Source organism: Microcaecilia unicolor, chromosome 6 (genome assembly GCF_901765095.1).
Source record: "Microcaecilia unicolor chromosome 6, aMicUni1.1, whole genome shotgun sequence".
Lineage (NCBI taxonomy): Eukaryota > Metazoa > Chordata > Amphibia > Gymnophiona > Siphonopidae > Microcaecilia > Microcaecilia unicolor.
This window is the reverse complement of record NC_044036.1, coordinates 133,535,184-134,030,193: the sequence shown is the minus strand read 5'-3', so window position 1 is coordinate 134,030,193 and position 495,010 is coordinate 133,535,184. Positions and strand designations below refer to the sequence as shown.

The 495,010-nt window shown below is 43.9% G+C and overlaps 5 protein-coding genes across 16 annotated transcripts; 3 read left to right on the top strand and 2 right to left on the bottom strand.

Annotated features, from left to right (window-relative positions):
• Positions 1-2,653: 2,653 nt before the first annotated feature.
• XPC (XPC complex subunit, DNA damage recognition and repair factor) lies at positions 2,654-28,219 on the bottom strand. Of its 3 annotated transcripts, none has more exons than XM_030205659.1 (16): positions 27,498-28,219; positions 22,217-22,433; positions 20,026-20,126; positions 19,423-19,543; positions 19,253-19,337; positions 18,499-18,656; positions 17,211-17,331; positions 15,207-15,296; positions 12,825-13,697; positions 10,677-10,837; positions 9,404-9,485; positions 6,141-6,275; positions 5,596-5,765; positions 3,697-3,790; positions 3,496-3,585; positions 2,654-3,382 (listed from the first exon to the last, which is right to left on the bottom strand). In XM_030205659.1, the coding sequence occupies exons 1-16, from the start codon at positions 27,607-27,609 to the stop codon at positions 3,176-3,178; spliced, it is 2,817 nt and encodes a 938-aa protein (XP_030061519.1). In that variant the 5' UTR covers positions 27,610-28,219; the 3' UTR covers positions 2,654-3,175. The 3 variants fall into 3 exon arrangements, with proteins under 3 accessions (XP_030061519.1, XP_030061518.1, XP_030061520.1); XM_030205658.1 differs by having other exon boundaries at positions 2,654-3,385; positions 27,498-28,218; XM_030205660.1 differs by lacking the exon at positions 6,141-6,275 and having other exon boundaries at positions 2,654-3,385; positions 27,498-28,218.
• A 94-nt stretch (positions 28,220-28,313) lies between these two features.
• LSM3 (LSM3 homolog, U6 small nuclear RNA and mRNA degradation associated) lies at positions 28,314-32,751 on the top strand. Its single transcript, XM_030205662.1, has 4 exons — positions 28,314-28,453; positions 29,499-29,609; positions 30,354-30,449; positions 32,410-32,751. Exons 1-4 carry the CDS (start codon positions 28,433-28,435, stop codon positions 32,488-32,490), a joined length of 309 nt encoding a protein of 102 aa, XP_030061522.1. The 5' UTR covers positions 28,314-28,432; the 3' UTR covers positions 32,491-32,751.
• Positions 32,752-49,785: 17,034 nt separating this feature from the next.
• On the top strand, positions 49,786-99,581 carry SLC6A6 (solute carrier family 6 member 6). 4 transcript variants are annotated; one of them, XM_030205521.1, is made up of 14 exons: positions 49,787-49,995; positions 60,778-61,010; positions 63,853-63,945; positions 71,870-72,104; positions 78,167-78,299; positions 80,667-80,801; positions 82,141-82,244; positions 82,344-82,468; positions 87,625-87,737; positions 91,211-91,348; positions 92,506-92,608; positions 96,033-96,133; positions 98,513-98,683; positions 99,284-99,581. In XM_030205521.1, exons 2-14 carry the CDS (start codon positions 60,782-60,784, stop codon positions 99,431-99,433), a joined length of 1,830 nt encoding a protein of 609 aa, XP_030061381.1. In that variant the 5' UTR covers positions 49,787-49,995; positions 60,778-60,781; the 3' UTR covers positions 99,434-99,581. The 4 variants fall into 4 exon arrangements, with proteins under 4 accessions (XP_030061382.1, XP_030061381.1, XP_030061380.1 ...); XM_030205520.1 differs by having other exon boundaries at positions 63,811-63,945; XM_030205523.1 differs by lacking the exon at positions 49,787-49,995 and adding an exon at positions 50,032-50,121 and having other exon boundaries at positions 63,811-63,945.
• Positions 99,582-100,456: 875 nt separating this feature from the next.
• GRIP2 (glutamate receptor interacting protein 2) lies at positions 100,457-447,739 on the bottom strand. 5 transcript variants are annotated; one of them, XM_030206004.1, is made up of 24 exons: positions 447,427-447,739; positions 169,767-169,847; positions 164,012-164,147; positions 163,051-163,196; positions 160,403-160,489; positions 159,763-159,838; positions 158,334-158,479; positions 155,229-155,376; positions 154,051-154,220; positions 146,424-146,549; positions 145,424-145,570; positions 144,680-144,866; positions 137,952-138,097; positions 136,043-136,123; positions 132,056-132,122; positions 128,607-128,752; positions 127,544-127,688; positions 118,948-119,087; positions 118,132-118,299; positions 115,438-115,591; positions 110,230-110,350; positions 107,872-108,105; positions 104,612-104,758; positions 100,457-102,620 (listed from the first exon to the last, which is right to left on the bottom strand). In XM_030206004.1, exons 1-24 carry the CDS (start codon positions 447,479-447,481, stop codon positions 102,447-102,449), a joined length of 3,228 nt encoding a protein of 1,075 aa, XP_030061864.1. In that variant the 5' UTR covers positions 447,482-447,739; the 3' UTR covers positions 100,457-102,446. The 5 variants fall into 5 exon arrangements, with proteins under 5 accessions (XP_030061864.1, XP_030061865.1, XP_030061866.1 ...); XM_030206005.1 differs by having other exon boundaries at positions 115,438-115,588; XM_030206006.1 differs by lacking the exon at positions 447,427-447,739 and adding an exon at positions 219,396-219,476.
• A 30,105-nt stretch (positions 447,740-477,844) lies between these two features.
• CCDC174 (coiled-coil domain containing 174) lies at positions 477,845-493,002 on the top strand. Of its 3 annotated transcripts, none has more exons than XM_030206948.1 (11): positions 477,845-477,943; positions 480,512-480,616; positions 481,638-481,738; positions 482,016-482,074; positions 482,243-482,420; positions 482,513-482,608; positions 483,382-483,518; positions 485,682-485,776; positions 486,241-486,388; positions 488,166-488,306; positions 490,513-493,001. In XM_030206948.1, the coding sequence occupies exons 1-11, from the start codon at positions 477,902-477,904 to the stop codon at positions 490,782-490,784; spliced, it is 1,374 nt and encodes a 457-aa protein (XP_030062808.1). In that variant the 5' UTR covers positions 477,845-477,901; the 3' UTR covers positions 490,785-493,001. The 3 variants fall into 3 exon arrangements, with proteins under 3 accessions (XP_030062808.1, XP_030062807.1, XP_030062809.1); XM_030206947.1 differs by having other exon boundaries at positions 488,163-488,306; XM_030206949.1 differs by lacking the exon at positions 477,845-477,943 and adding an exon at positions 479,493-479,633 and having other exon boundaries at positions 488,163-488,306; positions 490,513-493,002.
• Positions 493,003-495,010: the final 2,008 nt, after the last annotated feature.

Here is a 495,010-nt window from a genome sequence, read left to right as displayed (position 1 = left end):
CTGAGTACGGGAAAATATTCCTGGAGCAAGTGCTTTTAACTTTTTTGTTACTGTTCTGCAAGTGTGAAAAGGTTAAGTTTGAACATGTCTAAAAACGTTAACCTGTCTCTTGGAAGCTTTGTTATGTTTCATACAAGATGAATTTTTGATTAAAATATTCAAGTGCTTTTCATGGCCCAGAGCAGTAATTGTACTATCACCATTTCAAGAGGTTTAAAGAATAGCAGTAGGGCTTTTTGAGAAAACAATTCAAAAATTTTTTTTTTTTAATTTAATCATTTGGTTGCTGGGGAAGTGTTCCTGAGGGCAGTTTTTTTATGTGCTCCAGCCTGATGTGAAGAGGGCAGCGAAAAAGACAAGAGAAATGATCTATGTTGCGAATGTACTTTGTTTCAGTAAAAGGCTAACCGGTAAGACAAAGCAACGCTCTTCAGAAGGCTGCGGTGAAACAGCAGCGCTCTATTAAACTGTCCTTTTAAATACCTGAAACTAACTGGAATGTATGACATTCGGGAACTGTGGTTTGTGTAACAGATGGATGTCATCTCAGTGCCAGTTAAGTACAGTTCTAAATATGTAAAAGTATAAAAATTTACAAAAATTCTTAAACGGAGGTTTTTCTTGATTAGTGACTTATTTATTGCATTTGTATCCCACATTTTCCCACCTGCAAAAAAAGCAGAGACAGTTCAGCAGTTTGCGGTTAAGAATTGAGTTTCTGAGATCTATCATATTTGGCTCCTAGTTAACCCTTGCTTGGATTGTTATTGTATGTTTAGCATTATTATTACAAGTCGTAAGCCATTTTTGTAGTAGTTGTACACTTCCCTGTTTTTTCACATGCTAAGCATGTGTTAACTTTAAGAAGAAAAAAAAATTTTGAGGGGGCATCATGGGTGGAAAGTAGGCTTTCCTGTGTTAGCCAGCTCGCATTTTAGGATTACAGTGCACTAACTGGAAAACGCTGGGTTAACATAGAAGCACTTAGCGTCTCCTAAACAGGAGGGGGTAAGTACATGCTCCTGCATTAATCTTTTGCACGTGCCATGGGCTAATGGGCACACTACTGCAGAACCTGCAAAAGAAAAGAAACTGCCTGATTTTAATGCCGTGGTAAATCTGGGTTTAGAATGCGCTAAGCCCAGCTTTTGCCATACCTTAGTAAAAGGGCCTCTACATATGTATTGCCATACTGGGAAAGACCAAAGGTCCATCAAGCCCAGCATCCTGTTTCCAACAGTGGCCAATCCAGGTCACAAATAGCTGGCAAGATCCCAAAAGAGAGGATAGTACATCCGCTGGTGGGCAAGTCCTGGCTACAGGAGTACTTCCTACTTCACCAGGGTGATGCTTTTCTTCTAGGAGACCTCCCTCCTCCAAGGTAGCAGAGGCTACCAGACTGGAGGTGGGACTTCTTTACAACATCCCTGCAGGTCTCCTCTATGTACCTCTCTGTCTCTTTCAGCTCCACCAAGTCTGCTACTCTAGCCTCAAGAGGGGCAGTGGAAAGTTGAGTTACCTGCCTAAGATCACAAAGGAGCACTGGTGTGATTTAAACCAGGCTCTCAACCTGTTACTCTAACGACCAATAGGGCTGTGCTTGTCTGTTTCAGCAAAATAACTCTCCAGTGAAAAGATCAAATTTGGCTCATTGGGAGAACATGGGAATATATTAGAGGAGGAAATCTGAAACAGGATCCTAATTTTTGGAGAACAGTATCAACCCCCCCTCCCCCCCAATATCCACATTGCTTTACGATGGCAAGCAGTTAGCTTTTGTGAAATGTTAGCCAGTGCTTAACTACCCTTAATTCAGAGCAGTTTTCATTCCAGTTACCACAAATCCTTCTACTATAAATTCATACAAACATCTGACAAGCTGCAACAAGTGGAAGCAAAACTGAACCATAACATCAGAAAAAAAATAACAAAAAAACGTAGAAGTGTTTTCCAATGTAAGCAATGCCTCATGGGCTAGGAGAAGATACATTCAGCAACACAGGGAAAGAGAGGGGAGTGGGGAATATCTCCCGGACACATTCATATCCCCAATACCTCAGCTGGAGAAGGGGCATTAAGGGGGTTGGTCTAGGATGGCTACTCCCCACCTTGGAGACATCCCCCCCCCCCCCTTCATGCTTGAAACAGATCTTGATCTTCCTTTCTCATGTAAAAAAAAAAATCTATTTTGAAAATTAATGAATATAAATGTGTCCAAATTTTATAATGAGACTGGTTTTCTTTGTAGTTGTAATATAGAATTTGAATATGCAACACGCGGAGGAACGAGTACAGTGTTTACCAAATCTGGGGTCCTGGAGGCATCCCAGCTAGTCAGGATATTCACAATGAATATTCATGAGATTTGCAAGCACTGCCTCCACTGCATGCAAATCTCTCTTAGTGAATATCCTGAAAACCTGACTAGCTGGGAAGCCTCCAGGACCAGGTTTGGGAAACAGTGGCATAGTCTCTACTCAAATGTAAATAAGAACCTCATCGCCAAGTCCAGTAAATCACTACTGGAAAGCATTTCCAAAGCCATGAATCTGCATGCTTTGCTTACTTGTTTTAATATCAGTTTACTTGTCATGGGAGTGTTTAAGGCCGCTCCACATTTTACTGCGCACCACAGAAAACACATAGGAGACCATACTTTCAAAACTGTTTAATTTTTTCCCTCTACACAAACGAAAGTACAAAATGTCATTTTCTTTTCAGGCATAACTATAAGTGCTAAAACTATTTTTCTTACTTTTTTTACTTGTTCACTACAACTGAACTTCTCTTGACCCTGCGTGGATACTGGTACAATCTCTTGCTTATTCTGTGAAGTGTTGTATCTTCTTTTAATCTGATGAAGAAACATGTTTCATAGGATACAAGATCAGGACCAAGGGGCTGGCGAGCTGAGTAGCAAAATTCCAAACCCAGATGGCCAGTGCAGATTATAAAAACTAACATGGCAAGCTATTGCTAAAGACTGCTACCAGATCATCCAGCTGCAGAGGGCTTCTAGCTCAATCATATATACTATGGGTATCACCCTACATCTGCCATCTTTGGCATCTTTCTCTTGTCTTGTTATCCCGATAGTGGCCTGTACACACATGCCCGTACTGCATCTCCCTCAGACTGTTTACAAGTCGTTAATGCTCCCGTTAAATCCCACCAGTCACAGCTTCTCAAACGGAAACAGGTAGCTGGCATTTCCTTTCTGCTCCCGTCTGCTCTTTTTCACTGGCCTGGCTTCTTTCTGCTCTTCAGCCTGCCGATTCTGTGGCCAGGACACAGTCAGATGTTCAGCTGCAGGCTCCAGCCCGGCTCCATCTTCATCCGAAGAAAACTCAGCTCCTCCTGCTGCTGCAGATCCTGTCGCCTCCTGCTGGAAACGATCAGATACAGGCAGACCACTGTTATGTTAGGAGATACTCCGCCCCAGGAGCTCCAGCTGAATCGCCCCATTTCCTCCCACTGACAGATGCGCTGAGTTACCTTACTACCGTAGCGCTGCTTCAGTCGCTCTTGGATGAGAAGTCCTTTCACCAGCAGTTTCCAGTTTGACAGAGCTCTCTTCTCTCGTTTCTAAGTGAGACAGAGAAAATTCCCTGTACAGTGTGATAGCTAACAGTCAAGAAACACAGCAAGGAAGCCTACATGCCTCTTTCTTTGCATGCGATACCACGGGTGACTTACCTCTTTTTCTTTCCTTTCTATATTTGCTTGCTCATTCTCCCAGGCACTCAAAAGCACATCCTTGTGTTCATCACACACTATATAGCCATTGGTACTAGAAGGCAGAAAGCAAACAGGTGAGGGGGGGGAGGAAGAGAGAAAGTAGCAGCCTCTGCCTTATGTTAGATCGTAAGCTCTGTTGAGCAGGGACTGTCTTTTTCATGTTGATTTGTACAGCGCTGTGTAAGTCTAGTAGCGCTATAGAAATGTTTAATAGTAGTAGTAGGGTCTGAGGATGCTGCCGAGAGCTTGTGCCCTGCATCCTGAATGGTTTTCAGAACATAGAAAGCAAAGTGAGCTTCTGGAAAATTCTGTCAATGTGTCTTAGCACAAGTCTTATAACACCACTTTAGAAGTTGTGTGGGTTACAGAATGACATTGGGATGGGGACCCGTGGTAACGAAGCCTATGGGGAAGGATGGGGACAAACTTTGTCCCTGTGTCATTCTCTATTTTGAAGGCTGTTAATGAATTGGATAGTTATTTATGTTTGAGTGGTATGGATGACAATGTTTTCATTTTTTTGGAAAAAAACAAGCAAAAGTGCCGACCACATCATCTGAGAAGACATTTTCTACTGTAGGCAGGACTGTGGAAGACAGAAGAGCTAGACTGAATCCTGAGATTGTTGATGACATTCATCCACAGATTAAAAAAATCATAACAGTGCTTCGTAGGGTATATTTCTCCCCTGCTAGGGCATACAGAGCGGGTTGTATTGTGTACCCCTGGACATTTTAACAGGGTGGATTAGGGTTCCTTGGGGTAGTATAAGTCAGCTATTGTAGGGGTCAGAAGGGTAAAGGGTGGTGGTGGTGTTTTATTATTGTTTTTTATTTGTGATTTATAAACAACAGATGCACAGAATATTGTTCCTTTTTATACTTTAATAAAAAAAAAGATTTAAATATAAAATTATCAGTGATCGAGGCTTCTGCAGATGAGGACAGAGCCTACGGAGACCGGGCAGGGATGGGTCATTCTCTAGTGTGGGTTACACTGGCCTTAGTCAAACATCTGCAGTTATAGGTCCCAGTGCAACGGGAAAAGAAATCCATCAGGAAACCAGTGGGCCTTCCTGAGTGCTGCAGCTCCGATACATAAATGTAAGAAGACGACACCAGGCTAGGGAGATTTTATAAGGAGCTGCCCAGACGTGGATGGCAAGAAAGTGCATAAGTGGCCACTTACACAGATAACTGACCTCTTATAGAATACTGACTAGTGAAAATGTACACACCATGATTCAATGACAGCAGAACACACAAATTGAGAGTAATGTAATGTATGTGCTGCTCTGAGTGCTTGTGCCTTTAACTGTCAGTGTGGTTTTGGGCACTTGTGCAAGTATTCTATAAAGAAAAGAAGGCATCATAACCCCCCCCCCCCCTTAGTTATAGATTTATCCTCTTTGGGCAGATCACTTGTATTGCATCATATTATGCTATGAGTTTATCTTGTTAGGCAGACTGAATGGACCATACAGGTCTTTATCTGCTGTCATTTTATATATTCATTCATGAGCTTGGAGGGCTGCAGATAGACTGGGTTTCCAGGATGCCCCTAAATATACATAAGACAGATTTACACAGAGTGCAGGTAGCATGCATACAAATATATCCATTGCATCTTCACTGAAAAGAACCTGAAAACCAAAACCTGTTTGCAGCCCTGAAGACCAGAAGTGAATATTAGTGATCCAAGCTATAAGAATTATGATATCCATGTTTCCTGCATATGAAGAGAATTTACAACCCTATGTACTATGCATTTTCCCCAAAGACATAAAGTGAGAGAAAAACTTTAGTACATGGACCCCCCCCGCCCCCCCCCTTAGTTAGCAAAGTGGATCCCGCATACACTGGGTGTGAGAAGCCACAATGGAAGTCGAATCCGGTGACGGCTGGGACACAATCAATGTCCAGTTTCCGAGCAGCCCTGTGCAGGTTGGGAAGCTGCAGATGGCAACAGCCAATGGGTAACATACTGGGCTTAAACAGGTAAACGTTGCCGTACTCATTCCGAGGAACCTACGAGAGAGGAGAGAGCAGAACTGGTAGAAATTTGGCAACCTCAGTCTCTGACAGGACGCGGAGCGATTACTGATGGCTGGAAAAATCTCACAAGAGAAGGTGAAACGCAAGGAGCTAACCCAAGACGTGAAATCAAATACTGCTTTTCTTTTTATTAGTGTTGTATATATCCACATATAACGTACGGAACACAACTGGATATAACATAGCTACATAACCCCCTCCCCCCCACCACCTTGTTTTCTAATTCATTCTTTGTAAGCTCTGAAGATTTACACATTTCATTTTCTGACCTGGGGCTATAAACTATTTGGATAAGGTATCAAGAAATGCATCCTATTTCGGAGATATTTTATGCATGCGTTGGTGTACCTTCCCATCCACCGCCACTGGTGGCTGGTAGTCTTCCGTCTGCCAGAGACCAAACAGAGCCAGGTCATTGGTATCTTGCTTTACAGGGTCAGCCAAGCGTGCCTTCCGTGCCCGGTTAGACTGGCCCTTCACCATCTGTGCAAAACAAATTCTGCATCTCACCTCTGACTTTGCAAAGCCCACACACACACACTTTATCTATCAGAGCTAATTCATCTTCCTATGAAATGCCCCCCCCCCCCCCAATGACTATATATGTCCTGGGGAACTCCAGCCAGTCAGGTTTTCAGGATACCCACAATGAATTAGAGCTAGATGTGCAATAGAGATAAGAACATAAGAATAGCCATATTGGGTCAGACTGATGGTCCATGTAGCCCAGTATCCTGTTTGCAACAGTGACCAATCAAGGTCACAAGTACCTGGCAGAAACCCAATTAGTAGCAACATTCCATATGGAATCCCAAAGAGTAGCAACATTATTATTATTTATTTATTACATTTGTACCCCGCGCTTTCCCACATAATGCAGGCTCAATGCGGCTTACATAGTAAATTGAAATACAAAGTCATATAATAGAAATTTCAAAACATTATAGTTGAGCTTGATAGTGTATGATAAGTTGAGCTTGATAATGTATGATTAGGATAAGCGAGGGTAGACAGGATAGGATAGTATAATTTGGGAGAAAAGGGGTAAGGAGGTATAAAATAAAGGGGAGATGGAGAAGAGAAGAATGGGATGAGTAGAGGAGGAATGGGGAGGTGGGGTAAATAAAACCAATGATGAGGTCCGTCATCTAAGTCAGAACAGAATTGGGAGTGGAGGTTGGTGAGATTAGGTTGGGACATTAGGATAGGCTTGCTTAAAGAGATGAGCTTTCAGCATTTTTCTAAAGGGCAAGTAGTCGTCCATATGGAATCCCAAAGAGTAGCAACATTCCATGTGGAATCCCAAAGAGTAGCAGCATTCCATGTGGAATCCCGAGTAGCAACATTCTATATGGAATCCCAAAGAGTAGCAACATTCCATGCTACCAAACCCAGGTAAAAGATGCAAGTCTAACTCGTGAAAATCGGATTGGCTAGGCTTCCCCAGCACAGGTTTGGGAACCACTGATATATCATATCTACAGTGGGGGAAATAAGTATTTGATCCCTTGCTGATTTTGTAAGTGTGCCCACTGACAAAGACATGAGCAGCCCATAATTGAAGGGTAGGTTATTGGTAACAGTGAGAGATAGCACATCACAAATTAAATCCGGAAAATCACATTGTGGAAAGTATATGAATTTATTTGCATTCTGCAGAGGGAAATAAGTATTTGATCCCCCACCAACCAGTAAGAGATCTGGCCCCTACAGACCAGGTAGATGCTCCAAATCAACTCGTTACCTGCATGACAGACAGCTGTCGGCAATGGTCACCTGTATGAAAGACACCTGTCCACAGACTCAGTGAATCAGTCAGACTCTAACCTCTACAAAATGGCCAAGAGCAAGGAGCTGTCTAAGGATGTCAGGGACAAGATCATACACCTGCACAAGGCTGGAATGGGCTACAAAACCATCAGTAAGACGCTGGGCGAGAAGGAGACAACTGTTGGTGCCATAGTAAGAAAATGGAAGAAGTACAAAATGACTGTCAATCGACAAAGATCTGGGGCTCCACGCAAAATCTCACCTCGTGGGGTATCCTTGATCATGAGGAAGGTTAGAAATCAGCCTACAACTACAAGGGGGGAACTTGTCAATGATCTCAAGGCAGCTGGGACCACTGTCACCACGAAAACCATTGGTAACACATTACGACATAACGGATTGCAATCCTGCAGTGCCCGCAAGGTCCCCCTGCTCCGGAAGGCACATGTGACGGCCCGTCTGAAGTTTGCCAGTGAACACCTGGATGATGCCGAGAGTGATTGGGAGAAGGTGCTGTGGTCAGATGAGACAAAAATTGAGCTCTTTGGCATGAACTCAACTCGCCGTGTTTGGAGGAAGAGAAATGCTGCCTATGACCCAAAGAACACCGTCCCCACTGTCAAGCATGGAGGTGGAAATGTTATGTTTTGGGGGTGTTCCTGTGCTAAGGGCACAGGACTACTTCACCGCATCAATGGGAGAATGGATGGGGCCATGTACCGTACAATTCTGAGTGACAACCTCCTTCCCTCCGCCAGGGCCTTAAAAATGGGTCGTGGCTGGGTCTTCCAGCACGACAATGACCCAAAACATACAGCCAAGGCAACAAAGGAGTGGCTCAGGAAGAAGCACATTAGGGTCATGGAGTGGCCTAGCCAGTCACCAGACCTTAATCCCATTGAAAACTTATGGAGGGAGCTGAAGCTGCGAGTTGCCAAGCGACAGCCCAGAACTCTTAATGATCTAGAGATGATCTGCAAAGAGGAGTGGACCAAAATTCCTCCTGACATGTGTGCAAACCTCATCATCAACTACAGAAGACGTCTGACCGCTGTGCTTGCCAACAAGGGTTTTGCCACCAAGTATTAGGTCTTGTTTGCCAGAGGGATCAAATACTTATTTCCCTCTGCAGAATGCAAATAAATTCATATACTTTCCACAATGTGATTTTCCGGATTTAATTTGTGATGTGCTATCTCTCACTGTTACCAATAACCTACCCTTCAATTATGGGCTGCTCATGTCTTTGTCAGTGGGCACACTTACAAAATCAGCAAGGGATCAAATACTTATTTCCCCCACTGTATATTATATATAAATACAGATGTCTATATACTGTCTAAATCAGGGGTTCTCAACCCAGTCCTCAGGACACACCCAGGCAGGTTTTCAGGATATCCACAACAAACATGCACTGCCTCCATTGTATGAAACTCTACCTCAAGCATATTCATTGTGGGTATCCTGAACACCTGACTGGCTGGATGTGTCCCTGGTCTAAATGAAAACTTCAGCACTTCGGTTTCTAAAACCTGCAGTGTGTAAAATCTGCACTTCTCTGCTTCCTCCTTAAAACTAGCCCATTACAGCAGACGGAGAGAGTCCAACTGTGGGATGCAAGAGAATCTTTCCAAGCTTAGGCAAGATCTTTGGCTGCCTGGGTCAGCTGGGGCGGTTGAAAAGGGAGTCTGCAATCTGACAGTCTCTGTAGGAAAGGTGACAAGCCAGGACTGGCTCCTTATGTTATTATTATAAGAGTAACAAGATCCCTCTGAAATCTCTCACTCTGCTCTTATGTTCTGTAAAACCGTTTTCTAATATACCTAGTGATTTTATTTTACCTTATAAGGCACTTCCCCAAGACGCACCACACGTGCATCCTTCAACCAGGTGTCTCTGGAGTGCAGCGTTTGTACACAGTCTCTAAGGAAGCCAAGACGAGACAAAGAATTACTATGAGGCCGTCAACGAGTGATGAGGAATGTCAGATGACAGAAAAGAACACAAGACTAGAAGCAGCCAATGAAAGAATCATGAGTGGACTAGTAACAGGTAAACAGGCAGCAGTTATTTCAAGTACAACAAAAAGCTGAGGACACTCAATGGAATTAGGGAAGATATTTTTTCACTCAATGGACAATGAAACTGTGGAATTTATTGCCAGATGTGACAAAGGCTGTTAGAATAGTCGGGTTTTAATTTGTTTAATTTGTTTTGCTCTTTGGAGTCAGCCAGATGCTTCCTAGTGACCCAGACTGGCCACATTTTCAGCAGAATAACTTGATCATTTTGGCTCAGCATTGAGTATAAGAACATAAGGGTTGCCATACATGCACAGACCGAAGGTTCATCAAGCCCAGTTTCCTGCTTCCAACATTGGCCAATCCAGGTTGCAAGTACCTGAATAACTTTGTGTCGTTAGCAAATTTAATTACCTCACTAGTTACTCCCATCTTTAGATCTATTATAAATATGTTAAAAAGCAACAGTCCCAGCACAGACCCCTGGGGATCCCCACTATCTACCCTTCTCCATTGAGAATACTAACCATTTAACCCCACTCTCTGTCTTCTATCTTTTAACCAGTTTTCAATCAACAATAGAACATGACCTCCTATCCCATGACTTTCTAACTTCCCCAGGAGTCATTCGTGAGGTACTTTGTCAAATGCCTTTTGAAAATCCAGATATACAATAACGAAAGGCTCACCTTTATCCACGTTTGTTCACCCCTTCAAAGAAATATAGTAGATCGGAGAGGCAAGATTTCCCTTGATTAAATCCATGTTGGCTTTGTCTCATTAATCCATGCTTTTGTATATGCTCTGTAATTTTGTTCTTTAGAATGAATTTCATACTGAACTGGCTCAGATTGTTTAATTTTCGGACCAAATGGACCCAAAACATGCTGACATGTTTCCAACCTTTTTGTTTTGTTGGTGGCATTTCACGCTAGCTATTCGAACCATAACTCCCTCTTACCATCTCACCTCTCCCATGCAGTATCCCCTCACCCAACCTACCCAACATCTTCCCTGCCATATCCCCTCAGCCAGCATACCTCAACCTCTAACCTGCTTCCCTCGCCCAGTGTCCCCTGAAGTGTGTGGTCACCTGGAGTACACGGCTTCTCCCCTGCAGTATCCCAGGATCGCAGCAGTATCAGGATAGATGGCTTCATACTTCAGTAGATGTCGCTTCAGTGCATAGAGAGGGTGACTCTTGAACTCGGTGATGGAAGTTGGTAATGGCTGGTCCAGGAGTTTAGTGTGAAGCTACAATTAATTTAAACAGTTTACATCGTAAAAACAGAACTGAACCAATGACTAATGTTTGTATACACTGCAGTAAAATTAAGAAAAATTCCAGCTATGTGTGTTACTACAGACAAAGTATAGTCACTGCAGCTTGAGTCAGTGTTGATCTTAATCAGCCACTCGTGTTTGCCGATACCAATTAATTTCAGGATTAATATTTCCAGGTAACTCAAACCCTGATTCTACCACCACCTCTATCGCTACCCAAATCTTGCTAATGAACCAATAGTTGTAGCGGAGCTAGCCTCAAAACACATCACTGCACATAAAATACAAGTAATCTTTTCCTATAAGTATTAGATGAGACTTCAGTAACACATATTTTGGATAGGATCTGAATAGATCCCCAAATTCAGCACCACCAGCCAGACACCCCTAAACTCAACTGGCCCACAGGACCCAGGAGTATCCCCAACAGACAAATCCAGGAGCTGCTGACGCGCCGTCCACCACCTGCTGGAAATAGAGATGTACTGAGGTGAAGGAGGAGCTGGCCGTGTGGTATCACTGCCTTCAGCTTTGTAATCTCTATCTCCACCTGCTGGAAGATGGACACAACCCACCAGTTCTTGGATTCATCTGCTGCATACGCTAAGGAAGAAGAGCTTACAACAAACTGATGGGTAGCAAATCATTCTTTAAGAGAAATATCAACTTTGTTGACCAACAGTCGTCAGAGTACAAATGCTCCTCAGGGGTGGACAGGGTCAAATGTAATATATACATTCCTACCTTCTAACTCCTCCCCCAATCTATTAGCAAGCTGCTATGAGAGCGCACAGCTTCTCAGCAGGCCGCTGGAAAGGGAGCAAGCCTTTTCTTCTCGAAAGTGTACGTAGTTCACTAAGTAGAAATGTCTGTCTAAACCAGTGGCATAGTCAAGGGTGGGCCTGGATGGGCCCAGGCCCACCCACCTTGGGCTCAGGCCCACCCAGTAGCAGCACACCTATGATGTGGCTGGCAGGGATCCCTAAGCCTGACCAGCCAAAAACTCCCAACAACTGTCCCTCCTGCATACCTTGTAAATAGCAGATCTTCGCCTGCAGCAAGCAGCGACTGATACATACTATTCGCACCAGCCCTACAGCCTTCCCTCTGATGTATTCCCACCTATGCGGAAACAGGAAGTTGCATCAGAGGGAAGGCTGTGGGGCCAACATGAGCAGTGTGTATTAGTCTTTATGTCAGGTGTTCAGCGCTGCGTGCGTCTGGTAGTGCTATGCTAATAATAATAATAATAGTTGCTGCATGCGAGGGAGGGAGGATATTTGAGAGACCAAATGGCATGCAGGAGAGAGAGGGAGAGACCAAGTCACTTGTGGGACAGGGCAAAGTTATTCTGCCCACCCATCCTGGACCCAGGCCCACCCAAAATTGGGTGTCTGGCTACGCCCCTGGTCTAAACACATTTTACAGTAGCATAACCCTGAAACTAAGAGGCCCTTTTACTAAAGGGTTGCAGCGCAACAACCCAGAACTACTGCCGGCCGAACGCGGACGCCAGTGATAGTTCTGCCTCGAGCGCGCACCATTTCCGGCGCTACGGAAAATAATTCTGTAATTTCTTGTGCGATGCTAACCTGGCGGTAATCGCTACCTGGTTACCATGGGAGCCCTTATCAACATCTCAATGGGTGGCTGTAATTGCTCCCCCCTTCGTGGCCATGTGGTAAGAATAATCTCAAAGCATGGCCATGTCTTTTTTAGGGGGCTTTTTACCCGCTGCGGTATAAAGGGCCCCGGCGCGTGGCAAAAACAGCCCCCGCCGCTACCTCAGGGCCATTTTTACCACAGCTTAGAAAGCACGATTTCTCATTTTCTTCTAGTTGTCAGGAGACAGCAACACAACTGCACTTGCCTTTCTCTTACTGTCTTTGGAGACCCCCTGAGACTCACAGAATATTGGATGATTAGCTGGAGTGACGCAAACGGCATGCTACTTTACCTCCAGGTCTTCCTTCTTCTCACTCTCAGTGAACGGACTTCTATAAGGTTCTAATGTCTCTCTCCACCACTCTGGGTCAATGCGGCGTTTCCTTGTTGAGGTCATCCACACGGTATCGTATCTCTGCGTAACGTCCTTTGTGTAGCCACCATTGTCAATTCCCACAATATACATCACTGGCTTCGTGGCCAGTTTATAGCACAGTTGTGGCTGACCAACCACGCCATGAATGCAGTCTATACATGCCCACTTACTGTCACGCTCCAGGAAAACCTCCACCCATTGGTCTGTGCCTTCTGCAACTGCCGTGACTCTTACCTCTTCCTCCTCATCACTAGAAACGATCTTGTTCCTCTTCTTGGAAGAGGTTTGCTCAGCAGTCTCTGCACTGGGCTTCGCTTTTCCAACACTCTGCCTTGCCGCATTTATCTTTTGAGTCCCTGATGACCTCTTCTGCACCCTAGATGATTTTCCGTATTCCCCATCGGAAATATTACTATCCTCACTCTCTGAAAACTGAAAATCTGAGTCACTGGAGTCTTCACTTCTGCTCTCTTCTACATAAGATACTTTTGAGGCCACCCTTCTGCGACGATTATTTTTTGCCTCTGCTTTGGATTCACCCTCGCCGGCCCCCGCTTGCTTTTTGGAGCATCTTCTACTGTTCTTTGCAGCAGCAGCCGCTCTCTTGGTCCCTGAAGGAGTTTGCATCTCGGGCTTCTCATCTGCCTCTTCCTCGCTGCTCTCCCCTGACAGAGTATTCTCCTGTTTTCCTGCGTCATTTCTCCTTGCTGCCTCTTTCTTTCCCTTGTTGGAGCCTCTGGGACCGGCTGAGCAAGTCCTGGATGACTTATTTCTGGGAGACATTTTGCCCTGTATAAAAAGAAGAGTGGCAAAGAAAATAAGAATATAGCCTTACCAACATGAAATAAAATCACAGTTGACAAGCCTTCATTATTACAGTAATTGAGGAGGCAATACTGAAAGAAAACTTCTCCTGATAAGAACTTGGTTGAATCAATAGTCAGTGAATATTAAAAATACAGCAATATAGTGAACTCACTCTGTTACATAAATAGAAGCCAATCGGCTGCTATTTAGGCAGTGGCAGTCAGCATTTTTAAAAATGCTGTCACCAGCTAAATTAGCCTCAGATTTTCAGTGCTGGGCCAAATGCAGGACCTGCAGAACTTTTAAAACCCTTTTGAAAGGCCTCCCAAGCCCTGTCGGACCCCCCTGAAACAGCCACCCCCTTCCTTCCCCACCCACGATCTTAACATAGTAACATAGTAGATGATGGCAGAAAAAGACCTGCACGGTTCATCCAGTCTGCCCAACAAGATAACTCATATGTGCCACTTTTTCTGTATACCTTACCTTGATTTGTACCTGTCTTTTTCAGGGCATGGACCTTATAAGTCTGCCCAGCACTATCCCCGCCCCCCAACCACCTTAAGAACCTCCATCCCTCCCCCAGCCTACCTCCAATCCTTTGTAGTCTAGCAGGGGCGATGGGGTAGGAGGGAACCCCCCTCGCTCCTGCCCCTAGTGGCGGCTTCCTCAATATGACTGCCATGACCTCTCCTGGCAGCCTCGCAGTACTGCAGTAGTATGCATTTTCAGGATGCTACCACTAGGGGCAGGAGTGAAGGGGGTTTCGCTCCTTCCCCCATCGCCCCCACTAGACCACCAGGGATTGAAGGTAGGCATGGGGTGGGGGATGCTACCGAGATGGGGGTGGGGGTAGGTATTAAAGTTGTGAGCCAGGAGGAAGGAAGGAAGGAGGTCTGCAGAGTTTATTTATTTATTGCATTTGTATCCCCCATTTTCCCACCTATTTACAGGCTCAATGTGGCTAAGAGTTAAGTGCCTGAGTTTAGGACAGCTTTTAAGCTGTACTAAATTCACCTGCTTAGTTACACGGGTGCTGGCACTGAATTTTGTCAGCATCCACATACCTATCAGCTCTTCCCTAATGCCTCCCCTAGTACTGACCCTGACCTGTTCACTTTTTTTGGGCCAGTCAGAGCTGATATTCAGCAGTTGTTGGGCAGCCTGGAGCTTCTTCTGCCCGCTTAACTCACTTTGAATATCGGGCCCTTTGTTTTCCTTAACCTCTTTTGGAGGCATAAACCTGTCTGATTTTCAGGATATCTGTAAAGAACGGACTGGAATATGCTGGGAACTGACTGCATGCAAATCTCCGTTATACACGTTTATTGTAGCAATTACTGGAGAGATGAACCTCAAAAGAGGGTTGGGAAATACTGAATTAAAGCAAATTGTGTTTTGTGGATCCACATAATCTAGAATTTTGACTGAAAAATTCTTATATACCACGATCCTTGAAAAAAGGTCAGTCCCAGGCTCTGTGTTTTATACCTTTCCCGCAGGCTCTTTCAGAGGAATGGGCTGTAGAGACAGAACTAGCCGACACAACAGCTGCAAGGCTCGAAGGATAATCAGAAGCATCTGGAACAGAGACAGTAACATCTAGCGAGACTAGAAAGCCAACATCATAAACTGGCAGAGTTTACATCTACCTGTAACAGAAAGACATTTACAAGCAGCACCACTCATGCTAAATTATGCTGCTGTAGTGGAAGTGAATTTTAAAGATTGTTTTTCAACTCTGCCTTGACTGACCAGTGCACTCAGGGTCTGTATTTGTGATTAGAAGTAATTCTGTTTAAAAATGATTGTTTAACTTTGATTATGTGAAAATAAGTTGGAATGTAGAAGATAAGACACAGCTCTAATTAATTTATGTGAAGGGAAAGAAGGAGCTTGTTTTCGGGTTCAGACTGGCCACCTGGACTAGGAAACATGTGACCACGTTCCCACAGTATGGCTTGTTTACCTAAACAGAGAAGTATTCTGTAATTTTCCTTAGCTCTGAACATGAGTTCTAAGCCTAATAAAAAGGGGAGTTTCTTTCAGTGAAACTGGGAGCTCTTCTGTGAGTAACGTACGAACTGCGCAGAGAACCATGTTTCCTGGTCAAAGACACTCCTGGCTTTCACTGTGAACAGGGCCCCCCAGCTGATGTTAAGAGCCTGGATGATGTAAGGACCAGTGATGTTGTATGTATGTATTATTGCTTCTTTTTCTGGTCTAGGAACTCTTAGCATTGCTTAGATGTAGAGACCAGTGATGTAATGATTGTTTATAGATAGGTATGGTTTCTTTTTAGTTATATAGCTAATCATTGTGTGTATATATCTTAATCATTGTAGATTTTAGAACCTCTAATAAAGGTCTCATGTACCTAATACGAATCCAAAAGAATCCACAGTAATTATTGAGTAGTCTGTGTCAGTGAAGCAGGCTGTAAAAATCCATAGCAGTACAGCTGCTCACCTGACGCTGCATTTTGTTTTCATCAGGCTGATGCTGCATCAGGACATGTGTGTCTTCTCAGTGGGAAGGGAGACTCAACAATGACAACAAGGTAACACTCAGTGCCCAAATTCATGATTCACGTGCACTGGTTACAGAGGGAAGGTGGTCCGTGCTCCCTGGCCAAGAATTGCCACTGTGATAAATGAACAGAGAGGGCCTGGGCAATTGTAAAGGAAGGCTGGTGGCATTGTAGCCCCTTGAAGAAGCTGGAAGGCCAGGACACTGAGGGGTTCATTTACAAAGGCGCGCTGAAAAATGGCTTGCGGTAGTGTAGGCGGGGGTTTTGGGCGCGCACAGAATCATATTTCAGCGCAACTGTAAAAAAGGCCTCTTTTATTTTATTTTGCCGAAAATGGACGTGCGACAAAATAAAAATTGCCGCACGTCCATTTTGGGTCTCAGACCTTACCGCCAGCTATAGACCTGGCGATAATGACCTGTGCGCCATCTGCTACTTGCTCCAGAAAATAAATATTTTTCAGACGTGCGCCAAAAATGAAATTACCGCAAGAGCCACGTGGTAGTCGGGTGGTAGGTCCATTTTGGTGCGTGTTGGGCTCGTGTAGACGCTTACGTATCTTAGTAAAACGGGCTCTGAAGTTGGGTCTTCAGAGGTTTCATTTATTCCTGTGCTGTTCCCCTCTTTTCCTTTCTTGCAAACACATTCTCTGTACTCATTCCCTCCATCTGTTAACAGTTATATCAATGTCCCTTGTTCTTAAATAGCACCCCTCTCCCCCCCCCCCCCCCCCAAAAGAACAGCAAGTTTTGAGCAGGAGCTGTGAATTCTGATTGGCTGTTCTTGTTCACTTTAGCTAAGCAATGCAAAGACACTAAGACTGAGCTGTGCAACCACCTGCCATTCCCTGAAGGATGGGATGGGGGCATCTTCTTTCTGGTTACTCTAACCCCCCGCCATCATGCCAACTCAGCGACCAAACCCCATCAGCGGTCTCCAAATCTGTGAATGACAGGGACACCTACGTGGCACATCTCTCCCTCGTCTCTCATAGAGAAGATCCCAAACCGTCTTTCCAACGTGGACTGCGGGGATTCGTTCTCATCCGCGGACAGCTCTGCGTTCAGGGTGAAGGTGGCAATGAACCTGAAAGAGCAAGGCTTTCGTTTACTACTTGCCTGGCAGAATCTGTTCATTTAACCCATTAGTGCCCAATGTTCCCATAATAAGTGCTCAAATGGGAACATTGGGCACTAATGGGTTAAACAACCTTCCTGCACACAACAGCTGATTTCTTACCTTTGTAGATAACCTGTTCAATATAACTGTGAGGCTTTTCTTTGTTGAGTCAATAAATAGCCACCACAACCCAATTTTCAGTAGGTTTACTACTTCTCATGCAGCTGATTTTCACAAGGAAGCTACTTAAGATAATTTCCCTTGGACAATGAGTCACAAATATATGCATAAAGAGTAGCCCCCTTACTTCACCCCCCTTCTTGTGTTGCCCCCTTTGCTTTTCTTTTTATACTGTACTTCTTCCCTCATTCTCTTGCTCTGTTGATTGTCTCCATTTTCCTCTTTTTCCCCCTCTTACACTGTAAGCTGCTCAGACATTTTTTTGATGGGCGGGGTATAAGCTTTTAATAAACTTGATAAAACTATTTCTGTGGGTGGTGGATCGGAGCAAACAGCACAGACCATTTAAGCGTTGAAAGTACATGAGCTACCGATTCCTCTGGTGTAAACACACCCCAGTACTGCCTCCTTTTAATCTAGCCTGTAAGTACACACACTGTGAAAGTCCTGAGGAAGACCATTTTTAATCGGGGGAATCTGTAGTAACCCAGATAAATCCCTCCAAGAACTATCCAGAAATTCCAGTTTTCTCCAGGACCAACACTAGCACTTTGAACTCCAGCTCCAATGGGTTAATACCGCAGCACTAAAGCAGTTCCAGCACACATTATTTTTTAACTAGAAGTCCTGCAATCATTTACCCAGGAGACTGTGATTTAAGAAATGGAATTTGCTTTAAACACCAGTCCTATTTTCATCTTATTAAAAGTGGTACTGGCCTTATGACAAGCTGCCTTCTAATGTTCTACCACATGGATGAATTATCTCAGTTTCTTCACAGACACCTCTGATAAGTGACAACCAATGCTCATTTAAGAATGACATTCTTCAAAAAATGAAGTCTGCCCCAATCTTTCTGTTAAGCCAGCACTCAGACTGGTATCCTGCCTTGTTTCACTGTCCAGTTTTCAAGCCAGAAAACCAGTTCTGTGTACTTTTTCTTCCACATCTCACCACTTCAGCAGGTTCGAGAGATAGAGACCATCCACATGATCCACTGGCACTTTGGTGAAATTATCAGGGATGATGGAGAGAGCAACAGCTTGAAGATCAGGAAGATTGCAGACCCTGTTCCGATAGAAACCATTCCCCAGCAAACACAGCAGGTGCACCTGGGAAGGAGAGAAAAGTGTGACACAAGGCCACTTGCCTGCCTGCTCTTTAAGAGAACGTAAGGGAAGCCAAAACCATTCTGAGCTGTTCTGACAGCACACAAGAACACCAGGATGCATGATTAACCTTCCAGAGTGCGACGGGGTGGTGTGGTATCATTGTACTACAAGCTACATCGACTATAAGTACATAAGTATTGCCATCCTGGGACAGACCAAAGGTCCAACAATTCCCAGCATCCTGTTTCCAACAGTGGCCAATCCAGGTCACAAGTACTACTACTACTACTATTTATCATTTCTATAGCGCTACAAGGCATACGCAGCGCTGTACACCATACCTAGCAAGATCCTAAAACAGTACATTTTATGCTGCTTATTCTACAAATAAGCAGTGGATTTTCCCCAAGTCCATTTTAATAATGGTCTATGGACTTTTCCTTTAGGAAGCCATCCAAACCTTTTTCAAACCCCGCTAAGCTAACCGCTTTTACTACATTCTCTGGCAACGAATTCCAGAGTTTAATTACATGCTGAGTGAAGAAATATTTGGGCTAAGATGTACTGAAATGTCTGCAGTCGCAGGGGGTTCCCACCTTGTGTGTGTCCTCTCGCACATCTTTATTGAAACGATTCATCATTCTGCGCAGATACGCCTCAAACTCTGCCTTCCTTTTTTCTCTGAAATGGCAAACAGCAAGGCAAAATGAATTAGGCAATTGAATATTGTGAGACAGTAAGAGGCACACACTGCCAACGGCCTTACCTTCTCTCTCTCTTCTTTGCCTGCTCTGGGGTTTCAATCTCTATCTCCACTGGATTAATAGATGGCACTAGCTCGGGACAAGCAGCCGATCCCAACCCATCAGGAGCCGACACAGGGAGTTCTAACATCAGAAAATAAACAGGAGAATTATCATGAACTCTACAATTAAATGGAACCAGTGAAAATATCACCCTCAGACAGTGATGCTGGGGGCTGTCTGTCCCTTCATGTAGTCTTGCTCTTCTCTTAACGCTATCAGTGGCGTAATTTGGCAGAGTTTACATTAAAGGCAGGCACACCTTCTACTGTCTAAATCCGGTCCGTTAGTGAAAGAACAATTCAGCAGGACTATGACATTGGATCAGCTTTTTAAGACACTCTTAGATGAGTTAAAACCAAGTAAGCCAAGCTCAGCACGTGGCCCTTTGCAGACTGTGATCAGGGTCTCTATTACCATTAGACTAACCCAAGCCACATATAAAAACAGAGAATCGTCAATACTGTTTCCAGCACCAGGAGATAAGGTGCAGAGGGTGGGACATGGGACAACAGCAACTACCAGAACAAGAAAATCAAAAGATGGAGCTGTGATGGTGAATGTACCTTCCACCTCTTCCCAATCATCTTCACTTTCATCCTCGGAGTCTCTGGAAGCAGCAGGATCATTCCCAGATTTTCTTTCTTTAGGAATCTGAAGTGAACAGCTACAGGCAGGAAAAAAAACACACCGTTTCAACATGTCAAGGGTTCTAGACATTTAGAGGCTCATTTTCAAAGCACTTTGTAAGTCTACATGCTTTGAAAATGAGCACCTTAATGTCAGGCATCTCACGTAGATTGAATCTTTAAACTTCCAATACATCTGTCATTTTTCAGATTCAAAGTCAGGAACAGCAACAGTTTAAACACAGATTGTTCTGGGCTTTTCATTTGCATTTCTGTAAATTAACCCATAAAACATCCAGGAACTCCCCGTTGCACATAATGGTCCGGATTCTATATAAGGTGTCTTAAATATAGGCATGTCAGAATAACGTGTGTAGCGCTATTCTATAAACTGCGTCTAGAGTAAGACGCAGTTTACACAATAGTGCATAGGCCGAGGGAAAGCGCGTACATTTAGGTATGGCCATTTACACTGCTGAAAACCTGGTATAAATACCTGCACCTAAATGTACACGCTTTCCCCTGAATTCTACAACGTACGTAAACGTGATTGACATCCCTGATACGCCCATACTATTGCAATGGCTGCTACCTTTTCAGCTACACATGTTGGATTTTACGCGCACCTCTTTTTAGAACACGCCTAAAAGAAGTGTGCGTAAATTTCAATTATTGCCAATTAGTGATGATAATTGGTTATTGGCCAATTATCATGACTAACTGATTTGTTACTCAATTGACTAGCACAATTTAACGTGTGCCACTCGCCATGCTTTATATAGAATCTTTCCCAATATGGAAATCACTGGCTTGATAACACCATTCATCAAAGACTGTGCACTCAAAGCAGACGCAACACCTTTAAAATCAAACCACGCTGTGCCTGGAACATATATTCCAGTGCCCCCAGGGCATGTAACCCTCACCTCAGGCAGGTTCAGAGGGAGGGGCTCTATTTTCAATACTGCTACTGCTGCAGGGCTAAGATTTACTGGGGGAAAAAAAAGGGAGTATAAACCGGGAAGGGAGGGGGGAGAGAGCCAGCGGTTCGGGAGGGTAGAGAGAGATATCGGACCAACCGAGCATGTGTGCATGCGTGAGGGCAGGAAGGGCAGTAAATTATTAATCGTGATTAATAATTTTACACGTCTGTTGGGCAAAATGTCCAAATCAGTATTTTCAAAAGCCATTTTTTAGACGTTTTTCTATGAAGTCGGTCAGAAGTACGTCCAAATCTCAAGGGGGCGTATCAGGGGCGTGTTCAGGTGGGACATGGGCGTTCCTAAGACTTAGACATTTTTCAGCCATAATGGAACAAATCAAAAACGTCCAGGACTAAAACTAAGACGTTTTGAGCTAGACCTGTTTTTAAAACGAATAACTAGATGACCACTGGAGGGAATCAGGGATGATCTCCCCTTATTCCCCTAGTGGTCACTAACCCCATCCCCCAAAAACGTGATGAAAAACATTACTTTCCAGCCTCGGATGTTATACTCAGGTCCATCAGAACAGCATGCAGGTCCCTGGAGTAGTCTAGTGTTGGGTGCAGGGCACTGCAGACAGGTGGACCCAGGCTCCTACCTCCCTCTACCTGTTACACGTGGTGGAAACTTTGAGCCCTCCAAAACTCACCAGAAACCCACTGTATCCACATAAAGGTGCCCCTTTCACCTGTAAGGGCTATGGTAGTGGTTACAGTTGGGGGTAGTGGGTTTTGGGGGGGATCAGCACACAAGGTAAGGGAGCAACGGTGAGATGTGTACCTGTGAGCATTTTCTGAAGTCCACTGCAGTGCCCCCTAGGGTGTCCTAGTTCTGTCCTGGGATGTCAGGGGGACTAGTCTACTAAAAATGCTGGCTCCTCCTATATCCCAATGGCTTGATTTTGTGCGTTTCTGCACGTGCACCTTTTTTTTTTTTTTTTTGAAAAAGGACCAAAACACAAAACGTCCAAATCACAAAATGTTGTTTGGAACCGTATTTTCGAAAACAAAAGACAGCCGTTTTTCTCTTCCGAAAATGACCTTCTTTCCTATTCGGATTTTGGACGTTTTTCGCAAAACGTCCAAAAGTCAAACTTAGACGTCATATCGAAAATGGCCCTCCATGTATGTTATGTTACTTACTGTGACGTTTCCTCTGTCTTCTGCCTGCCTTCATTTTTTACAGCCTGTTCTTTCTTTCCTTGAGACTTTGCCCCTCTCTTCTTGTGCCCCACAGCTCCCGCTGCTGACGTCGGAGCTCCAGATTTAACAGCTCTTTTCACACTTTTCTCTCCGAGAGCCCGGGGGAGATTCTTTTTCACAGAAGCCTTATTCTCTTCAAACACATTGCCAGGATCACCTTTGGTAAAAGGGGAAACATATATAAAGTACTCATGGTCATGAACTTACTAAACATTCTTAGGAAAATGTTCCTGCAGCTGTGCTCCACTGAGGGCCACGACAATGATGTGTTTATAAAAAAAAGTGAGTCACAACAGGTAATAGAAGGGAAAAAGGGAAACACACACACATTAGTGCCAGAAACCTTCCTTTTGCTCCTTTGGGTTTTCAGCTCACCAGCTCAGTCAGCGCTGGTTTCAGTTGGGTTCCAGTAAAGTGACTCTTCATTCACATAAGTACATAAGTATTGCCATACTGGGAAAGACCAAAGGTCCATCAAGCCCAGCATCCTGTTTCCAACAGTGGCCAATCCAGGTCACAAATACCTGGCAAGATCCCCAAAATGTACAAAATATTTTATACTGCTTATCCCAGAAATAGTGCATTTCCCCAAATCCATTTAATAATGGTCTATGGACTTTTCCTTTAGGAAGCCGTCCAAACCTTTTTAAAACTCTGCTAAGCTAACTGCCTTTACCACATTCTCTGGCAACGAATTCCAGAGTTTAATTACACATTGAGTGAAGAAAACTTTTCTCTGATTCGTTTTAAATTTATTACATTGTAGCTTCATCGCATGCCCCCTAGTTCTAGTATTTTTGGAAAGCGTGAACAGACGCTTCACATCTACCCGTTCAACTCCACTCATTATTTTATAGACCTCTATCATATCTCCCCTCAGCCGCCTTTTCTCCAAGCTGAAGAGCTCTAGTCGCTTTAGCCTTTCCTCATAGGGAAGTCGTCCCATCCCCTTTATCATTTTTGTCGCCCTTCTCTGCACCTTTTCTAATTCCACTATATCTTTTTTGAGATGCGGCGACCATGGTCTGTGTCCAGTCAGATTGAAGAACGGTTAATAAAGGGACTCCTGCCATTTTGTCACCCACTCCACTCTTGTCTTTTGCTTTTTACTGATACCTTATTGTGAAATATTATGATTGATGGCTGCTTAGGACTAGCACACCATTTATTTTATTTATTTATTTTTTCGTGGGGTGGGGGAGTCAACATCAATAAAAATATTTCCAGACACAAAATACTTTAGAGGTCTGGAATCTTGTCTACATGGAAAACACTATAAAAATGTATATTAATTATGGAGTAATGTGGATACAGCTGCTACACATCAGAAAAAGATCACGACTGGAGGTCATAGGCAAACTGAAAATTGTCTGACGATACCCTTGGAGAGTTAAAATTTATTCTGTAATTTCCAAATTTCATCTTCATGCAACTCCTTTCCGCATAAGTAGAAAATACTATGAAATGATTGATAGTCTTGCAATAAACAGAGGATACAGTTTTCATGCCTCCTTGCACTTTAGAATGTTGTACACAGAAACATCTGACTTCAGAAGAATAAGTTTATCCACTTCTTCCTGTAAGAAAGGCCCCAGAAGCAACAGGTGCAGCACTAATGGAGAACTACATAACGTTATGCTTCAACCACAAAATGAAACCAGCACACTGAAGGCTGACGTTAAACCCATGCAAGGAAAAAGCTTTGAAAAACTGGCTGGTCTCTTGTACATGCTGGAAGGTGTACCATGGCTATATTATGTATCTCTATATAGCATTATAAAATACTGTTATTCTGACATATTTTATGAGAGGAAAAACACAGTCAGAATCTTATATATCACATCTGAAATACAATTAGCATGAAATGTACATGTAATTCACCTCAATATGAATGCACTGTGGAGCAAAAATGGTTTTATTGATAAAGTATAACTACATTTGTTCAGAAGCAGACAAATACTACAACCTTGCAAGTAATGGGCTGAAAGTTCATTTGCTTTGACTCATCAAGCATTGTATGGATCGACTCCTGCTTATTTAGGTGTTCATCTTGTTTTTCTAAATGATTTTGTTTCTAGATCTACGAGAAATCAATTTTTACTACAATTTCCTTCATTTCGCCATGTAAAGGGCAAAGAGGATTTTTTCAATCTACTTTTTCCTATCAGGCTGAATGGTTTTGGAATTCTCTCCCTTCTTTTCTTTTAAGAATGTGTGGTTATCTTCAGTCTAGGAACGCTCTTAAGACATTTCTTTTTAAGAAATGTTACTAATTTGTGGTAATGGTGTATTTTTTGAAAATTATTGTATAGGTTTAAAGTACTGTAATTCCTGATGTTTGTTCAGCTTTTGTCTGTTGTTACCTGCAGTGAACGTTTGGTATTTTGTGGGTTATAAGACTACTGTAGCGGGATATATGCTGGTTGTCGGGACTACATTCTGAAAAGGCTTCAGACAGCTCAAAACACGGCAGCAAGGCTAATAATGGGCAAATCGCATTTTGAACATGCTCAGCCACTACGTTTTAAACTGCATTGGCTCCCTGGAAAAGATCGTATTACATTTAAAATCTGCTCACTAACACACAAGATAATATATGGTGAAGCCCCTGAATATATGCTTAATCTAATCAATCTACCATCTAGAAATGCGCTAATAACTGTAAGGTCCTACCTCAATCTGCATTATCCCAGCTGCAAAAAGGTTAAATACAACACCCTTTTTGCTTTGTCGTTCCCCTACATCAGTCCAAACGCCTGGAATGTTCTGCCAAAACAACTAAAAGAGCTAGTCGACCACCAACTGTTCAAGAAGTCCTTAAAAACATTCTTATTCGACAAGGCTTATTCCACTGGCAACTCCTACATTTAACCTCTCTCTCTTGTTGACTGTACATGGTTATTCGCTGGTTGCTTTGCCCCTAACATTCACCCCGTGTTATCCCATGTTCCATCCCCTCTTGTCACAATCTGTAACTGTGCCTTCTCTGCAGGGGCGTAGCCAGACTTCATTGGTAGGGGGGTCCAGAGCCGAGGTGAGGGGGCACATTTTAGCCCCCCCCACCCGCCAGCCATTGCTGACACCGACCCCCCCGCCCTTGCCGACACCTCCAACAACTTTGACCACCCCCCCGGCCGATGACCCTCTCGACCCCCCGCCCGCCGTCACCTACCTTTGCTGGCGGGGGACCCCCAAACCCCGCTAGCCGAAGTCTTCTTCCTTCGTTTGGTTTCTGACTGAGTCTGACGTCCTGCACCAAACGAAGGAAGAAGACTTCGGCTTGCAGGGGTTTGGGTCCCCCGCCAGCAAAGGTAGCAGGCGGCAGGTTGGCAGGGTCACCAGCAGGGGGGTCCAGGGCCAAATCTATGGGGGCCCATGCCCCCATGGCCCCATAGCAGCTACGACCCTGCTTCCCTGTATTGTATCCTCATGAATTAATGTAAGCCACATTGCGCCTGCTCTTGTGGGAAAATGTGGGGTAATAATGCACCAAAATAAATAAATAAATAAGACTGTCGTAATTTGGTTCTGTGTATAGATGAATTGTCAGATCTACTAAAATCAACCTTACATGGTACCACATAGACACCCCCAGATTATATATATACAGTGCCCAAATTTGGACACACTGCCAAGATGTGTACGCAACTTAACTAACGAGGTGGTAACCATCAATGACTGGATGCTAACAACCAATTACTGATGTTAATTGGAACCAATTAGGATTTGCGTGCATATCTGGCTGTGTGTTATTCTTATGCCAATGGGTTGCCTAAATCTCATAAGGCCTCTTTTACTAAACTGCACTAGTGATTCCCAGCGCAGCAATGCCGAGAATTCCCATTTACTATGAATGAGCTTCGTCAGAATTGCCAAATGGAAATCACTACCACGGTTTAGTAAAAGAGGTCCTCAGTGTGCAACCCAGAAGGGAACATGGCTATGGACGGTCCAAAACATTGAGCACAGTGTTATACAGTTAAACCTTTCTTCCCTAGAGGAATCTTTCGTAATTTGGTACGATCAATGGTGCTGAGTCATTTAGACTATTGCAATGGTCTTTTTGCTGGCTGTAAAGAACAAATCATTAAAAAAACTTCAAACTGCCCAAAACACTGCAGCCAGACTTGTATTTGGAAAAACAAAATATGAAAGTGCTAAGCCCCTAAGAGAAAACTTGCACTGGCTTCCTCTTAAAGAACGTATAACTTTCAAAATATGCATTTTGGTGCATAAGATAATTCACGGTGATGCCCCGACCTACATGTTAGACCTCATTGACCTACCACCCAGGAATGCTAAAAGATCAGCACGCACATTCCTAAATCTTCATTTCCCCTGCTGTAAAGATCTAAAATATAGAGTAATACATGCGTCCAACTTTTCTTACTTGAGTTCGCAAATGTGGAATGCTCTACCACTTGACCTGAAAATAATTCACAACCTAACAAACTTCCGTAAAGCACTGAAGACACATCTCTTTGACATGCCGTACCATAATGACTCTTAATTAGAACCATAATTCTCCATTATCTGTTTAACAATCAGACTATTTTTTCCCTATATCGTACTGCCTAATTTACTATGTAATCCATGTTCAATATATGATTCCAATTGTATGTTCTCCCTTTTTTACCTGATTGTTCATTATATCATCCATGTTCTATATATATTACCAATTGTATCTATACTCTGAAATGGCATAAGTCATGACGGAAAATTGTAAGCCACATTGAGCCTGCAAATAGGTGGGAAAATGTGGGATACAAATGCAACAAATAAATAAATAAATAAATAAATAAATAAATAAATAAATAAATAAATAAATAAATAGAGTAATGGGTCTTTGTGTCCAACTTGGATGCCAGGATTTACAGCAGATTTCAGCAGGCGTAAGTCTGGCGCCCAGAGCTGGCTGCAGAAACCAGTGCTAAGTGCTTCGGTCGATGTAGTGGGGAAGCGGTGTATTAAGTTTTAATTAACTGTAAATAATAAAGAAGAGACCAACTGAGAAATATGGTCCTCAAAAGTTAGTCCAGCATCTAACAAACCTCCCAGACTACGTACCCTTTCCATAATAAAGGGGAAATAGACAGTTACCTCTACAAATCCATAATTCTGACAAAGAACAAAATCATGGTAAAAGTGGACACCAGAGACCTAATAACTATTTCAGCATCTTTTACAATTAAGCAGAGTTTGGTGCCATAGGGTAACTGACCTTTTGTTCTCCGTTTTGCAGCCTTAGCCTTGACCTCAGCGCTGACTCCACTTTTGGCTTTCTTGCTTTCTGTTTTGGTAGAAGCATCCACAGAGCTTTTGCGCTTAGCCATGCAGCTTTCGTGCAAATGCTAGAGAAGGCAACGTGCATACAGGGTGACGGGGTGGAGAGACAGGCAATGTTGGAAAAAGGGGGCGGTATAGGATGAACGGGGTGCTAGAGAAGGAAATAGGGTCCGTGCAGTGCTCATGCAGTATAGCCCAATGTTAGAGAAGGGGTAAGGTGCAATGCATTGTGACGGGACGGTAAGGGTTCCTGCAGTGTTACACGAGGGAAGAGATAGGATAAACGCAGTGAGAGAAACCGGAATAGGGTGCATACAAGGGTCCGCATAGGTGACGGATGGACTGGGATCCGTCCTTTCCCTTCTTCCTGCATGCAGTGTCACGGAGTGAGGGGATAGTGTGTAAACACAGGGAATAGGGTGCACGCAGTGTCTGAGAGGAGAGAACTGGGTGCTAAGTCGTCAGAGAGGGGGAGAAAGCGTCCAGCCAAGTTCCAACACTGCACGTGCAGTTGTGTAACTCATTCACAGGAAGTCCCTGTCTGTGCGCAGTACAGTACAGTAATAACATCGCAGGAGCCGGCCCGCCCCTGCCGTGATGTTAAATGCTGCACTTCCTCTGTCTCCCTCGGTGCAAAGCTGGTGCACTCACTTCCAGAAACCGTCGCATGCGTTCCGCACCTCGCTCTGGCTATAGCCCCGCCCACACTGTCTCGGACGTCGTGACGTACGAGGTGTCAGGATCGATTCGAGGCTTGAAGCGCACGTGACGCGCGCCGGGCCGACTGATCCGAGGGTCTCGCTGTATAAATTTCCCGAGAGCTGAGTTTGTCTCGTGTACTGTAGCTGCTGCTTCTCTCCAGTTGGAAAGATGGCGGAAGATATGGAGCAGGTGAGGCGGTAGGACGGGTGGTTGTTCATCGTGGAGATGCAGCTCACTTCTTTCCTCCCATCTTTGCAACCTTTCCACGCTGCAGCTCCCCTCCCCCCTCCAGGTTCAGGCCTGCAGCTACCAAGTTACCCAGTTCTAGGAGGGAGACTGTGGCTAGGCCCGGGTTTCAGCATATGGGACTTGGAGTCTCCCCTATTTTACTATTTGAAATAAAAACATAAGAACAGTCATACTGGGTCAGACCAATAGTCCACCTAGTCCAGTATCCTGTTTCCAGCAATGGTCAATCCAGATCACAAGTACCTGGCAGAAACCCAAAGAGTTGCAATATTCCATGTTACTGATACAAGCAGTGCCCACCCCCCCATGTCTATGTTCATATCAGACTATAAGAACATAAATTTAACTTGCACCATTTCAGTGTAGCTGAGGGCAAATTACATTCAGCTACTTTTGGGGGCGCATTTTCAAAGCACTTAGACTTACACAGAGTTCCATGGGTTACTATGGAATTTTGTAAGTCAAAGTGCTTTGAAAATACACCTTTGTATTTCTCTGTCCGCGGAGGGCTTATGGCTTAAGCTTGTACCTGAGGCAGTGGAGGGTTAATGACTTGCTCAAGATCACAAGCAGCAAGCAGTGGGATTTGAACCATGGCTCTTCTGGTTCATAACCTACTGCTCAAACCCCTAGCTACTCTTCCACTGCAGATTTCATGGTACACCAGGCTGGGGTTGTAGAACTAACTCTCCTTCCCAGCCTCTCCACACTATAGCCTTGCCTCTTTTTTTTTTTACTCCTTTATTCCTGAGAGAGCTGATGGGTGATAAGTCTGATATAACATAACATAAATACTCTTCGGGGCCCTGTTTACTAAGCTGCATTATAGGCGCGTTAGCGTTTTTAATGCTTGTTAACAGTGTACATGCCTACACGGTTAGCGCATGTTTAAAACGCTAACACGCCTTAGTAAACAGGACCCTTAATGTAAGTGAAGATGGTAACTTAATTTGTATCTTAATTTTAAACTTTTTTTTATCCTCAGCAACAAACTACTAACACAGTAGAGGAGCCGCTGGATCTCATTAGACTCAGTCTGGATGAGCGAATTTATGTCAAAATGCGTAACGATCGAGAGCTTCGAGGCAGACTGCATGTGAGTACATTGTGAGCACTGGATCCGTTGATGAGGTCTTTCTTGCAGGATTTGGGATTTTCCCTTGTCTTATTGTAAAACTATTGATGCCTGGCTTGATTTGCTGTTTCTGCACATGAGCCAACCATGCTACCCGGAGAGAACAGAAGTTGCACATGGGCTGGGACATTGCTAGATTCTGGAACTGAGAATGAAGGTCAAGAACATGTAAATGTGGACAGCTTCTTATGAAAAGTTTGCTTACTAGGATAGGGAATAACATTGAGATTCACAAAATGAATAGAACCAAAATAAATGGTGTGTGTGTTCTAGGTTTTTCAACCAAGTAGCAAAGAAACATATTTGAGAATAATTCTACCTTCAATGCCACTTAAAAATATTTTAATTTTAAAAATACCAAAATATGCAGCATTATACCAGTCTTCTTCCTTCAACACCCCCCCCCCCCCCCAAAAAAAAAAAAAATCGCATGCTGAAGAGATTTGATAAATGAAAATCAGTGCAAGAAAAGCAAATGACAGCTGAGCAGCCATTGAGTTCCATATAGTAGAGTTCATTTCCAAACTGGGAAACAGTTCCTGGTTGCCTTTTTTTCCCAGTTTATCCTGCATGCAGTGGAATTGATGTACTCAAAAAGTTCAAATCAGGGTTTGAGGGGCCAAGGTCGGCATTAATCCCATAGTTTGATGTTTAATGCTGTTTTGCAGAGAAAATGCAATATTAACTTGTTTCATTTTCCTGTAGGCGTACGATCAGCACTTAAATATGATTTTGGGAGACGTCGAGGAAACTGTGACAACCGTAGAGATAGATGAAGAAACGTATGAAGAGATTTATAAAGTAGGAGCTTTACTTTTAATCCAGCTGGACGGCTGGCCAATAAGCATGTGCCATTCTCTTCCATCTTTTCCAACGTTAGCAGAATCTGGATCTCCATTTAAACAGCTTCATAGTTTTGAAACACTTATGAAATCAAATTGTAATGTGTTTAGCATTAGTATAACTTCATCTTGACCAGGTTTGGTATGAGTATCTTAGATCAGTAGTCTTTGTTCAGATAGATTTCTCTTGCCTTAACTTCCTCATTTTAGCTGTAAATTGAGAGGTGTGGTAGCCGTGTTAGTCCACTCTTAAAGGTTATCAATAGAAATCAAACAAAATAAAACATGGAAAAGAAAATAAGATGGTACCTTTTTTATTGGACATAATACATTTCTTGATTAGCTTTCGAAGGTTGCCCTTCTTCCTCAGATCGGAAATAAACAAATGAGGTAGCAGATAGTATATATGAGAGAAACATCAAAGCATTACTTTGACTGTGTGACAGAGTGGGAGGGTGGGGGTATGCATGGGGACATCAAAGTATTTTATTGATATTCTAACAGAATGGGTGTTGGTAGGTGAGAGGAGGGTAATAAACAGAGAAATACAGCTTTGTGTTTTATAATGAGTTAGAAAACCCAGATCCTTATTAAGTCCTGTTTGTTGGGTGTCAAAATATTCAATCATTCTTATTTCAAAGGTCTTACATTCCTGTATTGTTTTAAAATTACCTTTCAGTATTCTTACTGTGAAATCACTGGTGCAGTGTTCTGGTCTTGTGAAGTGTTGGCCCACAGGGGTGGGGGCCTGACCGGCACCGGCTATTTTCATGTGATGTCTGTGCAGATTGAATCTTGTTTCTCTCGTATATACTATCTGCTACCTCATTTGCTTATTTCCGATCTGAGGAAGAAGGGCAACCTTCGAAAGCTAATCAAGAAATGTATTATGTCCAATAAAAAAGGTACCATCTTATTTTCTTTTCCATGTTTTATTTTGTTTGATTTCTATTGATAAGCTGTAAATTGAAAATTACAAACCTATAATTGGTATAATCACAGCACATATATAAACATACATAGACACAGCTCGTGTGATCATGAATGTGCACAGTAATGACATCTTAAGCTGTTGTACAATTTGCCCTAATTCCTGTGGTGTATTACTTTGTATTACTCATTTGTATCTCAATAAACTTAATTTTAATAAGGTGTTCTGGCAGATAACACACTTTGTTTAATGTGTGTTAACATACATTAGATTTCTTTGCATTTGTAGGGCTTATTTTATGCAATAGGACCTATGTGGTAATAGGGTTGGCATATGCTGATGTATCTAGCTGTCCGTTCCATAGCGTCCCACAGATCAATCCAGAGACGAGTGAGTTATGTCCCTCGACCAGCAGGTGGAGATAGAGAGAATACTATGCTGGTTGAGGGACATAACCCACTCGCCTCTGGATTGATCTGTTGGGAGTAATGGAAAGAAAATTATCAGGTAAGGACTAATTTTACCATATCTGCTTTATTTCTATTCCTGCTCTACACGGAAAGTCTGAAATTTATTTATTTATTGCATTTGTATCCCACATTTTTCCACCTCTTTGCAGGCTCAATGTGGCTTACAATACATCATGAATGGAAATATATAAGAAAATAGACATTTAGTATTACATAAGGATCTTGGGTAACATGATGATGATAAAACATGATAGTAGTGTGACAAGCAAATATTGTAAGACATTTCTGGATATATATGTAGGAGTTCACATTTGTTGATCTTTGTGGTATGCCTTGTTTAAGAGATGGGTCTTCAGTAGTTTGCGGAAGTTAGTTAGTTCATAGATCGTTTTTGAGTTGTGCGGCAGCGCGTTCCAGAATTGTGTGCTCAAGTATCAAATGCTGAACATGCTACAAATTTGCACCATTTCAACAGGCTGTTTTATTTCTTTCTTTCTTTCTTTCTTTTTTTCTTTCAGTCCACGAAGCGGAACATCCCCATGCTGTTTGTGCGAGGTGATGGCGTGGTTCTTGTAGCACCCCCTCTGAGAGTTGGTTGAGGATGGTAGCACTGTGGATTACAATCTAGTTATTTCTTTTGGAATTTATGCACTGAGAACTGATTTTTGTTTGGGGTGGTGGTAAGGATTGGGAAAGTTGGCGCTCGAGCTGTAGACATTGTGAAAGACGGTATGTTATCTGACTGTGATAAAGTATGTTTTGAATTACATAACGGAAGGGTAACAAAATGAGTTATTGAAGCTTATCTTTGTAATCTTGCAGTTCTGTATCCTAATTTCTAAAATAAAAGGTCAACCTTGTGTTATCTCCAGTTCTTGCGGTTCATTTGTGAAGACATTTTGGATCTTGTTGGTGAAGTGAACACCAAGAATGGTCAGTTTTGTTCTGGAGTACTCTGTACCGCTAATTTTATACATCACCCTAAGATGGAAGTTTGAACAACAAATTGCAATTTTTGTTAATTTATTTTTTCTAGGGCTGTTTCGAATATTTGTGTTCGATTTGATTTGGCCCAATAGTGATTTAAATTCAAATATTAATAATCTGGGTCTTTACTGTGTTGAATCCTACTGAAATAAACATTTGATCTGATTTCACGTTTCTTCTTTTATTATTTACTAGGAAAAAATGCCCGTTTCTGAGCGGAATGAAACGGGCGCTAGCAAGGGGCCCCCTCCCTCCGTCCCTCGAAGCTACTTGTCTTGTTCGCTGTGGGCCGTTTCGGCCCTCGAGTGTCAATAGCTCCGGCCTCGACGTCATGACGTTTTGACACGAGGGCGGTGCAGACACTCCAGGGCACACCGGATATCTCGGGCGCCTCAACTTCCGTGGAGGCTTCAGAACGTTGGGGTTGTCTTTTATATATATAGAAGATGTTAAAGCTCAATGCCCAGTACTCGTATTCAGCTGAATAGTAAAATATGCTATTCAGTACAGCTCTAATTTTTTTCTGCATGTCTGCATAATACACTTGCACATTCCACAGCAATTTAGGGCTCATAGACTCGATGTGTAAGAAGCTTCCCTCTATGTCCCTTCATAATAGTCTTCACCTGTTAGCAAATCATTAAGAAACTCCAAACTGCCCAAAACACAGCAGCCAGACTCATATTTGGGAAAGCAAAATATGAAAGCGCCAAACCCCTAAGAGAAAAACTGCACTGGCTCCCACTAAAAGAACGAATTGCGTTCAAAAATCTGTACCCTGGTCAATAAAATCATTCACGGTGAGGCCCCAGTATATATGTCAGACCTCATAGACTTACCAACCAGGAACACAAAGGTCAGTACGCACATTCCTGAATCTCCACTACCCCAGTAGCAAAGGACTTAAATATAAATCAACATATGCATCCAGCTTTTCCTACATTAGCACGCAACTATGGAATGCACTACCAAATGCCATAAAAACAACGCACGACCTAACAATCTTCTGAAAATTACTAAAAACCAACCTGTTCGAAAAGGCATACCACAACGATCCATCCTAAATACCAGACAACGAAACTCTTCCAGAACTAGACAAAACCGAACTCTATATGCCTGACTGCTTCAGTAACTCTTATCACTAACGAACGTTAACACACTACTACCTTATTTCTCACGCCGAAATGAACTGATTATCTAATTTAATCTATAATTTACTCTACCATCTATGTACTTAATGCAATACCACTTTATTTCTTGTTCCAAAAATGGCGATCACCACTACGGCATACTGTAAATCACATTGAGCCTTCAAAAAGGTGGGAAAATGTGGGATACAAATGCAACAAATAAATAAAGCTGCCCTTCAGACTCTCTGGAGGCTTTTGCGATCAGCCCACCAGATGGAGCTATAGTCCTGCTTCTTAGATTGGTTTGTGTGAGGTACAGTATTATCCAATACAATTCAACACAAGTTCTCCAAATAATTCTAAGTACAATGTTCAATATTTAAAAAAAAGAAAAAGAGGAAAAAGACTTCTGTAGCTCAGTACATGCCCTAGTATAAGGAATTTCTACTGGGCAAGCTTCATCATTAGTCAAAAAAATGCCTTGAATATTTTTTTTTCATGTTTTTTTCTTGTTTGTATAAAACTTCTATAAACTTCAAACGTTAGGACACTTACCTGGAAAAACGTAAGTCCAATCGGTTTGCTCTACAGAGTGCCACTGTTTCACGCATGGATTCTTCAGGAGCGTTGCTGAGACTGCTTTAATTCCTTAAATAGGTAAGTCAGAACTTATCTTTCATGCAGCTGTGCGTGAAACAGTGGCTCTCTGTAGAGTGAACCGATTGGACTTTGCATTTTGCCATATAATTGTCCTAACGTTTGAAGTTCATAGAGGTTTTATACAAACAAGAAAAAAACACATTAAAGAAGATGTTAAGGAGGTTTTTTTTTTTAATGATTAATGATTAATGATGAAGCTTGCCCAGTAGAGGTCACTTATAATATGGCCAGGTACTGAGCTACTGAAGTCTACTGCTGATGTGGACCTTTGATTCCCAGCTCCCTGGAGGAATGGACTCATCATCACTACCTTCAAGCACAGCTGTTCCAGCCCTTTCACCACGCAAATAAAACAGCTGTTGTGTTCGAGGCTCAGCTCCAATGAGAAAGTTCTTTATAGCACAGAATCCTACAATTTGACTGTTACATTTTCCTTGGCCACACTCATTCAGTTTCCCTGCCCAAAGCTTAAAAATGTTTTCAATATCTGAAGTGTATGTGCAATTTAAACTACACACAGGAAAAATGCTGCATTTTTCAGAAGCACATACTGTACCTTCTGCTGGAATAAAATCCACAGAAAATACCAGATCCATTTAAAGGGACAGCACCTGGTTTGATGCAGGGATTCATCCTGTCCATTTCTCCTTATTAGGGAAAAAAACATGTTTGAGTCAACATTCAAAAGGAGTTATGTTTCAATAATATTTATTTGGCAAAGATAACAGCAATGTGCATAGATCAAGTCAATATCAACATTAATTACAAGTTCAAGTTGCAACATACACTCACAGTATTAATAAACCTCTACGGTGCTTCTATTTTGATATCCCCCCCCCCCCCCCGCTCTCTCTCCACAGATCAGCTGACCTTCATTCTATCGTCTACTAATTCACATGTTTATCAAGTAGCTCCGCGCTGCAGGCGTTAATGTATCCCACAGGGGGGCCCATCGCCTCACGAACTCCTGTTTATACCGAGGAGGCTGTCTGTTCACTTTGAGTCGCTCAAAGCGCATAAGTTCTAACATGCCTCCCCGCCAGTGTTGAGTTGAGGGCCTTCCGGAGTTAACCAAGCCTGGAGGATTACCTTCTTTGCCAATATAGTAGCTCTTAGTGCAAATTGCCGCATTCCTCTCGGGGTAGGGTTTGAGATCAGCACTCTACCAAACAAGAGCTCTGGCTGGGGTCTCCATGTTGCTCGCCATACCCTAGAAATCTCCTGTAATATTGTATTCCAAAAGTCCTGAATTTTTGGACAATTCCAAAACGTGGCCTAACTCGGCTCCCTCCAGCCCACACTTTGGGCAAGCTTCATCCGGAGAGAGTCCCATGTGGAAGGCTCGTCTAGGGGGTATATGTGCTCTTGACACTGGGAGAATGGGCGTGCAAGTGGCAGATGAAGTTCAATGTTGACAAGTGCAAAGTGATGCATGTGGGTAAGAGGAACCCGAATTATAGCTACGTCTTGCAAGGTTCCGCGTTAGGAGTTACGGATCAAGAAAGGGATCTGGGTGTCGTCGTCGATGATACGCTGAAACCTTCTGCTCAGTGTGCTGCTGCGGCTAGGAAAGCGAATAGAATGTTGGGTGTTATTAAGAAGGGTATGGAGTCCAGGTGTGCGGATGTTATAATGCCGTTGTATTGCTCCATGGTGCGACCGCACCTGGAGTATTGTGTTCAGTACTGGTCTCCGTATCTCAAAAAAGATATAGTAGAATTGGAAAAGGTACAGCGAAGGGCGACGAAAATGATAGTGGGGATGGGACGACTTTCCTATGAAGAGAGGCTGAGAAGGCTAGGGCTTTTCAGCTTGGAGAAGAGACGGCTGAGGGGAGATATGATAGAAGTGTATAAAATAATGAGTGGAATGGATCGGGTGGATGTGAAGCGACTGTTCACGCTATCCAAAAATACTAGGACTAGAGGGCATGAGTTGAAGCTACAGTGTGGTAAATTTAAAACGAATCGGAGAAAATTTTTCTTCACCCAACGTGTAATTAGACTCTGGAATTCATTGCCGGAGAACGTGGTACGGGCGGTTAGCTTGACGGAGTTTAAAAAGGGGTTAGATAGATTCCTAAAGGACAAGTCCATAGACCGCTATTAAATGGACTGGAAAAATTCCTCATTTTTAGGTATAACTTGTCTGGAATGTTTTTACGTTTGGGGAGCGTGCCAGGTGCCCTTGACCTGGATTGGCCACTGTCGGTGACAGGATGCTGGGCTAGATGGACCTTTGGTCTTTCCCAGTATGGCACTACTTATGTACTTATGTACTTATGACACTACTTTGTATTGTAATTCCCAATGTCCTGTGAAGGCAGTGTATCTTTTCATGCCCAATATATGGTCCTTAATAATCTCTTGCTTTATTGTGGCTCCCAAGTCTACACTCCAAGCTGCTGCCAGGCGAGCGTAGTCCAGCTCTAGGCATTTATCTCTGATATATCTATGGTGGAACGCCAGTGGAACCTTCTGCTGGGCCCGAAATGAGAAGTCCTCCATATTCTGTTGGTATTTGTAGCACTGCTAGCGGTATCCGGGCTCGTTTCCCATTCCAGAGGAATCTCTGTAGCGCTTTATTAATCTGTATTTCATCTTTATGAGACAAGAAAATAGGTAGCACCTAAAATACGTAAAGCCATTTTGGTATGATCATCATATTAACCACAGCTATTCGGCCCAGGAGTGAAAGCGGATACTCCTGCCACATCTGCAATTTTGCTTTTGTGTCCCCCATCAATTTAGATACATTGCTGGCATATAGCTGGGTGAGGTCATTTGTTATCGTTACTCCCAAGTATTTAAACTTCTCCGTTTCCCAAAATAAGATAATTGCAACCGGCTCTTCCATCTATCCTTATCTTCCCCTAAGACTGCTAGTGCTGTGGATTTCTGCAGGTTCAGTGTGAATCCAGAGTAATCGCCATACGCTGCAATCTCACGCAACAATATTGGTAACTATTCGTCTGGATTCTGGAGCAGTATTAATAAATCATCAGCAAAAGCTAGTGCCTTTACCGTAAATTCTCCCATCTTCACCCCCTGTACCCCTTCTGCCAGTTTCAAGGCTCTGAGCAGTGGTTCCAGGGACAGAATGAACAACAAAGGTGAGAGCGGACAGCCCTGGCGCGTGCCCTGTTGTATGGGGAATTCCCCGCTACGAACCCCATTTACTATCACGGAAGTCCTCACCCCTTTATACAGTGACCTTATGGCCTCCCAAAACCAGCCTTGTATGCCTACATGTCCCAGCACCCCAAACATGAAGTCCCAATCTACTTTATAGAAAGCCTTTTCAGCGTCGAGGCTTAGTATTAATGCTGAGGTGTTTTCCATCTTGCACTGTGCCATCACCAAGAGTAGTTTCCGAATGCCCCCCTCCCCCGCTTGCCTCTGGCGTACAAACCCTACCTGTTCTTCACCTATCAACTGTGGTAGAACCGGGGCGAGCCGATTCGCTAATTTTATTTATTTTATTGTATTTGTATCCCACATTTTCCCACCTATTTGCAGGCTCAATGTGGCTTACAGAGTTCTGTTATGGCATTGTCATTCCAGGATATCAGATACAATTAGTGATGTACAAAGATTAAATAAGGAAAAAAAGAAAGGAGTTACTAATACTTTTGCCAATATTTTTAGGTCCACATTTAGCAGAGAAATGGGCCTGTAGGAGTCAGCTTGGTCACTAGGTCTCCCCGGCTTGGGGATCAATGATATCAGTGCTACGTTTTCATCTCGCGGGAATTCTCCACGGCTTATGGCTTGACTGTAGTAATCTTGCAGTGCCCCGGTGACCGTCTCCGGAAGAAGCTTGCAAAATTCCCCGAAGAACACATCTGGTTCCGGGGCCGAATGCAATTTTAGTCCTTTAACCACTGCCTGGATTTCTTTGCCCTGGACTGGCCTATTTAGTAAGTCTAGGTCCTGTGCAGTTTGGGCAGCTTTAAGGTGGTTAGGTAATCATTCAGCCCTTTGTCAGTTTGGGTTGTTTGTTTCTTATAAAAATTAGAGAAGTGTTGCACAAAAATTTGGGTAATTGTCTCACTTCTACTCTTCCCTGGGCTCCCTTCATGGTTGTTATGACTTTGTTTGCCTTCCAAGTGCTCATTAAGTGGCCTAATAGGGGGCCCGTTTTGTTTCCAAATCTATGTAACTTATATTTCTGATAGAACCTAGATCTGGTCGCTTTCTTATGAAGGTAGGAGTTTAAGGCTATTTGAATAACTTTCATATGTTCCCGTGTAGCTGCCGTCAGAGAGCGGAGGTGGGCACGTTTTGCTTTTACTAGATTAAGTTCTAGTTGTAGTATTGCCTTAGCAATCTTCTTTTTTCGCTTCTGGACAAAGGCAATTACCTCACCTCTCAACACAGCTTTAGAAGCCATCCAAAAAAGTGTTGGGTTATCCTTATGTTCTGCATTGAATTTGATGTATTCCTCCCATTTGTGGGCTATATAGGTCCTAAATTCCTGATTGGTGAACAGGTACCCCGGGAAACGCTACCCCGCCCCTGCTTGATAGAAATGTGGAGCTTCTATGTCCACCCACACCATGGCATGATCGGATTACCTCTTCCGGCCCTATCTCGGTTTGCAGAACCCCTGGGAACAAACTGTTAGCTATCATTATGTGGTGAATTCTAGAGTAAGAGCCATGGGCCCTTGACATGTGGGTATAATCTTTTTCTTCTGGATGCATTGCTCACCATACATCCATAACCCCTAACGTCCGCATGAATGTGCCTAGTGCTCGTGCCCTTGACGCGCTTCCCTTGGGTGTGAGCAATCTTTTTCTGGGTCCACTACTAAGTTGAAATCCCCAAGGAGCACTAAGTTCCTATTTTGTGATGTGGTGCAGAGCCTTATTAATTGTTGGTAGAATTGCGGATCATATTCGTTCAGGCCATATAGGTCCAGGACCATATACTCTTTGTTGTATAACCAGAGATTAATACAGACATACCGGCCCTGTGGGTCTTTGGCTACTAATTCCGCCTTTGCCGCTATACCTTTCCTAATCAGAAGTGCTACCCCCCTCTTTCTACCTTCCGCCGAGGCTGCATAAACTTCTCCCACCCAAGATCGTTTTAACTTAGCGTGCTCAAGCTCATTTAACCTAGTCTCCTGAATGCACGCGATGTCTGCACCATGATGTTTTAAAGCAGATAGGACTTTGGATCGTTTCACTGGTGAGGTTACCCCGCCTACATTCCAGGTAATGAACCGTGCTGTTTTAACCTGTGCCATAATTATCTTTCCCACTCATTCTAAGCTGCAGACTTCTCCAATTCTCTTGACCCTGGAGGCCCAGCCCCCCTCCAAGGCCTCTCCTCACCTTCTTTTGCGCATGCGCGAACCCGCCGTATTTAATCCATGGTCGAGCTTTACTCAAGTGGAGTGACACCCTCCCCCCCTGCACCTTCCCCCACTTCTGCACCCTCCCCTCCCATCTCTTCCCCCTTCCCCTCCCCCTTTCTCCCCTCCATGCAATCCTTAGCCCCTGCTACCCCTCTTACCCCCCTCTTCTCTACTCCCCTGAACTCCTCCCCAAAAGAAGGGTTCTATGAGATCTCAACTGTGCTGTGTCCCTGATCCCCCCCCCCCCCCCAGCATGCCAGCCATAGCCAATTCCTTATTCCTCCTTGTGAGCCTTGACCTCATACTCAAGTCCGTATTGTAGCCATCAATTTACAGCTGAACAGTTTATAACATTTATGGAACAGAAGTCCAACTTTAACATTCCTATTGAAATTTTACCCTTTGCTCTGATAGGTTATAGGCTTTGTATACTTCACCACAGTGGGAGATGCTCCCAACTTCGCCGGGTTCCATGGCTCTCCCTCATTCCCTCAGTCATTATTGTCCAACTTAATTTTTTCTGCTATGAATTTTACTGCTGCACTCGGTGTGCCATAAGTGCTCCAGGCGCCATTATGTTGGATTTTTAGCTGCGCCGGGTACACCAGCATGAATTGCGCCCCTGCTTCTGAGAGCGACTTACAAGCCGGTCCAAATGCTTTGCGGCATGCCTGCAGAGCTATGGAGTAGTCCTGAAAGATCTTAACTGGTGTCCCTTCATAGTTTAAGTCCTGCCATTTCTGGCGCGCTCCTTTCAAGATTTCAGCTTTGCACACATAATTATGCACTTTTATTATTACAACTCTAGGCCGGTCCCCTGGGTTTCCTCGTCTTCCGATCTGATGCGCCCTTTCCAGACACAGTTGGCCTGAGCTGTCCGATAGCGCAAATTCTGACTTAAGCCATTTTTCCAGCAGTGTCCCGAGCAGCGAGTCTGGTACAGATTCTGGTATGCCCATGATTCTTAAGTTTGATCGCCTGGATCTATTCTCTAGATCGTCTATGTGTTGGGCCTGCTCTTCTACCTGTTTCTGCAGCTGTGCCATTGTATTTTTATAGCCGGTGTCACTGTCCTCCATCGCAGACATCCGCTGTTCCAATTCTTCCGTTCTCCGCTTTGTTTCCTCTAATCTGTGTTCAAAATTAGCGATCTGCCCCGACAGTGATTGCAGCTGGGGTTCGAGCGCTGATTTGACCGCCTCCATGAGTTGTGTTATCTGGGACGGGGTGAACAGCTTTGCTGCTGGCTCTGGGCTCGCCGCCATTTTGTTTTCTTGTCCTCCCCGTTGCTTTTCAGGCTCTTTCTTTGTTGCTTTGCCCGGCATAGCCTCCAAACTCCGCACCAAGTATCTGTCCGTAAACTAGCGCCGTTTAATCGTTTTTACGCCATTCGTCAGGCGCTATCGCAGGTTTTCGGCAGGCTTTACCGGGGGGGGGGGGGGGAACCAGGGAGAGCAGCGAACCTGCGACCGCTCGCCTCAGCACATCTCGCGAGATCTTCCTCTTCAAAAGGAGTTATACATTTACAAAATGTGCAACTCCTCCAGCTGCCAATTTGGGATCTTGCCAGCTACTTGTAACTTGGATTGGCCACTGTTGGAAACAGGATACTGGGCTTTGATGGGTCTTTGGTCTGTCCCAGTATGGCAGTACTCATGTTCTCCTTTTTTTTTTAATAGTGAACATTGTATTTAGTATTGGATAATTCTATAGAGCAAGTTTACTACCCAAAATATGTTTTAGTGAGGTACAGTATGAAATTGCTGAGTTTAGTGTTGGAGTTTTTTAATCTAGCTTCACACTAAAGGTATTGGGCAGTAGTCAGATGGCTTTGCAGGTAGCTTGCTTTAGAGCTTGCTTAGCACATGGTTTCTAATGCAAGTATAACGCCAACATAATTGAGTTTTCAAGGAGTCAGACTTTGGCATAACATCAGAACACCTTTCTCTTCCTTGGGGCTATGGTAGGGACAAACAGTGATGGAATTCAGAAATAACACGAGCTAAACAAAGGATCCTTATTTAGAAAGAATGGCATCAAAGCCAAACTTAAAATGACCTTCATACTTTGAACCGTATTTAGAGGGATATAGTCTGCACAGAGCAGTAGGTACAGCTCTGGCTGTCTGTTGAGCAGAATGGATGGATGATGTCTCTTCTGTCATTATGTTTACTATGAAAGATAGTTGTGGAATGCTGCAAACTGAGGTTCTGGACAGGACCCTGCACAGCTGCTTTTGTGAGTTACTAGAAGGTTTTGCTGGTTCCATTAATGCTCTCACTGCAAAGGTGGTCCAGGAAGGAGGAACAACCAGTGTTACAAGTTTAATATTTTTATGGAAATGTAGGAGCAAAACAAGCACTGTGAAGCAATATGTGTTCCTATATCACAAAGGAACATGGTATTATGGTATGTGGCACATAATACAGCATTAATAAGATGTAGATTCAGACTATTCATCTTTACAGCCTGTGCTTTATGAGCCGCGACCTTGCATATATACAAAGACTGCTGAAAAGGGCCAATGTATTAGAATAACAAGGTTGTTATCAAAATTGACATCATGGCCAGAACAGCGAAGGACTCCTGGTATTACCCTTGCAGCCAGAGAGACGCCATGGTTGGCAAAACTGCACATTGTTTATGCAACATTGGGGATAACAGTGTTATATGTATGTTACCCACAAGGCCAGAATGTGGATCATGAGTACAGCTGCAGTCTGATTTCTCTATAAATAGAGACTCTTAGGGCTATATCAACATCCTTGCCCCAGGAGCAAACCAGTGTCGTACTGACCATCTGAAGAACACCCTGCCATCTAGAGGTATGCATCAGGTTGTATATGTGCCACGTAACTGGATTAGAACTCCGTCTAGGGATCTATGTGCGTTTCTGTGATGAGACTGGCTTTGCTATTGTAAATAAAATTGTTGCCCTATTTTTATAATACTTGGTTGTGGAGTTAGTTCTTTCTTTTATTTGGCGCAGTGGGCTTGAATCTAAGGATAAGGGGAACACATTTGCTTCTGATACTCACTATTGTCAATCTTGTTTGGGACCCATTTCTTTCAGAATTTACACTGTCAGGTACCCCAAGAACACCCCAAAAGCTTGTTTCCTGTATTGTGTCTACAACTGGCGGTCACACCGAGGTTTAGACATGTTTAGATTGATGTCTAGATAAGTTACTATCTAGTCCGCACCCCAGTATTACTTTCTGAGTTCCAGGCTTCAGTTCGCTTTATTTTCACGGTTCAGGCTATGTTAGCATAGCTGCTGGGGTTTGGAACTCTTCCTGGGCTGTATTGTCCTTGTTTGTGTTTCACTAGTTACGTGTTATGTCAACAATCTTACTTTGGCTGTATTCCCAGAAGTAAAGTCCTTGAGTGAAAATTTCATTTTCTCTACATGTTCAAAGTGTCCAAGAGACCTGCATTGCCTGAAAAACCCTGCTTTTAAACAAAGACTACCCCGTTTTATGTTAGTGTCTTATATTTAGAAACCCTCTAAATTAAATCGGGAATTTTTCCAAACCCGTATAGCAATATTTACATAGTAACATAGTAGATGACGGCAGAAAAAGACTTGCACGGTCCATCCAGTCTGCCCAACAAGATAACTCATATTTGCTGCTTTTTGTGTATACCCTACTTTGATTTGTACCTGTGCTCTTCAGGGCACAGACCGTATAAGTCTGCCCAGCACTATCCCCGCCTCCCAACCACCAGCCCCTCCTCCCAACCACCGGCTCTGGCACAGACCGTATAAGTCTGCCCAGCACTATCCTCACCTCCCAACCACCAGCCCTGCCTCCCAACCACCGGCTCTGGCACATACCGTACAAATCTGTCCAGCATTATCCCTGCCTCCCAACCACCAGCCTCGCCTCCCGATCTTGACTAAGCTCCTGAGGATCCATTCCTTCGGCACAGGATTCCTTTATGCTTATCCCACACATGTTTGAATTCCGTTACCGTTTTCATTTCCACCACCTCTCGCTGTGTGAGTCTCCCTCTGTGCAAGGAACTTGAAAATCCAATTCCTATTTTCTTTAAATTATCAAGGGACCTCAAATCTCCTACTGGGGGAACTACTGCAAATATCAATCTGCAAGTATAAATCTTAACCCCATTCTTATAAGGAGTCAGTTACTATCACAGGTCCTAGTGGAAGAAGAACAGGAGAAAAACAGACTCACTTTTACGTGAGAAAACCGAATGATCTAAAAAACTCTCTGTCTCCTACACCACTATAACTATAAAGCACAGTGAGACCACACACGCTTGAACTAAATCACGAATACTTACTAATGAACCCAGACCCGACCCTCGTAACAGTTAATCAATCCAGGGCACCTCCCCCTAACTTCAAGAGCTTTTTCAAAATCCTTCAGCTGTTCAAACAACTATGAATAAACATGCACAGCACTTTTACTTATCCTAAATATTCAGCTCCTGACAGGGTAACGACAATCCAACTGTGGAAGAATCCCTCGCTGTCCACAGATTTGTACTGAAAGGGCTGCTCACAGTGCCCTCCACGAAAACAATCCTTGCAGTCTGTAAGGTCTCAGTTCATTCTCAGTTCATTCATAGATCCATCTCATCTCTCCCTTGAATTGGATTTTCAAGTTCCTTGCACAGAGGGAGACTCACACATATGATATTTTCAAACATTTTTTGATGTAAAAAGTGTCTTATATTTATAAATGACCTAGAGATGGGAGTAACTAGTGAGGTAATTATATTTGCTGATGACACAAAGTTATTAAAAGTCATTAAATAGCGGGAGGATTGTGAAACATTACAAGAGGACCTTACGAGACTGGGAGACTGGGTGTCTAAATGGCAGATGGCGTTTAAAGTGAGCAAGTGCGAAGTGATGCACGTGGGAAAGAGGAACCCGAATTATAGCTACATCATGCAAGGTTCCATGTTAGGAGTCACGGACCAAGAAAGGGATCTAGGTGTTGTCGTTGATGATACGTGGAAACCTGCTCAGTGTGCTGCTGCGGCTAAGAAAGCAAATAGAATGTTAGGTATTATTAGGAAAGGAATGGAAAACAAAAATGAGGATGTTATAATGCCTTTGTATCGCTCCGTGGTGCGACCACACCTCGAATATTGTGTTCAATTCTGGTCACCGCATCTCAAAAAAGATATAGTGAAATTAGAAAAGGTGCAGAGAAAGGAGACGAAAATGATAAAGGGGATGGGATGACTTCCCTATGAGGAAAGGCTAAAGCGGCTAGGGCTCTTCAGCTTGGAGAAAAGGCAGCTGAGGGGAGATATGATTAGAGGTCTATAAAATAATGAGTGGAGTTGAATGGGTAGTTGTGAAGCGTCTGTTTACGCTTTCCAAAAATACTAGGACTAGGGGGCATGCGCTGAAGCTACAATGTAGTAAATTTAAAACAAATCAGAGAAAAGTTTTCTTCACTCAATGTGTAATTAAACTCTGGAATTCGTTGCCAGAGAATGTGGTAAAGGCAGTTAGCTTAGCAGAGTTTTAAAAAGGTTTGGACGGCTTCCTAAAGGAAAAGTCCATAGACCATTATTAAATGGACTTGGGGAAAATCCACTATTTCTGGGATAAGCAGTACAAAATGTTTTGTACTGTTTTGGAATCTTGCCAGGTATTTGTGACCTGCATTGGCCACTATTGGAAACAGGATGCTGGGCTTGATGGACCTTTGGTCTTTCCCAGTATGGCAATACTTATGTACTGTAGCAGAACTGTAAGATATACTGTGCCAGTGTTAAAAACCGTTCCCCTAGGGAAGTAATTCTTTATAGTGGTTAAATTGACACTCTTAAGTGAGCAGCAGAAGTGTTATTTCTGTAGGAGGAATGAAAAACACATTAGGTTTTTGTGTTCATCAGTAAGGGGCCCTTTTTACCAAGCTGCAGGAAAAAGAGCCCTGCGCTGGCTGCGGGAGCCATTTCTACCGCAACGGGTAAAAAGTCCCCATTGAGGTGGCAATGCCCAAATTACTGCCGCGTAAGCCATTTCCAGGGGTTTTCTTTTTCCCCTGGAAATATTGCACGCTCGGGGCAGAACTACTGCCGGTGTGATGGAGGATGATCAGAGTGAATAGCCTACATCACTGAGAACTAGACCTGTAGATGATGATGGAAGAAAATCCATCAGAGTCCACGAGCTGTGAATAGTGCCCGCCGACAAAGCCCATAGAGAACAGTGACAGAACAAAGGTTGCCAAAGCCCAGAGTCAGCGGAGAGGACCAGGTCCTGCTTCACAGGTGACCTGAGGGTAGCCGTAGAGGAGACTAGATCCAGTGAGAACAAGACCCAGAGATGCTGCTGGGAAAATCTAGAGAGGTGATAAGAACCTTGTGCAAGAGCAGGTGTGTCTGCATATGAGAGCACCCTGCTCTGTAGGAGAATGAGTCCAGCCAGAGCATCAACACTATACCATTGTGTTTGAGCATGGATGGTACAGGCCCATGTTTTGCTTTACCACAAGCTACAGCCATGCCTATGGTTGCATTAAAAAAAAAAAAAAACTCCTTGAAGAACTAATAGTCTACATAGATCCCAAGAAATACTGCTGGTATCCCTGTTCATTTCATTCATTTAAGTATTTATGTACCACTTCGACCTAAGCAGTTTACAGTTTCATTTTGCAGGTACTAGGTCTGTCCCTAGTGGGCTCACAGTCTAAGTAGAACATTGTACTACTGTTGTACCTGGGGCAAAGGAGGGTTAAGTGACTTGCTCAGGGTCACACAGAGTTGCAGAGGGAATTGAATCTGGTTCCCCCAGGATCTCAACGCACTGCCGACCATCAGGCAGCACTGGGAAGTGAACCCAGTTACCTAGGTCCGCAACCTGCTACGCTAATCATTAGGCCACTCCTCCACTGTCAATCCAAACCCGAATGTTTGCCATGACTCTTGTGTGTTTATAACTTCATTATTGTACCTTCAAAACATAGAATTAATGTCTAACTAGTGCAAAATCCATAAAGCTCTAAATTCAAGCATGCCCGTGTGTTTGAAACTAAGAGCTGTGCTTGTGTTGACTTGAATTGAACTATAAAACAGTTGTAGGTGCCCTTTCAACCCTAAATTCTCTGAAATTTCTTTGAAGGCATGAGAATTCAAAACAAATTACTAATCCATGCCAATTGTTTCATTACCCCAATTGCAAAGGAATCAAGTATAAGACCTATTATGGATCTAACTTCTCCTTCCTAGGCAGCCAACTCTGGAATGCCCTTCCCAGATCTATCTGATCAATCAGTAACTACCTACCCTTCCAGAAAGCACTAAAAACCCATTTATTCAAACAAGCCTATCCAAATGACCCAGATTAATCTTATGAATCCATCTACCTATCACATACCCATATGATAACGACATTGACCCAGACTATAGAGCTTATTTTCGAAAGTGATCGCCGGCCATTTCCCGACATAAATCGGGAGATGGCCGGCAATTGCTTAAAAGCGGCAAAATCGGTATAATCGAAAGCAGCATTTTTGACAGCATCGCCGCTTTCCCGTTGCTTCGCCGGCAAAAGTTCAAGGGGGCGTGTTGGCAGCTTAGCGAAGGCGGGACATGGGCGGGCATGGGCATGGCTAGCAGATGGCCGGCTTTCCCCGATAATGGAAAAAAAAAGCAGCGTTAAGCAGTATTTTGCCGGGTTTACTTGGTCCTTTTATTTTCACGACCAAGCCTCAAAATGGTGCCCCAACTCACCAGATGACCACCGGAAGGAATCGGGGATGACCTCCCTGTACTCCCCCAGTGGTCACCAACCCCCTCCCACCCTACAAAACACAATTATAAACATATTTTGGCAGCCTCTATGCCAGCCTCAAATGCCGTACCCACCTCCATGACAGCACAATGTGTTCTATCTTCTGACAGCCTTTCCCTGGTTAAGATGTGGCTCTCAGGTGAGTGTGACACCTTTTCTGTTAGGTGCACTGCAGAGTCACATCAGCAATGCATTGTGGTGGGTGTAGCGTAGTGATCTCTACTCTCATGGTGCTTTTCCCCCTGCTAACTGGGTCAGAGTGTGCCCTGTTTTGTTTCCGGTAGTCCATGAGGTAGTGGCCATTTTTGTAAGCCAATTTTAGATCCCTTTCATGTGTTACCCATGTTAGAGAACTTAGTTATTACCTTGAATGTTGCTGAAAGAGGGCATTGTACACCATTCTGCCAGCTCTGACCTACTGCTAATCTCAGTACCAGGGAGACTCTTTGCCAGTGGGGTACAACCTCTGATCTGCAGTTAATTGTGAGTAAACGTGCTTAATCAAATAAAGGACTTTTTCAAACAGATTAGTCTTCAGGTGTCAACTGGTGTGCCAAGGTTATACAGCAGCAACAAGTCCTAGAGGCCTGCGTGTATGCAGGTCCCTGGAGCACTGTTAGTGGGCACCGCAGTGCACTTAAGGCAGGCACACCCATGCCCATCGCCTCTCTACCTGTAATACTTGTGCTGGTAATGGGAGCCCTCCAAAACCCACTGTACCCACATGTAGTTGCCCCCTTCACCCCTAAGAGCTACGGTAGTGTTGTGCATTTGTGGGTAGTGGGTTTGGGGGGGTTGGGGGGTTCAGCACCCAAAGTAAGGGAGCTATGCATGTGGGAGCGTTTTCTGACGTCCACCACACTGACCCCTAGGGTGCCCAGTTGGTGTCCTGGCATGTGAGGGGGACCAGTGCACTACAAATGCTGGCTCCTCCCACAACCAAATGCCTTGGATGTCACTGGGTTGGAGATGGCCGGCATTTTTTCCCATTATCGCTGAAAAACAAAAATGGCCATCTCAACCCCGGCGAACTCTGGCATTTGGCTGGGCTAAACCATATTATCGAAAAAAAAGATGGCCGGCCATCTTTTTCGATAGTACAGTTCTGGCCAGCTGTAGCGCTGCCGCCAAAATAGATCGCCGGCGACGTTCGATTATGCCCCTCCACATCTCCCACCTTGCTCCCCTCCCCATTGCCTATCTCTACCTACTCATCTCTTCTGTTATTCTGGTATACTTAACTTTTACCCTCTCTAACAATATTCTGTATTCCTATTACTATGTAAGCCGCATTGAATATGCTTTGAGTGGGAAAGCGCGGGATACAAATGTAATACATAAATAAAATATCTTAAAGTGCATTCCCAGGAACCAAGCAAGGCCTCCTCAAAAAATTTAAAATTCCAATGCATAAAACATTGAAATCAAATAGAACTGTATGCACAAAATAAAAGCAATGAGCAGTCCTCCATTCACCTTCAAAGTTAGTTATAAACCTCCTCTTGCCTCCATCTTGCTGAACTATTTTTTAAAAAAATGTATTTTCAGTTCTTGATATACTGTGAATGCATCCGTGATTTACAATTTCTGTTGCAGGTGCTATGCACTGTCCCTAATGTGCTCACAATCTAAGTTATATATTGCACCTGGGGCAATGGAGGGCTAAGTGATTTGGCCAGGGTCACATGGACTGGCACAGGGAATTGAATCTGGTCCCCAGGATCTCAACCCACTGCTGACTGTCGGGCAGCAGTGGGAATTGAACCCAGATCCACTCCCCATTGCACTAACCATTAGGCCATTCCACTGTGCTCTGTACACTGGAAAGCAGTTATGGCTTTGTTTTTCCATTTGTGAAATATATGTGAATTGCAGAAAGCTCCTCCTGGACAATGTCTGTCACTCATCAGCATGAAGGTGGTTGGATCTCAGCAGATGTCATTCAAGAGGTACTGGGTACTGCCTCTGCTCTCATACTTCAGCATTGTACTGTCTGACCTAGAAGCTGTCAGGAGCTGAACTGTGTGCTCAGCACTTGCATAGGGCAGGGGCCAGCTGGTCTCTCAGCTGCTGCAGGATACAAATGCAGTTCATGGCATAAAGAGAAGGAAAGGAGTTTCCAAAGTGAACGGTATTGCCTGATGTGCAAGAAAGGAATCGGTGTCCTCGGTGGACTGCAGGTAACTTAAAAAAAAAAATTTTCTTGGCTGTTCTGACAACGGTCCAGGCATCATCTCCGCCTGCCCCATACTGCACAGGCTCTCGATCTCAGTTACAAAGCCTGGAAAAGACTCCTCAGCTCAAAGGTCAGATCCCACATTTCTAACCTTAATCAATAGACCAAAAAGTGGTAGTTTGGTAGGAATAATGGCAGAACTGTGATTTATTTAAAATACAAATAAATGTTATTGATATATATTCTTTTTACAATAGTAACTATTCAGTATCAGATACAATGCAGTGAAGAAAAGCTCAGTTGCATTTCTGTTATTGGCAGAGTCACTGATGCAAGCTGTTTGCCATTTGGGTGCCTTTTTCTGACCACAGCTGCTCCATTTCAATGTCCAAATGGTGGGAGTACAAGAACTTTCCCTTATTAGCTGGATGCAAATGTTGCATTTATAGGGTGTGTTGAGGGGAAGAGAATAGAAAGAAAACAAAGAGTGAAGGTCTCGGGGGGGGGGGGGGTAACTCTTGTGGGGATGTTTTTCCACTACTATTAGGAGCTTCTTGAAACAGCTTTTGTCGAAACACGTGTCGGCACTGCTTCCCCTTGTTGAAAAATCACTTCAGCTAAGTGATATTTACTAGTTTAAAGAAGTTTAAACACTTAAATTATATATATATATATATATATATATATATATAGGGCTTTTTTTGAGGGGGTACTTGGAGGGTACTGAGTACCGGCACCTTTTTCATTATCTGCTAAAATTGACCCATGGACCCCAAGTTTTAATGAAAGAGCTCAGGCTCTACACACCAGTTCTGCCTTGTCATAGATTCTGTGACTGGTTGCAGGGGTCCTGGCTATTGTGGGGTGGGTCCCTTAGAGGCTCATTTTCAAAGCACTTAGCCTCCCAAAGTTCCATAGAAACCTATGGAACTTAGCCTCCCAAAGTGCTTTGAAAATATGCCTTAGTGACCACCCCATCCCTGAAGGGTGGCCTGGTGTTTGAGTACCGGCACCTTTTTTGCTAGAAAAAACATACTGTGTATATATATATATATATATATATATATATATGTATATATATATATATGTGCAGTGCAGTGCACTCCATTTAAGTGCACGTCGGATAAGCGCATGCTCTGTTTAACTGCGTGCCGTAATTCGGTCCCGTTTTTGGTGCCATCAATTTCTATGGGGACAAACCGGTTTAGTGCACCACTGATAAGTGCAAGATTCGCTTATATGCATGGTTTAAGACCGCTCTTCTGCAGGAAAGACTCTGCATAAGCGCGTGTACGGAATATGGAAGCCGATTGGCGCATGACAACCAACGAGATTTCAAATTTGCCACCCCTTTAACTGCCACAGGCAGAATAAACAAAAGAATGTTGTTAGAGTGTACACTAGAGTCGTCGTCATCGCGCAACTGTAAGACTTTAACACTGGCTGAACGAATAGAAGTTCTTAAAAAATTAGAAAACAAACAAAGTCAAGCATCTATTGCTAAAGAATATGGTGTCAATCCCAGTCAAATTTCACGTATCTTGAAGCAGAAAGACCAGCTTCTGGAAGACTGGCAAAGCAATACAAATCCACACCGGAAATGAAAACGTGCGGGAAAAGCTGAGGAGGTAGAAGATGCTCTTCTTCGGTGTTTTTCTCAAGTCAGGAGCAGACAGTTTCCTGTCAGTGGTCCACTGCTTATGGAGAAAGCTAATCAGCTAGCTGAAAGTCTTGGACTAACTGAATTCAAGGCCACTCTTGGATGGTTGGAAAGATGGAAGGAGAGGAACAACATAAAATTCAAGAAACAGCATGGTGAAAAACAAGGCACCGATGACTTTGGTGCTGAAAATTGGGTTGTTTTAGTTCTTCCTACCATCTTGAACGAGTTTGCACCTCGTGACATTTTCAATGCTGACGAAAACGGTCTCTACTGGTGAGCGATTCCTGATGGAACACTTGCATTCAAACAAGCTGAAACTACAGGAGGTAAAACGTTGAAGGACCGATTGACGATCCTTCTTTGCTGCAATATGGATGGGAGTGAGAAGTTGGAACCTCTCATCATTGGAAAGAGCAAACAGCCCCGTTGCTTCAAGAATGTTAAGCGACTTCCTGTGTCATACGAGGCTAATGCAAATTCATGGATGACTGGGGAAATTTGGAAGCATTGGCTAAAGAAGTTAGACACTAGAATGCGGGCAAAAAAGCGTCAAATTTTGTTGCTTTGTGATAATTGTGCTGCACACAGTGATGATGTCAGGCTGTCTAACGTCAAGGTGGTGTTCCTGCCACCAAACACTACCTCTCTGATCCAACCTATGGATCAGGGCATAATAGTCAATTTCAAACAACATTATCGGGCTCTTGTGCTACGTCATCTGATGAGCATTATGGATGACCAGACTGGCAAGGATAAACGTGCTGTTGAACTGGCTCATAATCTATCACTGTTGGATTCCCTACATATGCAGAAAGAAGCCTGGAATCATGTTACACAGGCAACCATTGTGAACTGCTACAAGCGGGCAAGCTTTAAGGATGTGGAGAGGGATGAAACAGATGCAGCTGTTGCAAACGTGTCAGATGAACAGGCTATTGACATCCCAGCCGGTGTTACTGAAGAGGAGTTTCATCACTACCTAGCTTTTGATTACGATCTACAAACAGCTGACGACAGCACTGATGTCCAGATATGCGCCTAAAAGCAGACAACGGCTGATGATGAAACAGATGATTAAATGAGCAAAGAAGCACATGCTGACGAAATTCAACAACCTGTCACTTTTGCAAGAGCCCTGGAGAGTCTCAACACCGTGAGGGCCTATCTGGAGGCCACTGGATGACAGTGCTATGACAGTTTTTACCATCTGGCAGACGTAGTCTATGGAACTCACAGACACAAGAGTGTACAGAGGACTATGACTGATTACTTCAAGTAAGCCTAACGTTAGTTAACGGCGACTGTATACTGTATGTATAATAATAAACAGTACTGTACATATGTTTGTCAGATGTCAAGCTTCTTTGGGTCACAACGGTTAAGTGCACGTGCCGGTTAACTGCATGTATTTCTTTGGTCCCAGACCTTGCACTTAAGCGGACTGCACTGTATATATATATATATAATGGGAAAAATTGGAAAAATGATTTGAAGTTGGTGGAAATAAAATTTATGGTACCAATGAAGAACATGGTGCAGATGGAATCCCTCTTTGAAGTATATCTGGGGTTTTTTAAAAATTTTTATATTTTTATTTATCATTTTAATCAATTACATTCACATTTATCACATAAATGTATACAGAAAAGCAAGAAAATATAATAAAGAAAAAGATTTCTCCCCTTTCTAAACAAAAAAATTATACGATTGTCCACAAAATAGGAGGACCCAAGATAAAAAAAAAAAAAGAAAAACTGAAACTAGTTAATCTTATATTTAACAAACTCTGAGGGAGGAAGGTTAATCAGTACTTGCAGCCGGTTCAGTGTTAACTAAAGGAAGTTGCTGCAGAGGATTCTTCATCCGTTCCTTAAGTTCAATGAACTCCTGTAGTTTCTTAGGATAAAAAAACAAGTAATTATTAAAGTCCAACGAAATAAAACATTTACAAGGGAATCTTACTAGAAAAGACCCACCCAGGGCAAGAACTCTTGGCTTAAAAACCAGGAGTTCACGCCTCCTAGCTTGCGACTCCCTTGATATATCTGGAAATAAATTAATCTTTGACCCCCAAAAACTTTCACTCGTGATGAAAATACATTTTCAATACATTGTTCCTATCTAAATCAAAAGCGAAAGTTACTAAAAGAGTAGCTCTATCTGTTATTTCTGAATTTTCCAGAATATCTGTTAAATTCAAGTTCAAATCTCTTTTCTCTAAAGCAGAAGTTTTTTTGAGGAAATATAAATCGCTTTAGACACCACAGGGTGGCTATCAGCAAGTATAGCCAAAACTTCAGAGAAATATTTCTTCAATAATTCAGTAGCAGATATGAAAGGAGTTTTAGGAAAGTTTATCATTCTGAGATTATTCTTCCTTATTTGGTTCTCCAAAAATTCCATTTTTTAGAACAAATAATATTATCTTTCACTACTAAATTCAATGATTTTCGAAGAGAAACCATATCTATCCCCAATGTCTCAAGTTTTGTTTCCTGAACTTCCACTTTGTTAGATATATGTTGATATAAATTTTTCAACTCACACGTTTGCTCTTGAGAAAACTTAGACATCTGAAGAAGAGAGTTGTTCACACTCTGCAGTGCTTCCCATAGTGTTTCCAATGTCACTTTTGTAGGTTTCACCAACTCCAATTTTCCTTCGGAAACCGCTCCTGACCTCGCCGGGGAGAAGAGTAGATTCTCCAATCCCCTAGATGGATTAACGTCTGGAGTCAATGCTGCGGTAGGCCCTCCTCGGGTTGCGTGGAAATCCTGTCCCGAATTGGGCATTTCCTCTCTCGACCTTTCCACCGAAGCATTAATATTTCCGGGTCTTGGAGGGGTCGTACCAGCAGGAGGACTCAAAGTCACTCCCTCAACACTGAGGTTCGGCGATAAAGCCGTGCTGTTTCCTGAAGCAGGAACCAATATCCCCGACGCCGTGATCCCGAATCTTTCCAAGGTAGGCTGAACAGTGGTGGGGTTCCCAGCCGTGTTCGAGGGGGTAAGAACTACGGCTTTTCCTTTTCTCTTCCCCATTCTACCTGGGGAGCGTGCCAACTTGTCAGCGAATCTGGTGAAAAACGGGAGCTCAACTAGTGTACATCCTCCCTCACCGCTATCTTGGATCCCCCCTTGAAGTATATCTGGGTTTAACAGCGCTGAGGAGCCATATCATAAAATTTAACTGATCTACAAATCCGTGGGCTTTATGAATCCTTTTTTGAACATAGAAACAATACAACATCATAAAAGATTCAATCAAGTAATAAACTAAATCTTATTCTGGAAATGGTGTTAGCCATTACGGTATTTTATAAGCCACATTGAGCCTGCAAAGAGGTGGGAAAATGTGGGATACAAATGTAGCAAATAAATAAATAAATAAACCTCAAATCAATAAGGTAAATGAAAACACAAAAGATGCATCTAATTGGCTTAAACTTCTGAAATGTTAGCTTCAATTCCTAGGTGGCAGCCCTGGCTCTAGCAGCTGCATTCTCCATGCACGTGTTCATGTCTACAGTGCTGTGTCTCTCTCACTCTGGATAAGTAACACGCAAGCTCTAGCTCCTGCACACAGACTCGGACACTGATCTTCCACTTTCCAATCTCAGGTTGATATTTAGGCAGGTCTCCAAGGGAAATGAACTTGTGGGTTCCTAGTCCTCAGCAGAGCAAGCTCCTGCATAACCTGAAATGCTTTGCTTAAATAATTAGCCACAAAGAATATTCTGGAACAGCCTGAATAAATCTTTTTGTCCTCTCTCTCTTTTCACATTGATGGAGTTAAAAGATCCACAGAATAGAGCAGAAATTCATAAAAAGGCCTCTGTTTGGCACATTCCAAGGTTTCAGGAGATATATTTTGAATACAGAACACTTTTATGGGTGGTTAAAAGTGATGATCCAAGAAGAAGAATGTGAAGTTAAAATAACTGATTTCCATACCTTTGAGGACTGGTAGGACAGCTGCTAACAACCTTTCAGCTTCGGGGAAACAAGGTGTGTAGTCCTGTCAAGCCTCTTAAGACTTGTTAACTGTACATAAGTACATAAGTACATAAGTAGTGCCATACTGGGAAAGACCAAAGGTCCATCTAGCCCAGCATCCTGTCACCGACAGTGGCCAATCCAGGTCAAGGGCACCTGGCACGCTCCCCAAACGTAAAAACATTCCAGACAAGTTATACCTAAAAATGCGGAATTTTTCCAAGTCCATTTAATAGCGGTCTATGGACTTGTCCTTTAGGAATCTATCTAACCCCTTTTTAAACTCCGTCAAGCTAACCGCCCGTACCACGTTCTCCGGCAACGAATTCCATGTAAAGTCTCAATATCTTGAAGTATAACCTTGGCACACCAGCACACGCCTGAAGTCTCTTTATTGAATAAACACAGATACTTTACTCACAGTCAGATGTTCAGAAGTGTGGCCCCAGGGTACAGAGACTCTGTAATTCTGAGAGCTGTATCAGTGGTTGGAGGTAGACATCTGAAGAGAGGCAGCCTTATTGCAGAGGTGAGAAAATAGTTGAACAGGTAGAAGTAGCTCAGAGCTGGGTGACTGGAGAGTGCAATATCTCATTAGGAAGATATATTTAAGGTAAAAAAACAAGTTTGTTGCAGGGAGTTTCAGCAGGACAAGTGCTGTCTGGAGCAAGATGGTGAATGCCTCATGGAGAGAGAGACAGGGAGGTTAAGATGGCTCACACAGGCCCAGGGAGGAGGAGGTAAAGACTAGAGAGCTGCATGGGAACGGGGTTTGCAGGAATCCCGCGGAACCTGCGGGATTCCCGCAGGGACGGAAGCAGTTCTGTGGGGTTCCCGCAGGGACGGAAGCAGTTCTCCGGGGTTTCCTTGGGGACGGAAGCAGTTCCTGTGGGGTTCCCGTGGAAGTGTAAGCTACACCTGCACCAGTCTCTCATCTACCAAGTATCAAGTTCTTTGAGTGCTGTCTCCTTTTCCTCCTCTTCTTCCTCCTTGCTTTAATAGCACAAATGTGGAAAATTTTCCATTAAGGAGATGGTAGTCTGGTTTAGGATGGGCTGGAAAGGGCTTAGACAGCAACTTCAGTGGCTGGAACATAAGGACAGTTCTGGACAGATTTTTACGATCTGTGTCCCACAAATGAGAAGATGAATAGACTGGAGTGGGCTTCAATGACAACTCCAGCAGTTGGAACATAAGGATAGGGCCAGATAGACTTCTGTGGTCTATGTTCCAGAAACACAAAAGAAAGACCATAATCAAGTATATAATATCACACTCATTGATTTAATCATGAATTGATAATGAGTGTGACTATTGGGCAGACTGGATGGACCATTCAGGTCTTTATTTGCTGTCACTTACTATGTTACAATTAATCCTCTTTGCTCCTGGGCTGATGAGCAGACCTCAGCTCTGACACAGGCATGAGCATCAGATGTCGCCTGATCTACTGGCGCGTGCATGTGGTGACCTCTCAGCACACAGTGCCAGAAAATCAGAGACAAATCTTACATGTGCACACCAGAGTGTTCCAAGTTTCAGCTTCCATTCCTTTCTTGCCTACAGTGCTGTAGCTCAAATCCAGAGACAGACTAAGGGAGCTGACTGGAATTTTCTTTTATGTACCATTAAATTCTTACAGTGATGGGTGGGGATGGGTTAAATTCTTGCGGGGACGGGTGGGGACGGGTTGGGATGGGTTACATTTTTGCGGGGATGGATGGGGATGGGTAAGATTCCAGTGGGGACGGGTGGGGATGGGTAAGATTCCAGCAGGGATGGGTGGGGATGGGTAAGATTTCTGTCCCCGTGCAACTCTCTAGTAAAGACCAATGGGGACAGAGCCTGCCACCAGGTGGCAAGGGTGGTCCTAGAGGATGGCCCTCGATTGGAGGGAAGGTCATACCTGGCTGACCTTTCAGGACAGAGATAGTAAGAATGACCAGGAAATGATAGCAGGTAAAGGAGCCAAGCTTGGCTGAGAAAGAGAGGAGGTCTGGGCAGCAGCACAAACCAATGGTAACAGTTCTTATACAGACAGGCAAGTGTGCCTGCATTGCCTGTGAACTACATTACACACAATGCATTGCTCACGTATCTTTGCAGTGGGAACTGCAGCAAAGGAAATCCTTAGAAGTGAGAATAACAGTAAAGGCATTAAACACATTTTAGGGTCACATTATAAACTAGTGCAAGGCTGTCAGAGGACAGAACAAGTCCTTGTAGGGTTTCCTTTGCTTTGACTTGTGTTTTAATAACCACTCATTTATTTGGGAAATAATTAAACACAACATAATATACAAATCATTTATTGTGGCAATACTGTGCTTGCTTTAGTGGTGTCTTAGCATGCAAGGAGACAGTTCAGAGATTAGTAAGAAAGCCCCTTCCAGTAGACAGCCAAGGGACAGCTCAGCTATGAAACAGCCAAGGGTTGGTGTTTCCAATGAGGCAGATGTGATACAGCTGGGCTCTTGCTATGATTCCTCTGAGAGAAGTTCAATCATGGTGAGATGCAATCAATGTAGCTTTGACATAACCCTTCTATAAGACAGTCAAGAAACAGCTATGACACGTGACAGCCAGAAAACACATGTCCCTTAGACAGCCAAAGGACATCTGTATCTCAGTACTTGGCTATAAGACTGATCCATTGTGAGATGATAGCTATGAGAATGTTCTACCAGGATACCTACCTGATAGACAGAACAGTAATAAGGGACAGACTGATCTCCTTTGGGATATGAGGCAGTAATGCAAAAGCCTGCATGAGACAGCACATGAACACCCATCCAGTAGACAAACCTGTTCATACATAGTGAGAAGAAGATATGAGACTTTGATAGATGGTTGTACCAACTGGTGATTTTTGCCTCCAAAAAGAACAGTAAACAGTGACCTTTAGATATCTCAGCTCTCTAGCTTTAAGTATTTGCCATTTACTCATTCCTACTTGCTTTCTGGCATAATAAGTACATAAGTACATAAGCATTGTCATGCTGGGACAGACCAAGGGTCCATCGAGCCCAGCACCCTGTCACCGACAGCGGCCAAAAGAACAAGCAATTTGTCCCGCCCATCCTAGAAATACTGTATTATTCCCTTGTCCATTCAATAACATTCTATGGATTTTTCCTCCAGGAAGCCGTCCAACCCTTTTTTGAAGTCCGCTAAGTTAACCGCCTTAACCACCTTTTCCGGCAGCGAATTCCAGAGTTTAACTACGCGTTGAGTGAAGAAAAGTTTCCTCCGATTTGTTTTAAATTTACCACACTGCAGCTTCATCGCATGCCCCCTTGTCCTAGTATTTTTGGAAAGCCTAAACAGACGCTCCACATCGACCCATTCCATTCCACTCATTATCCTATAGACCTCAATCATATCTCCCCTCAGCCGCCTTTTCTCCAAGCTGAAAAGCCCCAGCCTCTTTAAAGGAAATGACTTGAGAAGGCTGACTCTGCTGCACTCATCAATCACCTTATTTATTCAAACTAATCAGCTGATTATTGAGATTTAGCTCATACCTTTTCACTGGTAGCATAAGGAGACAAATTCATATACGGTGAATTCCTTGTCCCTATATACTTACAGTTTATGGGCCCTGTTTACTAAGGCGTGTTAGTGTTTTTAACGTGCCTACAATTTAGCGCGTGAGCTAACCATGTAGGCACCTGTAAAGATATTGTAGGTGCGTACATGGGTAACACGTGTTAAAAATGGTAATGTGCCTATAACGCAGCTTAGTAAACAGGTCCCTAAGTTTGAAGCTGAGGCAATGCACAGCCAAGTGACATCAGTAGGGTTGGAATCTTGTTTATCTTACTTTGCATCCAGCAGCTTAAACCGCTAAGGGGTCCTTTTACAAAGGTGCACTGAAAAATGGCTTGCGGTAGTGTAGGTGTGGGTTTTGGGCACATGCTGATCCATTTTCTAGCGTGCCTGTGAGAAAAGGTCTCTATTTTTTTTTTTTTTTTGCCGAAGATAGACGTGTGGCAAAATCAAAATTGCTGCACGTCCATTTTGGGTCTGAGATCTTACTGCCAGCCATAGACCTAGTGGTAAAGAATCTTGGCGGTAATAACCTACGTGCGTCAAATGCCACTTGGCACATGTCCGTTACGCGCTCCAGAAAATAAAAAATATTTTTCAGACACAAGTAGTGGATGCGCGCTATAATTGAAATTACCACAAGGGCCACACAGTAACCGGGCACTAACTCCAATTTGGAGCGTGTTCGGTGTGCCTACGAGGCTTAGTGAAAGGAGCCCTAAGTTAGTGCTCCTGTCATTAAACATTTCTGTAGTGTCACAAGATGTGATGCACCGTGTCACAGACATAAGAGCCAACTTTTCAAAATGATTGGGGGTGCTGAAATTTTTTTTTTTTTTACAGGTGGTGCATTCCCCCTCCTCCTCCCCCCTCTCCCATCCCCCTCCCTCACCCCCTCCCCATCCTCCCCTCCCTCCGAGTTCCAGGTCCCCCTCCCTGCCTCCCAGTTCCACGCCCCCTCCCTTCGAGTTCCGAATTTTAAAAGTCATCTTTCCTCGGGATCCCGGCGGCAGCAGACAGTGAAAGGCATGCAGGCTCGGCGCTTCAGCCTTCCCCTCTCTCTCTCTCAGCTCTGGTCCTGCTCTCATTTCCTGTTTCCGCAAGGGCGGGACCAGAGCTGAGAGAGAGAAGGGAAGGCTGAAGCGCAGAGCCTGCTCGCCTTTCACTGCTGACACCGAGACCCCAAGTAAGATGACTTTTAAAATTCTAAGCGGCAAGCAGGAAGGCGAGGACGGGCACCGGGCTGGTGAAGGGAACTTCCGATTCCAGCGGGTGAAATATTGGGGGTGTTCGAGCACCCACAGCACCCATTGAGTCAGCGCCTATGGGCACAGACACCAGGAAGAGAGTCCCTGCTTAGTGAACTGGTAGTCTGCTCAACAGTCAGACACTGAGGATTTTTCTTGCACATGTGTCCATAAAGGACCGCTTCAAAGGGAAACCCCTTTTTCTTTTCTTGAAATGTTCTTTTTGCAGCTGAATTCTTGTGTATTTTTGATTCAGACAAGGCTTTCAGATGTGAAAACCAGATGACTTTGCAAGAGTACTGAACATTTCTTTTCCCTCCTTCATGAAACAGAGAGATGGCAAATCAGGAGAAGCTGTGGTGTCTGAAACCTTTCCAGAATACCATTCTCAAATCTTCTCCTGGCAAGACACTGGGCACCTGCCCTGAGGATGAGACAGAGAGCAAGCCACCACAGCGAGAGAAATGGGCCAGCAAGGTTGACTTTTTGCTTTCTGTGGCTGGTGGGTTTATTGGCTTGGGTAACATCTGGCGCTTTCCATATCTTTGCTATAAAAACGGTGGAGGTAAGAGTTTGTCTCATATCCCAGAGTTTATTTCCTTTTCCTGTTTGTTTCACAGAAAGACTTGTAACTACAAGAAACAGTCTTCGGGAAAATCCCTTCATGCTGTGAATATCAAACTGAAGCACTGAGCTAAAGATATCCTTGAGATACACATGGTGGCACATTGTGCAAATTGAAATGCAGCTGTGTGTATTGAACTTGGCTTATTGTGTTGACTGTCTGAGGGGGTTTAGCATATTATTAACGCAGGTTACCTCACCATAGTTCCCACTAGCTAGTTCTCTGAACTATTTCCATCCCTTTATCAGGCTGCTTCTTCTAAACCAAAGTGGAATTCTTTAATATACAGTAGACTTACCTTTCCATACAACTGAGACAGTGCGTGTATTTCATGCATTTCTTGAGAGCAGGCTGAATATCAGATGGGTTTGTGGCCCTTGAGGATTGCAGTTTGAGAACCCTGTGAATGTTTTGTGCAACGAATCCTCGCTGGCAACTAATTCCACTCTACGCTTATAGTTTGGTTATCATCTATAGTCTGTTATTGAGATGGACATGGGGGAAGCCACTGCTTGCCCTAGGATTAGTAGCATGGAATGTTGCTACTCTTTAGGTATCTGCCAGGCACGTGTGACCTGGATTGGCCACTGTTGGAAAGAGGATACTTTACTTGGCTAGTGGAATAAGTACCTGAATATACTATGTAAACCGCTTTGAATGTAGTTGCAAAACCACAGAAAGGCGGTATATCAAGTCCCATTTCCCTTTCCCTATTTGAGATTCTACATGGAATGTTGAAACTATTTGTAGATTTGAGATGGAGGAGTGGCCTAGTGGTTAGGGTGGTGGACTTTGGTCCTGGGGAACTGAGTTCGATTCCCACTTCAGGCACAGGCAGCTCCTTGTGACTCTGGGCAAGTCACTTAACCCTCCATTGCCCCATGTAAGCCACATTGAGCCTGCCATGAGTGGGAAAGCGCGAGGTACAAATGTAACAAAAAAAAAAAACTCTCTCAATACTAATGTGAGCTGTTACCAGTGCAGTATCAGATACTTTCCTTTGGGGGCAATAGAGTTCTGATTAGGTTTGGTTGGGGTGGGAGGGCAAAATCCAAACCTTCACCCCTGCCCCCTTAAGCTCTCCAGTTGATAATGCCACCTTTCAAACCAAAGGCACTTTACACTGTGGTACATGAGATGATATCAAAGCCCTCTTAAGATCAGGAAATACGTCTGTACCTGAATATAACTCACCTTGACCTACTGTAAAGGTGTGAGAATATAAACATAGAAAAATGTAAGCAAATAAAGACCATCCAGCTTATAATCGAAAGTAATCGCTGGCTATTTCCCGACACAAATCGGGATATGGCCGGTGATTTCGCAAAAGCGGCGAAAAGCATATAATCGAAAGCTACATTTGTGATAGCTTCGCCGCTTTCCCTTCGCCTCGCCGGCAAAAGTTCAAAGGGGCGTGTTGGCGGCAAAGCGAAGGCGGGACATGGGCAGGCTTGGGTGTGGCTACCAGATGGCCGGCTTTCACGGATAATGGAAAAATAAAACCCGGCGATAAGCAGTATTTCACCGGGTTTACTTGGTCCTTTTATTTTCACGACCAAGCCTCAAAAAGGTGCCCCAACTGGGGAGTGGAGGAGTGGCCTAGTGGTTAGGGTGGTGGTCCTGGGGAACTGAGGAACTGAGTTCAATTCCCGGCCCAGGCAGCTCCTTGTGACTCTGGGCAAGTCACTTAACCCTTCATTGCCTGCCACATTGAGCCTGCCATGAGTGGGAAAAAGTGCGGGGTACAAATTAAAAAAAAAAAAAAATAATAATAACCAGATGACCACCAGAGGGAATGGGGAATGACCTCCCCTTACTCCCCCAGTGGTCGCCAACCCCCTCCCACACTAAAATTATTAAAATACAAACCTTTTTTGCCAGCCTGTATGCCAGCCTCAAATGTCATACCCAGCACCCTGACAGCAGTATGCAGGTCCCTGGAATAGTTGTTGTTGGTTGCAGTGGACTGCAGAAAGGCAGAGCCAGGCCCATCCCCCCCTACCTGTTCCACTTGTGGTGGGTAATGTTGAGCCCTCCCAAACCCCCCAAAACCCACTGTACCCACATGTAGGTGCCCCCCTTCAGCCCTTAGGGCTAGGGTAATGGTGCACACTTGTGGGCAGTGGGTTTTGGGGGGGATTTGGGGGACTCAGCACACAAGGGAAGGGTGCTATGCACCTGGAAGCTAATTTGGTTGTTTATAAAAGATGTTTGAAGTGCCCCCTAGGGTGCCCGGTTGGTGTCCTGGCATGTGAGGGGGACCATTGCACTACAAATGCTGGCTCCTCCCACGGCGAAATGCCTTGGATTTTGCCGGGTTTGAGATCGCCGGCAGTTTTTTCCATTATCGCAGAAAAACAAAACTGGCGATCTCAAACCCGGCGAAATCCAAGGCATTTCGCCGGCCCACACCGTATTATCGAAAAAAAGATGGCCGGCCATCTTTTTTGAAAATACGGTTCAGGCCAGCTGTTGCGCCGCCGCCAAAATAGATTGCCGGCGACTTATTTCACCGGCGACGTTCGATTATTCCCCTCCATATGGCCTATCCAGTCTGCCCATCCATGTCATAAGTACATAAGTATTGCCATACTGGGAAAGACCAAAGGTACCATCTACTCTCCCTATCGCTTAAAGGTTTGACTATTCACAATTATAGAAGTCCCAGGGTTATATTGTAGGAGATCATCTCTGAGTTCTACTTTACATCACCTATTTTTGGATTTATGTTCCCCGACAGGTGCCTTTCTCATACCATACTTTATTTTCTTGTTTGGTGGAGGTCTGCCAGTGTTCTTCCTGGAGGTGGCATTAGGACAGTTCACATCTGAAGGCGGAATTACATGCTGGGAGAAGATTTGCCCCATCTTCGTTGGTAAGTCCCAACAGTGTCTATTTAAACCTGTTCACCACTTCCCCCTATGATTTGGACATTTGTAGAATGCTTGATGGAAGCATTTATCCAATAGGTTATCCAGAATTTAGTTGGCAGTTCAATGGCTGTCAAAAAGCCAGGAGCAATCAAGAAAAGGTAGCTCTCCTTTGCTATTAATAATCAGAAAGGGTTTAAACATATTTGCTAGCTGTTCAGTGGCCTACATGATGTGACTGAGCACCTGCAATCCAGTTTCTGCAGGATATAATCAGTCAAACATGAGTGACATCATCCTTGATGGCACCAGGTCAGATCCCACACTCCTAGAGCCCAGAAGAGTATAGGAAAAAAAAACCCCTCTGGGCATGTGCGAAAACAAGGCACTGGCACACTTCAACTTCTCACTGCTACTTCATGACCCTTTCCTCAGGTATCCCCCGTTTGCAATTGTAGGCAGATAGACTCTTTCATGAGGGATCTTAATGTCTGCAGAATCAGCAGCTGGACCCTCTGTAAAGTACTGAAAACATGCCTGTGATTATAACATCAATTCAGACACTGGCAAACAAGCAGAAGCTAAAATGTCAGGACCTCGACTACATGGAACACCTGAAACATCGCTGATACCTTGCCCTTCAACCAATCTGGAACATCGCCATCTTCCTGATATTGCAACTTTTCATCATCATCTTAATAAGCCTATAAGGGAACTCTTCATTGGTTACATGGATAAGACTTTTCTTACTAGATCTCCTATTGGTTCACTGCTTCCTATGCAGGTCCGATGATATAGACAACCTGACTTGCACCCGGGGGGGGGGATTTGCAGGAGCAGACAACCAGACCTCAATATTTCACAGCCATCTTGTCTGGCTGCTCCACCAGAAGTCCAAGTAGGGTTATTATACTTGTGATGGAGGTTCTCCTTGGACAACAAGTTAAATCAGCAACACAAACCCTCCTGCCTCCCCTTACAGTTGCATAGCCTAAGCTTTGGATTATTAGAGTGAGGGGGAAGACCAATGGTCACACGGGAGGGAGCACTTGCACATGCCCAGAGAGATTTTCTAGACTTTTCTAGGCTCTGGGAGAGTGGATTCAACCTGGTGCCATCAGGGATGACATCACTCATGAGTCATGTGTGGCTGACTTATCCTGCTGTTGAAGTAGAACCTACACTACAGGTAACCCTACTTTCCAAATAAACCATTATGATGACAATGTTTGTTTTTGGCAAGCACAGGCACTTCATCAGCATTTGAAGATAGGTCAAAGACTGAATGGGGACATAAACAGAGCAGAGCCGTTCCTTATATTCTTTTAGGGAACTGGTGTGGCCTGGTGCTGCACTATTAGAACTGGACAGTTCAGAAATCTAGCTAATTTTGCTGGATCTGCAGTCCAGAACATTTAACTAGGGTCAAAAGGGCGCCACATTATTTGTCTTCATCCCTGAAGAGTTCAACAGACCTAAGGTTAAAGACACTGGAAGCAAACACTGAGGCTTGCACAGCAGCAACGCACAGAACTGTCTTTTGTGATGTGCTTATAATGTTTCTTCCAGAAGCATTCCATTATCCCAAGAAATAAGGTGTTGACCCTATGATGAAGCATCATGCTGTATTCATTTTTTCATTGCAGAATCAGTCCCCAGACAGAGAAAGCTCAAAATGCTATCATACCACTTTATTAATCAGTTTTAGAGGGCAATTTTCTTGTAAATACAGATGTAACTAGACAAAATTTCAGCGAATATTAGTACTGAGCTGAAATTAGCTTAATTAACTTACCAGCTCATTTTCGAAAGTGATCGCCAGCCATCTTCCGAGTGGAGGAGTGGCCTAGTGGTTAGGGTGGTGGACTTTGGTCCTGAGGAACTGAGTTCAATTCCTGGCACAGGCAGCTCCTTGTGACTATGGGCAAGTCACTTAACCCTCCATTGCCCGCCGCATTGAGCCTGCCATGAGTGGGAAAGCGCGGGGTACAAATGTAACAAAAAACAAAACAAAAACATAAATTGGGAGATGGCCGGCGATCTCTCAAAAGCGGCCAAATCGGTATAATCGAAACCCCCTTTTTTGACACCATTGCCGCTTTCCCGTCGCCGAAACGGCGAAAGTTCAAGGGGGCGTGTCGGCGTCATAACGAAGGCGGGACATGGGTGGGCATGGGCATGGCTAACAGATGGCCGGCTTCAGTGCATAATGGAAAAAACAAAAGCGGCGTTAATGAGTATTTCGCCGGTTTTACTTGGTCCTTTTATTTTCACGACCAAGCCTCAAAAAGGTGCCCCAACTCACCAGATGACAACCGGAGGGAATGGGGGATGACCTCCCCGTACTACCCCAGTGGTCACCAACCCCCTCCCACACTAAAAAAATAAAAATAAAAACCTTTTTTGCCAGCCTGTATGCCAGCCTCAAATGTCATACCCAGCTCCCTGACAGCAGTATGCAGGTCCCTGGAACAGTTTTTGTTGGTTGCAGTGGACTTCAGGCAGGTGGACCCAGGCCCATCCCCCTCTGCCTGTTACACTTTTGGTGGTAAGTGTTGAGCCCTCCAAACCCCCCCAAAACCCACTGTACCCACATGTAGGTGCCCCCCTTCACCCATAAGGGCTATGGTAATGGTGTAGAGTTGTGGGGAGTGAGTTTTGGGGGGATTTGGGGGGGCTCAGCACCCAAGATAAGGGAGCTATGCACCGGGGAGCTATTTGTATATATTTTTTTAATTTTTAGAAGTGCCCCCTAGGGTGCCCGGTTGGTGTCCTGGCATGTCAGAGGGACCAGTGCAGTACAAATGCTGGCTCCTCTCACGACCAAAGGGCTTGGATTTAGCCGGGGTTGAGATGGCCGCTTTTAGTTTCCATTATCGCTGAAAAACAAAAGCGGCCATCTCAAACCCGGTGAACTCTGGCATTTGGACGGTCCAAACCATATTATCGAAACAAAAGATGGCCGGCCATCTTTTTCGATAATACGGTTCCGGCCAGCTGTTTGCGGCGGCGCCACCAAAATAGATCGCCAGCAATCTATTTCGCTGGCGCAGTTCAATTATTCCCCTCTTAATCACCTTAAGAAACCGTTGGTACGTGATATCGAGTTAGTGAAAGTGGAGAAAAAGACCTCAGTAGTCAACGCATGGCAGCAGAACAATAAATACAACTCAATGCCCGCATTTCTCTGACTCCGTTCTTATCATTGGTCAAAAAACTCCACTGTGTGTGAGTAAAGGTATGTTATGACCAGTTGTAAATGAAGAATGGTCTAAGTCATATTACTTGGCATATGATTAATCCTGAGATATTACTTAGCATTTAAATTTGCCCGTGATGTTACTTAGCTTTTAAGTTTGCCCAACAGGGCTCTCCATTTCACTCTGTATTTGAGCTTCTTCAGGGGGCTAAGTAACTTGTGGCAAGTCACGATGCCTTGGCCAGTGCAGATATACCCATATGCTCAGCCGCTTCACCTCCCTGGGAAAACACCTGAACCTCCCCTAAAGGCTCCATCGGGGCTCTCCGTTTCACTCTGTATTTGAGCTTCTTCAGGGGGCCAAATGACTTGTGGCAAGTTGCGATGCCTGAAACCAGAAGGATATCACAGAGTTATTACCTTGTGTTTTTGTGGTGAAAACACGTTCTTGTGAATAACCACAACCACTAACCTTACAAAATGGCGTCCACTATTCTTGTGGCACCGGCAGTGAAAGCACAGACCGAAAGGAGTAATGGGGTATTTAAATCATAAGTCAGATAGACCTGCCCCTTAATTGCCTTAATGTGATAAGTGTATAGTGAGATATTACAAAAAACTTGTAAATCAAAGAACATGTAAATTAGAAAAATGCAGACCATTCTATTTGCATATTCAGTCCACGAGGTTCTATGGACTGTAGTGTGTATATCCATTTTTGTTCTTTTTTAATCAAAATCATGTCTCTGTCTCCCCTTCTGATATTGTGTGGGACATAATCAATTGCGAAGCACCTTAGAGACTCAAAATCGTGACCTTTGTCCTGACAATGTGCCACTAATGGGGCGCCTTTTTTCACCAATTTTATGCAGGACTGATGTTCCGTGATGTGGTGATGCAACCGACGCTTGGTTTTGCCAACGTAAAGTTTCTGGCAGGGACATTTAAGAATGTATATTACATGTGTCATTTGGCAATCTGTGTCCTAATGTAATGTATATGTTCTGCCATCAACCGGATTCCTGAACTCCCGTGTTTCAAGAGTAATAGTGCATGTTTTACAATGGTGGCACTTTTTGTGTCCACCAATGACTGAATGATGTGTCAAAGGAGGTAAATTAGCCGGGCTAATGATTTCTTTCAGATTACGTGTTCTAGGGAAAGCTATTCTTATATGCTGATCATGTAAAATGGCATGGGACTACATAGTAGTCCAATTGTGTTTTATGATTCTTCTCATGCCATCCCCTCCTTTGGGGAATTGGACTACAATTGTGTTAACATCTTTTGAATCTGTCCGTACTCATGTTGTGCCCTGGAGAAGAAGGTCTATGAGTGCATTTATTGTTCTGCTGCCACGTGTTGACTACTGAGGTCTTTTTCTCCACTTTCACTAACTCGATATCATGTACCAATGGTTTCTTAAGGTGATTAAGCTCATTTCAGCTCAGTACTAGTACAATTTTCTTGTAAACCACCTGCTTGAAAACTGCCCCACCCTGTGTGAGTGAAAGTGGACCCACTATCAGGCTCATTTTCAAAAGAGAAGGACGCCCATCTTTCGACACAAATCGGAAGATGGGTGTCCTTCTCACAGGGTCGCCCAAATTGGCATAATCAAAAGCCGATTTTGGGCGTCCCCAACTGCTTTCCATCACGGGGCAACCAAAGTTCACGGGGGCGTGTCGGAGGCAGGACTTGGGCATGCCTAACACATGGGCGTCCTCGACCCATAATGGAAAACAAAGGGCGTCCCTGACGAACACTTGGACGACTTTACCTGGTCGTTTTTCTTACCACCAAGCCACAAAAAGGTGCCCGAACTGACCAGATGACCACCGGAGAGAATCGGGGATGACTGCCCCTTACTCCCCCAGTGGTCACTAACCCTCTCCCACCCTCAGAAAACATCTTTAAAAATATTTTGTGCCAGCCTCAAATGTCATACTCAGATCCATCGCAGCAGTATGCAGGTACCTGGAGCTGTTTTAGTGGGTGCAGTGCACTTCAGGCAGGCGGACCCGGGCCCATCCCCCATCCCTACCTCCAAGATGTTCATGTTTCATTTGTTTTTAGTGTTATATTCTTTTATATTTATATATATTGTTTATATATTGTTTTTGTTTGTAGAGTGCTTTGTTGTATTGTGACTATCCGTGGGACTTCGTTGAGTTCTCCACATTTGTGGATTCTCTACTCACGAGAAGGATAAACATGCCTGTTTCCTCACTTTTAGTAAAGTCTGTTGAGCACAGTCCTGGAACCTTGTCACCTTCTTAACTCTTGTTTTTGTTTGAAAGGTTAAACTAAAATTCCCTATTTTACTGCTCACTCACGATTTTATGAACCTCTTATCATACACCCTCTCTGTCATCTTTTCTCACGAGCCCTCAGCTGTTTAGCCTTTGTACGTGAGGGAGGAGTTTCATCCCCTTTTATCATTTTTGTTACCTTTCTCTCAACCTTTGCTCATTCTGCTCTCTTTTTTTGAGATGAGGTGACCAGAATTGTATACAGAACTGAAGTGTGGTTGCTCGAGGCAGCTATACACAGGCATAACGACATCCTCAGTTTTGTTCTCCATCACTTTTTTTTTGTTACATTTGTACCCTCGCGCTTTCCCACTCATGGCAGGCTCAATGCGGCTTACATATACAGGTACTTATTTGTACCTGGGGCAATGGAGGGTTAAGTGACTTGCCCAGAGTCACAAGGAGCTGACTGTGCCTGAAGTGGGAATCAAACTCAGTTCCCCAGTTCCCCAGGACCAGAGTCCACCACCCTAACCACTAGGCCACTCCTCCTCCACTTTGGTTAGCTTCCAGGGCACAGTGGGCCAAAAATGTCAATGCATTTTTCGCAATGACTCCAAAATCTTTTTTCTTGGGTGCTGACTGAACTCCACACCCAGCATTTTAGACCTGTAGTTGGGATTATTTTTCCTCATATGTGCATCACTTTGCACTTGTCCACATTAAATTTCATCCGCCATTTAGATGTCCAGGGTCTCTCAAAATCCTTCTGCAATTCCTCAAAATCCTGTGCTGTTTTGACAGCTTTGAACAATTTTGGTGTCATCTTGGAGGACACCTGTGCATACATAACCATTTTTTAAAGATTATTTTTTCAGAGAATTATCTTTTTGTTCTGTTTTCACATGGACATTTTGGCACTTCAAAATGTAAAACATGTACATGATCAGAATTAAGATGTTTCTATGTCTATAATGAGTGCACAGTCTTTTAAAGCACACTGAGGAGTGTTTCACACCAATGGTTTCTCCCAGTGCATATTTTCTAGCGAAAAAGGTACAGGTACTCAAATGTCAGGCCACCCTTCAGGGGTGGGGTGATCACTGAGGGACCCACCCCACAATAGCCAAGCCCCCTGCAACCAGTCACAGAATCTATGACAAGGCAGAATTGGTATGTAGAGCCTGAGCTCTTTCATTAAAACTTGGGGATCATGGATCAATTTTAGCAGACAATGGAAAAGGTGCCGGTACTCAGTAGCCCCAAATACCCCCTCAAAAAAAGTCCTGGTTTCTCCATTGCATATATTTATCTGCTTGAATTTTGCTCACACCTTTTTCAGTAGTAGCTCAAGGTGAGTTACATTCAGGTACTCTGGATATTTCTCTGTCCCAGGAGGGCTCAAAATCTAAGTTTGTACCTGAGGCAATGGAGGGTTAAGTGACTTGCCCAAGATCACAAGGAGCAGCCACCTCTGGATTTGAACCGGCCACGGGTGCTCTAACCACTACGCCACTCCTCCACTCCCAAGATTCCATTCAGCATCTCAGAGAGTAGCAACATTCCATGTAGAACCCCAAAGAGTAGCAAGATTCTGGAATCGTAAAGAGTAACAAGATTCCATTCAGAATCTCAAAGAGTAGCAACATTCCATTTATTTAGATTTTGCTCACACCTTTCTCAGTAATAGCTCAGGGTGAGTTACATTCAGGTATAGTAGGTATTTTCCCTGTTCCTGGGGGGCTCACAATCTAAGACCCTCTTTTGCTAAGATGCACCCACGTTTTTAGTGCGTCCTAAAATTGGGCACGCGCTAAACGTTAGAGACGCCAATGCGACTGGTAGCGCTATACAAATGATTTATAGTAGTAGTAGTATGGGCAGCTCAAACGTTTAGCGCGTGCTAAAACATGAGTGTGCCTTAGTAATAGACCCCCTAATTTTGTATGTAAGGCAGTGGAAAGTTAAGTGACTTGCCCAAGATCACAAGGAGCAGCAATTGGATTTGAACTGGGGACCTGTGGATATCAAGCCTGGTGCTCTAACCACTAGGCCACTCCTCCACTCCTTTGGTGAAAAAATATTGTGATCCCTGAATATTTAGTGGTATATTATATCTGCAAATTTTATCACCTCAGTCCTTTCTCCAATCTCCACATCCTTTCTGAATCTATTAAACAGGACTGGTCCCACTATTGATCTTTTCCCATCTGGGAAACTGACCCTTTAGCCCTACTCTATGGTGTGTCTCTGCCTTCCACTTTACTTTGCACTTGAGTGGCTGTGTTGGCAGTTTCTATAGTCAATTCTTTTCAGCTGATTTTAGAAAGAAAGTGCAGGGGGACATTGGCCTATTTACACCCTGACTCACAACCTGATGATTGGTGAATGGATGCTGTAGTGAGAGCAGGTGTGGGGCTGTTTGGGGAAAGGGGCTAATGAGTAATGACCAACCTCTTCCTTTGTTCTCATTCCTAGGGATTGGCTATGCCTCCATTGTGATTGTGTCACTCCTGAATGTATACTACATTGTGGTCCTCGCCTGGGCAATGTATTACCTCTTCCAGTCCTTCCAAAGTCAACTGCCATGGGTGTCCTGTCAGCAGGCCTGGAACACCCAAAACTGCGTGGAAGACTCATTAAGGAAGAACAAGTCCCTGTGGCTGTCGCTGAATGGAAGTAACTTCACCTCACCTGTCATTGAATTCTGGGAGTAAGATCCTTCTTCTAATTACATGGGTTTATAGTCAATGGACAAGGAAGGTAGAACATGTGCATATGTAGTGTCTGACATGTAGAGTAATATTCTCCCGTCTCCCTTCTGGGCCTGGGGATCTGGATGTTCCATTATTGCTCCCCTCTTCTGCGGCTTAGCAGAAGGAGCCCTTAGTCGGAAGGAGGAAAAGCATGCCAGTATTTTATTGAAAAGTTTTGTCACAAAGGCAGGACGTGTGGTATAATTGAAAATGCATGTTACCTTGGTGTCATCTTATGTCCTTATAGTACTGGCCATCTTCAAACCTAAGCTAAAAGCCCGCCTTTTTGATGATGCTTTTAACTCCTAACCCTTATTCACTTGTTCAGAACCCTTATTTTATCATCCTCACTTTAATATTCCCTTATCTCTTGTTTGTCCTGTTTGTCTGTCCTAATTAGATTGTAAGCTCTGTCGAGCAGGGACTGTCTCTTCATGCTCAAGTGTATAGCGCTGCATAAGTCTAGTAGCGCTTTAGAAATGATATGTAGTAGTAGTAGTAGTAGTAGTAGTAGTAGATTTAAGCTCAAGGCAAACTACATATTCAGGTGCATGAGCAATTGCGCAGGCAGCGTCTCAGAATCACTGCCATGCTGGCAATCTCCTGTGAACAAAAACCGTGATTTAAGTTAGGCAAGGAAGGTGAGGGGAAGGGAAGGAAACCTTAGATGGGGTGGCAAAAATAGGAAGAAATGATGAACTGGGGGGGAGGCCTCCTGGAGCTGTGGAGCTCAGGGCAGCTGCCCTCTTTGACCCCCCCTCCAAATGCCAGGACTACTTGTAAATAGGAACGACAAGCATTGTTTGAAATGTTTGTATACAAATGCCAGAAGCCAAAGAAATAAGATGGGAAAGTTAGAATATATTGCACTAAATGAAAAGAAAGAGAGACTTTGAAAAGAAGATTGTGCTGAAGACAAAAACATATAGTAAAAACTTTTTTTAGGTATAATAAAAGCAAGAAGCCAGTAATAGAATCTGTTGGACTTCTAGATGCCCGAGGAGTAAGAGGGGCACACAGGGAAGACAAGGCCATAGCGGAGAGATGAAATTGATTCTTTGCTTCGGTTTTCACCGAAGAAGATGTGGGAGAGATACCAATGGTATTTAATGCTGATGAGTCAGAGAAACTGAAATAAATCTTTGTAAACCTGGAAGATGTAATGGGGCAATTTGACAAATTGAAAAGCAGCAGATTGCCTGGACCAGTTGGTATATATCCCAGAGTACTGATAGAATTGAAAAATGAACTTGTAGAGCTATTGTTAGTAATATGTAATTTATCTTTAAAATCAAGCATGGTTCCAGAAGATTAGAGGGTGGTAAATGTAGTGCCAGTTTTTAAAAAGGGTTCCTGAGGTGATCTGGGAAATTATAGACTGATGAGCCAGATGTCAGTGCCAGGCAAAATGGTACAGACTATTATAAAGAACAAAATTACCGAATATAAGCATGGATCAATGAGACAAAGCCAACATGGCTTTAGTCAAGGGAAATCTTGTCTTGCCAATCTACTACATTTTTTTGAAGGAGTGAATAAACATGTGGATAAAGATGAGCCAGTTGACACTATGTGTCTGGATTTTGAAAAGGCGTTTGACAAAGTACCTCCAGAGGAAATTGGAGAGTCATGAGATAGGAGGTAGTGTTCTATTGTGGATTAAAAACTGGTTAAAAGATAGAAAACAGAGACTAGGGTTAAATGGTCAGTATTCTCAATGGAGAAGGGTAGTTAGTGGGGTTCCCCAGGGGTCTGTGCAGGGACTGCTGCTTTTTAACATATTTATAAATGACCTAGAGATGGGAGTAACTAGTGAGGTAATTAAATTTGCTGATGACACAAAGTTATTCAAAGTCGTTAAATCGCGGGAGGATTGTGAAAAATTACAAGAGGACCTTACGAGACTGGGAGACTGGGCGTCTAAATGACAGATGATGTTTAATGTGAGCAAGTGCAAAGTGATGCATGTGGGAAAGAGGAACCTAAACTATAACTATGTGATGCAAAGTTCCACTTTAGGCGTCACCACCCAGGAAAATGATCTAGGTATCATTGTTGATGATACGTTGGAACCCTCTGCTCAGTGTGCAGCAGTGGCTAAGAAAGCAAATAGAATGCTAGGAAAGGAATGGAAAATAAAAATGAGGACGTTATGCCTTTGTGTCACTCAGTGGTGTAGCCACACCTTGAATACTGTGTGCAATTCTTGTCAATGCGTCTCAAAAAGACATAGCGGAATTAGAAAAGGTACAGAGAAAGGGTGACAAAAATGATAAAGAGAATGGGACCATTTCCCCATGAGGAAGGGTTAACGAGGCTAAGGCTCTTCAGCTTAGAGAAGAGATGGCCGAGGGGAGATATGATAGAGGTCCATAAAATACTAAGTGGAGTGGTACGGGTAGACGTGAATTGCTTTACTCTTACCAAAAACACTAGGACTAGGAGGCATGCAATGAAGCTACTAAGTAATACATTTTAAAGAAATCACAGAAAATATTTCTTCACTCAATGTGTAATTAAACTCTGGAATTTGTTGCCAGAGAATGTAGTAAAAGCAGTTAGCTTTGCAGGGTTTAAAAAAAAAGTTTGGATAATTTCCTAAAAGAAAAGTCCATAAGCCATTATTAAGATGGACTTGGGAAAATCCAGTGGCATAAAATCTGTTTTACTGTTTTGAGATTCTCCTCTGTGTAAGCATTGTGTGTCTGTCACACAGTCTAGATAAAATGTCCTACATAAAAGTGAAATCATAGAAAGGTGACTTCTACTAATCATGTGATGTCTAATAAAGTATTATTTTAAAGTGTTTTTCTTATAAAGAGGAAAAAGCCACAAACCCAGGCAAATGCTCCTTCTGTTGAACCCAACTTTAGGGAGTATTGCCTGATCATCACTGGCTAAAAAACCTCTTATATAGTTCTATGACCCTCACAACACTTTCAAGAGTTTGTAACAGAGTCTGAGGGTTACTTATCTTTCTGCCGTTAAGCTACTGTGCAGTCTGATATGCAGTCGCAGTCTTCTTAATCCCGTCCACGGCCCGACTTTGGCCCATGTTTCGCCTCCTGCATCAGGGTCCGTGGGATTACCTTGACTGGTTCATGACTGTAGACTCTTTTTAGGATGCGCTGTGGTCAGTCTTGTAGTGTCGGGCAAAATGGCGATGTGACTTTTGCCCGACACCACAAGACTGACCACAGCACATCCTAAAAAGAGTCTACAGTCACGAACCAGTCAAGGTAATCCCACGGACCCTGATGCAGGAGGCAAAACTTGTGCCGAAGTCGGGCCGTGGACGGGATTAAGAAGACTGCGACTGCATATCAGACTGCACAGTAGCTTAACGGCAGAAAGATAAGTAACCCTCAGACTCTGTTACAAACTCTTGAAAGTGTTGTGAGGGTCATAGAACTATATAAGAGGTTTTTTAGCCAGTGATGATCAGGCAATACTCCCTAAAGTTGGGTTCAACAGAAGGAGCATTTGCCTGGGTTTGAGGCTTTTTCCTCTTTATAAGAAAAACACTTTAAAATAATACTTTATTAGACATCACATGATTTGTAGACATCACCTTTGGATGATTTGATTTTTTTGAGACTAGACCATCTATGAGCTCTAGATTAATTTTAGAAGCTACATAAAAGTGATACAGTAGCCATGAATAGAGAAATCTGAAACCTATGGGATGTATCAGCAATATCCTCGGACCTTTCTCCCAGTCCTTATTGTCTCAGCAGTAGTTCACATTCCACAATATGAAAGGCAAAATGTGGATACTGAATGAATAAATCTGGGTGAGCATGCTTGGTCATATTTTCTCCAAATGACGGAGAACTAGAGTAGAGCCCTAGAAATAAGGGATAGTAGCTGAGGTATAGAAGACCACTGTGTGCATGACTCAATGCTGGTCACAGATGTGTTTCTGTAGCTCTAAAATGCGATGTCTTGATAATAATAATTATTCAGTCTGTAGTGATGGGATGAGCACTGGGCCTTAGAAAAGCTTTCAGATACTTCAAACATTCATCTTGTCTCAGCTACACAAAGCAGGAGGATTGAAAGGTCTTCCTCCTTCTTACTGCTGAGAGGGTCCATAAAATGGCAGATGCGTTACTTGGAAGTGTATTTTCAAAGCACTTAGACTTACAAAGCCCCAGAGTAACCTGTGGAACTTTGTAAGTCTAAGTGCTTTGAAAATACGCCTCATAGTAAGCTAGTAACATAGTAAGTGACGGCAGATAAAGACCTGAACGGTCCATCCAGTCTGTCCAACAGTCACACTCATCTCAATTCAAGATTAAATCAACAATGAACGTGATATTCTACACGTGGTCGAGGTCTTTCATTGCTGTTTCTGGGACATAGACTGTAGAAAACAGTTTCTAGGAGCTATCTTACCATATGTGAACATTTGCTAAATAAATATCCTTGTCAAACAAATCAAACTATAGCAATAAATATTTGAGAAAGCCATCTGCTAGAAATGTTAAAAGCAGACTGTTCTTGAAACAAGTTCTGGCATGAACTGTTGTGTTTAGGCGTCTCAAACTATTGTCTGTACAGCCATAACCCTGAAACATTTTTATTTATTTATTTATGACATCAAATAGAAGTGAGAAGCAAATTGAAAAGAAAACATGAAGTAAAAGATACAAAAAAAGGACAACCCCCCCCCCCCCCCCCACTTTCATGCACAATAAAAATGAGGGGGTTGGCTACAATCTTGAAATTAAAAAAAAAAAAAAAAAAGGTAAAAAATATTATCAATACCAGAGACAGAGTCCAAAGTTATCCTACAGCCGACACTAACAGCGATTAAACCTGAGGAGTTACATCCAACACCTTCATGCGTTCTCTATACACAATAAATTCTAACAGCTGTTTGGCATCAAAAAACAAATATGATTTACTTTCATATAAAAGAGAAGAAATACAAGGAAATTGCAAAAGGTAGCTCACACCAAGGGCAAAAGGCTTAATAGCCAAGACCTCAAGTCTTCTTTTCTGCGTAGCATGTGATAAGTCAGGAAATACACAAATTAAAGATCCCCCAAAACTGCTCTTGTATATACTTGAAGAGTAAATGCAATATCAGATTATGATCCATTTCTAGTGCAAATGTCACTACCAAAATTGTTCTCTGAATTATTACTTCAAGTGAGGACTCCAAAAAGTTGGTCAAATGCAAGGTCTTACCCTCCTCACCACTGGTCTTCAGATTTCCTTTTCCCAACACAAACACATAATAGGCTCTTGCAATGGAAGGCATGGTTTGTTGAGAGAAACTTCCCTGAGATATTTTCTAAGCATGTTCACTGGTGATAACATTGGAGACTTGGGAAAGTTTAGAGTCTTAATTTTTGTAGACAGCTGATCATATTGCACAGTAGGGGCAGCAATCCCTTGGGTATTCTCATTCACTCTATCCACCAATTTATTAGGAACATTGATTAAGGAAGCATTACCAGTCTAGATAACATCCCCATAGGGACTCCAGGATCAAAATGGCTGGTCTCAAAAATCCTCAAAAGGAGTTGTTCCAAGAGTCCTTCAGCTTCCTCTCCAGACCGTCCTACCGACGGTACCTCTGGTGGTTTAGGTGAGGACTTAGCTGCTGGGGATCCCTCAATGGCAAGGAACCAGCTCTTCTTCTCCAGGGACCGAACTCACCACTCCACCAATGCAGGTTCCACATCTGGGTGTGTGTGTGTGTGTGGGGGGGGGGGGGGGGGGGGTGTCCTTATGTCGGGGCTAAGAGAAGCCTCATGCACGCTGTGCTCTGTCAAATCCACTGGCATCGCAATCAAAGCAGGAACTACTGCAGAATCTACAAGAGGGGCTCGTAACCCCTCCAGTGGTCTGTCACAGCACCAGAGACTGGCCAGGCACAGAAGGATAGACCCTGGCTTTGTCCCTTCTCTTCCCCATCACAACTGGAAGTAAGAGATTGCTGGAGGCAGAAGCAGGTCCAAGCAAGGCGCCAAGTCTCACTGTGCACATCTCTGGTGTTTTATTTTAGGCGGAAGGTGCTCGGTCTCTCCACAGGCATTGAAGATACGGGGGTTGTGAAGTGGGACCTGGCACTATGTCTTCTTCTCGTGTGGGTGATTTGCTTCTTCTGTGTTTGGAAAGGAGTCAGATCCACTGGGAAAGTGAGTTCTTATTTCTCCCTTCATTTTGGGATCTAAAGCGCTTCTTCTCCTGCACTGTCACAGGAGGGTCAGATGCTTTTGCACCAGTCAGCAGAATTTAGAGGTAAGGACATAGCTGTGCTGCTTTGCTTTCTGATGGATCCTTTGAGGTGGTCCCGGGCATGACTGGCATACTGATAAGAAAGATGCAGAGGTTATGAAGGAAGAAAAACAGCCTCCAGAAGCTAGATGCGCCCCTGATTGATCTATTCTCACAGGTGACTCCCCAACTAAGCAGGCAAGTGGTAGGGAGGTCAGATTGGTGCAATTAGATTTCTTTTCTCCCCAACGACACTCACACTTTCATACATGTGCACACACCCTCATCATGACATGTTCTCATCCCCCCCCCCCTCAATTTTATTTATTTATTTATTTATAGAGGCTTGATAGACCACCATATGCCACGGGGAAGGGATTCAAAGTAGTGTACAACAAATAATGCTAGGTGGAGGGGTTTAGGGTACAGTATCAGCCCTCACATCTGTTCATCTGCAGCTCCAGTTGGGTTATTCAATAACATTTATTCACAGCTTTTCTGTTTCTTGATTTTCTACTCCTGTTGCATTCCTTTGTTTCTTTCTTGATTCTTTTTCAGTTTATTTCCTGTGTTCTTCATTCTTTTGATTAGATTTATTTTCATTTCTCAAGCCTTTCTGTAATCATTTGTCTAATTTTCACCATTTCTCCTCTCCTATAAGTTTCTGTTTTTCTTCTGTTCTCCATTTTATTCTCTCAGCTTTTCCTCTAGATTTTTTCACCCTGTTATCTTGCTTTTGCTTACTGTATGTCATTCCTAGGTCCCATTTCCTTTGCCTTTCTTTATCTTACAGTTCTCCCATCTTTTCTGCTCTCACACACACCTTTCTCCCTCATATCCACCCTTCTCCATCTCTCTCATACTGTTCTCTTCCTGTTCCTATCACTCATCCTTCATCTTTTCATCTGCAACACCCTCTTCCTTCCTTGTTTCTCTCTTTCTACTCATTCCCACTCATTTTTCCTTCCCATCCTTCTCTCATTTCCTTCTTTCCTTTCAGCATCTCCTCATCTTCATTACATAATCTATATGTATTTATACCTTTATAAAGAATAAATGAAACATGTTTGTGGGAAAAGTTACAAAGCCTGGCACACTGACTTCTCTGCCCCTGTCATTTGAACCAGGACTCGTGTAGACTGATTCTTCTTTCTGGTTTTCCTTGATGTTTGTTTTACTTTAGGCAGAAGGTGCTCAGTCTCTCATTTTTCTTCTTACTTCACCTTATCGTTCCTCTTGACTTTTCCCATCAATCCTCTCTACCTTCCCTCCCTGCTCCCTCCTTCCTCTCATCATACTCCTTTCCTAGCTCTTTCCTTCCTCCTTTTGCATTTCGCCTTCTCTCACCACCTTCTCCATTTTCCCCAACTCAACTTCCCCATCACTTCCCTGCCCCTCCCATTTGCTATATCCCTCCATCTTTCTACACTTTTGTATTCCCCTTTTCTTCTCTTTCATGCCTAATAGCAATAGGGGACTCAGAGCATGCATAGTGCTGCTGATCCGGTGACCTCCTTTTCCTTCTGCACACAAGCTTCTGCTTTGAAACAGGAAATGCACCAGTAGAGGGAGGAGGAGCCATGGAGATCCTGTGAGCCCCCCCCCCCCCCCCCCGTAGCCTGTGCTGCCACTTGCCTGTAGGCCATGCTACCTTTTCTACTGTGTCCTTACAACTCCATCGCCTCTTCATGCCTCCCAATCTTCACCAAGACCTTGCTCTATTGAATTGAAAGGTAGAGAGAATGGCTTAGTTGATGACCCTTTTAATCAAACTATGGTTGTTGGACAGAAAGCAGAGGGTAGGGTTAAATAGCCATTTTCCTCAATGAAGGAGGGCGAATAGTGGAGTGCCACAGGGATCTGTACTGGGACCGGTGCTATTTAACATATTTAAAAAAGATCTGGAAATCAGAACAAGTGAGTTGATTAAATTTGCAGATGATACAAAACTATTGAAACACATGAGGACTGAAAAATTGCAGGAAGACCTTAGGAAATTGGAAGACTGGGCATCCAAATGGCAGATGAAATTTAATGTAGACAAATGCAGCGTGACTTATCCAGGTAGAAGCCTCTCCTACTCCTAATATCAACCCTTCAGTTTGAGTGATGGGATTTTAGCAGTTGGAAATTGCACCTTGGCTTGGTGTCCTTTTCTCTGCCCCTATTTTGTACCACTCAATATCACTTGCAGTCACACCCGTTTACAACCCAGTGACTGGAACATGAACCGACTTCTGGTTATTTTGCTACAGTGGTTCAGCAAGATTTGTTGCTTTGCATTTCAGGTAGTTTATTTCACTGCGACGTTCCCCTTTCTCATGCTTTTTGTGCTGCTGATCCGTGGGGTCACCCTTCCAGGGGCTGCTGAAGGCATCAAATTTTATCTGTCTCCCAATATGACACATCTGGCAGATCCTCAGGTAAAGGAGGTGATTTTTAATATGTCTCTGGGGTTAATGCTGAAAAGCAAGTGGTAGAGTCATGTTGATGGCTGAGGGCACAACTTCTGCCATAAGATTCATGAGAGAATATTCTGCAGTGATGCAGTAAATGAGATGTAAATTCAAAGCAGGCAGAACTTGCACACTAAACCCTGCAGGACACGTTCACACAAAGGGTCTACCGCAGGGGTGGCTCCGCGAGTGCATGACCGAAGAAAGGAAAAGCGGGTGATTGAGACCAGAAATGAAATAGTTGCTGGGAGAGATATAGTGACAGAGCTCAGAAGGGGTGTGGGGTGTGGGTGGAGATGATTGATTGAGGTCCTACAAGAGAGATTGTTTAGGCAGAAAGGGGAGGAGGAAAATCTCTCTCATTTCACTCAGTGGGGTAGTAAATCTTGCTGTTTGCGATAGGCCACCAATGGTATCTCTAGTGGTATATTCCACCAGGGCTCCAATAAATCATAGGAGGATTTCAACACGGATCGATTTTGGCTAGGGTTACCATATGTCCTCTTTTAGGAAACATGTTCTTTTGGGCTTCTTCAGATATGTCCTTCAGGTTTTATAATTTGCAAGAAGATGTCCTCTTTTTCTTTTATGTGCCTATGACCAACACACATAATCAGAGAAACCATCTCTGGCTTATTAGTCAGTCTGGACACATGAGGGCGCTAGAGAGAGACAAAAACATTGCTGATTTCCCTGTTTCCCTGCTGGTTGAATCTGCCAAAGGGATGTTGTTGGTGCAGCACAACTTTAAGCATATATCATGCAAAGACTTACACACATATCTCAGAATCCATTCAAAGTTGTTGAGGGATATGCGCTCTTCTGATTAGTACGCTTGGGCCCAAACTCAGTCAAATTCAAATCTGGAAGATTTTGAATAGTAGGTTGTCTACTGCTGTACTGTAAGTCAGTCACTGTTTGATGTGTGTTCATTTACACATTTGCTACGATTAAATATTGCTTTAGCAAAGGTAGCAACCATTTTTTTGTTGTCTCTGCAAATATGGTAACACTAGTTTTGGCAAAGATGAGAGAAAGGTGTTGAGAGGTCAGGTGAAGACATAGGTGAGAGGGTGGCTGGTATTGGATTGCATTTGGGGATTTAAAGTCACATCTACCTGAAGAGGATGACTCTAGTGGGCAGCAGACTAGTCTGGCTGTTTTGGTCTTTATCTGCCATCATTTACTGCGTCACAAAGTTACAAATAAAAATGGGGAAAGATGTCTCATCTCCAGCCTGTTCTTTGCAGAGCGTACACTGACTAATTATGAATGTCTTTATTAAACCCTTTCTCCTTCCTTACAGGTCTGGATCGATGCAGGGACCCAAATCTTCTTCTCCTATGCAATCTGTCTCGGAGCGATGACCTCGCTCGGGAGTTACAATAAATACAAATACAACAGCTACAGGCAAGTTCTTGATCTCCAGGGCTGTGGGGTCTCGCTACGGGCTGTGGGATTCCGTGTCTTTTTCATTAACACGCTCCATGACATGTGTGTGTGACTTAGGGACTGCTTGCTGCTGGGATGCCTAAACAGTGGTACCAGTTTTGTGTCTGGCTTCGCAATTTTTTCTGTCCTGGGCTTCATGGCGCAAGAGCAAGGGGTGGACATTGCTGAAGTTGCAGAGTCAGGTAAGCCGGGGTGGGTGGCAGTGGTGATGGTGGTGGTGGTGGGTGCTGCCATCTAGTGTGCAAAGCACAATCTTGCCAACTATGTCAATGCAAATAACATAAAAGGGCCATTGTGCCATCTTTTTGTTACATTCTCAATAAAGACCTTCCTTAAAGTAAACAGCAGCTGTCAATCTTCTAAAGCATTTACAGTATACAACCACATTAGTGTTTAAAAAAATTTGGTCACTCATACAAATAATTTTTCTACTTAAATTGCTGAATGACTGAAAGTTGTCTGTTTAAATCAGGGCAAGATTTGGGAGCAGGAAATTCAGTCACTGAATGGATAATTTATGCACTAGCTGGAAGACACGACTTTGAACATGGATAGGCACTGCTGATATCACAGAGTCAGAATGATGAGAGTAGCAGCCTGAGAACTAGGGGAATCCGGCTCAAATGCCACTGTGGTTCTTTATGATCTTGGCTCTCAATTGCCTCTAAGGACAGGGAAATACCTAGTGTATCTGAATTTATACCACTTTGGTGGCTTGTAGGCAGTATATAAGAAATTTAAAGGTCCCAAAAAACAACAAGGCAAGCAGATCTGCAAGATCCAACGTGGAGAATAAACGAGCAGATCAAAGTGACAGCCAAAGGATTTTACTGGAGATACCGTATATAATCTTATATACGGTATCTCCAATAAAATCCTTTGGATGTCACTTTGATCTGCTCGTTTATTCTCCACTATAAGAAATTTAAATAAATATCATAATTGTTTGCAGATACCAAAATCTGCAAAAGGATAGTCAGTCACCTTACAAGGTTTGGCAGCTAAGATTTAATGCTAAAAAAATGCAGTCATGGAGTTGGACTGAAAAAACAAACAAACCCAGGGAGGGTGGTATTGTATAAGGGGTAAAGTTGTTCTGTGAATGAAAGAAGAGCAGGACTTGGGAGTGATTATATGTGATGATCTTAAGGTGGCCAAACAGGTAGAAAAGGCGATGGTAGAGGCCAGAAGGATGTTTTGGTGCATAGGGAGAGGAATGGTCAGCAAGAGAGGGGAGGTGATAGTGCCTGTCTAAGATCCCCATTTAGAGTACTGCGTACAGTTCTAGGATGGAGTCGGTCCAGAGGGCAGCTACTAAAATGGTCAGTGGTCTTCGTCATAAAGTATATGGGGACAGACTTAAAGATCTCAATATGTATACACTTTGGAAGAAAGCTGGGAGAGGGGAGATAAGATAGAGGCATTTAAATGCCTATGTGGCATAAACACGCAGGAGGTGAGTATCTTCCAATTGAAAGGAAGCTCTGGAATGAGGGGGGGGGGGGCATAGGATGAAGTTGAAAGGGGGCAGACTCAGAAGTAACCAGAGGAAATACTTCTTCACAGAAAGGGTGGAGAATTCATAGATAGAATAGCCTAACTGATGACGACAAGGACTTGGTACCTGAATTGAAGGAAAACGAGGATCTCTGATGGAGAAACAGGGAGCGTAGAGACTGATCTGTCGCTTAGGTTGGGCAGTTCTCTCTAATTTGTTGAATGTTTTTTTTAAGTATTGTAAATTGCCTCGTTCAGATTTTGGTTTGTAAAGAGTGACTTACAAATCATTTTCTACGTAAATTGTGCAGGATTTCTGTCCTGATTGGGGCTGATGGCAGACAGTGACAGAAAAAGTTGGGTGAAAGAAGGTGGTGGTGGTGGAGGGTGGGATGGAAGTGCATTGATATTGGGACTCACGAGAGAATTTGTATGTGCACCTACCCAGTGTGGATGAACCTGCCCGGTCTTTATATTTATTCTCACAGCCATCAGCCTTTAGAAACTGGTAGGCAAAGCTTTTGAATTGAATCCCTTTTATGTCAGCTTTTGCTCTGGGTGCCAATGTTTGCAGCCTTGTTAATTTCAGAGTTAGCCAAGATCACATAGGACCTGTAGCTTTGCCGTTTAAATACCATTCGGAACTTGTCAAAAATCAGCTTATTATAGTATCCAAAGAAGTCAAAATACAGGGCAGAGATGAATTAACAGCAACAGTAATTAGCTTATTTTAAGACAGGATGACAAGGTAAAAGTATGCCTGGAACATTATTATTCACTTCTCTGGCTTATTTTTTTTTTTAGCATTTCATTCCAAAGCATTCTATGGTGTGTATTTCAAAATCTGGACCGTGAATGCGTGGGGGCTGGATTGGGGGGGGGGGGGGATTAAGAGAGGGAAAGGAAGTGTATTTGGAGAAATGAGCTCGATTTACTAAAGGTTGGCACCATGATATAACCTTTTTTTTTTCTTTCTTCATTTTATTTGGTTTTATACCCCGAATTTCCCAAAACATACATAGTAGATGACGGCAGAAAAAGACCTGCACGGTCCATCCAGTCTGCCCAAGTAGATAAATTCATATGTGCTACTTTTTTATTTGTACCTGTCCTCTTCAGTGCACAGACCGTATAAGTCTGGCCAACCCTATCCCCGCCTCCCAACCACCAACCCCGCCTCCCAACCACCAGCTCTGGCACAGACCGTATAAGTCTGCCCAGCACTATCCCTGCTTCCCACCACCGGCTCTGGCACAGACCGTATAAGTCTGCCCAGCACTATCCCCGCCGCCCAACCACCAACCCCGCCTCCCAACCACCAGCTCTGGCACAGACCGTATAAGTCTGCCCAGCACTATCCCCGCCGCCCAACCACCAGCCCCGGCACAGACCGTATAAGTCTGCCCAGCACTAGTCCCTGCCTCCCAACTACCAGCCCCAGCACAGATCGTATATGTCTGCCCAGCACTAGTCCCGCCTCCCAACCACCAGCTCTGCCACCCATTCTAGGCTAAGCTCCTGAGGATCCCTTCCTTCTGCACAGGATTCCTTTATGTTTATCCCACGCATGTTTGAATTCCGTTACCATTTTCATCTCCACCACCTCCCTGGTTCAATGGCTTACATTGCAACATGTGTAACTTACATTATAACTCTAGGCTTAATTAGCAAGAAGAAACTGTAACCAGTTACATGTGTATCTTACATTGTATATTTTAATTTAACAATAAACAACAGTAACCAACATAGCACCCATTTCACATTCTTTTCATTGAATGAATTATTTTTATTTTTTTAATGAATGAATGACTGACAGACTTGATTTACCACCTTTAACTGCCAGGCAGAGCAATATACTACATTTGAAGAACTTGAGTAGGGGGACAATTAGGGTGAAAAGTGCTCTGTGTCCTTTCTGTGGACAAATCTTTTCCATCGGCAAGGAATAGAAAAGCTAAAAGCTTTTCTGGTTCCAGGGTAGAATTTAGCAGTAAAGTTTGTCTGGGGAAGAAGGGGCTGATGCAGAAATTTGTGCATTAGGAAGCCCAGTGCTGAGTTTTAGTGAGGAGCAGTGATGCAAATGTAAAAAAAAACAAAACAAAAAAAAAACCCCAACAACCCACACAATACATTAAGCAAATGGCATGGAAACAGGCTGTTTGCAAAACCCATGTGTTAACATAGGAGGCACACCGAGCATATGCACACATAGGTAACATAGTAGATGAGAGTCCATAAAGACCTGTATGGTCCATCCAGTCTGCCCAACAAGATACACTCATAGCATAAGATATACTACATATGTATCATCTTATTTTGTCCTTGCTATTTTCAGGGCACAGTCTGTAGAAATATGCCCAGCCCTGGCCTTAATTCTGTAACTACTGAAGCTGTCATTGAAGTCCCACTCCAACCCATCCAAATCTGTCTAGCCACGATCAGGGTACAGACTTATAAGTACATAAGTATTGCCACACTGGGACAGACCAAAGGTCCATCAAGCCCAGCATCCTGTTTCCAACAGTGGCCAATCCAGGTCAGAAGTATCTGGCAGAAACCCAAAGAGTAGCAACATTCCATGTAGAATTGCAAAGAATAGCAAGATTCTAGAATTCTAAAAAATAACAAGATTCCATGCAGAATTTCAAAGTGTAGCAACATTCCATGTAGAACCCCAAAGAGCAGCAAGATTCCATTTAGAAATCTAACTACAGAAGTGTTGCCATACTGGGATAGACCAAGGGTCCATCAAGCCCAGCATCCTGTTTCCAACTGTGGCCAATCCACTGTAGAAGTCTGCCTGGTCCTGGCTTTATTCTCTAACTACTGAAGTTCTCATTGAAGTCCCACTCCAACCCATCCAAATCTGTCCAGCCATGATGAGGGCACAGACTGTAGAAGTCTGCCTGGCACTGGTCTATCTGTCAAGCCCAGGGGCGTAGCCAAACAACAGATTTTGGGTGGGCCTAGGCAAGAAGTGGGTGGGCACCAAGTGTTCTCTCCCCCCCCCCCCCAACAACCACCAAAAATATATCTCAGCTGGCAGGAAAATGCTTCTTTCCACCTTGGCAGTCTGCAGCAGGCATGCGCTGAAAACTGAGCATGCACAGGTGCCGGTATCATGGAGAGTAGCATTTTCGTTATCATCGGGGGGAAGTCTTCAGCTGGTGGAGCTTGAGATCCCCACCAGCTACCACTAAAGGTGTGCTACTGTTGGGTGGGCCTGAGCTCTAAATGGGTGGGACCCGGCCCACCTGTGGCTATGCCACTGGTCCAGCCAAGATCTAGTGACAGCCATCTTGTATGCACAAAAGTGTGTCAGTACTGGGAGCTGCAGGCACCCTGCACGCTTTGGCTAGACTTAGACTTTTCACCTACGTCAAGAGACAGCAACTGACTCACGCCGGTTCTCCATATAGATATATGGATAAATTTAGGCCAGCAAAAATCTCTCTGGATTAACATAGGGGCCTATCTGGGTAATGTCTGAATATCACCAGCCATCGCTGCTTTATGGGTATATTGAGCATTGCTGTTTCTGTGGAACATGGCATTGAATATACATTAAATATTTAAACATGTTGGACAGTGTTTAAGAAAAACCACTGAACTCAGTGTTTTATCCAAACATAAATAAATGTGGCTGAGGGCCAGTTAGGCAGAAAGCCAACAGGGTCAGACACCAGAGCCTTCATTTTACTTGTGGTCGTTGTTCTGCCTACCATTGCGCATAGATCTTTTCATTTGCTTTGAAGAGAAGCCTGCATCCCTCCAGTCTAATTCTATGTAGAAGAAGAACTTGAGTCTCTAATCAGGATCTTCCATTCTCTTCCTCTTCTAGGCCCTGGCCTGGCTTTCATCGCCTACCCAAAGGCTGTGTCCATGATGCCACTCTCCACCCTGTGGGCCATCCTCTTTTTCATTATGCTTCTGCTGCTTGGACTGGATAGCCAGGTAATTGGTGAACCTCAACTATAACATCAGCAAAATTCACCCTTTCCTTTCAGAGCACACTACCAGAACCCTCATCCACACTCTTATCACCTCTCGCTTAGACTGTTGCAACTTGCTTCTCACAGGTCTCGCACTTAGCCATCTCTCTCCTCTTCAATCTGTTCAAAATTCTGCTGCACAACTAATATTCCGCCAGTGTCGTTATGCTCATATTAGCCCTCTCCTGAAGTCACTTCACTGGCTTCCTATCTGTTTCCGCAAACAGTTCAAACTCCTTTATTGACCTATAAGTGCATTCACTCTGCAGCTCCGCAGTACCTCTCCACTCTCATGTCTCCCTACATTCCTCCCCGGGAACTCCGTTCACTGGGTAAATCTTTCTTATCTGCACCCTTCTCCTTCACTGCTAACTCCAGACTCCATTCCTTTTATCTTGCTGCACCATAAGCCTGGAATAGACTTCCTGAGCTGGTACGTCAAGCTCCATCTCTGGCCATCTTCAAATCTAAGCTAAAAGCCCACCTTTTTGATGCAGCTTTTAACTCCTAACCCTTATTCACTTGTTCAGAACCCTTATTTTATCATCTTCACTTTAATATTCCCTTATCTCTTGTTTGTCCTATTTGTCTGTCCTAATTAGATTGTAAGCTCTGTCGAGCAGGGACTGTCTCTTCATGTTCAAGTGTACAGTGCTGTGTACATCTAGCAGCGCTTTAGAAATGATAAGTAGTAGTAGTCATAGGAGGAGCTTCCTAGTTTCTGCTGGAAAGGCTTAACCAGGGGTGTGCTGGTAAATTTTTAATAACAGGCTCTTTCTTGGGAGGGATGTAGCCAGCTCTGCAGTTGGAAGGGCCAGGGGTGGGGTAGCAACACTTGTCTCTCTCTCCTCTCTCCCTCCTTGCAGGCACGCTAGGCATACCTTTGCTGGCAGCCAATAAATGGACTGCCACCACTCCCAACGTCTTCCTCTGAGCAGCATGCTGGAACTTCTCACACATGCTCGAGAAATCCCAGCCTGCTGCTCAGAGCTGGAAACAAGGAGCAGTCTATTTACTTGGCTGGCAGGGCTCAGCATCCCCACCAGCAAAGTAAAAGAGAATTCAGCAGGGGGCCCAAGCCCACATTTTGGGAGCCAGTTGTTAAAGTAGCCACGGAGGGCCCTACTTTAACAACCAGCTCCCAAAATTCTAAAAAACTTAACAACCGGCTCTTGCGAGCCTGTGAGAGCCTGCTCCAGCACACCACTGGGCCTAACCTTCACTCACTGCTTTTTCTTCTGCTCATTGGGCCCCATGACAGCCTCCCTTACTTTGCTGGGGAAGTCCTTTGGGTGTGCAGATTATTTTAAGTTATTGGGAAGTGGGAATTCATGAGCCTTGGTTTGCATCTTCTCATTGCATTTCCTGCAAATTTTCCTTTGTAAATATTTTGAAACTGGGGAAGCATCTCTGATTTCAGGAATATCACTCATTCAATGTGGTTATCATCTTGATGACACGCTAAAAAACATTTGTCAATGTTTTATCTGTTTTAGCCAGTGAGCATTGAACTTTCACTGCAAAGATATTTCTATAATTAGAATGTGGCCAAAGGAATGCAGAGAAGGTCACACTTAACACCCAGCTGTTCTCTGCTAATGATGTTGGGGAGGGGGGGGGGGGGGGCACAGGGCGCAATAAGGGATGATAGAAATTCCAGCTTGCCAATAGCACCTCATGTACAGGATGCTTGTAATTCTTTGCCTCTCTCAAAGCAGGATTCCATTAAGTACACTAGATAGCGGGAAGGGATTGAGTAGTAATGTCTAAGAACTTCCTTTGACCTTTTTATCAGGAAGCTATTAGTTTAATGATGACACTGTCATTCATTAAGTCCATACCCAGAGAGCAGCTAAGCAAATGTTCATAAGTGTAGGTAAAGAACAGCTGCAGGAAGGGTGATGGTGTTTTGAGCCACTGGAGGATTTATGGTCAGTATTCTCAATGGAGAAGGGTAGTTAGTGGGGTTCCCCAGGGGTCTGTGCTGGGAGCACTGGTTTTTAACATATTTATAAGTGACCTAAAGATGGGAGTAACTAGTGAGGTAATTAAATTTGCTGATGACACAAAGTTATTCAAAGTCATTAAATCGTGGGAGGATTGTGAAAAATTATGAGACTGGGCGTCTAAATGGCAGATGACATTTAATGTGAGCAAGTGTAAAGTGATGCATGTGGGAAAGAGGAACCCCAATTATAGCTACGTCATGCAAAGTTCCATGTTAGGAGTCACGGACCAAGAAAGGGATCTGGGTGTCGTTGTTGATGATACGTTGAAACCTTCTGCTCAGTGTGCTGCTGCGGCTAAGAAAGCAAATAGAATGTTAGGTATTATTAGGAAAGGAGTGGAAAACAAAAATGAGGATGTTATAATGCCTTTGTATCACTCCATGGTGCAACTGCACCTCAAATATTGTGTTCAATTCTGGTCGTCGTATATCAAAAAAGATATTGTAGAATTAGAAAAGGTGCAGAGAAGGGTGACGAAAATGATAAAGGGGATGGGACGACTTCCCTATGAGGAAAGGCTAAAGCGGCTAGGGCTCTTCAGCTTGGAGAAAAGGCGGCCGAGGGGAGATATGATAGAGGTCTATAAAATAATGAGTGGAGTGGAACGAGTAGATGTGAAGCGTCTGTTTACGCATTCCAAAAATACAAGGACTAGGGGGAATGCGATGAAGCTACAATGTAGTAAATTTAAAACAAATCAGAGAAACCTTTTCTTCACTCAACGTGTAATTAAACTCTGGCATTCATTGCCAGAGAGTGTGGCACAGGCGGTTAGATTAGTGGAGTTTAAAAAAGGTTTGGATGGCTTCCTAAAGAAAAAGTCCATAGACCGTTATTAAATGGACTTGGTGAAAATCCACTATTTCTGAGGATAAGCAGTATAGAATGTTTTGTACTTTTTTGGGATCTTGCCAGGTATTTGTGACCTGGATTGGCCACTGTTGGAAACAGGATGCTGGGCTTGATGGACCTTTGGTCTTTCCCAGTATGGCAATACCTATGTAGTACAAGAGAAGTTCAGTTGGGTACAACCACATCTTTAATGTTAGAGGACTGATAGTCTATTGAGCTTTGAGCAGGGACTGTCCTAGGATCCAAATTTTTAAATTTCTCCTCCTCCTCTCTTTTGCATTGCAGTATCTGATTTGCGAACTGATGTAGTAAGACTAGAAATATCAGTGTTCACTTGGATGGATTTTAAGAAAAGCAGCATTGGACCATTGGCTTCCAGTACCTGGGCCACACCACATGCCCATTTTTGCTTGTGAAAATGCATTGCACCCCTTAAAATATCCTTCTCTTTTTCTAAGTGGCAGGTACTGGACAGCTGATCTGTGCTGATGCACAGTTTGGTACCATAGAGGGATAACGCCAACCTGTTCTATGATAAGCTGGCATTCTTTTCCTGGCTTTGTCATCCATGCAGTTTGTTGAAGTTGAAGGACAGATCACATCCTTGGTGGATCTTTACCCTTCCTTCTTACGGAAGGGTTACCGGAGGGAGACCTTTATCGCTTTGATATGTTTCCTCAGCTATCTCATGGGACTGACTATGGTTACTCAGGTAAGTGGCAAGGGTAACGCTTCAGTTGGGACTGTATGTATCACTACTTTAGCCAAGGCAAAATTCATGTTCTGTTATGGTTCTGTTTCTATACTGCCTTCCTTGGACACAGTCCAACCATTGAGGAGAGTTGTTATTTATCATAACCAAGTATCAGTATTATAGTACATTGATACAATCATATTAGGTGTGGGGAGTCTGTCAACATATGTATACACTACATGAAAGTAGAGGAGGAAGGAGGGAAAGACACAGAAGGGGGGTGAAGAACTAAGTAGGCCAGGGGTTCCCAAACCTGTCCTGGAGGAACCCCAGCCAGTCACGTTTTCAGGAGATCCACAATAAATAGGCATGAAACTGATTTGCATACACTGCCTCCTTGGTATGCAAATTATCTCATGAATATTCATTGTGGTTATCCTGAAAACCTGACTGGCCAGAGTTCGCCCAGGATAGGGTTGGCAATCACTGAGTTAGGCAGTGACTCTCCAGCACGGAGGATTAGCCTAGTGGTTAGAGCAGCAAGCTGAGACCAGGGAAGCCAGATTCAAATGCCACTTGGCTCCTTGCAATCTTGGGTACATCATTTAACTCTCCATTGCCTTAGGTACAAACTTAGGTTGTAAGACCTCAGGGGACAAGGAAATACACAGAGTACCTTAATGTAACTTGCCTTGAGCTACAACCAAAAGGCCCTAGCTAAATCCAAATAATCTCTTCACCCAGTGAAACTGGCAGTTGAGCTTACAGAAGATTCTCTCCTAGCTCATAGTTTAATCCACGTCCTTCTTCAAGGGAAGGGTGGCAGGAGGAGGATGGTATAACACAGTACAGCCCATGAGCCATAGTGATGGGGCCTCACCAGTTTATTTACCAGAGGTAAGGATAGGGGTGGGATGGTATTGCATTTTATATCCTCAGAATTAGCAGAATAATAAGATACAAGCACACGTTATGAAATGGGGGGGGGGGAATCCCCTCTCTGGAGTGTGGGCAGGATGGGACCCAGTTATTTGGCATCGAGTCACAATTGAGACATCAACATATGTATAGTTTGCCAAAAGGACACCTCGGTATGTATCACCTGAGCACACCTAAACCTGAATTTGACCTCAGACTCAGCTTCCTTCTGTAAAGCGTGGCTCTCTCTTGAACAGGGTGGCATGTACGTTTTCCAGCTGTTTGAGTATTACGCGGCCAGTGGAATCTGTCTACTGTGGGTGGCTTTCTTTGAATGCATTGCTGTTGCCTGGGTTTACGGTGAGTTCCAGCCTCTGGCTTCATTTACAGTGCTGAACCTCTTGTATATTCATAGGTGACTTTTGGCACAGTGAAAAATAAACATTTTACACCTTTACATACATTCCAAAAAAAACAAGGGGGTGTGTTAACTTTGCTACTTTAAGAATTATTTAAAATAAAGAAACCCATAAATAAAACCAAAGTGCAGTACCGTAAAAACGAACCTAGAGAAAAAAGATCAGCACCAAGGATGAACGATAAGTATGAAGAATAAATTAAAGAGAAAATATAACAAGCATGATAAACAGTTGGCACACTTATTTCTTCAGCAAGCCAACAAGCAAAACTCAAAGCTGAACATATATTTTGGGGGGTTTTATAATAGAAAAAGGAAAACCCTTCCCCCCCCCTTCTCTACAGAAAACCAACCATTCACAATCTATACATAGCTCCAGCTCCCACCGCACCTTTGCATTCACCACTCAAAAGGTTCCTATTCCTACTTTTCTGTTCTATGGTGCCTGAAGACCACAATCAATTTCAGCTTTATCTGTACCTCACCCTACTAGTGGGGCTCCTTCGTGCTTCCACCATTTGGCTACAGCAGGCCGTAATTTATCAATTTTTGCATTCTGACTCAACCAGCCCCAGGTAGTGCCTGCAATAAGCAGATCACTTGAGCCCACCACCATTTCCTTAATGCCCATACACACCTTCTCCCAAAGCGTTTAACTATATGAGCATTCTCACCAGTGCTTTAAAAGAGAGACGCACTTGCTCTGTTTGTATCATTGTAGGACTTTGTATTCCACCTCATGTTTTTGGGCCGAATCATTCATCCTTTAGACCTGCCTAAAATTATCAGTCCTTTCCCCCTTTGAGAGACCCTTCCCCAAGTTCTTTTCCTAACCCATGTGCAAGACCATCCCTCCTTCATAAATATTTGCTAAAGTCCTTCTGTCATCTTTAAATGTACCCCTAAAAATGTAAAACCCTGTCCTATTGGCTTTAAGGTTGCCCATCACCCTTTCCCTATTTAAATAGCACCTCAACTGCCAAAAACAAATCAAATCATTACTGTCAAGTCCACATTCTTCCCTTTAATTCTTCAGGATTGTTCTCCTCGCTTTTTGGCCCACATTAACCAACCCTCCAACTAATGAAACACCTTCCTTTGCAATCACTTAAAAATGGGCAGAACCATTGGTACAGAGTAATGAGAGAGATTTTTGTGCAGTGGAGGCGGTGCATACAAATCTCACTCATGAATATTCATTGTGGATATCCTGAAAACCTGACTGGCTGGGGTGCCTCCAGGACCAGGTTTGCGAACCACTGGCCTAGCAGTTTAAGCAATAAGACCATTATCAAACTTGCATTTCTTCACAAACAGAAAAAGTTATTTACCTCCCAACTTTCCAAGTCCTCCCCCACCTTCTCAAGATCATCCCTTAGTTCCTCTCAACCATGTCTTCTCCTTCTGCCACAATTTTCACTCACAAATATTTTATGTTAGCCCTGGCCCACCTGAATGGGAAAACTCTTAAGCATTTCTAACTCTTAACCTATAAATACATATTTTTAAATAAAATACAGAATTAGCAAGTGAATAAGCTATTATTTGATATTTAAATTACAATCTTGCAACATTCTCAATGATGCACAGAGGCAGTTTGCTAATGTAGTTGGATAACATTTGCTGTTAATGTCAGACAATATAATAGATTAATATCCTGTGGAAGGGCAAATTACTGAACTCTGTGCTTCAGTGGTGGTTGTTAATGGTAGCAAAGCAGAGATCCATTCATTACATTTCAACAATACCCCTGGTATGCATGTTAAACTCTAACAAGGATACAGAACAAAAAAAAAAAAACATTGCAGAGAATACGTACCACAAAGAGAACAGTGAAGGTGACTAAAAAAAAAAAAAAAACAGGCACAGGCAGCTCCTTGTGACTCTGGGCAAGTCACTTAACCCTCCATTGCCCCATGTAAGCCGCATTGAGCCTGCCATGAGTGGGAAAGCGCGGGGTACAAATGAAATAAAAAAAAAGGTGACAAAAAAAAAAACACCAATAATGCTATGAGTGGGCTAGAAGGTTTATTGATCAACAATATCAACTCTGTGGTCAACAAAACAACTCGACACAGCCGTGTTCCGGCCCATCGGTCTGCCTCAGGAGTCTTCCTGTGTTGTATTGATGAGTAGGGTAGATGTCGTTTGTTGTATATATTTCTCAAGCTAAATCGCTCTGGATCATTTTCAATCTACAAGTCGTCGTGTTGATCATAGAGTCCAATATTATTGATCAAGAAAACTTCTAGACCACACACAGCATCATCGTTTTTTTTTTTTAGTCACCTTTGCTGTTTTCTTTGTGTTAAACTCTAAACACTTTTCTGGCGTGTCCCCCCCTCCCCCTCAATTACTGGTTTATTAAACCTAAAATCATAAACCCTGTTTAGAATCATAACTGATAAACACCAATAAAACTCCCCTGGCGCAAAAATATTAAGAGAGGTGGCTATTGGATAAACACCCGAAAAATCACCAGGTCTCTCACCCCTCTCCTGCCTTGTTTCCTCCCCTTCGTTCTTGTGCCTTTTTTGCGCTGATGACTCTAACATAGTGACACAAACATTTTTGATTCCACCAGAAAAGATGTCCATTAATCATACCTGTGGCAAGGAAACACCGGTTTGTCATGCACTCATCAAAAACTTTAATTACCTGGGAAATAAATAATTAGCTATTTATAAATGCCTAATACAAGCTGTACATCTACTCTATCCCCTAATTCTGTAAACGTGCACTCAAATTTCCAATTAGTGCACAAGTGATAGGATGTCAGTTGCACACTTAATTCAATAATTGACTAATTGGAGCTAACCAATCAGCTATAATTAACCTTAATTGGCACCAATTAGCAGTTAGTTTCCAGAGCTCGTGGGAGGAGCATGGATTGATCAGGGTTGTGTCAGGCAGTTACACATGTGGATTATACAACACTATCATTTATCTGCCCAACTGCCTACATTTAGGGGTGTAAATTCAGACTTTCACTAGTATTATTTTAAATGGAAACTGCCATCATCAAATTTATGCTTAGTGTTCATCATCCTGGCCCCTCCATGACCTTTTGAGAATTTACCCCCCCATGTGCCTTGAAAGCCATTATCAGCTTCTTAACTCGCCCTCAGTTCAAGAGGGCACCTTTATAGAAAAGGGGGGGTCACTCATACACAGCTGTCATAGCATCGCTTGTTTAATTATGGCAATTAGCCACATTATAGGTAAGAAGAGTCAACAAAAACCTCAGGCAATGATGGAAGAGATGAAATTCCTCCTCTTGGAATATCTACCCTAGTCCAGTTAAGTCTCCCAGACACATACATTTTAGTTGACTGGGCTGTGGCTCTCTGATTTACGTTGTGGCAGGTGCTGATAAGTTTTACGATGCTGTAGAGGACATGATCGGGTACAGACCAATTTCTTGGATGAAGTGGTGCTGGACTGCAGTCACACCCATGCTATGTGCGGTGAGTTTCAACGTTTTATAGCAAGAGCCTTATTCTTTGCCATCAAGGGTGCCGACTGTTCTCTTCCACACACAGTGTTGATTGGGATTTAGTACAAGTAGCCAGCGTTGTACTGTCACCCCTTTAACCCACCCGGATTGTCAGCAGGGGTTTCAGTCATGATTGTTGCTGCAAATTTTCCTGTCCCAATCTAATTAGAAGTCAGTCAGATACGGTGAGAAAAATGTCTTGTTAGTGGATCTGTAAGATGGAAACAACAAGCAGGTACCACATGGGAGGCTGAGCAAAGGAGAGAGCAGGAAAACACGTGAAGCAGAGCAGTGCAGGGAAAAGAGAAAGCAGTTAAAATCACTAAGAAAAGCATAAGATGGACAAGTATTTTATAAACATCTAAAATTTGCACAATTATATGCAATAATGTCCTAAAGTTCATCTCTCTATGATGCAGTCTGTTTATTTAAAAATACCACAATATAGAGCCAGTTCAATGAATGCACAATTAATTGCATACACTATCTAGTCAGTCTAAGATCAAGCTACAGAAAACCTTTAAAACAAAACTTGTCCTAACCACTTGGATACTTATTTTGTGGTTTTGGTTTCTTTAAAAATTCAGCTCTTGCACACTTCAAAACCATTTTCTAAAGCCCTTTTTAACACACTTTTGAATCCACAGCCCTAAAAGTACAGCAAGGCAATGCAAGAGCCTGGCTAAAGCAGATGGTAAGGGGGGAGGACTAAAGTGGGGCCAGGACTGTACTGAGCTCCAGCTGTGCCTGTAGGACTTAGACTGCCCCACCCCCTCGGCTTCATCACCACTAATAAGAAGGGAGAATTGGGTTGGGATTAGTCCTATTTCCTGATCTCCCCCCCCCACCTCCCATTTTGAGGTCTAAGAAAGATGTTTGGTTTCCTTATGTAGTTTTTCCTTTTGGTTCTATGAATCAGAGTCGATTGCCTACCGCCCGATAGTGCTATTTAACTGGTCAGAATGGCTGCTGACCAGTTAAATAGCGCCCAACCGGCTGTCTCCCACTGTATATACCCGATTAGTGGCTAGCTGATACTTAGGTATACTGCGCGATAGAATCAGCTAGCCATCAATTTTTAAAGTGGATTTGGGGGCCATATTTGGCCACATCAAACCCTGGAATATCTTTGGCCAGTTTGAGAACAAACAGCTAAGTCTGAATATCGACTTAGCCCGTTATCTTTAAACCATCCAAAAATAACCTGGATCTTTAATGCCAGTCACTGAAAACAATCCGGCACTGAATATCCGAGTTTAGTGCAGACAGTGGGAGTTAGCCGGTCTAACCCCTGCAGTCTGCTTAGTGGCCCCCCTACTGTTTATTATTTTGTTTTTTATGGGGGGGGGGGGGGTCGGACCTTCTCTGTATTTCTTGTGCAAATGATTGGACTTGTAATATATGATTTGAAAAAAATACATTTAAAAAATGGAAGAGGGATAGACGTGAATTGCTTGTTTACTCGTTCCAAAAATACTAGAACTAGGGAGCACACAATGAAACTACAACATAGTAAATTTAAAACAAATCAGAAAAAATATTTCTTCACTCAACGTGTAATTAAACTCTGGAATTCGTTGCCAGAAAATGTGGTAAAAGCAGTTAGCTTAGCGGGGTTTAAAAAGGTTTGGATACCTTCCTAAAAGAAAAGTCCATAAGCCATTATTAAGATGGGGAAAATCCACTGCTTATTTCTAGGATAAGCAGCATAAAATGTACTGTACTATTTTGGGATCTTGCCAGGTACCTGTAACCTGGTTTTGCCACTGATAGATATAGGATACTGGGCTCAATGGACCTTTGGTCTGTCCCAGTATGGCAATACTTATGTACTTGGTATGGCACTGAGCATGATGGCTGGTGAAAGGGAAGGAATAAAACAAATTAGTGTAGGTTTGAAGGAGAGAGGCAAATAAACAGATACAAACCAGAAAGAAAACTGCAGTAGGGAAGAAACAAGAGACTGATGCAGCCAAGCTTAGTTTCTTACGTTAGCGGAAAGGACAGTGAATCATGTTCTTACATGGTCTCTCTAGCTGAAGATAGAAATTAATACCTTACCGTCTAGAAATGACTTCCACATACAGGACATGGAATAATTTAGAAGTCCCAGACTGCTGCAATTGTGATATCATTTCTTACCTTATCTTTTTCAAGTCATACATTGTTGTACTGTGTGGCCTTGGGAGAATGTTTCAGCCCTTGTGTTCCAATGTTAACTCTATCAGATGTGTTCACTGTTTTTTAGTCACCAAATTATTCGTAGCCATCATCCACAGTACTCCATTCTGTTGAAATAGTAGACGTACCTCGATACTGTTTCTGAAGCGGATGCCGTTCTCTTCCCTAGGCCTGTTTTATTTTTTCCTTGGTTAAATACACACCACTGAGCTATAACAAGTATTACACCTATCCTGCCTGGGCCATCGGCTTCGGTTGGTGTCTGGCACTTTCCTCCATGATCACCATACCACTGGTTGCGCTTGTTCGTATTTTGCGCTCTGATGGATCTCTCGTGGAGGTAAGTGTTTGAAGTGGTGTCTGAAATGTTCTAGAGACTTCTTGATAACAGACGGAGTCTAGATCTTAAGTCCTGTTATCAATTTTAACTTCAAAAGTCTTACATTCCTGGATCGTTTTAAAATTTTAACCTACTTTTTTGCCCATAAGGTCATTGATGCAGCATTCTAAGTTCCCCAGAGGTGGTGGTCACCTTGTATATCTCTGTGGCATGTGATTATATCTATGTGCATTGATTCTTATCTTTTTTTGGCCCGTCTCCCCAGTATAGCATCTTTCTTCACATCTACTACATTGAATGATACATACTATAGTTGAGGAAGAGTAAGATCCAGATCCCTTGATGTTGAATATTATATTATATTTTCCCCATGTGTATAACTATGGGGTCTTTGACACATGCTGATAATTTGCAGTTTGGGATACTGTGAGGACTTATACCACTCTTCTTTCTTTGAGCCTCTGTTGGGAGCCTGTTATCTTCTTATTTTCTCTATTTCCTTCTATTAGCTCAAATTTTGTACAATAGAAAGATGCTGTAATAGTTAGCAGGGAATCTTCAAATTCAGAGGCACTTCCTCTATCTGTTCTCTTCCTTTAGCGGCTAAAACGCATCACTGCTCCTCGAGAGGTGACCCACTGGATGGAGGAGGCAGAAAAGGAAGCAGCCATGTCCTCATTTTGCTCTAATGGGTTGATAAGCAGCGATTGTATACAGCCAACTCATCGAATTCTGGAGACAAGGATGTGACCCACCTCGTCTTGCTCTGGAAGGACAGGAGCAGGTTTACACAGCAGCCTAGTTCTACTGGCATATACTGTGTCTTTTCTCAGAGAAAATGCTATATGTATACATGTTTTGTAACATTTTGTAATAAACTACTTTCCCCAAGGCTGAATCCTCAGGAAACGGTTTCATATATTTTTTTGTTTGTAAAATGGAAAAAAAAATAATTACCTACTGCAGGATTCAATGATTAAGTGTTACATATTCTCTTTATTTAACAATGCTTGTTGGAGGTGGAGTAGTATTTTTTTTTTTTTGGGGGGGGAGGAACTTTACATTATAGTCATAGTGAAGCTCTTCAGCTGGGAGCCTTAGACATAACCACTAGGTGTCGCTATTGCGGAACAGCTTGGTCTTCATCCAGATGTAATCCTAGATCTGCCATGACATAGGGTAAGCAGTGAGCCCAATAATAATGGAAAATTAAAATCAAGTATCCTTCAAATCTAGTCACATCAATCAATTTTTTAAAATTTTATTCCCACAATATGCTGAATTTATGCAAGGGTGCCAGACTTTTCATGCAACTCTGGAAAAAGCCTCTTCCTGTATCCTATCGAACATACTGGGTAAAGACTTCTGGTAGGATTCCATCTTTGTCTCAAATAGAGGGGGAGAGAGAGAGAGAAACACAGGGAGGGAAGGGGTCCAGGTAGAAAGGATCGATTCAAGAAATTCAGCTGGTCAATCTAGTCAGCCTAACCATCTACCCTTAGGAAACTCGATACAGCTTGAGCACCCAACTGGGAGCCAAATCTTTTGTGAAGTGTTAGTATTTAATACTGTGTAACTGACAAACTCATTGTATAAAACGGAAACAAAAATATTTCAAATCTTCAAAACGCCAATCCAATAAGACTGTACAAGCCAGAGCAGAAATAATCACTTTTCAATATTTTATTAATAAAAATCATTGCAATTCCATTTTAAATACAGAAATGTATTTACAAACATGTCCAAAAGACTAAAATATTTATTGGAATTGGTACCTTTTAAATATTGTGCTTTTGTAGATACATAACAAAATTTTGTATATAAAAATACTTTATAAGGATTACACTCTGATATTATACAGATAAAAATACACATTTACTAATGCAATTACTGTATAATATCATTCAAAATGCATAGGAAGGGACACAAGGACAAATTTTAAAGCCTTTAGTAAAAGTCATCATTAAAAATCGGTGTGAAGTCACACTGAGCGTTGGACTTTTCACATATTGCATATAAAAACACCAATTCCGTGAATGTTGCGCAGTCTCAGGTCTTATGGCACACGTCCAGGATTGTGGTGGTATTGGCACAGTGTATATTGCAATCATTAGCACTGTACAGACAGGTCTGTGTCAACGGAGGGGTTAAAACCAGACAAAGGCTGAAATGGCCGGAGTCAGGCATGGCTGTGAATGCTTGGAACCAGAGACCATGATAAAGAGATCCATTGAAGCTTGGACCTGCGGAGCTGCCTTTGATTGAAATCAAGTTCTGCCCCCCTTAGCAAACTCTGCATGTTGTCTAGAACTAAAGTGCTAAATATGGAAGGAGATTTGAGAACAGGCGCTGTTTGGCAAGTGGAAATAATTTGCAAGACTGCATGGAGGTACCCTGGAGCTTTGAGGGCTTTTGATATTCTGTGCAAAAAAAAAAAAGAAAGAAAGAAAGAAACCACACAATAGGGACACCAGCTGGACAGTTGAAAGTTTCATAGCTATCAAGTTTGGTTTAGTTAACTCTTGGGTGAGAGCTTAACTGCAACTCCCAGAATGCTTTTGGAATAGGTTTCATTTCAACTGCTAGTAACATCCAACTCAAGTTCTGGGCACTCAAGGTTCTCAGCCTAAAGTGTGGACCTGAAAGGTGTGCGAGACATTCTCAAATATAGGGCTTGTGTTTGTAATGAGACCATTCAACTCAACAGCACTTTTGTTTCACCCAGTGAATGAAGAGGTAAAGGGTGTCCAACAAACTTTTAGTGAAGTCTTACATTGAACCAGGGGAAAGGGTTTCTTTATTAAGTGCTATAAGATAATTGTCTTTGTGAATGTGTATAGAACGTTCTTCACAGAAGAGTAATCAGGGCTGTCAGTGGCGTGTGTGTGTGGCGTGTGTGTGTAGTTTATGGTGAGTTAAGGTGTGGTTCTCCTGAATTAGGGACCAGACCTCTTGGCCAGCTGTCCTGCTAGGTGTTGATTGAGTGTCCTTGATATTGGAGAGGTGACCGAGTGCCCATCATTCTTCAAAAGCAAGTTAGTACTCCAGAGGAGGGAAAAAGATAAAAGGGATATTCGAACATCATCTGTATCTGTTTTCGCCAAGCAATACATTTCATCCTTCCTTCTTCATCAAAAGAACTCATCTTGTTCCAAGACAAGTAACCAGAAAATAAATTTTGTGATAGTATTTATTGGGTCCTTTTAATGTTGTGGTGGAGGTGGTGGTGGGGAGGTGTCAGGAGTGGATTCTTCTAACAGAACCAAACTAAAATCTGATTGCCCCACTAGGAATCCTTGTAGAAAGGAATAGCACCATGGGAGGGCATGTGTGTGGGTGTATAAGATGGTCAAGGCTTCAAGGGGCAGGAAAGAGGGCAAATCACTTGTTGCTTAACTCAGCCAACCACCAAACTCCCTCTGCTCTGGCTGATTTCTTGAAAGACCACAGAATTACTATTATCAACCCCTGGGGCAAGGTAGGAGCTACCTGATAGCACAGTGCCCCCTTCTGCTTGCACACAGTCATCACCAGTGGGGGTACCATGTGGCAAAAATGTAAGAGCCAAGGACAATTTCTGGAAACAGGAATGCTCTGTCCCCTGTTAGAACCCACCACAACTCACAAACAGCAGTGCAAGTAGCAAGACAAGTGTCTTCACACTCTCTGTAGCGAGATGAGTGCAGTGTGGCCTGGAGTGAACGTCTTTCTACCCTTGGTGAAACCTTTGCACCACCAGGGCCACTTCACAGAGTCTGTGCGCTCATTTGGTCTCTACACTCAATGAGTGTTTGACAGGCACATCTTCGCCCTCCTCAGAGTCAGCATTTGCCACCAGTGGGTTACGGCTGATGACCAGCTCCAGTTTGCCTCCTGCATCAGAAATCAGTGGAACAGCCAGACAGCAGTCAAAATCTCTGGTGCGCACGTGATTTACCTAACAAATGGGGATTAAAATGAAGTATTAGCCAAAGCAGCATTGGAAAAAAAATGTCCTTAAAACGGGGTTTATTTAGGCTCCCATTTCATAGCTTGGGCTTAAAATTATATACAGGAAAGATAGAGCTTCCTTCCACATCTCATTGTGCTTAATTAAGCTTCTACTAAAAGCTGGTGGCTCAGAATTATGGAATGGGACTCAAAATATTTCCCAAGTGTCCAGTGATCCTTCTTCATACTGAGAGGAAAGTAGCCACATTCAAGTCACTTTGCCAGGAATGGCTATGCTGATTTCATTTAGGACACAAACGCATCCCTGTAACGTAGTATTCTAGCTGACAGGGACGGTCCTCACTACAGGGCAATTCTTACAAATATCTAGTATCAGTGAAGAGCAAACTGCCAAGGATCACCACTTTCACCAATCCTTTTCAACCTAATGATGACCCCACTAGCCAAATCCTTATCTACCCAGGGCCTCAACCCATTTATCTATGCAGATGACGATACAATATACATCCCTTTCAAACATGATTTGGCAGAAATCACCAATGAAATCAACCTTGGCTTGCACACCATTAACTCATGGGCAAATGCATTCCAACTAAAACTCAATACAGAAAAAAAACATATTGCCTTATCCTCTCATCCCAATACTACACAAGCATACCTACAAACTTAATCACTCCAGATTACACCCTCCCTATCTCAGATAACCTGAAAATCCTTGGTGTCACAATCGACAGGAACCTTACACTCGAAAGCCAAGTTAATTCTACAATCAAGAAAATGTTCCACTCAATGTGGAAACTCAAACGCATAAAACTATTCTTCCCAAGGGTAATGTTCTGCAACCTGATACAATCAATGGTACTAAGCCATGCCGACTACTGTAATGGAATTTACTTGGGATGCAAAGACCAACTCATAAGGAAGTTACAGACCGCCCAAAATACAGCAGCTAGACTTGTATTTGGAAAATCGCGATTCGAGAGCGCCAAACCCCTTAGAGAAAAGCTACATTGGCTCCCAATTAAAGAACATATTACTTTTCAAAGTCTGCACCCTGGTCCACAAGATTATCTATAGCGATGTCCCGGGATATATGTATGACCTCATAGACCTGCCAACAAGAAACTCAACTAGATCATCACGAACATACTTAAATCTTCACCACCCTAGCTGCAAAGGTCTTAAGTACAAATCAATTTATGGATCCTGCTTCTCCTATATAAGTATGCAACTCTGGAATGCACTACCAAAAGCTGTAAAGACAACGTATGACCACCTCAGCTTCCTGAAATCACTAAAGACCAACTTATTCGAAAATGCATACCCTTCGATCGAATTTAAATGCTTAACTCAGCAATACAACAAAAAAAAAAAACTTACAATGTACACATTATAACCCCTCTTCTCTATGATTCCTTACTGTGTTTGTAACATATTTATTTCACTGACTAACATTACTCTGGATTTGTTTCATCGCCGGAGGTAGATACCATCTCACGGTATTATGTAATCCACATTGAGCCTGCAAATAGGTGGGAAAATGTGGGGTACAAATGTAACAAATAAATAAGAAATGCTTAACCAATATCAGACATGCAAACTCTGCTAACCTCCAGAGTAAAACAAAATCAGACTACACGCATACTGATATTTTGTGTTGTCATCTAAACCCATCTGTGGCAATTCTTAACCTACTACATTTTACAAATATAAAGCCTTCCTTCATTCAATCTTGCATTCACATCCAGAGAAGGGACATGTGCCTCAGTAGACAATAATTCACAACCTAGAGATGTTCCAGTTTTCTCTGGGCTCAACACATCTATTGGCTACTAGGATCCCACCATGCTAGAAGGTACGCTAAATGATTTCGACACAATCAAATTTCAAAATGAGTCATGCATCGCAAGACAGACATCACAAACCGACATTGTACACACACGGCTGATACTATTCTATTCATATTGGACCCATTACTTGAAGGAGTCTGTCAAAGGGCTTCAGACCACCACGATCAGCTGGTCCATCTGGGCGGATCATGTTGACATAGACTCCTTTCTCCAAAAGGCCATCAGAGACACTGAATCCAAAGTCATTACTCTCGGGATCCTTCACAAGGGTCACCTATAAGAAAAGGAAAAGCATATAAGAAAGCCTCAAGTGCAAAGGACAAAATCCAAAAAGGGAAGACAAACCCTTTCATAAAACCCTTTGACTCATTTTATTCGTGCTAGAGATCACACCCTGTACACTGAAGCACTCAAATGCTCTTTACCTGGTCATATCCCTTTGCAAAGACTATAGTCAGCCGAAAAACTAAGTACAAGCCAAAGAATACACAAGGGGTAAAGGTATTTTCTGCCCTACAGAAATGACAAACCCAATTCATTTGAGGCAAATACTGCAAGTAGTGCGGATATACGAGCTTTAGCCTTTGTTCCAGCTGGAATTTCTTTTTGGAATGCACTTCCTGGTCAGCTTTGACACCCTGGTAGTTTTGCACAGTTTAAAAACCTTCTAAAGACCCAATTGTTTGTGACGGCGTTTTTTTGACCATACATGGACAAGTCTTCTTTGCGGCATATTGATGAAAAGCTTTTGTTTATTTTTAATGTGTATTGTGCATACTTTTGGTTTGTCTATTTTATTATGAATGTTTTTATGGAAACCACCTAATTCTAGGTGGTCTATAAATTTTTAAAATAAATAATTCAGAGCGGGGGCATCAAGTTAATTTTCAATCGGCAAAATACTTGAAAAAGAACTTAGAAAAACATAAAATAATCAAAATCTTTAGCTGCAAAACAAGAACACAACTGAGTACTGCAGAACTTTAAATGAACATCTATACTGAACTGGGAGCCAATGCAATTGAATGAGGAGAGGGGCAACATGATCGTAATGTTTACCTCAGCACAGAAAACGAGCGGCTGAATTTTCTAACATTTGCACGTGTCAAAGAAGAAACACAGGGATCCCATACAAAACAGTTCAATGCGTGTAATAAAAGCATGAACCAAAATATGTAGTGATGAAAAATCCAGAAATCGGCCACGGATACGACAGAGCCAAAAGAACCTTTTTTTAACAACTAGAGAAACATGATTTTGAAAAGACAATTTAGAATCAAACATAACTCCAAGATAACAAAAGGAGTTTACTAGAGGAACCAAGAGTGTCAAACAAATTAAGCGGGCTAGAACCAGTAATCCAGCAAGCTGTTGTCTTTGAAGAATTAAGAACCATCTTTTGGTGAGACAGCCAATTAGAAACCTCTAGAAGACAGGTTTGTAGATGCACAATATTGGAAGAAACAGGAGAAATCAATTGAATATTGTCTGCATACTTATAGAGCGTTGGGATGTGTTTTTGATATTACAGAAATGACAATCAGGGCAATACGCAGACTAGAACACACAAGACTACTGGCAACCAGAGAGTGGACATGACATTCAAAGGATGGACCACCTACTATGGTATCCTTATTTAATAGAGGGGGTATTACGATATCTCACAAAACATTACCCAACTCTCAATATACTTCAACCATTCTTTTATATACATTAAAGGGTATTACTTGCATTTTTAGGATCCTTCAGATTTCCCTATCACCACCACAGAGGCTAATAACGTGAGCCAGGCACTTTTGTGGTGGGTAGGTATTCCTCATTTGATCCATTTAATTTTAACAAATTTTTCTCTTATATTTTATAAAAATCAAGTTCAAATTTCAAATTTCCAAAAAAAGCACTTAGCTTCAAAACTGGAGCATTGCTTTACATTTCTTCTTTCATTTCAAAAGATTTTAGCACAACTGATCACTCATCTCGAAGATTTGCACCGACATGAATTCACGTTTCGCAACTAGTGCTGTATCAAGGTATATCTCCTGAAATTAAAAAACATATATTAATCACTGGTATTTTAGCAGTCCTCAACAGTAACTTTCGCAATAAAAATACCTCAAACGAGTCTGGAAACAATTCCCTACTTTCTCTTTCATGCTTCAAAGATGGCTGCGGCGTTCTAGCTGTTTAAATAGGGGAATTTCTCAAATCTTACGTCAGTATTTTACTAGCACCAATCCCAGAGCTCCAACCATTAACTCAGAATTTAAAGAAAAAATCCATGATCAATTATTCTCCATTTTGTATCCGTAACTTTATGATCATATTCCATCCAATGTTGTACAAGTGGCGCTTCCTCTTTTTTATTTTGAATCCGGGATTTATGTTCATTTAACTGTATTTTTACGTGTCGTTTACTTCTACCCACAAGTTTTTTCACAAATACATAAAAATACGGTTAAATGAACATAAATCCCGGATTCATAATAAAGAGGAAGCCCCACTTGTACAACAGTGGATGGAATATGATCATAAAGTTACGGATATAAAATGGAGAATAGTTGATCATGTTAAAGTAGAGTGGGAGAGTGGTAATATTGAAAACGTTCTAAATTATAAAGAACAATCATGGATTTTTTTCTTTAAATTCTGTACAACCTAAAGGTTTAAATCGAGAGATCGAGTGGATGTCGGTAATTTAATGAAAGGGGAGGAGTTAATGGTTGGAGCTCTGGGATTGGTGCTAGTAAAATACTGATGTAAGATTTGAGAAATTCCCCTATTTAAAACAGCTAGAACGCCGTGGCCATCTTTGAAACATGAAAGAGAAAGTAGGGAATTGTTTCCAGACTCGTTTGAGGTATTTTTATTGCAAAAGTTACTGTTGAGGACTGCTAAAATACCAGTGATTAATATATGTTTTTTATTTTCAGGAGATATACCTTGATACAGCACTAGTTGCGAAACGTGAATTCATGTTGGTGCAAATCTCCGAGATGAGTGATCAGTTGTGCTAAAATCTTTTGAAATGAAAGAAGAAATGTAAAGCGATGCTCCAGTTTTGAAGCTAAGTGCTTTTTTTGGAAATTTGAAATTTGAACGATATAAAATAAGAGAAAAATTTGTTAAAATTAAATGGATCAAATGAGGAATACCTACCCACCACAAAAGTGCCTGGCTCACGTTATTAGCCTGTGTGGTGGTGATAGGGAAATCTGAAGGATCCTAAAAATGCAAGTAATACCCTTTAATGTATATAAAAGAATGGTTGAAGTAGATTCAAAGGATGGAGACACACCAGGGCTCATTTGGCTTTTGATGGAAAAGAATAGAAAAGAAAAGTGTAGCCACCTACACTGGAGACTACAAGGTTTTTCTGTTGACACAAACCTTGTGCAGCTCTAGAGGGGTTGACATCTCTTGACCTTCTTCCTTCACTTGGAGCTTCTCCAGTTTTTGCTGGTTTCTGTTAGTAGGTCCCAAGGAGTGTTTGCTTTCGCTCTCAGTGCAATGGAGGGGGCTTCCTTTCCTCAGTGGACTCAAACCTGACTGGTTGACAGAGTCCATGAGCAGCTTGCTTCCCTCAAGGCCCAAACTGTGTACACTCCCTGTCATGATTGATGCCTATAAAAAGAAAGAGTAAATTAGTCATGTTCAAAAGACCAGCCAGAGACACTTGACTGATCAGCTAGGGAGGTGGTTCTCTAGCCTGTCCTGGGAGCCCATCAGCTGGTTGGGTTTTCAGGATATCCACAATGAATATGCAAGAGAGGGTAGCAAGCATGCAAATGGAGTGGAGGAGTGGCCTAGTGGTTAGGGTGGTGGACTTTGGTCCTGGGGAACTGAGGAACTGAGTTCGATTCCCGGCACAGGCAGCTCCTTGTGACTCTGGGCAAGTCACTTAACCCTCCATTGCCCCATGTAAGCCGCATTGAGCCTGCCATGAGTGGGAAAGCGCAGGGTACAAATGTAACAAAAAAAAAAAATTTCTGATGAATATTCATAGTGGATATCCTGTCCAGGACAGGTTTGAAACAGCTCAGTTAGAACCATTGTAAATTCCCACCATCCAAAGTGTTCTATCTACCCTATGTCAACTACTTTAGCAACCAGATAAAGATGTGGACACAGCAAACTCCTGAGAAGGAAGACAATACCCAAAGCTACAGATCATACCATATCAAATGTGGCCTATTCATATTATACTTCAGTCCATCTCCAGGGGGGCGGGGGAACTACCGTAAACTCCTCCACACAATGCTTGGAACCTAATGAAAGGAATTAAAAGTACAATGATTCCTTTCATTGTGTCACTCAAGTGGGCATCAGGGAGCAGAGTTAATGGGCTGGAATACAAAAGTCCTTTAAAAATACCCTCTCTCTTTCTCATGTGGTTAGATTTATTCTGTGCTGGATTTTTAACTCTTTCATGCTACATCTCATGCTTCAGCTTTTTTTTTTAGCTAACCGCATACCACCATTTTTCCATAATATTTGCTGCACATCCAAATTCCTGAATGCAGGAAACAAGTTGCCATGGATTCTCAAGGACTTCTAGCACTGCCTTACCACCTGTGTGCATTTCATAGTGCCCCAGAATGCTCAGTGCAGTAAAATAATTTAACCTACCTATTTGAACTTTGTCCCACCATTTTATTTCTATCATATGGTGGTAGGGATGCAATATATAGAAGATGTGGCAAGAAGTTGGCAAGATGGAGAAGGATAAATTACAGCACCAGATTCTTAAAAAGTAGCCACTTTACTGTGCATTCATTAAGTCAATGCAAGTGAATGCGGGCCACAGGAGTTGGACTTTTAGTGTATCAGGAGTTGCAAGGGACAGGAGCAAGTGCTGTTCTCTTCTGCCTCAACAACCACTAGACTACCAGGCCTCTTCAAGTAGGTCCGGGGGAGGGGCCAGGAAGCAGATCAGCTTCAGGACACTACCCGGTAATTACGTGGAGGCCAGACAGCATTCATTGCTGGCACCTATGTAGCTAACCAGGCAAAGTTAGGAAAGCTATTTATGGGGTCCTATATGCCTAGTTAGATATGTGAGGGCCAGCACTGAATATTGATGACATCCATATAGCTCCTGACTATTCCCCAACTCTGGTCCTGGAATGCACCTCTTCTGCCCACTTTCAAAATGGCTGGTTATTGCCAATATTCAAGTACACTGCCCAGGTAATTGCCACCGAAAAATCAGTGGCTGGCCCACTGAGTGGGATTTAAGTGGGCAGGATTCTTTCCTGCCTGCTTAAATTGCTTTGAATATTGGGCTCATAAGTGTATGGGAGGAGTGGGGGGGGGGGGGGGGGGGGGGGGAGAGAGGGAAAGACTGCAACCTTGACAAAATTCTGAAAAATGAGCTTGTAAACTTGAACTCAGGTTTGTCAAACCTCTTCCGAAAGATACCATTGAATATCAAATTATCAGATCCATTGGATGTGGTGGGAGAGAGGGGTTCATTTTACTGGCAACATGCTTAAAAACTCACCTGGTTGTTAAACTATTATTTGCATATCTTTGCTTTTGGGACCACATCTGAAGAAGCAGCCCATATGTTCCTGACATTTGACAGGCAGTGTCATGTTTCTGGATAATTCTGCTGCTTATCTAAGAGGAGTCATGACTCAGAGTGCAGTTGACAAGGTGATTTCATATTTACAAATCAATTTATGGACAGATACCTTTAAAGCAAGATGTAAAATTTAGCTAGAACAAAAAAAAAATCTACAGTACCTCAATCTCCCTCAAAAGCTCAGATTGGCCGCATGTTTCCAAGTCCTCCAAAGCCTCTCCAAAAACTCTCCAAAAACTATCCTCAGGCCCAGTCTCAAGGTCGTTATGGCGGCTGGAGTATCTGTTGTAACGTAGGAATCAAAAATGATCAGCTATCTTCTGCAGCGGCAAAGCCACAAGGCCACAGCCAATGGCTCAGCTCCTTGAAGAGTCTTCATATACAAAGCAAACAATATGAGTTTTCAGGCAAGAAACAGTCCTCTTAGAGACCATCCATGCACCTACTAATGGGTACCAGTCCTTCAATGGATGGGGTAGGTTGGTGCAACAATGTCAAATTCCAGAAGGGGGGCAAAACAAACAGTGATTGTAGGAAGACTGTAGTTTTAGGAAGACGATTTGGTGAAATAAAGAAGTGAAAGAATAAAGGATGCATTATGGGTAAACCGGGAGCCTCAGACGGTTAGTACGGGGGCGTATGATGAGACAGGTCTCAGATCTGAGACATAGAACACCTGAGAAGAGAGAGAAAACACAGAGGAGAACAGACATGGTGAGAAAATGAGAAAGGTACTGAGGTCACTGTGGGATTAAATAATATAAAAAAAGATGAAGATTAAATGATTGACCTGAGCTACACAATTAGGTCCCATCTATAGGGGGAAAATCCACTCCACCAACAACGAAACAGCAAAATAGATGGCTGGTTAGTACTGTTAACAGGAAATGGACCCACAACCTTCAGCTCATAGTTCTAATGTACAAATTATTTTCCAAGCTTTTCTGTATTGATTTAATTTTGTAAAAACAGAGCTGCTGTGCTGGAGTCTGCTGGGTATGGGCTAGATTGCAGAGCAAGGGGCTGAACAGCTCATTCTTTCACTACCAGACCTTTAATGAGAGACTTAAGCTCCCTCATCTTCACCCCTAATTCTTCATTAAAACTAGTCGTGCAGCTGACATTCGTCTATGCATCACAGTCTCATAAAAGAGAAGAAGGGGACAAGGCAACTTCCCCTGTCCACACATGAGGCTGGATCTCTTGAGAGAATCAGCTTCCATATACTAGAGTCTTCTCCCTCCCACCTGCCCCCTCCCCTCCAGATGTTTCTGGTGGCAGCAGCAGCTTGGCTGCACCTTGGCATACACTTTCCCTGCTGTGCCCTTATGCAGATTTCAGAGTGCTCAGTTTCCAGCCTCCTGTCTCTGCTCCAAGTCTTGTAGAATGGTTTAACCTTTCTATTCTTGCAGACTCCATACCTGTTAACTAACAGATCACTCTGGAAATAAAATACCGAAACCAGTGTGTAATGCACTGGAGATATTGGAATGGAGCATTACACAGAGTCTGTATGCTCAAGACACACCAGCTCACTTGCAAACTTTAAAAAACAACCGGTCCTGGATTTGTTCTCCTCAGAAGCTGGTGATCTCCTGCCTGACAGTCACAGCATGAAATATGTAGAGCTTTTTACTTAAACACAGAGTCCAGCTATAGGTCACTAGAAGTGTCCTCTCAGCCCCAGTCTGGTCAGAAACTCTTCTGTGACCTATGGCTGGGGCCAGAGTTTGCATCATGAGCCCCTGCTCATTGTGCTGCTTCAAGGCTTTGCTACACATATACATTATAATCTTGAGTGTAGAGGATTAATTTAACTTGTTAGTCATGCTGGCTAACTTGGGGAGAGCTGTTCTGTTCAAGGGTGTCATCTGCCATGTCTCTCCTTGTTCTGAGCTGTAAAGGTGCAACAGGTAGAGCAGGGCAGAAGGTAAGGTCACAAACCAGAGCTGCCATGTCCCGATACTGTCGGCACACCTGTTTCGTCCTTAAGCTCTTGCTGTAGGCCAGAGAAAGGAGCAGAACAAGGACAGTGAAAGTGCACCTCATCATCTCCAGAGGTCCCCCCCCATGACTTATTTATACACCTTTTCTAAGCAGGACACTTGATTGTGGATCGATGGGTAACATGATAATGGAGGAATGGGGGGGGGGGGGGGGGGGGGAAGGGAAAAAGTGGTACACAAGATACTGGGATCTATTTTTCGTATTAATTTTTTTTAAATTAATGTTATGTAGGATTAGCGGTTCGGTTGCTAGACCTGGCATTTGCTCTGTACACAAGCATCAAAGTTTCCTTTCCTCAGATAACATTAATTAACAAAAAAGAGAAAAACAAAATTAAAGTTTTTAGACCCGGGGAAAGGCATTTTCAAGCACAGTATGAGAAGTTAAAGCATTCTATCACCACTGTTTTAATTGACAGTGAGAATTGAAAGCTGAGCAAAGAAAATTTGAATTGTAACATTCTTCCTTTAATAAAAAATAGTTGAACACTGAAAAAGAAAATAAAACAAGATACTGGTGTCAATTGTCAAAGGGAGTTTGTTTAGTGGTAGCTGTTTAATGTATGTGTTAACGTTTAGAATTAATCTTGGAAAGTCTGTCTGCAACACACAGGTGCGATTTCTGCAGGACTGTACTAGTATTTTCTAAGACACAGGAACACCTATGTGTTTATAAAATAAGATTAACCCGGTTATAAAACTCCTCTCCCTATGGCAATATCTAGACACTATCCACAAAAAAAAAAGCAGATTAACTGCTTAATTATACATCCGGTGGACAAATATCACCACTATATATAGCTGCCAGTGGTGAACTCTTTCTATATAGGGGGGGGGGGGGGAGCTAAGTAAAAGGTGGCTCAAAGTGCCACGATGACACGCACTACGCATGCATTTTATAAAGGCAGTTTTGCATGGTTTGGCACATATTTCGGGCATGAGCTCGCAGCCAACTACTGCCAATTAGGTGAAGAAATGCAAAGTAATCTATAACCACGTGCCTAAGTCCTGGAAATGCCCCAATCCGCCCATGCCCTTCCCCTGGTCATGACTCCTGTGGAGTTGCACACGAGATAAGTTAGGCATAGCGCAGATCTACACGTAACTTATGACTGCCAATTTATTCATTTCTTTATTTTTTGCATTTGTACCCCACATTTTCCAACCTAGTGGTAAGTTCAATGTGGCTCTCAATTAACTTAGGTAGACATATCAAGTTGTGAGGGTCATCGCTGGGCTGGTTCAGTTATGTCTGTGGTGGCTGGGATCTCCTTAGCTATGTGATTTTGACGATGGGAATTTCCTGAAGAGATAAGCTATCACTTGTTAATGTCGATACTATCACCAATTTAGCAATCCATTTTATCTGCATCCAGAATTGTACACCCAAATTTACAGAATCTGGGGGATAGTCAGCATCACTGCTGATCTGGACAACAGCTCTGAAAAAGTGTTTAAACACACCGATTAACATTTAGAATCAACAAAAAAAAAAAAAATCCCCCCACCACACACCATAGCCTCTGAACATTGACCCAATTACACTGAGCTTTTATGCCTTATTCTCAGATACAGCAGAAAATCAAATCCACATAAAATAAAGTTAAAACAGAAAAGATTTGAGGCCATGTTGAATATATAGGAATATATAGTTCAGAACTAAAAAAAAAGAGAGGAAGGGCTGAAACATAAGCTGGAAAAAGATTAAAGAACTGAAAGTTAACAAGAGGCAGACACAATGCTGAAAAGTCAGACTTTGTCCATCAGTAACCACTAAAAATGCAACCTTCAAACACTGTTCATGCTCCCTTCCCCAAAAACAGAACTCAATGCATTAGTGATGAATTTAGGAAACAGGTCGCCCAAAGTTTGCATGTGCTCAGACTGGGACTTCTGCTTCCAGGGAGGGGAGAGAATGTTCCCAGCCCTAAACTGAACATTAACCAGGCTTCCCAAGACACATGGGTACAAAATCTCTCTGCCCTGCAGGGAGAGGAATAAATACTATGTACAGCGGTGAGACAGTTGTACAAGTCTGACTCTATATTACATAGAACCTTGAGAACAGGAGATTAGAGAATGCAGATTCCAGAATCAGAGTAGACAAGAGTTTAACTGCTGCCACTCCACTCAGAAGCCCAAACTCCTATGTTCCGTACCAGCCTGGACAGTCTGCAAGTCTCAGTTCAGATATTAAGATCTGAGGTATCAAAAGTACAAGCATTTAAGAATTCACAGCGATGATATTATTTCTCAAAATCAAGCCCCAGAAAATGAAAAGCTATGCAAGGTTGTGGACAAGGAGATCGGACTGGATTTGGATTTTATGCTTCCAAGCCTGAGCTCGGACTTTGCTTAAAAAATGGTAAAGTAGCTATTTTCCTGCCCCACTGTGAACAAGCTCCTCTCACTCCTTTATAGAAAGTTCATGGCCCTGTGGTGGTTAAGTAATAAACAGCAGCAATCCTCTGTTGGAGTGGAGTGGAGGAGTAGCCTAGTGGTTAGTGCAGTGGACTTTGATCCTGGGGAACTGAGTTTGATTCCCACTGCAGCTCCTTGTGACTCTGGGCAAGTCACTTAACCCTCCATTGCCCCTGGTACAAAATAAGTACCTGAATATATGTAAACCGCTTTGAATGTAGTTGCAAAAACCTCAGAAAGGCAGTATATCAAGTCCCATTTCCCTTTCTCATTTGTACAGTTTGCCACCTGCCCTCTAGTGGTAGTCTCAAGGTACTGCCACCAAGGATCAAGCCTAGTAGTAGTAACACAAGACTACTACAAACTGAAGAAGCAATTAAAGAGTTAAAAAATTACTGGGGTACCAATAAAGATGGTTAGTAATGGAAGATTTTTTGACCAGTGATTGAAATTGGAAGCTGTGAGCAGTGACGGAGTTGGCTTTCATACAGTACCAGCAATTATACTTCACAAGATACAGCTGTAGCCAGCTGAGGTCTTTTCCCTCTATTATTAAGTGCAATATTTGTTGGTCAAGCAAAGTTTGAGGGATGTGTGGAGTTCCATTTTAGTGTGTTGGGTATTTAAATGGACAGGTGCTACCATTTTGGAAAATGGCACCACCAGGACAGGAGTGAACAAGGATTGCTCCTGCTCCCCACTGGACTACCAGTGATGCTCCAAGTACATGTTTGGTGGTGACGGTGGTGGTTGGGGGGGGGGGGGGGGGAAGGGAGGTGTCCCATGAATGTTTTTTTGTGTGTGTGCGCCTCAATGTCAAACCCTTTAAATTTGGTCCTCAGAACACTGGCTTCATCTAGATGGATGGAAACTTGGCATCTTCTACACACTTTCATACATAGATGAATAAAGCAAGAAATTCCTGTAATGCTTCCTACCCACCTAGTTGGCTTCTCCCAGTCTTCACTGAAGCTTCCATCCACATACGGGTAACTTTTCCTCTGTTCTACAGGAGGGGTGGTATTCTTCTGCCTTCTGGGAATCCACTCATGTGGCTGCAGTGCGATGCCCACAGCCTGAGGAACGTAAGTACCTGCTGCAGAAGGGAACCAGCAATACTTAAGTGCAACACAACTGGATGAATGGCAATGTGTACTAGTTAGTGCAAAAGGTTAGAGGCTGTGCTAGTTGACTTTTCTGACTGATCCAGAGTTCTGGACTTTGCAAGCCTGCAACTAAAACCTTGGTGAAAGTTTGGCCATTCCAATTGTATTCTCCCATATCCAAAGTTTAATGTGTGCATGTGTTATATTTTCCAGCATCTTATTTGTATGGGAAAAGCCAGAGAACCTTGCAGTTAAATGGTGAAAATAAATTGGGATAGATTAGACAAGATGTTCCCAAGAAGTAAAACACCATTAAAAAAAAAATGGCCCAACACATTTCTTTCCAAGGGAGTAGGTAGTTCCGTCAGCTGCAGCATAAGAAACACTGATGCACTGTAATGTTGTGGCTAGGGAACTATCCTTTAAACCATAGGTACCAACTTTTCACAATGACTGGGGGTGCTAAACACAACACAGATTACATGTCCCCAGACATATTGAAGGAGCTTGCTCAATATTGGGGGGTGCTCAGCAACCACAGAGCTGGCACCTATCTTTTAAACTGCCCTCTTCTCCCCTCCCAGTCATATACAGCCATCAGACACAGATACACATAGTAGTTAATGTAGCTGGGTTTAAAAAAAGGTTTGCAAACATTTCTGGGAGGTAAAAGCTACTGTGTATCCCTGGGATGCCGCATGGAATGTTGCTACTCTTCGGGATTCCGCATAGAATGTTGCTACTCTTTGGGATTCCGTCAGGTACTTGTGAACTGGATTGGCCACTGTTGGAAGCAGGGTACTGGGCTAGACAGGGTTGCCAACTGGATCCAGATTTGCCTGACAGGGTTGATCCAGTCCTGAGTTTATCCCATTGCATGCAGGGACTTGTAGTTCTGGTTTTCCCATTGCATTCTCTAAAAAATAAGACTGCAAATCCCTGCATGCAATGGGATAAACCCAGGACTGGATCAACCCTGTTGGACGAATCTGGATCCAGTTGACCACTGGTCTGAAGCAGGTGGGTAAATCTTTTCTTAGATAAGAGCCTCACAGTACCCCACAGCCAGGCAAGTACTGGCCAATTCTTTTCATTTACACTAGCTAACATGAAACCAACTCCTCAAATCTTGTATGTGAGGTTCGCAACCTCTTTCATAAAAGTCAAGTCATTGCCAGGGAGAAGGGAAATGCCTCAAATAAATCTGTATAGTTCCTTTCAAATGTCAGAGTTTCTTTCCTCCAGGCTCAGCACTCCTCCAGTGCTTTAAGAAAGGTCACAGCTTCTAGAAATTAGACTGAACCTCAGCAGCACAAAGAATGGCATATTCAGGATGACTCCGGAGGGGGAGCTTTGAACCTACAGTAGTACAACATGGTGACACATTCATGTGGCCCATCTGCGGTCAACATGAACACTGACCCTCTCCTGCTACACACTGCTCTGGCTTCTGGCACATCCAGAAGGAATATTCATGAAACGTCCATGAAGTAACTCTCAACTAGGATAAATGCACATATTGTGGTTCCCTTTAATTCAAGACTTGTAGGGCTAGCTTTACCCATATGTAGAGAATGAGAATTGCTTCTGGTAGTGGGACAGGGATTTTCTTGTTCCTTATTCACTTTCCTCTCCTAATTTGAGCCGAGTGCCTCCCGCTATGCAAAGCCTCCTGTGAACCCAACTGAAGCTGGAGAGAAGTTAGGGTAATTTAGACCCAGTTGGAAAACCTTTCCATTCCAGACCAGTGCTGCCCAGCCTTCAAAATCAGACACCACAGAAGTATAGCACCAAACCAGACAGATGCAGATGTTTCCAAAAGAGCAACACACTAGAACAGGGGTTCTTAACCAGTGGTACTCAACACCCCCAAGGGGTCAAATGGTGAAATCAGACAATCTATTGAAACTTTCTAGACGGAGTGAAGGCAGTTAATAGGACAGTTTTCAAAGGAATTTGCTCAGGACCTGAATGCTTGTGACAATTTGCATGTTGCACAGTCAAAAACTTGTTGAAGGCACACAACAGCAATGCTTTCATTAGTAGTGACAACGTTTTCATTACTTCATTTGCACACTTCTACAAATTAACCAATCATGTCTTTGTGACAAAGGTTGTTACCAAATTAATGCAATATTTCTGAACAAAATATTTCCTAGTATCCCTTGTAAATGGTCATTTTATTCAGCAACATTATGTGGCATTTATATAGCACTGTAGCTTTAAGTGTAACCACTTTGATAGTATAACTGTGCTACATGTTAACAGCTAGGAGTGACAAATGTAGCTGTCAGCAGTCACTAGTGGGCATGTGGTTTAGGAAGGGATGCGAGGGTTTAGTTGATCAGTTAAAGGGGTGCAGAACTAAAAAAAAAAAAAAAAGTTAACAACCCCTGTTCTATAATGTGAAGTGAGAAAATTGTGGAACCTCCCAGAATTTGCAGGGTTCTAGCTCTGCCCTGTAAGAGTAGCTGCTTATTTCAAACAAGCATGTGCTTGCTATAGGTTTATTATACTGTTCCAGGCTCACCTTGGCTTCCATAGCCAGCGTCCAGACCTGATCCATCCCAGGATTCCAGGGCACTGTCTACACTGGGAACGGTGGTCGAGTAGATATCGGAGAGTTTGCTCATCTTCTGAGAATCTGTCAGTTCCTCTTCTGGGTCACTCATGTCATTCAAACTCTTCGAGTGCAGCCCTGGCATCAAAACAAGGCAACAAATGGCATTTTCATTCCTACTCTGCCCTGGCAAACAGCAGCTTTGCATGCAATGTGGGGGCTCTGCCTTCAGTGTGTTCAAAGAGGCAAAGACAGAGAACCCAAAGGAACCAAGACCTTTTCCAATTTCCACCTCTCACATTGCTGAGAATAAGTTCAACGCTTCTCTTACAGCTGGAAGTGACAGTAAAGCAGCTGTGTTCCTACTAGAGAATGACATGGGGAAAGGGATACAAGGTTACCGCAGGGATGGGGATGGGCACAGAGCTCACAGGAACAGGACAAACTTTGTCCCAGTGTCATTCTCTAGTCTCCACAGACACCTTCCCAGCTTTGGACGTTACAAAGGCAGCCTTTTTTTCACTCTGCTGAAGAAACTCAGACCTTCTGCTTGCAGAAGATTTTTTTAAAAACTAAATTCTAAGATAGTTCCTAGCCATATTATTCAGAGTGAATGCTCTCCACTTCCACACCCTCAGCTGGGGACAGCAGTTTGCGGTTTAAAATCGACAGGTAGGACTTAAGGTTCTAATGAAGCGACACCACCTGTCTGGAGGATTCTCACTTTCTTTACTATTTCGAGCACAAACATGGCCATATCGAGACAGTGGCTTTTCCTGTACTCACTTTCTGCTTGTTTCTTAATCTTCAGTGTAACGGTCTCTCCGGCCATCTGCAGGAGGTGAATGGCTTCACTCAATGGCTTCCCCTTCAAGCTGACGTTATTAATAGCTAAGATGCGGTCCCCTATATGGATGGCTCCAGTCCTGAGGAGGGAAAAAAAAACAACACAATGTTTTAAACAGATCTGTTCTGACACACTGAATTAGAGTTTCTCTGTGTTATGAAGTGAGCCCATGTCATAGTATTAATACAGCAAGGCATAAAGAAACATAATGAGATGACAGGCTAGGAACATTAGCCCACCCAGTCCCCATTTCAGTTTTAGGCAGTCCACTTCTGGCTTTTTCTCTTGACTTATTTACAGGAGGGCAACACAGGCAGTCCACCAGCCTCCACTTTACTATCATTATCATATAATTAGAATTGAATTAGCACAAAGCAGAGAATGAGTGAAATGATGTTGACATGTTGCAATGAAATGTAGCTCAGCATTTTTACGATTGGCAAAACAAGGCCTCATGCTGAAAATTCAGCAGTAAAATCACCTCAGTTTTTTTTTTTAAACTGGGTTGCATAACAGCCTGGCTGAAAAAGCTGGGTGAAAGTTAGCACCCCCCCCACATACAAAGGGCCAGGGTCTAAGGAGCCAGACATTATGTGGGGTTTCATTTTGAGATCCACATACACTTTTTTATAGTTTGCAATTTGTACCTCCTCTAAAGCTGGTGCAAAGTCTAAGTGCTCATGTACCCACTGATCCCATGTTTTCAGAACAAGAAATGCCAAATTTCCCCTTTTGAAAATGTGCCTGCAGTGACTTACACCCTTCCCAGGAAGTGAGATTTCAGCTGGACTGATGTAGCTCAGACCTGATAGACCTACCATCCAAAAATGTTAAAAAATCTTCTCGCACATTCCTTAATCTTCATTTCCCCAACTGTAAAGGTTTAAAGTACAAATTAATGCACGCATCAACCTTTTCTTAAATGAGCACACAGTTCTGGAACGCATTGCCACGTAACCTGAAAGCGGTCTAGGAACTGACCAACTTCCGGAAACTACTAAAGACCCATCTCTTCGACAAGATTTATCACAAAGACCAAGTCATGTGAAACTCCCACATATACCCTGAATTTAAATTAATGCCTTCTGTATTTTACTATTATGTACTCCAATACCATGCAACCCAAATCCTTCTGTAACATCAAATGTCTACTCTCTTCTCATTTCCACTATCCATGATGTATTGTAAGCCACATTGAGTCTGCAAAGAGGTGGGAAAATGTGGGATACAAATGCAATAAATAAATAAAATAAATAGGCCACAACAAACATTCATGCTGCTAAATATTCTCAGAACCCCCTCCCCCCCCCCCCCCCACTGCACTAGTATACACAAGTTCTTATTTGAGCTGCCCAACATTCGAGGGGTTCGCTGCATGGGAACATGGTAGGAGATCTCCGCATAGTACAACCCTGACAGTTAAATTCCTGCACAGCTGCACTTGCACCACTGATGGTGATAGAGGAGATTAGAAGGCTCCGTCTTGGATGCCAAAGCCAAAGCAGAAAATTATAGATCTGAAGAGAATTCAGTCTAAAATGACAGATTTTATTCCAAGCTCCCCCGTGGTTCCACAGGTACACCAAAGGAGCTCAGAAGGGGCCTGGTGTGCTCTTTTGGCCACATCCTGCAGCTGTGCCACAGAAAACTATGGGCTTATGTTCTCCAAACCTGTCCTGATGACATCAGCAGGACTGGAAGATGTTCCTGAGACACACAGGAAGCTCAGGAAACCCTCCAGTGCCATTCTCCCACTCCAGAAGCTCTCCCCTTCTGTACTCTTTTAAAGGGTACTAATTTTTCTTTGTATATTATGGGGAAGAGAAAATAAAAAATTAGAGATTTGTTGGTGGGTACTTCCACTTCAAATCCTAGAGAGGAACATCTGGTACCTTAAATGAGGGTGCTGTATCTACTCCGAGTATTGGTATCGACTCAGGTACTTCACTAAGTTCAGGGAACAGGCAGTCCCCTCAACCACCCATTTCTCCCATGTAAGCCCCATTGGGGGTGTATCTCAAGAAGGTTTTTCCCAGGGTGGGGTAGATTTAGCTTTGGAACAATATGGGCCACAGACTTCTACATCAGGTTTTTTTTTTTTTTTTTTTAAACCTATTGAATTTCCTGTAGAAACTCCAATAGAAAAGATATTGAAGATTCACAAATTATTTTGTAGGATGGGTGGAAAGTGGTTAAAAGGACTGAGACCAATCAGGACCTGTACAACAACTCCGTAGTTTTTCCAAGCAAACTGTCTCAAAGCTGGATTTCACAGTTAGATAATTCCATTAAGAAAACTGAATCTCAAGATCGGACATTGAAACAAACAGGAATATCTGGAATTAAAGATAGTTTGTTTGTATCTGCATAGGCAGCTTAACAGATTAGAAGATCAGTTTAGGGCTACCAATTTGAGATTTTTGAAAATTTCCTGGGTGTCCATTATTGGCTGCAGAGATAGTTCAAGGAAGTTTTACTTTTGCCTAATGCTGTTGTAAAATGCTATTATTTGTCTAGGAAACTTCTGAAAGGGGACCAGAAGGGTTTGGTGCCCGATGTATTATCTACATAAGTACATAAGCGTTGCAATACCGGGACAGACTGAAAGTCCATCAAGCCTAGTATCCTGTTTCCAACAGTGGCCAATCCAGGTCACAAATACCTGGCAAGATCCCCAAAAAAGTTCAATACATTTTATGTTGCTTATCCTAGAAATAAGCAGTGGATTCTCCCAAGTCCATTTTAATAATGGATTATGGACTTTTCTTTTAGGAAGATATCCAAACCTTTTTTAAACCATGCTAAGCTAACTGCTTTTACCACATTCTCTGGCCATGAATTTCAGAGTTTAAATTACATGTTGAGTGAAGAAATATCTTCTCTGATTAGTTTTAAAATTTACTACTTTGTAGCTTTATTTCTTGCCCCCTAGTCCTAGTATTTTTGGAAAGAGTAAACAAGTGATTCACGTCTACCGTTTCCACTCCACTCATTTTATATACCTCTATCATATCTCCTCTCAGCCATCTTTTCTCCAAGCTGAAGAGCCCTAGCCGTTTCAGCCTTTCCTCATAGGGAAGTCTTCCCATCCCCCTTTTTGTTGCCCTTCTCTGTACCTTTTCTAATTCCGCTATATCTTTTTTGAGATGTGGTGACCAGAATTGCACGCTGTATTCAAGGTGTGGTTGCACCATGGAGCGATACAAAGGCATTATAACATCCTCATTTTTATTTTCCATTCCTTTCCTAATACCACCTAGAATTCTATTTGCTTTCTTTGCCACCACAGCACACTGAGCTGGGTTTCAAAGTATCGTCAACAATGACACCTAGATCATTTTCCTGGGCGGAATCTTGCATCATGTAGCTATAGTTCGGGTTCCTCTTTCCCACATGCATTACTTTGCACTTACTCATATTAAACATCATTTGCCATTTGGATGCCCAGTCTCCCAGTCTCGTAAAGTCGTCTTGCAATTTTCTACTAGAGATAATGTTAATATAGATAATTTAGCTGCCCTTTAAGAGTCTTTTTAGGATGATGTTTCATCATGATTCACCCTTCTGGAATTGGATAAGGCTAAGATTATGTGAAATTATTTCAGGAAGAAAGATTTTCTTTACTGTAGAGGGAAAACACAAATTTCTGGATGTTTCTAAAGCTACCCAATTAAGGCATAAGCAATTTCTTCGGTTAAAAGCTAGGGTTTTAGCCTTGGGGGCTATTTTTTTTGTTGATGTTTCTCTCAACATGTTTGGTTACTTTATCTGGTGTTAATTACGTCTTCTTGGAACCAGATCAGTTGGAAAGAATGTTATTAGATAGGGAAGCTAAATGATGATATCTTGGGTATTTTAATTTAACACCGTCAAGTATTTTCTCCAGATAGGTGGTGACTAATTGTCTTGATTTCTTGTAATTTATTTTCTGATGTTATTGTTCCTCTCTAACTCCTGTGATGTGGACTAGATTGGTTTCCTGACTGGGTGAAAATGTATGAAATAAAAAACAATAAAAAATAAAATGACAGATATTAGACAATCTCCAGACATAAAATGGCACATTTTTAGTACACCTGGCCCTAAAACACATTAAATTCTGCTGTTTTCAAACTCCCCACAAAGCATCTGTATCTTCCAAGGATGCATATTTGGTTTGTTAACACGCCTTCAATCAATTTTGCACACGCTAAAAGTTAACATGCATTAACCTATACATTAATGCACATAAAAAAAATTACAACAAATGTGTGAAACAAACCCAAAAATACCCCACACGTGAAAATTGAAGGAAACATTTTATTATCCTCATGTGACTTTTTTGGCCACTGCACATCCCTCCATCTTGCTACCTCTTCTGGTCTTGCAATGTCCTGAGCGTGGACCCTGCTCTCTATGTATAGGGCAGAGCTTAGAGATATAAAGATCAGGTTAAGTGAAAGAGGAAAAAAATAAGGGGCAGAGCTGAAGATAAGGCAATGTTTGACCTGGGGTACTAGCAAAGAAACAAGATTTTGGGAATGCTCAGAACGGATAAGGAGGACAGGGCCAGGGGGAGGGCTGAGAGGTCAAATGGGGTGGGAAGCGTTGGTACTGGGTGGCACGTGAGAATTCATATGCTCAGTTACCCAAAGTGGATGAATACCAACTGAATAGACTGAATGGACCAATTTGATTCTTATTTACTATCATCCTATATAATAATTTGCACCTCCAACATTCTACGTCTGGATACCTGGGTTCATAACACACTTCCCATTGGTCCGCCCTCGCGATGATGTCAGAGGGCGGATCAGTGAAAGGGAAGGGAAGCCAGCACCAGCCAGCCACAGAACGTTGGAGGTGAGTAGAGAATTGCGGGAGAATCGCCCCTCTCCCTCCTCCGTCCTCCCTCCCTCCCCTCCGAGTTCCAGGACCGCCCGCCCCCTCCCTCTCTTCCCCTCTGAGTTCCATGCCCCCTCTCCTCCCTCTCTCCCCTCAGAGTGCAAGCACGACCTGTCCTCCGCCTGCCCCTCGCCTTCCTGCGTGCCAGCCAGAATTTAAAAATTCTTACCTCGGGGTCCGGCGTCAGCAGTGAAGGTGAGTGGCGCTTCAGCCTGCGCTCCTTTCTGTCTCAGCTCTGCCTCTGGTCCCGCCCTTCCGGAAACAGGAAATGAGGGCGGGACCAGAGGCAGAGCTGAGACAGAAGGGAAGGCAGTCTGAAGCGCCATGCCTGCTCCACTTCACTGTTGCTGTCGGACCATGAGGTAACAAGTTTTAAATTACAGCCGGCACTTAGGAAGGCGAGGGGCAGGCGGACAGGTCGTGCTTGCACTCGGAGGGGAGAGAGGGAGGGAGGCACGGGGGTCTGGAACTCAGACGGGAGGGGGGTCCTGGAACTCAAAGGAGAGAGAGAGAGAGGGAGGGAAGGAGGTAGGGAGGGGGGCATGGAACCTTGCTAGCGCCCGTTTCATTTCTATCAGAAACAGGCCTCTTTTACTAGCGTTATGAAAGTGCTGGTGACCAAAAGCTGGGATTGTACATGTCTGGCAGCTTGTCATTCAGGTACAACAGTTTCCAAGCAGAAAATAGAAGGTCGGCATTTCATATCTAGCAGAGCAGGGTGTAGGTAGGTTATGAAAACTTGGGGATGTCCAGGGTCAGGGGGAAAAAAAAAAAACCAAAACCCACCACCCTGCCTTGCGTTCAGGTACCTGCATCAGTCATCTATCAATATCCAAAGCCCAGTGTAGCCCCTGTCAACCCTGGAAGAATCCACACACTCCAGCAATAGACTACAAGAAAATAAACATGATGTGTTATGATCTTTAAATGCTCTGCTAATTCCAGTCATGCCCAGAACATTCAAATTATTAGCGACGGTGGTTCCCTCTTCAGCAGAGCTGTTCAAACTGTTCCTTGACAATGCAAATCCCTAATCAAAACATGCTAGAAACTATCAACGTTAAATTATTCAGAAGGCTTCTATAACATAAGCACTGCTGTACTGGGACAGACCAAAGGTCCATCAAGCCCAGTATCCTGTATCCAACAGTGGCCAATCCAGGTTACAAGTATCTGGCAAGATCCTAAAACAGTACAATACATTTTATGCTACATCCTACATAAGCACGCAACTATGGAATGCACTGCCAAAAGCTGTGAAACAACCTATGATCACCTAAACTTCAGGAAATTACTAAAAACCAACCTGTTCAAAAAGGCATATCTCACTGACCCAATATAAACACCTTCACCCCGCAACACAGCAAATCCAAGCTTGAAATGGACACTTCATAACCTCTCTCTCCTCGACCCCCACTGTAACTACGACACAGCAAAACCAAAGCTCAAAATCTACACTTTACAACCATTCCTCTCTTCGACCCCATTGTACCTGAAACGTGTACCTTATTCGACCACAATATCACTTTGTAACTGTTTTTACCAGATTGGCGAATGCCTTTATGGTACTATGTAAGCCACATTGAGCCTGCAAATAGGTGGGAAAATGTGGGATACAAATACAACAAATAAAATTAATAAATAAATGCTGCTTATCCTAGAAATAAGCAGTGGATTTTCCCCAAGTCCATCTTAATGGCTTATGGACTTTTCTTTTAGGAAGTTATCCAGACCTTTAAAGCTAAACTAACTGCTTTTACCACATTCTCTGGCAATGAATGCCACAGTTTAATTACACGCTGAGTGAAGAAATATTTTCTCCGATTCATTTTAAATTTACTGCTTTGTAGCCCTAGTATTTTTGGAAAGAGTAGAGTGATTCACGTCTACCCATTCCACTCCACTCATTTTATAGACCTCTATCATATTCCCCTCAGCCGTCTTTTCTCCAAGCTGAAGAGCCCCAGCCACTTTAGCCTTTCCTCATAGTGAAGTCGTCCCATCCCTTTTATCATTTTCATCACCCTACTCTGTACCTTTTCTAATTACACTATATTGAGATGCGGTGACCAGAATTGCACATGATATTCAAGGTGTGGTCTCACCACATGGAGCAATACAAGGCATTATAACATCCTCATTTTTGTTTTCCATTCCTTTCCTAATAATACCTAACATTCTATTTATTTCTTAGCCGCCGCCGCACACTGAGCAGAGGGGTTCATAACAACAATGATACCTAGATTCTTTTCCTGGTCGGTGATTCCTAAAGTGGAACCTTGCATCACGTATCTATAGTTTGGGTTCCCTTTTCCCACATGCATCATTTTGCACTTGCTCACATTAAATGTCTGCCATTTGGATGTCCATTCTCCCAGTCTCGTAAGGTCCTCTTGTAATTTTCACAGTCCTCTTGCATTGTAACAACTTTGAATTACTTTGTGTCATCAGCAAATTACCTCACTAGTTATTCCCATCTCTAGATCATTTATAAATATGTTAAAAAGCAGCGGTCCCAGCACAGACCCCTGGGGAACCCCACTATCTACCCTTCTCCATTGAGAATCCCAATCATTTAGTCCTACTCTTGTTTTCTATCTTTTATCCAATTTTTAATCCACAATAGGACACTACCTCCTATCCCATGACTCTCCAATTTCTTCTAGTCTTTCATGAGGTACTTTATCAAACGCTTTATGAAAATCCAGATACATAATATCAACTGACTCACCTTTATCCACATGTTTGTTCACCCCTTCAAAGAAATGTAGCTGATTGGTGAGGCAAGATTTCCCTTGACTAAATCCATGTTGGCTTTGTCTGATTAATCCTTGCTTACGTACATGTTCTTTAATTTTGTCCTTTATAATAGTCTCTACCATTTTGCCCAGCACTGACATCAGGCTCACTAGTCTATAATTTCCCGGATCACCTCTGGAACCTTTTTCAAAAATTGGCATTACATTGGCCACCCTTCAATCTTCTGGTACCATGTTTGATTTTAAAAATAAATTACAGATTACTAACAACAGATCTGCAAGTTCATTTTTCAATTCTGTCAGTACTCTGGGATTAATACCATCCCGCCAAGGCAATTTGCTACTCTTCATTTTGTCATATTGCCCCATTACATCTTCCAGGTTTACAGATATTTGTTTCAGTTTCTGCAACTCAATGGCATTGAACAACATTTCTGGCATTGGTATCACTCCCACATCTTCCTCTGTGAAAACCAAAGCAAATAATTTATTTAATCTCTCCGCTATGGCCTCGTCTTCCCCGAGTGCCCCTGAGAAGTGAGGACATGATTTAAGATTATACTTTTCCAGGTTGTGAATCCCCCAGATCCTTGGGGGGGGGGGGGGGTGTTATTTGCATCAACTTTAGGATTTGTGCATACTTTTATAATCAACCCTTCCTACTCTCCCATCAAATCTGTTGTATCTACTGAGAAAGCCAAACAGCCAGCATTTGGCTGACTGTCACAGCCTTAGAATGATCCATTAACTTTCATTAATAAAAGCAGAGAAAAGTAACAAGAAGTTCTTGATTCAGCTCACGCTCCAAGTACAGCAGTTCAGTGGGAGTTTGCCCAGATCCCCTAAGTAGGATGAGAAGGGAACATCCCCCGCATTCCCCACTGATGCTCACCTCTCTGCCAGTCCACGCTTTGTCAGTCCCGAGATGACAATGGGATCAAAAGGCTCCTCCGTTCCTGAGATTGTTATCCCAAGGGGACCCCCATAGCGCTTCAGCTCCACCGTGTAGATAATGGCACCCGTCGTCTCTTGTTCATCTGGAAGGGAAGGTGGGAGTAGGCTTAGAGCAGCAGATCTCACTTTTGGTTTTTTTTTTTTTTTAAGTGTGACCTTCTATTCAATTATCTGCATCCTTGTATTTAACTTCTCTTGCTGACCAGACCTCTTTGTCTGACAATTTTACACATAGGTTACTGGAACTCGCTGCATGAATAACGAAGCGGACCAGATCAAAGGTCCATCTCACCCAGCACCCCATCCCCCAAAGTGGCAACATAAAGTGCCAACAGCACATTTATAAGAACAGACCAAGTGTAGACTACCCAACCCTGTTCTGCCCTTCCAATTCCCAGTGGTCATGACTTGGGAGTGCATGAACCTGAAGGCAGGCTGGCATGAGCAAGACGTTGAATGTTAACTGGCCTGTGCTCAATGATCTATCATTTATGTTAACAGGTACCTCCTCTGGCTTTATTTTAAAATGTGCCTACTGACATCTTCATATGATCCTCAGATGCCCCTATTAGGAGACACAGAGAAAGGCTCTATTCACAGTTCACGACTTTCTACATACGTTACTCAAGACAGACTCCCATAGTCTCTCTCCACATAAATAATTCTCTGTTGCCCTTCTCTGATTTCCTGGGTGTACTATGTCATTTCTGAGACAGGCTGATCTGAACAGACTACAACATTATCTATTTATAAATGTGCATTACTTTGCATTTATCTTTACCAAAATGCATCCACCCACTTTATGGCGATTCATCAAGTTTGGTGGATTTCCATGGAGCTCTTCATCAGTTCTCTTTGGACATCTAGCTGGGGACAGAGGTGCATGGAAATGGGATTGCATCATTGTTATGCAGCTCTAGCTGTCTTGTTGGGCAGGCTGAATAGACCCTGCGAGTCTTTATCTGCTGTCATTTACTATGCAAGACATCAAGAGGTCATACCCGAATTATCTTCATCTTTCCTTATCTTCAGCTTCACCAGATCCTCACACTGCCTCAAGATCTGCACTGCGTCTTCCATGGAACAGTTATCAAGACGAATATTATCAATGGCCAACAGCTTGTCTCCTGGCTCCAGCGTTCCTGTTCTGTGGATAATCCAGGTTCAGAACATGTGGGGGGGGGGGGGGGAGAAAAAAAAAGAATCAATTCTTCTGTCTGCTGATTTTCAATTTTACTGTGATTTGATTTGACAGCTCTTTTGAGTCCCAAACCACAAACAGATAAATCTTTTCCCCCAGGTTCTGGGCTGACCGAACAGGAAAATGGATCCTTTAGACTCAAACTAGTCTCTTTGTAACCTCTGGACTTTCCTGTTTATTTTTATATCTCTAGACAAAGTAAAAAAAACTGGTAACCCCCCAAAATATATACAAACAATACTTCTAAAGAAAAAATTCCTTTGTGTGTATTTTTTTGTCCTTAGATTTTACAATACTTCATTCCTAAATACCCTTAAAAAAAAAAACCATACCAGCAGGGGGGGAGGGGGGGGGGAGAAAGACATCAGAACTAGTGTATCGCAAACGCATAGCTGGCGCTGTAAGAAACCCTATGTCAATCCCGTGCCATAAATTACAAATGTTCTTATCTGTCAAAAAACTCCCACCGAATGTATTAAACTATTATAGCAGTCGAACATGGAAGAAATTGCTGAAACATATCATCAAGATAAATAAACAAAATAAGGAATGACCACTTATCCACTCTATGCAACCTTCATTGCTGAAATAGGAACACCCAACGCTCACAAAAAAACATGGCGTTTTGGCTACCCGCCTTCCAGGGTTATTCAAAAAAATTCACATAGGGTAGACACCATTGTTACATTGCAGTACAGGGCAATCCGGATGTCTTTTCTCCCGCTGGTATCTTTAAGGGTATTTAGGAATGAAATATTGTAAAATTTAAGGACAAACACACACACACAAAATAATTTTTTTTCTTTAGAAGTGTTTTGTGTTTTTATATATTTTTTGGGTTACCAGCTTTCCTTACATTTTCTGTAGATATTGTCTAGAGAGAGGTATATGGGTTTTTCCCTTTTTGCTTTGATGTATTTTTATATCCCTGCCAGAAGGATTTGCATTATTTTTTTTGCTAAGCTGGTCTTTACCACATTGACTAGTCCTGAAAAGGGTAATACCTATATGATTTTACCAGGAATATCTAAGATCCATCTTAAATCGAAACATCCATCTAATCTATTTTGAAATGCAAAAAATTATCCATTTTTATAAGAATAACTCTATTTCCGACTTGTGCACCTGCCAAACACTTCAGTTAAGTAATTTAAATCTTTCAGGATTGCACACATTCCTTTGATCTATACAATGTGCAGTAACCTTATAAAAGGGATGTCCAATTGTCCGACACTCATTTTTGATGGATAAGCTGGGCTTTACTTTTCACAAAGGAATATATTAAGAGTAAACCCCAGCACTCAAAATGTACCAGAGATTAAGAGTGCACAGCCAGCCTTCACTCCCATAGACACAAAAGCCAGAAATGTCCCCTCTTGGTAGAGCAGAAATGACAAACTACTTTCTGTGAAAAAAAGCACACACAGCGTTACTGTTTATTTCAGCACCACAGACTCAAGAGGGGAAGATGTCAACCAATCAACTGCTGGAGGAGACAACCTGAAATGCTGTGTAGCAAAACCCAATTCCAGATCAGGCGCTCCCGGAGTCAATTACTTTGTACATGTCTATGGCAACTCCAAACTGGCATCTCATTACTGCCAAGAGCACAATTTTTTTCTGAATTCTTTTAACCTTAATGTTAAAGCAAAGTCTTTAAAAGCTGTGCACAGCACAACTGATGCAAGGCAAAGCATTGCTACCAAATTAATGCTTTTTTCTCCCTTGGGACAGGGGTGGGACATCAGTGTCTCCCAACGGGTAAGTTTTACACATAAACACAACTTTGTCTATTTGTTCTTATTAAGAAACCCCCGAGGACTGTTTGTTGAACGTGGCCCATGTTGGGTTATTGTGTCAGCATTTTCTGAAGAACAAACCTTAGTCACCTTAGACATTGTGGTTGGCTTCTATTTTTCTTGGTTGTTCATGAGTTTTACACAAACCATGACAAGAATGGATCTCACACAGTGGCAGCCCTATCATTAGGCCACCTGAGGTGGGGGCCTCAGACAGTACTCTTCCTGGAGCGGCATCTCCCCCCTTCCTTCCTCCACCCCCTACCCCTGAGTTTACCTTCTTTGTCCATTTTCTAAAAGGCAGTGACGGAAGCAGCGATTCCCATATGCTGCCCTGCCACTGGCCTCTTCTCTTTACTATGGCCCGCCTCTCTGATGTAACGTCCTGTTTCCTTAGAGGCAGGCTGCAGTAGAGAAGAAGCCAGTGCCAACGGCAGGACAGTGCATGGGAATTACTGCCACCGCTGCCGCCTTTTGGAAAATGGGAAAAGAAGGTAAGCTCGGGGAAGGGGGTGGAGGAAGGAAGAGGAGAGATGCCAGACAGTGGCCTGGGGCAGGGGTGACATCTTGCCTTGGGCCTCGATATTCAAAGTAATTTAGGTGCGTAGAAGCTCCTGTCTGGTAAAATCCCTTGGGGCTGGCTATCCTCCAATATCTAATGGCACTCAACTAGGCATTGCCACTAAGTGGCCATTTTGGAACTGGGCCGCACAGGGTCATTACAGGGTGGAATTATGGAGGAGCTGGCAGTCGTGTGTGCTGGCAATATTCGATAGCAGTGACTGCATAGCTAAGCAAGACAATAGGACCACACAAAAAGCAACTCTGTCTGGTTAGCTATGTGGGTGCCAGCCCAATCCAGTCGTAGTTTTCCCCCTCTCAAATCCCCCCTCCATATCAATAGGCTTTCTAAGACCCCAAGGATCCATAGCCCCTCTCATTCATGCCCCCCATTTCTCCTTCAGGGAACTAGATGCCCCAATACGAAGCCCCACCAGGCCTACCTTTTAGATCCCTGGTGGTCTAGAGGTCCAATGGACTCCTCTGCCCTTTGCAGCTCCAGCCTCAAAATAGCTACTGCATCCTCTAGCGGCAGTCTCGTGGTATTAAACACTAGTACCATGAGAGTGCCTCTAGAGGTCGCAGCAGCCATCAAGGCTGGAGCTGCAAGGGGCTTTCCAATTGCATTTTGTCGTACTTGATTCCCCCCCCCCCCCCATAATAGTACAGAATTGTCCTCTACCACTACCACTGTTGTCTTTCTACTGTCTGGCACTGTGCCCAGTTTTCTTGTGTCAAGCCATATAAAACTGTTAACATGTTTAGCAAAAGCATTTGCACAAAGATCTGCAGCTCAGCAAGCACCGTCTTAGTAAATGCACTTCTCTAGTCACAGGCCAGGGTATTTGGCAGTTTTTGTTTCTGGAAGAAAAACAAAGGTTTTTCTCACCTGTGTGCTACACTTCCCTTCTTGATATCAGATATAATTAAGGGATCTCCGGTCTTTCTACTGGCAGCTGGAAAAACAAAACAAGCTGAATAGTACATGCAGAAAAGCAGGAGGAGAAAAATGGGGTTGAAGTTTGGGTGTTCTTTGTAACAGGAAGTATTATACAGAAACCCCATGCTGTAAGGTGTAATTACACAAGAAAACCTTAAGGCCATTGGAAGGGGTACACGAGACAGGCGATTACCTCAGGTGCTAGTGTACCACACTGCCCCTCATCATGCAGTGGCAGAAGTACACTCTTGAGCAGCCTTATCTGTTAAGTATCCTGCTCTTCCCCCCCCCCCCCCCCCCGGCAGTGTTGGTGATAGTCCTCTCCAAACCCCCCTCCCAGTCAAGGCATCATTGCCACATCTGTCCCCAGGATTTTACTTTCCATGTTTGTTCTGGAACCTCCAGCTTTTCTCATTCTTGTTAGTTGCAGGAACTCCCAAAGTAAAACTAAGCCTCTGATGTAAATGAGTCTGAGAAAGTTCTATTGTCCAACAGCCGACAGACTATGGAACAGTTTGGAAAGTTCCTCAGATTGAATTCAAACATATGCAAATTTAATAAGGTAATAGTCTCAGTTTATTGAGCTATTAATGTCTGCCTGCTTTTAGTAGATTCTGCTATACAGGGACAGGCTTTCAGCAATATAAGTTCTAAATGGATGGAAACACACATAAAAGGAGGTTGCTCAGAATTCTTGGATAGATCAGTCGGAACTGGTACTGCAGTAAGGATCAGCTCTAGAAAGCACCATTAATCAATGGGATAGCCAATCTGGGATTAAAGGAGAAGCCTAATGGTTAGAGCACTGGCTTGGGATCCCACTGTGGCTTCTTGTGATCTTGGGCAAATCACTTAATACTCTATTGCCTTAAATGCAAACAGACCAAATTCTCCAGGAGGTACCTGAATGTACATTGCTTCAATACTTTCAGGCTTGTAGGGAGTATTTAAGAAATTAAATAAAATAGGTTGATTTTCAGGTATCTGATTACAATCGAGTCAGATTTGAAATGTTTAGAATTATGTTTTTCAATCTTCTATGGACTAGGTGGCTGATTAAGGTACCAAGCAATTTGCATTTTCAGAGTTTCTTCTCCCTCCTCCCTGCCATCTCCCAACTCCAAACAAGAGAAAAACAGCTGGTACACTGGCTATGTTTTAGAATGAGCAGGCACTGAAAAAGCTTCCGCCACAGGTCAGATATCAGCCATCTAAATCCATGAAAAATGACAAATATAAAATTTTTAAACATTTCAAATCTGAATCTATTATAATAAAATAGCTAGAAAAAAAAAATCAATCAAGATTTCCAGCTTCGCTCTCCCATTTATTAATTGCAATGACAGATTCCTGAATTTGATGAATGCACAGCAACATTAATCACTAATCAGTTTTAATCCAAGTGCTTACTTTTGACTTGACACATTTTCTCTTTGATAAGTGGACTTGAAATGTGCAATGATTAATATTTTTAGGTCATTTGATCCAGAGGAGCACACTTTTAAAAATAACAGTCACCCAGGTTTTTGTCTGTTTCTATGAATCTTTAACCTGTGGGTATAGTACATGATTACTTTATCCATTTTTTTTCTTGTTTTATAGCATTAAATCATTCACCAGTTATCCTTTCCAAATCTTCTATATTATTCTAAATTGTTCAGCACTGAAAGGAAAGCCAAAGACCATTAGAAAGATTCAGTTTCACTGGATGGAAACTTAAGACAGCCACAGCACCTCATGTCAGTTGCACAGAGGGGGCAGGAACTCAGCTTGTAATAGCTCAGACTAAATCAAGAACATGAAGCTCTGTTCAAGTTGGCCTCAAGCTGCAGTGCTCTTATGCACAGCTTCCTCCTGCTTCAGGAGCCCTAGCAAGCCCATTTAAGGTCTTTGAGAAGACAACCCAAATAGAAGGAGTTCTGTACTGGGAGCAAAACCATAGCAGTCTATGGGTTAGCTCTGTACACTTGGTGATAGCTGTGAAAGCAGAAGAGAAATACACTTTTAAGAAGATAGAATCTATCACAAAATGTGTGAATGGATACAAACATGCCTATCTCTCCTCTTGAAGAGGTATTTTAAGAGTTACTAAAAGTCATTATTGTTGGCAAAGTTGTCGATGGTGAGATAGCAACAGCCTCTATTGACAGGAATCTCCAGCACCGTGACGGACATCAAACAACTATTCTGACAGCTCAGAGATGAGGAACTTTTCCCCCCATTGTTGGAGGTGAATCAGGAAGACCTGGACCAACACAAGCAATAGATAGAAGATGAACAGAACCGATGGTACAGAAAACAGAGCGGCTTTTAATGTTGTGCGTCAGCTCTTTCCATATTGCCATTTCCAGATGATTTGGGTGTTTTAGATGGGGCAAAATTAAAAAGGGTGTCCTCCAAGGAGAAGGAGCATTACCACCAGTAAATTATAGCTGACCAAGGTGGAGCATGAAGTGACTTCCTAAGCTGGAAGTTCTCACTTAGCCTTAAATCTGGACTCATGGATAAGTCAATACAATTTTAATTACAAATATTAGTCTTGCATTAGAACCTATAAGTAGGTAGTGAATTCAAGATGTAAAGACAATACAAATTCTACTAAACACAGCAACAGTTTTTCCACTGATGCCATTTCAATTAATCCTGAAGATTAGAACCCATGACTTATTTCTCAGCCCTGTCTTTAGCCATGGCACCATGCTGTACCCCATCCCCCCATTAGCAGACCAGATGTAGGATTCCTCTTGCCACACTTCTAAAGGTAGAGGCCAACTGAATTTAGGTTTCAGTTATGGCACCAAAACTGGTCAATAATCCTTTTCTGCCCAGTTTCAGTTTCGGCTGAAAGGCCATTTTAATTTTCGTTCACGTTTTCACTTTTGGTCAAAACTGGCGATTTGTTTTTGGTGGAAGCTAAAAATTTGTGCTTGGTCCCATTTGTTCGTTTCTCTCCCTCCACCATGAACAGAAGTTACCTTAAATCTCAGCTCCCCCCCCAAATACCTCCCTCCTGGGCCTATCTTACAATCCTTGGTAATTTAGGGGTATAGTTGGGATAAAATCAATCCCAATTACTCCTGCCCATTCCGGCTCTGCTCTCAAAGTTGTTGCCACAACTGGGGCATCAGTTCTGCCCTGACTATACCACCAGGGACTGTAAGATAAGCCGGGAGAGGAGGGAAGACTACTTTTTGTATTTTTATTTTTGGTACTGCGATTGCAATGTAGTTATGACCCTGCACAATAGTTTATAGGGTAACTAGAACGCTCCAAATAAGTACTTTTGATACAAACTTTTAGTAGGAATTTAAGTCCATAAGTTTGGGGTAAGCTCCTTAAGAATTAAGCTCTCTGTGGAGTTATGTCAGCTGTCACTCCATGTGTGGCATAAAGTCAGTGACTGTATAAGCTCTGTGGCTTTTAGTTTCTGTTTTAATTAGTTATGGTCCATGTGTGTGGAGGCTATTTTGCTTGGAGGAAAAATACGGTCTTTCATTATTTAAATTATATTCTGGCTTGGATACTGTGGGTTTAGCAGAAAAGAACTGCAAGCTCTGACGACCTAGTGGCCCTCACTGGTCCATATTCCCACAACCAAACTTGAGTTTTCGGTTTCAGCTTCAGCCAAAACCAGGTGATGAGTTTCAGCTGCAGTTTACATTTCAGCCAAAACTTTTCGGACAGTTTCAGTGTTCTGGTTTTGGCGAAAACAAAAATAAAAAAAAAAAGCACTTTTGATCTGCTTCTGATGCCTTCTGCAATCTAAGAGTGCAATGCAAGCAATTCATTGGTCAGGATTTTGCAGAACAGTTTTCCTAAGCGTGAATATACAAAGCTCAGCATCACAGGCACTGGACAAAATCATTTTCAGCTAAGTTATTTCCATGCTGACTTAATCATCTGACCTTTGAACAGAATAGACGACCCAACACTCACCGCTGATGGTAATTCCCAGCTCCACACCTCTTTTCTTGGGAAGTTTCACGTGGAAGGTACCACTGCTGGGAATCACAGATTCTGAGAACAGGAAAACACACACACTGCTTCACTGGAGCCACTGGGAACCCAGGGGTGTTAATCTAGTCTAGGAGACACCTCACTAGGATCATTTTCTTATACCATCTGCTCAGCTTTCCTTTCTCATCCATTCCATCCCAACCCTCCTTACCACTGCTTAGCTCATACCTTCCCCACCCTCCACCAGCAGACAGCTTTAGCCAAGCGTTGGTAACTGAATGATTGCTTCTCTCTCAGGATTGCGGTCTTTGGGGAAGTATTAAACTTAAAGTTTGCTGGAATTTTGTTATGATTCATTTTATCTTCTTACTAGTAAAAAAGCCCCGTTTCTGATGCAAATGAAACTAGGGCTAGCAATGTTTTCTTCTGTGTGCATGTGGGAGTGTGTGTGTCCCTGCCCTCTGGCCTCTCTCCCCTCCCCCCTCTGAGTCCTTCACTGTTACAGAGCCAGCGATTTGATTTCGTGCTCTGCTGTTTTCCTTCACTGACTGTGTTACAGAGAGGGCGGGGCAGACACTCATAGGGAAACCGGATATCTCGCCCCCTTCACACTTCCGGCTGGAGGCTTCATAGAACGTTGGTGTTGCCTTTTATATAGAGAGAGATATGGGTGTATTTCTGTCCTTTTTAATTTTGGAGATCTTTTTATTAGAAATACTGTTAGAATTATGCACCACTCAGTTCTACTAGTCAGTTAGGACAGTATAGAAAGTGTTAAACTAAAAATGAGATTTTGCACGTGTTGGCTACTTGGCCTTCATTGGAAGGCTTCTATTTCAGTGGTCTCATTAATTCCACAAAATCAATAACAAATTAGGCAAATGCCATTTCCTCTGCATAAAATGACAATTTGACACATGAACGTCAAAGACCTTTAAGACAAGGCCGCCGAGAGACTAGGCCAAGCCCAGGGCAGGGCTGTCCCCGCCGCTGCCGCCCCCCGTCGCTCTCACCTGCCTGCCTCCACGGCTCCGGGCCCCCTGCATTCAAGGCGGCAGTCGCAGATCACCTCTCTTCTGGCCTTCCCTCCCTGTGTCCCACCTTCGTCTGATGTAACTTCCAGTTTCCGCAAGGGTGGGACACAGGGAGGGAAGGCCAGAAGAGAGGCGATCTGCGACTGCCGCCTTGAATGCAGGGGGCTTGGAGCCAAGGAGGCAGGCAGGTGAGATCGGGAACTGCAGTGCCGGCGGCCTGACCCCGACGCCGGGTCCCCCTTGGAGGCCCGGTCCTGGGGAATTTTGTCCTCCCTGCCCCCCCCCCCCCTCTCGGCGGCCCTGCTTTAAGAATGATAGTTCTGTGGTTTGCCTCCTTTCCAGGGCAGTCACTGGACAAAAAGTCACCTCGGGCAACTAGGGTTGGTTTTGGTGCTGATAACTTGTGGACTTCCAGACTCAAGAACAGTGGAGTGGCAGCCCAGAGGTTAAAAGCAGAGTTTACTTCCTGTTTCTCCTACTGATGCTTCTTGTTATTTTGAGCAAGACCCTTCAAGCCTTCAATTGTGGGACAGATTGCTAGGCCTGCACACTTTTCTTCTCTGTGCTATTATGCTCTCCTTTTATGGCACTCCAGTTCCCACTTCTATTGATTTTGATGGTAAACTGCTTTGATATCTTGTAATGGAAAGGGATATAGCAAATCAGACATTGTGAGCCTGCTCAAGTAGGGAAATTGGAAGATGCAGTTCGCCTTCAGAATTGGAAAGATGTGTAAATCTACAATCCAAATCCTAAGCCAGAGATAGCTTAGCACCCTGGACTGTTTCCCTGCTTCCTCCCTAGGACCTACCCTGTTGCTTTGTACCTCACTAGATTAAATACTCTTAACTCACCTGCCACATCGAATTCAATCTCCAGAGTTACGCTGTTTGTGAGTGCAGCGTCCCGCAGGAGCTGATTGGCCTCCTCCAGGGTCCCATCTTCTGTTGGGATGCCGTTGATGGACAGCATTCTGTCACCCACCTGCAGTAACCCACACCTGCGATTAAAAGGAGGAGAGAAGGGGAGGGGTGGCAGAAAATCAATGCCTGGAAGTTTGCACCAAATACCTAGGGAGTGATTGGGGACTGGTGAACATGCAGCCAAGAGGATAAAACTCTTGAACTTGGAGAAAAAGGCGGAGATATCCGACATGATACACATACCTCCCCTTCCCCAAACGGTACGTTGAAAGCAAACAGTCTCTACTTTGCCTTTCATTTACAGTAGAGAACTAGAGCAAAGCAAAAGGATACAGGAAGGATGAGGTGAAAGCGAGAGAAAGCTGTGAAAAAAGTAAAAACACAAGAGCCGAGAACCCCCCCACCCCCACAAAATCAAAACAGAAGGATGAAAAAGCTGTGGCAAACAGCGTCATAGGGAAATGAAACCTCTAAAGAAGTGCCTCCATTAAGCCTGGTTTTATTCTTGAAGCATTCATCTGGCTTTTCAATGCACCAGAGACCAGCTAATGTGATAGCACAGGATAAGTCTTCAGATTAATGTTTTGCTAATGTTGGAGCTTTAATGCAAGTCAACACCACCATTAAATGCCTTCAAAACAAGCAGAAAAAAAGGTGTGTCTCCCACAGGCACTATTCAGAGAGACCCAGAGCAATTTCTGCCCGATGCTAGCACTGTCTTCCCCTCTCTCCAGCACGTCCCTTACCCCCACCCATTCCAACTTGCGCAAACCAAGTCAGACCACCTAACTGTCCTGTTACCTGTGCTGTGCTTCCATTGGCTCCTGTGCCCGAGTGGTTACCCTCCTCTGCTGGGCTGGCATGTACCTCCACTGACAGCCAAGGCCTGTTCCCTCCCAACCACACCAATGTCCACTACAGCACCTTCATTTAGCAGACCGTGGTACAACACTGCTAAGCAGGGGTCACAGACCGACGTGATGACCTGCTCATAAGGAATTTTACGCTTTTTGAAAAGAAATAATCACCAGGTCACCAGACTTCTGGTTTAGTTCAATATTTGATATGAATTTAAATCTTAATTTAGTTCTTACACATTTTCCAGTCTAACCATTACAGATTCATAGATAGCCCCACCTCAGTGTCTAGGTTAGCAACAGAACAGGTGGAACGTGCCACTTTAATACACAGTAGATATGTTGCAGAGAGGGGGTATTATATCAACAAAGTGAGCAGCACTTCAAGGTTAGGATAACTTTTCTTCATCTATAAATGTCCTTCATTGTTATAGTCTACAGTCGACGACCTAACTTATGCTATAACTCATTTTATCACTTAGAAACCTCTATGCAATGCCATAATGCATTCCTCTGTACCATGTATGTATACAACTAAATGAATTACCATTTGAAATTCTGTACCCGGAAATGGCGATCGCCATCACGGCATAATGTAAGCCACATTGATCCTGCAAATAGGTGGGAAAATGTGGGATACAAATGCTACAAATAAATAAATAAATACAACTGTCCAGTCCACTGGCCCAGTAATTGGGTAATTCAAGAACCTACGTTTGGACTCAGGGGCGTCCCAAGGCAAGATGCCAGACTGTGCCCTGGGGGGGGGGGGGGGGGTGAAAGTGTCTGAGCCATGCCTCAGGTGGCATCATTTTCACCTACTTTCCCCCATTTACCATAAGGCAGCAGCAGTGACGATTTCCATGCCACCAGCACCGGCCTCTTCTCTTCTGTGGCCCGCCTCTGAGGAAACAGGAAGTTACATCAAAGATGTGGGTCACAGTAAAGAGAAGAGGCCGGTGCCAGGGCAGTGTATGGGAATCACTGCCACCACTGTCTTTTGGAAAATGGACAAAGAAGGTAAACTCAGGGAAGGAGGTGAAGGAAGGAAGGAAGGAAGGAAGGAAGGAAGGAAGGGGGGAGATGTGGCTCCAGGGAGAGTGCCGCCTGAAGCCCCTGCCTTAGGTGGCCTAATGATAGGGCTGCCACTGTTTGGACTCATCAGAGGCAGAAAGATTGTAACAGCCGCTCAGTGAAGGACTCTGCTCTACCATGTGCTATAGAAAAGTTTCTGTATATGCCCTTTCCACATGGGATGACAGGGAGGTCAGAGTGCTGGGAACTAATTGAGACCAGGATGGAAAGGAATGAGCAGAAAGGCCTTGCAGGTGAGATCTCATTTCACAAATTATTACATATTCATTCACCAATTCTCCAAGCTCAGAGCACCGTCCTGACTCTGCCCATCACCAAGACTTGCTGGGAAGCTTTTGCAAAACTATTTACAATGCAAGCCCCCACAACTGCTCCTTTTTCCGATTCATTAATGTAGTGATAGGAGTTAAATTACAACAAATGAGTCAATGGTGTGTATGTGCCCAGGGCAGATTCAAAAACAAAACATGCAGATGAGCCTCCTTTCAAAGATACTCAGGTAAAATAGCAAAAGGGGAAAAGGAAAAACCACCAGACTATTAGCATTCAGCTAGTGAAGAAAGAAGAATGACCTTATTATCCTCTTCCTCTGTGCTTCCACCTGCCTTACCCTTCCTACAAAAGGATGCTTGAATCTAGAGAGATCCACTCAGCTTCGTGCAACAAATCTTTTGGGATCTACTATAAATATCACTTATGCAAAGATGCTTCGTACGTCAAAGACAGACCTGCTCATTAGATTAGCTAAGGCTTTTCTGGAACAAAACCCATCTAACCTGACCTCACAGATCACAAGAGTCAAGTGTCAACTTTGTTACTTAATGTACTGCACCATTAACATATGGTCATCTGGGCAGTTCTCAAAAGATCTTCCCATCAGTAGAACCAAGAATTCCATGATTTAGAACAAGGCTGGATTCAAAATATCCTAACCTCTGCCTTGAAAACTGAACTGTTATGATTCTGAAAGAGGGGGGGGGGGGGGGGGGGGAAGAGTTAATTAACAGGTTGATTGAGTCTCAAGTCATCACCTTACCAGAGACCTTTGCAAAATACATCAGAAGCTTCTAGAACCTATTTCAAGCCACATAACATCCAAATAAAGCAGAGCCGCATTTTACCAAAACTAAAGATGGGACTTGCACAGTACCAAAACCCACATCATCAGAACCAGGTCAGAAAAAAACAAAAACAAAACTTGATTTTGATAGAGGGTTTAGAGAAGCAAACAAAATCCAGGCAGAGCTATCTTCCTGTGAATGAGGCCAATCTACTTAACCCTGGGCACTATTTTGCTTGGAAAACCAACAACAAAAGGCCATCAGATATTTCAGGGTGGTAGAAAAGGAGGAAAAGTGAAAAACAAAAGTTGAAGCCAGCGCAAACCCGCTTCATGTTCTAAAAGTCTTGCCCACCCAACAACACATGCCAACTTGTGCTTCGTGTTCTATTCCACTCCACTCATTATTTTATAGACCTCTATCATATCTCCCCTCAGCCGTCTTCTCTCCAAGCTGAAGAGCCCTAGACGCTTTAGCCTTTCCTCATAGGGAAGTCATTCCATCCTCTATCATTTTCATTGCCCTTCTTTGTACCTTTTCTAATTCCACTATATCTTTTTTGAGATGCGGTGACCAGAATTGCACACAATATTCGAGGTGCAGTCTCACCATGGAGCGATACAACGGCATTATAACATCATTTTTTCTTTTCCATTACCAAAAGCCATGAAAACAATGTATGATCACCTAAACTTCCTGAAATCATTAAAAACTAACCTGTTCAAAAAGGCATACTCCACTGACCCAACTTAAATGCCTATACCTTGCAACACAACGAAACCAAAGCTCGTAATGGACATATAATAACTCTTCCTCTCTATGATTCCCTAATGTGTCTGTTACACATGAACCTTATTCTACCACATTACTGTATTTGTTCATAACCGAATTGGAGAATGCCTCTACGGTACTATGTAAGCCACATTGAGCCTGTAAATAGGTGGGAAAATGTGGGATACAAATGTAACAAATAAATAAATATAATCGCAACAGGAAGGTGCAGAACACACCAGAAATGACCTGGTTCTCTCCACTCTCCCCACCGTGAATCTGGTGTCAGGCCCTGCAGCTGCTGCCTGCCCCAATTACTCCGAAGGGCTGAATGGCTACATATTTTAGTTTGGCCTTGTGCTTTCAATTGATCGGCTGGGTGCGTTTTATTGTTCTTAGTCTTACCCAGCACTAAACAGATGAACAATTGGAAAGAGGACATGTCCCTGCCTTCCCTAACTAATTAAAAACAGCAGCACATTACCTTTCCGAGTGCGACTCTGTAATAGGAGGCAGTGACCTGGCACACAGTGGTCCTGAGGGATAGAACGACCATTTCTCCCCTCACTTTCAAATTGTGGCTACCCCAGCATTTTGCTGCATAAATGTATTACACTGCTCAAGCAAAGACATTTGCAGACATAGGGGGAAGCCCCCAAGAGTGTCAAGCTTAAAAAAAAAAAAAAAGAGCTACCCCCCTTAAAAAAAAAACAAACAAACAAAAAACCACACACACAACTTATACTCCTGTTGGAATTCAAATTATTATTATTATTTTTTTTTTTACCAGCCCCCTCTCTCCCTGCACCCACAGCCAGCCATTTTTTTTCGGCTGCCCCTGCACTCACCAGTGAGGTAGGAGGAAGAGGAGCTGTATCCACAGTACTATTTCTTCAGGGCAGGAAAGAACCCCTATCTTTCCTACCCACTGCTGCTGCTCTAGGCTGGCGCTGCCGCAACTTTTCCAAAATGGCCACCGAGACTTCTTGTATCAGCAGCCATTTTGAAGACATCATGGCCCCAGCCAGAGAGCAGTGGCAGCGGGCAGGAAAGAGTGGGGTTCTTTCCTGCCCCTGAAGAGGCCACTAGACCACCAGGGCATGCTCAAGTAGGCCCAGGGAGGGTCCACTGAGGATTGGGGGGGGGGGGGGGGGGAAGAGAAACCAGCCAGCTAGCTTTCCTCAGGAAATATTGAATACTTTGCAAATTCTGTGCGCCACAGTCACGCAGATTTCTGGCAGGAGTGCATATACTACAGTACAGTGACCAAACCCTCCTTTCTGCATTCAGAGCATACAGCACTAAAAGTGGCCCTAATCTGTAACACCTTACAAGGATCTATGAAGAAAACCCAGGGAAGGATGAGGCAATTCTACAGGTTGTAGATAACCATTTGTAATTCTGTAGATTATATGGAACAAAACCACCCATGTTCAATATTTCATGTGTGTGTTGAAAAGATGCCATCAAGATTAGTAGAAGGATTAAGGTAATCACTGCTCAGTTACCACCATTGGCTGTTCACTGTCCTCTATCCTTTCCTACTGCCCTTGAGGTGGATGCTTACTGGTCTGGAGTATTCTTGGGGTATTTCAATGGGTATTCCATCAGTACTTCCAGTGCACAGCTAAAACACAACGAAGCGAAAGACCAAACTGACCTGTCCAGTCTCCCAGTTGAGATTCTTCCAGTTTGAGAGATGAGAATAAAACCCCCAATACCCAACCAACACCAGCTCCCTTCCCCCTGTTTTTTTTAAACCAAGACTTTATAACCCTCATCTACCACTGCCCTTTATACTGGTCCCAAGTATACTCAACATCTGGTCCAGCAGCAATTTTCTACACAGTCCTTGGGACACACCCAGTCTGTCAGGTTTTCAGGATATCCACAATGAAACTGCACCTGCTTGATTGCATGCAGTACTTGCAAATCCTTCTCATGCATATTCATTGCGACAATCCTGAAATTCAGACAGGCCAGCATGCCTCAGTTATTGGAACTACAGGAAATTCCAACACCGACTGTTTAGGAAGAGTTTAATATGTAAGATCATTTAAGCAGATTATGGATTGGAAGTTTCTGGATGTTCTTTTTCTTCATCTCTGTGCTATTTATGATGTGAACCACTTGAATGGATTTCTCTATAAAAGTGGTATAAAAGCAACTGTTCAAAATTCTGCTATACGACTTATATTCTGCCAGTGTTGCTATGCTCATATTAGCCCTCTCCTCAAGTCACTTCACTGGCTCCCTATCCGTTTCTGCATTCAGTTCAAACTCCTCTTATTGACTTATACATGCATTCACTCTGCAGCTCCTCAGTACCTCTCCACTCTCATCTCTCCCTATATTCCTCCCCAGGAACGCCATTCACTGGGTAAATCTCTCTTATCTGCACCCTTCTCCTCCACTGCTAACTCCAGACTCCGTTCCTTTTATCTTGCTGCTCCATATGCCTGGAATAGACTTCCTGAGCCGGTACGTCAAGCTCCATCTCTGGCCGTCTTCAAACCTAGGCTAAAAGCCCACCTTTTTAATGCTGCTTTTAACTCCTAACCCTCACTCACTTGTTCAGTACCCATGTTTTATCATTCCCACCTTAGTAATTCCCTTATTTGTCCCGTTTGTGTGTCCTAATTAGATTGTAAGCTCTGTCGAGCAGGGACTGTCTCTTCATGTTCAAGTGTACAATGCTGTGTACGTCTAGTAGTGCTATGGAAATGAGAAGTAGTAGTAGTATCACCAAACCCATTTTCCAAATAAGTTGTTACAGGTTAGGACATCCCCTCCCCCCACTTCCCCAATAAACAAAGTCATAGGTAAGCCACTTGCACAGTTCAGAGAAAAACCTCACTTTGGGGACATTTCTCACCTTTCAGCTGGGCTGTCAGGCTCAATAAACCGAATGAGAGGTGGAGACGAAAGGGTTTCTGTGGCAAAGATTCCTCCTTGGAGCTGAAGCCCAAATCCATTTAAGGGATCTCCTCTCAGAGTCACCTCAGCAACCTCTGTATGAATTATCTGCCCCCCAGGGCCCACTGTGCTTGAAGCTAGGGATACTGTAACCAGGGGGGGGGGGGGGGGGGGGGGGAAGAAAAAGAAAGAGTGAACAGCCCCAGAAAGGATTTGTTTTATTCCTAGGTATAATGCACAGCCTTCACAATGTTTCAGAACCTTGACATTCAGACATTTTCCAAACAAGACACAATGCTCCACAAGCTTCCATAAAACTGGTTAATTACGAGACTGATATGGGATTTCCAGCTGCACAAAGTAGACCATCCAGTTAATTCAACAGCAACCTGTGTAAGTGAAGTTCAGTTAGTTAGTATGACCCACCAGCATTACCATACCACATTCTCAAGGTCTCCTCTTCTGATATCTTGGACCAAAACCCAAAGGCTTTCATCTATAAGGAGGGAAATGGTCATCTGACATGAAGAGGAGCAAGACCACATCCAGAGACCCGATCTCAGACCCTCAGATTCCAGTTATTGCTGTAGACCTACGAGGCTCTTGGGTCCAGACTTCTGAAACCATGATCATATTTCCCTAGCTACTGCTGCTTAAGAACACACCACATGCAGTGGAGGATGACGTTCAAGATCTCTCTTACATGTGCTCTTATGTTCCTTCCTCCTCTGCCGCCTTCTCATCAAGGTGGCCCGAGGACTCATGGGATGTGTGGTTCGAGGTAGCGTGTTTGAGTTCTGGCTGGGGAAGCCTGGTGCATTCAGTGAAGAGAAATTGGCAGACACCAGAGCTGCAAAGAAAAACAAAAACTTCTGTAGCACAGACCACTTATTGAGGCCTGCATTGGAACAACCTGACGCCGAGGGCTCCGTATGTGAAAATCATCAGCTACTCATCTAGAAAGACTACTCTTCCCTGGAACATAATGAGAATGAGAATGCCAGCACGGTACAGATGGTGGCAAAAAATACTTTTAAAAGAAGAGGAGAGCAATTTCGGATATCAACATCTGGAGTGACCTCACCTTCTACAGAGCCTTTATAAGTACTGCAAGAATGGAATTTTAACTAGGCTGGTGGCAGTTTTGAAGGACTGACAGCCCTAACCCAAGTCCCTCAAGAAAGCTTGTCTGAAACCTGCAGTGTCGGGTGTCTTGTTACGTTCCAGGGGAGAGCAGTCTTTCTATATAAGTAGCTGGTGATTTCACCCACGGAGCCCTCGGCGTCAGGTTGTTCCGACGCAGGGCTCATAAGATAAGTGACAATTTTTTGAATTTCAAATTATTACTTTGTATTGTGAAAGCTGGCTAATATGGTTTTTATAATTGCCTGATTAGTAGTCAGGGCACATTAAGCACAAAATAGCACATTGTTGCACTAATTCACTAAAAGAGAGAGCGACCCAATGAATGAAGTGCTATGTCACCCCACAGTGGTCTTAACAGACTACCATGTGGGTGTTTGAATCTCTGAGGGTGCTCCTCTTAACGCATTAATTTAATTAGTTTTGATTGTACGAGTACATTTTCTTGTCTTGTACCAATTCAGTGCAAAGCAGACGAGCGATGGAGAGCACACTGAATCCCTGTAGTGAGCACACTACTGCACAGCAGGGCAAGGGAAGGCTTAACACAGAAGACTTACATTTGCAATAGTCCTGGGTAGATGATGGGTTCCATGTGGGAGTCTTGCAGTTCCCTGGAGGATGTGTGTGGCAGTAATTTACACAGGGGTCCCAGCAATGGAGGTGGTCACTTTTCTGAACCTTGACTATCAGAAAGACAGAGGCATCGTTAATGACACTTAGAAAGTGGTTGTGGTCATGGACTGCACGCCAAGTACAACGATATTCAGTGAAATGTCATAAGCATCACTCTTAAGGCTAATTCTATTCAATGCTGTAGAAAGGTTAGGTGGTGGTAAATAACTTCCCCCAGCATGCCCTAAGGGTAGTTAATCCCCCCTACCCCATTGAATTATTAGTTTAATACTTGGGTAACGTATACTACTAATAAGGGCGGGATATTAAGCCAATTGAACCAGAAACCATCACCGACGCATTGTAACCAATCTCTGAACACACTGCTCTTTATCAACTAAGGGTGGGGGACAAGGAAACTGCTCTGACCCATGGTTAAGTCACAGCAAAAGAAGTTCTGCAGTTTGAAGAAAGTGACCATGGAGCCACAACAAACCCAACATGCTAGACACTGGAATTTCCAGGGCCATGTATAATGGGGGAAGACAGAGCAATGGAAGATGCTATGACATTGGAGAACAAAGCAGTTAATTGGAATCAACGCCCCCCCCCCCCCCCTACACACACCAACTTCTCTCTGTGACCCTTTGCAGGAATGTCTGCACGGTTCTCTAAGCTGACTTACACCATCATTGCTAAAATTTATTCTGTAGGGGAAAAAAAAACCTTAGTATAGTAGAAATACGGATCCAATTTCTCTCATATTTGGTCCTTTTGGACACAGTTTCTGAATTCTGTTGCATTCATAACTGCATTTTGAATACACAGGGGAAAAAAAGTCACCTGTGTTGCTTTGGGGGAAAATGCCTACAAAAGACAAGCCTACCCAAAATTCAAATTCAGGTCCACGAACTCTTGAATGCTCATCTCTAGGGTAAAGTGCACCTAAACGAGACACAGTGAGGCTGGCACGACAGTGGGTGACATTTAACATTAAGAAACCGAGCCAAGAAAGGTATTTATGTCATGACAGCCTGGCTTCCGTTGATCAGGGAGTATAAGGGAAGCTACTTCCTGTCAATCTTTATTTTGAAATTTTACGCATCCTATCAATGGTATCCACGTTTCATTACAGCGTTATTTAAATTGGGTGAATTTTGGCGCCAACTTTTCCAATACTATTTCAAATTGAACCTGTTGGTACGAGGCAATACTTTTTATTTCATTTTATTCAGAGACAACATTTTATGAGCTCCATTGTCTGTCAGTATATTCTGTGCAACCACTGATCGACCCCTGATGAAGGCTTTTTTAAAAGCCGAAACACGGACCGTGTAGGGTCCCTAATAAAGCTTTCCTGGAGCATCTCACCCCTTTTCTCGGATTGATCTCTTGAAGTTGTGTTTTTCCACCTTTTTCTTTTTTGTTGAACTTTTGTGGAAATTTCGAACCCTTTTTGTTTCTGAGGAGGAGAAAGAAAGCAATGCTCTTAGCATCCCTCATACCAGTACAGAGAGGGTTCAGAGTACAGCAAAAAGCACCAGGAGCCTTCAGAAATGGGACATAGCTCCATCCACTGCAAAAATTGATACTCCAATGCACTCGACAAGGGCCATGCCCCGGCGCACAGCTCCTGCATCAAAGGCCTGTATAGTGTGCAAGTCGAACTTCTCTAGTTCTATGGCGCCTGAAAATAAGTGACCTAATATCTATCGTAGCAAACACTGGAGTGCGCGCTACTGAGTTGGAGTAGAATGTAACAAACACAGGAGTGCACCTTGAATATTTGTTCATTTCTGGTTGCCGCATCTCAAAAAAGATTTTGTAGAAGTAGAAAAGGTACAGAAAAGGGTGACAAAAATGATAAATGGGATGGGACGACTTCCCTATGAGGAAAGGCTAAAGCAGCTAGGGCACTTCAGCTTGGAGAAAAGACGGCTGAGGGGAGATATGATAGAGGTCTATAAAATGAGTGGAGTTGAACGGGTAGATGTGAAGCGTCTGTTTAAGCTTTCCAAAAATACTAGGACTAGGGGGCATGCAATGAAGCTACAAAGTAGTAAATTTAAAACGAATCGGAGAAAATGTTTCTTCACTCAACGTGTAATTAAACTCTGGAATTCGTTCCCGGAGAATGTGGTAAAGGCGGTTAGCTTAGTGGAGTTAAAAAAAAAAAGGCTTGGAAGGCTTCCTAAAGGAAAAGTCCATAAACTATTATTAAATGGACTTGGGGAAAATCCACTATTTCTGGGATAAGCAGCATAAAATGTATTTTACTGTTTTGGGATCTTGTCAGGTATTTGTGACCTGGATTGGCCACTGTTGGAAACAGGATGCTGGGCTTGATGGACCTTTGGTCTGCCCCAGTATGGCAACACTTATGCTCTATATAGGCCCCTGACACGGGCACTGTGTTCAGGGGCACAGTCCGTGTCGGGTCTGCATTGGAGTATCGACTTTTGCAGTGGATGGAGCTGTGTCCCGTCTCTGAAGGCTCCTGGTGCTTTTTGCTATACTTTGCTCTTAGCATCCCTCATATACCAATCCAGGAAGAGTGAGACGACATGGCTTAGTTGTCTGGGAGGGGGTGTGTGGCAGACGAAGCTGTTGCAAGGATGTGCGCATAGAAGTACTAAAGAGTGCTCAAGCCCAGGAGTATCTACGCAATTATTATCTGTTAACATTAATTCTCAGCTCCCCACACACATCCCCCAGTCATCAACTCCCCCTTTCCCTTAAAGACACTTTCAATAACCAAGCCAAGATGACAAACAGGAGGTCAGGAGCTGCATCTACAAACAGCAGCAATGAAAACCGGGCAGGTTTTCATTTCCTGTTTGACCGGTGAAATTGAGACAGGGATGGGCAGAACAGTTAAGCAGAAATTTAATTAAATCCGATGACACAAGAGCCTGCTGTTACATTAATCACTTCCCGACTCAAGGTAGAGTCAGCTGATTAACAACCAGTTTCCCTGGGTTATGAGCATCTCTAAATCCTGAGGGGTGCATAAAAAAGTGCAGTGCGACACACATCTGCAAGTCTTTGTAGGCTGCAATACCTTCCAAAGGGTTAACCAAAAGATGCCATAAATACACGACCTTTGGGATGCTTCTTTCATACCTCTACCCCAAGAAAGGGTAAACTGCACATTGTTTCACAGGTGGCACATTTTCAAACGCCCCTGCAGCTGTGTCAAGAGTATGGGGAGGTGTTTTTGAGTAGAGTGAGTGAGACAGTTACATGAGACACCATCAACATCATCCATTGGACAAGTCAGCTGCCCACAGCAGCATTCATGTGTTTAGTAGGAGCCTTCATCTGGGGGGGGGGGGGGGGGGGGGGGGGGAGGAGGAGATGGAAGCTGAGCCTGGGGATATTTTGAGAACAGAAGTCTTACTGTATGAGAAAGCACCTATTTGTCTTTATAAAATACTGATGCAACATGCCTTGAATGTAGGCATGATCTCATTTCCACCAGTGCTCAAGCAATTGTGGGTAGGCCTGTACTTTACACACACTCACATATGTACGTGCTAAATCTGCCCACTCCACCCCTGTGCGGGCCTACCAGCAAAGTACAAAGCTATATGTCATGGCACTTACAAAATACCCACTGGTGTAAAAGTAGGAAGCCATTTTGTGTGTGTGGCGCCACACATGAATGGGAACGACTCTATAAAATTAACTTAATTTATGTTTTAATACAGTAACACATAATGGAATTGGAAAAGGTGCAGCGAAGGGTGACTAAAATGATAGCGGGGATGGGACGACTTCCCTATGAAGAAAGACTAAGGAGGCTAGGGCTTTTCAGCTTGGAGAAGAGACGGCTGAGGGGAGACATGATAGAGGTATATAAAATAATGAGTGGAGTGGAACAGGTGGATGTGAAGCGTCTGTTCACGCTTTCCAAAAATACTAGGACTAGGGGGCATGCGATGAAACTACAGTGTAGTAAATTTAAAACAAATCGGAGAAAAAATTTCACCCAACGCATAATTAAACTCTGGAATTCGTTGCTGGAGAACGTGGTGGAGGTGGTTAGCTTGGCAGAGTTTAAAAAGGGGTTTAGTCAGTTTCCTAAAGGACAAGTCCATAAACCGCCACTAAATGGGAAAAATCCATAATTCTAGGAATAACATGTATAGAATGTTTGTACGTTTGGGAAGCTTGCCAGGTGCCCTTGGCCAGGATTGGCCGCTGTCGTGGACAGGATGCTGGGCTCGATGGACCCTTGGTCTTTTCCCAGTATGGCATTACTTATGTACTTAACTTTGGACTGATGCTGCTCAGTCATGTACCTTTGGTAACTTGGTTCAGTATTCTGTGATGATCAAAGCTGCAGTTATTTAGGCCTCAATTTAATGTATTAGTAATGAAAAGGATTTTTTCCCCCAATACCAGTGGAAAATAGAAAGACCAAAAACTGTCCCAGTCTGCCCAGTTATTCTGGCCATCACTGCAAACACTTGTCCACCTATAGAATAAAAATCACTCCTTATACTCAGGTGTGGAGAAGCAAACAAAAATGAACAACACCCTTCCCCTAAATACAGTGCATTTTATCTAGCAAAAAAGGTGCCGGTACTCAAATGCTAGGCCACCCTTCAGGGGTGGGGTGATCACTGAAAGACCCAACCCACAATAGCCAGGGACCCTGCAACCAGTCACAGAATCTATGACAAGGAAGAATTGGTGTGTAGAGCCTGAGCTCTTTCATTAAAACTTACAATCCATGGGTCAATTTTAGCAGACAATGAAAAAGGTGCCGGTACTCAGTACCCCCAAGTACCCCCTCAAAAAAAGCCCTGCCTAAAGATCTTACCACTGAGCTTCATAATGATCAGAATTAGTGGTTACTGCCCCACCCATTCCTCACAGCCTTGTGGCATAGCCAGATGGCACCAACTCTGAGGAGTGTAAGTACTTCAAAGTCATTTTGAAACTAGAGGCATCAGTCCTTCCCCCCTCCACCCCCTTATCTCCATGCTGCTTCATGATGGCGATTTTGGTTTGGGACTTGCGATTAGCAACCCCCTCCCCAAAACACCGAGATATCATACTTCAAAGTAAACTACTCTGCAGACCTGATATGGTTAGACATATTTATAGTCCGCCAAAGCCATCAACGTAGTTCATAGCTGATTACAATTTAAGATACCAGATCAAGATTCTAGGATGTTACAATATAATCCAGGAGAAACAAATTCAAATACAATTGAGAGAGAGAGAGAGAGAGAGAGAGAGAGAGAGAGAGAGAGAGAGAGAGAGAGAGAACGAACTACCTACATTATCAAATATATGCCATACCATCATTGAGAATAAAGCAATACATTACTTCCTTAAGACATACTAACAAAATAACATTGTCTTTAACCCCTTTCATCAAAACTAGACCTGCACATTAATTCAATAGAGAGAGAAGACCATAAACTGCTTGGTATGCAAAGCGACAAGTGAACATTTTCTTTAAAATCACCTCATTAGGACTGGGAAAAGGCAGTGATTGAAATATATTATCACTAATATTACAGAACTGCCCTGCCATCGATCTACAGACGAGATCATGTAATTGGGAATCAAACTAAATATAAAAGTCAGGCATCCTAATTTAACAATACTCTGGCATCTATTGGAAGCCAGAGTAATTTAATAAAATAAGGTTCAATCCTGTCTGATTTCCTCAAAGAAAAGATCAACCTCACAGCCACATTTTGAATTGTTTGAATCCTTTGCAACTATTGTTTTGATAAACCTAGATAAACAATATTCCAATAGTTCAGCTTGCTTAAAATTAAACATTGGACCACAAACCAAACTGATCCTTCTGTAATATATTTCCGAATGCTTCTTTGCCTCCTCATAATACAAAAGGATTTTTCACAAGGAGAGTCGACTTGACTTTCTACGGATAACTTGTCATCTAGGATGACACTTAAGAGTTTACAGGTACGTTTCACCATCAATATTAAGGTTTAAAATCGATCGTGATTTGGTTTAGAACCCACCTACAGGGATTTCATTTTATCTCTATTTAACTTTAAAAAAATGATAGGTCATCCAATCTATAATTAATATATTGAATAGTACTGGTGATATAAGACTAAAAACCTCAGACCAAAAGAACACTTTTCTAGTTACTCCAAAGCCATCCAGAATTTCAGTAACACTCTATGGTCAACATAGGCTAGTATCGACCTGTATGGATCGCGTGAGGAAGTAGCTATTACAGAGTGGTTTGGAACATGAAAGACAACAGTCTAATGTTTTGGAGATGTTTCATAGGTCAGTTTGCAGTTGCAGGTAGAGGTAAGAGGTGGGAGGAGTGAGGGTGCCACAGTAAGTGTCATGTTCAAGGAGGAGATTGGACAGAAACCAGCAGGTACACTGACGTCAACAAAGGTCAGTAGATTAAGACTATATTTAGAAGCAGCGCTGGCTAGTGACACAGAGTCAAAGGCAAGAGAGAGCACTAGGCCCCTGTTTCACTGCCTTATGGAGAGGGAATGTTGCTTTAAGCTGCTGGTTTTTGACATGCAAGCCGCATTGAGCCTGCCATGAATGGGAAAGCGCGGGGTACAAATGAAAAAAAAAAAAAAAATCTAAGATATTGGAAAGCAACAGACCAAAGCAATTATGGGAACTGACGGTGTACTCTCCAAGGAGGGTGTTACAGTCATCAAAAAAACAAACAAAAAAAAACATCTGTTAATGGTTTCAGATAGGAAGAGATGGGGGAAAGAGAATGGAGAAAAAAAGACAGAGGGTTGTAGCGGGTGAGAGGTGGAATACGCTGCCAGATGGGCTCTGGGAAGATTTTAGATTATGACAGGGTCGTATAGGACTAAAACACCATTTGTAGCCACATAAGCCTGTAAATAAGGTGAACTGGGTATGAAGCTTTGTCGTGTGATGTTTATGTGCAATAATTTACATATTTTAACTGTTTTTTTGTTAAGATTTTATATGTCATTCTAGAATATTGTTTATACACCATCTTGAATACAGTTTTCCAAGATTAGATTATAAATATAAATTATTATATATATATATATATATATATATATATATATATATATATATATATATATAAATGTAGCTCATCACATGGTCAAGGGTTGGACCTCCTCTTTTTTTTCTATATGGACCCAATAGAAATGGTCAAATCTCTTGGCCTCTAACATCAGCATTATATGGAGTCTACAGTGTTTTTGATTTCTGTGTTTTACACACCCACTTTGCAAATTCACCTGATACAACTTATTGGTTGGTCAGTAAATGTCTTTCCTCCTCGTTATTATACAACCTGCTAAAGCCTTTCCATCAAAGACTTGAGAGCTCAGAGAACCACTTATCTTGATCTTCATGGAAGTTGAAGAAAGGGCCTATTTAAGACAAATGCTTAGCTGTGATCAAATAGGCTTCCACATGAATATGCATAAAAGCCTCGAGCCCCAAGATCTGCGTGAAACGCCCTGGCTCTCTTTTACTGTCCCTGGATGGACTCAGTGCTAATATCTCGGCACCAAATATGTGTCCGTCTGGAGGAACTTCCACACAGTTGCTCACCTGTGTCTGGGGCCTTCAGTGGCAGTCTGTTCTGGTGTGCAGAGAAGATCTCCAGTTTGACATTTTCGGAGATGTTGGCTAGGAGCTGAGTGGCTTCTAACAAGGAGCAATGCTCTATGCTGTTGTCATCAATGGACAAGATATGGTCTCCGGCGTGCAAAAGCCCACATCTGGAGGGTATAAAATCACAGACAGTTCAACAAAGTTTGGTGGTTTATATGTTATAAAGGGCTTGGAAACTTCTAATGTCAGAGCCAGGGGTGGGCAAACTTTCACTTGAGAACCATACTGGGAACTGTGACTGTTTTGGAAATCTGAGGAATGGTGGAGGGGGAAGGGTTGTATCTTTCTCAACTCTAACAGAGGTCCAAGATTGGGGGGGGGGGGGGGGGGGTGGAAAAAGAGGGCATATTTGCACCTAAATCCTGCAATAGGCCCCCTGGTTTGTTGGTTGCTCTTTCAATGACGACATTATTATCTATAATGTTGACCTTTGAGGATGTTCAAATATCAGCACATCAACAGGTAGACATTTTAGACCTTGAATATCATCACAACGAGATACTTTTGGCCCATCCTTGGCACAGTCTCCAAGCAACGTGACATAAGGTAACACATAGAAGACAGCAGATAAACACCAGCTGGCCCAAGAAATCAGGTTCTAGACACTGAAGCCACATACACAGCTTGGCCTTGGTTCAAACAATGCATATTCAAGCCCTCCTCAGACCCTTTTTAAACTATGTGCACATCCTGCAACTCAGCCTCACCCTCAGCTTAAGTAGGCAGAGGAACATAGCACAGCAAAGCCTGCCTGGAGGGTACTTGCAATAAAGCCTGTGCCACAAATACCCACTTAGGAGCCAGCATACGTATTTGGAAGGAAATGAATACCCCATAAATCTGTGGCAATATGGATACATCTATGTGCATGCAAGCATGACGATATAGACAAGAGCAGAGGATAATATCCACCACTAGCAGCAAAACAGCCTCTGCAACAACTTGAAATACCCACAAGCTTTTCCCACAGTAGAACCGGGCAGCCTGGTCACAGAGATGCCCTTTACACCCCATATGAATCAACCTACTCCAAACCCTTGTTCTGCATGCCGGAGGTAGATAATCATGGGCAGTTACAGAGTCCTCAGTGATCATACATGTGGGCACATTCCTACCTGTCTATCACACTAGCAGGCTTGACCTTTTCAATGATGATGACCTGTTTACTCCTATGCGTGCCCGTGGTCAGCGAGATCCCTAGCGTAGAGCCTGGAGTCTTGGTTAGCTCCACTATCAGATTGCCCGAGGCATTGGTCACCGCATCTAAAAGAAAGGGGAAAGAGCATCACTTCAAAACAGAAACATGGAAATGGGGCGAGATTTAGCATTGATTTAGATAGTGCTCATGACCAGAGCTATTCCTTCATAGGGTTGCAATAATCCTAAAACAGAGCTCCTTAACTCAAGTCTTTCTTCAAATTCTTGTAATATTTACTTTCAAAGAGCAATCCTGCTGCATAACTCACTACAGGCAAGAGACAGAGCTAAGAAACCTTACGAAGAAAAATTAATTCACTCATATTGCGACAGAGCATGTGTTTGTTCAGCACTTCTAAAACTAATGCCTTGAATTGTTTCCTTTAAAAATTGCTCCCTTAAAAAAAAAAAAATAGAGACTGCAGGTTACTTATAGGCACAGCGTATACAACCTCTAAACTCTTCCCTTCAAGTTAGAGAGCACCAGAGACTGAGCATGTGGCTCCCGCTCTCTTGCAGATAGTACAAAATTATAAACATACCCAGGTACCCTTTGTTGAAAACGATGTCCTTACACACCAAAAATATAGTAGATTTATAACCCCAATTGAAAGTATTTATGTTTCAACATTTTTTATTGATGACAAGTCAAAGAAAACACTTTCCACAGTCTGAATATGCAGAACTCAAATATAAAAAAAAATGTACTCAGGAGAGTCAAATTGCTACAATCTGTCATCAAACTTTTAACATTTTATCCCCCACCCCACCCCCTCTATTTTTCTATTTAAACAATTTTTATTGATGATCAAACATTTGGAACAGATTTATGAAAGGCAAATATTCTGTTATCATTGTGACACATCATGTGCATTTATGTACATCTTAACTGTATCATCAAATTTTACTACATTTACTCCCCTCCAATTGAAAGTATTTAAAAAAATGCACAGAGGGGAATCATTCACTGATCTGTTTTTTTTTTTTTTTGGAGGGGGGAGGATTTAGGCAGCAGGCAGGAAAATGCAAGTGATTTTAGGAAGACAGGACCTCCCTTCAGGTCTCAGACACCTAGGCAACGTGGACTTTCAGATATATGCACAAGAATGCAGATGGTGAAAGACATGGAAAAAAAAAGTTCTCCCCGTTTCACGCTTGGCCATCTGCTGTTTATTTCTGCCTTTGGTTTGACACTGTCTGCTCCAACAATCTTGCTTGCTTGTTCTTTCTAGGCACAGGAACATTTCAAACATTTGCTCAATTTGCTAATATTAGATCAAGAATTTATTTTGAATAGCTAAAAAAAGGTACACCACTACCTCAAATACCTGTTTTCCGAAGCATTTCACTAAAACAAATGTGCAACCACCAAACACCTTTTGCTGCAGGAAGGATGATGTGTGTTTGTTCTCCTGTGGGGTAGCAATTTTCCTTTTAAAAACTGCATCACAGCTGCCTCTCCTCACCCCTACCTGTCCTGCAGCGGAGGCCCAAATTCCATAGTACATGTCTTAATTATTCAAGTCTGTAAGGAATAAAAAAGGTCCATGGCCCCCAAATCTGATTGTCTGAAATTATGATGTTCTGAATATGTCCCAGCCTGTTAATCCCAAGCATATGCCAACATGAGAAACATTTGCAATGGGAAAGTTCCCCCAAATAGTCCACTCAAAGCCTCCATGATGAAATGAGCTATATTTTATTTAAAAATAAAATAAAATAAGTGCACTTTAGGAAAATCACCCATGAGACAAAGATGTTTCTGTGTCCTGAGCCCACCTCAATCAGCTTTCACTAAAGTGGGGTCGGAACAAGTCAGCAACACAACAAAATTAGCAAGCAATGATTAACACAGGCTGTTAGATCCAAATTAATTTAAGAAAACATAGGACACGGAGGGCAAATTGAGTGTTTGCTCAGATGAAGCCAATCAATTTTCATTTACTGGCTCTGGCTGAGTGGCTGAATCTGTGCCTTGGAGGGGTTTCAATGTGTTCTCTTAACAAGTGAAATCAAGTACATATTTTAATTAGCTGAGGAATTTCATTAAACTAAAAAAAGTGTGTGCATACACACACAGGATAACCTTCCAGCCCATACATCCCATCCAGGGGGGGGTTGTCAAGATACCCCATAGCCCAAGAGACATGAGCCCAGTCCCAAGGATCCCCTGCAATTCCTGTCTTGAGGGCAGAAAATGAAAATAACCCTAATCAATAAATTATCCACATACTCAAACTACTTTAATTTGGCTGGGAATATGATGGACACCACTCACTGGTGCTAAAGCTGCAAAACGTTGCTTTATTAGGAGGACTAAGTAGTTACACAAAATGTCCCCTAACTCTATAAATTTGGGTGGAGAACTTTGTAACCTGTGTAAAAATTTGTAGAATAGCGCCTAAATTAAGTGGGCGCTAATTGGCTTTAACAGCAAATAATGGTCCTTAATTGACACCCATCTGCAGTTACGTGCATAATTGCACGTACGTACTAGTCTATAAACTTAGCGTAACTGGAGTGTGTCTGGCACTTACGCACCTTAAGTTAGGCATTCAACTATCAACTTATACTAGTAATGTAGAATGGCTTCCATGCCCAACTTTGCCTAATGGCCAAGTCTCCCACAAAAAATCATTCCAGACACCTAGCACTCTAGGAAAAAGGTTTCCCCCATGTCTCCTTGCAGCTTTCATTTGTTCATTAATACCTTTCAAGAATTCAAAGGTCTGTATCATATTTCCCCCATCTCTCCTCTTCTCTAGGGTATATAAATCTTCTCATGTGTCTTCTGGAACAGATCCCATACCATTTTGGTCACTGAAATCCCTTTGCTTTTTTCTATCCGTCTCATTTGAATCTATAACATATATGTTCTTTACTGAATCCCTTCTGTGAAATGAGATGTTACATGGAAAAGGGAGACTACATTTATGTTTCAAAGATCTGTTACATTGTAGCTTTAGCAATGCTAGTTCCAGGCTAGATAAAATGTTCCCTAGACCCTCCACGTCCTTCCTTACCCCTGAGAGAGACATCGTACTCTATCTGGAAGATGACCTCTTGACCACACTGTCGCAAGATGTTGAGTGCATCTGCATGTGTCACATTATGAAGTGGGATACCATCGACACTTAGCAGCCGGTCCCCAACCTTTAGGGTCCCCTCCCTGTAGGAAAAGTAGCATCAAAGTCATGTACAGCAACATCCGTATCTAAATGTTTGTCTTACCCAGAGGGGATAGAGCCATGTTGGTGAAGAGAGAACCTCCCTTAAATTCTAACTGGATATCTGGGACAATGGAAGATTATAGTGCTCTTTTTTTATTTATTGCATTTGTATCCCACATTTTCGCGGGTTCAGTGTGGCTTACAATATATTATGAATCATGGAAATACAATTTGTTACAATTTTGAAGCATATGGACATCTAAAAAGGCCGAAATGGCCATCCATGTGCCTGGGAACATCCAAATCCCAATTTTGCAAAGGCAGAATAGGGATGTCCAAATAATAAAGGGGGCATGTTTGGGGTGGGAGTAAGGAGGGCCTGAAATCTGGAAGTCCAACAGCAAATTACCAAAGGGGAAGAAACTTCAATGTCTAAAAAAGGAGGATGTCCTTATTTAGACCTGATTCAGGAACATCCAGGTTACAGAAAGATTCTCTAATTGAACAGCTGACCACTGGAGGAATTAAGGCATGACAACTCCTTAATCCCCTAGTGGCTGCTGTCCCCCTCCCTCTCCCCTGAAAGTGAAATCAGAAGGGGACACAAAGCTCTGCGACAGCTTCAGGTATCATGGGCATTCTTAGCAAAACAAGAAGCAGGTCTGAGGAGTAGCCTAGTGATTACTGCAGTGGTCTGTAAGTTAAGGAGCCCAGGTTCAAATTCCACTTCTACTCTTTTTTTTTGTTTCAATTGTGAGCCCTCCAGAAACTGGAAAATACCTATTGTAAACCCGAAAGCTATTGAGATGTACATTCAGGTACAGTAGGCATTTTTTTGTTCCTGAGGGCTCACAATTAAAGAGTTAAAATGGAATTTGAACCTAGGTCCCTTGGTTTACAGTCTACTGCTCTATCCATTAGGCTGCTCCTCTGCTCTGCATGGACGTTTTCTAAGAATGCTGCTATACAGACATCCATGTCCCTTGTTTTCCTCCATTCAACATTTGTACGTTTCAGTCTGTAAAATCAATGTTCATCTCACATATTTTTGAATAATATTCTGTTTGAAATAACTGTGTATGCGAGATGGAAATTTGGGACATTTTGACTTGGACGTCCTTTCGAAAATGCCCCTCTATGTGACCTTGCCCAAAGATTATAAGGATTATCAACAGGAATGAATTTAAACCCTGGTTCTCAGTCCATTGCTCTAGATCAGTCCTCTTTGTTCTATGCAACCCTGCCAGGAGTCAGATTCCTTAAATTACATAAAAACTTTTACCTGTCTGCGGGTCCACCTGGTCTGATATAAGTGACCACCAAAGGCCGCGATTTGTGCCAATCATCGTGGGCCCCCCCTGCAAAGAAGCCACATAAGTTATTTCCTGATGTCAGAACTCAATGCCCCCCCCCCACCTCTTTCCCAAAACCTGCTTGGAAGGAGGCTCAATCCAGACTGAAGATCTAGCCAGCTATGACTTTGGCTACTGTGATAAAAAGTTGAGAGAGCCACAAAGGTTTTCGTGTGTTAAAAGCAAAGTCAAATTTGGTGTAGTTTTCAAACATTTCGTCCTGTGCATCAGAGGGTCACAAGTTTAAATTCCACCCCAAACAGTGGCCTCATACTCTGCACTTCAGTAGCAAAGTATGTGTTCTGAACAGCTGGAGGTGTAGTTGGGTGGATGGTGTGCATAATCTGTCCTGTTTCCCTGGCATTACAGTAGTTCAAGTATTCACTCAAAGTTCCAACCTCCATTTTTCAGTGCCTCAAAACTGCAATACTGGTATTCTATTAACATAAAAAAAAAAAAAAAAGACACCAAGGAATTCTGCCTCTCTTACTGTAGAGGCATCAATTTTCATTCCTACCACCACCCAAAGCATAAATTCAATTTCCACTGAATACAAAGATTAGCACTCACCTCGTATCACAAAGCCAAAACCATTACCCTCTCTAAACAGGGAGATCTCAATGGTCTTTGGAATCATGGTAAAGCCACTTTCAGGGACTGGAATGAAGGAGGGAAAAAACAAACAAACAGATAAGAGTTTTTATACACAGGACCCTCCCTTCCCCTTACATCAGCATAGCCAATAAATCATGTATCAAATCTATTATCATGCCCATGTTAGCCAGCCCAGTGGTCACAGTGATCCGAGTCAGCCAGGGCTGGGGTGCTGTGAAGAGCATTTACATCCCTCAGGGGAAGAGTTTCAGCAATCACACAACAGCAGCACTTAGTGGTCAGACTTAAAATCCTGGCTGAGGACTCACTGCAATGACTGGACTACGTAGGTTGGGAGGACTTGTGAAATAAACAAAATATCCTTGGATAGTTGCAAATGAAGACTAGTGATCGTGCATCCCAGCCCTGGAAGATCAAAGAAGAGGAGGAGGAGGAGGAAACTGCTGGACCCTCCCCCAAAAAAAAACAAAAATCCAAGAACGCATACACGTGCAACAGTCCCTAAAACCTTTAGAGCTAACCAGTGACATAACAAACTTAGCTAGGAAGAAGGTTCTAGAAGCTGATAACATTAGCACAATTTATTCCAAAAAGAAAAATATTTTTCTTATGAACCTTACAACTACCTTTTAATGTAAACAAATGTCCCCAGGGTACATAACCTTTAAGAGTAGGCCTTATCACCTTCCATCTTCATGCTTCTCCTTCGGCTTCCATTTCAGTCATTTCAGCATTTTCTTGTCAAATCTCAGTTTTCACATACAAAAAAGTTGACTTCACACTTTTGCCTACCCAGGTACATAAATTCCCCGAGCCTCTAGCTGCCTTTTTCAAAGCTTGTTACATCAGGGAGTGATAGGGAGGTAAATTCCTAAACATAATAAATGACTAATTCTTGGAGGAACTGGCCTAGGAACCGACAAGAAGTTATTTTACATCTCGTCCTTAGTGGAATGCGGGGCACAGTATGAGAAGTTAACAGTATTGGTTCCACTGGGAAATAGTGATCATCACATGATCAAATTTGAGCTAATATCAGGAGTGAAGTCAAAGGAAATCTACTATAACAGAATTTAAATTTTCGAAAGGGCAACTATAATAAAATGTGGAAAATGGTTAAAAAGAAGCTAAAAGGATCGGCTGCAAAGGATAGGACTTGAAATGAGGCATGGATGTTGTTTAAAAATACCATCTTGGAAGCCCAGACCAGAAGTATTCCATGGAAAGAAAAGCAAATGACAGCCAGCATGGTTACAAGGTGAAGAGAAAGAGGCTATTAGAGCCAAAAGAACATCCTTCAAAGAATGAAGAAAATAACTAGCAACATAAGCACAGGTAAGTTAGAAACATTGATAAAAGAAGGCTAAAAGAGAATATGAAGAGAAACTTGCAGCAGAGGCTCACAGTAACAACATTTTCAGGTACATCAGAAGCAGAAAGCCTGTGAGTGCATCTGTGGGATCATGAAGGAGCACAAGGGGTACACAGGGAGGACAAGGCCACAGCGGAGAGACAAAATTCTTTACTTCAGTCTTTATGGAAGAAGATGTAAGAGATCTACCTGTACCAGAAATGGTTTTCAAGAGTGACAACGTGGAGGAACTGAAAAATCTCAGTGAACCTGAAGATGTACGGAGCCAAATTGACAACTTAAAGAGTAGTAAATCACCTGGACTGGATGGCATGCATCCTAAGGTTCTGAAAGAATTCAAACATGAAATTGCTGATCTGCTAGTGATCTGTAACATTTAAAAAATTGTTCATAGTACCTGAAGACTAGACAATGACATTGATTTTTAAAAAGGGTTCCGGTACTGATCTGATAAATTATAGACCGGTAAGCCTGACTTCAGTGCCAGGCAAAATAGCGGAAACTATTATAAAGAATAAATTATGGCACACGTAGACAAACATGGTTTAATGGAACAGAGCACGGATTCAGGCAAAGGAAGTCTTGTCTCACAAATTTTTTTCATTTCTGTGAAGGCGTGAACAAAAATAATCAAAGGTGAAATTGGTTGATGTAATGTATCTAGATTTTCAGAAAGCTTTTCACAAAGTTCCTCGTGAGAGGCCCCTGAGAAAATTAGAGTCACGAGATATTGGACTTGTGTACTTTAGGACCCTCTCTTCTGCTGCTTGGTCCAGAAAAAGGAGGACAGGTTGAGCCAGTCTGAGTTTTACTTCCATTGCTTTCAATGGAAGTAAAACCCGGACTGGATCAATGTGTCCTCCTTTTTCTGGAGCCATATGGTAACCCTAGACATGGGGGAAGCCACTGCTTGTCCTTGGATTGGTAGCATGGAATGTTGTTGCTCTTTGAGATTCCGCCTGCTACTTATGAACTGGATTGGCCACAACAGGATACTGGGCTAGATGGACTATTGGTCTGACCCAGTATGAGTACTATTATAATGTGGTCCCTTGAATGTGACCACAAAATGAATGATTTAAAAAAAAAAAAAAAAAAAAAAAATCACCTTGAAAAAGGGAGCAGAGCCTCCTGGCTTGTTAATCATGGGGTCAGATGGGTGAAAGTGAAGTTATAATGTAATCCGGAAATACACAAAGCTACAGAGTGCCTCCCTGCTCCATATACTCACCAACTTGGGGCAGTTCATATTCCACTTCCAGGACCACCTGTTCTCCCACATTCTTCAGGAGGCTAATAATCTCATCGTGGCGCAACTTGGTCAAGTTAATGCCATTCACAGATGTGATGTAGTCGCCAACATTTAGCTGGTCACTTCTGAAAAATGACATTATTAAAAAACACACACAGTGGAGGAGGACGAAGTGCTAGTGGGTACAGGAAATGCTGGTACCAGGTCACTAGGTTACAATAAAAAGCTGAAGTTTAATGGGGTAGAAACAAAATCTCAGAAATTTATTACTACTAAAATTACCTTAAGGAGGCAGTAGAAGTTCAACATATGAATATTCACATGGTAGTTATAAAGGTACCCCTGGAAAAAGGGCAGGAGGGGAAGGGCTGAATCAAGGAACAGGGTAAGTCTTCACACTGTCTGCTCCAGCCTCAGGCTCCTGCTTCCTGCATACTGCCTGGAGAGGAGGGGCTGAAGCAGAGGCGGATAAAAGGCAATACCAATGCATGTTGACTGTGGTTGGCAAGCAAGGGGGAGGGGCAAAGAGACAAAATTATACTCTTCATTGGCATTTCTCATCCCCCAACCTCCACTGGTGCTTTTTACCATACTATGAAATAAGTGTGTGTTGTACACATTGCAAGTCACAGTCATTCCTGCCACTACCAGGATGCACACCTCTGTGCACAGACCTTACCACATAGGTTTGCCTTAAAATTTCTTATTTACAAGGGCAGCCTAGAGCATCAGGTGAACAGAAGTTTAAAAAAAATAGCTGGATTCCTGTACTTAATGTTTGTGGTTTCAGGTTGAAGCTTAAACAGAACATTGAAATATAAATCTCATGCCACCAAAATCTGAAAGCTGCTATGTAGCATACCTGACAAAATGGCTCCCCCCCCACTCCCGTTTACCTGCTTTTCTACCCTGCAGTGATTCTAAAGTGGGCTTCCCTCACCTTGAAGCAAGACCTCCAGGCCGTAGGTTGGAGACCCTGGGTTTGCCATCCTTGTCTGTCCCACCAGATATAGTAAGGCCGAGTGTGCTGCCTTCTTTCTTAATCAGCTCCACAAGGGTAAGACCTCTAAATTCCTCTAAAGACAAAGACGTTACAATAAGAGCTCATAAAGACACTTATGTCGACCAGTTGTCAATAATAAACTGTGTGAATCAACATCCTCTCAGCTCATCTCAAGCTGCTCTGTAGTCTTGATGCTTTTATTTATTGCATTTGTATCCCACATTTTCCCACCTATTTGTAGGCTCAATGTGGCTTACGTTATGCCGTAATGGTGATCGCCATTACCGGGTTAAAAAATACAGAGTGGTATTTCAGATGGTAGAGTAGATTACAAAGTGATGTTACATAGAAGTTCCTAAATGATAGAGTAGATTAGAGAGTGTATTAAACAGTCAACTATAGAAAGTTCAGTTCTGGCATGAGAGATAAAGTGGTAGTGCGTAATTCACAGTGTTCATACTTGATAGCGTAGGTTACAGTCTAGTGTAGAGACGTCGGTTTTGTCTAGTTCAGGTAGGGTTTAGTTGTCTAGTAATTAGGATGGATCATTGTTGTATGCCTTTTTGAACAGGTTGGTTTTCAGTAGATTGTTAGATCATTCATTGTTTTTATGGCATTTGGTAGTGTGCTCCACAGTTGCGTGCTTATGTAGGAGAAGCTGGATGCTTATGTTGATTTATAGTTAAGTCCTTTGCAGCTGGGGTGCAGATTCAAGAATGTATGTGCTTATCTTTTTGTGTTCCTGGTTGGTAGGTCTATGAGGTCTGACATATAAATCGGGGCCTCAACGTGAATGATTTTGTGGACCAGGGTGCAAACTTTGAACGCAATTTGTTCTTTTAGTGGTAGCCAGTGTGGTTTTTCTCTTAGGGGTCTGGCGCTTTCGTATTTTGTTTTTCCATATACGAGTCTTTTCAGATGTATATTATGAATCCGATATATATAGGTTTCCAATGATAAAATTTAGAAGATATGTATTAGCGTTATGCAGTCAAGTCCTTAAAAAGGGTACCTGCTTTTCTAACCCAAGGAGGACTTTAAAAAGTTCATCTCTGTATTTTTTCCTTGTTGGCAGAGCACTTCACTTCTGTCCTATCAGTAGTGATAGGAAACCCTTTCTATGCATAAAAGGGGTGTTACAGAATTGCACAGGGATATACATGCCTAGACAGGGCCTATTTTTTTTTTTTATTGAAAATTTCAAAGTACAAACAAAAAGCACTTAGGCAGTCTTTTACTAAATATTAGCTTGAGTTATCTGTTGCAGGGCCCATATTATTCCAATGGGCCCTGCTGTAGATAACGTGAGCTAATCTTTAGTAAAAGATCCCCTTAGAAAATTATTAGTCCGCATCATGGAAAGAAGAAAGATACAGATGTCTTACCCCCCCGCCAAATAATAAGCAAAAATATAAAGATTATTATTCTACCTAACTTTATCTGAAGGCGATCTTACAAACTAACCACCACCCAAAGTTGATTACTTAACTTCCCTAATCTAATAAAAACCTTTCCAGCTGGTCTGGCTCAAAGAAGACATATCAAGTATCAGGAAAAGAAATTAAACATTTGGAGGGAAATTTTAAGAAAAACGTAGCACCTAGAGCCAAAACCCTTGATCTGAACTGAAGAAACTGTTCTGGCCTAGCCTGAGTTGATGGTGCCCTACGTCTAAATGATCCGCAGGTAGCCCACCCAGAGGCAGTTGTGATGCGACATTTGTGCACGACTGGGACCGATTCTGGGAGCCTTTTTGTTAAAGGGCAGACAGGTGTCTATATTGTCTTAATAAAACAGGGAACCAATCACAAATTTGGAAACCTGCTTGTTCTGGAATCACCCTATAAAGGGACACAGTGGAAAGACCACAGAACCTGGGACCCAGACAGCAAGCAGGAAAATGAGAGGTGGGGGGAGGGGAATATTGATTTTCTTATTTTTCCTTCTATAAATGTTTCTTCCCCAATTTTCAGTTCTTTTTTATACAAACCCAATCATTTCCCCAACACTGAATGGTTAGAGCACCAGGCAGATTCATAAATCCAGGGTTCACATCCTACTGAGAGTCCTTATTTTGGGTAAGTCACTTCACCTTCCATGACCTTGGTTACAAAATGGAAGTACATCCCACTGAGATACAAGAGAGATGAAGCTCAGTACAAGATAAATACATTGACAGTTTCATATAAAGGTTACCATAGGGACAAAACATACATGGGTGATCAGCGTCGGAGAGTGGCTTCTGCTAAGTGTAATAAGGATAATTCTCTAACAGGTACCAACAAAGGGTCTATGTGGAACCTTATTATAGAAAAGAAAATGGTTGGACTATGTTTTGTGTTATTACTATTTATTACCTTGAAAAGTGGACTAACATGGCTATCAGCCCACATTGCTCAAGATGGAAACATCCATTCTATAAAGAAAACTATAGGGCTGGTATTCTAAGTGATTTAACCAACCAGAAACAGCTCCTGGCTGGTTAAAATGACTTGTCTAGGGCTATCCACTGATATTCAGCGGCACTTAAACAGGTTAATTCTGCCGACCACCACCAGAGACTGCTAAAATAACAGCTGGCTATTGTGGGTGTGGTCTGAAAGGGTAGAGACAGCGCTTAACCGCTAAATCAGACTGCATAAAAGTCAGTCCTATCTTTTATACAGCGTCGCTTTGGCAGTTAAGAGCTGAATATTGCACGTGAACTGCATAGGAGAAAGCCTGCCACATAAACCTGGATAGTCAATGCTAGCATGAAGACATGTCCCAGAAGTGAATATTTGGGAAAAATGCCAGTGACTGTTAAAAAAAAAAAAAAAAAGCCTCACTGTCGTCAGCTAGATATCAACTCCTATGTGATCAACTCCTATGTGCCGACTTTTCCGTAAAGCAGTGGCTCCCAAATCTGGTCCTGGAGGCACCCTAACCAGTCAGGTTTCCAGGATATCCATAATATTAATGAGAGAGATTTGCCTGCAGTGGAGGTTGTGCATACAAATCTCTTCTCGTGAATATCCTAAAAACCTGACTGGCTGGGGTGCCTCCAGAATCAGGTTTGGGAGCCACTGCCTTATAAAATACTAGTGCGAACACCCACCTGTCAGAACTGTACAATGCTCACACCTAGATGGTGAAAGTGCACGTAGGTTATAGTGCTTTGCAACTGTACATTTTGCAGGTGGGGTGTACTTAGAAAAATTGTGCATGCCAGGATGCACCGGACAGGGCAGGGGAGGGCAGGGCGCCACCATTTTGAGGCTGCACCCAGCAGGAAGGGGTTGGGGGGGCAGTGCTAGACCACCAGGGTTAGCCCTTGGGGGGGGGGGGGTCCAGGGTCCTGGCTAGGGGTCCCACTGGACCAACAGGGTACAACTTGAGCGCATGCGACAGGCACAATCCTCCCACCGAATTCCCTAAAGCTCAACGCTATGAGCATGCCTATATTTGCATCTCATTAGCTTTGAGCATTAGAAAGCTGTTCTGGTGCTATTTCTCTGGCATTGTTCAGTACAGCATCTGAGTTTTGAGCATTTGCCCCTAAGATACATATTAGAAGTCTTAGCATATAACCGTTTCCAACGATTGCTTCCTTTTGGAATATCCCACAGATGTGAATTCGATCCCTGACTTTAACAGAGCCCTGGTGAGACGATGTGCTTCCACTTAGCAACTGGCCTCCATTTCTTTGCAAGCTAGTACCCCCTAAGTTCATTATCCCCAGCTGGCTGGTTTGATCGATTAGCAGCCAGCCTCAGGAGCAGTTTGTACTGGAAATAGCAGACATCACTTGGCAATGTCTTATCTGAACTGTCTTTCCTTCTTAGGGCAGAATTTCCCCTATGGTGAATATATCAGTCCCATGCCGAGGTATCATTTAGCCTTGACAAGCATTTAAAAATAAATTTGTTGATGTGTGTGATCTGCCCTAAGGCTCCATGAAGAAACATCTCTGTGCAATAGAAGGAGTTACAGATAAGAGCAGGAGTGATGCAGTGAGAAACGATTAACTAGGAACCACCAGTCAAGGAGTCCCCCAGTTACACATTCTTAAGAGCACAGGAACCAGAACCAGTTCCCAGTGTGCTCCTTCATTAACCAAAACTTGAGTTGTCCAAAGTATGCCTGATAAATGGGAAGCGCTTCTTCACTGCAAACAAAAATCAACAGGTCTAACATGGGGTAGGGACCAAAAAATAAAAGTCTACAAAAATATTTAGTATAAGAAAGAATTCTCTTTAAATCACCACAATGCACCTCAACAGCTACACAAGTTAAAAAAACAGAAAGGTCTGTGTGTTTCTAGAAATTGAAATAGATGGAGGGGAGAAAAGTCAGAATTTCATAATTCAAATTGAAACAACACAACACAGTGTTGGGACAATTTCCTGGGAGAGTAAAACCACTGCATCCAGAGTCTCACAACACTGGAGGCCCTACAACAAAGAATATCTCAAAGTGTTTAATTAGAGAGAAAATGGAAATGTAAAACCAGTGCTAACAAAATAATGTGAAGGGTCCTAGTGGATATGGAGAGGCAGAGTTCAAGGCATAAGCTGGATGGAAATAAAGCCAAAAGGGACTGAAAGAAATCTCTGTCAACCTGGAAGATGTACCGAGCCAAATTGAAGAGTAGTAACTGAAAGATACATCGGTGAAACTGGAAGATGTTCCAAGCCAAATTGAAGAGTAGTAACTGAAAGATACATCGGTGAAACTGGAAGATGTACCGAGCCAAATTGAAGAGTAGTAACTGAAAGATACATCGGTGAAACTGGAAGATGTACCAAGCCAAATTGACAAATTGAAGAGTAGTAAATCACCTGGACCAGATGGCATACATCCAAGGGTACTCAAAGAACTCAAGCAAGAAATTTATGATCTGCTGTTAGTAATATGCAACCCTGTCATTAAAATCTTCCATAGTACCTGAAGATTGGAGGGTGGCCAATGTGTCAACAATTTTTAAAAAGGGTTCTAGGAGTGATCCGGGAAATTACAGAATGGTAAGCCCGAAGTCAGTGCCGGGCAAAATAGTGGAGACTATTATAAAGAATAAAGTTACAGAACACAGACAAACATTGTTTAATGGGACAGTTAGGAAGGAAGTACTGCTATCTAGTACTTGACAAGAATGTCCCACCTCCATGCTAAGGTGGATAAGTTAATAAATAAGGAACTCCAGACTGTTCCACTTTGTGGATAAAGGGGGCACATTTTGGTGATCCTGCTACCATTAACTGCCATATAAGCAAGTTACTGCTTATCCCCAAGAGAGGGATAAGGGATTGAGCTATTCCAAGATCCTGCTGGGTACCTGTCAGAGATTGGCTAGTGTTGGGACAGAATGTTGATCTTGATATGCCATCCTGATTCAGACCAAAGGTCTATCATATAACCTTTATTACAGTCTCTGTTTGTCTTCAACACCTACAAAAACTGTGCACCAATTCACAAAATACTTGCACAATTGTTATTTATTGTGTAGCTACTAAGCATCCCAGAAGAATACATACATCAGATGTGCCTGCATTGTTACATTGCATATCAAGCACTTATTAAAAGACATTTATTAAAAACCATAATTTTAAGCTTCAATGAGCTCACCATGTTTCTCTTTTGCTTAAGACGACTCCAGGGCCTGCATTTCTTAGAAGTAGCAAGAGAAAGCGAGGCCATTCTCAGCTTCACATACCTGGAATACTTTGTCTTCTGGAGACCAGGGTAGTATCATTTCCTCCCAAATCTTTGCTCCCCTTTGAGTAAGGGCCATCATCTATGGACACAAAAAGGAAACCAAACCTTGAGGACTCAGCAGCTTCAAACTCTTACTGTCCGAAGATCAAGAGCAGGTATTGCATCACATCACACTCTGATCAGAACACAGGGCACAGATTTATGGCACATAGAACTGGGTCAGAATGCTCCCTGGCCTTTCCACCATTTAGGATCAGTGCTCATGAACCTACAAACAGCGCTGGAAAAAAATCCATTACAATAGTTTCAATCATATCTTATTATACTACATATCAATCAGGGGTTCCATCTAGGTGGTTTACAATACTAAAATCTTTCGAAAATACAAAAAAAAAAATTACAAAATGTAGGTAGAAAATTAGTTTAAAGCAGATAAAAAAAGAAAGTCTATATTCTCCTGGGGATTACAAGCACATCCACCATTTGCATCCATAAGCTTATGAAACATTAAGGGGTCCTTTTAGTAAGGACCACTAATGAAATTAGTACACTCTAAATGCCATGAAGCCCATTATATTCCTATGGGTTGCGAGGCATTTAGCATGTGCTAAATCTGTTTAGAGCAGCTGGTAAAAGGACCCCTAAGGACTTTATTTAAAAAGTAAGTTTTCAAATTTCTTTTTTCAGAAAATAAACCCCCAAAACAACCCCCCCCCCCAAACACTAGATACTGTTCCATGAGGTTCAATCAGCAACACTAATACAGGAATGAATTGCTCTTATTTATTGAAATTATTCTTCCCACAATAATTCCCTAATCCCTCCCTTATTTGTCCTGTGCGTCTGCCTTGAATAGATTGTAAACTCTGTCGAGCAGAGACCGTCTAATATGCGTTTAGTGTACAGCACTGCATATGTCTAGTACTGCTATAGAAATGATTAGGAGTAATAAGGTTATCATTAAAAAAAAGTCATCATTGTTGTGATTGAAGGACTCATGAGAGTGTCTATATAATGAAATGATGAAATAGGAAGGGATGAAAACCTGTGCATTGAATTCGATAGCTCAGAGTAAGTATTTTATAAGGAGCATCACGCAATTACACATGTACAGTGGGGGAAATAAGTATTTGATCCCTTGCTGATTTTGTAAGTTTGCCCACTGACAAAGACATGAGCAGCCCATAATTGAAGGGTAGGTTATTGGTAACAGTGAGAGATAGCACATCACAAATTAAATCCGGAAAATCACATTGTGGAAAGTATATGAATTTATTTGCATTCTGCAGAGGGAAATAAGTATTTGATCCCCCACCAACCAGTAAGAGATCTGGCCCCTACAGACCAGGTAGATGCTCCAAATCAACTCGTTACCTGCATGACAGACAGCTGTCGGCAATGGTCACCTGTATGAAAGACACCTGTCCACAGACTCAGTGAATCAGTCAGACTCTAACCTCTACAAAATGGCCAAGAGCAAGGAGCTGTCTAAGGATGTCAGGGACAAGATCATACACCTGCACAAGGCTGGAATGGGCTACAAAACCATCAGTAAGACGCTGGGCGAGAAGGAGAAAACTGTTGGTGCCATAGTAAGAAAATGGAAGAAGTACAAAATGACTGTAAATCGACAAAGATCTGGGGCTCCACGCAAAATCTCACCTCGTGGGGTATCCTTGATCATGAGGAAGGTTAGAAATCAGCCTACAACTACAAGGGGGGAACTTGTCAATGATCTCAAGGCAGCTGGGACCACTGTCACCACGAAAACCATTGGTAACACATTACGACATAACGGATTGCAATCCTGCAGTGCCCGCAAGGTCCCCCTGCTCCGGAAGGCACATGTGACGGCCCGTCTGAAGTTTGCCAGTGAACACCTGGATGATGCCAAGAGTGATTGGGAGAAGGTGCTGTGGTCAGATGAGACAAAAATTGAGCTCTTTGGCATGAACTCAACTCGCCGTGTTTGGAGGAAGAGAAATGCTGCCTATGACCCAAAGAACACCATCCCCACTGTCAAGCATGGAGGTGGAAATGTTATGTTTTGGGGGTGTTTCTCTGCTAAGGGCACAGGACTACTTCACCGCATCAATGGGAGAATGGATGGGGCCATGTACCGTACAATTCTGAGTGACAACCTCCTTCCCTCCGCCAGGGCCTTAAAAATGGGTCGTGGCTGGGTCTTCCAGCACGACAATGACCCAAAACATACAGCCAAGGCAACAAAGGAGTGGCTCAGGAAGAAGCACATTAGGGTCATGGAGTGGCCTAGCCAGTCACCAGACCTTAATCCCATTGAAAACTTATGGAGGGAGCTGAAGATGCGAGTTGCCAAGTGACAGCCCAGAACTCTTAATGATTTAGAGATGATCTGCAAAGAGGAGTGGACCAAAATTCCTCCTGACATGTGTGCAAACCTCATCATCAACTACAGAAGACGTCTGACCGCTGTGCTTGCCAACAAGGGTTTTGCCACCAAGTATTAGGTCTTGTTTGCCAGAGGGATTAAATACTTATTTCCCTCTGCAGAATGCAAATAAATTCATATACTTTCCACAATGTGATTTTCCGGATTTAATTTGTGATGTGCTATCTCTCACTGTTACCAATAACCTACCCTTCAATTATGGGCTGCTCATGTCTTTGTCAGTGGGCAAACTTACAAAATCAGCAAGGGATCAAATACTTATTTCCCCCACTGTACATAATCCAGAATGTTAACATTGTGGCTAAAGCTAGTTAAATGGAATGTTTGTTATTTCTTCACACCATTTGAGGGATACAGGCTGCCAACTGGATTTAAAGCCCGTTGTCAAAAGGAAACCCTGGTTATGGTACCTATTGTCTACCATGGAGATCTCCTCCCAAATGCCACAGAATTTAAGGATGAACAGCGCTGTAATGTTGTCATCAAGATCCCACTCCTGTTATTTCTCGGAAAAAATGAATTGGTCAATTTTCAGAAAACCTTGCTTGCCAAGATTAGTACATGGGTACTAAATAATGCTGGACCTGTACGTTACGTGAGCTACTCTTGAAATCCCAGACTCTCTTGAGACGAAGACGCAACCTTACGAAATGGGCACCAAGAAAAAAATCTGCTTGCAACAAGGTGCTTACCAAAACGTCACACCAATCTATTGGTATTACAAAACAGTTAAAAAGGGTCACAGGTTTGATATACTGCCTTTCTGTGGTATAACAGAAGTAGTTTACATAGATTATATGCAGGCTTGAACTTGGATATGGGGCATAAGTTTGGAACTTGAAAGCCAAGCCAGCTGGGATGGTCTCAAAACTGCTCCCTAGTCAGTAAAGGGGGGGGGGGGGGGGTCAGAATCTCACTTTGATAGACTTTCACTAGCTCCTGACACAATAATGGCTTGAGTTTTGTGGGACGTCACTAGAATGACGAGGTGAATGTGGAGGCTATGAAGGGGAAAAATGTATTTATCAGATTTATGGAGAATCTCTCCAGACAGAGGTACTTGAAAAATATTCATGAAGCCACCTTCAAGACAGCCTGACAGCACAGTCCTAGACAGCTGGATTAGGATTAGACAGGAACTGTGGCTTAATTGGCATTACTGGTTTACAAAGTCAGCAGAGCAAAGCATTGGGGGAGGGGGAATTAATCGACTTACAAAAAAGATCAGAGACAGACAGATCGAGTGGCAAAACACACAGATGATGCAATAGTGTCCTGAAGGTGAATTAGGGAAATAAAGTAGAGTTTGGAAACGACAGGCCGGTAAATCTGACTTTTGTAGTAAACAAATTAATGGAAATACTTTTAAAACCAGAGAATAGTGAGGTTTCTGGAATCCAATGGATTACAGGATCAGAGGCAACATGGTTTCACTAGAGGTAGGTCTTCTCAGATAAATCCCGATTCATTTCAGAGAGTTGGATCAAGGGAAAGCACTAGGTGTGGTGTATTTAGATTTTAGCAAAGCCTTTGACATAGTTCCGCATAGATGACTAATAAATAAACTGAGTACCCTTGATGTGAGCCCTAAAGAGACTGACTGGGTTAGGAACTGGTTGAGTGGAAGGTAGTGGTGTACCTAGCTTATTTGTCACCTGCAGCAGGTGTCGCTGACCCCCTGAGGCGCATCAAACTCCCACCCCTGAAACCCATCACTCCAACCCCACCTCCTAGCAAGGGGATACATGGAGCAGTTGTGTGGCTGTTGGCTCTGCTGGTCCCCTGCCCTGGAACACATACTGGGACCTTCAATAAATCACTGATAAACTATTTACTTGGCTACAATAAATGTCACCCCACGCTTATCCATTTAAAGCCAGTGTTTGATTGAAAGGAGACACCCCAAAGATGTCCTTAGGTCCACCACACTGTCTGGTACTAGATAAGGCATCTTGATTATAGCCAAGAATGTGTTAAATCTCCTGAGTACGGAAAGGTTATAGTGCTAAAGTGATACATACTGCGGACACACAACAGAGGTAAAGCCTTCAGGCTTTGGCCTACATGGTGCTCACTGGCAGGAGTTCAACCACACACTTCTTTCCATGGAGGCTCACCCAGTGACTGTGTGGCAGAAAGGGTAGGAAGGGTAGGTTCAATTTTTTAAGTGTGGCCTTCACTCCCAAGACCAGTTGGGCATGGGGCACTGGCCATGGGAATCCTGCAAAGTGACATTCAGAGCTGCTGCATGAATGCCCAGCATCCCTCTTCTCTGGTGACGATGGCTGAACTAAATATGTGGCTCTCAACCAAGCACAGAAAACTTAAATTGTGACCGAAAACTCATACAAAACTGGAGAATTTTCATGTGTCCTGACAGGTTGTTTTTGGACACTTGACCAGAAAAGCATTTTAAACAGCGTCCCATCTACACCTCATTCACACAGTACTTACAAACCATTTCCCTGCAGAACTTAATTACAAAAACTCTGCAACTCAAACAACAGCCCTCTGCTTCCAGCCTTGCCACCACCTCCCCCCCACCGACATAACTTGTGTATTGACCATGATGCTGGACCACTGAAAAGACCTGTGAAAGTGGTTCCTGCTGATAAAGTGAACATGGAGGACCAGACTTATCTCAACACTGCAAACAACATCAGGATTCAAGCTCTGTCACTTCCACCCCAACACACTTCAAATACGTTCAAGCATACTGGACTGGGATGCTTTTACAACGTCTTCCCAAAACACATAAGTCCAAATGTTGAAAATCTAGCGTTAACTGAATGGAAAGAGAACAGAAAGGAAATCACATGGACTCATTCAGGCACCCTAGAATCCAGCCTTCCTCATTCCCTCTCTGGAAAAGGACTCTGTGGAAGGCAAATGAGTTCTCAAACATGATCTGCTAGCAAGGACCGACCCTTTCCTTCCAAAACCCTTCTCCAGCTTAGCTCAATTGCAAATGAAAAATAGTGCGTAATTACAAATTTTGAGGCATATTTTCAAAGCACTTAAGACTTAGTTCCATATGTTATGTAAGTGCTTTGAAAATGAACCCCTTTCTGTTTTTATACATGTAGGCATGTTTCTGTTGACAGAGCAAGTTATTCCAGGTTTCCAAACACCTCTTCATCACCATTTCTTAAGAGAAAAAACAGCAAATGGGTCTCCCTGGAAGACGGGTTACAGTTGAATAAAGAGATGTCCCGCATCTCTGTGAGCTCTCTCTCACCTTAGCAAGAGCAGATACCAACAAAGATCAAAAGCAGCCTTAAAATAAGAATTTGAAAGTGGAATATGATGCACAAGAATAAAAATTAACACTTGCTTCAATGAAACAGTTTTATATTTACTGACTTAATATTTAAGTCATGGCAGACAAATGTAGTTTAGCCCTGTCACTATAATTCATGTTTATAGAAAAGAATTTAAGACTTAATGATTACTCTCTGCTTTTAATCGACCTCTTGATGCACGTCTCTTGGCTCGGTGACAGTCAGTCACTGACTCTGTGGACAAACCTTAAGTTCTTCATCTCATGGGCAAACAGGCCTTTACCGGGTGCTTTAACCACCAGACATCCAGTGGATCAGAGGCCAAGCTGTCAGGTTTCAATCTCTCCTAATCCAGCTGTTTCCCCAGTTGTGTGACTTAAGGAATCCTTGTTTTAGGATTGTTTTTGGAAGTTCTGTCAAATAAAGGCCCTCCCTACACACATCATGGTTTTACTTTTGTGGCTTTATAACAATTTGCTACAAAACACATGAAAATACTGGTATATGTGCAAATGAAATGCACACGGCTCACACATGTATTGTTGAATGGCAGTCACTTAACTAATTCTAAAAACTTGTGGCCCAACTCCTTCTGTTGATCCTTTGGAGGGGGAGGGAAGGATTCCTAACTCCCAACTCATCGAAAGAAAAAAAAAAAAAAAAAAAAAGCAGCAGCTTAAGTATATTCTTAGGAGATGCCCTGAACCCACAGGCTCATGCCCCTTCCTCTCTCCCCAGCAAACACCAGATAACCCAAGTGCAGGAAGAGCTTGCCAGTGCCGACAGCATCAACAAAGCATCCTCAGATTTAATGGTCGACACTTCATGGCTGCTGGTTTTGTGAACTGGGAGATCAGTAGCCAGAAATGCTCCCTCCTCACCGCACCCAGCGCTGCTCACTTCTTCAGCAGTGAGGGAGCGCGGAGCCACAACCGGTGCTTCTGACTTTAGATGTCTCCAACTGGGATTTCACTTTTTTTTTTTTTTTGGGGGGGGGGGGGGGGGGGGGGGAAAGCAGACTGCAAACAGGGTCCAGGAGCATGCTTCCACTGCAAACATCTCTGTTAAGGAGGATTTCACAGGCTCAGGAAGGAGCCTTCAATGTAGTCTAACATCTGTGCTGGATTTTGCCCACCCATTTTCATGTTTTTTTCCTGCTGTTCCCTCCCTGCCTGTGATCTCTTAACATGCAGGTAGAAACATACCAGCATACCCTTATCTCTTATTCGTCCTGTTTGTCTGTCCCTTCATGTTCAAGTGTGCAGCGCTGTGTACATCTAGTAGCGCTATAGAAATAAGTAGTAGTAGTAACAAAAAAACTAACTACCATGCAAGTTCTACATTTCTTTTACATCTATTGTTTTACAAATTGGAAATTGGGGATAGAGCAGGAGACCCCAGTACAGAAACATAAGGGTCCATATTCAAAGCGATTTAACTCCGTCCTATCTTTATCTGGTTTCACTTAGGCCAGTGACTCCCAAACCGGGTCCTGGAGGCACCCCAGTCAGGTTTTTAGGATATCCACAGTGAATATTCATCAGAGAGATCTGCATGCACTGCTTTCACTGCATGCAAATCTCTCATGAATATTCAAGTTCAGAGACCAGGAGCACTGTGGCAGGGATGCAGTATGTGGTTAAAGTGGGACTTAAAGACGGATCCCTGGGTTTGAAGTCCACTGCAATAACTATTCGGCTACCACTGGGTTAATTGTCCTGAAGGATTAAAGGCTGATTTTTTTTTTTTTTTTTGGGGGGGGGGGGGGGGGATTACATGTCCAAAATAAATAGTCACAGAATCTCAGTAGTTGGCATGAGGATGGTGCTCAGAGGTAGCACAAGGGGTATGTGGATTTATGGAACCGAGCTCGTTGGGCAGTGTCCTGGTTGGTTATGCATCCAAAGACGTAGGGGCTATGCTGACCTGGTTGTTGTCATTGCCCTCCCTCAACACCAAAAAGGTAGATTTTATTATTTCTTGGTGCCTTGGTACATCAACCACTACTCCAGGGCTAAGAGATTATAGGAGTGGTGTATAATTCAAATGCAGTAGCACACAAAGCCTGTTGGTACTGCTTAAGTTCAGGCCATTGATTTAGAACGATTCCATTTGGATCCCGTGTGAACGCAATCCCGGATAAGGCTGCCTAGACACTACATAGAAACTGGATGGGGTGCATCCAGGACCATGTTTGGGGAACTACTTAGGCGGTTAAATTGTGAATATTGCATTTAACCAGAGAATGGATAGTCGGCCGCACAAACCCTGTCAGGAGGTGCCTCATGCATCCTCTACTCTATCTGTGCTATGTTGAAACCTCATGTAGTACTCATTTTGGGTCTCTAGTAGTTGTGGGCAGTACCCAGGTATTGGGTCTCTACTAGTTGTGGGCAGAACCCAGGTATTTCAGCTCATCATGTTAGAACAGTGGTTCTCGACCAAGTCTGAGGCACACCGGGCCAGTCAGGTTTTCAGGTACGCATGGTAAACCAAGGAGGCAGTGCATGCAAATTTCTCTCATGCATATGCATTGTAGATAGCCTGAAAACCCAACAGGGTAGGTGAAACCCAAGGACCAGGTTCAGCAACACAGGGCTAGAGAGAGGAGGTGGTAAAAATCAGCCACAGGAAAGAGGAATCACTGGCTGGACATTAAGAAGCCACAACTTCAAAAAGGTGGGCCTGGGGACGGAAAGGAAGCAAAAGTCAAGAACAAGCGGATTAGCTTTATTCCACATCCCTTCAAGCTTCGTATTTGCAGAGCTCACTTGGAACAAGACATCCAACAGAGGTGGTGAAGTTCAAATAACAGCAAAGTTCAGACATACATGAGACCTTAGCAACGAAGAAAGGAGAAGACCATTGATTGAGTAGGACCGAGGACTAGACAGACTGACTTTGTACTATTAATATATGGTAACGCTTTACTAAGGGGGGGGGGAGGGGGACACTGATTGTCTTTGCTGATCTTCCATCAGTCATGCCTAGAGAAAAATCACTTCATGTCACCAGACTTTACAAAAGGGAATAGCTTTGGATTGCAAACCTAGTAACCTAGTCTAATCAGCACCATGATAGAATGTACAAGGATGAGAGCCAAGCTGTCTGTCATGCCTGCTACATGGTCAGCTCTGTGGAGAGAGGAAGAAATTTTACCCTATTTGGCATATTCTAGAATCCTCTAGGACAATAATGGAAAAATACAAACAAACAAGAACAGTCACTATCCTAGGAGATGCTTCACATTCAACCTGAAAAAGTGTTTGAAGACTTGGCCAATCAAGACTGAAAGATGCCTCATAACCTCTCCCCCGCCTGCCCCAGTTTCCCTTTTCTGAAGGTGCTGTTTCAAAAGATGGTTTTACAAAACTAAAATGGAAGTTTGCATCTCATATTGAAAAGTTACCTACCAGATGACCTAAAGTAAGGTGAGAAGTATCGTGCAAAAAGATTAAACCAGATTAAACCCATGTGGCAGAAGAATGAGCGTCTCTTAATGCTCCCGGGGGCTATTAATCACAGCAGACAGCAGACGTAAATCCTGCACAAAAGTAAGCTATTCATTTACAGAAGTCGCTCCTGGGTTTCTCTATAATTAAATGATAAAGAATAAAATGGTTAATGTAAGACATTTAAGGTTAAAGGGAATATGCTGATCTATCCTCTCTGAAAGGGGAGGGGGGGGGGGGCAGATGTTATTTTCTATAAGTATATCCTGCCAGCTCACATTAGCTCTGATTTCAGCATAGAAGCTAAAGACATTCTAATTACTACATTAAATTAAGTAAAACTTGCCTACAATGGATTGATCTCCTGTGGTGCCTCGGGTCTATACCAGCTCTGACCTTGGTCCACAGCACCTTTTGAGACAAGATAAAGCTGCCCAAGCTACAATGGATAAACACCCCCTGGACCATGCCTCCTCACTGAGAAAAGTTTCAGTTCCTTCAAAGACTACATCAGGTTATATCCATGACGACAAGTGGATCATATCTAGTTGTTCTGTTTAAGAGGGTCCCAGCTACTCCTGCCAACATGAATAGAAACTGCAAGATGGCTTTCTAAGGCCTCTCATATCCTTCCATGACAATGCAAGATGTCACATTACAGCCATCAGAGTAGCACTCTCACTTACACAAGGGTGAAAATACTCTCCTTGGTAAATTCAGCACAAAAATGGTTAACTTGCTAAATACTTAAACCAAACAATATAAAATTAGTGTCTGAGTAACACCACTCTTTAATGTATTTTAATATTATTCATAGGTACAAACTGCCAACCACGTTAAACCCTAGACCGAGACTTCCTCTTTCCCCCTACTTGACCCTCACAGCTTACTCTCTCCTCTTCCTCTAGGTTTCATCACTCCCTCTCCATCCCCCTCGAATATTTGGCATCTCTGCTAACGACTGGTAGTCTAGGATCTGTGTAACTAGTACTGTCTTGGCATAACATGTTAACTATATAGGTTCAAACCAGTTTTTAGGCTTGTGTGTACTTGGGTAGAGGAGAGCTTGTGTTGCTGTTACTGAAGTGACAATAGAATTGGTATGTTCTGTAAACTGACCTTCACTTGTTGAGGCAGAATTGTGTATTCCAGTGCTGTTGTGCATAGGTAGGTTTGTGGCCTGGGGGAAGGAGAGGGGGGGGGGGATGCAAGAATGAAGCTTCCCCTAGGGTGCCTATACCCTTAGATGGGTCCTGAATTAGGTGTACCAAGATTTGTCACATTTGTAGCCCACATTTTCCCACCTATTAGCAGGCTCAATGTGGCTTACATAGTACAGTTAAGGCATTCGCCAAGTCGGTAAGAATACAAAATGGTGTTATGGTAGAATAAGGTTCATGTGCTACAGACACATTTGGGAATCATAGAGAGGAAGAGTTGCATTATGTCCTTTACTAGCTTGAGTTCCTTGTATAGAAGGGTTCAGGCATTTAAGTTGGATCATTAGGGTATGCCTTTTTGAACAGGTAAGTTTTTAGTGATTTCCTGAAGTTTAGGTGGTCATATGTTGTTTTCACGGCTTTTGGTAGTGCGTTCCACAGTTGTGTGCTTATGTAGGAAAAGCAGGTTTCATAAGTTGTTTACTGCAGTAAATACACCTAATGATGTTCCAAAAGAAATAAGAAATGTTTATTTCTGGTCCAGAACACGCTCCTCATTTAGTTTCACGCTGCAAGAATTTAACAGGCCTTATATAAAATTGATCTACTTCAGCTCCATAGTATTTCATTTTTTAACAACATTCATATCTGATCAAAAGATAGCTCAAAGCATAAAAACAATAAAACACACACTAATTAAAAAACAATAAAAACACACTAATTAGTCACATCAGCTCCTTCTGTCAAAAACCACCATTGAGCTGCAGTGGCTAAGAAAGCAAATAGAATGTTAGGTATTATTAGGAAAGGAATGGAAAATAAAAGTGAGGACGTTATAATGCCTTTGTATCGCTTCATGGTGCGACTGCACCTCAAATATTGTGCTCAATTCTGATCGCTGTCATCTCAAAAAAAAAAAAAAAAAAAAAAGATATAGTGGAATTAGAAAAGGCGCAGAGAAGGGCGACAAAATGATAAAGAGGATGGGACGACTTCCCTATGAGGAAAGGCTGAAGCGGCTAGGGCTCTTCAGCTTGAAGAAAAGGCGGCTGAAGATATGATAGAGGTCTATAAAATAATGAGTGGAGTGGAACGGATAGACATGAATTGTTTGTTTACTCTTGCCAAAAATACTAGGACTAGGGGGCATACGAAGCTACAAAGTAGTAAATTTAATACAAATTGGAGAAAATTGTTTCTTCACTTAAAGTGTAATTAAACTCTGGAATTCGTTACCAGAGAATGTGGTAAAGGCGGTTAGCTTAGTGGAGTTTTATCATTTATCATTTTTATTAGTTTTTTCAATGCACTTAAACAGATACAAATCTGATAAGTAAAATACAGCCATAGAAACAATATTATTACATAACCAATTCATATCCATACCTAATACTGGCTTCATTAGACCTCAATACAATGAGGGGGGTTAGGAATTGGTGAAGACTTAATAAATTTCAGTTTTAACTTGAAGAAAATATGGCACCTTACTTCTCATTTACTGTTTTCTCTCTCTCGTTGTTTTGAGTCTAGAAAAGACTGGAGCTGATCAGGCATATAAAAAACATATTTTAACTGATTTAACCTTACAATACATTTACATGGATATGCCAAGAGGAAGGATCCACCTAATTCTATTGTCTTTAACTAGCTTAGTGGAGTTAAAAAAAAAAAAAAAAAAAAAAAAAAAAAAAAGTGTCTGGATGGCTTCCTAAAGGAAAAGTCCATAGCCCATTATTAAATTGACTTGGGGGACAATCCACTGCTTATTTCTGGGATAAACTGCATAAAATGTATTGAGCTTTTTGGGGATCTTGCCAGTTATTTGTGGATTGACCACGGTTGGAAACAGGATGCTGGGCTCCATGGACCTTTGGTCTGTCCCAGTGTGGCAATAATGTAAAAGCCTTTGGAGACAGCATTTAAGGAATGTTCAGCATGGTTTAAGGGGGTAGCAGAGGCTCTTACCCACTCAAAGCACACTATCCCTGGCTATTACTTAACTGCCCAGTGTGACCAGTGCAGCCAGGAAGGAACCAGAAAATGTGCAATATTCCGTAGCCATGTACCTCACCAGGCAGAGAGGAATGAGTAAAATGCTGTGGTGTTAGGTTTGTGGGCTCAGGCGCCAGCATCGAGTATCTGGGTCTAATTCAGCCCATGGCTGTCAATAGGTTTAAAACTGCTGAGCACCGTTGGCTGAATATCACACTCCATGTAACAATGTTTCAACACTGCAAGTTTGGAAATATTCTCTCAACTAAATTGGTCCAAGAAAGTCATGTACTGAAGAGGGGAACTGCCTATTTTACGGAAAAAAAAGCCACCTCAAAAATACGAAGTCATAAGTGAATCCTGAGACTAACAGGAGACCAAAACCATCCCCTCCCAAATCACTGAGGTTTCTCAGAACTAGGAATTAAGCAGCTACTTAATCTCCATTTTACTCCCCCACCCCTACACCTCCAGTGCTCTCTTGCAGGTATTTTCTTTTGAGTCAGTATTTAGAAGCACCTTTCTGGATAACATTATCTGCTGCCTGGATAAATGCTTATGACTGGGATATTAAGAGGCACCTTGTGGTCTCTGCCTCCAAACATCCTTACAGTCCGCCTCAGTACTATGCAAATGTTTTTTATTTTTAGATTTTACTCACATCTTTTTCAGTAGTAGCTCAAGGTGAGTTACTTTCAGGTACTCTGGATGTTTCTCTGTCCCAGGAGGGCTCACAATCTAAGTTTGTACCTGAAGCAATGGAGGGTTAAGTGACTTGCCCAAGATCACAAGGAGCAGCAGTGGGATTTGAACCGGCCACATCTGGATTGCAAGACCCGTGCTCTAACCACTAGGCCACTCCTCCACTCCTGGAGTGCCAGGGCAGCCCCGAATATTCAGTTTACTATCCAGGGGACTTAGGACAGCCTTCTAAGTTCCTGCACAGACCATTTTATCTGGATATTCAATGCCAGCCACTATCTGGGTTTTTGTTTTGGTTTGTTCGTTTTTAAACACACCATTGCAGGCAGTAAGCTGATGACATACCTCCAACATTCACAGCACTGGTGAATCAAAACTGTTGGAATGGAACCTGCTTTCTGAAACTTCAGGGTATATTAATGCTACAAAAATGGTCTCTGAAGACTTAACATGCCCCAATCTGCATTTTACAATATGTAAACTTTAGATGCATCAAAGCTTTTGGCCAATGATACAAAGAGGAATAAGCAATTTGTATAGAAAGGATTAAGGCTAGTAAAGAGCTTGCAGAATTTATGACCAAGGAACTTTCTACATAATTTAAGGCTTTGATATCCCAAATGTATTAAAAAATATATATATCAGACTGCAAAACTTTGTTTTGCTATTTCTCTAGGTAATAACTCTAAAAAGTATACTTAACTACCAGAAAAGCTCTAATTCTCCTACAGGGAAACAAATTCACTCCTGGCTTCAACTTTAGATCAGCAATCACTACAGCTGGCGACATGAGCCTAGCTGCCTTATTCCAGCTTAGATTACTGCAATGCATCAGCCTCAGGCTTGCCAAATAGGATGTTTAAAGCCTCAAATGGTGCAAAATGCAGTGACAAAATGATATGGGGGGGGGGGGGGGGGGGGTGGAGGATGTGTGCAGAGGGAAGGTGTTACTACTATGCTGTCTGCAGACAGCATCATTCTAAAATGTTATGTCAGTCTAACATTCAAGGTGCTAAGGTCTTCTTCATGGTAAGTTGAATTTGATACTATGTTCCTTGATCTTGACAATCAGACAAAGTTTACTAAAAATAATTCACATACAATAAAACTACTCTATGGTCATAGTAATAAGATTCTTAAAACAAAAACAGATGTGTGCCTGGGAAAGAGCAGACTAAGGGGGTAGGTTGCTAAGCTGCAGTACGAGTTGAATTTGTGAGTAGCCTCACACAATGCATTATTCTGCTTCTCAGGAGTACTGGGTCATGAATACACAAGCCCAATGGTCCTGGACAGCCTATCTTAAAAAGGGGTCGGGTTGAATATCTCCCTTCCCTCCCTGAACAGACCTCCCCCCCCTCAGATCTACCTGAACTAATCCCTGATGATCCACTGGGACGAAATAGGAGCGGCCACTCCTACCCTTGTAGCTCTGGGTTCAAAATGGCCATCAACACTCAGCAGTAGTATGAAGGTAGCAGGGGTCACAGGAATCATTTTGAACTTAGAGCCGCAAGGGATAGGAGAAACTGGGGATCTCTCCTACTCCATTCCACTGGACCAAGGAGGATTCATTCAGGTGGGTTGGGGATTGTTACTTTACTATAGCTCCAAGCCCTCTAAAATGGCATCTGGGAGCGACTGGGCTACATGCCAGTGGCCCTATGCTCAAGGCAGACCACCACAAATGCCAGCTATGAACTGGGTTTAATTTTCCATGAATTAACGCAGCTTGCGGTGTTCAAATGCAAGCTGTGTTTTCCAATTTGCATATTAATAGAGGCATTTTGCATTCATTTGAATGATTTACATCTCATTATTATGCACTCCACAGTAACTTCAAGTAATATGTGGTACGGTAATATAAAAACACATGATATTGTTGTTTTAATGCATGTTAGACAAAATTTGGGCATTATTCCCTTAAAGAAACATTAGTGGCCCCCTCCCACTAAACATGCCATATTCGTAATGCCAATCTCTCATCCTTTAATTAAGTAATGCACTGTCTCAAAGTCTCATAATGGCACCAAGGATGTGTCTCAGGACCCCCCCCCCCCCCCCGCCCATTCTCTCTACTATGTGGTGCTGTGCGTTAAGATGGTGGATACCATTGATACCCCCTCCATTAACCCTGCAGAGAGAAGGGACAGACCTGTTGGAAGAAAGCTGCTTCACTACAGAGCACTGGTTGACTGAGCAGGAGGCTGGTGGTGCTCCTGATGGCTCCTCTTGTTCTGCAGGATCCTAAGACAACCCTGCAGTGTACATTAGAACAGGCGGCTGAATCTTAGAGCCTGGAGACCACAGGCTACAGAGAGGGAGAGGCAGAGATGCAGGAATTTGGTGATCTTCCAACACCAAGCCCAGTTTACAGCTGATCATTGGTATCTTTAAAATGTACTATATCTACAGGCTTCTACAGGTCACGGTGGTTCATAATACAATAATTTAAAAAGAACTCCAATTCACATAAGAAAGAAGTCAGTATCAGACACCCCATATTATGACCACGGCAGTTCGCAATGACCAATTCCAATTACCAGTGAATAAGAGATGATCCAAAAGATGGAATACCAAATCAGGAAGGAGCTGTCCTTTCTGGGGTGTTCCGGGTACACAGCCCAGGGTCAGCTAGGTTCTACCACTTTAGATGCAAAATATACCCCTTTTCAGACTGATGCAATAAAGTTTGTGACCGACTGATAACCCAAGGAATTAATCAAGAAGTTGCAAATAGACAGGAGATTGCAAGAAGCTGGTTGTGGAGCTTAAATCCAGACACCGTTCTCTACACCCACAGATCTTCACTGTAAGTTGTATAAAATTCCATTTCAATGAACACACGCTATAAACCATCCTTGAAGACAATACTTAGGTGTATTGTAAAAATCAGCCCCCGATTACGCCTGCAAATGCTTAGAACAACATTTATCTGGGCACATGTACATAAGTGCCACAATTCTGCCTAAGTCAGAGGTTCCCAATCCTGTGCTGGGGGCTCCCCATTCAGTCAGGTTTCCAGGATATCCACAATGAATATTCACAATGGTGCACGTCATTTTGAAAGTATTAGAATGCCAAAGAAGTTTGCCGGCGTCGTTGTTAGGGCTATCACCCTGATGTAGGGTTATCAAATCATGAGTCGTGTTGGTGACAGTCCTAAATAACAGCTTATTAAAGATAAGTGGTAAGAGTTTTTTCTAGATTTTAGTTTTTCAATGATTGAAAAATATCGATATTTCACAGTAGCATTTGGAGCAGATTATAATTTAGGAAAGGCACAGGGTTGTGCACCTTGAGTGTAAGGAGTTGCCTCCAAGGCTCCACTGATGTGTGTATTAAGTCTTGAAGCTTGGATTGCTACCTATTTAAATATTTGTTGCACTGGGTTCATTATATTTGTTATATTCATGAGACATTTGCATGCAGTGGAGGTAGTACACACAAATGTCTCATGACTATTCATTGTGGATATCCTGAAACCCTGGACTGGCTGGGGAGGCCCTGGGACAGGTTTGGGAACCCCTGGCCTAGGTGCTAGTCTGTAAATATCTGCTGAACTTACATGTGCTTGTTGATTTATTTAAAAATTTATCTAATTTTATTAGGATTTGTCAGCTCTTTGAAAGAATTCACTCATGGCAGTGTACAATAAGAATAAATCAAACATAAGCAATAGGCAATTACAGCAGTAAAAATATTCAAACCACAATACAAAGTATGGCATAGTATACTACTTACAACGTCAACACAATACATAATAGAACATTTTAATTGATAGCGAAGGGTATAAGCAGAGATGGAACATATAGACGGGTAAGAGTAAGAAGAGTTACAGTAAGGTGATTAATTTAAAGAAAGTTGCACACGAGGTCAGAGAGATGGTCAACATATAGATAGGTAAGAGTAAGAGGAGTTAGAAAAGAAGGTGACTAATTTAACGAAGGTGAGTGAGGGGGGAGGAGAGTTGTACACATGGGTGGGACTCTTAGCTATGCAGAAATGTGGCATTTAGGTGCCGTTAAAACCATCTCTATGGCTGGAGGTGCTCATACCCATTAAGTGATTAGACAGTCTATGAAAGACAAATTATGTTCCTATGTTCCTTTACTGAATAAACTCCTACTAGGCGACCAGTTACAGACCTGCTCTCCATACAGCAAGGAGAAAAAAACCGTCATATTCAGTCACATTTCACAGACAGGTTTCTCAAAACCCTTCAAAATTCTTTCAAAAAAAAGGTACTAAAAAGGATTTAAGTCTCAAGCTTCAGTTTAGGTTTTTTGCCTACATATTTATTGGTATTTTTAAACGACCCAGAGACCTACCCTCTTTTCAACAGATAGCATGGTCTTGTGCTTTCCCACACCACACACCCAGCCCCCCCTCCTTTTTAAAAATTTTATTTGTATAGGTGTTTGATAATTACTTGCTGCACAGGAAAACCTGAATGTCTGCCACTCGCCTCCACCTCACTACAGAAAAATTCATCTACTCTCTCTTTGGGAAAGAGGAAATTACCCTGAAAAAGTACAAAGCCTGGGAAGACAGATAAGAGGAGAAAAAAAATTGAAAGACTTTGTTAGCATGAAGGTTTCACAACTTCTGATTTTGCCCGAGGAAATGTGGATTCAGATAGAAGATTTATGCTTTTATATATAGGATTAAGAACTGCGGGCCTTTTGCTAGAATAGCGTGGAGGAGCAAGAGGAGCAAATGAAAGGAGCCTTGAAATGAAGCGACAGCTGCAGACTGGGCTTCAGATATTGCCAGCATTGTCAGGTCTGGAACAGAGGAAATCAGCTTCCATATGAAAAGAGAAGTGTGGGGCTGTAGGACGTTATCGTCACCATCAGCCAGCTGCACTATTACTTCATTACAAAGAGACCAGGGACAGAAAGTGTAACCCAGAACAGACTGGGCACTGGGAGGGAAACAGGAGCAGGTCTGGCAGCCTGAAGATCTGTTGCCAGGGTATAGTGTTAGTTCAGACATGGGATTTTGCTTCACAAACTAGTCATTCCAAACTCTGCTGCATGATTCTTTGGACAGCACTTCCTATTGTATACATTACTTTATAGATGGCCTCCCCTTCTTGAAATTTGGGAAAGGGAGAGACACCACCTCCCTCAGGGAATCACTAATGATGTACCCAATTTTGTAAGTGTTGGCAGGATGGGAATGGAAGAGGGGGGGGGGGGAAGGGTGAGAAGTCCAGGCCAGCAGTTTTGAACTTCCTGTTCTGGGATATCCAGCAGTACAGAACCTAGTGCTTTCATTTGCTACTACTTAGAATCCTTCCTATCACCCTTCCAACCCCCAATTATGGAGCAGCCATTGCAACAATCAAAGGATGTTTAAGCATGGGACCACGGAAGTTCATGATCTCAGTGCTGTTCAATCACAAGTCACTGTGTGGCCGAGAGGCGAGGAGGCTGGTGGTATGCAGCAGGTACCCATTTAGCCCCCTCCCCCGTCTCCCACTTCCTTCATACGGGGATCCCTGGCCACAGTTCTAAGAAGGACCCCCGCAACTTAAGAGGGACCCAAATCTTCCCGGTATCTAGGGATACTTCTGTTCAGTTTTCAGGCCCACAGACTGTGGTAGGCTTCAGATCCTGGTTCAAGTGCTCCCCAGACTGAGCACTAGGTGTCACTGTTGTGCTGTCTACAACAGTATGGGGATCATCCTCTGCCCCAGGGGGTAGGGAAGAGAGCTGTGGACTCTCTACTCTTATGTTTCTAAGCCAAAGAGGGAGAATTCTGCCCTGGAGGGAGGGTAGAAAAGACTAGGGGGCTCTGGATTGACCAATAATCGGAGCATGTGCCTTGGGCTGATGTTTGAACCTGGCAGCTCTCTCAAGGACTACAGAAAATGGATCACATGCAGCATTTGACCTATGAAATTACAAGCTCTAGCAGAAAGTTACTGCTTACTTACCATGCAAACAAATGTAACGTGCAAACAGAAGTCTGGCGCATTGTTTCTTTACTGACCTGCAACTAACATTTAAATTCTAAAAAAAAAAAACTTAAAAATGCAGGTACAGCCCTCCCCTAATTTGCTGCTTACCTTTAGTCTGGGCTTATTTTATAGACAAAAAGGAAGTGGAACTGGGGGCCATGACCGGAAGTGAACGTACCTCCTACATATACAAATTTATTTTTGTAGCGCTGGACTGTACCCGGTGGTAACGGGTTACTGCCGGGTTAGCATGGGAGCCCTTACCGTCACCTCAATGGGTGGCAGTAAGGGCTCCCCCCCCTCGAAATGGCTGTGTGGGAAGTGTTTTACTTGCCACACAGCCATTTCTTGCAGGAAAGCAAGACAGTCCCTTTTACCAGCTGCGGTAAGAGGGGGCCTCAGTGTGCGTGTAAAACACAAACCAACGATGTCAGCACCAGCCCCCTTTTGCCACAGCTTGGTAAAAAGGGCACCTTAGTTTCCAAAGACCTTTGGTCCGACACAGTCTAGTAGTTCATGAGTTAAATGTAAATGTGCTCTGTCACCACAAAAATCCAACCTCGTTCCCAACAGGTAGGTCATTTCTCCTTGGAATTCATCAAACAAAACAAAAAAAATTTTGATTCTCATGTCATCTGAGCAACAAATCTCTCCACTACCAGGTACACTATTTGTAGCACACCATACATTTATTTGAATTTATTAATTGTCTTTTATGAAGAGATTCACTCAAGGCGGTGTAGATGTAGCAAACCTGAACTACAACAGTAGAACTAATTCCTAAGGTTCAAATAGCAACAAGCCTACAAATATTACAGTGGGCCATAGAACATCAATACACCTACTATTACTGGTCAAAACAAGTGGGATTTCTATAGATCTGTACACAAACTACATGCAAAACAACATACTGGCAAAACAGACCCTCATCAAATACAGATCACAAATTAGAAATATGAAACCAAAAATTGAACTGTTAACCCCAAGAAGTCAAAACTCAGCAGGAGTTGGGCCGCCACCAGCATACGTATGATTCCACCACAGGTTTCCTTCACTATTTGTACTATATGGATTGAGGTCTCCATTGTCACTCCTGCTATATTCAGGTGGTAGGACACAGACCCCCCCCCCCCCCCCCCCCCACATACAATTTATCCTGCTGCTTCCTGTTCTAGAGTTTCTAAGCCACTCCGCACATGTTCGCACACTGATGTAGACAGTCAGCACACCTCTGTTCAACAGGGGAGACACCTTTTGAACTGTAAACCTCTAACTCCCTGCCCTGGCTCCACTATTGAAGAAATGCTATAGCATAAGAACACACGACCATAAGAACGTGGTAAGAATTAGTACTGCCTGGCTCAACAACTAAGTATATCAAATTCCTTGTTCATCTTATTGCTGACGTGCTCAGGACTGGAGAAAAGCGACCGTGTATAAAGTTTTTGCTGCCCCGCACGTGTACTGCCTCTGCATTAATTGTCCCTGGTTGTTTAAAAATCTGCCTATTTTTGAAGTAAACTCTTGTTGTGGTTCAGAACACATCGACGTGGTCTGCTTTTATTTTGAGAAGTGAAATGTAAGTGTACATGCATGTACATGCACAATTTGCTAGGTGTATTCTGTAATGTGATGCGCGTAAATTCTAATGCGTGCTGCCAAAAATGGGGCGTGGCCATTGGCAGACTGTGGGTGTTCCGAAAATCTACGTGCACAATTATAGAATACACCTGCTCTTTGCCTAACTTAAGTGCCGGTACTTACAACAAGTTTTTCTTGACGTAAATGGATGCGTTTAAGAGTCAGGTGCCGGCATGGCCGCTAGGCGCATTCTATAAGTCACGCCTAAATCTAGGCACGGTTCACAGAATACGCCTAGGCGGAAATATTTTCAGCACCGATTTTTCAGGCGCCAATAGAATCCAGTCCTTAATGCATCAAAGGATACAGATGTAGGGCAGAGCACAGAGCTAGACTCATACTCAGGAAGCTTCAGTGCCATCCCCAGTACTCTCAGTCCCAAGACAGAACAGGTGTGAGTTGCACAAGACAAGTCTCTGGCGATGAGTGTGAGTGTGGTTCTGATCAAACCACTAAATCCACACCCATCCGGGCTTCCCAAAGTGTGCCAACATTCAGTTCAGACAGGATCTCAGTACTGCCTCGACCAGAAAGCAGTGGAGACTTTTTGCCAGGTTAAATCTGGTCACCAGTCGAGTGGAGGCAGCCTCTGGTCCAGACCTGGGAAATGCTTCTTTAACAAAAGAGGTGGGGGGGGGGGGGGGGGGGGGAAAGACCAGCTGCAGCAGAGCCACAAAACCTTCAGATAAAGGAGCTATTGAGATACCAGGAGTATAAAGACCCCGCTTTCTACTCCAGAGAAAAGAAATCTGTAGATTTCCTACTGCCACAGTAAAGTTAAAACAAAAATCCCCTTCAAGCTCTCCCTCCAGACTCACCCGAGTCAGACTGCAGGTCTTTCTTCAGCCCACACAGCATGTCGCCTCCAGTCAGTCCTGCCTGCGTTTTGTTACAGCTGCTGCGGGTCCTCCCTGAGCAAACCTACAAAGCCTCCAGCGCAAGGCAACAGAGCCCTGGACGGCTTCTGCCAGAAAGACATCTTGTTTATAAGCAGCAGAGCTGCAGGAGCGAATCCATGTTAGAAGCAAAGTAGTGAGAGCAGCGTAGTCAGAAAGTGGTCAAGCAGGTCCTAACACACATGCTAGGTGAGTCCCACTGGCCTCTGGAGAAAATCCAGCTAGCCTGACTGAGGGGAGCAGCTGTAACCTAGCCTGGGTTACTGGCACAGCCCCAGCCCAAGCCCCTCCCTGTTGCAATCAATAGCTTCCCTCTGCTGGGGTTTGCATGGAGTTTCTCATGAGGAGGAGGAGGAGGAGGAGGAGGAGGGCAGCCTGAAGGTAGAGAGGATGCAACAAGGACTTGGTACCAGAGGTGATACCCTCACAAAAGCCTCTGTCCACCTTCTGCCAGCCGCAGCCGCCTTTCACACACCTTCCAGGACTTTGCTCTGTCTTCCTGACCCTCTCTGGCAAATCTTCCTGTACCTTTCAAGGCAAAGCTGGGGAGATGCCAAGGGCTTTAGCCCACCCCACAGGAGGAGCTGCATAAACCCCTCCTGCAGGGACTCACATCCACATTTAACCCTATCTTGAAAAGTCAGCCACCTTGGAACAGCCCCCTCTCCCGTAATACTCCTGTTGCTTTCAGAAGGCACAGGAAAAGGAGAAATAGCCTCCCATACTCCAACTGTAAACCCTAGTGTCCCTGCATGCAACCGTTTCCTGCCTAAATAAAATAAAATGTGTTTTGTAAAGAACATACTGAGCATCGTGTGTGTCACCAGGATATGAAAATACAGAACAGGAAAGTCTCTGCCAACAAGGGAGTTTTGGCAAGATGCCCCAGTCATTCTCCTCGCGCCTGCCTTGGAATGAAACAAGACTGTACAGGATTACTTTTCATTTTATAAGCCTGTTATGCAGTTTAATTCCTTCTCCACTGGTGTATAATGCCACATCCCTCTTTCTGCTCTCTCTGGAAACAGGGGGCCCCTCGGATCAAAGGCTTTGAGAGACCAACAGCTACAGCTTCAAGGTTGCAAGGATCCAAACCAACAGGCCAGCCACAGGCTTCACATGGGTCTGAACAGAGATCTCCTGTCTCCACGTGTGCGGTGGAGAGGGAGGGAAATACTGACTGGGCCAAGCAGCGGAAAACTCCCACTTTGAACTGGGAAGAAGTGGGATATCAAATGACAAAGCTCGTCAGTTCTGTAGAACCTTCAAGTCCAGTGCTGTGAAGGTAGTACTGAGGATGTTTAGTTTGGTTTCTTAGTAAGCATAGATCTTTTAAAATATGGATTAATCTACAAAGGAACGCATTTAAAAAAAACAACAACAAAGATTGGGAAAGTCCAGATGAACTGAAAGTGTTTGCCCTGTTGGTCCCCCATTCATGAATAAAATTCAAAGCCAGACTTCAAATGCGGTTCATAAAGACTTCAGCTGGGAGACACTTCTCACATTGCTCAAGCATTGTCCTAAAGTTTTATTTTTTTTAAATATATTTTAGTTGGCCTTTGTAAATAATGCTTCAGGTGCCTTATTCAGCAGCTCAGCGTGACAAACAGAAAGAAAAGCAATTTATCTACTGTCGTAAGGTGTATCCAAGAGAAATAGGATTTGAATCTTAGATCCCAGCCCATTTCCTCAAGTATTCTGGGCCACACTGGAACCTCATGCAGGATATGAAACGCTGGGGTGCAGGTGTACCTCTGAGCATAAGCAGGCATTGAGCAAAGTAAAGATAGGAGCAGGATGGCAGCCTCCATTTTGCAGGAGCTACCAGTGAGCTCCACTTCCAATCTCACCTCCAGAAGGCAAGGGGTGAAATTAACTCTCCTTGGGGCAAATGCAGGAATTAAACCTCAGCACAAGGTTTCCTAATACAAGTGTAATGCAGAACCTTTGCTGTCCGATGCTGTAGCAAACAGTATGCAAACAGGCTGTACGCTAACTACATCTTGCACACAGACACACACTGCATCGGCACCTGTCAGACCGCAAGTGAATCTATGATCATCATGTGATGAATTATTCTGTGCTTTTCTGAGACCGATGTATGCACATGTAATCCTATGAGTGCCGACGTTCATTTTTCAACAATCCAGCACCCCTCTTCTCTGTTCTGTCATTCTAACATAGTAGATGACGGCAGATAAGACCTGTAGTATCCTTGCCATTTTCAGGGTAGAGACTGTAGAAGTCTTCCCGACACTGGCCTTGCTCCCCAACTTCTAAAGTTGTCATTGAAGCCCCACTCCAGCCCATCCAGCCATGATCAGGGCAATTTAAATCCATGCTCTTCATAGAAGCCAGAAAAAAAAATTGCAGGTCTCTATCCTCACAGTAAAGGAAAGAAACCAGGCATGAAATCCTCACCAACACTACCAAACTTAGAGCCCTGTTTTCTAAGCTGTGCTAGCGTTTTTAGGGCGCATTAACCTTGTACATAAGTACATAAGTATTGCCATACTGGGAAAGACCAAAGGTCCATCAAGCCCAGCATCCTGTTTCCAACAGTGGCCAATCCAGGTCACAAATACCTGGCAAGATCCCAAAAAAGTACAAAAAACATTTTATACTGCTTATCCCAGAAATAGTGGATTTTCCCCAAGTCCATTTAATAACGGTCTATGGACTTTTCCTTTAGGAAGCCGTCCGAACCTTTTTTAAACTCCGCTAAGCTAACCGCCTTTACCACATTCTCTGTCAACGAATTCCAGAGTTTAATTACACGTTGAGTGAAGAAACATTTTCTCCGATTCGTTTTAAATTTACTATATTGTAGCTTCATCGCATGCCCCCTAGTCCTAGTATTTTTGGAAAGTGTAAACAGACGCTTCACATCTACCCGTTCAACTCCACTCATTATTTTATAGACCTCTATCATATCTTCCCTCAGCCGCCTTTTCTCCAAGCTGAAGAACCCTAGCCGCTTTAGCCTTTCCTCATAGGGAAGTCGTCCCATCCCCTTTATTATTTGTCACCCTTCTCTGCACCTTTTCTAATTCCACTATATCTTTTTTGAGATACGGCGACCAAAAATTAGCATGCGCTGTGTAGACACCCATAATACTCCTATGGGCATCTACACGGTTAGCGCACGCTAAATTTTAGTACTTGCTAAAAACACTAGTGCACTTTAGTAAAACAGGACTCTTAGACTGAGCCCTCCAGGGACAGGGAAACACCCCCAACATACCCGAGTGCAACTCACCTTGAGTTGTTACTACTGAAAAAGGTGTGAGCAAAATCCAAATTCAAAGAAAACACCCAAAACAAACAAAAAAATACCCAAAATAAAAGCCACAGAATAAGGTAACCTTTACCCATAACATAGTAAATAACAGCAGGTAAATACCAACATGGCCCATCCAGCCTGCCAAGAAAGGGAGCCAGGGGCGTTAATTGACACCCAGTGCAGTTTAGCATCCCTCTCTGCCTCTATTTTTTTTAAATTAAAAAAGTTTTACTGTGAATGGAAATACTGTCTGTTTTATTCTATCTCCTCTGCATTTCTCTCAGGTCCTGCTGAATTCCATCACTGTTTTAAACCCCATCACTTCCCCTGGAAGAGCATTCCAGGTACAAACTGTCATTTCCCCGATATTGCTTTTAAGCTTCTCTCCTTCCAACTTCACTTCATGTCCTCTAGTTCTACGATTTGTTTTTGGAAAAGGTTGTTTTATTCCTTACTGTCTTCCAAGAATTTAAAGCCCTGGAGCTGCAGAGTGTGCAGAAGACAAGGAGGCTGAGCGCCATCTATGCGAAAATAGCTAAAGAACCCGAATTATAGCTACGTCATGCAAGGTTCCACGTTAGGAGTTACGGACCAAGAAAGGGATTTGGGTGTCATCGTCGTTGTCGATAATACACTGAAACCTTCTGCTCAGTGTGCTGCTGTGGCTAGGAAAGCGAATAGAATGTTGGGTATTATTAGGAAAGGTATGGAAAACAGGTGCGAGGATGTTATAATGCCGTTATATCACTCCATGGTGCAACCGCACCTTGAGTAGTGTGTTCAATTCTGGTTGCTGCATCTCAAGAAAGATATAGTAGAATTGGAAAAGGTGCAGCGAAGGGCGACTAAAATGATAGCGGGATGGGACGACTTCCCTATGAAGAAAGACTAAGGAGGCTAGGGCTTTTCAGCTTGGAGAAGAGACGGCTGAGGGGAGACATGTTAGAGGTATATAAAATAATGAGTGGAGTGAACAGGTGGATGTGAAGCGTCTGTTCACGCTTTCCAAAAATACTAGGACTAGGGGGCATGCGATGAAACTACAGTGTAGTAAATTTAAAACAAATTGGAGAACATTTTTCTTCACCCAACGCATAATTAAACTCTGGAATTCGTTGCTAGAGAACGTGGTGAAGGCGGTTAGCTTGAGTTTAAAAAAGGGGTTAGATGGTTTCCTAAAGGACAAGTCCATAAACCACTACTAAATGGACTTGGGAAAATCCACAATTCCAGGAACAACATGTATAGAATGTTTGTATGTTTGGGAAGCTTGCCGGGTGCCGGGTGTCGTGGACAGGATGCTGGGCTCGATGGACCCTTGGTCTTTTCCCAGTGTGGCATTACTTATGTACTATGTACTTATGTATTAGCACAGATTTAAATGAGCTGTGCACCAATGTGTACTCGAGGCTTTGCACACAGCTCAGAGAAATGAGTTTTGCGCAGGAGCTAACCTATGCACAAAGCTTTGCAAACTTTACTGCATCAGCCCCTTTATTTGTAACCCCTAATACTGCACAGAACTGAGGACAGATCTAATACAGAAAGGCAGAGCCGTAGCGAGGGGAGCTGACACCCGGGGTGGGTCGCCGCTGTGCACCCCCCCGGGTGCAGCACGGTGCACCCTCCTCCCGCTGGAGCGCACCCCCCCTGGAGCGCATACCTCCCCCCCCCCCCGGAGCGCATACCTGCGGCGAGGGATGGGCGGGAGGGCCGATCCGCCCCGACTGCACGTTGCTGGGGTGTGTCGGCTCCGCACTGGTTCACTGCTCTCTCTGTCCCGGAACAGGAAGTAACCTGTTCCGGGGCAGAGAGGGCAGTGCACCAGCGCGGAGCCGACACCCCCCAGCGGCGTGCACCCGGGGCGGACCGCCCCCCCTGCCCCCCTTCCTACCCCACTGCAGAAAGGTTAAAAAAAAAAAAATCACACAGAGCAAACCCTGTGCAGTGAACCTGAGGAAAAGAAAACCCAAACTTCCGCCTTTGAACTGCAGATGTATTCAAAATAATAGATTCAACTTTCACAGAAATTGGATAAAGACTCTTATTGCTCCATATTTGATAATATGTTAATTGCATGTGACTTGCAGGTGACGTGGTGGAACAGTACCAGATATGGATCTGTGGTCACTCTTATGTGCATTGGGCACATAAGAGGGCAGCTGTACGACCTGATGGGGTGAATTTGGGCTTTCCGAGGGGGAAGGTGGCTGTACGATGGTTGGGTAAGAGAGGGATGCTGTGGGCTCAATTGTTGCCAACCATAGAGTGGGAGTTGATGTCTTCCAGTGCGCCACAGTTTCTCATCCTGCATTTCTGGTCGGATATTATTCCACGACGAGTTTGGAGGGGCGAGAGGTCGCATACAGCGATCGATGGCACACGCAAAAAAATTAATAGGTGGATGGGTAAATTTATGGGGTCAGTTAAAGGGCAAGTGATTGTGCATGAGTTCCTTAAAGAATCTTGTGCGGGTTTATATAGATCGGATGGGGTCCATCTGTCGGATGTGGGCCTGGATATATTCAACTTTGATTTACAGAATTTTATTGAAGCCATTACGCTGGTGCTAGGTCGCAGCCAAGGTTTGGGGGGAGCCCGCGGCAAATGAGGAGTCGTTGCCGTGGGCTGTGGCATAAGCTATGGAACTTAGGTAACATTAGCGACGAGTACACAGCACCTCAGCGGATAATATGGCAAACTGAGTTACTATGTATATGTTAATGACCTGTTGCAAGTTACAATACTGAGCAAAATGTTATGCCTGCATGCGGGCAGGATTACAGAACAAGATGGACACGGCTAGTCTCCTGGCTTGGACGGCCAGGGGGCCAATAGCTTTGGTTAAAGTGGTAAATGCATCCTTGTACGGGATGCATTTGATTGCACAGCGTGCTATAGCAGACAGCACTGAGGAGGAACAGGGTGCTTGGACGGCACAGCCTGGTTAAAGTGGTAAATGCATCCTTGTACGGGATGCATTTGATTGGACAGCGTGCTATAGCAGACAGCACTGAGGAGGAACAGGGTGCTTGGACGGCACAGCCTGTAGTAATATAAGCAAGAAGGGCTGTGTACTCGGAGGGAGATGTTTATCAATGATGTTTACCAATGATTGTTTATGTGAAGGTTTACAATAAATAAATTTTTGCGGACCTGGCTGCGGCCTAAATAAATCCACATTTGTTAAAGAAATTGGCTTCTGGTGTGGTGTTTGGATAGAAGGGGGTGACTGAGTGAATGCCGAATGCCCGTGTTGTTGGATAAAGACTCTTATTGCTGCCACTGCATAAAATGTGTTGGATTAAATCCAGCAGATCATTTATTAGCCAATATTTTTGTAGTTCCTGTAAGTGTGCCAAGCTATAAAATACAGAAAATTTCATTTTTCCCCCCACTACTAAGTGAATTTAAAGAACACACGAAAGCAATTTTCAAGATGGAACTAGCAGGTTAACTGAAAAATTTAGCTAGCTAGAACTGTGGACTGAAAACGGATTTTACTTTCCACTTACTGGCAGTGGTCCATTAACTTCTTCTCAGTTAATTTTAAGTGATGGGTATTTTAGGAGGTGGACCCTGTGGTCAAGGGATCAAACTTCAAACCTACATGGAATTTCCAAATATATTATATTACTTGCCACACGAGGTCAGCCACGATATCCACATACCTTCCTGGTCCTGTATTTCAGAGTCAGCAAATTCTTAAAGAGAAATGATCAGATGGCTTCTCATTGGCATGACTCAGGTTCAAGAGGTACAGAAGAACTTCATTGCTTTTCATGACATCCTGACAAACAAGCAGCTTTTTCACTAACTCCCTTATTTCACATTCATGCAGGAGAGTTTTGCCTCTCGAGTTCTGAGGAAACATTTTTAAAACTTCCACTACAGCAAGTTGCGATTTCCTCTTGCTGAGATAAAAAAAACAGAGACTGTTACTAAATGAAACCACTGCATATTAAAACATTGAATTTAGTTCACTTGTGTAGTCTTAACATTGGATTATGCAGTGATTCCTTTTAGTAACACTGACTAAAGAGTTTTTCTCTCTTTATATACATTAACATTAGTTTTATTTGGGTATTTTAGGTTCTGGGTAATTTTCAAAATATTTTTTTCACAAATAGTAACAATGAATTTTTAAAAATGTGTTAGTTTACATATTTGTTTTATTGTGAAGAACCCCTGAAAACGTCCTGCGCGCTGAAACACAGCCTGTGTTGGGGTTCCACCATCAGCACTCTGCATGTTGAATTCGAAGATGTGAAGTGTCTGTTTATGCTTTCCAAAAATACTAGGACTAGGGGGCATGCGATGAAGCTACAATGTAGTAAATTTAAAACAAATTGGAGAAAATGTTTCTTCACTCAACATGCAATTAAACTCTGGAATTCGTTGACAGAGAATGTGGTAAAGGCGGTTAGCTTAGCAGAGTTTAAAAAAGGTTTGGATGGCTTCCTAAAGGAAAAGTCTATAGACCATTATTAAATTGACTTGGGGAAAATCCACTATTTCTGGGATAAGCAGTATAAAATGTTTTGCATTTTTTGGGATCTTGCCGGGTATTTGTGACCTGGATTGGCCACTGTTGGAAACAGGATGCTGGGCTTGATGGATCTTTGGTCTTTCCCAGTATGGCAATACTTATGTAACTTTTTATGTGCCCTTCTTTGAGCTTGTGATTGGCATTTTCCACTCTTTGTAGCCTTAAATTGGATAGTGCCACTGAATATCAGCACCGAGTGTTAAAGCCATAGCCAGCGATTTTATGGGCAGTCCAGGGGTGGAATCACCACTTAACCACAGACGTTAACCAGACCCCATAAATCTTAGTCCCATCTTTGTCCAGTTTAACTTTGGTGATGCCAAATGTCGCGTGTAACTGCATAAGTGATAGCCGGCCACACATAACCGGATATTCAATGCCAGTAGCCGACATGACCCAGCATTAAATATTTGGGAACAACACCGGTGGCTGCCAAAAAATGCTGGACTGCTGTTGGCTGAATCGTTATCCCCAATTCTCCATCTCTGGATTAGTGCACTGTAAATAGGAGACACAAACCTCGTCCCACTGAGAGAAAAGTGCTATCAGGTATCCAGCACCGTTTCAAAGGAAAACCCTCAAGATAGTCGGAAGACTAAACTTTTATCCTTTGAAAGCCAAGGGAACAAAATCTGCTTTTATAAGAATATTGGATGTGTACTTGCACCAAACCGATGCTGCTAACAGGACTGTCAGATCATCAGGGACAACAGGAGCTTCCAGGATCATTTAATGTACCTTTGATTCCTCTGGAAATTGAATTATACCTTAAAGAGGTCAGTAACTGCCACCAGCTGTGATCTACCGATACTGTATACAACAAAAAAACAAAACAAAACACAAACTTCCTCTAACCTGTCTGGAAAACGCATTGAAAAAGCAAAAATTGGGAAAAAGAGTTTTAGAAGGAAGTTTGGAGTCTGGGACACTACGCTTTAGCTCTTGCAATTCCCATAGAGGTCATGAAGAAATAACAGTAGCAAATAAAAGGGTCAAAGCTGCATTGAAAGTTTTGCGAGAAGTGAAAACAACAAAGCACCAGACAGATGCAGTTGTCTTCCAAACTTCCTGGCACAGCCTAAGTATTGTAACACTTTGTGCACATGAAATTTCATCTGCTATTCTTCCTGCAATTTTCCACAGTCCGCATGTGTTTTAACAGCCTTGAATAGTTTTGTGCCAGCTGCACATTTAATCACCTCAGTTGTCATTTCGATTTCTAGACCATTTATAAATGTATGTTAAATAGCACAAGCCCCGGTACAGATCCTTGTGGCACTCCACTATTCACCCTCCTCCATTGAGAAAAATGGCTATTTAATCCTACCCTCTACTTTCTGTCCAATAAACAATTCCTAATCCACAACAGAACATTGCCTCCTATCCTAGATACACTTCGTCAACCGTCTCACCTTTACCCATGTTTATTCACACTTTCAAAGACAGCTGTAGATTTTGTCAGAGTCAGTCGGAAGGTATTGCCATCCCTCATGCCTCTACAAAAAGGATTTTTGGTGTCTTTGCCGTCCTGATATAAACCACCTGTGATGTACCTGCCATGGCATAGGCACCCCTAGGCTTATGCAACAATGGATCAACCCATGTTGAACGGTACCATGTAACTAAGTTCTTACTTTAGGTCTTGGTCGACAAGAGTTCTCACTGCCTTCTCCTATGGCAAAAGCTGCCATTTGCCAGGTTAATATTATGCGCCCTCAATGCTCAGCCCTTCAAAAGCCTAGAAAAGAAAACAAGACTGAAACCTTGCATAAGCAATAGAATGACCCTCTATTTCAGTTTTGATGAGGGGAAGCTGGAATATTCTCCTTCCTGCAAGCTTAAATTATTCTGATTTTTTTTAACTTGCTAGAAATAACTATATCTACATCTAAAAGAATAAAGAAAATATCCTTTGAAAGTTATGCAATTATCCCTCCAGCTGCAAAGCTTTAATTAAAAATGACTAATTTTTCAAGGAGCTCAGGAAAGGTTTACAAGCTAATTGCTCTTCATTTTTTTTAGGGAGAGGAATGAATAATCATTTATGTGAATTTTGGAAGCAGATGTGGAGTCTTTATTCAGTTTCATCAAATGCTGGATCATCCCAAGGTACTTCACTCTACACTTTATTCACATGTCCTGGTGGTATCAACTTCAGCTAACCACAAGCAGGAATGCCAGACTACAAAAAAAAACAAAACAAAAAAAGACAAAAGTCATAAGACAGAGCGTGGAAGGAGTCTACAAATGCACCGAGGACATTTTTACATCTAGCATTGAGACTGAGATCTGAGCCTCTAAACAAAGTTCTTTCAGCTCTTAGATTTCCTAGTGCTGAGAAAATCTGTTCAGTTGCCCTCCAAAATATGGTTTCTCTTCCTTCATCCTCTTTCTCCCTCCCAAAAATGCACTCCAATTAGGGAATTAAGACATTTTCTTTTTCCTTAGAAGCGGGGATGGGGAGAGGAACACCATGTACCCTCTCTGCTATTGGAGTGTATAAAGCAAGATATTACATGCTAAGATTTAGGATTTATGATTAGGCCACACTGATTGATGCTAATATATTATCACTTATAGCGCTCCTGCAGGATTTCTGTGCAGAAGAAAATATCAGACCCTAAGATTTTAGAATAGTCATAATTAAATCAAACCCACTCTTGCAATGCATGATAAAGCCACTGGCCAGTATAACAACATAAAACATGGCAGATAAAGACCTATACGCAGTGGCGTAGCTAGGGTAGTTGACACCCGGGGCCGGTCATTTTTTAACCCCCCCCCCCCCCCCCCAAATCCAGTACTAGGCATACCGAGAATACAAAACACTCAGGACCTATATATAGAACAATTATACCATACCATAAGCATTAATTTGTATGAGCCACACAAGGAAAAGGAAAGCATCTTAAACACTACAGTGAACACTAGAACATCAATCCACCTATTGTAAAACGAAAACAAACAGATTAGAACAGATCGTCGATCCTGCACAGTCAATGCCAACCGAAAGCCATGTCTTTTTCACAAACACAGATACACCCTAATCCACTATAGAATAAGTAATAAAAAAACTTTCTATTTAGACAAAAATTAAACTGAACCCCCGATGCCAGACTCTGCATACAATGCAACACCACAGAAACAGAAAATGTCCCCTAGTACTGTGCAAAATATAAAGACAGCAGATGTAAATTTGAAAAAAACAAATACCAATCACCACTTTGCAAATTAACAAATAGAAATAAAACCAATACAGAAAATAAAATACCATTTTATTGGACTAATACATTTAGCTTCCAGAGGCCAAAATCTCCTCTCTCAGGTCAATATAGTATAGTGCTGCTACTACTACTACGTGACATTTCTAAAGCGCTACTAGGGTTATGCAGCACTGTACAATTTAACATAGAAGGACAGTCCCTGCTCAAAGGAGCTTACAATCTAAAGGACAAATGTACAGTCAGACAAATAGGGGCAGTCTAGATTTCCCGAAAGGTATAAAGGTTAGGTTAGTGCTGTTACAGTATCCTATCCTGACCTGAGAAAGGGGGTTTTGTTCTCTGAAAGTTAAGTCAAAATGTATTAAAATTAGTCCAATAAAAAGATTACCTTATTTACATGTTAAAGCAAAAAAATAAAAATATGTATTTTATTTACAGTTTGTTGTCTCTGGTTTCTGCTTTCCTCATCTTCTTTTCACAGTCTTCCTTCCATCCAGCATCTGTCTTCGCTCTCTCTCTCTACCATCCGGTGTCTGCTCTCTCTAATGTCCCTTCCATCCACTGTCTGCCCTCTCCCTCTGCCCCTTCCATCCACATCTGCCTTCGCTCTCTCTCTCTACGATCCGGTGTCTGCCCTCTCTAATGTTCCTTCCATCCACTGTCTGCCCTCTCTCTCTCTGCCCCTTCCATCCACATCTGCCCCAGTCTGCTATCGCTCTCTCCTCCTTCCATCAACATCTGCCCTCTCTCTCCCCCATCCACATCTGCCCTCTCTCTCTGCCCCTTCTATCCACCATTTGCCCCAGTCTGCCCTCTTTCTCTCTCCCCCTTCCACCCACCATCTGCCCTTTCTCTCTGCCCCTTCAATCCGTCTGCCTTCCCTCTCCCATCCATCCATGGTCTGCCCTCCCTCACACTCCCCCCTTCCATCCAGGGTCTGTCCCCTCTCTCTCTCTGCCCTCTCTTTTCAGCCCCCTTATTCCACCTGCCCCTAGTTCCAGCCCCAGCCCACATCTCCCACCTGCCCCCCTTTTCAGCCCCACTATCCCACCAGTCCCCACCCCTTTTCTTCCATTAGTCCTGAGATTCAGCGCCCCAGCCACTTCTCCCTGTCCCCTTTTCAGCCCCCAGTTCCAGCCCCCTTCATCCACCACATGCTTTGCATCCCCCCTTTTCAGCCCCAGACCCATTCTCCCACCTGCCCCAGGCATGGACCCATTTTCCCTCCTGCCCCTTGTCAGACCCCAGTTCCAGCTTCAGACCCCTTCTCCCATCTGAGCACTCCCCTCTGAGCACCCCCACCCCTCCCCAATCCCCTTCTTCCCTCCGAGCACCCCGCTAAGCTCCCCCACCCCTTCCCAATCCCCTTCTCCCCTCTGGGCTCCCCCACCCTCCCCAATCCCCTTCTCCCCTCTGAGATCCCCCTCTCCCATCTGACCCCCCTCCCCCGACCCGGTCCCGTCCCCCCTCATGGACAGCCAACAGAGCCCTTGTCTCCTGCCATCACCCTTCATTTTTTTTTAAATCCATTGCAGCGATGCAGGCAGCGCTTCGCGTCTGCCCTGCGTGTGCTGTGAACAGAGAAAATCACCTCACTGGCGTCGGGCCTTCCCTCGTTGTGTCCCGCCCTCGAGGAAATAGGAAGTTACCTCAGAAGAGGGCGGGACACAACGAGGGAAGGCCCGACGCCAGCGAGGTGATTTTCTCTCTTCACAGCACTCGCAAGGCAGACGCGAAGCGCTGCCTGCGTTGCTACAATGGATTTTAAAAAAACGAAGGGTGAAGGCAGGAGATGAGGGCTGTCCGGAGCACCCCCCACCCGCTGATACCTGGAGCGGACCGCCCCCACCGCCCCACCCTTCCTACGCCACTGCCTGTACGGTCCATCCTGACTGCCCAACAAGATGAACTCATTTTACATGGTATGTGATACTTTATACCAGAGTTTGATTTGTCCTTGCCATTCTCAGGGCCCAGACCGTAGAAGTCTACCCAGCACTGTTCTTGTACTAAAAGTTCTGAAGATTCTGGAATCCTAGAGTTATAAGATTCCGGAATCCCAATTAGTAGCAACATTCCATGTAGAACCCCAAAGTGTAACATAGTAAATGATGGCAGATAAAGACCTGAACGGTCCATCCAGTCTGCCCAACAAGATAAACTCATTTTACATGGTATGTGATACTTTATAACAATATAATTAATAGGGGATACACCTCAATTCCCAGAGCCAAACTCACAGTTTATTTCAAAAAAGCTCCAGTTTTAATTCAAAACAACTTTTAATTATTTAAAAAAATACCACTCCAATTGTTTCCTCAAACTTCTTACCCTATGCTGCACTACATAATATGTACAGTAATAAACAGCATTCACATAGAATTACATGCTCATTGGATTCATACAACAATCATAGTTAATGGTATAATGTTCGATCCCTATAAGCCAGTGATTAGCGCCACGCTTTCCGCGTGACCACTGTATTATAATCAATTGTATTTGTCCACTTTCAGTTCAAAATAGGGATCCTTCATTAGCTGTTCATAAATCACAAATCCCACTTGTGCAGCATATTGCGGGTATTAAGAAGTTAATCAACAACTCCATATTCACATGGGGAACCGATTTATATTGAAAACTTCATGTGAATACGGAGTTGTTGATTAACTTCTTAATACCCGCAATATGCTGCACAAGTGGGATTTGTGATTTATGAACAGCTAATGAAGGATCCCTATTTTGAACTGAAAGTGGACAAATACAATTGATTATAATACAGTGGTCACGCGGAAAGCGTGGCGCTAATCACTGGCTTATAGGGATCGAACATTATACCATTAACTATGATTGTTGTATGAATCCAATGAGCATGTAATTCTATGTGAATGCTGTTTATTACTGTACATATTATGTAGTGCAGCATAGGGTAAGAAGTTTGAGGAAACAATTGGAATGTGATACTTTATACCAGAGTTTGATTTGTCTTTGCCTTTCTCAGGGCACAGACCGTAGAAGTCTGCCCAGCACTGTTCTTGTACTAAAAGTTCTGACGCTAACGTTGAAGCCCCTTAAACACTCCAGCCCATCCCTATCTATTCAGTTACGATCAGGGCGTAGACCGTAGAAGTCTGCCCAGCACTCTTCTTGTTCTAAAAGTTCTGAAGATTCTGGAATCCCAATTAGTAGCAACATTCCATGTAGAACCCTAAGAGTAACATAATAAATGACGGCAGATAAAGACCTGTACGGTCCAGTCTGCCCAGCAAGATTAACCCATTTTACATGGTATGTGATATTTTATATGTATACCAGAGTTTGATTTGTCCTTGCCATTCATTCCCAACTCCAGTGACTCCCAGTACAGCTGCAAGCTGCTCATATGCATTTGCAAAGAAATAAGTTGAGCCAGTGATCAAACCCAAGAACCGACTACAATTGCCTTCCATTCTGCCAGCTGAAGACAGGCACCAGAAAACAAAGTTCCCACATATGCAAAGCAGTGTCTGATATGGCACCGCCTCCCATTCTGCTTCCATAGCAACGGGATGATTAAAGCAGCCTTTTGCCTATAGCAGAGCAGAATAGATTCACATTTATAGGCACAGGGCCTCATCAGACCTCTTAACTGAAGAACCAGCTTCAGGGAGGCTCTTTTCCAGGCCTGATCTCAGTGCATGAATCCTGCAGACCAGGAAAGGGAAGCTTCTTGTCTGGCAGGTAACCTTTACTGTCAGACTGAAGTATGAACCCCTTTCCCTTGAGTCCTCCAGATACAATCCCCCCCTTTCACTATGGCTTCCATGGGATCATGTATATATTTGATGGAGGGGCAGAGCAATGTCTCTGTTGAGCAGAAGGGGTCCTTCACTCAAAATGCCTCTCTTTGATCCAGAAGGCCACAGCTTCAGTTTGGTTTTCTGCAGCCTTTCATGAAGCACCAAACTGCATGAAAAATGAAAAGGATGAAGTCAGAGCTGGAATGTTCCCACTCAGGCATTTCAATTCTTCCATGACATTTCCAAGGAAGTAATATGAATGGAAGGCAGGAAGAGATGCATCTCAAATCTACTGCTTGAGGACAATTATTAAATAGAGATGATTGGGGGAGGGGGGGGGGAAGTGTAAAAGATGAAAATGCACTGTGAAAGCCAAAAAACAGGGAAGCTGACTGCAAAAGCATGCAAGTACATCTGCCTCTGAGAAGGATAGCAATTAAATATTGGCAGCTGTAGAAAATCAAGGATTAATAGATTTGCATGAAGACAGTTTAATAACAGCTGTCATAAAAGGAAAAACAGCTCATTAATTATAGAGGTTCATTCAACTGTCACTTACAACTGTTACGCTCAAAATTCTCAGTGAGGAGAGATTTCAGCATGTTCTTGATTAAAGGAGACAGACCATCGTATTTTAAAAGCCAGCACTGGAACAGGAAATTCAACTGACCGGACTTTGGAGACCCACAAAATGCAGTCATTAGAACTGAGAAATAATGCTCAGGTTTGATGAACATTTAATATCACACAAGAGGTATCGAGCTTGGACTTCTGTTAGCAGCTGTGTTTGAGCACCTGGCAGGGGCGGATTGATAGTGGTCTGGGATCCTGGGCACTGAGGATGGGCTGGGCCCACCGCCCTCTGCCTGACACCCCCCTATTGCCGCAGCTGATGCCCCGGTCCTACCTGAAGGGCCTTGGTGGAATAACCATAATGAATGTGTGTGAGATCTCATACATATACATTATGGATATTCCCCAAAAAGCCAGCTCTTTCTCCCTTCCTTCCTCCTTACCCAGCACGCCCTCCCTCTCCAGTAGTATTTCTAGACTCCCTTTCCCATACCATGCCAGTGTAGACCTTAGAAATGCATAGGCTCTATATGTAGATCCTTCAAGAAGTAGTGTGTCATGATTTAGGCTCTACACCCTTTCTGATGTTTTGGTGCCACCTCAGTAAGGCCAACACACAATCTCTCCACTGCAAAACACTACACACAAACTTGTGCAAAAACCCACTCAACCTTACCAAACCATAACAGAACTAATTCCAAGGACAGGACGAGCTACAACCTTATGCGTGGAAAGGCAGCACTGTAATTGCACTGGGCTCTAAAACACCAGTAAACTATCTAATAAAAAAAACAAAAACAAAAAGGGCTGCAAATACTACACTAGCAGAATACTGCAACTTAATCACACATGAAAAACACATGACAACAGATGACACAAAGCACTAGAAATAAAAAAATATGAAGGCAAAATACTGAACTGGAAAGTTACCTCAAGAAGTTAGACTCGGCATGCAGCAATACTAGAAAAATTGAAACTTTCATGCAAAATATCACAGATGCACATTTCCAAAAGCTGACATATTCCAATTAATAAATTCTGAATAAAATGCTTGTTGTCTGATCATTAAGTTTTTCTATTCACTTTGGTCCCAGTGTCTTCTGTTTTATGCAGTCTTCTTTCCATTTGATATTTTTTCACTCACCATGTCCACCATCCTCCTGTGTCCTTATGCATCCTGTCTACCATCTGTAGCCCTGTACCTATCCTTCCTCCAGTTTCAGTATCTGCCCTCAAAGTGTTCCGATCCAGCCTTTAAATTCAGCAGTTCATCCATATCCAGCATTTCTCCTAACTGCCCTCCATCCATCCATGTGCATCTACTTCCTCTGTCTTCCCTCCCCTCCATCCTTGTCCAACATTTCTCCTCTCCCCTGCCCTCCATCCATATCCAGCAAATTTCCTGCCCTCCCCTCCATGTCTAGCGCTCTCTTCTCTCCCCCTTGCCCTCCCCTCTCCTCCATGTCTAGCGCTCTCTTCTCTCCCCTGCCCTCCCCTCCATGTCTAATGATCTCTTCTCTTCTGCTGCCCTCCCCTCCTTTCCATGTCTAGCGATTTTCCCTGCCCTCAGCTCCCTGACAGCCGTCCTCTCCGTTCCTTCCCCTCCCTTGGCGCGTTTAACCTTTTTAATTTTCAGTGGCAATGACGGCAGTGAAAAAGAAAGCACTTGGGCTTACCTCCAGCTTCTCCCTTCCCTCACACAGTGTCCTGCCCTCGCGGAAACAGGAAATACATCATCGCAGAAGGCGGGACACTGTGTGAGGGAAGGGAGAAGCTGGAGGCGAGCCCGAGTGCTTTCTTCTTCACTGCCGTCACTGCCACTGAAAATTAAAAAGGTTAAACATGCTGGGGGTGTGATGGGGAAGGAACGGCAAGGAGGGCTGTCGGTCGGGGAGCTGAGAGCAGGACGGAGGGAGAGCTGCCTGCATCGTTGCGCCGGCACTGCGTTTGGGGGGACAATGCCCCCCAAACTACACCCATGACTAGATCACCAGTAGCGTGTGTTTAAAGGTAGGACCAGGGAGGGCTGAAGTATTCAGCAGGCATCCGGCCAGAGACTCTGGGACCTCGGGCACTACCCGGTTGCCTAAATGGTCAGTCCACTCCTGGCATGAGCAATACCCCTTTTTAACTGTGTCCTTCCAACAGCAAGAGGACAGTGGGCCTGCTCCATGACTGTGAACCTGGTGCCCAATATTCAGAACCCCTTATCTGGATAGCAAGTGCCTCCTATGTGGTCAGTGGCTGGGGCAGTCTGTGAGTGCAGCTGTGAATTATTTGGATAAGGGTAATCATCACTATCAGGATAACCAAGGACAGTCAAAAGTTGGCCAACACCACTATCTGGATCATGCCACCACTGCCCAGCACTGGCCACTATCCAAATCTTTAAGCCACCACATGACATTTCAAAAATTATGCCAACTGAATAAATCGGTCCATGGTTGCTTTCAGCATATCCACAATACTTGAGTGTGTTTCCATATACATGGTCTATGAACTAGAGTGAAATCTGAATAGCATTATTTTCCTGAAAACGAGACCCGTCTGCTGCTCTCAATAGAAGGTGACCCCTCTAAACATCACTGCCCATCACCTCAGCCCCACCCCAGTACTGACTGCATTCAAATCATGTAACAATTTTATGCAGTACCTTCCAACAAAATATATAAATAGGGAGCTTGAATCTGCTCATCTGTCTTCTAAACATGTCTCACTAGCTATTCAGCCTGCTTACAAAGATTAGATTATTGTAAAAAGTTCTTTTCAAAAGACCCAGGACCCCGATACAACAGTGAGAGAGAGGCCCTGATGGCCAGACATGGATGAGTGACCTCTCCTGTATTAGCAGAGCCCTTGGGAGACTTGTAAGCCAATATGCAGCATTAAAATTGCATCCAGTTGTCCAAGGCAGATTATTAATACAGAAATCAATAAGCACAGAGTGGTTTAAGAATGGGCCACGAGACATAACAGATTTACTACATAAAAAATAAAAGAGTAATAATCCTATCAGAACATCCTCAGATTTCCAGTGCTAGAATACTAAAAAGGGCTTCAATGACAGACAAGCAGAATAGTCTTGAGAAGTGCAACAGTTTGATTCATCTTTAGCTTCCACTTGTAATTCAACAGGAGCACCTTGGAAATGTAAAACCTCCAACCCCCCCCCCCCCCCACACACACACACACCACCACCAGTGTTCTTGCAACAGACAGCCTCGCCTCACCTAGCTATTAAGAACTTGTCTCGGCCCTTCCCCTCCTAAAAATCCTAGGAGTAGCAGAACACCAAGAATGTGTCTTCATAAGGAGGAACATTCCAGAATCCTGCCCCTAATCTGGGTTTAACATTAGCTAGTTGTATGAGATAATGGAGGACAAACTTGCCTGCAAGTCACTGGGTGGGAGTAGTCTGTCCTTCTAACTGAAGGTAAATATGAAAAGGACTATACACCCAGGAGACTATGACTTCTTTCCTGAAAAAAGGTCCATGGAGCAATGCAGTACCCCCTGTGGTCACCCAAAGGGGATGCTGCACATATCTTTGTCCTCAGCCTGGATGAGATGGTTACCTGTTGAGTCACTGGTCCCTCTCTCAGCCATCTATTACTCCTATTCTCCTCAATCTTCCCATCCTGCCAGTAACCTCATAAGTACATAAGTATTGCCACACTGGGACAGAGCAAAGGTCCATCAAGTCCAGAATCCAGTTTCCAACAATGGCCAATTCAGGTCACAAATACCTGGCAAGATCCCAAAAAAGCTCAATACATTTTATGCTGCTTATCCCAGAAATAAGCAGTGAATTTTCCCCAAGTCAATTTAATAAAACGGTCTATGAACTTTTCCACTATGAAGACGTCCAGACCTTTTTTAAACCTCGTGTTTCTATCTTGGTGTTATACTTGATTCTAAACTATCTTTTCAGCCCCACATTTCATACATTATTCGGTTTGGGATTCCTTCTAGCCGGTTATGTCAACTGTGCTCATTCCTTGACTTTGATTCATTTCATACACTTGTTTGCACTTTTTTTGATGTCCAGATTAGACTATTGATAATGCTGCACTTGTAGGTGTCTCTTCCCATCAACTGAAGTGACTCCAAAAACTCTTCAAAACACTGATGGCTGTCTTGTGTAGTCATGCATGTAAGTTCAATCATCTTACATCTCTTTTTATTAGACTTCATTGGTTACTTGTTTACTTCTGTTTTCCTTTCAAGATTCTCTCTCACCCATAAATCCTACCATTCTGGTCACCCAATCTTGCTAACCTGATCATTCCCTATGTCCCTTCCTGTGCCCTCAGATCCCTTGATTCTCATAGCTTGGTCCTTCATAACCCCAAACAGGCACACTATGAATCTATACATTCTTCTGCTTTTTATTACCTAGCGCCTAAGTTATGGGATAACTTACCATTCTTTTTCCAGATTTACCCTCAAAACATACTTTATCATAGCATTTAGTGGCACCACAGAAGTTAGAGGCTAGAATGTGATCTAGTGAATTTTATAATTTTAGTTTGTCCTCTTTTATTGGATGATCACGTACTTTATTTGATTTTTGGAGTTCTTGTTTTATGTTCTTGGTACATTGAAAACCACATTGACCCAGGGGCTGGATTTTGTGGTATATTAAGTCTTTTAAACCATATATCCAACTGTTAGAATTCTGCAGTCCACCCACAAGACAGACAGGCTTCATCCATTTACAAGCTGATCTAATGGGTAAAGGAGAACGCAGAACTAATGAGGCCTGTGATGAGAAGATTTTCCTATGGAGTCCAGCTGCGACAAAGGAGAGAGGTAGCCCAGGTTCCAGATGCTTAAACAGAAAGGATGTCATGAACTGCTCAACACTGGAGGGACCCTGCCATCACAATTGAGAATGCTCATACTGAGATGGAAGGGACTTGCCTCCCAGTTCAGGGACATTAAATATTTGCTCTCATGGGGAGGAGAACAAGTAGTTGATGTAGTCTCCGCCCAGCTGTAGATCTATGCAACACTGGGGAGAAGAATCAATTCTCATTTTGACGAGGAACACTGATGTTTCTTTTCCAGCAGACTGGTTCTAATGATGCACCTGCTCAGTAGTTAATGACACGACCCATCCAGTAGCCTTGTCAGCTTCAGCAGAGCCTGGAATAGAACCACCCTCTCTGAGCATAAGGAAAACCAACCCTGCAACTAGGGTTGACGGGTTCCTCACACATCTGGCAAGAACATATAGTGAATACATTTTTAAAAGTTCATTTAAGCCTGGAAATACTGTAGAACTAGACCAAGCTGCCTCCGACACAGCTATCTAATTGTACTGGACGGCCAGAGTCCGTCTTAGTGCCAACGCCAAGAGTTCACACAAGAGCTTCAGTGCTTTCCGACCAGGTTTAACAGGAGAGACCCCAATGTGTAGTAAAGTGAGAATTTTCTACAAGGTACACAAGTTCCAAGCCTTCACAGGTGAACCTACCTAGATTGGCACTTCCAGCCCACCACAGTTCCTCTTATGAGGTCAACTACATAGTCAAGATTCATTACACAGGAAAGGTAGAATTCACGACATTCCCTAAAATTTTGTCTATTAAAATTTAGGAGACCTTTCATTTCACCATAGTCTGTAAAATATTTGCCACAAGAAGAATGAACTATTGCCCTACTCAAGGGACCTGCTTTGCATCCATCTGTGAGCCAGGGCCCTATCCTACAGCTTGTCCTTATGGCAGCCGTAAGCAGCCACTTTATTTGTCCGGGTTTTATTTCTGAAAGAGAGTTTCTCCTTTTCTCATCATGTGCATAATAGGACCAGTTACTAGTTACACTACTATAGTGAAAACTGGAGGATGTCAAACATCACGCCGATGCCTCAAAATTATCTTTCAAACACTTGAAATAGTAAATTATGTTAAAACACCAGAGGCACAACTGCATTGGCAGCTATATAGAGGGAGGTGGTGGAAATGAAAACGGTAACAGAATTCAAACATGCGTGGGATAAACATAAAGGAATCCTGTTCAGAAGGAATGGATCCTCAGAAGCTTAGCGGAGATTGGGTGGCAGAGCCGGTGGTGGGAGACAGGGCTAGTGGTTGGGAGACGGAGCTAGTGTTGGGCAGACTTCTACGGTCTGTGCCCTGAAAATGACAGATATTAATCAAGGTCAGGTATACACAAAAAGTAGCACATATGAGTTTATCTTGTTGGGCAGACTGGATGGACCGTGCAGGTCTTTTTATGCCATCATTCGAAAGAGAGAGACGCCCATATTTCGACCCAAATCGGGAGATGGGCATCTTTCTCCCGTGGGCGAGCAAATCGGTATAATCGAAAGCCGATTTTGGTCATCTTCAACTGCACTCCGTCACAGGAGTGAACAAAGTTGACGGGGGTGTGTCAGAGGCGGGACTGGGGCGTGGTTATCGGCCGAGGAGAGATGGGCGTCTTTAGCTGATAATCGAAACAAAAAAGGCATTTTTGACGAGAATTTGGTCCGCTTTATTTGGACCCTTTTTTTTCAGGTCCAAGTCCCAAAAAAGTGCCCCAACTGACTAGATGACCACTGGAGGGAATCGGGGATCACCTCCCCTGACTCCCCCAGTGGTCACTAACTCCCTCCCACCAAAGCAAACCCACTTTACAAACTTTTTTCCCAGTCTGTATGCCAGCCTCAAATGTCGTACCCACCTCCATGACAGCAGAATGTGTTCTATCCTGTGATAGCCTTTCCCTGGTTCTGATGTAGCTCTTGGGTGAATGTGACACCTTTTCTGTTAAGGGCACTGCAGAGTCACATCAGCAGTGCATTGTGGTGGGTGTAGGGTATTGGGCTCCGTGATTCCACTAGCTTGTGTTAAATGCTCACGATGTTGGTAGTTGGTAGGCTCTACTCCCATGATGCTTTTCCCTCTGCTTACTAGGTCAGAGTGTGCCCTGTTTTGTTTCCGGTAGTCCATGAGGTAGTGGCCATTTTTGTAAGCCAGTTTTAGCTCCCTTTCATGTGTTATCCACGTTACTGAAAGTGGGCATTGTACAGCATTCTGCCAGCTCTGACCTACTGCTAATCTCAGTACCAAGGAGAGACTTTGCCAGTGGGGCACAACCTCTGATCTGCAGTAAACGTGCTTATTCCAATAAAGGACGTTTTCGGAACATTAGTCTTCAGGTGTCAACTGGTGTGCCAAGGTTCTATAGCAGCAACAAGTCCTAGAGGCCTGCATGTATGCAGGTCCCTGGAGTACTTTTAGTGGGTACCGCAGTGCACTTCAGGCAGGCGGACCCAGGCCCATCCCCCCTACCTGTAACTCTTGTGCTGGTAAATGGGAGGCCTCCAAAACCCACTGTACCCACATGTAGGTGCCCCCTTCACCCCTAAGAGCTATGGTAGTGTTGTACATTTGTGGGTAGTGGGTTTTGGGGGAGGGGGTTGGGGGCTCAGCACCCGTGGTAAGGGAGCTATGCATGTGGGAGCTGTTTTGAAGTCCACCGCACTAACCTCTAGGGTGCCCAGTTGATGTCCTGACATGTCAGAGGGGCCAGTGTACTACGAATCCTGGCCCCTCCCACAACCAAATGGCTCGGATTAGAACGTTTTTGAGCTGGCCGGTTTTAGTTTCCATTATCGCTAAAAAAAAAAAAAAAACGCCCAGCTCAGAAACGAACAAATCCATGGCATTTGGTCCGTACAAACCGTATTTTCGAAACAAAAAAACACGTCCATTTTTTTTCGAAAATACGGTCTGTCCCTCCTCTTCACGTACCCGTTTTCGGACATAGACGCTCATGGAGATAGGCGTTCGCATTCGATTATGCCCCTCTATGTATTTGGTAATGAAATCATTTTAGCATGTTAGCCACATGGAACTCAAAATTGTGGGGTATAAAATGCCAAATAAATAAATAATAAAGTTACAAACTGAAGCTTGCAGTTTCATCCTCAGCAAGAGAGTGCTCACCATAATTATGCCAAACTCTCCAACTTGTGATCTTTTGAATGTGTTAAGGCAGGGTTTCTGAAGCCAGTCTTGGAGACCCCCCCCCTCCCCAGATTATAGTTGCTTAATGCATGAGATCATAATGCTATAAGGGACCCTCACTGTCCCAGTGTGTTTCCAACAGCAGCACTATAGTAACTTAGATTATGAAGATATAAAGCATTACACAACAGTATCCCATGCTATTTTGAGGAGTGGGATAAGGCTAGCGAAGTTCCTGGGCTAAGTTGCAATGGTTCTATATAAGTCAGGGACCCACAGGATTAGGTGTAAGTCTGTTGGATCCTGGGGTGGTGATCCTTTAGTCTATGTGAGCAGAGCACGTGTGATGAACATATTTCTCTGCAGTTTGATCACATGTAGTATGTATATATGATGCAAAGGAAATTATCCCACACCTCTGGGTTCACTATTGAGAAACATGCTGCCAAGCTGTGGATATTTTAGCTTGGTACTTGAACTTAGGAAGACGGGGCCTCCATCTGGATCCAATCAGGAGAGGGGATTACAAACAAGAGCTGTATTCTAAAGGGCCACAGGGAGGGAAGAACAGGGCCTTAAAGAAGCTTGAAAAGGAGAAATGTCATCTCCCACAACACAACTTCATTTTCAGAAGCTGGAGAACCACTCTTCTTTGGGACTTGAAGGGAAATCTCTCCCCCCTCCTCAATTCACCCTGTGTTGTGAATCAGAGAAGATTAGGGCTAAAAAATTATTTTTAGTTTGTACGCCTTGGATATATAGGTGAGTAAAAGAGAGCTTAGAACAATGATATATAAAAAGTTAGTGATACAAGGCAAGTACAATGTTGTGTTACCCTTAGAAATGCACCAGAGGGCAGCTGTTCATTCACACTCTTGTGAACAGACTGAGCCCATCTCAGTTTTCAACCTACCTCTACTGATCGTGTGGCATAACTTTCTTTCTGCTTCAAATTTTTTAAAAGACCAACTAAAAACGTTTTTAGTATGTACACTCAAAATGCTGCAAGGTGTCCCCACCCCTCCCTCTGTGTTAAGAGGTGATACCTACTTTACCACGAGGATGAATTTATTTTAAAAAAGTGAGTTATTTCTCTGTCCCTGGATGACTCACAAGCCAAGTCTGTACCAAAGGCAGTAGAAGGTGAAATTATTAGTTCACGGAGTATCAGTGGGATTTCAACCATCCCTCGTTGGATGGACCATCATTTACTAACCCTGGCTTCTCTGGTTCTCAGCACTAAGTCACTCTGCTGCTGTCTGGACATTTCAAGAAGCAGCAGATAAATGGAGACCAAATGAAAAGATCTCAGGTCAGGCTTAATTACAGGAGGCAAAGAATTTTCACTCATTCCCTCTCTGGTAAAAGGAACAAAATTTAAAGCCTTGACTACCAACAAGGTTGAACATGCAGCTCTCTCGTATTCATAATGCGGTCCTTATCTAGGAGGGCCAGCATTGAGCACACCAGAAACAAAAGATTAGAAAAACATAATTAAAAGGATTGAGCTAAATCAGTGTCCCAAGGACCTCTGTAAACCCTGCCAGCCCAAAGGGCTAGGGGGTGGTGGGCTGGCTCACTTCTTCACATAAGCATTAGCCAAAATTAATAAACCCACAGTCACATTTACAGCTAGCATGGATCTCTCTCAAAATGTTCATTATTAATACAGAGAAATAATCACACATACCCACTCCCAGATCATGTAGTGCAACCCTGCTAGAGCCCTACTGGCCTAAGCCGGAGGTTAATCGGGACTGTCATAGAAAACCTCGTTACATTTGGTGTACCTGTATAGATTTCCAGAATCCTTTAGTCCACCACAGGAAGAGGCAGCAGGGCTGGCTATGTCACCTCAACATGCTCCCCCTCTCCAAAAGGCAGCCACCTGGATGGTTGCACTTGTAGTCAATATTGAGCACATTGCTTCCAGAGCTCAGTCCTGCATTAACCCTGTACAGATCTCCATTCATTCACTTTGCAGACCAAAAGCTTTGACAAACTTGAGTCACTCATTAGGTGTGCACTAATTCAGGTCAGTTCTGCCCCTCCCCCTCCATCTGTTTCTACAAATTCTTTCCCCGCATTTGAGCAGCTCCGTTTTTATTCCAATAGTTTCTTAAAAATTGTTTTCTGCCAGCTGTTTCCTTTCAAAGGAAAAATAAACAAAAGGGCAGGACTGCAGCGATGGGGAAGCACCAGAAATTAGCATTGCTTCAGCTCTGTTGGGTTTAGGAGAGTTTCTCCAATCAGAACAGTAATTATCTCCAGATCCGAAAATATTTTAAACATAGATAAAACATCAATTTAATCCAAACGTCTATCAAAAGAAACAAGAAACTGCAAGTCAGCCAGTACTTCAAGTGCATAAGAGAACCAGTGACCAAGGATTGCTCATTTCTTCCCCCCCCCCCCCAACAAGACCCTAGGGGCGACCAGTGAGTCCTGGGAGGGAGAGGGGGCCAGCACTACCCCTGCCTTTTGGAAAGTTTGGGAAGGGGGGGGGGGGATGGAAGAGGAGAAGGAATATATTTTATTAAACCAGTCAGTACCTTGGACAGCATCTTCTCATCACGATGCCCCCAGGGGAAGTTTAAAACTTCATTGCGAGGTGCTACTAACTCAGAAAAAAACGCAACTTCTGGTGTTTATTGATTTTGCATAGTCCAGTTTTTTTTCTTTAAAACGCACATTGTGGTAAAAGACGCAGGTTAAGCTGTGTTAGTGGCAAATAGCGCTATCGCTATAGTACAGTTTAGGCTCCCCTGTGGCTGTTAAGCGCGTAATTAAAAAATAACATACCATCTTCCTCAACACTTCTAGAAAGGTCATGTCTTCTCCCCTCTTCTGGAAGCATTTACTCCTGTCCCCAAGCAAATATTTAAACTCTCCCAGGGGATCTGCTTTCTTACTTGGAGCATCAGTCCAAAGAGCATCGGACAGTCTCAAAGAATTTTGGACCGAACGAAGCTGCTCCTCCTTCAGTGGCAAAGCCAGAAAGCCCTCTGCACCTCTCAAGACATCTCTACATACTCCCCCCCCCCCCCCCCACCAAGGGAATTTAGTACTCTCATTCTTCAAGATAGGGGCCCTTAAAGGCAGTATGAAGTTTCAGACACTGCTTATTACGTAAGAATACGTCTAAAAAACAGAACAGTGCAGTACTGTAGAATTAAGACTAGTTTCAACTGAAAATGACATTCCAGTTTGGGGCTGTTGAAAAATGTTAGATACAGACAGAAAAAAAAAATCACCTATTCGGAGGACAGGTACTGGCCTGGGCAACATCAGTGCACATTTCTAATCTTCCCCACAAAATGAGGGAACAAGCTGGGTACAGAGCTCCCAGATGATTTCGGCACAGTTTTGGGCAGATCACCCACCAGGAGGCCCAGCTACCACATTTCTTTGAACCTGCTGTTCTCAACTAATACCCACGACAGGAATTTTTGGACTTGCAGCAAAACAACTGGTTGGCTCATTCCTAGCGCTGTTTCCTCACCACCACCCGGTGGTGGATTTAACCCTCTGTGTACTGGACAGCCACGTATTCCTCACCCCTGTAGCAAGGGGAAATTGCTAAAGGGGTCCCCCTCTGAAAGTACATTATAGGAGACCAACTGGTCCTCACAAAATGACAACCGGACAGGACTACTCCTGGTGGGAGGGGGCTGCCCTAGGCGGTTGTTTAATGCGGCCTATTGTAAAATCCGATCCTGCAACATAATCTCTACCATACCTCCCCAAACTAAAACACATCCTATGCTTTAGCCTGTGTATTCAGCACCCATAGTAGCTCACTACTACAGTCCCATATATTCTAAAGAATTAGCAGACATACAGGACTCGGTTTGACAACATATGTACGGACAGACTCCTCTAGGGACGAAAAGGAGGCGAGCAAGAACAGTATCTACCGGGGCAGGAATACAGGGAGTCCTTGTTAAAACATACCGTGCTGCAATTAAAGACCCCAAATATACATAACAGAATCCGTCTACCTCCTTGTCTTATGATGAAGAGTAATGTATCATCGTGTATAGTCATTTTTACTATCCACAGCTCAATCCCTGCTCCATCAAGCAGTTCTGCTTCACACACTGCAAGCAAATGAGGGAGGTTTCCCGGATTTTGTGCACGATGGTGCATTCTTCACTCCTTCAAGCCCAAAGTGAAAGCAAGACACAGATGGTAATCTCCAAGTTGCCAGCTGTAGGACTTGACTTTGAGCGGAAAAGCATTTCCAGCTCGGTCCATAAAGAACCAGCGTTAGTTGAGAAACAAGTTAGGTTCGGATTTTGGAGTAAGAACGTAGGAAACCACAGTGATGGACCATACGTGTAAGAAACACACGATCCTTCCTCACTGCAAACCTTGTCTGTGACAAACTGAAGTCCACCCATAGTTTTTCCCTAAAAATCTGTCCTAATGACCTCTAAGGCAGGTTGGCATCCTTAAAAGAACAAAAAAAAAATAGTGCATATATATATATTTTTTTTTTTTGGGGGGGGGGGGGGAGGGAAGCACACAAGGTCCCGTTACAAGCTTTCCTTGAAGTAAAACACCCTCCCCAAGATTCTCAATGAGCTCTGTTGGGGGGAGTTTCCGCTTAAACCCTTAAATCTTAGACATTAAAGCATCTTGGCTGGCACATAGCTTCACAAACCCCAGCCAGCGAAGGGAAATAAATACATCCGAAAATCTGAAGGTAAATTACCTCGCAGAGTCTTCCAGCGAAGGATGGCCTGGAGGAAATGCATTTTCTGTGGTTACTGCTAGATCGGAGCCTGCTTCTGGGGAATCCTTTCCCCACCCACCCCCCACAGCTTGCTCGGCTACTTTAATAAATTGCACCTGTGCTGATCTGCCAGGAGGAAGGGGAATTGCTGAAGGAATTTGTCCCTTCCAAATAAGCAATTAGCACGAATAATTACTGTTCTGAGCTGGAAAAAGACTGTAATTAGCTTTTTCTTGGGATGGCTTTGCAATGGATGGAAATTGCAGAGCCCTGATTATCTGCCAACAGCCAACGGGAGAGCCAGTGAGTGTGAAAAAACCCCACCCCACCAATCCACTAGCCTTTAATCAACCTTTGCTATTTTATGCTAATTTGGGAATCCTGCATATTATCAGATATTTTATCAACCCCAAAGCCATAGCTCAGACTTTTTATTTTAAATGTTAGGCACTTCAAGTTACCTAGTCCCAGAAGGAAAATCTTTTGGTCAGTTCTGCTTTCCATTGTCCATCCTAATGCAGTCATTATTCCAAGTCCATAATTTAACTCAATGAAATCAGTGCTGCCGATCCCAAAATGCATCAGGATGGAGTTGTGAGAAATCCAGGACTATCCTAAAATCTCCTGTCTGGACCCAGAGATGCCAAGACTGAACCTTCCAGAGACAGAGAGACTGAAGACCAAAAGGTAACATTTTTCAGATGATGAGTCTGGTATATAAAGATTCAAGTGTAGCAGTGCTTTCCAAATAAAAAAAAAGGATGAATAAATATTTGCTTTTAACAACCAAGACAATAAGTGTAAATCCTCAGGGCTGAAAACTGCCCCTCACTCATGAGCTTCTTTTCTCTCTCCTCAGTGTCAGTTCACAGATTCCTATCCTACTTTCACAAGAGGAAAGCCAAGGAACCTACACACTAGGAAGAAAGGGGAGCCCACCTTCCCCTGCTCCATCTCCTTTTACAGTACCTTGGAAACATCTCCCCATACTTCTAGCCATCAGTGAGGGAACCTTCAAACGGGTGTGACACACTTCTAAAAGTGGGAGAAGGGTCTCAAAGAGTGTATGAGAGCGAGCGAGGTGAGAGACCCTTCAAGTGAATGTGACACACTTCTAAAGAGTAAGAGAAGGTGTTCAGAGGGTGTGTGAGAGCATTGAAATGAGCGTGACACACTGGCAAAGAGTGGGAGAAGGGGCTCAAAGAGTGTAAGAGAGAGGTGAGAGGCCCTTCAAATGACTGTGACGTATTTCTAAAGAATGGGTTCAGAGAGTGTGAGAGAGCTTTCACTTGAGTGTGACACAGTCCTAATGAGTAAACATAGCATCTGCATAGAAGTGGGCAATTTGGAAGGTACATTCACTAGTGACTTCAGAGTTTTCCTGTGCTCTGAAAGTAGTGATGTCAATGGAGAAGAAGTTTATAGTGTTCTCCCAAGGTGAAGGCTGTTTATTCAAACACAGCTATTGTGTTTCCTGCTGCTGCTCAAGCACAAGGGAGTGGGACCTGAGGGACCAGAAAGGCCTTGGACATGGGAGAAGGGACCAACAAGAACCTGAGGATCTTGTGGTGTTGGAATTGTTGTACAATAAGTCTTGCAGGGGTGAAGGGAAAGCAGAAGAGCACAGCTGTTGTGAGCAGTGTGATGAGCCAGAAAGGAGTAGATGGGATATCTTAAAAGGTAGCGGCGGCAGCAGCAGCAGCGATTCCCATATACCGCCCTGCTGCTGGCATTGTCCTCTTCTCTTTACTGTGGCCCTGCCTCTCTGATGAAACTTCCTGTTTCCTCAGAGGTGGGCTACAGTAGAAAAGAGGCTGGTGTCAGTGGCAGGACAACATTTGGAAATCACTGGCACTGCCATTTGGAAAATGGGAAAAAGATAGATAGATCCAGGGAAGGGAGGAGATGCCAGACCATGGCGGGGGGGGGGGGGGGGGGGGGGGGGGGGGGGTTGGAAGCACCTTACCTGCCTTAGGTGGCACCTTGCCCTGGGCCACCCCTATATCAATGCCAGCTGCTCCTGCCCACTTAAACCCCTTTGAATTTATACTCAAAAGTTTGTCCATTTCATTAGCTTTGGGTGATTTTCATTTCGGTGACATGAAAGAGGGGCTTCATTTCCACACTGGTCTCAGCTACTTGATGTCTCTGCAGGGAAGAGCTTAATTGCTGAAGGTGATTTAAATGAATGTTCAGGCCATGGAAAATGAGGAGTGGGCTGGGTCATGGAATGCTTTAACTCTCTTTTTTTTTTTTTTTAATTTGTACCCCATGCTTTCCCACTCATGGCAGGCTCAATGCGGCTTAGGTACTTATTTGTACCTGGGGCAATGGAGGGTTAAGTGACTTGCCCAGAGTCACAAGGAGCTGCCTGTGCCTGCAGTGAGAATCAAACCCAGTTCCCCAGGACCAAAGTCCACCACTCTAACCACTAGGCCACTCATCCACTCTTCAGTTACTAATAGAATTCTTTTCTGCAATTTGTCAAAAATACTTTTTGGTTTTATCCAAATGTACACCGCTTCTTAATTTATAGTATATGCTGCTTTTTAGGTATTGAGAGGGGAAACTCCAGTGTGGTAAAGGGGTCTCTTGCCATAGGATCTTGAGGGTTTCATTTGGGCATTTGAAAATCCTCTTTTAAATGTCAAGATGTGTCAGATATTGGCGCTGGAAGAACAGCAATACAACTAGAAATGCAGTTTTGCTTGATATCTGGAAATTTAACTTGGTTTTACTATAAAATTGGGTGAATTTCTTCAAAAAGGAGGTAAATAAATCCTCCCTAATAAATAACTACCCCCCCCCCTCCCGTTTACAAAGCCGCACTAGCATCTGCCGGTGAACTGATGTCAACACAGTCCATTCACTTTGAGTGGGTTGTGTCGGCATTGCCGCCTGGCTTTGCAAACAGAGGAGTAAATAAATAAAAGAGAAATCATCCTTTAGAAAGGTTTCATGAGAGGACCAAACGGTTGTGAACGTGTGCCCGAGTGCACGTGCAACCTCCAGTCCGGGGCAAGACAGGAGACACTGGAATCACAATGTATGCCTCGCAGGATCAGCCATTTATTTAGCTTCATTCCCTTGCAACAGGTTGATGTCTGCCCTCCTGACAGGGTAACAGAATGACAGTTCTTTCTAGGATGCCCTTAGGGGATGGTGAGCGGGGTGAGAGGTCCCCGACCTTGGGTCCGTCCTGATTTTCCATGCCTTGAGGTTCTAGTTCCAACCTCTAATGTGAATAAATACTGGAAATGTATTGACCAAACAACAATCAACCAGCCAACTTCCCTGAATGAATTCAGCTGCCCCAGTTAGATTCCGGTACCCTACGTGTTTGGTGCTCATATTTCCAAGGCTGTTTGTGGCAATGTGATTCATCGAGGACAGCAACTGAGGCGGAGTAGGGAGTCGTGTGTTGAATGCACTCGGGCTGGTTCTGATGTATGTGCGCAGCAATACAGTGCCCCACTTACACAGTAGAACTGGGGGTGGATAATAACAGGGATAGGGGTGAGACTGGCACTTAATGTGCACGTATGCAGCTATTCTTTCCAGCACATGCACACACAGAATTGGAGCTAGCTTGGAGCAGGTGCAACTCTATGAGCCTACCTTCTCTGGGAGAATTTTCTAGAGGTGCATACATTTAGAGCTAGGCTTAGTTCACTTACTGCAAATGTGAGGTGGTAGAGCCCTTTTGTAGTAAGGTGAAGCGTAGGTTGTGTTCCCAGGTCAAGGTGCCCCCAGCCTGGCGAGTGTCTGTCACTCTGCACTCATTTGCCAGTTTATAACAAAAGTTTCCCTGAATGCTCTCTATGAGATGGTCTTTGACTTAGAAATGATTTTCTGATAGTACTTTTACATTTGAAATGCAGGAGGGTTTTTTTGTTGTTGGTTGTTTTTATTATGTTTTTTGTTTGGCAGGATATACCATAGAGAGCCACACTCAAGAAACTGTAGTCATGAAACTGAAAAAAAAAAAATCACAAAAGCAAATTCTTCCTCTCCTGATTCAATGCCTTTCATCCCCTCCAGGATTCAATGTTACCAGTCCCTGAAGTCACTTTTCTCTCCATCAAAACAGGAGACTATAAATTAGTGACGCTCCAGCCAAAGCCTCCCAAGCCACTTGCACACATTTAGGAATAATGACAGAACATCAGAGGCTGTGTCAGTGTCATACTTTAGACGAACAAACTTTCCTTCCCCCAGTAAATGCAATAAGGAAAATTCAGGGAATATTTCCAGGTCTCTCCAGGAATCCACACGTGCAGTACACGCAATACACCCTAGAGGTCAGGAGAGAACAGACAATGCTATCCCTCCGCATACAGCTCAGCTGTTAACAGGGCTGCTTTACATCTTCCTTCATCTAACTCCTACCTCTGTCTCAGTTTATATGAACCAGAAATGAGCAACATGATAATAATCAGAAATTGTGATCATAAACCAGTAGTTCGCAAACCTGTCTTGGGGGAACCCCCAGCCAGTCAGATTTTCAGAATATCTACAATGAATATTCATGAGAAACATTTGCTTTCAGTGGAGGAGGTGTATGAATATTCATTGTGGATATCCTGAAAATCTGACTGACCTAGGGGTTTCCCCAGGACAGGTTTGGGGAAGGTAGTGCTCTGTGGTGGTGGGAGACTTCACTGTATCTCCCCAGTTTAATAATATTGCAATTAGTGGTCAAGGGCCACCCCTCAGGCTCATGTAATAACAAAGGTGGAAAGAAGAGCAAACAACAGCCAGCATGGTTAAAAGGTGAAGTGAAAGAGGCTATTAGAGCAAAAAGAGGAAAAAAAGATCCGAATGAAGAAAATAAGAAGCAACATAAGCAGTGTCAAGCTGGATGCAAAGCACTGATAAAGAAGGCTAAAAGAGAATATGAAGAAAATCTTTCCATGGAGACAAAAATTCATAGTAACACCTTTTTCAGGTACATCAGAAGCAGAAAGCCTGTGAGGGAATCTGTGGGACCATTAGATCATGAAGGCGCAAAAGGGGCACTCAGGGAGGACAAGACCGTAGTGGAGAGATTGAATGAATTTATTGCTTTGATCTTTGTAGAAGATGATGTAAGAGATGTATCAGAAACGGTTTTCAAGGGTGACAATGCGGAGGAACTGAAAGCAATCTCGGTGAACCTGGAAGATGTACTAAGCCAAATTGACAAATAAAAAATGATAAATCACCTGGACCAGATGGCATATACCCAAGGGTACTGAAAGAACTCAAAGATTAAATTGCTGATCTATTAGAGATCTATAATCTGTCATTAATATCATCCGTATTACCTGAAGACTGTAGGGTGGCTAATGTAATGTTGATTTTTAAAAACAGCTCCAGGGATGATCTGGGAAATTATAGACCAGTAAGCCTGACTTCAGTGCTGGGGAAAACAGTGAAAACTATTATAAAGAATAAAATTATAGAACAAATAGACAAACATGGCTTAATGGGACAAAGTCAGCATGGGTTCAGCCAAGGGAAGTCTTGCCTCACCAATTTGCTTCATTTCTTTGAAGGTGTAAATAAACATGTGGATAAAGGTGAGCCAGTTGATGTAATGCATCTGGATTTTCAGAAAACTTTTGACAAAGTTCTTTATGAGAGACTCCTGAGAAAATTTTTAAAAAGTCATGGGATAGGAGGCAATGTCCTTCTATGGACTAGGAATTGGTTACTGGACAGAAAACAGAGGGTAGGGTTAAATGGCCATTTTTCTCAATGGAGGAGGGTGAATAGTGGGGTGCCACAGGATCTGTACTGGGACCAGTGCTATTTAACATATTTATAAGTGATCTGGAAATTGGAATGACAAGTGAAGTGATTAAATTTGCAGATGATACAAAACTATTCAAAGTTGTCGAAACACATACGGATTGTGAAAATTTGCAGGAAGACGTAAGAAAACTGGAAGACTGGGCAACCAAATGGCAGAAGAAATTTAATGAGGTTAAATGCAAATTAATGCACATTGGAAAGAATAATCCAAATCATTAGTTACCTGATGTTAGGTTCCACCTTAGGAGTCAGCACTCAAGAAAAAGATCTAGGTGTCACTGTAGACAATACACTGAAATTTTTTGCCCAGTGTATGGCGGCGGTCAAAAAAGTAATTAGAATGCTAGGAATTATTAGGAAAGGGATGCAATATAAGATCAAGAATATTATAGTTCCTCTGTATTGCTCCATGATACGACCTCACCTTGAGCATTGCATTCAATTCTGGTAGCCGTATCTCAAAAAAGATATAGCGGAAATAGAAAAAGTTCAAAGAAGAGCGACCAAAATGATAAAGGGGACGGAACTCCTCTCATATAAGGAAAGGCTAAAGAGGTTAGGGCTCTTCAGCTTGGATCATAGATGGCTCAGGGGAGATATGATTGAGGTCTATAAAATCCTGAGTTTTGTAGAATGGGTAGAAGTGAATTGATTTTTCATGCTTTCAAAAAGTACAAAGACCAGGGGACACACAATAAAATTACATGGAAATACTTTTAAAACAAACAGGAGGAAATATTTTTTTCACACAAAGAATAGTTAAGCTGTGGAACTTGCTGCTGGAGGATGTGATAACAGCAGTTAGCGCATCTGGGTTTAAAAAAGGTTTGGGCAAGTTTCTGGAGGAGAAGTCCATAGTCTGCTATTGAGATAGAAATGGGAAAAGCCACCACTGATCCCTGGAATTGGTAGAATACAATCTTGCTATTTTGGGGGATTCTGCCAGGTACTTTTGACCTGCTTACTTCATCTGAATTTATCTTGCCTATCTGCAACTTATAAAGGCCTGATCTAAATTCAAATTCCTTTCCATGTTTACCTTCGCATTCTAGACAGAAGTAATACATGAGACTTGATGATAGGCCAAATTTCCCCAGAAGTGAAATCCATATACAAGGATGGAGCAGGACCTGTATTTGAAGGGTGATCAATCCAAGGGAGGAAATAAAGTCAGAAAATACCATTTACTGATCTCATGCTATCACCATACACGAGAGTGTGTTCAGTGTAGGACTGAAAACATGAGGGTAAGAGCTTATTAAACATCAAACTGTGATCATTAGACAGGTGAACCAAAGCAGGGGAAAGAAGAAATGGGAGTCTTTTGGGTACTTTAGTGAGTTTCCTTGTTTTCCCAGGGCTTTGTCCTCTTTCAGTTTGGCAACTTTTTGGAAACACTCTAGTCTGTGAATGGTGAAATTATCTATCCCATTGCTATATATCTTCTCTCAGCAGGGCCAGCCCAAGAGTGTCTGACACCCTAGGAGAACCTTCAGCCATGAGCCTCCCCACCTCGGGGTGGCTCAAAGCCTTCTCCATATTTCACTTATGTCCAGCATCTCCCCTTCCCTAACCCCCCTCTATGGTGGCCAGCATATTACTGTTTCCCTACTCCCTCCCCCAGTGGTTTCTAGCAACTTTCTCCCTCCCTACTCGTCCTCCCCTCCCCCGATGCTCAGTATCTTCCCTCTACTCTCTATCTAACCTGCGTAGATATCAACAGGCTGCCATATTGAAAGCTTTGAGAGATCATCATCTTGAGCATCCCTCAATCCACTGGGTTCACTTGGAGAAGGACTGGCTGTCTTTGGGATCAATATTTGATTCTGGGGCAGGGAGAACTAGTTAGAACCCTCATACAAATATTAGAAAGTATTGAGCACTTGTTTGGTTCCCTCTTAAAAATTGGAGGGATTGAAACAAAATCAGTGGTAAGAGGGAATGTGCATCCATACAGTTTGTTGAAAGATTAACAACCATTGTCCACAGACTACTTTGCTTCTCTGAGGATCAAACTGAGGGGGGGTCTTTCACTAAGCTACGGTAGCATTTTTAGCTCATGGTAAAAATCAGTTGGTGGTAAACACTGAGATGCCCGTAGGAATATTAACGGGTGTCTTGGAATTTACCACCAGCTGATTTCTACCGTGAGATAAAAATGCTACCGTGGCTTAGTAAAAGACCCCCTGAATGCTGTGGGAATTGTACTCTTCAGGGACTTATTCCACCAGGGGGTTCTTATTGCCCATGATCAGCTTCAGTCCTTACTGGGGGTTTATTTAAGATGCTAAGGTGAACTTAAAGAGGGAGTCAATGAAAACTAGAGGTAGTGTTATTTAAATCTCCATAGAGACAGACATTATCTACATGATTATATGCTGAATTGGACATACTGTTCCCCCACCCCCATCATTCAGCATAGTCTATGCATGGGAGGCTTGGTTAGATGATTCATTAAGGGATGATAGGTGGCAATGTATATATACATAGGCTTTCAAATTTATTACAATTACCAATTATAACCAGCTTCAGTGCCAATTCATTCATAGAACTTTCTGGACTACAGGTAAAGAGGAGCAAGTGGGTGATGGGGGACTACTGGAGAAAATGTGGGAAGAAGGGAACCCTGGAACATATGGAGCATAGGAGAACCGTAAAACTTCTGCCATGGCTACAAAGGTACTGGCAGAAAGTTTGGGAGCAGGTGGAAACATTGGCTGTGGAAGACTGGGCTAATCTTTAAAGGCATTGCCTCCTAGGTGTGATACCAGGATGGGACCCTAACTGTGGGCAACCTGCAGGTATAGGACATCTGTTAATACTGGCAGCAAAGATGGGAAATGGAGGGCCAAGAAAGGACCTCTTGGAGGACTTGGCAAGGCATAATATCACCTTGTATTTGTTTCTCTTCCAGACTTGGCAAATGCCTTTTTGGTACTATGTAAGCCACATTGAGCCTGCAAATAGGTGGGAAAATGTGGGATAAAAATGCAACAAATAAAAATAAATAAATAATTCAAGAAATAAGGATTTATGACAAACGGTCGAACAACCTGAAGGGGAGAGGCATGGACCATCATAGGCTGTGGGTGTTTATAGATATACAGTCTGTACCCTGAACACTTATTCAGGAGCACAAACATTTGTTCCTGAACCATATCCCCTTAATAATGCCTAACTTTTTAGATCAACAGTAATCTGCTTCAGAAACGTATGTTACATCACAAGGACTAAGAACCAGATTCTCTCTTGGATGCTTTTCCCATTGGCTCTTGAACCAGAGTGTTCGAAGCCTTGTGAGCCTCAGTATTCTGAGATCCGTTTCTGTAGTGCTGCAAAGTGAATTATGGTAGTAGCACAGTGCCCCGGCAGCTGGGGGCTGTTCATCCGGGACGGACACTGCAGCCTCATCAGTCTGGGAAATGGTGTTTAATGGTAATCATGAACAAAGCTTTCCCGTGTGCATCTCTTATTAATGGGCTCTCGACGACTCGGATGCCATTTTAGCTTTGCAATAGCAGAACAGTAAAACTTCTGCTCTAATTGTTCATTCCAATCTGGGATCCCTGTAAAGCAGTCACACCTTTTTGTGTTACTTTATGTCTCTTTTTACTGGGATGTTTTGAGGTTAGGTTTGTGAAAGTTCTTGCAACTTAAGAGCCTGAAAAAAAACCTTTGTGAGCCCTGTCTCTTGGTGGCTCTTACCATAATGAATGCTAGTGTATCGAAGGCAACCCTTCTAGTCCTCCTCAGCCTCCTGCATAAACCCTGCACTTGAAAAGTGGGAAGTTCAAAGGATGGAGTCTGGGAAAAGCCTTTCAAAAACAGAATAACTCATACCCATGTTGAACTCCAAAACATATAAAAATTATAATAAAGAAAGGGTATTTAAGAATAACAAACAATGGCTTTGCAGAAGGGCTACCAAATATGTCCTTTGATGTGGTGAGGATGACCCCAGCTCAAGGTTTTCCAAACCTCTACTGGGGACCCGACAGCCAACTGGGATTTCATGATATTACACAGTAATATAGTAAGTGGCGGCAGATTAAGACCTAAATGGTCCATCTAGTCTGCCCAACAGTCACATTCATTATGATTTCAAAATTTAAATCAACAATGACCATGATATTATATACTTGACCATGGTCTTTCTTTGGCATTTCTGAGACATAGACCATAGAAGTCCACCCAGCTTTGTCCTTATGTTCCAAGTACTGGAGTTGATGTCAAAGTCCACTCCAGCCTATCCAAATCCATCTTGTCATTTGCTGGACAAAGACCCAGCCCTGTCGTCATGTTCCAAACCACTGGAATTTCTATCGAAGCTCTCTCCAGCCTATCCTAAACCAGATTGCCATATGCGGGACTCAGATATGCATGAGATTAATCTGCATGCATTGAATACTCAGTATATGTAAATTGATCTCATGCATATTCATTGTGGGTATCCTGGAAAACTGACTGGCTGTGGGGTCCCCAGGACAGGTTTGGGAAGCCCTGTCTAGCTAACAACATGATGTAATATGGTGCTTCTCCGGCTGTACCTAGAGTACCCCATAACAGTTGGGGTTTCGGGATACCCAGAAAGAATATGCATGAGATAGATTTGCATACACTGCTGACATTGTATGCAAATCTCTTTCATGAATATTCATTCTAGATATTCTGATAACCCAGCTGGCTTGAAAACACTGATGTCCTTTGGGTTCAAGGAGTCCTGTGAGGTAGACCACAAGAGAGCTGGCATCCATATCAAGCATTCACTGAACATAGAGTCTTGATGTGAATCATCTTTCCAGCTCTCCAGACCTGGAAGATGAGTGTCTTTTCCTTCACCCCGGAGAGCCTTGGGTGTTACCTAAGAATTACCAAAAGATGTTAGCTTCTAGAATGGAGACAGGTTGGCACAAGAGTTTAACTTTTCTTGGACCTAGTAAGAACAGAGATTAGGAGATTGTCCTGTTGTTTGAAAGAGGGGAGCCTGTGTTACCTTTTCAACATGCTCCAACACCTTGTGTCCTTGGATACCACTCATCTGTCTCCATCCCAGTAGCTAACATCTTTTGGTAATGAGTAGCGGAGTGTGTGAAGGCTCAATCTTGGGGCCAAGTCTCTTCAATATCTTTGAGAGTGACATTGCCAAAGGGTTAGAAGGAAATTGCCTGGATTTGTGGAGGTGACAAAGATTTGCAACAGAATGGACTCCTTGGAAGGAGATGTGATCTAGACAAATTAGAAGATGTAATGTGAAGAAGTGCAGAGTGATGCACTTGAGGTGTAGAAATCTACAGGAGCTATATGGGATAACAGGCAAGACATTGATATGCAGGGACCAGGAGAGGAGCCTTGGAGTGATACTGTTTGAGGATCTCAAGGTAGTAAAACAATGTGACAAGTTAGTGGCCAAAGCTAGAACCATACTAAGCTGCATAGAGAGAGGCATAACTAGCAGAAGGTGATCAGTCCTCTGGTCAGTGAAGTATCACTTAGAGTACTGTGTTAGTTCTGAAGATGTTATTAAGGTGCGTTAGCGTTTTTAGCTCAGGCTAAATGCTAAGATGCTCATAGGAAGGGCATTCCAGCTTTTAGCTTGAGTTAAAAAGCTAGCACGCCTTAATAAAGACCCCCTAAGAGTATAAAAACACTTGAAACAGTTCAGAGGAAAGCAAACAAAATGATATGGGTGGAAGATGTTTGCGACATGAAGACTTGAATATGTATGCCCTAGAGGAGAAGAGAGAGACCTTTAAATACTTGAAAGGTGTTAGTGAACAAAGGAACCTCTTTTAAAGATGGGAAAATTGTAGAACCAGATGACTCCTGTAGGAGAAACACATATGTATGTTGCTGAGATATTATGGTTTGTAGGAGGGACACACGAGTGGTGTTGATATACTATCAGCACATTCACGAAAGGGTTAAACACTGCCTGGGCTTCTCCTAGAAGAGCACCAAAGAATTCAGCAGCAGAGAAGCTTCACCTCAGACAACAAGCCCCCCCCCCCCCCCAATCAGCATCACAAAATAGCTGAGCTGGCACCGTTCAAAATTCTGAAATCAATAGAGGAGCTCCAGCCTCTCTCAAGATACATCTTCCTTTAGGAAGACACATGGAGGGCATGGTGGATCTCTCCTGGAACAGAAAAGAAGTGACGATCTCACGGCTAACAGTAGGCACCATGGATTAGGTACCATTTCAACATGTAAAAGCTGTAATTGGCATATAGACATCGGGACAATTTTTAGGAAAGGTGCAATTTATACATGGAAGCAGTGACACCCAGTCATTTTAAGGACGTGTGTTGAGTGCACAGCCTGGGCAGTTCTTCAATGTTTCTGGGTAATCATAAAAACATAAGACGAGCCATACTGGGTCAGACCAATGGTCCATCTAGCCCAGTATCCTGCTTCCAACAGTGGCCAATTCAGGTCACAAGTACCTGGCAGAAACCTAGTTAGCAGCAACTTCAAGTCACTCATTACCCCCAGTTTAATTGCTCATCTGGAGGGGTGTTTAAGGAGGGACAGTGCTTATCTCTCAGGAGTTTAAAACCACCTGGGAACAGCACAAGCAAGTTTCAAAGCCCAACTCCTTAATTGGTTTCCCTTAGATAAGCAGCTCTTAAAGATCCGTCACTTGTACATGTAAGTTACAAAATCATTTCTTGAATGTAGGAAGCACTACTTACCATGCGATGCCATTCTTTTTAATGCATGGTTCCCTTGGTAAAAAGTTCACGGTTTGTATTTTATAGAAGCCTCTGCATTGACTGAGCCTTTTAAAAAATGCTACAGGCACAACATGGGCAAAACCTTTTTCAGTTGGAACCTAAGCCTTTACAAAGGTACGGTAAGGCTACCATATGGTTAGCACGCACCAAATCGACCCCTACTGCCAGGGTAGCGCAGGAGCCCAGCGGTTCTTCTGAAGTTGGCATGCGCAGTTTCCCAAGGTAGGAAATCATTTTCTATTTTGCACTGCAGGGGGTGTTTCCGGTGGTAATCAGCAGTGCGGCCATATTGCCACTCGCTGCCCGATTACTGCGAGGTTAGCATGTGAGCCCTTACCACATGCAGGAAATGGCCAGGTGCTAATTTTGGACAGTGCCTGGTCATTAATGCTGTAAATAGAAATTCAGCTTTTTGGCAGACTTGCTAAAAAGCGACCAGAGTGCGTGAGAAAATCACCTGCTAAAACTAGAGCAGCCCACTTAAAATACCTCTTTGTAAAAGGATCCCTGTTTCAATGTGGCATTTTCCGACTCAGGCGTCCTATACAAATACATTTTCAGGAAAAAGGCAGAGTATTTTTGTATTGTAAACTTGTATGTATATTTTTTTAACTTGCAAACCACTATGGGTGGCTTAGACAGAGGGGCACCTTCAAAATCGTATATATATATAGATAGATGTCGAGTTACCCAGTTCCAGGCTGGAGATTTTTAAGACAGTCCTGGTTTTGAACTTACCTCCCAAAGCAGTGTGGGATTTGTAGTGCCTGATCCTGTCCACTGAAATCGGTGCTGCAGATCCCATAATGCACCAGGACGGGGATGGTCAGAAATCCAGCACTGTCCCCAAAATCTCCAGCCTGCAACTGGGTAACTTGTCATCTCTGGCCCCAAACCCTGAAAATCAGGAACCAGGAACGTTAGCGAGAGCCATTTTCAGCCCAATGCAGAGAATGTGAATCAGCCCTGGTGTCTCCCAGCTGTCTGGGTTACACTACTGTCAGGAGTAATAAATCTGAAGTTTTGGGTTAAAGGGATGTAAGGTTGCCAAATGGCTCCAGATTTTCAGAACAGATTGATCCAGTCCTGGTGCAGTTCTGCTGTCCCTCTTGGAGACTGAAAGCCACTGCAGGTAGTAGGAGGGAAAACCAGGACTGAACACTGAGAAGCTGGAGCCGGTGGGAAATCCTAAAATAGACAGAGACAACCCCCCCCCCCCCCCCCCAAACCCATTACAATAAAATAAATGAGAGGCTGCTAAGTTGTAAGAAATCATTGCAGGGGAGCCTGGTTACAGCACAGCAAGTCAATACAGTCCACAGGAGCCCTGCAAACCTGCTACCGACACTTCGGCACAGGCTGTCTCTCGTGACAGCCCAGGACTGTCATTCCCACCCCCAGTCGCGGAAAAAAAACCCCAAACAAACCACACAACAGCTAGAAAGAAACGAGGCAGCAGCTCTCTGCAGTGCGCGGAATCCTCGGAGAATGCGGCAAAGGATTTGCACCCGGAGGCAGAGTGAAGCCCTATCTACTGCCCGGGCAAGCGGATCTTCCACCCCCCAGCCCTGCCGGTTACCTTGCATCCGTCGGCTCAGCACCCCTAAGCGGCACTTCAGGGATACTGCGAACATCTCGCCTGTGCCTGACGGGCGGCTGGTCCTCGCCCGTCTCCGCACCTCAGTCCCACTCGGCCGGGGGGTTCCTGGCGCTAAATTAATTTTCTGATTACTGGGAAATGCGGTCCGGCTACATGTTGTGGCAAAGGGGAGATGAAGGAGGGAGGGAGGGAGACGGGAGGAGGAGGGAGAAGCAGAGAGGAGACAAAGAGCAGCGGAAAAACGAGACACAGAGAAAGAACATGGGGAAGGGGTGGGGGGAGGAAGCAATGAGAAATAAAGGGAAAAACATAGAAAAAAAGAGAGAAGTGGAGAACAGAATCAGGGAGCAACAGAAATCCCGAAAAATGACAAGGTGGCAGCATCTGCCCTGGTTCTTGTCCTCTGGGAGCCCCTGTCACTTTCTCTGCTTTTCTCACCATTATGTATTTTTTCTCTAATCACTTAGCTTAGCACATGTGGCTGATATTAGCCCGTATGGCCCAAAGGGCTTAAATGGGCCTTTAAAACACTTAGCACAGCTAATTCCTCTTAGCACATGTTAAGCTTTAGTAAGCAAAGTATTTATTACTTTGACAACACATATGTAAATTGTCCTGCCTTTCCTAACCCTAAATCTCTCAAGAGAGAGAGAGCATCAGGGAAGAACAGGAGGAGACCTGGCCCCCTTCCAGAGAGAGGCCCAGTCTGCAGTGTCCGGTCAGGGCCGGCTTAACCATTGGACCAGATGAGGCTCTGGCCCAGGGCGCTGGGACTAACAGTGGCAAAATGCCCAGGCTCCAACCTCACCTGGTCTACAGGTTAAGGCTTTTCTCTCTCTCCCCTCCCCCCCTTGAGGGTCTGGCACTGTTCCCTCACCTCTCACTCCCCAGTCATCTTGTAGAGTTTATGTTGGTTGCTGGCGGGAGCAGCATCAGCATGACAGACCGCCTTCGGCCAGCCACGAGATGGGGGGGGGGGGGGAGGAGAGAGGGGGTGCTGGAAGCGACACTATGGGGGTGGGGGGCACCATGATCCCTTCAGCTGACTCTGTTTCCAGTCATTGAGGCTCTGCTAACCACTGTCCTTCATCCAGTTACCAGATTCCAGGAGGGAGAAGTTTTGGTCCAGCCTGGTTTTGAACTCGGATCCCAAAACAGTGTGCTCTTTGTTTCTACCCATAGATCATCAGCACATGGTTGTGAATCTAGCCTGAAATCTTCCTGGACTTGGGTAGCTTGGCAAATCTGGGGTCAGTAGTTTAAGTGGGCAGGAGAGGCTTCTGCCCACTGAAACTACCCTGAGCAGGCTGGGAGCCAGTGTTCACCATCACTTCACTAGACAGTGGTGCTGAATGTCAGCCGAGACCATTGAAGAACTCTCTGGTTAATGCTGGGTTGGTCCAGGGGTGCAGTCGGGTCCTTTTATCTTGCTGCACCATATGCCTGGAATAGACTTCCTGAGCTGGTACGTCAAGCTCCATCTCTGGCCATCTTCAAATCTAGGCTAAAAGCCCACCTTTTTGATGCTGCTTTTAACTCCTAACCCTTGTTCATTTGTTCACAACCCTTATTTTATCATCCTCACTTTAACATTCCCTTATCTCTTGTTTGTCCTGTTTGTCTGTCCTAATTAGATTGTAAGCTCTGTCGAGCAGGGACTGTCTCTTCATGTTCAAGTGTACAGCGCTGCGTACGTCTAGTAGCGCTATAGAAATGATAAGTAGTAGTAGTGTCTGTCCCCTTCTCCTCTACTGCTAATTCCAAACTCTGTTCCTTTTATCTCGCTGCATCTCACGCCTGGAATAGACTTCCCGAGCCTGTACGTCTAGCCCCGTCTTTGGCCGTTTTCAAATCCAGGCTAAAAGCCCACCTTTTTAATGCTGCTTTTGACTCCTAACCACTATTCACTTGCCCTGTACCCTTTTATCCCCACCTCTTTAATTCCCTTACCTCTTAATTGTTCTGTCTGTTTGCCTGTCCTATTTAGATTGTGAGCTCTTTGAGCAGGGACTGTCTTTTCATGCATGGTGTACAGCGCTGCGTATACCTTGTAGCGCTATAAAAGTAATAAGCAGTAGTAGTAGGAGCCAGGAGTTATGCGGGTACAGCTGATGCCTGCTAATCTGGCAAGTTGGATCACACAAAAGATAGTCTTAACTCTGCCCAGTTAGCCACGTAAGTGCGGCACTTAAAGTATCAGCTTTACTCACATAACGTCCGAGTACCGCTGATGTCCAGGTATGGCCACGCACTGGATATTCAGGTCTAAGTCAGTGGTTGTCAGTGTTTAAAGAAAGGCTGACCATCACTGGTTCAGAATTAACTCATCAGCGTTTATCAGGTCTTGGAGCAGGGAATTCTACAGTGCTGTCGTCCTTCCTTTTTTTTTTTTTTTTTGCTTCTCTTTTCTTTAGGTAATTCATACATGTTTACTGAAGCAGAAAGGAACGGAGCAATTAATTTACAGTGGCCCAGGCAAACGGAGCCCTCTTCCTGTGCAGAACCCAGTCAGCATATAACAGCTCTCCTGAAAAGAGCTCCGAGCTATTCATGGCTCAGGTTTGACGTCTTCAGCAGTTTTGTTGATCTCTCTAATCAACCACAGCAAAAGGGAGCAGAGAATGAGGGCTTACGCAGAGTCTAATCTGTGGAACGTGATTCCCCCAAACTGTCTTGGGGACCCCTCGACCTCTTGAGTTTTCAGCATATAATTGAAAGTGATTTAAATGACCTGTGGTTATCCATTTTAAAAATACACAACTAGATGAGTTAAGCATTCGCCACCCTCTACTAAGTGCATAACTTGCTCTAAATATCGGGCTGGAAAGAGATTTCAGAGCGGGTGATGTTACCTAAATTGACATTAAATCCTTTAGAATAAATACAATCCATAGGGAAGATAACAAAGCACCAATTATTGTAAAATCCAATAGGAATATAAAAACCCAACAGCGGCTGTGTTTCGGCTGTATGCCTGCATCAGGGGTCACAGAACAAAAAACAGTGGACATGAGAAAGATTCAATAGTGCACTGCAGTCTTTCAAAACATCTTTTAATAATGTCTTCCAAATGACACGACGACTCAACCTGGGCTTTCTTTTCAACTGATTTACCTGCCTCAGGAGTCTGTAGATGTTTGCTCTATTTATTTATTTATAGCATTTATATCCCACATTTTCCCACCCACGGGCAGGCCCAATGTAGTCTATAGATGTGGCACCCAATGGTCTCACTGAACTAAAATGTTTTAATGAAATTTGGTGGTACGATTCAGTGGTGGCATCCAGCGGCAATCTTATACGTTTGCAGTAGTTCTCCATGTTTTTTTTTTGATACACGTGTTATTTGGATGTTTTATTCTGTTCATTGAGAACACTGGCTGCCACATCTATTAAGCAAACACCTCCAGACTCCCGAGGCAGGCTAATCAGTCGAAACATGGCCCATGTCGAGTCGTCGTGTCATTTGGAAGACATTATTAAAAGACTTTTTGAAAGACTGTAGTGTACCCTTGAGTTTTTCTCATCTCCATTGTTTTTTGTTCTGTGTTGCGCTGTGTGGAGTTAGTTTCTTCTGTTTGCTTGTTTGCATCAGGGGTTACACAAAATGTATGCAATATAGAGAGATAAATTCAAATACCTTGCTCACAGCGGTGAAAAAAAACCTTGCCATGTTTGGGATAATAACGATGTATGATCCCTGATGCAGGCATATAGCTGAAACACAACTGCTTAAGTCCCTTTATTCTTATCAGAGTTGATAACATTTGTTTTGCAATAATTGTGGGCTTGTTATCCTTGCTCTGGATTGTATTTTGAATGTACGATGAAGACTTGTCCTTTGGAAACAGATGAGTTATGGGTGAGGACAGAATCTCATTTTCAAACCCCCTTAGTTCCTTCCCTGAGTTTTGTTGCATAACTGACCAGGCCCGTGCATGCATATACGGATTTCAAGAGTGATAAAGACTTCGTTCCTTTTATGTGTGTTGAAAATTGTTCATCCCTTTTCATCCTGAGAAGACTTTTTTCATGTGTTGAAAGCCATGATTATCTCCACCTTGAGTTATTGTAATGACTCCCCATCAAAGAAATCATCAGATTACAACTTGTGCAAAACAGAGCTGCTCAGCTGGTGGATGGATTGGGATGGCGAGACCATATTTTCTCGGACCTATGAGCTTTGGGGAGGAAGGAACGTGTAAAGTTTAAGATCTCATCACCAGTTTTTAAATGTAACAAGGCTTTGGAATCAGAATTTCTGGAACAATCCATTGTTCTATAAGAACAAAGTAAATGACGGCAGATAAAGTCCAGCACAGTCCATTCGGTCTCCAGATTCCAACCAGAGTTCTTAGGTCTTGCCCGAGTTACAATTACTGCACTGTATTTGAAATGAGGCAGGAGCATCACTTTGGAATCCCCTACTGACAGCCATTTGTGGCCACACCGATTGATTAACTTTCTGACAACTTGGCTCTTCTTATTGTTTAAGGGTATAATATTTGTCTTAGGTATGGTCTGAAGAATGACTGCTTTGAGTTTTAAGTTATGGTTGAGGTTTATTCTACTTATCTTGGTTTTTTATGGTTTATGTTTTATTTAAACACTAGTAAAAAAAAGGCCCATTTCTGACACAAATGAAACGGGCGCTAGCAAGGTTTTCCTCGGCTCCCCTGCAGCCACCCATGTCCAGCAACCCTCCCCTCTCCCCCTGCGCCCACTGCAGTCACCCATGTCCAGCGACCCTCCTCTCTCCCCTGCCCCCCTACAACCACCCATGTCCAGTGACCCCCTGCCCCCCCTGCAGCCACCCATGTCCAGCGACCCTCTTCTCTCCCCTGTCCCCCCTGCAGCCACCTATGTGCAGCGACCCTCCTCTGGACATGGATCAGCTGTGAGGCATGCTTTTTTTCCCCCCGGGTTCTGAAGTTGACATCATAATGGCTACGGTGATGTCAGCCTGATCTACGGAGCCTAGCAGACCAACTCGGAATGAGCCATGGTCCCAGGCAAGTCAGAACGTTGGAGGTGAGAATTATTATATAGGATTATTTTTTGTATGTCTCTTTCAGCACACATAGTGGGTAGAAAGGCTTCCTTGTAGCTCTCCTATCAGAGCTTTCCCTAGCACTTATCTATTTCCTCCAGCTGCTGGAATGAATGAAATCAAGTTGGCTCCAATGGTGAGGGTGATCCTTTAGACTATAATGAACCCTCCTATCTGCGATGAAAGCTCCAGCTGTGTCTCAGCTCCTGTATTACGTCCTGGGATACAGATTCATGGAACAGCCTCTGATATTGATCTTGCACCATCTGCAGAGTACATATCTCTAACCGTACAGGAAGAAATGACTGTCTCTCTGCTGTGGGCAGCTCTCCATTTGTGCAGGGTTACGGCCAGGTCTGAAAATTCATCGGCTCATTCTTATTGTACAGTAGGTGTCTGGTTCTGTGAGGTTGCAGGTGAGATGGGGGTATAATTGCTTTCAGGCATCTCCAACAAAGATGGAAATGTGAGCAAACATTTTGAAGCTACTTGAACCCAAACTACAGTAAAGAGTGGAAGGCTGCAAAGAAATTCACTGAAGCAGGTAGAACTGGATTCTTGGTTCCTTGTTTCGCGCTGCATGGTGTTTATCATTGTAAGATGTTTGCAAATTCAATAAAAATGTAAAAGTTTTTTAAAAAATCTGGCTGTTTCCAAGAACTGAGTTAGCAAAAATGGACTAGTTAGCTGATTTCTAAGGAAGGAACACAGTATGAAGAGTAATGGAGGGAGTTCTTTCAATATTGGGGCTCGAAGTGCTTAAAATGGTTTTGTCAATGAGACATTAAGTCTAATGGAAGTTGGCAGGATTACAGGAAGCAATTAAAAAAGGCCTCCTTAACCAGATTTTGTCATTGTCATGCATCAGGTGAAAGCACTGGGAAGCCACCACCTTATGGTCAAACTTCAGAAGAAGAGGGGGTACCCCAAAGAAGCTGAGCTGGAGGTAGAGGCCAGAACAGAGTTTACTGCCAAAGAGGGTTTTTTTTCTTTCTGATAGGGCAATGTCCTCCTGTACTTTTGGCTTCTGGCTCAAACAGAACCAGGACTTGGATCCTGGCATATGCAGAGATGCCAAGTTACCCAGTTCCAGGCTGGAGATTTTAGGCTAGTCCTGAATAATAATAACAACATCATAACAACAACAACAACAGAACTTATTACCCATATTAGCCTTTCAGTTCAGAGAGGCTTACATGATAAGATACTAGTCAATTCCCAGGAATTATAATAAAAACAATAAAAAAAATTATCATGACCTCCCTATCCTCTTAACATAGTAAACATTTAATTGAATAGTCACAGTATCCTGATCTTCAGCTGTCTCATTAGCATTATACTGTATTCAATACATGCTGCCTACATAAAACTGTTTTAATATTACAACAAAATACTAAATAGGAACCAGATGATTTCTGACAACTCTAAGAACAGCAAGCAGCACTGATATCAGTGAATAGGACACAGCTTTGGCATCTGAATTCAAAAGCAGGACTGTCCAAATGTCTCCCTCCTGGTCACTTGGAAGTTCTGTATTTTTTAACTATCCAGGGGTTTCTCCTCATTTTATATCCACTTTGTCCAGTCATTTCACTGACGGTCCTTGGCCAAGAGCCACTGCAAGGACTCCCTTTGGAACCCTGCGGTCATGGCCCCTAATCCACCCACTAGGTGTCACTATTGGACAATAAGTGTGACTCCCTTTCCCTGGTGCTATGAATCTTACCACTGCAGTAGTCTCATTTAAGCAAAGGGCCAAACCCAGTTACCTGCATGTGGCCCAGCACACAGCAGTACTGATGAGCCACCAGGTCTGCCCAAAGGCCTTATAAATATTTGGCACTGATATTTGAAAGGATATCAAGAAGCCAAGAGGTAGAATCAGCAGCAAAATTGGGAAAACATTTTTTTTTCACAGAGAGACTGATGGATACCTGGAATGTTCTTCTGGAGGAGGTGATGATCACAAAAACCCTGATGACATTCATAGATGAGTGGGAGGGATACATACAGAGAATCCCTAACTAGAAAAGTTGGAAACCAAACCCTGAATGCTTTGGCTGAACAAGGCAAAGAAGACACAGGGGTGAGGGTTAACCTCCGTAGATTGGCCATTACAACCCTAAATGAAGACAGTATGTGTGTAGGGAGGGGGGGGGGGGGGGGGAAATGGACTGTACAGAACAGTAGTTAAGAACCTAACCAGAGTGGATGGGTCATTTGGTCTTTGTCTGTTGTCATTTACTGTATTACTATGCAGTAGCCAGAGTACCAGTTAAGTCATTCTTACTGTTTTTGCCATTCTCTGGGATTAGGATTTTATTAACTCTATCAAAGTTACATTAAAGCAACTATAGCTGAAGATTTCTTACTTCTCTCAGAAGCAATGAAAGCATCAGATAATATGCAGGGGTGTTATCAGCTTGCTGGATACTGAAGGTAGTGGAACCTCACTTATTAACATAGCCTCATAAGTACATAAGTATTGCCATACTGGGAAAGACCAAAGGTCCATCAAGCCCAGCATCCTGTTTCCAACAGTGGCCAATCCAGGTCACAAATACCTGGCAAGATCCCAAAAAGTACAAAACATTTTATACTGCTTATCCCAGAAAGAGTAGATTTTCCCCAAGTCCATTTAATAATGGTCTATGGACTTTTCCTTTAGGAAACCGTCCAAACCTTTTTAAAACTCTGCTAAGCTAACTGACTTTACTACATTCTCTGGCAACGAATTCCAGAGTTTAATTACATGTTGAGTGAAGAAAAATGTTCTCCGGTTTGTTTTAAATTTACTACATTGTAGCTTCATTGCATGACCCCAAGTCCTAATATTTTTGGAAAGCATAAACAGATGCTTCACATCTACCCGTTCAACTCCACTCATTATTTTATAGACCTCAGCTGCCTTTTCTCCAAGCTGAAGAGCCCTAGCTGCTTTAGCCTTTCCTCATAGGAAGGGGGGGGGGGGGGAGGGAAGGGAAATGGGACTTGATATACTACTACTACTAATCATTTCTATACTGCCTTTCTGAGGTTTTTGCAACTACATTCAAAGCAGTTTACATATTTTCAGGTACTTAATTTGTACCAGGGGCAATGGAGGGTTAAGTGACTTGCCCAGAGTCACAAGGAGCTGCAGTGGGAATCGAACTCAGTTCCCCAGGATCAAAGTCTACTGTACTAACCACTAGGCTACTCCTCCACTTGTCCCAGTCCCTTTATCCAGTCGTCCCATTCCCTTTATCATTTTCGTCACCCTTCTCTGCACCTTTTCTAATTCCACTATATCTTTTTTGAGATGCGGTGACCAGAATTGAACACAATATTCGAGGTGCAGTTGCACCATGGAGCGATACAAAGGCATTATAACATCCTTATATTTTTCCCATTCCTTTCCCAATAATACCTACCATTCTATTTGCTTTCTTAGCCGCAGCAGCACACTGAGCAGAAGGTTTCAACGCATCATCAACAACGACACCTAGATCCCTTTCTTGGTCTGTGACTCCTAACATGGAACCTTGCATGACGTAGCTATAATTCGGGTTCCTCTTTCCCATATGCATCACTTTGCAAGAGCCACAGATATTAAAACACCATGTCAGTTCATGGTGGGTCACTCAGTGTCAGGAGCTGAGCTGCATCTGCATTTTAGAAAACTACTAACCTTGTGACGCGCCAACAGGAATTTGTGGTGAACCCAGGAAGTTCTGAAAATTCCTGGAATTCACTTGGTCCAGTGAAAAGTACCAAAACCTACAATGGCTTCAGCTTTCTGTCAAACAGCCCAGCACTTAGACACATGGGTTACTGATGGAAGACGTTGAAGTCCTCAGAACACTCTTAGCCAGTCAGGTTTCTGGGACATCCACTTGAAATAAATGTGCAGGCACTACCTCCATTCTATCTCATGCATATTCATTGTGGGTATCCTGAAAACTTGACTGGTTAGGCGTGTCTTGAGGACTGGGTTGAGAAGCCCCCTGAAGCAGTCCAATGGTTTCAGATATAAAGTTCCAAGGTATTTTCATAGTGCTGAAGACATAGTAGGGTGTCATTACATGTCTTTGGTTGACCTCACTACAATCTCACTATCAGCATTAAATGGGAATAAGCATCTCTCCAGTGAGGGAAACTTGTCCTCTACTCGGAAGACCCTTGGGAAAGAGGCTATGTTCTGATTTACTGTATGCAGAGAATCATGGAAATCAATGAGATGAAGAATCAAGACAGGTACTAAAATTAGTGTCACTAATTGACTCCAGTGTTTCAGGACAGGGGGATCCATTCCTGGTTTTACCCCTCCCTTCTCCTCTCCCCCAACATGCTTAGGGCTGCTGTTAGAAACCAGGACTACATCTCCCAGAATACAATGAGGGGAAAAAAAAAAACTAGGAAGTTGCTTGGATGGTCCTGAATAAGGGAGCCGGCTGATTTATTTCTGACTTGCTATATTGCCTTTAGCAGACAAAGCGGTTTTACAAACTAAGTCGCATAAAGAAAAACATTAGTAAGGGAACTGGACTTGATATACTGCCTTCTGTGGTTTTTGCAACTACATTCAAGGCGGTTTACATAGTATATTCAGGTACTTATTTGTACCTGGGGCAATGGAGGGTTAAATGACTTGCCCAGAGTCACAAGAAATCAAACCCAGTTCCCCAGGATCAAAGTCCACTACACTAACCACTAGGTTACTCCTCAGAGTTCTGGAATCTTGCTATTCTCTGGGGTTCTACATGGGACTTGATATACTGCCTTTCTATGGTTACAATCAAAGCAGTACATATTATATACAGGTACTTATTTTGTACATGGGGCAATGGAGGGTTAAATAACTTGCCCACAGTCACAAGGAGCTACGGTAGGACTTGAACCCAGTTCCCCAGGATCAATGTTCACTTCACTAACCACTAGGCTACTCCTCCACTCCTAAAAGAGCTACAATTCATAAAAGGACAGGAATCATGCAAATAGCTTCCAAAAACAACAGTCATCATAGGACATAGTAGACTTGCTGAGCTATGGATTTCGGGTGAGCAATAAAGGAAATTAAAAGATCACATCTTTGATGGCACATGACATTGAAATCTAGTGCCAGGCACTCACAGAAGGGCAAAATAACTTTCTATGTAATAATTGGACATTTGTCAAATCTCAGAGAAATATTACTTCATTCCCAAACCACCAATGCACCAGCCTCTCGCTGGACCTAGTAGAAAGCTCCATACTTCTGACAGTGTCAAGGGGGCTTCAGAAAGCAAAAGGAAACACAGAACAAATTCCTAGAATTAGAGCATGAAAGGTTTTATTAGACATCTCGGTTCTTAAGAAGGAGTGTATTTATACATGTGCAGTGGGTGAAGTACAGAATTTGTATAAATGCTGTGAATATTTTCCACTCCCTCACTTTACCCATAAGGGAGGATTCTGCCACCCCCCCCCCCCCCCCGCTCACTGCTTGAAGAGACACATGCACATATAATAAAGAGCTCCTGTACTCTTGAAATCATTCACCAGTATGAGGCCCCTCCTGCTCAAGGCGACCCTGCTTCTTGCAAAGCTTTTCTATTATTACTGCTCATGAATTTTTCATCAGCTTTCAGAAATAAATGCACCTTAATCACCAGTGATACAATGATGGATTGTTGCCTTTTTTCCCCCCCTCTCTTGGATGAACCATTTCATCACATCCAAACGTGACTAGGACAACCTCTGAACCCAGCCGGTGCAGGTGATTAATTTCCTGGGCTTTGCGGATCATAAGGGTTTGAAGTCTCAACACCTGAACTTCTTTGAGAGAGGAGACTGTTCACTATTTGGGTCTTCAAAAATGTCTCTTATAATCCAGAAGTCTGAAAGATAGAGAAGAATATAGCCTAGCCACGCTACACATTACCAACTAGACATGTGCCCCAAGACCCAAAGCTTTGGGGTGCCTCATCAGACAAGTCTTAACCCAGCTCTGCCCAGGAAATGAATAATGTCATCCATCATGGCTGCTGCGTCAGCCCACATACAGCAAGATATGGCATTATGTCATTTCATTTTTATTGAATTATATTTCATGCTATTCAATACAGTATTAGATTACAAATGAAGCATTCACAGTGACCTTCCTCCATTTGCAAACTCATGCACGTCTGTGGGGTAAATGGGTGTGAAGACTCACGGTATGTTGGATCTCGTTACAGTACCAGGGGCTGTGGGGCTCATTTGTGAGTGGTTTTCTGTGTACTTCTATCTCTGTAATCAGTTTGTATGTGGGGAGAGGTGTATGGGAGGTGAGGGGAGAAGATACATTTGGGGGCAAGGGATAAGGAGGGAGAGGAGGGGAGGGGAGGGGAAGGAGAAGGGGTGAGGGGATGGTTATTGGAGGGGAGGGAGAGAATGTGTTCCAATGTATATGTGTGGAAATGTGGGTGGGTGGGTGAGTGGAGTCAGTGGCTGAGTGGGTGAGGGGATGGGTATGTGTGGGTGGGTTGGTGAGTGGAGTCAGTGGCCAAGTGGGGGTATGTGTGGGTAGGTGGATGAGTGGAGTCAGTGGCTGAGTGGATGGGTATGTGTGGGTGGGTGAGTGGAGTCAGTGGCTGAGTGGATGAGGGGATGGGTATGTGTGGGTGGGTGAGTGGAGTCAGTGGCTGAGTGGATGAGGGGATGGGTAAGTGTGGGTGGGTTGGTGAGTGGAGTCAGTGGCTGAGTGGGGGTATGTGTGGGTGGGTGGATGGGTGGATGAGTGGAGTCAGTGGATGAGTGGGTGAGGGGATGGGTATTTGTGGGTGGGTGGGTGACTGGAGTCAGTGGCTGAGTGGATGAGGGGATGGGTATGTGTGGGTGGGTGGGTGAGTGGAGTCAGTGGCTGAGTGGATGAGGGGATGGGTATGTGTGGGTGGGTGGGTGGGTGAGTGGAGTCAGTGGCTGAGTGGGTGAGGGGATGGGTATGTGTGGGGTGTGTGCCTCTTGTCATATAGACAATGTGACCCTTTCCCTCATATACTCAACAACCCACCCTCACATTCTCTTTCTCTCTCTAAATTGTAGCCCCTCCCTCACTTTCACATTCACTATCTTCTTTTCAACAAACCTATGCATTCAGACAGACAGGCCAATAGCCTGATACTGTTTTGGAGAAACTGTGCCTAAAAATAATATGATAATCAACAAAATAAACAGGACAATTTCAAACCCGTTTATGACATCCAAAAGGGACATCTCAGATTACCAAACTGTAACAGCCACAAGCTCGAGCAACTAGGAAAAGCTTTGAATTGGTTCCAAAAATCCAAGCAACTGGATTGCTTCTGTACGCCAGGTGTCAAAGAATTCCACATACCAAAGCAGTCTTCCTGGTGATATTCGAGCATGTGACAGTGGGGAATGATAAGTGGAATGAACCAGTTGATCTTAAAGGATAGACTGAATCAGAGATGGTAATTAGCTCCGTTAAATGCCAGGAGTGTGTTCATACACCACTCGATAAAGCAAGGAGCAGATTTAAAATTTTATGCAATGTTTCACAGGAAGCCAGAGTAATTCTTGCAAATAAGGCACGACTGAAATGCACAATGGGCAGCTCGTTATTTGCCAGACAGCTGCACTTTGTATTATCTGCAAAGAAGGAATCAGATGTCAGGCAGTCCCTCCTGTAGGATATTACAGTAATCCAGCTGTGGCAAAACCAAACAAAAGCCAGAAGGAGATAACAGATTACAAAAGAAAAAGAAAAAAAAAAAGCAGTAGAGACACCTAATTTGAGTTTTCCCCAGATAATTTGTAATCTAGCCTCCATCCTAGACTTTTTGACGACTGAATAACAATATCTCTTCCACTGAGCTTAACAAACAATCATCTCAGAGCCTGAAGGGATGATATTACCGCCTGCGCAAGGCAATTCAGCTATATTTAAATGAAGTGCTAATGTGAAACAACTAGCGCCATCCATTGGTGCCCCCTCCCTGATGGGCCGATGCTCAGATCTCCCACGGTAAAGCCAACGGCGCAGAACCTACACCACCAAAACAGCGCAGAAACCAAGCTCGGCAATGCTCAAAGGAAATGGTATTCAAATTATATGTGTGCTGTAAAAGCAAAGCAAGGGGGAACGTGCTCGGCGCATGCGCAGAAGAGTTTAGCGGTAAGTTCAGCTCCTGTGCGCATACGCCTGGCAAACTCAAACGTGAAGAACACATCACTGCTTGTTTTCTGCACCTTTAAATATAAGCGTTTCAAACATTTTTTTTTACTTGTAAAAATTTAAGCACAGGAAACAGGCACCAATGTGTGCGTTCACTTTTGGGTTTGCTCTGACTCGCACACATTCGTCTCTCACCACCAGCGCTTAGGGGCTTGCACGGGCTTCCTTCTGCTTCCAAATTAAATAAAAACCAAGAAAGAAATGTGAGAAATCCTCTCTTCAAACATACTAATGCAGGTGTTAGCTTTAATATCACAAGCCCAGAAAACCTAACAAAGTTTTTTAACAAGATCTCAGTTTACCGGAGTCATGGGGCACTCTTCAGTTTTAGCCTCCACTCTCCAATCGTCACTGGTCATCAAGTAGATATTTATTTTATATATAGCTTTGTTAATATGTTTTGGGTAATCTGTAACTGAATTCAAAAACTCTAGTAAGTGCAAACCAGGGGGGTAGCCAGACTTCAGCGGGAGGGGGGGTCCAGAGCCCGAGGTGAGGGGCACATTTTAGCCCCCCCGGTGCCGCCGACCCCCCCCCCCGCCATTGCCAACCCCGCCGCCACCGCCACCACCAACTTTGCCCCCCCCTGCTGATGACCCTCTCGAGCCCTCCTCCCGCCACCAACCCGCCGTTGCCTGCCTTTGCTGGCGGGGGACCCCAACCCCCGCCAGCCGAGGTCCTCTTCTTCCTGCAAAAGGCTTCCTTCTGTTTCTGATGTCCTGCAAAGGCAGGCAATGGTGACAGCGGGTTGGCGATGGGAGTGGGGGTCGAGAGGGTCGTCGGCAGGGGGTCCAGGGCCAAATCTACGGTGCCCAGGCCCCCTCTGGCCCCATGTAGCTACGCCACTGGTGCAAACCTTCTATAAACTTTACAAACACACTTATATCAGATTGATACCATAACAGAACTTAACTTAAATAAGTCATTTCCCACGGGAAAACGTCGTCCGACACGACATCATGTTTCGCCGTTTGGCTTTTTCAAGGATACCTCCCTGTCTCGGTACTATGTCATTCTTTTACCGATGTACCGGTGTTAGGTTTTCAGCAGTAAGGACGGCTCTGTTTTGTGCTCTGTTCTCGAAGTATTAGGAAGGAATAGGAAATGACCTCATTAACATCTGTTTGATGATATTTGCATGCGATTTGCACTAATCTTTGGCCTGCATATTGTCTCCCACGCTAGAGCATCTGAGCATTCCACACTCACCAAAAGCAGCATTACTCCACCACTAATTGCCTCTAATGCCGGCATTAGGTTTTGAGCATTGGCCTGTCAAAGTCATAGGCCAATGTTTGAGAAAAGGAGGTGGCATCAGCCACTGCTGTACACTGGCTGCCTTCTCCTCTCCCCCACCCCCAATATCTTCAATGCCCCCATCAACCAACTACACAGTCTTCAAATCCCAAAGCAAACTCACAGGTACAGGAAGTAGTGAGCAACCAAACAGGTGGGTCTTGGGGGAACAGGGGTGCTTGTTGGGGTCTCGGGAAGGGGAAGAGTTCTTGTTTGGGTTTGGAGGAACTTTAACCCCCCCCCCCCCAATTGATATTTTATAATTAGACACAGTGTGTTTACATATTTGTGGGCGTTTATAATTGTATTTCAATTGTGGTGGGGTCCAATGCACTTGTTCACTAGGGACCACCCAAGGGTCAATCTATCTTGTCCCTCTCTTGGTTGATCAGACTTTCCTTGTTTAATCTTAAAGTAGTTTTGTCAAAAATCATTTCTCAAGGCATGAGTTCAGTTGCAGACAAATAATATCCCCATAATCAGGGCACTCTGGTTTTATAACAGATCATTCTCACTCTTGGCACAGTTGGGTTTAATCATTAACCTTGTGGTGAAAATGGCAAGTCTAGGACTCCCCCTGAACCCTGTACTCATGCACTTGCTTTATGTGGAAGATACAGCGAATGCTACATACCTGTAGAAGGTATTCTCCGAGGACAGCAGGCTGATTGTTCTCACTGATGGGTTGACGTCCTCGGCAGCCCCCTCCATCGGAAAGTTTACTAGCAAAGGCCTTTGCTAGTCCTCGCGCGCCCAATGCGCGGCCGTCTTCCCGCCCGAAACCGGCTCGAGCCGGCCAGTCCAGTATGTAGCAAGACAATACAGTTCAAGGGAAGACTCAACTCCAAAGGGGAGGCGGGCGGGTTTGTGAGAACAATCAGCCTGCTGTCCTCGGAGAATACCTTCTACAGGTATGTAGCATTCGCTTTCTCCGAGGACAAGCAGGCTGCTTGTTCTCACTGATGGGGTATCCCTAGCCCCCAGGCTCACTCAAAACAACAACCATGGTCAATTGGGCCTCGCAACGGCGAGGACATAACAGAGATTGACCTAAAAAATTTACCAACTAACTGAGAGTGTAGCCTGGAACAGAACAAACAGGGCCCTCGGGGGGTGGAGTTGGATCCTAAAGCCCAAACAGGTTCTGAAGAACTGACTGCCCGAACCGACTGTCGCGTCGGGTATCCTGCTGCAGGCAGTAATGAGATGTGAATGTGTGGACAGATGACCACGTCGCAGCTTTGCAAATTTCTTCAATGGAGGCTGACTTCAAGTGGGCTACCGACGCAGCCATGGCTCTAACATTATGAGCCGTGACATGACCCTCAAGAGCCAGCCCCGCCTGGGCGTAAGTGAAGGAAATGCAATCTGCTAGCCAATTGGATATGGTGCGTTTTCCTACAGCCACTCCCCTCCTATTGGGATCAAAAGAAACAAACAATTGGGCGGACTGTCTGTGGGGCTGTGTCCGCTCCAGATAGAAGGCCAATGCTCTCTTGCAGTCCAATGTGTGCAGCTGACGTTCAGCAGGGCAGGAATGAGGACGGGGAAAGAATGTTGGCAAGACAATTGACTGGTTCAGATGGAACTCCGACACGACCTTTGGCAGGAACTTAGGGTGAGTGCGGAGGACTACTCTGTTATGATGAAATTTGGTATAAGGAGCCTGGGCTACCAGGGCCTGAAGCTCACTGACTCTACGAGCTGAAGTAACTGCCACCAAGAAAATGACCTTCCAGGTCAAGTACTTCAGATGGCAGGAATTCAGTGGCTCAAAAGGAGGTTTCATCAGCTGGGTGAGAATGACATTGAGATCCCATGACACTGTAGGAGGCTTGACAGGGGGCTTTGACAAAAGCAAACCTCTCATGAAGCGAACAACTAAAGGCTGTCCCGAGATCGGCTTACCTTCCACACGGTAATGGTATGCACTGATTGCACTAAGATGAACCCTTACAGAGTTAGTCTTGAGACCAGACTCAGACAAGTGCAGAAGGTATTCAAGCAGGGTCTGTGTAGGACAAGAGCGAGGATCTAGGGCCTTGCTGTCACACCAGACGGCAAACCTCCTCCAATGAAAGAAGTAACTTTTCTTAGTGGAGTCTTTCCTGGAAGCAAGCAAGATGCGGGAGACACCCTCTGACAGACCCAAAGAGGCAAAGTCTACGCTCTCAACATCCAGGCCGTGAGAGCCAGAGACTGGAGGTTGGGATGCAGAAGAGCCCCTTCGTCCTGCGTGATGAGGGTCGGAAAACACTCCAATCTCCACGGTTCTGCGGAGGATAACTCCAGAAGAAGAGGGAACCAGATCTGACGCGGCCAAAAAGGAGCAATCAGAATCATGGTGCCTCGGTCTTGCTTGAGTTTCAACAAAGTCTTCCCCACCAGAGGGATGGGAGGATAAGCATACAGCAGGCCCTCCCCCCAATCCAGGAGGAAGGCATCCGATGCCAGTCTGCCGTGGGCCTGAAGCCTGGAACAGAACTGAGGGACTTTGTGGTTTGCTCGAGATGCAAAGAGATCCACCAAGGGGGTGCCCCACTCTTGGAAGATCTGACGCACCACTCGGGAATTGAGCGACCACTCGTGAGGTTGCATAATCCTGCTCAACCTGTCGGCCAGACTGTTGTTTACGCCTGCCAGATATGTGGCTTGGAGCACCATGCCGTTCCGGCGAGCCCAGAGCCACATGCTGACGGCTTCCTGACACAGGGGGCGAGATCCGGTGCCCCCCTGCTTGTTGACGTAGTACATGGCAACCTGGTTGTCTGTCTGAATTTGGATAATTTGGTGGGACAGCCGATCTCTGAAAGCCTTCAGAGCGTTCCAGATCGCTCGCAACTCCAGAAGATTGATCTGTAGATCGCGTTCCTGGAGGGACCAGCTTCCTTGGGTGTGAAGCCCATCGACATGAGCTCCCCATCCCAGGAGGGACGCATCCGTGGTCAGCACCTTTTGTGGCTGAGGAATTTGGAAGGGACGTCCCAGAGTCAAATTGGAGCAAATCGTCCACCAATGTAGGGATTTGAGAAAACTCGTGGACAGGTGGATCACGTCCTCTAGACCCCCGGCGGCCTGATACCACTGGGAGGCTAGGGTCCATTGAGCAGATCTCATGTGAAGGCGGGCCATGGGAGTCACATGTACTGTGGAGGCCATGTGGCCCAGCAATCTCAACATCTGCCGAGCTGTGATCTGCTGGGACGCTCGCACCCGCGAGACGAGGGACAACAAGTTGTTGGCTCTCGTCTCTGGGAGATAGGCGCGAGCCGTCCGAGAATCCAGCAGAGCTCCTATGAATTCGAGTCTCTGCACTGGGAGAAGGTGGGACTTTGGATAATTGATCACAAACCCCAGTAGCTCCAGTAGGCGAATAGTCATCTGCATGGACTGCAGGGCTCCTGCCTCGGATGTGTTCTTCACCAGCCAATCGTCGAGATATGGGAACACATGCACCCCCAGCCTGCGAAGCGCCGCTGCTACCACAGCTAGGCACTTGGTGAACACCCTGGGCGCAGAGGCGAGCCCAAAGGGTAGCACACAGTACTGGAAGTGGCGTGTGCCCAACTGAAATCGCAGATACTGTCTGTGAGCTGGCAGTATCGGGATGTGTGTGTAGGCATCCTTCAAGTCCAGAGAGCATAGCCAATCGTTTTGCTGAATCATGGGGAGAAGGGTGCCCAGGGAAAGCATCCTGAACTTTTCTTTTTCGATAAATTTGTTCAGGGCCCTTAGGTCTAGGATGGGACGCATCCCCCCTGTTTTCTTTTCCACAAGGAAGTACCTGGAATAGAATCCCAGCCCTTCTTGCCCGGATGGCACGGGCTCGACCGCATTGGCGCTGAGAAGGGCGGAGAGTTCCTCTGCAAGTACCTTCTTGTGCTGGAAGCTGTAAGACTGAGCTCCCGGTGGATAATTTGGAGGTTTTGAGGTCAAATTGAGGGTGTACCCCTGCCGGACTATTTGCAGAACCCACTGATCGGAGGTTATGAGAGGCCACCTTTGGTGAAAAACTTTCAACCTCCCTCCGACTGGCAGGTCGCCCGGCACGGACACTTGGATGTCGGCTATGCTCTGCTGGAGCCAGTCAAAAGCTCGCCTCTTGCTTTTGCTGGGGAGCCGCGGGGCCTTGCTGAGGCGCACGCTGCTGACGAGAGCGAGCGCGCTGGGGCTTAGCCTGGGCCGCAGGCTGTCGGGAAGGAGGATTGTACCTACGCTTGCCAGAAGAGTAGGGAACAGTCTTCCTTCCCCCGAAAAATCGTCTACCTGTAGAGGTAGAAGCTGAAGGCTGCCGGCGGGCGAATTTGTCGAATGCGGTGTCCCGCTGGTGGAGAGACTCTACCACCTGTTCGACTTTTTCACCAAAAATATTGTCCGCACGGCAAGGCGAGTCCGCAATCCGCTGCTGGATTCTATTCTCCAGGTCGGCGGCACGCAGCCATGAGAGCCTGCGCATCACCACACCTTGAGCAGCGGCCCTGGACACAACATCAAAAGTGTCATAAACTCCTCTGGCCAGGAATTTTCTGCACGCCTTCAGCTGCCTGACCACCTCCTGAAAAGGCTTGGCTTGCTCAGGGGGAAGAGCATCAACCAAGCCCGCCAACTGCCGCACATTGTTCCGCATGTGTATGCTCGTGTAGAGCTGGTAAGACTGGATCTTGGACACGAGCATAGAGGAATGGTAGGCCTTCCTCCCAAAGGAGTCTAAGGTTCTAGCGTCCTTGCCCGGGGGCGCCGAAGCATGTTCCCTAGAACTCTTAGCCTTCTTTAGGGCCAAATCCACAACTCCAGAGTCATGAGGCAACTGAGTGCGCATCAGCTCTGGGTCCCCATGGATCCGGTACTGGGACTCGATCTTCTTGGGAATGTGGGGATTAGTTAATGGCTTGGTCCAGTTCGCAAGCAATGTCTTTTTCAGGACATGGTGCAAGGGAACAGTGGACGCTTCCTTAGGTGGAGAAGGATAGTCCAGGAGCTCAAACATTTCAGCCCTGGGCTCGTCCTCCACAACCACCGGGAAGGGGATGGCCGTAGACATCTCCCGGACAAAGGAGGCAAAAGACAGACTCTCGGGAGGAGAAAGCTGTCTCTCAGGAGAGGGAGTGGGATCAGACGGAAGACCCTCAGACTCCTCGTCAGAGAAATATCTGGGATCTTCCTCTTCCTCCCACGAGGCCTCACCCTCGGTGTCAGACACAAGTTCACGGACCTGTGTCTGCAACCTCGCCCTGCTCGACTCGGTGGAACCCCGTCCACGGTGGGGGCGTCGAGAGGTAGACTCCCTCGCCCGCATCGGCGAAGCTCCCTCCGCCGATGTAGTCGGGGAGCCTTCCTGGGAGGTGGCCGCGGTCGGCACCGCACGCGGTACCGACGTCGGGGACCTCAACCTGGGCGATGGGCCAGCCGGCGCCGCGCTCGACGGTACCGGAGGCGCAAGCACCGCCGGTACCGGAGGGGTAGGGCGCAACAGCTCTCCCAGAATCTCTGGGAGAACGGCCCGGAGGCTCTCGTTCAGAGTGGCTGCAGAAAAAGGCTGAGAGGTCGATGCAGGCGTCGACGTCAGAACCTGTTCCGGGCGAGGAGGCTGTTCCGGGCTGTCCAGAGTGGAGCGCATCGACACCTCCTGAACAGAGGGTGAGCGGTCCTCTCGGTGCCGATGTCTACTGGGTGCCGAATCCCTCGGCGACCCAGAGCTCTCGGTGCCGACACGGGGAGGAGACCGGTGTCGATGCTTCTTCGACTTCTTCCGAAGCATGTCACCGGAACTCCCCGGCACCGACGAGGAGGACGTAGAATCCATCCGTCGCTTCCTCGGGGCCGAGACCGAAGAGGGTCGATCCCGGGGGGGCTGTACCGCAGGAGCCCTCAGGGTAGGAGGAGACCCACCCGAAGGCTCACCGCCACCAGCAGGGGAATGGACAGCCCTCACCTGCACTCCTGACGATGCACCTCCGTCCGACGACATCAGCAGACGAAGTCTCGGTACCACCGACGTCGATGCAGTCGCCCGATGCCTCGGCGCCGATGCAGAGGTCCGATGCCTCGATGCAGTCGATGGAGCGGCAGCCAAGGGAGATGGTCCGGACGCTGACGACGTCGATGTACTCGATGCCTCCGGTGCCGATGCCGACGAAGAGCCCGAGAACAAAACGTTCCACTGGGCTAATCTCGCTACCTGAGTCCGCCTTTGTAACAGGGAACACAGACTGCAGTTCTGAGGGCGGTGCTGGGCCCCTAGACACTGAAGACACGCAGAGTGCCTATCAGTGAGCGAGATTACCCGGGCGCACTGGGTGCACTTCTTGAAGCCGCTGGAAGGCTTCGATGTCATGGGCGGAAAAATCACGCCGGCGAAATCAAAAGCCGAAATGGCGAAAATTGAAGCACCAAATTTAGAGGGAGAAAAATCTCGACCGAGGCCAAACTAGGCCTACCCCGACAACGAAAGAAAACTTACGGGGCAAAACTTGAAAAATACGGGAAGGGCAGAAAACCCGACAGGGTCTTCCGGAACACTTCCGGAGCGCTTCCCAAACTTTTTTAGAAGAAAATACACGAAAAACACGTCGAAAAGGACGCGCGAGGTCGACTCTCTGGGGCACGAACGGCGTAACACGACCGTACCGAGCGCGGACGAAAGAAGACTGGCCGGCTCGAGCCGGTTTCGGGCGGGAAGACGGCTGCGCATGCGCAGTGCGCATGGGCGCGCGAGGACTAGCAAAGGCCTTTGCTAGTAAACTTTCCGATGGAGGGGGCTGCCGAGGACGTCAACCCATCAGTGAGAACAAGCAGCCTGCTTGTCCTCGGAGAAACAGGGTTAATCTTAATCTTCATGGCATGAGAAGATCATTTTTCAGAATTTTATTTATTTATTTGTTACATTTGTATCCCACATTTTCCCACCTATTTGCAGGCTCTATATGGCTTACATAGTACCGTAAGGCATTCGCCAATTCCGGTATGAACAAATATAAAGCGATTTTGTGGTAGAATAAGGTTTATGTGTGACAGATGCGTTAGGGAATTGTAGAGAGGAAGACTTATTTTATGTCCATTATGAGCTTTCAGTGATTATAATGTATTTGGAAACCATATACTCTGTTTTTTCAGAGGAAAATCCCCAGGCGGAGTATGGTAGGAAAAACACATCATTTTTGCTTATTGCAGCATTCTATATAAGCGTTGTGTCAGAGGAGACAACGAAGCATGCTCACCTTCACAACGGTCTTTCTAAAGACCTCCCTTTGTTGAGGTTTTGGCTTCATCAAATAGTTCTCAAAAGCATTCGGCATTAAGACTCCTGATGCAGGCCTAACAGCCGAAACACGACGTTGTGTCGAGTCTTTATACCTCAATAAACATCTTTATTATTATATATCCTTTCAGTCTTTGGAATCCTTGGTCGCCCTCCCACTTTTATTTCATTTCTTTTTGTTGTCCGTGGGGCGTCTAGAGTTCTCCGCCTTCTGGCGGATATTTTTTCTCTAGGAAAAGCACTTATCTACAACATGTTGCAGTTGTACTATTAAATTCAGCTGCTCTATTGTGGGCAGGTGGAGCTGCAGCCTGGAATGTACCTATTGCAAGTGCTCAATTTATTACCATTGCTCTGAGAGAGGGGAGTGGAAGTACATTTGAGGGCTGTTTGCGGTACAAGGCTGTCCATGTATGCTGCTGCAGGACTGTCTCCCCCACCACTGAGACTTCCTGTGCTCCAGGAGTGTGGTAAATAGAAAGCTGAACTGCTTGCAGCAAGTGATGGCTATGGACAGGTTGGTTGGCCCAGTGCTGGGCGCTGTAGCTGTACTTTGATTCTGAAATCCATCCCATGTAGGTAGTGTGTGCTTATCTCATTTTGTGCATATTCATTGTGGATATCCTGAAAACCTGACTGGGACTAGCTCAAGAACCACTGGTCTACCAAAAACATCTTTCCCTCACCTAGCAACACAGCATGACTATGATCAAACAGGACAACACGCAATCTTAATCCATTCCGACCCTCCACTTTTACCTCTTACGATCACTATACAACTTTGTATTCTTTAACCAACAACTGGGCAAACGCCTTTGACGGTACTATGTAAGCCACATTGAGCCTGCAAATAGGTGGGAAAATGTGGGGTACAAATGCAACAAATAAATAAATAAATAAAATAAAAACTGTGAGAAATGTTCTCTCATCAGTGGCAGAGTGAGGGTTAAGACCGCACTGGCATTTCCTTTGTACAGAAGACTTTTCCAGGGTTGTTGCAGCCTCTCCTATCATCTCCTTCGCTGAGCTGTTTACTCTCTCTTTATGTTATAACAAAATCAATTAAGATATTATTAAGAGGAGGAGCCAAAGTCAATAAGCACAGAATCTGGGCTCAGCCTCCTCACGTCAACCTCTGGAGAAACCATGGATTAATACTTTTTTTCCTTAATGAATTAGAAACATAACCACAAAGTTCTGAAGATTGCCAGGCGAAGGGAATTCTCCCATCTGCTGCCAATATTGGCCCAGCCTGTCCTACGAGGCCACTCCTAGCCCTAGACATATCCTTCCTTTAATAGATTCTTTTCAAGTGCTGGGATCCATTACCAGTATTCTGTAGTAACTAAGGGGTTCTTTTACTAAGGCACATTCACGTTTTTTTAGTGCACGCTAAACGTGAAAGCCTTCTTGTAATTGGACAGCATGACGATGATAACGAAGATAAAGATGAAGATGCAAATGATGAATTAGAAAGCACTATTTCTAATGCAGATAATGACAATAATGATGATAAAGTATTCTTTGCTATAGGGAAGTCAAGTGTTTCAGAGATTCCCTTGATCGTAACCTACAGACCCAGTCAGAAGACATCAGTAATATTGCAAACTGGCCTGATTGGAAGGAACTTTTTTTCAGACTGAACAAATCCACTTTCTGCCAGTGCAGTTATTGAACCTTTTTAGCTGTGCTGGATTAATGACTCACAAGCACACTCGCATGAGTGACAGTCATTTTCAAAAATTTAGTTTTACTAAAAGCAAAGTGGACTGGATTGTAGAGCAGTAAAGTTGTTGAGTAGCCTAGTGGTTAGTGCAGTGGACTTTGATCCTGGGGAACTGAGTTCGATTCCCACTACGGCTCCTTGTGACTCTGGGCAAGTCACTTAATCCTCCACTGCCCCTGGTACAAAAAAATACCTGAATATATGTAAACCACTTTGAATGTAGTTGCAAAAAAACCTCAGAAAGGCGGTATATCAAGCCCCATTTCCCTTTCCCTTCATTGCATTTGCAGTACTTTTACTTTTTACTCAAAAAGTATTATATTAGTAAATTTTTGAATGTGTTTTTCACTGTACTTAAAACAAACAAAAAAGGCAACAGTCTCCTTACTATGATAGAATAATAGTAAAAAAGGTAGACTAATAGAAAACATAAACATATGAAATAATTTATTGGTGTGAATCAAAAAAACCCACGTCGGGTTTGTTTTTTGATTCACCACATTTGAATGCCTGTATCATATCACCCCTGTCTCTCCTTTCATCCGTTGTATGCATGTCCAAGTCCTCAAGTCTCTCCTCATACGTCTTGTGGAACAAACCCCAAACCATTTTTTTTTTGCTTTTCTCTGAATCGCTTCAAGTCTTTTTACATCCTTACTGTAACTAAACCTTTCAGATTTAACAAGAAGCCCAAAATACCACTGCTTTTATGGCCTAAATGGGATTAGTGCCATTTGTTCGATTGTCTAGTTTATTTACGCTGCTTACATCTGATACATGGAGGGTTCCCTCATTTGATTTGCAGCCTTCTTCTTCACACATTAATATACAACACGATGTGAAAGCAGAGATTAACCCTTCTACCTAAAGCAGTCATCTGAAAATCACCGAGCAAAGTCGCTATGCCCATATCAGCCCTCTTCTGAAGTCACTTCACTGGCTCCCTATCCGTTTCCGTACACAGTTCCAGCTCCTTTTATTGACCTATAAGTGCCCCTCCCTACCTCTCCACCCTCATCTCTCCCTACACTCCTTCCCAGGAACTCCGTACACTAGGCAAATCTCTCCTAATTGAACCCTTCTCCTCCATCGCTAACTCCAGACTCCGTTCCTTTAATCTCGCCGCACCTTATGCCTGGAATAGACTTCCTGAGCCATTACGTCAAGCTCCATCCCTGGCCACCTTCAAATCCGGGCTAAAGGCCTACCTGTTTGATGCTGCTTTTAATTCCTAACTTGTCACCTGCTCGTAACCTTTTTCTTGTCTTCCTCTCTTCAATAGTCCCCTTTCCTTATGTGTCCTATCTGTCTGTCCTACCCTTATCCCTTATTTGTCCTGTCTGTCTGTCCTGATTTAGATTGTAAGCTCTTTTGAGCAGGGACCGTCTTTTCTTCATGCTCAATTATGAAGCGCTGCGTACAACTGGTAGCGCTATAGAAATGATTTGTAGTAGTAGTAATTTATGAAAATATCTGCTGAAAAAACAAGGGGTCCTTTTATCAAACTGGGGAAAAAAGGGCCCTACGCTAGCAGCGGGGCCTGGTTTTTCCACGTGCCAAGGCCCTTTTTATCGCAGCAGGTAAAAAGCTCTCAAACAAACACGCTAATACAAAAAAAAATCCTTCGGTCTCTGGTATACAATAATATAACTGCTATCCAAACCAGGACTAAGAGTTACCAAATCCAAAATCAAAAAGTCACAGTGTTGGCTACAAAGATTTTTTTATATATGCATTTTCAATTTTTTGAGTGTACCCTCCGAGTTCCCACTCAATATGGCAGGTAATAATATAACTGCCTGGTGGTCCAACCAGTGCCGTAGTGAGGGCGGCTGACACCTGAGGCGGGTCGCCGCTGCGCACCCCCCCTCCCCCGGGTGCAGCACGGCGCCCCCCCGGCGTGCCCCCCCTCCGGCGCACACCCTCCCTCGGAGCGCATTCTTACTTAGTTTAGAAGCGCCGGACGGGCCGATCCGCCCCTGAGTTCACGTCACTGGGAGCTGCGTCGGCTCCATTGGTTCCTTGCTCTCTCTGCCCCGGAACAGGAAGTAACCTGTTCTGGGGCAGAGGGAGCAAGGAACCAACGGAGATGACAACCCCCCAGCGGCGTGCACCTGGGGTGGACTGCCCCACCGCCCCCCCCTTCCTACGCCACTGGGTCCAACACTTTGTTCATTGGGTAACTATTTTTTTACATTTTTTATATGCTTGGATTCATGTGATATTAATTCTCAATACACAAATTCACCCTCTGCGTCCATGCTTAATGTGATATCAATGTATAGCCAATAGCCAATATTGATGATAACACTGTGACTAAATTCACATGCACTTCAGGCTTGCTGAGTCATAATGAGAAAATATCCAATTGCCTTCCCCTAGAAGACGCCCTAGGGGAAGGCAATTGGATATTTTCTTGATGAACGAAGTGCTGGACCACCAGGCAGTTATATTATTACCTGCCATATTGAGTGGGAACTCTGAGGGTACACTCAAAATATTGAAAATGCATATATAAAAAAATCTTTGTCGCCAACACTGTGACTTTTTGATTTTGGATTTGGTAAGTCTTAGTTAGTCCTGGTTTGGATAGCACTCAAACAAACGTGGCCATGCGGTAAGAGAACTCTTATTGCATGGCCATGAGGCGGGCAGCCCTGACTGTCACCCATTGAGGTGGCGATAAGGGCTCCCACAGTAACCCGGCGGTAACCGGGCAGCGTGTGGTGATGACCGATTACCACCGGGTTCCGGGGATTTCCTTTTCCCCCCAGAAATGACACAGGCTCAGGGCGGAAGTACTGCTGGTGGTCGTGTTGGGCCGGCGGTAGTCCCGATTTAGGATTTGGTAAGATGCTTTGTAAAAGACCCCTAGAAATGGTGAAAACAATGAGAAAGTTTGCAAATGTCAAATGTTTTTCTGCAGTTCTGCTAAGAGACTGTAGGGGGCAGAATCAAAAGTAAAATCAGAATATATTCTTTCCTGGTGAGAACAAAAATGTTAACAGACATTACAAAAAAAAAAACCCAAAACCCTGAAATAACGCACAGAATCTCTAGGTATGAAGAAAGAAAGAAAACAATTCAGAGATCAATGTGACCTGTGCTGAAGCATACCCAGGTTTTGACATCAGGGGGAGCAGACCATTTGTAAAGCAGGCACCGGTGCAAGGCTGAAGGTCCGTTCTGCATAGACGCTGTTTGATTCAAAATCTATTAGGGGGAGCAGCTGCTCCCCTTGTGCCTCTCCTAGCTACGCCTCTGGGCCTGTGGCAACTCCGTGGATACTGCTGGTTCTTGAGCACACACAATATTTAAGAAACTCCTTCACTATGTCCAGGGAGGGTTAACTTGAGATGTGAAAAGACAGCTCATGTGGCTAAGGCCAAGGTCCTTGTGTACCATTGTAGACCAGGTTTTCTGATGTTTTTGGTTTCTTTTTCCATCTTTTCTATGCAGATTCTCCTGTTGGAGTCTACATCCTACTCTAGCTGATAATATTTTCCTTCACCTTTTCTGTCTTTATAAGCAGTTTTTGCTCGTTAGTCACCTCAAGTTCTGTCAGTTCCACCTCCGCTTCCACCTTATTCTATCTATTAAGATGTTGTGTTGTGTTGAAATTGTAAATAGCATACTATTCCATAATGTGTACTGTTATTTGAATATTTTTGCTGCTGTTGTTCTCTAGTGCCTGGATTAATCTTGCTGTAGACCATCTTGGACAAAGTCAATAAATAAATCCAAATAAGTTACTGTTATTTATGTCATCTATATCTAGCTGTGTTTCGGCCGACAAGGCCTGCATCAGGAGTCTCTTAGATCAAACAAGGTCATCCACTTGACAAATTGGTCATCAGAAATATACAGAAATAATAAATCGTGTGCTCTGTGCGCCCAAGAAGTGCAGAAGCTTATGAGCAGTGAACTCCTAGTGGATGACCTTATTTGATCTAAGAGACTCTTGATGCAGGGCCTTGTCGGCTGAAACACAGCTGTGTCGAGTCTTGGTTCTCCTTTAATAAACTGTTTTATCAACTGGAGTGTTGTCCACCTTTTCTTGAGTCATCTTCGCTGTTTTGCTACACATTGTATATTCTGCGGAGATTTATTTCTTCTGTGTATGCATCGACCTTTGTCCATCTATATCCCACATTATCCCAAGAAAACTCAAGATAAATACATACATAGAATCATGCCGTTTAGAAGACCGGTGAATTCTGTGCTAGAGCCACAAACCTGCTTGAAAACGTAAAACCTTTTCTTCCCCTCCCTCCCCCCCCCCCCCCCCCCCCATCTTTTCACTAGTTTGCCAAACTGCTGATTATAACAATTACAAAGACGTCATGTCACCGATGTAAGAATGACTGCGATGGTTACAAGATGTAGCTTAGTTTTGTGTAATTAGTAATTATTATGGCTGTGCAGGGCAGCGATTTTTATTCTGTTCAATTTATCCCATTGTTTGTAGGAGTTTTTGTGTTGCTTTATTTATTTACTAGTAAAACAGGCCCATGTCTGACACAAATGAAACGGGCACTAGCAAGGTTTTCCTCGGAGTGTGTGTGTGAGAGAGAAAGTGTGTGTGAGAGATGGAGTGTGTGTGTGACTGAGAGAGAGAATGAGTGAGAGAGAGACAGACAGACAGACAGAGTGTGTGTGTGTTTGTGTCAGAGAGAGCTAGAGTGTGTGAGAGAGAGTGTATGTGAGAGACAGAGTGAGTGTGTGTGTGGGGCTCCGAGTTCCATGACCCCCTCCTTCCCTCTCTCCCTCTCTTCCCCTCCGAGTTCCAGGTCCCCTTTCCGTCCGAGGTACAGGCCCCCATCCCTCCCTCCCTCCCTCTCCTCCGAGTTCTTGGCCCCCTCTTCCCTCCGAGTTCCATGCCACCCTCCCTCTCCTTCCCAGCGTGTTCCATGCACCCCTTTCCTCGGAGTGTGTATGTTTGAGAGAGAGTGTGTGGGTGAGAGATGGAGTGTGTATGTGAGAGAAATGAGTGAGTGAGAGAGAGACAGACAGACAGACAGTGTGTGTGTTTGTGTCAGAGAGAGAGAGAGAGAGTATGTGAGAGACAGAGAGTAAGTGTATGTGTGTGTGTGGGGGGGGGGGGCTCAGAGTTCCATGACCCCTCCTTCCTTCCCTCCCTCCCTCCCCTCCGAGTTCCAGGTCCCCCTTCCATCCTAGGTGCAGGCCCCCATCCCTCCCTCCCTCTCCTCTCCTCTCCCTCTCTCTCCTCCCCTCCGAGTTCTTGGCCCCCCCTTCCCTCCGAGTTCCATGCCCCTCCCTCTCCTTCCCAGCATGTTCCATGTCCCCATTTCCTCAGAGTGTGTATGTTTGAGAGAGAGTGTGTGGGTGAGAAATGGAGTATGTATGTGAGAGAGAATGAGTGAGAGACAGAGAGACAGACAGAGTGTGTGTGTGTGTTTGCGTTAGAGAGAGAGAGAGAGAGAGAGAGAGAGTGAGAGAGAGAGAGGGTGTGTGTGTGAGTCTGTATGTGAGAGAGAGAGTGTGTGAGAGAGAGTGTATGTGAGAGACAGAGAGTGAGTGTGTGTGTGTGAGAAAGTGAAGCCTTCAAGCCTTGAAGCATTCGTGCGCTCCATAAGGCTTCATCTCCTCAATTGACGACACGTAGTTCCGGAACGTTGCAGGAATGCTTCAAGACTTGAAGGCTTCACTTTCTCGGCTTCAGAATGTTGGATGTGCGTTTTATTATATAGGATTTACATTTTTTCCCAGTTAATCATGACTGCTCAGTTCTCCTACTTTAAAGGGAATTAAACATGAGCTTTTTCTAGACTTCATTTTAATTTCAGGCACTTTCTATTTGGAATAAACTGCCACTTAATGTAAGATTCTTCTTATTCTGAAAAGACCTGAAGATCTTTCCGTTAATAAATGCACTAATGCTAGAGACACCTATATATTCCTATGGGTGCTTCTAGCCCTTTTACTAAGCCGCAGTAAGCGAAACGCAGGCTTACCACTCACTGTAGAGGAAGTACCGCCTGGCTACCTTAGCAGCCCGGTGGTACTTTCCACCCCTAGTGCACCGTCATTTCTGGTGATACAAAAATGTATTTATTTTTCTAGTGCCAGAGTGTACCCAGTGGTAATCAGGCAGGCTGTGCTGCCTGGTTACTGCCGGGTTAGCATGGGAGCCCTTACCGCCACCTCAATGGGTGACAGTAAGGGCTCCCCCCCCCCCCCGAAATGGCCACGCGGCAAGTGCTTTACTTGCCACACAGCCATTAAGTGAGACTTCCCTTTTACCAGCTGCGGTAAAAGGGGGCCTCGGCGGCCACCAGCACAGGCCTTTTGCCGCAGCTTGGTAAGAGGTGCCCCTAGTGTGACGGGCACCTAAATCCCTAAATGCTAGAGATGCCTATATGTGCCTATGAAATCTCCAAATTTAACAGTATCCATGACTTCTCTCAACGGAGGGGGCCCCTATATCTTCCAATAACACCACCCAGCTCCAGACCAATTGGATCTATCAAATGCACATGTCACCACTACCAGGGCCGGTCTTAGGCCGAGGCAACCTAGGTGGCCGCATAAGGCTTCGCGCTTAAGGGGGCCCTGCACGGCGCACCTCAGTCAGCCTGAGCCTCCTCCGCTCCATCCCCGGTGCTTTAAATTTACCTAGCTCCGCCTCCGACATCTGCGCAGCGTCACTGAAAGCACTGCCTGTCTGACGTCTCTCCACCAGCCTTCCCATTGCTCGTTCGTTCCCTCTGTGTCCCGCCCTCAAGGAAATGACATCAGAAGAAGGCGGAGCACTGAGGGAACGAACGAGCGAAGGGAGGGCTGGTGGAGAGACGTCAGACAGGCAGCGCTTTCACTGATGCTGCGCAGACGTCGGAGGCGGAGTGAGGTAAATTTAAATAGTTGAAATAGAAGAGAGAAGAGGGCGGGCAGGTGGACATGGGAGCGGGAGAGATGGGGAGAGAGGAGCATTGACAAGGATGGACATGGATGGGAGGTCAAGGCCCAGGGAGAGAGGAGAATTGCTGGATATGGATAGATGGAGGGGAACAAGGGATAGATGAGCATCGATGGACATGGATGGAGGGCAGGGCCCAGGGAGAGAGGAGAAATTGCTGGACATGGAGGGGACAGGAGAATTGCTGGATATGAATGGATGGAGGAGGGAAGGGGAGAGAGGAGCATATATGGAGAAGGATGGACATGGATGGGAGGACAGGGCCCAGGGAGAGAGGAGAATTGCTGGTTATGGATGGATGGAGGAGGGAAGGGGAGAGAGGAGGAGGGAAGGGGAGAGAGGAGCATGGATGGACATGGATGAGAGGGCAGGGCCCAGGGAGAGAGGAGAAATTGCTGGACATGGAGGGGAAGGCAGGGGAGAGAGGAGAAATGTTGGGCAGGAATGGAGGGAAGGAAAGACAAAGGAAGGAGATGCACATGGATGTAGGGGAAGGGAGAGAGGAGAAATGCTGGACATAGATGTAGGGGAGGGGAGGAAAGTAGATGCACACGGATGGAGGGGAGTGAGGAGAAATGCTGGATATGGATGGAGGGACAATTGCTGAATTTAAGGGCTGGATCAGAACACTTTGAAGGCAGATGCTGAAACTGGAGAAAGGATAGGGACAGGGCTACAGATGGTAGACAGGACACATAAGGACACAGGAGGATGGTGGACATGGTGAGAGAAAAAATATCACATGGAAAGAAGACACTGCATAAAACAGAAGGCACTGGGACCAAAGCGAATAGAAAACCTAAATGATCAGACAACAAAGGTAGAAAAAAAGTATTTTATTCAGAATTTATTAATTGGAATATGTCAGCTTTTGGAAATGTGCATCTCTAACAGTGGCGTAGCCAGACCTGAGATTTTGGGTGGGCCCAGAGCTAATATGGGTGGGCACGCACTGTCTATATAAGTATGAGCAGTGTCTCTTGGGATCCTACAAAATAATGCCTTAGAATTCACTTGATGATGGATTTCTAAGTAGTCTGCCCAAAAGCTGCCCTGCATCAGTATAACCACATACATACTTAATGGAAAAATTGATATTTTTAAATATAATTACATTATCCCACAATCGCTCCACTGCAAAATGCTATACACAAACTTGTGCAAAAACACACTCATATCCTTACTAAACCATAACAGCACTAATTCCAAGGACAGGACGAGCTACAACCTTATGCTTGAAAAAGGCAGAACTATAATTACACTAGGCTCTAAAACACCAATACACTACCTCGTGAAAAAAAAAAGCAAAACAAAAAGGGCTGCAAATACTACACGCTATCAGAATACTGCACCTTGATCACACATGAACAACACATGACACAACGGACATGACACAAGGAACTAGAAATCAAAAAATATGAAGGCAAAATACTGAACTGGAAAGTTAACTCAAGAAGTCAGACTCAGCATGCAGCAATACCAGAAAAATTGAAACTTACATGCAAAATATCAAAGATGTACATTTCCAAAAGCTGACATATTCCAATTAATAAATTCTGAATAAAATACTTTTTTCTACCTTTGTTGTCTGATCTATTTGTTTTGGTCCCAGTGTCTTCTGTTTCATGCAGTGTCTTCTTTCCATCTGATATTTTTTCTCTCACCATGTCCACCATCCTCTTGTGTCCTTATGTGTCCTGTCTACCATCTGTAGCCCTGTCCCTATCCTTCCTCAACTCAGCAGTTTCCCCTCCATCCATGTCCAGCATTTCTCCTCACTCCCCTTCATCCATGTGCATCTACTTCCTCTGTCTCCCCCCCCCCCTCCATCCATGAGCATCTCCTTCCTTTGTCTTTCCTTCCCTCCATCCTTGTCCAACATTTTTCCTCTCTTCCCTGCCCTCCACTCCATCCACGTCCAGCATTTCTCCTCTCTTCCCTCCCCTCCATCCATGCGCATCTCCTCCCTGACTTCTCTCCCCTCCCTCCATCCAGCAACTCTCCATTCTCCCCTGCCCTCTCCTCCATCCACCCATATCCAGCAAATGTCCTCTGTCCCCTGCCCCCTCCATTCATCCATCCATGTTCAGCAAGTCTCCTCTTTCCTTTCCCTTGCCCTCCCCTCCATCCATCCATGTCCAGCAACTCTCCATTCTCTCCTGCCCTCTCCTCCATCCATCCATATCCAGCAAATTTCCTCTCTCCTGCCCTCTCCTCCATCCACCCATATCCAGCAAATTTCCTCTCTCCCCTTTCCCCTCCATCCATGCATGCCCAGCAATTCTCCTCCTTCCCCTGCCCTCCGCTCCATGTCCAGCAACTCTCCATTCCCCTGCCTTCTCCTCCATCCAACTCCAGCAAATTTCCTCTCTCCCCTTTCCCCTCCATCCATGCATGCCCAGCAATTCTCCTCCTTCCCCTGCCCTCCGTCATGTCCAGCAACTCTCCATTCCCCTGCCTTCTCCTCCATCCATCTTCAGCAAATTTCCTCTCTCCCCTGTCCCCTCTAGCAATCCCTGTTGTCCAGCAATTCTCCTCTCTCCCCTGCCCATCCTGTTTCTATCCATCCCCTTCCCCATTCTATCCAGCAACTCCCTCTCTCCCCCTTCACAGCATCTCCCATCTGTCTGTCTCAATAAAGAACGACAACGTGGATGCAGCTTGCAGCAGCTCACAGGTTTGCCTGCTTTGTTTAACTTGCCTGAACGGCGATGGCTGCACGGGGGAGTGGAATAGATAGGCTGCTGGCTCACTTCCACTCCACTCCCCAAGTTGCTGCGGCGAACGGGCAGCCCTAAAAGCAGCAAGCAACCAGGCTCGTCGACTCCGTCCTTCCTTCGCTTCCTGCCCTCTCTGCGTGCGGCCCACCTTCCTCTGATGTCATTTCCTTTCGAGCGGGAGGGACGCTGAGAGGGCAGGAAGCGAAGGAAGGATAGAGTCGACGAGCCTGGCTGCTTGCTGCTTTTAGGGCCGCCCGTTCGCCGCTGCGGGTAAGAAAAAAATAACATCAGAGCTGCGATTGGCTCGCAGACTAGGACTGGGTGGGCCTGAGCCAAGAATGGGTGGGCCTGGGCCCACCCGTAGCTACGCCCCTGATCTCTAATATTTTGCATGTAAGTTTCAATTTTTCTAGTATTGCTGCATGCTGAGTCTGACATCTTGAGGTAACTTTCCAGTTCAGTATTTTACCTTCTTATCTGTTGTGTCATCTGTTTTTCATGTGTGATCAAGGTGCAGTATCCTGCTAGCGTGTAGTATTTGCAGCCCTTTTTGATTTTTTTTTTTTTTTCCACAAGGTAGTGTATTGGTGTTTTAGAGCCTGGTGTAATTACAGTTCTGCCTTTCCACGCATAAGGTTGTAGCTCGTCCTGTCCTTGGAATTAGTGCTGTTATGGTTTGGTAAAGTTATGAGTGTGTTTTTGCATACGTTTGTGTATAGTGTTTTGCAGTGGAGAGATTGTGTGTCCGCACCTCTGACCCCCTGGGGTTATGAGAATTGGAACTACTAATTGTAGTGGACTTGAACTGAATAATTTCTGGGGAGGGGGGTTTCATGATAGCATTGCGCTTATTATTTCGATCAGTTTTTCTGTACAAGTTTAGCTTCATTTGTTTTTATTTGAAATTTCATAAATAAAAAATTTTCTAAAAATTGAAAAATCTTATCAATGGGATGGAGCTGGGGTGGGGGTGGGGCTAGGATGGGGCCCCACCAAATTGGTCTGCAAAGGGCCCCGCACTTGCTAAGACCGGCCCTGACCACTACTATGGCTCAGTTTATCGAGCCAAGCATTGCTTAGAGTGGGCATGTATCCGTCATTGATCCAAATTTTATTATTTTTTACTTTTAATCTATCTATTATCAAAGAAACTACGCCTCTGGTCTTTTCCTTTCATTTCCCCAGTAATTAGCATTCTACTCTGAAGTCATTTGGCTATGTGATACTCTTTTGCCTGTTACACGCACAGATCCTGAACTCAGCATTTTCCGCCACTGGAGAGATAACATCGCAAGCTCAGAGACTTATTAGAGAGCCTTAACATGTACGAGCTTCCATCCTGATTAAGGTCAGTGTGTCTCTGCTGTTTCAACATTTATAAAAGAAAAATTGTACTGCTGCATTGGCTTTTTGGAGGATTAAGCAGGTTGTCAGGTATAGAAATATTTATTAATCTCTGAACTGGAAAAGTGTGCTTGGTTGAAAAGATTTAAGTACTGCCTGTTCCCAGCACACTGTAACTTCCAGCAAAATGAATATATTAAAAAAAAAAACCCTTTGCCTGTAATAGGGGAGATTTATTGACTAATTACTCTCTGGAAAAAAGATGGCGGCAATTCTTGGAATATGGAGAATTGAGGCGATAGGGGGACCCTCTCATCACCACGTCTCACTTTATTGTCTTTCAAATTCTTTCATAGTTCTGGGTTCCTTTTTCTCCATTTCAGCAACAATTATCCTCACAAGTCCCGCCAGGGTGAATAACCTTTGTCTTTGCTTGCAGTTATGAGGGCTGCTTGTGGTCTTTCATCATTTGAGGCCTTGCAGGAGAGGCAGAGGAAGTGCTGCTAGCTCAGGAAAATCAATCACCATCTTATTTACTTTAGAGTTTCTCTCCACCTGACTGCAGCCCATCCATTGTCAGTGTAGGGATGGAGGGATTCTCTCTCTCTGTCATACTCACACAGGCACACAGTTTATCACCCCCTGCTGTTCAGCGCAGGCTGCAGCCATAATCCTTTGCTTGTGACAGTACAGGCTGTAAAGCCACCAGCTGGTCTGACTTTACTCTAATGAATATAAATGTGATATTTGCATATATTGGGGGTTCACAACCAAACTGATGTATACAAGTATAACTCTGAAAACCAGAAACAAATCACCCTTCCCTTTATTAGTTCATCCCAAAACAGCAGAAAAGGTAAATTCTTAATTCAAAAACTAGTGTAAATAAAAAGCACAATGAAATCATTGAATACCAAGGAGGATTTGCACCAGGAGGCATTTTCTTCTGACTCCTAACTATAAATATTTATCCCTAAGAACATAAGAGTTGCTATACTGGGACAGAGGTCCATCAAGCCCAGCATCCTGTTTTTAACAGTGGCCAATCCAGGTCACAAATACCTGGCAAGATCCCACAACAGCAAAACAGATTCTATGTTGCTTATCCTAGAATATGTAATGAATTGCTCCCAACTCCATCTTAATAATGGCTTATGGACTTTTCTTTTAAGGAAATGATTCAAACTTTTTTTAAACACTGCTAAGCTAACTGCTTTTACCACAGAATTCCAGAGTTTAATTACTCGTTGGGTGAAGAAATATTTTCTCTGATTCATTTTAAATTTACTACTCAGTAACATACATAGTAACATAGTAGATGACGGCAGAAAAAGACCTGCACGGTCCATCCAGTCTGCTCAACAAGATAAACTCATAAGTGCTACTTTTTGTGTATACCCTACCTTGATTTGTACCTGTCCTCTTCAGGGCACAGACCGTATAAGTCTGCCCAGCACTATCCCCGCCTCCCAACCACCAGCCCCGCCTCCCACCACTGGCTCTGGCACAGACTGTATAAGTCTGCCCAGCACTATCCCCGCCTCCCACCACTGGCTCTGGCACAGACCGTATAAGTCTGCTCAGCACTATCCCCGCCTCCAAACCACCAGTCCCGCCTCCCACCACTGGCTCTGGCACAGACCGTATAAGTCTGCTCAGCACTATCCCCGCCTCCCAACCACCAGCCCCGCCTCCCATCACTGGCTCTGGCACAGACTGTATAAGTCTGCCCAGCACTATCCCCGCCTCCCACCACTGGCTCTGGCACAGACCGTATAAGTCTGCTCAGCACTATCCCCGCCTCCCAACCACCAGCCCCGCCTCCCACCACTGGCTCTGGCACAGACCGTATAAGTCTGCCCAGCACTATCCCCGCCTCCCACCACTGGCTCTGGCACAGACCGTATAAGTCTGCTCAGCACTATCCCCGCCTCCCAACCACCAGCCCCGCCTCCCATCACTGGCTCTGGCACAGACTGTATAAGTCTGCCCAGCACTATCCCCGCCTCCCAACCACCAGTCCCACCTCCCACCACCGGCTCTGGCACAGACCGTATAAGTCTGCTCAGCACTATCCCCGCCTCCCAACCACCAGCCCCGCCACGCCCCCTAGTCCTAGCATTTTTGGAAAGAGTAAACAAGCAATTCACGTTCCATCCCCTTTATCATTTTTGTTGCCCTTCACTGTACCTTTTCTAATTCCACTATATCTTTTTTGAGATGTGGTGACCCAGAACTGTACACAGTATTTGAGGTGCGGTCTAAAATACATTTTAGAGTTCCAAACCTGTAACGATCACACTTACAGTATCTGATTGGCCTATGGGGGGTAGTTATCAATTTGAATTAAGATGGGTCATTTTACCACTAACTCGTGCTATTTTAGAATAGATCCCATCTTATGCAATGAGACCTGCTTACTAAAAACTGGGGTTAACAGCAAAATAACCCGTCTTAATGGTAGCATGCGTTGATAACTTCCATCCTAAATATTTCTTTCCAGGAACTTGGATACTTCTCAGTATGTTAATGTATAGATGCTAGTCCAAAATATTTGGCCAATTGTCTACAGAAATACAAGCAAAATTGGATATTACACTTTCTCCAGTAAGGATATATAATGCTACCAGCGTTATCTATGATTCGATTGTCATCTACCTAGAAAGGGTGTTACATAGGTCCTTGGATTTGGAAATATACATCTCTTGCGCAAAGAGCCGGTGGGAACGGGGCTAGTGGTTGGGAGGAGGGGCTAGTGCTGGGCAGACTTCTACGTTCTGTCCCCTGAAAATGGCAGAAAATGGCAGATACAAATCAGTCAGGTATACACATAAAGCAGCACATATGAGTTTATTTTGTTGGGCAGACTGGATGGACCGTACAGGTCTTTCACTGCCGTCATCATCTACTATCAGTTATTTGCATTGTATGAAGTTGATGAAGGCCTCACTGTTTAAGGAGAACTTTAGTTAATAGAAAAACAAGACATTTGTTATACCAATTGGTTTTTAATTTGTAAAATTTAAGATGTTTATGTACAATATATTTTTTAATGTGATGCTCTATAACGCACTGCACCACACAAGAAGGAGGGGTCCATGCAACTTCCACAAAACAAAATCAAGGTACAAAGTCAAGAGGGGAAGAAAAAGAAGTTCCAAAAGACACAGGCAAGCTAGAAGTAAGAGATTCTAAAAAGTTTATTTGTCAAAACAAAAACCCCACAATGTAGCAAAGAAGCAACCCAAGTGACCCTACACTGGCCGTGTTTCGGCAAAACAGCCTTCCTCAGGAGTCTAAAACATGAACATAAAACATAATATAATACAATGAACTTATTATGGGTCATAAATATGGGACACGGAAAAATGAAAATGAAATGACAGTGAAAGTTGAAAATAAAAATGATAAACTGAAGAAATGAATAGAAATAGTGCACTGCATACAGCTGAATATCAAGTAAATAAAATAAATTCTTTGGAAATGCAACCTCTCATTCAAATAGAAAGAAATGGAAAGTGCTGTAAACTCAGAAAGCAAGTTTTTGCCACTTTATAACATGAAAAATGTTAGACTTTGCTGCAAGTGTTAAAAGTTCTGCTTCAAAGTTAATACAATTCAGTGGCATATTTACTCTCCGCACACACCAAAAAGAGAAAAAAATAAGATTGGGCAAAAAATTTAACATGATTTTAACCAGCCAGAAATGGCTCCTGACTGGATAAATGACCTGTTTGGAGCTCACTGATAATTTTCACTTAACTGGTTAGTGCGGAACGGAAAAATGGCTATTTTAGGTTTGTTCCAGGGGCAGAGTCGGCAGTTGGCCAGTTAAGTACTGATGTTCAGCTGTTAACCATATAAGTAGGATGGCATATTAGTCGGTTCTATCTTTATCTGGTAACCCATAGCCACTTAAGTGCTAAATATTGCACTTAACTGGCTCCACAAACTCTGAAATTCAATGCCAGTGTGCGGACATGGACCAGCCATTGAATTTCCAGGTTTAACACCAGTGGTGGTCAGTAAAACACTGATCGCTACCGATTGAACATTAGGCACAATGTTTTTTTTTATTCGAGAAACACACAGACCACAAGAAAGGCTGGTGCAATCAGTCCAAGACAGAAGGCAAGAAAACAGCCCTGCAGGGTCCAATACAAAGAACGTTTCCTGCCAAAACGTTCTTGACTGGACACATTTTGCCTAATAAGGCCTCTCCTTATTGGAAGCAACTTACATGTAGGTTTGTAAAATGGGGCAACTACATGTGAACATTGTCAACATTTACACGAGGAAGCTGCCGTGTCCACGCCATTCACTTTTTCAATGTGCTCCTACTGCATGGGTCAGTATTTACACGTGTGCTCCAAAGGGTATTTTAACCTTTTCTAAAATACCACCAGAACTGAGCACATCTTAGCCTGGACATCCTCTGTAAAATGGGAGATACTCAAAATACTTAAAAACAAAATTCACATTTTCAAAAGAAGGCCTTTGCTTTCTTCCAAAAATGGCTAAGTTAATGAGGTACCCTAAATCGGTCCTCCCGGTGAGCCTCGTTCATGCCATGGGAGGTGTCACATCAAGAGGCACAGCATGCCCTCGCCTATACAAAGCAACTGATCCTCCATCCGAGCTGTCTGGTGACCTGAATTCTAACGTATCTACTGTTACATCAAGGAAGCAAATTCTCTTAAGATGTACACGTTTATTTCTTTGCAGAGAGACTTGAGCACTGCAAGAGCAGCTGAGCACACAGGAGTAGGGTGGGGTGGGTCAGGTTGGGGTTCAGGGGGCGCTAGACCACCAGGGCCTCTGTCCGGGGGGGGGGGGGGCAGCTGAGGGTCTGTCTCCAGTCTGCATCTGTATGGTTGACGGTTTGGGGCTTTTTTTGACAGCCCAGATCTGTCTAACAACTTATGTGGGAGGATTCTGCCTTGATAATCAAAACTAATAACGTGCATACATTTAACATGCTGTTAGTTTTGATCATCAGGGCATTGTTTCCCTGCGCTTTTCCAGCGTTCATTTTACAGCGCTGTTTGTAACAGCATGGGGAAACTGATCAACGGGACCACAGATAGTAGAACAACTCTTTCTTCTCAATGAAATGTGGACATTTGGAGGGGCAGGTCCATCATTACCCGTAATGAAAAGCCAGATTGAAGTGTTGTCAGCTAGCGTTCCCAACGGCATCCCCAACCAGAAACAACACAGCTTCCCTGGGTTCAGTGATTAAGTTATATCTTAGATGCCAATTGTCTCTACTGTCTAAATGGTATTTAAATGCAGGGCTTTTTTCAGGGGGTACTGAGTACCAGCACCTTTTCCACTGTCTGCTAAAACTGACCCATGATCCACAAGTTTTAAATGAAAGAGCTCAGGCCCTACACACCAATTCTGCCTTGTCATAGATACCGTGACTAGCTGCAGGGGCCTGGTACTGTGGGGTGGGTCCCTCAATGATCACCCCACCTCTGAAGGGTGGCCTGACATTCGACTACCAGCACCTTTTTCGCTAGAAAAAACACACTGCTTAAATGTCATAATCATAGTGTTTGAGGTTTGCAAAAGTATCAAAAGAATGAAAGAACTGTGTGATTTTCACAGGAATTTATTTGCAGTGCTTGTGTTCTCTCTCTCTCCCTCTCCCATTTATCCTGCCTCCTCCCTCCTTCCTTTGCTCACTTTGGTTTTTTTTCTCTCTCTCAGAATCTGAACTGGGTCATTGTTCTAAGTGAACCTGTAACAAGAACTGCAGCATATGAAAATCTCACCAGCAGGTTGCTGAATACATTGAGGCTTCCTACAACTTGTTGGCCTGTTGCATCAAGAGCCATCAAGAGGTGCCACATCACATGAAAAGGTGCCTTCATGTGTCATCACCGGGTACTTTATGATTACCAAGAATTATTGCTGGATTGAAATCCGAACTAGGCGCATGTTTAAAATAATCAAGCCTGACACCCACTTTTTTCTCAAATAGTTTGGAGAAGTTGACGATGACGGTTCGAAAAGAAATGGGCTCGTATCGTGCACTGTGAGGCACTCCAGACCTGACTAATTGCTTGCCACCTAACTCTGTGCCAAACATGCCAGCAATCCATGGTCATGCCACACTGGTATACTCACACCCATGCCCAGATAGTCATAAAATTCAACTTAGAAAACAAGCAGACTGCAGATTGCTGGAAATGGCCGGCAAATGAGCATTTGTTTGTTTTCCGCTGATGCCAGACTGTGCTGCCCTGTCCCTTCTAGAAACTCCTGGTGGTTCCCATTCACTGCCCTCCTTGCAGTGCTCAATGGACTGAAGCTGAAAGGGCTCAGAGAAGGGTCACAGGATGGACGGATACCAGGCAAACAGCTGACTGTGACATTCCAATACACTGTGCATCCTTCCTACAGTAGTTACAATGTGAAAGGAATTAGCAAACCAGCTAATCCCATATTTTCTCTCCATCGTTTGTTATATCAAAGTGTGCTTAGCCAGGCAATCAATGGCAAACATTTAGACCATTACAGAAAACGGGCAGCTGGGATCCACTCTACCATGTGGACACGACTTCAGTAAGCATTAGCACTAGAATTAATAATTTACAAAATGTTCTGTTAATCAGTCATGCCATCTGTGAAAAGAAAGATTCCTTACCACCAATACACAGGCTCAGACTACACAAGCCTTCCTGGCAGGTCTCAGGACTATGCAGCTTCTCCTCTTCCTCCTCCACCCGGCACCCTTGTCCTTTCTTCCTCGAAGGCTTTTTGACATTGCCCAAGACCCTGATGACTTTGTTCATCTGCTCTTGTCTTGGAGAATCCAGAATGTCCGGTGGCTGCCCTTCGGCAGCTCAGCTTTTAATCCAGGTCAGATCGCCGGCCAATGTCAGACTGAGGAGCTCAAGCCTGACTTACTCCAAGAATTGTTCCCCGTCAAGAGCAGCCCCCGGTTCCCCAGACGTGTGTGGGCTGACTGACACGTTTTCTTGCCTTTGATGACTTATGAGAGCTAATAACTCTTAGCAAGCAACTCCCTCAAGGAGCTGGGGTTTTTTTCTTCCTTTTTCCCAAATGCATTATTCTGCCAGATTCCTAAGGCTAAAAGTGTTCAAAAGAAGCTGAAAAGCTTAGAAGTCTAGTTGCATTGCTGAGGGGGGGGGGGGGGGGGGGGGGGAATACTATATACATATGCATGTATCTATAAAATTATCAATTAACAAGAAACCTGCATCTGCTGCACATTAAAAGGATTTGACGCCGCTTTCCAGTTGTCAAGGTAATTTGGCAACTTCCAGATCAGCTCAAGATTTTCTCTCAGTGGTGATTCTGTTTAAACAAAACCCCCAACGAGGTTTAGTTTGTGAAAATGCCACTCCTAGGCTTCTAAGCCAGGAATGCTTGCCAAGGTGGCAGATTCAGTCTCCTGTATGATGCTGCTTCATCCATTAGCACAAAGAATCAAGGAAGGGCCAGGGGTCCAGCCTCAGATGAAAGAGACGAAGAAGAAGGAAACCCTTATTTCAGACAAGTTCCATTACAAGGGCGGGGACAGAAGAGACAGGTTGAACAGAGCAGTGGTCCAAACTGCTGAAGGTAAAAGAGATTCATTGGCCTCTTGGCATCACATCCAAGCTTCTAGAGCAAATTATGCAAATATCTCTGATGAATATTCATTGTGGATAGGAACAGAGAGTGTGATGACAGATAAGGACTGTAAGAGCCCATCTGGTCTGCCCGTCCATCCCTCGTGGAATACCACAGAGCCAATTACCCTCACTCCTTGTAAACTGGGACCTCTGGGCTTATTCCAAGCTTTCTTGATTTCTGTTATTGCCTTTCCCTCCACCACTTCAGCTGAGGGGCTGTTCCATGTACCCCTTCCCCTTTCTGTGAAAAAAAAAATCTCAAATCATTACCCTCTTCTAGAAAAAAGCCGTGGGTGCCTACCTTATTTATTCCTTCAGGTTTTGCATTTGAACATCTGTATCATATCTCCTTTCTTCCTCCTCTCTTGCATTGTGCAATATCGTTTCACAGACCTATTGTACAGACTGAACTGTTTTAGTAGCTTTTCACTGGGCCTCATCTAATCCGTGAACAGAACAATACTCTGGTTTAGATCTCACTATGACCTCTACAGGGCCACAGGGCCACCAAGAGACACAGCCAGACACAGGGCGGGGCCATCGCTGCTAGCCTCCCCCACTCAGGACGCAGCCGCTGGGCCCAACCTTGAATGCAATCGCTGCTGCTCCCTCTCGGGCTGCCACCAGATCCCAGCGCCGGGCCCCCCTTAGTGGCTGGGGAGGAGCAGATGCACTGACATGGGGGGGGGGGGCCCATACCCCCTATGTCAGTGTGTCTGCTCCTCCCTGACCTCCAATGGGGGCCCAGCACTGTGGTCTGTCTCTTCAGTCTCACCTGCTCCAGTGTGCTGGGACTGGTTCCTGATTGGAGCAGGAGAGAGACGAACTCTGGGGCCTGGTGCTGGGCCCCCCTTGGAGGCTGGTCCCAGGGAATTTTGTTCCCCCTCTCGGCGGCCCTGCAGGGACATTATTGCTCTGGCCTGGATCTTGTTACCCAGTTTTTCTATCTGGAGATGATCAGATTTCATCTCCCCAAGATCTCTCTCTCCTGATTGGTGATCATCAGTATCTCCACTTCCCCCTCATCAAAAATAAAAAACAGAGGAGTGCGCACCAAGGGGCATTCTATAACATAGGTCAGGGAAGCTCAATGGCGGTCTTTAAGGTCCAAAACCCAGGGGGGTTTCAGGATTTCACCAGTGAATATGCATAATTGTGTACAAATAGATCTCATGGATAGTCATTGTGTAAATCCTGAAAACTTGACATGGATCGAGGTTGAGCATCCGTGACACAGGTACTAACACTGCGAACATACATAAACACATAAGCACCGCCATACTGGGAAAAGACCAGGGGTCCATCAAGCCCCTGACAGCGGCCAATCCAGGCTTCAAGAACCCGGCAACCCCCCCCCCCCCCCCCCAAAAAAAAAATACCAGTCTATACAGGCACTTCTCGCCAATATGCCAGACAAGCGCTATTCTGCAGTGGGTATTTGCAATGGGGTGTACACAGGGGTGGATGGGGAGGGGCCCCATATTTGTCACACTTAATACTCACAACAGCTCTATAGCAGGTGCAAGTGGCACATTAATATTCGGTTACTTTAAAGGAAAGCAGGCACCTATGTCCCTTCCAAGAATGGGGGGGGGGGGGGGGGCTCCTACTGCATTGTCCCTCCAGTCCCTTTATACTATACAGTACCAATTAGGCATCTAACCTTAGTTTCTGAATCAGAAGTTATGAACTCAGATGGGAGTAAATGGCAGTTAGGCGCCTTAGACTCTATTCTAGTGCGAAGGGGGCGTGAGGTCGGCGGGGCACACCCTTAGGCACCAGGACATATAGAATAGTTGAAGTTGCCAACATTTACATGGTATAAGTGCTGGAACCCAAATGCCAACAGGCTATAAAGCCTGTAATGTCCTCTGGGCGCACAGATGAGTTATAGGATTCTCAAATTAGTCACGGTATAGAATTGTCCTCTAACAGCCCCTTGAACCAGCGGGGCCGGAACTTCCGGTAGGTGGGGCTCATTGTATTTAGTTATAGAATGTATCTACTACCTTCCATAACCAGTACCCCCCCCCCCCCCCTCCAGTTGGCTTTAATACTGTCCTGTTTAGATGTCGAGCGTGTTTTGTAAGTAGTATGGCTACAATTTTTCAAGTGATTTTCCCATAGGTACAAAATGACAGAAAACCTTCCAGGTGCAGTCCTTGTACCACTCAAGAACAGCTGTTTAACCTTTACTGTAAATCCCGAGAGAGAGGCAGATTTGCACTGGGATTTCCAGATCAATAAACAAATAATTCCTGTGTGTATTTTCTCATTCCACACATTTTGCTCCAGCGCCTCAGGCTCTCACATTCGTTCTGGCCTCCTTTAATAACCTCCTAACAGGTTTTTTTTTTCCTTCCCCATCAGATTTCTGTTCCTTGGTGCTTCCATCTCTATTGGAACCAGGGCTGAGACATGGTGCCCTGAGCCTTCATTTACAACCTACCAACTTCAGTCATTGCAATAACCACTCTGGCTCTACAGCTTCCTCCAGAACCTGGTTAACGTGGACGGTAATTTTAACTCTTTGTGGGAGGAATGCACATAAATTACAAAGGGAATTTGTACACATACCTTAACAAAATGCTCCCTCCCCCTGAAAGTCGGTACCACGCTTCTATCTGCTCTGAGGAAAATGTCTCGTCAGGATTTATGGAAATCTGCGCCTCTCATACAGGCAGTAAGTCACGCATATTCGACCTGCTGTTTTCTCAGGGCTCTTTTCTGTGTTCAAAATATGATTAATGCATGGAAAAGTTGTATACATTTTTCTCTGTTTTATGTAAAAGAATGCACTGGGGGAGGGGGTTAAACTCTGTAAAATAGGTTACACGTGTAAGAATTACTAAGGTGCGCCAAAAAATGGGCTGCACTAGTGTAGGTGTGTAATTTGGGCGCACGCAGATCCATTTTTCAGAACGCCTGTATAAAAGGCCTTTTAAAAATTTTCGATGAAAACGAACATGCCGCAAAATAAAAATTAGTGCGCGTCCATTTTGGGTCCGAGACCTTACCGCCAGCCACTGACTTCACTGTAAGTCCTCACGAATTAACCGTGCGGTAATCATCTACTTGCGTAGATTAACAATTACTTCCCGGTTTCTGTCCTGCACCAGAAAATAAAACTTATTTTCCGGTTCGCATAGTGGACACGCATCAAAAATGAAATTACCACAAGGGCCATGTGGTAGCCGGGCAGTATTTCCAAACTGACGCACATTGGGCACACGTGGGCAGCTACGTGGGTTAGGAAAAGGGCCCCTAAAAGCTGAGAAATGCTCATTTTTAAAACTAAGCTTTTACTTTTTTTTTTTCTAAAATTGAGTTACACATTACTTTGTGGGATCCATGAAAGCTGAACAGTACTGGAGTTTTTTTTCAGTTCAATAAGTTTTACTTATTTATGAAACAATATGCACAACAGTATATATCAGCATATATAAACAAAATATGATAGGTATTAACAAGTCAGTTAACATGTACTCAGATAAACATAAAATATGGAAATTATGAAGTATTATTAATTGAATGTGTTACAACAAGACAAAAATATAAATATTCACTGGATACCATGACATTGATCAAATGAGATGTATATATAAGTATATAACTCAAATATGTATATAGTAAAAACGCTGTTAAGGTTTAGAAGAAAAGGTTTGCAGTGGAGACCAACACTTTCTTGAATGACAATAGGGATCCACCCTTATCAGCAACCACATGCTCATATTTAGCAATTAAGCATACACTATTCCACCACATATTATATGACAGTTTGGTGAAGTCTTTCCAACATTGGCATATCAGCTTAATCGCTAACACTACTGGACTTTTAACAATCGGTTTCTAGAGGTTTTTTTTTATGCCTGTGAAGAAAACTGACCCTTGCAAGTCCTACCACTTAAATTTCTTTTGAATATAAGTGAAAAGAAGGTTCGGAGGCTTTTCCCTCTCAAACTAAATTTGTACTCCAGTAAAAGGTTTTGATATTCATTGAAAATACAGCAAGCTTGATCTTGAAAGAGTATTTATTGATTAATGTTTAAAATACTACCAGATATACACATCTTTACCTACATTTGCACAAAAGTGCTAAAAATGCACCTCAGCGCTGTTCAGTAATGTACGCATATCTTACGCAGCGTGTATTTTACTGGTGGGTGTACAGATGTACAGATAGGCGGAGTTGAGGTGGGGCTTACAGAATGCTATACGTTGCATGTGCATGTCCGGCATTTTGCTACCCCTATACCTGACATACATGCTCATACCTAACTCCATGTGCATATAAGTAAAGGAAAGGAGATGCTGATTGTTACGGAATAACCCCCAGAGGCTGGCTGCCCGCCCATCCTTTACATGTCTCTACCTCAGGCACGTTTATAAAATGTCTATTTCTGCACATAAAATGCTGTTTGACCTGCAGAAGGGGCTACTAAAATGACCCCCTAAGCATCTATGCTGGCTCTGAGCTCCACAACAGTCTTTAGCCTCCTCCTGCTGCTACTTAGTTGAAAGCAAGGTAGTTGGACCAGCCCTGTAGCTCAGTGGAAGTGTGCTGCCCACTACCATGCAAGAGAACTGGGCTTATTTGCAGGTCAGGACTCTGCTCTCTGGGTCAGTGAAAGCATCGGATGCTACAGATACCATGTTCTCAATGCGTCAAGGTAGAGAGTCCCTGTTATCATCCAAAACCTAGCAGCTGGCTTTAGAGTTCAAGATTGCAGGGTTCCAGAAGATGTGTCCCCCCCCCCCCCCACCCTGATCATGAACAGCTGCTGCCATGCCTGTGCTAAGTGAGTTGGAAGAGGCCAACAGCAGCAAAGTCTGGAGCACAGAGAGCATTCCAGAAGCTTGGGGAAGGACTCATACCTTTGGTTCAGACTGCATTGTATTGAATATCACTGAAAGCTATGCTTCCAGTGTGAGACACTCCACTCTGACCACAAAATTATATATATATTTTTTCATATATTCATTCATTCATTCATTCATGATAATTAGGATTAAAATATAAAAAGGTTTCTTATTTTGGGGAGTTAAAATTTAATGTCAAGAAGTACAGAGTGATGCACTTGGGGTGTAGAAATCCAAAGGAGATGTACGAGATAGGACAGAAATTGATAAGCACAGCTCAGGAGAGGAACCTTGGGGTGATGGTGTCTGTCGGGATTTGAGGTGATGAAACAATGCGTCAAGGTGGTGGCCACGGCCAGAAGGATACTAGGCTGCATAGAGAGGGGTATAACCAGCAGAAGAAAGGAAGTGTTGATGTTCCTATACAAGTCATTGGTGAGGCCTCACCTGGAGTATTATGCTCAGTTTTGGAGGCCATATCTTGCTAAGGATGTAGAAAGACTTGAAGCAGTTCAGAGAAATGTGACCAAATGGTATGGTGTTTGCGTCGCAAGATGTATGAGGAGAGACTTGAGGACCTGAACATGTATACCCTGGAGGAAAGGACAGACTAGAGTGACAAACCTTTTCCAGAGATGGAAAGGAGGTAGAACTAGAGGACATGAATTGAGGTTGCAGTGGTGCTGACTCAGGAATAATGTCAGGAAGGACGTTGTCACAGAGAGGGTGGTAGGTACTTGGAATGCCCTCCCCCAGGAGGTGGTGGAGATGAAAATGATAACTGAATTCAAAAATGTATGGGATAAACACAAAGAAATCTTGTATAGAAGGTATTGAACCAAACAAGCTTAGCGGTGATTAGATTTCAACATCAATAATTGGGACGTGAAGCCAGTGCCGGGCAAATGTCTACGGTCTGTGCTCTGATCGTGGCTGTACAGATTCAGCGTCTGTAACTGGAGAATAAGGCGGATGTCAGGCAGACTTCTATGGGAAGGACAAATAAAGTATCATACCTTATACTATGAGTTTATCTTGTTGGGCAGACTGGATGGACCATGCAGGTCTTAATCTGCCGTTATCTACAACGTTACTATGTAAGAGGGAAACTAAGTGAAGAATCAAAGCACTGATGAGGCCCCAGTACTGCCTGTGCTGGAAGTTCAAAGAAGTGGGAGAATCCCCCCCCCCCCCCTACACATACCACAGTTAGCCTCTTTTCTGTCCAAAACATCCATAAAAAAAAGAAAGATGTCAACAAGGAACAGCATCCTGCCACAAGTCCACCCCACCCCCTTATGATACCATATTGTATAAGAATAAAGTGAGACAAATATTAAAGCCTTCTTTTTTATAGTAAAGGACGCTAATTTAGATTGGTGGCTTCCTAGATTATGTTAGTTGGACCAATGAAATAATGAGGGGGGGAGTTGGAAGGTGCAGAATATTTCCATTAATAGTAGTCTGATGGTTAAAGCAAGGGGCTGAGAACCAAGGAAACCAGGTTCAAATCCCACTGCAGCTCCTTGCGATCTTGGAGAAGTCACTTAATTCTCCATTGCCTCAGGTTTGAACTCAGATCCTGATGCACAGAACTCTGGAGTTATAAAGGGACAGCACCAGAAAAGCACTGGCTGACCAATGAATTGGAATGACCAACCAATGGCCTCCAAACAACGAAAAACATCCCTGGAGGTCCAGTGGACCCCCCTTCCTGTCTCGTTCCCCCCCCCCCAAACCATAAAAAAATCACTGGAGGTCAGGTGGACCCCTGACACCCAAAAAGAAATCATCTGGTGATCCAGTGGGTCCATCAACCTGACCCAGCGGGCTCCCAGCAAGGCCAGGTCGGGCCAGACCCCTACTCAGCACTAAAGGCCCTGGTGATCTAATGGAATTCCCCTCCACCTCCCTAGACCCCTCCACATACCTTAGCACCTGAGGCAGGAGGGACCACCTACTCCCTCCTGCCTACTTCAAACTGGCAACACAATGAAACTCTTCACGCTAAAGGGGAAAGTTATCAACCAACGCTGGCTACTGTTGAAACAGGTTATTTTACCACTACAGGCCCCATTTTATGCAATGAGAACTAGTTACTAATAACTGGGGTGAACAGTAAAATCAGGGCCGGTCTTAGGGTGAGGTGACCGAGGCGACTGCATAGGGCCTCGCGCTCAAGGGGGCGGTGCGCCTGAACTCCTCCCTAACCACCTGAGTTCCAGTCCCCCTCCCTCTGAATTTTAAAAGTCATCTAAGTTACCTTGTTGGGGTTACGGCGGCAGGTGGCAGCAGTGAAAAGCGTGCGAGCTGCTCGGCGCTTCAGGAGCCTTCTCTTCCCTCTCTCAGCTCTGGTCCCGCCCTCCTGGAAACAGGAAATGAGGGCAGGAGTTGGGACCAGAGCTGAGAGAAAGGAAGGCTCCTGAAGCGCCGAGCTTGCATGCTTTTCACTGCTGCTGCCTGCCGCTGTAACCCAACGAGGTAAGATGATTTTAAAATTCAGAGGGAGGGCGGGAGGCCCCTGGAGCTTGGAGGGAGGCCTCGGAGGGAGGGGAGCCTTGGAGCTGGGAGGGAGGGAGGGAGGGGGCCCTTGGAGCTTAGAGAGAGGGAGGGGGATGGTCCTGGATCTCAGAGGGAGGGGTGGTGGCCCTGGAGCTCAGAGGGAGGGGTGGCCGGCCCTGGAGCTCAGAGGGAGGGGGCCCTGGAGCTCGGAGGGGTGCAGCTAGGGTGGGGGTGCAGCTAGGGTGGGGGTGCAGCTAGGGTGGGACCCCATCAAATTGGTCTGCACAGGGCCCCGCACTTGCTAAGACCGGCCCTGAGTAAAATAACGTCTTAATGGTAGCCCATGTTTCTCAAGTGATTTTTCTCCCAGAAGAATTTGCTTGCATTTTAATTCTGCAGCATTTTGCCCCTTCCAGAATTCCAAAGGTGAATCATTTCAAAGCTATGCAAGGCCCTGACCTCTGGATTTTGCACGTTTTTGCCCATGAACTTAAGTCTGGCCTTACAATGTAATTCAGATCCTCACCACCCTCCTTTCCTACCAAGCTAATGAAGAAATCACCAGGTGATCTGATGCCAGCAGAGAGCATTTAGGACAGATAGAAGAGGCTACTTCTATCTGCAGTGAATACTGTATAATCTTTTTTGTTTCACATGTGCAAAAGAAATACCAACTTCTAGATTGAAGCGACAGCTCAAGACTATTTATATATATATCAAGCTGCACCTTTATAAGAAAAGGCTACACTGCAGGATATATCACCCTGCAGGCTTCCACTGCATCCGTCATGAAAATATGAACACTGAAAATAAAATATATTGTAAAGCTCTTAATTTGATCACTTCATTATCCCTAAAGTAGAAGTGATTATCAAAGTTGAAAATAGCGGTTAAAATTAGACAGAGAGAGAGAGAGAGAGAGAATGAATGGGTCTATTCTGAAATGCTTTAAGACTCTAATTCAGTGAAAAGAGCTTAAAATAACCCTTCATGCACACAGAGAACTATCTTTAACTTGCAAATATGAAACCCAGTGGGAGTTTAAGGTTACTGATCAACCGGAGACTGGGGGTGAATCCACTAAGGCGGTTCTCCTATACTATGTCACTGAAAATGAGGTGGATGAAAGCAGACCCTGAGAGAGGGACTTTTATTATATTTGTGTGACTGGAAGAATCTGGCCTTGTCTGAGCGTTTTAGAGAAGCTGGGTCTGAACGTATTACAGTTTTAATGGTGTTGCATTTTCCATGAGAGTCTCAATAATGACTTGGGGCTCTGTTTATTAAGACAGGCTAGTGTTTTTAGCCTACGCTAATGCTAGAGACACCCATGTATTCCTATGGGTGTCTCTAGTGTTAGCGCGTGCTAATTTTTAACAGGCGCTAAAAATGTTAGCGCGGCTCAGTAAACACGGCCCTTGGTGTTTTCTTCTGGGAATCCTATCAAAGAAGAGGGAGAAAAGAAATATAAGGAACAAAAATGAAAAACAGATTATTCAGATATTTATTTATTAGGATTTATTTACCACCTTTTTGAAGGAATTCACTCAAGGTGGTGTACAGCAACAATAAGTCAAACATAAGCAATAGACAATTACAGCAGTAAAAAGATTCAAACAACAATACAAAGTATGGCCTAGTATACTACTTACAATGTCAACACAATACGTAATAGAACATTTTCATAGGCATGTACAAGATTCTGGAAAGCGGTTTTTAATGGAATTTTTGGAAAAGAAATAAAAAGAATCACCTTTTTATTACAGTTTCATTCTGAATGGGGCTTTCTTTTCTATCTCTTCATTAGCATATGAGAACTATGCAAATTTGCCTCGGAATTTCCATAGTTGTACTGCAGAATTTTCTAACCAAACCTTGTCTATGAGTACAGACACCTTCCTGTGACAGTAGAAAAATCTCTTTGCCTGGCATCTGAGAAGGTGTCCCTAGGATTTTTCTTGCCCTAGGATGAACTGCACAGCTTTGAAGTCTGTGTGGGGTCCACCACTGACATGTGAGTGCAGTGTGTTTTCTGTCTAAAGCAACACTTTTGGGACACAATTCACATTGTGTAAACCCTTGTGTCTCCATCATCAGCTTTGGGATCCCAATTCACCCAAAGCATGATTGCCTACAATAGGCAGGCAAATGGATTGACCCTCTATTTGTCTATCCATCTGTAGGGGAAAAAAATAAGAGCAGAGAAGCTGGCAGGCTAGCAGGGAGCCTGAGCCCCACTGGTAGAAGAAGAAGAGCTGCCCGGAGCCCTGAAACTACTTCTTTTAAATAGTTTTCATAAATAACGTATTCTGTATCTAAAAGGTAATTCTCTAACTTTGCATCTACACTTATGCATGTCAGAGGCACCGAAATTGACCGTTACATGTGTAAGTGACCTACATGTTATCCTATAAGGTTGCACCTAAAGTACTGGGGAAGTTGGACCCATCACCAGAAGATGGAGAGCTGACCTGAGTCCTGGAAAAATGAACATGATGGCTGCACCAGAGATGGGCCATGAAAAAGTGAGCTCAAGGTGGAGGGAGAGGAGGGAGGTAAGAGAACCAAAGGCAGAGGGGAAAATTGAAGAGAATAACCTTTTTCCCATGCACACACACATACCCTCTTCCCTCTTGTCCCCCAGTAACCCCCTGCTTCTCATCAGTCCCTCCATACACACCCTACCCCCCAACCACACTCTACCCACACATTCCCCCTGCCCCTTACTCTTCTCCAATCATCCCCTCGCTCCCAAACACGCCCAAGTCCTCCTACCCCCTCCATACACTGTCTCTCCACAACTCCCATACAACCTGACACATACTTACACCATACAATCCCACATCTACACTCTTCCCAGTGTACCTATCACATCTTTCGCACACACACGAACATCCCATACCCCCCTTCTTCAACTACACAGCTGCTGCCAGCCTACTGATACCCCATGATGTGCGTCCCCACCTCTGTCACCTTCCACTCAACTAGTTTCTAAGCCAGTCAGTCACTTTAGGGCCCATACTGAGGGCACTCAGCTAAAAGCTACTCAATCCTACTCTTTGGTCACCCAGAAGAAATTGATCAGATTCATCTTGCCTCTAATTAAACCATGCTGCCTCAGGTCTTCAGGTCCTGTAGTTTCTGTTTTAGAAGTGTTTCCATTAATTTACTCACCAAATAGCTCAGTCTAACTGGTCTATAGCACCTAACCTCCTCCATACTACCACCTTAGTGGAAAGGAACCACATCCATCCTTCTCCAGATCTTTGGGATCAGTCCTGATTCTAAAGAAGTATTGAAAAGATCAGACAGCAGAACCACCAGAATGTCTAAGTCTCTTCAATACCCTGAGATGCATCCCATGCAACAATGATGAAGTTACCCAAAGAAATAGGCCCTGGATTAATTTCATATTAAGTGCTACACAAAATCCTGAAGCACAGAACATAAATTTAATTGGATTGCATGCCTCTCTCCATGTCTAAGAAAACAGCAGTAACGCCTCATTGACTCTTGCTTTGGCCTGGAAAGACAACATTCTTCAGAGCCCAGTTGGAATTCTGGTCAAGGAAAACAGTTCATTCAAATCTTGACCTGAAATGGTGAATGTGTCAATGAATGCCAAGTCAGCCATGCTTCGTTATGTACTTCACTTCTGCAGCTGGGAATTAATGAATCCGTAGAGCAGATAAAGCAAGCAGAGCCAACAGATTCATTCCGCTTATCTCAAAACCGGTTTTATAGAACAGAGAAGAGTCAGAAGCTTATCTGCTCTGCCACTCTCTGCTTCTTTCCTCCAGCTGAAAAATAAGCCTTGAATACCTCAGGTTCCAACCTTGGCGTTTCCATAACAACCTAAAAACTGTTCGGTCCAATGGCCATTTCCTTTTCAAGAGCAGAAAATTGCAATTGTAGAAATCAGGACTAAATCATATAAATGTTTAATATTTTCTGTACAGAACAGAGTGGCCTGCTTGAAATATTTAAGCAATAAGTAGGATAAAAAGCATGTCAGCTGCATATAATTACATCTCTCGAGTACCGTCTGGCACAGAGCTGCCCAACAGCCTTTTGCTCCTCAAACATTGCTGCAACTCAGAGCTCAAAAAGATACTACGGTCGTCTTTTAAGTATAACTGTGGCAGTCATGAAGGTAGTCACATCAAGGAACCTTGTAAATATTACAAAAATCTCTTATTTTAAAAAAAGGTCTAATTGTTGCATATTATTTGAATCCCAAAATTATTTAAAGGGTGCTTATTTCTTAGTTGCCCAATTCCCATAATAAAACAGTGTTCTTTTAACATAAAAGCTATGTAAAATCCCATAGCCAGGTGGTTCTCTTTACTGCCAAGTGGGAGCCTTGGGTGTCGTTTACTGTGCAATGCTTCTCAAGTAAGATTCAGCATTAATTGAACACTGCCGGTTCTTGGATTGCTGTCCCGAGGTGTGGAAATGCCAAAATCCCACCTCCAGGTCAGGTAGTGTTAGGGTCCTACACAATCTGCTGCTCCTACACACTTCTGCCTACTGGCTAAAATCCTGTGGTCTAAGCAATCCTGGGAAAGCTGGATGGACACCTGTGGGATCATAGTTATGATGTACCATGAGGGCAGAGAATCAGAGTCTGCACACTTCGTTCTGTACCGTATCCTGAGCTCTATCATGAGAACTTATGCTACTGTCAGAAGATGGCTCTTTCTGTAACTCTGAAGTAAAAATCCATCGTTAGATGGTCTCCTTGTTCTATAAAACTCCAATAAAGTACAAATCAAAGTCACCCCTGATACACCCACCTTGTTTTCCTTCTCACCAGCCTGTGACTGTACTAGTCCTGTACAATGTTCACCACATGGTAATGAAGCAAACACCACTTACCTCTTTCTTCCGCCCCCTTCCATCTTCTATCTCCCAAGCAAAAGCTTATTCCATAGATAAGATCTGGATGCCGAAATGAGCTGTGGTTCGTGCTGACACTGTCTGAGTGTTTATTCCTTCCCAAGCCCAAACATAAAAAAGAAAGATGGCCTACTTCTGTACTGCAACACACTGGGAATAATCACATTCTCTCTCTGTGCCTCGATCTGTCCCACTGTAACTACGTATTAATAACAGCAGCACTACAAATACTTTTCCTCTGTCTCTCACACAGCTCAGGGGTCAGCAGCGCCCTGCCAGGTCATCATCCCTGAGGTTACGGCATGCAGAATTCTGGCAAATTCAAGTGTGCAGCAGAGAAAATCCTGCTGAGATGGAAGGCCCCATAAAAATCTAACATGACTATGTTTCTCCCACTGGACCAACATATACAGAGAAGAGACTATCCAGCTCATTTTCGAACGAGAAGGCCGGCCATCTTCTGACACAAATTGGGAGATGGCTGGCCATCTCTCAAGTCCGGCGAAATCGGCATAATCGAAAGCCGATTTTGGCCGGCCTCTACTGTAGTCCGTCATGGAGCCGGCCAAACTTTAAGGGGGCGTGTCGGCAGGGTACAGAAGGCGGCACAAGGGCGTGCTTAAGAGATCGCCGGCTTTGCCCGATAATGGAAAAAAGAAGGCCGGCTCTGAGAAGCACTTGGTCGGCTTCACTTGGTCCATTTATTTTTAGGACCAAGCCTCAAGAAAGTGCCCCAATTGACCAGATGACCACCGAAGGGAATAGGGGATCACCTCCCCTTATTCCCCCAGTGGTCACCAACCCCCTCCCACACCCCCCAAAAAAATTTTACAAACATTTTTTTTGCCAGCCTCTATGCCAGCCTCAAATGTCATACCCAGCTCCCTGACAGCAGTATGCAGGTCCCTGGAGCAGTTTTTAGTGGGTGCAGTGCACTTCAGGCAGACGGACCCAGGCCAATAACCCCCTCTACCTGTTACACTTGTGGTGATAAATGTGAGCCCTTCAACCCCCCCCCCCAAAACCCACTGTACCCACATCTAGGTGCCCCCCTTCACCTCTTAGGGCTATGGTAGTGATGTACAGTTGTGGGGAGTGGGTTTTTGGGAGGGCTCAGCACCCAAGGTAAGGGAGCTATGCACCTGGGAGCAATTTTTGAAGTCCACTGCAGTGCCCCCTAGGGTGCCCAGTTGGTGTCCTGGCATGTCAGGGAGACCAGTGCACTACAAATGCTGGCCCCTCCCACAATCAAATGCCTTGGATTTGGCCGGGTTTGAGATAGCCGGCATCGATTTCCATTATCGGCGAAAACCGATGCCGGCCATCTCAAACCCGGCTATCTCTGACATTTGGCTAGCCCCAACCGTATTATCGAAACGAAAGATGGCCGGCCATCTTTTTCGATAATACGGTTCGGGACTGCTGTTTGCGGTGCCAGCCATATAGGTGGCCGGCGCTGTTCGATTATGGCCCTCCACAGTAACAAGCAGATGACCTGCATGGCAAGGGAGGGCACTGCAATGTGTATTACAACACGGCAGCAGAGGACAAGACAACACGTACAAGACAGCACAGTACAGGAGAGCTGAGAGGGCTCATTATAGGACAGTATGCACAATGTAGCACAGGACAGTACAGCAGAGCACAGTACAGAAGAGCACAGGACAGTACAATACAGGAGCTACAGGAGAGCACAGCAAGTAGAAAGTGTACTGGTCAACAGATTACGGGAGGCAGACACAGTATAACACAGAACAGCACAATGTAGGAAGAGTCAACACAGCATGCACAGTGCAGTCCAGTACAGTACAACAGCACTGCAATGCACTGATGTAAAAGAACAGATAAAGAAAAATTCTTCTCTTTTGTCAGATGTCTGGGCTCCAGTTACTGTATTAACATAAAAAATGTTATTTGTATGCAGGACCCTTGCACAGTTTTTTTTTTTCAATCTACTGGGCAAAGCAGAAAACTGGCAGCAAAAGCGCCCTAGGCTTCATCACACCCCTTCGAGAGCTCCCCTAGTGACCCTCTGACTGAGAGAGAAGTAATTTCTGGACTGCAGCACAATATTCTTAATATCAAGGCTGCAGAACAAAAAAAATTCACATCTCCTGTCTAAAGTCCAGTGTGGGTTGACCTCGAGTCCCAGAGTGGGGCTCATTCACACGTAGGCCTTGGCTGGTGAAGCCGAGGGTAGCCGGATCAGCTGCAGGATGACTGGAGTTCCTTGGACACTGGAATGTGACAGGGCTGACTGCACCTGGCACCGTCTCCCAGCGGCCCTGCTTGCACAGCACAATTTACATTTTTATGTTCCACTGTGACCAACTTCAAAGTGTGGATGGAATTTCAATGCAAATGGAGGTCTGTGCGAGAAACAAAATCCAGAAATGACAAATGCAGTCCGCCTGCTAAGTTAGTCATGAAAACACACCTGACCAGGTGGCAGGCTGAGGCACGCACCTGCCTCCTCTCTGTAACAGGTAGACTGTGCACCGGTCAGTCGTATTCATGAAAGGCAGCAGGAGCACTGGAACAGGCAGGAAATCCTGCTCTTACTCCAGGGACAAGGATGTGGAAATCCTGAGAAATCAGGTTTGTGGATAAATAAACAGAACAAGAAGATAAGATGATACCTTTTTTATTGGACTAACTTAATAGAGTTTTTGACTACCTTTCAAAGGCAGTACCTTCTTCAAGTCTTCTTTTTAATGTACAATATTCTGTGCAAAGAGCTGAGTTTGTGAAGAAAAATTATTCTCCAGGCTCCGTAAGCCATTAGGTCCCTGGTAGAAAAGTGTATACAAGTCCCAGCATTGTTCCCTCACATTGCCAGCAAGAGAATAGATTTTGAGCAGAGCTCCAGATAAGTGTTTTCATTATTCATAATTAAAAAAAAACAAATAAAAGTTTTCCTTGATTAACTGCGTTTATAAGGAAGGTTTTTTTTTAACCCAGGATTACTTTTTGAACTGTGGACTCCTGATGTGCCATGTGTACAGTTTGGTTCTGAGGAACTGTGTGCAGCCACAGCTGTATGAGGTTTTTCCTCCCATTTTTTCATCAAATGAGGTTTTTTTTTCCTACTTAAGCATGAATATCTTATAAAATACAACATTGCACTGTTATACTGGAATGCCTAATTAGGATTCACAGTGTGGCTATTGTTTTACAACTTGTTAGGAGAGTGAACTGCCCTCGCATTTTAGCCCAATTCCTCTGTCTTCTGGACAGGAAGGTCTCGGTCAGCTTTGGGACAGATGCTTAGAAGCAGAAGTCAGAAAAAAAAGTTGCGAGATGTTTTTAGTGGCTTATCATCATAGGTCAGTGACTAGTAACATAGAAACATAAAAATGACAGTAGATAAAGGCCACATGGCCTATCGAGTCTGCTCATTCATACCACCTACCAAATCTTCTTCTCCCTATGAGATCCCACATGCTTGTCCCACGCTTTCTTGAATTCAGATACAATTTTCGTTTCCACCATATCCACTGGGATTCTGTTCCTTGCATTCACCGCCCTTTCCATAAAGGCATATTTCCTCAGGTTACTCCTGAGTCTGTCCCCTTTCACCTTCATCCTAGAACCCCTCGTTCCAGAGCTTCCTTTCATCTGAAAGAGACTTGTCTCCTGTGCACTTAAATGTCAGTTATAACTCCCCTCTCCCATATTTCTTCCAATGTATGCATATTTAGATCTTAAGTCTGTTCCCATACATTTTATGACGAAGACCACTGACCATTTTAATAGCTGCCATCTGGACCATCCTGTTTATATCTTTTTGAAGGTGGGGGTCTCCAGAATTGTACACAATAATCTAAATTAGGTCTCACCAGAGTCATATACAGGTGCATCACCGCTTTTTTTTTCCTACTGGCCATTCCTCTACCTATGCACCCAAGCATCCTTCTAGCTTTTGCTGTCACCTTTTCTATCTGTTTGGCCACCTTAAGATCTTCACACACCCAAGTCTCATTCCTCTTTTGTGCACAAAAGTACTTCCCCCCCCCCCCCCCCCCCGAGTTCAAAATGGCTGCCGAGTGAAACAGACGTGCGTTTTGAGCTCCCGCAAATTGCCTGATAATTTTTGCTATGCCTAAGAGACGGGGGAAAACCGCGGCCCCAGCCTCCCAGCGGTTAAATCCCCCTACTCTAGTTGGCCCAATGGATACTTTTTTACGGGTAACTCCCGATCCTACCGTGTCAGTGAGCGGCCCGCTGACGGTCTCCGCGGCAGTTGAAGGCCTGCAGGAGAGTCCTGGGCTGGAAGTTTCGTTAAGCCCTGACAGTAGAGCACCTCCCCTTCCTCCTCAACCATGTGGAACCAGCTCTCCGAAGATGGTGCCTCTGAACCTGAATTCCGAAGAGGTTCCAGGAGATAGTAGGCAAGAGGCAAGGCAAGAACAGGTGGAAGCAGTGTTACCCATGGTCGTTGGAGCAACAATGGAGAAAGATAATGCCTCAATCCTGGCAGGCTTCACTTCACCACAAACGGAGGTAGAAACTACTTTATTTCCTTTGTTACAGACAGTTAAACCCTCCGAAGTAACATTAGAAAATCTTTGGACACTGATTCTTGATTTGGGGAAGGCATTGTTACCTCAGACGCATAAGATAAAACAAGACCTTGGTTTAACACAGGAAAATGTGAAATTAATGACAGTACAAGTTCAAAAACAAGAGACTGAGCTTCAACAAGTTCGTGAGATACAAAATACAATGTTAAAAGATTTGACAAACTTAAGACGAAAAACTGAGAATCTGGAGAACTATTCGAGAAGTCATAATTTACGTTTTATAAATTTTCCTTATTCCTCTACAGTATCTCCACGAGAGATGCTAAAACTTTACTTCAAAGATATAGTCCAGATTGGAGAGGAGTATATCCCTCCCTTTGCTCAAGTTTTTTATTTGCTTCCTAAAAATTTGCAAATAAAAGAAACTCAGCCTTTGGATGTTACAGCGCTATTAGAAACATCGGATATAGATTCAATTATCCCAGCTACTTTGGTAGCGACAGTAGCGCTGATGCCAGATAAGATTTGGATACTGAAAATGTTTTACAAAAATCGTGATAAACCATTTAAAGGATTAAAGATTTCAATTTACCCTGACGTCTCGAGGGAGACACACACTCGACGTAAAAGATTTCTTAAAAAAAAACAAGAAACGATTAACATGGGAGCAACTTTCTTCCTTAAATTCCCATGCAAGTGTTTAGTTACCTACCAGTCAGAGAAATTTGTATTTTTTGATCCCTCCCAGCTTGAGACATTTATTATATCGAGAAAGGCTGTCGAAGTTGAAGCTTCGGCAGTAATCAGCTCTTGATTTATTATTGTAATAGGATCAAACGCACGATATGTTAAACTCTTCCTAAAAGATTGCTAAGTCTTCAACATGTGATATTTTTGAACTCCAATTGTGGACTATTGACTGGCAAATAATTTAAATTTTGTGGTGTGATATTTTCTTTGAATTGATGTAAATTCTGATTTGGCCAGTTTTCTCATCAAGTTTAATGCTTGTAATAATTGTAAAAAATTTAAATAAATAAATTAAAAAAAAAGTACTTCTCCCCTCCCCAAAAAAAACTGTACCGGCGTTTCCTTGGGTTTTTGAAGCCCAAATGAATAACCCTGCATTTTTTTATCATTAAATATTAGCTGCCAAATTCCAGACCATTCCTCTAGCTTAACAAATCCTTCCTCATATTATCTACACCATCCAGTGGTGTCTATCCTATTGCAGATTTTGGCATCATCCACAAAGAGGCAAACCTTACCAGACATCCCCTTCAGCAATATTGCTTACAAAAATGTTGAGGGAAAGGGAACTTGATATACTGCCTTTCTGAGGTTTTTGCAACTACATTCAGTGTGGTTTACATATATTCAGGTACTTATTTTGTACCAGGGGCAATGGAGGGTTAAGTGACTTGCCCAGAGTCACAAGGAGCTGCAGTGGGAATCAAATTCACTTCCTCTGGATCAAAGTCCACTGCACTAGCCACTAGGCTACTCCTCCACTGGCCCAAGAATTGAACCTTGTGGTACACCACTAGGAAAAATATCCTTTTCCTCAGCATGAGCTCTATTTACCATTACCCTCTGTTGCCTTCCACTCAACTGGTTCCTAACTCAGTTAGTCACTTTAGGGTCCATTCTGAAGGCTCTCAGTTTATTTATTAGCCATCTATGCAGAACCGTGTCAAAAGCTTTGCTAAAATCTAAATACACCATGAGGCATATTTTCAAAGCACTTTGGGAGGCTAAGTTCTATATGTTTCTATGGAACTTTGGGAGGCTAAGTGCTTTGAAAATAAGCCTCTATATCTCCATCAATCCAACTCTCTGATTACCCAATCAAAGAAATAAATCAGATTTGTCTACAAGACTTTGTTGCCTTGGGTTCTGAAATCCATTGAATTCCAAAAACTTTACTATTCTCTGTTTTAAAAGTGTTTCCATTAATTTTCTTATCACAGAATTCAGACTTATCGTTCTCCAAGCTTCACTATATCCTTCCTCATGCTATCCACACCATAAGGGGTGTTTACACTATGATCAGATTTTTGCATTCATTCACATTTATTTTACTCATTTAAAACGTTTTTTCTATCCCACCTGTCCAAACAACCAAAGTGGACTACATACAAACATCTATCAAAACACTTTCCAATGTACCACCACATATCCTCAAACATCTCACAGCATGCCAGTAATCCCCTAAAACACATTCCCCATTCCTGCCCACTGACCTAAAACCCTTACATCATAAATAAAATACCTTTGAAATTAAAGCCTGTTGGTACAGCCACTAAGCTTCTCCATTAACAAAGTCTCATGCTTGTCTGCTTTCATCTTTCTATATCCAAGTGGAGGAACTCAGGAATTGTACGACTTTGTGGACAGATGTTTGATAGGAATTGGAAGTCTATAGAAAAGCAGAACTGTGCTAACGAGATACTTAAGGTTGATGGAAGTGATTAAGCATTTCTCCTCAGCACTGACATTCACTCTCTGCCTGGGGGTGTATCTTCTCAGTCTCCTATTTTATTCTTTGCTAATAGGTGAAGAATCAGCTAAATTAACCTGGAGCTCCTAGGGGGAAGGGAGTGTTCTGAAAGTCACCTGCCCAGATAATTAATGTATATGCATTGGGTGATTTATTTCTGCCTCATGTTGCAAAGGACATGAGATGCAACAGCAGACGCAGTGGCATGGACACCCTCCCACCCCTGCTCTTTGTTAATGCCTTTGTTTTTCTTTTTTTTTTGGTGGGTGCATGGTTGGGGAGGCTGTGATGATATTGTACACTGCCCTTCTAAGGAGTAATCAGAACACAGGGAGCCTAATGTGGTGCTCTGAAAATCTCATGCATATGCTCTAGTCTTTTCTAATGCATGCACAAGTCTTTGGTCATTGGAACCATTTATTAACATGGATTCACAGCAGAGGGGCATTAAGAGAGTCCAAACATAGAAAAGCAAATGCCTGTTTAGGCCAAGGTATTGCTCACCATTCCTGAATTCTCGAACATCTTCTTTAAAACGCTACTTCCTCAGTTCCCTTCCATAGAGGAGGCATCCACTATGGTCACAACCTTTTTCTTCTTCCTCTGATTAGCAACTAATCGCCAGGACCAGATGGTACCCATCCTAGAGTCCTATAAGAGCTCAAACACAACCTTGCTAACCTGTGACTAGTAACCTGCAACCTATTGTTTAAAAAGGGAAGCAATAGCAGTGTGACAGGTAGAAAAGAGCCATCAGAATAATCAGTGACCAAAACCCAGTCTCACACAGACTCCAGGCACCCAACAGGTATGCTCAGAGTTAATATGACTTGAAAATTTATAATCATTTCACCGCCGATTGTAAGAGGTGCATGGACATTCATCTGCTGGGCAGATTCTCCATCTCCTTATTGCTCATTTCCTAAATAAACATTACATGTGCCAGTTTTTTTTTTTTTAAGGGGGTTAGAGAGAAGATGAGGCCTTATCAGTTTGAAACAGTGAGTCATACTTTGATATCTTTTGCTCTTAATCAGCCTTCTGCAGCTCAGGAACAACCTCTGTTCCCATATTTCCCTCTGGGTACTAACAACTAGCACAGCTCCTTAGAGATCCCAGGACACATTTAACTCTGGACCTGGTTCCTACCAGGCAACATGACATAGGCAACCTTGACACCCTTCCCCAGCCCGTTTAACACACCAAACCCAAATTAATAAATGACAACACATTCCCTTTGTAATTAAGTGGGAACTGCTTGGCTGCAGCTTTATTAAAAGACATCACTGTATTTAATACAAACCACCAAAACAGGATACCCAAGCCATCCTGTAAACTCTTAGAAGCTACAAATAGAGCACCCAGTTTGCCACCATAAGCAAGACTGACCAATGCACCATATGCTCTATCCAGGATTCTCCCACCATGCAAGGTGTGTCTAACCCAGGTGCCGTGAACCTATCTGCACCAACCGCAACTTGATGAATTAGCGCGTCTCCAATCTCTCAGGCTCGGCTATTTCCGCCCACCAAGCTGCGGCATTCATAACATAAAAGAAACAATAAGTACGCCAAGGGGTGGGTGGGAAGGCAGGCTGTTCTCGTTTATGTCCTCGGGGACAAAGGGGGCACACCCAGTAACCCTGTGGGCTTTAAGCCCATGGCTCCAGCTCCTCCCTTTCCGATAGCGAACTCAACTTGGAGTGAAAGATCACTTCCAGCCATCAGAACTCCCTGTCTACCGCAGCTCCCCCTCCCCCTCAGCTGGGGCATGGGTGCACGGCGTCACGTTATGGGTGGCTCTGTAAATTCAGGCCCTCCACCTTATTATATTTGGAAGTAGTAAAGAAAAGGCAGTGGGAGACTCCGATTTCTGTGCCACTTGTGTACTTAGCTGCATTATTTAAGACCATGATTAACGCCAGATGTTTAATTTCCTTCCTTGGTATTGCTTTGGGTTTTCTACCTGTCAGCTCTTTTCATATACTCACACAAAAATAATCTCTAATCATTAAAATAGAGAAGGGATGCATGCCTTATTGAGCTATAGATCAGAGAAACGGATGGAAGAGCAGCTCAGATCTGCTGGAGACATGCTTCACCTGGATAGACGTGCATGAGGCATTTTTCCTGATGTGTTCATTAGTTAGGGGTGCCACCAGAACAGCTGTGGGAACCTTTCCTCTAAGATGCTCCCAGATAATTCACTACATGATCATGTTTGCTCAGCTGCAGTGGCTCCTCTGACTCCCGCTGTAGCTCTCATCCAGTCCAAGTACATACCAGAAAAGTGTTGCAAGCCATCCGCTTCAGAGATGGCTACACCTAACCTTTCTCAAGCACGAAACCACAGCAGACTGGGATACAATTTAACATAAAGACTAAATAACCACAAAATACTCTCTATAAATTCATCATAATTCAGGTTCTTCAACCTTCCCCTCCTCTTCTTTCCCTGGTTAGCATTTTCATTTTCAGGTCCTTGTCAAAGTTAACCTTACGAGTACAAGGTTCCCAGAATCCATTCAGGAACCAGCTATCATCATAGATCTCAAGATCACTTTTCAAAGTGTTTTACCCTGTCTGAAAATTGCCATCACTCAGCGGGGATGATTTCCTAAGCCATTTCTGTATGTACGACTGCATTGTAGATGAAGAAGGGGTGGGTTTCAAAATTGCCTGCAGTACATATGTTTCAACATACACATAAATTTCATCAGCTTTAACAAAGGTGTTCCTAGTGGTGTATTTCTATAACCTCTTCCCACCCTCATAAGTACATAAGTAATGCCATACTGGAAAAAGGCCAGGCCCATCGAGCCCAGCATCCTGTCCCCGACAGCAGCCAATCCAGGTCAAGGGCACCTGGCAGCTTCCCAAACGTACAAACATTCTATACAAGTTATTCCCGAAATTGTGGATTTTTCCCAAGTCCATTTAGTAGCAGTCTATGGACTTGTCCTTTAGGAAACTGTCCAAACACTTTTTAAACTCTGCCAAGCTAACCGCCTTCACCACGTTCTCTGGCAACGAATTCCAGAGTTTAATTACGTGTTGAGTGAAGAAATCTTTTCTCCTATTTGTTTTAAATGTACTACACTGTAGTTTCATCGCATGCCCCCTAGTCCTACTATTTTTGGAAAGCATGAACAGACGCTTCACATCCACCTGTTCCACTCGACTCATTATTTTACATACCTCTATCATGTCTCCCCTCAGCCATCTCTTCTCCAAGCTGAAAAGCCCTAGCCTCCTTAGTCTTTCTTCATAGGGAAGTCGTCCTATCCCCTCTATCATTTTTGTTGCCCTTCGCTGCACCTTTTCCAATTCCACTATATCTTTCTTGAGATGCGGCGACCAGAATTGGACACAATACTCAAGGTGCGGTTGCACCATGGAGCGATACAACAGCATTATAACATCCTCATACCTGTTTTCCATAATTTTCCTAATAATACCCAACATTCTATTCGCTTTCCTAGCCGCAGCAGCACACTGAGCAGAAGGTTTCAGTGTATTATCAACGACAACACCCAGATCCCTTTCTTGGTCCGTAACTCCTAACGTGGAACCTTGCATGACGTAGCTATAATTTGGGTTCTTTTTTCCCACATGCATCACCTTGCACTTGCTCACATTAAACATCATCTGCCATTTAGCCGCCCAGTCTCCCAGTCTCGTAAGGTCCTTCTGTAATTTTTCACAATCCTCTTGCGAATTAACGACTTTGAATAACTTTGTGTCATCAGCAAATTTAATTACCTCACTAGTTACTCCCATCTCTAAATCATTTATAAATATATTAAAGAGCAGCGGTCCTAGCACTGACCCCTGAAGAACCCCACTAACTACCCTTCTCCATTGTGAATACTGCCCATTTAACCCCACTCTCTGTTTCCTATCCCCATGGTCTATATTTCCACAGTGAGTATTCCTTCATAAAAATTTGAGCAGCGGCCATGCTTTTAAGGGCAGGACTCAAGCCCAGTAAGCAAAGAAGCTGGGTACGGAAGCTGAATTTAGCCTGTTGAAGGATGGGCATTTCGTAGCTGAGTAGAGACCCCGGGGGGAGTCTTACCAACAGAATAACTCTAGATCATGCTGCTGCAAATCCACAGATATTATTTAAAACATTTCTACAATAATATATACATAATAGAACACAAAACAACCATTGTTAACAAAAATACGCTATGTTGACACCTCAAATAGTGCCTTGTCTTTTGATGGTACTCTTTTGTGGAACAAATTATCTGGCACTCTTCATATGATTCTCAATATCTGATTTTAGCAAGCAGTCGAAAACTCAGTTATTTGCACAGGCCTGTAGTTAATGCTGTTATGGAGTTTAGAATCGGTGTTATTTACGCTTTTTCTTGGGTTTATTTATGTGTTGTATTGTTAATCTGCTTAGGCGATAAGAAGGATATAAATTAAATAAGTAAATAAAAACTCAGCAACAAATACTTAGTCCATAATTAATAATTCAAGACAAAAAAAGCTTGAATAAACAGATGCGTCTTTAATTTCTACTTAAACGAAGGTCTGTAATATTTCTCACATAATTAGGGAGCTGCTTCCATAGCCCTGGACCCTCTGATTGAAAATGCAGCGTTTCTCATAACTGTGTAACACACCTCTGAACTACCCGGTAAACAAAGCAAATGTTTTTGTTCAGAGCGCAAAGCGCAGGGACTCGGCTGAAAAAAGCTAAACGCAAGTCAAAAATAACGGATCAAACAATGACTTAAAAGACCAAGATCAGAATGAGCTAACAGGTCAAGAGAGACTTCTATATTCTTATTGGGGCCCTGTTTACTAAGGCGCGTTAGCATTTTTAACATGCCTACAATTAGCTCACGCACTGTGTAGGCACCTATAAGAAATACTGTAAGCGCGTACACTGTTAAAGCGCGTAGACGGTTAAGTCAACTCACGTTAAGAACTTTAACACGCCTATAACACGGGTTAGTAAACAGGGCCCTAAATGCAGAAATAAGAAAGGAACTACAATTTTAGACAGGAAAGTTGGAGGAGTCCAGGTTCTTCCCTTTCTGCCAGCTGCGCATGCCGAGGCCACTGATGTCTGTGTGTCCGATATTCCTGGGAAAGCGAGAGAGATGTTTTCAACATAGCTCTGAAGCACAGGTAGGAGGGCTCATACAGTGTGCGAGTGGAAGCAAGTTCCAGAGACGGAGAAATGCAGGAAAAGGTCTTTTGCCTGGTTGAGGCAAATTGGGGCCCAAAGACAAAAGGGACTTAAAGATGATGTTGGGTTTCAAAGTATAAAGACCAGGGGACACTCAACGAAATTGCATGGAAATACTTTTAAAACAAATAGGAGGAAATTATTTTTCACTCAAAGAATAGTTAAACTCTGGAACTCGCTGCCGGAGGATGTGGTAATGGTGGTTAGCGTATCTGGGTTTAAAAAAGGTTTGGACAAGTTCCTGAAAGAAAAGTCTGTAGTCTGTTATTGAGAGAGACATGGGGACGCCAATGCTTGCCCTGGGATTGGTAGCATGGGATGTTGCTACTATTTGGGTTTCTGCTAGGTACTTGTGACTTGTATTGGCCACTGTTGGAAGCAGAATTCTGGACTAGGCCAAAGTATCAGCCTGCCTGTCTGACATTGCTGCCTGGATGTCTCAGCGCCATCTGAAACTAAACATGACCAAGACTGAGCTTCTTATCTTTCCCTCTAAACCAACCTCTCCTTCTCCCTCATTCTCTATTTCTGTGGATAACACTCTCATCCTTCCTGTCTCATCAGCTCGTAACCTCGGGGTCATCTTCGACTCCTCTCTCTCCTTCTCTGCACATATTCAACAGACTGCTAAAACCTGTCGTTTCTTTCTCTATAATATCACCAAAATTCACCCTTTCCTTTCTGAGCACCCTACCAGAACCCTCATCCACACTCTTATCACCTCTTGCTTAGACTATTAGACTTGGGAAAAATCCACAATTCCAGGAATAACATGTATAGAATGTTTGAACGTTTGGTGGGAAGCTCGCCAGGTGCCCTTGGCCTGGCTTGGCCGCTGTGGTGTACAGGATGCTGGGCTCGATGGACCCTTGGTCTTTTCCCAGTGTGGCTTTACTTATGTACTTATTGCAACTTGCTTCTCACAGGTCTCCCACTTTGCCATCTCTCTCCTCTTCAATCTGTTCAAAATTCTGCTGCACGACTAATATTCCACCATTGTCGTTATGCTCATATTAACCCTCTCCTCAAGTCACTTCACTGGCTTCCTATCCATTTCCGTATACAGTTCAAACTCCTCTTATTGACTTACACATGCATTCACTCTGCAGCTCCTCAGTACCTCTCCACTCTCATCTCTCCCTACATTCCTCCCCGGGAACTCCGTTCACTGGGTAAATCTCTCTTATCTGCACCCTTCTCCTCCACTGTTAACTCCAGACTCCGTTCCTTTTATCCTGCTGCACCTTATGCCTGGAATTGACTTCCTGAGCTGGTATGTCAAGCTCCATCTCTGGCCGTCTTCAAGTCTAAGCTAAAAGCCCACCTTTTTGGATGTTGCTTTTAACTCCTAACCCTTGTTCACTTGTTCAGAACCCTTATTTTATCATCCTCACTTTAATATTCCCTTATCTCTTGTTTGACCTGTTTGTCTGTCCTAATTAGATTGTAAGCTCTGTCGAGCAGGGACTGTCTCTGCATGTTCAAGTGTACAGCGCTGTGTACGTCTAGTAGCGCTATAGAAATGATAAGTAGTAGTAATAGTGGTCTGACTCATTATGGCTATTCTTATGTTCTTAGTATAGGGATCTTGAGGGAACATAAGGAGAGATAGTGGAAGAGAAATATGGTGGCAAGCCTGTATGAAGCATCTTGTGAGGATTTTATGTTGAGTTCTGAAGGGACTAAGGTAACCAATGATGCACATGAAAAAGGGGGGATCAAGCTATCAAATTTACTGGCTTTAGCCAGAAGTCAAATTGATGATCAAATCACGGTGAGAGGACCATCCCTGGATTTTCAGCAACACTTAACTGCACAGTGCTACCAAAAATCCAGTGTGACCACTGCAACATGAGCCAGCTAGTGCCACGGTAGTCTGAGGCAGAATCAGGGAGGAGCTGGCGATATTTAATGCCAGTGCCCAAATCGTTAACAAATGCATGTAGCACTGCAGAAAAATCAGTCCTAACTTTGCCCAGTTACATATCCAGGTACAGCTCTAGGTATCAGCTGTGCCCACATAACTTTCGGGGACCATCAAGGCCCCTGGATATTCAGTGATGTGTCTAAATTAGCCGGCGGTGGTCAGTGTTTAAAGAAGAGCCGACCGCCACTCACTGGCTGAATATCGACCTCTACATGTTTAGTAGCTGCCTTAACATTCACTGATGCAATTAGAAACAAAAGTTTGTTCTCTGAAAAATGCTTTTACTTTTTCTCAAGGTTCCCAGGTGTGGCATTAACCCAACTGCAGAGGAAGAGCACAGCTCTTACATTTCCAAGAAGGGATAATGTCATGAGCTTGCAACTAAGATACAGTCAGTTAATTTCAAACGAATTGTTCTCATTAACCTAATATTCAAGCGATGGAAGTGCAATGGGCTTTCCTGCACAGGTTTCCTTTTAAACAGACTAGACAAAATCAATAGAAGGATTGCAGCGATGCTCTCTAGAACAGAACCCAGTACTGGAGGAGGGGGGTCTCACCAGAGAGCTGTACAGAGGTAATCCCCGGATTCTATATAGCCTGACCAAAATTGCTCATGCAAATTCGGTCATTTTCTGGATTTGCGTGTGCAATTTAATTACTTAACAAGCCAATCGGCAGGCAGGCAAAGATTATGAACAGAGAGAGGAGTAGCTCAGCGACCCTTTTAGGAGGTACTAGAAGGTGAATGAGCAAAGGTAGGCATCAGTTCTGGAACAGACTTCCTGAGCTGGTGCCTTATGACCCCCTTGTCTGGCCATATTCAAACAGTCTAAAAACTCCTCTATTCCAGCCTACTTTTAAATTGTTTATGAATCTGAGGATTCAATCACTCAGGGAGTCTGGGTTTGTGTATTTGTAATTCAGCTGGGAGCGTTGAAGGGTGGATAACATCTATACATGATTTTGTATAGCTTTTTTTAAATTCTTGTAGTAAGAGATGTTATGTTACAAGACAGAAATAACTGTCATGCAGAAAATAGGAATACTGTATGTTATTTTAGCAGTGTTTAATCTTTTGTATCCCACTCTGATGATTAGAAGCAGGATTTAAATTGTATGTTAAATTAAATTCAATCTTAGCCTTTTCTTTCTAACATATATACTGTAGTAACACAGTAAATGAAGACCTGAATGGTCCATCCAGTCTGCCCAACAAGAAAAACTCATTTTATATGCTATGTGATACTTTATATGTATACCAGAGTTTGATTTGTCCTTGCCATTCTCAGGGCACAGACTGTGGAGGAGTGGCCTAGTGGTTAGAGCACCGGTCTTGCAATCCAGAGGTGGCCATTTCAAATCCCGCAGCTGCTCCTTGTGATCTTGGGCAAGTCACCTAACCCTCCATTGCCTCAGGTACAAACTTAGATTGTGAGCCCTCCTGGGACAGAGAAATATCCAGTGTACCTGAATGTAACTCACCTTGAGCTACTACTGAAAAAGGTGTGAGCAAAATCCAAATAAATAAACAGAAGTCCACCCAGCACTGTTGTTGTACTAAAAGTTCTGAAGCTAATGTCAAAACCCCTTAAAATTTACACTCCAGCCCATCCATGTCTATTCAGTCACAATCAGGGCCTAGACCGTACAAGTCTGCCCAGCATTGGTTTTGCTTCCCGATTACCGGCGTCGCCACCTAATCTCCGCTAAGATTCTGTGGATCCATTCCTTCTAAACTGGATTCTTTTGTGTTTATCCCACACATGTTTGAATTCCATTACCGTTTTCCTCTCCACCACCTCCCGTGGAAGGGCATTCCATGTAGCCACCACCCTTTCTGTGAAAAAATACTTCCTGACATTACTTCTGAGTCCTCTTTCTAGTAAAATTTTTTTCTGGTAACCCCTGACTAATTGCAGGCTCCCCAGAGCAGGGCCACCTCTTACGACAATCTTTATAGAGCTGTGTACATCAAGTAGAAATAATTCATAACAGTAAATCCCCAAGCCAGTCTAGCTGTTTTCAGACTCCACATGGGACTTTTGGTGGTGGTTTACAAACATTTCTGAACTTGTTCTACACACGTAAACTAGAAACTCGCTTCCTACCCTACTGCTGTGCGCTGGGAGAACTGCAGAGGGCAGAAATACATTTAATTTTGGCTGCTATAATCCCCTGTCCTGGATGATAGATAACTGTTCCTCCAAAACCCCTCTCAAGAGTAGCATTAGGGATTAAAGAAACATATTTGAAATAAAAGCAGCCAACTACCAATCATTCCACTGCCATAAAAGAACAAACAGATAAACGTCAAAGCTGAGACTGACATGAAGGATTGTCGGCACCTTGAGCTCCAAAAACAGAGAGTAATGTGCTATGGTTCCAATATCTCCCCAAAAAAACATCTCATCAAAAGCAGTGGTAACAGATGAGCTTAGACAATATCGTCTGTTAGCTTTTGCCAAGAGCACAGGGCATTCAAGTGTGCTGTAAACATCTTATCGATGGGTCCTTGCCCATTCTGCTCCATTTCAGAAAATAATTTAAGTCATTGACAGGAGCCACCTCCAGTGCATTCCTGGCAGAATCTGGAAATGGTCTCAGCCCATACAAAAAAATGCCCTAACCCTACCCAGTTTCCTTTCTTATTGAAAGGTGTTGAGTGTACTCTAGCTGCTCAGGGCTAATCATTAAAGCATCTAAATTATAAAATTCATTCACACATGACTTGCTTTATCTAACAGGTATCTCAGCTCACTTTAAAGTTAACATTCTTCGAAAACAGCTATAGGAATATGTCTGCAGTGTAAAATCAGCCTGCCAATGTCATGTATGATCACAATCACAACTTTCAAGATGGAGAAAGGGCAAAAAAGCAATAGAGTTTAGTCCACATTTTTCTACTTTTTAATTCTATTCTCCTCTTCCCTGACCTTTCCCACACAGCTTGCCCAAGTGATACAAGGTTAGGGTTATCATATGTCCGGTTTTACCCGGACATGTCATCTTTTTGAGGACATGACCGGGCAACTGGGCGGGTTTTGCCAGCCTACCCGTTTGTCTGGATTTCCGGACAAACAGGCAGGCTGGCGGGCGGGCCTAATGGTGTCCTATCCCCTCCCCTTACCTTACTCTACTGCCCTGGTGGTCTAGTGACCTCTTCAGGGCAGGAAAGAGCCCCCTCTTTCCTGCTCCGAGCACTGCCCTGCATTCTCTCTCTTCCCCTTGCAATGCTGACGGTCCTGGCACCGATTCAAAATGGCCACCAAGAGTTGAAGCGGCCTCGTGAGACTTCTCTCAGCGGCCATTTTGAATCGGTGCTGGACCCGGGACCGTCCGTACTAAGCATTGCAAGGGGAACAGAATGCAGGGCAGTGCTCTAGGCAGGAAAGAAGAGGGAGCTCTTTCCTGCCCCAAAGAGGTCACTAGACCACCAGGGCAGTAGAATAAGGTAAGGGGAGGCTAGGAGACCCTTAGGGGGTGTGTGACGGGGGCAGAGTGAAAGGAGTGGGGCAATATGGGACAGGGGTGGGGTGGGGTGTGAAAGGGAGTGGGGCATGTATCCTCTTTTTAGGGGGACCAAATATGGTAACCCTATACAAGGTCCCTGGATGAAGGCTTGTCCAAGACTTCACCCAGACCCAGACAATGTTTCTGCAGTGTCAGAGCGGAGACCACAGCTGAGGCTTCATCCAAGTGACCAAATCAGTATAAATAATAAATAGGCCCCAGAGAGAATAATGGATCTTGCATTATTTAAAATGTTCTAAATTGCTTTGCCATGCAATAAGATGTTAACTGAAAATCATAAATGAGGCTCCAAAGCCAGGAACAGCCGATGTCTTCTTGGGACAGGGTTCACCATGTAATCAACAAATAAGCAGGTGCTGTATGGTTTCCACTTCTCTGTATCCAACCAGGTTCATTTGATCATGTTAATCTTACACCTGCCAGCTTGCTTTCCTAGATCAACCATTCATAGTAATTTACAAAGCATAAGTATTACATAAAACTAAAAAAATTATACAAATTACAATAAAGCCAACATACAAAAAATATAAATCAATCCAAACAGTTTGCGGTGATCGGAAGAATAAACCACTTCCTCTCAAATGAAGGAAACCCAGTTAAACATATTGGGAAAAGTAGTTTCTTTTCAAATGTCATAAGATTTAATTCCAGAGTTGAGAGCTTCACAATCTTGTACTTCTAATGAAAAGGCCGTTGCTCGTTGACAACTGTTTCCCATCACCTTGACAGAAGGAATGTTTAACATGCAGCCTTGATTCAGGCATTGCCATGCCAATGAGCCTCTGGGAAAGTCCTCTTGGGGTTTCACATCTCTCTCAGTATGTCGTCTATGCACAGTCCGGAGAGCTGGGCCTGGGGGCTGTCCTTACACTTCAGTTGAAATATCACTTACTGTGCATTTAGAAGGATCCCGTAGGAACAACAGTTACTTTTATTGTGGTATCTACTGTTTTGGGATTCAGTAGGGATATGCATTCATTTTTATTTTATTTATTTATTTGGATTTTGCTAACATCTTTTCCAGTAGTAGCTCAAGGTGAGTTACATTCAGGCACACTGGGTATTTCCCTGTCCCTGGGGGGGGGGGGGGGGGGGGGGGGGCTCACAATCTGAGGCAATAGAGGGTTAAGGGTGTTTTCTTTACTAAGATGTACTGGCCTTTTTAGAATGTGCTAATATTTAGGGCACGCTAAACATTAGTGACGTCCACAGACTTAGTCTCACGGGGTAACACATAATCACAAAGAGGGAGGATAGATATTAAATTCTTCCTACTGCAGGAAAAGTATACAGGATTCCCCCCATAGAACTTTCCATATTAGGGCAGGGGTGTAGCACCTGCTTCAATAGTCTTATTACTCAAAAATGAGAGGTTCAAAGAAAATATAGGTTGTCTCATGATATTTTACAGAACACTTACAAGGAAGTTTAAGAATAAAGGAAACCCCTATATCCACCACTCTACAGCGCAAGAGCAAAAACTGCTTCCAACGCCTTTGAGTGGCCTTTGCCACATGTAGAAACATTCTAACATTCAAAGAGGCAACGGGGGAACTTTTATGTCTGAAATTCAGTCTCAAAAGCCTATCTGGGTCCAAAGCAAGCATTACCACCAGCGTAGAAGGAATAACCAATTCTTCTCTTGAGGGTTCCAGGGAGCCAGTTAGATCTAAGCTATCTTGAGAGGTTGGAGACATCACATCTTGACCATCCATTTCAGTCTCTCTTATATGGTGGAAGCCAGAATGCTCTAGCAATTGGTGGAAGTGATTGAGATGGAATCTATATACCTCTTAATCATATCCAATGGTGAAGCTCCAGGTTTTTTAGGAAAATTATTCAAAAGTGAATTCCTATGTGTGACTGAGTTCTCCAAGTTTTCACATTTAATAAGCAAATTCGAACGATCTTTTGCTACCGCTGAGCAAAGAGAGTCTACCTTGGTGAACCCCACTTCCAAGTCTATTAGCATTTGTAACCAGATGTGTTTCATGGCTTTCAACAATGGTTTCCAGTTTAGTAACTCGTGTTTTACTTTAGCTGTAAAGACGGGTTTTGGTCCATAGATGCAATAAGAGACCATATCCAAAGTCAACACTGGTGGTCTTACCGGATTGAATTCACTGACTGCTGCCACAGGGTCTTGCAACACATCCCAGCTGGGAAATGCTATAGTCAGAGTAACTCCTGCAACATTCTTGATGGCAATTACTCCTGCCACTTTCCTTCAGGCCTCGCACCTCCAACACAGTTTCCAGAGCCAGCTCAACCTTGACGCAATCCACCACAAGGGAGTGGAAATGTCATCCACTGGCATTGTCCTCGCTGCCGATGCTGTTCCCCTCGTGAGTGGTGGGTTCCTCAGTGGGACCTGTTCCTTGGGGGTCAATAAATCATACGTACAGATACAAAATACATGGGGTTAAACAAGATGCAGGAAGTTCAAAATGAACTCCCCATCCATAGTTTACCTGTGCCACTTTAACTCCCCCCCCCCCCCCGCCCCACACCATACACATACACACTTCCTTGCACAGAGTGATGTGTAATTCTTAAAAGGTTCTTATCTGCTGCTAAACTCCTGTTTATCTTTAGAAATGCCTTTAAAAGCTGCCTCCTGCCTGTAGGGGGTGCAATTTTCTCCCTCTACCAGAGAACCCCTTCTTTACACTGCTGATGTATATAGTGAAACATAGACCATTCCTTTTTCTAGCTGAAAATCCAGTTAAGGGGATCTTACCTAACTGGTTCTTAGCTAAGCCTCTAAATATCCCTTATTCCTATTTTATTTTTGTTTCCTGGATTTTCTAGGTTTTTCATTTCATTTAGCTTCCATTTTAACAATGCACCATTTATAAATAAGTCAGAAAACAACAACTCTTACCAAACGCCTCCAAGTACATGAGCATTGCCTATCTCGTTTTGCTTTCTGGACCAAACTAGGTGAAGTCAGAGCTGCCGAGAGACTAGGCCGGACCTGGGGCAAGGCCGCCCTGCCTCCGCTCCCCCCCCACCGCTGCTGCCCCCCACCCCCCGTCACTGCTGCCCCCACCGCTGCAGTCCCCAGTCTCACCTGCCTGCCTCCATGGCTCCGGGCCCCCTGCATTCAAAGTGGCAGTCGCAGATCACCTCTCTTCTGGCCTTCCCTCCCTCTGTCCCGCCCTCATCTGATGTAACTTCCGGTTTCCACGAGGGCGGGACACAGGGAAGGAAGGCCTGAAGGGAGGAGATCTGTGACTGCCGCTTTGAATGCAGGGGGCCTGGAGCCAAGGAGGCAGGCAAGTGAGACTGGGGACTGCAGCGCCGGCGGTCTGACCCCGGCGCCGGGCCCCCCTTGGAGGTCCAGGCCTGGTGAATTTTGTCCTACCTGCCCCCCCCCCCCCCCCTCTCTGTGGCCCTGGGTGAAGTTTACTGTTTTACGTCAGCTGGTTGTTCTGCCCCTGACACAGCCAATATTTCTGGCGAAACGTGGCCATGTCGGGCAGAGAGGATTGATAATCTGGGAGCTTATTACTGAATAAGAACATAAGTATTGCCATACTAGGACAGACTAAAGGTTAATCAAGCCCAGTATCCTATTTCCAACAGTGGTAAGATCCCAAAACAGTACAATACATTTTATGCTGCTTATCCTAGAAATACTGTCAAAAATTGTTTTTAATGACACTCTACTTATACATGTTAAATAAACACAACCACACTCAGTAGTAGAGATTAAGTCCCTTAATCACTTACAGGATGTATTATGGAGAAGTCTCATACAGTCACTTAAGGCAACACTTGTGTGTAAAACTTTATGCCTATTTTGGTGACACATTTAATCATAGACAACCCCCTGCCATCCAAATCAATTTTTATCAATATTTTTTCTTTGAATTGCTGGTGAATATATAACAATATATCTTGTTGTGCTGTGATTAAAAGACTCTTATGAATCGCTCTGAGACATATATACAGATAAGTGTTTGAATTCAGTATAAAATTTTATGTAAGAAAAATTGAATACTTCCACTGGATTCATAAGAGTCTTTTAATCACAGCACAACAAGATATATTGTTATATATTCACCAGCAATTCAAAGAAAAAATATTGATAAAAATTGATTTGGATGGCAGGGGGTTGTCTATGATTAAATGTGTCACCAAAATAGGCATAAAGTTTTACACACAAATGTTGCCTTAAGTGACTGTATGAGACTTCTCCATAATACATCCTGTAAGTGATTAAAGGACTTAATCTCTACTACTGAGTGTGGTTGTGTTTGTTTATCCTAGAAATAAGCAATGGATTTTCCTCAAGTCCACCTTAAGAAATGATCCAAACCTTTTTTAAACCCTGCTAAGCTAACTGCTTTACCAACGAATTCCAGAGTTTCAATTACATGTTGAATGAAGAAATATTTTCTCTGGTTTGTTTTAAATTTTCTACTTAGTAGCTTCATTGTGTTCCCCCTAGTCCTAGTATTTTTGGAAAGATTTAACAAGCGATTCATGTCTACCCGTTATTTTATTGACCTCTATCATATCTCCCCTCAGCTGACTGTTTTTTTTTTTTTTTTAACAAGATCTACCTCTTGGTTTTATCTTCCATTTATAAATGAAACCAAACTGCATTGAATTTCATTTTGAAACAACACAAAGCAAAGCAGCCTGTTTCACTGTGCTTTTCATGTCACTTCTAAACAAATGCGCATTTCTATCCTCTATTAACCAGACAACTGTTTTGTCACAATAGTGCAAGGTACAATGAGAGTTGCCTTCAGGATGGTGAGTTTTATTTTATTGAAGTTTTGCTTAAATGCACTGTGTATGTTCTGTGTTTTGTTGTCTTTAATATAGATGCTTTAGCTCACTCTGCCTCCCACAAGACTAGATAGAATATAAATATTTTAAATAAAATAACATTTTCGGTAGAAGTTGGATCCAATGTTGGTTGCTCTTTACACAGATGAGTCCTCAGCTGATTGTGGAGCACCACAAACAATACAAACTCCAGTCCAAGGGCAACTCACTGAGGATCCCGCTGACGCTCATCAAGGTACAAGAAGACAGAGAGAAGGGTAGGACATCTCTTTACAGTACAGCACATTTCAGGAGAATTCAGTGACACAAGCAGTTATGCTGGTCTCTCAGCTGTAACACAGCAAACTGAATGAGACTTACTTATTCTAAGCACGGATTTTACATAACCAGAGTCTACAGAGAGAAGAAGGTTGCAGAGAAACATTCAGAAGCTCCACAATTACCTGATCTGAACTGAAATCTAGACTCACTGCCCAAAGGATAGTCTTTTCTTAATCCACTCATTTCTGGTGTCAGTTGAAGACAGCATAAGGGGAAAAGAAAGGCTGAATGGTCAAACCATGACGTTTGGTTGAGCAGGACGGATTACATGGGAAAAGACTGCCAAACAGATGCAGCACTGTAAGGGGTCAGTTCACGCTTCAAAGTGCCAGACAGAAGAAATGGGTACAAGAGTTGGTCTTGAGGGACCAAGTTAACCGTGAGTGGGGTGACTCACCTTAAAGTGGGTTTCCGTCGGGTGGGTTCTGGTGCCTTCCAGAAGTTCAGGGTGAGGTGCAAGGAAGGGAGGGGGGGTGAAAAGCAGGTGCGTTCAAGATGCAAGACAGTCAAACCTCACTGGCTGGTATATAATTTTATAGTTTAAAACACACTTAGTTCCTGATTGGCAATGCGGCAATGAGTAGGCGGGCTGATCTCAAGGTTATTTAGAGAGGTGTCCTCCAAGTTGCTCCTCAGAGGCAATTTTTCCCCTCTCACCTACCCATACTTATTTCTTCTCATCTTTAGGGATTTTTAATGCTCATGATTGATGACTGCTGATACTTTGTCACAGATGAGATGAGGGTCAAAGTATACACATCGAAGATACAAAGAAGCATGGGATGGTCAAGAGTCCTTTATTAGACCCGAAATGGGTTGTGTTTCAGGAACAACCGCCTGCATCAGGGGTCAATAGAATCAATCATAAGACTCCGGTGCCAACTTCAGGACCCTGGAGTGTTATGACGCATTTTGCATACTACACTTTAACCCTCTTTGGTTTGCTGATTTTTTTTTTTTTTTTTTTTGGGGGGGGGGGGGGGGGTTCAATGCATTATTTTAAATAGATTGATTCTATTGACCTCTTGAGCATCCCATTGCTTGAACAGCCCTTGGTGCTTCTTTGTATCCTCAAAAGGGATGAGCCATGAAATATGTATCATTTCAAATTTAAGTTTCTAAGTGGGGTCAGGTGACCCAGATGTGAATTTTGCATGGAGGTCCATGCAGTCCCTTTGGCCCTAGCTGCTGAGGTGGAGGTTGGTCAAGTGCTGCTTAGCTGCCAGGACAAGCAGAGGGGGTATTGTACTCTGTTTGTAGGTCGGGTAAAGACTGTTACTATTTACATGTTAAATGTTATAAATAAATGGAGCTGCGGCCAAATTGTTATACCAGTCAGTGTTGTAGTTGTTATTATTTACATAAATTACTGTGGGGGGGGGGGGGGTTGCCATCAGGCAGAATAAGGTAGTCCCCTCTCCGGGGTTAGCACAGATGGCAGATGCACATGAGCATCAATCTTAAGAACTGATCAAAGGATGGGGGGGGGGGGGGGGCGATGCTCCATGGTGTCCTCATTCTCTTATGATGTAATTTCTGTGGTCTGGCTTCACAGTGTCCAAAATCAATTGAGGGCTCATGGGCTGGGGAGGCTGAGGCGAGAGAAACATGAAATGAAAACACACAACCCTCTCAGGAAAAGCAGCAGCAAGAGGCACGTGACCGAAACTCAGTGGCTAATAAACAAATCTGGATTAAAATAAAAGTGAATGGGATACTGAAAGTAAGCAGATTACAGGCTTGGGTAAACTTCAGGCATCTGAAACCTAGTGCTGTAAAATGCTGAACAGGAGCTGTTGCCACTGCCAACCCAATCCCAGGCTACTAAACTACATACTGGAAGCTCTGTAATGCCAGGCCACAGCCCTGGTCAGCCCCCTGCTGCAGTCAACAAGGAGGAAACACCATCATGGTTAGAACTCTGCCACTAGGCTTTGTGAAGCAGTGGTGCCATAGTTCACATGAGCCCTCTGCTGCCTGTCTACAAGGAAGAACCACGGCTGTATTCAGCCTCCTACCGCTAGGTTATGGGAAGAAGCAGTGCCACAGTCCTGGTCAGCCTCCCTGCCACTGACTTACAGAAGGATCTTTGCTCCCTGGTATACAGGGCCACCGAGAGACTAGGCCGGGCCCGGGGTAAGGCCGCCCCGCTGCTGCTGCCCCCCGTCGCTCCCCTCACCGCCGCAGTCCCAGGTCTCACCTGCCTGCCTCCATGGCTCCGGGCCCCCTGCATTCAAAGCGGCAGTCGCAGATCACCTCTCTTCTGGCCTTCCCTCCCTGTGTCCCGCCCTCATCTGATGTAACTTCCAGTTTCTGTGAGGGCGGGACACAGGGAGGGAAGGCCCGAAGGGAGGCGATCTGTGACTGCCACTTCGAATGCAGGGGGCCTGGAACCGAGGAGGCAGGCAGGTGAGACCGGGGACGGCCCCCCTTGGAAGCCCGGGCCCAGGGAATTTTGTCCCCCCTGCCCCCCCCTCGGCGGCCCTGCTGGTATGGCCCCTGCTGGTGATGTGGAGGGTAGAATAAGCAGACAAGGGCAAAAGTGAAACACAAGAGAGAAAAGAAGAGCAGAAGATATGGCTCTGTCCAGTTTCATGAACAGCAAGAACAGGGAAACTGAAAAGAGTTAGCACATTAACTCCTGCAAATTAATTAAAGTGTAACTGTGGTACTGCTGATATCCTGACAAGTAATATTAAACAGCCGACTGCTATTTCATTAATTTGCAATAGTTAATTTGTTAAAAGTCAATTAAATACTTATTAAAGATACTTAACTGAAAGTATTACCGTTGTTATTTTGATAATGCCCATTACAGAATACGTACATTTATCAGAATGCCTCTTATCTAAAAGGGAGTGCATCTCATTTATTCTCTACGAGTAAGGTGTTCTGGCTCGCTATACTAATGTTTTTAATTTCCTAAAGCAAAGCTATGTTTTACTAATCCCCTGAACAATTCACCAGGGTAAATTAAATTGACTTGGCTGGAAACTGCCCGACTAAAAGTCTACGCCAACCATCCACAGCATGAACGCGTTTATCGAGACTGAAGGAAGTCATTCGTGAGGGCAGAGAGAGGGTGGGCTAGGAAAAGACTGCACATAGCTGTGATTGTAAAATCTGGGCACATTAGTTTTGCCTGCATAAATCACAACATCAGAGTCGATGGATACTTTTAGTCCACAGACTCTGTAGTTCCCTTTGAAATTAGCTACAGAGTCTCAGAGGCAGGGTATCTGAAAACTGCCTCCTTTATTACCCAAAGAATTATTTAGAATCACTTACTTTATGCTCAGAGGAAGCTATTTTAAAGGCTTTTTCTGTGGGTAAAATGGATGCTTTTAGTTGTAGAAACATCCCATATTTGAAAACTCCCTCCCCCATAGGGAGAAGGGCAGAGCCTGGAGTGGACACCGGTACTTTCACCAACATTAAGGCTGGTAATCTTCAGGAATCCATTTAACCAATCCTATTCCGACCCGAAGAACACTAATTAAGAAATGTATTTAATCCAATAAAAAGTCTAATCAGAGCTGGTGCAAGGATAATGGGGCAGTAGGTGAATCTTCAGCCTTACACCTCCCCCTCCCCATTAGCTTTCAGGCCTCTTGCCTGCAGCCCCCCTCCCCTCAATTTTGATAATTAAACTCAGCAATGATCATCACACAAGGTGCAGGTTAAAACAGAAGTTGATACATCTTCGAGTTTGTGGCTGCCTGATCTTCAGTTTTGCTTTGGCTGCAGCTGCTCATCGCTGCCCCCTCCCTGCAGGTAGGCGTAACTGCTGATGCTTCTTGTATAGCTGTCAGGACCTGTTGCTTTGCTATGCAGCAGCTTCTCTTTGCTGCACTCAGGCTTAGGTGACTGCCTAGTCTTGCCTAATGGTTGGATGGCTCTGGGTCTGATCTAATATATTTTTGATTATTTTGCTTCTTAACCTTTATTTCCTTAAAACCCTTTGAAAATGGGTGTTTAAGTTAAACTTTTAGAGTTCAATTTGCTATCAGTTGGTTCCTGGAGTGTCCACATGTCCCAGTACCGTCCAAAAGGGTACAGATTATCCCCTCCTAACCTGTCCTATCTCTTTATGGTTTTATAAACCTCTATCATATGTCCACTTGGTCATCTTTTCTACAAGCTATTTAACTGTTTTTCATAGAGAAAACCTGGCTGAAACTGACCGCAGAGGTTCACACGCCACATCTTAATTATGCCACTGGAGGTGTTCACAGTTACCCACATTAAAAGAGCATCAGAAAATGGCAGAAAGAACGTTCTCCTGCCTCGCCATGATGAAGCTACACATCCGAAAAGCTGTCACAGAACATGGGGTTTGCACACTGCTTACACAGGGCTGAGACTGGCAGCTGCATGCCTGGCATTTCATTCACCCTTACTCTAGAATTATCCCTTTCTGCAACAGCGCTGAGAAGACCATCCCACCACAGGCTATAATTTCAGCAGCTGAATTTGTCCTGTGATGCGTCAGGAAGGAAAGCAAATCAAGCTGAGTTAATGAAGTGTCTGCTAGATGAACTCTAAGGGACTTATTCAATAAGATTTTTTTCCAGATTTGGAAAAAGGCTGCAAGTGGGGCATTATAGAAACATGGAAACATGAAGGCAGAAAAAGGCCATATGACTCATCCAGTCTGCCCATTCTCTGTAACCCCTAATTCTTCCTGTTCCTAAGCGATCCCACATGCTTATCCCATGCCTTTTTAAATTCTGGAACAGTCCTCGACTCCACAACCTCCACCGGGAGGCCATTCCACGCCTCCACTACCCTTTCTGTGAAATAATACTTCCTTAGGTTACTCTTAAGCCTATTCTCTCTTAACTTTGTCATATGCCCCCTCATTCCAGAACTCTCCTTTATTTGAAAAAGGCTCTCTTTCTGTACATAAATGCCCTTGAGATATTTAAATGTCTCTATCATGTCTCCTCTTTCCCTCCTCTCGTCTAGCATATACATGTTGAGGTTCATAAGCCTGTCCCTAAAATTTTTGTGTTCAAGACCGCTTACTAATTTTGTAGCTGCCCTCTGGACCGACTCCATCCTGTTTATATCTTTCCATAGGTGCGGTCTCCAGAACTGCATGCAGTACTCCAAATGGAGCCTCACTAGAAACTTATACAACGGCACTATCACCTTCTTTTTCCTGCTGGTCATGCCTCTCTTTATGCACCCAAGCATCCTTCTGGCTTTGACCGTCGCTATTTCTACCTGTTTGGAAGCTTTAAGGTCATCAGACACAATCACCCCCAGTGAGGGGGGTTATAACTGTTCTTAAACAGATTGTTCATGCAGCTGAGCTCTCCTTCTATTTATTTTGCCCTCCTGGGGTACTGAAACATCATCTTTTCTTCCCTGTAGGAGTTTTCAGACTGGCAAATCATTCACTGCATCTGCACAGCAAGATGAAAAAGAACAGGAAGGATTTTACCTTTTTATCACTTTGGATTTCCCATAAAATAACTAGAAACTCAGGACCCACTATTTAAATGCCCTTATCTGGACTTGGGCCATCTATCAAGTGCTTCATAAAATTATTACAGACTTCTCATAAGAATAGCCATATGGGGTCAGACCAATGGTCCATCTAGCCCAGTATCCTGCTTCCAACAGTGGCCAATCCAGGTCACAAGTACCTGATGGAATCCCAAAGAGTAGCAACATTCCATGCTACCAATCCTGGGGCAAGCAGTGGCTTTCCCATATCTATGTCAATAGCAGACTATGGACTTTTCCTCCAGGAACTTGTCCAAACCTTTTTTAAACCCAGATACAATAACCACTGTTACCACATCCTCTGGCAACAAGCTCCAGAGCTTAACTATTCGTTGAGTGAAACAATATTTCTTCCTATTTGTTTTAAAAGTATTTTCATTTAATTTCAATGAGTGTCTCCTAGTCTTTGTACTTTTTGAAAGAGTTAAAAAAAAATCAATTCACTTTTACTCGTTCTACACCACTCAGGATTTTGTAGACCTCAATCATATTCCCCCTCAGTTGTCTCTTTTCCAAGCTCAAGATCTCTAACCTCTTTAGCCTTTCCTCACGAGGAGTTCCATTCCCCTTATCATTTTGGTTGCTCTTCTTTGAACCTTTTCTAATTCCACTATATCTTTTTTGAGATATGGTGATCACCGCTATATCTTTGTTGAGATACGGCCACCAGAACTGAACACAATACTCAAGGTGAGGTCACATCATGGAGCGATATAGAAGCATTATAATATTCTTGGTCTTATTTTGCATCCCTTTCTTAATAATTCCCAGCACCGTTTGCTTCTTTGGCTGTCGCTGTACACTGGGCAGAGGATTTCAGCTTATTGTCTACAATGACACCTAGATCTTTTTCTTGGGTGCTGACTCCCAAGATGGACCCTATCTGTATAGTGCCGAGGGAGGTAGGGGGCAGAGCAAAAGGTACCTGGTTAGTGGCAATATCTAGTCCATTAACTGGATAAGAATCTGGATTTTAAAAACCTGTCCTATCTGTTTAGCTCTCTGGATAGCAGACCCTTTATTGCTCGAAGAACAGTACATCAATCCAGCACCAGTCACCACCTGGGTAATTCTGCTGCATATCTAGATATTTTTTCTCTGCCTCGGCCAGCATTTAAAACAAAATATTGATTGCAGAAGCTGAATACTGTCTCAGCAATACTTTAGCTCCAAGTACCCCAGAGATGCCAAATGCCAAAGAATGAGATTTACTGCCCCAAAGAGTGAGACCGAAGGCCAATGAGTAAGGTTTTTCTTGTAGCACATTCAAGGTACACTCTACATCTGGAAAGGTCTGCGAATGTCACAATGACATGATATTTAGCTTTCTTTAGTTTTTCTTTTCTAACTTGTAATGGGGGCAAATGCTACACAGTCGCACAAGGAAACTCAAGAAGCTGCAGCCCAACAGAGGCCAGTTCTGATTTAGCTGGAAACCCAAATCAGTGCACGTCAAGTCAAAAAAGAAAAGGTTAGCCCTGCAGACAAGCAAAACACCACCTAGAAGGTGTTAGCAAACTCTTCCCCCCCCCTTTTACAAAGCCAAGCTAGCAGCTGCCTGTGTGGTAATGCCGACACTGCCCATGCAAAGTGAATGGGCTGTGTCGGCATTGCTGCACGGCTTATTAAAAGGGGAGTCTGAGACTAGTCAATAAACACCTCACAAACTCTAGTCAACAAAACATACCTCAGCTATAGAAGATAAAACCAACACAAATGCTGCAGATCTTTTAGATAGCTTTGAAAACCTAGGCGGTATAGTAAGTCCCAAAACTAGAAACCAATTAACGGAGTCAAACAAAAGAATCAACAAGGAGATGAAAGAACCTGTCTTAGAAGGAGCAAAGTGAAGAATACAACATGCACATCCGGTATGAATGAAGGGGAGCACAACACGTAGCACTGGTCCCCTCTTTCCTCACCCCAGCCTCAAGGCTGGTAATGTGGGGTTTTCAAAGAGTTCAGACTAACAGCCTTCTGCACCTGTGCTTCCCTGGCATGTGGACCCACAAATGACCCCACTGGCTTTTCTTCCTTTGTCCTTCGAGGTGAGACCCACAAGCATGCGAGGCTAAGACTCCCTTTTCTTGTTGCTGACCCAAGCCACAGGGCTATCTTTAGGCCTATGAGATGCAACCGGTTGGGGCATCTCTTGATATGAGGCCTCATGAGGTTGCCGTTTGAACCGTCCTAACGATGACCATGTCTCTTCCACACAGGAGTGTGTGCTTGATATATACACACGAAGTAGTACCAGCTCTCTTATTCCCCACTCTTACAACAGCACAATGTCCTCACATCTTCATGCTCGATTCTGTCAGCTAGTATTTCTCACCTCTCAAGGTGCTGTGTCTAGCAGACTTGCCTTTTCTCTCTCCTCAGGAAGGCAATTCTCTCTGGTCTATAATTAATTGGTTTCTTCGTTCTTCCCCCACATTGGCTAAAAAGAAAAAACTCTGCCTTCTGCCTTCTCTGCAGAAGGAACTGGCCTAGGACCAGGACCCCAACTTTAACCCTCCTTGGGAAGCAAGGGAAATGTTACTTGCAGTGGCCAGCAGCTGGATACCAGTGAAAAGGGAAGGGACAGCAGTGATGCCCAAAAGGGTCATGGCAGCAGGATGGAGAGAAGAGGTGGAGAAGTCACTTCACAGAACTATACCTTATACCAAAGCCTCTCAGGCTAGGACAGGTGGTGGACAGCAGCTTTGCACACTTGTGCCCACCCTCACCCCACCTCCAATCTCTCCAGAAAAGAAACACAGGATAGGGAATATGTGGTCCTATCTTCCTAGTTAGATATGAGGCCACCAACACAATACTGGCAGTGTCTGAATAACTTTTGGATCTTCCCATGGATGCCCCAGCATGAACCACTACTAATTATTTCTATTGTGCTACTAGATGTGCACAGTGCTGTACATGTTATATGCAGGTACTTTCTCTGTCCATAGTGACTCACAATCTAAGTTTTGTACCTGGGAAAATGGAGAGTTAAGTGATTTGCCCAGGGTCACAAGGAGCTGCAGTGGGAATTGAACCCAGTTCCCCAGGATCAAAGTCCACTATACTAACCACTAGGCTACTCTTCCACTAGTAATATTCCATATAGAATCTCAAATAGTAGCAACAGAACCTCAAATAGTAGCAACATTCCATGTAGAATCTCAAATAGTAGCAACATTCTGTGTAGAATCTCAACTAGGGAAATGGGACTTGATATACAGCCTGTGGTTTTTGTAACTACATTCAGAGGTTTACATAGTATATACGGGTACTTATTTATACCCGGAGCAATGCAGAATTAAGTGACTTGCCCAGGATCACAAGGAGCTGCAGTGGGAACTGAACCTACTTCCTCAGGATCTCAATCTCCTGAACTAACCATTAGGCCACACCTCCACTCCAGATAATGCCATAGAAGTCTGACAGGATTTTCAGTGGCACTGCCCAGTTCAGTGCTGCTGATTATCTCCTCCTGGTCCACTGATCAGGGTTTAAGTAGGCAGGATCCTCTCCTGTCTGCTTAAACCCCTTTGAATATCTACCCCAGGAAGCATTTTTTGTCACCTAGGGGCTGATAAGCTAATTTTATACTGGAGGCAATGGAAGGTTGAGTGACTCACAAGGAGCATCAGTGGGATTTGAGTCCTTGTCTTCAGCTTGACCTACCTATTCATCTGCACATTTTCTGTATGTGAAATGTGCTTAACGTGTGGGAATTTGTTTATAAAATAGAGGGTCAAGCAATTTTTCAAGGGCAATGTTTCTGAATGGGTTAGTTTTGTGCATGACCACACTGATGGACATAGGAGCCAACTTTTCAAAATGATTGGGAGTGCTTAATTTTTTTTTTACAGGTGGTGCATTTCTCCCTCTCCCCCCCCCCCCTTGCCCCCTCTCCCCCTCCCCTTGCCCCCTCTCCTCAGAGTTCCAGGCCCCCTCTCCTCAGAGTTCCAGACCTCAATCCCACTCTCCTTCCTCAGAGTTCCAGACCCCAATCCCACCGTCCGACTCGAGTTCCAGCCCGACCTCTTCTCCCACTCCCCACAACAGTCCTTCGCCTGCCCCTCGCCGTCCTGCATGCCGCCCATAACTTAAAAGTCATCTTAACGGGGTCCTGGCGGCAGCAGTAGTGAAAGGCGAGCACGAGCAGGCTCGGCGAGTCGGCGCTTCAACCTGCCTTCCCTTCTTGTTGCTCTCAGCTTTGTCTGAGGGTGGGACCAGAGGCAAAGCTAAGAGCAACGAGAAGGGAAGGCAGGCTGAAGCGCCGACTCGCTGAGCCTGCTCGTGCTCGCCTTTCACTACTGCTGCCGCTGGGACCCCGGTAAGATGACTTAAGTTATGGGCGGCATGCAGGAAGGTAAAGGGCAGGCGAAGGACTGTTGTGGAAGTGGGAGAAGAGGTTGGGCAGCGGGCTGGCTCCTGGGGAACTTCCGGTTCTGGTGGGGAAATATTGGGGGTGCTCGAGCACCCACAGCACCCACGGAGTCGGCACCAATGCTGATGGACCAGGATGACAACAGCAACTTCTTTATTAAAATTACAGATGAGAAAAGAACATAGACCCAACACAGGCCATGTTTCGGCTGTAAAGTCTTCCTCAGGAGTCTTTGCTTAGCTTCACGCTGTTCACAGAGATATTTGGAATTGTGATCAACACAATCACCTAGCAGTCCAAGACACATGTTCCTGGTTTTCATGTGGTTCTGTTCAAGGTGTGTAAGCATATTTCTGCATTGCAAAGACTCCAGAGGAAGGCTCTATAGCCAAAACACGGGTCTATGCTCTTGTCTCTCATCCACAGTTTTAACAAAGGACTTGTTGTTGTCATCCTGGTCCACCAGTGTGGTTATGTTTCAATCTTTTTATTGATGACAAGAAACATGAACAGCCGTTACAACCATATCCCTCCAAAAAAAAAAAAAAAATTCTAATGTCCAAATACACTTAACAAATATGGCATAACATCAACATCATCAATGAATTTTGTTTTTATCACTGAAACATACCCACCTCCCCAATCCCACCCATCCCTTTGCACTACCCCCCTTACTTATCACAAACAGCAAGTCATTAATTACCATAGAAAACAACCACGCCTAGAGTGAAGCAAACTGTTCAACTTTGTGACTATACTAATACATTCCCATGACTCTCAGCCTATTAGACCATCACCCCTCCCTTTCTCAACCCTACAAGAATAAAGTAAGTCATCTTGAGAATCCCTACCCTTCAGCACCTGCACCATTGAAATGAACTGATTACATAAACAACCTACTACCCTCCAAACTCACCCCCTTCCTCCCCTTATGCCATGTCATACACTAGGAATTCAAAATTCTGCTGTGTGCCACTGCTGTCAGGGAGTCCCAAAACGGGACCAAGTGCGACAAAAGTCATTACCTTTAGACGAGGCTAAATCACCCACATCTCTACGTTCCAGCGAGCAAAGAAAAATCATCCTTGATCGCCATTGTGGGAGCCCTGGGTTATCAGCGGTTATCCACAGGTGAAGAATAGCCTTCTTGCCCACAAGAACCGCCCTTTTTAGAAATGGCTTCAACCCCTTGGGCGCCAACTGCAAAAGCTGAAACTTATCAAACAACAGTGACGGGCCCAGGTACCAAGTGAGCCCCCATAAGCTGGACACCTGGCGGCAAATCTGTCTCCAAAATTCCAAAACTCCTGGACAATTCCAGAACATGTGTCCCAAATCTGCGGGATAATAACCACACTTCATGCATTTATCATCTCCCCTCATAGTTGCTCACCACGCCCTGTGCGGGGAGATGTACATCCGCATAAAGAACCTTCCTGCTTCTGCTTGGCTCTGTATGTGGGAGTGATTGGGCTCATCATGTCGCCTTAGTTTTATGCATACGATGACAGTAATGAGCCTCACTCCTCAACTAGTGTATATGGTATCTGTGATTTAAACTCTTGTCCCTTTAAAGGTTGACCCCTAAAACATTTTAGGCCAGACATACTAATTTGTTTTCCTGTGAACATCAAATGGGAGGAAACCCTTTAGCACATCTGTCCCAATTTGTTTGAAAATTCAAAGTCCATAAACGTACTGGAAGAACAGCAGATTTTACCTTGAAAACCTAGTACATCCATTCAACAGGAAACAAAAAACAAGGACCACATGCATAGATGATTCATGTGCAAAATGGAGCCACAAATTCTCCCTGGAAAACTGTTGTTTTTTTTTTTTTTTGGAAATAGAAAGTTGCATTTTTCTCACAGAGCAGTAATGGTGAATGGCTCTCCTGAGGAAGGAACATAAAAACTGTACAACAAGACAGCCTCAGGCCTTGATCAGATCTGCCACTACCTCAGGGATTAATCCCTTTATGTCTCCTTTGCAATACCTGCACTGATGTGGATCTCATACTGGCCAGGAAGAAATATTTTGCAATTCACGTAAGTGATGTCCTTATTTCTTATAATATACAGGAACAATGTTATAGTCTAATGCAGAGCTGCCCAAATGGGGTCATGACATGGCTGTGCTTTCCACAGCTGCGCCAGTATTTGGGCACCTCAAACACAATTTTATTTGGCTGCTCTGATGGGATCACAGCCACCCAAAGATTGACGAATGCTGCTGTTTGATGCACTAACGCTTGTGCAGGATGTGCTCAATCACCCTGCACTAGGTTTGGCATGTGATTGCACTAACCATGCAGTAAGAGCATTTCTGTAATTATTTTGTTGAGGATACTCTAGAATCACCCACAATTTTGATATTAAATTGGCCCCATCATGTCACAGGCAGCCAGTGCCTTTCCTCAAAAATAGGGAGCACTAGGTCTGTACCATTTTCCCAGTCTACATGAAAAGGATGCCCCTGATATGACACGTAACAATTACTTATCCTGTCAAGAGACCATGGAATATGCAATTGTGGCCAAATCTTTTCTAGCAACAAAATACACAGAGGTGATGTCACTATGGCATGAAATGCACAGCTGGCAGTGAAAGAAAGGATGCCAATTAATCCAATCCTTTTAAGTTCTTTCTAGTTTTCCTGAGCTTTCTCTCCTCTGTGTGGATTAACTGCATTGCTTCTGAAGGCCACAAGCTGAGAAGGGGATAAACAGTCACACTTCAGCAGTCTCAAATGATCTGATTGGTTCACGCGGGTCTGAGGTTATTTGTGACATCATAATCAATGGGCCAATCAGAAAACAGAGCTGATTCCAGGGGTGCAAATGCAGCAGCTTTAAAAACTCAACCAGTAGACGTTTGGTAGTTATTGAATAATCTGTACATATACCTAAACACCTGAATCCTGCTACACAACGAAACTCATACCAGAACTGGACAAATGAACTGGACAAAACTCTTTCTCCTTGACTACTTGATTTACTCTGTCACTTATGAACATTAACACAAAATCACTCTGTATTTCTCATACTGGAATTGGCGATCGCCATCACGGTAAAATGTAAGCCACATTGAGCCTGCAAATAGGTGGGAAAATGTGGGATACAAATGCAACAAATAAATAAATTTACACAAGAGCTGGTGAATGGTTAGGAGAACATTTATACAAATGTGGAGACCTGGGCAGTCTCTGAATTTGCGATTGAACTGTGTCTATAAGCAGTTCCGCTCCATTGCTTGGAAGCTATTTCAGGATGAGTTTTCAGCTGTCAGGAGGAATCAAAACACAACGTGAATCAGGCAGCAAAGCCTCCTCAAGAACTTCTCTTGCGAATCAGGACAAGGAACAGAGAACAGGAGCAGGAGACCAACAACCTGAGCAGGGGCACAGGCAACATTTTCCCACAAGTCTCCGAGACTCAGCTCTGCTGCTTACCTGATTCCCCGGGGGGACCAGCATTTAGAAAAACTACAGGGCAACCAAAACAGCAATATGAGGCAAACACTGGGAATAGAGCTGAGGACCCTGCAGGGAGTACAGGTGATGTCACATGGCATCCTGGTAGTAATGACACATCGATTAAAAATAAACTACACAGAGGCTGATAGGGAATTTGAACTGCTGATTTAGAGAGCAGCAGGTGTCACAAACTCTCTGCAAAGCCAATATCCACCAGCAGCTGGAGCCAGGGGGAAAAAGGAGAGTGCCCCAGGGCTATCACAAGCCAGTACAACAGAAAAGGCCTTTAACGAGAGCATTGTGCTTCCAACAAGCTGGATAACAAGGAGATGCCCAGGAGGAGCCAGAAAGGAAGTGCTGAACTAGAGATAGAGAAATCTCCAACAGAGCTCATACTCAGTCCAGCAACACAGTCATTAAGTGAGCATCTTACCCCTTACACAGTCATCACAGTTATTTGACTAGAACAGTCATTGTCCGCAGTCACTAAGGATAGTCCTGTAAAATGCAGCTCTATCTAGTCTGGATTTAAAAAAAAAAAGTTTTCAAACCAGAAGCTGAAGTCAGCCAGTTGTTTTATTGTTCATTTAAAACTAACACATCTGTCTATCTCCAGCAGGCCTGACTGCAGCACCATCCACAGATACACTGAGCAATTCATTCTGTGCCTTGCGTGGAAGCTCTGCTCTTCTCAGTGAAAATCCAGTAAAGGGTCTTGAACATGCCATGATGCTTGCTACAGAAGACAGCTATCCCAAGGCTGGTCAGTACTGCAGAACCTGAACAATTACTGGTCCAAACTGCTGCTTTCCAAATACTCCCAAATCTCACCACCTGAGGCAGCACCTCCTGTCTCAGTCCAAGCAAATCTCCCCCTTTTTGAAGACACTGTTAAAACAGTTGTTTTTATGACTAAGATCTCCGTGTAGGATTTGAACTCTGAGCTGGGGGGGGGGGGCATATTTTCCTAACCTAATTGTTGAAACTGACCACCTGTATAAGGTGGGGCAAGTTACTGCCCTGCCACTTCTACAATATTGGGGGGGAAGGAGGCTATAGGATTGGTATAAATTTATTTTCTGGAAGCAAAGCCAGGAGTGGGCAACCTCTGCAATCCAGTCAGTCCTCCGGATTTCCCCAATGAATATTTGCATGGACTGCCTCCATTGTATGTTAAAAGATCTCATGCATTTTCTTTGGGGAAATCTTGAAAAACCAATTGGGTTGTAGCCCTTGAGGTTGCCCACCCCTGCTCTATACTGATTTTCATGGCTCTTTGACTTTTCTTCAGCTTAATGGAGGAAGGCAGGAGACAGTTTGCCCCGATGGGAAGGATGACTTTTCTGAGGAAACTGTCTTGGAAGAGACTGGAGCTGTCTACCTCATCACACTTTGAGCTGGGATATGCTGGTAGAAGTCTACAGTAGAAAGCTTAACATCTGTCTTCGGATCATTCAGTATCAGTGTTACATAGAAAGACTCAGGGTTCTGTCAAATCTGTGTCCTTTACACCATCCTCCTCCAGTCTCCACAAGACACAACTTGACAGACGGACAATGTATCTGGCCCAGTGGCTCAGCGCTGTTCCGTTTTCTCCTCCTAGGTCAGCAAAGAGGTTTAATTATACAGAAGCAACACCTGACGAAGTAAATGTTCTGTGGCCTGCTTCAGACTCCATTTCTGATCTGCTGTGATGCAGACACCTGGGAATCCTGCTTTCCTGTGGGGGCGTACTTGGTATTTGGTTCTCTGGTTCCTTTTCAGGATATTTTGGCTGCATGCTACACATTCACTATGCATTGGCCAGCTGTTTGTACAAAATCTGCAGAGCTTGCCTCTGTTTCACTCAGGTAATAAATAGCACAGAACAGCTGTCTAGCTGTACAAGTGTCAGCCATTCTCCCCCTAGCACAAGGCCAAAGAATTACTGCTTTACATTACTGTCTAACCCCCCCCCCCCCCGCCCCAATTCTCTTCCAGCACCGCTCTGAATGTGACACTCACATGCAAACCTTTCACAAATCCTATCACACAGTTCAATGTGCACACATTAATTAAACATATCTGGATTAGGTTACAGTACTGAGGGTCCCAGAACCCCGTGCACAAGAGGAGTCCACTGTATTTACCCCACACATACCCCATGCCTGGATTTCAAAACACATTTTGCTGGTTAATAGGTCAGGAAAATTGTAAGATTCTCACAGCAAAGCAGGGATGAAATGGCTTATCCTGGCTTCTGCATTGGAGTAGAATATTTGTCATAAGTTTGGATAGTCTGAACTCGGATGCATCTTGTTCCTAAGACTGATTAAAAGGATATATGCCTCATAACTGGGCCATGGTACAGATATCTGTGGCATTATGAGTCCCTGGACATAGGACTAAGTCGAGGATGGCAGTTTGCTTACACATGAACGACTGATTTGGGTTTTGGGGTTTTTTGCACTTTATTCATCACTCTACCTGACTCAGTGTCAGACATCTTAACATTTCTGAATCAAGAATCGGACCCTTGAATTAAGCTTAGTGAAGTTTGAACTTACTTTTCTTTTGCCACTTGTATATCCTGCATTCAAGGGCCAAGCGGTGCAATGATTGACATCTTAACATTCAGCATATGGCTGAATCAGGTTAGAGATTCTGAGCACCTTCACATTCATTATTATTTAAAGTAGTTGTATAATTTTAAATTTAAGAGATTTCTCTTTTGGATTGTGAGAGATTATGAGTCCCTGGTCATATTTCACACTCAATAAGGATTCCCGCTCAGCTGCTATTAAATATTCCATTTACACACTGTTGCTCTGATATCATGTGTACATGAACGTGCTCCTTGAATGAAATGCAATTATTCTGCACTGCTTACGGACAGACTCTTCTTCCACCATTCCTCCCTCTGCAGACCTTCTGCAGCCCCAATCCTAATCTCAAAATTCATCTCTGCACCTGGGTGAGGTCTCCTGGGGTCCTCTACCTCATCTCTGCTGCTCTGTTGTGCTCACACATACATCATGGTCTCTCTGTTCATCTGACAGATGAAAAGAGAAGTAGTCAGAGGTATAGAGAATACATCAAGCTCAAAATTCAGGCTGGCGACAGGATCCCCCCAGCTGAGTGGTCTTCTGGTCTTGCTCTACTGCAAGCTGCTGGGTGCATCTTCTTTGGGGCAGCAGTGGCAGGGCAGTGTGGCATGTTGGCATGCCTCTACACCAGGATGGGCACTTTGATCTCACTGCTCTGCTGTAAGTAGCAAGCTTTCATTAGCATAAGCCAGCACAAGAGCCACTCAAGTGTAATCATTTTAGAACACAAGAATTACCCTACTGGGTCAGAGCAAAGGTCCATCTAGCCCAGTGTGCTGTTTCCAATCCAGGTCACAAGTACCTGGTAGAATCCCAAAGAGTAGCAACATTCGAGACTGCTTATACCCTGGGATAAGTGACAGCTTTCCCTAGATCAGACTTTATAATACTTTCTGGACTTTACCTCATGGAATTTGTCCAATCTTTCTTTAAATAGAACTATATTAATTGCGTTTACCACATCCTCCAGCAACCTTTTCAAATTTTGCTAAATCTTTTGGAAATATGGTAACCGGCCTGAGTAAGAAGACCACTTTCACATAACCAGATGATGAGCCAACTTGAACTAGGAAGACAATTGTCAAAGCCATCTAGCTTTGTGAATGCTATTATCCTGGTGAAATTATAGCCCCCCCCTCATCCCAGGTAAGGGTATGCCCTCCTGCAGCCACACTGTCAAGAGGTGTTTCCAGAGGTATGGTTAGGTCAGTGGGAACACAGTGGTCCACATTACTGTGATGGTTACATGTTGCTGTGTAAGTTATAACATCGTATGTCACTTTGAGGTAACTAGAAAAGTGATATACAGTGGTGGAAATAAGTATTTGATCCCTTGCTGATTTTGTAAGTTTGCCCACTGACAAAGACATGAGCAGCCCATAATTGAAGGGTAGGTTATTGGTAACAGTGAGAGATAGCACATCACAAATTAAATCCGGAAAATCACATTGTGGAAAGTATATGAATTTATTTGCATTCTGCAGAGGGAAATAAGTATTTGATCCCCCACCAACCAGTAAGAGATCTGGCCCCTACAGACCAGGTAGATGCTCCAAATCAACTCGTTACCTGCATGACAGACAGCTGTCGGCAATGGTCACCTGTATGAAAGACACCTGTCCACAGACTCAGTGAATCAGTCAGACTCTAACCTCTACAAAATGGCCAAGAGCAAGGAGCTGTCTAAGGATGTCAGGGACAAGATCATACACCTGCACAAGGCTGGAATGGGCTACAAAACCATCAGTAAGACGCTGGGCGAGAAGGAGACAACTGTTGGTGCCATAGTAAGAAAATGGAAGAAGTACAAAATGACTGTCAATCGACAAAGATCTGGGGCTCCACGCAAAATCTCACCTCGTGGGGTATCCTTGATCATGAGGAAGGTTAGAAATCAGCCTACAACTACAAGGGGGGAACTTGTCAATGATCTCAAGGCAGCTGGGACCACTGTCACCACGAAAACCATTGGTAACACATTACGACATAACGGATTGCAATCCTGCAGTGCCCGCAAGGTCCCCCTGCTCCGGAAGGCACATGTGACGGCCCGTCTGAAGTTTGCCAGTGAACACCTGGATGATGCCGAGAGTGATTGGGAGAAGGTGCTGTGGTCAGATGAGACAAAAATTGAGCTCTTTGGCATGAACTCAACTCGCCGTGTTTGGAGGAAGAGAAATGCTGCCTATGACCCAAAGAACACCGTCCCCACTGTCAAGCATGGAGGTGGAAATGTTATGTTTTGGGGGTGTTTCTCTGCTAAGGGCACAGGACTACTTCACCGCATCAATGGGAGAATGGATGGGGCCATGTACCGTACAATTCTGAGTGACAACCTCCTTCCCTCCGCCAGGGCCTTAAAAATGGGTCGTGGCTGGGTCTTCCAGCACGACAATGACCCAAAACATACAGCCAAGGCAACAAAGGAGTGGCTCAGGAAGAAGCACATTAGGGTCAAGGAGTGGCCTAGCCAGTCACCAGACCTTAATCCCACTGAAAACTTATGGAGGGAGCTGAAGCTGCGAGTTGCCAAGCGACAGCCCAGAACTCTTAATGATTTAGAGATGATCTGCAAAGAGGAGTGGACCAAAATTCCTCCTGACATGTGTGCAAACCTCATCATCAACTACAGAAGACGTCTGACCGCTGTGCTTGCCAACAAGGGTTTTGCCACCAAGTATTAGGTCTTGTTTGCCAGAGGGATTAAATACTTATTTCCCTCTGCAGAATGCAAATAAATTCATATACTTTCCACAATGTGATTTTCCGGATTTAATTTGTGATGTGCTATCTCTCACTGTTACCAATAACCTACCCTTCAATTATGGGCTGCTCATGTCTTTGTCAGTGGGCAAACTTACAAAATCAGCAAGGGATCAAATACTTATTTCCACCACTGTAAATGAATGAAATAAAAATGTTGAAAAAGAATCCACATTATTTACCTCCCTCAAGCATTAACACAAAAGCTCATGACATTTATTTTCTCAAAAAATGAGCACAGAGTAGGCATGTGACAAGCAACTAGTTGGGGAACTGCAGGGAGTGACTTTGGCTAGAACCATGGACAGCGACTATCACTATGTTAATCTCTGCCAATCACATTTCAACATCGCCTGGTCCAGTTAACCTTCGCACCTGTGCTGTTGTCCAGTTGACTGAAAACTGATGGATCAGACCCTGTGTGTAAAGCAGGTTTCTTGAATGGAGTATGCATGCATTAAAAGTGGATGCACACAAAGATAGCATTCACTTCTATGTGGCATATGCATAGGTATCCCCGGGGGCATGGTTTTGGTGGATAAAATGCACACAGACATGCTGCCTCAGTACAGGTACTTTTGTGCATTACTGGGGACATAGGAGCCTGCTTTATACAGGTACATAGGGGCCTATATTTCATTTGTAAAATACCATATTTTTGGAAAGGGAGGGGGAGGAAGTAATTAAACTCTGGTATTCGTTGCCGGAGAATATGGTGAAGGCGGTTAGCTTGGCAGAGTTTAAAAGGGGGTTGGACAGTTTCTTAAAGGACAAATCCATAAACCGCTACTAAATGGACTTGGGAAAAATCCACAATTCTATAACATGTATAGAATGTTTGTATATTTGGGAAGTTTGCCAGGTGCCCTTGGCCTGGATTGGCCGCTGTCGTGGACGGGATGCTGGGCTCGATGGACCCTTGGTCTTTTCCCATCGTGGCATTACTTATGTACTTATGAAGTAGCCTAGCAGTTAAAGCAACGGGCTGGGAAGGTCAGGATTCAGATCTTGCTTCTAGTTACCTTGGGTGAGTCATGATTTCCCATTGTCTCAATACTCAGATTGTGCCTGAAGAATTAATCAGTGCTATGTATGTCCAATAAGTATAAAAACATATAAGTATTATACATTTTTATAGGAGCCCTGTTATAAAATTACCCCCACGTGGACTTTTGCTTCCAACTTTTTCAAGTTTTCAGCAATTTCTAAGGTTCCCCTCCTCATTAACCTCACTCTCCCTAGTACTGAAATTTTTCTACAGCAAAGATCCTTTTCAGTCCCCAATTGATTCTCCACAAAGTTCTGCTAATGCTTCCCTCCCCATCCCCCCACCATCAAAGCCCCCATGTCCCTGTCTCAAACTCACCTTTGACACCAAGCCCAAGTCACTGTATTCACCAAGCAACACATCTCAGATACCATGTCTCCATCCAACCCATCCCTACTTGCAGTCCAGCACCTCATCCTGATTTCATTATTCTCATGCAATGCCTCAGCTCATTCTCCTTCTCTATAGTCCCTCCTGGAATGTCACAGGCCTTGCGGTCTGTCCCTGGAACTCAGCTTGTCCACACACTCTGACAAAGCTTCCTTTCTTCTAACCAGACACATTGTTTATTTCCAGGGGAAATAATCACTCAGCTTATGGTCCCAGACTGCCCACTGGTTTCTGCTTCTGTTTGTAAACTCTGCCAGCTGTTCCCCTCGCTCTCTGCAGATCTACAATGCTGAATTGCGACATGCTTTTCAGCCTGTGAGTTTTATGAGTCTGTTTTAAGTTTTAAAAAATGTCTTATATATTAGATCAGTACTAGACACCACGGGCGTAGCCAGACCTCAATGTTTGGGGGGTCCGGAGCCCAAAGTGGGAGGCACAGTTTGGCCTGCTTCCCCGCCTCAACCCCACATACCTTGACTGATAGGGGTCCCCAACCCTTGCCAGCTAAAGCCTTGCTCCAGCACTGTTCTCTGTAGATGGGAAGGAGGTAGAACTAGAGGACATGAAATGAGATTGAAGGGGGGCAGACTCAAGAAAAATGTCAGGAAGTATGAGCTCTGAAGAGTGTCATAAGATTATTACAGCTGTTGGTGTTCCTCCTGCCTTGCAATGGTCCAGTGATCACTTCAGAAAAGAACAATTATAGCCAGAGAACTCTGTGACATTCCAGGGAAAATATCTCGCATTAGAAGATCATAATTGTACCATGGATTTCATCCCACCAATGTATTGGGGGAGGGGTTGCCCCTGCTCTTACATAGAAGCCAATTTCTAGTCATATGCTTAAGTTTCAAGTGTGCTTTTGATTACGTTGAGAATGTGTGGACAACATTTCTTTTCTGTTTGGGTTTACATCACATTTTTTCTTTATTTCACTTTTTTTTCCATTGTGCTTTTATTATTTTAGCAATGTGCTAAATTATTTCAGTGATATCTGGATCACATTGTTCCCTCTAAGCTGAGCGGGAGTTCTCCAACCGCACTGCGGACAGTGGGAAGTGGTGCTTCACTATTATGGGCAGGTTCTCTGGAGTCCGGCACAGCTTGCCTGAAAATGTGATGGTGAAATGGCAGCCCACAATGGCAGGGTTATAAGTGGAGGACTCCCACTCAGCTTAGCGGAAACAGTGGCTCGTCTGTAAAGATTTTCAGACGTATTATCCAGATAGGGCCGGACCGGTCTGTAAAGACGTTCAGCCGTATTATCTGGATAGGGCCCGACTGGTCTGTAAAGACGTTCAGCCGTATTATCCGGATAGGGCCCGGTAAAGACATTTAGTCATATTATCTGGATAGTGCTGGACTGGTCTGTAAAGATGTTCAGCCGTATTATCCGGATAGTGCTGGACTGGTCTGTAAAGACATTCAGCCGTATTATCTGGATAGGGCCCGATTGGTCGGTAAAGACATTCAGCCATATTATCCGGATAGTGCTGGACTGGTCTGTAAAGACGTTCAGCCGTATTATCCGGATAGTGCTGGACTGGTCTGTAAAGACGTTCAGCTGTATTATCCGGATAGGACCCTACTACTACTACTACTATTTAGCATTTCTATAGCGCTACAAAGCATACGCAGCGCTGCACAAACATAGAAGAAAGACAGTCCCTGCTCAAAGAGCTTACAATCTAATAGACAAAAAATAAATAAAGTAAGCAAATCAAATCAATTAATGTGAACGGGAAGGAAGAGAGGAGGGAAGGTGGAGGCGAGTGGTTACAAGTGGTTACAAGTCAAAAGCAATGTTAAAGAGGTGGGCTTTCAGTCTAGATTTAAAGGTGGTCTGTAAAGACGTTCAGCCATATTATCCAGATAGGGCCCGATCGGTCTGTAAAGACGTTCAGCCGTATTATTTTTTTTAAATTTTTTGTTACATTTGTACCCCGCGCTTTCCCACTCGTGGCAGGCTCAATGCGGCTTACATATTATATACAGGTACTTATTTGTACCTGGGGCAATGGAGGGTTAAGTGACTTGCCCAGAGTCACAAGGAGCTGCCTGTGCCTGAAGTGGGAATCAAACTCAGTTCCTCAGTTCCCCAGGGCCAGAGTCCACCACCCTAACCACTAGGCCACTCCTCCACTCCCGGATAGGGCCCGGTCGGTCTGTAAAGACGTTCAGCCGTATTATCTGGATAGGGCCAGATCAGTCTGTATAGATTTTAAGAGCAGTATCCAGGGAGTACCACTGAATATTTTTCTCATTTGCATTTATCAAGGTAGCAGGTGCTGCTACCTGTGTAAATCCTTTTAAAATATCTACCCCATTGCTCTTAGCCTCCTGCTGCTGCACAAGGACAGTAAAATGCTCCAAACGTGGAGAAGCCTCCGCAAATCCCAAGCTACAGAATTAAAGGGGATCTATGTTCATAAATCTGTGGAAAAGTGTCGCACAAGACTAAAGATCCAACGAGTTCTAAAGTTACGCTGATCTTCTTCAACCACATCTGAAAAGACATTTTCGTTAGCTGACGAAGAAAGTATTTTATTTAAAAACTAGTAAAAAAGGCCCGTTTCCGAAACCAATGAAACGGGCGCTAGCATGTGGTTTTTTTTGTGTGTGTGTGTATGTGTCACAGAGTTATTTTGTGTGTGTGTGTGTGTGTGTGTGTGAGGGTGTGGTGTGTGTGCAGGTTGTTGATGTGTGTCTTTTTTTGTTTTGTTTTGTTGCTTGGGGGTTGGGGGATGTGCTGTGCTGTGCTGGCAAAGTGGGTTGGATTGGTGTGTGGCTTTGAGGGTGTGTTTCTGTTGTATTGTGTGTGTGTGGTTTTGTCTGTCAAGGAGGTTTGTGGAGGGGGGTCTTTCTGTTGGTGAAATGTAAATGTGGTTGTAGGGGGGTCAGCCTTTGTTGAGTGTTGTTTTTTTTTTCCATGTTTTTTTTTTTGTGTTGTGCTGAGGCAGCAGTGTTGTTTTAGATGGGCGGAAGGTTGAGGACCACGTTCTTTGTCGGTATTTTTTGGCCATTTCAGGGCTGCTGTAGGGGAATGCTGGAAGAGAAATGTGCTGTTGGAAGCAGCGCCATCTTTTTCCATTGGGCTGGGGTTCTGGGCATCCTGGAGGTGGGTGACGGCTTGCCTGAGGACGGGGATGGTTGTTTTAAGTTGGTGGAAGGGAGAACAGCACGGTCTCAGGCCGTCGGGGGGTGATCCGTTATGTTTGGTCCATTTCAGGCCGGCTGCAGGGGAATGCTGGAACATTTATGCGCTGCAGGAATCAGCGCCGTCTTTTTCCGGGTACTCGGGGAATCCCCGAGGTGGGAGACAGCTTGCCTGAGGCTGGGGATGGTTGGGCACGTCCTTGGCCGCTTCGGCAAAAGGGGAAGAGGAAGGGGGTGGGGAGTTACCTGCAGCCGCCTGAGAAACCATGTATTCTTTGTTTGTTTTGTATTATTAGTTTGCATTTCTGTTGAAGAAAGAGTGCCTTTTGAATGATGGAGGTGGTGCGTCAGTGTGCGGTTGTTTCGTTAGTTTGGCAGCCAGTCTCCAGCGATTCCTAGGCAGGGAAGGAGTACTCCTCCCCCTTCCTTGGTCACTGTTTGCTGCTGGCTGGGTCGCGGGTAATCCTTCCAGCTGGGCCGCAGCTTGTCCTGTTCGCCCACGTCCCAGATGGTGACGGGCACGTTGTTTTCTGGCTCCTCTGACTCCATGTCAAGCGATCCCAAATATAGTCCTGTGCTTTAGGCCTTCTGGCACTCTTCAGTACTGGCATTAGGCATTTAAAAATTTCTCCCCCCCCCCTCCCCCGGTCTATTTTTGCACATACCCGCAGCAGGAATATTCTTCTCTCGTTCCAGCAGTGGTTCTGTGCTCTCCGTGCTGCACAGATAATGAGCCATTCTGCTGAGGAATGCTCCTACCTTATTGTCACGTAGTTTCCTCTGATTGGTCCGTCTTACGTTGCCTAGTGTTGCCTGGGAACGGTGTTGTGATGGTCCTTTGTGTTTCAGAATGTTGAGGGTGTTTTTTCTGATTGGTCCGTCATGCGAGGGTGGGGCAGAGAGACATGGTCATTGTTGTGGCTTCACCACCATGAATCCATGAACCCTTCAGTGAGTGACTGAGTGACTTCAGAACGTTGAGGGTGAGTTTTATTATAGTAGATATCTGATGATTCTAACAGATTTCACCATTTACTGGAGGAAAAGATGTTTGCAGGATCCCCTTCAACACAGTTCTTAGAATCAGGGGCAGTCAAGCGACGTCTCATAAACCCTTTGTGGCTTCCTACAAGAAAAACTGGTTCTTTCAATTAGCAGCAGTTATTCTAAAGGGCAGAGCAGCAGAGATGCAGGACAGTCAGTGAGACTGGAAACACTGCAGCTGCTGCTCCTCATCTATAGCAGCAAAGTGAGCAGGAGCAAAACTAACCCACCTTGACACGCTGTCCACAAAGATTCCTCCAGGGTGCCTAATGCCCTCGCCCTGGTCCTGCATTTGCGGTAAATCAGCGCGAGTTGCCTGTACTGAAGTGCAGGCTTACAGATGGGCTGCCATAGAACAGAAAATGCTGCACTAAACATTATTTGGAGGTAATCACTTTCAAAAGGAAGGATTATTTTGCTGTATTTTAAAGATTGCAGCATGCCAGAAGCAGTGGCGTAGCCAAGGGTGGGCCTGGCTGGGCCCAGGCCCACCCACTTTGAGCTCAGGCCCACCCAGTAGCAGCACACCTATGATGTGGCTGGGAGGGATCCCCAAGCCCCACCAGCCAAAAACTCCCAACGACTGTCCCTCCTGCATACCTTGTAAATAGCAAATCTTCGCCTGCACTGAGCAGCGACTGATACATACTGCTCGCACCGGCCCCACAGCCTTCACTTTGACGTATTCCCACCTATGCGGAAACAGGAAGTTGCATCAGTGGGAAGGCTATGGGGCCAACATGAGCAGTGTGTATTAGTTGCTGCCGGTGAAAATCTGCTATTTAAAAGGTATGCGGGGGAGGGAGGATGTTTGAAAGACCATATGACAATGCAGGCAAGGGAAGGAGAGACCAAATCACTTGTGGGATAGGGTGGAGTTCTGCCCACCCATCTTGGGCCCAGGCCCACCCAAAATTGGATGTCTGGCTACGCCTCTGGCCAGGAGCCATTTGCTCCTTGTCGTGGTAAGCACCTGATTTACTGAGCCTTTCCCCAGCAGACACGGAAGGGAGAAAACTCTTCATAAATTATGCTCTAAGGGGGTCCTTTTATCAAGTCTCACTAAAAGGTGGCTGGCACTGGTGTCCACGTGTGGGTTTTCTGTATGCTGCAGCCACGTTTTGTAATGGCCACGTACTAATTTCCCCGTTAGCACATGGCCATTACTGCCACCAGTTTAGGAGACGATAAGGGCTCCGTGTTAATCGGGTGGTGGGCAATAATATGCCTGCCTACTCCCCCCACCCATGGGCATGCCTCCCATGCTGGAAAATTAAAAATATTGTCCGGCGCAGGATTAGCGCACGCTGAGCTGAAAACTAAAACGGGCTGCCTCAGTACATCCCGCAGTGGTGCTCTTGTAGCACACAGTAGGCCTGCATTAGGCCTCCTGTGCCTTAGCGAAAGGGCTCCTGATGAGTCCCACACACCCTGAGCCTGTTCACGAGGACACCGCAGGGGGAAGTGGAGCTGGAAGCACTGGATCTTGAGCAAATTGAAAACATGGGGAAAAAATGGTTCTATCAGTGACAAAGGCTTTATAGAGCTACACAATGCCAATGGTTTACACCCAGGGGTAGGAGGTTTTCTGCCAGCAAGTGCTGCTACTTTATGTTGTCATGCTCTTTACCAGGCAGAAAACAACAATTCCCACCTGCCACACTGCTTTCAATATAGTAAAAAAGGTGCTGGCATGAGGTACTGGCACATACTGCCAGAAAAAAAGACCCTGCTCCTGAGTATGTACTGAAGCATAATCAATATGGCATTGATCATGTTGAAATACTGCCTAAAGATCCTCTGTGCCACTCTGCAGTGTGAACTCTAATAAGGCTTTTGCACTTCTGCTTCAGGGAGTTTCGGAAAATGACCTGCTCTGGGCCTCTAAATACCTAGAGCGTCTCCTTCAGGTACCACTTCCCCAGTATTAGGAAATGCACCAATCGACCTGTATAAATTCCTCTAATTTCACTTCCAAACTGAACCTCTTCTATTAAATTTCCCCTTTTTCCTCTGCTCCCTGGGCTGCTTCTCATTAGTGGCTACAACCATTTACTTATTAGAACATGTTTTTCCCCCCTTCAGGCATTCAAACGTATTTCAAGCCAATCAATATGCTGGTTTGTTTTATAGCAATTCAGCTTTTAACAGTCACCAGAAGTGGATATTCAAGGGCAGCCTTGAAAAATAGATTACAGATGAGTAACAGACAGGCAGCTTCCTTGCAAAGGTGACAGTATAACAACAGAAATCAGGGAAAATCTCCACTGACCTGACCATATTACACCTATCCACCTGCGGCATATGTCATGTACAAGGCTAAGCATCCCAGGAGCAGCTGGAACATTCTAGCAGAGCACTAAGCCGTCGGTGTTAAAATCATTATATTGGTGTTATGGCTTGTGCCTTTACCCACCGTTCCACAAAAGGCAGCGGAAGACGCTGCCCGTGTCCAGCCCCAAACATTCATGTAGGCAGCTTACTTCATTTTCCTTTTTAATATCTGTTGTTTCACAGAACATAGCTCAGTTTCACATCCCCGAGGCACCAGACTCATTCCAGGCATATACAGCAAGTTTTTAAACACAGGTTGCCATAAAATGTATTGCAGTACAGCAAAGAACAGAGTCAGTAAGATCACAGGTTTATTCTGCAGCGGCCATGTTTCAGCAGATGTGGTGTGGCTGCGTCAGGAGTCTCACAAATCATATAAAGCAAAGTTCCACTGCTGTCATGTGATTGTGTGATAAGACCAAGTTTTTAACACACTGACCTGTACAGTCTGGTAGATCATCATCTTATACTTTCTTATATGATTTTTGAGACCCCTGACACAGGCACATCTGCTGAAACACAGCGGTGTTGGGTCATTGTTGAAGAAAGCTTTAGCGACCTTACTGACCTCAGGCCTCCTCCACTCCTTGTTGTGCTGTTTATTGTGTGAGGAGTTAGTCCTTTTTCATAAACTGTGTTGCAAGCAAACACGCTTCCCCTTTTCTCTTGCCATGTGGCCTGTCCTTAGCAATAAATTCTAGCCTATTACTGAAATATCCCCACCTAAAGTCTCTATATAGACTCTGCTTCTCTGGGAGCCCCAGACCCTCCCCTACAGACTGCCAACCTAAGAGGGACATTGCTCCTGACATGCCCCATTCTGATTTGGATGCACTGCAGACAAATTGCATAGATAAACGTCTGCAAGGTGAGAAAAAAAAAAACGTTGAAATGGTGTTTTATGACATTTTTCGGATGTTTTTCTCTTTCGAAAATGAGCCCCCATAGTAACCTATGGAACATTGTAAGTCTAAGTGCTTTGAAAATGAGCTCTATAATATCCTAATGAAGCTTCATTAACTAAACTGTCAGTACCCATAACCAAGTCATACTGATGTGTTTGAGGATATGCTATTTAAATGCTCCCTGCAACAGGATACATTAAAGTAAGATCATTGCAGATCAGCAGTTTGGAAGAGATCTGAGAGGAATGCCAAAGAGAACAGACAACTAGATTCAAAGCTCGCCACCGTGGAAGTTCCTTCAGACAACACAGGCATCTTCCCGTTCAAAGAATTACAGTTTTCTTCAGAAATAATGCTCGACATCTTGTGTGCCATGAGGCCATTAAGTTAAGGCTAACTGTCAGCAGGTCCTATCAATAATGCGAAAGGGTTTATGAATCTTTAAAACTGCCATTTCTCTCCCTCTGCTTTAACCCATACACAGTACAGCTGCTAAAATCGCAAGGGACCTGAAAGCAAATTCAGATCAGCAGTGACAAACATAGCACTTAACATCTCAGTGAACGATAAAACAGCAGAACTGACGTACCAGGAACATAATAAAGCAAAGAGGTGGGTGGAGAAGCTGTACAACACAACTCATGCAAGGACAGCGTTTCTATCTCATTATCTGGTTCAATATTATGGGAAGAAGCCGATGGCAGGGTGCCGGTATCTGCCAATATTGAATGGTTCTGGCCCTAGCCATATAGGGCTGGAGCGGGGTCAGAGCGCAGGGAGAGCAGGAAGGATAGATTATCTAAACACCATACAGATAACTTAGGCACGAACTTTAACATGTGAAAGAGCAGTCCTTAAGTAAAAGCCTACGCCACCAAATAGCGGACCACTTATCGCCGCTGTCCCCTGATGCTATAAAGGTTGCCAAAACTTGCATATGAAAATTTAGGCATGTTCCTGATTTGCATGCACAATTTAATTGAATAACGAGCCAATTAGTAGTATTGTTTTTTAAAACAAGCAGTCATTGGCACTAATTAGATTTTCTTGGGACAAATGTGCATAAAGTTAGGCACAGGATCCTCACCTAAAATTTACTGATTCCAAAAAAGGAGGCATGAGAAAGGAAGTGTCATGGCTGTTTTGGGGCAGAACGGGGGCATGGCTTTGAGTTACATGCATAATTACAGAATAATACTGCCTCACGTGTAAATATAGGTGTGGGCAGTTGCACGTTTTCATTGGTGGAAATGGCTATGCCTAAATTTACATGTGACTCTCCGCTTAAACGTGAATTCTATAAACCACGCTAAACTTTTTCAGTTTCATATATAGAATCGAGCCTTGTATGGATAGAGGCTGGCAGTCAGCTGCAAATACAATGTATTCAGCATTGCTGATTAAACATTTAGAGGCACCAAATATGTGTTTGTTTTTTTTTAATGCCACATCGGGCATTTAAAGAATCCACTGGCTGCTACTGTACATTGACCCTCAAATGTTTATGTTACTGATTATATGTTTGTTACACTTTACTATTGATTTTATTTTATTGAATGCATTTTGGGGAAACCAATTAATAACTTTGCTTAATTTGGTCCAAATTGCTGGTCTCAGAAATAATTTATTGCTCCATTATCCCAACCCAAGCAGGTTGAAATATAAGATTACTTTTTCTGCTAGTCTTATGTACTGAGCACCTACAATATGGAATTCACTTCCTTTTATTTTTGAGAAAAACTCGAAATTATTCTGAATTCAGGAAATCTATAAAAGCTTTTCTTTTGAAAAGCAATTTTTATCTTAATGGGGAATGGGACTTGATATACTGCCTTTCTGTGTTTTTTGCAACTACATTCAAAGTGGTTTACATAGTATATACAGGCACTTATTTATATCTGGGGCAATGGAGGGTTAAGTGATTTGCCCAGAGTCACAAGGAGCAGCAGTGGGAATCAAACCCAGTTCTCCAGGATCAAAGTCCACTGCACTAACCACTAGGTTACTCCTCCACTAGCAACATTCTATGTAGAATCTCAGATAGTAGCAACAGAACCTGGATGATTATTATAATAAACTGATTGTGAAGGCAGATTATGCCCTGGAATGCCAGGATGAGAGTTCTGCATTTCTACCGGCTCTGGTGTCGACTACAACAGTTTTGCTTTGCTGTCTCCTGAAAGTTCCCTAAATTTAATCTGTATCATTTGGAGATTAGCACCTCCATTTGTCTAAGCTATTTGTCATCTGCCTCAATGTCTTGCTTCTACAGCATCATTATTATGGAGGACTGTGGCTTCGTAAGCTGAGGGTGAGCTCAGTCTGAGACTGAAGGCCAGGGGTTTCAGTAGGCAATGGATGCTCCTCCAGCAGCATCTGGAGCGAGACCTTGGCTGTGCTGACATTTCCATCTTGTCAAAGCGCATAAGAAATAGTTACTATTGGCTATAATATGTTTATCCTGCATGATACGGTCTGGCAAGCAGCAGGATCACACCAGGAGCCTGAGGTCTCAATGAGAAACAAAGCAACAGAAGCCAAGAAGGAAGCAGGAAGAGAGAAATCTCTGCAAACATCATTTCTTATTGCTGGCGTTTGCAGATATACCATGATGAAGCTCATGTCAGGACGCGCAGGTAGAAAACAACTGAGATGGTTTACAGCACACTGAAAAGCACTGGACAAAGACAATTTCCGGGGGGGGGGGGGGGGGGGGGGGGGGGGGGAAGCCACGAAGAAACATCTGTTTTATCACTCATTTCATCAGACAGAGAAAATCCTTTGGAAATCTACATGAGAAATCTACAGCACATCTTACTTTCTCTATTCCGGGTAATCTGGTTGGAGGAAGCATTAACATATCTTCCTATTCCCTGCCTGCTGAATGATGCTGTGCATGCAGAACATTCTTTCTTGATTGGGTTTTCCACAGCCGAGTTTGGGTTGGCTGCAGTCTTCCCTCTAAGAAGGTGTGTGGTGGAGTCCACTACCTTTGCTTCTGCCATTGGGGGTGGGGCAGCAATATTGTAGTGTCAATCACATGGGGGGAAGAAGGGCCTTGGGAGTCCCACAGAACTTGTCTGCCTCATGTGATTGAAAGCGCAAGACTGCAGCATCAACCCTGATAGTAGGAACATGGGAACCAAAAGAGAATCCATAGACGTGGAGAACTCAAGAAGTCCCATGGACAAACTCGAAAACAGAGGGAAGTGGGAATAAAAACCAGGATTCCCAAAGACTGGACCACAGTCATTTTAATGTTTAATAAACTTTGCTTCATTTTCACTACTGCTGTGGACCAGTCAGTAGGAACATGGGAAGCAGATTCTTGTCCACTTGAGAGAGAATGCTGGTCAGCTGAGGATACTGTAGAAGTAACTTTCATAGGCCCTGGAGGGGAGGGGAAGGTGGAAGTCATGGTCATCATTAACGATAGGCCAGATTTAGAGCTCATGATTTACAGTTCTGGAAGGACTATTGCTTTAATGATCAGACAAGGAAGAGTGAAATTCTCAAGACTCATGGCACCGACCAGGATCCCAACACTGGTTCCAACTGAACTGAAAAAATGAGGAAACTCTAGCCAAGACCCTGAAAACACTGTTTCTGACATGATGATTGAGGGAGGGGGGTTCATAAAACAGTGTGTGTGTTTTCAGACTGAACTCTGCAAAGTTACTTAACCACCTCATTGAACCTGGGAACCAGGTCAAAGAAAGGTATCATCTTTCTGCTGCTGTTTCTTCTGTTTAGAAGGAATTTGCTGAAAAGTGGTTGACATCAGAACAAATGCAAAGCAGAATGATGCAGCAGTTGGCCCCGGGATCTTGGGGGGGAAGAGTTACGGATCAATGGCTGGGTTATTTTTCAAGAGGGACAGGAATGTTTTTATTCTAATTTTAGAAAGAAGGGAAGACTCCAGAGGTGCATTTTATTATTTCATGGAAATACTCAATTGTGTAACAAAAAGAATGCAGTTATGTGCTTTGTGTGCAAACTTCTGCAGGGATGTAAGTTAAAGCCTCACATCCTGAAGAGAAACTTTATCCTCCCTGCGGAGTCCGACAGCAAGAGCAATGTGATTAAATTCTGAACTGAAGCGGTACGCCTGTCCACCAAAGTTTCCAGAAAGCAATTTCTCCTTCAAGATTTTGATTTGGTCCTTCTCAGTTAATCTTCTGGATGGTCCAGTCTGTAACTCTTCAGTCTGATTTATCTCCCTGTTCCCAGAACTGTAGGAAAAGATAAGCTAGGAAAGTGATATAAGCTGCAATATGGAGTTAAGACAGAGAAGACGAAGATATTTCTGCATCAGAAATGGTTGTGGGATTATTGTCTACCTTCTACACATCAGTAGACATTTGTATGTATCAGCAATGCGTGTACATTTCCCCACTACTATGCAGGCATTCCCAGGGCAGGGTTAAGTCAGGAGCAGCAACTATGCAATAGTTTTGCTATAAAGAGGGACCCATACAAAAACCAGGTACAAATTTTAGGGGGTACTTTTCAGTGGGGCAATCAAAGCATGATACTTGCATAATTTTGGTTTGACAATAGGAGTTTGTCAGACAATAGGTAGCTTGATTACCTACCTCAAAGAATGAACAGGATCACAACCAGGGCTTTTTTTGAGGGGGTACTTGGGGGTACTGAGTACCGGCACCTTTTCCACTGTCTGCTAAAATTGACCCATGGTCCCCAAGTTTTAATGAAACAGCTCAGGCTCTACACACTAATTCTGCCTTGTCATAGATTCTGTGACTGGTTGCAGAGGTCCTGGTGATCACCCCACGCCTGAAGGGTGGCTTGGCATTTGAGTACCAGCACCTTTTCCATTGTCTGCTAAAATTGACACATGGTCCTCGTATTTTAATGAAAGAGCTCAGGCTCTACACACCAATTCTGCCTTGTCATAGATTCTGTCACTGGTTGCAGGGGTCCTGGCTATTGTGGGGTGGGTCCCTCAGTGATCACCCCACCCCTGAAGGGTGGCCAGGCATTTGAGTACTGGCACTTTTTCCATTGTCGGCTATCAATAGAAATCAAACAAAATAAAACATGGAAAAGAAAATAAGATGATACCTTTTTTATTGGACATAACTTAATACATTTCTTGATTAGCTTTCGAAGGTTGCCCTTCTTCGTCAGATCGGAAATAAGCAAATGTGCTAGCTGACAGTGTATATAAGTGAAAACATTCAAGCATTACTATGACAGTCTGACAGGGTGGGAGGATGGGGGTGGGTAGGAGGTATGCATGGGGACATCAAAGCATATCATTGATATTCTAACAGGATAGGTGTGGATAGGTGAGGGGAGGGTGATCAACAGAGAAATACAGCTTTATGGTTTATAATGGTCAGCATTTTACAGGACCAGGACACTGTTACCAGTGACTTCACAGTGAGAATCCTGAAAGGTAACTTTAAAACCATACAAGAACGTAAGACCTTTGAAGTCAGAATGATTGAATATTTTAACACCCAACAGAAAGGACTTAACAAGGATCTGGGGTTCCTAGCCCATTATAAACCATAAAGCTGTATTTTTCTGTTGATCACCCTCCCTTCACCTATCCACACCTATCCTGTTAGAATATCAATGATACGTATGCTTTGATGTCTCCATGCATACCTCCTACCCACCCCCATCCTCCCACCCTGTCAGACTGTCATAGTAATGCTTGAATGTTTTCACTTATATACACTGTCAGCTAGCACATTTGCTTATTTCCGATCTGACGAAGAAGGGCAACCTTCGAAAGCTAATCAAGAAATGTATTAAGTTATGTCCAATAAAAAAGGTATCATCTTATTTTCTTTTCCATGTTTTATTTTGTTTGATTTCTATTGATAACCTTAAGAGTGGACTAACACGGCTACCACACTCTTCCATTGTCGGCTAAAATTGACCCATGGTCCCCAAGTTTTAATGAAACAGCTCAGGCTCTACACACCAATTCTACCCTGTCATAGATTCTGTGACTGGTTGCAGGAGTCCTGGGTATTGTGGGGTGGGTTCCTCGGTGATTACCCCACCCCTGAAGGGTGGCTAGGCATTTGAGTACCGGCACCATTTTGCTAGAGAAAATGCACTGATCGCAACTCAGTTCATAAACTGATGTCATAAGCACAGCTGGGTATGGCCCTGTCAGCCAGCAATTTCCATTGAAGATTGTGCCTCGTAGGACAATGACCCATCAAAGTTTCCTTGAGCCTGTGCTATAAATTGTCAGGTTCTCAGGTTCAGAGCCCGCGGGGCTGGGCTCTGGAGCAAACGTGAGCCCTTGGGCTGCTGACGAGGAGCAACAGCAGCAGGCAAAACTGACCAACCAACGCTGGGCAAGCACACTGACACCGGCAGGGACTGCAGGCACCGCCCAGCGAGCCGGAACACACGGACTGGAACACTGGACTGGAATTCCCCGAACTGGAGGACACAGGACTGGAACCCTCCGGACTGGAACATTGGACTGGAATCCCCCGGACTGGAGGACACAGGACTGGAACACCGGACTGGAGCACACCGGACTGGTCCACACAGCTTCACCTGCACTTAGCTACTAAGCCCCCCAGGAGTTGAGCTCCTGGGTTCGAGTAGCCGGCAGGATTTACTGGATACCGGATGACACAGGGACCAGGACTGGAAACAGAAGTGCTTCTAAACCTAAACTGATCTACGTGCTCCCAAGCCCTAAACCAGCAGCAGTGTTCCTAACAGTAAACTGACAAAAGGACTTCCTAAGCCCTATACTAATTCTGCCTTGTCATACTGTAGATTCTGTCACTGGTTGCAGGGGTCCTGGCTATTGTGGGGTGGGTCCCTCAGTGATCACCCCACCCCAGCTCCTAAGCCCTGCTCAAGAAAGGGACTTCCTAAGCCCTAAACTAACAGAGCAGGGAACTAAACACAAAGCTAACACAGGTGCTACTGAGGCAGCCATGGGCATAATATATATAAGAAGGGTTAATTCTGTTTAACTATTTTAAATTCTCAGTTTTGCAAGTAAAGTGAAGAAATGCCAGATGGTTCATATTATTTCAATGTCTGGCTTGGCTGAGCCAAAGGTTAGAAAGGTCAGAGACAGGAATTTCTTTCACCCTTGTGAATAATGAATGCTAGCTCAACATTTGTATACTGTTAGGCATACTGTAGTTTAAAGCTGAAATACTATTTCAGAAGTTCTTGATATGTAGATTTTGTTATAAGAAGATAGCTTAGATATATAGACCATTATAAGTATGTAGAATATGTCTTATAAGGATGCTTACTTTAGAATATGCTGTATTCTGTGTAAATTAATAATTCTGTGTGGAATGTTTGTTCAACTCTCTTTCTGACGTTCTGAGTAGGGCTGCAGTGAAGAGATCAACATGTGGTTTGACTTAGCCATAGTTCTGGCTGGTTCAATGTATAAGCTGATAGGTGAAAGAGGTCAGGACTAGTCAGCTCTCTTCTCCTTGATTAATTATAGCTAAGTGTAGGACTGGCCTCCTGAAAGTAATAACCTGATATGTATGCTATTAAGTAAGATTGGCCCTTGACCCCTTTAATGAATGCCAGAGTTTAGTTAGTAGTTAGTACTAGGAATATGAGAAATCAATCATAATAACATGTAAGAGACTGGAGCCCAAATGTCTGGTGTAAGGGGCCCCAGGTTACAGGTCAGTTTAGGATGTCTGGAACCTATGTAACTGATATTTGTATGGAACTGATTGGTTGAGGCAAGGTAATCAATCTATTCCTTAACCAATTGGAGAGTAAGGGGGCTAGGCTAGGCTAGATAGAACTGTATTTAAGTGGGAGCAGAAGCAGTTTACGTCAGAAGGAGCTCAGAAGAGAGAGAAGGACAGAAGGAACAGACAGAAGAAGGAGAAGACAGCATAAGAAGAGAAGCAGCTGAGAGAGAGACAAAGAGAGCTGAGAAAGAGAAGAAGAGACTTAATGCTGATGTTCTACTTTGTTTGCTGGCAAATAAAGAAGATTACTCTCTCATTCTGGTGTGCTGTCTGACTCCTGAAGTATCACAAATTCCTATCTCAATTCCTGCAACAATTCTTGGTGTCAGAGGTGGGATTCTGAATCCTGCATTAATCCCAGCACCCAACTGACTGGAGAACATTCGCCGGGTATGTATTCTGTATTCTGTATTGTAGTCCTAGCTAGGAAACTGTAAACCAGCCCCTCAAAAATTGGGGGAAGGAGAGCCTGATCAACTCTCAGCGAAGGCCCTAGTACCTTCTAGTCGTGGGGACTAGAAGCGAAACCGCTTGAGCTTATCTGTATCTGAGAAATCTGAAATTGTTGGGTGGGATTTTTTGTGCAGAATGTGTGATGCGTGAATGTTAAAAGAGTGGGGACCCCTTACTGCACTCTCAAAAAAAAAAAAACTCCTTCCCTTTTGTGTGTTGTAACTGTAAGCATTATGGGAGGGAAATCGTCTAGACAAATTGATACTCCCCTAGATTGTATGCTTAAGAATTTTAAAAAAGGATTTTTAATTAATGATTATGGACAGACTTTAAGCTCAAGTACTCTAAGAACCTTGTGTGAAGTTGAGTGGCCATCTATGGGAGTGGGGTGGCCCCCTAGTGGCAGCTTAGATATTGAAGTAATCCGGAAGGTCTACAGCATAGTTGTAGGAGAACCAGAATATTCTGAACAACTCCCCTATATAGATTCCTGGGACAGCCTTGTGACTGACCCTCCCTCTTGGTTGAAAATTTATATGGGATCCCCAGTAAAATTCATGTTGGGCCGCGCTCAAAGAAAGATTAGAAAATCTAAACTGGAAGAGGGAAAGAGCCCTAGGAAGCCTACCACCCAATCGGTGGCTTCCGCCCCTACCCTGTCCGAGAAACCCATACTCTCTGATGACCCCTCAGATCTTGAGCCACCACCTTATGGCCCATTGTTGGGGTTCCGTGCCGCCCCTAGAGATCCACGCCACCCAGCCCAAGCTTCTCCAGTACAGGCTTCTCCGGATAGTTCCTCCCCCACTGTGCGAACCCCACCACATCCTAGGTTGGACTTTTCAGCCAGTCTCTACCCTCCTCTGCCACATCCTTCCCTGTTAACCTCCGAAGACCCGCTTTGGGCTCCACTCCCTGACTCCTCAACTCCTGACAGCCCAGCCTCTCCTTCTAATACCCCTACCCACTCATCAGGGGCCCGGCATCCCTTTCAATGGACTGAATCACCTGTGACTACCTCTCAGTCTATGAGTACCCTTCCCCATCCCTCAGGGTTTCAACCTACCTCCCCTGAATGGGTTAGACCTGCTGCAATCACCTTTGAGCATGATAGGAGGGTAGCTCCTAGCTCTACCTCAGATTCCATTCCCACCTCCTCGAGAGTTCTGCCACTCCGACAGGTAACCATCACTCGACCGGATCCTAATAATCAGGGTCAGGTTATACAGGCACAGGCCTATCAGTATGTACCCTTCACAACCACCGATCTCCTGAATTGGAAGACGCATTACCCCTCTTATACTGAAAAGCCTCAGGCAGTGGTGGACCTAGTGGCTAGCATTATGGCCACCCATAACCCAACCTGGACTGATTGTCAACAACTTCTCCTGACCCTCTTCACAACTGAGGAGAGGCGGAAGATTTTGCAAAATGCTGAGGCCATAACGCGAGCGCGTGCCCCCGAGGGGACACAGAACCTAGAGGAATGGGTTAGAGCTAGGTTTCCTCGCGCAGCTCCAGTTTGGGATCCAAATGATGGGCAGCACTATGAACTGTTGTCTGGCTATTGCCGGGACTTGCTGGAAGGTATGAGGAAAGGCATAAAGAGGCCCATTAATCTGGCAAAGGTCTCTGAAATTCTCCAAGGGGCAGCTGAATCCCCTGGGGCCTTTTTAGAGCGACTAATTGAAGCCTACAGAACATACACCCCATTTGATCCTGAAGCCCTAGAAAACCAGAGAATGGTGAATAGTGCATTGGTGGCCCAGAGTATGCCAGATATCCGGAAGAAGTTGCAGCATCAAGAGGGATTCGCAGGGATGAATACCACCCAGCTAATTGAGATCGTAACCAAGGTTTTCATTAATAGAGATCAGGAGGTGCGCCGAGAGGCTGACCGGAAGATGCAGAAGAAGGCCGACCTTTTAGCGGCAGCCATTACTAATTCCACCCTTAATCGAGGTCGACCTCTAGCTAATGGGAAGCCAAAGTGGGACCCCGGACCACCAGCCAGGCCCCGAGATTCCTTCAATCAATCCCGGCCAAGGGGGGAGAATCCCAGACCAAGATTGGAGAGGGATCAGTGTGCCTACTGTAAGGAAAGAGGGCACTGGAAAGATGAATGCCCCCAGAGGCGCCAGGGACTGAGAAGGGGACCAGGAGATCGAGGAAGCCGAGGCCGAGTTCGAGAGGGAAGATATGAGCCTCCTGAATCTGACATCATCGGGATAGCCGAGATGGCAGAATGGGACGAATAGGACAGACCGGGTTCCTACAAACTGGGCTCCCAGGAACCTATGGTCAAGTTAACTATAGGGAGCCGCTCAATTCCATTCATGATTGATACAGGAGCTGAACATTCTGTTGTGACGGAGCGATTAGCGCCTGTGTCTGGAAAAACTGTCCGAGTGGTGGGAGCCACGGGGGTGCAGAACCGGAGGCCCTTTCTGACAACCCGTAGATGCCAATTAGGCTCACACACAGTCACTCATGAATTCCTGTATATGCCAGACTGTCCAATCCCTTTGTTAGGTCGAGACCTGCTGTCCAAGCTTAGGGCCCAAATTTCCTTTGACTCTGATGGCCAGACTTCAGTCTCCTTTCGGCCCCCGACATCTAGCCCAAAGGGTATATTGAGTTTCTGCTGCCCCCTTGAAGAAGAATGGCGGCTGCATCAGTCACAGGGCCAAGTTGACCTACCCCTGGCAGATAGCTTTCAGGTCAGAGGGGTATGGGCAGAAGATAATCCCCCAGGGTTGGCCCGAAATATTCCTCCTGTCCATGTAGACTTACTTCCAAATGCCCGGCCAATCCATCTTCGCCAATACCCAATTCCCCGAAAGGCTCTGGAAGGGATCCAAGCACACCTGAATCGTTTGTTATCCCATGGAATTATTCGTCCTTGTCAGTCTCCATGGAATACGCCACTATTGCCAGTTCAGAAGCCAGGGACTGAGGACTACCGGCCAGTCCAAGATTTACGGGTGGTCAACAAATCTACTATCTCATTACACCCTGTAGTGCCTAACCCATATGTCCTGTTAGGATTGATACCTTCTGGAGCTACCCATTTCACGACACTAGACCTAAAAGATGCCTTCTTTTGTATTCGGGTGGCCCCCGCCAGTCAACTGCTTTTTGCCTTTCAATGGGAAAACCCAGTAACAGGAAGGAAGCTTCAGTATACATGGACCCGCCTGCCACAGGGGTTCAAGAATTCCCCCACTATTTTTGGGACAGCCCTAGGACAAGACCTTAAGACTTTTAAATCTGAGCCTTCCAGGCGAGTTTTACTCCAGTATGTAGATGACCTTCTGATTGCAGCAGTGACTCAGGAAGAGTGTTTTGAGGCTACCAGAGAATTGCTGGAGCTACTCTTGGATGCAGGCTATAAGGTCTCACGCTCAAAGGCCCAACTTTGTCAGTCAGAAGTGAAGTATCTGGGCTTTTGTATTTCCCAGGGAAGTCGGAGACTGGATGTTAGTAGGAAGCAAGCAGTTGCTGCAATTCCCCAACCCAAGTCCAGAAGAGAAGTTAGGGAATTTCTGGGAGCAGCTGGATTCTGCAGAATTTGGATTCCAAATTTTGCATTGATGGCGAAACCCCTTTACCAAGCCACAAAGGGGGGTGAAAAGGAACCATTTGAATGGGGACCTACAGCTCAACAATCCTTCATTGCCATAAAGAAAGCCCTACTCCAAGCCCCTGCGTTAGGCCTTCCTGATGTGGAGAAACCTTTCTCACTGTATGTCCATGAGCGACAGGGGGTTGCTCTGGGTGTGCTGACCCAGATGATGGGATCCTGGCAGAGGCCTGTTGCATACCTGTCTAAACAGCTGGATGGAGTGGCTAAAGGATGGCCAGCCTGCATGAGGGCCATTGCAGCAACAGCCTTACTGGTCCAGGAAGCTGATAAGCTGACCTTGGGGCAAGAACTGGTTGTTAAAGTCCCCCACGCAGTTCTTACCCTCATGGAGTATAAGGGCAACCATTGGTTTACAAATAACCGTATGGTTAAGTACCAAGCTAGCTTGTGTGAGAATCCACGGATACACTTGGAAACAGTGGCTACATTCAATCCCGCCACTCTTTTGCCAGCATCTGAGGGACCACCGGATCATGACTGTATCCAAACCATGGATGAAGTGTACTCCAGTCGACCAGATCTTAAAGATGTTCCGTGGAGGGACCCAGATGTAATTTATTTCACAGATGGAAGCAGTTATGTGGAGAACTCCAAGCGATTGGCAGGCTATGCTGTGGTGACAGAAGACAAGGTGATAGAAGCAAGAGCCCTGCCCCAAGGAACTTCAGCCCAGAAAGCAGAACTTGTGGCCCTCATACGAGCTCTGGAGCTAGCAGCAGGACTGGTAACCAACATTTATACTGATTCCAAGTATGCCTTCACAACTCTACATGCTCATGGAGCTTTGTATAAGGAAAAGGGACTCATAAATGCTGCAGGCCAACCTGTTAAGTATGGACCTGAAATACTTCAGCTGCTAGAGGCTGTGTGGGCCCCTAAGAAGGTAGCTGTCATTCACTGCAGGGGACACCAAAGGGTAGATACTCCAGTGGCCCGAGGGAACCGCCATGCTGATCGGGTGGCCAAGGAAGCTGCTCGAGGACCCCCAGCAAGTACTGTGACTCCCCTGTTCCAAATTCGACTGCAAGAATGGACGCCTATGTATACCCAAACGGAAGAGAAATGGGCTCAAGAGGAAGGTGCAGTAAGGAGACCTGATGGCTGGTTACATCTCCCTGATACCAGAGTTCTGGTGCCACGCCACCTAGCTTGGCCTGTAGTGTCTCAAGCTCATGACCTATCACACTTAGGGAAAACAGCACTAGCCCGCCTACTCAGTCGAGTAGTGGTGCTGGAAGGATTGGATAGTCTGGTTGCCACTGCCTCAGCCCGATGTACTCTCTGTGCCCAGAATAATGCCCGTCAGGGACCCCGTATTCCACCAGGAGTTCAGTCTAGAGGACTAACACCCTTTGAGTCCCTAGTTATAGACTTCACAGAAATGCCCAGGAGCGGTAGGCTCCGATACCTCTTGGTCATGGTCTGTACCTTTTCTGGATGGGTGGAAGCATATCCTACAGTTACTGAGAAAGCCACAGAAGTAGCTCGAGCCCTTCTTAGGGATGTCATCCCCAGGTATGGACTGCCCCTTGCCATAGGTTCAGATAATGGGCCCGCCTTTGTTGAAGCTACACTTCAGGCCCTGTCCCGCGCATTGCGCATTACCTGGAAATTGCATTGTGCCTATCGTCCCCAGAGTTCAGGGCAGGTTGAGCGAGCAAACAGAACCTTGAAAAATAGCCTAGCAAAGATTTGTCAGGAAACCCAATTGAAATGGCCACAGGCATTGCCACTAGCCCTCTTCCGCCTCCGATGCACTCCAACTAAAGGAACAGCCCTCTCTCCCTTTGAAATTGTGTATGGGAAGCCCCCAGCCATTTTGCAGGGAATTAAGGGAGACATAGGGATTTTAGGGTCTGCCCAGGTGCAGGAGCAGGTAGCCCTCTTGGGCAAGATAATTTCTGAGCTTCAGTCTTATGTGAGAGAAATAAACCCTGTCCCCTTCCAGGCTCAGGTACATTCCTTCCTGCCAGGGGATAGAGTTTGGGTGAAAGACTGGAGGCTCCAGCCTTTGGGGCCCCGATGGAAAGGACCTTTTACTGTTTTGCTTTCTACCCCTGCAGCTGTGAAGGTCGCAGGGATTACTCCATGGGTCCATTGGTCTCGAATTAAGTCTGCTGACCAGACTGAGCCCAGCACGGATCAGACGGAGCCTAAACAGTGGAGAGCAGAAAGTGATCCAGCGGAGCCATTGAAGTTGCGCTTGACCCGAACCAAAGAATCTACTAGCTGAAAAGAAGGGTCAACTGCATACTGCAGGAGCTGCTGAACTTCGGCTTCACACTGAGACTCTTTCTTGCCTAGATTCTGGCTTTCTTGGAATTTGAGAGCTTGATCCTTGTCAGTTGAGGGTCTATCCCAACTGGTATAAGAACTCAAAGACTGAGAACACTATATGAGAGTAATCTGTGATTAGCACAGATTGTTGAAATATTATTGCTTAATTAGTTTGCTGTATTTGTTTTAGATTAGGAAGAAAGAAAATGTTAGTAGTTTGGATGCTTTTGTTGTTTTCTACTCCTTGCCTCCTTGTTCCTAAAACCCCAACTCGTTCCAACCTTTGGTTACACTCAGTCCAGGAACTAATTAGCCAGGCAAAGATTACTTCCCCTTGTATTGTGTGTTCCCGATTTTCTCCTTATACTACAGATGTCCCAGCTGTTCCTGTCCCTGTGCAGCTCCCAGCTCTTATACCTCCCTACTTTTCGAGTTCAGGTCCTTGGAGCCAGGATTATACTTGGTGGTCCTTTTATAATGCTACTTCCCCCTCTGATTCTTCTCTAAGGCCAGTTTTTACGTCTCCCTATCCAGCTTCTGGAGTGTTTTGTTTAACAAGAGACATCTCAACTGTTCTTCCCATTCCCTGTAATTATACTAATGTTCTCCCAGAGAAGGAGGAACCTGTGTGGGTAGTTTCTCCAGGTACTCCTATGTGCCCTACTACCATACCTGTAGATTATGACCAAGGTGATTATCTGGCTCCTAACTATACTACTGAGAAGACTATAGTGTCCCATCCTATTTTCTACTTTCATAAGTCCCCGGGGTATGAAGGGGTTGCATCATATGAGCGGTCTGTTACAATTGGGGATTGGCACCTATGGTGTACAAAGTCTCCATTTCTTCTTCGTTCCCCCTGGGATAGGGGCTCGCATTATGGGCATCCTAATCTCCATCCTGTGCCTACATTTATTGGGAACTTTCGTCGCCCTCTCCTTGGTCATTACTGGCTCTGTGATAATGTCCTCCACATGATTCTTCCCCCCACATATGATTTTTGTGTATTGGTAACCTTGAATTATTTTCCTAAAGTTATTCCTCTTCTCAAACCACCATCCCCGCACCGCTCTAAGCGAGAGGCCTTGTCTTTACCCTCCTCCGTTGCCACAGAGGATGAGGCGATTGAATTAGCCCTCCAGTATATCAATTCTACTTATCCTCTGACTAAAAAGAGACTTGAAGCCCTTTCTGCCACGGCCTGGATTCCAATTGGGGGCCCGGTAGCGGGTATTACTGAACTAGGTATGGCTACCCGGAGACTTCAGTCCCTACTCCATGTTTTAGTTCATGAGTTGAACGTGGTAGTCAATGCATTGCAGGATCAAATTAATGAATTAAGTATAGTTTCTCGATATAACCGTATGGGTCTTGACTATCTCTTTGCAGCCCAGGGTGGTCTCTGCACAGTGCTAAATTCTTCAGAGTGCTGTACTATTGTCATAAATAGGACGCATGTAGTTAGGCATGCCATGGATAAAGTCCTACAGTTGGCCAGCCTTAATGTGGAGGATTACCGAGGAGGATTAGACCTTACCTCCTGGTGGTGGTCATTGACCTCCTGGATACGTCCCTTGTTTATTTCCCTAATAGTTTTAGTTTTAGCAGGGTTGTTGTTTTGTTTCCTGGCCTCATGTGCTTCGGCAGTATGCCGTCGGACCTTAACAAGTAGGGTAATGGTGGTTCATAAGTCTATTCCTAGTTAGGATCACCATAATCTCCAGAGTTTGAGTAGTGAGACTTATCTCTGCATAAGCTGATTTTAGTCTCAAAGGGGGGAATGAGGCAGCCATGGGCATAATATATATAAGAAGGGTTAATTCTGTTTAACTATTTTAAATTCTCAGTTTTGCAAGTAAAGTGAAGAAATGCCAGATGGTTCATATTATTTCAATGTCTGGCTTGGCTGAGCCAAAGGTTAGAAAGGTCAGAGACAGGAATTTCTTTCACCCTTGTGAATAATGAATGCTAGCTCAACATTTGTATACTGTTAGGCATACTGTAGTTTAAAGCTGAAATACTATTTCAGAAGTTCTTGATATGTAGATTTTGTTATAAGAAGATAGCTTAGATATATAGACCATTATAAGTATGTAGAATATGTCTTATAAGGATGCTTACTTTAGAATATGCTGTATTCTGTGTAAATTAATAATTCTGTGTGGAATGTTTGTTCAACTCTCTGTCTGACGTTCTGAGTAGGGCTGCAGTGAAGAGATCAACATGTGGTTTGACTTAGCCATAGTTCTGGCTGGTTCAATGTATAAGCTGATAGGTGAAAGAGGTCAGGACTAGTCAGCTCTCTTCTCCTTGATTAATTATAGCTAAGTGTAGGACTGGCCTCCTGAAAGTAATAACCTGATATGTATGCTATTAAGTAAGATTGGCCCTTGACCCCTTTAATGAATGCCAGAGTTTAGTTAGTAGTTAGTACTAGGAATATGAGAAATCAATCATAATAACATGTAAGAGACTGGAGCCCAAATGTCTGGTGTAAGGGGCCCCAGGTTACAGGTCAGTTTAGGATGTCTGGAACCTATGTAACTGATATTTGTATGGAACTGATTGGTTGAGGCAAGGTAATCAATCTATTCCTTAACCAATTGGAGAGTAAGGGGGCTAGGCTAGGCTAGATAGAACTGTATTTAAGTGGGAGCAGAAGCAGTTTACGTCAGAAGGAGCTCAGAAGAGAGAGAAGGACAGAAGGAACAGACAGAAGAAGGAGAAGACAGCATAAGAAGAGAAGCAGCTGAGAGAGAGACAAAGAGAGCTGAGAAAGAGAAGAAGAGACTTAATGCTGATGTTCTACTTTGTTTGCTGGCAAATAAAGAAGATTACTCTCTCATTCTGGTGTGCTGTCTGACTCCTGAAGTATCACAAATTCCTATCTCAATTCCTGCAACACTACTAAGCACCAAGCTACAAGCAGAGCTCTACACTAATAAGCTAAACACAAAAGTAACAAGCTACCTAAGCACTGCTCTAGCAAGCTAGATACAAAACTAACAAGGTGCTTCCTAAGCACTACTCTGGCAAGCAACCAGAAGAGCTCCTAGCACTAAAAGGGAAGACAGGGGAGCCACACGGAAAAAGCAGGGAAGCTAACACATAAGCCAAAAGTGCTTCTAAAGCACCAAACACCAACAGCAAAGACTGCAATGCTCCCAATAGCACAAACACCAGAAGTACTTCTAACAGCAAACTCTGCAGTGTTCCTAACAACACCAAACCCTGAAGTACTTCTATCAGCAACAGAGCTTCCAAAGCCCTACACACAGCAATGCTTCCAAAACCAAGAGGGAAGAGCAGGGGAACCATAAGGGAAAAGCAGGAAAGCTAAACACACAGTCACCAGTGCACACTGCACTAACACTAACCTGGCCCTAGCAAAAGCAAGAAGGGAAACTAGACACAAAGTCCGAAGTGCACACTGCACCACCCTACCTAAAGCAAACACCACCGTTGCAAAGGCCCTGAAGGAAACAACACCACCTCCTTATCAAGGCCCTCCCTGATGATGTCATACTCCCTAGACCTAGGCAAAAGCACACTGACCCAGAGAGGCCCAACCCACACCAATGCAACACCGTGAAGCACTTGAAGCCAAAGAGAGGTAGAGCAACTCAGACCACACCCACAGCTGCAGTGAAGTGAGACAATTAGCCCCATGCTGGCAGCAGCCGGCACACAGAGAGAGAGAGCTAGCTCAAACAGGACAGAAAAACAGAACAGAAGCCAGCTAAAAAGCTGACCCCCAGGCAAAAGGTAAGTTTGAGAGGGGTTCCGACCACAATCATAACATAAATTGACTTGATGATGCTTCCGTCCACTATGATGGCACCTGTAGATTTTTGATGAAGCTCAGAACTCAGTAAGACACACTCAATACCTGTCAGCTGAAGGAACAGAGACAGGACAAACCCTATCAACAAGGTTTGGACTTTGGCTTTGATACTTCAGAAGACAAGATTGATGTGAGCTTTCCTCTTATGAATCCTGTGCTGGGTACCTTCACAGAGAGGTGGTGGAGACAAAAATCATGATGGAAACCAAGCATCAGCGTAACCTGCATGGACCGAAATAACGTTTTTATCCTTCCAAGAAGACAGGGGTAACCAGCACAGAGCAGTACTTACAGCCCTAGCCATCTTTTTTGGGCAGACTGGATGGACCATTTCAGTCTTCATCTGCTATCATTTACTATATTACTATGTAGAAGCCCTAAGGTAAAATCCCAAGGGTCTCATCACTTGAACTTTTAAAAAATATTCTTTGTTTATTGTCTGTTTTTTCCTAAATCTATTATGCAGAGTTATACAGTAAATTAATTGTTTTACATTGTTTCTTTTTCTTGGCTACAGACCATTCAGGAAATTGTCAAATACTTGTCTTGGGATGTATGAAATCAACATGTTTATTAAATCTTACAAACCCCTTCAGAATAGTCTCTGTATTAGACCAATTATAAGGAATCTTTTAATTGATCATCTTCAGCCCCTGTGTATCTGAGTAGCCTGTCCCAGGTAAAATTTGTGCGGTAGCTCCAGGTGGTTGTATGGAGGGAGAGATCCCACCTTACCTTCTTATCTAGGGGGCAGTTTACAGTTCAGGGCACTTATACTTCCAATGTCTGTCACAATTTCCTCAAACAGTTACTTCAACAAACTCCACTTCCAATATCAAGTGTCATCATGATAGAAAGTAGACAGAAACAAAAACAGCCAAAATAAAGAAAAAAAAAAATATATATATATATATATATATATATATATATATATATATATATATAAGGAGGAAAGGTCCCACTGAACTTTCTTTCTGAGAAGTTCTGAGAGAAGAGGACATTTCTCCATAAGTGAACGCTATTTTGCTTTGTGCTTTGGGAACTTAAAGATTGGGGTTTAAAGGAGGAATTGTAGGTTAGTGTTAGGCAAAATAAAAATATAAAAAGCAAATTTTATCAACTAATCTCCATAGTCTTTTCCACTTAGTTTTAAAAACTCTGTACCACAGCATTAACAGATAGAATCTAGCAGGCAGTGCAGGATCTAGTTTAGTCTTCTGTAGGTCCCCACACTACACATCTTTTCACCTCTGTCCTCACTCCATCTTAATACTCCAGTAGGTACATCCCTTGTCTGTGATTTCCAACTCCATTTTCTTTCCCAGGCCAGAATGCTCATAAAACCCACAGCTCCTCTTTTCCTTTACTCTAAACCCTGTTCTGGCACATAAAGCTCCACCTTCCACATGGCCTAGGTTGCTTCCCTTGATAACTTACAGACTCAGGTACAAAATCTACTCCTCTTTTTCCATCACACCTACTGACAAATGCCAGTGGTACCCCTACAGTAGAATAACATCCATATTGGAACATTAAGTGCCAGATAACAATGAGATCTCAAAACTCTGTTAGGAAATCAGGTAATTTAACTAGACTGATCACTTGGTTATGCCTCTGTAAATATAGATATGCTATAATCTAGAGATTCTAAACTCAAAGAACACATAGGAAGGAGAATCACAATTAATCCTCAGAAGCACGGAACACTCCCCAGTTGAAAAAATATATTTCCTGGACAGGTCTAGGCATGAATTGAAATCCAATAATTAATTATCACCTTTGGTACCTATGATAGCATTAGCTAGTAATTGAATTAATGGAAACTCAATACTGCATTCCATTTCATTTCCTGTGTCTCCAGAAAGCTCTGTCCGTTTGTGGCTTTGGAGTCATTAATTACTCCCCCCACCCCCTAACTGTCCAGGTCTAACTATTGTCATCCATTGTGCATTTACTGCTGTGACACAGAACCTGGCTCTGATAATTATCACAGGTTCAAAATGAGAGAAATCCGAGTTAAGATGGCATCCCGGCAGAACCTAAGGGATACCAAATTCACTTATGCTATTTCTTCCAAAAAATACTGAAGTCAAAGCTATTCAAGTCTTGCTCCATATTCTGTTAAGGCAACCAGATTTATTGAACTGCGCTATCGTGTTGGTATGTAATAATTCCATTAAAATGCACTATTAGTAAATAAGTCTCATTGCATAACAATGAAACCCGTGTAAATAATGCACACTAATGTACATAAGTACATAAGTATTGCCATACTGGGAAAGACCAAAGGTCCATCGAGCCCAGCATTCTGTTTCCAACAGTGGCCAATCCAGGTCACAAATACCTGGCAAGATCCCAAAAAAGTACAAAACAAGTCCATTTAATAACGGTCTATGGACTTTTCCTTTAGGAAGCCATCCAAACCTTTTTTAAACTCCACTAAGCTAACCGCCTTTACCACATTCTCTGGCAACAAATTCTCCGATTCGTTTTAAATTGACTACACTGTAGCTTCATCACATGTCCCCAAGTCATGTTAGCATGAGTTATCGTGACAGAGCACTTTAATTAATCTAGCTCTCAAGTGTCAGAGTGCCAGAGGTCCCTCCTTTCATTAAATTTGGCTACTCTGTTTCCTATTTTCTTTTAGAATTTAAACCTGGTTTTCTAATATCTTTCCTGAGTGCAATTTGAAAGATAATTATGCAAATAAAATGGTCAGATGGAAAGTGACCTCCCTCTAATGTGGCCAACGGGCGGCTGCTGTGGAGTGCAGAGATTTTGCCAAATTGCAAAGACGTGTTCCTGAGGGGGTGTTTAGATCAGAGGAACAGGTGATTTCTAGTTATATGCATGCTATTTTGCCCCTCCCCCAGCATGCACATACCAGATACAAATCATGCAGAGTTTTGTTCTGTCTGCACTTTGCACCTAATTTTTAAAAAGGTAAACAGCGAAGACCTTCTCCCTTTAAAAATCTTTGTAAAGTATGTGTTTAAAAGCACTCATACTGCTGGTGACCACACGGATTATATGAAAATTGCTCCCTAAAGTTTCAGTTCATTTTGTTTTATGACAAATGCCCAGTCTACTGTCTCAGGGATTGATGCAGAAAGGAACATGGTAAGGCCACGTGCAAATGACTGAACGCTTGGCTTAAGAACACAAGAATAGCCATACCGGTGGTCAGACCAATGGTCCATCTAGCTCACTATCCTACTTCCAGCAGTGGCCAATCCAGGTCACAAACACCTGGCAGAATCCCAAAGAGTAGCAACATTCCCTGATTTAAATTGCAGATACAAAAACAAAACAGAGGCGTTTTAAACTAGAAAAAGGGCATGAAATCCTCCCAACCAACCCTTCTATGCTACCTGTCCATGCATCCTTCTCTGCACTGCAGTGCAATATTTAATGGCCATATTATCATTCATTCTAAAGTTGTATGCACCCATGTCTTCCATACGAGTTAATACTTGTGCTCAACCCCTCTCTGCATTGCTTGGCCAGTAAAATGTGTGTCAGACTTCGATAACTGTGTAATCAGGCTCATGCAAGTTTTGTGCATCAGCCTCACAACTATCCTGCCTTTCTATCCAGGCACTAATCTATTTCTTCACCTTTAAGGGGGCAGTTTTCAATGGATTTCCCTGGGCAGATGGGAGTTTACCACCAGAAATCCCCCCTTCAAAAATTGCCTGAGGCATCAATGGGAAAAATAGGAACCGGGGAGAGGACCAGAGAATGCTGACAGAAGTAGGCACAGTATTCATTCTGGAATCCTTCTTGTTACTCCCCCCGCCCCCCCCTGCAAAGTATTTGTGACAAACCTCCGCGTGGCACTATTGGCCAAGCCAGTTTTGAGTGCGCAAACAAGGCAAACTACAATTTGCTTTTCCAGTGTTTTGCTAAGAGGAAAAAAAAAATGAAGATTTCCAACCTGTAAATCTTCTAGAAGCAGGTTGTATAAGTATATAAAAATTTCACCGTCTACAAAAATTAGAGCCCTTTTTGCCTGCAGGGGGAAGATGCTGATGAATGAGCTGGATGATGAAGGCTGGCGCTAAGAGTTCTCTCCTCAATCTGTTTCAGATGGGTAGCTAATATCAAAATAATGTTGATGTGTTTTTCCCCATTTCACAGCCGTCCTCACGCTGAAATCTTATCAGAAATTCAGCCTGGCCTGCCTTAATGGGAGCTTTGTGAGCTAAAAGCTAATCCTAAGCCTGTACCATGTTTGATTTGTATCAACCCCCAGTCTGATGCTAAATCTTAGTAAGGTCTGCTAGGAAGATGTCCCTGCTCTACCCCCGTTAATCCTCTGCAGCATTATCTGATTTCACAAGTAATTCAAGGTTCGGAGAGATGCTTGAGCCTGGCCAGAATCCCCCCCCCCCCCCCAAAAAAAAAAAAAATCACAGTATTCCCTAGTCACCTCTACAGCTCTGTCTTTTTTGTAGCAGGAAGCCAAAATGGACCTTCCTTGCAGTCCCTACTCCAGAGCAGTGCCACTCAAAGATAATGAGGGGTTGGGCTAGTCTGGGAGACCCTGGTAGAACATAGTCTTCAACTCTGGAGGCAAGTATAAACGTGAGTGGTGCCCTATGCTTTCCTTCCACCAAGGGAGTCCAGAGATGTAGGAGGAGAAGGAGTTGGGCTGCCTGCCCATGGGACCAATGACTAAGGAGCCTTGTTTCCCACCACCAGAGGCCAGGAGAGGGGAAGGGCAAGGCCTGCTGCCTCAATAAGAAGTGAGAGGGGTCCAAGGGTTTAAGCCAAAATCTGTTTAACATGAGGTTGCCAGCTGGAGCCAGATTTGCTCAGAGGTTGATCCAATTCTGGGTTCATACCATTGCATGCAGGGGACTTGTAGTTTTGCCACTCTTAGGGAATGCATAGGGTAAACCCTTTTGAGGTTAATTGGAATCCCTAGCTTACCACTCCTGAGGTACAATATGTAAGACGAGTAAGGAGTTGGCTGATATGGGTGGATCCCTTGGCCGAGTAGAAGGAAGCTGTTGGAAAATGCCATACCCTAGAAGGTAGGAAAAGAGAGAAGCAGAGGGGCTGGAGAGTCAGTGTGAAGGACCCAGTGTGATACAGGAGGTAGGACCCATATCCTGGGTGCATCCTGCTGTCCTGTAGCTCAGAGTGCCTTTCATTAATCTAAACAGTGAGGAAAAGAAGGTCATTCAGAGGGAACTTGTCTATTGTGATGAGAGAGAGAAGCAAAGGAGGCAACCAGGGTTATCCTAAGCCCTAAATATTGGTAGCCCTGGGAGCCTGAGAAGCAGTAGCATAGCCAGAAGTGAACATCTGGGTGGGCATAGGGGTGGATCCATGCATTTCTTCCCATCCCCCATATCCCTAAAAATATCTTGGCTGGTGGGGATCCCCAAGACCTGCCAGCCAAAGACATCCTCCTCTGGAAACCTCCCCTCCCCCCGCCTTGGGCAATGTGACCACTAGGGAAGTTAGCAGTGCAATGCCATCCACTGACATCTGCACCCCCTGTGCATACTCCATTCATGCACATGAACTGAGAAAGTGTGGGAGGTGCAGGTGTCGGTAGATGGAACCTGCACCACCAACTTCCCCAGTGTTGATAAGATCTGGGACTTCTGGCAGAGGATGTCTTGAACTGGTGGGGCTTAGGGATCTCTGCTAGCTACACTGAGAACGTGCACTGCCATTGGATGAGCCTGAACCCAAACTGGGTGGGCCCCTGCTCACCCATGGCTCTGCTATTACTGAGAAGGACTGGAGGATGGGGTCACTGAAGTCCCCATTTAGTAAAAAGCACTCAGAAGACCAGTGAGACCAAGGAGGGTGCAGAACCCAATCCAGACAGGAACCACATAGAGGAGAGATGCAGGGAAGCAGGAGTGAGAACCCAAAACTAAGGAGACCAAGAGGGGCATTTTCAAAGCACTTAGACTAACAAAGTTCCATAGGTTACAATGGAACTTTATAAGTGTAAGTGCTTTGAAAATACATCTCCAAGGGGAACCAGAGCAAGTTTGAAACCTTTACTCTTTTCCTGCGGACTGTACGTCTAATTTTTTTTACATTGTCCTTTCTTTGCATATTTTTCATTTGCTTGGATAGTACCCATTAACGGGTACTTTCAGCTCCTTGGTGTTTCCAGAGTATCTGCTCCTGCCACTGGGGACCATGTTCTGTCTGCACAGGGAGAGATCCAGCTACCCATTCATGGAGAAAGCAGATGAAAGTTACCCCGCTGGCAGTGTGGTGTCAGAGATGAGAATGGGAACACACTGAGCCCCCAATATGCCCCTCCTAACTTTACAGCCTCCTCTTCCGCCTTGATGTGGCGAGACATACTGGGCACTCAATACTCAAGAGCTGTCATAATGCACCACTCAGCACTGCAGTGGTAACTAACAGCATTTCTCCAGCTAAGAGTGCTGGGTCTGGCTGTAAAGTGAGGGAGTTTCTCCTCTGCTTTCACAGTCTCTGTACAGCTAGATAACTGGTATTTCACGTACAGATTATCAGCAAGTTTAATCAACAGCCCTTGTGCATGTATTAAATTGAAAACAAAATTAGGTTTATTCATATGCACACAGTGCACGAAGGAGGAGGGGAGCCATACCTGATTTATACAGATACACACCAAATTTTGATTTTCAGTTTAATATATGCACACGGATTGTTCATTAGAGTTAGTGACAACCTGTAATGAAATAACAGCTACAGCACCTGAATATAACCTACCTTGAGCTATTACTGAAATGGTGTTCAATTAAATCACCCCCCCCCCAGCAATCCACCCCATAGCACCCCTGCTATTTGAACACCGAGACCCCACCCAGAGCACTGCCACTGAGACATCTATCCATCATTCTGCCAATGCCCCCAGTCATGGGAGCAACACACATCTCTCCCCACAGACCCCACTCCGGATCTGAAGCACCCGCTGATCCTACAACACTTCTGAGGCCTTCAATTCTCAATGCTCTTGCCTATAGGAGCCCTCAGCCAGAGCTAAAGGTTCTGTTAGAAAGGTGTCGAACATCTGTCATAATTCAGGCTGACTGTGGTTGAAAATGCAGCTTTTGCAGCTGATGAAAAACTCTGGATCCTGGGTGGCAGAGTGGTTGAACACTAGGCGAGTGGAACAATCTCTCTTGGTGAAGTTTCAGTCAGGCGTTCAGAACATGGACCTGAAACAGCTCTGGACCCTTTCTGTCCTGTAAAGGCTGCAGGCGGCTCTAAAGAGTACTCATCCTATAACAGTGTCCCAGAGTCGGCATGTACATTGCTGCTCACCAGCTTGCCAATATAATTGAGCATTTCCTTGCGGCAATTTGTTTCAGTGCTTGACAAGAAGAGACGAGCAAGGAGCTCTTGCTGGAGCCGAATTTAAATCCTTTAGCCAATAATAAACAAAGGAAGCCATTCTGCCAAACCCTGCAATTTAGCACGAATAGCAATTAGAAGGATGGCACTGGCCAAAGCCAACTAGATTCAACCGCCTTGTCTTATGAAACACACATCCAGCCACACTTTCTGCCCCAGGAGAGGCAGGATGTGGTTAATGCAAAGGCCAGGGTTCAAATCCCACTGCTGCCACTGCCACTCTTGGTAACTGGGCAAGTCACTTTGCCTTCCAGTGACTCAGGTAAACTCTTTGGGACAGAGCCAAAAAGATAACCGGCTACATCGTGCCATAACCGGCAATATTCAGCACTGATCAGCTAAGCTCAACGGCCAAATTGGAACCCAAAAATAGCAGTCCTATCTTTGGCCAATCTAAACCTAACTGGTCAGCGCTAACTATCAGTTTGACCAGTTAAATTTAAAGCTGTCAAAAAACACCCAGATATTCAATGCCGGTCACTGGAAACGACTTGGGATTGGGCAACCTGGGTCAGGGCCAACCACGGCACTTATGCAGGTTGCTTCCTGCGGTCTGAATTTGGGGTCCATTGTACCTGAACATTTATCACCACTGTGCAAAGCAGCCCCTTGCACTGCATCCCCTTCAGTTCCATCTTCTAGCACCACTCTCGCTTTCTAATACTGCAGGCTGCACTGTACACCATGGGCCCAATATTCAGACCGCAGGAGGTAGCTGGGCTGCCTCCCACGGTCAGTGGTCAGCCTGGACATTCAATGCCAGGACATTCCCAGTGACTGGCTTTGAATATCTGGGTGTTTTTTTGACAGCTTTAAATTTAACCAGTTCAACTGATATTCAGCGCTGGCCGGTTAAGTTTAAATCAGTTAAAGATAGGCCTGCTATTTCGACAGCCTAATTTGGCCACTTGTGTGCCTGACTCAATTCTGTGTTTCGACAGAAAACAGCATTTTACTCAGGCAAGCTCAGGACTCCAGTTCTTGCCCAGGTAATGCTATAAACATTGTTCCAGGAGGTGCAAACTTTCACCTGTGGAGTGACTAAGAGATACATATGCGCAGCCCCTTTCTACAGAGGTCAGGCTGTAAAAGTAGGACGTGAGACGTGCAGATCAGTGAGTCTCAAGTTTTACCAGTATTTTAGAACAGAATCTGCCAACATACAGCCTGTTCAGAAATACAGGAGAATTTCTGCACTGGATGCAACTTAGAAAAACAAATCTATAAGAAATGGACGGGACAAAGCCACCACATAGGCAGTTATCTTTGCAACCTTGGAAACATAGCCAGTTATTATTCTGATGCTGTCGCAATGATTGCTTTCTTTTGCCAGTTTGGCATTTGGGGAGGGGGCAGGGGACAAAAATCACTGGGGGATATGTCAGCTTCAAAAATGGGGAATAAATGTCTATCAACTTGCCACACCCTAAACACACCCAGGCCACATCCCCTTTCCACTTGCACGCTCCTGGGTTTGTTATATATGTAACCCCCTGAGGAAAACAGGTAATGGAGTGAAATCGGGGGGGGGGGGGGGGGGGTTACCCCAAGGGATTACTGAATTATGTCTGGCTCCTGTCCAGGGACTGGGAGGAGGAATGGGAGTGGTTATTGGCTGGTCTTTGGTTGCCCAACCCACTGCCAGGACCCATGGAGTGAGGCTGAAAGTGGAAATTGACTTCTGCTGAGAAGCAGAGTTTGAAGCAAGGAAGCACCGGGGAAGGGATAGAGGGAATAACCCCCCACCCCCCACCCAGAGTGGAAAAGAGATGAAGCATGTCGAGCAGGGACTGTCTCTTCACGTTCAAGTGTACAGCGCTGCGTATGTCTAGTAGCGCTTTACAAATGATAAGTAGTAGTAGCATGTTTGGGCCGGGGGGGGGGGGGGGGGGGTGAGAAAATCCATACTTCTGGGGAAACATAGAAATATGTGGGCAGATAAATATCATATGGCCTATCCAGTCTGCCAATCCATGCCGTCTACTCTCCCTATCACTCCCTTAGAGAATAACGGACAGGGAGGTCTGGTCCTGGATACAATCCAGCAGCTGGAGAAAAGCCCAGCAGGATGCTTGCCTGGCAAGGGAGCAAGAAAGCTGCAGCCCCAGGTTGTCTTGCTGGTGGGATATAATAGAGGCCTAAGCGCCAAGTGGACACTAAAGGAGACTGAATCTGAGGGATTACCATCTGCCTAGCGCTCTGGGATTGTCCCCGAGGGAATGAGAATTAATGACTACTTCAACTTTATCTGTTGCTGGAACTTCTGTTGATTTTGCTATAAGTAAAGTTCACCGTTTATTAAAAAGCAACTCGTAGAGTGAGAGTGGACTCATTTCCTGGACTGGTAATAAAGCTGAAAAAGGTGGTGACAACCCCCCCACACACCCAGCTCAAAAGTGATTTTACCTTTTATACACCCTGGTCCAGGTGCCTGACCCAAAGAGCTTAGCCAGCATCCAGGACAGGAGGGAACAGGGGACCAGTGTTACACATGCAGAGCCTAAACATTTACGCAAGATAAGCATTTAAGTGCTGGGTTATGCATTTAGGGCTTGTAAAATGAGGGCCATATTGTTGGATAATAAAAGGAACATACATTTCTTTCTGATTGTAAAATTTCAGGCACAATAAACACGTAATATTTCTGAACATATTTTTTCCAGGGTTAATAATCAAACAAAAACCTGTGCAGACTTTCACTTTGCTCTCACTGGCATAAGCCCCAGGGGGTTTGTACTAATATTCAGTTTTGAAAGTATTGGGAACAATCATTTTAAGAATTATTCTAGCCAATTAGAAATCAGTGACACACAAAGAGAATAAGTGACGTTGCTTAGGGTTACACGTAGGCCTGATTTCAACCTAATGCATGCATGGAGATGAAGTCCTGCTTCTCTAAAAAAAAACAAAAAACAACCTACATTTCCCTGCATGCAAAGCAGCAGCACCATATCTGTATATCAGCCTCAGCTTGACCTAGATGAAGCAGCAAGTTGAGTAGAGAGAATCATTTAGAAAAGTAAGAAGTAGCAATCTGATAGATAATAAATTTCTCCTGCGTGAATTTATCCACCACAGACATACATCTCACAGAAACACCAACCACCCCTTACTCAAAATGAGGTGGACCCTCCTGGCTACTGTATATGCTGCTCTGTAGAAATAAAGGATTCAGCCCAATTTTGGCTAATTTAAATGACTCCTTAGTCTTGCAGGTTAGGAAGGGAACAGAAGAGTTAGATTGAAGTATTTTTTGTATTTGTTAGTAATTCTACCTTTCCACCAGTGATATTTCACTAGAGCGCAAAGAGGTTTATGGAGACCTGAGCAAGTCGTAAAGCACTTAGACAAGAAAGAAGTAAGCTCACAGGATGCCAACTTCCCCAGTGAACTGTCAATTACAAAGACTGGAAATCTACCAGAGCTAGAGAAAAATGTGCAGTGCAACCTCTAGCAACCCAAGGGCACTTTCTCATCTGAATCACCAATTCACCAAGCCACCGCAAGGCCTACAATAAGTGAGTTTTATTTGTGGCTGTAGACTTGATCACTGATATGATACACCAAAAGATGTTTTTTTTTTTTTTTTTTTGGGGGGGGGGGGGGGGAGAAAGATGGCAAGAAATGCCTTAAAAATCTGGTCAGTGAAAAGCAAGTCCTCATCATTGATTCTTCAGGATCACGGTTACATGGTTGGTTGAGGGAAAGCCCAACAGTCCAAAGAGACCACGCTTCTTCTGAATGCCTAACAGCTTTCTGCAGTGATGGAGACCATGTGTCTGTAGTGGATTCAGCAACACAGCAAGAAGACCCTCATCCTTTTTCTTCCTCAGTGGTCTCCATCTATGTAGATGGCATGCTTTTTCCTCCACTGGAGGGCTGAAAGGGAGCCTTCTCCTCACACTGATGTGGAAGCTAAGGAAGGAGGGTGGGACGGTCCTTGCATAGCTATGATTCTGAACAAATACAAACATAAAAATAGTTTTAATTACCCAGATACTATTTCTTTTTATCAAATATTTCTCCTGCGCAAAAGGAAGAAATGGCTTGTGAGTTTCTCCTTGTTTTATGAACACCCAAACTTGTTTTTTCTACCCAGCAGTTTTTTTCCCCTTTGTTTTCTCACAACCAGTCTCTACTGAGATTGACACCTTGAGTCTTTGTATTTAACTGGGGTTTCTTCTCCAATTTAAATTTTTAGCCACTCCTACCCTAGCTGAGATAATATTTAACCATCTCTCTGACCTCATGTGCAACTTTCTTTAGTCACCTTATTTTCTAACTCCTCTTACTCTCTTTCCTATTTGTTCCATCTTTGCTTATACCCTACAGTGGAGGAGTGGCCTAGTGGTTAGGGTGGTGGACTTTGGTCCTGGGGAACTGAGGAACTGAGTTTGATTCCCACTTCAGGCACAGGCAGCTCCTTGTGACTCTGGGCAAGTCACTTAACCCTCCATTGCCCCATGTGAGCCGCATTGAGCCTGCCATGAGTGGGAAAGTGCGGGGTACAAATGTAACAAAAAAAAATAGATACTATTGGAGATTCTACATGGAATGCTGCTATTCCACTAGCAACATTCCATGTAGAAGGCTGCGCAGGCTTCTGTTTCTGTGAGTCTGACGTCCTGCACGTACATGCAGGACGTCAGACTCACAGAAGCAGAAGCCTGCTTGGCCACATTGGTGATCTGCAAGGGCCGACTTCTACATGGAATGTTGCTAGTGGAATAGCAACATTCCATGTAGAACCTCAACTGGAGGAGTGGTTAGGGTGGTGGACTTTGGTCCTGGGGAACTGAGTTCAATTCCCACTTCAGGCACAGGCAGCTCCTTGTGACTCTGGGCAAGTCACTTAACCCTCCATTGCCCCATGTAAGCCACATTGAGCCTGCCATGAGTGGGAAAGCACAGGGTACAAATGTAACAAAAATAAATTAAAATATTCTATTATGTATTGTGTTGACATTGTGAGTAGTATACTATGCCATACTTTGTATTGTTATTTGAATATTTTTACTGCTGTAATTGTCTATTGCTCATGTTTGATCTATTCTTACTGTACACCGCCTTGAGTGAATTCCTTCAAAAAGGCGATAAATAACTCCTAATAAATAAATAAATGTGTGGTGTTAGGGAGGGAGCTGCATCTAGAGTATCCCCAGGTCTCACTTCCATCAGGGTTGTATTTCCTCCTTACTAAATCTCCATTACAGTGTACTAGAAGAGTAAAATATTAATAAGGGAATGAAACCACGATGTGGGAAACGCTTTCAGCTCTAATACTCTTTGTAATAAATGATAAAGATTTGAAGAAGAGATTGCAGACCTTCTCTTTAGCAGACACTTTCTTTGTTGTTTAACACAGGAGATCTGATTCTGCCACTTTGGGCTCCAAATGGTTTCATGGGGAGCTGAGGGTTATCCCTCCATATTATAAGGGTTCTCAATCACAAGTAAGAAGCCCAGGTGGAAACTTTAGCTTATGGCTCAGATCCTACACTTGATCTTAGCCAAAGAAGCCAAGAGGAAACCCATTTTCCAAGCCCTGGGGTTGTTTCAGGTTCTGGAACTGTCTGGATATTGTGTTATGCAATTAACTAGTGTCCATCTAGAAAGTTATCCAAGTCCTAGGAGTCATAGTTCACCAGGAGACCAGACAGATTTCTCTCTCCCCTCACACTATCAGCCTTCAAATGTGCATGGAAATAGAAGCAGCCTGGAGAGACCTGGATATCTGGATACATTAGAACAGCATAAGTAGTCCTGGACTGAATAGACTTAGGTAATCCTTGCTGCTCTGCTGAAACCTCAGATTCCTGTCCTTCATTCTGTCTTAAAACCTATGTTATCCAGGTGTCAGTACTGAATACTTTTGGCACCTGGATAACTTCTGGTGGTGCTCATTCAAGTACAATAAAGTCCCTTCATAAAAAGTTATATGTTAAACGGGTTTCTGCTTTAACCCTTCGGGAAGACCAGTAATGCTGTTCTGAGGCTGTGTCTGATATTTGCAGTGCTGCCTTTTTTATAAGTAGGCTTATTGCTGTTTGAGTTCTGGGAGTTAGTTCTGTTTTGGTATGGCAGCTTTTCTCTATAGGTTCTCAGCGAGGGCTTCAGGGGATGGGGGGGGGGGGGAGGATGCTGAGGGCAGGGAGCCTTCCCCACCAATGACACAGGCTGATGACTTTGCTGCCAGCAGTCCTCTTCCAGGCTGCACACAAGCAGCCAAGTAGGAGCTGAGCTGTAATACTACTACAGTGATAATGGCGGCTGTAGGGCACCCTCTGGGTGGCAGCAGTGGGACACACATGGGTAGCCATTCATCTCACCCACTTCCCAAGGTTGTGCATCTGAGTGACTTTTTTCAGGACTCTGCGTTACTTCACAACATCCTAGTAATGGAGGGAGTTTGTGTCACCATTACTGAGGTATCAAAAGAATTTGAAAAATCTCCCAGGGGGAATAAGGAACAGAAAATCCAATGACAACTCTTAATTGTAATAGTAACGTAGTAAATGATGGCAGATAAAGACCTGTACAATCCATCCAATCTGCTCAGCAAGATAAACAATAGACCAGAAATGATATGAATTTAAATAAAAATTGACCTATGAATATATTTTTCACTAATACAACAATATATTCTGTTGAATTCGATAACTGACTAAAATTTCAATAGTGTTTTTTAATACTATTGCAAATTGTATTGAATTACTTTATTGTTACGTGAACATGTTGAATGTCTTTTTTATTCCGCAGAGATGGCATGTAAGATTTTCTAAACAAATACAATTTTCAGTGTCTAATCCATAAGTGAAAAAAGGCAGCTTATCCAGTGGATATGGATTGAATGCTGTGGAGAAATGAGAAGCTCAACCAGCCAATCATTTCAGATCCTACTGTATTCTCAATCAACACAGTATGGACTTTTTTCATTTATAAATTTGGGGGGGGGGGGGGGGGGGTTGGTTTGCACTCTTCCCCCAAAATCATAGCCGACACATTCAGCAGGCATTGTAACATGATTTCTGAAACAGATATGAAGAATGTACACATATAATAGAAAGTTTAGTTTTTCAGAACTATGGGGGCAATTTTCAAAACTTTAAATTGTGGTGCAAAGTTCACAGGTACCTTTACTACTGGACTTTAGGTCAGTTCTTGAAGGAAAAGTATCAACATATATTTCCCTTTAAATGATGCATAATGTCCAGTGTTTTAATTTATTTAACATCAGTTCACAAAGGGCCCCTTTTACTAAGCTGCGGTAGGGCTAATGCGCAGGTAGCGTACGCCAAATCAGCACTACCGCCAGAGTAGTGTGAGAGCCCGGAGCTAATCCCAAAGTTGGCATACGTTGGTTTCCCACCCTTGGAGGGGTGTTCCCAGTGCTAATCAGCAGCATGGCCGCATTGCCGCGCACTGCCTGATTACCGTGCGAGTAGCACGCGAGCGCTTACCGTCAAGTACACATGTGGCAGTAAGGACTCAGGCAGTAAATAGCTGTAGGCTACTTTTAAATTTTAGCACATGGCCATTTACTGCCCCTTTTTAAAAAAAGTCCTTGTTACCTGCTACAGTAAAAAATGGCCAAGTACACGTCCATTTCACACACCCAAACTAGCACAGGCCACTTTTTACCGCAGTAGGGCGACATTAGCCTGCTACACAATGTAGATCAGTTCTATCTCTTGCTTAGGCGTTCTATCTCTTGGAGGAGTAGCCTAGTGGTTAGTGCAGCAGACTTTGATCCTGGGAACTAAGTTTGATTCCCACTGCAGCTCCTTGTGACTCTGGGCAAGTCACTTAACCCTCCATTGCCCCTGTTACAAAATAAGTACCTGAATATATGCAAACCGCTTTGAATGTAGTTGCAAAAACCTCAGAAAGGCAGCATATCAAGTCTCATTTCCCTTTAACTGTACAATGAACTTGCCTTGATTTTAGCCAACCATCAAATTATCCCAGCTGACTCTGTACCACACATCTTGTTCCCATCAAACATCTGCTCTTGGTCCTTCAGCTATATGGTAAGCCATATTGTAGAAAGTCTTTAGCATCATATCTATGTTAGTTGAGTGTCCTAATGCATGCTTATTAAGTATATCATTAGTATTATGCTAACATTGTATTACATCTCTGGTATCTGTATTCCAGTGCTGCTAAATGTGTATATTTTTGATACTGTTTCATGGTAGTTCTATTATTAGGTTTCAATTTACTGTTTTCAAGTTTACCTCATTCATTGTATATGTTTACTCTTGATTTTACTATTGTTATGCTGTTAACAAAATTATACGTTTTATGTTAAACTATACCTACTTTATACCACCTTGGATGAATCTCTTCATAAAGGTGGTTAAGAAATCCCAATAAATAAATAAATACATAAAATACTAATGCACTTAGGTGGGTTTAAAAAAGGTTTGGACAATTTCCTGGAGTAAAACTACATAGTTTGCTATTGAGATAGATGTGGGGGAAGCCACTGCTTACCCTGGGATTGCTAGTATGGAATGTTGCTACTCTTTGGAATTCCGTATGGAATGTTGCTACCCTTTGGGATTCCGCATTGAAATGTTGCTATTCTTTGGGATTCCGCATGGAATGTTGCTACTCTTTGGGATTCCGCATGGAAGGTTATCACTATTTGGGTTTCTGCCAGGTACTTGTGACCTGGATTGGCCACTGTTAGAATCAGGACACTTGGCTAAATGGACCACTGGTCTGACCCAATATGACTATTCTTATGTTCTAACAATACACACTCAGTTATAGGATTACCCTTTAAGTTTGTACTTGAAACAATGGAGTGTTAAGTGACTTGCCATGACTACAAACAACCATAGTGGGATTTGAACCCTGCTTTCCCTGATTTGTAGCCTGCTGCTCTAACCATTAGGTTACTCCTCCATATAGACCACTTTTGAAGATATTCTTCTGTGCTCATTGTCAGTGTAGAAGAATGTTCTAGAAGGGGTGGTGGTGGGGTCATAATGGTTGTTGAGTTCAATTATCAAAATCTGAGGTCAATGTTCTATGGGCTTGATAATAGGATGTGGGCGGGGCTGACGGTTAGTCTAGTGTGTCTACTGAGAAGCAGAGAGCCCATAATAAGATTAAGGCACAGATCACAGACTGCCCTTGAACTTCTGGTCTATCACAGTCTTTCTGTGGAGGAATTGCTTTGTTCGGTTTGTGGGACTGGGACATAGGAAGCAGGGCTGATGGTTGGAGGCTTGAAGCATGTTTACCATAAAAAGCAAACAGAAGAACACTCAGATTTAAGGCACTGAGGACAGAAACCTAGGTGACACTGCTACTAATTTCATGCAGTGCTGTGTGTGAGGACAGCTCTTAATCAAAAGCAAATGCCACCATCTTTCAAATTTCTTCAGGTCTCTTAATGTGCAAAGAGAATGATTTAAAACCAAAAGAGTTTGACTTTAGTTCACGCTGCTGTCACTCTGATTCCTCTCCTGAGCACTAAAGTCACTAGAAAAAAATTATGGCGCTCCCAGGAAATATTAGATGCAGCCTTAAATAAATTTACATTACAAATAATGTGCACATTAATTAGAAGCTGCGGAAAAGATCACTTTCTACCATTTCAGCAGGCAATCGGTCACATTCTGTTATCTGTCTCCAGATAGATATGATGCAGCCTGTCTTCTTGCTTCTTCTCTGTTCAAGGGGGTTATTCCAGATGTTTTTTTACACTCTATCAAAGCAGTAAGGTACCAAGTAGACAGAAGAAACTGCTGCTTATGATCTTGACAGACAGGATTGCATTTCCTTAGTTTGTGACATTGCAAATGGGGGTGGGGGAACACATTGAATTTATCTTACAAAAACTCAGTGATGAGTTGTGGCTGCATCACCCCCATGATGTATCAGTCAGACCCACAAACTCTGGAGTGACCCTGATGTGCTTAAATGGGAGCAGGAGGAATGTATCTTGCACAGCCTGGAGATCCCCTGCTGCTCACAAGGCAACACTCATAACAAGCTTTGGTGCAGGAAGTTTGTCTCAGTTCTCCCCCCCCCCCCCCCCCCCCCCCCCGACAGAGACGTGCTCTGAAGGCCAGTTTGAATGATAAGAAGGGGCGGCTAGAGATAAAATGAGGGGGTAGGAGAAATTCCTAAAACCCCACAAAGCAAGAAGCACATCATTTGGAAAACTGAGTTGTTTGTTCCTCAACATTTGAAAACGGATTCCAAGTTGACGAGAAGCCTCCAATTAAAGTCCCCACTGTCCAGTGAGATATACTATCCATCGCTCAAAGGTCAATGCACATAATCAAGTGATTATTTCCCTACCATGGAATCTCATTCTTCACTGATATTCCTCAAGGGCATACGTCTTCAGGTATTCTTCACCTTTTGCCTTCAAAGGACTTCATATTTACCCAAAAGGCTAGGAGAAGGCTGGGCTCCGGACACTAACAAAAGCATGTGAACTGTGATCACATGTTACCTTAAGCAGAGTAGGGGTGGAGGAGTGATATAGGTCAACCATCAAATGTTATTGATAAGATCCAAAGTTATTTCCCTTCTCAAGTAGTACTAGGACCAGAGGGATACTTTATGAAATTATCAGGTAGAAGATCTAAAACAAATTAAAGAACTTATTTTTTTAGTCAATGAACAATTAAGCTGCAGAATTTGATGTGGAGGATGTGGTCAAGTTAATAGAATAAGCTGGATTTAAAAGAGGGTTGAATAAGTTTTTGGAGAACAGGTTCATCCATCAACAATTAACCAGGTAGATGTAGAAATTCCTGTGTCTGGGAGTGAGCAACAGGGACTGGCTGGATCCATTAGGCTCTTACATGTGGTATCCTGTTCGAAAGAGGAGGCTGGACTCGATGGACCACTGGTTTGATCCATCTTGACACATTTTTGCAGTGATGTAGCCTAGTTAGAGCACCAGTCTTGACATCCAGAGGTGGCCGGGTCAAATCCCACTGCTGCTCCTTGCGATCTTAGGCAAATCAATTAACCCTCCATTGTCTCAGGTACAAACTTAGATTGTGAGCCCTCCAGGGACAGAGTGTACCTGAATGTAACTCACCTTGAGTTACTACCGAAAAAGGTGTGAGCAAATCCAAATAAATAAATAAATAAAATGATTGACTTTAGCACTTGGTGAAAATATCCAAGTTCCTGAAATCTAGCCAGCACACATCCAGATGAAAAATGGCACAAGTACTTTCTTTTGCTTTGGATTTAAATACTTATTCTGCCAAGAAAATCTTAACTTCAAGATGTCTGCTTCCACTGCAAACGTTCACATCTTGTTTTGATAGTGCGTGTTGCGTAGTTAAGGGCTTATTGTCTTATGTAGATTGCTTTCCAATAGTGCTTTGGTTCATACTTCTATGTGGCTCTTGGGAAAAAATAATTGCTCCAGAATGAGATGATTCCAATAACTGGTACGAATACGTAGTAACACTCATGAGGACTAAAAAACAAATTGGAATAAAAAGGTTAGCACTTTTAACTACAAATTTGGATGTAATAAAATTTTATTATCAGATGAGGTGGGATTCAGGCTGTGAGTGCCTCTTTCCACACCACATTCTTCAATCTCTCCCTTTCTTCTCCTCTTTCCGTGTCCCCAGTCTCTTCTCCTTTCCCCTCCAATCTACTCTTGAATTTCTGTGCAAATAAAAACTGACAGGCAGATTGCAGATGAAAATCATTCCACTGGACTAACCTAATACGTTTGTGAAGAACTTTGGAGCTGGTCTCAAATCTATTACATTAGTCTAAAAAAAAAAAAAAAAAAAAGCTATTGCTTGTGTCCTTCATGCTTTTTATTCCAAATCTTTAAGTGGATTACTGCATCACATTTTTAATGCTCCCTAAGAGTCCAGATATATCAGAGATTCTTCAGAAAGACACTAGCAAATTATTTTTTAAAGAAGGTTCTGGGTCAGGGCTAAAGGCAGCTTCCCAGTTTCCAACCCAGCTGCTTAAAAGGTTCCAAGTTGGCGATATTTGCAGAAACTCATCACTGACTTTTGCACATCATTTAAAAGCAGAAGGGGTAAAGGTCACGGAAATTTAGGTGTCTGGATGATGAGCACAACTGCTAGCTTAGAATACGAGCACGAGTCCACATTTACATACACCTAACTCTAGGCATAAAAATTTGCACCTAACAGCAGGCAGTTAGCATTCTATAACCCATGTGTGTAATTGCCCAACATACCCACAAACCTACCCATGCCCCTCCCAGATCCATGCCCTCCCCCGGAATTTGAGTGTGCAACTTATAGAATAGTGACTAAGGGCAATTGCTGAATTAAATTACACATGCAACTTGAGTGCACAAGAAGGGGATAATAGTTAACTCCATCTTAAAGTTTAATTCTGTCTACAATTATTCGGGTTTTGTGGGTCTTGTTGGGATCTGAGGTAAACAGCTCCAGTTTCTGTACAGGGCTTGGAATGGCTTGTGACCTGCACTTAGATGGCAGTAAATACCTGGGAGTGGATGCAAAGCTGGTCTTCCTATGGGACCTGGGGGATCTCAGATAATTAAAAATATCACTTTCATTTTTGGCCAGTGTTGATCTTCTAAAATCCTGTAAAACATGCAGTAGTTACAATCAGTGATTTTCCTTATACTAATATTTTCTATAGAGTAAAAGTTACACACATCATTCGTCACAAATACAGCATGTATTTTTAGTAATACCTGCTGCCTTGCTTTTCCGCTGGGTCCCTGAGTGAGAACGAAAGAGGCTGCTTATGAACTCCTCAATTTTCCCCTCATTCTATAACAGATCACCTCAATGTAAGCATCATTTGGGCACTTAAATTTACAAAATACTGCCTTCACGTGTATAAAAGTACTATAGTTCGTATTGTTGTTTGAATCTTTTTACTGCTGTAATTGTCTATTGCTTATGTTTGACTTATTCTTGCTGTACACTGCCTTGAGTGAATTCCTTCAAAAATGTGGTAAATAAATCCTAATTAATAAATAAATAATTGGCAATAACACACCTAACCTCTATTCTTTATTTATGCGTTAAAATGGGGCACTAAGGGGGATGGGCCAACATTCATATGGCCAGCTTTCAGAATACTGTCCATTATATGTGTAACTACCACATTTAGCCATGTCCATTTAACTTTTGGTTTTTGGATACGGGGAGGGGGGGGGGGGGCGGTTCACTTCATTTTTTTGACACATGGAGGCTCATTTTCAAAGCACTTAGCCTCCCAAAGTTCCATAGAAACCAATGGAACTTAGCCTCCCAAAGTGCTTTGAAAATATGCCTCATTGTTTTCCTCTTTCTGTAACACTTTACTGTCACATGTAGGTTTATTTATAATAGACATTTTTGCATTCTCTTGACGCACCTTCAGTTGATCATTATTCCTATTGGTTATCTTTTTTTCAGTCACCTCTATAGTCATACTGCTTCATATACATATATATTTTATATTTACATTATGCTACATTATTGTCCCTTTTTGTCTTCTTATGTCTTGACAACTCCTGAAGAAGGCTTTATTGCCGAAAGACAGTCCGTGTTGGGTCAATATGAATGCTTATCCACTAAGCCTCTCATCTACTGATTGGAATAAAGGATTTGTTTGCATCATCCTGAATCGTAAGACTGTGGTTGCTCCCACCCTTTTCCTTTGATAACTACCAGTCAAATGTAGTCTGGCAGAAGGCTGATTTTAAATGGAAAACAGTGAATCGGGGGTACCTCAGGTTCCTCACTCTTAGCCTCTAGCTACTCTTAAATTCTTGGAGATATCAATGTTGGTTTTGCAGACATATACAGTTTGTACCTCTTGAAACGATTGAAGGTTCTTGTGTATATATTGCAGCCATGTCTTAGTTTAGTGATCGATTAGATTTGTGCAAACTAGTTAGTTTGGAACTTAAGGGACGCCAAAATTCTTTGTCTGAATCAGAAGATGAGGAGAGGACAAAGTGGCTGCTGGCAAGTTCAATCACAGTATTATCAATTCCAGTATTATCAATTCTCCATAGTTCGAGAATAAACATTGACAAACAGATATTATAAAGGAACAAATTAGCATTTTTAACGCACGTTAACCATGTACACGCATTAACCGTGTAAGTGCCTACAATATCCCTATAGGCACCTACATGGTTAGCATGCAAGCTAATTGTAGGCGTGTTAAAAAGGCTAATGCGCCTTAGTAAACAGGGCCCCAAATCCGAAGTCGAGATGGATTAAGGTGAACAAATTCCAGTCGGCTCAGGGAATGCCAAGCCAGGACAGAATTTTCTCCAACACCTGAACAAACACACCCGAGGCTGGCAAGGCCTTAGAGCTGCTTTCTCACCCTCAAAAGGCCTCAGTCTCGAGTGCCGTGACATTTCTAGTATTCCAAAAAGATGTCTTGTCCTTATTTCTACAAATATCCAAAGCACCACCTCTCGTTTTAATACCATTTTTCTCTCTCAAGCCTTTTCTCTGACTGAGAAGCATTTGCAGAAGCTGAAGGTATTATGTGAGTTTTCTCCTCATACTGTGAGAGAATAATTGATTCTCATCACCACAGCGCACACGTTTCATTTCCATTCGATTTATGGAAGCAAGAACCAATTTAAGAGGATGAGTCAGATATGATTGAGCTCTAGGGAGCTACAACTTGGTTCTCTTAATTTTTTTTTTTTTTTTGGTTACAAAAATGTGTTTCCCTGATATTTCTTCAGCCTTGTGTCTAGGATGGTTTACTAACTGATAAGTCTTTGTCTCCTTATGGGGAAATCTTTGTAAAGGTCTATTTCAGCCACTAATGTATACTATTGAACATCTGCAGGAGGAGAAAAGTACAGTTTTCACTAACTTGTTCCATACCACTTGTGATTGCATAAACGCCTATCTTATCCACTCTCTGTAATCTCTTCTTCGAGCTAAACACTCTTTAGCTCTTCTTTGTCCTTTAGCATTTTGGTCGGCCTTCTCTGAACTGTTTCTAGTTTCACAATATCATTTTTGAAAAGTGATTAGAACTAGGGCTGAGGTTAGACATACTGGGGCCCAGGGCATATTCTATTGCCTCCAGTTTTAGGAAGGTTTGGTACCTCTTCTGGCATGGGGGTGCAGGGAAAGGGCCCTGTTTGCACCCCCTTAAAGCCAGCCCTGATCAGAATTGCATATAGTGTTGAAGGTATAGTCACAGCCATAGGATCCAACTTTTCAAAATTATTGGGGGTGCTAAATCCAGTGGAAATAACCCCTCCCTGGACACATACAAGGAATTTTCTCAATATTGGGGTTGCTCAAGCACCCACAGAGTTGGCTCCTATGGTCACAGCATAGATCGACATCGAGGCATTATAAGAACATAAGTGCAGCCATACTAGGTCAGACCAATGGTCCATCTAGCCCAGTATTCTGTTTTCCAAACAGTGGCCAAGCCAGGTCACACGTACCTGGCAGAAACCCAAGTCAGGGCAACACTCCATACTACAAATCCCAGGGCAAGCAGTTGCTTCCCATGTCTGTCTCAATAGCAGACTATGGACTTTTCTTCCAGGAATTTGTCCAAACCTTTCTTTAAACCCAGATACGCTAACCGCTGTTACCACCTCCTCCGGCGAAGAGATCCAGAGCTTAACTATTCATTGAGTGAAAAAAATATTTCCTCCTATTTGTTTTAAAAGTATTTCCATGTAACATATAATATTCTCTGTTTTATTGGCCATTCCTTTCTGCGTAATTCCTACAATTTGACTGCAACTGCACACCAAGGGCCCTGTTTACTAAGCTGCATTATAGGTGCATTAGCATGTTTAACGCGCGTTAACCATGTAGGCGCCTACACAGTTAGTGCACGTGCTAATTGTAGGCACGTTAAAAATGCTAACACGCCTTAGTAAACAGGACTCCGAGCCAAAGTTTTCAACATGTTGTCCTAAAATGGAACCCAGCCTCATGTAGCTACAGTCCACCATTTTCCCCAATGTTCATCACTATTATCCTTGTTTCTACTACTACTTAACATTTCTAGAGCGCTACTAGGGTTACGCAGCGCTGTACAAATTAAACAAAGAAGGACGGTCCGTGCTCAAAGGAGCTTAGTCACAGTCTGCTTACATTCTAAATCCTTTGAATAAATGTATTTAAATGTTCCATCAGAGCACCCAGGCTACCTCACTCACTGCTTCCTTTTCCAGAACATTAATGGATGTCAAACACTGGTCCCAGTACAGCTTCCTGGGTCACTCCGCTATTCACTCTTCTCTACTGGGAAAACCTTTTAGTTCTACTCTTGGTTGGCTAAAGCCTAAGACTTTTTGGTATTTCTTGAGGAATCTCTCATGAGAGATTTTATCATTAAGTGCCTTCTGAAAATACTGACACCCTATTGACTGACTTACCTTTATTTACACCATCAAATCATTCTAATCTTAGGGGTCCTTTTACTAAGGTGTTCTAAACCTGTTAATGCACTGTAGTAAAATGACCCCTTAGTAAGGGATAGGATTTAAGATTGGCCACAAGTCTGCAGAACCTAAGGAACACTGTTCCCTCTAAGCTAAGTGAGAGTCCTCCACCTACAGCCCTGCCAGTGGGGGGTGCTGTTTCACTGTTACATTTTCAATAGTGGGGCATAGGCAAGCTTTGCAAGGCTCCAGCCCTTGAAAACCCAATTTGAAGAAGCAGCCCTCACTGACCCCAGTAAGCCACCCACATCCCCCACAGCAATGCAGTTAGAGCACTCCTGCTCAGCTTAGGGAACGGTGCTAAGGAGCAGACGATCCAGTACTGATTTTGTAACTCTAGTATTTCATAGTGTTTCACTTCAAAAAGAAACTGGAGTGCTGGGACTCTCTCTCTCTTCTTCCTTATGACCTGCTGCAACTATAAATCTTGCCATCTGTACATCCAAGTTTCAAGTTCAAAGTAATGGCCCAATAGTCAAAGGATTTCTGCTCTTAACTTTGAGGCTTATGCTCTTAAATTGGCCACACTGAAAATTTACTAGGGCAGAATTCCTAAATGAATACTCAAAATTTCAATAAACTTTTTAAAATTAGAAACAAAGAGTCAGGAGTGGATTTAGCACCGATTTTCAGCACCAGGCCCCTACATCTAGGCAAATGAATGACATGCCTAAAATTTATGAGCATATTGGTCAATATTCAGCCTGCCACACTCAGTGTTTCTTTTAAATGCTGACCACTGCCAGCTGAATTAGACCCCAAGATTCAATGCTGGACCAGATCTGGACACTGGCATTGAATATCCAGGGCCATGGGGGAATGTGCTAGCCAACGGAACTTATGCGGGTCTTGATTGATATTCATCAGGGACCCACATAAGGCACTTATGCAGACTGCAGTTGATACTGATTGGGACTCATAAGGTGAAGCAGGTCCTTCCCCCACCCCCACCCCACCAGATTCCCATACCCCTTCCCTCCTGATCCTCCTTAATTCAACTACCACCTCCTTCCCTCCTGACTCACCAATTCAAATTCTCTCTCTCTCTCCCTCTTCCCTGAAGAAATTTCCAATCTCAGTAAGCCACCCACACCCCCACAGACCTACTTTTAAAATCATTAATGGTATAAGGAGTCCAACAGGCAGGAGCTATGGCCACCCACTTCTGCCCCTCGGAGCTCTAGCCTCAAAATGGCTACCATGACCTATAGCAGCAGTCTTGTGGTACCACCAATGACTGTAATGGTAGACCCAATGGACCTAAGGGGGTGGGCCTTGCTGGGGGATGGAGATCTCTTCAGAGGTTGGGAGGGAAGGAGAAATTTGAATCAGGGGGCTCAGGAGAGAGGAGGGACCAGAGAATCCCTCAGGCTGTACCCATAAGTTATGCTGGTGACGGCCAGTATTCAGTGCAGCTTCCACATAGAACCGCACCAAAAGCAGTACTATCTGCCCACTTACTTACACAGGCATTGCCACCGAATGATGCCAGCACCCACATAAACTGCCAACTCTTCTGCAATTCCACCCTGTAATGACCCCAAGTGGCCCATTTCCAAAATGGCTGGTTAGTGTCGATATTGAGTGGAACTGCCCGGTTAAGCGTCACTGACTATTGGTGGATAGCCAGCCCCAAGCGATTTAAGTGGGCAGAAGCTTTGAATAGCGACCCTCTAACTTTTAAGCTCCTAAATTAAGAGGAATTTTCAGCTGAAAACTTACGCTCTAAAGTTCGGCTGAAAATAGGGTACAAATTTAGAAGCTCAGCTTTTTTTTTTTTTTTTTAATATCAGGCCCTAAGTAACTATGGTAGTCTGCGCATGGCAGAACTGTACAAATACCGGCCACATTCTTAAATCACGGCTCTTCACTTTTCCTCAATAAACATTATCTTATTATAGAAAGTCTTCTCCTGGGAAATGAAGCTTAAAGGCAGACTAGTGCAGGCTCAAGCACAGAATCTGTCCACTAATCTAAGGGAGCATTGATATGCACAGACACCAGCCAAACCAGTCAAGAAGCGTTACTCTAGGTTTGATGCATTACAGATCAATATTCTTTGCTGTTTTTAAGTGGTGAATTCAGCAACTGAGCACAAGGAGGAATTCAGATCGCCAAAGCTGTCCTCATCTCTCTGTGTCCTACGGTCTTTTTCATGAGCTACAGTTCCTACCTTCAAGTGTAATCAATTCAACCTGCCAGTATCACAGACAGGACCGAAGATCACTACCTGATGCACCATTGGGCACTTTCCGGCCAATGCACCAGCTCCGGATATTTTCTGTATATATCTGAGGATCTGATGTGCAAGACTGGCTTCTTTTACCCACTTTGAATGGGAGTAGCTTATGGCTCACTTTGGTCATTCCTTAGTGCTACATAACCTTCAAATAATCAGACTTTTTAAAAATAATTTTACAAATAGTCACCAAGTAGAACACTTGTCCAGAAATCATCTACATTAGATTTTAAGTAAATATTCATTGAACAAAAAAAAAAAAAAACATATATATATATATATATATATATATATATATATATATATATATATATATATATATATATATATCTTATCAGCTGGATCCAATCAAAATTCAGCCCTCAAATATATAGAGATTGAGAGGCCCTTTTACAAAGGTGCGCTGAAAAATGGCCTGCGGTTGTGTAGACGCGTATTTTGGGCATGTGCAGAATAATGTTTCAGCGCACCTGTAAAAAAAATGCCTTTTAAAAGATTTTTGCCGAAAATGGACGTGTGGCAAAATGAAAATTGCTGCGTGTCCATTTTGGGTCTGAGACCCTACTGCCAGCCGTTGACTTAGCGATCAGGTCTCACGCGGTAAAAGGGCAGTAATGGTCTAACACATGTAAAATGCCGATCACCCACGTGCCAGAAAATAAAAATATTTTCCAGCTCGCGTAGCGGATGCGCGTCAGAAATGAAATTACCACAAGGGCCACGTGGTACCGGGCGGTAACTCAAAATTGATGCACGTTGGATACATGTAGGCACCTACGCGACTTAGTAAAAGGGGCCCCTTAATAAAGAAAAGAACAGGGAAATAATGAGTAAGACCACAGAGTGGAAAGGACCAGGGCATTGGATGTCTATCAGGCAGGAGCGTAGCTACGTGGGGCCACAGGGGCCTAGGCCCCCGTAGATTTGGCCCTGGACTCCCCTGCCGACGACCCTCTCAACCCCCCCTCCTGCGGCCAACCCGCCGTCATCGTCTGCTACCTTTGCAAAGGTAGGTGACAGCGGGGGAGGGTTGGCGGCGGGAGGGGGGGTTGAGAGGGTTGTCAGCAGGGGGGGGTCAAAGTTGGTGGTGGTGGTGGCAGTAGGGGGGGGAGGTCGGCAATGGCGGGGGGGGGGTCGGTGGCGCCGGGGGGGGGGGCTACAATGTGCCCCCTCACCTCGGGCTCTGGACCCCCCTCCTATCGAAGTCTGGCTACACCCCTGCTATCAGGTCACAGTCAATAAGGAACCCTTTGAAGGCAGAGTAAAGGCTACAGGTGTTCCGGACAGGATTAGATCACGTTTGTCAAATATTGGGTCACTTTTGGTCACAAGACGTTTTTACATAGTGACTGGGAGCCGGAGAAGATTACCCTTGGATTATTCCTTATTGATTCAACGAGTCACTGAGGACAAAATGGAATATGATAATTTCAGTGGGGGGGGGTGGTAATGAAAAGAGGAAGTACAGGATTGGTAACAGATTAAAAGATGACTAAATGATCTGGTTTTCCAAAACAGGCCTGTAATATTAGCATTATTATGTACCTCACTTTCAGATCCTGGATCAAAAGGCAAAGATTCAAGTGTAAAAATAAGAGACCAATATTGAGCAGGACTTAACCTAGTAGAAGTAGTTGCTCCCTGCACCGTCCCACTCACCGGATCCATCACCGGATTTTCACAGGCCTCATCCAGAGAGTGCTACTTAAAATCCAAACAGTGCTGGGATAGTCTAGGAGATGATAATTACCTGCTTAGTGGTGACAGCCGGTCTGCTAACTGGCTATTTGTCCAGGTAACGTTAGGACAATAAAAAGGCTCCTCTAGCTTCATCCAGTGACTTACTCACAGTCCAATTTGAATATCATTGGTACTTAGATAAGCAGCAGGTGGCCTCAGCACTGCCCGTTATCTAAACACTAGCGCCAAATATCTGGGTATAAGAAACCCACAACAGTTGGCATTTTTTTTTTTTAAACCACTGACTGCCATGGGATGCAGTGCCTGAGCCATTTGTACTGGGACCAGCGCAGTTTAACACATGCATTAATAATCTGGAAAAGGATGCGATGACTTGCATCATTGAAGTGTAACAAATTTTCAATGTTGTTGCATCATGTCCAATAAAGTGTGGAATGAAAGGACCTGCAGGAGGCCATGGAGACACCTTGAGGGAAATTCGATAAAGGGGGACGCCAATATTTTGACAATTGGAGGGGACTTTTTCTATAAAAGTAAGTAGGAACTGTACCAGCAAAACTGGTTACCACACTAATCTAATGTTGGAAGAGCAATCATACAGACAAAAAAAAGAAACAAGGTCAATACAGGAGTTTTTAGACTCTACATCGTGGCTGTCCTTTTTTTTTTTTGTACCCTGCGCTTTCCCACTCATGGCAGGCTCAATGCGGCTTAGGTACTTATTTGTACCTGGGGCAATGGAGGGTTAAGTGACTTGCCCAGAGTCACAAGGAGCTGCCTGTGCCTGCAGTGGGAACTGAACCCAGTTCCCCAGGACCAAAGTCCACCACTCTAACCACTAGGCCACTCCTCCACTTTTAAACAAGCGAGCTTGGTTTTAAAGTTCTTACCTATCTATCTTTGGAGGTTCCATTTTTCCTATAGGCATTGGACAGATACACATTATAAACCACTTACATCTAAACCCTGACCCCTGAGGCAGGCGTTGTTTCACGCCGAAACACGGCCCGTGTCGGGTCACTTATCAATAAATTACTCCTGTTGTCTCAGTCTTGAAGGCCCAGTGTTGCTTTTTTTTTTGTCTGTATACTTTCTATGTATGCTGTTTACCCTCTCTGTTCGGAAGAGCAATCAAGCCAGCCACAGAGCTTCTTTAAATGTCTGTGCCTAGAACTGGGACATACAGGTGTAACCTATACAATGCTTAAGTTACACACATAAGCAGGGGTGGACTGGACTGATTTGGGCCCTGGGGCAATAAGGATCATGGGCTGTTAACCACCTATTAAAAGTGATGAAACTAGATGGATCCTCCTACCGTGTTGGCCCTCAGGCACCGCCCGATTGTCCCAATTGTCAGTCCAGCCCTGCACATAAGTTTGACTTCTACCCACACCCCATCCAAGTGAACTCCCATCTGCAAACTACATGCTATCAAAGATATGTGCGTTGTTAGAGAACAAACCTTTACACCCGTAAATGACTAACACCAGCATTTACGTGAGTCCATCTAACACTGGGCAATTCCTTATTGAAATACCCATTAAGTGACCGGGCGTCTCAATAGCAATGAAATGTAACATGGACAAGTAAAGTGATGCAATATAGAGAAAACATTGGTAAATATTGGCACATGATTCCATATTACACATCACCACCCAGGAAAAGTCACCGTGGAGGATGTGTCGAAATCCTCAGTTCAGTGTGTTGCAGTGATCAAAAAGCAAATTGAAGATTAGGAAATCATTTGTACAGGACCAGGAAATATAACAATAGTTCTGTATAAATCTATAGAGTCCTGTGTGCAGTTCTGGATGCTGCATCTCAAACAGATATATCAGAACGGAAACATATACTGGTGTGAGCCTTCTTTTAAAATGAATGTTGAGCCTGTAAACGGCTCTCTGCAGTAGCTTTTGTGGCCTTGTCTGCTCAATGGATTGGAAATGGCCTTTTTATTTTAGTTTTCCTACTTTTATAGTATTTTATTAATGTAATCTGCTGTTGTGATTTTATGTTCTGTAAATTACTCTGGAGCCTTTGCAAGAGAAGTGATCCATAAATGTGACAACAGTTCAAAATAAACATGATAAAGGGGTCAGAACACTCCCTTACGAGGAGGGGCTGAACGGTTTAGAGCTCTTTAACTTGGAAAAAGATGACCGAGAAGGAATATGGCAGAAGTTCATAAAGTCATGAGTGAGGCAGAGCAGTCAAATAGGGAATGGTTATTTATTTACTCCTTCAAATAGTATTAGGGCCAGGGAAAACCTCCAAGAACCTAACTGATAGTACTAATCGTTTTAATTTCTTATATACCTCCTTGTAGGCCTGAAAGCTCTTGACACGGTGTACATTCAGGTAGAGTAGATATTTTTTTGTCCATCGAGGTCTCACAGTCTGAGTTTCTACCTGAAGAAATGGAAGGTTGACGTATCCAAGATCACAAGGAGACACAGTGGAATTTGATCCAGGCTCCCCGGATTCTCAGCCCACTGCTTTAACCTTTAGACTACCTTTAGGAATATTTGAAAGTGTCTGTTTATTTTTAAATTTGTTTCTAGTTAATAAATAATTAAGCTATGGAATGTGTTGCTAAAGAGTGTAATTAAGGTGACTAGTATAACTGAGTGTAAAGGGTTTGAGACAAGCTTTTGGGGGGGGGGAAGTCCATACATTAGCCATATGGAAACACCCAAATCTATTACTTACTTTAGAGAGGGGGCAGCATGCAGTGGCCTTTTCTACTGGGATCTGACGGTTACCTTCCAAGTGACCCAGATTGGCCAGTGCCAGACACAGAACACTGGCCTCAATGGAATACTGTCTGATCCAATGCAACAGAAAAGAAGAGGGTCAAAGTATATACAATAGGAATACCAAAAAAGCACCAAGGGCTGTTCAGGATTGGGATAGTCCTTTATTAGACCAGGCACGGGCCATGTTTCAGCATCAAACACCTGCATCAAGGGTCGATAAAATCAGTCTCTCTAAATTAGTGGGCTAAAAAACCCCATATAATTAGCAAAACTGAAACAGGTTAAAAGCAACTCATCCAAAGAGAATTGAAGTGAATTGTAGCATTCTGGCATACTAGAATTACAAATCTCTCTCATGAATATCCTGAAAACCTGACTGGCTGGGAATCACTAGTATATGTAATCAAGGCTCAAAGCAGAAAAAGTAGGGCACATCTCTATATTGTACCTTTATGAACCAAGGTCAGAATTTTGAAGGTAATTGGGTGAATCTCTTCACAAAGGCAGTTAAATAAATCCCAATAAATAGCTAAATCCTAGCCAAAATAGGTAATCAGTGTTCATCTCAAAGAAGTAGTGTCACATGATCATTTTTTGGCATTAGTAATTGTTTTTTCTGCAGTATTCTGCGTCAATTGGAGGCATCTCAGATTTTTTTTAAACGGGTAAGGACAAGCACATGCATTAATGACTGTAGTGCTTTTTGGTGGAATAAATAGTACACAGACCTGCTTATAATCGAAAGAGAAAAACGCCTATATTGATACCCAAATCGGGAGATGGGCGTCTTTCTCCCATGGGCGCCCAAATCGGTATAATCGAAAGCCGATTTTGGCATTTCCAACTGCAATCCGTCGCGGAAACGGGTAAAGTTGAATGGGGTTGTGTCGGAGGCGTGGTGAAGGTGGAACTGGGGCGTGGTTATCGGCCAAGGAGAGATGGGCGTCTTTAGCTGATAATCGAAAAAAAGGCGTTTTTACCGATTTTGGGTCACTTTTTTTGGACTCTTTTTTTTCACAAACATGTCCCAAAAAAGTGCCCCAACTGCCCAGATGACCACTGGAGGGAATTGGGGATGACCTCCCCGGACTCCCCCAGTGGTCACTAACCCCCTCCCACCAAAAAACCCCCCACTTTAAATACTTTTTTTCCAGCCTGTATGCCAGCCTCAAATGCCGTACCCACCTCCATGACAGCAGAATGTGTTCTATCCTGTGACAGCCTTTCCCTGGTTCTGATGTGGCTCTCGGGTGAGTGTGACACCTTTTCTGTTAAGGGCACTGCAGAGTCACATCAGCAATGCATTGTGGTGGGTGTAGGTTATTGGGCTCCGTGATTCCACTAGCTTGTGGCAAATGCTCACGATGTTGTAGTTGGTAGGATCTACTCCCATGGTGCTTTTCCCTCTGCGGGGTCAGAGTGTGCCCTGTTTTGTTTCCGGTAGTCCATGAGGTAGTGGCCATTTTTGTAAGCCAGGTTTAGATCCCTTTCACGTGTTAGCCACGTTACAGAACTTAGTTCTTCCCTTGAATGTGGCTGAAAGAGGGCATTGTACAGCATTCTGCCAGCTCTGACCTACTGCTAATCTCAGTACCAGCGAGACTTGTTGCCAGTGGGGCACAACCTCTGATCTGCAGTTAACTGTGAGTAAGCGTGCTTATTCCAATAAAGGACGTTTTCGGAGAGATTAGTCTTCAGGTGTCAACTGGTGTGCCAATGTTATATAGCAGCAACAAATCCTAGAGGCCTGCATGTATGCAGGTCCCTGGAGCACTTTTAGTGGGTACCGCAGTGCACTTCAGCCAGGTGGACCCAGGCCCATCCCCCCCCCCCACCTGTAACACTTGTGATGGTAAATGGGAGGTCTCCAAAACCCACTGTACCCACATGTAGGTGCCCCCTTCACTCCTAAGAGCTATGGTAGTGTTGTACATTTGTGGGTAGTTGGTTTTGGGGGAGGGGGATTGAGTGCTCAGCACCCATGGTAAGGGAGCTATGCATGTGGGAGCTGTTTCTGAAGTCCACCGCACTGACCTCTAGGGTGCCCAGTTGGTGCCCTGGCATATCATGGGGGCCAGTGTACTACGAATCCTGGCCCCTCCCATGACCAAATGGCTTGGATTAGTACGTTTTTGAGCTGGGCGTTTTTAGTTTCCATTATCGCTAAAAAAAAAAAAAAACGCCCAGCTGAAAAACGTCCATTTTTTCGAAAATACGGTCTGTCCCGCCTCTTCACATACCCGTTTTCGGACATAGACGCCCATGGAGATAGGCGTTCGCGTTCGATTATGCCCCTCAGAGCGAATTAATGTAATTTGAAAGAAGCTTCTCTGTACTGTATAAGATCTGTATAAGTGAAATTTGAGTTCAGAGTTTAAGATCACCCCCAGTATCTTGACTATACAAATGAACGGTATCTGCACCCAATTGATCCGTAAAGTAGCAGGGGTTGTGGGGACTTTTTATGTGAGATTAGTATTGCTAATAACTTATCTGCATTAAGTTTCAATTTCTGAAGGAAAATCAATCTTCATCCAAAACAGTTATGTCTTGAAGCCTGGATGGGTCAATAGTGGTCAATAATTGGATATCACATCTGCAAAGAAGAATGGTGCTAAATCCAAAGTACATAAGTACTGCCATGCTGGGAAAAGACCAAGGGTCGATCGAGCCCAGCATCCTGTCCATGACAGTGGCCAATCCAGGCCAAGGACAACTGGCAAGCTTCCCAAACGTACAAACATTCTATACATGCTATTCTTGGAATTGTGGATTTTTCCCAAGTCCATTTAGTAGTGGTTTATGGACTTGTCCTTTAGGAAACCGTCTAACCCCTTTTTAAACAATGCTAAGCTAACCGCCTTCACCACGTTTTCCAGCAACGAATTCCAGAGTTTAATTATGCGTTGGGTGAAGAAAAGTTTTCCCAGTGTGGCATTACTTTTGTACTTATGTGCTGGCCAAATGCATCGGATTTGGGCGGATTTGAGATGGGCAGAATCGGTTTTCAGAGATAATGGAAACTGAAGCCAGCTATCTCAAAAACAAACAACTCCAAGGCATTTGGTCGTGGGAGGGGCCAGGATTCGTAGTGCACTGCTCCCCCTCACATGCCAGGACACCAACCGGGCACCATAGGGGGCATTGCATTGGACTTCACAAATTGCTCCCAGGTGCATAACTCCCTTACCTTGGGTGCTGAGCCCCCCCCAAATCCCCCCCAAAACCCACTCCACACAACTCTACACCATTACCATAGCACTTATGGGTGAAGGGGGGCACCTAGATGTGGGTACAGTGGGTTTTGGGGGGGGGGGGTTGGAGGGCTCCCATTTACCACCACAAGTGTAACAGGTGGGGGGGGGGGGGATGGGCCTGGGTCCACCTGCCTGAAGTGCACTGCACCCACTAAAAACTGCTCCAGGGACCTGCATACTGCTGTCATGGAGCTGGGTATGACATTTCAGGCTGGCATAGAGGCTGGCAAAAAAAATGTTTTTAAAGTTTGTTCTTTTTGGTGGGAGGGGGTAAGTGAGCACTGGGGGAGTCAGGGGAGGTCATCCCCGATTCCCTCCGGTGGTCATCTAGGCAGTTGGGGCACTTTTTTGTGACTTGGACCTAAAAAAAAGGTCCAAAAAAAGCAGCTCAAATTCTCGCTACTGCCGCCATTCTTTTTTCCATTATCGGCCGAGGGCGCCCATCTCTCCTCGAACGATAAACACACCCCAGTCCTGCCTTCACCACACCTCCGACACGCCCCCCTCAACTTTGTTCGTTCCCGCGATGGACTGCAGTTGGAGGCATCCAAAATCGGCTTTCGATTATACCAATTTGGGCGCCCATGAGAGAAGCGCGCCCATCTCCCGAATTGGGTTGAAAGATGGGCGCCCATCTCTTTTGAAAATAAGCTGGATAGTATATTGTATGATTTATTTAGTGTTTCCTTCTTAGATGGTAATGAAATGTATTTAAAACTCTGTAAGAGCACTCCTTGCTTGTTACCCTAATTACAATAAATGACTATAAATGAAGAGTTGTCCTAGGGGTAGGCGGGAAGACTAAACTAGATCCTGCAGTGACTGCTAGAATCTGTTAATGCTATGGTACAAAGTTTTTAAAACTAAGTGGAAAAGACTATGGAGATTAGTTGATAAAACTTGCTTTTTATATTTTTATTTTGCCTATCACTAACCTACAATTCTTCCTTTAAACCCCAATCTTTAAGTATCCAAAGAACAAAGCAAAATAGTGTTCACTTACCAGAGAAATGTCCCCTTCTCTCGGAACTTCTCATTCCTGAACTACCTTTCAGTTGAAAGAGACTCACTTCCTGTGCGGTTAAGACAGGGAGGTATTTAAATATATCTCCCCTCTCTTGCCTTTCTTCCAAAGAATATGTAGAGAATTCAATTCAGCATGAGAGGTAGCAAGGTATTGTACCACTCCTTCAGGTTTGTGCAGCTCAAATGTATGACCCTGCATTTTTTAAATATGAAATCTTAGCTGCCAAATTCATGCTATCCACACCATCAGGGGTGTGTACCCTATTGCAGATTTTGGTATCATCCACTACAGTGGCGTAGCCACAGGTGGGCCTGGGTGGGCCAGGGCCCACTCACTTAGGGCTCAGGCCCACCCAACAGTAGCACACGTTTAACAGTAGCTGGTGGGGATCCTAAATTCGGCCAGCTGAAGACTTCCCCCTAATGGTAACAAAAACATTAATCTCCACGATACCGACACCTGCACATGCTCAGTTTTCAGCACATGCCTGCTGCAGACTGCCAGGGTGGAAAGAAGCATTTTCCTGCCAGCTGAGATATATTTTGGGTGGTGGTTGGGTGGGGGGGGGGGGGGGGGGGCGGGGAGAACACTTGGTGCCCACCCACTTCTTGCCTAGGCCCACCCAAAATCTGTTGTCTGGCTACGCCCCTGACACAAATAGCCAAACTTTATCAGCCCTTCCACAATGTCACTCACAAAAATATTAAAAAGAGCTGGAGTAAGGACTGATCTGTGAAACACATCACTGGTAACATCCCTTTCCTCACAATGAGCTTGATTTACCACTACCCTCTGTCACCTTCCACTCAACCAGTTCCATAAGAACATGAGTAGCCATACTGGGTCAGACCAATGGTCCATCTAGCCCAGTATCCTGTTTCCAATGGTGGCCAAGCCAGATTACAAGTACTTGGCAGAAACCTAACCCAGTTCCTAACTTTGTCATTTTTGGGCTCGTATCAAGGGCATTCAGTTGGGCAACACATCCTACTTGATAACAATAGGAGAATAGTCTGATGTTCCTGCATCTTGACCCCAACGCTCAAAACTCTGGCGCTGTTCTGAATAGTGCCGTAAAAATACCACCAGAACAACGCCCCCATGCTCAGTGCTAATGAAATACACATATAGCTGCACTCATAGCATTGAGCATTAGGGAGTTCGGTGGGAGGATTGCAATTTAGTGTGGGAGGATTGTGGTTGGCGCATGTGCAGAAGAATTCCGTGGTAAGTTCGGCTCCTGTGCGCCTGGTAAAAAATCTGAATGTGAAGCACACAATGGCATTTAAAATTTATTTTTTAGCTTGGATGCCTCTATATAGAGATGCAGCAAACAGAAGCCAATGTGCGTTTTCACTGGGCATTTTTATTTTAGCACGGATGCTTTAAATTTAGACACAGGAAACAGATGACCAGCGCTTCAGCACTTGCACAGGCTTCGTTCTGCCTCCAAAAGTGATCAGACCCAGCAGAGTTTGCAGAAAGACTCACGAGAGAAGCATGAGAATCATGAGGAATCCTCTCTTCCAACACCTGCTCTGACCTGGCATTATTTTTTGCAGCGGGAAGGCAGTTTTGTTTCGGGTGCTCTTTTCTGAGCATCGGGGAGGAATACAAAATGACCTCATTTGCATGAGCTTGACTACATTAGCATGCTACTTGTGTTTTTTTTGTCTGCGCGCTCGTTTGTTCCTGCACTCCGGGCCTCTGAGCATTCTGCGCAAGTAAATGTGAACGCCAGTACGGCGTGAATGGACTCAAATGCCCGTGTTTACTTTTGAATAATCCAATTCCAGAGAATGCCTTCAATTATTGCGTGTGGGTACTGTACATAACATATATCCTATTCGTAATAACACTGTCCCAAATATCATATATTACTGATTGTGCAATTTTAATGATAAAGATCAAGAAATAAACAATCCATGTCCAATGAACTTACTTGCCATTACCTGTAATATTTATTTATTTTTTGTTACATTTGTACCCCGCGCTTTCCCACTCATGGCAGGCTCAATGCGGCGGGCAATGGAGGGTTAAGTGACTTGCCCAGAGTCACAAGGAGCTGCCTGTGCAGGGAATCAAACTCAGTTCCTCAGTTCCCCAGGACCAAAGTCCACCACCCTAACCACTAGGCCACTCCTCCACTCATACTTCGCTACATATTGCTATGAGTGTTTTTAAATTTTCTAAGGGGGATCATCAGAATATCCTGCAACTCACAACGTTAGAAAACATTTTTTCTGCAGTGCGGTGCAGATCATCATTGATCCACAAAACTTTTTCTTTTATCTTTCCTATTGTGTTTGCTCTTATGTTCAATATTATATCACTATGTAAGAACATTTTCTTTATACAGCTATATTATCCATGCTTTTCCTGATGCTTTGTGTGATTGAGTAATAAAACTCTAGTATAGGTTGTATATATCGTAGTAAATGACGGCAGATAAAGCCCTGAACGGCCCACTTAACTGGCAGCTCTTTCACCGAGAGAACCTCCGCCAACATGGCCAGGTTTCGAATTCTTCTTCAGTAAAGAGGTTCAAGCATAATACAGCACGGAATCTCTTTGAATGAAAAAAAAAATGGCCACCTTTACTTCGCGTTTACTTTTGAGCACCGGGCCCTGGTTACTGAAGTAAGATGCTAGTGTATCCCCCCCCCCCCCCCCCCCATGGGTGCAAATCTTAAGAGAAACTGCCTTCAGCTACATGGGACCAAAACCCTGGACTGCTCTTCCGCCAGCCCTCAGACATGAATCCTCATAACTCACACTTCTATTTCAGGAATCCTATAAAAGCACACTCTTTCGCTAACCTTTGCATTCAATCTTCATTTTCTCTCACTGGTTTTTTTCTTAAGATTTTATAGTAAGCTGCCTAAGAAGTCATGAACCTGGTGATATGCAGTATTTCAAATCCATACATGTAAAGAAAGAAAGAAATCCATGACCAAACAACAAGTCCAACTCAGCCAGCATTTAAACTTTCCTTCCCTTCCTTCAGCACTTCCTCAAAGCAGCATAAACAATGTTTATGAAAGAAATAAATACAGAACCTGGGTTCTTATAATTACCCAGAACATCTAGGAAGCAGATATAAGTAAACCTATTTATGCCAAGATTTCCCCCCCCCCCCCCCCCCCACCCCCTGAGAATGAAAGTAATCTACATAACATGCACAGGCTGTCACTGAAATAAAGTCCATATTCACAGCAAACTAATCCCTGTGCAAAGACAATTACCGGAGAATAAAAGCAAAGCTCTGTAGCAAACTGTTGTGTCTCAATTCTCTGCATATGTAATTTGACAGCACTGTGCTGGGGAAAGTCAAACACAATGTGCGGGACAGAGGGTCCCTGGAAGCACCAGATCTGTCAAACAGATTTCAAAGCCCCTTGCGTTTGCAGTGAAATGCCTTCTCTTCCTTTCCTGGAACATCTCATGTGTCCAATCATTTCCACGCATAGGCTGCCTGTCTCTGTTCCTGCAGCGCCCTAAACCTTCTTGAGTCTCTCCAAATTATCCATAGAGCTCATGGATTAAAACCTGGTTAAAAGATAGAAAACAGAGAGTAAGGTTAAATGGTAGGTATTAAAAATGATACTGGGCTTCTCAAGGAGTCTATTATGGGACCGCTGTTTTTTTAAACATATTTATAAATGACCTAGAGATGGGAATAACTAGTGAGGTAATTAAATTTGCTGATGACATTAAAATTATTCAAAATTGTTAAATCACACGACGATTGTGAAAAATTGCAAGAGGACCTTATGAGACTGGGAGACTGGGCATCCAAATGGCAGATGACGTTTAATGTCAGCAAGTGCGAAGTGATGCATGTGGGAAAGAGGAACCCAAACTTTAGCTACGTAATGCAAGGACATTAGGAATCACTGACCAGGAAAAAAAATCTAGGTGTCATCGTTGATGATACGATGAAATCCTCTGCTCAGGGTGCAGGGGCGGAAAAGAAAGCAAACAGAATGTTAGGTATTATTAGGAAAGGAATGGAAAACAAAACTGAGAATGTTATAATGCCTTTGTATCGCTCCTACTGTGTAGAATTCTGGTCACTGCATCTTTCAAAAAAGATAGAGTGGAATTAGAAAAGGTACAGAGAAGGGCAACAAAAATGATAAACGGGATGAGATGACTTCCCTATGAGGAAAGGCTAAAGCGACTGGGGCTCTTCAGCTTGGAGAAGATATAGCTGAGGGGAGATATGATAGAGGTCTATAAAATACTGCATGTCATGGAATGGGTAGAGGTGAATTGTTTGTTTACTCTTTTCAAAAAACTAGGATTAGGGGGCACGCAATGAAGCTGCTTAGTAAATTTAACACAACACGGAGAAAATAGTTCTTCATTCAGTGAAATTAGTTGCCAGAGGATGTGGAAAAAGCAGTTAGTTTAAAAAAAGGTTTGGATAATTTCCTAAAAGAAAAGTCCATAAGCCATTATTAAGATGGACTTGGGAAAATCCACTACTTATTTCTAGGATAAGCAGCATAAAATCTGTTTTACTGTTCTGGGATCTTGCCAGGTACTTGTGACCTGGATTGGCCACTGTTGGAAACAGGATACTAGGCTTGATAGACCTTCGGGCTGTCCCAGTATGGCAATACTTATCTTATGTTCTTAGTATGTAGATTTTTCTCTGCCCTGTACAGATTTACTCCCCTGTTTAGTTTGATTGCATTTCTCTGAATTTTGCAGAACAGAACCCAGATCTGTACAGCTGCAGCCCACAGCACTGCATGGAGCATTAATTCATTATAAATCTTTCCAACACTCACTCAAAGTGACAACCCCAGGGATGGACCTGCCATCCCAACATACGGCCCCTGGTACTGATTCTCATCTGTGCTGGCTGTTCTTGTCCTGCTCAAATACAGAATTTTCCCTTCACCCTGGCAGCTTAAGTGATAGTGGCAGATGGGAGATGAAAAAGATCCAGCAACATTGATTGATTGATTGGGATTTATTAACTGCCTTTATGAAGGAGATTCACCCAAGGCGGTGTACAGCAGGTACAGTTTAACATTTAAAAAAAACTTACAATTTTGTTAACGGCATCACAATAGTAAAATGAGCAATTATAAAAATCAGCCCGAGAGCTTGTCTTGAAGGGCCCCCCTTAAATGAGGGTCAGGCCCGTTTGAGAAGGCTCGAGAAAAGGAAACCAGCAGGGGGAGGTACAACTTGAGTGAGGGAAGGAGGAGAGCGTGGTTGGCTGATCAGAGGACGCTAGTGTGCCCTAGTAACGCAACGGAGCAGCCCATTGGAGAAGAGGTGGCTCAGGGGCGGGGCTAGAGAAGGAAATTAAATTCAGGAGCTCCTCCGAGGCTCAGGGCGTTTCCCTGACCCGCGGAGGTTTTCCCACCCTCCCACTCTCATAGCGGGTGTGGGAGGCGAGGCGGGGCGTTGTGGGGGAGTCTTGTTCTTGTGTCTTTCAGATGGAGGACAGCGGAGTCATCGCAGCGGCAAAAAAACCCCGAGCTACGGAGAGTGGGCTCAGGGGGTCTGAGCCAGGGCTTGAAAGGCAGATTGGGTGGCCCGTAAATTATGTGGAGGTCCACACAGGATCGGGACACTTGCTGAGAAGGCAGAGCCCGGAGGATGGCGGCCAGAGGCGGAAGTGTCGCTTTGCTAACATGGTGAGCGGTGAGGGTCGACTGCTGATGTTATGCCTGGACACTTGTAGCTCGGGGGGGGGGGGGGGCTATTCTGTTATAATATTAAAGTTCGATTGTTAATAATAAATCAACCTGCGGCCTATGTTATTCCACCTCAGGTGTGAAGTGAGTTATTGGTGATGGGAAAGGTGATAGGGAAAAGGGGAGAAGGGGGGGGGGGGAGGTGTATGCCGGGTCGAACTGGTCCCAGCTCCAAGGTTTAACATAAATACAATTGAAACATTACAGTATTCCCTACAGTAGCACCGTGGAGGATCCATTTTCACTGTGAAAGTACTGAAACCATTACTAGCGCAGGTCATGATATACACGAAGCCAAGACCCTGGAGCATCCTGGCTTGCAAACTGCTGAAACAGCTCATGTCACGCATTAGCACATTACACACTGGGGTCAGGAATGCAGGAAAGGCTCAGCAAGTGTTAGGCAGTGGGCATGGTTCATATAAAGGACAAATACTTCCTTTAAATGGTCTCTAATTCAGCCAGAGTGTTAAAAGGAGTATATGCCTGCCTGTTCCATGACTTCCAGCTTAGATCTACACAGGTCACTGGTTTAAAACCGCCTTCGTGCACATTTAAATTGCTACAGAGTGGAATTGGAATCTAAAGATCAGAATATATTTCTGGAGTTTATGCCATCAGCCAGCTGGCAACATTAGCCAATGGCCATGTGATGACACTTACAAAGAAGGAACATCCTGAGCTTCCTACTATACTTTCTCCCTGCAGGGAAAGAAAGATTGTCCCAGAATTCTGTGCATCAATGAAGTTTGCTTAACAAGAAGGGACCTATATGTTCTTGAAAAGTAGACAAGTGCACACACAGCATGATTCTGGATGAGTCTTGTGTATTACAGAGTATGGATAACCCAGAAGCAAACTTACGAGAGGCCTAATCTAAACTCCAGTTTGTATGTCCTCAAATCACATCTCCCAGGGCCTGATGGCTAAAGATTTATGCCCCTAATTTTAAGTTATGCTCATAAATTGGCCTCTTTGCAAAGTTACAAAACCTCATAGTCACAATTTCACTAAACCCCTAAACTTAAGAGCCAAAAACTGTCAGTGGCAACTTGGGTGGATTTAAGTTTGGGGGGAGGGGAAGCTCATAAATTTAGATAAATGAATGGCAGGCCAAAATGTATAAGCACAACTTTTATGCTCCTAAATTAAAATGGATTTTCAGCTGAAAATAAGGCAGACATTTAGAAGGTCAGCTTTTTTTTTTTTTTTGAATTATCGGCTCCCAGTATCCGCACATGTGGTCTGGCCTCGTGCTCAGCACACCTGTCCCACAGTTGTAAGCTTTGCACAGCTCTGTCACTACAATGTGCAGAACCTTTCATTTCCTGTGAGAAGAAAGAACATTAAGGGCCCAATATTCAGAAAATGCTCCTAAATTTGTGCCCTATTTTCAGCCAAAAACTTAGAAGCATAATTTTTCAGCTGAAAATTCATCTTTACATAGGAGCTTACAAGTTATGCTGATAAATGTCGGTGTCGATATTCAAAGAAATGTAACGGGCCAGAAATGGCTCCCGGCTGGTTAATTCGCTTGTTTCAGGCTATCCACTGATATTTCAACGTCACTTAACTGGTTAATGCCACTGAATATCACCACAGACTGCTAAATTCAAAGATTTTGTGGGTGGTCTGGGGGGCGGAGTTGGCCCTTATGCTGTTAAATGCCAACATTCAGCACTTAAACATTAAATTAAAATCAAACTGCATAAAAGTCAGTCTTAACTTTATGCAGGGTTGCTTAGGTGGTTAAGGGCTGAATATTGCATTTAACCACATACGAGATAGCCGGTCGCATAAATTTAGATATTCAATGCCAGTGCCTGGACATGTCCCAACATTGAATATCTGGGAATAACCCCAGGGCTCCTAAAAAAACACTCACTACTGCCAGCTGAATATCGACTCCTTAGGCCTAACATTTGTTTGCCTACAGCTGAAAATCAGTGCTAAGCTCCAGACTTCTTGTCACGGCTGTGGCCGTGCCCCCACGTCCCGACTCATCTTTCCTTCCAGTGGTTGGGCTCTGCAGCTTCTCCGGACCGCCTCCCCGGCACTGCATCCCTCCTGCACTGTTGCCTCTGCTGCCAGTTTCCCTGTTTGACTATGTTCCAAGCCTCATTCCAAAGATTATCCAAGCCTCACTCTGATGTTCCAGTATTCTAGCCTTATTCTGGCGCTTCTACTGCTTCTTTCTACTACTACTACTATTTGACATTTCTAAAGCGCTACTAGGGTTACCAGTGGCACCAGAGATTGTGACATTACTAGTGAGGGTCCTTATAAAGAACCAAGGGACCCTCATGCTTTGCCTTGTCTAGCATGCATGTTACACTTCAGCCTTGTCTCAACCTGTTGCTGCCTTGTTTCTAGTCCTACCTTTGTTTGTTTGTTCCTGTTGGTTCCAACCTTGCCTTAGCTTGTTCTTGCCTTGTGTCCCGTCCTACTCCTGCCCTGCCCCCCAGCTCCAGCATACCTTCTGTTTCTGTTAATCTAGACTCTGGCTGTCTACTGTGCCTTGTCCTGTGCCTTGCCTAGATGACTTGTATACCAGCAGTGGGGGCCCAGCCACACACCTTTTAAGCTTCTAGTAAAATTTGGCAAAAGAAAGGAGGCAAGTATATCACCAGCAAATGGGACACTCAAGTGCAGTGGTGACAATAAATCCTGCTCAGCGCTTCATCGAGACCTTAGGTGCCAGGTGTTTTAGGGAAATGACCAGACAGCTGGTTAAAGGCTGAGGGGATGGTTGTCACTGGCTGGGAGACAAGGCCAGAACCTAAAGTGTTGTGCATGCAGTCAAAGGTGGCTTTTGCCCATGAGAAATTCCCCCTTTCACACTTTCACCCCACAATGCACTAGGGTGCAGAGCATTTATTTAAACTTAGTTTAAAGAAAGCAGGATAGAAATTCGACAGAGGATAGGAAAATATAAATAAATCTGTTTTAGCATCACAGTAAGAAACAGGTAAGTAGCCATAGAGCAGCTAACCTGTGAAATCCACATCCTTCCCACTGATAGCCAAGTCTTAATGACAGATTGAGCCAGCAGATCATTTCCTGTCCAGGCAGGGTCTTGTGTGCAGGGTCTCATGTTGAAGGTGAGACTTGCACCCTCCCCCATATCTCAGTCAGAGTTGGCACAGAGTACCTGGCATGCGTGTTAGGTTATGAGAGGAGTTTAAGAAATTTCTCTTAAGTAGAGGAGTGTGGTAGCCGTGTTAGTCCACTCTTAAGGTTATCAATAGAAATCAAACAAAATAAAACATGGAAAAGAAAATAAGATAATACCTTATTTTATTGGACATAACTTAATACATTTCTTGATTAGCTTTCGAAGGTTGCCCTTCTTCGTCAGATTGGAAATAAGCAAATGTGCTAGCTGACAGTGTATATAAGTGAAAACATTCAAGCATTACTATGACAGTCTGACAGGGTGGGAGGATGGGAGGATGGGGGTGGGTCGGAGGTATGCATGGGGACATCAAAGCATATCATTGATATTCTAACAGGATGGGTGTGGATAGGTGAGGGGTGGGGTGATCAACAGAGACAAACAGCTTTATGGTTTATAATGGGTTAGGAACCCCAGATCCTTGTTAAGTCCTTTCTGTTGGGTGTTAAAATATTCAATCATTCTGACTTCAAAGGTCTTACGTTCTTGTATGGTTTTAAAGTTACCTTTCAGTATTCTCACTGTGAAATCACTGGTACAGTGTCCTGGTTCTGTGAAGTGCTGTCCCACCGGGGTGGGGGCCCTACTGGCTGTATTGTTCATGTGATGTCTATGTAAATTGAATCTTGTCTTAAGCATCTGGCCTGTTTCTCCAATATAGCATCCTTCGTTACATTTTTTACACTGAATGGCTGAGCTGGAAGAGACATTTCTGAATACACACCAGACCAAACCTCTAAAATACTACCGGTACATCGATGACATTTTTATGATTTGGACGGAGGGTGAAGAAACTCTGAAACAATTTTATTCTGCCTTCAATACATACCATCCTACAATCAGATTCAAAATTGACTACTCCCCAGAAAAAGTCAATTTTTTGGACACCACGGTCTCAATCAGTGATGGCTGTATACAAACATCTATATACAAGAAACCCACAGACAGATGCAGCTACCTCCACAACTCCAGCTTCCATCCTTCACATACAAAAAGATCCATCATTTACAGCCAAGCCACAAGATACCACCGTATCTGCTCTGACCCAGGTGACAGAGACAGACACCTTAAAAGCCTGACTGCATCCTTCAAACAGAAAGGCTACAACCCCAAAATAATCTCCAAGAATATTGCCTCCTCCCTCAAAACACCCAGGGAGAATCTGCTACAGTACAAGGAGAAAAACCCCACAGACAGAATCCCTCTTGTAGTGACATACAATCCAGAGCTGGAAAAACTGAGGAAAATCATGAGATCTACAACCTATACTCCAGGAGGATGAATTACTGAAAGAGATATTCCCATCCCCACCAGTACTGGCCTTCCGACAGCCACCCAACTTAAAACACAGCTAATCAGAAGTAAACTTCCATCACAGACTGAAAAGGAACAGAAGGGCACACGTCCCTGTAATTTATCCAGTTGCAAACTATGCCAAAATATTTCACAGGACCCCACAGTTATCCACAAAGGAAAGATATTCAACATAAAGGGATCTTTCACTTGCTCATCTTCCAATGTGGTATATATCATTCAGTGTAAAAAATGTAACGAAGGATGTTTTATATTGGAGAAACAGGCCAGATGCTTAAGACAAGATTCAATTTACATAGACATCACAGAACAATACAGCCAGTAGGGCCCCCACCACATCGGTGGGACAGCACTTCACAGAACCAGGACACTGTACCAGTGATTTCACAGTGAGAATACTGAAAGGTAACTTTAAAACCATATAAGAACATAAGACCTTTGAAGTCAGAATGATTGAATATTTTAACATCCAACAGAAAGGACTTAACAAGGATCTGGGGTTCCTAACCCATTATAAACCATAAAGCTGTATGTCTCTGTTGATCACCCCACCCCTCACCTATCCACACCCATCCTGTTAGAATATCAATGATATGCTTTGATGTCCCCATGCATACCTCCTACCCACCCCCATCCTCCCACCCTGTCAGACTGTCATAGTAATGCTTGAATGTTTTCACTTATATACACTGTCAGCTAGCACATTTGTTTATTTCCGATCTGACGAAGAAGGGCAACCTTCGAAAGCTAATCAAGAAATGTATTAAGTTATGTCCAAGAAATTTCTCTGAAATGTGAAATCATTCATTGATTTTCTCCTTTCCCCTTCAGCAATCTCATTTAGGAGTATTAATACACATGTGATGAAAGCAAAACTTATTAAAAAGGAAAGTAAGAATGCATGTTAAAATGAAATTCAAAAGGCCACTTATTTATTCAATACTAATGTTAAATTCGAATTGATTTCAGATTTCCTTTCGTGTACAATTAGTTCCATTGAAACGGACTGGTCATAAATTGTTCATATTGCAGGGTACAAAAGTCTCCAGGGTGCTAAGCAACAGCTCCCATATCTTAAATTCCCCTTATCTTGAGGGGACAGGCCCCATTTTACTGGGAAGCTGCACTCTAGAAAATTCAAATGACTTCTTATCCAATCAAGTGAAACATCCCCTCTGCCCCGTGCAGATTTTGATGACTACACAGTACCTTAGCTTAACTGTTCTGGGCTGCTGCTCGAGGCCTCCATTCTTTTTTTTTATATTTATATATTTTAACTGGAAAAAACATACAAAACAATCAATCTAAACACATTCCATAAAAGCAGTAAACCAATCCGAGGCAAGCGGACAAGAAATTGATGTAGGAACCTATGAAAATTAGTGCCGTAAGCCAGGAGGCGCAGCATGCGCTATCCCCAACATTACCTCAGCCAAAACAAAAAGAAGCAGAGTATTACTAGTCTTCATTCATACCCATCCCCAAGACCTTCATAGTTTCACTCCTGCAACAAACAACCCCATCCATACAAAGTTCTGGCATGTTCTGCTCCAGAGCAGAGAGGGTGACTTATTTTTGCCCTATTACAGAGAACGAGGCACCTCCTGACTTCACTGGTGTAGCATAAACCCCCCAGATTCCATATATGGCGCCTAAACATGGACGTGCAACTTAATTGGTTAAGCTAATCGACACCAATAATTTGCCACCAACAAGCAACCTGGGGAACCGGGTTAAATTCCCTCTGCAGCTCCGTGTGACCCTGGGCAAGTCATAAGTACATAAGTAATGCCACACTGGGAAAAGACCAAGGGTCCATTGAGCCCAGCATCCTGTCCACGACAGCGGCCAATCCAGGCCAAGGGCACCTGGCGAGCTTCCCAAACATACAAACATTCTATATGTGTTATTCCTGGAATTGTGGATTTTTCCCAAGTCCATTTAGTAGTGGTTTATGGACTTCTCCTTTAGGAAACCGTCTAACCCCTTTTTAAACTCTGTTAAGCTAACCGTCTTCACCACGTTCTCCGGCAACGAATTCCAGAGTTTAATTATGTGTTGGGGAAGAAACATTGTCTCCGATTTGTTTTAAATTTGCTACACTGTAGTTTCATCGCATGCCCCCTAGTCCTAGTATTTTTGGAAATACTAGGTCACTTAGGGGAGACCTTTTACAAAGGAGCGGTAAGCTCTACGTATGCGCAGCATACGCCAAAATGAGACTACTGCCAGCCTAGCGCAGCCCCCTGGTGGTAATTTTGGATTTGGCACATGCCCATAACGCCATGACAAATTTTTAAAAAAAATTTCCTACCATACACGACTTTCCAACATTAATCGTCAGTTGGAATGCGCCGACCGGTCACTGCGTGTGTAGCACGCGAGCCCTTACCGCTAGATCAGTGGGTGGCGTTAAGGTCTCAGGCCATAAATAGGCGAACGCTAGTTTCTATTTAACTGCAGGCCCCTTTCTGGGCTCATTGGGGAAAAAAACCCTTTCCCCCCCCCCCCCCCCCCCCCCCGACATGGTAAAAACTGGCCCAGCAAGCGCCAAATACACGCACCCACACTACTGCAGGCCGCTTTTGCCACACCTTAGTAAAAGGACCCCTTAGCCTTCCATTGCCCCAGGTACAATATATAAAACTTAGATTGTGAGCCCATTAGGGACAGTGCAAAGTACCTGCAATAGAAATTAAAAACCGCAGAGTCACCTCAGGGATCACTTGCAGTACATCAAGTGCTGTAACTAAATAAATTATTGGCACCAATTAGAATTTACGAACAAAGCTTTCTAAGCGTATTCTGTAAAGTGCTGCTCATAAATTCTAACATATAGATCCAGTGGCGATCCTAGGTTGGCTGCCACCCGGGGCAGATCGTCGCTGCGCACCCCCCCCCCCCCCCCGAGTGCAGCAGCATCCGTCCCCCCAGGGTGCAGCACGACACCTCCCCGGCGCAATGACACCCCCCCCCCAGGTGCATTCTTGGCTGCTGGAGGGTGCAGAGAGCAGCCGAGCGCCTGTCAGCTCCACTGGCTCCCTGCTCCCTCTGCCCCGGAACAGGAAGTAACCCTGTTCCGGGGCAGAGGGAGCAGGGAACGAGCGGAGCCGACAGGCGCGTGGCTGCTCTCTGCACCCTCCAGCAGCGTGCATCCGGGGTGGACCGCCCCCACCGCCCCACCCTTGGTACACCACTGCATAGATCTCAAATGGGATGTGGGCATGGGCGGTCCTAAAATGTACGGTACTGTTACAGAATATGCCCGATCCATGCTTAAGTTAGGTGTGGCATTTATACCAGGCTTTAGTTGGCATAAGTGGTCATTGCCTATATTTTCATTGTGGGAACGGGCGCTACGCATATTCTATAGACTGCACCTAACTTTAGGTGAGGTTTACAGTATAGCACCAAGCACTGGGTTATTTGGAGCCATATACGGAATTCACCCCCAAATGGATACTCTCAGGTCCCAGCAACTGCACCTACATTCCGGATAGTGGGTGGGAGAGGAAGCCACATCACCACTGGACAGGAGGGAGAGCAGTTACCACATTCTGGCTATGGAACAGGAGAGGCTGGAGGGGAGAGAAAGGCTGGGGCAAAAAGTTCATTAAGTATTTACTACACCATCTAACAGGCATAAGGTGATGTACAAAGCTAAAACTGAGAGGGAAAGGAACACCAGTTACTTAATAGGACTGGACAGATAAGCAAGAAGCACAGGGAAATATTTTAAAAATACCCAGACTCAAAATAGTAAAGAATATAGGAGAAGAGAAGCTCTAAATAACTTTTGACCATGGTTCCTAAGGAACTGGACTAAAATCGAAGTTTTCCTAAATGTTTCTAACCTTGATCCCAGTAGTGACTGAAAGTCCTCTCCATGGTAAGCCGGCACAGACCACTCAGACCTACAACTCATAGCCTGTCTAGCTGGATTATACAGCATAGTGAATGCTGAACACAAGGGAATTTTCCTTCTCCCTTCTCCAGATCACCTACTCAAAATAGTAAAAGAACCAGAGAGAAAGACAGCTGTGCCAACCTGTGTCATGGTACTGGAGTGTCCCTTGAAGACAAAATTTCACCACACTCTTTCAGGAAGCAAAAATATGACAGTACCTTGGCTCAAGGCCTTGGCCAACTCTGCAGCTCCAGGGACTGGCTGGAAATAGGCTCAGAACCAGGGGAACTGGATTCATTTCCCACTACAGCTTCTTGCGACTCTGGGCAAGCCACCAAATGTTCTCCCCCCCCCCCACTACCAAAAAAATATCTCAGCTGGTGGGAACATGCTTCTCTTCACCTTGGTAGTCTGCAGCAGGCATGCGCTGAAAACTCAGCATGCGCAGGTGCCAGTATTGTGGAGAACAGCATTTTCATTACCATCAGGGGAAAGTCTTCAGTTGGCAGAGCTTGGGATCCCCACCAGCTACCGGTAAACATGTGCTACCGTTGGGTAGGCCTGAACCCTAAGTGTGTGGGCCCCGGCCCACCCAGGCCCACCTGTGGCTACGCCACTGCACCAGGGACATATAACAAATGTAAACTATTTTTGCTGCCAGTGCAACTCAGAGTGGGACCCTGTGCTACCAAGACCATTTGGAAAAGTGAGAAGGTGTTGGATGCTGGGAGGAGGCAAGATGAGACAGAAGCACATGAAGGGGCAGTAGAGAGAGGGGGAGGAAGGACAGCACTGATGGAAGCCCATGGTGGCAATTTAACTGCCCTCTGTACCTTCTCAGCCAATCACATGTGCTGCCTAAGTGGTACTGCCAACCCTGAACCTTTGGGATACAAGTCTTACATTGTATACCTTAAAGAGTTTAATAGAGGGAATGGCTGAATGTTATAGAGACTTATTTCTGTTGTACCACTAGATGTATGCAGCGTGTTTTGTCAGGTTGGATGAAGGAAGATGACAAAGAGGAATGCGGAGCAAAGCGCACTGAATTGACAACAGATCTTTATTCATCTGTTGTCAATTCAGTGCATCTATATTCCTCAAGAAAAGCGATTCACATATTATTCCAAGAGAAACCTCTCAGCATTGGGTTATAAAACAGTCCGCTTCCATGTAAAAGGAAAGAAATCATTCACCGGTGATGACAAAATCCCATGGGTATGGGCAAGCAGAAGCAAAACTTTTTTTAGGCTGGAAGAACATTAGTGCTATAGAGATTTCAATCAAATCTCTGTCGGAAATCCTGCTGTTGACGAAAGAATTAAAACTGAGCCACAGCTCCGGCCAACTAACTTTGAAATCTTTTCAAGCACAGAAGAAAAAAAAAAAGGCAAGATTCGAGTGGCATTGGGTTGGTCAGATTGGGAAGAGAAGCAGAGAAAAGAATCAGGGAGGCAAAGAGAAAGAAGAGACAGGCGGAAAAAGACAGAGGAATAGAGCACACAGTGGAAAAGGGACGGAGATGGACAGAGGAGTGACTAGCCAGAGAATCTCAAAGCAAGTGAAATAAAGGTCAAGAAACCTTTTTATTAGACTAACTTAACACATTTCTGGAGTTCTGCTCTCTACACTGGGTTAATGCACAAAATTATGAAGTTAGTCCAATAAAAGGTGGCGTCTATGTCCTGCTGATTGACCTTTATTTCTACGTGTTAAATAGATTAGTACAGCAACTGCAGGACTTTATTCAAAGCACATATACAAAGTTTTCTTAGAGCCAGGGCAGATGAATCGGTCCCGCCACCAGCACGAACACTTTAATGTGATTTAGAGAACCCACATTACCAAACAGTCTGCTTCAGGCAATGAATTGGAATATTTTGTGATAACTGACAAGAAGAAAAGAGAAAAACATCTGCCAAGTATCTATTAAGGATAAAATTATGATTACATAATTAGTAGACAATATCATTAGACTGGCTAATTACATCGGTGTTTACCAGTGTGAGCAGAGAATAAGGTTTTACAGATCAGAGTGGGCAAAAAGTGCAAGACTTAAGAACACAAGGTCCATCAAGCCCAGCAACCCATCCCCAACAATGGCCAATATAGGTTGCAAGTTCTTAGCAGGATCCCAAGCAGTAGGAATCAGTGGCGTACCTAGCTTGCTTGGCACACGGGGCGAGTCACTGCTGTGCCCCCTCCGATGTGCATCACCCCTCCACCCTACTCTCCCAGGTGCAACACCCCCTCCCCGAGGCACATCACACACCCCCAAAGCATATCACCCCAACCACCCTTTCTCCTAGCAAGGCGGTGCATGGAGCGGTTGCTCAGCTGTCGGCTCTGCTGGTCTTCTGCCCAGGAACAGGAAGTAATGTCAGAGGGGGCAGGGGACTGGTGGAGCCAACAGCCATGTGACCAAGGAGGTCAAACCTCCTTGCACATCTGCTCCCGCCCCCTCTGCCCTGCCCTTGGCACACTACTAGTAGAAATAAGTGGTGGCTATCCTTAGCTTACCTGTTTAACCAGTGTTTATAGACTTTCTCTCTGGAAGCTACACCTGATCATATTGAAACCTTGACAATGTTCTCTGGCAACAAATGCCTTCACTTCATTGTTCACTGAGTGAAATAAATATTATCGCCAAGCTGTTTTACATCTAATCTAATACGGAACTTATTCACCACACAAATCCCAGCTGGTGGTGCTAGGCAGCTTATGACAAACCCCAAAACCAGCGTATGGGGAATTACATCAATCACAATAAAGAACAATAAAATTAATAGAATTGCTTCAAATTAACAAAATAAAACTCTCAGGCCTTATCAGATAAAGTTTTCAGTTTCCTTTGAAACTGAAGATAATTGGATTCAGTTCTGGTACACTGTGGTAAATCATTCCATATAGAAATAACATGGAAAGAAAACATTAGATCTAATTGACGTTTACATCATAAACCTTTAACAATAGGATACCTTAATCAGAATGTATTAAACACCCAAGATGAAGAAAAAATGATTGAGACAAAAGTTAGATTAGGAAAGCTGGTAAATTAGTATGAAATATATGAAAAAAACAGTACATGTGATATTGAAAATAATTTGAGATTTTAAAGGAAGCCAGTGAAGCCTGCGAAGATACCCAGAAATACTATGATTTTTACAAGGGGATGATTATTTGTTTATTCAGAGCAGCTCTTTTGGTTGAGTTTTCGGGTTCTACTGCACCAGTTTACACACTGGTTTTCATCTTTTGCAAGACACATTTTTTCCATCAAGACATCTATGAGAGATTGTACAGACTTCTGAGGCAGGCCAGCAGGCCGAAATATGGCCATGTTGAGTCTATACAGCGATACCAATAAATTTAGATAAACTAAGCATTGTCAAGAGATTTATTTTCAAGTCATCTTCACTGTTTCTAATGTGCTTTTGAGTGTGTGATTAGTGATCTTCTGTGTTTACATTGATCATATTTCTTGATCCATAAAATCAATCGAACTACTGTATTTTATATCAGCTGGAGTTTTCTTCAACATAGATTTTAATCCCATATACAATGAATTGCAATAATCTAAATGGGACAAAACCAACATTTGGACCAGTAGGGCGAAATGATGCTCATGGAAGTATGATCTTATTAGACGTAATTATCTTAATCGAAAACTAGTTTTCTTCCATAAGTTAGCAACTTGTGGTTCAAAAGTGAGTAAAGAGTCCAAGATAATAAGAACCTTTGAGCAGTCAGCAATCTATATAAATAATTCTCACCTCCAACGTTCTGAAGCTCACTCTGTGGCAGGGAAACACTGAAGCCCTGTACTGTTGGTAGGCTAGGCTGTCAGCACGCACCACTCACTCTCACACTCACTCTCACTCATAGACCCGCCCTCAGCCACGCCCCTTCTGGACATAATTCGCAACACCAACGTTCTAATGAAGCCTCAAGAAAATCTGCAACTTCCGAGGTGGTCTAGATCAAAATTTCCCCATGACTGTCTGCCCCGCCCTCGCATCTCAACGTGATGATGTCGAGGGCGGAACAATGACACTTAACACTTAACCAACCAATCAATACACAGCAGGTGCAACAGAAGCCCCCCGCGCATCACTGCCTGCTGCCCTGAAGACAAATTCGCCCTTCTACCCGAGTCCCCGCTGCGCCTGCCTCGACTCCCCATCTGCCCTCCCTCACCTGCACACCAACTGAATGCTGCACACCACAGTCTCTCCCCGCTCTCTCCCAGTCGCCACTGGACCCGCTGCTCTCTCCCTCCCCCCTCCCCAGTCGCCACTCCACCCCCTCCCCTCCCCCACCCTCCTCCACGAAATGGCCAATGGGCCCCCGCCCTCCTACCCAACTCCCCGCTGCAGCTGCCTGCCTGGACTCCCTGTCCGCCGTGCCTCACCTGCACCCCGACTCAATGGTGCACACCACCCTCTCTCTCCACTCCCTCCCACTCGCCACTGGACTCGCTAGTCTCTCCCTCACCCCACCCAAGTTGACGCTGGACCCTGTCCCCCTCACCCACCCTCCTCCACAATGCACATGCACGCTCGCCGTTCGGGGGAGGGAAACAGCACCGGGTAAAACTGCAGCGCACCCGGCATCCGTGTTCACTAAAAACAAAGCAAGGCAACCTTTTACATGCTTCAGGCACTTTCATACACAGGACTGGAATTGAGGCAACCAACTGTAAGGTAAGCAAGGAAGCCCATTGCTTAATCTCTGTTTCCACTCCCCCATGCAGCCGTCATTCCTATACACTCACAAACAACCCAACCTAGGAGCTGATGCTTCACATTGTCCTTTTTAAATTGTTCTTCCATCTGAAAAAAGTCCAGAACAAAAGGAGAGACACGGGACCCTGCAAGTGGGAACAATGGAGGGAGGGGGGACCCTGCAACTGCCAAAAAGGGAGGGGGGGCCCCCTGCAACTGGGAAGGAGGGAGGGATTCAGGCAGGGGGGAGGGGCCCCCTGCAACTGGGAGGGAGGGCGGGCAGGAGGAAGGGAGGGACGGAACTAGGAGGGAGCGGGGACCCTGCCACATACTCTCATTCTCACACACACACTCGCACCCACTCTCACTCTCTCTCTGTGACACACACACACAGTCACACATTCACTTTCTCTCACACACACACTCTTTCTCTCTCAAACATACACACTCTGAGGAAAACCTTGCTAGCGCCCATTTCATTTCTGTAAGAAAGGGGCCTTTTTTACTAGTATGTAATATTTTACCCTGAGACAGTGTATCTTCAGAAGGGATTGGAATGGAAGGATTTTGAAACCAAAGAACTTTGGTTTTGCTAGCATTTAATTTGAGTAAATTAGTATTTGCCCAGCTCTGAATGTAATCCATATAGAAAGAAATTTTATCAAAAGAATCCTCTAATGTAGCACATACGGTTGTTACCTGTTAGTTGCACGAGTGTCTTCTGGTGCTGAATGAAAGAGAAAAGAACCGTTCCTGGTTCCACTTCACACATGCCCCGATGCTCAAAACTCCAGCGCTGCACTGAACAGAGCAGGAGAAATAGCATCGGAACAGCGTGGCAGGACAACTCCCTAATGCTCAATGCTAATGAGCTGCAAATATAGGCACGATCTTAACACTGAGCATTAGCAAGTTGTTTGGAAGTTGGGGGAATGGTGCCCGGCACATGCACTCAAGAGTTGTGCGTTAAGACAGCAAACCAGGTGTGGAGATGGAATGCATAACAGCACATGAGAGTAGCCATGCTGGGTCAAACCAATGGTCCATCTAGCCCAGTATCCTGTTTTCCAGACAGTGGCCAAGCCAGGTCACAAGTACCTGACAGAAACCCAAATCGTGGCAACACTCCATACTACAAATCCCAGGGCAGGAGGTTGCTTCCTATGTCCGTCTCATTAGCAGACTATGAACTTTTCCTCCAGGAATTTGTCCAAACCTTTTTTAAACCCAGATACGCTAACCACTGTTACCACATCCTCTGGCAAAGAGTTCCAGAGCTTAACTATTTGTTGAGTGAAAAAATATTTCTGCTTCTGATGAGCTGGAGCAAACTCTGAAGTGAAATCATTTTGTTTGTGTCAGTTCAGACATTTTGATCTTTCAGACAAGGAGGTTTCAGGCTTTAGGAGCAGAAACACAGTCTTTTTCCCACGCACGAAATATGGAAGCCGATTGGCGCATGACAACCAATGAGATTTCAAATTTACTGCCCCTTTAACTGCCACAGGCAGAATAAGTGAAAGAATGTTGTTAAGAGTGTACACTGGAGTCGTCGTCGTGGTCGCGCAACTGTAAGACTTTAACACTGGCTGAACGAATAGAAGTTCTTAAAAAATTAGAAAACAAACAAAGTCAAACATCTATTGTTAAAGAATATGGTGTCAATCCCAGTAAAATTTCACGTATCTTGAAGCAGAAAGACCAGCTTCTGGAAGACTGGCAAAACAATACAAATCCACACAGGAAACGTAAATGGGCGGGAAAAGCTGAGGATGTAGAAGATGCTTTTCTTCGGTGGTTTTCTCAAGTCAGGAGCAGACAGTTTCCTGTCAGTGGTCCACTGCTTATGGAGAAAGCAAATCAGCTAGCTGAAAGTCTTGGACTAACTGAATTCAAAGTCACTGTTGGATGTTTGGAAAGATGGAAGGAGAGGAACAACATAAAATTCAAGAAACAGCATGGTGAAAAACAAGACGCTGATGACTTTGGTGCTGAAAATTGGGTTGTTTCAGTTCTTCCTACCATCTTGAATGAGTTTGCACCTTGTGACATTTTCAATGCTGACGAAAACGGTCTCTACTGGTGAGGAATTCCTGATGGAACACTTGCATTCAAACAAGCCGAAACTATAGGAGGTAAAACATTGAAGGACCGACTGACGATCCTCCTTTGCTGCAATATGGATGAGAGTGAAGTTGGAACCACTCATCATTGGAAAGAGCAAACAGCCCCGTTGCTTCAAGAATGTTAAGTGACTTCCTGTGTCATACGAGGCTAATGCAAATTCATGGATGACTGGGGAAATTTGGAAGCAGTGGCTAAAGAAGTTAGACACTAGAATGCAGGCACAAAAGCGTCAGATTTTGTTGCTTTGTGATAATTGTGCTGCACACAGTGATGATGTCAGGCTGTCTAACGTCAAGGTGGTCTTCCTGCCACCAAACACTATCTCTCTGATCCAACCTATGGATCAGGGCATAATAGCCAATTTCAAACAACATTATTGGGCTCTTGTGCTACGTCGTCTGATGAGCGTTATGGATGACCAGACTGGCAAGGATAAGCGTGCTGTTGAACTGGCTCGTAATCTATCACTGTTGGATTCCCTACATATGCAGAAAGAAGCCTGGAATCATGTTACACAGGCAACCATTGTGAACTGCTACAAGCGGGCAAGCTTTGTTAGGGATGTGGAGAGGGACGAAACAGATGCAGCTGTTGCAAACATGTCAGATGAACAGGCTATTGACATCCCAGCCGGTGTTACTGATGAGGAGTTTCATCACTACATAGCTGTTGATTACGATCTACAAACAGCTGACGACAGCACTGATGTCGAGATATGCGCCTACACGCAGGCAACGACTGATGATGAAACAGATGATAAAATGAGCAGAGAGGCACATGCTGACGAAATTCAACAACCTCCTGTCACTTTTGCAAGAGCGCTGGAGAGTCTCAACACCCTGTGGGCCTATCTGGAGGCCACTGGATGTCAGTGCTATGACAGTTTTTACTGTCTGGCAGACATAGTAGTCTATGGAACTCACAGACACAAGAGTGTACAGAGGACTGTGACCGTTTACTTCAAGTAAGCCTAACGTCAGTTAACGGAGACTGTATAACGTCAGTTAACAGCGACTGTATACTGTACGTATAATAAACAGTACTGTACATATGTTTATCAGATGTCAAGCTTCTTTGGGTCACAACGGTTAAGTGCACGCTCCGGTTAACTGAATGTATTTCTTTGGTCCCAGACCCTTGCACTTAAGCGGATTGCACTGTGTATGTATATATATCACAAATGACCCTTCTTTATGCCACACTTTTGCCACATTTTGATAATTGTAACACTGTCTACTCAGGTATCATGTAAACACTTCTTGGAGACCCTAATCTGAGTGAAATACTGCTCTGAGAATATTCACCTCAGTTTAGAAATATGATCATGTTACCCCCCCCCCCCCCCCCCTCCTTTATTCAAAATCCCTGGCTTCCAGTAAGGTACTGCATCCAATACAAAATTTTGTCTCTCTGTAGTGGAATCTCATCATACCCGGCTTCCTTAAGACTCATTAGGTCACTGAATGATCATCATCTCCACAACCTCCCTGCCGCATGACCTACAATCCACACGGCAATCGGCCTTTTACTATGTGGCACCAAACTTTATGGAACTCATCATCAATGCTTCACCTGTATAGCAGACTGAATATTGCCACTCTCCGGAAAGTTCTGCCTTGCACTATCTGGATAGTACATAGGAATCCTGTAAGGATATTCAGAGAGACTATCTGAATAGCAGGTGTGGTTATTCCATGCTTTTGAATACTGACCCCCAAGTCTTTCTATCATTACTCCTGCATCTGTTAATTTGGCCCTCCTGATGCCACCCTTCTGCCCCCTTTTACTACCACTAATTATTTCTATAGCACTACTAGACATACTCAGTGCTGTACACATTATATGCAAGTACTTTCTCTGTCCCTAGAAGGCTCACAAGGTAAGGTGGGTTTTTTTGTATCTGGGGCACTGGAGGGTTGAGTAACTTGCCCAGGGTCCCGAGGAGCTGCAGTGGGAATCAAACCTAGTTCCCCAGGATCAAAGTCCACTGCACTAACCATTAGGCTACTCCTCCACTCCTTTTCCCCAAGCATCCATTCTCCTCACTACTCCGTTGCTCCAGTGTCCTCTTTCCTACCTTCTTCTTCAAGCCTCCTCTTTCCTGTCTTTCCCCCTTCTTCCAGCATCCTGTCCCTCCTAAGCCTGCTTCCTCTCTCATCCCCAGCACCGCTTTCCCCCTCCCCATCTTGTCTCAATTCAGATGGTGCTACTGCTGTAGTTCTATTGACCTTACTATTATCCCAGTGCTTCTCACAAGCTAAGAAGCTCTCATTGCATACATAATTGGAATGGAGTAGATCCTGACAAACTGAAAGTGGACAAAGACGCGGAGCCAGACAAGATACACCCCAGGATATTAAGGGAGTTCAGAGAGGTTCTGGTGGATTCTCTTATAGATTTATTCAATAACTCTTTGGAGATGGAGAGATTCTTCAGGACTGGAGAGGAGTGAAGTGGTGGGAAACTACAAACGGGAAGCCTTACCTCAGCAGTTGGAAAAGTCAAGGAGAAGCTGCTGAAGGAAAGGATAATGAACTGTCTAGAATCCAATGGATTGCAAGATCTGAATCAAATTGATTTCTTTAACCGGGTGATCAGAGAACTAGATCAAGGACAAATGCTAGATGTAGACTACTTAGATTTCAGCAAAGCTTTTGATACAGTTCCTTATAGGAGGTTCATGAATAAACAAAGTGGTGACCTGGATTCCACACTGGGTGACTGACAGATAAGAGTGGTGGTAAGTGGAATCTACTTATATAGTTTATTGAAGTTTGATATATTGCCAAGCCTAACTAGCAGATCTAGGTGATTTACATAGGTCCAAAAACATCAGAAAAAGAGAGAAAGGAATTACAATATTTGATCGTAAAGGATGGAAGGCATACAAAGCGTTTACCACACATGGAAAAAAGTGTAGAACTAGGATAGGCAAGTAAGGGGATTGGAGGGGGAAGGGCAGCATGGGGAGGGGAATAGAGAAACTGCACTTAATCTTGAGCAGCCAGTCAAAAGCCTGAGTGAAAAGCTCTTAAAGGCCACTTCTGTTCGAATTTGCAAACAGAGTGAATTCCAGTAGGTGGGTGTTTTGCGAAAAAGAACACACGATGTCTAGTGGACTAGGAGGCACGCAATAAAGTTACTAAATAGTAAATTTAAAACAAACCGGAGAAAGTATTTCTTAACTCCATATAATTAAACTCTGGAATTCGTTGCCAGAAAATGTGGTAAAAGCAGTTAGCCTAGCAGGGTTTAAAAAAGGTTTGAATAATTTCCTAAAAGAAAAGTCCATAAGCCATTGTCAAGATAGACTTGGGAAAATCCACTGCTTATTTCTAGGAAAAGCAGCATAAAATCTATTTTACTGTTCTGGGATCTTGCCAGGTATAAGTGACCTGGACTGGCCACTACTGGAAACAGGATAATGGGCTTAATGGACCTTTGGTCTGTCCCACTATAGCAATGCTTATGTTATACCCAAAAACCTGCCAGGCCAGCAGCTCTCCTGCCCTTCTACATTGTCTCATGACTGGCCACGGAAAAAATATAATCACTAGCATGATTAGGTCTCGATTTAGGCTCCGTTTTCATAGCTTTAATACTTAATCAATATCTTTCTGCTACAGAATAGAAATGTCAATGAAATCTGGATGCTTCTCCTCAGCAAGCTCCCTGCTGCACTAAAAGAGTGATTTCAAAAGATAGCGAGATGAAAAGTGAAGCCTGATTGATCAGACGCTCAGAGCAAGGCAACGTCTTTATCACACTGTGTGAGCCTCATTCAGAAAGGACCTTTTTTTCGCATTTTTGTTCCTATGGAAAATAATGTTATTGAATAAGAGCCAGCGTGTTGCAGTAACCCTTTCACCATCCTCACAGAAACATTATGAACAACAATTTCTCTCTTTTCCAACCAAGGCACTTCATTGATGTCAGGCAGAATTTCACAGATTTGCAAACACAGCAATACAGATGGTGCTAGCAGATAGCTTCGGCCAACCCAGAGCTATAACTTCCATGCAAACAGCTCCAGGAGTGAAGGGGGCTCAGACAGTCCCTCCCACATCTTAGACCAGTGGCTCCCAAGCCTGGTCCTGGAGGCATCCCAGCCAGTCAGGTTTTCAGGAGATCCACAATGAGTATTCATGAGAGATATTTGCATGCACTGCCTCCACTGCATGCAAATCTCTCTCGTGAATATTCATTGTGGATATCCTGAAAACCTGACTGGCTGGGATGCCTCCAGGACCAGGTTTGTGAACCGCTAAATTAGACTCACCGCTTTGGAGACTTAATTTGAACCTCTGCCACTGAACCAGCTCATGCAGTCTTCTCACTTATTCCTATCCACAGAGACTAGGAGTGGAGGAGTGGCCTAGTGGTTAGAGCACCGGTCTTGACATCCAGAGGTGGCCAGTTCAAATCCCACTGCTGTTCCTAAGTGACCTTGTGCAAGTCATCTAACCCTCTAATGCCTCAGGTACAAATGTATTTAGATTGTGAGCCCTCCTGGGACAGGGAAATACCCAGTGTACCTGAATGCAACTCACCTTGAGCTACTACTGAAAAAGGTATGAACAAAACCAAATAAATATCCCCACTTATGGTCTACTCTCTTGGGTAGATAAGCACAGCAGATCCTCTATCCAGCTCCCCCATCTCACCTCTTTCCCTTTAAATGGTGCCAGAATTCAAGAATGTGTGAGATAAACATCTTGTTCAGTGGAAGCTCAAGGTGAGTGACATTCAGGTACACTGCATGCGATGAAGCTACAATGTAATAAATTTAAAACGAATCGGAGAAAATTTTTCTTCACTCAACATGTAATTAAACTCTGGAATTCGTTGCCAGATAATGTGGTAAAGGCGGTTAGCTTAGCGGAGTTTAAAAAAAGGTTTGGACGACTTCCTAAAGGAAAAGTCCATAGACCGTTATTAAATGGATTTGGGGAAAATCCACTATTTCTGGGATAAGCAGTATAAAATGTTTTGTACATTTTTGGGATCTTGCCAGGTATCTGTGACCTGGATTGGCCACTATTGGAAACAGGATGCTGGGCTCAATGGACCTTTGGTCTTTCCAAGTATGGCAATACTTATGTACACACTGGGTATTTCTCTGTCCCTGGAGGGCTCACAATCTAAGTTTGTACCTGAGGCAATGGAGGGTTATGTGACTTGCCTAAGATCACAAGGAGCAGCACTGGGATTTGAACTGGACACCTCTGGATGTCAAGATCAGTGCTCTAACCTCTAGGCCACTCCTCCACTCCACTGTTCTAAGCGACATACACGCCAAGTTTATAGACCAGCAGCTAGGGCAAACAACTCCCAATTTATGGCACCAATCACATGCCTAAACGCAGCTAGTCTATAAACCTGTTATGTAAATTGGCATCTTTTGCAAGGCCCACCTTCTAGAACTATCTGCTATATCTCTCCAACAGACCAACAAGCTATGCAGCATTGCTCACTTATCTCGTTATGCAAAGTGAGCCCTACCTATGCAATCACTCCAGCCCATAAGTAGATTTCCTTTCCCTGTGCACCAGTACTGGAGATGTCTTCGTCAGAGTTACAGTTCAAGTCATATTCCGTTTATTTAGAACGTGGGCTCATGTGTTTGGACTGGCTTCGTTCACGTCCTCATAGCAATTCTCCAGTGGATTCCCTCACTCTAGCACCGTTGGTTTGTTTTACATTTATATAAAATTAAGCGCTGTCAGTCTCTAACATGCTTTTTAAAATAAATAAAGTCACCATTAGATCTGAGCATGTGAGAAGTTAAGCGATTTGCTGACAGCATGTGGAATCTAAGTCAACTCTGTCCTGGTTTGGAGGTTGGAGACCACAGAGGTCCCTTCATTTGCAGCCATGGACCCTTGCTAGTTAAACACTATTATTACACACTGCTGCAGGATAGTGATATGAAGCAGTGTCCGTATGCTACAACCCACACATCTGGGCTAGGACCTAGTCTGTTCTCAGAGGCATGGTCAGATTCACTTTACAGCCACCCTCAAATTTTTACCAGCTAATTGATAGACGAAAGACTGGTGTTAATTTGTAAATCACCCTTTTAATGCACTGGCTGATGGGACATAAAGATATTTTGCTAATCGGATTGAGTGTATGGGATTATCTATATTTGTTTGTTTAGAGGTAATGGCATGAGTTGTCTGCCAACAGAAATTCCCATCTCCCAGAGAATGTGTCTATTAAGTGATTGTTCCCTATAAAACAGAATGCAAGCACAGCACAAACCTGTCACTGGGATTTAATAATGACTTTTTAATTCATAGCTGAACACTAGGCAGAATGTGCATCAATCCTGTATGACCCTCCTTAGCAGTTAAAGGGTACCCAGTAGGGAAGGTAGAGTTTGGTTCACAGGCTCTGTGCAGGCCTGCTTTCTTCTTCGGCCAGTATAACACCTCTTTTCTGAGCTCCTGCTCCTTGACTCTCTGATTCACTGAAACCAAAGCATGCTCAGGCATATCCTGGCTATGACACTAGGAGGGCTCCAAACCTACAGGATCTCCTAAGCTATAATATAAAGAGTTCTTTCTCATAAGAGGCCCCCAACTCCTAAGCAAGGCCTTCATCAATACACTTCCTCCATCAGATCAAAACAAGAAGAGAATAATCAAGGAGAAGGATATTGTTTCCTGATTAAGGTGATGTTCTTATCACTCTAACACATTACCCTCTCTTCCCCCCTCCCCCACCCAAAGCACCACAGTTATGTAATCGCGAGTCACTTGTATATTCAAGTTACACATCCTTTGCCTTGCACATTCTTTTTTGACCAGACAAAAGAAGTGTTAGCATAACACCTTATGATCTCTCTGTCAGGTCCCTTTAATATCTTGCCTCCAGTGCTTTAAGGTATGTGGAGGGGAAGGGGTAACTAGACCAACATGGAGTGGAGACGAAAATGATAAAGGGGATGGGACAACTTCCATATGAGGAAAGGCTAAAGCGGCTAGGGCTCTTCAGCTTGGAGAAAAGGCGGGTGAGGGAAGATATGATAGAGGTCTATAAAATAATGAGTGGAGTTGAACGGGTAGATGTGAAGCGCCTGGTCACGCTTTCCAAAAATACTAGGACTAGGGAGCATGCGATGAAGCTACAATGTAGTAAATTTAAAACGAATCAGAGAAAATATTTCTTCACTCAACGTGTAATTAAACTCTGGAATTCGTTGCCAGAGAATGTGGTAAAGGCGGTTAAATGGACTTGAGGAAAATCCACAATTTCTGAGATAAGCAGTATAAAATGTTTTGTACTTTTTTGGGATCTTGCCGGGTATTTGTGACCTGGATTGACCACTGTTGGAAACAGGATGCTGGGCTCGATGGACCTTTGGTCTTTCCCAGTATGGCAATACTTATGTACTTATGAAGTAAAACTGCCTGTGTCACTGTTGTAAAACTATCAGAATGGAGCTTAGAGCGAATTGCTCTTGGTTGTCGTAATAAAAAAAAAAAGGTATTCACATGTAACTCAAAAGTTTAATTCAGGTCTATTATAACTCCTAATACTTTTGAATGACCTTCAATCGCTAATATCTCACCTGTTCCCAATTCCAAACACTTCACTGGCAACATCTCATAAGCTCCAAACCAAACAACCTTAGTCTTTAATCTATTCAATTTTAATGACAAATCTCCTTCAAGAATAATACCGTATCTTCAAACTTTCCCTGGGCTTCACATAAAAGAAAAAGTATCAACAGCATATGAATAGACCAATGCTCCCAAACAGCATAATTTGCATCATACTTAAACAGATATTAAACAAAGAGGGCAGTAATGGTGACCCTTAGATAACTCTACAATCTGCATTCCACTCTGAGGATATCTTAGGATCTTTTTTTATGCGATAAATTCTCCTCTGTACAAATTCTTTAAACCATTTTAACACAGTCCCATTCACTCCGATCTGGCTAAGCCTGCTCAACTGATCATGATTCACCGCATCAAACGCGACATCAGGCCCCTCATACTGGTACCCCCCAAATATCTAGCCTCCCATGTAAACCTGTATCAGCCCTCTCGCCACCTCCATTCTATTGAGCTCCTGCTGTCTATTTCACGAGTAGGTTTGGAATCCACTAGACAATCTGCTTTCTTCTTTTTGGCTCTTACCTTACAAAATTTGCTGCCATTTGAGTTGCAGGCTGAACGTTCATCCGAAAGTTTAAGGTTGGCTTAAAAACTCACCTTTTCAACCCATGCCTTTGCACAGGACTAGCAGATAGTGTTTGGACTTAGCTAGTTTGCTCTCCCCACCTGTTTCTCTTCTTTGCGCTAGAACTCTGTCCGTCAGTCTTTCGCTGTTCCCCTAAACTTTCTTATCGAACTATTGCATTCCTTTCCGTTGATGAATTTAGCCTTTGCTCTGGGGGTACTGAGTACCGGCACCTTTTTCATTGTCTGCTAAAATTGACTCATGGTCCCCAAATTATAGTAAAAGAGCTCAGGCTCTACACACCAATTCTGCCTTTTCATAGATTCTGTGACTGGTTGCAGGGGGCCTGGCTATTGTGGGGTGGGTCCCTCAGTGATCACCCCACCCCTGAAGGGTGGTCTGGCATTTGAGTACCGGCACCTTTTTTGCTAGAAAGCACGCACTGAGAAACACTAAAGGCGGTATAGTAAGTTCTCAATAAACAGTACAAAAATTAACTCCTGAAAGCTGCTCATGAACTGTATTATTAATCCAGTATAAGATATCACCCGGCATTATTACTGACTCATTAACTGATTATTCTATGAGGCACCACCTGCCTCTGTAATTTTTGTTATATACATCACCCCTCCCTTGAGTTTTTGCCCCACGTTATTGTATCTATGTTAACGTTCATTTCCATACATGTAAACTGACACAGCACTCAAGCACATTCATTTTTGGTTTTTTTTTAACCATAACTTTAGAGCAGCTGCCCATCTTCATTCAATCTCTTCTCAACATCTGGAGCTCATCCTACATTTACTAGTTGGCTCCAGAGTTTCAAAACAATAAGCTGGTGCTGTCCCGTGCTTCCACTACCCATAGGGACATGCACTCCTACTCTTGGGAGGGAAATCAGACCTGGCTAGTTCCTTCCCGGAATGAGGGAACACATGGACTGGATCGGGCTGTCAGTAAAAGCAGAATGAACTGGAAAAGCCCAGCTCCTTTCAGCACAGAGGAAGCAGATTCCTGGGTTCTGGTTTCCGAGAATGCCCTCCGCACAGCTGCAGCCTGAGTGGGTAAGAATGGCTGCAAACTGATTACAACACACTGCCGCTTTGTGAGTATTAAATAATCTGTCGCTAATTAACTGGCGGCTCTGAATGCATCTGTAACTCTAATTAGCTGCTTTTAGAAGCAAGAAATATTAAGCAGAAAGAAATATGCCAACTGGATGGAACAAGGAGAAAGTTTTTCGCTGACAGTCTTTGAAAAGTCCTTCAATCCAAAAACGTGACATGGATAAGGAGGGATGTAAGATTTTCAATGCACTTGATAAGTTGCTAATAAAAGAATCAGTGAGTTGCACGACTGTGAGCATAACTTCAACCTTTTATTCAAGTCTGTGTCCCCACTGGAAGTTTCATATCATCCAGGACAAGTTGATAAATACAAATTTATTTTTTTATTCAGAACTTCACTATTGTACAATCAATCAATCTGTTTATAGAATCTCAATACCTCCTAATAATCATGGCAAAATGCAATTATTGCTAAGAGTGGGCCCACATGCTTAGTGCAGGAAGGAGGAGCTACAAGGGCCACCCAATCAGTATGAACCATTGTTAAATGTGTGACTCTGATGGGTTTGAAAATGACACCACACAAATGCTAAAGAAATGCAAAATGTGACGTCAACAGCTGATATTGAGAAATCCCAAGAACTTTGCGCTTTCTCAATATCAACTGTTGATATCACATTTTGCATTTCTTTAGCATTTGGAGTGTGTGGCGTCATTTTCAAACCCATCAGTCATCGAGCTGGCATAGTCCAATGGCGCTATTTTGATAGCGTTAACGTTTGTTGTATTTTTGGCCAAAATACAACTCGTGTTGAGTCTTAAATTTGCCAATGTATTAGATTTATTTGACACCTTGACATCTTGTAATTTGTCAGTTTTGTCGCCTTCGCTTGGTCATTGCGGAGGATTGTTCTTCTTTGTTTCCCTGCTTGCCGAATACTCCAACATGTCCACTGAAAGAGAAATTAATTGCTGTCTCTGCATCCACGCTGCACCTTATACACATTGAATTGGAAACAGGAAATGATGAAATCAATACTAGGGTTTCCATGACACCACAAATGATCTATATTGATGGCTGACATTTGCAATCTCCGTATGCTGCCATAAAGACACTTTATAATCCTATGTTTATCAGCAGGGTACCCGAGGTGGTTTTCGTAGCATCATTTCAGAGCCTATTGTAAATAATTACATGAATGCCATTAAGCCAGCAGTAAATGGCGAGCCTGTTCCACTATCAGACATACTCTCCTCCTTTTCCTTAAAACGCACGAAATTGCTACTGTTTGCACACTGAGGTCTTGAACAGTGATTTATGAAAAGATTTTAAATGATACAGGTAATGCGCAGAGGCCTGCGAGGGTTCAGGGCTTCTGTCCTAAAGACAGATGAATTATGGTCAATAACTTAATTTCTCTTTATCCAAAGCCCATCAGGTACAGACTTCACAAAATGGCTTCACGGCCTAACAAAAATGTTGGTCCCGTCTAGTTTTAATCCTGGTTTTCCATGTGGCAAAAGGCAGCAGAAGCATTTATGTGAAATAACTGATTCAAACATTGCTTTTATTTTATTCTATTAAAATGCACATAACAGGGCATCCCAATTTTCCCCTATAAAGATGTGCTAAACCTACCCTGCCCTGCAGTGTGAGGTAATGGAGGTTGGGCCTGCATGTCTGTCCGTGCTCGGGGGTGTCTCCTATGTTTTGGGAGGCCTGTGCTGAAAGGCAGCAAAGAGAAGGTCTGAGAGCAGCCAAGGCACCGAAAGCTCAAGTGAAGGGTCCCAGAGGAGTCCGGCTGTCCCACACTCAGGAAAAGAGTAGGACTGAAGAAACTGTCCAAGCTCCACTCCTGCAGGACTCAGACTACTGATGTGAGGGACCAGGTCTCCCTGGGGCAACTTCACCACACAAAGAGATTTTGATATAATTTGCTAAAAGGAATACCTGTTTTCTCAGTCTTTTTTTTTAGGGGAAGGCGTGGGATTCCTCATTTTGGGTCTCCCTCTAAGACAGGGGTTCTTAACCTTTTTTGGTTCCTGCACCCCTTTAACTGATTAATGAAACCCTCACACCCCCCTTCCTAAACCATGTCCACTAGTGACTACAGTCAGCTACAACAGTGCTAACTGCCAACATGTCGCTTAAGATCACAGTGGTACCAGTCACTGCCCGAACTGCCTTCACTCAGTCTAGCCTGCCTCAGGGACAGACCAGAAGCGGAGCTAAGTTGACGGCGTGGGGGGAGCGAAAGCGGCGCGAGAGCGCACACTTTCAATGCAAGACAAGAAACAAAATAGGCGCCGGCAGAACTCCATTTGGGGAAGTGGCCGCTCCCCTGGTACCCCCCCCTAGCTACGCCACTGCGGCAGACCGCATGGGTCATGTGGACTTTATCTGCCACCATTTTCTATGTGTTTGCATGTCGCTGTCTTTGGAATATTAACAAAATAGGTTAGAAAAGAGTTCCCATCCCCCTCCCAGAAGGTTGTCATGTTGTCTCCCTGTTGTGCAACCAAATCCAACTAGATTATTGCATCTGAGCTGGAAGTCAGCTGGGTCCCTGCTGCGACTTCTCGCTGAGGTCATATATTTTCTTTGCCAGGAGCACTACATGGTGCACCCAGGCTGCACTGCTCTGTTGGGATTGTTCTCCATGGTGAAGAAAAGCTCTGCTTACAACATAACTACGTGTGCAGATAAAGGCTCTCGAGGCTTTTTGTGGTAGCTCTGCCGTGGGAGAAACTCAGCCCTAAACAACGGAGCTCTCACAGCACAAGACCTCAGCACCCTGGCCAAGTCCTGTGGAAGAAAGTCACATCACAAGGCTATAAAGTTTACTCCTGAGGGAAACCTAAGCTACTGCACATTAGACAACTTGGCTCAAGGACCAGGAAGCAGTGGTGACTCATACATCGCCCCCCAGCAGCATCCCGATGTGTCCACGCTCCCCCCCCCCCCCCCACTCAGCGGCACCCCGATGCATCCACGCTCCCCCCCCCCTCGGTGGCACCGTGATGCGTCCACACTTCCCCCCCCCCCCCGCACTCAGCGGCACCCTGATGCATCCACGCTTCCCCCCCCCACTCAGCGGCACCCCGATGCGAGCATGCTTTCCCCTCACTCAGCATTACCCCAATGCGTACACGCTTCCCCCCCACTCAGCGGCACCCCGATGTGTCCACACTTCCCCCCTACGCAGCAGCACCCCAATGCGTACACGCTTCCCCCCACTCAGCGGCACTCCGATGCGTACACACTTCCCCCCCCCCCCACTCAGCGGCACCCCGATGTGTACACCCATCCCCATCACAACTGGAAGAGGAGAGCAGCTGCGAATCAGACTGCTTATTGCCCCTCTGTTGCCTCACATCGAGGTGGTAATGCACCAGGATGCTGTGCTTTAAGCATGAATTCTATATCTGCAATTATAAACATCATTTCCATTACTGAATACTAGCAGACGTCATCAGTTATTTACCAACACAGTAATGCTTCCGAGAGGACTTTGGAGACCTCAAATGAGTTTAGAGGACTAATTTATTCGAACACTGGCCCATTTTTGTCTTAGGACGTTGAAAATGAAAAAGATAGAAACATTTCTATTAATTTAAAACCCTAAGGCAGAAGAAGATAGTGAGGTTACTGGATTCCGATGGATTGCAGGACCTGAAGCATTATGATTTTGCTAGACAGTCTTTGTCAGACAAAACTGACAAAAATTCTTTGACTACGTGACCACGGAACTGGATCAAGGGAGAGCACGAGAAGTAGTTGATGCAAGTCGCTAACCACCAGCAAGATAAGCTGCCACCTACCAACTCAAGTTCTTTTGTATTTTCCCAGCTATGCGCAAATGACCCACTCTGGCACTCAAAGTCAGATAAAATACTTAGCTTTATGGCATACTGGAAATAGGTCAGGTGCTGCTACAGACAAGCACAGCAATCAGTTACAGCTGCCAGCAATCTTATAAGTGACAAATACAGCAGACTCCAAACCCCATGTGGTACCATGAGTGAAGATGGGCCATGGAGACCAGTAAGACAAGCCACACACACTCCATACGTTATGGTGAAAGCAAATAATATTTTATTAAAGGTGACCAGGAGGGGCTCCTGTTTACTTCACAGGAGGTGAGAAAACAAACAGCAGCATCTTTGGGTGGTCTCCTCCTGCAGGGCCACAACAATACATGAATGTATTTTCCTCAGCAGCAGTTCTTACTAGTCTCTGGCCAGAGTTACCAGTACAGCCAGCTGGGTCAAAACACAACGTCAATATTTCAAGCTGAGCTTGGCCTAGCTGAACACAGTGGTTTCAAGCTCTCAGCTTCAGGGTGGAGGCATCTGCAGTGGCCATCACTGCTTTCCCTAGGGTCCCCTTAACCTAGTACTGGCCCTGATCTTTTATACTTCCTGGACCATGCTCTTCTGATTCCACCCCTCTCATGTCACTTCCTTCTTGGGTGGGACTAGAGTTTTACAGTGGCCCCAACACTGTGAGGGAGTGTTCTTAAGGGAAAGTGGCAACGTCCTATAGACTTCCTCACACCCCACTTTGCACAACTCAGATGCTGGTCGGAGCAGGCCGAAGGTAAATAGAAAGCGTATGAAAGAGGATACTTCAAAAACACAGTAAATATTATATCTGCACTTAGGAGGAAATGGTGGCAACAGCCAATGGAAAATGGAGTGGAGTGGCCTAGTAGTTAGAGCACCGGTCTTGCAATCCAGAGGTGGCCGGTTCAAATCCCGCTGCTGCTCCTTGTGATCTTGGGCAAGTCACTTAACCCTCCATTGCCTCAGGTACAAACTTAGATTGTGAGCCCTCCTGGGACAGAGAACTATCCAGTGTACCTGAATGTAATTCACCTTGAGCTACTACTGAAAAAGGTGTGAGCAAAATCTGAATAAATAAATATATAACTATGAAAGAGGAAAACCATGTTTGCCACTACTTTGGAGCCAGCTTCACTAGCTGAGAGATAGATGGATTGGTTTTTCTCAATCATGTGTATAGCAGTGCCTAGCTGTGCTAATAGATAAGGAAGGTATAGGAAAATGTTGTTCTGTGCTAGCCTGAGATACTGATTGTCAGCCTATGAGCTTCTCAGGCCAAGGTAAAAATATGTAGCTTTAAAAAGGTAGTAACTTAGTAAAGGTAATTCTAACTTTACCTAGGCCTCACAGCCTGATACTTCACCAGGACAGATATGTTTGTTTCAGTTCACATCAGTGGTCATTTCGGGCACCTTTTTGTGCCTTAGTCATAAGAAAAACAGGTCCGGGTGAAAACGTCCAAGTGTTCGTCAGGGACGTCCTTGCTTTTTTCGATTATGGGTCAAAGACGTCCAAGTGTTAGACATGCCCAAGTCCCGCCTTTGCTACGCCTACGGCACGCCCCCTTGAACTTGGGCTGTCCTTGCGATGGAGTGCAGTTGAAGACGTCCTAAATCAGGTTTCGATTATACCGATTTGGACGTCCCTGGGAGAAGGACGTCCATCTTCCGATTTATGTTGAAAGATGGACATCCTTCTCTTTCGAAAATGAGCCCCATGGTGTACAGACGAGGCTTTTTCAACAACTCAGCCTCTCATTCGGCCAGAAGTTTCCACATTAGACATTGGGACATGGGTGTCCAGATGCTAACTGCACAGATGAAAGCTCCCTAGACATTACTGCTGTACTCAAATGTTTAACCAAGAGTTTGGTGTAAAGTTTAATCTATGTCTTTGTTCATGAGATTCCTCTAGAAATTATATTCCAAGTGCAGTGTCAGATAGTGAAGTGCAGACTGCTCAACTGGACTCTTCTTCCCAGAGTTTTTGCATGTTTAAATCATATAAAAATCTTTTAATACTTAGCAAAAGGACTCCGGCATGTACAACACAATGGAAACAAGTCTGTATGTTAGCAGGGCCCAGTGCATCCATCCCTCCTCCTTCCCCCCCCCCCCCCCCCCCCCCAGAGCTTTGTTTCTATCCCGAGTGTAGAGCTGGAGAAGGCATAGCAGTAACATTTTAATGGAAGAGTGAATTTAGCATCCAGCAGTAGTAATCTCACTGCTGTCAGAGGCAAATTTATGTTCTGCTCTGTGATTAGGTATCTACTAAAGCTCTCTGCAGAGCATATAAGCCTGATTGCCTAACCTTTGACCTTCTTCCATTGTCACACTTGATTGCTGGAAGGCTGGAAGACACTTGGTGATCTTGGAGAACAGTGAGATGGCCAGTGGGAGAGAAATAAGAGGTCATTGATTCACAAGTCAGTTCCACAGTCATGCTGAGGCTATTATCAGCACTTATTCCATTGTGAGGGCTCAAGCCACATGGTCCCAGGAGCCAAGCAAACCGCTGTGACTAGGGCACAGTGTCATTACAAGCAGAATCCTCACCTTCCACCATGAAAAATACAATAGAATATCTAAATGCTACCTGGGGTTTTATAATCTCCTTGCTCTCAAAGAGTGGGTCACCTACTACTCTGGAGCACATGCAGCATATGTCTGGGATTTAGAGCTCAGAGGATGCAAACCAAGCAGACTTATCTTGGAGTAAGACACCATGACTGGGACCAGTGAGCTGCACAATGATAGCCGATGGTAGACATGTCATTCAGAAGGGTGGAAGGTTGAGCTGAAGACCAGTACAGGGGAGCAGACAGACTAGGCAGGGACTGGAGTGAGCAAGGGTGTAGCCAGACCTTGGCGGGAGGGGGGCCAGAGCCCAAAGTGTGTTTGGGGGGGCACATTTTAGCCCAACTCCTCCCGCCGCCCCTACCCCGCAAGGTACCTTTGCCGTTGGGGGTCCTCAACTCCCGCCAGCTGAAGCTTTTATCTGTCCTGCACTGGTCTCAAACTTGCTTCCTCTCCTGTTTTCAGCATGCCATGCACTGCACGCTCATTTTAATCAAACTGAGCATGTGCGAGCATTCTCAATTTCATTAAAATGAGAGCATGCATGGCACGACTAGAAACAGGAGAGGAGGCAAATGCAAGACCAGCGCAAGACAGATATACGCTTCAGCTGGTGGGGGTTGGGGTCAGGGACCCCTGCCAGCCAAACTAAGGGCCCCAGAGCCCAGGCCCCCGTGGCTCCTCATAGCTACGCCACTGGGAGTGAGGTACTGGAGACAAGGCGGACTTGGCTGGAACTGAAGCAGGTACTGGAGACAAGATGGTAAATAGGCCATGACCATGAAACACTGCAAGTGAATACTTACATTTATTTGAAACTTCCCAAAATCTCCGCATGACTACAATGCTCTGAGGAAAGAGCCCCTTGTGAATGTGAGCGAGATGTCTAAATGGCGACATTACAAAGTAAGCAGCAATTCATCTCCCCGTGAAATACAAAAACACACAGCCCTCTCCACATTTCCTCTTTTAGTCTGCATCAAGTTAAGTTAGAAAAACATTGATTAGTTCAGTCCCAGCAGATCGGCTATGTTTTGGCAGCCATGGCTAATTCTATTTGTATGGCTGTTTTCCTGATAGAATCAGTATTCACTTTAAAAATTGATTAGTCCTACCGCTGCCCACTGATCCATTTCCGGCACCAAGACCAAGCAGCGCTCTGCCAGGTAGAGAATGCTAGTGACATACTGCAGTGGGTTTTTGGAGCCCAGAATCACGTTCATGAAATCTGAATTGTGACTATGGCTGGTGGACAAAGAAGCAGATGTAATGTTTTGTAATCCCTAGTTTTCAACTTTCGTTTTGCTTTCTCCAGTATGTCCTCACCCTTCAGCATCAGATGGCGATTAGGGAGTCCAGGATATTGGAAAGTCTGCACCAAAATCATACAAGATAAGACTTAAGGAACTAAATGTATTAATAATACATGTAAACCTTTTTCAGTGGAAAGGAAGTTATAGAACTGGAGTCGTGTTATGAAGCTCTAAAACAGAAGACTCGGGAGCAATGTCAGGAAATACTTGTTTCAAGGAAAGGCTGATGGATGCCTGGATTGCCTTCTCAGAATTATGGGCATGTGGGGGGGGATGTTTCGTCTTTGTTTGCTTTTCATTTTGTTCTGCTTTGTTCCATTTTAGCACATACTACAACCAAATAGTGTATGATAACAGAAAACATGGCAAACTATTTAATGTAAATGTGCTTTAAAATAGAATTGGATTGGATTTATTGGTTTGATCATATACCACAATATACTATTGTGCCTAAGCAGTTTACAAGAAAAGAAAATAAACAATACATTGTACAAAATGTAATACAGTACACATTCCAGATTAAATTCACTAAAATACATACAAACCATTAACCACTCACAGTGGTATGACTAAAATAAATAAGCTTCTAAAATCATGGTAGCCTGAATTAGTAAACAGAATCTCACTGGCTGGGGAAATCCACCCCCACCCCTCCCCCTTGGTTAGGCATTCATTTACTGTAACACAAAGTCCATAATCAACTATAGCACTGCTGAAACAAAGTCTTTAAAAGTTAACAAAAAGCATAAGAAAACATCAGAAAAACTATTCAGGCAAGAATTCCATAAAGAGGGTCCAACATATGAAAAAAAAAAAACACGTCCAAGTCGACGACAATACAACAGTGTCCAAACTAGGTAACTGAAGAAGTCCTTTTTGCAAGGAGTGCAAAGCCCCGCAAAGGAAATATGTTCCTAGCTAAAACCGCACTAAAACCAGTCTTCTCAGAATGTGTGGAGGAAGCTGGTGCACGTCAAAGAACGAGATAAACGCTGAGAATTCATACTTTCAGAAAGTGAAAGGATAGCCAAAGCAGGAATTAGAGGCACCTCAGGCTACTGGGGGAGGCACTAACGTAACCTGGAGGGAGAAGTGGTTATGACCCTAACAAAGATGGTGCGATTCTAAGAGGGCTGGAGTAAGCTGTAAGAATCACAGATTTGTTTGCTCAGCGGTACAGAAAAATATTCGGGTAAATAAACATAGGGACAGGGAAACTAGTGTTGGGTTGAGTATGAGTAATGTACAGGGGTGGGGAGAACTGGTGTTGGGTTGACTATGGGTATTGTAATGCTCATCTAACTAAATAGAAGACTGGTTGAGTCAATGGGTCAGTCCTGGAACCTAAACAGAATACAGGGTGACAGAGAAGGAATGGCTGGCCCATCTCTTCCAGCAAATTGACCCTGCCTACACTGCTCTAGCTAACATATCTCTGAGCTGTCAGTCATGCAAGGTTGGTCACCAGCAAGATCTGGCTCTGTATCCAAGTCCGTTTTGGATAAAAAATGATAAGCTGCTGTCAAAAGAAACCAAATTCTGGTTTGATGTTGCTTTTGGTTCCCCTAAATGTATCAAACCAATCAATGCCATGGAAACCAGAAGAAGATACAGGCACCAGTCCAGTGTAAATTACAAGCCCTGTTTCGCTCCCAGCAAGCATTTAAAATACAGCCCGAGACAAACTCCTTTTGTTATTGTCTGCCTGCAGTGCCCTGTAAGAACACAGTGAAAGATACCAATCTTAAACATTTGGAAAGGGTAAGTTGTGGGTGCTTAAGTCCCTGGTTCACCCTGAGCTAAAGCAAAATGATAATTAGAAGAAATGAATAGGAAGAAATCTCTCTGCATGCTTTCAATGTGCCTAATGCCAGTCCTGGACAACTACTGAAATGTTTACTTGTTCTGGAGAGGGATGTGGCACTGCAACAGATTAGCTGGGAGTGTAGGGAACAGGACTGCAATGTAATTCCAATGAACTGAATTCTTACTGCCCTGTCAACATATCACATTGCAAAGCAAGCCACATAATCATTGGTCTGTTAAAACTGGGGGAGGTGGGGGAGACAAAAGGCTTCAGTAGCTGCTTTGCCTGAAATGTTACCACTGTACATTTGACCCTTACAGGGAGATAGCACAGGAGAATACCTGCGACTCTCAAACAGTTAACACTTTCCTACAAAGACATAGTACACTGCAAAAATTAACTGATCACATATAACATTTCAATGACTACAAAACAGGAAGAATGCTTCGCTTTTCAAATGGAGACCCAAGTAATATTCCCCCAAATTACTAGCCAATAACTTGTCTACCTACGATCTATAAGTTGTTCATTGAAATAGATGCCAGTTGAATATATCAGTGGTTCCCAAACCTGATCCAGGAGGCACCCCAGAGAGTCAGGTTGTCAGGATACCCACAAGGCATATTCATGAGAGAGATTTGCATGCAGGTTTGGGAATCACTGGACAAGTGATCCACTCCTACCCTAGCTGAGATATTTAACCATCTCTCTGACCTCATGTGCAACTTTCTTTAAATCAGTCACCTTACTTTCTAACTCTTCCTAGTTTCTTACCTACTTATATGTTACTTCTTTGCTTTACCCTTCACTATCAATTATAATGTTCTATTACTTATTGTGTTGACATTGCAAGTAGTATACCATGCCACACTTTGTATTGTTTTTGAATATTTTTACTGCTCTAATTGTCTATTGCTCATGTTTGATCTATTCTTATTGTACACCGCCTTGAGTGAATTCCTTCAAACAGGCGGCAAATAAATCCTAATAAATAAATAAGTACATGCAAATCTCTCTCATGAATATTCATTGTGGGTATCCTGACTGGATGGGGTGCCTCCAGGATCAGGTTTGGGAACCACTGGAATATATATGACCACACAAATTTCAATAACACTGTAATAAAACAGAGGGGCTACAGAAATGGAACATATGGAACCAAAGACCAGTTCATGCTGAATACAGTCATTATTTATAGTAAGAAAGGCAGAAATCTTAGTAAGGATTGATTATAAAAAAGTCTTTGATGCCGTCCCATAGCCTTGAAATGTATGAATTAACTATGGATGACAGAGTATATCAATTTCACCATAAAAATGTGGCAAAGCACACTCCATTTGAAGCATGAAGATGGGCTAGTTATTGTTTCAACAAGGAATATTTCAGGGACATTCCCTGTCACCAGTTTTGTTTTGTATGGCACTTAGAGGCAGATGCAGCAACCAAACGTAAAAAAATCTAAATCGTTAAAGTCCCTAACGATTTTAAAATAACGAAAAATGCACCAAAAAAAAAAGTCACACATGCTGAGATCGGTAGTGAAACGTACAATGTATCAAAGAATCACAATACACATCGTTAATCGGCCCCCAAATCATGCGCAGAGCAGCCAAGCGTTATGTTAGCTGCTCTGCGCATGCCACAAACAGTCACAACACAGTCAAATCGCAAGCACATGGCTCCCAAATAAAAACAAAAATAAAAAAAAAGGGTCGGGAGGGGGCAAGGGCGCTCATCAGGAGCGTCCTGTACAGACGGCCTTGCCCCCCCCCCCCGCTGCTCCCCACTTTCCGCCGCTCCCCCCACCCCGAAAAAGCAAACTTCTAGAAGCCCCTGCCCCCCTCCCTTCCTCAGTACTCTGTCACCTGTGCTCCGCCTCCCGACATCCTCCGTCCGTGCCCCGCCCCCTTTTGGGGTCGTCGCCGCCATTCCCCTCCTCCATCGGGCCCCCCTTCCTCTTACCGGGCCCGTGCAGCGCCTCTCTCCTCTGTCCGAAGGCGCTGCACGGGCAAGAAGAACGCTGAATCAGCTGATGCCTGCCTTCGCGATGGTGCGTCTTTCTCCTCCTGGGCCCGCCCCTGTCTGACGTAGGTTACTGACGTCAGACAGGGGCGGGCCCAGGAGGAGAAAGACGCGCCATCGCGAAGGCAGGCATCAGCTGATTCAGCGTTCTTCTTGCCCGTGCAGCGCCTTCGGACAGAGGAGAGAGGCGCTGCACGGGCCCGGTAAGAGGAAGGGGGGCCCGATGGAGGAGGGGAATGGCGGCGACGACCCCAAAAGGGGGCGGGGCACGGACGGAGGATGTCGGGAGGCGGAGCACAGGTGACAGAGTACTGAGGAAGGGAGGGGGGCAGGGGCTTCTAGAAATTTGCTTTTTCGGGGTGGGGGGAGCGGCGGAAAGTGGGGAGCAGCGGGGGGGGGGGGCAAGGCCGTCCGTACAGGACGCTCCTGATGAGCGCCCTTGCCCCCTCCCGATCCTTTTTTTATTTTTATTTTTTTATGTGTTTTCTGAGGTCCTTTGGACCAATCACAGCGCTTTTAGCTCTGCTAATGCGCTGGGATTGGCTCAAAGTTTGTTTATTTTTTCAATTAACACTTTTTCCTGGCACAGAGCTGTCCTAACGAGAGGTCCAGACCTCTCGTTAGTTTTCCTGCCTTTTTTCCTGCGTAAAGGCAATCGGAAAAGGTTAGTGCATGTCGTTTCAATGGGGTTTTCACACTAATTGCTCATCTCCATTCCGTTTTCGTTAGCTGCTACTGTCGTCGGAAAATAGGCTTAAGTGCATGGAAAGGATAGGAAATTCTTCCCTGAGGGCTCATTTAACGATGAAAAACGTTTAGTGCATCTGCCTCTAAATCCACCAAGTACTCTTACTAACTCCTTGGGCTACAGACTTACAGTCATGATTCACAGGTAACATCACACTTACTGTTCACACTGCATTGAAGTGTCAGAAAGGCACAATATGGTGGCAAAACTCACCAACTGGAAATTGTGAAAGCACCAACATTGCTGTACCAGAAAAACACTGGAATCACGACCCTAAAAGAATTGTGGAAAATGAATAGATTGGAGCCAATATGCAAAGCGATTTAACCGGCCAGAAATGGCGCCTGGATGGTTAAGTTGCTTGTTCGGGGCTAACTGGTCATATTCAGCTGCACTTAACCGGTTATGTGCTGCTGAAAATGTCCGTTTCACACCCAGCTCGAAACCAGCTATTGTGGGGGTGTTTCAGGGGTGGAACCAGCACTTGGCCAATTCAGTGCCGATATGCATAAAAGTCAGTTCTATCTTTATGTGGTAACCATAGCTGGTTAACTGCTGAATACAGCACTTAATCAGCTATGTTTTCACCGGCTGCATAAACCCAGAAATTCAACGTCGGTTTGGATAACTCAATGTGGAAACTTAAAAGAGTGAAACTGTTCTTCCCAAGGGCAATATTTTGCAATCTGGTACAAACAATGGTCCTTAGCCATGCTGACTATTGTAACAAAATTTATGCCGGATGCAAAGAAAATATTATAAAGAAGCTTCAGACTGCTCAAAATACGGCAGCCAGGCTTGTATTTGGAAGACCGCGATTTGATAGGGCCAAACCCCTTCGTGAAAAATTACATTGGCTACCAATTAGAGAACGTATTACTTTTAAAATTTGTACCCTGGTCCATAAAATAATATTCGGTGATACCCCAGGATATATGTCTGATCTCATAGACCTACCAACCAGAAACTCAATCAGATCATCACGCTCTTATTTAAGTCTCCGCCACCCTAGTTGCAAAGGACTCAAATACAAATCAGTTCATGAATCCAGCTTCTCATATACAAGTACACAACTCTGGAATGCACACCCAAAAACCGTGAAAACTACGTATGACCACCTCAACTTCCGGAAATCACTAAAGACTTACCTGTTCGAAAAGGCATATCCTAAGGACCCAACTTAATTACCTGAATCCAGTAACTCAAAGAAACCAAATTTGTTATGAACTTAATGAACTTTATATAACTTCCCTCTCTATGTTTCCCTAATGTGTCTGTACATATCTATTTCATTTAAAATAACATCACTCTATATTTGCTTCTTCACCGGAGGATGCTTTCGCCCCACGGCGCTATGTAAGGCACATTGAGCCTGCAAATAGGTGGGTAAATGTGGGGTACAAATGTAACAAATAAATAAAATACAGTATTCCGCAGCCTAGTACAATCAATGGTGCTAAGTCATCTAGTCTACTGTAATGCCATCTATGCCGGATGCAAAGAGCAAATCATTAGGAAGCTTCAAACCGCTCAAAACACAGCAGCCAGACTCATATTTGTGAAAACGAAATACGAAAGCGCCAAACCCCTGAGAGAAAAACTGCACTGGCTCCCATTAAAAGAACGAATTGCGTTCAAGGTTTGCACCATGGTCCACAAAATCATTTACGGAGAAGCCCCGAACTATATGTCAGACCTCATAGACTTGCCTAGGAGGAACGCAAAGAGATCATCACGCACATACTTCAATCTCCACTATCCTAACTGTAAAGGGCTAAAATATAAATCCACATACGCGACCAGATTCTCATACATCTGCACGCAGCTATGGAACACACTACCAAAGGTCATAAAAACAACGCAAGACCTAACCATCTTCCGAAGGCTACTGAAAACAGATCTCTTCAAGAAGGCATACCATAAACATCCATCTTAAATACTAAATAATAACACTACAGACGAGCTATACAAAATCGAAATCTTATCACATAACAGACACCACCACCCTAAACCTTATGTACCTTTAGATTGTAAGCTTTAGATTGTCCTTCTTTGTTAATTGTACAGTGCTGTGCAACCCTGGTAGCGCTTTAGAACTGTTAAATATTAGTAGTAGTAAAACAGGGTCTCTCTACAGTCGATGACCTAATGTAGATTATAATGCAACTTATCACTCAGAAACCTTCATGCAATACCATAATTATTCTTCTCTACCATGTATATACGCACATGATCTATTCCATATATGTCATGTTCCATGCATGTTATCATGTATGTAAGCACTGTACGCAATAAGCAATTCTGTTACCCGGAAATGGCAACCGCCATTACGGTAAATGTAAGCCACATTGAGCCTGCAAATTGGTGGGAAAATGTGGGATACAAATGCTACAAATAATAATAATAATAAATAACTTCTTAAAAGAAAAGCCCATAAACCATTATTAGGATGGACTTGGGGAAAATCCACTGCTTATTTCTAGGACGGTATATCTCAGAACACTTGTAAATTGCGACTGAGGTGGAGTCTCATTCCACTTGGCACGGTTTCTCATATCACTCCCATGGTGAATCTATGCTCGTGCATCAACCTTTAATCATTGACTCGAACCACCTCCACCCTATTGTTGCAATTGCAATCAACCTGTGCTGTCCACTTTGTCACATAAAAATATATTCCAAAGACACTTAGCTTAAAGAGCCGATGTGCTCAGCATTCCAAACTGGTGTGTGTGTGTGTGCCCCGACAGGTGCCTGTTTCGCCACGCTTCATCAAAGGGGGTTCTCACACCATTTAGCTATTGTGTGTCTCATCGCAGCTTCTTACTGATTCACCATGGGAGTGATATGAGAAACCGTGCCAAGTGGTATGAGACTCCACCTTAGTTGCAATTTACAAGTGTTCTGAGATATACTCTCCTATTTATATTTTGGCAGTTTATACAATATCATTGGAGAAAGTAAAGCCGTATTTTTCTAGGATGAGCAGCATAAAATGTATTGTATTGATCTGGGATCTTGCTAGGTATTTGTGACCTGGATTGGCCACTGTTGGAAACAGGATGCTGGGCTTGATGGACCTTTGGTCTGTCCCAGTGTGGCAATACGTATGTACTTGGGATTCTGAATGGAATCTTGCTACTCTTTGGGTTTCTGCCAGGTACTTGTGACCTGGCTTAGCCACTGTTTGGGAAACAGGATACTGGGCTTGATGGACCTTCGGTCTGTCCCAGTACGGCAACGCTTGTTCTTATGATGTGGGGCTATGGGCAGAAATTCACTGTAGGACGTCATTTGTGTAACTCAGTAGGGACTGGAAAGAAGGGCAGTGTGTGGAAAACGCAATTGTTGGCGTTATACCCGGAAATTTAATTTTGCACCATGTCCGAGCTTCTGCATTGAATTTCCGGGTTTACGGAACCAGTTAAAGCATAGCCGGCTAAGTGCGATATTTAGACTTAACTGGCTATGGGACACCGAATAAAGATAGGACTGACTTTTCCATGGTCTGTTTATGAAGTTACCTTGGCCGGTGCTGAACATCACACTTAACCAGTGAAGTGCTGACTGCACCCCCTGGAATGCCCTCAAACTAGCCACTAACTGGGCATTTTAAGCAGTATGAACCAGTTAAGTGGCACTGAAAGTGACCAGTTAGCCCTGAAGAAGGAATTTAACCGGCCAGGAGGAATTTCTTGGCACTTAAATTGCTTTGAATATTGATCTGCAGGTGTCCAGATAAAAGAAAGAACAGGAGTTGCTGCGGAAATCTGTGAAAGCTCCATCTTGTGAGCCAATAATTAGCAGTTTACCTAAGCTGGAGAGGACAGAAGGACCTAACAGGGACCAGCTGAATGAAGTGATGCAGGTCAGTGAGCTGGCAGCAGGGTGACAAGAGCAGTTTGTAATTATTCACTCTAAAACATCCAAACAGTCCTCAAATTCTTTCCTTCAAACCAGAGGAGTTAAAACTCTTGAAAAATTCATTCTCAGTGAGGTTTAATGAGGTGATCTGCTTCACTGCTCAGCTGTCCAGCACCACATGGAGCAACAGTTGGGGAGTTTCTGACCCAAGAAATAAATACAAAAAATTCAGATCAATTAATTCCAGGGATTACCAAGGGGCAGTTGAAGTGAGTCCATTCAAAATGGAAATCAGTCTGCTGCTCTCTTAGGCTTGCAACCTGGGATGCTCATCTCTCTTCCTAAGAGAACTGATATAAAAGAGCAAAAGACAATGGTCTCAGGGAAAAGATTATTAAAGTCACAGGGATGGAGGTGGGATTGGAACCTGGATCACTACGTGTTAATTACAAAGTTACACTACATTCTTTGAATAATCACCCTATGTGCTTAAGAATAAAAGATTGGGAAAATTACTCTCTAATTTTTGTGGAATCTTCGGTCACCCGGAATCTTATTTTCAAGTTGAAAAATGAGAAGTGTTCTTGTATTTATTCCATGCTACATGCATGAATCATACTCTGAACCAGGGGTGTATCTGCGTGAGGCCACAGGGGCCTGGGCCCCCGCAGATTTTGCCCTGGACCCCCCTACCGCCGTCAACCCTCCCCCGCCTACCGCCATCACCTACCCCCGCCGAGGTCCGCTTCCTCCGGTCCGGTGCCTTTAAAAGTATTACTTCAGCTGGCGGGGGACCCCCAACCCCCGCTAGCCCAGCCGAGGTCTTGTTTTAAGAAATTCTTCCATCCTCGTGCTATTGAAAACTGCCTGCCTGCATCTCTTCCAGTTTCGGACTGAGTCTGACGTCGCAGCACGTTGACGTCCTCCACTGCACTCCACTGTGGAGTGGAGGAGTGGCCTAGTGGTTAGGGTGGTGGACTTTGGTCCTGAGGAACTGAGTACGATTCCTAGCCCAGGCAGCTCCTTGTGACTCTGGGCAAGTCACTTAACCCTCCATTGCCTGCCGCATTGAGCCTGCCATGAGTGGGAAAGTATGGGGTACAAATGTAACAAAAAATAAAATAAATAAATAAACATCAGGACCAACAAAAATCAGTTCTGGCTCTGCACTTCTGAACGAGTGCTGTGTTTGCCAACTTCCAAAGTGAACCAGTTCATAGAGGAAGACTTTTGACCAGTTCTGGTTTTTGAACTTACCCACCCCCCCCCCCCTCCCGTGTATCTGGTCAGAGATCCAGATGTGGGCAGACTGGGATATCTCCTTGTGGTGTGTGCATAATGCGTGTCTGTTGTATATGCAGGTCTATATGTTTTACTCTATCACAAGTCCAGACGTTTACTTTTTATAAGCCTTAACCGTAGACCTTCCCAACAGCTCTTCTTTATGGCAAGTCTTACGCCCCCACCTCGTCATCGGTCTATAGGTTACAAATACATTTCTTATATTCTTTCAAACTCTAATCCTTATAAATACACTATATTTCTCAGTTGTTCAATAATATATTGAAATAAACAATAAATGGTTTTAACATCCGATACAGACTGTTTCGCTCCCATGAGCTGTGTCAAGGTGCTCCCCTAAGCTGTTGGATATCCTGAAGACTCTACACTAGAAGTGTAGACAGTTATGCATCGTGTACAGTATAGATAGATTTATTTTTTTTGTTACATTTGTACCCCACGCTTTCCCACTCATGACAGGCTTAATGCGGCTTACATAGTATATACCAGTACTTATTTGTACCTGGGGCAATGAAGGGTTAAGTGACTTGCCCAGAGTCACAAGGAGCTGCCTGTGCCTGAAGTGGGAATTGAACTCAGTTCCCCAGGACCAAAGTCCACCACCCTAACCACTAGGCCACTCCTCCTCTCCTAGATAGATAGATATAGAAAGAAAGAAAGAAAGAAAGAAAGAAAGAAAGAAAGAAAGAAAGAAAGAAAACACGATGCATACAGTTATGCATTGTGCATGATTACAGTTATGTTTATGTATACATTACATGTGGAAGTGTGCACAGTTATACATTGTGTATATGTACATTACAGACAGGTATACATTGTATATGTTTCTCTATACATTACATTTGGAAGTGTACACAGATATGCCCTCCCGCGGGAGGTGGTGGAGATGAAAACGGTAACGGAATTCAAGCATGCGTGGGAAAAACATAAAGGAATCCTGTTCAGAAGGAATGGATCCTCAGGAGCTTAGCCAAGATTGGGTGGCAAGAGCTGGTAGTGGGAGGCGGGGATAGTGCTGGGCAGACTTATATGGTCTGTGCCAGAGCCGGTGGTGGGAGGCGGGACTGGTGGTTGGGAGGCGGGGATAATGCTGGGCAGACTTATACGGTCTGTACCAGAGCCGGTGGTGGGAGGCGGGGCTGGTGGTTGGGGGTGGGGATAGTGTTGGGCAGACTTATACGCAGTGGCGTAGCAAGGGGGGGCGGTCCGCCCCAGGTGTCAGCTCAAGGGGGGTGCTCCCTGCCAGCTCCCCCCCCCCCTCCGGTGCAGCACGATGACACCCCCCCTCAGCGCATCAACACCCCCAGACCCAGTGCCTACCCTCAGCTCCGTCCAACCAGCTCCTGCACCCTACCTTTAAAGAAATCTCAGAAGCCGTGGCGAGGCGAGGCGCAGCGCCTCGCGCCTGCATGTAAAAGAAGTGTGGTTCGTCTCATCGGGCCGTCCCTCGCTCTGTCTGTCCCGCCATCCGCTGACGCAACTTCCTATTTCCGCAAGGGCGGGACAGACAGAGTGAGGGAAGGCCCGATGAGACGATCCACACTTCTTTTACATGCAGGCTCGAGGCGCTGCGCCTCGCCACAGCTTCTGAGATTTCTTTAAAGGTAGGGCGTGGGAGCTGGTTGGATGGAGTTGAGGAGGGTAGGCACTGGGTCAGGGGGGGGTTTGATGTGCCGAGGGGGGGGGGATGTCATCATGCTGCACCCGGGGGGGGGGGGTTGCAACGGCAAACCGCCCCGGGTGGCAGCCCCCCTTGCTACGCCACTGCTTATACGGTCTGTGCCCTGAAAAAGACAGGTACAAATCAAGGTAAGGTATACACAAAATGTGGCACATATGAGTTATCTTGTTGGGCAGACTGGATGGACCGTGCAGGTCTTTTTCTGCCGTCATCTACTATGTTACTATGGGGCTCATTTTCAAAGCACTTAGCCTCCCAAAGTTCCATAGAAACCTATGGAACTTAGCCTCCCAAAGTGCTTTGAAAATATGCCTCTATGTATATGTTCATTACAGACAGGTATACATTTTTTGTTACATTTGTATCCCGCGCTTTCCCACTCATGGCAGGCTCAATGCGGCTTACATGGGGCAATGGAGGGTTAAGTGACTTGCCCAGAGTCACAAGGAGCTGCCTGTGCCTGAAGCGGGAATTGAACTCAGTTCCCCAGGACCAAAGTCCACCACCCTAACCACTAGGCCACTCCTCCACTCCTATGTTTCTATATATATATTATATATACACAGTTATGCATCATGCATGTTTATGTATGTGTTTTTACACCTGCTTTCATAGAGAGTGAATTTTACTGCCTATCTGCCACTGATCAGTTTATTGTCTGTGGTTAAATGTACACCAAGACCATTGTACTGCTGACTGGAGATTCTTCTTCAAACTTGGCCAAGAGTCTTCCCTGCTCCCTAAAATATGTTGACCTTAGTGGATGAAATTGTTAGATCAGTAAAGGTGATAAAGAATTTAAAAAAAATTAAATGAAAACTCCTAATGAAAGTAGCGAAAACCAGTGGCAGAAAGCCCAAGTGCCCCAAGAGCACCAGAAGATACAAATGAAAACCACACAGGAGCAATGAAAATGTTTTGTTATGTTGGCTTATGTTTCATTTTTAAGAACTGCGCTATGAAAATGTAACTCAATGCAATTTAACACAATAACTAATGCCAAATTATGAATCCTACAGAAAATGTACATTTAGAGAAAACTCCCTCAACGGTGCCTCTTTCAACAGTATGGCTTACACTGTACTCAGCTCACCTTTCAGAAGGATGCATGCAGCCAGCTCTGAAGTGCATAAGCTGACTACCAGCATCAGCTTCCCCCTGCTCATCCAGTCTAATCCATTGTCTTGACATGTCAGAACCATCATCATTTCTGCATGGTTTTCATGTTGGTTAAAGAACGAAATGAAAAGAGACAATAAGGCTCATTTTCAAAGCACTTAGACTTACAAAATTCCATAGTAACCTATGAAACTTTGAAAGTCTAAGTGCTTTGAAAATACGTCTCAGTGTTATTAAGGAGGTTTTAAACGGAAAGTTCAATGCCGTGAAGAGTGACATGCATGAAGCCTCACAGTGACTCTAGGCAGCGGATCAATGAGAATCACAGGAGATATTATAAGGCTCAGATAATGCAATAGCCACTGGATCCAATAGAGTTACTAGAGGACTCTGAAAAGCAGAATTATTACCCTTTGATCTTTATACACTTACAAGGCTCGGCTATTGATTGTAGAATTACAAAGTTGTTTAAAGGCGCTTTTCTTTCATCTTCTAACACTACAACCTGTGCAACTCATGGCACATACTGATTTTTTTTTCAGCCAGCTATTGTCTGATTTGTTCCCTTACAAAATGATACAAGGGACCATTTCCTACTCAGCAACCAGTACGTTCACCTCTGGCTGCTCAGCTGTGAGCTTAAGTCCCACTGATAACCTACATAATGAAATATACATTCAAGATTATGTCAAAAGTAAAACAGTCATGAAAAAACCCCCCACAAAGCATCAATACCAACAAAAAACATACAGCATAATATCATATCAGGAAAGCTATCATCATAACCTGTGGAAGGGTACACAATTATGCATTGTGCATGTTTCTGTATATATTACATGTATATATTCAACTCCAGAGACCAAAACTCGGCATATCCTCCCGCTCAGCCATCACTCAAAGCTCTCTAAAATGACACAAAAGCTTTGCTAAACCAAAGCATGTTCAAGCCCTCTCCAAACCTACAAATACCTCTGCTCAAACCCTTTTACAGTGAATTCCATAAAGCTGGACCAGCAATTGGAAATTTGGTGGCCTGCCTGTTCACTGACCTGACTATCTGAAGCCCAGACAGAATCAGCTGACCTCAAAGCTCAACCAGTAATGCATCATTCAAGCATCTCCCCGAGATAAACGTTAAAAATAGGGGACCAAGTTTTCAACTCGATTCATTGTTGCACTGGTAACTAATGGACGGCAAACTCTGGTGAAATCTTAGCAAACCTGCTAACACAAGTCAGAAGGCAGGTCACAGCATTTCTGTACCATCAGCAGGACCAGATCACCACATCCAGTGTTCTCCGCTGCTGGAGTCCCTGGCCTCCCAGTGCTGACCCCATGACAGACTGTAGAGGACCCATTGCACTGTTCTAATGCTGACTCAAGTCAGTGTAAACAGGAGACCCTGAATTGCTGCCCTTCCAGGGCTGACCCAAAGAGGAGACACTGCCCTGCTGGTGGCGCTGTCTTTCCAGTGCTGACCCAAGCCAATGTACAGAGGAGATACTGCCCTGCTAGAGCTGCTGTTTGGCATTCAAGTAGTACAGCATCCTCCAAAATTCATGTTTTTAGAGATTTTTGATATCTTGGAAAACTGCTGTTTCCTTAGAAACATTTTATTTATGTAAACATTTCTATCTCCCTTTCTTGATTGAAAGAAATGTCCAAAACAGTTCCCAAATATCATCCCTTCCAAATTACTGAACAAGTACATTAAATAAAACTCCATCTCTGCCCCTCCACTTTACCTCTATTCTCCTCTCCCCACAAGGCAACACGTGAACCCCAACATTAAGATTCAAGGAAGAGTCGGGCTGTTAACTTTTCCTGAATAACTTCAGAATCCCGTTCCTAGCTTTTACTGGTGACCAATGTAAATTCCTCAACAAAAGAGATACTGAGGTCCACCTCGGACTCTCCATCACAAATGTACGGCCACAGTTTGAATTGCCTGTAGGTCACTTCTTCTGTCTCTTGGGGAGACTGACATACAACCCATTGTAATAATCTAGATATGGGATCTCCAGGCATTATATTCCAGTGCAGAAGGATCAGCTTCTGGAAAATGTCTGCAGTTTCTGTACCATTCTAAGCTTAGAATATGCTGTGCTATTATCATCTGGGCATCCCCAACTAATTTCCAAAATCCCTGACTTCCTACACAGGAAAACACAACCCCCAACCCTAGATTTATGTGTGTCAGGGCACACTTCAGGTCTTTCAAATCAGCCAGTGCAACATTGAAAAACAAACAACAAAATTATCTATATATTTGGATTTAGCCCTCACCTTTTTCAGCAGTAGCTCAGGGACAGGTGCTGTACCTATTTCCCTGACCCCAGAAGGCTTTGTACCTAAGACAATGCAGGCCAAGCACAAATCTTATTCAACCCTACATTAAGGGCTGATGGTGGTTGTACCGGATTATTTTTTCTTAAAGGAAACACCAGTTGGATATTGTCTGTATACAAAAACCACCGACATCCCAAGAGATTCATTAATCCCCAGTGGGTGACAGAAAATACTGAAGAAAGTGCCTGAATTGAAGAACGTTTCAAAATGGGGTGAGGTCTGCTTTCTATTTACTAGATCCATCTCATGTTCCTAAACTGAAAGGCACATCAGATAAGGCACAGACGATCATCACCCCATTGATCAAGCAGCCAGAGCTCGCTCCAAAATACTGCACTAGTTATATGGCCAATGCTTAATGTCCCGTTTTTGATGAAGGTGATGGAGTGGCAGCGTTGTACCAAGGGCTGTGTGAGCAGTGCGGTCACATAGGATGCTGAAAAAACCTGTCTCCTTTCATTGGCAGGGCGAGGGTGAAACTATGGCTCAGTTGAGTAGGTTGTATTGTTAGAATTGGAATCCTATGTAAAAAAAAAAAAAGTTGAGGGTTTAACAGTGGTACGATCTGGTTTTTTGGCAGGTCATAGCACTGAAAAGGGGCTCATTGCAATGGAGAAAACCCTTCTCTGTGTGTATAGAGGAGGGAGAATGAATTCTTTTCATACTGTTCCATTTAGGGATTTGAAATGGTGCCATCAAGTGACTAATGTCACATATATGTGGCAGCCCTTACCTTGCTTGTACACAGAGAACTATAGTATGCAAATATATGGTTATAACATTTTCACAAGGAAGTTAAGCCTGTGCACTTTTGCTTATTTAAGCAGATCTTACAACAAATGAAAACTGATTTCTCTATTAAGGTAATCTACTGTAACAGGTTTATTTATTTATTTTAATTCATTATATGCTGCCTGCAAGCCCAAAAGCTATCATTGAGGTACAGCAGGTATTTTTTGTTCCTGGAGGGTTCACGTTCTAAGTTTGTACCTGAGAAACTGGAGGGTTAATCCCCAAATTCTATATGTAGCGCTGGAAGTTAGGTGGCTGAATTTGCCTCGCAGATCCCAGATCTGTGCACAATTTAACAAGGAAATTGGCACTAATTGGCCACCTCATTGGTACTTGATGGAAGACGTGCATTGATTCCCCATGGCACTATCACTTTTCCCACACCCTACAGAATAGCGCCAGTCCACACCTAACTGTTTCTATCAGGCGTAAGTCTGGTACCCAGGTGCGATCTGCATTCTGTGCTAGTGTTGTATAAAAGTCGGAAGCCCTCAGTGTGAAGCTTTTCAGCACCTACCTGTTGGCACTACATGTAGAATCCCCCCCCCCCCCCCTCCAAGTGATTTGCCCAAGATCACATGGAGCTGCAGTGAGATTTGACCCAGGCCTGCTGCTCTAACCATTAGATCTTCCTCCACTCCAAGGGTTTGTCTCCACCAAAGTACTTTGGAAGGATTCTGGAAAAGTTCACTTAACCTTCTAAAGTAAGTGGCAGGGCAGGGACTAGATCTTAGACACATCTAAAGGAGCTGCCCCAAGTCAAGCAGAGTCAGAAGCAGAATGTGGATCTGAGAACTTGCATCTGACACTGGGCCACATCACCTCAACACGACAATAGTCACTGGGATTTAAACTGGGAGAGACAAGTACATAAGCATTGCCCTACTGGGACTGACCAAAAGGTCCATCAAGCCCAGCATCCTATTTCCAACAGTGGCCAATCCAGGTCACAAGTACCTGGCAGAAACCCAAAGAGTAGCAACATTCCATGTAGAACCCCAAAGAGTGGCAAGATTCTAGAATTCTAAAGAACAACAAGATTCCATGCAGAATTTCAAAGTGTAGCAACATTCCATGTAGAACCTCAAAGAGCAGCAAGATTCCATTCAGAATCCCAAGTACATAAGTATTGCCATACTAGGACAGACCAAAGGTCCATCAAGCACAGCATCCTGTTTCCAACAGTGCCCAATCCCAAAAGAGTACAACAGATTTTATGCTGCTTATCCCAGGAATAAGCAGTGGATTTTCCCCAAGTCCATCTTAATAATATAACTGGAAAAAGAACTGAAGTAATTTGTGAGAGTGAAGTAAGGCAAGAGCCCTCTATTCACAGTTAAAATGCTCAGAAGATGCCACCGAGTGAGCATCAAAGGGAGAGAATATTTCTAAGACAGACAGTAAAGCTGCCCTCTGCACAGAAACCATCCTACCACCCCAAACCCCCACCCATCACCTCCTTCTCCAGATGATTTGGGTGCAGTCAGCTGGTATCAACACCCTTCTGTGTAGTGCTACAAGGCACTAGCAGTCTAATTCTGCAGAAAGCATCAAAGATTTTGAAATAAGTAATATAGCTTTGTACCACACTGAGGCTTCGCATACATCAGACATTTACCACTTTGACTTTGTAGCATATCAAAGAGTTGAAGGTGACAATAGTAACATTCTCAGTGGGAACAGCAGTGAAACAGGCACCCTGAGCCTGGTCTTTATTGCCTGACTAGTTTAAGAGGCAATGCTTTAATCTTTCAAAAGTCAGTACTGTAGGAAGCCCTGGATGGAGAAAGAGGGGTTGGTCAGGTACAAATGACAACTGCAGGTATTGGGGAAATCTATGGCTCTCTTACAAAAGCCTGTCAGAAGAAGCAGAAATCATGGAAAACCTGAGAGGGAGAGGATCGAATTCCCTGGGGCTTGTGTGGGAAAAAAAAACTACATCAGAAGTGACTTCACTACTGAGCAGCTGATGAAAGGTGGGGAGGTGCAGGAGGTGCCCCACTCCCATGGACACTTCCCAGATCTTTGCTCTGAGCCTAGCCTAAGAAGCCCCATAAAACACCTCTTCTGCACCCGGGGAGCTCCAGTCCCAATCACTTGACCACAACATAATGAACTAGCCCCTGGACCAGGAAAGGGGGTTAGGGCAAAAGGGTCAAATCCCACTGATCTTCGGCAAGTCACTTAACCCTCCATTGCCTCAAGAGGACATAAGCTCTCTGGGGCCAGGAAAATACCTACTTCACCAGAACGTAACTCAAAAATACAGCAGAAACCCCGTTAGCTTCTGCACCGAGACGTGCTCTGTGGCACGGAAAGCAGCGGACCGGTACCGTTTCCACGTGATTCAGCAGGTTACCCCACACGTCAGGGAGGACAGGGGCAGGCTGACCAGACTGCAAGCACAGTGGGCAGTCAGACTCTGCAGAGAAGTTCGTCCGCCCACCCCCTGGCAGCAGCAGCACGAAAGTTTCCTAGCAGGTATCTGATATCTGGCTGGCTGCCTGCACTTTGCACAAAGACCACACAACCCAAGAAAGAGGAATACGCCGAAGCCAAGCGAGTTCCCAGGCCTGGCCGCACCTGGGTAGCCAGCTCTGTCCCTTACCTTCATCCTGCATCCTCTGCAGGCAGAGAGTGAGGTTCCTTCTCCAGCCTGGCATCCCGGGGGCAGGGGCAGAGGCGGGCAGGGCAGCTGGAGGCGGAGAGCTGGAGCCGTCTAGCGAGGGGCGCCGGGCTCCATGCAGCCTTCCCCCGGCCCGGGGAGGGGGAATCGCAGTGTGGATGGGCGCGATGCACGGCGCTGCCCTCTAGTCTTGGCTGCAGCCCGTGCGGGGTGGGCAGAGGCTTGGGAGCCCGCAGGCTGCGTCCATGCTGCACCGGCTCCCTCGCCCTCTCTCCCCGAGCGGCCGCGCGCCGCACCTTCCCCGGGCTCTGCTTGAGCTGTGTGAGAGAGAGCCGCCTTCCGTCAGGTGGCAGCCTGCAGCGCAGGGACGGGGAGCCCGGGGCATTCTGGTACTTGTAGTGCTGCTGATTGCTCTCCACCCCCAGCCGGGCCCCGGCACGCACTAACAGCCTGCTTTCACAACAGATATAGATCATGCCGATTATGAAGCCCCCAGCATCATCTCTCTTTCCTCCTCTCTTGTCCCCACTTATTCCCCCATCTCCCAGCATCGTCCCCTTTCTGAGATCCCCTTCCTCCCTTTCTGCAACGATCACTCACAATTATGAAGGTGTACTTTAAAAGTTACTATGCAAATATATACAAATGTATGCAAATATGTGATAGAATTGCCACAGAATATTGCAGCTGCTGCAGAAGCGATCTCCGAGGCCTCCAAATCAAGCTGTGGGCTGTCCTGCACCTTCCACGACACCCTCTTTTCCCAGGACCTGCTTCAAGAAACACCCCATCTCCCATCCCCGCTCCACTGTTGTCCCTACAGTGTGCAATGATGAGTCGTGACTCGTGACTGGGGCTGACCTTGGTGGTGGGGTGAATGCAAGTCAGTGTGGGGCCCCCTGGACCACAGCTAAACCATCTCTCTCCCACCGTAGTGGTTTGCGAAATTATTCCATTAATCATTCACGAACAAAGCTTTTCAAAACAGGTTAATGAATAATAAACCTTGGAGTATAACAACAAGAACAAAACAGATCTTTCTCTTCATCATCTTATGCATCGGATCACCTCTGAGGAAGGAAGGACAGCAAAGTGTAAGACCAGCCTGTCCCTTCCAAACACTCATTTTTCAATCTTCAGAAGACAACCCCCCCCCCCCCCCCTTCCATACTGCCCCAAGTCCTCTCCCCCAGAACAGCCCTTATCAGGACCCTCCTCTGAGGTACTGGTTTGACCGGTTCTCCCTGGAGCCCCCCCCCCCCTTTTTTTCTGGGATGCTTTACAAGATCACAGATCAAAGGCCTTTGCTGACCATCCCCCATCATTCAACAAACTCACTATCTCAAAAGAGTAACAACCCTGTATAAAGCAGTGCAGAAATTGTGAAGAAGGAGGCTATGCTGGTGAGAAGAGCCAGACGTTAAAAGACAGAAGATCAAAAGCCACAGGAAGGGGGGGCGGGGGGGGGGGGAGAAAATAATCAAGGCCTGAACTAGGGCTTCAAAATACGGGGAAATTGAAAACAATCCTTGGAACGTCTGAGGTCTAAGTAATCAGACATGTCACAATGGACAAGAATCAACAAATATGTGCCAAGCATTCTGCAACAATCGCCCCTGAACCCCTCCCTCCCCCACTTTGACTGCAATGCTCAATGGAGGGTTAGCTCCTGAAAGTGTGTCAAGAAATGGACAATAAAACCTAGACTCTTATATTTTTATTTTAGCGTTTTTATTCGTCATCCTTTGTCTGCAGGAAATAAATGAATCCTCAACCATAGAAATGGCAAGCAGGAAACAAAGAGAGAGAGAGAGAGAGAGATGATCCCCTTCTCCCTGGTTCAAATATCTTCCTTCTAATCTGAACTCTGGATTCTCTGTTGATTGGCAGCCAGGGCATCAGGTCACTTGCCCCTCCTGATAAAGAGGGGTCCAAAAGGGCTCTCTCCATAGAAACTTCCTGCTTTCCTGAACCCCAAAGCAATTCCCCATTCTGGGGGTCAGGAGCCCTGCATCTGGTCTTCCCTCTTTCATTCACAACCCCTCCCTTACAAGCATTCTGATATGCAGATCCATGCTGTCTGCCTCCGTGATCCCATAAACAGCTTCATTAACACACACTACCCCCTGGGGTTCTGCTAGAGAATTTGCTAGAATCTCAGCAGCCTACCCTTCTGTGCCAGTGAAAAACAGCCTGGACTCAGGAAAAATCTCAAAACATCTTTTCAATAAACAAAAACAACCCAATCTTCTTTATCCTGCATCCAGATGTTTTCTGCAGCCCAGCAAGGCTTGCCTCAGTAAATACAGCCCCTTGGAAATTCTTTCCTTGCACTGTAGAGCTGGCTTAATCATTAGGCAGACGAACTGGTTAGGGACCAATGCTCAAAGGTCCAGCACTAAAGACAACAGCGCAAACCCATTGTGCATGATCAGCGCAGAAACTTAGTTCTGCAATGCTCAAAGTAGATGGTATTCAAACTATACCTGCACTATGAAACCAAAAGAAGGGAGAGGAATGTGCCTGGTGCATATGCACAAGAGTTTCACAGTACACACAGCTCTTGTGCACATGCACAGGGAAGACCGAAACTGCAAGCACACAGCGGCACCGTTCTTCTATGCCTTAAAATATAAGCTTTTTAAACATTGTTTTCACTAGAAAGGTTCTTCTTTAAGCAGAGAGGAATGGCATTGATATGTCCTTGCAGTTTCTTTTGCTCACATTTGTGTCTCACTATCAGTGTTTAAAACCTTGATTGTTTTCTGATTTGAGTGATTGTTTTCTGACTTAAATTTAATTGTTGTGCTTGTCTGCTTGGCGTGTGTACAATGTTTTTCTTATTAACAATGACATTTCTTTCTTTTATATTGTGCTCTGTATTTTATTTGTAAACCACCCTGTAATGCCTTCAGGAAGGGCGGAATAAGAAATTATTTAATGTCATATACCACCCAGTATGGCAATCCTTATGTTTACTTAAAACCATAAATATAAGCACTGCCATACTGGGACAGACTGAAGGTCCATCATGCCCAGTATCCTGTTTACAATAGTGGCCAATCCAGGTCACAAGTACCTGGCAAGATCCAGATTTTGTGCTGCTTATCTTAGAAATAAGCAGTGGATTTTCACAAGTCCATCTTAATAATGGCTTATAGACTTTTTTAAAACCCTGATAAGCTAACTCCAGAGTTTAATTACACATTGAGTGAAGAAATTTTTTCTCTGGTTTGTTTTAAATTTACTACTTAGTAGCATCATTGCGTGCCCCCTAGTCCTGGTATTTTGGGAAAGAGTAAACAAGCAATTCACGTCTACCTGTTCCACTCCACTCATTATTTTATAGACCTCTATCTTATGTCCCCTCAGCTGTCTTTTCTCCAAGCTGAAAAGCCCTAGCCACTTTAGCCTTTCCTCATAGGGAAGTTGTCCCATCCCCCTTCTCTGTACCTTGTCTAGTGATACAAAGGCATTATATCATTCTCATTTTTGTTTTCCATTCCTTTCCTAATAATTCCTAATATTCAATTTGCTTTCTTAGCTGCCGTAGCTGCACACTGAGCAGAGGGTTTCAACGTATCATCAACGATGACACCTAGATCCATTTCCTGGTCAGTGACTCCTAATGTGGAACCTTGCATTACATAGCAATAGTTCAGGTTCCTCTTCCACACATGCATCACTTTGCACTTGCTCACATTAAACATCATCTGCCATTTGAATACCCAGTCTCCCAGTTTTGTAAGATCCTCTTGTAATTTTTCACAATCTTCTTGCAATTTAACAACTTTGAATAAATTTGTGTTATCAGCAAATTTAATTACCTCACTAGTTATTCCCATCTCTGGATCATTTATAAATATGTTAAAAAGCAGTGGCCCTAGCACAGACCCCTGGGGAACCCCACTCTCTACCCGTCTCCATTGAGAATACTGACCATTTAACTCTATTCTAGGTTTTCCATCTTTTAATCAGTTAATTCACAATAGGATATTTGCCTCCTATCCCATGACTTTCTAATTTCCTCAGGAGACGTTCATGAGGTACTTTGTCAGATGCCTTTTAAAACTCCAGATACACAATATCTACCAGCTCACCTTTATCCACATGTTTAGTCACCCCTTCAAAGAAATGTAGTAGATTTGTGATGCAAGATTTCCCTTGACTAAATCCATGTTGGCTTTGTCTCATGGTTATGTATGTGCTCTGTAATTTTGTTCTTTACAATAGTCTCTGCACAGGCTTCCTTCTGCTTCTAAAAAAAAAAAAAGAGACAAAACCAGCAGTTTAAGGTGAGAAATTCAGAAGAAATCCTCTCTTCAAAATATTCAACGCCAGCCCTGAGCTGGTGGTCCAGCATTAAAGGCAGCATTTGTTTCTACCATATGACCTCATTAGCATCTGTTTGAGTACATTTAAATACAATTTGCATCCATCTTTGGTACACACCTTTTTCCCTGTGCTAGATCCCTCTGAACATTCTAAGCACATTAACATGCCTGCCATTCATAAGAAAATAAGAATATAAGAATAGCCATACTGGGTCAGACCAGTGGTCCATCTAGCTCAGTATCCTGCTTTCAACAGTGGTCAATCAAGGTCACAAGTACCTGGTGGAAACCCAATTAGTTGCAACATTCCATGCGGAATCCCTAAGGGAACATTCCATGTGGAATCTCAGAGTAGCAAAATTCCATGTGGAATCCCAAAGAGTAGCAACATTCCACGCTACCAATCCCAGGGCAAGCAGTAGCTTCCCCATGTCTATCTCAATAGCAGACTATGGACTTTTCTCCAGGAACTTGTCCAAACATTTTTTTAAACCCAGATATGCTAACCGCTGTTACCACATCCTCCAGCAATGAATTCCAGAGCTTAATTATTCTTTGAGGGAAAAATATTTCCTCTTAAAAGTTTTTCCATGCAATTTCATTGTGTTCCCTGGTATTTGTACTTTTTGAATGAGTGAAAAATCAATTCACCTGCACCCACTCCACACCATCAGGATTTTGTAGTCCTCAGTCATATCTCCCCTCTTTTCCAAGCTGAAGAGCCCTAACCTCTTTAGCCTTTCCTCATATGGGAGGAATTCCTTCTCCTTTAACATTTTGGTCGCTCTTCTTTGAACCTTTTTCTAATTCTGCTACATCTTTTTTGAAATATGGCATCAGAATTGAACACAATACTCAAGATGAGGTCACACCATGGAGAGATACAGAGGCATTATAACATTTTTGGTCTTATTTTGCATCCCTCTCCTAATAATTCCTAGCATCCTGTTTGCTCTTTTTGGCTACTGCCACCGCACACTGGACAGAAGATTCCAGCGTATTGTCTACCATGACACCTAGGTCTTTTTCTTGAGTGCTGACTAGAGAATGACACGGGGACAAAGTTTGTCCCCTTCCCCATCCCATCCTCAGCAGCAGAAGGAGGGTGACCATACCTAGGTTGGAATTGGGGCTCTGAGGGGTATTTTTCCCTTTCTGAATGGAATGAAGATCTTATTTTGCATCAGTCCAATGCAGGAAACAGAACCCTCTAGCAAAAAGACACTCGTTTCACAATTCTGCAAAGAAGCAGACTTTGAACACTGCTTCTAAGCACATAATAGTCAGACTTTCATCTTGTCGCAGCCTCACCTACAAGATAGCACAAGACACAATCAACTTCATGTTTGGAGTAAGTGTCTAATATGGAGTTTGGCAGTACAAGACAGAATCAACTACATGTTCGGAGTAAAGTTTCTAGTATGGAGATTGGCAGTGCCCGAACGCTGAGACCCAGAAGTCTCTGCACAGGCTCCCACTGGGGCATGTGCACAAGAGTTATACTTGACACACAACTCTTGAACGCATGTGCCATGCACAAGCCTCACCTGGGATTCCCTAATGCTCAGTGCTACTAGAAGCGTTCATATTTTTGCATATAATTAGCATTTTGCCGCATTGTCCTGGCAGTAATTTTCCATTGCTGTTCCATACAGCAGCATAGTTTTGATCATCTGCCGCTACGTGTGCACACTTCCTTGGCAATAACACTCTATAACCCTCTGCCCCCTCCCCATTGGCACTTCTCCAATTGTGTACCTCCCTCCACTTGGTGATTGGCACTCTGGCAGCCCTCACTTGAGGAGCAGTCTCTAGCAATCACACATTTCCCCTGGGATCAGGAGCCCCCACTGATTGGCATCCTTATGGCCCTCTCCCTATTGTAGATTACACAGAACCCCCAGACCCCTTGACCTGGAACACTATGGACTCAAGACTTTCATCTTTCAGTCTCTGAATTCCTTTGGACAGCGTGCTGTGCTGGAAAGAGGGGTGACAGGTACCCTTTGTCCTGCGTCCACAGATACATCAGAGGTCTTAGCGCCCCAGGTCCAAGAATCTCAAGATCAGAGGTTGTCACCATTGGGGGGAGGGGGAGGTGTGCTGTGATTTGCCAGCTCAAGTATACATTGGGTTTTTACTGTATATGAAGCTGAAATTCCACTGTTACTCCACTGCAACTGTGTTGGTATCAATTTGTTATTGTGTTAGAGAAAAGGTGTTAAGGAAAGGGCAAGGGTAGGCAGGAGATTCAAGACCTGCCCCTCCTCCCTGCTCTGCAGGAACACCCTGATTGAATCTGGCAAACTATGGACATTATTCAATAAAGCCTTTTTCCCAGAGACAAAGAGGGCGCATGTGGTGGCTCGGTGCAGAGCGCACACATGGAGAGTAACGCATGACAACTGATCTGATTTTATATTTATTATTTATTTATTATTACATTTGTACCCCGCGCTTTCCCACCCAAAGCAGGTTCAATGCTGCTTACATAGTAATAGGGATTACAGATTATTGATAGTGAAACTTGATAGGGAAAATATAAGTTAAGTATAGCAGAATAATAAAAGATATAGGTGGGTAGAGATGTGCAAGTGTTGGGTAAATGGGTTCATAGGATTAGTTTGGTTCATTTGGGTAGGCTTGCTTGAACAGATGGGTTTTTAATGATTTCCGGAAGGGTAGATAGTTCCTGATTGATCCAATAGGTCTGGGGAGGGCATTCCAGAGTTGGCTGCCTAAGAGGGAGAAGTTGGATCCATAGTAGGTTTTGTACTTGAGTCCTTTGCAATTGGGGTAATGTAGATTGAGGTAAGTTCGCGAGGTTTCAGACATGTTTCTGGTGGGAAGGTCAATCAGATTGAGCATATAGTCCGGAGATTCACTGTGGATAATCTTGTGGATTAATGTGTGGTCCTTGAAGTTGATTCGTTCTTGGATAGGGAGCCAGTGAAGTTTTTGTCAAAGAGGTGTTGCGCATTCAAATCGTGGTTTGCCAAAAATGAGTCTTGCTGCTGTGTTTTGGGCAGTCTGAAGTTTTTTCAGGATATGGGTCTTGCAGCCTAAGAAGATACTATTACAGTAGTTGGCGTGGGTAAGTACCGTGGATTGCACCAGGTTCCGGAATGTTTTCAGGGGGAGATATGGTTTTACGCGTTTCAGTATCCACATCATGTTGAACATTTTTTTTGTAGTGGATTTTGCGTGATTTTCGAGTGAGAGGTGTTTGTCTAATGTCACTCCGAGGATTTTATATGTGCAGAAGATCTGTCCACCACTGCTGTGGTCAGCTCTGATGTCTCCTAGGTTCACAGCCAAGCTAGTCTTCAGAAGTGCATTGGATTTTTTAAATATATTTTAAAGCAGAGTGGAAGAGAAGAGCCAGGAGGTTTCGGACCTTATTCTTTGTGGACGATTACACTGCACCTTTACGTCACGTACAATAAATACTGCTCTTATCATACACCATTGTTAAATTGCTCTGAGGTAGTTTTTCAGTAATTCCAAGTCTGGCAGATCCTGATAAAGCTGGCTGTACAGAGCTTGCTATGAATAAATATCAGACCAGTACCAGTGATGTGAGGGACACCAATACAGCCCCGGTGAGTGGTTCTGGCATGTCCAGTCACAGAAGGCTTACAGCTGGATACAGGTGGCATACAGAGATTAAAAAAGATATATATGTGGCATGTTGCAGGAGTTGTGTTTGGTCAGGCTGAGGACTGATGATGTTGTGACATGCATGGTTGTGCTATAGAATCTGACAGCTTACATGAAAGCTGGACTGCGCCCTCTCAACTGAAAATGGTAAACATGACAGAGAAAGGAGGCCAACCTGAGACCAGACCCACCCACTGGAGGCTGAAACCTTATTTCTGCAGCTCAGCAAAAACTTCTGCTGGGCAAAACCCAGGTGGAAGGGCTGTCTGGTCAGCTGAACAGAGCCTGACTCTCCTTGGACTAACATGCCATGTATTTCTACCAGTGATGACAGCTTGGAGCACACTTAGGGAACTTGGGTGAGAATGAATAATTTTTCAGACAAGCTCATCATTTCTGAGTGAAAAAACAACAGTAGAGTGAGAATGACAGCGCACAGCACTGGGCCCGACCAAGAGATTTTCAAATCTTCAGGCCTGATGAAGTCAGATTGTGTGCAGAAAGGGGTGTCAGCGCCGGCTTCTTCGTCAGACACGGTGGCCCTTCACGCTTTGCAGGCTCTAGCTGCTCTGACGAGCAATAAGATGACGGCATTATTACAAGAGATGAGGCCTGGAGCTTGAGAAACGTGCCAGACAGCTGGAAAGGCTGGCTCTGCGTTTAAAATCAGAGCGTATTCACTTTTTGTAGGCAGGAGTGCAGAGTTTGTATAAAGCCTGAGAGAAGTAGCAGAGATGAGCTTCATTCTTTCTGACAATTATACTAATATATGCAATGCTTGCTTGGCTTTTAGGGAAGAGCAGTGGTTTATAAAAAGATACTGGCATTTGTTGCTTGCTTTCATGTTGTTTCCTATCCAGATCAACTCAAAAAACAATAATTCATTTTGCTTGTGCATCTGAAAAAGCAGAAACTTAAATAGTAAATGTAGCTTCACCCCTTGCTAAGGGCCCTGTTTACTAAGCCATGCTATACGCTTGCCAGCGTTTTTAGTGCGTGCTAATGCTAGAGATACCCATAGGAATATATGGGTGTCTTTAGCATTAGCGCGTGCTAAAAACGCTAGGACACCTTAGTAAACAGGGCCCTAAGGGTGGCCCCCAAGGCTCTACATGAAAGAAACACTGGCCCTTAGAAAAACACGGGAAAGGATCTAGGTGGACTGGGAGAGAAAAATACCCCCTAGTCAGGGGATATTTGCTCTCCACCCCAAGAGAGGAAATCTAGAAACTGTTTTTCAACATACATCTCAGAATCAAAATCACAACCCCCCCCCCCCCCCCATCTGCGTGTTTGGGATGCACTGAGGTGACCAGTCCCTTGCACTTCAGCCCTGGGTCTCTCAGTGGCAGAACTGAAATGCACCTTTTGGGACAGATAATCCACTGGTCCCCATATGCTCAGTCCCTGGTACATTCAGCACTTTGCTGCTCCTTTCAGTTTCCATTCCTTCCTCTTGTGAGCCTGGTGACTGGTCCACCTATGGCAGAAGCTCTCCCTGTACTGTATGACCTAGCTGACCATTGACCAGCAGGAAGGTAGCTCTCAATCTTCTCCCTGACACCCTGGGCTCCTGTAGTCCCTCTTCTTACACATGGACATCCTTTGTAGGAGGCCAGAAAGACCTCAGGCCACTAGAGAGAGTCCACAATCAATGCAAGAGACACCCCCTGACCATTAAAAGACCTCATGTGCATGGCAAGATCAAGTTAGGCTCAGGGGCTACAGAGTCTTCTCTCTTTGAAAGAACAACAGAAGATCTGAACATCCTGCTACACAAATGGAAGGGAAAATGAAGTTAACCCCATGTCTTTCCACCCCCCCCCCCCCCCCAGACTCCATTCTCCTTCTGCCCATTTCTGGGTCTCAGCATTGTGATATTGAGGTTCCAGCTGACCAGTGTTGGAGACAGATCTTTCTAGCTGCTGTGGGATTGTTATCAGTACCAGGAAGTGACCACAGCTGTACAAATCTGGAAGAGAGCAATTTCCAGCATTAAACAATGTTTCAATCACTGAAACTGAGCTTTTGAAAATTGCCCAACATGTGCACAGCCATGTTTTATCCTCTTTTATCAAGACGCCTCCGTGTCTTTATAAAATACTAGGGGTAAACTAGCAGAAATGGCAACAGTTATGAAGCTGCAGACAAGAGCAGGCACAGATGTCCTATATAATAATTCTCACCTCCAACGTTCTGACTTGCTGCCTGGGACCGAGTTGGTCTGCTAGACTCTGTAGATCAGGCTGACATCACCGTAGCCATTATGATGTCAACTTCAGAACCCGTGGGAGGGGGGGACATGCCTCACAGCTGATCCATGTCCAGAGGAGGGTCGCTGGACATGGGTGGCTGCAGGGGGAGCAGGGGAGAAGGAGGGTCACTGGACATGGGTGGCTGCAGGGGGACAGGGGAGAGAGGAGGGTCGCTGGACATGGGTGGCAGGAGGGAGGGAAGGGAAAAAAGGAGGTTCACTGGACATGGGTGGCTACAGTGGGCGCAGGGGGAGAGGAGGGTCGCTGGACATGGGTGGCTGCAGGGGAGCCGAGGAAAACCTTGCTAGTGCCCGTTTCATTTGTGTCAGAAACGGGCCTTTTTTACTAGTTAATGTATAAAATACAGCTTGCAAATGTTCTTTACATGTTAAGAGAACAATTCTATAAAGAGGCCTAGAGGTACCTATTTGGAGCCTGTTTTATATAAGTGGTTCCTGCTTTCCTTTATAGAATGCTCGTGTAATTGGATGAAAATCCTAGTGAAATCAAGTGTGAATACTAGTGTAATCGGGTGTGAATACTAGTGTAATCAGGTATGACTGCTAGTGTAATTGATTGTGAATACCAGTGCAATTAGGTGTGAATACTAGTGTAATTGGGTATGAATGCTAGTCAAAATGGGTGTGAATACTAGTGCAATCAGGTGTGAATATTAGTGTAAACAAGAGTGAATAATGGTGTAATTGGGTGTAAATACTAGAGTGAGTGTAAATACTAGTGCAATCGGATGTGAATACTAGTGGAATAGTGGAATCAGTGCCAATACTAGTGCAATTGGGTGTGAATACACTGGCAAGAATGCATGTGCCTAGATTCAGGAGATAACACATAAAACTTTTATATTATATAAGTTATGCATATAAGTGAATACCCCTTTCACACACTGCCCAGACTTTGCCCAAGTGAACACCCTCCTGCACACTACGGGCGGTGAAAGCTACTCAGTTCTTAATGAATTGTGTATAGCTGGATTATCATTATCTAGGTGCATATGTCTTCTTATACATGCATGAATGACTAGAAAACTGCTCCTTATAAAATTACGTCCTATGTATTTACAACATGACTCCACCTGTGCAGACACGGGTCATATAAACTATTTGTGCCTTCTTGTCACTGCATGTGCTTTTATCAGGGTAATCCCTGGGGTAATTTATGAAAGCCCTCATGCATGTAACAAAGGCCTTTACATTGGAAAAATGCTTTATAAGAGGAATAAAATGGGTGCCAACATTTAGATGCCAGCTATGCACAAAAATGAGCAGAATACTGACATATCTAATATAATAATTTGCACCTCTAATATTCTGAAGCTGACTCCATGGCAGCATGGCAGTGAAGCTGTATAGTGTTCGTAGGGTTCATAATCGCCCTGCCCTCGAGGGAACTCTGTATAGTTGCCAGGGAAACAAACGCGACCTCAGAAGGAGAAGGGACCAACCACAGGCAATCGCACTCGCTCTCACTGCCCCGCCCTCGGAGGGAAGGGAAGGCTGCATATAATATTCACCCACTGGAAGTTCGTTCCCTCCCTCCGAGTTCCAGGGTCATCGTCAGTTCCCCCTCCCTCCCAGTTCCAGCATCCCCCCTCCCTCCCTCCCAGTTCCAGGGTGTTCGTCCCTCCCTCCCTTCCAGTTCCAGGCCCCCTCCCTCCAAATTTTAAAAGTCATCCTGTCTTACCTCGCGCGGTAAAAAGCGTGCAGGCTCGTCACTTACTTCAGTTTTCCCTTCTCTGTCTCTCAGCTCTGGTCCCACCCTTGCAGAAACAGGAAATGAGGGCGGGACCAGAGCCGAGAGACAGAGAAGGGAAAACTGAAGTAAGTGCCGAACCTGCACGCTTTTTACCGCTGCTGCTGCTGCTGCTGGCTGCCGTAACCCCAACGAGGTAAGTCAGGATGACTTTTAAAATTCGGAGGGAGGGGGCCTGGAACTGGAAGGGAGGGAGGGAGGGACGACGACCCTGGAACTGGGAAGAAGGGAAGGGGAACCCTGGAACTGGGAAGAAGGGAGGGGGACCCTGGAATTGGGAGGGAGGGAGGGGGGATGCTGGAACGTCCCTTAAAAACATTAATGGCAGAAGGTGATTACCTTGCTAGCGCCCGTTTCATTTCAATGAGAAATGGGCTTTTTCTACTAGTACATGCATAAATGCTGATATTCCAGCACAAGCAATCATGAAGACACGTCTAAATGCAGTGGCACTTAGTTTGCAGGTGGATCATGGGCAGGGCACACTTACATATGTAAATGATAATTTAGATAGGATCATTTGCACCAGCTCTATTGCTGGCATAAGGGCTTGTGTCTAAATTATAGGTGTGAATCTTATCTGTTTATGCAGATTCCCAAATGGGGGGGGGGGGGGGGGGGGTTGTGCATGCCATGATTGGGGTCATGACCCATCCCAGAAGTACATAGGCATATCAGAGCCACACACCACAGTGGGATGGGCAATGACAATGGGCTCACAGCCTCCAAAAAGGCTGGCAAACACTGTTATAAAGGAAAGTAGGATTTCCAAAAGCATGCATATATATGTTCAAGGGAAAAGTACCCCCAAAAGAGCAGGTGCGAGAATTGTATGTTGCTTGGGTTATACGTTTTTAAATAAAATGCAAATATTTTAAATAAAATAAAAATATATCTCTTGAGTCAAATTTAAATGAGAAATGTTTTCTTTTGTAAATTAATTCAAAATCATCAGGTAGAAAATACCCCTACACTTTCCAGATATGTGCCATGTCTGAAAGTTGCCCCATAATATGTAATACATGGCAAAAGAAGTTACACTGTAAAGCCCAAAACCTTCAGCTGAGGCAATTTCGGGTACTGTATCACTTCTACTTTTCATGCCACTAAAATGTCATCTGCTCAGAACACATCTTAGGAAGCAGAATTCTCCTTATGCAGGACTCTTAGCAAAATGTACTTCTTGATGATTTCCATTGTACTTCAGGTTCTCATATATGCTCAGCAGCCTGTGTTGATTGTGGTTACCCTTATCTAGCTCTGCTTTAAACCCTGAAAGGTCATACTGGGACCTTTACCCAAGCAAAGAAGCATTGTCATTACTTGCATATGTCCAAACCCCTCCAGAATCACCTCACTTCTGCAGTGCCTGAGCTCTGTAATATCTATTTTGGGGAGAATTGTCAATTCTTCTGGAGAAGGTAAGTGGAGGACTTCGTCTTTATAAGTATAATGTGAGCCTTCAAATATTAAAGCTGCTTCCTGAGGCATCTCTAATATCTCTAAGGAAGAAAGGAAAGAGAATCAGAAGAAAATAAGGTCTGTCTGCAGAAACCCCAAAACAACTGAGCTCATGCTAGACGAGCATCCTGCCATCTGGCAGGTATCCAAAGGTTTTGCCATTTGTTATTGGAAGCAAAGAAAGGGAAAGGAAAAAGGGGTGGGATTGATATACCACCTTTCTGGGGTTACAATCACAAGCTAAATCGCTGCTGTGGCATTTAGATTTCCGGCACAGTCTGGCATGACGCGATGATGGCACTGTCATAATTAGAGTAATTTTAGCATCAGGAAAAACATTATGCTTCTTATTTCAATGTTCATAGTAATCACCCGACTTTCTTGCCTGAAAAGTTACAGCCAAGTATTTCTGACTTGTTAATGTGTTATGGGAGCATCAAATTGTTCTTATTGACCGAGCAGCAGCACTAGGCATTACAATAGAGAGAGAAGTGGGTTTGATTCCCTGGGCCAACAGAGGTTGGGATGCTGAGAAAAGAACATTCTCAACTCCTGGAAGAGGGAGAAACAGTCTCAGTGATTGCGCAATGGTGACATCTGGTGGCCAGATTTATACTGCATGTGCATCTGGTTCAGGAGGGAGTTTGGCCTGTGGAACAAAAAAAGTGGCATCCCCTGGGTGTTTGTGAATGAAAACTTCTTGTGCTCTAGCCCAGGAGGAGACATTTGCTCCATTTTAACCAGAAGCACAGAGGGGCAGGAGGAAATCTGCTTAGCCAGGCTAATACAGTAAACTGTATTTATTTACCACTTAGGCCTAAGCAGTTTATAGTTTCATCTTACAGGTACTAGGTCTGTCCCTAGTGGGCTCACAATCTAAGTAGTATGTTGTACCTGGGGCAACAGAGGGTTAATTGACTTGCCCAGGGTCACTTGGAGCTGCAGAGGGAATTGAACCTGGTTCCCCAGGTCTGCAACCCGCTACACTGACCATAAGGCCACTCCTCCACTTCACTTCTGTGCTCTGAGTAACTTTATAAATCCCTTTAAATGGTCAGACTCCAGTACTTAACGGGTGGGAGCCATAATATCATAAGTTCAACACTCTAAGCAGTCTTTTGTTGCCAGTGACCTCAGTGACGACTCGTTTCACATGAGCTAACTGCTCATGACCCACTTTGCTCCTCATCGGTCACAAAACAAACTTTTCTTTTCATTCTTATGTTAGGTGCATAATACTTGAACTTTTGACTGTACGATTTCATGATTACTTAGTAAAAACATATCTTAAACTTCTAATTTTATGTATATGTTTGATGATTTTATGTATGTATTTTGTTGTTTTTTTAATTTATTTATGTTGATTTTATGTATGTTTCTGTTGTAACCCATCTAGTATTAACAGGCAGGATATAAATAACATAACATAATAATAATGAGGCACAGAAAAATATCAAAAACAAAAAGAGTACTGGAGTCTAGAGTGGCTTTGAGATAAAAATCTCTTTATTGAGCACATCAGTATTTAACACATATATTACTTATTTCGGTATTTATTTATTTATTAGTATTTATTTACTGCCTTTTTGAAGGAATTCACTCAAGGTGGTATACATGCAAGATAAGAGGGTGTTTTGTGGTTTAATGTTGAGGGGAGGGTGCCCTAGACACCAGGGACAGGGACTGGTGCAGAAAGCTGGGTTGGCGTGCCAGCAGTTTTTTTTCTATGTAAAACGCATGAGCCAAACACCAATCACGCATTGACAGGAAGGTGGCATTTTGCAATGAGCTGTGGATTACTGTCACAGTCTTAATGTGGCAATAATTTGCAAGTTCATTGCTTACAGCATGCTGCAGTATTTTTGGTTGATAATTTCATGGTACAGCTGTGCATTGAGCTGGCTCTCCTAGGAAGCTTTCAGCATCAGTCCTTTAGTTGCTTGAGCAGGGAGCTAAGATTTTGGTTGGCCCCTGGGTGGGGTTCCCTGCTTACTGTTCCTCTGCATCCACCTGCCCTTATACTCCCTTCCTAATCTCCTATTTGAATCTTGTTGTCAATTGATTAACACCTGATTCCTGGAGCAGTGGACAGAATGTTCTGTCTGTAACTGCAATAACATAATATTTCAGCAGCCTGCTATACAAGCATGAACTTGTAGTTTAAATTTTCTTGGGAAATTTCATGGGACAATCAGAACTACAAGTCTTGGCATGCATCAGGGTAAAACCAGAACTGAATTAGCCTGTTCCTTGTAACATGGAGTCAGAACCCAACCCTATTTGCATGGGAGGAGCCTCAATACAGCTTTCCTTGTTCTTCTGCTGAGATGAGATTTCCAGTAGAGGGACACAGTTTGCACTGCAGGCTGTGTTGAAACTGGTGTTTCACCTTTTAATAAAAAAACGAATGTATCTGAAACAGAGGAGAAAGATTTGAGGCTGATCCTGGATTTCTGACAACCTTATCCTGATGCATTAGAGTTAAATAGGTAAAATCTAAGGTGTCTTTATTTGTAAGTTACTCTGCTTATTTATCAAAGGCAGTTTAAGAAATAGGGTTTTCTTGGTTTAGCATTTAGTCTCTATTATAATTTCATAGGCTAGCAATTAAGGGACTATTCTACAGTTTACCATAGCATCAGTGTAGAGCAGAGCTGATAGTCACAGGAAACCTCATAGAACATGACAGCAAATAAAGGCCAAATAACCCATCCAGTCTGCCGATCCTCAGTAACCACTAACTCTTCCTTTCCTAAGGGATCCCGCATGCTTGTCCCACACTTTCTTAAATTCTGACACAGGAGGCCATTCCACACATCCACCACCCTTTCAGTGAAAGAGTATTTTCTTAGATTCCTCCTAAGTCTGTTTCCTCTGAACTTCATCGTACGCCCCCTCATTCCAGAGTTTTCCTTCATATGAAAAAGGCTCGCCTCCTGTATATTGACACCACTGAGGCATTTAAACATTTTTATCATAATCCCTCTCTCTCACCTCTCTTCCAGCATATACAAGTTGAGGTTCCCAAGCTTGTCCCTATATGTGTTATGATAGAGACCGCTTACTAATTTTGTAGCCGCTCTCTGGACTGACTCCATCCTGTTTATATCCTTCCGTAGGCACGGTCTCCAGAATTACATGCAGTACTCTAAATGGGGCTTCACCAGAGACTTATACAAAGGCACTATCACCTCTTTTTTTTCATGCTGGTCATCTCTCTCCTTATGTACCCAAGCATCCTTCAGGCTTTGTCCGTCACCTTTTCTACCTGTTTTGCCACCTTAAAGTCATCAGACACAATCAACCCCAAGTCTATCACTACTACTATTTATCATTTCTGTAGTGCTACTAGACGTACGTAGTGCTGTACACTGGGCATGAAGAGACAGTTCCTGCTCGATAGAGCTTACAATCTAATTAGGACAGACAAACAGGACAAATAAGAGATGAGGCAATTACTAAGGTGGGAATAATAAAACATGGGTACTGAACCAGTGAGTGAGGGTTAGGAGTTAAAAGCAGCATCAAAAAGGTGGGCATTTGGCCTAGATTTGAAGTCCTACTCTTCTTTCATACACGGAAGCATGTTTAGTGTTTAATTCCCTCCCTCCCACACCAGCTCCCACTCCAACCCTAGCCTGATCTCTGATTTATAGGCTCTTGAACCAATTAGAAGGCAAGAAATGTAATTAGGACACCTCTATCAGCCAGTAATTAGCTCTCAGAAATAGTCTACTTAGGTCTATAGAGGGGAACCTACACATAATAATAAAAATAATTTTTTAAACCCCCTAAATATTAGCATACCCTAGCATAGGAGTCAACGTTTCAAAATTATTGGGGGTGCTAAGCCCAATGGAAATAACCCCTCCCTGAACACATACAATGAATTTTCTCAATATTGGGGGTGCAGTACCCACAGAGTCGGCTCCAATGTACCCTAGAATATAACTAGCAATTGTAGAGGACTTCAGTCTACAAATTCCTACTCCATTAGCAACTTAATTAAGAAATTATCATAAATAAGATGCAGACAGAAGTCCAACAGCATTGGACTATCCAGCGGAACTATCCAGTCTTTTGCACTGAATGCAGTCACTAAGGAAATCTACTATAGCAACATTTAATTTTCAAAAGAGTAACTATGATAAAATGAGGGAACTAGTTAAAAAAAGCTGAAAGGCTCAGCTGCAAAGGTTAGGATTATAAGTTGGGCATGGATGTTGTTTAAAATTTTTTAGACGCTCAGATCAGATGAATTTCACGTATTAATAAAGGTGGGAAGAAGAGCAAATGACAGCCAGCATGGTTCAAGGGAGAAGTGAAAGACGCTATTAGAGCCAAAAGAACATCTTTCAGAATATGGAAAAAAAGATCTGAATGAAGAAAACAAGAAGAAACACAAGCACTAGCAAGTTAGATGCAAAGCATTGATAAAGCCTAAAAATGAATATGAAAAGAAACTTGCCTCGGACGCAAAAACTCATAGTATAATAACTTTTTCAGGTTCATCAGAAGCAGAAAGCCTGTGAGGGAATCTGTGGGTCTGTTAGTTCATCAGGGAGTAAAAGCGGCACTGAGGGAGGACAGGGCCATAGCAGAGGCTGAATGAATTCATTGCCTCAGTCTTTACTGAAGAAGATGTAAGAGATCTACCTGCACCAGAGGTAGTTTTCTAAACTGAAAACTCTCGGTGAACCTGGAAGACATAGAGGGGCATAATCGAACGAAAACGCCTATCTCAATGGACGTTTATCTCCAATAACGGGTACGTGAAGGGGCGGGACAAACCGTATTTTCGAAAAAAATGGACGTTCATATTTTTTCCCGAAAATACGGGTTGTGTGGGGCAAATGCCTTGGATGTGTTCGTTTTTGAGCTGGGCGCTTTTGTTTTTCAGCGATAATGGAAACCGAAAGCGCCCAGCTCAAAAACGAATACATCCAAGGCATTTGTTCATGGGAGGGGCCAGGAGTCATAGTGCACTGGTCCCCCTCACATGCCAGGACACCAACCGGGCACCTTAGGGGGCACTTTTACAAATCAAAGAAAAACCGTAAACGAGCTCCCAAGGGCATAGCAGCTTTCCCTTGTGTACTGAGCCCCCCAAATCTCCCCCAAAACCCACTGCCCACAAGTCTACACCATTACCATAGCCCTATGGGGTGAAGGGGGGGCACCTACATGTGGGTACAGTGGGTTTGGGGGGGGGGGTTGGAGGGCTCAGTATTACGCACCACAAGTGTAACAGGTAGGGGGGATGGGCCTGGGTCCACCTGCCTGAAGTCCACTGCACCCACTAACAACTGCTCCAGTGACCAGCATACTGCTGTGATGGAGCTGGGTATCACATTTGAGGCTCGCATACAGGCTGGAAAAAAAGTTTTTAAACTTCTTTTTTTTTGGTGGGAGGGGGTTAGTGCCCACTGGGGGAGTCAGGGGAGGTGATCCCCGATTCCCTGCAGTGGTCATCTGGTCATTTAGGGCACTTTTATGGGACTTACTCGTGAAAAAAAAGGGTCCAGCAAAAGTGCCCTAAATTCTCGTTTAAAACGCCTTTCTTTTTTCGATTATCGGCCGAGGACGCCCATCTCTCCTCGGCCGATAACCACGCCCCAGTCCCGCCTTCACCACGCCTCCAACACGCCCCTGTCAACTTTGTCCGCATCCGCCACGGAATGCAGTTGAAAACGTCTAAAATCGGCGTTCGATTATACTGATTTATTCGTTTTTGTGAGATAAACGTCTATCTCCCGATTTGGGTCAAAATATAGGCATTTTTCTCTTTCGATTATAAGCAGGATACTAAGCCAAATCGACAAATTAAAGAATAGTAAATACTTCAAAGAAGGGTGACCAAAACGATTAAGGTGATGGAACTCCTCTCATATGAGGAAAGGCTTAAGAGGTTAGGACTCTTCAGCTTGGAAAAGAGACAACTGAGGGGGGATATGATTGAGGTCTACAAATTACTTAGGGCTTCTTTTATAAAGCCATGCTAGTGATTCCTGCGCAGCAGATGAGAGGAAGCCCATTCAATTCCTATGGGCTTCTTCTCATTTATCACTCAGGAATCACTAGGGCGACTTTGTAAAAGAAGCCCTATTGATTTTATACTCTTTCAAAAAGTACAAAGACTAGGGTCAGTCAAGAAAGTTATATGGTACTACTTTTAAAACACACAGGAGGAAATATTTTTTTGACTCAACGAATAACCAAGCTCTGGAACTTGTTGCCAGAGGATGTGGTATCAGTAGTTAGTGTATGTGGGTTTAAAAAAGGTTTGGACAAGTTCCTGGAGAAAAGTCCAAAGTGTGCTATTGAGATAGACATGGGGAAGCCGCTGCTGTGTCCCTGGGATCAATAGCATGAATATTGCTACTATTTGGGATTCTGTCCAGTACTTGTGACCTGAATTTGCCACTTTTGGAAACAGGATACTGGGCTAGATGGAGCATTGGTCTGACCCAACTTGGCTATTCTTATGTTCTTATCTGCAGCACTGATTTCAATGGGTAGAAATAGGGACAACGAATCTCATGCTTCTTTGGGATGTAAGTTTAAAATTAGAGCTGGTCACAAAATCTTCCTCCTGCACTGCTTAACTTCACAGCTCTGATGCCACTGAAAAACTGATGAAAGCCAGATGTACATCCATGAATAGTCTTTTGCTACCCTCTAGTGCTCTGGGGGAGCTATAGCTCCTAATGGGCATGGGGGGGGGGGGGGGGGGGAGGAGTTACTCTCCATTGTTGCCTTTCCTTAATTTTTTGGGTAATATGCGGCCAATCCCTCACCAGCTCTGTTCCACTTATAGTGACACTTTTTGTATTTTCCTAAAAGAGTCCCAGGAGAGCCCTGAAGCATGTGACTGATTTTAAACAATTATCCCATCTAACAAATAGAACATCTACTGCTATCTAGTCAAGCCATGATCTGGCACACTGGGAACCACTAAAGAAATTCTGATGTTTTACAGTCACTCTGCTCTGTTATATAATTACAGATAATGATCAGAATTGGCATTTGGACTGTGGAAGGTCAGTTTCCTGCTTAGCATTTCATGCCTGAGATTGTACAGGCCAGAGCCAGCTGTCTGCAGTTTGTCCCTCCGCCCCTCTCCCTCTCCCGAGTTCTGCCTGGTTAACCATCACAGAGAGCTGTAATTTGGGTGACCACTGCTGTGTGTAGGCCTCAGCACTCCCTTGGACCAAAGAGTTAAACTACACTGCACTCATGACAATTTCTGTGGTGCCTGGAGCTCTAAATCTCTTAGAAGAGATCCAGAATTAAGCAATAAAGCCTCAGTATGAAGGATGTAAGTGCCCATGAAAAATGACAGAACGAAAGATGTTGAAACAACATATGCCTGGAGCAATTACCCTTTCAAATAGCACTTGGACTAGGGGACACACCATGAAACTAACTGGTAACAGATTTACAGACATTATTATTTCTTTTTCAGTCCATGCACAATTAAGCTGTGGAATTTGTTGATGGATGACATGATCGTGGTTAATGGGTTTAAAAAGGTTTGGACAAGGTCCATGAACATGTATTAGCCAAACATGGAGATTGCTACCTCTGGCTTCTAGAAGCTAATGACAGGGAACAGATCTGCCAGGTACTTCCAAGTAATCTAGATCGGTTACTGTCAGTGGACCGTGGTCTGACCCAGCATGGTGCTTCATGTGTTCCTGTGGATCAATGATCGCTGTGGGCACTGAATCATTGTATTGCTGAAAGCAAAAAAAGTGGACCACATACCAAACCATTCTTGGCCATTAGCTGATCAAAGGAGCACAGAAACTTGACCGGGATTCTCTTTTATTGAAAGAAGCATACTGGTTACATTCAGAATACTAAAATTCTCAATATAATTCTTTGAATTACATACCAAGGGGTGTCTGCTAATGAACATTAGACCAACCTGTCAGTATGATCAATTGCATGATCTGTACAAGAATAGAAAGACATATTTCCATTCATAAACTAGGACTAGGGGCACACAATGAAGCTATGAAGTAGTAAATTTATAACGAATTGAAGAAAATATTTCTTCATTCAACGTGTAATTAAACTCTGGAATGCATTGTAACATAGTAGATGATGACGAAGGCAGAGAAAGACCTGCACGGTCCATCCAGTCTGCCCAACAAGATAAACTCATATGTGCTACTTTATGTATATACCTGACCTTGATTTATATCTGTCATTTTCAGGGCACAGACCGTAGAAGTCTGCCCAACACTAGCTCCGTCTTCCAACCACTAGCCCCGTCTCCCCCTACCGGCTCTGCTACCCAATATCTGCTAAGATTCTGAGGATCCCTTCCTTCTGAACAGAATTCCTTTATGTTTACCCCACACATTTTTTAATTCCGTTACCATTTTCATCTCCACCACCTACAGCGGGAGGACATTCCAAGTATCCACCATTTTCTCCGTGAAAAAATACTTCCTGACGTTTTTCTTGAGCCTGCCCATTTCATGTCCTCTAGTTCTACCGCCTTCCCATCTACGGAAAAGGTTCGTTTGTGGATTAATACCTTCCAAATATTTGAATGTCTGTATCATATCACCCCTGTTTCTCCTTTCTTCCAGGGTAAATACATATTCAGGTCAGCAAGTCTCTCCTCATACGTCTTGTAACGCAAATCCCATACCATTCTTGTATCTTTTCTTTACACCGCTTCAATTCTTTTTACATCCTTATCCAGATACTGCCTCCAAAACTGAACACAATACTCCAGGTGGGGCTTCACCAACGACTTATACAGGGGCATCAACACCTCCTTTCTTCTGCTGGTCACACCTCTCTCTATACAGCCTAGCAACCTTCTAGCTACAGTCACCGCCTTGTCACACTGTTTCGTCACTGTTTGGGCCCGTTGGTCTACGCCTTCATACGTACCTCCACCAACATCGCCTTCAGATCCTCAGATACTATCACCCCAAGATCCCTCTCCCCGTCCGTACATATCAGACTCTCACCGCCTAACACATACATCTCCCATGGATTTCTACTTCCTAAGTGCATCACTTTGCATTTCTTCGCATTGAATTTTAATTGCCAAACCTTAGACCATTCTTCTAGCTTCTGCAGATCCTTTTTCATGTTTTCCACTCCCTCCCGGGTGTCCACTCTGTTACAAATCTTAGTATCATCCACAAAAAGGCAAACTTTACTTTCTAACCCTTTGGCAATGTCACTCACAAATATATTGAACAGAGGCATTGCCAGAAAATGTAGTAAAAGCAGTTAGCTTAGCCGGGTTTAAAAAAAGGTTTAGATGGCTTCCTAAAGGAAAATACATAGACCATTATTAAAATGGACTTAGGGAAAATCTACTGCTTATTTCTAGGATAAGCAGCATACAATGTATTGTATTTTTTGGGGATCTTGCCAGGTACTTGTGACCTGGATTGGCCACTGTTAGAAACAGGATGCTGGGCTAGATGGACTTTTGCTCTGTCCCAGTATGGCAATACTTATGCACTTATGTATTTATTAAATAAAATGTAATGAAAAAAAGTAATACATTTAAATGTATAACATCACAATTTGCAGACACCAGTCAATAAATATTATAATCATAAATTCATTCTAAAGGAATTAATCAACTCCACTTAATCACTTCAATGTCAAATGTAATCATTTAGAAATTTCACCAGGAGCAAAGTAAAATCTCAGCTTTATCCATCATGAAGGATAGGTTCATGACTAGTGGAGGCTTTTGGCCTTATCATTAGTATTTTCTAGAGTGGTTGGAGGCTTTAGAGTTTGTAAGAAGACGGAAGATATTTATGTATTTATTTTTAAAAATGTATATATCACCTAAAACCTAGGTAGGGATCTGGGTGTCGTCGTCGATGATACGCTGAAACCTTCTGCTCAGTGTGCTGCTGCGGCTAGGAAAGCGAATAGAATGTTGGGTGTTATTAGGAAGGGTATGGAGTCCAGGTGTGCGGATGTTATAATGCCGTTGTATCGCTCCATGGTGCGACCGCACCTGGAGTATTGTGTTCAGTACTGGTCTCCGTATCTCAAAAAAGATATAGTAGAATTGGAAAAGGTACAGCGAAGGGCGACGAAAATGATAGTGGGGATGGGACGACTTTCCTATGAAGAGAGGCTGAGAAGGCTAGGGCTTTTCAGCTTGGAGAAGAGACGGCTGAGGGGAGATATGATAGAAGTGTATAAAATAATGAGTGGAATGGATCGGGTGGATGTGAAGCGACTGTTCACGCTATCCAAAAATACTAGGACTAGAGGGCATGAGTTGAAGCTACAGTGTGGTAAATTTAAAACGAATCGGAGAAAATTTTTCTTCACCCAACGTGTAATTAGACTCTGGAATTCGTTGCCGGAGAACGTGGTACGGGCGGTTAGCTTGACGGAGTTTAAAAAGGGGTTAGATAGATTCCTAAAGGACAAGTCCATAGACCGCTATTAAATGGACTTGGAAAAATTCCGCATTTTTAGGTATAACTTGTCTGGAATGTTTTTACGTTTGGGGAGCGTGCCAGGTGCCCTTGACCTGGATTGGCCACTGTCGGTGACAGGATGCTGGGCTAGATGGACCTTTGGTCTTTCCCAGTATGGCACTACTTATGTACTTATGTACTTATGTAGCTTCCAGAAAACACACACAATAAGCTCGAACAATATGTAAGACAAACACAGTCATATATAAAACATAAAAATTCATTTCTCCATTCCTAGACTCAATTAACAAAAGAACTAACAGCTTGCAGATATAAAACAGTTAAAATCTTAGAAAAATGCTGCCACAAACAACTGTGTTTTCAGAACTTTTTAAACTGGGCCACGTTACGGCAAAGACGTAAATGTCCTGCGAGTGCATTCCATAATAAGGTTCCTGCCACCACAAAGACGAATGCTCTTGTCTCCGCATAGCATGTTTATACTATTGTGTCCAAAAAGAGCTTCATGTCATTGTCTGATCTCAAGGTCTTCCTTGGGTGATACACATTAAGAGCTTGCTTAAACTTTGTCATTCATATGTGGATGGTTAGAGTGGTGACTAGATGTTGGATTTTGAGATCCTGGTTGGGATGGGATGGGAGAGGTATTATGGGAAGATCTCTGATTGGAAGTTTGAGTGTGGCCATGCGATGTGGGTGTGTTAAGGTCTTGAATACTTTTGTTACTGGATTTTGTGTTTTGATTATGACTGTAATTTGTGCATTGCACTGAGCAGTCTTGCATAACTGGCAGTGTGGTATGTAAGAAAAAAATGACATGAAATACAAGGAGCAGGAACTGAAAAACAAAATCCAAAAATTTAAGCAGATAGTCTTTGACATTTTGCCCAGAAGTAAACAAATCTGAGAGTGATAAATCCTGAAATCATAACTCCTTCCAGTGTCGACAACTATGTTTCTCTGGGGATGACCTCCATCTATTTTACTTGATTGCATGCGTCCATCGAATAAGCTGTCCTTTATGAAATGAGGATGCGGCAGGGGTGGCCTGTTTTCTGAACCTGACAGGGGCTGCTCGGTGTGGGCTCAGACGGAGAGGACAGGTTCGGATTGATGGCAGGTCAAGACTGAGCATTAAGTGCCCTGTTTTAGACTGAAGATAAATGTTTATCCACTGTGTCATCTCAGTCCATTGGAAGATCCTCTTAGTACGACTGGAGCCACTTTCTTGCCTGTGTAAATGTTCTTGTGAATGTTGGCAATAACTGTAAAACACATTCTTACAAATGGCCTCAATTATGTTTTATAGACAAAATAACATTTAGTGATAAAAAAAAATCAGCCATCATAAATGGAACTTTGGATACATTAAAGTTAAAAATGAGTTTTTATTCATAACTGTTTTACTGTCAAATTACACAAAATATTTCCACACAGAGAAGGTGACGCTCCTGTTAGCACTCACTATCATATCTGGTTTGCATGGTGGATTATAGAAAGTGTTCACATAATGGAGAGTAACATGTCACTACAGCTGCATAGTACCAAATTGCCTACAACCTGCCAGTTCTGATGCTGGTTTATTGCTATGTAGAGACTATGGTACCCTTTGAAATCCTCACATAGGTCTTCTGGCCTCCTCAGCAAGGCCCACTCTGAGCAGACAACAGTGATGGTATCCTGGCAGAGCCAACACCTCCCTTGCTGTCTTCCTTGGGTGTCTGGTATCAGCATCCCTCTGATTTCCACTAATGGTTAGTACAACGGGCTTCAATCCTGGTGACCTGGGTTCAATTCCCACTGCAGCTCCTTGTGACCTTAGGCAAATGACTTAACCCCCCATTGTCCCAGGTACAAGAACTTGGATTGTCAGCCCTCTAGGGACAGAAAAGTACCTGTATAGAATGTGTACAGTGCTGCATACATCTAGTAGCACTATAGAAATGATTAGTAGTAGTAGTAACACAATCCTTGTGTGACCAAGAGGTCAACTAAAATTTGGTTTCAGTTTAGGAATCAGCTAAAACCCATACCAAAATTCATTTCTGACCTCTTTTCAGACATACTGAAAAAATATTGTTGCTTGTGTTCAGCTTGTTTTCAGTGGTAGCCAAAATCCCTTCCTCCTCCTTCTCCGTGACTAGGAGTAGCCCCCTTTCCACCCACCTGTAGCTCCTCCCAGCTTACCTTACTCTCCCTGGTGGTCTACTAGAATAGTCAAGGCAGGAGTGATCCCCGTTCACTCCTGCCTATGCCGGCTCCACTATCAAAATGGCCGCTCTAACCTCTGGTGGGAATCTTGCAAGAGGTAAGGCAGCTATTTTTTTGGGAGCAGAGCTAAGCCTACCTTGCAGTCACAAAATGGCTACTGCAATTTTTCATGAGACTGTTGTTAGAGATTGCAACAGCCATACTGATAATGGTGCTGGTATGGGCAGGAGTGAATGGAGAGCACCTTCTGCCCAACACATCTCTAGACCACCAGGGGTTGTAAGGTGAGCCCGAGGGGTGGGGGCTATGGGTGGGTGGAGAGGAAGAACCTTAGTTGGGCAGTATGAAGGGAGGGCTACTCCTGTTTAGAGGAAGAGGGCACAGCGTTTCAGTCAATGATTTTCAGTTTTGGCTGAAATTGTTAAAACAGTTTCTGCTGCAGTTTTGGTTTCAGCTGACACTAAAAATAAAAAAGAAGCTGTTTGAGTTGGCCTTTAGTCTAACTCTTGGCATGTTGTTGAACTGTTAACCATTGTGGTGCGACAAATGTCAACCTACATCACCTGAACATATCAAAATTATAATTTGCCTATCCGGAACTTGCAGAGTATAAGTATATCTTGGGATATATGGCTGAGTACCTTTTCCTGCTCCAGACACATAGAAGTTGGTAATGACCTTCACAACATCATCTTTCCCTACTACTACTACTACTACTATTTGACATTTATAGAGCGCTACTAGGGTTACGCAGCGCTGTACAATAAACAAAGAATGACGGTCCCTGCTCAAAGGAGCTTACAATCTAGAGGACAAGACGGACAAGGAGAGCAGACAAGCAATAATTGGAGTAGACAATCAATAGTTGGAACAGTCTAGGTTACTAGGTACAATGTTAGGTTCCGAAAGCGACATTGAAGAGGTGGGTTTTGAGTAGAGATTTGAAGATGGACAGTGAAGGTGCTTGGCGTATGGGCACAGGGAGTCTATTCCAGGCATAGGGTGAGGCAAGGCAGAAAGGGCGGAGCCTGGAATTGGCGGTGGTGGAGAAGGGTACCGAGAGGAGGGATTTGCCTTGTGATCGGAGGTTACGGGTAGGGGCGTATGGGGAGATGAGGGTGGCGAGGTAGTGAGGGGCTGCAGATTGAGAGCATTTGTAGGTTAGTAGGAGGAGCTTGAATTGTATGCGGTGTCTGATCGGAAGCCAGTGAAGAGACTTGAGGAGGGGGGTGATGTGCGCATAATGGTTTTGGCAGAAGATGAGACGCGCAGCCAAGTTCTGAACGGATTGAAGGGGGGATAGATGGTTAAGTAGGAGGCCAGTGAGGAGCAGATTGCAGTAGTCAAGGCGAGAGGAAATGAGAGCGTGGATAAGAGTACGGGTGGTGTGTTCAGAGAGGAAGGGGCGAATTTTGTTGATGTTGTAGAGAAAGAAGCGACAGGTCTTGGCTGTCTGCTGGATATGGGCAGAGAAGGAGAGGGAGGAGTCAAAGATGACTCCAAGGTTGCGGGCAGATGAGACGGGAAGGATGAGGGTGCCCTCCCCCCCATCTCCTATCTAATATGGCAATTACTGGGAGCTCAGCATCTTCCTTTCAGGTCCTGTGTTCACTAGTGCACGGGATTCAGGAGAACTTAGTGCTTCCTATTTAGGAAGTGATGGTTAGGAAGTGATGGTTAGATTCTCTATACCGTGACCAGAGTTCTGCATGCAAATAGGCACGCATAGCCAATTTGTGCGTGGAACTTAATTGGGTAGTAATAGCGCCAATAATTGGAAGCTAACAAGCAATTATCAGTACTAATTGGCACCAACTAGGATTTACATGCATAGCTCGCTAAGCATATTCTATAAAGCAATGCACGTAAATCAGACCACACAGATCTCAAAAGGGGTGTGGCCATGGGAGGGGCATGGACAGGTCATGGACAATCCTAAGATTTATGCGCAGTGTTATAGAATATGCCAATCTGCACCTAAATTAGTTGTGTGCTTTTACACCAGGTTTCAGTTGGCTTAAATGACTGCTACTCAGATTCTATAAACTACTCCTAACTTTAGGTGAGGTTTATAGAATAGTGCTAAGCCTGGGTTTTCTCAGTGCTGACTTTTTAGGCACCCCATATAGAATCTAATCCTATGTGCTTTGCACCACCTGCAAAATGGCTTCCACATCCATTCTCCATCCATGTCCCGCCTAGTTACCAATCCCTAACACCAAATGCCCTTAACATATGGTTTAGTGTGCAGTAATTGTCAAAATAATGCAAAACTTGTTTTTGCACTTGTGCGGCAGTGGTTACCAAACCACATTTTGTGTCTGATGCACCTTAATGAAAGGGCCTCTTAGATTGTAAACCCTCTGGGGACAGGAAAATACCTAGTGTACATGAATGTAACTCACCTTGAGCTTCTACTGGAAAAAGGCTGACAAATCAAAAAATCCAAATTCTCCATCCATCAGTGTGAACCTGATGTTGATCTTTTAAGGTGCACTAGGACTCTGCAGTCAGACAACTCTTGTGTTGTCTCTTTTTGAGTGTTGTTTCCTGGAATGTCCGTTTTTTGGGGGGGGAGTCTTTCATTTTGTTGTTATGAAAGCAATGTCATTAAAAGTGTGTGCTCTTTTGTAAAAAGCATGAGTCTAGCTCCAAGTCTCCTGCTCCTGTCATTCCTTGCCTGGGTGACTCAGTTGGGGCCTATCTAACGTCCGGGTTGGTTGGGTGGCACCAACTAGGTCCAAGGGCTCACCTACTCCTGAGTCTGACACTTTAGCCTGCAGGCCAGGCTTTTCAACCCCTTCCTGATCACGGGCTTATCTGTATATGTGAAGGGTTGCTCCCCGGCAACCAAATTCAATTCTGTTTAGGCTCCCTTCTGCTGTGCAAACCCTGGTCTTCATTAAATACATTTAGTCTTCCCCCAATACTGAGTAAATGTTATATCTGCCCTGTAGCACCCACTAACTGTCCTAACTTTCCTAAATTTAACTTTTACACTAGGCTGAAGGATTTAGTGGCTTCACCAGCGCTCTGTATAATGCAATTTCAATGATCTGAAGGGGGGAAAATCTATTTCGTGAAGATTCTTCCCCTCCCCCCCCCCCCACTCCACCAAACAGAACAGAAGTCGTCTTTGGTGAATCAAGAGTTAGCAGTCTGCTTCAGTCGTATTCGCTGTCCATGAATCTTGGTGCTGAAATGAACTCCGCTCCGTTTGAGTCAAGAATTGTCCGCATTTTTTGTGTCTTCTGGAAATGTTTAGTAACTGTGGTGGCCCTTTCTTTATCTCTCGTTATGTGCTATATTTGGACAGATTAGTTTACTTTCCCTCCCTCCCTCCTCTTTTCCCCTACCTTCTTGCTCTAAACGACTGCAGAAAATTAGTTTAATTGTGATGAGGAAGTTCAGGTATTTGCATATTAATGATTATTTTCGAAGTAACCAAGTGTGTGTAAATAGCATTTGTTCAATCAAATATAAATTTTTGCGACTTATAATAATCATTATTTTTCTTTATAGTAGGAACACATTTCCTTAATGGCGTCATAGAAATAATAATACTGTCCAAGTTAGTCACGTGGTTTATTTGCAGTTTCCTCTAGGAAAAATCTAAACTGGCAATATAGAGATCTAAAGACGGGTTCCTGTGACTCCTGCTCTGGAGACAACGTGTCTCACTTTTCATCACCGTCTTTTATGGTCAATAAATTACTTTGTTGTGCCTCCTGATCCTTGTATTTCATCTACAGCGAGGGTGGATTTATGGCACATCTGTAGAAATAAAGAAAGAAGGTATCCCACATCGTTTGATTTACATACTGAAGAGCAGAATTTATTTCATAAGGAGGAGGAGGAGGAATCGTTTTCCACAAGATGATACCACTCTTCATGTGCAGGTGATCTGCCTTCAAATGATCCCATTCCCAGTGCCCTCCCCTGACCTTGCCCTCCCCAAGATGGCGGCCATCTCATCCCACCTCCTTCGTTTACGTCACCACACGTACCTTGCCCTCTCCAAGATGGCGGACTTCTGCTCCCGCCTTGCCTCGCCCCACGGCCCTGATCTTGCCCTCTCCAAGATGGCGGCCATCTCATCCCACCTCCTTCGTTTACGTCACCACACGTACCTTGCCCTCTCCAAGATGGCGGGCCTCTACTCCCGCTTTGCCTCGCCCCACGGCCCTGATTTTGCCCTCTCCAAGATGGCGGTGCCTACTTTTTCGTCACCGTCGTGACGCCGCGTGCACCTCCTTGAAAGAAAACGACCTGTTTTACGGCAGCGCTACGACAGCGGCGGTTTGCGGCTGCTCTGGACATGGACCGCAGGAAGAAGCCGCTGGACGTGACGGCGGCCTCGGTGAGGTTCGGGGAGGGGGACTTTGGTTGGGTCCCGGGGCTCAGCTTGCGGTACAGAGGCGCCATTGTCCCTGGAGGGTTAAATGGACGCGTCCCTAAAAGTAATAATTCAGTGTGAAGGTTTCCTGGAGTTGGGACCCGGATCTGGGTCTTTGCCCTGCTTACTTTGTTGTCAGTGGGATGATGAGAGCGAGCAAGTCAGCATTTGGTTGGAGCACTGCACGCCCCCACCCCAGAGTGCATCTATGTTGGAAACCTTTGCACTGATTGTTGCAAAAAAACAGAAGAAACTAGTCTTCGCAAAAAACCCCCACAGTAGACAAAACAGCAAAGATGACAAAAATATAGAAAGGACACTACTAAAATATGAAGCTTAAAAATCTTTATTAATCATAAAAATATTGCAGGGTAAAAGAGAATAGGACTCGACACAGCTGTGTTTCGGCTGGTAAGACCTGCGTGAGGAGTCTTCTCACAATGCAGAGTCTCTTACTTAAGTATATACACCACATAATTCTAGTCGATGTATAGAACACCTTGTAGATAGGGTGTATCAAGAGCGTTTGTATTACTGAATCTCCAATTATCTATGTATAGAGCTTGTAAAACTCACATATCCTCGCAGCAATATGAAGTGAAGCTGCGCGAACTTGGCGTCTCGCATCTATAGGATCCTCCGTCAAGCAGTGTCACGATATGTGCAGCGACAGAGCTCTCAAAAGAGGTGCTAAAGGCTGTGGCTTCCTGCAGGCCAGGTGCCACCCTGTGCTGTCACTAGCTCTGCTGGAGTTACCTGGTCACCCTAAATGATGGGGAGGGGTAAAATGAACCAGGCCTGCTTTTACTCCATTGTATGCAGGGACATGTAGCGCAAAAGGGAAACATGAACATTTCTATACAGTACACGGAAAGGGTTAAAACGGAGACTAGCTCAGCTTCTGCCCTGTGCATGGAGCTGTATGGTTGGCCCATGTATAACTCAGAATGTTGAGTATTATTAGGAAAGGGATGGAAAACAAACACGAGGATGTTATAATGCCGTATCGCTCCATGGTGAGACCGCACCTCGAGTATTGTGTTTAGTTCTGGTTGCCGCACCTCAAAAAAGATATAAAGGAATTGGAGAAGGTACAGAGAGGGGCAATGAAAATGGTAAAAGGGATGGGAGGACTTCCCTATGAGGAAAGGCTAAGACGGTTAGGGCAAGAGGCGGCTGAGGGGTGATATGATAGAAGTCTACAAGATAATAAGTGGAATGGAGCGGACAGACGCGAAGCGTTTGTTTACACTTTTAACAATAATAGAACCAGGGGACATAAGATGAAGCTAGAATGTGGTAGTTTAAAAACAAATAGGAGAAAGTTTTTCTTTACTCAGCACGTAGTTAGACTCTGGAACTCGTTGCCGGAGAATGTAGTGACAGCAGTTGGCCTTGCTGAGTTTAAAGGGGGTTTGGACATATTCCTGAAGGAAAAGTCCATTGAACATTATTAATTTAAATTTTTGTTTTGTTTTGGGGTTTTTGCCGGGTTCTTGAGGCCTGGATTGGCCACTGTCAGAGACAGGATGCTGGACTTGATGGACCCTTGGTCTTTTCCCAGTATGGCGGTGCTTATGTTCAAGGCAAAACCTCAGTCTTTCTGAGCCCTCCTTTCATTTGATCATAAACAGAACAAACCAGGAAATGTATGGTAGGTAAGGCAATTCTGTTTATTGCAGGCTTTCTCAAACCTGACCTGGTAACCTCACAAAGAATATGCATAGTATAAATTAGGGTTTCCAGTATATGCAAATATTCACTAACCATGAGATCATTAGGGTAGGTTTGGGAAGCTTTGGCTTATTGTAACTCTTTTGGACTGCAGGGAGGGAAAATCAAAACTTTGTATGATGCTCAAGATCCCATATTTTAGAGACCTTTTCTGCCACCTGTAAGGATTTTTTAAACAATTCATATATACCAGGGGGTTTTGAATATCTGCATCTATGTTACCTGAATTCTAAAATGGAAGTAAGGGTCAAGGTGTAGATGATATGTACTCCTGAAATTTCCTTTAACTACCTTTAGTGCAAGGTTGTTAAGGGAATGATCTTCCTTTGAAAAATGTTGACCTCTGTAATACATTATGGCCTATCAATGAAGATTAGTACATGTTCAGTTTATGGCTTGTTTCTTTGATGTAGCATCCCTCTTTACATTTTTTTTTGCATTGGATCATGTACGCAACTTTCACAGAGAAGCGGGAATGTAACCCTTTCATTCTGAATGTCTTTCCCATGGAAACATAGAAACTAACAAAGATAAAGACCATACGGCAGTCTGTCCATCCACTCCAACTACTAATCTTTACTATCCCTTCCTCTCCCCCTCTGTTGACCCATACTTTTTTTTTTTTAATTCAGATATTGGTCTTGTCTCCATCACTTCCACTGGGGCACTGTTTCATGCATTCATATAATGTTATAGCTAGAAATGTATTTCTACAAAATTCAGAGGTGCTTTCCTGTGTGTAGACACAGAATACATTTGTGATATTTATTGTGTCATATAAAAATCTGAATTATACAGTTGGTAGATCTCAAGGCTGAACTTTACCGAAAGCAAGAAGAATTCAAAAAAGAAAAGCTTCAGAAAGACTCTGGAGTCTCCGTAAAGCTCAAGACAGCCAACAAGGTGAGACAAGCATGTTCCTGCAGTGTGTACCGTGCATCTTTTCAGAGTTTTAGAACTCAGTTTTCTTATTTTCTTATTTTTTAATACACTAAAAAACAATATAGTTGAGCAAAAAAAAATTATAGCATCTTAAAAGCTGAATCCATGATTTAAACTCAAAATAAGTTCTTTCATATCTGAGTGGTTTGGAGAAATATTCACAGGCAAAAGCTGTGCTAGAAAGGTGCTCTTATCTTTTGTGCATCTTGTTTGTCTGTGTTGCAATTCTTGATTAGATTATGGTGTGTGTTGCCGCCACCCCTCCCCCAAACACATCTGGCATCTCTTGTGAAGGCTCTGTGATCTAAAGCAGGGCTGTTAAACTCATTTTCAAGTTTGTACCATCAAAGCGGTTTAGAAAGATCCATAGTTGTAGAACTACAATATGCATAGGAAAGAGGGGGGAAAAAGGGGAGGGGAACGGGGGAAAATCAGAAGGAGGTAGGAGATAACAATAAATCTCAGCAGGCTAAGGCTCCCAAACTCTGCTCCGATATACAGCAGGAAACTTAGGGTAAAAACGCATAGAGGTCATTGAAAGAATGGGTTTTAAGAGCCGTCAAAGTCTGAATGTGATCGGATGGTATGGAGAGAAAGGGAGAGAATTCCAAAGCTTCGGACCAGAGACAGAAAACATAGTTTTCCTAAAACCAGTTAGGGGGCTTCATTGAGCGTAGGGATGCTAACGAGATGCTGTGTGGAGGAACAAAATTCCCGGGAGGGAGTGTATGGCAGAAAGTATTTGGAGAGAATGGGGGATTGGCCGGTAGTAATGATTTTATGAATCAAATAATGATCTTATACTGAATGTGTGTATGTATAGGTAGCTAGTGTTCCTGGTGTAAAAGGGGAGTGTTAGAAAGCCCTTTCCTAAAATGCTCAGTAAATGGAAAGTCGGGCATGTTAAATCCGTAGGTCATTATGTTACCCTGTTTCATTTGTAAATAGCAACTTTGTAAGGATTGTCTTTACCATCGTATAGAAACCTAATATCTGGAGCAAGCAAAATGCAGGCGTCACAGATAGGGCAGGCAAGGATGTGGAGCAGAAAATTGAAGAACAGAAGACGCTGGATCAGGCCAGGTAATCCCCAGATCTGGATAATCAGTTGGTAACATTTTTGTTGTTTTGGAAAACCTATCACATTTCTTGATAACTTTCAATGTATTGTACTTCAAGTGTCATCTTTCACTGCTGAGATGCAGGAAGTTCACTGAACTTGGAGAATGACTCATTCGGTCTGTCCCAGTATGGCTATTATGTTCTTATCTTGCTCTAGATTTCATTACAGTTAAGAAAATGAATAATATTTGTAATTTATGTTGTAGAAACTGCATATGATGCTGTTTTTCTGCTGTAGGCAAAAATTGGAAGAAAAAGCGCAGCTGTATGAGAAAATGACGAAAGGAGACTTTCCAGGTAAATGAATAAAAATTCTGTCAAAATTAAGAAGCAAAAGACTTAACCGGTTTATTCACACCCCACTGTCTTCAGTTTGTGCTCGTGGAGCATTCTTAATTGAATAAGGCCGCATGTATTAATTATGTGCCCTGACTCCTGCTGTCTTTGCTAAATAATGTTCCCTAGATGAGGAAACGGAGGAGCTGTACCTCGTGGATTTTACGCAGAAGATAATGGAGAAGCAGAAGGAGGTGCAGGCTTTGTGTGAGAGGGAAGCAGCGAGAAGGGCGGCAGAAAGGGAGGAGGCTGAAGAAGAAGAACTAGACATAGAAATTCCACCTCCACAGGACCCCAGTGAGGAATGGTGAGCAGCACTCTAAAACCAAAGCATCTGTCATTTATCAGCTGTGAGCTTTCTTGTCAGTGGTGGCTGAGACTCTTTGCTCTGTACTGCAGGGTAGATTATGTGGATTCTCTGGGTCGATCCAGGCGCTGTATGAGAAAGGATTTACCAGATCTGCAGAAACTAGAAAAAGACCTGTGGGGCAAAAGGTATTACTTTATGCATGAAGCCTGCTTTTGCAGCCTGTTTGTGACAGCTGCTGCTCCCATTGGTGGCTGTGTCCTTGGTTTGTTTCACAGGAATCCCTGTAGAAAGTTTGATTTTGAAGATCCCCTGCTTTTTGGTAACAGTGACAGCTGTAGATAGTTCTGTTGGTAGCTACCCACCCCTTGTCATTTCTGAAGCACTATATAGATACGCCCTTTCTCCAAGGGTGTTACAAAATCTAGTCAAGACAAAAGTGTCTTCAGGGATTTCATTTACTTTACAAGATTTGTAAGCCGCTCTTTACAAACTAAAATCAGGACAAGGCAGTTTACAACAAAGAAATATACAACAGTACAAATAAAACAAAAAGTAATCTCCCCTACCTTGGCAACAAATCTTCATCAAAAAATCTTGAAATATTAACCAAAATATTCATTTAAACAATTATCAATTTCTGCAGATGTATTTATTATAGAGAAGTGGTTAAGATTTAAATGTAGCCTAAAGAGAGGGCGGGGGAAGATTTGATGGGGTAATAAATGTTGGCATAAAAATTCACAAATGCTGTATGTTAGTTAGCAATTGTTGTATATTTAGATTGAGGCTGGATGGCCGTTACATGCAGAGCCTGTATGACAATGTTTGTGTTGCTGCAATGTCAATAAAAAACGTTTAAACATAAATGTAGCCTAAAAAGGTGAGTTTCTAGACTGAATTTCATCAGCCTCTTGTGTAATATCTATTTTATGGGCCTCGTCTTGTTTTCTTTCTGTAGTCTGGCTGCAGATGAAAAGACCTTAGTGTCTGAAGGCATTAAAAGAGAATTGCAGCGACAGCAGTGGGAAAAGGAGGAGGAAGAGGCTCTGAAGAGGCCTATAGGGCCAGTACATTATGAGGACATTCGAGAAAATGGTACTAAACTGCTTAACCTTGTTAGAAAAGAACATGGCATTAGCAGAAAGCTATTTTAGTTCAGTTTCCAAATCTGCCAGAGGTTTTTAGTGTGTAAAAATAAACCAGCAAATCTATTCCCATTCTCCTCTCCACCATCCTAGTGTTTCTTGGGGGTCTCACGGTGATGCTTTGTGAGCAAAGGAATTCACAGATTGAAGAAATGTAACCGAGGCTGACAGCCGTGACTTGAACATTCCTTCTGTGGGCTCAGGAGAAATGTGTAGACTTATGTTTAGAATAAACAGATTGTGGTGTGTGATAGAGCAAGGATTTTGTGCTGTTTCTTGTGTCCATCGACCTACGTCAGCTGGCGAGCACACGAGTTGGCCTCAGTAAGTTCCTGCCTAAGTTCTGGGGATATCAAAAAGTGGCATATGATCTGACATAGTATCTTCCTTCCATCAGTCAGCAAGTGATCTGACAGGTGTGGGCAGCAACTCGCGGCTGGTCTATTCATTCTCCGACCCTTTAGGAAGCTGCCATGATGTCTGCACTGATTCCAGCGGCAGGATCTCTTGAATTACACCTGCTGCATCTCCTGATGGTAGTCACAGGTGTGCTGTTGATTAGTTCCAGCATTGTGATGAAGTTTCTGTGTCGGGGGTCCTCTGTTTATCACTTCCTTTCTGTCCGATGGTTGTGACGGCACTATTCCAGGAAGCATATACAAACAGATGAGATTAGTTAGCTTATGGCCATACTGAACAGATGTGGTTTGTGTGAAAAACTGATGAACAAAGATGTATTGTGCTGGTTTGTTAGTATTGTTTTTTTCTGTTTGGCCCTTTCATAATAACTAGGGCTGCACATTTAATGTGTTTTTAACATGATTACCTCGTTAATAATTTAACGCGTTAATCGTGTTACATTCCCTGTTCTTTGCCTCACTACCTTTGCCTTTCTCTGTCTCTCCCTGTGTCCTCTTTTTTTCAGCTTTCTCCTTCTCTCTTTCGGCCTTGCTGCTGCCCTGCCTCCTCCCGCATGCAAAGTTACGCTCTGGTACCTCCCTTTCTCTCCTAGCTTGCCTTTACTCTCTGCAACACAGAGGAGGTGTTCAGCTCCAGATGCAAGCTGCTTCTCTTGAGCTGGGAGCCCCTCCCTCTGTAGTTCCCGCCTCCTCTGACAGAACTTCCTGTTTCCTATTGGCAGTACACTACAGAGGGGGAGGGCTCCTGGCTTCAGAGAAGCAGTGTGTGTCAGTGCTGCAGACTGTAAAGGCAAGCAGGGATGGTTGGAGAGAATCAGATGCCTAAGTGCAGGGGGAGAGGAGAGGTAGAGAAAGATCTTGGGACCCATGGGAGAAAACTGAGAGACTGTGGGGTGGGTGGAAGGGGGAAGGAGAGTGTGTGATACAGGGAGATGATGCCCATGGAGGGGAGGGATGGTGCCCTTGGAGGTAGGAAGGGGATGGACATAGGAGAGGAGAGGGGGAGAGAAGAAAGAAGAGAGTAAGTGGTGCCCTTGGAGGGGGGAAGGGGATAGCCATGGAGGGGGGAGAGGAGAGGGGAAGAGAAGAAAGGAGGTGGTGCCCATGGAGGGGAGGGGAGCAGAAGGGAAGAAAGAAGAGAAGATTGTGCCCATAGCAGGAGGGTAGAAGTGAGGAAATGGTGCCCATGGAGGGAAGGGGAAGGGAAGAGAATAGATGAAAACTAGACAGATTTCAGGAGAAAGAAAAATGGAAGAAATTTGAACTTGAAAGATGGATATAGGACAGGGAGTGAAGAAAGGGGGAGAGAAGAAATAGTGAATGGACAGGGGACCCTGGAAACAGAGTTCAGAGCACAGACAGAGGGAAGCATAACCAGAAGCAGGGAACAAGTGATTAGAAAATAAAATCACCAGACAGCAAAGGTAAGAAAAATGATTTTATTTTCAGTTTAGTAATTGAAATACGTCAGATTTGAGAATTTACATCTGCTGTCTATATTTTGCATTATACAGGAGGAAATGTGATGGGGACCCTTCATGGAATTAATCCTGCAATTACAATTTTTAATCAATGTACAGCCCTAATAATAACCATCACTGTTTAAATTTAAAAAGATGACTTTTTTTTGTGTGTGTGAGAGGGACTGCAGTGTAATATGCTGTAATACTGAAGGGATGCTTATTTCATTTCAGAGGCCAGGCAGCTTGGTGTTGGTTATTTTGCCTTCTCACGTGATCAGGAGCTTCGGGGGAAGCAAATGGAGACCCTGGAGATGCTGCGTGATCAGGTAATGTGATGCACTTAGTGGAGGTGCTTTGCTTCCAGTCCTGCTGTCACTTGGGCAGGTCAGACAGGGTGGAAGTTGATGCATAGTGTTGAGCAGCAGAATTATACCCTACTCGCTACTCATCCATGGGCTTTACTGAGAGGATTTTCCCCGGTTTGTACCTCTGTTGAATGTTGCCCAGTATGTCGTGGTTACTTAGGGTGATAAACACACTGAGGTATAAGGTTTGTCGTGCCTGTTCTGATGGTCTGAATTGCACCAGGTGTATGCAGCATCTTTTTCCTGGTTTGGGTGACAGGCCAGAGTCCCTTACTGAAGGGGCTGGAAGGGAATCCACTGGTAGCCTAGTAGTCCTTTCACATGTGCTGTTAATCTCCACTAGGCCTGGCTGGCTCATATACCCAGATCAAACAAACCAGCCAAATGAATTGTTGGTCTCTCTAATATGTCATATTTGTACAAAGACTGTGGACCAAAGAGTCAAACGGGAGAATCTGAAGGAAAAACGGAAAGCCATGCTGGAGGCAAGACTCTCGAAAGTCCGACAGAGAAAGATGAAAAGGCTGAAGGGGGAGGAAGCTGAGGAAGAAGGTGAAGCAGGAAGCACTGAAGGTAAGCGTGCGGCATTATACATTCCCTGTCGGACATTGGGGAGTGTTGCACAGCACCTGAGACACATTTAACATGTCCATAGTCCCCTTAGCTGGCTTTAGCTACAACCTAAACAGAGGAGTGTGTTATAGGCCCAAACCTCGCTGGGGTTCCAGCAAGATATCTGTTAATTTGTGCCTTCCGCTGGTTTGACTGCTTTTTGGGTTTGCTGTCCAAAAGTAAGGTGACTCCAGCACACGAACAGTTTCTCAGTATTGATAAGGTTGCTTGATTCAAGGCAGGTTATCTGTGACAGGGCTGTGGAGTCGAAGTCAGTAAAAATGTACTGACTCTAACTTCAAAATGAAAACTTGTTTCATAATAATATATGGTAAATTTATCATTTTACACTTTATCTATAGGGGTGAATTCTATGAGTGACTTCTAAAAATCAGTGCCAAAATGTTTACACCCTGAATGCTGTTCTGTAAAGGGTACGTGTCCTTATAGAATAGCGCTTAGGGCATAAACCGCGTGCTGGCAATTACGCCTGCAAAATGCTGGCGCCTAAATTAGGCGCAGTTCAGCCAAATTCTTAAGCGTGTAAAATTTTGAAACGCCCCCGAGCTGCGCACCCCCCCCCCCCAAAAAAAAATATATATATGCACATTAGAATTTACCTGCTGATAGTTGTAGAATATGATTTGAATAGAATATAAATCCTAATTAAGGCCAATAAACACCAATAAGTGGTTAGCCAATTACTGGTGCTAATTAGCTTATTAAGCAATTAAGTTGCATGCGCAAATCTGCTACACGTGCTGATTTGCGCATGCAACTTTAGTCACCATTTATTGAATCTGGGGGATGGTGTGGGTGTGTATTTATATATATTTATCCTGAATCTAAAGGAATATAATATATTTACCAGTATTTTAGGTCCAGAACAAAAAATGTAAAGCCCAAGAGTCGAAGGTTTGGTGTAGCGACTCCACAGCCCTGATCTGTGAACATTATTCCATTGCGCTTGGTGCTCATTGCAATACCACACTGAAGGCTAGAGTTTAACCCTTGAGTGTCAGGGTTACTTGATGTCGCAGACATCATTGTTCGGAAACCAAGGCTGCAGCTTTTTCTGTAGCAGGACCATTGACGTGAAATGTGCTTGCAGGTACTTTATGAATGTGTAGCAGCAAAGACGTTTTTGAAAACACATTTGTTTTGTTTGAGCATTTTATGCAATGTAGAGGCAAGTATTGTATTTTTAGATTGTGGAAGTGTTTGTTTTTTAATTATGTTTTTAGATTAATAGATACGTTGATTTGTTTTATGTTGTGTTTATTGTAGTCCACCTAGGTTATAGGTTGGCTCAAAGTTTTAAAATAAATAAACAAGCTTAGTCCTCCAGTATCGGTTCTGCTAATTAATAGGAATGAGCAGCCAACAAATGTTATGGATCCCCCCCCACCCCAGGTTTTGTTTCATTCCACAACAGATGTCTTCAAGAGTGTGCGTTATATGCAAAGAAGCTGTTTTGTTATTGAACAACATTTCATTGCAAACATCTGCCCATCCCTACTAATAAGCCAAGAAATGTTCTGATCAGGTTGCAGAAAATATTACAGTGTAATGTTTTAATTAACACAAATTTGCTTTGCACATGCTTCCATTAAAAGAATCCTCACCTGATTCAGGTAGATTCCACTTTGTTAGCTGGAAATCTTATTACAAATACTAATGTAAATTGTAGAGGAACTTCCAGCTGTAATGGAAATCTGTTTTTCTTTAATCCCAACAGAAAGCAAGGAAGATGATGTTGGACCAACACCAGCTGAACCAGAACCAGCACCCAGCACAGAGAAGGTGGAAGTAATTGTTCAAGAGAGAAAAGATTCTAAGCCAGGCGTACCCTATATCCGAGAGTGGGACCGAGGGAAAGGTAGGAGACTCTATTAAATATCAAACCAAAAAGTCCTCTGAGCCCCTTGATACATTTATTCAACATTTCAGCAGCCTACTCGCCCCGACACCAGGCCATTTGTAGCTGTGGTCTTTGTCCTGTGCATTTAAAGCAGTCTATTCAAGCCTAGGAAAGACCTTGCTTAGCACATGACTTCCCATATCGGCATCCGTAGTCATTCAGAAGAAAAAGAAAAGTGAAGGAGTTCAGGAACGGCTTTAGAAAGTTCCATTTTAAATTTAAAAAAAAACAACATAATTTTATGCAGCCCTCCATCCTGTGCGTGGAGACTGACTGAACATTGGTGAACTAGAGGGCAGTTCTCCATTGCAGGTTGCCCTGTAGTGCAGTAGAGTCGGTTCTGCCTCAAGCAGTACTTTCAGCTGTCTGCGAGAGCACAAGGCTGGAGTACTGTTTGTTTGTTTGTTTTTTAACTGTCCATGACACCCCCTCATTGTTTATAAGGGGAGGGAAAATGCTCACGTGGAGTGAAAGGTATTTTAAGTGAGAGGAAAAGATTACAAACGTACTCCAAATCTGTCTGCTATCAGCAGACTCAGCTTTTGATACCCCACTAGGTACAAACAAATACCTGTATGTAATATGTAAACAGCTTTGGTTGTATCATAGAAGGCAGGGTCTCAAGAATCAAATAAATATTAACATAATAAACAGACATCCCCAGCAGACATGAGGATGGTCCTACATTTGCATGGATAATTAGGTCTTTTGGGAAGATCTGATGTGGGAATCTGAAGGCTGAAGCAGGATTTGGTACAGTTGCTTTTCTTGGAGTATTTTTTTTACTGTTTCCCAAAGATACAGGTAGTAGATTGGTGGATATACGACTGATTTAATAACATCTACCCTGCTCTCACCTGTAAATTGCTCTTATGGGCTAAAAATAGAAATTGTCTTGGGAACCCAACCCCACTTCTTGCAGATTTTGCAGTTTCCTTCACTGGATGGAATCTTTTCTATTTTATTATTATTATCTGTGTGTTTTTTTTTATATATAAGTTTTATTCAGATCAGTGTTCAGTTCTCAATTTGTACCTTTACCTTGATTCTTTACCTTGATTAACAATGAGAAGAACATTACAAACATTATATCACAGAATAGCTTTCCAATAATCTACCCACCAAACCCCATCCTCAACACTGTCCTCTTCACCATCGTTGTCTTGTAGGAATATATCAAATACTTAATAATTAAATCGGTCCCAAAAACACACTCTTCCCAGCCTCCTGAACCTGAGGTATAACGGCTGCTTGGGGTGGCCCAGATGTCGTGCATTGCCGTGCGAGATTGGCCTTGATTCCTGGACCCATTCTCTGCAGAGACAATGTTCACAGCCTTTTGGAGGGAGAGACTCCCTGTTCCTGCACGCAGCAGTGCCTGTGCTTGGAGTTCAGGGTGCATGCTTACTGTCTTCAGAAAGGAGCTGTGGCTGACACGACTGGGTTACAGAAGCCAACACAAGGAACATTTCTTGGGTTGTACCAATTTAGTTCTATTTTCAAGTTTGAGTAACTAAGGGGGGGGCTTTTACCAAGCCGCAGTAGCGATTTTAGCGTGCGCTAATGATTATCACGCGCTAAACGTAGAGACGCCCATAGGAATATATGGGCATCTCTAGCGTTTATTGCGTGCTAATCAGCGTGCGTAAGAACACTACAGCGGCTTACTATAAGACCCCTTAAATTTTTATGTGAACTAGTTACCAATTTCTAGCACAACCCCCAACTTTTAGGGGAGGTGGCATGTGGTTGTCCATTTGTGCATCTCCTCTTGAAACATATTCAGCAAGAGTAGCCCTTACCAGGAGCCCGAGCGTCACCGATTCAGCCCTCGAGATTAGTAACCAGTAAGAAGAGGCTGATGTCTGTATTCTGCAATGGTCATTTATCCCTAACCTAGGACAGATAAAGCATCCATTTTTATTTGCATTTCTCTCTCACCAGACCACTGTGGTTTTCTAGACAAGTCACGGGGCTAATAAAATAGAAACAAAATAGCGCAGAAGTTAACGATATAATTGAAAAAAATGTAGTGATGACAGGGAGAGATTCCCTTTGAAGCTTGAAACCCAAAGGAACCGGAAGTAGCCTGCTGCCCCATAAAAGAAAGTTAATTTTTCATGGCGTTCTGGGTTTATTAATGCAGATTCCCTCTCTTTGACAGAATTTACTTTTGGCCGCTGGTCCAAGTCACATCCGGACCCCAGGGATGAACGAGAAGCTGAGTTTGCACCACCATCCAGTTATTTTGTGGGTCAAAAGAAAAGCAGCAATACGACAAGGAAGAGCTGGAACTGGTCCAAACCCTCTCAAAGCTCAGGCCAGTACCAGCAGAACCCACTTACAGATGCCCTCCATGGTTCCCCACAGCAAGAGCAGGAACCAGCTCACCAGAACCTTGATGATCTGTTGTCCTATTACAGACAAGTGACTTGAGTGTTTTCACAGAATCCCTGTCCAGGTCTTCTTTCAATGCAGTGAAGCTATGATGACCAGAAAGCCGGCAGTACCTTATGTTCCCAACTTCTGTCTTCACCTCAGCCCTTAAGGTAGAGCCATCTCTGAAGTATCTCTGACACATTTTGTGTGAATTAAAATCCTCTTTCTGATGGCACTTTTTATGTCTTGCTTTGGATAGAGGTTATTTTATTATCTGTGATTCCATTAGGTCTACGGTGCAGGACAGTGATCCGTTCACACATCATATCATCACAACAGCAGAAGGGAACTAGAGGTTGTGGCAAGAGAGGTGAATGACTCCTGGATCCCCTCAATCATTATAATCTGTGATCACTACTCACAATGTCCTTGTGTTTTCACACTGATCCTCCTTCGTACTCCTTCCCAGTCTTCTGTTCATCAGTTGTACTGGATGACGAGAGTGTGGAAACATTTCTGTTCTACGATTTGTGTCCAAAAGCTGGCAGAACCCAAGCTGCGCTGGAAGGTGTATTCATTACGTGTAATGCATCGGGAGGACATAGGACCATCTCTGAGTTTTGCAAAGTAATAGGTCCTCTCCCAGTTCACTCATCTAGAAGGTGGTTCTGGCAAAATAGGAGCCCACTAGATGGCAGCACATGGCCAGAAGTACTCCTAGATGATCCAAACAGTAGCTTTGTTTATCAGTCTGCCTTGCTTATTGTTCTATAAATAAAATATGTTGGTGGAAATGCATAATATTTATTGCCTGCAAAATCTGATGTTTGAGTGAGATGGTCAGAGCTGCAGTTATCCTGAGGGTGGGTTCTTTCAAGTGTTAACAGGCATTTAATGGTTGCTAGAGCAGAGCAGCGGAAGCACGTTCTCCCAGTGCAGGCAGAAAGACAGAGGCCCTGCCCGAGGAGAGACAACAAGAAATGACCCAGCATTCATGCATTTCTGCCTCATCCTGCCTGGCAACCACAGATGCCTTGTGGCACAGAGAATGCCAGCTTCAGTTCCTCAGCTGCCCTTGGTTGAAACACACCATGGTGTGTGTACACTCCAGGCACTGAAATAAATATTCCAGCATCTAGTGATCTGTCTGTTAACCCCCGAGCTGCTACCCTTATTTGCAATTCTGCCACAGCTTATGTTACTCTGGATACTGCAGACTTGGATAAATTCCAGATTTTGGACACCAGAAAGTTAAACTATACCGTTCCTGTGTAAACTGGTAAGCGTTGGTAAACTTAGCACTGGGAACTGCGTCACAATTTGGTATGTGGGTGCGTGTTTCATATAGAATAGCACTGGATAGATCTTATTTCTTGGTCTGGCTTGCAGTATTGCTATGTGTTCTCTAGATGGCGCTATCCTTCCAAGATGAAATGCCTCTTAGTTACTGTCTGGCATCGTATTTGTGGGATTAGATTGATGGTAATTATTCCCATGTTATAGATTTCGGTATTGGACGCAGCACTTTCATCTTGTTGAGTGCTTGTTCTCGTGTGCCCTCTGTGTCTGCGTTCTTTGTTTTCAGGGTTTGTGTAATTGGTTACAATTAATTTGCAACCTCATTTTATCCGAGCCTTTGGTGTCCTGTAACGGAAGCTGTTTTCCTGCTGAGGTTTGGGTAGCAGGATCCTGCAGCATGCAAATGCAGAGAACCAGACTGCCACCTTCTCGCTGTCTGCTCTGAATCTGAGCTGCCCTTTCTTAGGGCCACAACCATAAGGAAGTGGGCACTGTGGTAAAAGATCTGCAGAATTTTGTGTGTGTGTGGTGGGGGGGGGGGGGGGGGGTTGTTACACTTCTTTCTTCAGCAGATTTATAAGCAATTGTGATCATGTTCTAGGTTGTCTGTTCTCAAAGAAGAACAAATACTGATCATACTAGACTCCGATAGGGCAGGATGGGGCAAGTTGTAACTATCAGATGGAACAAATCAGAAAAAAATTGCACAACTGTGGCATGGCTTTTTTAAAGCCAAACTATGCACAGCTTCTCCTATCCAGGCTGTTACTGAATTACCTGAGTCACGACCTGACGCTTTTTTACCCTGCTCTTCTAAAACACACAGTGTGCTTTCATGCTGGGACTTAGCATTAGAACATAGGAAAAGCCATGCGGGGTTTAGCCAGGTTCCATTGAGCCCAGCCTCCTGTCTCTGCCAGGGAACAGTCTATGTCACAAAAAAACCCTGCAAATCCCTGCAGTTAGCTTAGCACTGTTTAAAAAAAGGGTTGGATAATTTCCTAAAAGAAAAGTCCATAAAGCTGTTATTAGGATGGACTTGGGAAAATCCACTGCTTCTTTCTAGGATAAGCAGCATAAAATCTATTTTACTTAGGATCTTGCTAGGTACTTGTGACCTGGATTGGCCACTGTTGGGAACAAGATACTGGGCTTGATAGACCTTCGTTCTATCCCATTTATGGCAGTGCTTATGTGTAGAGGGTTGACTTCAGAGAGGGCTAAAAGGTGTCCTCGCTGTGGAAGCTAATGAAACCCCTCAGGGAAATGCTTTTCTTACCATGGTCTTTCTGCAGAAGGCAGGGGAACTTCAGCCTGCAGCCACCATTGTTGCAGAAGTTTCTTTTTGCTGCCTCCAGCTGCAGACACCGTTTCTTCTCCTTCCTTCGAGTGAAAGCAGGGGGGTGGCAGCCATTTTGGATTCTGCAGAAGCTCAGGGAGAGTTGAGTGATCAGTGCCTGAAGTTTTATCAGCTCAGTTGAGGGATCTTCAGGGACTGCAGTTGCAGAGTTGGATACCTTAGTTTGAGTGTTCCACAGATGGATTGGAATATTTCACAATATGAATGTTATGTATTTTATTTTTATTGATTTATTTTGTTTGTTATTGTTTTTTTTATTTTAATTCTGTGATTGGTTTGATGCTTTTGTGTACTTGATTGTATTTTGTTCATTTTATTAATCCTGTGAACTGCTTTGATGCATTTTTGTGTAATGTGGTATATCAAGTCAATAAATCAAATCAAAAAGGCTAGGGCAGTCAGTAAGAGAAATGGAATTAAGGGGTCAAGGACCACAAGGTGACTGGGAAGTACAGTCAGTAGTGTTGGTGGGACCCTCGGTCAGAGAGGTGCTTTTACTACTACTACTTATCATTTCTAAAGCGCTACTAGACGTACGCAGTGCTGTACACTTGAACATGAAGAGACAGTCCCTGCCCGACAGAGCTTATAATCTAAGTAGGCCAGACAAACAGGACTAACAAGAGATAAGGGAATATTAAAGTGAGGGTGATAAAATAAGGGTTCTGAACAAGTGAATAAGGGTTAGGAGTTAAAAGCTGCATCAAAAAGGTGGGCTTTTAGCTTAGATTTGAAGACGGCCAGAGAAGGAGCTTGACGTACCAGCTCAGGAAGTCTATTCCAGGCATATGGTGCAGCAAGATAAAAGGAACAGAGTCTGGAGTTAGCAGTGGAGGAGAAGGGTGCAGGTAAGAGAGATTTACCCAGTGAATGGAGTTCCTGGGGAGGAATGTAGGGAGAGATGAGAGTGGAGAGGTACTGAGGAGCTGCAGAGTGAATGCACTTATAGGTCAATAAGAGGAGTTTGAACTGTATGCGGAAATGGATAGGAAGCCAGTGAAGTGACTTGAGGAGAGGGCTAATATGAGCATAACGACACTGGCAGAATATTAGTCGTGCAGCAGAATTTTGAACAGGTTGAAGAGGAGAGAGATGGCTACGTGGGAGACCTGTGAGAAGCAAGTTGCAATAGTCTAAGCAAGAGGTGATAAGAGTGTGGATGAGGGTTCTGGTAGTGTGCTCAAAAAGGAAAGGGCGAATTTTGCTGATATTATAGAGAAAGAAACGACAGGTTTTAGCAGTCTGCTGAATATGTGCAGAGAAGGAGAGGGAGGAGTCGAAAATGACCCCAAGGTTACGGGCTGATGAGACAGGAAGGATGAGATTGTTATCCACAGAAATAGAGAATGGGGAGGAGGAGAGGTTGGTTTAAGGGGAAAGATGAGAAGCTAAGTCTTGGTCATGTTTAGTTTCAGATGGCGCTGAGACATCCAGGCAGAAATGTCAGACAGGCAGGCTGATACTTTGGCCTGGATTTCGGCTGAGATTTCTGGTGTGGAGAGGTAGATCTGGGAGTCATCAGCGTAAAGATGATACTGAAAACCATGGGATGAGATCAGAGTACGAAGGGAAGAAGTATAGATGGAGAAAAGAAGAGGTCCCAGGACGGATCCCTGAGGTACAC

Coding starts and splice junctions, on each gene's coding strand:
- XPC (XM_030205658.1), bottom strand. CDS start 27,609: ATGGCTAAGCGCAAAAGCTCTGTGGATGCTTCTACCAAAACAGAAAGC. Junction 15,297..17,210: donor ACGAGGGAGAGATGTGCCAC/GTAGGTGTCCCT, acceptor TCTCTGTTCCAG/ATGCTTCTGATTATCCTTCG. Junction 3,586..3,696: donor TAGAAAGGAAAGAAAAAGAG/GTAAGTCACCCG, acceptor TGTCTCACTTAG/AAACGAGAGAAGAGAGCTCT.
- LSM3 (XM_030205662.1), top strand. CDS start 28,433: ATGGCGGAAGATATGGAGCAG. Junction 28,454..29,498: donor TGGCGGAAGATATGGAGCAG/GTGAGGCGGTAG, acceptor TTTTATCCTCAG/CAACAAACTACTAACACAGT. Junction 30,450..32,409: donor CGTATGAAGAGATTTATAAA/GTAGGAGCTTTA, acceptor TTTTTCTTTCAG/TCCACGAAGCGGAACATCCC.
- SLC6A6 (XM_030205520.1), top strand. CDS start 60,782: ATGGCAAATCAGGAGAAGCTGTGGTGTCTGAAACCTTTCCAGAATACC. Junction 72,105..78,166: donor CCTGTCATTGAATTCTGGGA/GTAAGATCCTTC, acceptor GTTTTATTTTAG/GCGGAAGGTGCTCGGTCTCT. Junction 87,738..91,210: donor TGCTTGGACTGGATAGCCAG/GTAATTGGTGAA, acceptor TCATCCATGCAG/TTTGTTGAAGTTGAAGGACA.
- GRIP2 (XM_030206004.1), bottom strand. CDS start 447,481: ATGCCAGGCTGGAGAAGGAACCTCACTCTCTGCCTGCAGAGGATGCAG. Junction 158,480..159,762: donor CCAGGTGGACCCGCAGACAG/GTAAAAGTTTTT, acceptor CTTTTCCTACAG/GGAGGGGACCCTAAAGGTTG. Junction 155,377..158,333: donor GTACGATGTCTCTCTCAGGG/GTAAGGAAGGAC, acceptor CCTTTCTTTTAG/ATGCGGTGACCAATGCCTCG.
- CCDC174 (XM_030206947.1), top strand. CDS start 477,902: ATGGACCGCAGGAAGAAGCCGCTGGACGTGACGGCGGCCTCG. Junction 482,075..482,242: donor GACGAAAGGAGACTTTCCAG/GTAAATGAATAA, acceptor AATGTTCCCTAG/ATGAGGAAACGGAGGAGCTG. Junction 482,609..483,381: donor AAAGACCTGTGGGGCAAAAG/GTATTACTTTAT, acceptor TTCTTTCTGTAG/TCTGGCTGCAGATGAAAAGA.